The 576716-nt window shown below is 34.2% G+C and overlaps 1 protein-coding gene and 1 long non-coding RNA gene across 2 annotated transcripts; one reads left to right on the forward strand and one right to left on the reverse strand.

Moving 5' to 3' along the window:
* Nucleotides 1-52194: 52194 nt before the first annotated feature.
* On the forward strand, nt 52195-334353 carry LHFPL6 (LHFPL tetraspan subfamily member 6). The gene is made up of 4 exons (XM_003764539.4): nt 52195-53264; nt 54680-55270; nt 303704-303802; nt 333232-334353. Exons 2-4 carry the CDS (start codon nt 54886-54888, stop codon nt 333348-333350), a joined length of 603 nt encoding a protein of 200 aa, XP_003764587.1. The 5' UTR covers nt 52195-53264; nt 54680-54885; the 3' UTR covers nt 333351-334353.
* Nucleotides 334354-347183: 12830 nt separating this feature from the next.
* On the reverse strand, nt 347184-352348 carry LOC116422110. Its single transcript, XR_004232689.1, has 3 exons — nt 352304-352348; nt 347577-347712; nt 347184-347495 (listed from the first exon to the last, which is right to left on the reverse strand). It is a non-coding gene; the product is annotated as an uncharacterized LOC116422110 (long non-coding RNA).
* Between the last annotated feature and the right edge of the window lie 224368 nt (nt 352349-576716).

The following is a 576716-nucleotide window of genomic DNA, read 5'->3' on the forward strand; positions in this document are numbered from 1 at the left end:
GTGGATCAATCCCCAGATTTGTTATACATTTTATAGTTATTTGGAATGGGATTCTCCTATTATTGCGTCTTTTGTTTTATTATTTTATAGAAATGTTATTGATTTTTGAAGATTTATTTTGTAGTCTGCAACTTGTCTCATTGTCTCAATTGTCTCAATTAATAAATATCTTTATTAATTCTGTTTGCGCCAATTGCACCTACCCAAACTGACTGCTCAGGAGTCACTTCAAATGATGTACAGAAAGAATTTATTAGAATCTCGAGAAGCGGGACCATACTGGCCTGTGGGCCCGAAAGGACAGCAAAGATACCCACAGGAGGAGAGTCATTCACTTGAAGATGTTTACAACTTTTATACATTTCAGACAAAGAACCCCCAAAATCCCACCCTCTGTAGGTTGTGATTGGTTACATAAACCTTTATCTCCCTATTTGGTCAGTGGAATGCAGTGAAAAAGGTGATATACAGCTTAGGCCACTTAATTCCTTATTTGGACAATGGAATGCAGTCCAGGTCTCATCTAAAATCACGTGACTGGGGCCTATAGGCCTGATCTGCTTTAGTTAACAGTCTCTGATCAATATGTGCTTAATCTGTAAGTTCTTCACCTTTCCACACAATTCCTTAGAATTTTTCAGGTAAACCAAAATATCATAAGTATACAAGATAGTTTTATCTTCTTTTTACCTATCTTAATTAAAGTATTTAGTTTCTTTCTTTGTTGTTACTAAAATTTCCATAGCTCTATCAAATAACCGAAGAAGCAATACTTGCTTTACTTCTCTTTTTATTTGGAAGAGTTTTTATCTTATTGCTTATGATGCTTGCTTTTGGTTTTAAATAGTTTTTATAATATTTTAATAAGATCCCTCTGTGCCTAAACTTTGTAGGTTTTTTGTCATTAACGTGTTGTATATTGTCAAAGATTTTCTGTGCATCTGTTTTATCATTCCCTGCCTTAGGTATTAGAATTATCTCTATCTCTTGTCCTTCTCTTTCTGTCTCTGTCTCTCTGTGTCTCTGTCTCTGTCTCTCTCTCTCTTTTCCTCTCTCCTACCATATCCTTCCATCACTGAACTATATGATTCCCTGGTTACATCTTTTCCCCCATTTGCCTCAAAACCTCCTACCTAGGTTCATGTTCTCTCATTCCTTAGGTGCTATTTGTTCCTAGGAGTTCCAATGCCCCTCTTTCCAAGGTGAGATGAGTAGAATTTGCAAGCACCAATTTACCAAGCTACATCCAATATAAAGTTACTATCTTTTTTCATCCATAAAAGCACTGAAGAATGGGGGGGGAAAGCAAGCAAAATTTTCTTCTTTTCTTTTCCTTTTTGTTCCCTTTCCCTTAATCCTCATAAACTCCCATTTAAACTTTTCTCTTTCTCAGACCACAGGTATTACTTCCCTCTTTTTGCTAGCCCTTAGTTTGATATAGACACATCATACTTTTATCTTTATCGCCCTGATTTACTCTCTTCTTTTCATATACTCTCCCATATTGTAATTAGTTCTACAAAGAAATTGGAAAAAAAAAAAAAAAAAGCAAAACACCCTTGATTCACTTGCAGACATGGCATCAGCAGATCTGTCCACTTGCCTGCCTTTTTATTATCTCCACTAGATTGCTATCTTCATACTGGTTTCTTACAGAACATTTAAAAAGAACTGGTTTCTCTGCTGTTATTTTTCTGGCTGTTGCTGTTCTTAACTGAAGTATTCAATTCTGCATTTTTATTGTTTGAGGGTGTTTGAGAAGCAAATAATCTTATCAGGTTTAGTTCTCTTTGTTTAAAAAATGTTTCAAATGCTTATTTGTTATTAACCATGCCTAGACTATATCCTAAACTACAATATTCAGAATACTCTTGCATTATTTGAATTTCCTTTCCTTTGTATTTGAAGGTCTTTCTCTTGATTGCTTGTAGAATTTGTTTTTGAATTGAATTGTTAAATGTCCTGTCTGTCTTGGAGTTCACAGCTTTGTTTTATTTTTGGTTTTAGCCTTGGAGATGATCTATGAATTCTTTACATTGATATTTCATTTTCTATATTCAGAAGTCCTGGACAATTTTCTTCAATTATTTCCTGTATTATGATAGTAAGGGGTTTTTTATTTGTTTGTTTGTTTTTGTTTTTTTTTTTTTTTTGTCCTGTCATGTTCTTCTGAAAGACTTAAAATCCTTAGGTTGTTTCTTTACATCTTGTCTTTGAGATCAGTATGTTTTGCTTGAATAGTGAACAATTTTCTTTTAATGTTATTAATTTTTTCTTCTCTTCTAGGTTCTCCTTATTCTATATATTTGCATTTCTCGTTCTATAGTTCTCTCTTTTGCTTCCTTGATAAGATTCGAATCTGCTGATCCCAGTTTTTCTATACTGACTTTTTTTTCTCCACATGCCATAAATTCTGCTCTCACAATTCTCATTTCTCTTTTGAACCACTTAGGAACAATGTGTTGTGACACCATGTTCTCCTCACACTTCAAAGGATTCTATGCCTTATCAATTGTTGAATCATTTTCTTTTGTTTTGTAGTATTTATTCAAAAATATTTGAATTGATTCACTGGATCTGGAGATCATATTTCCTTCTGTTGGTACTGTTTTCCTTCTTAATTCATCTGCTTATGTTTAAAATCTTTGGGTTTTCTTGCTGAGATCTTTGAAAATATCAGGGTTTTTTTTTTTTTTTCTTCCTGAGTCCTGACCCCTTTTCACTTTCTGACTTTGTCTCCATGGATGCTGGTTTCCACAAGGGCTAGATCTTAAAGCATCTCAGCCTCCTCCCTATCTGGGCAGATCATGGTTCACTAAACTAACTCTTTGCCTCAGTTAACTTTTAGGAGGTCCTTCTGGAGGCTGTGCTCTTTTTCGCAGGCTTAGAGGAGTGCTTGTGTATCCCTATCCACTTTAGTGTTCTCGTCCAGCCCAGTTCTAGCCAAGAGCTTTTCAGAGCTGGGTTACTGGTTTTTATCAAATGCAATCTCAGAAATGTATTATCTGTGTGATCCTGGACAAATCACTTACCCTCTATTTGCCTCAATTTCCTCAATTATTAAATGAGGATAATAAGAATAGCACCCATCTCCTATAGTTTTGTGAAAATCAAATGAGGCAGCATTTGCAAAGTGCTTAGCACAATATCTGGCACATCCCACCTAATGTCTCCATTCCAAATGATTTAATTGAAAAATTGTTTTGCATAGAATAACAAAGGCTTTGTCTAGAAATGAAATTTTCTTCTCTTTGAATGAATTGTGCTAGTTGTCTAATTGTTTTCTGTTTTTTCTTCTAAGAACTTACTTGCATCATGCCATCCTTTTTCCAGGCACTTACTAATGTCAACAAGTGCAAACTTGTTGGACTTATTTTCAAGAACCTCCATAATTTCACTTTTCTTTATCTGCCTAATTTTATTTTCCATTTTTCTATGAACAAGATCAGGTGATTTCTTTGTTTCCTACAACAAAGATCATAATCATTCTCTTTTTCAAAATTTTTCTTTCTGTTTCCCTGCCCATCTCAAACATGGCTGCTTTTCATTTACCTAAAACCTATTCCTCCTTCATTGGATTACCTTTCTATCCCAATTTTTACAGGAACTTTTCTCCTCATTCCTGTTCATGTTTTCCTTCTTTTCCACATTTTCTACATATCTTGGATCCGAAAATTACTTTTTAAGCTATTCTAGCTTTCTCTTTGGCTATCCAAATAGAGTAAGGAAAAAAACTTGGTCTTTAGGTCAACTGACAAGCCCAATTTCATGCTTGCAGATTTATAGTCATTATCACATAATTTGGTGTTTTCTACTTATTTCATATTTGTTAGTTTAGTACTTCTTGCTACACTATAAACTTCTAATAAGGTATACAGTTGTATGCTCAAGTCTACTTAAACTGGCTTAAAAGAACTAGTTGTTAAAGTTTCAATATGATTATTTTCATTCCAAAAACTGGCAAATTGTTTCAATCAGGGCTAGATTTATCATTCTGATAATTGTTGAGACTTTGGAGAACTGCAAATAAAACTTTAAAATGGGCCATGCATATGTACAGCTGAATGGTTCAATGGATAAAATACTAGGTTTCACTAGAAAACTCCTCTTTCTGAGTTCAAATCTGATCTCAGATACTTTATTGTATCATTCTGGTTAAATCACTTAATTCTGTTTGCTTCAGTTTTCTCATCTGTAAAATGAACTGGAGAAAGTAATGGCAACCCACTCCAGTATTTTTGCCAAGAAAACTCTTAAGTGGGCTCATGAAGAGTCATACTTTATTGAAACAACTGAACTATTTTTGGAGAGTCAGTTGTTAAACATTTACCAACACAACCTTGCTGCTAAAATCTTGAATATCCACATAGTACAGAGATTTACTGGAAGACTTCTGGAACTAATAAAAGGTTCAGTGGAATGAAAATTTTCTACTTAACCCAATACACATTTAGCCATTTAGTAGGTAAGTACTCAGTAAATCCCTATTGATTCACTGTCAGTTTTGCTACATGTTAAGAGCTCCAAGGAAGGATATTGAACCTATTGGTTCAAATGAAAATTCTTAATCATCTGTGGATTTCACTTCTGTATACCCTCTTTATTCTTTAGCATTAATGATAACTGATAATTTTCTATCGAGTATTTGACAATGTATTCTTTCCTTTCTTAATCTTACTTTATGGATAACATTTGTTTTTTAATCATCCTGATTTCTGAATATATTCTCTCTCCTTGTCTACCTAGCAAGCTTCTTATTGTAACAAAGATTTAAAAAGAGAAGTTTTTTTTAGGTTATATAACAAGAGGGAAGACTAGACATTTCCTCTGATTCTTATAACCTTTCCTAAAAAGAATGATGTGCAAGAGTTAAACTAATTATAGCTATCTTCTCAGGCTAAGGTACCCAGAAACAGAAGGAAAAAAAAAACCTGATGAATTAACATGTTAGAAAGCTAATCTAATCCTTAACAACTTCACTTAGGACACCCTCCTCCAACTGCCCATATATTCTGTCAGGATTATACAAGGGGACATAAGAGTTTATGTTCTGAGATCCTCAGCAATTTCCTTACTGCTGCTGCAGTTTCTGCCTGCATGTACCCTTTCTTCTGCCCCTATGCTCGCTCACCCACTAGTCTCTGGAAATAAGCAAGATAACTCAAATCTGATCCCAACCCCACCCTGTAAGGAAGAGGTAGAAGATTAGAAAAAACATGGTTGTTGTGCCTGGTCCACTACTGCACCACAGTAGTATTCAGCCAGAGAATTTAGGAGCAGGGGTAATTAAGGGAGGAAAACAGCATGTGAGTGGGGCTCCATCAGGCCTGAAAGAAAGAGGATCTATATCCAGCTGAGTTCCCCCCCCCCCACACACACACACACACACGTCATTTTGATAGACTTAAGTCAGTGAAAAGTGAACTAATTCCCCGGTGTGGAAAATGGTTAAGAAAGCATTGAAATCCAACCCTCAAGGGATATGGCATTAAAAGGGAAAGACTCAGAAAAGTAATGGGGGGAATAAGGAAAAACATGTTTCAAATTAAATATCTCAGGAGAAAGAAAATTCAGCCAAAAACTGTAAGCACCAAACTGAAAAATAACAAAGATATTATTAACAGGAGGCAACATAACCTCCAAGACATGTAAATAAGTCCAAACATCTTTGAATAAATGTAACAAGATGAAGAAAAATGAATCAATCACATCATGAGATAGAGGAGCGTATGTATTCCCAAGAGAGCATGAAAATATGGCAAGATGTTCCTGAATGGTTCAAGAGGAAAATGAGAATAATGAAAGCAGAATTTATGCTCTACACAGCAGAAATCATTGGAAAAAAGAACAATTTTAGTTCATAGTAGCAAGTCTCATGAAAGAATCATCTCTGGAAACTGTTGGTATTTGTCCCAGCAATCTGAATTCTGGCTTTTGATTCTTACAGCCTGGCCTTTTATCTGATGAATTCTGTATATAGATTAAATGCATAAAATGACTTGCAAATGCCTTTTCCAATCTTAAATTAATCAGTTGTTCCATGTTTGTTCCTAACTGTTGGTTCTTGGACCACATACAGATTCCTCAGGAGACAAGACGATCTGGTATTCCCATCTCTTTGAGGACTTGGCATATTTTGTTGTGATCCATTCAAATGCTTTAGTGAAATAGAAAGAATGTTTTTCTGGAACTCCTTTGCTTTCTTTATAATCCAGCAAATGTTGGTAATTCAGTCTATAACTCCTCTTCCTCTTTGAAAATCAATTTGCTTGCCTAGCTTGCAAAATCTCATGCATAATCTTACTGGTGGGTATGAGTAATTTGAATAATCTTTGGCATTGCCCTTCTTTAAGACTGGGATCTAAACTGATCTTTTTCAATTCACTGGCCACTTTTGACTTTTCCAAATTCACTGACATAAGAAAAGTAACAATTTAACAGCATCATCATTCAGGATTTTTTAAAGTAGTATTTTATTTTTCCAAATGCATGGAAAGATAGTTTTCAGCATTCATCTTTGCAAAGCCTTGTGTTCCAAAATTTTTTCTCCTTCTCCCTTCCCCTTCCCCAAGAAAGCAAGTAATTTGATATAGGTTAAATATAGGCACGTCTTCTAAACATATTGCCATATCCATCATGCTGCACACTCGCAAAAAAAAAAAAAAAAAAAAAAACAGATCAAAAGAGAAAAAAAAAACACAAGAAAGGGGAAAAAACAAACAAACACAACAAAAAAAGTGAAAATATTATTCTTTGATCCACATGTAGTCTCCATAGTTCTCTCTGTAGATTTCTATCACAAATCAATTGGAATTGCCTTGAATCACCTCCTTGTTGAAAAGAGCCAAGCTCTTCACAGTTGATCCTTATATAATCTTGTTACTATGTACAGTTTTCTCTTGGTTCTACTCACTTCACTCAGCATCAGTTCACATAAGTCTCTCCATGTAATATCTTTCGGATATTAGCCCTGCTGATCATTTCTTAGAGAATGCTCTATCCCTAAAAAAGGGATATTTAATGCCATATTCCTTGAAGGTTGGATTTCAATGCTTTCTTAACCATTTCCCACACTGGAGAATTAGTTCACTTTTCACTGACTTAAGTCTATCAAAATGACGTGGGGGGATGTAATGCATCCATTACATGCATATACTATAACTTATTCAACCATTCCCCAACTGATGGCATCAACTCAACTTCCAGCTCCTTATTGCTACAAAAAGGCTCCTACGTTTTTTTGTTTTTGTTTTGTTTTTTACACAAGTGGGTCCTTCCTCTCTTTTATGATATTTTTGGGATACAGACCCAGTAAGACACTGCTGAATTAGTTTTATTGCTCTTTGGGAATAGTTCCACATGGTTCTCCAGAATGTTTGGATCATTTTACAACTCCACCAACAATGCATTAGTGTCCCAGTTTTTCCACATCTACGTCAATATTCATCACTATCTTTTCCTGTCATCTTTGTTAATCTGAGAAATATGAAGTAGTACCTTAGAGTTATCTTAATTTTCATTTTTCTAATCTATAGTGATTTAGAGCATTTTTCATATGATTAGAATTGGCTTTAATTTCTTCATCTGAAAGTTGTTTATATCCTTTGACCATTTCTCAAATGGAGAATGGCCTATATTTGTATAAATGTGAGTCACTTCTCTATATATTTTTAAAATAAGAACTTTTAGCAGAAACACTGCCTGTAAAAAATTATTTTGCCAACTTTCTGTCACCCTTCTAATCTTGGCTGTGTTGATTTTGTTTGTGCAAAAACTTTAATTTAATAAAAAAATTCCTACTTTGCATTTCACAATGTTCTTTAATTCTTCTTTGGCCATAAATTTCTCCCTGCCCCACATATCTGAGAGGTAGATTATCCCTTGTTCTTCTAATTTGCTTATCATATCACCCTTTATAAGCTTTGAACCCATTTTGATCTTATCTTGGTATAGGATGTTAGATATTGATTAATGCCTAGTTTCTGCCTTATTATTTTTTAGTTTTCCCAGCAGTTTTTGTCAAATGATAAGTTCTTCTCCCAGAAACTGGAGTCTTTGAGTTTCTCAAACACTAGATAATTATAGTCATTGACTATTATGTCTAGCAAACCTCACTTGTTCCACTGATCCACTACTCTTATTTCTTAGCAAGTACCAAATGGTTTTGATGACTGCTGTTTTATAATATAGTTTTAGGTCAGGTAAAAGTAGACCACCTTGTTTTTTGCATTTTTTTCACTAATTCCCTTGAAATTCTTGACCTTTTGTTTTGCAGAAGAATTTTATTTTTTCATAGGTCTATAATTTCTTGGCAGTTTTATTGGTATGGCACTGAATAAGTAGATTAATTTAGGTAGAATTATCATTTTTACCCATAAGCACTTGATAGTCTTCCAATTGTTTAGATCAAACTTTATTTGTGCGAAAAGCATTTTGAAGTTATTTTCATGTAGTTCCTGGCTTTGTCTTGGCAGATAGATTCCCAGATAATTTATATGCTCTACAGTTATTTTAAATGGGATTTATTTTTCTATCTCTTGATGCTGGGCTTTGTTGGTTACATATAGAACTGCCAATGATTTATGCAGGTTTATTTTATATCCTGCCACTTTGCTAAAAGTTAATTATTTCTAGTAGTTTTTTAGTTGATTCTCTAGGATTCTCTAACTATACCATCATATCATCTGCAAAGAATGATAGCTTTGTTTCCTCATTACTTATTCTAATTAATTCAATTTCTTTTTCTTTTCTCATTGCTAAAGCTAGCATTTCTAGTACAAAATTGAATAATAATGGTGATAATGGGGTAACCTTGTTTTACCACTGATCTTATGGGAAAGGGTGTTGGAGTTTGTCAGTTGATTTACTCCATCTATTGAGATACTCCATCTACTTTTTTTTAGTTTGGTTATTGATGTGGCTAATCTTGCTGATTGTTTTTCTGACATTAAACAAGCCTTGAATTCCTGGCATAAATTCCACTTGATCGTAGTATATTATCCTGGTGATAAGTTGCTGTAACCTCTTTGTTATTTTTATATAAGATTTTTGCATCAATATTCATTAGGAAAGTGGTTTATAATTATCTTTATCTTTTATAATTGGTTCATAATTATCTTTATCTTTATTATTTCTTTTGGTCCTTCCTGGCTCATGTATCAGCATTATATCCATGTCATGAAAGAAATTTAGTTGGACTTCTTCCCCTATTCTTCAAATAATTTATATAGTATTGGGATAAAGTGTTATTTCAGTGTTTGATAGAATTCACTTGTGAATTCATCTGGCCCTGGAGATTTTTTTCTTAGAGAATTTGTTAATGACTTGTTTGGTTTCTTTTTCTAAATTTGAATTATTTAAATAATTTATTTTCCTCATCTGTTTATCTGAGCAATCTATATTTTTGTATGTATTCATCCATTGCACTTAAACTATCAGATTTATTGGCAAATAATAAAGAAAATAGCTCCTAATTTTTGCTTTAATTTCCTCTTCATTGGTGGTAATTTCATCCTTTTCATTTTTGATACTGTTAATTTGGTTTTCTTTCTTCCTTTTTCTAATCAAATTAACCCAGAGTTTTCTCATAAAGCCGACTCAGTTTTTTTATTAGTTCAATAGTTTTCTTACTTTTAATTTTATTAATCTTTCCTTTGATTTTCGGATTTTTAAAATTAATTTGTTCTTTTTCTAGCTTTTTAAAAATTGTTTATCCAGTTCATTGATTTTCTCTTTTTCTATTTTATTCATGTACCTAGAGATAAAAAATTTTCATCAAGAACTGCTTTGGCTGCATCCCGTAAGTTTGGTATGTTGTCTCATTATTATCATTTTCTTAGATGAAATGATCAGTTTTTTCCTATGTTTTGAGAGTTGACACACTCATTCTTTAGGATTAAATTATTTTGTTTCAAATTAATTTTTGGCCTATTTTTCCATGGCCCTTTATTAAATATAATTTTTATTGCATCGTGATCTGAAAAGGATGCATTTACTATTTCTGCCTTTCTGCATTTGACGGTAAAGTTTTTATACCCTAATTATATGGTCGATTTTTGTGTATGTTCCATCTACCAATAAGGAAAAGTTATATTTCTTTCTATTCCCATTTAAATTTCTCCAAAGCTCTATCATACCTCACTTTTCTAAAATTCTATTCACCTCCTTCACTTCTCTTGTTTATTTTGTGGTTATATTTATCTAGTTCTGATAGAGGGAGATTGAGATTGCTCACTAGTGGAGTTTGGCTGTCTTTTTCTTCTTACAATACACTTAACTTCTTCTCTAGGAACTTGAACGTTCTATCATTTGATGCTTATGTGTTTAGTATTGCTATTACTTCATTATTTATGGTACCCTTTAGCAAGATATAGTTTCCCTACTATCTCTTTTAATTAGAGCTACTTTTGCTTTTGCTTGATCTGAGATCATGATTGCTACCCCTGTTTTATTTTTTTTTTAATACTTCAATTGAAGCATAAGAAATTCTGCTCCAGCCTTTTATCTTTACTCTGTATGTGTCTCTGCTTCAAATTCATAAACCTGAAGTTTCAGGTTTTATTTTACCTGACTGTATAGATCTTTGCCACTTTTGGCTGCAAAGTATATATAATCAATATGATTTCAGAATTAACCATCTGGTGATAGTCATGTGGAGAATTGCCTTTTGTGTTGTTGAAAAAGAGTGCTATTTGCAGCAAGTTATCTTGGCAAAAACTCTGTTGTATCAGTCCTGCTCAATTGTGCATTCCAAGGACAAACTTGCATAGTAGCCTGTAATGTTCTTTTCTAAAATATAATGTTCTCTGCGAGCAGATTTCTTGGGGGGCTTCTGGAGACAGCCTTAGTTTCAGTTAAGAATAATAATCACCTCAAATGAAGCCAGGAGTTAAAATCCAGTCCTTTATTGTCTCTTCCAAAATAGCCCAGTTAGCTTTCCTTGGTTCCAAGAGTTCTTGTTGCTAGTCCTTTGCCTCTTCCAGCTTCAGCCTCTCTTCTTCCAAATTCCTCCTTCTGCCTGACTGTAGTCTCTGGCTTCTCGATTTCTCAAAAGTCTCCTGGCTAAGGCTCCAAGAGCTTCTTATATATGATCTCTTAAAGGTGTAAACTCAAAGGTTGACTCCTCCGAGAGTGGGATTGTGGTAGCTGTGATTTGTGAATCTCCTCCACTGAACTTGTGAATCTCCTGGACTTGTGAATCTCGAATACTAATCTTGAATACACACTCTTCAAGGTGTGAACTTAAGTATATAAACATTGTTTCTATCAATTCCAGTGAATTAGCACCTTGTTTCAAGTTCTGGCCCATAACAGTATCCCAATTATCTTTTGATTCCTACTTTATCATTCCAATTCCTTGTGATAAATGTGTTGTAGCTCTTTGAACTGATCAACTTTGGCCTCTTTCAGTACTAGTAATTGGAGAATTGATTTGTATTACTGTAGTTTGCCTTAGATCCAAATAGATACCATTCTGTCATTTTTACGATAATTTCACCATACTGCTTTTCTCAGCCTTTTATTGATTATGAGGACTCTTTCATTTCTTTTAAACAATTCTTGTCCAAAGTAGAATATGTATTGATCACCTGAATTCAATTCAAATGATAATGGAATAAAGAACTTAGATTAAGTATCATTTGTAGGGATTTGGTGTTTAAAGAAACCATTATCTCTGAGAAAATATTTTTTCAATTGAGGAGCAGATTTGAATTCTCTTGCATATTATCATAGACTGGTGGGTAAACCTAGGGGCAAATGATAAAATGTATGTTGCTAAAAATTATTGCAATAGCAGGGGAATAGTTGAATGGATAGGATTCTGCCTCAGGGGGTGAAGAATAAAAGCATCTAGAGACCACTGATATCCAGGAGGAGATGAAAAGATATGGACCCAGAGAAGAAATTTCATAGCAAATGCAAGTGGGGGTGGGAGAGGAAAAATTACAGAGTGAGCAAAAAAGTAGTAATGTACAGTAACACAGGATAGTTTCAACAAAAGACAATACTTTTATCCTCTCTATCTAGTGAAGGAATTAATTATTTTAGGAGTACGAGTCAATGGTATTGGTTAAGGTATCTTATATACTTTAATTCCATTAGAAATAGATTTATTAAAGAAAAAGTAAGTCTTTAAATTAAAGAATAAAAGTCTAGAACTGATAGAAAAGGGGAAAAATTGGTGAATAGAATGAGAGAAAGCAAAGATTTGGAAAATTAAAAAAAAAAAAAACCTTAACACACAAAAGAAGTTAAAGGGGAAAAGAGGAAGGAGGATTTTCTTGATTACTTAATTGAGAAGAAAAGAAGCAGGAAATTGAATAAGTAGGTAGGAGGAAAGAGAAGGTAATTAAATGAAACAAAATTCCAAAATTGTTTTATGAAAACAATTCATAAACAGGAGAGAAAGGACTTTAGAGTTAAAAAAAGAGGTCAATGAGAACAGAGTTACTTTAGAAGAAAGTAAGTAAAAATTATGAAAGGAGCAAAATACTTCACTAAAGTAAAGGGACAAGAAAAGTTCAGGAAAAATTAAAGACAAATGAAGAAAAATGTAAACACAACTCTCATAACTTGAATGGGATAAACTGAGTGAAGACCACTTATGGGAATGTGGCTTCCAGTTATGCCTGTGTAGTTCAGACAGCATTTAATAAAAAAGCTGGAGAGATATCTAGAAGCAAAGCGAAGTTTATTATACGTTCTGGAGAATCGGGCATCCCACCCATCGAGCAGACAATCGAAGGGAGGAAGCACCGTAGGGGGCAGGGTCAACACTTTTTATCCCTAAAGCAAATACCCCCTCCCACCACTGACCCTCATCCTTATTGGCTGAGGATCTTACATTCTAAACTCGGGAACTAACCAAGAAATTGAACTTGACCCATAAGTACATAGTTGTCCATATTTGACCTAACAGAAAGACACTGATGTCATAGGAGGATAACAAGGGGATTTAAGGATGCCCTTAGGGGATAGCAGGGAGGGAACTTAAGTATGCCCTTGACTTGATGCTTAAAGTCCTTCAGGCCTACTCAAACTTTGAAATAGATGAAGCCTTACTCGATTTTCACAACTGTCTTGAAAGATCTCACCTCATCTCGTTCATGCCCTACTTGTGATTTGAGATTTTGTAATAAGAAGTTGAGCTATAGCTAAAAAGCTGCAGGTGATTTTCTTGGATGAACATTTCTTCTCCTATTCCCTCCCTTCCCCCCCATATACACACCTGTTAATTAGCATTTAAGAACTTGATGAGTAAAAAGTTTGTTACTTACTAATATTCTTTTGTTTCTGGCATAAATTTCTGCTTTTAGAATGCAAGCTTGGAGTCCCCCAGACAATAGGAGAAAAGCTCAGGGTGGAGTGGGGGCTTCTGTCTTAGGGCCTATATAATCTTGTGTTTTGCACTTTGTGCTTTTCCTCTACTGAGACCTTGTGTATTGGGATTTGTGCATTCTCCCAAGATCATAATAAATATATATATATATTTTTTTGCTTTTTACCTTGAGATCTAATTTTAATTTGGGTAAGGATCACTGTTCCACACAGTTTGAGGTACTTGTTCTGGGATATTTCCTGTTCGTGAGGGGTCTCTCTTGTACTGAATCTTTGGGTAGGTGCTCCCTGGAGAATTTTCTAGTGGTCTTTGGACTCAACTCGGAAACTCTTGCTGCAATCAGGTAAATTCCCGAAGAAAGACAATCAGAGAAAGCAAAAATGGAAGTGGGCTAGCAAAGATAGAGGATTAATTTGGCCCAGGAGATAAACCAGCTAAGAAAAGTTTGAAATCAGTCAGGTAAGTGCATAACCCAGGTAGGGCAAGAAATTGGGGAGGGGGAGGTATAGACTCTAAGTGGTTCAAGTCCATAAAAGGACTTTCAAGAACTGGTGAGCCATCTGGATGTGTGGAATTGGGATTGGGAGAAATTAAGCTGTAGAATCCATAAAAGGTTCCAATTTCCCTTTGATATTGGATCATTCTAAGTGGTTTGAGTCCTTAAGGGTTCTCTCATTTTTCTGTGATAAGATCTAATGAGTCAAAGAGGACAAAATACTGTGAACCAAGGAACACTCTAAGGTAGCTGGCTCTAAAAACCTATCTAGTGTCCTAGGAATAATTGGGATGAAGTACCAAAATGTATAGGGATTAAATACTGTTGTTTTGTCAGGTGCAACACTTGGAGGAATTGTACATCTCCTGAGGGCTTGGTGTAAATTCAAAGGAGTCTTCAATACCCAGGTGGCTGACTCATGGCTTTGTCTTCACAACTTCCCTCCTTGTTTCCACCCCAAAGTGGGGTGGAGAGCAGGAGCTTGATTGATTGATTGATTGATTGGAAAAGCAATTTGTGTCTGTATGTGTATGAGCCAAAATACTGGCTTCAGATGAATTTGCTTCATCTGAAGCATAAAACATTCTATTCCAGTCCCTTACCTTTACCTTTACCTCTCTGCTTCAAATGTGTTTCTTGTAAACATTATATAGGATTCTAATTTTTAATCTATTCTGCTCTCTACTTCCATTTTTATGGGCGAGTTAATCCTATTCACATTTATAGCTATGGTAAATTATTGTATATTTCTCTCCATGCTATTTTTTACCCCTTACTCTTTCTCTCCTCACAAATATTTTCCTTCTGATCACCACCTTTTTAATTACACCCTCCCTTTTATCAGTCTTCCCTTTCCCTTCTATTATTCCCTTCACCTTTTCCTTTCTTATGGAGTAAGATAGATTTCTATATCCAAATGTGGATGATATGCTCTCTTTGATCGAATTTTGATGAAAGTAAAATTTAAACTTTGTCTCTCGCTTTTTCTCCTTTCTCTTTCACCTATTCAATCTCCCCATTCCTTTTTCAGTGTATTTTTTTTACCCATTTATTTTGGGTTTGGGTTTTTTTGTTTGTTTATTTATTGTTTTTTTATTTCATTTCATCAGAGTATAGCCTCTTTGTTTACAACTATTCTTTCTAATTGCTCTTTTAGTAATAAAGTTCTAAAGTTACAAATATGATCTTGCCATTTAGAAATATAAACAATTTAACTTTATTGAATTTTTTATGTTTTCTCTTTTTTGTTTCTTTTTAATCATTTTATATTTCCCTTGTGTCTTGTATTTCAGGTTAATTTTTTTATTCAGTTCTTGTCTTTTAATTAAACATGCTTGAGAGTTCTCTATTTTGTTAAAATGTTCATTTCCCCCCTGAAATATTAGATTCCATTTTGCTGAGTAAATTAGTCTTGGTTGCAATCTTAACTCCTTTACCTTCTGGTACATTTTATTCTAAGTTTTCAATTCTATCATGTGGAAGTTGCCAAATCCTGTGTAATCCTGAATATAGGTCCATGACATATGGATTCTTTCTTTTTGACTGCTTGCAATGCTTTTTCCTTTTCTGTAAGCTCTGGAATTTGGTTATGATATTCCTTGAAATTTCCTTTTGAGATCTCTTTTAGGTGATGCTCAGTGTATTCTTTCAATTTCCTTTTTGCCCTTTGGTTTTAATATATCAGGGCAGGGTTTTGTTTTGTTTTGTTTGTTTGGGTTTTTTAAGTCTTTTTTCTTTTTTTACACAGCAAAACATACGAGAAGATTCAATAAAAACAATGTTTCCATTTCAATGTGTATGTGTATAGTGTGTATAATGAATACTACAATTGTTCTCAAAGTTGTTCAACTTGTCTTTGCTTCCCTTGTAGATTTTCTTTTTTTCTTTGCTGTGCACTTTTACTTTAATTTCTCCCATCCCTCTCCCCACCTCCAGAAGATTACAATTAAATATGACTATATATACACACATATATATGTGTGTGCGTGTGTGTGTATGTGTGTGTGTGTGTGTGTGTGTATGATTGTACTATGCTTATTTCTACTTGTCATCTGTTTCTCTCAAGTTGGATAGCATCTTACTTCATAAGTCCAAGTATTTCCATGTTTCTCTAAATCAAACAATTAATTTTCTACATCATAGCAATATTCTAATGCAATCACAGTTCTGAGAGATTGTCTATGAAAGTTTTCCCCCAATTTTCTGCATTTCTTCTATTCTTTAGTTGCATAGATTTTACTTATACAAGAAAATTTTAATTTAAAATATCAAAATTGTTCATTTTACATTTCAACAATGCATTTATCTTATAATATGGCTTATGGTCTGATACCATTGGATCTGCTTCCTTTGCATATTCTCCCTCATCCCTGATTTCTTTGAGCTTTCTGATTTTTTTTTTTGTTCTTCCAAATGAACTTTGTTATTATTTTTTCTAACTCAGTAAGATAAGTTTTTAATAATTTAATTGTAATGACATCACATACATATATTAGTTAGGTAAAATTGTCATTTTTATTATATTAGCTTTACCTACCTATGAATAATAAATATAATTTCAATTACTTAGATCTGACTTCATTTTTTAAATTTGTTTCGTGTTTATATTCTTATAGTTTTTGTATATGTTTTGGCAGAGATATTGTCAGGTATTTTATACTATCTACTTATTTTTATATATATATAATAAATGCTACTCCTGACCTTTATTTTATGTTTGTATGTATCTCTTACTTTTATAGCATTTCCTGAAAGCAATTTTTAATTTTTAATTCGTTATACGTTTCCATTTTATGGGAAAATTCATTCATTTCACATTCTTAGTTTAAGTTACTTGCATATGTTCCTCTTTCCTATTTTTCCTCACTACCTTTCTCACCCTATTCCTATCCTTTCTCACTTCTCTGCTTTACTTTTGGTTGCTATTCTTCCAAGAATCCTTCCCTTATCTTCTTTCCCCTACTCTATTCCCTTGCTGTCTTGCTTCTCTCTGAAATTAAAAGACATTTATATCTACCTTCTCTCCTACTAGCTTCTGTATCAATCCCCCCCTTTTGCTTCATTTTTATGAAATAATTGCTCCTTTTTATATCTTTCTACACAGTTTTATGTTTTTTAATCATCCCATCATAAGACAAGTCTGTCTTAAAAATTACCTAAATAAAAATGTCATAAAAGTACAGATATTTTCATTTATAAGAAGTAAATGATTTGACTTTATTGAATCCCTTATAATTGGTCCTTGATGTTTAGTTTATATTTCTCCTGGATGTTATATGTCAATTTTTTCCCTTTAGTCCTCTTGTTTTTGTCACTAATACCTGAAAGTCTTTATTAAATATCTTATTTTTTTCTTTCAAAGTTAACTTTGCTAGTTAAGTTACCTTTGGTTGTAACCCCAGCTCTTTTGAATGTTGACTTTACCTGGCTGCTAGGTTTAGCTTACCTGCTCCAGCATAGCTGGGTTGTTATGTAACAGAGTTTTTCTGGTGGCTGACCCTGGAGAAGAGATCTTGTTGCTGATCTGTCTAAGGGGTGGACTAGCCTCTGGGTTGCTATGGAAACAGTGTCTCTCTCCTGTCCATCCCTAGTGCAGGATTTCCCTGCTGATCAGCAATAGGATCAAGGACTTCCTTGATAGCTTATGCTGGGGGATGAGATCCCTGGATTGGGCCCTTGCTGTATGTGCTGCACAGACTACTTACTCACTTGCTTATAGGTCTGCTGGTTCACAGTAGGGTGGGGTTTAGCTGGGTACTGACTCAGGCTTGAAGGCAGCTACGAGCTGCTGCTGCTCTTGGGCCTCACTAATCTCCCACCTCATTGAGACAGACCTTTTCTGTCATGATGGTAAATAGCTTTCCTGCTCCTGCACCAATTCTGAGGTGATTATCTAGTTGTTTGGAGGAAAATTCAGGAGGGCTTCAGAGGGTTTCTTCCTCACTTTATCATCTTGGCACTGGAAGTCTGTTTTGATATTTTTTAAACAATACCAAGTTATTTCCATGATTACTCTTTTTGAAGTATTTTTAAATATCTGAACTATTTTTCCTCTTTTTCCTTGAAATTCTAGAACTTTTGTTCTACAAAATGAATTTTTTATGTCTACTTCTAAAAAATAATATATTAGTGACTTGATGGATATAATATTAAACTTGACAATGAATTTGAATAGCATCATTTTGTTATACAAACACATGAATCATAAGCCTTACTATTTTGGGACAGTGGCTTTGCTTTATTTGCTTATTTTTATTCTTGTCATCTACTGTATTAGATGTACTCTTTCATTCGATATATGAAGTAAATACTTAATACTAATATGTTAGATACTTTGGAGGTATCTAATGAAGTCATGTTAAAATTGTAATAAACAACTTGCTTCTGAAAGTAATTGAAACTGTTGCAAAAAAAATTATAATTTGAACATATATATATATATATATATGTGCATATATATGGATTTGTCCAATGTTAAGTTGTTTATTAAGTTAAAAAAGGAAAGGAAAAAAGAGGAGGAAGAGGAAGCAAAGAAAGAAGAGGAGGAGGAAGAGGAGCAAGAAAAAGAAGAAAGAAGGAAAAGAAGGAATAAGGGGAAAAGGAGGAGGAGACAAAAGAGACCTTTTGGACTAACCATTTTCTGTGAGACACCTCTTTCTGGGGGCCACCTGACTGCCTCATTCTTGCAGCCTCCACAGCCCTCCCTCCAGGATTCAGCCTGAGTCTTACATCTCTGCTTTTAATCTTTCCCACCCTGCCTTGATTGCTCCTGTTAACATTGCTTCTTCTGTGGACCACTAACCCAATCAGAACCAAGGGAAATGAGGAAAAGATCATTGGTGGTCAAACATGCATTCCCTATACCCAGCCTTGAAAGGCTTTGCCTCTCAATGTTTCCATTGTGTGAGTGTCCTGCTGTCTGATAGATGGGTGCTCACAGCAGCTCACTGCCACTGGCACCTCCCTCCCTTCTTCCTCCTCTTTCTCTTCCTCCTCCTCCCTCTCTCTCCTCCTCCTCTTTCTCTTTCTCTCCTTCTTTTTTGCTTTCTTCTCTTAATAAACAACTTAACTTTGGACAAATCCACATAGACACCCAAATTTCAATTTCTTTTAGTATTATTATTATTATTATAGCTTTTTATTGACAAAACATATGCATGGGTAATTTTTCAACATTGACCCTTGAAAAAACTTCTGTTCCAACTTTTCCCCTCCTTCCCCCCACCCCTTCCCCTAGATGGCAGGCAGTTCCATACATGTTAAACATGTTAAAGTATATGTTAAATACAATATATGTATACATATTTATACAGTTATCTTGTTGGATAAGAAAAATCAGATTTAGAAAGAAGGTAAGAAGGTAAAAATAACCTGCAAAGAAAAACAAAAATACAAGCAAACAACAACAGAAAGAGTGCAAATGCTAAGTTGTGGTCCACACTCATTTCCCAATGTTCTTTTGCTGGGTATAGCTGGTTCTGTTCATCACTGATCAGTGGAACTGATTTGGATCCTCTCATTGCTGAAGATAGCCACTTCCATCAGAATTGATCCTCATATAGTATTGTTGTTGAAGTGTATAATGATCTCCTGGTTCTGCTCATTTCATTTAGCATCAGTTCATGTAAGTCTCTCCAAGCCTCTCTGTATTCATCCTGCTATTCCACAACATTCACATATCATAATTTACTCAGCCATTCTCCATTTGGTGGGCATCTATTCAATTTTCGGTTTCTAGCCACTATGAAAAGGGCTACCAAACATTTTTGCATATTCAGGTCTTTTCCCTTCTTTATTATTTCTTTGGGATATACCCAGTAGTAACATTTCAGGATCAAAGAGTATGCATAGTTTGATAACTTTTTGAATATAGTTCCAAATTGCTCTCCAAAATGGTTGAATCTGCTCATAACTCTACCAGCAATGCATCAGTGTCCCAGTTTTCCCACATCCCTTCCAACATTCATCATTATCTTTTCCTGTCTTCTTAGCCAATCTGACAAGTGTGTAATGGTATCTCAGAATTGTCTTAATTTGCATTTTTCTGATCAGTAATAATTTGGAACACCTTTTCATATGAATAGAAATAGTTATTTATATAATAATTTATTTTGTATCCTGCAACTTTGCTAAAGTTGTGGATTGTTTTTAATAGCTTTTTAGTAGAATCTCTGGGATTCTCTAAGTATACTGTAATGTTCTCTTTAAAATGTAATGTTCTCTGTTGAGATTTTCTTGGGTCTCTGGGGGGTCTTGGGAGCAGCCTTCATTTAAGTTCAGTTATTACAAGTACAGCCAGGTGTTAAAGTTCAAATCCTTTATTGTCTCTTTCAAAGACCTATCTCCTTCATTTGGGGCTCAGCTAGTTTTCTGGAGGCCTTCCAGAGTCTTGGTTTCATCAGAGAAGTGAAGGAGGAGAGCTTGCCACTAAGGTGGAGTGAGATGGGATGAATCTGTCTGGGTCCAAGGGCTTGAGCTTGTGCTCCAGTCTTCAGCCTCCAGCCTTCTGTCTGCTTGTCTCTGAATCTCTCTGGCTGAGGCTTCTAGCTTATAAGCTCCACACTGAGTACAAACCAATCATTATAACACTAGGAAACCATTATTTGTTGTAGGATTAAATCAATGCTAAAGTAGATTTAACCATTGTTTCCTCAATTCCACTAGTACCTTGTTTCAAGTTCTGGTCCATAACATCTCCTTATAGGATAAATCAGATAATTATTGTCTCTATCAATTCTATTGAATAATAATGGTGATAGTGGGCACCCTTGTTTCACTCCTGATTTTATTGGGAATGGTTCCAGTTTATCACCATTACATATGATGTTTACTAATGGTTTTAAAATTTATTCCTATACTCTCTAGTGTTTTTAATAGGAATGGGTGTTGGATTTTATCAAATGATTTTTCTGCATCTATTGAAATGATCATATGGTTTTTTGTTAATTTGATTATTAGTATAGTCAATTATGTTAATAGTTTTTCTAATATTGAACCAGCTCTGCATTCCTGGTATAAATCCTACTTGGCCATGGTGTATTATCTTGGGGATGATTTTCTGTAATCTTTTTGCTAATATGTTATTTAAGATTTTTGCATCAATGTTCATTAGGGAGATTGATCTATAATTTTCTTTCTCTGTTTTCATCCTACCTGGTTTAGGTAACAGTACTATGTTTGTGCCATAAAAGAAATTTGGTAGGACTCCTGTAATCCCTACTTTTTCAAATAGTTTCTATAGCATTGGAGTTAATTGTCCTTTGAATGTTTGATAGAATCCACATGTAAATTTATCTGGTCCTGGGGATCAATTTCTTTTTTTCCAAATTAGTTTCAATCCCATTCAGCAGCGGTCTGTTTATTAGAATTTCAGTATAACTTCATTTGTGTCCTCCAAACTGTCTAAAATGTTATTATTGGATATTGGCTCACATACTGAATGAATTAGTACATCCATGTTTTAATGAATGAACAAATAGAAACAATATTGATTGATCTGAGTTTAATCTTCTTTGGTTATCATCAGGTCAGGTTCAGATGAATATTGTATGACCAAAAGGCAGGAAGCAGGTCAGAAGAGGGGAAACAAAGGACATAAAAACTCACAAAATGGAGAATGAATCCTGTTAGTAATGGACTTATTACTCAGAGATGGCAACCAAATATTGTTTTATAACTTAAGCTACATCACTTCTAATCATCAGTAGATGTCACCACTGAGCAAAAGGAAGCATAACTCTCTTTCATAGACTCTTATATTCCCAAAGTATACCTAAATACGTGTTTCACCCTTCATGGTTCTCCCCCCCACCCCTTTTTGGGAGAGAGGAGTTTATTGATGATTATAACATCTGCTTTTCATTCAGTAGGCAGCCAGTGAAATCAGCATAAAGTCAGATTCATTAAATACTAGTTCAGAAATGGTTTATGTAAGTACATATGTGTTTGTGTCCATTTAGCATCCACTTGAGACCATTGGCCTGGGAGTCAGGAAGACTCATCTTTATGAGTTCAAATCTAGCCTTAGACATTTATTAGCTAGACAAGTTACTTGACCTTGTTTGCCGCAGTTGCTCATCTATAAAAAAACTAGAGAAGGAAATGGCAAATTATTTCAGTCTCTTTGCCAAGAAAACTCCAAATGGGATCACAAAGAGTTAGACACAACTGAAATGACTGAACATCAACAAGAGCATCTGCTACTCTACTTGTTCAACTTTTTGGAATCACATGAATCTCCCTGATGTCCTCATTTTCTTACCCATATTTGTGTTATCTCCCCTTCAGACTGTTAGGTTCTTAAAGCCAGGAACTTTCTTTCCTTTTATTAATTGCTTTCCCAGGGTTTAAGATAATGTCTAGCACGTAGAAAGCAAATAATAAATGTTTATTGGATTGTATTATATGTGCATAAAAACTGAAGATTTTCATAGGATTTCAAAAAGTAGCCTGAACAAAATTTGACTTTTGTAAATATAATTCTGGTTTGAAAATTTTCAAACTATAGATTCTATAGCTAGTAATTTATCACCAGCTCTTTCTGCTATTACTATGTAGATATTTGTAATGAAAAGTAGAAATTAGTAATGAAAATTTAGAAGGCTATTAAAATTTTTACAAACTAGTTTCTTTAATCTTATGGTATTGATCAATTTATGCCATGTCTAGCAAGAATTAGGTTGAAATATACCTCCAGGAAAAATACATGGAATTGGCCCATAAGAACTATCTTATAGAAGTTGCCCTGAGTTGTCTGGCTTCTACCAGCAAAACACATGCTTTGTTCTGAAAGAATTGTTAATTTATGACAAGATGAGAATTTTGGACCCTGGACACTCAAACACTGAGCACCGATGACTCAATGGGCTTTTTTAAAGTTAATTTTTAAAATTTGTCATATAAAACAAACATTTCTAAAATACAGTATGATAAAAAAAAGTACATGAAATGCAAATGTGTTGTGCACAATTTGTTATTCTTTTTAAAATTATCCTATAAATTTCTTCCCCTCCTCTTTTTTTCCTTCTATTTCCCACCATCCTGGAGAGGACTACTATTAGATATAAATATACACACGCATGCATTAGACACAAATATGCATATATATACATACATATACACACAGATATATGTAAAATTATTCTGTGCATACTTCTATTAATTCTTTTTCTGGATGCAGATAACATCTTCCTTTATATGCCCTTTGTAGTTAATCTTAGCATTTATAATAATTAAAATGACTTGTTCCCTTAAGTTGTTATTAAAACAATACTGTTGTTATTGTATTCAGTGTTCTCTTGGTTCTGCTCATTTGCTCTTCATGCAAGTCTATCCATACTTTTCAGAAATCACTTAGCTCCTCATTTCTTATAGCACAGTAGTATTCCATTACAATCATATGCTATATCCTCTTCAGCCATTCACCAAATAGACATTCCTGCAACTCTAGTTCTTTGCCATCACAAAGAGAGCTGCTATAATCATTTTGGAATATATAGGTTCTTTTGTTTTCCCCCCAATCATCTTTGGAAATAGACATATTAGTGGTATTAGTGAGTCAAAAGGTATAGAGAGTTTAATAACTTTTTGGGCATAAATCCATATTGTTCTCCAAAATGGTTGCATGAGTTCACAGTTCCACCAGCAATGAATGGTGCCCCAATTTTTCCACATCCCTTCCAACATTTATCATACTCCTTTTCTGTTCTGTTAACTAGTCTAATAGATGTGAGATAGTACTTCAATTGTTTTAATTTGCATTTCTCCAATTATTAGTGATATAGGATATATTAGTGATATAAGATAATTTTAAAAAGAATAACAAATTGTGCACAACACATTTGCATTTCATGTACTTTTTTTTATCATACTGTATTTTAGAAATGTTTGTTTTATATGACAAATTTTAAAAATTAATTTAAAAAAAAGCCCATTGAGTCGTCGGTGCTCAGTGTTTGAGTGTCCAGGATCCAAAATTCTCATCTTGTCATAAATTAACAATTCTTTCAGAACAAAGCACGTGTTTTGCTGGTAGAGGCCAGACAACTCAGGGCAACTTCTATAAGATAGTTCTTATGGGCCAATTCCATGCATTTTTCTGAGGGGTGGGATGAGGCAGGGTTGAATGAGCTAGAATATGAAAAAAAGGAGCTTACTTTTATTTATTTATTTATTTATTTATTTATTTATTTTAAGAAACTAAGCTCCTAAAGACCTCACACAGGTTAGAAATGTGTGTGTGAGTCCAGAGCAGAGAGAAAGAGTCCAGAGATCAGGCTCTAGACTCTTGGGCCTAGAAGTAGTTCTTAATGTTTTCTCTCTCTTCTCTGATGAATGTTAACTGAGGAGGAACACATGCTTTGGGCCTCTGTGTGTACCATACCAAGTAATATTGTGACCCTATTATCTCTCCACCCAGGACACCTTGTGCTCATGAATGTGTGCTATTGCTTGAACTAATATCAGGAAGGAACAAGGATTGTGACCTTGTGAGCTTCAAAAGGTCAAAAGAAGCACCAATTTTCAGAACTGCAGCACATAAGAGTCTCTTAGTGACTGGAGCAGCCAAGTCTGATGAGGAACAGCTTTAAAGAGTGACCTGCTTAACTCAGCTGAGCAGACCCAGATAGCAGCTGACCTGGAAATGGAGCATAGATAATATATGTAAGTTTTTTAATATATAGGAATATATTATATATGTATGTTTTTGTTTTATACTTGAATTGTATGTAATATTTTATATTGTATAATTCATTTATGTATATTTATATTCCACGTAATGCAATAGATATTGTATATAATTTATGTTGGCTGGGTCAAGCAGATAACTAAAATTAAAATATATTAAATGTGTATAAAATTAATATATTAAAATTATTTTAAATTCCTTATTAAAATCTAAAATATATTTTAAATTATTGTTAACTATATTAAGATTAATTTTTTCTATTGCCTTTCTCTCATTTCTTCTTCTTGTCTCTTGCATTTTTTTGATACGTCTCTCCATTCAGGAATTTTCATTGAATCTACTAAAACTTATAGAAGAAATGTCCATTGAAAAATCGTATTGGCTCTTACCTTGTTTCCACAACTAAACTATTAATAAAATTGAAAGCTAATCTTCTTATTGCCTAGCAGTGGTCCTATATACATATGTGTGTATAAATTCTCTCTCTTTCTCTTTATATATACACAAACATACAAATTACATATATACACACACATATACATACATATAGAAAATTATATGTATATACTTAAGAATACTTATCAGTATATATATATATATATATATATCATATTTCATGTGCACATAGAGTTATTTTTATTATTTTGTCTTTTGGGTCTCTTCTTTTAGAGAACATATATTCATTTGAAAACAATTTTTAATACTTTCAACAACCAAAATGCAAAGAAAACAAAATGTGCTTCTTGATCCCTTTGGTAGTTAACCATAGTCATCACAATCAATGAACCTGTTTGAAAATTCTATAGATTTTTAGCAGTTAGTGGGACCTCAGAGATCATCTGGTCCAACTCTCCTCATTTTACAGATGAAAAAAACTTTGGCTGAATAAAGTGCTGTTTTGACTCATGTGGCTAATTAGTGTCAATCAGAAAATCACATGCAGGAATTCTGAATTACAGCTCTAGAATTCCACACCTTTTATTGTGGAATAAACATGAAATGCCAATTATACCTCAATCAATTATAAAGTTTTTTCATAGGGTTTTTTGGAGATTGTGTTGTATGATCTGCTATGTGGAATTAATCAGGGAGGAAATTCCTGGTTTCTGAAGTATGGATCTCATAATGACTGAAGAGGGACATCACTACAGAAGTAGCACTTGTCTCATGGGTCAATCTAAATCCCTATGGAAGATTAAATTTAAAAGCAAGCTAATCTTAATGAAAAAATTTCATTTCAATACCTCTTGTTCAAAGTCTGCTTAATTTTCCTTATTCCCATTATTACTTTAATTACCATTATTAAACAACACTAAATTTTACAAACAAGAAAGGCAGTGTTCACACAATGAAGACCATTCTTTATGATAGGAAATGAGAAAAACATTAAGATTTAGATACATCAAAAATATTTTTAAAATTATTAAACTGAACACAATGAAATCATTTCAGTGTGTTTCCCATGGTCATGCTAAATTTTTTAAATCACCAAAATAAAAAAGTTCAAATTAATTTACTATGCTGAAAAATTTTAGCTAAAAGTTTGGTTATTGGTTCTAATGCATGGATGAATACAATAGTCTTTGGTTAAAATGTCAGAAATGCTATTTATATCTGAGAATCATAGAAATAAGACATTGGAATAAACAAAAATAAGGTATTCTTAAAACCAATTTTCTATCCAGAATAGAATTTGTCCTTTGAGAATTTCATCCAATTCAGATTTAAGTAATTTCAAGTTTTCTAATGAGTAGATACTGTCACTTGCCATTGGATGATTATATAGTCACTTACATAATATTCTCTGAGAAGTGTTAATACATTTCTCCATTTTAAACAATGATAATAGTATTTCTATAACGCTTTAAGTATTTGCAAGATGTTTACAGATAAAATCTCATTCTCTTACAACAGTCCTTAGAGATAGGTATTTATTATCTCCACTTTTCAGATGAAGAAACTGAAGCAGACAGAAGTTAAGATTGCCCAGAGTTGAGTAGAGTGTGGCATTAAATTATATGTACAAAGTTATACTTCAATCTAGCAAATAGTTCTAATAAAGAATGGTATTCTTGAGTCTCAATTCAGTGCTCAGACTCTTTTAAAGTTGCTTGTGTGTCTTTGCTTTAATAGAATCCATTTCTGAGAAGGCAATATTGACCCCATGGTGTCTTGCTGAGTTAATACATACTAGATAATCTGAACAAGGATTTTGTGAGATTTATTTTTCTTTTTATCAACTCCCTTCTTTTCATCAGTCACTTCCAAATCATTTTGCCTACACTTGGGTCATCTTCTTCATCCCCTATCCCACAAGATCTTGGACTCTGCTTTTGAAACTCTGGGCTCCAATAGGTAAACTTTCACTTTATCATTCATGTAACCAGGCATTCACCTTGCTTCTCTGACATTTCTAAATCATGTCACCACTTCTGAGTCTTCTTCCAAGCTTTTCTAATTCTCCTATGTGTGTTTTCTCTTCACAATTCAAGATGCAAAAGACACTATTTTGATTTGCTCAAATCTTTACTCTCTTCTTATTTCTAGCTATTTTGCATGTATGATTTCTACCCATGTTAGAAGGTATGCTCCTTGAAGGCAGAATCTGTTTTGCTCACTTGTATTTATAATCATAGTACTTAAGACAGTGTCTGACACATACATACATAATACACACACACAGAGACACACACAAATAAAAACTGCTTTTTTCATTCATTTATTTATGCAAGCTCTTTGCATTAATGTGACCAATGTGGCTTTATGACTAAATACAAATAGTTAAATAAGGTTCCCATTATTTGTCATTAGAGCAAGTGCCTCAGAAACAATATCTACTAATATTCATGACACTCCAGTAAAATAAACTCTAGCCTTAGAATGAAAAAAAGTTAGAAATAATTCAGTGATTTAATTGAATAGTCCAAAGGGAATTTGTCAATTACATAACCAGTATGGGGCCCTATAATATATATGGAAACATAATTTTCTTGCTTTTCTTTTACAAGACTTTCATTTTCTTTTATTAAAATATATTTTAATTTATTAACTATTTCCCAATTACATATACATTTTTAACATTATTTTTTTTAAATGTTGAGTTTGGGATTCTTTCTCTCCTACCTCTTCCCCATCCTTTAAGGCAAATACATCTGTTCTACATATGAAATCATGTAAAATATATTTCTATATTAGCCATGTTACAAAAAAAAACCACACACAAAAACCCTCAAGAAAAATAAAGTTAAAAAAAAAAGCATGTTTCAATCTGTATTCATAATTTATGGATTCTCTTTATGAAAGTGAATGGTCTTTTTCATCATGGGTCCTTTAGAATTGTCTTGCTCATTGTCTTGTGTCAGAGTAGCTAAGTTTTTCATAGTTGATCATCGTTATAACATTGCTGTTACTGTGTAAAATGTTCTGTTTCTGCTCACTTTACATATGTCTTCCCAGGTATTTCCAGAGCTATACTGCTCATTATTTCTTGTTATATAATAGTATTCCAACACAATCATATTTTACAATTTGTTCAGCTTTTCCACTATTGGTAGTAATCCCTTTAATTTCCACTTTTTCCCCAACACAAAAGAGTTACTATAAATATTTTTATACAAATAAGCCCTTTCCCCTTTTCTTTGATCTCTTTGGGATATAGAAATATATTGGATCAAAAGATATATACAGTTTTATAACCCTTTGGGCAAAGTTCCAAATTGTTCTCCAGAATGGTTGAACCAGTTTATAACTTTACTAGTGGTGTATGAATGTCCTAATTTTCCCACATCCCTTCTCATAATTGTGTTCTTCCTTTTCCGTTGAGTTAGCCAATCTGATAGGTATGAGGTCTCAGAATTGTTTTAATTTGCATTTCTCTAATGAATAGTGATTTAGAGAATTTTTTTCTCATGTGACTATTGATAACTTTGATTTCTTCTGAAAACTGTTGTTCATATGCTTTTGCCGTTTAGTAACTGGGGAATGGTTCTTTTTTTTTTTTTTTTTTTGGCTGAGGCAATTGGGGTTAAGTGACTTGCCCAGGGTCACATAGCTAGAAGTATTAAGTGTCTGAGACCGTATTTGAACTCAGGTCCTCCTGATTTCAGGGCTAATGCTCTAGCCACTGTGCCACCTAGCTGCCCCGATGGTTCTTATTTTTATAAATTTGGCTCACTTCCTTATATTCTGAGAAATAAAGTCTTTATCAGAGAAATAATTTTTCCCCTTAGTTTTAACTTCATTTTCAAATATATCTCTCTGACTCATGTCTATCTATCAAACTATACTTTGTAATCAAAAATAAAAAATAAAGAAGATGAAAAAAATTAATAAAATTAACACATCACCTGAAAATGGCAGTACTTATCCCTTCTTTGTCAACAAATTTGATCATTATAATTATGAAATGTTCCATTTTGCTCTTTTTTTTTTTTTGAGAAACACCATTTTCAAGATAACTTTACCATATTCTTCTCACAAAGCTAGCTATAACTTTTATAACACTGGATTACCTTAATTTCCAAATTCCAATCAGCCAGCAACAAAAAATATCACACAGAATTAGTTCAAGATTCAATATGTGTTCAAATTACTAAAAGAAAGATAGTACTTCATCTGCCATTTAAAGGATCCCTAGATTAGCCCATTGTCTTCAAACTCCATGTAGGACTCTAGTTTAGTGTAAAGAAAAGTGAACTATTTATGAGTCATGAAACTTGGCTCTGACACCACTTGGTTGTTAGACTATAGTCATATGTATCTCAGTGTCACAGACTCACAGAATTGGAGACTTGGAAGGGACCGCAATGGCCCTGCAGTCTAGTTCACACATTAATAGATTTCCATTACAACATAATCCCTCAATAATTGGTTGTTTAACTTCTGCTTGAAGACTTCCGATGAGGAGAAAAATCACTCCCCGGCAAGCTCTAATTGCTAGGAATCTTTCCTTGACATCAAGTCTGAACTGATCTTTTTGCAAATTCTACCTTTTATTTGTGGTTCTTTCTTCTTGGTTTAATCAAGTTTAAAAAAAATTATTAATTGCCTAGTATGTGCAGTTAAGTAATACAGTGGATAGAATAGTTGATTTGGAGTCAGGAAGACTCATCTTTCTGAGTTCAAATCTGGCTTGATAATTTCTAGCTGTTCCACCCTGGGTAAGTCACTTAACTCTACTTACCTCATCTATAAAATGAATTGGAGAAGGAAATGGCACTTCAGTATCTTTGCCAAGAAAATCACAAATGAAGGCACAAAGATTCAGACATAATTGAAACAACTGGAAAACATCAACACTAGGTGCCAGGCACTGTGCTAAGTATAATCTCTCTTAAATATAACACTTCTTCTTAACTTAAATATAGTTACTATGTCCTTCCCTTGGGCTTCTTTTCTCTAGGCTAAAAATGTTCCTTTTGTGGTCATATGTCATGAACTTACCTTCCTCTGGATACTGTCCAGCTTATCAGTACCTCTTTCTAAAATATAATGTCTAGAATTAAGGGGCCCAAATACTCCAGAGGAAGTCTAGCAAGGATAATATCAGCATTATTTCCTCTTTGTTTTTAGAAACTCTGCCCCTCCTAATGAAATCCAAAATTGCATTAACTTTTCATTGCCACATGATAATCCTGTCTCATCTTGAGCTTGTGGACCACTAAAACACCTGGATTCTTTTCAGAAGAGCTACTGCCTTTCTATGAATCCCCCTATTTCATTGGTAGTAGAATTTTAGATTTATTTGTATTTAACTCCCAGTCCAATGATATAGCTTATTAAGATCTTTTTGGAACTTGAGTCTATCATCCAATGTGTTAGTTATTATTCCCAATTTTATGTCCTTTGAAAATTTAATAATATACAAGCTGTGCCTTTATCCAAGAAATTGATAAAAATGTTAAACAGAATTGGCAAAGTACAGATTCCTAGAGAGATTCCACTGGAAAGCTCTGCTCCATTTCACTGTGACATTACCAGCTAGTCATCCAAACACTTTTGAAGCTATTGGATTGTATGTATCATCTAATCCACATCCCTTCATCTTTTCCATAAGAATAGTATGAAATACTTTCTCAAAACCTTTGTTAAAATTTAGGTGAATTATAATCACAGCATTCTCCTCATCTACAAATTCATTAATTTTGTAAAAAAAAAAAAAAAAAAAAAAAAAAAAGGTTAATGTGGCCTGCTTTTTTTTTTGATGAAACCATACCAATTCTTTGTAAACACTATCTTCCTTCTGAAGCCATCTCTTTAGTGATTCTTTCTAGGATTCTCCCAGGAAATGAAATCAAGATTTTTGCTGTTCAGTCATGTCCAAATCTTCATGACTCATTTTGGGAACTTTTGTTTTTTTTTTTTTTTTTTTTTCCAAAGATATTAGGGTGGTTTGCCATTTACTTTCCCACCTCCTTTTACAGAGAAAGAAACTGAGACAAATAAGAGTTAACTGAAGTGATCCAGATCATACTGCTAAAGCATCTGAGATGGAAAGTGAGTCTTCATGATTCTAAGCTCAGTGCTCTATCAACTAGATCACTTTGCTACTGAGAAATCAAGATTATTGGCCCACAGTTCTCAGACTTTGTTCTCTTATACTTTTTCAAAACTGGGAAAATACAGAGTACTTAAAAAGTATTTAAACTATTAAGCTATCAAGGCTTAAAACTACACTAAGACAACAGGGACATTCTAATATTTGTTCTTCACCGGTCTTAGGTTATCTCTCTTATTTTCATTATCTTTCAGATACAGTGGCTTTGCAATTGTACCACCCATTTCTTGAAAGACTCAAGGATGTAGTTCATTTGAGGCAGGTGATTTGAAATCAAGGACACTTAAGTGGCCTCCTAGCAACTAGCTCCTTATTTACCTTGGTTAAGGTCTTCCTGTTAGCCGTTTTCTAATCTATCATTTCTAGTATAAAGGTTATTCTTCTGTGCCAAGAAACAAAATAAAGATCTAAAACTCTGCCTTCACTCTGTTGTCAGGTTTTTATTGTTCCATCCACCCCAAGTGAAAGGTCCTATCAGTTTTTTGCTCCTTTGTTTTTTTCTCAAAAAAACAAAAACAAAGCAAAAACAACCACACAATGATAACAGGAGCAACAGTTTTCTTCTCTATAATTAAGTCTAGATGGAGTGATGGTGAACCCCCAAGGTTCCTATCATTTCCCCATAGCAGTTAATCAATAAAATTAGTTAATAAACATCGTGTCTCCTATGTGCCAGCGCTGTGTGTACATTGAGGATACAAGGAAAGACAAAAGAAATTTCTTGATCTCGATGATCTTAGAGTCTAATAGGAGAGAAAACATGCGAACAGAGATATACAACAAGAAATAAATATTCATGAAAAAAATGGAGCTAATCAACAGAAAGGAAAGTACTAGAATTATGGGCAGAAGGGGTTCAGGAAAGGTTTTTCTATAGGAGGTAGGATTTTAGCTACAACTTGAAGGAAGTCAGGGAACCAGGAAGCAGAGATGACATGGGAGAGAATTCCAGGCATGAGAGGAAATCAGTGAAAATGCCCAGGGTCAGAAGATGGAGGGTCTTGTGTGAGGGACAATCAGGAGATCATAGAATGATTTAGGGATAGAAAGTCCAAGAAAACTGGAAAGTTTGTGGTAGGTAGGCAATCATGAAGGGCTTTGAAGTCCATACAGATAATTTTACAGTTGATCACTGAGGTGATAGGGAGCCACTAGAGCTTATTGAATATGGGAACTCATCTGGTCAGACTGAAGATCACTTTGGTTGCTGAGGGAAGGAAGGACTAAAATAGGGAGATAATTGAGACAGAAAGACTGAGCAGCAGTTCTTTGTTAGTGAGAATCAGATTCAGAACAAAATTTCTATGAAATGTGAAAATTCAATTAAATGATCACTAAAATATTCTTCCTCCTCCTCCTCCTCCTCCTCCTTCTTCTTCTACCTCTTCTTTTTTCTTTCTTCTTGCAATTGGGGTTATGTGACTTGTCCAGGGTCACACAACTAGTAAGTATTAAGTGTCAGAGAAGATTTGAATGTAAATCTTCCTGACTTCAGGGCCAGCATTCTGTCTACTGTCACCATCCAGATGTCCCCTCTAAAGTTTTTTTGTCAAGACTGTTAAATGGCACAATGATTAGATTGCTGAGTCTGTAGTCAGAAAGTCCAGAGTTCAAATCCAGCCTCAGATACTTAGTAGCTGTGTGATCGTGGGCAACTCACTTAATTCTGTCTCAGTTTCCTCATTTGTAAATGAGCTGAAGAAGGAAATAGCAAATCACTAAGAGTCAACAAAAATTGAACAAAAATCTTTTCTAGTTCCAGAGATAACATGATCTCTGGAACTAGAAAAGATTTTTGCTAGACTTAGAAGCAGGGAAACTGAATCTCACCTTTAGCCTTTATTAGATATGTGACCATGGACATATTACAATGTTGTTAAGCTTGTTTCCTCATCACTAACAGTAAAAATAGTCATACTAGCTACCCTACTTTCCTTACTAGATTTTTGTCGGGCCTCTCTGAGATAATATATGTAAATCATCTGGCAAACCTTCTAAGACGGCTTTAGTGGTCCATTAGTTAGAGTTCTGGACCTGGAGTCAAGAAATCCTGAATTGAATCATAGCATTGGACATTTACTAGCTGTGTGACTGGACAAATCAGTAAAATTCTGTATGTCTCCATTTCTTGATCTGTCAAATGGAAAGAAAAATGACACCTACTTTCCAAAGATAACATGAAGAAATATAAAGTGATTTTCAAACTTTAAAACATTATGTAAAAGTAGTTTTTCTCCTACAGGTAGCCATGCATTTTATATGTTCAGTCTAGAATAAGGAACTTTTTTTCAAAATCAAGGAATTGGAAAAGACTCATTAGGCTCTTTCTAGAGGTCAATAGGGAGAGTTTTCCTTTCAGGCAGGAAAACAACTAACTTAAAAAATAATGTAATTGAGTGCTACTTAAAAAACAAAACTTTTTTTCATAATTAAGTTGATTGCTATATTTAAACAAATTAGTATAATTTTCTAATTTTCTAAAATTAGACAAGAAAATTAGGGATAGGTTTCAGACCTCAAGGCCCAGAAGAAATAAAGGAAAAACTTCACACACACTTTCTCACATCTACTACAAGATGACATATAAATGGAACTGTATAATACACATACTAATTTCTATTATTTTATTTTAAGATTGTCTGAAGGAAAACAAATATTTAAGAATTAAAATAGATCTGCTTATATAAACACCTCAGAGCATTTGCTATGTGTTTATTGATATTTATTTCTGAAGAAGCTGACAGTTGGAGAGGTATTTAATCCTAAGGTTATCAAACCTACCTTGCTATCCATTATTTAAGGAATCTTTTCAATGATCTAGTTTCAGTTTAAACATTTCAAGCGATAGGGAGCTCATTACTGTTCAAAGAATTCTCTTTTCCATTGTTGGATCCCATTAATGTTTGGAAATTTCGTTATATCAAGTCAGAATCTATCTCCTTTTAACTCCCTCCCCACCATTAATCCTACTTCTAAACCAAATTTCTCACTTATTCTTTTTATCAGAAATTTTATTCAAATGAGAATTGCTTTTTAATTTGAGACTTTATATTAACATTTATATTGTAAGCATCACTAGATTTCCTATGAATCATAGTATTTCAGATCTGGGAAAGTCTTTAGATTTAATCTAATGTAACCTGTTTATTTTATGCATGAAAATACAGGCATTCATAGAAGGTAAGTAAATTACGCTTCCTTGCATGAATTAGTTTGGGCAGGGACTCATATCATCATAATGAGCATTAATCATTTGTGCTAGATATAGATAGAAACATAAATATGTGGGACAATGATGGTTTCCTTATTCAATAAGAATTTGATAATTCACATAGAACTATTAGAAACCAACTGGGAGACCCCTCCCCCCCCCCCCATCAGTCTTCATCCTGATCTTGGGTTACAACTGAGGCTGACTCCTGCATTCCCTCCCTGCATTTGAGCGTCAAGCATTCCCATGTTCACTTGAGGGCAATGCTGATAGATTAAGAGAGATTTGCAGACTTGATGGACAAGTCTGCAAGAGGGCATCATATGGTCTTCAGCTGGACAGAGAGGGAATCTTGTGATTGATTACCAGTATGAAACAGATGTTTAAAGGAAAACCTTAGGAAATCAAGTTGATGGTTTGTATTGTCTAGGAGAAATATAAACTAATATTTATATGCATTTGATTAATAAAATCTGGCTATTAGTACTGACAAGTATAGGTCTAATTATACTAACAGCATAAATAATGATAAATTGATTTTTTTATGTTAACTGTGCATTTTATATAAGTATCTCAGCTTTATCATGTCCAAATATAACTCCTCATCTTTCCCCCAAAACCCTTCTTCTTCCTAACTTTCCTATTTCTTTTGAGGATACCACCTTCCTTCTAGTTGCTGAGGTTAATAAGACTAGACTTTTTCTTCTTTTTAAGCCTTAACATCCAATCAGGAATTAAATTTTGTTTATTCTACTGCTGTTTCATCCACCCCCTTTTTTTCCCAACTCACTCAGTCACCACTCTAGTTCAGGCTGGCACCACCTCTATTAGGAACTACTGCAAAAAATCCAAATTGTATTCCCTACATCAGTTCTCTCCCTCGCCAATCTACCTTGCAGACATCTGTCAAACTCACATCCCTAAAATATAAATATTATTTCCTCTTCCTCTCAGGAAACTCCAGTGGCTCCCTTTTGCCTTGAAGATTAAACACAAAGTCTTCTTGGCATGTAAATCCCTTCACAATTTGGATTCAACCTTCCTTTTTAGGCTTATTGTACATTATCCTTCTTCACCCATTAAACATTCCAGTTAAGCTGGCTTGCTTTCTATTTCTCATACAAGATATTCCATGTACTCTCTCATAAATTTGCATAAGTTGTCTCACATGGCTGGAATGTGCTTTGTCCTCATTTCTACTTCACAGAGTCCAGAGTTTTCTTCAAAGCTCAGTTCAGCACCAGATGCTTTAAGAAATTAATCCTATTGCTCCAGGTTCCAATATGCTCTCTTCTAATATTACTCTCTATATTTTATATTTTATTTTTTATTTATATGTTGTTTCCTATCATTACAAAGTAAGTATCTTGAAGTCAGGAATAGTTTTATCTATGTCTTTGTATCCCTAGTGCCAAGCACATGATAGGAACTTAATAAGTATTTGTTGCATGAATAAATGAATGGATGATGTGGAGAAGCAAACCCAAACCTTGCCTTTTACTGCTACTATGAGTTATGTGAATTTTGAAGACAAGTTCTGACTCCCTAACCTTACTTTAGGATCTGAGAGTCATCTGTGAGAGTGTGATTTGGAATAAAGATTTTCTAAGCACATATGAACTACTTGAATCTTAATTTTATCACAGTAAAATGATAACACTAGACTGCATGACAATTATAATCTTTTTTGGTTCTAAATACATGATCCTAACTCTGAGGAACTATGCAGGTTCTTGGGAGGCATAGCTAACCAGAGGTACATGTTACTTGACTCTAGCAATCCTGAGCACTTTCATTTTGAAGTGATGAAGAGGTGGTGAATAATTTGGTCTAGTGCACACTATAAATCTATAAGTCCCAGAAGTAGTGGGGTCACCAAAGAGGAGCTATCCTGTCTGTTTATGGACTTTTGCATTTTTTTATTGGATCAAATAAAAACTATACCATATTTGATACCTTGATAAAATGAGTGACAATCAAGACTTATGACCATAGCTCTGGAGTTGGAAGAGGTCTTAGAGTTAGTATAGCCTAAATCCTTCATTTTATAAATGAAGAAACAAAGACCAAGTGAAGTTAAATAAAAAGTCACAAAAGAAATGCTAAACCTGAGATTGGGAACCAGACCCTCTAATAAACCACTCTTACCTGGTTTTACCTGGGAAGTTTATTTGCCCTTTTCCTTTGTGGTGTCAGAAAAATAGAAATGAAGTATGTAATGACACATATTGACTAAAAAGCCTAATCCTAATATTATCTACATTTTATTTATTTTTGTTTCTTTTGCTAAATATATCTGAATTACATTTTAATCTGCTTTGGACAGTGCTCAGATATATAGGTTGCATACAACTTGTGAGGCTCATGTTTGATATCTTTGATACTCTTTGATAACTCTGATGCTGATATCTCTGATACTATCAGATTCCAATATTCCCACATCAGATCTAAAGGGGGAGAACAAACTAAAATAAAAAAATTAGTTACTGAGTAGCCCTCAAAGTTGAACCTGGTTTATATAATCTCAGAGCTTCAGTTATGGATCTCTAGAGAACATTTGTATTTCTTCTATCATCTTTCTTATGTTTTTCATCATTTTATTAGTAACTAATCAAGCCATTATTTTCCTTCTGGCTATTAAATAAATCAATCAAAATATATTAGATATCATTTTCAGCTGATGTTAACTTGCTGTTTAAAGTTTATTTATTCTCTGCCAGACATGCTTCTTTTTTCTTTACTTTTGAGTTCAGAGTCCTTCTATTCTGGAGTATGTAGTATGGCTAGCAGTGTGTAATGGGAAAAAAATTGGCTATATATGGAGCTCAAACATGTTTATTTTTGAAATTATACATATTAACAGAATAAATCAAAAAGCATTAATAAATAATAAAAGCATCTTTGTGTCAGGTACTGTACTAAGCATAGATCTAATAAGCACTATATTAAGTGATTATGCAATAAGTATTGTGGCTAAAATTCACAAAATATAATAATCACTGTATACTTCATAGTGTCATATAATTCAATTTAGATCTATACTATACTTACCTTCAGATTTTCCCTAACAAATAACTTTTTTTATTGTCAACATAATTAATACTTGTTAAAATTCCACACTCCTTTTTTTTACTTCTAAGAGTTTAAAATTATTTTAGAAACAGCATCTCATGAATTCCTTCAGAATCAGACTCATTAGGTTGTTAGTAGTGACTCAGTTTCTTCATCTGTCAAAGGGAAACATAAGTTCCCCAAACCTAAAACTAGAAGGAACCTTTGTGGCCATCTAATTCAACCTCTCATATTTAAGTAGGGGTAAACTGAGGATCAGAGAAAGTTAGTTACCCATCATCTCACAGATAATATTATGTACCTCACTTACAGTACTCTTGTGAGAAAAGCACTTTGTAAACTGTAAAAAGTATTTACATTTTACAGCACACATGCATGTTTTCATTATGCTTGCCCATGCTTTCTAAATTCAGCAGTTTATTACACAATTTAGAAGAAAAAAAATGTAATAGCATCTTCAAAAAGCCAAAATAGCCTTTGGTCTTCATAGAAAAAAAATTAAAAAACATGAATGTGACAGAAATTTATTAACATAATTATATATTGCTTTCAAAGTTAGGTAAATATATACTGGGCCTTATACCAGCAATTTATAAGTAGGAGTGGTAGGGATATTTTGCATTCTGTTGCTATGCTATTGAGGTCTACTTTTGTTTCAGAAATTATTTAGTTCTGTTAATACTTTCTTCTTTTTATGAACAAGATTATTGATTTAAAATTCTGTGTGCTAGGTTAATTCATGAAATAATAATTGGTAGAAATTACATGGTAATTTCTGTAGTAATTTGAGAATTTTAAATGAATAAGTCACATGAAATTCCTAGAAGTTGATAACTTACAATATGCATGAGCACCCCTGATTTTTATAATCTTAAAATGATTATATTTAGAAATTGTAAATAGCTAAACAAGCATATACATGGAAAGGGAGACTTTGAATTTATCAAACACATGAAAGATCAAATGTAAATCTTGATTAGTAAGCTTATTTTAATATGAGATAAAAACTGGTATAAAATCATTGAATTTTGTTCCTAAAAATGTGTGCAAATACATAAAATCATACAAAAAGAGTATAAGATTAAGCATCAGATCTTAGAAATTACTTGTTATGACTATTTTTCTCTATGTAAAATTAATAATATAATAAAATATAGTATGTTAAACTTTTTTTCTGCTTATATTAGAGAGAATCTTTGAAAGGAAAAGCTCTAGGATTTAAAAAACAGGACTACCTTTCTCCTCAGGGAATTTACATTCTAATAAGGAAAGATAAGATATATTAGGAAATAATGATAAGGAAGTTTTTTTATTGTTTTGTAATGTGGATTTCTGTTAGAGGTAGAAGTAGAAGGTGGGGATATGAGACAATGCATGACATAAGAATGGCTATGAAGTTGCAGTAAAATGGATCTTCATCAGGTTCATTGTGATGAATGTTCACCAATCAGAAGCCCAGGCATTAATGGCAGAGCTGGAGTGGTTAGAGATGAAGGCTGGAGCACAAGAATATAGCATACCAATTGCCAAGCAGTATCCATATGGTACCTCTGGCTCATGCTAGCTATTATTATTTGATCGAGGGCCAAGGGATTCCAGAGTAGGACTAGTGGATCATAGTGACTTACTTTGGATCAAGACTAGGAATAGAAGCAAGTAAAGCAAAAAGAGGGGTAGGGTTTGAGATGGAATGAAAGAATATGGAGGGCCCAAAGATCAAGAAGTTTCAGAGAAAACAAAGAATAGGTTTAGGATGAATGAGAGGATTGGAGAGGTGAAAGGACATGAGGTTCTCTGATGTGTAGGTAGATGGGTAGCTTTGGAAATAGTGCTATTCCATGAAATAAAAAAGTATAATTTTCAATGATACCAGTACTTGGCTGAGGTGGAGTGAAGAAAATTATTTTTCCTTCAGAAGTCTGAGGTCTTTAATGTTTAGGATGCTAGAAGACTTGTCAACTTGAATATTATTCAAAATCATGAAAATGACAATAGGATATTGTGTGAAGGTGAATACAATGAACCAGATTTTACACTCATGGGGAGGAAATAGGAGAATGACTGGTGGCACAGTGGATAAAGTACTGGGCCAGGAGTTCAAATCTGACACTTATAAGATGTGTGATCCTGGGCAAGTGACTTGTTTGCCTCAGTTCTTCATCTGTAAAATGAGCTGAAAAAGGAAATGTCAGATCACTCCAATATCTTTGCCAAGAAAACCCCAAAGGGATCAAGAAGAATCAGATGTGACTGAAAAACAAATAACAGTAGAATTGTTATTGTACTACTAAAAATCTTCATCCTTTTCTGCATATCTTATAGTCTTTAATTTATACTTCTCTCCCACACTTCCCTTAGAAGTCTCCCAAATCCTGAGCTGGCTCTTATGTATAGATCCATTATGGGGACCTGCTTGTTGTATGCTTGTGAAACTTGGGCAATATACTAATGTCATGCCAGAAAACTGAATTGCTGCCATTTGAATTGTTTTAGGAAGATTCTGAAGATTACCTGGCAGGGTCAGATACCAGACACTTACATCCTTTTTTGAACTAAACTGCCAAGCATTCCAGTTATACTACAAAGAGCACAACTCTGTTGGGCTGGCCACATTGCTCAAATGCCAAATGTATGCTTGCCAAAAAGACCATTTTATGGAGAATTCACACAGGATAAAAGCTTACAAGGTGGTCAGAAAAAAAAATGATACAAGGACACTCTCAAGATCTCTCTTAAGAACTTAGAATTGATTGTGTGACATGGGAGACACTGGCACTGGATTTCCCCCCCCCCCCCATGGCATAATCTTATCAAAGAAGGTTCTATGTGCTCTATGTGCAAAACAGAATTGAATTAGCTCAGAATAAATATGAGATGCATTAAGAAAAGCAACCCCAAATGTTCACATGGACTATTTGTTTCTGACTTGTGGAAGAGAATTCTGAATTCATATTGGTCTGATCAGCCACAGTCAGACACACTAATTTGACTCTAACTTAGTGATGTCACTTTGGTCCTCTTCAATAACAGCAATCAAACCAATAGCTTTTGATACTTTCAATTAACTTTTCCTTGATATTCTCTTCTCTCTAGATTTTTGTGACATGATCTCTCTTATTTAGACTGCTTCTTCTCAGTGTCCTTTGATGGATCTTTATATTTAAGCTCTCTATACTGTCTATAGCTTGGAGAGTCTATCCATACTCTTGGATTCAATTATCATCTCCATGCAGATGATTCTCAGACCTCTTAATCTAGCTCCAACTTCTTTCCTGACTTCCACTTTTGCATCTCCAATTGTCTATTAAACATCTTGAAATGGTCTTTCTCTTGCAATCTCCCTCTTCCCCTAACTTCCTTAGTACTATGCTTCTCATTATTGAAGCTTACAACTTAGGTGTGCTCCTCAACTCTTCATTCTCAATACCCCATATATAATCTCTTGTCATATCCTGTAGATTTTACATTTTTAACATCTCCCATATATTCTCCTCTCTTTTGACATTGCTATGACTCTCATGCAGGCCTTCAACACTTCAAATCTATGTTATTGGAAAAGCCATCTGGCTAGACTTCCTGCCCCATTTCTCCCTTCTTCAATCCATCCTCTCCTTTCAGTCATCAAAGTGATCTTTAGTGCCAGTCTGGCAATGTTATTTCCATTCCCACTTGGTAAGTGCCAGTGTCTTCCTATTTTTTCCAGAATCAAATACAAAATATTCTGATTTTTAAAATCCTTCATAAATTGACTCTATCCTATCTTCCCAGTCTTCTTACTCCCCTCCTCCCCCCACTTCCAAGCTATGTCTATTGTGATCCAGTAATACTGATCCTTTGGCTGTTCCCTTGCATACAAATACTCCATCTCCTAACTATGAGTATTTTTATTAACAGAACCCATGCCAGGGTAATTTTTTTACAACATTATCCCTTGCACTCCCTTCTGTTCCGATTTTTCCCCTCTCTCCCTCAACCCCTTCCCCTACATGGCAAGCAGTCCTATATATGTTAAATATGTCACAGTATATCCTAGATACAATATATGTGTGCAGAACCGAACAGTTCTCTTGTTGCACAGGGAGAATTGGATTCAGAAGGTAAAAATAACCCGGGAAGAAAAACAAAAATGCAAACAGTTTATATTCTTTTCCCAGTGTTCTTTCTTTGGGTGTAGCTGCTTCTGTCCATCATTGATCAATTGAAACTGAGTTAGGTCTCTTTATCAAACATATCCACTTCCATCAGAATACATCTTCATATAGTATTGTTGTTGAGGTATATAATGATCTCCTGGTTCTGCTCATTTCACTTAGCATCACTTCATGTAAGTCTGTCCAGGCCTCTCTGTATTCATCCTGCTGGTCATTTCTTACAGAACAATAATATTCCATAACATTCATATACCACAATTTACACAACCATTCTCTAATTGATGGACATCCATTCATTTTCCAGTTTCTAGCCACTACAAGCAGGGCTGCCACAAACATTTTGGCACATACAGATCCGTTTCCCTTCTTTAGTATCTCTTTGGGGTGTAAGTCCAGTAGTAGCACTACTGGATTAAAGGGTATGCACAATTTGATAACTTTTTGGGCATAATTCCAGATTGCTCTCCAGAATGGTTGAATTTGTTCACAACTCCACCAACAATGCATCAGTGTCCCAGTTTTCCCGCATCCCCTCCAATATTCATCATTATTTTTTCCTGTCATCTTAGCCAATATGACAGGTGTATAGTGGTATCTCAGAGTTGTCTTAATTTGCATTTCTCTGATTAGTAGTGATTTGGAACACTCTTTCATATGAGTGGTAATAGTTTCAATTATTAGTATTTTTAATGAATGGTTGCTCCCATGCTTGAAATGCTCTCCCTCCTTATCTTTAACTCTTGGTTTCCCTGTCTTTCTTTATATCTCAGCTAAAGTCTCACCTTCTACAAGAGGCCTTTCTCTTTATTCTTAGTACCATTTCTCTGAGTCTAAATCCAATTTGTCTTTGATATGTCAGTTCTGTACCTAATTATTTGCATGTTGTCTCTCCCATCAGCCTGCTAGGTGGTTCAATAGATAGAATACTGGACCTGGAATCAGGAGGACCTGAATTCAAATATAGCCTCAGATCACTTAACCACTATGTCTCAGTTTCCTCATCTATAAAATGGAGATAAAAATAGCAACTATCTCCTAGGGTTGCTATGAAGATCAAACACTTGGAAAGTACTTAGCATTGCAGCACGTAGCAAATTCTTAATAAATGCTTATTCCCTTTCTCTTTGATTCCATTAAACTCTGAGTTTCTTGAGAACTGGAAACATTCTTTGCCTATGTTAGTATCCTCAGTGCTTAGCACAGTCTCTGGCACATAGAAGGCACCTAAACATTTCTTGATTGATTATCAAATATGTCCCATGCCTTGGCTTACCCTATTTCACCAGATGACCCTTTCCAAAAGAGAACTAGAAGTTCAAAAGATGTATTATTCAGATCTCTTATAGAAAACAAAATATGCTTTGCTGCCTTTCATGATATACCTTTCTGTTAGTATTTACAATGAGTAGGAGAGAATACTGTAATCTAGGTCACCAAGTTATCTGCCTTTCCCTCCAAGATCCCAATGTATACCTAAAGTTTTAGCTCTATACTTGCTAATAAATTCAGTGACTCACTTAAGATCCTTTCTCTCATACCATCAACCTTTTAACACAGTCTAATTTACTTCATGACCCTTCAATCACTTTTTCTGTGCTACTATTCAGTTTTCCAAGCAATCAATATGCTTTTTCACTCTTTTCAAGTTGTCTTCATTTAATTCAACTCACCAAACATTTATTGAATGGCTCTAGACAAATGATGTGATGTAGTGAATAGAGAATGGTCTTAGAGGAAGACCTGGGCTGAAGTCCTACATCTGCTTCATGTTGGGCAAGGCAACTAAGTTCTGAGTGCTCTATGCAATTCCCTAAGATTGAATATTATGAAACAGTTGCTGACTTTGAGTATGAAATGATCAAAGAAAATTACTTAGACTTCTAGAACCAAAATTAAAAAAAACCCAATTTTAAAAAGGCATGTAGAAAGCATTTCCTATATAATAAGGCCTACAATAAGTGTTTAATACCCTAATGATCCAACCACAGCAGTCTCTCAGCACATATGCTGGCTCTTTGTCTTTACTCCATCCTTTACTTATAAGGATTTAACTTTGGGCCTAAAGTAATGTTCTCTCTCTCTGTCTCTGTCTCTGATTTTTTCTCTCTCTCTTTCTCTGTGTCTTTTCATCTCTCTGTCTCTCTCTCTTAATATATATATATATATATATATATATATATATATATATATATATATATATATTCCAGCTTTTGATTTGTCTGCCTGGCATTTTACATAAACTATATATAAGTTAAATAAATAAATAAGGTGACATAACTTTGTCATATTCCTTTTTCAACCTTAAAACAATCAGGTAATTGTCTCATGTTTGGTTCTAATTCTTGATTTTTAACTCACATGCAGGTTCTTCTGGACTCCAGTAAGATGATCTGATATACTTATCTCTTTGAAAATTTGACACATTTTGTTGTGATCCACCACTCAAAGGCTTTACTGTAGTCAATAAAACAAGATTTTCTTTACATCTGGAACTCCTTTACTTTTTCAATAACCATCAAGTATTGGCAATTTAGTATCTAGTTCCTCTGCTAGTGATGATGGTGATGATGATGATGATGATGATGATGATATGATGTGGCTTACACTGAAGAAAAACAAGAGGGCTAAAGGATCTAAAGGGAATTCCAGGTTTAAGTTAAAATGAGGAGATAGAAGCAATAACGATTGAAAATTTCAGCATTATATTTGTTGCAAACAAAAAGAAGGTTCCAAAGGACTCAGGGGTATGTGCTTACAGTTGCCTAAATCTGATTGGAATAAGGCTGGGGAGGAGTAGTTCTAAATCATATAGGAATGAAGATTCAGCAGTAAGTAGTATGGACTTGCCACTTGGATCTAAAGCAATGAGATGGAATAACTAAGAATAATCAGAAGGAGACTGAGCTGGAATTTTGGCAGAAATTGAACCATAGAGGAATGTGAGTTAATCTATCCCATAATTTTCAACAGAACACAGAATGCTGGTATTTGGAATATGTCTCCAAGAAATATTATTCTCATATATTCTCTTGTGTCCATTGATGATAGCTGTGGGACTTTCTTGGCTCTAGTGGCTAATGGTGACTGAGTCAAGGGCTACAAAGCATGAAACAGATCAGAATGGACTAGAAGGACATTATTTTCTTCTACACTGAAAAAGAGTAAAAATATTTTGAGGGGGATTTTTGAAGTAGGATTTCCCATATCAACATTTTTTCTCTTTTAAACTATTATTCAACCTCCCAAGAGGAAAATGCCAAACTATGACAATTGAAGTCATTCTTCTCTATGCTACAATGAAAACACACTTTTGGTAAATTGGGAAAGGCATTGCTTTTTTGAGAGAGAAACAGAGTAGGAATGTGCAGTAACAATGAATTATTTGACTATTGAATTGCATTTTTGTACATTTGAATGTACATTTTTTTAGATACCCTAAAGGAATTTAGGGTATTTTTGTTCATACTATCAATTAAAGTGTAGATGAAGGAACTCTAGGAGTAAACTAAGATGAATATATAACTTTACAAAGTATGACAGTACCTGGCAGCATGATATAATTAAAAAAGAACTAGATTAAAAAATCAGGAAACCTGTTTTCAATTTTATACTTTGTCACCAACTAGCTATTTGACCTTGAAAAATTCATTTAATCTTTATAGAGTCCAGTTTCTCCTATGTAAAAGTGGGGAATTAAACTAAGTCATCCAAGGATTTTTGTTTTATCTTTCCATGAAGATTTGTCATTCTATGAGATTGAACTGATTTTTCCCATTGCTAATTTATTCCATTTTGATTACTTATAGATGATGAGATATCTGGATTTGCACATGAGATTTTGCTGATTCCAGAAAGCTCCAAAATGTTTCAGAGTCTTCTAAATAAGACCTGTAACTAATAAAAATAATTTGATCTAGCTATCCATATGGGAAAAATCAAGTGAATAAAGAATGCCTCTTGTCCAGACAATGATATAAAATTAGATGGGCAATCAATAAAGTTCATGCATCATTGTGTATATCTTAGACAGACACTACAAATGGACAATGAGTTGACCCTGGAATTAAACAGGAGAAAAGAGCTAAATTACCTTTGGGAAAATGAAAAGTCATTTGAAAAACCTCATGCTTCTCTCTGAAAGAAAGAACCATCTTTTTATAACAATATTCTTCTTGTGATGTTTATATGGCTGTGTGTCATGAAGCACTACAGTATCCTAAGAATTGAGGTTGATGATGGGTGATAGAGAGGACTATGGTAGATGTGAGCAGCTACTACACATTAGACAAAAGAAATTATGAAAGATCAATGTGAAGAATGTTATCAAGAAAAAATATAAATGAAAAAGAAAAAGGGCTAATATGGTGGTAAGGGCAAAGGATAACGTGGATAGTCTGAATGCATCAATGGGGTACTCAAAATTCCAATAAAACTAGATAGAGAGGCTCCTCAAATTTTGTATGGATTCTTTGTGATGAATTTATGGGAATACATAGACAAACATTATGTTAGTTGAACAAAATCCCAGAATTCCTTTTCTCACTGAACGTACAAGTTAAGATAATTTTTCTTTAAAAGGTATTGAAATTGTCACTGAGATTTAATTGGCTAGGGGGCTAAGGGTCAGGTCACTGATGCAACTCTCTGGCCACCTGGGTACAAAATATTTGGGGCATAAGGGACTGGAGTGACCAGAGACCAGCAGCATGAGCAACAATGAAAATTGTAATCAACTGAATCAATGTTTTATCCTGGATGAACACCCGTTTTCTGCTCTGAGTGTGCTTCTCCTGTGATGGCTAAATAATCCTCTTTCTGTTAACTGATAAATAATGAATGTCTCATTCCATTTCAATTATAGATCTAAATTACCTGTTAGACCCAGTCTGTGATAGCAGGAATGGATGGGTTGTAACTTGTTTAGAGTTTTTATGGATTTGATTTAGGAGACCTTGTAGTATACTGGGATTAAAGGCAATATGGAATTGTTGACAATGTCATTCTCAAACAAATGCTATTTGAAGGATCTTATGGTTGTTGACATTTTTTTTGTCATATGTTTTTAAAGGAGGAAGTTATAACTCTACTATGTTTTTCTCACTTATTTGATATCTTGCTCTCTTTGAATCTCTTGAAAATCAATTCCTGAAATGTTTTCAAGATTGTGTTGCCTCTGGCAGATTTGTTCTGTGTTTACTCAGTCTGGGCCAGCATTTCCATTTCCTCATATCCATCAAGTGTTGAGCTATTAAAGTCCAAATGAGTAGTTCCTCTGTCATGATGGGGAAAATGCTGACAGATCAGTCCATTTCTATCTTTTTAGTGTTTCTTCTATATATGTTCTTAGGATGATTTTGCTTGGTTGATACCATTACACAGCTTTTTGTGGATTCATTTTCCCTTTTACTCCTTTTTTATGTTCTATGAGCAATAAGGCTTATAATCTCATATTGTGTTTTTCTAGAATGTTTTACAAATGAATATTTTGTCTAAACCATTTTTGCCTTTAGTTCTTCTATCTTTCTCCCTAAGAAAAAGTTAAAGTGTTTGCTGGGTGAAAGAGTTTCTGAGCTCTTTTGGTCACCTTATTATGGTGATTGCTTTATATTACTGAAACTTCTGTAAGAAAATATTAAAATCAGGCAACTTTTATCCATTTCCTATCATTCAGCATCAGGTTGAAGTTTTTGTAACTGAATGCAATATATTCCTCTTTATATTATTTATATTATTCTTTTATTTATATTATTCTTTTTTATTCTTTATATTATTCAATTAATTTGGTGCTTATTTTGAATTTTGCTCTCTCTAACAGGCCATCTATCTACATATAAGAAACAACTGACTTGGAAATTATTCCCATTATCAATAACCAGTTACTTTTTTGGCTATGGAAATAGTCAATTTCACATTCAGTCATTTAGATTTGCATTTGCCTCGTTTAGTATTTTTAAGAAAATATTCACAACATGCAACATGAATGATTTGACCTCCTTCATTTTCAATCCTGAATTCTAGTTTGAAACAGTTTTCTTTATCCCCACCTGTGCTTACCTGTTTCACACTGAAGTCACTGAATTTCAAAGTATCTGCTGAATTGGTTTGTGATCTTTCCACATTCTTTATAAATGTTTCATCTTCATTCTCTGCTGTAGATTTTAACACAAAAACTGCAATTATCTTCATATAGAAACTTTACTTTTATTCCCCATGAGAATTACAAGGTGAGATGACCAAGTTGTTGTATATTTTGTTTTGTTTTATGAAATTATATTCTTGTTGCCTTTGGATATCCCAATGCTGACTATTCCTAGATTTGATTCTTAGAGGAAAACTTGTGATTTCTTTTTCCATTCAGTTGCAATTTCCTTATTATAACTTGGGATTCTATTTGAACTGAAAGTATCAGTACTTATATAATTCATTTCATCATTGACCTTTGGACAAGGATTTCACATTTGGAGTTTAAACAATGGAAAGAATGTTTATTCATAGTCTATAAAGTGTGTGATTTCCAGCATTCTCTGCTCCCTCTTTCAGACACTGTCAATGTTACACCTTCACAAAAGCCATACTTTGATGCCTACTAGTAAGGAATTTACCCTAGGCTCTTTAAGAAAATGTCAAAAACCAATCCCTGCTAGATTCTACCAATCTGGAAAGTTTTTGAATATGGTTCCAATGACAGGCTGAATTTGAACTTAAATTTTCTTATCTCCTTATCCAGAACTGTATCCATTGTGCCACCAAACTGCCTCTTCCATAATCTGGCTTGTATTATATTTACTTGCATACATGCCCTGTCTCCCTAGTAGATCATGAATCTCTTGAGTATAGGAACAATGTTGTTTTTCTTCTTTAAAATCCAGCATTAAACAATATTATGTTGCAGATAAGTTACTCAATGGTTACAGTAATGACTCTGGAGTCAGAAAGAGCTGTATTCAAAATAAACCTTAGTTACTTATTAGCTCTCTGATTCTGAGAAAATAATTTAAATCTCATTTTGCCTCAATTTCTTCAACTGCAAAAAGGGAGTAATAATGGCATCTACCTCCCAGGATTGTTACGAGTATCAAAGGAAATATTAGTGCTTAGCACAATGTTTGGCACATAATAGGTGCTTAATAACCACTTGTTTCCTTCTTTCACATGTTGAGTCCAATACGTATTTGTTGAGTCGAATTCAATAATAAAAAGTAAAAATAATAAAATAAGATAACAAAACTAAAATTTATATGGTCCTTTATGAATTATGTAAAATTTATATAGTTAAGCAATGGATAGTAAACACATGACTAGTGCACCCATGGATTTCTGTGCTTGGATGAGGGCTAGCTCTAGAGAAAGAAATATGGGGTGTTCAGTGAGGTCTAGCACCTCTAGTGTGAGAGCTTGCTAAGCCCTTTTCAGGGCTACTTATCCACCTTTGGTATCTACCTGTCACCCAGCTTTCATCTGTGACTCCAAGAAGCTGTAGCATGATCAGTGGCCATATTCTGGAATATAAAATAAACTAGGGTGAAAGTCATCAAACCTGTTGATGACTTAGGAATATATCTACCCTAAACATATGAAAACATCCCCCTGTGGAATAGAGTAGATGAGGACAAATGTGTTCTAAGTGCCATGAAGACAGCTATGTGGGATGCTTAGAGCTTGGTCAGACTTCTAAAATATCAAAATCATCCACAGAATCCTGCGTTATAGGCAACTGTCTTGACTTTTTGTCTTACCACTAGACTTCAGTGATTCTAGAAGAGAGAATAAGGCTAATGATTTCCTACAATTCAAGCATAAGTAGAGACATTATCCAGTGATGTCTGTTGGACTCCAGCTCCACTGAATACCGAGAATGTGAATGAATACCCGAGGCCAGGCAGAAGATATGTTTTGCAGTCTTCATTTATTAATCTGAGTGCCAGACTTAATATACGTTTTAGGCTAATGTTATGACATTTCTAGTTAGCTTCAGTTGACATTATATTCCTGCAGGGTTAATGCACATTCCATACTTTGACATTTCAGTATCCACCTTAACTAACAAGATCAAGTTTCTTATCAACATAGAATTGTAAATAGCATAGTTGTGATGCTCATCAGCATCAACAGAATTGTAAATAGTTGTGATATTTTATCAATATCAAAGTACTTGTCAAAACAGAGTAGTAAATAGCAGAAATTATCATACTAATATATTTACCTCAAGTATGTCCTTAATTTATTATTAAGAGATAAACAGTATAGTTAAAATGTCTTGTTTCTATTGCAGGCATTCTCCAACAAGATTAGCCTGATTTTTACTAAATATATCTTTACAATTATTAAGGAGAGGATGAGCCAATATGGGCATGGACTACTCTCTTTTCATATGCTCTGTGGCTCTTTATGCCCTCCGCCTAGAAACTCAAAAAGAATCACTTGAAGTTTAGGATTAACTCATATCTAGGATTTCCCCAAAATGGAAGAAAAAAAGGTATTCAATGTAAACTAGATATAAGACACCATGACTCAAAAACATACACTGACAAAGAAATAATATAAGCAGCAACATAATTACCATTGTACTTTTCTCCAAGGTTGAACTTAAAATTTCAAAACACAAAGTATTCTTCAAAGCTCTTAAACTGACATTTCACTTTCACTGTTGAAATACTTCCCTCTAGGGTCATGTTTTCTCACAAGCCAAACTGGTGAGTTGGGCTCATCCCACAGTGATCATTTTCTCAAAGAAGTTCCATAATAGTAGCAGAGAGAGACCAATCTCTAGAAAGTACAATTAGCTCCAGCTTTAGAAGACAGAGGAGCCAACAACTCACAAAGTGGCCTCTGAAGATAGAAGTGTTCATCTCTTCTCATTCACTTATGCTCAGGAAAGAAACACAAATGAGAAGAGGCAGCCAGTGCTGAGACATATTCTTCCCCCCTTCCCACTCTTTAGTATTTTTTTCAATTACATAGTTTTCAACATTCATTTTAGTAAGATTTCGAGTTCCAATTTTTTTTCTTCCTTTCTCCTTTACACTTCCTCCCTCCCCAAAATAGCAAACAATCCAATATAGATTACGAATTAGATTATATATGTACAGTCATTTTAAACATATTTTCAATAGTCATATTGTGAAAGAAAAATCAGAATAAAAGGGAAAACCAGGAGAAAGAAATAACAAAAAAAGTGAAAACTATGTTTTCATCTACATTTAGCCTCCATAGTTCTTTCTCTGGATGTGAGTGACTTTTTCCATCTCAAGTTGATTGGAATTGTCTTGGATCACTGTATTGCTAAGAAGAGATAAATCAATCATTATTCATCATCACACAATCTTACTGTTTTTTTGTACAATGTTCTCCTGGTTCTGCTCACTTCACTGGGCATCAGTTCCTGTAAATCTTTCTAGGCTTTTCTGAAATCAGCCTGTTTAATATACATTCTTAAGCTTATTTAGGACAGCAAATTATTAGCTTCCAATTGTAGGCAAATTAGTTTTCCCTTTTGCTAGAGGGGAAGAGGGTACAACCATTCCAAGGAAAGGCTCAGAAGAGTTCTGACACGTTGCTCTGAGAGGAGGAAAGAGGGAGTCATATAGCAGATTACTTATCTTTAAGATCTACTGTATTGGCCACTCCAGGTTCAGTAGTTAGTCCTCTCCGATAAAGCCTACCCCTCCTCCTGCAGCCTTGGGAGGCAGGAGGAACTAAGGGATTACCGGGGTTTCCTGTGTCATTCTAAAGATTTAGGTTCTTCAACTCTGAGTCACATTTCCCCAACTCAGAGGCCCTGGCAGGGGGTCCTCAAACTTTTTAAATAGGGGGCCAGTTCACTGTCCCTCAGACTGTTGGAGGGCCAGACTATAGTAAAAACAAAAACTTGGTTTTGTGGGTCTTTAAATAAAGAAACTTCATAGCCCTGGGTGAGGGGGATAAATGTCTTTAGTTGTTGCAGCTGGCCGGCAGGCCGTAGTTTGAAGACCCCTGAATCGCATTTCCTTATATTTAAAATATAATGTTTACACTTCTGGTCTTACTATTTATTATTAATAACTTAAGGGGGGGAAAGAATGAACATCAGGGGAAAACTCCATCTAATAACTAGATGGAGCTTGGTAATTTTTTTTTTTTTTTATTTTCTTGCAAACTGTTGAACTATTTCAAAGCCTTTTGGCAAAAAAAAAAAAAAAAAAAAAAAAAAAAAAAGAAACAAAACAAAAAACAAGGTAAAAGGACTCATATTTCCAACTTCTGTTGATGTGAAAGTCAATGGCCACGATTTCAGGGTAACTAGCAATTAAAATTATTCCACTTTTAAAAAACATATACAATTATGTTTGCACTATATCCATATTTGTATTTTTAAAATAAACTTGCTTCTTCATGACTTTTGACAATTTAATAGTCTTGTAGAGTTTATTCCAGGTTAGAGGTTTTTCTGTTCACAGATGATTTTTAATGCCTTTAATGCCTTCAGTTGAGAATCCACAAACTACAGTTAATTACTCTTTTAAAACTGAACTCAATTTCCAAAAGGGTTAGAGCTAATGTCTGAAAGAGTTCAAGCGCTACGGGCATGAAAAGTGTAGATTTGCTATAATTTCATTGCATCACACGTAAGCCACGCCCATGGAAATGTTCCCAAGTGTCCAGATTCTGCCGGGGAAAACTATGTGCCAGTAGCTCCTTCCCTTGACCTTTTCCATAGCTGTCTGCCAGAGGCGGCTGTTGGTATCCCTGACCACCCGCAAACAAAGATCCTACTCTCTCTCCTCTTCCATTCTGAAATACACACCCACCTCTTAGAGACCTTTCAAAGTGGTAGGGTTCGACAGCAGGCGATTCGTATTGTAAAGACTAGAGCCTGGAACTTTGAGGCTCGGCTGCCTCCTGAGAGCATCCCTTAAGGAAGACAAGGAAACCAGGCATAGAGGTTAAAGGAGAAGAGGCAATAAGGGCGTGTCTTCATTTAACACCATAGGATGGCCGCAAGAAAGCAGCCAACTTCCCCATTTTTCTGTCTCCGTCTTCTGGTCCGTTTTCGTCTTCTGGTTTACCTCCCTCCCTTCCCCCGCCCCTTCTCCCCACGTCCCACTAACACTACTTAGTAAAGACGTTGGGGGGGGGGGGGAGGCGGGGGCAGGGAGGTACGGAAAGATTACTATACTCGTTATTCCCTAACTGAGAAACATTCCCATTTGGGAGAAGGTTTGAAAACCCGTTCCCTGCCTCCTACACCCCCACTCCCCCTCCAATAGCCCTCCTAGCTCTCCAGGAATGTCCTCATCCGCCCGCCTCAGTTCGCGCTCTGTCTGCGGCGGGGTCCCACCGGGTGCAAGGGGGAGGGGAGAAGAGCGAGGGGAGGGCTGGGGAGGAGAGGGGAGGAGGCTGGCTGTGCGTGCCTTGCCTGCCAAAGGGAGATCTGTTCATCTGCGTGTGATCCTGGCCGCCCCGGCGCGTCCACATCCCTCCTTCTCTGGAGCACAGCGTAGCAGCAGCGGCGGCGGCGGCGGCGGCAGCGGCAGCACCAGCAGCAGGAGTTTGAAATATCTCTGCTCCTTCCTCCTGGAAAACCTGTCCACCCGGCGCGCCCTTGCCTCCCACAGGATTATAGCTTTCTAAAGTCAGCTTTCCAGTCTTTGGCCGGGAGGCAGAAGACAAGGCTGGGGCGTCTTTTTCGTGGATGTTACTGCTCGGGAAAGGCAGCAAGTTGCATGTGCGTCCGGGACCGGGAAGGAAAGGAGCCAGCCGCCTTGCGAACCATGTAAGTGCCGCTCGCCGAGCTCCGACTGGCGGACTGGGACCGGGATGAGGATGCGGGTTAGAAAGGGACCTCTCTCTCCCGTGATCCCTGGCAAGAGGTCCGGGATTCAGATCCGGGATTCAGGGACTCAGCCAAGCTTTGCTCTCCCGTCATCCTCCCTCCTTGGCAGGGTCTAATTTCTGTGTCTGTTCCCGAGAGGTGCTGCTTCCCATCCTTCCTTTCCCACTCTCTGTCTCCCTCCCCAAGCAGGGCAGGGCACGGGGTTAGAGAGAGCGAGCAGACTCTCCAACTCTTTGGAAAGAAGGATTCTTTGTGCGTCGTTAAGCTGGGGTATCCCCGATCGTGGGGGCGTGAAGATGTTTTCTAATCTCCAGCTGTAGATGAGGGACCCTTTTCTTTGATTCTGCTGCTTGTTTCTTCTCTTAGCTTGGCTGTGACCAGCATAGCTCCCACGGGCTAACTCCAGAGTGACCTGCCGCCGAAAGAATTTAGGAAAGGGGCCAAAGATTCCCTTTCCCAAAGACATCCAGGGTTGCTCTGGAGAGAGAGCCCAGCCTAAGGCACCCTCCAGGGGCAGCCCAAAGCTTGACTGGATACTTAAGTAATGGAGTTTGAGCGGTTGAGCTAGAAGGGATTTCTTTCACATTTTCACTCGTTTGTGGAAAGTTTTGGGGAGTCAAACCTAGAGAGACGGAAGGTGAGGGACGAAGAAGGACATTCAGATTCCATCTGTGGTCCTCGGTGAAGGAAATAGAGAGCTTGTTTTATTTCTCTGGTTGAAAGTCGACCGGCTGAATCGGGTTGGGCAAGTAGGTTTCATTGTGAGACCACACATACACATGCTTTCATTTTCACTGGAGGACAGTCATTGCTAAGGCTAAAGGAATGACCAGATTCTCCACTTTGTGTGTCTCTGTGGGTGTGTGAAAGGGAGGGAGTCCAGTTTTAGTTGTTACTGTACACAGACAGTGAGCCAGTACATCTCTAAGGGTACTCAGTCTGGTCCTGTTCTCAGAATGAACTTGGAGAGTAAAAACTTGGGAAAGCCGGATTGGAAACAAATGTTTGGAGGCTAAAAGTTAAGAAACTAAACAATCTATGCTGTGGCTTATTTTATTTTAAAATCTTATGATAAATTTACTGCTAGTGAACTTTCCGAACTAATTTTATTGCCTGTAACATGAAGTGAATTTACTAACTTGGCAAATAGATGACATGCATTTCTTTAATAGTTGTCAATAATTACTTGACCAAGATTGTGGGAGGGCAGAGCCAGGCATCCTCAACTTGGGTTATAATGAAAATCACTTATAAATGCTTTGGATTTTATAGAATTTCAAACTGAGTCGACTTAGTTGGTGTGATCACTTTTCTCAAGACGCTTAACCTTATTTCTTCTACTGTTTTTTCACTAGGGACTATTCTCCTTACTACAGAAGAAAAGAAGTTGATGGCCAGTAAAATTTAAGATTGCCTCAATCAGAAGATTTTCCAAAGCTAAAGGATTAAGACTTCCTGTGAGTCTTCCTTTGACATATCAATACTCTTTATTCTCAGGAACAACTTAGTTCTGGTCCTTTGTGGGTCCTCATTGCAGCTTCTAGTGTTTTTGGATGAAATCATGGCATCTAGCCTAACCTGCACAGGTGTGATATGGGCGCTGCTCTCCTTTCTCTGTGCTGCAGCCTCCTGTGTAGGCTTCTTCATGCCTTACTGGCTTTTGGGATCCCAAATGGGAAAACCAGTGTCCTTTGGCACTTTTCGGAGGTGCTCATATCCAGTGCATGATGAGAATCGCCAGACGATGGTGATGGTGGAGGAATGTGGGCGCTATGCCTCCTTTCAAGGTATCCCCAGTGCAGAATGGAGGATCTGTACTGTAGTGACTGGGCTGGGTTGTGGCCTTCTTCTCCTGGTGGCACTGACTGCCCTCATGGGTTGCTGTGTGTCTGAGCTCATCTCAAGAACAGTCGGCAGGGTGGCAGGAGGAATTCAGTTCCTAGGGGGTAAGTGATCACTTGATTTTTATGTAATTTTCAGGTTGGTTCCTATAATCTCTATTTTAATTTGTGTTACTGCTTTTCAGCTAGGGTCCCCTTCATTCTTGTTCAGATACCACTTAACAGCTGGATGGGCTATATAATGCTGTGCCTCTAATGGTAGGACAGAATTAAAAGAACTCATTGAAATTATTCTACAATACTCTATAGCAGCATGCATGTTTCACATAGGCATTGAAGCGTGATGCATCATTGACCTGTCAAATTCACCTGTATGGGGGAACAGTACTGGATTAAATTGGAAACAGAGCAGGGAAGATAGAATTTACATCCCCAGTCATCATCTTGCCATGATTTTACAATAAGATTACATAATGAAAATTTTGGTGATTAAGATTTCATATGGAAATGAAAAGTGGTTTTTCAGTCTTTGCTATTTGTATTACTCTTTGCTATTTTTTTTTTGTTCGTGATGAAATTTGGGAATAATTTTAAAAATCATAACAACTTGGTTTTACATTGTATCTTTAATTAAATGGTATATTGTAGGAAGGGACCTTGTGTCTTCCTTACTTATAGCAAGTTCTTGGTGAAGTACTTCTACAATATAGGCAACTTTTTTTAAAATTTATACTCAAGGAGTTAGTGGGAAGCCCTGACAGGTTAAATTTGTTTCCCGGGGGGGGGGGGGGGGGGGTGTCCAGTCAGTATTAGGTGTTAGAATGAGAATGAAATTCAGGTTTGCCAGACTCCAAGGTTAGCTCTTTACTTACTATGCTAATGGAAGCAATTTAATCACACAGTCTAGTGACATTGTCATCACTACAAGGCTGACCACTGGAAAGAGAATTAATGTTAGAAGCTTGATTAAGCATTAAACATTAAGATTTTACCTGTTCTTGAAGACCTTGCCATAGGCAAAGGAAAATATTCATGGAAATTATGTTTGATATCTACCAGATTGGGCATTTTTATTGATAAACACCAGAAAAAACTTTGTCCAGCAAGTTTTGCTTTGCTCCTTCTGATCATATGGTCTTAATTGTACATTATATGTTTTTCCACTGTGTTTTTCACCTCCATTCTTCAAGCTGACTGACTGAGCCTGTCAGATTTGGAGTCTACTCTGGAAATATGGCATTCATATAGCAGAAAACCAGGGAGAATGGAAAATTCTTCAAAGCATGTAACTTTGTCATGAAGGAAAAGTGAATTCTTAAGTTCTGGTGTGTTACTGAGAAGATCCAGAAAAAGCAAGCCAAGAATGTTTATCCCTTGAGTCTTCTTTTCATTCTCAGAATAGCCAATCAGCTTATCTGGTGTGGAACCACTCAATAACATTGTTCGAAAAGGTGGAGTTCTTCAGAGATTAGAAGGAACAGTACTGCAGAAAAACAAATGAAAGTTTTAAATGCTATATTTTCCACTTTCTTGGCTTTTATGCTGGTTTCTGATTTTCTTCTGTTGGGTGATAAAGAGAACTTGGGCAAATGGTAAAACCATTGTGGGTTTTTTTTCCCCATCTTTTTGAGATTCAATTTAACATTTTGACAAAGAGTAGGCTCTTTTGTAACTGGAACATGGATAGCAAAGTTGTTTCAGAAGTAGATATAAAAGTGCTGATTCTTATAAATGCCTCATTTTTGTAGGCATTGTTGAAATAGTTGGGAACACATTATTTTTCTCCACTCATAAATGGGTTGATTTTGTCACTTTACCTGGGTAAAGAATTATGACTTTTCTTTTTTACAGTAAGTATTGCATTCTGTTCTCCTTAATTAGTGCAGACTGTTACTCTTCCTGGCAGTAAAGGAAATTGCTTACAAAGAGAAATCCGTTTTCATTGATTACCTTTAAACATATACAACTCTGAAAGACAGTAAGCAGTAGGTGAATCTAACCCATGAAATGCTCACATACTTATTCCTTTTTTAATTCACGTATTTCCAAAACATGACAAGATAAGCATTACTATTTTTGGAAAATAAAGATAGAAATTTATTACAAACTTTAAAAAATTAAAAAAAAATTTTTTTGTGATTACTTTTTGTTTGACTCAGATTCTGGTTAGAGTGAAAGACAGATGAAGTAGTACTTTGCCCTAAACAGTTGGTTTTTCTGTAATAGATCTACTTTTGAAGATGCAAGCTATATTAAAATTCTGATGATGATTTTGAAATCAATCCTGAGAATGTATGAGAGTTATTCTGATTCTATCCTCTTGAGGGCACAAGTAAGTAGACCAAGGGTTATCGTTGATAACAGTAACTTCAGTCCTTCTCTTTTTAAAAAAATCTGAAGTATTATAAAAATGACAAAGCTGTTCTTTATAGAGTGATCATCACAATATTCTTCTAAAATGGTAGACCATGCAAAAAGACTATTTAAAAAGTCTTCAGCCTATAGTTTTTCAATTATTGAGTCTTTCCATTCAGGACTAATCTGAGTGACTTCATTTCATGAAAATGGAAAACAAGTAAGAGAAAGTAAGAGGATGGGAAAGACAAGGACCCAAGTGAGAGGTTTTTGAAGAGTATGCCCCATGCTAAACTAACATTATTAAAACCTGTGGCTGTGAAGCTTTGGAGATGCAGTCTATTCAGGGAGTACAAAGCTAAAAGCAGATTTTCTTATTAAACTGGCTTGCCCAGAAGGGTCGTGTTTACCTAGAGTTAGGTAAACCCAAGATTTACTTAGACAGCAGGAAGCAAGTGAATTTCACATCACAGAACCATTTCTGCTTAACAACTCTGCCAGCTATGTAGAGACTTGGCCCAGATGGTGTAATGTCAGGGAGTCAAACTTCTACTGAAGTGAGAATAAGATAAAGGTTGAAGCTTCAGCCTAAAATCAGAATTGTCCAGTTTTAGAAGGTTAAAGGTTAAAGTAGAATCATTGGAACCAGAGTAAATGCATTGAAATTTGCCACATGTTATAATAGAAACTTTTCCTGTGGTCATTGGCATGTGAATCTTAAGTACATTTTTCCTGCCACAGAAAATTAAAAAAAAAAAAAAATATCACCAAGAAGCTGAGTATCATAGCAACTAAAGTGCTGACTGTGTGCCAGGCACTGGGCTAAATGTTTTACGATTATTTCACTTGATTCTTCAATAACCCTGGGAGGTGGGTGCTATTATTTTCTCCATTTTACAGATGAGGGAATTGAGGCAAATGAGGTTATTGACTAGCCCAAGGTAACACAACTAGTTAATATCTGTGGCTAGATTTGCACTCAGATCTTCCTGACTCAAGGCTCAGTGCTCTATCGGCTGCATCAAGTATTATAAGCCCTAGAATGAGAGATTTTAAAAGATAAAATAATCACTGCTTTAGAAGTCTTATTTTTAGTGGAAAAGCTGATGTGTACAATTCAGTGATGATACTGTGAGAAAATTGGATATAATTCTCTTGTCCCCCTTTTGGTTTGATATGTGGCATACAATATTGCTGCATGCAGAAAGTGCTTCACTTGAGTTTTCATTAAGAAGAAATTTCTTCATGATACACATTGGATTGCTTCATTTATGTTGAATAAAGTCTTCATTCCTCTACTTAGTTTCCTTTTAATTCTATGCAGAAAAGATGCCAAATGAAAATACTGTTATGAGGAACTAAGGACAATAAAACTGATTAAAGTATTTTGCAAAAGGGTTATGATGCCTGGTCTGTTTTGTTGAAATTTGGCATCTGGTGAGTGAAGAGGTCTGGATCTGAATTTGAGGTCCTCACCTGAGGGGAATTGTGGTACAGTGGTGGGAAGCATAGTGAGTGTATCATGTGTATCACCTAGTTTTTTGTTAATACAGTATTATGATATTTCCACTTATATATTTACATTATATCTGGATTGGTAAAGGAACAACCGGTTAAGAAGAAGATGATTTCTGGGCTAGATGATGCATTGTTTGGTTTTTGAAGTTATCCAGAGCCCAGTAAAAACATCTATAGAAACCTTAGTCAAGGGAGGTCCAAGGGGAATCAATATCATATATATACACATTCACACACATACATATACATATGTATGTATACATATAAAATGTATATGTATATGTAGATATATGCAATTATTATTATTAATATGAGTGGGTAACAATCCCTCTATACTCCAAGCCTGTTACTTAATTTTCCCCTACCCTAGACACCTTTCAAAAACTAAATTGAAAGAGAGTTATGATTCTCCGTAGGTAAAAGGAGCCCTTACAATGGGAATTCATCACACCAATGAAATCCCAAGTCCAAACCAAAAATAAGCATTAAAAAAAGCACCCTGTCACATGGGTGAATTGTATCAGTAGGCATTTGGAAATTATTCCCGAATTTAAAAATGATAAGAGTGTTCTATAGCACATCATTTGGAAGACCTGGGTTAAGATTTTTACTCTATCATCTGTGTGACTTTAAGAGTCAAATCACTCAAATTTTTTGGCTCTCAGTTTTCTCTTCTATAAAATGACTGGGTTTGGGCTAGATTACCTTTATAGGATCTTCCAGCTAGAAAATCTGTGATTTGAGGTGACAGACACTTCATAAATATGTGTTCAGTTGAATTAATGTAAATGCTTGGAAGTAGAGGCAGTAAACATGTTAATAACTTAGCAGTAGGCAAAGATTTTCCAGTGCCTCTCAAACCACACTGTGTAGGAAATTGTCTACTCTACCAATACATGATTTTAGTGTAGGCATTCAATGGATAATCTTCAGACTAAATTAGCAGTAGTATGGCTATTTATTGATGTAATTTGCATTCAGTACAGTTGACTGCTGATTGCTTGATTCCAGAGCTTAGTTAAAGAAAGGACCAAGATGTAGTGAGAGTGAAGATGTTCATTGTGCATTGAGCACACCAAACTCTCTCCCTATTTGGGTATCTTACTTATTTTAGAACTAGCATCCCAACCACATTATAGAATACTGGCTAAACCAAACCTAAGCCCACTTCTGCAACTGTTGTTTGCATTGTTTCTCTTTACATCAGATTGTGAGCTCTCTGAAGGCAGGGACTATTATGCTGTGCTTAGCATAGCACCTGACACATGGCCAATACAGTAAAGTCTAATTGATTTCTCTTAACCTGGCTTTTATTTTAGTTCTTGCATTCTTATTTATTGTCTACCTTTTGGCATATGGTCTGAAGTATTAGTTTTAAAATAAAAAAAAAAAAATCTCTGTACCAGTCATAAGAAACTGTAAATGAAGAGTCCAGAAATAAGATTTTAATCCAGTTTGCATTTGGAGAGAATGAGCCACATTGCAAGAATGCCGACACTTCCATCCTTGAATCCTGCTGGTTATAGTAATGCCAACCCACATCAGTCACTTCTGTCTTGGAATAACAGAATAATTAAGGCAAGAAGGGACCCTGAGCCCATACTCTTTCCTCTAGGAAGAATTAGTCTTAAACCACTTCAGACTGATGAGAATCTCTCCTAGTCTTAAAGATTTCTAGGGAAAAAGACTACACATTTTCCCTCAGTACTTTGCTCTCGGGTTTCACAACCCTTAGTTCCTTGGCCAGTTTACTTCACAAAGAGAAAGCCTTTGTTCCACAATCACAGATTACACCTGTGATACTAGGCAGCTGTGTCACAAATGTGTGGGGACTGAGTTTGAAATTGTGGATGGATTGATAATACCCAATACTGGGGGTAGAAAAACAGACTCAAGCCCAAGTCTCACTAATAGTGGATTGGAAGCATTGTGTTTTTTAGAGGAAGAATAATGTACTTGGTTTAAAGTTAATAAATTTAGACTATATTAAAAACTAAGGACATATTGCGCTTTAAACTGTGGAGTCAGGAAATGAATTCATATCTGGTCTGTGACACTTCTGTCTATGTGTTAAGTGGACAAGACAATTAACTTCTCTTTTCCTATACTGTAAAATGGGGATGATAATAGCAGCCTCCTGGAATTATTGTGAGCATCGAATGAGATAATATTTATAAAGTACTTACTATATAGTAGGCACCTGATACATATTTCTCCCCTTCCTTTATATATGTTTATTATCTCTTTAAGACTTAGAAATTATTTGAGGATAGATAATGTGTTTGGTGAACTTTTAATTCAGCAGAGCATAAGATTTTTCATGTGTGTTAATACATGATATTATATTTTGATAATGTGTGAAAACAATTGGTACCACCTCCACAATATTCTTCTTTAGAGAGGCATTTCTTATTTCTTGGTCTCCTACAGCTTCACTGGCTTCCCCTTGCCCAATTCTAATTTTCAAAGAGTTATTTTTGTCTTTGAGACTCTGTACTTCTTTTCTAGTTGGTTAACCTTCTCCCCCCCCCCCCCCCCCCGCCCCATAATCTTGTTTTTCTTAGATGGTGTCTATTTATTTTAGTTTTTCCTTAATGTCTCTCATTTAATTTTTAAATTATTTTTTAAGTTCTCTGAATTCTCTCTGAGTAGGGAGCCATGTCACATTACTCTTTGGAGATAGCTTTTTTTACTTCAGTGTCCTCCTCTGAAGGTGAACCCCATTCTTCCTTGTTCTCATAGTATGCTTCAATGGTGGGATGGGGTTCTTTCTCCTTTGCCAGTTTATTTATTTATTTTTTTAAATAAGAGGTATTAATATAAACATTTTCAATCATGGGGTGGGGGGGGGGGGATAGTGCCTTTAGTTTTTCTTCGAGTTCTCTCTTCTGACTTGCAAAACCAGAGTAGAACCCAAACCAGAGTAGAGGGTGGAACCTCCTGCAAGTGCCTGCAGCCAGTAGCATCCTTACTCCACTGCCTCTACACTTAATCAGGTGCTGGTTCCTTCTCACTCAAGGCTGAATCTTGCAGTACATTTGGGCCTAGTGTTCCTAATTACCTGAGGATCTCTCGTTCTTCTAGGACCCAGACTCAGACTCTCCGTGCTGTCTAGGAGGTGGAAGTTTCTGTGGTTCCTGCTGAAGCTCCAACTACATCCAGACAGCTCCAGAGGTTCCAGAGGTGTTTGTACTTCACACGAGTTAATCCCTGGTCCTGGGTCTGTGGATCTTGTTGGGTTGTATCAGGAGGACTCCTATTCTGCCCCACATTTTTTTTTTTTTTTTGATTTTTCGCCATTCTATGTTCTCCCTAAGGCACAAATTTGTTCTATTTGTAGGGGAAATCTAGAGAGCATGAAATTTATCTTCCTACTCCACCATCTTCCCAGAATCCTCCCTCTAGAATAGCATTTCTAATTGTTTTCTTGGAGCTTTACAACCAATGACATTATTTTGAAGTATTGATAACTAGAATTTAATGTATTATATTTGAATTATATATGGTAGAACTCTTCCCTGTCTACTCCCAACCACCATATAGAACATTAAATGAATTATTATTTATCAGGTTCTTCCATTATTTATTACTTGACTAATCAGAATAATAGGGAGAGCATTTGAGGATGAAAATGAGAGGGTAGCAAATGGAAGAAAAATTTAAACGATCTTTAAATAATATTATAAGAAGATAGAGCAATTATGCTTGGACTTTAACATCTCAGACCTGAATATGTTTAATCAAGGCAGAGAGATGGAATAGAATAGAATAATAATAGTACTTAGTCTTCAGGTTTGTGAGGAAAAAGTAAGATGTTTGTAAAGTATTTTATAAAACTTTAAAGTGCTACATAAATGCTACCTATTGCCAACACATACCTGCTCTGCCATCTAAAATTGTTATGAGAAAAATCTGTACATATATTCTTGTTGAGAATATTAACCAAAATTGTTTTCTTAAGATGTAGGTCTGATCATGCTACTCTCCTACTCAATAAACTCTATAGTGATTCCTCAAAAATTACTATTACTTATAGAATCAAAAGTATTCTCCTCTGTTTGGCATTTTAAAACTCTTTTTAACATGACCCCATTCTTCCTTTCTGGGCTTGCCTCCATATTCTGTGATGCTGACCTTCTTTTTATTTTTTAGACACAACAATCCATTTCCTGTTTCCATGCCTTTGCCCTGTCTGTTCCCCTACGCTTGGAATGCACTGTCTCTTTTTTCTCCGCTTCTCCAGTTTCCTTCAAAGCTCCCCCTTCTACATGAAGTTTTTTTTTTTTTTTTGTTTTGTTTTTTTTTTTGATTCCCACAGCTGCTACAGCAATTGTCAGATGGGATTTTCCAAACAGTGGTTTCTACAGTAATAACTTTCAATACATTGAAGGTCTACTTGTCCCTTACATATAAATGATAACACAACCTTTGCTTTATAATTTCTTTAGACTGTAGTTAGAGCGATACATCAGTGTAATGGATGAAGAACTGACCTTAATGCTAGAAAGACAAAAGTTCAAGGCCGGTCTCTGACACAAAGTGGATGCCAGACTTTGAGTAGTCACTTATCTTGTGTCTATTAACTGTCAATAAGGTGATCACCTGCATTGGAAGAGGGAATTTTTTCCCTTGGGAGTTCTTAATTCCTGTGAAAAATCAGTTATCCATACTTGGGCAGTCATTTTCTTTTTCACATCATTTGTTTTTACTTTTGGAGAAACAAAAATAAATCAAAGCAAAAGACAGTAGGCAGGACTTAGAATCAGAAAGATCTAGGTTGGACTTGAATGTAACATTTGTTAGCTATGTAATCATGAACAAGACATTCAACCATTACGTACCTCAGTTTTTTCATCTGTAAAATGGGGATAAAGGCCCTGTTAAATATCCTTTCCTGAGTAGTTTTGAGGTTCAAATGAGGTAATTTATGTTAGGTGCTTTGTAAACCTTAAAAACCATATTATGTAATAAATATTATCACTGTTATTATCTGTTGAAGATATAAATATGAGGAATTATCTATTGAATTTCAGACTATTCTAGCAGCAAATTTAAATGTCACATTTGTGATGATTTTCCCCTTTGAATTCTCCAGAATGATTTTGGTATGACCTCAATTTCCCATGATTATTTCACTTTGCTTTTTTCTGAACAAAAACATGTAGAGAAATTCTTTTGATTTTTAATGTTTTTCTTTGTGTCGCCTCTAGTTAGCAACAAATGAAAGTAGGAATTATTTCATCTTTGTACCCTGTACATAGTGAGAATTTGATGAATGTTTGTCAATTTCTTGATGAAATCAAAGTGATTTTTAGAACCAGTAATTCTTTCCTTTGCATGATACTACCTCTCTTCCTAGGCCATTTAAAAACAAAACAAAATGTGTTGCTCTATGATACAATGTTGATCAGCTATCTTGAAGATTTGTGCTGTGCATTACAAGGGAGTCCTAAAAATGTACATAAGTGAAAATTCATAACTGATTTTGGAAAAAAAAATTCAACCAACTCAGCACGTGCCCTATTGATAATGGGTTTAAAGGGTCACTCTATAACATCTCAAGATACATTTTAAAAATTGCAGACAGAACAAAGCTGTCATTGTTGAATTGTGAACACTTTTTCCCTCTAGCTCTTTCCACATCTGCCTGAATATCTTACTGTACAAGTTGTTTGTAATTTGGCTGAGTGGCAGAGCATACCCTATAGTACAGTATTTTTATTAACTAGATGTAACCAGTCTCTAAGGAAAACTTTAGTCATTAACTTGCTAGTCCTACTTCACTTCACTTGGGCAAATGGCAGATGTTCTTATTTTTACAAATGTTTGCTACTCAGATATTTGTAAAATATCCACCCCTTCATTGCTGTTCCTTGTGTATGTAATACATTCCACATCTAGACTCTAGGCATTTTTATTGTCTGTTCTCTATTATGGAATTGTCTCTCCTCATTTCCATGTCTAGCTTTCTTGTCTTCCTTCAAGTTCCTTCAAAAATCCCATTTTCTACACCTTACTTTTCTTAATATCCCCTTAATACTAATGATTTTCCTTTGTTGATCATTCCTAATTTATCCTGCTTTTTTTTCTTGTTTGTATGTAATTGGTCACATGTTATCTTCCCTATTAGAGCTACATGAGAGCAGGTACTATTTTTTTTCCTTTCTTTGAATCCCCAACATTTAGTATAGAGCCTAGAAAATGATAGCTGCTTCTTTCATCCAGTGACAATAGCCTCCTGGCTGTTGCATGTTCCTGAGAAAAAGCTGTTTATCATAGTTGATCATCACAAAATCTGTTACTGTGCTCAATATTCTCCTGATTCTGCTCACTTCACTTAGCATCAGTTCATGTAAGTCTTTCAAGGCTTTTTCTGAAGTCAGCCTGCTCATCATTTCTTGTAGAACAGAAGTATTCTATTACATTCATGTACCACAGTTTGTTCACTCAGTTGCCAGTTGATGGATATCAATTCTTTCTCTGGCTTCCTTTGAGTCCAAACTAAATTCCACTTTCAATAGGAAATCTTCCCCAACCCCTCTTAATTGCAGTGCCTTCTCTCTGTTAATTATCTCCTATTTATCCAATATAATGTATATATCCTACATAATATTTACTTGGTGTTGTCTCCCTCATTAAACTATAAGCTTCCTGAAGGCAGAGCTTGTTTTTTACCTCTTTTTGTATCCCAAGAGCTTAACACAGTGCCTAGAACACAGTAGAAGCTTAATAAACATTTTATTATTTATTTTGTTTATTGCTTAACAAATGTTTGATTTGTTTATGTTAATAATTTATTAGTTAATAATGATCAATTGTACTTATTTATTCAATCATTTATTCGTTTATAAAGTATCTTAAGATGTGCAAAGTGTCTTTCATGTTTACCTCATGTTATCTCCACAACAACTCTTTGAGGTAGGAGTCATGGTTATCCCTATTTTACAGATGAGGATTTTGAAGCTAAGAGAAGTGAAATGACGTGGTCAGGTTTCTAGGCTTAATAAGCATCTGAGGTAGGATTTGAATGTAAGGCTTCTTCACTACATGTTTAATATGCTACCTGGCTCCACTATCTAGCTCTCAAAAACAATACTGTGTCTAAGAGAAAAGTGCTGATTGAACCATAGTAAGCCTATTGATTAATAGAAGGGTTGGAAACAGTCTCACTCAAAAAACAAAAAGGATCTGATCCATTAGATTTTCACTAGATTCTCCCTGGAATACAGTTCCAGTCTCCTAAGTTTAACTTTTTTTTTCAGCTTTATAAGGTGCAATGCTAATCTTTCAGGCAAATATTTATTCCTTATTAATAAAATGATAAAGTGATTACACTGGCATTTAGGTACTGTTATTTCTTTCCTCCTCATATATAATAACAGGATTTTGTCTACTGGTCGAAATACACATGACAGGAACATGAATAGATATTTGTAGCATGTTGCAGAACACCTGGGGAAATTGCCAAAGCATCTGGGGAATAACAAACATATTGTCATTTTTGTTTCAATGGAACAATTTGACCTTTTCTTTATTGTGTGAAGGTTGAGTGTCCCAATGCAAAAATTCTTTTATTATGATACTTTATAATAATCCTTTGTTAAGTCAAAAGATAATTCTAAGGGACTATTTCTGAAATCACTAAGTTAAGAATTTGGTTTTCCTTTTAGAAGTGATATATATATATATATATATATATATATATATATATATATATATATATCCACCTTGGGTTAACAAAATAATATAATGAAAATTTTGATAAATACATAAATCACAAAAAGATAATAGATTTAGAGGTGGAAGAGACTATCAATGTTAACTAGTCCAAACTCCTAATTTTTTTTTTTTTTTTTTGCTGAGGCAATTGGGGTTAAGTGATTTGCTCAGGGTCACACAGCTAGGAAGTATTAAGTGTCAGAGGCTAAATTTGAACTCAGATCCTCCTGACCTCAGGGCTGGTGCTCTATCCATTGCACCACCTAGCTGCCCCTAAACTCCTAATAATGTAAGGAAGAAAATGAGGCCGGGAGAGAAGAGATGATCTGTCTAATGTTACACAAGGTAGTGAGAAGGAAAACTGTAATTTGAACCTCTTTCTCCAAATCCTTTGCCCTTTGAATTTCACTACTTTATTTCTATTATGAAATTGTAGATATTGTAGATCAAACCAAGCAATCTAAAGAAGGTTTATTTTTGTAATATCATGAAGATTAATCGTATTTCGTCAGGTATTCAGGCAAATTATAATTTAGAATCAATGTAGAACGTTCTTGGCTGGAGAAACACATTTTACCTTTAAATCATTTTATAGAGAGTCAGCTTGGTGTAATGGCCAGAGATTTGCAATCAGAACTGAGAAGACCTGGGTTTGAGTTCTGTCACTGACATATAATGGCTGCATATAGCTCACCTTGTCAATATGCAAATAGCTCACCTTGTCAGCATGCTAGCAATTGTGTTAGGTTAGAAATTTCAGAGAGGGTGCTAATCTGCATCAGTGTAGGGATATTTTCCACCTTTCAAGAGTTCCCTCTTTAGATGAAATCATAATTGGCTACCTTATTTTATGGGTTATGTGAGTAAGTAGTTTAAACTTAGCTTGCCTGAACTTATATTTGATATCTTGATCTATGTAAATACAAATCAACTATATAAGCTTTATTCTTTAATTTTCCACTTTGTCAAAGTAACAAACATTTTCTGCACATTATATTCAGATTGTTATTTTTAATTAGAAGGCTCTGATCATAGCATTTCCTTGCTCATAAAGCATCTTTCACTTCCAATTATTACTGAGCTGACCATTCCAAATATTCCGTGGGTTGATTTTGGAACTTGATTGGTGGCAGATTGGTATCACTGTGGATACAGGGATCAAGAAACTGCACAGAGCTTCTGTAATAGTGAAGACAATTAAGAAAGATTCCAGCCATGGCTATTAGAGGGGAATCTAAACAGGAGGATGGGTCAGCAGAGCAGATGGATTGGACAGTAGAGGAACCCAGCAGGTTGATGGAGAAGAGTGACAGTAGGTCAGAGGCGTAGGAAGCAGATATATGGTATTAGGAAGATCTGACAGGAAGCAGAGACCTCATCAAAGAGTCTGTGGTTTATGGTAAGAACTCAATAACTGGGGTAACTGATGAAAGTGCCTCAAGATGCTAGTCTTAGATAGAGGAAATGAACAGAGAAAGAAGATATGGACTTAGAACTGGGACTGGCCCCCACAATGCAGGACAAACCAAGAGTCAATTCACTAGAACTAGGGAACAAGGACAGCAAAGATGACTTGATGGGAGACACTGGCACAGGACCACTCAGCATGGTATGCTCTTATTGGAGAAGGTGCTGTACTTTATGAGTAAAGCAGAATTGAATTAGCTTAGAAGAAATGCAAAGAAGATATGCAAAATTTGAGACACTACCCCAAATGTTTATAGGAACTATTTGTATCCAACCTGTGGCAGAACATTCCAAGCTTTTATTAATCTGAATAGCCAGTCAGGCACTGTAACTTGACTCTAACTTGACATCTAAGTGATATTGTTTTAGTTCTCTTTGAGAATGAAGGACAACAATCAATGGATTGGACCACACGATCTCCTTTTATCTCATTTGTCTAGCTAGGAACCAGATTGGCCTGGGTTGGGGCTAATGATATTTAGTATTTACATGGAACTCTGAAGTTTACAAAATACTTTAAAAAATATTATCTCCTAGGAGGTAAATGCTTTTATTATCCTAATTTTTACAGCTTAGGAAACTGAAGCAGAAAGCAACCAAGTGACTTGAGTGACAATGAGTCACACAGCTAGTAAGTCTCTGAGGTGGATTTGAACTTGGAACTTATTCTAGAATCAGAGTTGTATTCTTAGGCCACAATGTAGTGAAAGCAACAGATATGAAGCTAAGTGGTCTTTTCTGTAAGGATCTGAGGTAAGTTGCATAACCAACATGAATGGCCTTTACAAAATCTCAGACGGCTTTTTTGACTTATTTATTCCCTACTGTTCTAGATCCTTGTCCTCAGCTGGGACAATACTACCAATAGATTTATTGGTTGATTGTTGTCCTTCATTCTTGAAGAGGACCAAAATGATATCACTATATATCATTTATAGTGTTATAGAGTTATGACGGTGGCTGATCAGATCAACATGAGCTTGGAATGCTCTGCCACAGGTCAGACACAAATAATCCCTATGGATAGTGAGGTAGCTTCTCTAATTTTGTGCATCTCGAATTTCTTCTGAGCTAATTTAATTATACTTTGCTCATAGTGCACAGTGCCTTCTCTGATGAGGGGAGGATATGTTGGGTGATCCTGGGCCAGTGTCTCCCCTGTCATACAATCAATTCTAAAGTTCTTAAGACAGAACTTGAGTGTCCTTGTATCACTTTTTCTGACTATTTTGTGTAAGCACTTGCCATGTATGAGTTCTCCATCAAATAAGCTTTTTGACAAATGTATATTTGGCATTCGAACAATACCAATAGATTATTTACAATTTTATCTGCACCCTTTTGCTCCTTTTGTTTTCCCTCATAACAGGATATTCTATGTTTATTTTTCTGTCCTTCTTTAGCTAAAACACAAGTCCAGCTTCAGTACAGGGACTACTCTCCACTCCACCCTCACCCCCCAATCCCATCACTCATTTTAGTATCATTATAGTATTTTATTCTTAATAAAATTTTATGTCAGTGAGTAAATAATTATTTATATAAATATTCTTAGAGAAAAAGAAAACCAAATTCTGTTTATTTCTTTGATTCTTTCATGTCTGTGCCTTACTTCTTCTAGATTATAAGCTCCTTAAAGACAAGAATGGGATCTGACTTATTCTTGCTGTATTCATTGCTTTATTCCATACCTTGACTTTATTTATTTATTTATTTTTTTAATTATAACTTTTTATTGACAGAACCCATGCCTGGGTAATTTTTTTATAACATTATCCCTTGCACTCATTTCTTTCCGACTTTTCCCCTCCCTCCCTTCACCCCCTCCCTCAGATGGCAAGCAGTCCTATACATGTTGAATAGCTGACTTTATTGTTTTATTCTATACCATAGAGCTATGGCCATCTCCAGATGACTTTGCATATCCTACCCTCACTTAAATCCAACTCACTTGCATGTGATGGCATCAAATCTCTGATGTCATTGTCCTTGCTGAGAATGAGGGATAAACAGCAGCAAAGAGCCTTACATTTATCAAGTACTTGGTGGTTCCTGATGGATGAATACACATAATGGGAAGTTGCTGGGATTTCTGCAACAGCCACTCACTAAGCAGCATTAAATAAGTCATCTACATTCTCTGGATCTCCTTTTCCTTGTTCCTAAAATGGGAATGATCATAATAACAAGAATACATTTCACTCCCAACTTGAAAGAAATGTTTGTAAGATAAAATGTAGTAGTCCTGTCTAGGAGAAAGCACTAGGGATGTAGCATAAATCCAGGGTGATAATATAATATATATGCATATACACTATATGCATGGATACATATAATAACAATATTTCAATAGATTTAACATAAAGCCATCTAGTATGTGGGTCTGAATTGTCGTAAAAATGTGGTTATTTACAAATGATATAAGAATTCTGGAATGATGCTGGAAGATCATATATCTGTCCCAGACAAATTTGTAGTTGTGGTTATATGAAGAACCACGTATTTTTTTTAAATTTTAATTTTTCAGGAAACTTTCAAACAATTCTTAGAAATACATTTAAATCAAACTATCTACATTTTTGCTTACACGGTACTACTTTGAGCAGCTTGAAAAAGCATATGAATATTACTGACTAGGCTGTTTTCTTATGTGAATAATTCAGCTTTCAGAATTTTTAATAATTTTGTCTAGGGCTTTGTGTCTTCCAGTGCTTTGCACATGGGGGAATTTCATATAAATAGTTGAAATAGACATTTTGGATCAATGAAATTCTTTTATCACATAAAACCAAATGATATCTTCTCTGTTTTGAAAGAAGGAAATTCAGAATTAAATGTTAAAACAAAAACAACAACAAAGCTCCAGACATGTAAGATTGATTTTGTGAATCTTCATTTCATAAAGTATGACATTTTCAATCATATCTTCATTTCACTCATACAGAAACAAATGAGTTTCATATTTCACTTGTTTATCATTTAAAATCAGTGTCAGAAACCTGAAGTAAATTAGTTCCTGAGCTTGGGGAACTGATAGATTGTTATCACATTTTATGAAAGCTGTGGTACATCTGTACATAGAAAGTAAAGCAAATATGGAAACAGGTTCTCTCTTGATTGTTATCTATGAGTTAATGTTATGTTCAATGAGCCAGCTGTATAAAGGGCTATAAAAATTATATTTGTTGTTGCATTTTATGCAATTGATAGCTTCTATCTATTTGACTTGTCAAATTATTTAAAAAGGTAGACCTTTCAAGCTATAAGATTCTCTGAATTTGTGATTAAATTAGAATTTGGATATTTAATTAGTGAATTTTACCATAAGCATTCCTTGGTGACTCCGCCAAGTGTAAGTAATAGCTTTCTTATGTGTAATTAGGTATTCCTTTCCCAAAGCTTCACAAAAATCCTTAACAAAAGGTTCCTCTCATATAATTTTTATGTTCATTCTCATCCTCCCCTCTTTACAGAGAGTATGGCACAGTGAGCCCACTGTAAGTGTGATGACAGTTCATTCATACAATTGTCTTTTTCTGATTGTATCTGAAAAGATAGAAAGGTATATTCTGGCAGGAGTGGACATAGCTTTTTTCTCACCCTTCACCACCTAGTAGCTAGAACATATCATTAGTCTGCCCATATCATTTCTTCCTCTAGGCATACCACTTTACATAGTGTAGCATAGTGGATTTGAAGTCAGAGGACTTAGGGATCACATCCTAGGTCTCCCACTTGCTACCAGTTTGACTTTGGGAATTAACCTAAACTAACCTTTATAGGTTTCAATTTCTTCAGGTATAAAAAGAAAAGGTTTGTTTAAGTTAGCTATAACAACATTGCTTAAATTATGGATCATGACCACATATGGGGTCACTGAATGTGAATGACCATAGTAAAAGGTATCAAATATTCTACTGAGATGTAATTCTTTATGTAAAGGTAAATAAGCACATCCATTTTATTAGTATGCACATTTTTTTCCATTTTTAATAAATGATAAAATTATGGGCATACCAAAGAATTGTTTTAAAATAAATTTCTTCATGATTTATTATCAGTAAATATTTTACTTGTATTCCTATTTTATATGTATATATACCCAGGGTTGTGTAAACATTTCTCCAATGAAAATGGAGTTATGAGTGGAAAAAATTTAAGAATTTTTGAACTATAAGATCCTTCTTAGCCCCAAAGTGCTAATTTTAGTCTTGGGTGAATGGTGGAGAGCACCAATATCAAGAAAACAAGATGTAGAGTCACCTCTTTTTTCACATTCAAAAAGAACAAAAAGTTCTTTTTGTGCTTTCTTGGTGCTTCAGATTGAGAGGAGAGGAACACTTTGAACTATCATTTATTGCAATTTAACAAACTGTGGAAGTTATTTTCTCCCTTCCCTTAGAGTCTCATCTATTTATGAAGTTGTGTGAACTGAATATAGCTATTTACAAATATATTTTCTATACTTATAAGAACATTCTATTCAGTCAGATAGAATTTCCTGGTATCTGTAGAAGAAAATTAATGTTGGTAACTCACATTTACAATAAAAATAAAATATTTTAAATGCCTATTATATGCCAGAAATTATTCTAAGAAGTTACAAATATCTCTCAGAGGGCTTCCACCACCACAGTTCTGTAAAGTAGTATACTCATTTTGTAGATGTCAAAAGTGAGGGATCAGAGTGCAAGTGACATCTCACTAGAAAGAATATTGGAGCTAAGTTGGAATCCAAATATTTCCTGTCTGACTTTAGCCTAGTCTAACCTCCTATGGCCTCAGTTCCTTCTTCATCTCTGGTGCAAAGGGAGTTAGACTAGAAGACCTCTAAGGTGCTGCAACCTATAAATGATTGGATGATCATTGTGAGACTCATATACAGAACTTAAACTGAGATCATCTGATTCTGAGAAAGGTAATCCTTCCACTGAACCAAACAACTTCCTTTAGAGAGTTTGAAATGATAATGGACTGAACACAAGCTTTAGGCAAGAAGAAAAGAAACAGTTAAATGATATTGATTCTGGTACTTACACTGCCTTTTCTTATGAAGTTTCTTCACTTGTAATAAATACCAATGGCTTTAGGATATATTGAGAAGATATATATTGAGGAGATTTGGGATATTGAGGAGATAGAAAGAAATGAAGAAGAGGTGGTTTAGTACCAAATTATTTTTGTTGTTATTTTAAAATCCCATTGTCTATGGAGAAAATATCAAAATTATCATTAACTTTGAAATTAGACAATGTCTTTGTTCACTAGATTCAATGTAAGATTGCATATGGTTCATGAAATTTTACTAGAGAACATTGCTGAAGGATGTGGTTCTTCTCAACAGTGAGGTGATTCAGGCCTGTTCCAATGGACTTGTAATGGGGAGAGCCATCTGCATCCAGAGAGAGGGCTGTGGGGACTGAGTGTGGATCACAGCATAGCATTTTCATTTTTGTTGTTGTTTGCTTGCTTTTTGTTTTCTTCCTCATTTTTGATCTGGTTTTTCTTGTGCAGCATAATTGTGGAAATATGTATAGAAGAATTGCACACGTTTAACATATTTTGGATTAATTGCTGTCTAAGGGAGGGAGAAAAAAATTAGGAACACAAAGTTTTGCAAGGGTAGATGTTGAAAACTACATATATTTTGAAAATAAAAAGCTTTAATTAAAAAAAAAAAAGACATTGCATAAGGCTGAGAAAGTAGAGAGCACTGGAGATCTGCTTAAATGGAGGCAATCCTAACATTAATGAAAAATCACAGATTATTAAAGGATTTTTGAAGATTTGAATTTTTTTTTTTTTTTTTAACGCAAGGCATTTGGGATCAACTGACTTGCCCAGAGTCACGTGGTCCAGTCAGTCAATAGGCCAGAGCTACTAAGTGTTGAATGGCTGAGGTTGAATTTGAACTCAGGTTTTCCTGACTCCAGGATTGAGCCCTATCCACTGCACTGCACTGCCCCCTACACATTACTTTTTAATCATAAATGGTTCTAAAAACTTTCCTGCAAGAAATTCTCAGAGAGGTATTTTTTAAAATTCTAAAATAAAATTTACTACTTAGATTAATGGAACTAGAGGAGATCTAGAGGGTATCTAGTTCAACCCTATCACTTTACAGATTAGCACACTGAGGGAAGAGTTAAGTGATTTGCCCAGAGACTGTAAGGAATAGAATCACATATAAACTCTAGTTGCTCCGTTTCTCATTGAGAACTGTTTCCACTTTCCCACATTGAAATACTTTTTCAATAACCAAATTTTCATCAGATGTTTCTGCCTTCCACTTACAATGCTGTTAGCTTGTCTCATCCATCTGACAACTGTATATGATGCCAGTTTCTGAAAAGCCAATGTATTGGTATACCAGGATACAATAAATTGCACTTGATGGGAGCTGCTCCCTTTTCTGAAATTGAAATAAAAATCTAGGCAGGGAAGAATGTTCCTTTATGACATTCCTTGACATGAAAGAATGTTGACAAATCATGAGTAAGGGAAGGCAAATTCCAGAACCCAAGAGGCAATGGGAAAGTAGAGATGCACATAAATATTTTAGCTTTTTCCTCTCATGCATAAAACTGGTATTCTATTTTGATCTTCAGGTTGAGGAAAGTCAGTTTGCTCCTCTACACACAGTGGCTATTCTGATTACAGCCCCCCTGGTTGGCAACTTTTACTATTCAATTTGGCTTGCTGATGCCCTTGGCACTCAGTAGGTTTCATTAAATTTCACAGCAGTTAGCATTCATTCTCTGTGTGGCACCTTTTTATCTACATTTGACTCCAACGTAATTTTAAACAATTGGGCTTTGTCTGGAGTGCTTATTCAATAATAATCATTTGGTCCACTTGGAATAGATTTGGAAATCTGAATCAAGAGAGATTGTAGAATGGTGTAAAACATCATTAGAGGGAATATTTGTATTTATCTGAACTTTAGCCCATTAGTTCATTTAAATGGTGGGTAATGTACTTATTTTGTTTATGTGTTGTAAGCTATTTTGTAGCTCTCCCCTATCTTTTTTGAGATAGTTTAGAATTTCGACTATATGATAAAATACAGTGTTTCAGGTTACCATAGGTCAAACATATTTGAAATAGAAACTTTTATAGTTTGTTTTGTATTCTGTATAGGTACAAAGCTATGGTCTGTTTTCCCTTGGAAAACATGAACATGATTCCATAGTTACTGTCATGATTTAGCTTAAAAAAAACCCAACAACTTTAACTTGGTTTCACAAAGGAAAGAAACATTTTTTCTCATTTTCCCTCTTTTTTTTTTTTTTGCTTCCTTCTGAAATCTTATGCTTAATTTTAAGAGCTAATAATAACATTCTTATAAGATTGTAGCATCTTTCATCCATAACCACAGAGTCCTTAACAAATACAGTGGTTCTGACCAAACAGATCAAAGTTTCAGATTTGTGCAATTAATTGGCTAGACAGATCATGTAATCTGGAATTGTGACCACTTTTAGGACTGCTGACCTTAAATTCTGAATTTTCTATAGCAATGTCAGCCAGGAAAGGCATTTGTTAAGTTTCCATGGGTCTGACACAATGAGAAGTGTGCCCTGCTCTCAAGGAACCTGCAGTCCAAGGGAGTGGAGGAGGAGGTAGAAGAATGAGAGAATTCCTGACATTGAAAATAATAAGGAAACATGCACAGAGTAGAGTGTTTTATGTGAAGTACCCCCAATGTCACTGGATTGCAGAGTAAGGATGAAAAGGTAGGAAATGTTATAAGGAACATGCCTAAATTCACAAAGATAACAATCAATAAAGTCATTATTTGAATTTAGGTCTTCTGACTCTAAATTAATTGCTCTTTCTTTGTATCACATTCTTACCTGGTTCCCAAATTGGCTACTTGTGAGTACTCCAGCTAAATGGGTAGCTAGCCTAAGAATATTATAGGCTGTGGCTGAAGAACATTTTCCTGAGAAAAGATAACTGTCTCTTCTAAGGAAGTAGACCTATAATTTTAATTTCATTAGCACCAATGGATAACCAACTAAGTTAAATGACCCAGATGTTGTATTTAATTAAACTCCCATTTTCAGAGACTGAATGTTCTGGAGAGATTTGCAGGTCTATCTTGAAGCAATTATTGTGAAGATTAAGGCTTCTTTTGAAGGAGTTTTGCAACTTACATGTCTGATCCTCATAGGATGTTAGCAGAATAAAAACAGAAGAATCTTTCAAGGCTATTTATGATTCTTTAAAATTGTAACGAGCATATGTATAAGATAAAGATTTTTAAAAATTGACAATGGAATTAAAGAGGGCCCCAAACACCAACTAATTATACAGTAGGTTCATTCAATAGCAAAGCATGATTCTAGAATAATTAGGTATTTCACTTTATTTTATCACTAAGTAATTACTGAAATGACCTCAAGGAAGAGGAAGTGGTATTTAAATAACATGTCCTCTCAAGTGTATGGTTCCAGATTATAATCATTGACACATTGGGATTCTTCAGAAAGTTGCAATATTATATAAGGTCATAATTATCTCCACTTCCAAATTGCAATACAGATTATTAAAAGGGATGGATCTTTTTTTGAGAGTGGGGTGCTTGAATTGTCATATATGTTTGTACCCAAGGTTCTACATTTGATTTCATAAAATTAACCGGAGAAAGATAGGTTAGGAGAGATAATAGCTAAATGACAGTTCATTTAAGAAAGTCCTGGGATTTTTTAATAGATTGCAAGCCTCATTAATTATAACTTTATAGCCTAAATAATATAAAACTTTTCCTGGTTATAAGGTCTTAAGAAAAGGTAGTGGAGCTCCTCTTCAATAAAGTTCAAAACATTCCTTTTATAACAAGAATTATAACAGATTATAATGAGAGTGGTCTAAAGCACCAAAGGATTAAGTGATTTGCTCTGATTCTCATAGTCAATTTGTGTCAGAAGCAGAATGTGAACTCAACACATTTGTGTATGTGTTGCAAGCTATTTTGATCAACACACCTCCAGTACTTATTTGACTAGCATTTTCTTTGAAATTGTCTCTAAATGTTAATGTGATTCTTTAAACTGAAAATTTTATATGGTAGTAAAGAGAAGTAAAGTCAATAAGCATTTATTAAGTACCTACAATATACCATGTACTATGCTAAGTCTTGGAGGGGTACAAAGAAAGGCAAAAACAGCCTTTATTCTAAAAGAGATAACAGTCTTATGAAAAGACATGTAAAGAAATATGTATAAATGAGGTAAACTGTAGATAATCTCCTAAGAGAAAACACTGAGTTTAAGGAGGATATAGAAAGGTATCTTGCAAGAAACAGTTCTTTAGCTGAGACCTAAAGGAACTCAGGAAATCTGGGAGGCAGAGGTGAGAAGAGAAAGTGTTTCAGGCATGGGGAACAGCCAATGAAAATGCTTGGAATCAGGAGATAGCATTATCATGTATGAGGAAAAGTAAGGAGGGTAGTACCACTGGATCAGGGAATGTAGATGGGAATAAGATGTAAGAAGACTGGAATGTAGGAAAGAGTTAAGTTATGAAGGAGTTTAAATGTCAAACTAGGGATTTTATATTTGATATTGGAGGTAATAGAGAAACAGTGGAGTTTATTGAATAGGAGGGGACATGAGCTGAGTGGAGGATGTATTTAGAGTTATTATTCTCTCTAACATCACTGTGCAGCAGACCTATAATTCCTAAAAAGCCCCAAGATAAAAATCAGAGGGAAAATAAGACATTTTCTATTAATTACAGTAGAATGGCAAGTAGGTACTTTTCTGGGCTTGTCTGAAATTGGGCCATACCACTTTAAGGAGCACAATGTTTATAGAGGTATAAACCCTAAGATATAGAAGGGACTCCAGAATTCATCTTGCCCAACTTATAAATGAACTGAAATCTTCTCAGAATTCTTGAGAAGTAAGTATTCAATATTTATTTGAATATCTCTTAAGATTATTCTACTTATTGAACAGCTCTTATTTTCAGGATGTTTCTCCTTATATCAAGCCTAAATTGGTTCCTCTGCAACATCTAAGCATTGCTTCTAGTTGTACCCTTTAATGTCAGAAAATACTTGAAGGTAGCTTTCATGTCCCTTACATGTCTTCAAGTTCTTATTTCTTTCAATAAGTTATTTCCATGAGCTCCATTCCCATTCATGATTCTACTTGTTATCTGAGTGCTTACTCTAACTTGTCAATTTCTTTCCTTAAATAGGGTATCCAGGATTGAACACAGTACTCTGGATATAGTTGTACAGGGTAAGATACAGGGGCTTGTTGCTTTTTTCATACAGGATGCTGTGATTTGCCTCAAGCAGCCAGCATTGGGTTTTGTTTGCTTTTCATGTCAGATTCTTGTCTTCTTGAATTTGTAATTAACCAAAACTCTCAAGTTTTGTTTTTTGTTTTTGTAATATGCAGTTTTCTGATTTCTTCCCCCATTTTCTACTTATGTGTTGCTTTTCTAAACCCACATGTAGAATTTTGTATTCATACTTCGAGGGTGATCTTTCTTTGCTCTGCTTGGGAAGTTTTAGAATATCACAATAAAGTCTAAAGTCAAATATTATAATACCTTGGTATTGTCCATTATATAGTCAGGTCACAAATAATAGATGTTGCTGCCGTCTCTCTAAGGCTCAGTGTCATTTTAAACAAAATGCTAACTAGTATTTTTTTTAAACTGGGACACAACTGAATGACTGAAAAACAACTACAAAATGATAATATCCCTGCAGATAACTTGTTATAATGGATTGAGTGCTGGCTATAGAATTAGAAAGAAAGACCTAAGTTCAAATCCTCTTTTTTTTTTTTTTTTTTTTTTTTTTTTTTTTTTCGCTGAGGCAATTGGGGTTAAGTGTTTTGCCCAGAGTTATACAGGTAGGAAGTGTTATGTGTCTGAGAGCAGATTTGAACTCAGGTCTTCCTGACTTCAGGTCTGGTGGTCTATCCACTATACCAACTAGCTGCCCCAGATCCCTGATTCTTATCTATTTAGTTATAGATATTTCTGTCTGTGGTGATAATGGAGGCAGTTCTTACAAAAGAGCTCCTTAAATTGATGAAATCACAGATCTTTAAGCATATCTGCAAACGGTAGTATTCCTGTGTTTAAAATTTAAAAAAAAATCTCTAGCTCATTCTTCAGAAAACTCCTCCTAAATAATGAAAAAAAAAAAAAAAAAAAAAAAAAAACAACAATCCTGTTCAACAGAAACTGTGATAAATGCAGGACAATGAAATATAAGTAAAAATGAAAAATATTGAAAAAAAAGAAGTTTATCTGCTCATTTCTAAAATATTAATCTTTTTTGAGCATGTGAAATGACTCCTTCAATTCACAAATCTCTTGAAGTGAACATACTTATCAGTTAAAATTATCAACAAAGAATCACTCTATATTATACCTTTCCACATCTTACTTGCATTCAAAGCAACTGACATCCTGAGAGAATCAAGAAGCCAAGGAGATACAATGACATATTGAATAATTAATATTGCAATGGATTTAATCATTTTTGTGTAAGTTTAGCAGAGTATTTTTATCCCATTATTCCAACATGATTGATTTAAGTCATTTACTTCAGATAAAACTAACTTGGTTGCCCTTCAACTAAAGAAGAAAAAGTATTGTCAGTGATACAACTGCTTATATATTTATTAATGATACTTGCCATATGAATGATTAAAGAAGAGCCCTCATATGCTAAGGCATCCTTTTTTTTCCCTATTCTATTTTCAGCAATTATTAGAAAGGTAGGAAGTTCTATTTGGCAAGTTGCCACAAAATCCTGCATTTCTGTGATATCAATTAAATGAATTTTAAAGTGTCACACAACTCAGGTGACAATGTGAGGATTTTCCAAACAGATTAGTATATCTGAAGTCTGCTTTTAAGCCACTACTTAAGAAAAGAGGTCCAAAATGCTCCACTGATGAGAGGTTAAAATTTGCCTGTTTTGGAAATAGCCTAAGAACATAAAGAGTAGAATTTGGTACTTTTAAAGGAAATGGGCATCCTGAATTTCAGTAAGTCAGTCAAGCATTTACTAAGCAATTACTATGTGCCAAGTGCTGTGCTGAACACTGGGGGAGGCAAAAAACAATCTTTGCTCTCAAAGAGCTCAAATTCTAGTAGGAGAGATAATATACAAATAACTATATACTATAAATTGTAGATAATCCATAAGATAGGGCAGTAAAAAGGGTTTTCAAGAAAGATTTATTGTAAAGGATAAGATTTTAGGAGGGACTTAAAGGATTCATGTAAGTCAGAAGACAGAGATGAAGAAGAAAGGTTTTATTATAGTTATAGGGAATAGCCATTGGAAATGCCTGGAGTCAGGAGATGGAGTGGCTTAATAGGAGAAAGATCTAGGAAGCCAGAGTTATTGGATGGACAAGTATGATATATGGGAAGAAAGGTGGAAAGGTAGGAGGGGCCAAGTTGTGAAGGGCTTTGAATCTCAAACAATTCTTATATCAGATTCTGGAGGTGATATAGCATCAGTAGAGTTTATTGACTGGGAAATGACATATTTTGAGAAGATTAATTTAATAGTTAAGTGGAGAACAGACTAGAGTGTGTATGTGTGGGGAGATGAGGTAGAGAGAACAACCAACAGACTATTGCAGTAGTTCAGATGTCAGATAATGAGGGCTTGCATCAGGCTGGTGAGAATGTTAGAAGATAGAAGAGGGCCTATATTAGGAGATGCTATGGAGGAAAAATCAATAGGACATGGCAACAAATTGAATATGGTGGAGTGATAAGGGGTTGATGCTGAATGACTAGAAGGTTAATGGTATTCTTGAGTATTATATGGAATTATATGGTATTATATGGAAGTTTGGGAAAGATAGAATTTGTGTTTTTTATTCTCACGAATTTATTTCTAAAATATTAATTTTTGATATGAACTATGGGCTATATAAAATCACGTATATCATTTGACCTAACAATACCACTTATAGGCATGAATCCTCAAAAAGGTTTTAAAAAAAGAAAAGTTCCAATAGCTACAAAAATATTGATAATATCTCTTTTTTTCAGGGCAAGAAATTGAAAATTGAGGGGATTCTCATCTTTTGAGCAAAGACTGAATAAATTGTGGTATATGGTTATGATGGAATATTGCTGTTCTATGGGAAATGATAAGTAGAATGCTCTCAGAAAACCTGGAAAGTCCTTCATGGACTCAAGCAAAGTGAAATGAACTACAAAGTAATAGCAATGTGGTGGGATCAACTGTGAATGATTTTATTTTTCTCAGTGATTCAATGATCTACAACTAATCTGAAAGACTTCTGAAAAATGCTATCTATACCCAGAGAGGGAAAAAAAAAAAAAAACTGATTGTCTCTGATATAGATTGAAGTATGCTTTTTTAAAAAAATATTTTTCTTGAGGGTATATTTTTGGGGGATAACTATATGTTTTCTTTCACAACATGACTTTTATAGAAATATTTTTCATAACTTTACAAGTGCCTTCTTAATGGGGGGCATGGGTGAGGAGGAAAGGAGAGAATCTGGAATTCAACATTTTAAAAACAAATGTAAAAACTGTTTTTACATGTAACTAGGAAAACAAAATACTAAATATAAAAATATTAACTTTTTAGAACATATTGAATGATTCTTTGAATTCACAAATCAGAACTAGCTTCCACATATTTACTTCCCAGTGCTTCATAGTGGAATTCACTTTGTAAGCAGTCTTATAGCAAGAAAGGGGATTGGAGGATAACAGCTGGTAATCTATGCTGGTAAGGGAGTATGTTTTATGTCCAACTTTTTAATTTAACGACCAGTACTGTGATTTCATTATTGAGGGGGTACTTCAAATGTGGAAACTCTCAGTACCGATGCCATCTGTTTGCCTGGAAGGCATTGAGAGGTTGTGATTTACTTCCCAGGTTCACACCTTTGTTATATGTCATGATTTAACAAGAGTACCTGTTACATAGTAGGTGCTTAATAAATACTTAAAGAGTGACAAATTATTAAAGACTGGACTTGAACCTGAATTTTGTTTGATTCTATTACTATTTATCTATATATTACTCTGTACTTCCTCTATATGGTTCTGGTGATTTTGTACAGCCCTTTCTCTCACTCATATCCAACTCATTTACAATCATGGAATCACTTTCCTGATGTTATGGTTATCTTCAAGAACCAAGGACAAACATCAACAACAATCTTCCCTTTATATGTTCAACTTATTTAAAAAAATTGTGATGTATTGAATTTTTGTAAAAATCACTGAGTATTCACTTAAGATCTTTCTTTAAAGTTGTCTTTTTCTAACTTTCGAACAGAAAACCTTCTCCATTGTCGGGGAGTCAAATATAGCAGATTAATCAATTTTGTTGAAATGTCCACTTTTTTTATTTCCCTCAAAGGTTCATGTCTTTCATGTGTACGTGTCCAGAGTTTGAGGTCCCCCTCATCCTTACTTCTTTGATTCTTGAATGTAAAGAACAGCTGAGGCCCTAGAGCCTATCAAACCTCCTGCACCTCTCATTCGGATTAATGTCTGATTTACTGCCTTTCCAAATAGGTCTCTGCCCGTTTTCTTAGCAGAAAATTTAGAGTAGTAAACTTCACCACCTCAGGCAATCCATCCTCAACTCTGGTGCTAGTATTTTATCGACTTTAACTATGCTGTCCTAGTAAATCGTTTTGACCTAAATCCACACAGGATGAACTTCATTTAAAAAAAGATTATAAATTAATGCAATGGCAAATGAGCACTTTCTCCCACAATTTTGTGATGTAGTGAAAGACCCTAAACTAAATGGAGTTTCTAAAAATGCATTGTGACCAAGAACAAGTGGGAAAAACTTTGCTTTTAAATCCTATTGTATGAGATTAGTTTACAAATGAAAATTGGATTGCAATAACCTAAGGGGAGAGAATTAAATGGTGAGGTGAGTGCCAGCTTAAATGGCATATAAATGGAAAGGAGAGTGAATTTGACACTCTGTCAGTATCTACAGGCTTGAAAGTAAATTCATGATTTCTCATCAGATTTGTCAGGATAGACTGTCCCTCAGTAGCTGAAAGTAAATTTAAGAAGAACAAGATTAGCTTGTAGTCTGAATCCTGATTGTCAAATGATCCACACTCTAATTTTGGATTTCAAAGCTTTAAAGGCATAAAAGGAAATTTCTGGTATAAGAAAGACAAGGACTAGTGAGGTTTTTGTCTTTAACCAGTATGATTATTGTCCTTCATCTCAAGGAGGACCAGAATGACATCATTGTATTATAGTCAAACTACAGTGTGTCCAGCTGATCTAATACAACTTTAGAAGGCTCTATCAGCTATCAGGCAACCAGTATAGAGAACTTTGAAAAAATCAAGAGTTTATTTCTCCATTTGCGAATTACATATATTTTTAGTGTTCCACCTCATCCTCTATGACGCTTCTTCTGCTCATTCCAATCTTCCCTTCTTAGAGATCCTATTTTAGTTTGCCAGGCAACAAGCATTGATTAAGCATTTATTGTGTGCTAGGCACAGTGCAACACAGGGCATAAAGAGGACAAAAGGAGAATCCTTGCAATCGAGGAGTTTGATTCTATTGCGGGTGATTACATGCAAAACAAAACAAAGCAAACAAACAAACAAAAAAAAAAACTATGTGCATACAAAGTGCTGAGTGGCTTTTAGTCTTCATAACATACACGTACACACAGATGCACACATCCTTTTCTTTGGCTCCCAGGAGGGAAAGGCAATATAATGAATGATTTTTAGTATTTGTTGACCTATTGTCCAAGAAGAAGTTACAAGACTATTTTTCCACACTGTCAATTTCCAATTATCTTAGAAATAAGAAACTCCAAGAATAGGGATTAAAAAACAAAAAACTCCATGATGATGATGATGATGATATCTCAAACTTTTTGTCATTAAAATTGTCATTCTTCTCCTTTGTGTTTTCCCCTTAACAAGTAAATTGTCTTCCCAAGTGATCACCCTCCTTTGGCAAAAAGGCTAAGAGAAATATCTAAAACAATATTTGATAGAGGGAACACGAATACCTGGAATTGGGAATAATGTAAAGAAAAACAAATTTTCCCTACTTTCTAGGAGATCAGATTCAATAGTGGGAAGGGGGGGTGGAGATAATATTCAAAGAACTGTGGACAAAGAAGATACAGATGGGATGAATTGGAGATAATTTAAGAGAAGTCATTAAGATTAGGGAGGACAGAGAAGAGCTTTTTGCAGAAGGTCGAATTTTAGCTGAGACATTAAAGAAGATAGCAAGAGGTAGAGGTAAGGAGGGGGATAATTCCAGGACTGGGTAGGAGAGTACTCCAAAGATATGGAATCAGGAGATGGAATGTCTTGTGTGAGAAACAGCAAATAATTATAATTGCTATTATTATAAATAAGATTTATATAATACTATCTGCCAGGTATTGTGTTAAACACTTTATAATTTTGACCCTATTTAATCTTTACAATAGCCTTGGATTGAGATGTTATTATCATTCTCATTTTATAGATGAAGAAACTGAAACAAATAGAAGTTTTGTGACTTGTCCAGCATGTCACAGTTATGAAATGTCTGAGGCTAGATTTGAACTCAGGTCTTCTGACCCTGGCTCACAGAGTATATGAAAGGGAGTAAAACTCGAAAGGTAGGAAAGGATCAGTTTATGAAGAACTTAAAAAACTAAATAGCATTTCTTATATACATTGGGCTTGTTTGTTTTTGTTTATCTTCTTGCCCTCTAGATTGTGAATGCAAGGACTCTGTTTTTGCCTTCTTTATGTCCCTCTCATATTCCACACTGTAAGCACTTAATATATGCTCATTGACTTACTGACTATAACAGAACCTCTAAGAAAGGAACATTAGTATGATCAGTAGTTCTTAAAGAATGCTTTTGGAGTTGATGGACTGTTTTTTAAGAGCAAACTTGCTTTAAATGTTTTTGATCATAATTTCCTATAAAAGTTCCAAAGGAAACTTGTTCATAAATATTAAGATTAGAGAAGACTTGTTAGGATTTGTAGGTTCTTTCCTTCTTAGTGAAAATCTGTTTCTCATGCTTTTCTGAGGAGAAGTATTTAATAACAGAATATATGTAATTATTAGAGTAGTCTGGAAACAAGTTCTAGGAACATAAATTACAAAATAATTGTAGTTTATATTTTATGCTGCTTAAAATTTATAAAATGTCCTAATTTTTAAAATAAAGGGAGGTGGAATAGATTGTTTCTAAGATTTCTTCCATCTTGGCACCCAAAGATTCTAGGAAAAAATAAAATACTTAGGTTGATTATTGTGTTTTTTTGTAGCAACTTTCAAGGCCAGGGATTGTTAAATAATGGCCTGAATTGTTAGTTGAGCAGATACATATATAGAAACCTGAATTGAAACTACTTTTTGTTGACTCGCTAAAAATGATGTTGTACTTTTTTTTTCTGTTGAAATTTTAGCAAGTCTTTCCTAATTCCAAACTAGGCTGACATTGGTGTCAGGCAAGCTCTTCCTGAAAATCAAGCAAACAAAACATTCCCTCATGATTGAAGATAATTTTTTTTTTAAGGCAGTCTAGAAGTTGTGTATAATAATATGCCTCTTCCTTTAAGGAATTTGGCGAAAATTAGTTTGGTGATGAATGCCTAAAACCAAATTAACATTATATCCTTTCCTTCCCTCACTCCCACTTCATTGTACAGTTTATTTTCTGTGTCCTATAAAATTTGTATCCATTCTGTGAAATAACAATCAATCAATAAACATTTATTGAGAACCTATGTACTAGATGTTTTGGTAAGCCCTGGAGAAATTTAAAAAATAATGGGGGGAAAAAACAACTTTCCTTGTTAGGTTAAATTCAATTTGATATACATTTGCTAACTCGTTGTTGTTAGTGTTGGTGTTTTTATGTAAGACAAGATCCTGTCCTCACAGAAATGACTTTCAACTTAGGGAGATGTGATTCATTGCACAGATGATCATTATTGAATTGGGTGGGTGCTATTTTTCTACTTTATTTACAACTCAAACAACATTAATTAATGTGTAGACTAATGGTTATAAAACATTTTGGTCTTGGGATCTTTTTACCCTCTTGAAAATTATTAAGGATCCCAAAGAACTTTTGTATATATGGGCTTTATTTGTTGATATCTACATATCCAAATTAAAAGTATATTACATATATGTGTGTTTGTGTAATATACACAACATATTAAAGTATATTGGAAAGTAATTATTTCCAAAAGTATTATTTTGGAAATATTTTTGACTCCCAGATGTATTGAAAGGGTCTTGGGGATTCTCTAGAATCATACTTTTAGAACTGCTGGTTTAGACAAAAGTTGAAAAGCTTGCCTTCATCAGATATCAGATTATAAGGAAGAAACAGTCTTTGAAGGGAAGTGTTTCCAAAAACAATAGGATTGCTTTGCACTTAAGTTATCAATACTAAGAAGATTAGGAATTAAGATTTTCATTTCCCACTAGATAGTAGACTCATTTTAGTGGTATGGCCCTTCGGAAAGGAAAGCATCATGTCCCCCCACTAGAGCATAACAGAATATGTCTCAGCAATGTCATAAAACTTGAACCTTCAAAATCTATAATGTGGGTGGGTGGTTCCTGTCAGATGAGCCATATATTTTATGAAATATCCTATTTCATACTTGATTGTATTTAATTTCAAGATGTCTTTTTTTTCAGGTATTTATATGAAAACTTACTTCTTTGGCTTCTGACTCAATTTTATTTATATAATAGGACAGTTAAATTATACCTTTGATGTTACTTGTCCAGCATTTTTATTATCTTTACTCAGCTTCTGCTCGGTGGCTCAGGTCTTCTTTTTCCTCTTATAATTATTACTTTATAACTTTTGCATATGTGTGCCATTCTCAAAAATAGCTTTGTTCGGCCTTATCTGTAGCATGAAAGCACTTTCTTCCTACCTATTTTCTCTTCCTATTCCTCATTTGGGAATTACATGAAATAGATTTATGATAGTTAACAGTGATTAAAGTTAATTCTACGTTTTAGCATGAGTAAGTTCTCCAAACTCAAGTCTAAGAAATTTTGACTGTGCTAAGTATTTTTAGAATTACTCTTCCAGGAATGATATCTGTTGTGGTCATCTATCCTCAGTAATTTTAGGTTATTTGGGCAGTGTGTATGCATATGTGTGTTTTACATAATAATGTAGATAGATAGTATAAGTGCAATATATGTGTCATTAAAAACTTAGTATTCTCTTTACATTGGTGCTAAATGACATATATATATATATATATATGTATGTATGCATATAAGCATATAGTTCAATATCTATATCCATATCCATATAATGTATATAAGTTTCATTCACTTAAATGTACAAAATATTCTATTTATAGCAATACTATAAAGGAAGTAAAGCTTGTATTGTCTTCATTTTGCAGATGAGAAAACTGAAGCACAGGGAAGCTAATTCGACTTAATTTAGCTGGGGGCCACAGCTCAGAACTGTGTCAAAGAAGGCGGATTTCTCAATGTCTTGGTTGTAATCATATTTAAGACCTTATTGTCATAAATATTAATGGAGAAACTAGCACTTATCTTATCTCTTATAAATATGCCATCCAATTGTCAAAGGATTTGCATTTTCTTTCATTTATGCTTGTCTAAATTCAAGTGTTATCTTGACATTGATTAATATTTTTAATGAGTCTCATGAAAGTTTTTTTTTAAAGAATGCACACTTAGAATGAAGTTAGATTTTATTTATTCTGCTTTTGTTGGTTTGCTTATTGAGATCAACAGTAGTTAGGATTTTTAAAAAAAGACTATTATTTATATTTCTTAAAAGATGCTTTCCAAGGGCATGTTTGAAAAAGGAAGGTAACAATAGAGATGTTTACTTTAGATTCAGTGTTGATAGTTCCTGTGGTAGCTACTTTTCCGGGCCCAATTTCTTGAAAACAGTTTACATCATAATTGTGGTATTTTGGAAAAAGAAGATAAAGTCTATAATCCTTTTACAGGTTTGGAGCTGATCAAAATTTGTATAATTTTTAGTTAGCATCTTTAAGTTTTGAGGGAAACTTTTTATGATATTCTTGTACGTCAAAGTTTGACATTTCCTAAATTTTGTTCTGAGCTTTGCATTTATGTTGTTCTGAAAATCAACATAGGTGAACAGGAAATAGAGAACAATATTGTTCATATCTCCAAGTACATAATGAAGACAGTGATAGTAGTGATGATTCACATTTATATATTGCTGTAAAATTTAAAAAGCATTTTTTCTTATAACTGTAAGAATCCCCCATTTTATAGGTGAAGAAACAGAATAAGAAAGAAAGGGAGGGAAAGCAGGGGAAGAGAGACAGAAAAAGAGGGAGAGATGGAGAGAAACAGAGATAAAAAGAAACTGTGTGGGTGTGTGTGTGGGTGTGTGTGTGAGAGAGAGAGACAGAGACAGAGACAGAGACAGAGAGACACAGAGAGAGAAAAATAGAGAGACAAAGAGAGAGAGAAGGAGGGAGAGAAGAAGAATAATAGAGGGAGGTAGGGAGCGAAAAAGGGAAAGAGGGAGGAAGAAAGTCTTTGTCCTCAAGGTGGTTTCTTCCAAGACAGAAAAAAATGTGCCCAAATGAGTAAAGAAAAAATAAAAACCAAGTAAATCCAGTAGCTACTGGAATAGAAATATCACTTAAATGGAAGCTTCTATTTTTATCATGGATTGAGAAAAAGAGCAGTTCTGTGGGATTGAAAACTTTCCAATTTGGTAAGACTTGCCAGAACTTAGGTTTTGTTTCAGTGAGCTTGGAGGACTCAAGTTCATTACCATACCAGGATAGAGCATTAAACTGGGACTGGAATGGATCTGCTTACATATGTTAACATGTCTATAAATTCATTCTAGAATTCCACATGTTTGACTTACATTGAATTATTTGGTGCCTAAGGGAGGGGGTGGGATGAAGGGGAGGAGAAGAATTTGGAACACAAAGTTTTGCAAGGGTGAATGTCAAAAACTATCTTTGCATGTATTTTGAAAATAAAAAGCTATTATTAAAAATTTTAAAAATGAAGAAATATAGAATTTTGTTAGTTGTCAAAAACGAGCAGGGTATGAGTTTTCAGGGTATTCAGATTCTTCCTTCCCTCCCTCCTGCTCCATATATATGGAATAAATTATGAGTAAGGAATGTTTATTCAGAATGCAATTCAATTAATATTTATTAAGCACCTACTATGTGACAACAATGTGCTAAAGGTTGCAGCTATAAGTGAGAAAAAGAAAGAATAAAATCCATTTTGTCAAATTGATGAAATTATCCTTGTTAATAGATTCTGTGCATCATTTATGCATATTGATACATTCTGAAGTTGCCATATTCATTAAAGTATTTTAATATATGTATGTTTCTGGATTAGGCACTACACAAATTGGTAACTAGTGACAGTCCCCTGCCTGTTAAGTATGTGTGTCATTTAAATGAGTAATTATCAATGCTTTTCTGTAACCTAGTCAAAACTGAAGATGGTTCAGGGAAATGTTAGTCCCAGAATAATTTTATTGTGGAAGATATGCAGTAGACATTGTCTCCACAGTGTGCTTGCAATCAAGAAGGAGGTGACTGAATTGTGAGGTGAGACTGGAAAGTCTAAAGTGATGGTGACGTGACCTGGGGAGAGTAGTTGCAGTTGCACAATGACCTACTCAGAAACATGATTTCAAGATGACAGAGTGGGGTATCTCATTCCTAGTTCATTGCCTACTCATATAGATATTTATACTCAAAGAAAATACCTTTTTTGTTTTATTTAATTCTAGGATAGGGAGACTTTCTACAAGGTTTCTATGAGAGAAAGTATCAGAATGGAGTTACCTAAAATGATGAGATAGAGGTGAGATTTTATATACCCAGAATTTTTTGCACTGTGTTGTATTTTCTTATTGAAATGACTTTCTTTCCTGAGCTGATTTCAAATTAGCTATCACAAATTATAACATCAATATTGAACATAAGATATTATCCTATGTGAAATAATAAATATATTTGGTTCTCCCATATGTAAAATGAGCAACTTTGGCCAAGACTATAGGTTCTCAGCTTTTTTGTATGTCATAGACTTGGCAGTCTGATAAAATTCCTGGACCCCTTTTCATTATGTTTTTACATAATTGAAGGAATTGCTAAATTTCCTAGAAACTAGAAAAAATAATGATGTATTTTCTTTAAGCTCAGAGAACCCCTGAAATCTACCCATGGAGCCATTGGCCCATGGACACTAGATTAAGAATATCTGGACTAAACACTCTCTCTGTTCTCTTTTAGTTCTAAATCTTATGCTCCATCTTAGGTGGATTTACCCACATAAATAGTCTCATGTCACACCGGGTATGCTGTTTCTCTCTCCCCCTTGACCCCCACCCTGTGTTTATATTCCATGTCCTGTTCTGGGACTTTGGCCAGACCATTTTAGCTTTACATCTTTTTCAGCTTAAATAACAGGCAATCTTTTTCTTATTCTCTTGTTATAAAGAACTGGGTGAAATATATCACTTCTTTAAAGGAACATGTGTACATTCTTGGTGGGGTTCTCCATGTATTTTTTCTATATTAATTCATGGGTTGTTTTATTTTGAGGGGAAAAAAATCTCCAAGGTTTGATGACCCTTCTTTATTCCTGTTTCCCTGAGCTCAAAAGGGGTGATAATAGAAGGCACTCCACCAGGTATTGAATTTATTAAACAGTTTATTCCCCATTTCTATAGAGACTTACTCCTTTACTTTTTTCTCTAGTGTAGTGACAAATGAGTCTTGATAAATATCAGAGTATCAAGTTTATTTCCCATCCTGGCAGGGACTGATTGCATTAGCTGGAGATTTCAAAAGAAGTTCTGAGCCCTGAATAGGTACATTCACACCTAGAAAACAAGGACTAACACACCTGTGTGGATGATATTCTTTGGTGTCAAGAGACAGAGACATCTGAGTTGTAAGAAGACACATTGCTAGAAAGAGTGTGAAATGGGTTAGCATTTGTGCTATTCTGATCCCAGGGGTTTGAGTTCCTCTTGTTTTTCAGCTATGCAAGCTTAGTAACTCATAATCGTGAGAGGACCTGTTTGGGATTGTTGGCACATGGATCAATCTGGGAGATGTCTGTATTCAGTTTACATGACTGACACAAATCACCTGTGTGAAGTTGTAGTTGAGTCTCCTGATCTCTAAAACAGCAATACTAAACCCTGACCCCTAGCTGCTCTGCTTTGTAAGGATGTCTGCTCCCACAGAACAATGTAAGCGCTGGCAACCCTCGTGTATATCATAACTTATCCAGACTTCATTCTGGGTTATTCTTTCCTAGGACTTTTCATAAATTTTCCAGAGAGAACCTGTATTATGCTGAAGGTTTTCCTCTGACTCTTTTCATAGTTTTTTTTTTTTTGGATATCAAGGCAACACTTGGACCATAAGAGTGTAGTGAGGATTTAAAAAGAGGATATTAATGGGGGTCATTATTAAATATACTTTACATCCAGAGAGGAATTCAAAGATCATTTAGGCCAAACTACTTCATTTACAAATGAACAAAGACTCATAAAGTGAAGCAATTTGATCAACGTCACAAAAATATTAGGTGACATCTTATATTCCTTTATCAAAAAGGTGACAGAGCCAGGGTCTGAATAGTGTTTCTCTTACTCCATATCCAGTGTTCTTTCTAGCATGGCACAGTATCCCTATTCTTGAGGATTTGTAACAGCCAACAAGTTCAGAAGGTTTTTTTTGGTTCATATCCACCCATATAGTCCTTTAATATACTTGTCCTTTCTTTTAACAGTTCTTTTAACTCATTTTGGATATGTATTGTATTCTATCTTCTAGAACTGCAGTGTTAGGCAGATAATTTTTTTTTTTGAGTGACTTTATGAATAATGGCATGGTGAACCTAAACAAAGCTTGATGACTCATTGAAGAGTACTGGGCCTGGAGTCAGGAAGACCTGAGTTCAAATCTAGCCTCAGAGACTTATTAGCACTGTGATCCTGGGCAAGTCACTTAATCTCTATATGCCTTAATCCCATGAAAAAGTAAATGACAAACCATTCCAGTATCTTTGCCAAAAAAAAAATACTATGGACAATATGGTTGATAGGGTCATGGAGAGAAATGAATGACTAAATGACTGAACAATAATATTGATACTGTACAAAAATATTCACCTACCCTGAACTTTGTGCTGAAATATACAAAAGGAGGCAAATACTACTGTTGTTCTTTAAAATCTAAAAGGGAGATTTCTTTGTGATGGTCAAGGAATTTTATTTCTTTATTCCAAGTTCATTGGCTCTACTTCTACAGTGTAAATCAGTTTTGTTCTGTTCTTCACATAATAGATAGCAATGGAGCAAGGCTCTGATATGGTAAACTATTTCATGTTGTAGTTCATTTTGTTCTTTGTTGATTATTTCATTGGCTAGATTTGACTGGCTGCCTATTATTCTTTTTTCTATGCTTGTCCCCGCCTGTAGGGAAGGAGGATTCACTTGCCTGATAAGGTGTTAGAGCTAATAGAGAAACATAGCATATTTCATATCTCAGGAGATAACATTGTTACAATTTCCATCTATTTTTTTCAAGGTCCTCTTTTTTTTTGTTGTTTTTTACAGGAAATTAAAAAAATAGCACATCAGTTTTTTCTTTAAAATTTTTTTAATACTAAGAATGGGAAATCTATTAGAGTAATAATATATTCCTGCTTATATTTGAAATTTGGCTTCATCTAGTCCAGAACATTCTGTAACAATCCTAGACTGTTTTTTTTTTTTATCATTCTAACCATGTTAAGTCATAAGGTTATGCGATTTAGAGCTAGAATGGACCTCATTTTATGGATAAGGAAATTGTACCCCAGAGAAGTGTAGAAGTGGTTTTTCTTAGCATGGCACAGCTAGCAAGTAGCATAGCTGGACCTTGCCTCTTCTTATTCCCAGTCCAGTGTTCTTCCCACTGTAAAGATAGAAATCATTTTCAGATTTCCTTTAACATCTCACCTTGGACAATAATTAGTTTTGTGACTTTGGACAAGTCACTTCACTTTTTTGTGCTTCAAGTTTCCTTATCAGTCAAATAAGGGGATGGACTTAATGCCAGCTAAAATCCCTCCTGCCTCTCCATTTACATTTCTATGTGCATCAATGACATGTCATACCTCCTGCATTAAATCATCAAAAGTCAGTTCTCCTTTCTCCCTTATTCTCTCCATCACCTCACAAAGATAGGGGAAATAAAGGTGGAAAGGAAGAGAAAAAAAACAACAAACTAGGCTCTTAGTATAAAAGTGTAACTCAAACTTTTTAAAAAATGTTGGTTCTTATTTTATTTCTAAGCAGAGGAATTAATTCTTCTCATTTTCCACATGATAGAGAAATGATCCATTTAGAAGTTTCCATTTTACTTCTTTTTTCTAACTTCCTGTTCCAAATGAAAATATACATATGATTATTTGAACTTAGCAACAGGGTTCTTGAGTTTGGAGAATTGTAGATTGCATTTGTTTGTGCATGTGTGTTTGTGTATTATATATATGAATAATAGACAAAAATTTATAGACAACCTGCCACAAACTTCTTACTGCAATGTTAAGTTATTAATTATTCAAAGCTATTTATTTTAAGACACACACACACACACACACACACACACAGACTACATCTTAAATAAAGCCATCTCTTAAAGGCTATGTATTTTAAGCTATTAAGCTTAAAATTTATTTTGTAAATAGAAAATTGCACTAAATCTTTTCAGGACAATGTGAGTATATAAAGTCATGTATGTTTAATAGTTGAAGATTAAGCTCACGTACAAGTAAATTATTTTATTACCTTTTTATTGATTTTAATTTTATGAAAGAAATTCCTATTATATTTCTTATTTTCCAGAAATCATTTATAGTAGAAAGTATTTCTTCCCCTCCCCCCCCTTTTTTTGCACTTGTATATATATAGTACCTAGATCTGTTCCTGGCACATAGTAGGTACTTAGTAAATGCTTTTTGATTAATTGATGAGTATCTTAAAATAAGTAGAAATTTCACAGGATAGAAGGTTGGACAACCTTGTCCTAGATGTCTTATGTGGATGATGTAAACATGAATGGACTTCGTGTACACACTGTGCCTTTCCTGCTCATTATAGTGGCATAGAAGGGCCAATTACCTTCATGTATTCAGACCCAAATGCCTGATCTAAGTGACAGGAGCTGTGGAAAGCCTGTTGGGTCAAACAAAAGGCTGAAGGCTATTTTGCAGTAATCAGTTATTCCCTCAGAAGTCACATTTAGGCTCACTACAGACTTGGCCAGGAACACACAAGCAAAACAAACAAACAAACAAACAAAGAAACCAAAAAACTCTATAAAAAAAGCACTTGGTAAACTTTGAGGGGATCACCACCCGCATTTAGAAACCAAGTTTCTCTAATTACCAGGTATTTGTACTTTATTTCCCTTCAGGTTACTTTCTTCAGTCTGCAACAGTTTCTGACTTTGGATTTGTGATGGTTACGCCAACATCCTATGTTGTTTTAACTAGTATATAAATATCCAAACCAGAGCAGCAAAATTACAGATGCCTTTTATTTTGCACAGTTTTAGACAATAATTTTCAGTGTCTTTGGAACCAAAGAGTCTTCATGTCTTTTGCTCTGTCTCTATTTCTCCCTTTGTTTCTATGTCACTGTCTGTCTTTCTATTTGTCTCTTCCTTTCTTTCTCCTAGTCTCTCTTACCTTTTTCTCTTTCTTCTTCCCCCTGTTCTCTCCTTCTCTTCCTTTTCCTTTCTTCATTGTCTCTCCTCCCCCCCCCCTCTCCCCCCCCCCCCCCCCCCCCCCCCCCCACACACACACACTTCATCTCTCTGGTTCTCTCCCCATCATTTCCACTTTTTTCTTCTTTTCTCAGATTCCTTATAAATTGGTCTTCCTTAGCTGTGATCAACTGGAATTTTAAGATGAATAATTGACATCCTATTATTAAATTTTACTTTCACTCCTTTCTTTTCTGGTTCCACTTGCTACCAGATACACAAGGAAATGTTAAACTTTGTAACAATATATTATGGATTTTCAGTTTAAGCAAACTATTTTCTATAGTTTCTTTTTAGGAGAACACCCTCTTGGGATTAAGATTAGCTAATTAGGGTTAACTGGACAGCCACATTTTTCCTGTTTGGGGACTGTATCCAGGGCATTTGAAGCTTTGCCAAGATGAATTCAGCTGTGTATTTATCCAGACTTGGATCTGAACAGAATGAAAAAGCTTTTCTGAGTTATATTCAATGCCACTCCTCCTTTACCAAAAGGGAAGAGGGATTCCACCCACCCACTCAATTCTTCTTTGTGATGTAAATTGGGCAGGGAGGAGAGAGTAGAAAAATTGAATAGACTATAAGATTTCTACTTGATCCAATGTAGGTACTCTGTTCTGTATCCCATAAATCAATATTACTGTTAGAGATCATGTTTTCTAAAACAAAATTGGGATGCATGGTTTCTTAATGGTATACTTTCTTTTTTTTTGCAATTGGAATTGTTCCAATAAATTTCCAATGCTATACTATTAAATGATGTTACACCGTTTATCATTTTGGAACTAACATCTTAGTTTCATTTTATCATGACACCTTCTGAACTTCTGTCCATGAAGTAATTTTATTTTGCTTAAAATTCTATGATTTTATCAGCCCCACTTTCATTATTCTCACTCTCTAATTTTAAGATGGCATATAGAAGCAAAGTCCATTCTGCTTTTTGTAAGACCATCTATGTTCCTTTTAAGAATATTCAAACAGAGTTCACTTGGCTGCAATTGGATCTGTCCACATTTGGCAATATATCTTTTCCTCATGGAAACACCATGAGGTTTTATGAGAATATCACTTGGTGTCACAGTCATTCCTGTTGTTTTCTTATTTCATTACTATCCTATTGCTAGGATAGATTTATCTAATATACTCTATGTATTTGGGACTCTTCTGCCCCAGCTTGCATAATCAACCCGTTGGAAGCCAGGAGCTTTAAAGTCAGAATAATTATGGAACTTTTGTGTCTTTTTTCTTTTCTTTTTCAAAAGCCACTTGTCATCATGCCATGGCTATTAAGATAACTGGCTAGGACTAGAAGGGATGCACAAGAACTTTTAGTTTAACCTTCTGACTCTTGGCAATTCTTGATCACCAACACAAAATGTCATTAGGGGTAGGATGAAGTGAGATTGAATAGTAGTTGGTCTTTCTGGGAATTTTATTGCAATTTCAGTATGTCAACAGTGTGAGTTGGGATTAGACTAAAAAGATTTTGGGTTTGAATATCAGCTCTATCATTTATGTACGATTTTGCATAAGTCCCAATTTTGGGGGGGCACAAGTTTTTTCATTTGTAAAATGAGTCTGCTAAATAACTTCTAATAAAACTTTCATTACTTATTCTGTGATCCTATGTTTTTTGTAAAGTAGTATTAAGCACTTTGGATTTAATGAGATTAAAAAAAAAAAAACCATGAGATAAAATGGAGTTGCATAGTACAATAGAAAAAGCACTGGTTCTAGACTGCTAGCTCCCATTCTCACCTCTGATGATCACTATCTGTGTTACCCTAAATAGGTCATTTAACATTCATGAGTCTCAATTTCCTCATCTGCAAAATGATTGGACTAATTGGTTTCGGAGTCTCTTTCAACTTTATATGTGCGATTCTATGATATAGGCAGCTAGGCAATATAGTAATGAAAGTGCTGGATATAGAACCAAGAAGACCTGAGCTTAAATCTAGCCTTAGACTTACTAGCTGTGTGACCTTGGGCAAGTCACCACTTCTAGCTGCCTCAGTTTTTTCAACTGCAAAAGAAGATAATAATAGTACCAATCTCCCACGATTGTTGTATAACTCAAATGAGATGTTTGTAAAGTGCTTAGCATCGGGCTTGAAATATTTCTGTGAAGATAAGTGGCATCCTTGGAATAATGATTGTTCTCTTTACCTGAAAATTTGACCTTTAGGGATAGATTTTGCAATAGAAAATCCTTCTGGAGATGTCATAACTAAACTTTCCCTTTCTGGCATGGAAGACTATAAAAACACAGTCACCTAAAAATCAAAGAGAAGAGGTTTTTGTTTTTGTTTTTGTTTTTTGCTTTCTATTTTTCCTTAGGTAGTATTTAAACTTGCCTGCCCTTGGGCTATTTAGAAGATAGAAGGGTAAAAAATTGTTAATCAGGAAGACCTCAGTTTAAATCCTGCCTTGAACAGTGACTATGTCATCTTGGACAATTCACTTAACCCCTCTCCCTCAATTTACTCATCCATAAAATGGGGATCAAATAAGCTAACATCTATGAAACCTTTTGCAAACCTTAAAGTGCTATATAATTACAGTCTACCATCACCATCACCATCATCATCATCATCATCATCATCATCATCATCATCATCATCATCCCAGGTATACAACACATAGTCATTTTTCTACTTGCCAAAAATAGTACAGAAAAGACTTGGTGTCAAGGTAGTTTATTGTGGGAGCTGGTTAAAGTAATGGCAAAATAACATTTCTCTGTGTTTTCTACCTCTTTTTTGGCTGCTCAGTGTCAAGGGTGCACATTTATCAATCTCTAAATTGAGCGTTGTGATCTTTTATATTAGATTTAAGCAGAGAATTGGATAACTAATTTTTTAATATCAAAAGTAATCTGTTACCTCATCTTTAGTTGTGTCTAGACTCCCGAGTTAAATTTGACTCTTTATGTGATAAAATCACTAATAGTATTTGTTAATCTAAGAAGTTCAACAAGATGCAGAGATTTGGCAGTGGAATAATAAAAGACTTGATGAAGAAAAAATATCCTTCCAAATGACATGAGGATGTGCTGCCCCTAGGAAAATAGATATTGCAGGTCCCATCCCTCCAACTGTGCCTGTCTATTCTCTTCCTATTAGCAAATAAGGTATTAAAATATATACACCTGCTCCTGAGAGTCTCCCCAGAATGCTGACTTGTAAGCATTTACCCTCCAAGATTATTCTTGGTCTCTTGTCTCATTACCTAACATATATATTGAACTGTCTGAGTCGCTTAGCAGCCCATAGGACTAATTTATTTGAATCACTTAGGAATATGTTAGCTTTGTTCCCCTACAAAAGGATATCTTGCTGTCTTTTGATTCTGCCATCATCAAATTTACTGGTTCAGCAGAATGGGCTATCCCAGAAGAGGTCTCCTTGTAACTTCTCACTTACATTCTTTTTGTTTGCAATGAGCTTTGATACAAACACATACATACACAGTCTCTTGTCCAGTTTTAGAAAAACTTGTATTCCTTACTGTTTTTTATTCTGTGCTCTAAAAATTGTTTTCACTGTAACCTGTTTGCTGTATATTGAATTGTTCAGTGATGTCTTTTCTAGCTGTCCCTTTTGACCTGTATGACTCATGGAATGAAGAATTTTAAAAGTATACAAACATGTATATGCACACACACATGTTTGTATATATGCTTCATATATGTTAAATATGCATGTATACATGTGTATATGTGTATATGTATGTACACATCTATTTAATATAATTTCTCTTGCATTGGTTCCACCTGGCATCTATCAGTTTTCTGCATCAAAAATTTTTTTTCCTTTGAATACCCTCTATTTCTCCTCTGTACGGAGTTTATCCTCCCCTTGGTGCATGGGGACAAATTATGTATAAAAGCCATTAATGATCATGGGAAGAATGTGTAAATCTTTGATGCATTGAAAAGAGAATAGAGCCCTGGTGTGTCTTTTTCTCTATCTTACCTCACTGGATTTTATTTGACAGTACCCTCCATATGTTGTCTGAGTTGTTTCAAAATCTTTTCCCCTTCCCCTCTCAAATCTTGAAGTGATGTGAAATCATAAATTTTAAATATAAGTTCTACATAGCTTTTAGAAAGTAAAAAAATGTTATCTTTGATATGGATTATTGGGTAAATTCTTAATCCTTCCTTTTTGTATACAAGTTGCATATGAGGATTTTCATACAATAGACTAAGTCAGGATTGTGAAAGTTAAATTTCAAAAGTAGTACTTTTTTCTTCCTAAAAATTTGGTGTTTTTTTCTTTACATTTGTTCTTTAATATTCTTCATTCACTACATTGAAGTCTGTCAACATATTCATTACATAGTGTGTATAACATTCTGTGTCTGTGGTACTCCACCTCCCTGAAGGGGCAAAGCATATTTTTGTCATTGGCCCTCTGGAATAAAATTGGTCACTATGATGGACCTGAAGTTAATAAGACCAGAATTCAAACTCCATCTCAGACAGTGGTATGATTTTGAGCAGGTAACTTAATTTCTGTCTGCTTCAATTTCCTCATCTATAAAATGGGTACAATAGTTAATAAATGCACATTTATTTAAACGTGCTTTGTCTTTCTGTCTCTGTCTGTCTGTTTCTCTTTCTCTGTCTCCCTCTTCCTCCTTCCTTCTCTGTCTCTTTGTTTTTGTTTCTATCCGTGTCTGTCTCTCTCTTTCTGTTTCTGTCGGTCTGTCTCTCTTTTTCTCTCTGAAATAATGACTCCAAGGATAATGAAGATTTCTAATCAGTAAAAAGTACTTAACTGAATAAAGAAAGAAAGAAATCCTGAATTCCAGGATTGTTATGAGGATAAAACAAAGAAATGTTTGTAAAGCTCTTTGAAAATTTTAAGGTTCTTAATAAATGCTAGGATCTCTCATTGTTACTTTCATCTATGCTATTGTAATTACTGTATATATTATTCTTTTGGTTCTGCTTTCCTTGGCCATTCATTACTTCATAGAATTTTTCTCTGTTGTTTTTTGTCTCTGAATTTTTCATAGTTGTTTCTTGAGGCACCAGAATGTTCCATTACATGTACACACTGTGATTTGTTCTGCCATCCTCTGGTGGGCATCTGTTCTATTTTTGTTTATTTTGTTTTGTTTTGCTACCATAAAGTGAGGTGCTCTGAATATTTGGATAAGTATGCAACTTTTGGTCAGTAAGCTCCTTGGGGTATATATTCAATCACAGGAATAACTTACCAGACCTCTAACTGATATTCTTTGCAAATAGTCATAAACTAAGTGTTATCTGAAGTGATGAGATTATATGAATTTCTGCTTGATATAAACCATAGAATACTACAGTCAAATAATGGCATGCCAAAGGAATTGATATATTTCCAAGGGAAGAGAAAATGGTAAGCTGACCTAGTACTGTCTAAATGTTCTATTTGGAGTGAGAAGATTTGGATTTCAGTCCTTGTTCTGCCATTTAATAGCTTTATGACTTTAGGGGAAATTTTATAAGTCTCCTGTGTTTCATCTGCAAAGTGGAAATTATAATAAGGAGACTGCCAAGAAGAACAAAAAGATGATGATTTTAAACCATAAGTTGATATAAACATGCCAGCTATTGTTAGTAAATAGTAACTCATCAAGAACCTGCTCTATCTTTGGTCATTCAAAAGACTTTAAGATTGTCAAAGGACAACATGATACCCCCCAAAAAATGCTTAAAAGTGCTGCAATTGAGAGATTCCTAGAGAAATAGGTCCTCATAAAATTGTGCCATGGAAAACAGTATTACAAGCCTTGGTAGTGTTAGGTCCATTAGGACAAATCAGATCAGGTCTATGCTATGATGAGCCAGTGTTACCAATTGACATGATTGTATAAAGTGATTTCCTATTTTTTTATGTGCTTCTTCTGACATGATAAAATAAGTCATCACAAGTGTCAGCCTTTTTTATGACTATTTTCCTTATTGTTTATGATATTATCATACTGTCTTGTAAGCAACATGGTGAGTGACTCTGGAAGTGAAGCATCTTCTGTGTTTCAGTATTATGAAGGAATGGTCTATTGAGAAAAATAAATATAGTAAACCTGGAAGCCAAAATATGGTCTTTTAAAAAAAATATGTTTTTAATAAACTTACATAAAATGTATTAAAAAAGTCTCATATAGAATAAAAAGCTTGTTACAAATGCTTGAAGTATACAATTGATTTATTTTTTGAGGAGAAATAACTGAGTTGTGTGTGATCCTTTTTATTAGAAATTCTTCAAAAAATATCAATTGCTTTGCTGCCTTAGTAAGTTCTACATCTAATGTGAAGATTTATTTATTTATCCTTTCAATTAGATATTCTGTACTGATTAGAAATCTTCAGTTTCCTTAGAGTCATTATTTTCAGGAGAGAGAGACAGAGACAGAGACAGAGAGACAGAGACACACAGAAAGAAACATGAGTGTACATTTATTAAATGTATAACTACCTGTGTACTAGGCACTGTGGTAAAGTGTTGGTGATACAAGCAGAAGTAAGCAAGAAAGTTCCTTGTCTAGGATGGTTGCAAGGCTGGCACTGAGGAATTCATTGAGGGAGGAAATGCAGGTGTTCCATCCAGTGAGAGATTAAGTGACAGCATTTCTTCTTTTATTCTCATTGTCCCTATGGTAGGACCCTATGTCCCAAAGGTAGGAAGCCTTTGGTTAATTGCAAGGCCCTCCGAGTTAATCTATTATTATAATATTTTTCTTAAAACACAGTTTTGATTATTCTGCTATTAAAAAAAACTTTCCCAATTAATTACAGTATTAAGTCCCAACATCTTAATTTGGCATTGAAGACCCTCCATGGCATGTCCTCATTCTATTTTTCTGGTCATCTCTATTATTGTTTTTCTAGTAGTTTACTTTTTTGGGTTCCTGATCATACCTCAATGAATTTCTTCTTTATGCTCACATCATTTGAACTGTTTAATGTGCCCTTTGCCTCATTTACATTTTCTGTAATGATGCTCATGCTTTAATACCCATTTTAGATGCCATATCTTTCAATAATCTTTCACCTAATAGAGTGACTAATGATGAAGATGATGATAAATATGTTTATAGTGCTTTAGAGTCTGCAAGTGCTTTACTCAAAATATTTCATTTGAATAAGATAGAAAATGATATACTATGAATCCACAATTTTATTTCATTTTATCTTGCATTTGAAAGCTGAGAGGGATATAAAATTTTGGCTGTTGGAATAGGGTCTATTTGGTGTTCGTCCATGGAAGATTTTATTTTCTTTGTTACAAGTGGAATAATCTGGGGGAAAAGGAGATATCATGTTAATTAGCAAGTATTTATTAAATATTTCTTGCAGGGCCATGTGAAAAAATAGGGTATTATTCTGTGAATTAAAAAAATATATAGCCCCCATTTGAACTGTTGTATTTATGTGCTTTCCAACAAGTTTTTAAGCTAATGGAATTCATGAATGAATGAATAAATGCATTAAGAATATTCATTGATTACTGTGTCTGAGGAACTGAGACATTCCCTATCTCAAGGAGGTATACTAAAGCGGGAAAGAGCACATATAGTGAAATTTGTGTTTAATGAAGGAGTCTTTGATCTTAGAAGTCATAATAATGGTGAATGGAATATAATAAAACATTCAATTGACATCCCTTTTCTTAACACAATAGTAATATTTATTTGATTATTTTTTCTAGAGCTAGTATGAGTGAGTTTTTTCCTAATCTTGATATGAACAATGCAAGCCATCTTTTCAATCTTTCTATACTTTTTTGACATGATATGGGCAATTTCTGATTTCCCTTTTCTTGGCCTAAAGTTGTTTTGGCATTTCTGCATGAAATAAAATTAAAGAGAGAAGATGCATGATTAGATTTGGTGTTTCAAAAACATTTCCCTCTAGGGAAACAATTTCTTTGAAACAATGGCATAAGCTACTAAGCAAAATTTGTAGAAAATCTTTTTTAGTTATGGAAAAACTGTCATTGTTGTTTTTTTTTTTCAGTCATTTCAGTAGTGTCTGAATCTTTGTGACCTCATTTGCAATTTTCTTGGCAAAAATTCTGGAGTGCTTTGCTATTTCCTTCTCCAGTTCCTTTTATAGATGAGGAAATTGAGGTTAACAGCATTAAATGACTTGCTTAGGGTCACAAGCAAATAGTTGTCTGAGTTCAGATTTGAACTCAGTTCTTTCTGACTCCAGAACAAGTGCTACACCTACTGTGCCACCAGAAATAGACTCCAGAAATGCCCTAATCATGAGTCTTGGACATTCGTTTTAATTTCCCAAAATCTCAAGCCTTAGGTTAAAATCATGATCCCTGACAGTCTTCTGTACAATGTTACTCTAGGCAAAGATGTATTATATCTAATTAAAGCTTGCTTACATTTTAAAGAGTAATTGTGGTGACTTATAAATTCTATCTGCATAAGTCTTGAATCATCCTCCCTTTAAAAAATGTACAGTGAAAATATTAAGGCCAATTGGTAGACCTCAGCACATCTCTTGTTATGAGAAATCTTTATGTAAAATGGTCACTTGGGAAGCAATTATTAATAATTACAGACCTCTTCATCAAAGCTTTTGATCTTTCATATGCACAAATCTTCATTCCTGATGCTCATGTTGGTGACAGTATATTACAGTTCAACAATGGCTTTGATGCCATTAGGAACAAAGAGGTTCTTTGAAAAATATTCAGTTCAGCAATTACTGTCAGTGCTAGAGTCTTTGAATGCAGTTGTGTGTGTGTGTGTTCCCCTCAGTTAATGAATTCACATCATCCTTATACATTTAATGCCACTTTCTTCATCTCATGCATGCTTCAAGGGGTACATGTTTCAGCTGGCCTCATGCTATCAAAATCAAGTTGATGTGATTTGAACTACAAGCCCTTTAGATGAAGTAATTACAAGGTCAGATTCTGTTCCAGGTAGGGAGTGATTACCTGACACTTATTAACTTGATGATTCAATTTTTCACATTGTTTTTCAGTTTTTCTAAGGGTTTGAGTAATTGTGCTTATATACTGAAAAGCATGAACAATAATTTTGTGGTTAGTTATAGAAGATGTTAAAAACTTAGAAAAGGTAAATATAATGACAACAAAGTTGAATACACAGCCATTTCTACATAGGTAATTTTAGAATTCAGTGTAGTCAAATGCTTTTTGTTCATTAATTAAATCTGTATATAAACATATGCATGCATATATAAATAATACATACATATATGTACATATATATACATATAAACGTGTGTATTTGTATATTAGTGAGAATTATCTATTTAGAGCCTAAGACTTTTCTTCCTTTTAATAATGCCCTTGTTCATCTCACCCTCAACCCCCCCCATCTTTTTTTTTTAAAGCTGCTAAGGGCAAAATGTCTGATATTCAAAAGTCATTAAGGCCTACAGAGATTTATGGTCTTTTTTGTTTGGAACATTTGAGGGGGAAAGTATGACCCTGATGGCTTCCAAAAGGAAATGACATTTGCTTTTGCATATAATATAGAGAGTTACTTATGTTTGCCTACCTTTGGGCATTTCTAACATTATTTGGCCTAATGCTTTCAGAATTTGAAATAAGTTTTATACTAGGGAAACATGTAATTCATCATTATGAGAAAAGCTGCAGGAAAAAAAAATATACCTTCAGTGAACATATTTCATATACCAAAATCTAGTAAAGGTAAACATCCTATTCATAAATATATATAAGGGTGAAATTATTGTTTTGTCATGACTGTGACTAGCTGGCACAAATCAGTCATTTAATCAACAAGCATTCATTAATGCATTGGGTCAGGCATTGGGCTAATCACTTGGGATATAAATAAATAGGGCTTGATCAGCCTGAGACTTGGTTGCCAAATAGTACTTAAAATTTCTGGACTACAACATTCAAATGCTCAGTTAGTTTCTTCCGAAAGTATGAAGTTTGTCACTCATAAAATGTACTTCTTCCTTTAAGTGTCTGTCTAGAAAGTGCTTGCTATTGACACTCCAGAAACTCGATCAGATGCCTCTTTATTTTGTCAGTTGTTTTCATGTTTTTTTTTTTATTCATTTCTTAATTTCTCATGTGACTGTCTCATTTCCTCAGTTTTCTTAAGAATATAGCAAAAGTTTTGAACTAGATGATTTTTAGGATCTTTCTGTCGCTAAATCCTATGGTCTTATGACATTTCATGTAACTGTATGAACAATGGAAACATTGAAAAGTTCTAAAATTCTTTTGTTTTGTAACAACTTTTTACTGTGTCAGTTATTAATTAATTCCAGGATTGCCTTCTTTTGATTTTTTGCTTATTGAAGGTATCAGTATTTTTATGATTAGTTTCTTTTTAGACCTACTTACTTTTTAGACCCTTTTTGTGACCTCATTTGATATTTTCTTGGTATAGATACTGGAGTGATTTGCCATTTATTTTTCTACTTCATTTTAGAGAAAGAAACTCGTGCAAATAGGTTTTAGTGGTTTGACCAAGGTCATACAGTTATTAAGTGTCTGAAGTCATGTTTGAACTTAGACAGATAAGGCTTCCCACTACGGGCTCAGTGGTCTATCCACGGTCCCACCTTTAAGACCCTTTTGTTGTTTAATTGTTTACTCATAATTCTTCATGACTTTATAGACCATAGCACATCAAGCTTTTTTATTCTCTACTTTCTCTCAAAGTCTGTTCAAGTTCATGTTTACTGGTTCTATGTTTTCTATCTAACCATGTCTTCATCTGCTGTCCCATTTTCCTTTTGCATTCAGTCTTTCCCAGCATCAGAGTGTGTTCCATTGAGTACTGTCTTCTCATTTTGTGGCCAGAGTATTTAAGTTTCAATTTCAATATTTCACATTCATTGAATAGCCTGAATTAATTTCTTTAAATATTGCTGTCCAAGACACTTCCAAAAATCTTCTCCTACACCACAATTCCAAGGCATAGATTCTATAGCACTCAGCTTTCCTTATAATTTCCTAAATCTCACAATCATATATTGTTACTGGGAAAAAAAAAAAAAACATACCTTTGATCATATGTACATAAGGACCTTTGTCCACAGGCTGATAGCTCTGCTTTTTAATGTGCTGTCCAGAGTTTCCATAAATTTCCCTCCAAGGATTAAGCATTTTTAGATGAATTAGAAATAAGTTATTTGTTAATTTAAAAGAAAGGCTTTGTTTCTGTTTTTTACACTTTGTTTCTGTGTACTTTTACTGTATTATTGCTTTGGATATATTTAGTATAAAAGTAAGGACCTATTTGAAAATTTTGTTCTATTTCTTTTGAATTTTCCATTAAATGAAGAGGGCAAGAACTTCCCCCAAATAGGACTCTTACAAATACTTATTGAAAACTGGAGGAGAAGAAAAGCAGTTTTCCCCCCACTATAGTTATGTTTTCTCTTCCCTGGTAGCCACATACATAAACTTTTGCTTTTGATTTTGGTTCTATATCAATTTCTGTTACTAATGACACTAGCAAATAAACTATCACATGGGTGCATCATGCCATGTTTAATCTATTAATTATCTCACTAATTCAGAGACATTTCCAATTCCAAGAAAAATATTTTAAAGGCAAATACCATCCTTTGCTTAGTAAATCATAAACTGAATTGTTCTTCATTGAGAAATACACACATGATGCTTTATGGATTTTAATTATTAGTAGTTTTCTTATTAGTTAGTTCTTCTTTTGTATTCTTTTAGGTTTTAGTTAAATTCAACGGATAGTTATTGAATGTCTAACATGTAAGACAAAATAGGCATACCTTTCCTACTTTTCTTTATCTACTTTCTTTCTTTGTTTCTTTGTTTGTTTCTTTCTTCCCTTCTTTCTTTCTTCTTTCCCTTCCTCCCTCCTCCCTTCCTTCCTTCTTTCCTTTCTTTCTTCCTCCCTTCCTTTTTTTGCTGAGGCAGTTGGGGTTAAGTGACTTGCTCAGGGTCACATAGTTAGGAAATATTAAGTGTCTGAGGCCACATTTAAACTCAGTTCCTCCTGACTTCAGGGTTGGTGCTCTATCCACTGTGCCATCTAGCGGCCTCCTCATCCTTTATTTTTCATGGAAATAATTTCACTTCTTTCTGAAAATTAAAATTTTTGGAGCATTTCCCATTTGTTAAGCATATAAGAAAACAGCAGTTATACCTTAAACTAACAGAGTTATTATAAAATTTGGAAATACATTCAACTAATAAACACTACTGTTTAAATTTTTTAATGTGTTATTTTGGAAACTGTCATTCTTGCTGGTTAGAGATGTCTTTAGTTGAGTTAGGTTTTTATGTTATATTAGAGTGAAGTGTATTATAAAACCCAAAGGAGCACCTCTAGTATGTTAAGGAGATCCTCAATAGATATTTATAAGAAAACAAGAACAAGAATCAATTAGGAAAAGAAAGCTTGAATGAATTATGATCTTTATTTGTGAAAGGAGTACACAGATAAGTAGATTTTGAACCCATTTGAAGTATTAAAATAAGAAGTAAAGAGTATCTGAATTCAACTCCTGACAGCCTTACTCCTTTAGTCATCTTGATTAAGTCATACACTTTTCTAAGCTTTGATTTATCCATTCATAAAATCAAAGGGATGACCTTAATGGTCTCTTTCAGTTCTAAATGTGGAATCATATGGATTATAATCCTATTAACTCAAGTCTTCCAATTTATCATTCAGAATATTTTCTATTGTTAGTAGAATCTTATTCCATATTCCATCTAGTTGACAATATCTTGTAAATGCAATATGCTGATAAAATTGTAGTAAAAAAGGTAATAACAATTCCTGCTATTCATTTATTTTAAACTTTGGAAATAATACTAAAGACCCTACATATTAGAAATTGAATGAGTAAATCAAAGAGAGAGTCTTTATAGATTAAAGAAGGAATTAGCAAGGACTGTATATTAGAAGATGAAGATAGAAGAAGGGGTTAAGAAGAAAGTCATGAAATGCACTGGATCATGGCTTTAAAGAACTGAGAGTGTCCATTGCAAGGTGGGTTAGACATTCCCAGGGAGAAAGAAGTTCTGTTTCATAGCCTGAATTCTAACTGTGGAGGATTAATATTAATATGAGACAGATGAAACTTGAATAGAAGCCTAAATCTAGACACAGCAACCATTTTAATATTAGTTAAATACACATACACATATATGCACACACATATGTGTGTGTATATATATATATATATATACTAAAAATTCTCTTTTCCATAGCCATGATGGAAAGTAATACACAGTGGTATCTTTCATTTGTGGAGGTGGTAAACTAGAGATCAAAATTTTCTGATGTAGATTGCCCCAGCTTTCATGGAAACCCTGGCCTCGTGTAAATCAAGTCAGATAAGATGAGATAAGGGATTCAAGTTAGAAAAATAGTGTCATGATTTTTATTTTGTTTTTCCTACTGTTTTAGTAAATTAAATGCTATACATTTGTTCATTAGTATAACTGGTTATACTAATTATAGTGATATTATATTATGTTATAACTGGTTGTGATATTAAATAAGTAGTTATGATATTGCTACAAACATTTATTTTTTTAATTAAAGCTTTATATTTACAAAACATATGCATGGGTAATTTTTTAGCATTGACCCTTGCAAAACTTTTTGTTGCAAAATTTTCCCTCTTTCCCCCCACTTCCTCCCCTAGTTGGCAGTCTAATACATGTTAAATATGTTAAAATATATGTCTATATATACATATTTATACAGTTCTCTTGCTGCACCAGAAAAATTGGATAAAGAAGGAGAAAAAAAAACTGAGAAAGAGAACAAAATGCAAGTAAACATCAACAAAAAAGTGAAGATGCTATGTTGTGCTCCACACTCAGTTCCTACACCCTCTCTCTGTGTGTAGATGGCTCTCTTCATCACTGAACAATTGGAACTGGTCTGAATCAAATCATTTTTGAAAAGAGTCCCATGCATCAGAATTGATCATCGTATAATCTTGTTCAAACATTTATCTTTCTGAAAGTGAAATTCTGAAAAAAGAAAATACTTGAAAGTAACCATTATTACTCCAAAAATATTTTTCTATGGGGAAGTTCTATGCTTCTGGGATGAAAAAAAAAGTAAGAAAAATTGTTAATTGACAAGCCATATAGATGTTTTTTGCTTTTAAAAATGTTTTATTAATACAATTTTATTACATTATCATTACTTCCCAATGATTTCTCTCTGATAGAATCTTCTTCTATAACAAATGAATACAATTAAACAAAACAAATCATTACACCGGCCCTGACTGAAATGCATGCTTCATTCTACATCCCTTCTTACCTGAGAGATAGAAGGTAAAGACATCTTCAGTTCTCTGAAATTATGATTGGTCACTGCATTGATCAGAGTTGTGAAGTCTTTCATTGCTATTTTCTTTCATATCATCATGATCATCGGGTAAATTGTTCTTCTAATTGTCAATACTTGAAGAGGACCAAAATGATATCAGACTACTGGGATCAAAGTACAGTGTATCCCACTGTGACTGATCAAACAAGTACAAGCTCCTAAGGCTCTGGTACTAATTGAGCACAAATAATCTATTTGACAAAAGTCAATTTGATTGAGGTTGGCTCAGTTTGCACTGGCTGACCTTAGCATCTGCAATATCTGACCAAGCTTTAAGTCCTCCACAATACCTGCTTCTACTACTTTCATGGCCTGTTGGAACAAATTGTTCACATCTGCTTGTTGCACAGGGGACGTCTTCACATGTTTGGGATAGACATACCCCTAATTTTCTTATGAGTTTGAGGCCCATAAGTTACCTTCAATCTGTTTAAACATATCTGCCAAAACAGTTTTACTTAATTGTGACTGCTATCCTATCCCATGCTACCTAGGACTTATATAGTAGAAACTTAAGACTTATTTCTCATAAGTCAAGAAGCTACCAGAACACCAGAACAAGTTCCTAAAACTAAGATTCAAACCTACCTTTGTGCTAATATACTACAAAAGTGTACTATTCTCAAATACCTGCATGAACTAAGGAGATAAAAGACTGAAAAAAAGTCCCAAATATACAAACATATTTATGACCACACATTTGTAAGAGTAAAGAAGTGAAAGAAGAGTGGGTATCCATTGAATGGGGAATGGCTGAACAAGTTACTATCTAAATGTAATATAAGGTTATTACCACTGTTTATAGGGTGTTCAGGGACAATTGGTACCTCTAGTGTGAGGTCTACCAAATCTTTTTCAGGGTTTCTCATGAACCTTTCATGTCCACCTGCCACTCAATTCTCAGCTATGGCTCCAAGAAACTATAATATATATATATATATATATATATATATATATATATATATATATTCCAAAGGCTCAATGTACCTCTATAAAGTAGATGGTATAAGTACTATTCTCATGTAAAATAAGACTCAGAGAGGTTCAATGACTAGCCCTCTCTCAGTCATACAGATTAGGAAGCAGCAAAACAGGGTTTCAAATGCAGATCTTCTGATTCTACATCCAGGCTCTTTCCTCTTGGTTGCTGTTCAGTCACTCATCATCTGTGGATCATACTGTCCATTGGTTTTCTTGGCAAGAATACTGGAGTGGTTTGCCATTTCCTTCTCCAATGGACTAAGGCATACAAGGGTTAAATGACTTGCTCTGAGTCACACAGTGTCTGAGCTTGGATTTGAACTCAGATTTTCCTGACTGAGCCATCTCAGTCTCCTTTCTCTTTATATCCTTCTAATTTTCCACCCTATTAAGTGCTGAAAAGAATTTATTTTACATGAGGCATATGTTCTCCTGGCAATTTTTTTTTTTTTTTTTGCATTTCGTTAAGTTTTTTTTTTTTTTTTTTTTTTAGTAATGTCATTTGCTTAAGACCTTAAGACAACTCTGCCCAAATTACCACAAAGTATAGCATCCAGGTTACTATAGTCACAATCTACTCCATAGATGATAGTTTCATCTTTGACAGTTGACAGAACACCTAATAAATAGCTATCAAGGTAGTTTAAAAGAAATCACAATTTGGTCTTCTAAAAACCAGCTTTAAACTTTAAAGCTTAAAGCTAAAAACTTTAAAATAGAAATGGATAGTTTCCTATAATGGCAAAGTTAATCTAGTTGAATTGAATTGTTCTATAATAATTCATAGAATTAAGGACATGTTGCTTCTGGACTTTTTTTTTTTTTTTTTTTTTTGGCACAGCTCCTACTTTAAAGCTGAGTTTGCATAGTAAAGCTTATTAAGGTGAAGAAATTTGATTCTACGTATAAAATTGTAACCAATTTCAGCTATTATATTATGACCTTGAAACTCAACAAGTTCTTTTTTTCCTCTACAAATTTCCTTACCTCTGTGTTCTTTTATAATGTGAAAAAATGTATTCATTTTATATTATCCAAGAGATCATATAACATGAATTTTCTCCCTTTGTTCACTCATCATCTCCAGGAGACTTGTCAAGAGCCAAACAGATTTAAATTTTGTGAAATGACACATGCTATAAAAGTTTATTACAGAAGCACTTAATAGTTGGGAGCAAGAGTATATAGGTCTTCTATTACAAGTAACCTTTTAATAGAAATCTCTGAACCAATAGGAAATTTTAATCAATCCCTTAAATATTTAATTTGGCATCACATATTTCTCATACTTCCTGGAGAGAAGATAGTCATTCTCTTAGAAAATAGATATTTTATTTAATATTTGGAAAATAGATTCTAAGCTTCTTGAAAGTACTGACAAGGTTATTATGTGGGTATTTTTGCATTCCTAGAAACTAGTACATTGCTTAAACATAGTAGGCACTTAACAAAACTATGTTAATTGATTTTTAATCTACAGTCAAACACATTTTATTTAGTTTGAACTTAATCTAGGATGACATAGATCTCAAGTCTTCCATGTCCTTATATAATGAATAAAAATAGCTAAAATTTTTATAGTTCTTTATATTCACAAAATACTTTATATACATAATCTCATTTTATCCCCACCTCTACAACAATCCAGAGAGGGTAGGTGTAATTATTATTTCATTTGATGAAATGAGGAAACTGAGGCACAGTGTTAAATGGTTAATTCTGGGGCTACACAATAGTAAGTATATGGCAGGATTTGAACAGAGGTTTTCCTAACTCCAGGCCCAATGCTCTATCTACTAATTTCTATTTATAGAAGCTCATTCAGGAACTGTTTATTGCATAAATGGTACCAGTATCTTACAGAATAGCAGAATCCCAAGGATCTGAAAGAGTTAATTCATTTTCAGAAGTATGACAGATATGATGAAGTCCCATGGTAAAAAGAAGACCCTTGTGGAATGTACATGATGGATCCAGTCAAAAGATAACTAGATTCTAAACTTTTCTGGGAAGTTTAGGTTTTAAAGGAGATGTCCCTATCTTATCCATTCATTCCACTTAATTCAGAGTTCATTGACTAGGGGATTGAAAAATAAATCTGAGATTATTTAAGGATTAAGGGAGGGACTACTCATGCAGAAAAGAATCAAGGTGTTATAATGTGTAGTGTCCTTCTGGAGGTGCCTGTTTGGGTGCCAAAATGTAGTGTCCAGACTAGCTCTCTGGAGGATATTGGGACCAGGATCTCGGGATCTTAGTGGAGGAGTACAGGAGGCAGGAGAGCCACCAGGAGGATGGTCAAAGATGCAATGTCTAATTTCCAATCCTCTCAGCCTTTAAATACCTCAGTATGATTACATTGTTACAGCACACTAAGTATATGTGAACTAGAGAACCATTATCTCATCAATCACACTGAGTAAACACCCTGCTATAAGTATTCTTGTTTCAAGTATACTTTTCCAGAGTTCCAGCCCTCTACAATAGTGGACCTCAAACTATGTGAACTGTTCTGCTGTTTCAAAAATAAAATGGGACTAAGAAGTATGTGTGTGTGTGTGTGTGTGTGTGTGTGTATACTATCCTGGCTGACCCCAGGAAATATATAAAGGAGTATATATATATATACACACACACACACACTATATCACTATATATATGTATATATGACTACATACACATACATACATAAGTTTATCCTACCAGTGTTTTAGAGTGGCATAGGAAGTTAGTGATGTTCTCCACTGTTTTTGAATTTAATTGGTAGTCTTATTCTAGGGTTCCTTGTTTTTCATAGTATTTGCTCAATTGCATCAACACTATTTTTGTTAGTCGTTCAGCCAATTTACTATTCAACCAAACTTATCTGGGTACTATGCATCAGGGATTAAAAAAAAAAATAGATAACAAAAGTCCCTGAACTCAAGGAGCTCACATCTAGTGAGACAATGTATCAAAAGTCCCTGAATTGAAGGAGCTCACATCTAGTGAGTGAGAAAATGTACCCAAAGTCCCTGAACTCAAGAAGCTCACATCTAGTGAGTGAAACAGTGTACCCAAAGTCCCTGAATTGAAGGAGCTCACATCTAGTGAGACAATGTATCAAAAGTCCCTGAATTGAAGGAACTCACATCTAGTGAGTGAGACAATGTACCCAAAGTCCCTGAACTGAAGGAACTCACATCTAGTTAGTGAGACAATGTACCAAAGTCCCTGAACTCTAGGAGCTCACATCTAGTGAGTGAAACAATGTACCTAAAGTCCCTGATCTGAAGGAGCTGACATCTAGTGAATGAGACAACTTGGAAACCATTCTACATTCACATGATCTAGATAGATTATATAGAATGTAATCTAGTAGCTAAGAAGACCCAGAAAGACCTCCTGCAGAAGATAAAATTTGAGCTGAGTCTTGAAATAAGTTCTAAAAGTAAGAGGAAGATGTGACGTATGAGAATATTCCAGGTATTGGAACACAGACAAGTTTAAAGTCACAGACTTGGAAGATAGAGCACCATGTATGTGGAATAGCAAACAGATCAACATAGATATATGGGAAAGTGCACAAAGAAAAGTCAAGTGTAAAATGACTAGAAAGGTAGAGAGCTTGTAAAGTACTTTAAATGCCAAGCAGAAGAATTTGTGATTTTTTTTTTGGGGGGGGGTAATAGCAAGCCACTGGAGTTTATTGAATAGGGTTGTGACATGGTCTTATTTTTGCTTTATGAACAACCAAAATGACTTCGTCAGCAAAGCAGGGGAAGCATTGAATTGGTAAGAGAATTGAGATGGGGAGACCAATTAAAAGGACTATGTTAGAGGAGAGGTGAGTAGAACCTAAATTAGGTTCTGATCTGTGGTCTGGAATCCAGTCTATAATCCTGGTTCTTCATTACTTTCTCTGAAAGTTTGCCCAGGTGTTTTTGACCCTAGTTTCGACATCCTTACAGATTAATCTTTTCTTAATTGTTCAATAAGAAAGATCCAATCCCTTCCCTCTGATAACTTTTCTGTCTTTTAAAAAAAGAAAGATGGAAGGAAGTTGAGAGACACATAACAAATAATTCAAAAAATAGAAAATAGGGCCTATATGGGAAGGCTAAAGAAGTTGTTATTGAACACTAATAAAAAAAGAAATCCCAAGTGTGATTTTACAATTACATTCAACTAAATGAAGAATTATTATAAGTAATTAAGTTCATCTCTATAGAGACCAAATGAAATGAATTTAAATTTCAAGATGAATTGAGTTAGAAATGAGGAAAAACTTGATAGAAAAACAATGACTAAAATTGTCTGTCCTTGTACCTTAAAAAAATACAGCTTCAGGATTGTAACATACTAGATAGTTTACTACTGCTTTGCCTGAAGCCCAAGACAAAGACTAGTGATCAGCTCTCATTCTGAAAATCTAAGCTCCTTGTTTTCCTTCATAAATAAATTTCTTTGATTTACAAAATTGTGCTTTGTCTAAAATCATATAGTTATCTTCTGATAGTGTGTGTTTAGGCCTGTGGGTATAAGGACAGTCAATAATATAACCTGTCCCATTATTTTCATGTGTCAGCAATGCCTGTAAGAATTCTTCAAAAGGAGACAAAGAGGCACAGCAAATGAGGAAGAAGGAGTGAGCATTTTAAATCCCTACAAGGCTTAGAGGTCTCATGTCAGTATGAAGACAGTAAATCAAAGTGACAGGTACAGAGGTGTGAGTCCCATAGAGTTCCTCTGAAGGATCAGTTGGATTGCCTGTGGAGGCCACAGGGAAATGACTGTAGTTTCCTTTGATTTGGGCTGTACTAGAGCAGGGAGAGTAAGGATTGACAAAGTTTAGGACTTAAAAGAAAATTTTGTAAAAAGAGTGCCATTCTGGTGTGTTTTTCAGGAAGAACATACACAAAAGATATTTGTCACAGTCCTGGCCTTGGGTGGGAGAGTGTGTATATTAAATTGTTAATGGGGAAATCAGAGCAAGGGGAATTTTTAACTAGCATGACACTACCTTTTTGACTAACCACCTCATCTCTATCTTCTGGGCTCCATCAAGTCCTAGCTAATATGCCACCTTCTAAAGGAAGCTCTCCTGATCCCTCTTAATTTTAGTACATTTGCTCTGTTGATTGTATCCAATTTATTTTGTATTTAGTTTGTTTTATGCATCATTGTTTGTGTATTATATACTATATTAAACTGTGAGTTTTTTGAGAATAGTTCCTGTCATTTAGGGTTTAGCATGGTACTTGGCACATAGTAGATGTTTAATAAATACTTATTGACTGACTCATTGATGGCTTTAAAAAAATCCTGCATTATGTAACTCTATTTTCTGATTCTTAAATTTTATAGACATCTATATGGCATAGTGCCAGACTTGAAGTCAGGAAGATCTGAATTCAAATTTTGCCTTAGAGACTTAATAGTTATGTGACCCTAAACAAGCTCTTTAACTTTTCTTATCCTCAGTTTTCTGATATATAAAACTGCCTCACAAGTTTATTGGGAGAATCAAATGGAATAAAAGATATAAACCACTTTGAAAACCTAAAATTGCTGTTTGTTATCATCATTATTATTATTACTGTTATTGTTTGAAATTTTGAAGTAAAAAAAATGAGACCAATTAAAGCTCAATACTTTGGAGAAGGCTATGGTGAGTATTTAGGTTGTGAGGAAATGAACGAAGATGAATCAATCAACTTTTAGTAAGAATATACTTGTGTGTGTGTGTGTGTGTGTGTGTGTGTGTGTGTGTGTGATAGTTGGAGTTAAGTGGCTTGCCCAGAATCACAGGGCTTGGAAGTATTAAGTATCTGAGACAGGATTTGAACTCAGGTCCTCCCAACTGGAGAACAGGTACTCTGTCCATTGTGCCCTTCAGTTGCCCTAAGAACATACTTCTGAATAGCACTGTGAAGCAATTTCACTTGTACTCTATTCTGTCTCCAGACCCTCCCAGAGCTTTTGCACTGATTTGCTTCACTTAAGTGGATTCCTTAAGAATGTTTACTTATAGAAAAAAATTGAAAAGTTAAATATACTTTTTCATTTATTTCAGAATTTCATAGACTTGTTCCCAAAGAAAACGTTTATGCTCCAAGAAAAATACATTGCTTGCTACCCAAAATATCCAAGGTCTCTGAGAGCCAAATAAATTTAGTTCCCATTAGATTTTCTCCCCAGCTCAACCTCACCCTCTTTTGTATACCACAAATTGGACAAGGTCCTGAATAAATGTTTGTGAAATGAATAAACTATAGATCTAGTTACCCTTCATATAATGTTCATTCCTCTCTCAGACATCTGCTTTATAACATGACATATATTCTTTATATGCTTGTTGATTTGAGGTGAATTGATATACAGCTGAGGTGTTTGTTTAAAGAGGTGATGGCTTTCATCACACCATATATCCTTTGTCACTTATGACCCAAGGTATGAATTGGGCCTGTTGAGACTTCTTAGTTACACACCTAGCTTCATAATCAGGACCATGTGTTTCTTACTATCAAAAGCAGAGATAAAATGTCCAGCTGGGGAGAAAACTGTTTCTAGATCTTTAATATAATCTTCTAGATAATTTCTCCTGATTGTTTGAATTTTCAAAGCAAATGCCTAGTAGAACAGATGACTAAGTCAGTCAAACAGAGATAAATCAAAGTTAATAGACATTAACTTAGAAATATTACTTTATTCCTAGAAATCTGAAAATAAACAACTTCAACAATGCCCAGTAAGCCATTTATTGATCTCAACTCCACTAAGTAAGATTCCCTATGTATAAACATAGTACAAGTTCAACACATCATCCAACTTGCATTGTTCAATATCTTAGTACATTTTAATTTTTTCTTTGTGCATTTCTAATCATTTTTTGAACTGAAATTTTTTTTCCTTCATGAAGAAGATGGACATCGTTTTTTTGTTTGTTTGTTTGTTTGTTTTATCCACTACCCCCCTAAAAAGATGTGCTTTCCTTGGTGAAAAGGGCTTATTAATAATAATGATAGTAAGCACTTAGTACCTTACAATTTGTATAGCAATTTACAAATATTATCTCTCTTGTCCTCATAATAACCCTAGTATTTAGCTACTATTAATTTCCCTACTTTACAGTTGAGAACAGTGAGGAAAAAAAAAGTCAAATTACTTTTCCAAAATAACATAGTTGCTATGTGTATGAGGCAAATTTTGAATTAGATCGGTTTTGTGATTCCAGGTCCAACAATTTATCCATGATGCCATCCAGTTGTCATAGGTAAATGGAAGTAGCTGAATATAAGGAACAAAGATGAATCAACTTTTCGTAAGAATATGCTTCTTTTTTCTTTTGTGAGGCAATTGGAATTAAGTGACTGAACAGAATTCAGCCCAAAAAACATTAACAGAATAATCATGTGGTGTGGGGGTGTAGTGGGTGATGGCAGAGATGGTGATGACGACATGGGTGATAATTAAAGAACATCTTGATGTCAAAAGAATGATAAGAACATTTTAAAAACCTTTGACTAATAAGCAGATATTAATACAGTATTAAATACAATGGTTAATGAACTGTGTTCATATTTCTTCATCACCAATATATTACACAATTAAGATTTGGGGTCACTGTACCAAGTTTCAAATCACATCTCTATTATTCGCTATGCATATGACCTTGAGGAAGTCACCTATGTCCCTGGCATTCATTTTTCTCATGTGCTAAATGAAAGAGTTGGACTAAATGAACTCTTAACCAGTTTTTAAACTCTAAATGTATCTCCTGATGAATGTATTAAAAGTTTTAATATATTTGTAAGGCAAAGATGTTAAAAAAACTTAAGACTATCTTCTTTTGTTGTTTGTTTCTCTTTAATATGTTATTTTTTGCTCCAGTGACATATAAAAATAATTTTAACATTTGTTTTTAAAACTTAGAGTTCCAAATTCTTTCCCTCCCTTCCTCCTCACTCACTGTGAGAGGGCAAAGAATTAGATATAGCTTATACATGTGTAGTCATGCAGCACATGTTCATTTTAGTCATGTTATAAAAAGAAAACAGATAAAAAAGCATCAAGAAAAATAAAGTTTAAAAAAGTGTAATTAAATCTATATTCAGACACCATCAGTTCTTTGGAGATGGTTAGCATTTTGCATCATATGTCTTTCAGAATTATGTTGGATCATTGTATTGCTGAGAATAGTTATGCAATTCAGAAATGATAATCTTACAAGATTACTACTTTGCATTAGCTCATGTAAATCTAGGTTTTTCTGAGAATCTCCTACTCATCACTTCTTATAGCACAATAGTGTTCCATCACAATCAACAGCACAATTTGTTAAACCATTCCTCAAGTGATAGACATCCTTTCAATTTCCAATTCTTTGCCCCACAAAAATAGCTGCTTTAAATATTTTTTATATATAGATCCTTTTCCTTTTTAAAAAATTAATTTTGGGATAGAGATCTAGAAGTAATATGACTAGGTCAAAGAATATTGGTTTTATAGGACTTCACACATAGTTTCAAATTGCTCTACAGAAGGGTTAACTCAGTTCACAATTTCACCAGCAGTAGCATTAATGTCTCATTTCCTGCACATCTCCTCCAGCATTTGTTATTTTCCTTTTTTGTCCTCTTCACCATTCTAATAGGTATATATAGATATTATCTCAAAATTGTTTTAATTTGCATTTCTCCAATCAATAGTGAATTAGAGCATTTTTTATATGACTATGGGTAGTTTTAATTCCTTCATCTGAAATTTGTTTATAATTGATCAGCTGGGGAAGGACTCTTTTTTTTTTTTTTTTTTTTTAATAATTTGATTCAGTTCCCTAAATGTTTGAGAAACCAGTCTCCTTTGTTAGAAAACTTGCTTCAAAATTTTCCACAGTTACTATTGCTAACTATATTCCCCTCTGTCTTATTAACCACCCCATTTATTCTATTCTCTCTCTCCTTTCACCCCATCCCCTATCAAAAGTGTTTTGTTTTTGACTGTTCCCTCCCCCAGTGTGCCCATTCTTCCATCATCCCTCCCCTTCTTCTCCTATTTCCCCAAAGAATAAAATATATTCCATATCAATTTGAGTGTGTATCTTATTTCCTCTTTGAGCCAATTCTGATGAGGGCAAGTTCACTCACTCCCTATTTCCTCATGCCTTTTCCTTTTCCCCTTCTACCGTTCAAGCTTTTTCTTGACTCTTTCAAATTGGATAATTTACCCAGTTCCACATCTCCATTTTCCTTTCTCTCAGTACATTCTTCTTTTACTTATTAATTTTATTTTTTAAAAATATCATCCTTTCATATTCAACACATACTTCTGCCTTCTATCTATATATGCTCCTTCTAATTGCCCTAATAATGAGAAAATTCTTAGGAGTTTACAAGTATCATTTTCCCATTTAGAAGTGTAAACAGCTTACCCCTATTAAACTCTTTATGATTTCCCTTTCCTGTTTATTACCTTTCTATGTTCTCTTGCATCTTATATTTGCAAGTCAAATTTTCTGTTCAGCTCTGGCTTTTAAATAAAAAATGCTTGAAAGTCCTCTATTTCATTGAATATCCTTTTTTTTTCCTCCTAAAGGATTATACTAAGTTTTTCTGAATAGGTGATTCTTAGTAATCTTCGCTCTTTTGCCCTCTGGAATATTATATTCCTGGAAATTTAAACTTTTAATGTTGAAGTTGATAAATTTTGTGTTATTATGACTGTGGTTTCATGATATATGGATTGTTTTTTCTGATTGCTTGCTATATTTTCTCTTTGACCTGGGAGTTCTGGAATTTGGCTAAAATGTTCCTGAGAGTTTTCATTTTGGGATCTCTTTCAGGAGGTGAATGCTGTATTCTTTCAATATCTATTTATTCTCTGGTTCTAGAATATCAGAGCATTTTCCATGATAATTTGTTGGCGGGGGGGAAATGTCTAGACTCTTTTTTTGATCATGACCTTCAGGCAGTTCAATAATCTTTACATGATTTCTCCTGGATCTATTTTACAGATTAGGAATTTTCCCAATGAGATGTTTAACATTGTCTTCTGTTTTTTCATCTTTTGGTTTTACTTTATTGTTTCTTGGTTTCTCATAAAGTTATTGGCTTCCATTGTTCAATTCCAATTTTTAAGGAATTATTTCCTTTAGTGAGCTTTTATAATTCCCTTTCCATTTAGCCAATTCAACTTTTTAAGGAATTTCTTTCTTCAGTAAATTTTTCTGCCTCTTTTTCTGTTTGGTCAACTCTACTTTTTAAGGCATTCTTTTACTCATTAGCTTTTTGTACCTCAACTGTGCTTCATTTGGCCTGCTCTGTTTTTTTAAGGTGTTAATTTCTTCAGGATTTTTTGTGTCTCTAAGACCAAACCATTAGTTTGTTTTTTGTGATTTTCTCATATCACTTTCATTTTTTCTTTCCAAGTTTTCTTCTGTCTTTCCTGATTTTCAAAATTCTTTTCTGAGCTTTTCCATGCCTTGAGACCAATTCATATTTTTCTTGGAGACTTTTGATGTAGCAGATTTGACTTTGTTTTCTTCTTCTGAGTATGTGTTTTGATCTTTCTAGACACCATAGTAACTTTCTATGGTCAGAATGTTTTTTTTTGTTGTTGTTGTTTGTTCACTTTCCTAGTCTTTTTGTTGACTTTTAATTCTTTGTTAAAATAGGAGAACATTTTATCTCAAACTTCAGGAGTTTTGTGCAATTGTTTTTAAAGATACTTCTAGGGATCTATAAGTTTTCAGTTCTTTCAAGGTGGTTTGGTTTAAGGAGAGGTATATTTACTACTGTCTTGGTTTTGTTCTGGCTTGTGAGTGACCACAAATACTTTTCTTCCTTGGAACAGTGAAGAAGGTCTCCACTCCACTATGGCTGCAAGCTCTGGTATGCTAGTACTTCTCCTTGTCCTGGGACAGCCATACAAGCCTGCAACTTGGATCTGTGTATGGGCAAAGCAACAGAATCCTGCCTCAGTGCTAGCATAGAGACTCCCATAATATCCTTCTGACAAGTTGTTTGAACCCCTTTACTGTCTGTGAGTTGAGAGCTCTGGAATCAGCTGCTGCTGCTACTGCTGATTCAATGGTTCCAAATGCCTGCTCCTGGTTTTTCTGGGTCTGCATCTAACTCTATACTCTGCTGAATTATACTCCATTTTCACTCAGGTATGACAGATCTTTCCTGCTAATCTTTTAAATTATCTTTACCTTTTAAATGATTTATTAGTTATATTTTATTAATTAAATTATTTTGATTATTTCACCCCATCCTTTTGTGAGTTCTGCTGCTCTAGGAATTGTTTTGATGCATTATTTAAAGGAATTTGGAGGAATTTTTGGGAGAACTCCAGTAAATTACTGCCTTTTTCCTACCATCTTGGCTCTGCTCCCAGATAATATCTTCTTAACAATGTAGTCTGGCCGTTTTGCTATTGTTCATTAGTGGTCATTAGGAGAAAATTGAGATAAGATGGGAAGGAAGGTTCAAATTCCCAAATAACGAATATGAGAGTAGGAAAATAATAATAAATGCTTTCTTCATGGCTCTCTAACTCAGCAGGTTAAAAATTTCTTCATAAACAAGTATCCAGGAAGTTTTTCATTGACTAAAGGTTCGAAAGAAAGTGTATACCATAGGTACACAAATCAAGTTGCATTTGTGCTGCAGGCTGTCTTAAAGAATGAAAAATGGAAACTGTTTATAGCTAAGCATGAGCTCTGTCAAACTATCCTTAGGTTATCTTTATGTAAAATCTCTATCACTTGTCTTTAACTTGTCAGCACTGAAAATATCTTTTTTTTTTTTTTTTTTTTTTTTTTTTTTTTTGGTGCATAAATCTTATTTTCATTGGTACTTATTAACTAGTCAGATAGAGGTTAGGCTTATAGATTCTCTGAACACCCCATAACTTGAGTTATGATAAGGAAATGTATATAACTGTAAGGAGATGCTAAGGGGTGGGAAATGAAATGGGTGGTATGATAGTTATCACCAGTACTACATAGAACTCTAAACTGGGCTTCTCCACCAAGATATCAGCAGGAAGAAAAGGGAAAATGGGTAATGTCCAGACTGGCCATGTGAAAGGTCAGTATAGCAGCTAATTAATCTTGCAAGGTCACAAGAATAGTTTTAGAGCTGCTACTCCATGACCTTAGATGTGAAGACTATCAGATTTATCATTTTTCACTTTATTCTCCCAATAGTCTTCTGAATGGATTAGAAGCTTAAATAAGGTGACCTGCTTAAGGTCAACTGAATTATAGCTATCGAGTTTTTATGTCCTGTACATCAATATCTATTGATGAAATAAAATCTTATTAGTTCTCTGAGATAAAATTCATTTCTTTTCCTGGTCTTTACTTCACATCACAGAATTTCCAAAGGCTTAGACTTATAGAATCCTACAAATTAAGTCCACAGATAATATTTTTCTTTTCCCTTGGTTTAATGCTGTACTTTTAGAAGAGAGTGGGGAAAAGTCATTGGCACAAATGTTTCCAAGCCTAAAAGCTGACTTGAATGTAAGTAGCCACTTTAACATGAGAGGGAAAGACACCTACATTTTCTATTAGAGATAAAAAGGATTAATGAAAAATCAGGAAGTGGGGATTAAAATAAACCCTAAAAGAATAGATGACTTGCCTAGTCTCCAAGTATTCTAAGTCAGAACAAAAAAGAAAAATTCATCTGAATTTTGAAAGGCCTGAATTTGTTGCATTCATTTTATTAACTTGTGTGTAGTACTGTGGATTCCCCTGAGAAGAAAACAGAAATTAGCAACAAGTAATGAGGCATCACCATGTTTCCTCTGGGAATACCTTTCTTTATTTTTATAGCAAATATCCTGGCTCATGGCTTTAATATATATTATTCCACAGAATTTTTATCATTCCACATACTTACGGTTATAGCAGTTGAAATTTTTTAAAAAATTGAATGTCTATATAGATTATATACACACATACATATATGTGATATAAAATTGTTTTGCTTAAACATGTATTCTTTGTTATAATATTTTGTTTTAGATTAATCAATTTCTTTTGAAAACTTTGTGAATATTACAGTGGTAAAAGTATAAAATAATAATAACTAATGACATTTATATATATGCTTAAAGGTTTGCAAAGCATGTTATCTGCATTATCTCATTTGATCCTCAAAACTCTTAGAAGTAGGTACTTTTATTATCTACATTTTACAGATGAGAAAACTAAAATTTAAGAAAATTAAGCAATTTGCTCAGGGTGACACAGTTAAGTATCTGAGGCAAAATTTGAATTCAGATCTTCCTTATTTTTAGGTCCAATGTTATTATATTTATTGTTCCATCTAACAGCCTTCTTATTCTTTGAGGAAGATACGGTTGATATTGTTTCAAATAAGGAAACTAAGATTAGTAAAATTAAATGATCTATCTATTAAGCTACTAAATATTCTAGGCAGAATTTGATTCTAGACTTCTTAAACTTAATTCCAACATACTATCCAATTTATTGTACAACTTCTGTAGAGAAAGTGGTTAATGTGTCAAATCCAGGTGCACATTGTATGTTTAGCACAATTTTTCAATTAGAAATTTTCTTTGAATAAGAAATAAGACCTAGGCCTGGAGGTGGTAATCATTCAACAATATTTTATTATCTACTTTTAGCTTTAATATTCTGTTTCCTGGTTCTATCTATAGACTTGTCAGAGATAAGAAAAAGTAAGATTTCTCTCTCTTTCCATTTTACTAACTGTTGCTTCTGCTTTATTGTTCATTTTGTTGATGTGTAAAATTTTGCTTATACATAACTGCATGCAGGCATTTTAATAACATAGAACCTCATTGAAACTTGTACAGTTGCTCCACAGAATGTTTGAGAATTCAAGAGTTAGTGTTTTCAACAGTCTGAGAAAAGACCCTTAAATGATCAAATGGAATGGGCATCTGAGATGAGATGATGAATGAGAAGTTGGACATTTGTCTTGATCTTCCTGAAACTAAGTCTTCATAGAACAACTTCATTTTTTGCCACATTTCCATATCCACCTATTAAAATACAGGTAGAAAGGCATTAAAAACCAAATGTAAATTACATTTGAATTTTCTTTCTTTTGGGATTATTCATAATTCAGATCATAAGAATATAACTTTTACATTTTCATTATGGGACATTGGGAATATCTTTAACATAATATTTTAATACCAAATATTACATTATATTCAACAAGGATTTATTCATTGAGTGGACCAACACTGTATGAGACATTGGAAATACAAAGGAAAATTTTAAAAGGATCCCTATTCTCCATTCCTTACATTCTAATGGGGGAGACAGTGTACGGTGTATAAGAAAAGCAGAAGATACACAAAATGAATTCACTATTGTTTGGGACAAGAGGGCCCTAGTAGTTACTGGAATTATGATTAAGTAGAAGGTGGTTCTTGAAATGAATCTAGAAAGAAACTAGTCATTCTAATAGGTGAGGAAAGATGGAATGACTTCAAGAAACTGGGACAAAAGGAATAGGTAATAAGCTTTTCTCAGAACAACTCATTTGAAGTATCCAAAAACTGGCGACATATAAAAGAAGCTGGGACAGTAAATGGTTGAATATATAGATATAAAAGTCATCTGTGTAGCAATTGTAATTGAAACTCATGAGAACTGAGTGGGTTATCAAAAAAAAAAAGTGGAGCAAGAGAAGACTCAGGGCAGAATCTTGGGGTATTATAGCTTAATGACTAGAACAGATTAAAAAAAAGGTATTGGAAAGGGAAAATAAAGATATTGTTAGAAAAAAAGGTCAAATGGTAACCTATTGGAGAAAAAATAATTTCCTGTTTTATCCTCACTTTATCAAATTGTTTGTCTCTTATTCATTCCCTTCTGGAAGATTGATGTACTTTGGCATTCAGGCATTCTGGAGGGCAAACTCAGATACCTGTGCATATAATTGAATGGTGTGATCCACCCAATATATTTCTTTTTTAATACTAATCATCAAAAATTAACAAAGACAGAATTATTTTTCATAATTCTAGAGTATTTTTTAATTCTAAAATATTCTCTTTGGCATTTTTTCATTACAAAGTTTCATGGTATAGTTGTGGTTTTGAGAAATGCTAAAAAACATATTTTAAAAACTTAGAACAGTAACATTCTTCTGAATAAAAGACAGACCATCTCTATCTATCTATAAACATATAGTTATAGATGCATATATACACACATATACAACAGACACACAATACATGCATGTATATGTGTGTGTATAAATACTTTTGGGGGAGTTATTTTTGAAAACTATCAAACAATTCTCAAAAGTTTGTCTCTGGGTCATGTAACCAATTTACCCATGATTTCCCTGACTAGAGTACACTCATGACAGTAATGCTGAATTATACAATTATGTACTACGTTATTTATACAGCAGGCATTATTTACCCTTTGGTTAGATTTCCTGTGTTGCTCTTAGTGAAGTCTTTGATCTTTTGTAACAAGTTTTAAAAGGCTTCCATGCCACCCAGTTGGTCTATGGCAGGTTGATAGCATTGATTCTTTTAAAATAATCCATTGAAATCTAAGCAGCTTTTGCTTCCCTATGGCTAAGGGTTTAAAAGTTCTTAATTTCAATTGGACAGTTCTATCTGAATCACTATTTCTTAATCTAGAATTCAGCATCTCTTTCAGCCAATTCCCTGACTATCTAACCTCATTTAGTTTCTATTCTTTGAATAGAAATTATCCCATTGTGTCTTATTTTATGTGTTTAATAAAGAACAAAAGAAAAGCTCTTTTAATTTAAACATGGTTTACATTTAGTAAGTATTCTATGCTAACCCCATGAAGCAACCCAGTATATACAGCATGTTCCACAGTGTAGCTACTTTTATAATTCAATTTAATAAAAATTAAATAGCTACTATGTAGATGCATATGTAGATGCATCTTACACCTTACTAGAAGTTAATGATACAAAATAGGAAACTGACTCAGGTCTTACTTCCAAGGAGTTTACAATCTAAGATCAAGAGAGAAAAGTATACAGATAGTTTTTCCCTATCTCTATGATTTGTAACTATCCACTCCCTCCCTCACCCTCAACTTACACCAAAGATCGAGGACCCAAGTCTGATCCTGGGACTGTTCCTTTCCTCTTAGTCCATGGAGTTATTTTCTTTCTGAGGCCCATCCTTCCACTCTAAAAAATTCCAGGGAAATCTCTAGGATAGTCTTAAAGTATGCTTAGATCTACATTTTCTCCCAAATGGATAACTGTCCCTAATTCTTCTATAGCTACTCAATATAAAATATGTACATCATATATAGCCTTCAGGGGAATTCTGGCAAATGTTTAACATTTAATTTTCTGGGGGAAAAGAATGTACAAATCAAGTCCTGATTTGTATCCTTTGCTAATTTCTAAGATGTAAATGCTCATACTGAAAATGTTGGTATTAGCAACTGCTGATTTTTGAGGCATAAATCTTCACACTGAAAGTTTAATAATCTCTGCCTGGGGAGCTCTAACATATCCCTGGATGTAATCTTTATTTCCACAACAGAAATATATCTAATACTCCAAAGATTCAAAGGACCCATATCCAAATATAGGAACATAAAGAACTTAAATTGCATATTAGACTTTTCCCAGAAAGTAAACACACTTTGGGAGACTGCTGAATAAATCCTTCTCATTGGCAAGGTAGAATCTCTTGCCCTTTACATGACATTGCTCTTGTCCTGCAGATAAAAGGCAACCATCTTTTGGCAGCTCTCTTTGTCTTCTAAAGATTGTTTGCTGAAAAAATGTTCTCTTTCTGGGTAAGGTCCAATGCCCAAGCATAAAACTCAAGAATGATTCAATTTGAGAACTCTTTAACTTGCATGGAAATTCCATTCTAAGAAATACTCTAATGAAACCTGTGCTCAGTAGCAGAAAGGCAGAGGGTAATCATGAAGCATAGGCGGTTTACCATGTGCTTTTCTTGCCAGTCTCTATTCCCTGATCCAGGGAAAGAGGTGTGGATGAGTAGAATGTGAAAGACCTGTTTTTCAAGGCCCCTTTTTTAATCTCTTGCCCTTCAGAAAAAGACAGAAGACACAAGATGAATAGGGACTATTGGAAATAGAAAGCAAGAAAAGAAAAGGAAAGGAGTGATTTCATATTCCATTTTTGTTTCATGGGCAAAGGATATTTCTTCCGATAAAAGTCTGTCCCTACTAAATCTCAATTGTTAATCATCTCATACTTAACTGGGAACCAATCAGAGGAGTTCCCTGTGTCCTCTTAGCCAGGAGTCATGTACATCTCCATGGAAGGAGACCTTCAATTATACCTTGTAATTTAAAAAAAATTAAACTTTATATTTTTCTTTGAACATAAATATATTTTCCCTCCTGCCCATGCCGGGCACCACTAGGGAAAAAAGAAAAAAAAAAAGAAAAACTCTGTAACAAATATGCATAGTCAAGGAAAACTTTAAAAATATTGTAATATACAATAGTAATTTAATATAACATGCTACATACACATTAATATTTCCTTTTAATAATCTAGTCACTAGTTCCAATAGGTATCATTTGAGGTAATTTACTTAAATATTCTGATTTTTCAAAATAATGCATGAGTTTGGTATGAGTTAATTGTCAAGAAATGAGCCCAGCAAATGTATTGTTATTATGGTACAATGGATACCCTATGAATATTGCCCTTTTGTCACTTTTAATTAAATGAATGTCCATCTTCTACCTATAAAGTCACCAGGAGGCAATGGTTTCAGATGTAATTATTATTTTATTTTCTATAAACTTCAATTCTGTTTTAGACATAAACAGTCCCAAAGAAGCTTCTTTGTATGCAACAATATCATACAATTGCATGTTCAGAATATTGCTTTAAGTGACTTGTTGTCCCTACCTGCTTTTTATCAAGATTTCTTGCAGCATCATAAACATATCATGATATTGAATGTTAGTTGATTCCCAGTAACAAATTCACTAGAATTTATTATTTGCATACTTTTGATTGAAAATGTTTGTTATGTTAATGATTCTCATTGGTTAAGGCACCTGTGCTTATCAGGTAGATGAAAGATGGGGTAACAGTTAGTTTGCTGGATGTCTTCAGCCATCCTTTTCTTCTTGTTCTCAGACAAATTAATTCCTTGAAAAAAATATATGCATATAGATACACATTATATATGTACACACAAAATATTTACATATTTTTATATATTAATTCTTTGAATATATATATGTACATTATATATATATATTTATTAAGCCTTTTATACATATATTCTTATTCGGTCCAATAGCACTATAAGTAATAAGTATTATGGTGCAGTGAGGGAAAAAAATGTAGAAAATCTAGGCCCAAGTTCTAGGTTCATCACTTACAGGCTTGGTTATTTTTGTAATCTTTTATCATCTAATTTTGTACTCTATAAAATAGGCATAATAGTACATGGCATTTCTGCCACCAGCGTTGTTGTGAGGATCAAATGGGATAAGGGACATATAAAAGTTCTTTGCAAGCTGTAAAATGTAACAGAAATGTAAAGTTGTGACATTTTGTAATTTCTTATTAGGAGAAATTTCTTATAAAATCTATATTATTTGACTTCTATTTTTCCAAAGGAAAAAAGCATGTTCATCTAAGTAAAAAGGATAGGAAAATATATTTTACCTCTTATCTTTAAAGTAGCATTTTTCAGGCTAATTAAATTCTGAACCCCAAAGGAGTGCTAGGATGTTTCAACAAATGTCTATATTGATGAACCCCTGAGTCGTGATAATATTGTATAATTTTACAATCCTGACTAGTTAGGATTCTTCTGGGTCTTTCATTTTCTCTGGGCATTTTCTTTCTCAGTTCTTGAGTTAGTGACAAAGGTACCCTAGGGATATAGGACCTGGGCTGCAGGACCTAATTAGAGCTGAGAATAGAGACAAGGAATCTCCCAATCTAGAGATATCATTAATTGTTTAGATCAGTTCAGTTCCTTGGCCAGGAAATTTGGAGGAACTGTTAGAGAGTGATTTTGATGGGGGTAGAGACATTGGGATGAGGAGTGATTAAAGTCTGGCTATCTGATTCTGTATTTCGGAAAATTCAGACAGATCATTAATGTGAATGCATTTGTTTATGTATATGAACAGTTTATGTCTATTCTCTATACAAAATCATTCTGATTGCCTAAAGTCTTTAAAGATTAATGCCACCTGACAAAGAGGACTAATATGAGTTTTAATCTTGGAGATAATTTGGTTTCTTATCATTTGAACCAAGAGAAATGCTAAAAGCACTTGGCAAGTGCTAAAAGCACTTAGGTGGGATTGATTTTCGAAGCAAAGTTTTTGCTGTTGTTGTTGTTGTTGTTATTGTGTTTTGTTTTTGTTATTAGTTTCACCAAAATAGTAGTGCATCACTTTGCACAGTGATCTCTAACAAAAAAAAAAATTACATTCTCTCTGATTAGAACTAGATTATAGTGAAAATTATCAGATATGCTTAGAAAAGAAGACATTAATTTCCTCATCTTTTCTAGTTCTAATTTTATAATTCAGAGGTTTACTTATGACAAAGATCGATTATAGTTCCTAAATCTTTGTTTCTGCTGCTTGGAACAAAATCAAATCAACAATTATTTGTTTAGTATTTGAAAGGTAGAAAATGCTGTGGTAGACACAGAAGAATAGAAAACATGGTAACTCCAAGAACTCAAATCTAATTGGGGAGAGGTGACACACTCTGCCAAAAATTAAATAATTAAAGAGATAAAGCCTGGATCTACAGTTTCACTGATATTGAAAATTCCCCAATTAAACAAACAAACAAACTAAACTCTCTACTAAAGCAGACTGGCACTTCTCCAGAATATATAGCAATGGAGAATTGCCTATGACACTGAGAGAATATTATGGGTTCAGGATTGCAGAGCTAGTATGTCGGTGGGAGGCTTGAACCCAGATTTTACTGGACCTGGATTTTCATCAAACATTCTATCCACTTCAATATGTTGCCTCTTAAATAAAGCCAAAAGATTTAAATAACAAATAAAAGCCATTATAAAACAATAACATCTTTGTGGCAACGAAGGGAAGTTTGATTATTTATTCAGATGATATAGAAAGAACTAGAAACATGTCTGTTCTTGCTACTTAGTACTGCATCTGACTTTGGTAATATGGTGATTCTCTAAAAAGAGAAAATAGTCCTAAACAAAGCAACACCTACTGTACTAGGATTAATCTGTAGGAGGAAAGAAAAAAGAAAACATCCCAGACATGTCAATGGTAGCTAAATGAAGTGGATTTTTAGTTTTGATTAGCTGTGTGGAACATCCACATTTTCCCCCTTGACAATAGAAACCTCGGCATGGAGCCACATTGTCAACAGTTCAGACAAAGACAGACACCAGACAGAACCATCTTATCAACATTTGTTTATCCCCAAAGCAAGCCATTTATATTCCTTCTCACTTAGTACTATATCAGTACTCTGCATCACTCCCTTTGCTTAATGCCTGATATTATCTTGTGACTGGTTCAAAACCAGCCACCTGCAACACAGCTCTGAAAGTCAGAGGTTACAGTAGAGTGTCTGGGAGTGTATAAGCAAGAGGTAAAGGAGAGGGATTAGTAGGAATGAAAATATTGTGCCCCATAATTAGTCATAAATCTTTATGTGTGACCAATAAATACACTTTTGGGGGAGGGGAGGAGTCAAGGATTTGAGTTGTCTAATATTTTACAACTAATCCTTGCTTAGCAAAAAGAAAAGTTCAATAACCAGATAATTCTAAAGTGGCAGTCTCAATAAAGATGGTTATAGAATATTAAGGAAAAACATGAATGACAATTATGTAAAATCAAAAACAAAGGACAAAACTTTTAAAAAATAAGACCATTTCAATGGAGATATTTACTTCTTAGGGATTATATCAGGTATGACACTGCTGATTTAGGCTACTGAATTTCCTTTTACTGGATTCTGGCTTTAATTTCTCAATCCCATGTCTTTGGAAGCAATATATCAGGTGATAAACCAGAACATGAAATGACATGTATACTTCATGCACATTTGCTTAGCAGCTGAGACACAAGTGGATAATATTGCTCAGTCAATGAATTTCCTTCAAAATGTTATCCTCAATTAGGTCCCTGTCCTACTTTGTTCAGATAGCATTATTTAGGCTGTTGTCAGCCAAAATATCTTTTTTATTAAACAAATGATTATAAAGTAACAACCCAATCCATTTTGTAAACATTGTTTTCTTTTTTTTTTAGGGAAATAAAAACTCAGCAGAAAAAAATTTCCCCATTAAAAAAAAAAAAAAAAGATCTATTACAGATGAGGTTTAATAGTCCTTGACATATGCTACTTGTGAATATAGTGGGGAAAAATATATTCAACTATATCTTGACATAAAGGTAGAAAAAGGATCACATTATAAAACTTGAAATTAAAGGATCAACTGAGTCTTATTGAAAAAACAACAACAAAAAAAACAACGCAACTTTTACTGAATTGTTTTGAATTGAATTGTGCTTTGAGCACTTAAGACTGATTCTGTGACCCACCAGGAACAACTTGATTATATCATTTATTCATCAATGTAATGAACATAAGAATATATCAATGATTACTATCATTCTGAGGGTAATGCCTTTTTAATAAAATGATCATAATCATAACACTCAGACACTTATAGATGACTGGGCAAATCACATAATTTCTGTTTGCTTTAGTTTCTTCATCTGTAAAATGGGATTAATAATAGTCATTGCCTTTCAAGGTTGTTATGAGGATCACATAAGAAAATATTTGTGAAGTGTTTATCATAGTACATGATATATAGTAGATTCTTAATAAACAATTGCTTGTTTGCTTCCTTTCATCCTTTCTTCCTTCTCTCCTTCCTTTCCTTCCTTCCTCCCTTCCTTCCTCCCTCTCTCGTTTCCTCCCTCCTTCCTTCTCTTCCCTCCCTCCCTTCATTCTCTTTCTTTCTCCCTCCCTCTTTCTTTTTTTCCCTCCCTTATTTCCCTTTCTCTTCCCTTCTTTTCCTTCTCCTTTCCTTTCTTCCCTTCATCCCTCCCTCCCTTTCTTCCTTTCACCCCTTCTTTTCTCCCTCCCTTCCATCAATCCCTCCCTCCCTCTCTACCATCCCTCCTTCTCTTCCTCCCTTTCCTTCCATGCTAATGCTCTATTATAAAACAATTTTGAGCCAGTTTTAATAGGTTTACAGGGGGAAAAAAAGCAGTCATAAATACTAAAGAGGAATGGTACTTTATTTAAACTCTAGTAGTTTTTTCTTTTATTATGGATGTTATGATTGTTTTTCAATATCATTACCACATTGGGGAAGAGATAAAGTAATATCTACAAATGGCTTTTTTGTTTAAAAGCTAATGGCTAATCTGCATTACTACTGGAACTGTTTTTTTTTTTTCTTTTTTTTTCACCTAGTAACTAATGTCAGACTGGCATTTCACTAAGAATATCAAAGAAAACCAAAGTCAAGCAGAAAGAACTTGAATCCAGGAAAACTCCACCAGGAAGGCTACTCATGAGCAAAAAAAAAAATGGTGTTCAGAATAAAATGGTGGTTTGTTTCATTTTTTTAAACGTTATTTTAAAAGTTACAAGGAAAAATGGTAGGGTACTTTTTCTAATAGTAGAAAACTTACAAAACTGAAGAACTTTACTTCATCATCAGTGACACAGAAAATAAATTCAAGAAGTCATCTGTCCTAGTCTTTTTCCCTCTAGGATTTGTAATGCAAAGGGCATTTAAAATCAAGCTAGGAGTCAGAATCATTATGTCACAGTTTAAAAAAAATGCATGCAGATCTCAATAACAAGGTCTTGGCCCAATTTGCAAAGAAAGCAAAGAATTGTCTTTGATATTTGATTTGGCACCTCTTTTTCTATCTCCCATGGGCTAACTTTGATCCTGTTCTTTTATTAGGAACTTTCATTTGCTCTGAGAACTTTAAACACAGTTGAAACTCATTTCTATGTTTATTTTTCTGTCATTTTCTCTTCAGTTCAATCCTGACTCCCTTTTCCATCAGTCACACTCTATCCTTGGTGGTCAACACTCAACATTGTACTCATAATAAATGATCCTTCCTTCTTCTATAATTGTATATATTCACAGGAGGTACTAATTTCTATGGCTAAAAAATTGATTCTCTTGAACTTCACTATGCTGATCTCAGCACTGTACCAGAAGTCTTTTTGGCCTCATGGGATGTGCCAGAAATTTCTCTCTTCTGGAATAGTCCAGGAGGACTTTAGAGAAGGGATATAATTTCTTCATTGTTCCTAATGATTTGGACTCTCTGAGGGAAAAGGAGTCTTTTCCCCTTCTTGTATTACTCTTCAATGCATCAACAATTGGTGCCTCATAGAATATTAAATCCCTTAAAGCTGTTTCTCAATCCTAGCCTTCCTCTCTGTGTCTGATTTCCTTCCACCTAAGTCTGTTCACTTGCTGACTTGGTATAGCTATTAGAACCAGCCTTTTATTTTGCTCTTTATCTCATTCTATGTGTATGGTTTGTTACATTACCTTTCTCCAGCCTCCGTTCCTAGTACTTTTGGAGACTTGGGAAAGTTTTTGTTTTCCTTTGTTATCCATTAAGCTTCCAGCAATTATGGGGCCATAACTAGCATCCCAGTTCCATTTAACACTAGATTAGTTTTTATAAAGGAATATTTATTTTAAATATATAGCAAGAATATACATATCCCCCAACACCTCAGGGCATAACTTCCTCTATACCACTTTGTTTTCTAAGGTGAGAAATATTATGATCATACTTTAGCTCATAGTTTTCATAGGATAAAACACACCAAGTTCAAGTCCCAAAATCCAGTAGACCTGTCCTTGACCAATTAGTCTGCCGGGGCCTTTTTGCAATGCTGGCATCTATGTAGGCTAGGTTTCTGGATTATGGGATCACAATTACTCTAGCTCCCAAGTCAGACTCCATCCCTGTACTTAAAACTTAAAAGAACAAATGAAACAGACCAAAACTCCAATCCAACTTATTACCAGCCACCGTGGTCCATGGGGAGGGAGAAAGTGGTCCTTAGGCATCCCTTTCCCTCACTTTCTGCACGGTATCATTTGCTATGAGTAAACGAGTCCTTTATCTACCTTATAGGCTTGTTGTAAAAATTAAATGAGGTAATATTTGTAAACAATTCAGTACAGTTCTAAGTATTAGGTGTTATATAAATATTTATTCTCCTTTACTCTCACCCCACTCTCATCCCACCCTTGCCTACATCCCCCATATACAAAAGATGCTTCCAGTTTCCTTTGTGAGGGGCACCTCTACATCTCAACTCTAAATTTAAGTCCTTAGTCTAATGCCTTTTTTCAGGTCAATCAGCAATTCAGGCCAATTTTCCAGGTGTTCTTTGATGACTCAGCATCAAGTTGCCCTCCCATGGGAGTGGTTTTACACAGCATTCTCATAATAATTTTATACTGTCAAAATACTTTCATTAGAACAGAAAATAGTAACAAGTCTCTACCAACATCAAGACAAGAGGTGCTCTGCCAAAGTTTCCATCTTTTCCCTCTCACAAATAGGAATTACTTTTACTATTCTGAACTGGAGAATCCCAGTTTAAGATAATATCAATAGTTAGAACTTCATATACTTTATTTAACCTACCAAACTTTCATTAGCTTCTATTCTTTAGCACAAGTATCTAGTTTTTTTCCTAATTAACTCTACTACCTTCCTGTTTTTCATCTCAGTAGGATTGCTAAAGAGTCATTTAAAATTCTACAAACACAGATTATCATTCATTTCCTTTTAATTCTAGAGTTTTGCTTTTTCTTAATAGCCATGCTTTAAAAGCCTCAACCTAGATTCATGATTGTTTTATCTTTCTCTTCATTTTGGAAAGAATGAAAATGATAGTGATTCCCTGTTTAGAATCCTAAGAATTCCCAGGTTAGAATCCCAAGATTTAAGATCAGTATGGATGCCAGAAATACAAATTCAAAATAATGGCTTTGTTGACAAGGAAACTAAGATAAAAAGAATTTAAATGATTAGTTAGATTAAGATGACTAAGTAAATGAGATCCAATGAACTTCTTTTCATATTGTTCAAACATAAAAGCAATCTTGATGTTACTAAATGATAGTCATCCCATAGACCTAACACATTCCCACTTGAATTGAGCTACATCTGTCAGTCTTGATGATTTGAAATTTCTTACACTAAATAAAGGAGGTTTTAGCAGAAAAGAAAAATCCTTATCTGTCACAATATGAACACAGACTCACTAAATATCAGAACAAATGTTTTTATTCTTGCCATATCCACTTTATTTCAAATAAATCATTGCCTACATTGTTCTTGTACTAATTGGTTGTTACTGCATATTTGGCTAGTTCATCTTTCATCTATGATTTCTCTTTTTTTTCCTATGCAGAGTGAATCACAGCATTGCATAATTTCAGGGGTGCAAGGAACCCCAGAGGACGCTATCCATATCTGAATAAGAATTCTCTTACAATCAAGCATTCACCCAACCTTTACTTAAGGACCTCTGAGCACTTTAGTCTAGTCTACTTTTAAAAAACTCATTGGTATTAACAATGGTTAGCATTTATATAACACTATAAGATTTGAACTGTATGGTTTCCAGGAATCATTAGAAAGATTTTTTTCTTCTAACTAGCCTAAATCTACAAGCAACTTCTACCCATATTTCAAAGTTATGCCCCATGGGGCCAAGTGAAACAAGCTTACTCTGTTTTTCACATGCCAGTTCTTCAAATACTTGAAAACAGTTCTGTGTCTCTAACATCTTTTGTCCTTTTGTAGCAGTCCTCGTATGGCATTATTTCAAGATACTTCACCAGTCTTGTTAACTTCCTTAGAATTCCCAGTGATTTCCTAAAATGTGCTACCAAGAACTGATCACAATCCTTCAGATGCAGTTGGACTAAGGCAACACAGAGCAAAACAATCATCTTTCTAGTCTTAGGCTTTCTATTGCATGCTGGGCAACCACAACTTCTTTATGCGTGACCAAATGTACTATTATGACAGATTTTCTTTTCATTTAAAAAAAATCTGAAATCTTACTCCTGTCAAAAGAAATATTTATGAAATACCAAAAGCAAATGACAGGTTAATAGTGGACCCTTTGGGATTTGGGGGATTTGCAGGAAAGCTCTGAAGTCCCTTCTAGGATTCAATTCAAGGTGAATGGGTCATTTAGTTATTTTAACTCTCAGTATTTGATTTTAAAAAATAGAGAAAGTATTGTTTGAAGTTCTGGGAGAGTTACTGCTTCCTTCCCTGCTTTAAATCTGTCTAAATGACCTGAACAAAGAAATTGGCCACAAATGTCTAGCAAAACCTCCTACCTAGAAGGAGAAGCTAGGCAGCGCAAGAAATATAAAGGCATTTCAAATATCTCAGAACTAGGTCAACACCCAGGGATGGAATTTAATATAAAAATAAAAAAAGGTATTATTTGTGATGTGGTGTGGGTTTGCCCAAAATGTGAAGATTTGAAAACCATTAAAAAGGGGGATGAATGAGGATGACTGGTTCAAAGTAGTAGCAGTCATATTTTAACAATTGCAAAACCATATTCAAAACAGTAAACTACACTTGCAAGATACACAAAAAGTCAGATTTTACTTGGAACCAAATAGAATTACACTTATTCTAACTATAATATTAAGAGTGCCAGTAATATGGTTGTAAACTGTTGAGACAACTATTCATCTTCCTTAGACACTCTGAATCATCAAATTCGCTGAAGCAAAGTTGATACTTTAATTTTATTCCTTTTTTTAAAAAATTCTGTTTTGGATTTGGTCCTTTTTCTTCAATTTTTTCCATTTTCTCCTTGGATTTTTCTCTTCTAGTTACATTTCTTTTCCTTTTTTTTTTTTTTTTTTTAAATCTTTATCTTTCTCCCATTTTCCTTCTCCCTCTTTCCCCTCCATTTCTCTCCTTTATTCTCAATTTTTATTGGAATTCAGAACATTGACCCCAGTGGATTAAGTGAAGGATACCTTGGGAGCCCCATCTCCTTTCATGTAATTTCTTAGCTGCTTTTTAAAGTGGTGCTGGCTTTCTTCTCCCCCCAAAACACCTGCTTATGTTTCTTCTTTGCAGAGTTTTAAATTGATATCCACAATAATTGGAGAACTTAATAATTATACTAGCTCTTCTGAAAGTGAGTTTCCATTTTGTCATTTTGCCAAATTAAAATGTAGGGTAAAATGTGAATTTCTTTTATCTTTTCTCACTGTTAAGATTTCTTTCAAGCATCATTCATTCAATGATCCAACAAAATCTGCTTGATGCTTTAGACTGTGTGTCTAAATTTAATATTTTGGTATAGATTGCATCTTTGTTTCTTTGGGTGTATGAAGAATGAAAACCCTTGAGAGACAGTTTTTGAATAATAAATAGTCAATTTATTAATTAGGCTAATCTGTAATCAGTGGCCTAAAGATGCAAAAGGAGATTCTAACAAAACAAAACTTCCCCTACCCTGAAGTAACTTTTAATCTATTTGGCTAAAGTTTGTGTACAAAAGATAATTACTAGAGGAACCAACAACTGGTGGACCTGGCTAGGCTTCCCATTTTAGATAGTACTTGAGATGAATTTTGAAGGGAATTAGGGATTTTCTGAGATAGAAGAGAGATGGGAGTCAGCTTATTCTCAGCATGAGGATCAGCCTGTGCAAAAGCTTATATATGGGACATAGAATATTCAAGGCCAGCTTTGCTGAAATGTAGAAGGCACGAAGGGCAGTAATGTATAAAAATCTAGGGGAAAAAAAACTTTAAAAGAGAGCCTTAGGATTTTATATATGATCTGAACTTAATAAGGAGCTCCTAAAATTAGGAGTGAATAGGACAAACTTTATGTAGTAGGCAAATGATATTGGTAGCTATGTGGAAGATAGAATGGGAAGTGTCTGAGCTGGGGAAATTGGTTAATAGGTGTTTCAGTAATCCAGATGAAGGATGTTAAGGCCCTGAACTACGATAAGGCAGTGAACCTGTGAAAGGAAAGGAGGTGAATTGAAAAAATCTGTGGAGGTTAGCTGAGGGTGGGCTTCAGGTAACCTAGAATATGATTAGGAAAGGTTTTGAGGGCCAAATAAAGAAGCATTTGTGTTGTCATTTAGAAATTACTCTTCTTTGAAAACCATTTATTTAATTTTACACTTTTTCTAGTAGGAAATAGCCCTTGGTTTCATATATTTGTGAAACTTCCTTATATATTGGTGGCACCAAACTTTTTTGATGCAAATATTTTCACTGTATCATCTTTCTTCTAAGCCTATCTTTATTGATATTCTTTGTGCAAAAGTATTTTAGTTTCACGTAGTCAAATTGGTCTGTTTTATTTTTGTTTCCATTTTCACATGTTTATTTTAAGGATAAGCCACTTAACCACAGGGAATAAGAAACAACCAGTTATAAAATAGCAGCTATGTGCTAGGTACTTTGCTAAGTGTATTTTTTTTAAATTAACATTATATCATTTCATTCTCTCAAAAACCCTTTCAAATAGATTCTCTTATTATCCCTATTTTGCAGTTGAGGAAACTGACAAATCAAGATTAAGTGACTTGCTTAGGGTCACACATCTAGTGTTTGGGAATGGATTTGAACTCAGCTAGTAAATGTTTGAGGCTGGATTTGATTCCAGCCCCTGTTCTCTATTCACTGTACGATTTACCCTGCCTCATAATTGTGAAGGGTACCTGAAATCATGTCTATTTTTTTTTTTTTTTTTGAATTGTGACTTTTATAATCAGGTCTTTTTATTTTGAATTTATTGTATTTGACATAAAGTGTAGACTTATACTACATTTTTATCAAACCATTATCCAGTTTTTGTGATGATTTTTGTCAAATAGATTTTCTTTTTAAGGAATTTAAGTTCTTTGGTTTATCAAACACAGAGAAACTAGTTTCCCCCTGTTCCCCCGAGCCAATTGGAGTTAAGTGACTAGCCCAGGGTCACACAGCTAAGTGTCTGAGATCACATTGAAAACAGGTCCTCCTGACTTCAGGGCTGGTGCTCTATTCACTATACCACCTAGCTGCCCCAGGGAAACTAGTTTTGATCTCCTTTGTTTTGTTGTTTATCTTCTCTGTTCCACTAATCAACTTTCCCTTTTCCCAAACTGCACCAATATTTTAAGAACTCTTGGTTTTCAATATAGTTTATAACTCTAGAAATGCTTCATTCATACTTCCCCTACCCCCAGTATTCCCCTGTTAAATATTTTACTAGAATGCTTCAATTACATGAGTGTAATTTTTTTTTATTAAAACCTTTTATTTTCAAAACATATACACGGATAATTTTTTAACATTGATTCTTGCAAAATCTTGTGTTCCAAATTCCCTCCCTTCCACCTCACCTAGAATGGCAAGTAATCCAATATATGTTAAACATGTTAAAAATATATATTAAATCAAATATATGTATACATATTTATACAAGTATCGTGTTACACAAGAAAAATCAGACCAAAAAGGGAAAAAAAGAGAAAGAAAACAAAGTGTAAGCAAACAACAACTAAAAGAGTGAAAATGTTATGTTGTGCTCCACACTCAGTTCTCATAGTCCTCTCTCTGGGTGTAAATGGCTCTCTTTATCACAGGATCATTGGAATTGATCTGAATCATCTCAATGTTGAAAAGAGCCACATCCAGCAGAATTGATCTTCATATAATCTTGTTGTTGCCGTATACAATGATCTGGTTCTGCTCTTTCACTTAGCATCAGTTCATGTAATTAAGAGTAATTTTAAAAATACATTTTAAATTATTTAAAAAAATATTTTTAGTAAATGGAGTCCTTTTGTTGTTGTTGTTAGTTAGGGGCTATAGGAAAAACTAGTTATATTATTTACCTTAGGCACTATGATGAGTATAATCTGTCCTTTGACTCTTCCATTAGGAAGCTTCTGGTCACAGTGGTATACACTTATTTGACAATATTTGATTGGAAACTGAACTCTGATCTTTAAAAAAGAAACTGACAATCATCTTTTTCAAGTTATCAGTTAATATGTTAGAATTTCAGATTTAATAGCTTGTTTGTGCAAGGATGATTTTTCCACAGGGAAAATTCTGATTATTTCTCCTACCCAATATCTAGGAGTACTTTATCTTGAAACATCTTCCATTATATTTCAAGGAAAATGATTTCAAGGTATAATCTCTTCATTGTCCAAGTATGGCTTAATATCCAATAATGAAATTGTTATGCTCTGGTTACAGGAAGAGTTTTGGTTCAGCTTCTCAAACTGAGGGAGTAAGCATACACTACTAGTAGAATGGAGCAATTATTCTCCTTTCTAACTATTACAGCTTCTCTACTCATATGTATTTCATAAATTTCTCAATAAAGATTGTTAAATATATGTATATATATACACACATACATATATTTAAACTTGTGAAGTGTTTTATACAGAAGATGGATAGATAGCTACCTGAACTTTATCACATATAACATAAAACAAAGAGGAAAATCCAAACTTGCTTTCTAGTTGTAGGATATTTATTTGTAAAAAGCAACAGTTGCCTTTCTTTTGTTTTTCACTTTATTTTGCATATTCAGACAAAAATCTTATAATTATAGGATGGAATATGGATTAATGCTTTGAACATTATAAAATGAGAATATTTAGTACCTGGAAGGGTCAGCAGTCAGCACAATGCTGAATAAATAGTTGCAGAATTGAATTCAATTATTACAAACAAACCCCAGATTATTCAATATCTCTTTCTGGACAGTTGGGCTCTAACTTCCTGAACAATAACTTTATTTTATCTTCTGTTTAAATTCTCAATTTGGTCTTGCATTTGCAATCATTTTGCATTCTTTAGAAGTTGATAGTCTCTGACAGGTTATATCACGTGTCTTCACCAAAAAAAAGAAACTAATATACAAAGATTATAGAAATCAGATTTATAGCTAAAAGGGAGTATTGCGTTCAAAGAGCACATTTTGTTTTTCTTTGGTCACTGTCATTTAGCACTGACACTCTCATTATCTCTCTGTCTTTGTCTCACTGTCTCTGTTTTTTATTTCTCTGCCGATATCTCTGGCTCCGTTTCTCTCCCTCCACCCCTCACACACACACACACACACACACACACACACACACACACGTATTCAGTAGAAACCTTTGTCAAACATAAATAACTGCAGTTGAGTAGAATAAGTCAACATATTACCTAACATATTACATTGTACTGATCAGAATTGTGAAGTTTTTCAACATTGTTTTTATAATACTAGCATGTTGTCTGGTTTTGCTTAATTTGTTCTGTATCAATTCATAAAAGGCTTTCCCAGTTTTGAATATTTAATATTTGTCATTTCATAGAGCAAAATAATTATAGTATTTGGGGATACTGGGATGCTATATCTATAGCTGGACTTTACCTCAGATACTATTGTAGTCCAACAAACTTATTTTGTAAATGAGGAAACTAACACTCAAAGAATTGAGTAACTTGCTCAAGATCACACAGTGGCAAGTGTTAAGAGGTAAGCTATGAAACCAGTTCTTATTACTTTCAACTGTTTCATTCATTTCCTATCGTTTGTTCATTTATATCCCCAAAAGATAAGTATCTACTCTATTTCCATTATTTTGCTAATACAAAAAAGAACTGCTATAAATATTTCTGTCTTATGTGGTACCTTGCCCTTTAAAAAAATGTTCATATTTATTCCTAGTACTAGTATTATAAGTCTATTCAATGTAGAGACTTTGGGTATGAATCAAAATTATTTTCCAAAATGGTTGGACAAATTTACAATTCCACCAGCAAATCATTATGGTGACTTTTTCCTTATATCTTACCAAAATTACTTTTTTTTATCTCTTCTTTAATTAATCAATTAATTTTAATCTACATTATGTTTGTTGTAGATTTAAAACATTCTTTCATGTAAGTATTAATAGCTTACATTGCCTTAATTTTAAAGCTTTTTGTATCTTTTATCACTTTTTAATTTGTTGGAGAAAAGTGTGTATTCTTAAATATTTATACTAATTTCCTAAAAATTGTGGACATCAGAGGTTTATCAGAAATATTTGATACAATTACTTTCTTCCAATTAACTACTTCTTTTTAAATACTAGCTTAATTTTTGTCTAAAAGTATTTAAATATCCTTATTTGTAGTACTTTTGTTTGATCTGAAAAGGATCTTCTCACATTTCACATATTAGATTTAGTGTTTCGTTTACTTGGTGATCTAGGAATTCCTTATAGTTTCAATTTTCTAGTAGTTCTGGCCAGTTTTTGTTAAATTTTTTTGAAATGTATTACATTTAGTTTGGGCATAGTTTTGTGGAAGGCCAGTGTCTATTAAATTATTCCTCTTTATTTGGTTTTCCGGATCAGTTTTTTTAAAAAATATAGTCTAACCCCAAATGTTAAATTTATTTTAGTCTTTTTACTTTGTTCCAATATTTATTGTTGTATCATTGAATTTACCAGTTCTTTTTGCTCTATTTCATTTTCAAGGTATTCACAACCTATGTAAGCTCTTCAACCTTCTGTTCTAAACTATTTATTCTCCTTCCAGGTTTTTGTAATTTCATTCTTTATCTCTTATTTTATTTTTTTCTTCATTGTTGGAGTTCTATGGTCAATCCATTTCCAATAATAATTTTTAATTATTCTGGAATTATATTTTGATACTCTCCTAACTTACAGTTTTTCTTCATTTTATTGGGATTTTTTGTTTGCTTTTGTCTTCAGCCTATCTACTAGAAATGGCTAGCAAATGTCTCTTTTTTGGTTTCTTTCAAATTTTCCTTATCTTGGTAGTTTCAGGGGTTATCTTGAGCTCAGTCTCATGAAGAATTTGAAAGAGTAGTAGAGGAATGCAAAAAGCTACACTGAGATCTCAGTTTATAATCTGGAAAAGGACAACCAACAAACCTAATAATAATATTTTAGCCTTGTCCTCTGACATACCCTTGTTCTTGGACAAGAAGACAGAGACTTGGTCCTGGAAAAAGTAAGTGATTCTGGGATACTATTTTTTTCCCTCTTTGCCTCTCCTAGGTATTTTTTTCTCTTCCTGGTTCTGGACTTTGTGCTGGGGCTAGGCTTTGCCCTTACCTTTAGTTTTGAATAGGATGACTGGGCTTCCACCTTACACTTTGTCACTACTCTCATAATATGACATTGTATCCATCATTTTCTAGATGAAATGCTAATACAAATTATAACAAGTGGCTTGTCTCAGGTCATTAATAGGTAGTAAATCTGAGATTTGAATGCAGGTCTTCTCATTTCAAATTTATTCCTTTGCCTACCAATCTGAAATCTTTCCATTTGATCTGAATTGATTCCTGACTAATGACATCGAACATGTAAAAACTGGCCTAGAAAACTACATAATAGATTATCTGATGACTATATGTTTTAATTTTCAGATATATGATATCTCAAGCTTTATAAATTGTATGGAGACTTTTTGAAGTAGAGCAGAAAATACAACAGATAGAAGCTTGTTTTTACATACCCAGGGTACAGAATGTTAGAGTGCAAAAAGCATCATTAAAGATTGAAGCATGTTTCAATCTAAAGCCAGCAACTATCTACACTTTTCTCATCAGAATTCCTAAAACAGGAATAATTAGTGAGTGGCTCTTCACATTATGGATAGATTTGTAATTTTCTTCCCTCCCAAATGTAATTTAAGACTGATTATTGATGGGGAAATCGAGGTAAAATTCATAAGCTTTCCAGTTGACTGATAGTGGCTGAATCTAGCAGTAATCTAGTCTGGCTCATAATTAAACCTATATCAGGAACTCAAGGGAGCTCTACAAGGGAGAAAGCATTTAGATTTTGCCTAACCATCATATTTCAAGGAATCTTAAAAGAAAACTACCCATATTTCTTAGGCCTAGAGGGCAGAATAGGAATAAAAAAGGATTCATAAATCACCTCCTGAAAGAAACCAAAAATGAAAACTCCCAGGAAGATGATAGTAAAATCTAGAGCAACCAGATTAAAGGAAAAAAAAACAGCAAACAGCTAGGAAGAAAGAATTCAAGGACCATGGAACCACAATGAGAATTATACTTGATTATACATTATTTTATATAATTATATAAAGGAACAGTGAGTTTGGAATATGAAAATCCAGAAGTCAATATAGATTTACAATAAAGAATACATTTCCCAATGAAATAGAGAACTTCCAAGTATTTCTGTTGAAAAAACCAAAGCTGCATAAAAATTTTGATGTTCAAACAGAAGTTACAAGAAATATAAAAAGGTAAAAATGAATAAACATTCACAGAGGACTAAACAAAGATAAGCTTCTCACAATCAAATATGAGGAGATGACACATGCATCTCCTGAATTCTGTCATCATCATGGGTCACAGAATCAAATTATATAGAATACCTGGCAGTCTTTGTGTTATGTCTTGATGGTCTTAAAAGAAAAATGGAAAGAGAGAAAGAGGAATATACTGAAGGGAGAAAAGGGGAAGGGAAATAAAGCTTAGGGAAAATGGTCACACAAAATTTGATTGTACTGTTAGTATTCTATATGAACAAGTAGGAAGGTGGGAATAAGTGACAATGGAACGTGCTTGTAATATATTTCAGCTGGTCATAGGAAGGAAGAACACATACTCCCCCCCCCCACATACACACACACACACACACACACACAAACACACAAGTTCAGATACAGAAACACATTTCATTCCACAAGGAAATAGAAGGGAAAAAGGAGTAGGGAGGATGGAAAAGAGGGAATTAGTGGGAGCATAAGTCAAAGGAGGGATAGTCCTAAGCAAAACAAACTTTAAGGAAATACAAACATATTTATAGACGTTCTTTTTGGAAGCAGAAAAAAATTGGAAACTGTGGGGATATCCATCAATTAAAGAATGGTTGAACAGGTTATGATATACAATTATGATACAATATTATTGTGCTATAAGAAATGATAGAGATGGCTTTATAGAAATTTGAGAAGACTCGTTTGAACTGATGAAGAATGAGCTCTTCATAATCAAGAGAACAATTTACATAATGATAACAATATGGTAAAGGTAAAGAATGTTGACTAATTTAGAAACTGTTGTCAATATGATGAATAAACACAATAATAAGGAATTAGTGATGAAACAAACTACTTAGCTCCTAATAGAGAGGTGAAGACTTGAGTAGAAAATTTTATATATACACATGACTGTCAATCTAATGTATACAATCACATTAACTGTATCAATAGATATAACAATCTAATATGATATATATGTATATATATGTATTATATATGACATTAGATAGACTTTATACACATATTATTTTGGATATGGCTGATTTGGGGATTTGTTTTTCTTGACTGTCCATGATTTTAATAGGAGTTTTGCTTTTCTTGGTTTCAGTTGAGGTGGTGTGGGAAGGAAAGAAGGTGGAGTTTTACTGATTGAAAAATATAAAATTTAATTAAAAAAATCAAAAGACTGTTTACAAATAGTTTATGTGCAATCACCTGTAATAATTTATTACATAAAGCAAAATTTTCCCCAAACTAAGACTGTTTTCCAAACACCTCTAGGGCAAGATATCAAATATACAATAAAATATAAATATTACATTTTAAAACTAAGTCAATAAGTGGTCTGTAACAATCTCCACATACAAATTCTATTTGAGTTTGACATCATTGCTTTTGGGAATTCTTGTATTTCACATGATCAGAGTAGTTAGCCTTTGAAAAAAATTAATGTTATTGAGACTTTTCCTTCTAAAATATTCTGATATGTGACGTTTTTACTATGGACATATGCTTAATTTCTTTTAAAATTGTTCTAATTCCATTTTATCCTTAGGATATTATGAATTTTCACAATTAGCAATTATGGGGTCTAATAATATTTCAGCCCTGATACTACTTGGACAAACAAATTTGAGAAACACTGGTTTAAAAAATCACTTATAACATTAATGAACTTCCTTTGAAAAAGCTACATTTCATAACTTACCTCTCAGATCTTTGGGGAAGGGAGGAGTTTATCATCAAAGAAGAACTAGAGGACATCATGAAAGGCAAAATGGACCACTTTAATTATATTAAATTAAAAAGATTTTGCACAAGCAAAACCAACAGAAATAAGATTAAAAGGGAAGTATAAAGCTGGGGAAAAAATCTTTACAGCCAGTGTTTCTGATAAAGATCTCATTTCTAAAATATATAAAGAACTGTCAGGTTTATAAGAATACAAGTCATTTCATAATTGATAAATGGTTAAAGGATGTGAACAAAGAATTTTCAGATGACGAAATTAAAGCCATTTATACTTGTATAAAAATGTTCTAAATTGATTAGAGAAATGCAAATTAAAACAATTTACAGGTACCACCTCACATCTCTCAAATTGGCTAAGATGACAGAAAAAGGTAATGATAAAATGTTGGAGAGGTTGTGGGAAAACTGGGACAGTAATGCATTGTTGATGGTGGTGTGAAATGATCTAGCCATTCCGCAGAGCAATTTGGAACTATGCCCAAAGAGCTATAAGACTATGCATACCCTTTGACCAGCGTCTATATCAATGTCACTACTGGGTTTGTGTCCCAAGGAAATCATAAAGGAGGGAAAAGGACCCATATGTGCAAAAATGTCTGTAGCAGCCCTGTTGATAAATCACTCCCCAAAATAAAATTGGTAACAAAGAATTGGAAAAGGAGTAGATGCCCATCAACTGAGGAATAGCTGAATAAGTTATGATATATGAAGATAATGGAATCTTATTTTTTTTATAAAAAATGATGAACAAGTTGATTTTAGAAATGCCTAGAAAGATTTACATGAACTGATGCTGAGTGAAAAAAGCAGAACCAAGAATACATTGTACACAGTAACAGCAAGATTGTGCCATGATCAACTATGAAAGACTTGGTTCTTCTCAGTGATTCATTGATCCAAGGCAATCCCAATAAACTTTGTGTAGAAAACACCATCTGCATCCAGAAAGAAACTATGGAGATTGCATGTAAATTAATACATGCTATGTTTATATCTTTTTTTTTTTTCTGTTTTTCCCTCTTTCTCTTGCTTTTTCTCTTTTGTTCTGAGTTTTCTCTTCCAACATGATTCATAAAGAAATGTGTATATACATTTGTATAACTATGACATTGTTGTATAACAATAACAATTGTATAACATACATATAAGCTGTATAACAGTGTATGATGTTAATATAAATGTATAACCAGAAAAAAAATTAAGCAATTAAACAATAAAAAAACTTTTAAAGAGTTGCCCAACAGTTAAAACTCTATCTTAGTAGAGGGAGTTTCTTCTTATCTGGAATGTGTTAGTAGAATAAAACTAGGTCTGCATGAAAAAAAAGAAAAAGATATATTTCCTCTCTTGTATTTGATGAAATGACTAATTTTAATTGATTGATAGAAGTGGTCAGAGTTCTTTTGATTGTTAGATAGTATAATATGTTATTTTGTTATTGTAGGTGAATGTAATATGAAAGCAAAAAACCTCTTTTATTTAATTTTCACACATATTCATATTCCTAGCATCTTAGGAGATATTTTTTATTTGCACATTAACAATGTTCTGTAGTTCATGAACTGATATTTCCATTCATCCCTCTTATACTCTAATTATTTTTTCCCCAATCAGCAAATTGCATTTTAAATACTCTCAGGTACCCAAGAACTAATTGTATAATTTAGAAATATAAAAATTCTCATTATCCCCCTACAATCAGAGTGTTTTTTTTTTTCCTTTTGGAACCCTAGGAGTATTTGGTAAGAATTTCCTGCTAACACCACCATACAAAAACTCTTGTACTAACATTGAAGGGAAGAATTTATTTCTTGTAGAAAGAACTGAATTACCTTATACTTCATCCTCATCTAAGAAAAAAAATGAAAAGTTTATATTTAATGAAGAGTCTATAATAATAGCTTATAATATTTTATGATGTGTTACCTAGAAATCAGAGTACCAGCCAGATTGACATAAAATGACATTTGTGTAATGAGTTGGCCACTTGAACCAATATCACTCTTTATTTATGGAGACACTTTTGGTGTTTGCTTTGTTGTCTTTTGTCTTAGGATGATTAAATTATCCAGGAAGGCTCATCTGTGTAAATTGGATCTAGCATCTAATTTTCATGAAGCCTTTATTTTATCCAGTTTTACTGTTTAGTTAATTGAGACTTAAACAGGTCAGCTGACTTGTCCAAGGTCATTCACTGAGTCAATGGCTTAGCTCAAATGAGTTTTCTCCCTGGTCTCTGTTGCTGCTATGTGCCATTGCTGCATTTTATATTCATCAATCTGTAATTAACATCTGAATTAAATTTTTCCTGCTCTCCCTGTGAACTGGTCACATTTAAGCATCTTGAGTGCAAGTGGGATTATGAAAAGTCTGTGTTCATATGTCTCATCTTTTATCTGAAAATGAGAAACATATAGAGATCAATTATGTTAATCTTCAGCTTGACAGATGCAGTTTCTAGGGATTTGTAACCTCATGCCAGCAAAATCAAGCCACCGGGTGTTCTGACTTACAACTGTGAAGCTTGCATGGAGCTGTATGATAAGTCATGTGCTGTCTGGTATTTGAAGCACTAGAAGCAGCAGAATGTAGGGCGGCCTGTAAATAAATTACCTCATTTCAGTGGCATGAAGGCTTTGCCAGCCTGGAAATGTTTTGCATTCATTTCCTAGGGGCCTTTGGATGTACAGCATAGTTGTTCGGTGGTGTTTTTTATTTTTTTGAGATGCTGCAAGGCTTTAGATATATCCTGATGCCATATGTTAAATTTACAAGGACTGAATGCGGAAGGTAAAAGGAAAGGGTTATACACAATGGGGAAACTATAATTAGTCTCTAAAGATTTTGGACTTTTTGGAAAATGGAAATTAACATGCAAAGATTTTTTAAAAAAATTTCCTTGATTCAAATTGAATGTGAATTATCTTAAACAAATGCAGTAAGCAAAGAAAAGGTTGCACTACTACTAGATTATTATCACTGAAGCTGATGCTGCTACTGCCCGCTACCATTTACATAGAGCTTTAAGGTCTGTAATAAAAAAGGCTTTACATATAATATCTCGTTTAATTCTCATGGGGATAGGTAGTAAATGCTATTATCCCTTTTTTTGCAGAGGGAGAAAGTGAAACTGAGAGGTTAAATGATTTGCCCAGAGTCATGTATGACTGAGGCAGGTTAATTATATGGATTTTCATTTATTGTCTTTTTGGGGAGGAGAAGGGGAGAAATGAGTTTATCTCAAAATATGATACCATTTCCAAAATGAATAAAAGTACTATATTGAATATGAAATTTCTCTTTCCTTTGAAAGCTGTGCACACATAACAGCATTTTCCTTGGATGAAAGGAAATATTTTGTGGAATTGACTGAAATAATAATATGTGTGTATAACTCTAGGCCTAATGGAATACTATGTTCTGGAAGAAGATATGTGAATTTTGTTGTTACTACAAAAACAAATACATAAACAAATCAGTGGGTTAAGTTAGTCACCATTATACAGATAATTGGAGCTGCCCTTGAGTCCGACAGAGATAAATTAGAAAGTGAGAGTTATAGTTTAAAACAATGCTTGTAAATTATTGTAAAATAAAGGCGAATCATTAGGGAACTATTAAAATAGAAGTAGAGTGAGGAAAGAGGAAGAGGAAAGTCTTTATCTTCCAGTGTCTTCAGAAAGTAAAAACAAAGTGTCAGTTTAGGTACATTTTATATCAATTCAAGAGACTAGAGGCCAATTTGACACAACATGTGTTTGGATCATGTGCTGTTAAATACCTGCGCCCTGATGCTGATTTATAGCTTTGCCCAGCTCAGGCTTTTATTTTGCTTCTTGAAGAAGCCTCAATTCATGATGGAAGGATAGATAACACTTGAAGTTATTGCAGAAATTTTGAAGCATATTACACCTTGATGGCAATGAAACCAGCATCTCTAGGGAGTATTACTTTGTGAATGGCACTAAACAGAGCTGATACCATTTTGTCAGGAAAACTAAAATATAAGATAGAATAAGGGGTTTTGCCGGGTAAACTGCTTTGAGAAGTTGTTAAAGGTGCAGCTGTTTCATTTAAAGGGGATTTAGGCCTACAACAAGATGTGATAAACAACTTGGAAGGCATTTATGAGACTGATTTTGGTTTTTAGTAGAAATCCACCCGAATCCATCAGAATGTGGTTTGATTTATTCTTGGAAGTATCCAGGAAATTTAGATGTGCCAACTTCATTGTTTTAACCTCAACAATTATTTGAAATGGATTGAATTCCCCTCCAAAAAGGTTATTTTGAAGAGGAAGGGAAAACATACTTTAACAGTGTACTGTATTATTTTTAGTTTTGGTTTGTGGTTACTTGGATTTTAGAATGACATGTCATATAAGCATCCTTCATGGAATTTCAGTTTTGGAAATTGGGTATCTTCTTTTTTTTCTTTTTTTAAAATTTATTATAATAACTTTTTATTGACAGAACCCATGCCAGGGTAATTTTTTTTTACAACATTATCCCTTGCACTCACTTCTGTTCCGATTTTTCCCCTCTTTCCCTCCACCCCCTCCTCTAGATGGCAAGCAGTCCTATATATGTTAAATATGTCACAGTATATCCTAGATATAATATATGTGTGCAGAACCAAACAGTTCTCTTGTTGCATAAAGAGAATTGGATTCAGAAGGTAAAAATAACCCGGGAAGAAAAACAAAAATGCAAACAGTTTACATTCATTTCTGAGTGTTCTTTCTTTGGGTGTAGCTGCTTCTGTCCATCCTTGATCAATTGAAACTGAGTTAGATCTTCTCTTTGTCAAAGAAATCCACTCCATCAAAACACATCCTCATACAATATCGTTGTTGAAGTATATAATGATCTCCTGGTTCTGCTCATTTCACTTAGCATCAGTTCATGTAATTCTCTCCAAGTCTCTCTGTATTCATCCTGCTGGCCATTTTTTACAGAACAATAATATTCCATAATATTCATATACCACAATTTACCCAACCATTCTCCAATTGATGGGCATCCATTCATTTTCCAGTTTCCAGCCACTACAAACAGGGCTGCCACAAACATTTTGGCACATACAGGTCCCTTTCTCTTCTTTAGTATCTCTTTGAGGTATAAGCCCAGTAGTAGCACTGCTGGGTCAAAGGGTATGCACAATTTGATAACTTTTTGGGCATAATTCCAGATTGCTCTCCAGAATGGTTGGATTCATTCACAACTCCACCAACAATGCATCAGTGTCCCAGTTTTCCCGCATCCCCTCCCCTCCAACATTCATCATTATTTTTTCCTGTCATCTTAGCGAATCTGACAGGTGTGTAGTGGTATCTCAGAGTTGTCTTAATTTGCATTTCTCTGATCAATAGTTATTTGGAACACTTTCATATGAGTGGTAATAGTTTCAATTTCATCATCTGAAAATTGTCTGTTCATATCCTTTGACCATTTATCAACTGGAGAATGGCTCAGGGCATCTTCTTTTCTGTGTTTCAGAAAATATGTCAATCAAATGTATGTGCTTTCTTATCTCTTTTTTATCTCTTTGTCTCTCCTTCTCTCCTCTTAATTTTATTTTTTAGATATCATCCTATCAAAGTCATTGTCTTGATATATATTTCTTCTAACTGGCATAATAATAATAATAAAGTTCTTAGGAGTTGCAAGTATCATCTTCCCATACAGGAATATAAAGTTTCACCATATTGAATCCCTTATGGTTTCTCTTTTCTTTTATCTTTTTATGCTTGTCTTGAATCTTTTTCTATTCAGCTTTAGTCTTTTTAACACAAATACTTTAAAGTTCTCTTCTTTCATTATTTTTTTCCCCATGAAGGATTATACTCAGTTTTTTTGGGTGAAGGATTCTTGGTTGTAATCCTAGCTCCTTTGATTCTCAGAACATATATTTTAAGCCCTCTACTCCTTTAGTGTAAGAGCAGTTAAATCTTGTATTATCCTGACTAAGGCTCCATGACATTTGAATTGTTTTTTTCTGGCTGCTTTTGCAATATTTTCTCCTTGACCTGGCCTCTGAAATCGATTGGTAGGTTCTTTCAGTTTCTATTTTACTCTCTGGTTCTACAATATCAAGGCAGTTTTTCTTGATAATTTTTTTGAAATACAGTGTGTAGTCTCTTATTTTGATCATAGCTTTCTTATAGTCTAGTAGTTCTTAAGTAAGTCTCTCCTGGAGACTTACATGAACTGATGCTAAGTGAAATGAGCAGAACCAGGAGATCATTATACCCTTCAACAACAATACTACATGATAATCAGTTCTAATGGAAGTGGCTCTCTTCAACAATAAGAGGATCCAAATCAGTTCCAATTGATCTGTAACAAACAGAACCAGCAACACCCAGAGAAAGAACACCAAATGAGTATGGACCACAACATAACATTTCTACTCTTTCTGTTAATGTTTTTTTGCATTTTTGTTTTTTCTTCTCAGGTGATTTTTACCTTCTTTCTAAATCTGATCTTTCCTGTGCAACAGGATAACTGTATAAATATGCATACATATAATGTATTTAACATATACTTTAACATATTTAACATGTATGGGACTACTTGCCATGTAGGAGAGGGGATGACGGGAGAGAGGGGAAAAGTTGAAATAGAAGGTTTTTCAAAGGTCAGTTGAAAAATTACCCAATGCCATGTTTTGTATATAAAAAAACTATAACAAAAAATAAAATTAAAAAAGTTATCTCTCCTGGTTGATTTTTCAGGTCAGTTGTTCTTCCTATGAAATATTTCACATTGTCTTCTATTTTCATTCTTTTGATTTTATTTTGTTGTTTGTTGATTCTCGTAAAGTTATTAGCTTCTGTCTGACCAATTCTAATTTTTTTTTTCAGTAAGCTTTAACACTACTTTTTTCATTTGACCAATTCTACTTTCTTCAGAGATTTTTTTGTGCCTTTCTTGCCATTTTGCCTATTCTGTTTTTAAAGGTATTCTTTTCTTCACTATTTTTGGTACCAATTTTCCCAAGCTGTTGATTTTTTTGTCATATTTTTTCTTGCATTATTCTCATTTATTTTTTTCAACTTTTCCTCTACTTTTTTTATTTTTAAAATCTTTTTTGACCTTTTCTAAGTGTTTTTTTTTTTTTTTTTTGGTCTGAGATCAATTCATATTTTTCTTTGAGGCTTAGGATACCATTGTTTTTACTTTGTTGTTTTCTTCTGAGTTTGTGTTTTGACTTTGTCACCACAGTAACTTGTTATATCAGGTTATTTTTATTGTTTTTGTTTGATTTTTCCAACCTATTTCTTGACTTTTAATCTTATGTTAAAGCTTGGTTCTGCTCCTTGGGTTTAAGGGACACTCTTCCAAGTTTTAAGTTTTTTATGCTGCTGTTTTTAGAACCAGTTCTGGGTTCTGTAAGTTTTCACTTCTTCCAAGGTATTATAATCTAAGGAGAGACTTGTTTACTACTCGTTAGTCTGTGAGCAACTACAACTATTGTTTTCCACCTTGAAACTCTGACTAGGATTCTGGCTTCCCTATACCCAAAGATCTAGCATGCTAGTGCTCCTCTTTACCCTTAAACTGCAACCCAGATCTGGGACTTGGATCTGCTGGTGGGCAATGTAACAGAGTCATGTAACCAGCACAAGTAACAAGATCTTTGTTGTCTTCTTAAGACCATTGCTTGTGCCTTTACTGTCTGAGTTTAGAGCTCCAGAGCTCCAGAAGCCACTAGTGCTAATTCAGTTACCCTCAAGGCCTACTCATGGTTTGCTAGGATAGGCCAGCACTGGACTGCTCTTCAGTCTCCCCAGTAAGACAGACCATTTTTTGCCAGATTTTTGAATTGTTATAGGCTGGAAAGGTGTTTCATCCTGTCTTTTTGTTGGTTTTGTCACTCCAAAATTCATTTTAAGGTATTATTTTAAAGTTGTTTGAAGGGGAATTTGAGAGAACTCAAGCAAGTCCTTGCCTTTATTTTGCCATTTGGGGTCTGCTCCCTGAACTTGTTCTTAATACTGTCGATGCTCTTTTCTATTTTAATTTTCTGTTTGGGCTGTAGCTACTTGTTAGATCATGCTAGAATTTATTTTAATTGAGTGCCATATCATATTCTCATTTTTGTTCTGCCCATTTGCTGAAAATGTTTCCTGTATTCTTTGGTTGCCTAATAAAGACAATTTTGCCACTTTTTTATTTTCTTCTTCCAAAAACACCTGTGAGCCATTTTTTCATTTAGCTACAATTGCTTTCTGCCTTCTAATTTCCTTTGAAGCAAGAATGTAAAAACTGATATGACTCACTGCCCATACTCTAAGACAGAATCTCAAACTGGGATCATTACAATACCTTTCCAGTAGGCTTTCCTGCTTTTCTTGCCCATTCTAGTCCATTCAAGTATCAAATTGATCTTCCTAAAATACAAGTCTGACTATATTATTCTGTACTTCACTGACTCTTTATTACCTCCAAAATAAAATCATTTGTTTGACTTTTAAAGTTCTTCATGACTTGGTTCCTTCCTACCTATCCAGTTTTCCCACTTCTTACTCCTCTCCATGTACTCTGTGATCATTGGCCTTCTTACTATTCTTCTTACATAACACTTCATCTCTCAACTCTGTGCATCTTCACTGGCTATCCTCCATGCCTAAAATTTCTTTACTCCTTATCTCTACATCTTAGCAGCCCTGGCTTCCTTCAATTCTTAGCTAAAATTCCACCTTATGCAAGAAGCCTTTCCTGATTCTGATTAATGCTAGTATCTTCCCTCCAAAAGTATCTCCATGTTATTCTATGTCTTGCTCATATCTAATTATTTTTATGTTCTCTCCATTATTAAATTGTGGGCTTCTTTAGGGCAGGGATTATTTTTACCTTTCCTTGTACCCTGGATGCTTACCACACTGCCTGGCACATAGTAGGCACTAAATAAATGCTTATTTAGTTGAATTGGATAGCTAGGGTGATGCAGTGTAGAAAGGCAGCTGGAGTCAGAAGAACCTAAGTTCAAATATGACCTCAGACATTTACTATTAGCGTTACCCTGAACTAATCACTTAATACTGTTTACCTCTATTTCCTCATCTGTAAAATAAGTTGGGGAAGAATATGGCAAACTACTCCAATATATTTGCCAAGAAAACCCCCAAATGGGGTCATGAAGAATTGACTAAGGTCATGAAAATAACTGAACAATAAAACTATTTGAATTGGCTTAATTAATTTCCTGCAGTATCATGTCTATTTACTAATGATTTATTTTGATAAGAAATCTGTGCTATTGTGATCCAGGGCTGTGGTCCCTTATCTTCTATGACTGTTATTACTTGAAAGTCTTCTTCTTGGTACAGCAGTGGACATGGTCATTTGGCTTGCTCTCCTAACAGATATACTGAGAAATGATCCCAATGCTGTGGCAAATGAATAACATGAATCCTCTTGCCTTTTGATTACTCTGTCCAAACCAATTTGAAACGACCTGCTATTCAACAGATTAAATTTGAGAGCATCAGTGGGTCAGAACTGGAGTGGATCTGAAAAGGAAGCTTTGTACAGGGAGAGATAACCAGGGACGGGAAATCTGAAAAGGCTATAAAGTCATAAGATCATATATTTAGAGTTACCAGGAATCTTAAAGGACATCTAGTATGATCATTTCATTTTTATGCATGAATTTATTTAATTTGTCCAAAAGTGAGATGGTAGATAGAAATATTGAGATTTGAATCTAGGACCTATATATAATATGTATAAAACCATTTTTCTTATAAGCTGCATTGTCATTATTCTTCACAACCATTTTTATGATCTCCCTGACTTTGGTAGAGATGAATACCAATATTCTACAATATATAAAACATAAGAGGTGTAGAATACCTTTACAGAATAATACTGGAAAAAAAAGTTGACTGGAATTTCAGATGGGACAACAAAAAACAACTTTACTAAAGCTTTCAATTCTCTGCCTCTTCTCTTTATCACCCACCTCTTTTCCCTTTGTCTACACGTCTTTCAAAAAGAAAAAGAAATGAATTGCCCTGACACTTGTAGATTCTTTATAGAAAAGAATGATTGTGATCTTATAATTCTTAATAATTGTTGGATGATTTATTCATATATACATATACTTAGCACATACATACATATCAGAATATATATATATATATGATACATATATATGTAGAATATGGATATCTTTGTACTATATATACAGATATTTTGTCAACCTATGATTTCATTCATTTAAGGAATCTGATAATGGAACTCCATTAGTGCACATAACTAATGAATGCTTAGTGGCGTGGGCCACTGAGAGGTTAAATAAATTTCTCTAAGTTGCACAGCCAATATCAGGTATATGTCAGAGGAAGAAATCCCATTGAATTTTCCCCAGGGCCAGCTTTTTGTCTGCTACTAAATCCTACTTCTCATAAAAAAGTAAAAAAGTGAAGTTGACTATAGTTAGTAAGATTCTCTTATGCATAATCAAAGATTTAGGACTAGAAGATATCTCTGAAAGACCACTAATCTAATCACAGAGGAGGTAATTGAGATTTGATCAGAGTTTCACTGGTAATGTGTGGCAAAGTATCTCTGTAATTTACCAACAACCTCGCCTTCATACCACGCTGCTTTCTTTTAAAGACAAAGAACACTATTCTGAGCATTTAGGACAACTTCTGTCCACTATGAATTTTCTAGCACCTAATGACTTCAGCATTACCTACGAATCCCATAAGTAACTTTCACTGACACCAGTTGTTCATTTAATGCAAATACGATTAATGTGTCTTCAACCATTTTCTTTCCGATTCTAATTTTGTTTCCTTTTCAGGGAGCATCTTTGGTTGTTCCAGTGACAATAGCTCTTTGAGAGCCTAGCAGAAAATTGTTGAAGGGTTGAGATAAATTGCAGAGATGCAGTGGAAAGTCTCTTCCAGTCCTGCTCTGCTGCTGCTAAGAAGAAAGTCTGGTGCCATTGGCTCTTTGAGATCCTCTTAGGAACACTAAATTCCCTCTTACCTTGGAATGTTGAAAGTAACTGGCCTCCAGCTGCCTAAAAACCAATTGGTTCTGGATTCTTTGCTTCACATGACTGACTGTCAGAAGGGTAAACTTTATTCACAGATTCTCTGCATTTGCTACTGAGATCCCAAGTCACACTGCCCTGGGGCAAAAGATGCTCCTCCATAAAGCAATAATGAAAGAACTGGGCTTGAGGAATGGCACTTTCCAAACTCAACAAAAGCAATTCAAAATGTATAATTTGGCAGTCTTAACTGTGCCTTTCATGGGTAATGCTATCTTTAATTAGTTTTTAATCTCCAGTAAAAGGCCATGCTTGCAAAGGTCTCCATAGAAATGCTTATTATAGTGTATCTGTGAACTTTGTGTGAGTATTGAGTAACAACAATGCATTCTCCCTGAATGTGCTGTGCAATCAGCTGCATTTCTTTGAAAAATGTTAGCAATCTCCCAGCACAGTGAGTTTGTGCCATAAGGTCCCTCCTGCTTCTCATGCCCTATGAGCCTTTCCTTTCATTTTGTTCTGCTCAATTCTTTCATTGGCTCCATTTCTTTAGCTCTTCTCTGGGGGCTCTTTTAGTATGATAAAGTATTGGTAAATGTCTGAGTGTAATGAGGTAGGCACGTTCTCATTTAGCCCAATAGGAAAGAGCACCTAGCAGCTTGACAGGTCTGATTTACAAGGTAAACTGACTGCAGCTGCCCTTCTTCATTGCAGAGATGCAGTCCTGGGTCTCCCAGCCCCAGGATGTAATACTACAATTTGATGTGAACCAGGTTTGCTTAGAGTATTGCTTGCTGAGTAGTAGTCTAAGGGTCACCCATAACAAAGAGCAATTGGGGCAAAAGATTCTCAGTGCATCCCATGGATCTGTGGTCTTTAAAATAGTAGCAAACCATAGGTTTTTCTTGTAAACTAGAGGGTGCCTCTGTTTACTGAATGGGTGGTCACTTCAGAATGCCATTTGTAAAATTTGTATGAAGGAGCAGTTTACTTAGAAAAGTTGCACACATTATTTAGGAAATTGCTGTTTTTCTTTCCATGAAACAGACATTCTTTGACAATCCATAGCAAGGGAGTATGGGAATAGAAACAAAGCAATAAGTCTGTTAAAGTCTAACTCAGACTTTAATAAGGAAATGTCATGTTTCATTTAAAAGCTTCTCCTCAACTCCTTTTTTCGTGCTGTCAAGTGAATGAAAAGCTAGGGTTATAATTACATGGCTGCCTTTGCTTCATATTATCTGTAAGATCTCACATTATTTTCCACATCTTTCTCTCCCCCTCCCATCTTCCTTTTGCTTCCTTCCTCTCTTTCCCACTTGCTTTTCCTTAAGTAGCTGTCAGAATGGTAGAGCTTTGTTGATTAAGCAACTGACTGGCTTGGGTCCTTGTTAATTAGGGGGTGACAAGCAAAAAAATAAAATAAAATCGATAACTGCACTATGGAATGTTTCACACCATGACCTATCATCACAGCCCTGTTGGGTGGAAAATGAGGTGACTTTTAGTTTCCACCTTTTACCAGAGCGTGAAATAAAAATGAAACTAACTTTGACAGATGTTCACTCTCTTGAATTCAGGGGTCTTAAAGCTTTTCTCAAGTCCATGCTGCCTTTTTCTAGGTTTATAATATTACTTTCTACTGGCCACCATTAGGCTCCTCACCAGCCATTCCTCATTATAAGACTTGGCAAAGGTATGTTTATCAGTTGTGACTGGTCCCCATTGTATAGTAGACTTTCTCTTTTCCTAATCGTATCCATTAAATGCAGTGGTAACCATGGGATATAATGCATTGCATAAAAACTAGTGTAAAATATTGGAAAACAGCACAACTGTTCATTTGAAAGTCCTCATGCATAAAGGGAAAAAAATAGACTCTGGAGAACTAATGACTAGAAATTCTTAAAGTGAATGACTGCTAGTTCTACAAGGAACAGTACTTCTTGCTTGGTTTTCATGTAGATTTGATTTGGATTTAGTAATGGAAAAAAGCCAGAAGAATAAAAACCTACTATGTGAATTTTTATAAATCTTTTAAAATAAGTATCTAGGACTGGGAAAATAATTTATGATGTTCTTATAAAATTATAGGAAAATCCACTTCATACATATCACTGAGATGCTGCTGTTTGGGAATCAAGTTATGTTCCCCACGTACAAGAAAGCATATAGGGCACCTCACAGCATATAATATAGGAAGCTGATTATAAGTATGATACTTATGCACTAGCATTTATAGTCTGGTGAGATTCTACTGTAAAATGGAAATAACTTCTGTAAATTGATATATCTAAACCATAATTTCCTAAATTAAGTTGACTTCAAAATTATCTAGATGTTCAAAGTTATCAACAGACTCCGTAAATGTTAGGAGTGGAGTTACAGAATACCTCCAAGCATAAAGGGGGATAGAAGGGTGGTAGGATATAATAAAGTATTGGATTTGGAGTCAAATGACCTGGGTTGTATTGTGAACTTGTTATTACTTGTGTGATCTTGAACAAATCTCTCTTAATTTTCCCAAGCCTCAGTTTTTTGTCACTTAAGGAGTTGAAATAATTGGCTTTTAAGATTCCAACTAGCCCTAATCTATGCTTCCGTAACATTTTGGAACATTATGAAGACTAAGATGATTTTCATTCCAAATAGAAAAAACTTTACACACAATAGTTACTTTTGACCATCACCTTAAATAGTGAAGAGCTATAGCATTTCAGAGAGGAATAGTTCACTATTACCTCAAGCTTGGAATTCTCTCTCCAGTGACTGTTGAAATGGTCCAACACCTCATGTTATTCCATTTCTAGGGACTTACATTTCCTATCTCTGTGTTCAGGATATCTGCTCCAACCTGAGGCCTTTGTTCTCTGTAGTCAATATAACATCCTCCTGAATTGAACATAGTGCATCCTTGACTAATCTTCTTACTGAATCTTGGTGTTGGTTTCCATCTTGAGATGAAAGATCACAGTCTGACTCTTACTTTTTATTCTTGGGGGGGGGGTCACTTCATACTTTATCATCATCTTCCCTCTTTCTTTTGAAACCCATTTTAATTCTTTTCCTTCTCCCTCAGATGTAGAGAGCAACTAATTTCCTAGCAGCCAGGTGGCATAGTGAATAGTGTTGAGCCTGGAGTTAGGAAGAATTCAAATTCAGCCTCAGACACTTACTGGCTATGTGACCCTGGGCAAGCCACTTAACCCTGTTTGCCTCAGTTCCTCATCTATAAAATGAACTGGAGAAGAAAATAGCAAAACATTCCATTAACAAGAAAATTCCAAATGAGGTCACAGAGTTGGACCTGACTGAAACAACTAAATAGCAAACTTTGCTATCTCTTTCTGTTCACCTATAATCATTTCTAACATGGATTCTTCCTATAAACCTTCTAGTCACATCATTGTGGAGAGCCTAGGTTTGGGAGAACATAGTTTTGGAAACCTTTCTAAACTATGTCTAAGTACTATTTTACATTTGAATGAAATATAAAGATCTTGAGGGCAGAGACTCTTATTTTGATTTTTAATGCCAAATGCCTAGCACAATGTCTTATTAAGATACTTAATAAATTTTTAAAATAATTTCTAGATTTTTCTTAGTAATTATTGATAATTACCTTTTTTTTGCAGTCAGCAGAATATTCATTTAATTCAGCTTCTTTCTTGCCATCATAAAAATTTAAAGTTAGAAGTTTTTATATGTGTCTTATCCAATTTATATAATTCATGACCTCTACCTTTGTTTATTTCATTTAGATCACATATGTGAATATTGTTTCATATCCTTCTGTTATGTTTGTGTGTAGTAGCAAATGAAACTACAAATTAGTATCTCAATGGCCAAACACATTACATATCCCATGGTTAGTACTAGAGGGAGAAACTCTAATTTTAAACTTTGGAACTTACTGTGAAATTAACATTAAGGAAACACTATAATGTAATGGGCAAATATTTGAGTAGGTTACCTGAGATAGTTGGTTTAATGTTTGTTCATTTAAAATAAGGTCAGCTTACTTTTGTAATTATCTATTTGGAAATTTGATAAAAAATTTTTTTGGTTAAATTAAATGCATTGGAAATATATTCTTTTTCCTGCTGTGAATTTGTTTTCTGAGTTTGAAAAATGGAAAAGGCTTTCTATTCATCATGCCTTTGATGACTCAATCTTCATCCAATCAGTATGAAACACTTTACTTATATGTATTACATCTTTACTGCATGTGATCCTATCAATTAAAATGTTACTATATGAGCAGGTTTTCTATAGCACTTCATGGCTGCATAGAATTTACCAACATTTGGTTGTTTGCTCTTAAGGGTCTGATAACTTAAAGCAGTTCCATTCAGTTCCTTGTCAAAATAGATCAGAAATCAGTTCTTCAGTTTTTAACCATGTTGCATAGGTATTAATACCATAAAAACCTCCCAAAGATAAAGGAATTAGATCTGTCATTTCTATGTTGTAGGGGGTGCATACTAAGAAAGATCCTTTGTTAATGAAATTTATCACTTCTGCTACTTAAAGAGATGCCTAGAGCTTGCCCAGAGTCACATAGTCCATGCCTCAAAAACTAGACTTGAATCTAGGTTTCTTTAGCACTTAGTTCTCTGATCTACAACATCCTGGACTGCCTTTAAACTCTCATAAAGTTTATTTTGATACACACTCTTCAGAAGTGAACAGTTGTATAGGGCAACCTCTAGATTTTTATATTTTAGAATGGCTACAGTTTTTTTAGGACAGATATGGATAAACTCAATGGATAAAGTATCTGGCCTGGAGTCAGGAAGACTCATCTTCTTAAATAAAGATCTGGCCTCAAACACTTAAAAGTTGTGAGATCTTAGGCAAGTCACTTAATCCTGTTTGCCTCAGTTTCCTCATCTGTAAAATGAATTGGAGAAGGAAATGGCAAACCATTCTAGTATCTTTGCCAAGAAGACCCCAAATGGGGTTATGACTGGGATCAGGCATGATTAAAATGATGGACAACAATACTACAGAGTTCCACTTAGGATTGACTGATAACATCATCATGAGTTGTTACAATAAAAGTCCCTTCTTCTATAAACAAAATTGTTTATTTTGGAAACACACAGCATTCTTTTATATGTGTTCTGGGAAAAATCTGTTCCAGATAAAAGCTCCAACTTTAGGCTTCTTTGATTTGGCTAATTACAGCTGGGACATGAAAGAAATATTAATTATTTGACTTCTGCCTCCTGCCTTTCCTTGTAATGTATCACCATATTCTACATTACTCTGAGGTTGTATCCTAACATTCATTTGAATTAGCATGTGGTGGTTTTTATGGACTCTCTGGGTATACTGAGAGGAAGGTCTTATCCTGCATATGTAATAGAGTAGGTAATGAGTTCTCTCTGTGAAATTCTTCAAATAAACCTTCTCTCTGGAGTAGATATAGCAAAAAATCCCCAGAAATGAAGTATTTGAGAAGCATCAATATGTTTTATAAGAAAAATGCTAAAAATTGTCAGAGGGCAGAAAATCATACAGTTTTATACTTAGCACTAATTTTTTTTAATATATAGACTTCTTTATTTTTATTATTGTATTAGGAGGTTAAAGTATAGTCTGTTAAGAAAGTAAAAAAAGATCCTGACTTCTTCAACAAGAAAAGTTTTACCTTTCTCTATAACAAATATAAAATAAGGTAGCATGATAATATGGAAATTTAGCTAATGTTACTTAAATATACAGAAGTTGGGGATGTAGGTAATTTAACAAGAAAATATTTGAATAAAACTCTTATAATACTGAGAGACATCATTTTTTTCTTAGACTTAGGTATGCCCTCCATTGATAAAATAATGAAAAAAAAATTCATAGCTTCTCTATGCCTTAGAAAATAGCCTTCACAAGTTTCTGTGACTGAAAAAAGAAAAGTCATCACTGTGGTGAAATTTCTATTAATGATGATTTTCGGGGCAGCTAGGTGGTACAGTGGGTGGATAGAACACCAGCCCTGAAGTCGGGAGGACCCGAGTTCAAATGTGGCCTCAGGCACTTAACACTTCCTAGCTATATGACGCTAGGCAAGTCTCTTAACCCCAATTGCCTCAGAAAGAAAGAATGATGATTTTCAGAGTTGACTAAGAAGATCCTTAACTTTGTCGGATCTGTATTTTAAGCCTTTCCAAAAAAATTTTTAGGACATTTTGAAGTCCTTCAAGAACTGAAAATTATCTCTACATCACAATGCGACATGAGAAGAATATTTTGCTAGTGTAAGATACTTTATATAAACAGAATATAGGTTAGTCTGGAGACCAGAACAATGTTGAGAACAATATTTACCATTTTCTTTATGGTGAAATGTAAAATCTCAGTCATTGATAATCTCATGATTTAATATCATAATATGGATATTTGGTGAAATGGAAAAGCTCATTGCTCTTCTCAGAGAGGGCAATTCTACTAAGTGGGGGAATAGGTAGGAGGCGGCAGATGTGCTTTAGAAGCCTGTACCATCACTACAATCAGACTCTGTCTTAATTAGAGTATTAATCGGTATAGAAGTGGGAATTAAACTTGGCAACATGATAGAAAAGCTGACATTAGAGTTATTAACCTGAAATCATTGCCACTCAAATCAAATCAGAAAATACCATTGCTGTCACTGCTGGCACTCGACACTTTGTACTGAGGAGGAAAAAGAAATTCCAAGTAAAAGAGATGGGAGGATTGTGTGTGTGTATGTGTGTGTGTGTGTGTGTGTGTGCGTATGTGTGTGTGTGTGTGTGTATGTGTGTGTGATGAGCTTGATATTATAATACTAATATATTAAATGTGAAATTAAAACAGGCTGAGTTGTTGTGTATTGACTTCTATCCAAATATTACAAATACATCAGCACTGAATCTGGCTGTCTTAAAGAGGTAAAAGTAAAGGCTCATTTCTCTAGGGAAAGAAATTACATTGGTGAATTTCAGAAAAGTGATTTTAAAATAGTTGATGTAATTTTTCTTTTTAGGAAGTTGTTCTCTTTGTCTTTGTGTGCTATGTTAGACTTTAGTCGCTTGACTTAGAAGTGAGTCATAGGAGCAAAAAAAGAGCTCTCCTAATAATCTCTATGTAGTTAAACTGAGCCACGCTTGTCCATTAAGGATGAAACGAGTTCTGTCTTCACCATTGGCCAGTTAGTCCTTCAGACTTTTGTTACCGTGTCATCTATTTCACATCTCCTTTTGATCAACAGCCATGACCAAAGCTGGCATAGTTTCCACACTGACCCCTGAATTCCCCTAATCTCTTCTGATCAGCCTCACTCTAATAATTTAAATCATACTCTAGCTCTCAGCAACCTGAACAAGGAATGAACATTGACACATTAGTAGTCTGGGGAGGTAGTTTACTTCTCCAAAATGATGATAGAATTGACCTATTACTCAATCCTCACTCCCTACAAAAGGTGATTGTTCAATTTTATTTTTATGGATTTTCAATTTACAGTCAGTAGTTAGGTCTGGGATAGGTTTTGCATTTTGGACATTGGAATGTTATGATTTTAGGGCTGACGGTTCATCTGGCCACCTGCAAGCTGCACATCAGAGAAGCTGCCAATACTCTGTGCATTGCTCTCAGGGAATGGAGCTAGGTTCATGGTTTAATTCACAGTTGATTATGCCAAGTGGTCAGCTCCTCTTTTTTTTTTTTTTTCTTTTAAAATAAACCCTTGATCTGCTACATAAATACCAGTAGAATAATCACCTTGGAAATATCACAGGGAAAACATTTTTTTAAAATGGGATATAACTAGCTATTTAACTAATAAAAGATTTCCTTTACTCCCAATGTGATAATTTTCAGCCTGGGCATCTGAGAAACTGGATATGTTGCTCCATGGTTCTCTTACAATAGGCAATTGAAGTTGCTGCTTTTTTCCTGGAACATGTTTCCTTAACATTCAGGTGACTTACTTCTTATGTGCAATAAAATTTATTGGAGCATATTAGAGTCTTTAAATGTCACTGAATATTATCTTGGGTGCACTGTCTTTTAAATTGCTATACCTACTGAATCCTTCACATCTCATGTATCCTGCCTTATTTATTTATTTATTTTCTGAAGTACTACTGTTCCTAGGCACTAAGCTGGCTATTCATTGTTTTTTTTTCTCCCCTGGTCTTTCTTCAGGCCTTTTTGGAGTCTATCCTCTGCCCTTACCTCTTTTATATTATAAATCGTTTGCATATATTTCTATGTGTACACATTGTTTCCACCAAAAAAAAAAAAGTATGCTTCTTGAGGACAAAGAGTATTTCATTTTTTGTATCGTCAGCATCTAACACAGTCTCTGAGATATTAATAAATGTTTATTGGGTGATTAGTTGATTGATTCTTATTTATGAAATCCTGTACCCTAATAGCAAAAAGCAAAACTGGAAAAGCAAAAGTCTCACTTTGCTTTATCCATGTCTAGACAGCTAGACTAGACTGCTTTTATCCAACCATCTGAATTCTCATAACCATGTTGATTTAGTCAGTTTTTGATACCCAGTTCTTTCTCAACCCTTGAATTGGAGGGTTGACTAGGTAACATATTAAACTCCTTCCTTCCTTTGTACAGGGCTCAGAGCCTTCCAAGTAACTTAAATTTCTAGCAGCAATCCTGCTTAACTTCAACTCTACAGAAGATTATGCCTGGGGCACCTCTTGATCTACAGACCTCACTTTCAGCTTCTTTTTATCTGTTATCTTCCCCCATTAGAATGTAAGCTTTACAACTGTAATGATTGTCTCTTTTTCTTATTTGTATCCCCAGCAATCTGCCTAGCACTTGGTATATAGCACTTAATAAATCTTTATTGAAATTAAATCTCTTCTTTTCCATCTGGGTTTCATCTTTTCCCCATTTTTAATTGTTTATTTTTAACATTTTCCCCTAAATTTTGAGTTGCAAATTCTCTCCTTTCCTCCCAATCCTTCCTTTCTAACTGAGAAGGGAATACATGTCAAACCATGCAAAATATATTTCTGTTAGCAATATCACAAAAAATGGAGCAAAAAATAAAGCAAGAAAACTGTACTTTAACTTGTACTCAAAGTTCAACAGTTCTGTCTCTAGAGGTGGATAGCAATTTTTTAAAATCATAAATATTTGGAATTATCTTGGATCTGCTCAGAGTAACTAACTCTTTCATAGCTGATCATCATTATAATATTCCTGTTTATTGTGTATAATGATCTAGTTCTCACTTTACTTTACCTCAGTTTATGTATGTCTTGCCATCATTTTTCTGGAATCACCTCTCATCATTTCTTATAACACAGTAGTATTCCATCACAATTATAAGTCACAACTCATTCAGTCCTCCAAATGATGAGTATTCCCTCAGTTTCCAATTTTTTGCCACCATAAAAAAGCTGCTGTATATTTTTGGTACATATAGGTCTTTTTTTCTTTCTGTTTAACTTTGTGAGATACAGATTTAAATAGTGATATTTTTGAGCAAAATTTGAGATTATTCTCTAGAATAGTTAGATCAATTCACCACTCCTGATAGTGGTGACCACTATCCATACAACCATAGATTTTATGTTGTTGTCAACTGCATTTGATTCTTTATGGAATCTTTTGGGGTTTTCTTGATAAAGATATTGGAATGGTTTACCATTTCCTTCAATAGCTCACTGAGGTAAATAGGGCTAAGTGACACCCAAGGTCACACAAAATGTCTGAAGCCAGATATGAATTCAGGTATTCCTGATTCTCCTCCTCCTCCTCTTCCTCTTCCTCCTCCTTCTTATTCTCCTTCTTTGTCTCGACCTCCTCCTCCTCCTTTTTCCTGATCTCAGGGCCAGTATCCACTGTGTCATCCAGCTGCCCCTGGCACTAGCTTCTTAGAAAATATTTAGAAATCACATAGCATGAAACTTGGTACATAGTAGGTGCTTTTCTGTTGTTCAATCATTTTTTTCAGTTGTGTCTGATACTTTGTGACACCATTTGGGGTTTTCTTGGCAGATACCAAAGTAGCTTTCCATTACCTTCTCCAGTTTATTTTTTTTTTATTATAATAACTTTTTATTGATAGAACCCATGCCAGGATAATTTTTTTTTACATTATCCCTTGTACTCACTTTTGTTCCGATTTTTCCCCTCTTTCCCTCCACCCCCTCCCCTAGATGGCAAGCAGTCCTATATATGTTGAATATGTTGCAGTATATCCTAGATATAATATATGTGTGCAGAACCAAACAGTTCTCTTGTTGCACAGGGAGAATTGGATTCAGAAGGTAAAAATAACCCGGGAAGAAAAACAAAAATGCAAACAGTTTACATTCATTTCCGAGTGTTCTTTCTTTGGGTGTAGCTGCTTCTGTCCATCCTTGATCAATTGAAACTGAATTAGATTTTCTCTTTGTCAAAGAAATCCACTTCCATCAGACTACATCTTCATGTAGTATCGTTATTGAAGTATATAATGATTTCCTGGTTCTGCTCATTTCACTTAGCATCAATTCACGTAAGTCTCTCCAAGCCTCTCTGTATTCATCCTGCTGGTCGTTTCTTATAAAATAATAATATTCCATAACATCCATATACCACAATTTACCCAACTATTCTCCAATTGATGGGCATCCATTCATTTTCCAGTTTCTAGCCACTACAAACAGGGCTGCCACAAACATTTTGGCACATACTGGTCCCTTTCCCTTCTTTAGTATCTCCTTGGGGTATAAACCCAGTAGTAGCACTGCTGGGTCAAAGGGTATGCACAGTTTGACAACTTTTTGGGCATAATTCCAGATTGCTCTCCAGAATGGTTGGATTTGTTCACAACTCCACCAACAATGCATCAGTGTCTCAGTTTTCCCACATCCCCTCCAACATTCGTTGTTATTTTTTCCTGTCATCTTAGCCAATCTGACAGGTGTGTAGTGGTATCTCAGAGCTGTCTTAATTTGCATTTCTCTGATTAATAGTGATTTGGAACACTCTTTCATATGAGTGGTAATAGTTTCAATTTCATCATCTGAAAATTGTCTGTTCATATCCTTTGACCATTTATCAACTGGAGAATGGCTCCTTCTCCAGCTTATTTTACACGAGGAAACAGAGGCAAAAAGAATTAAGCCCAGAGTCAGACTACTAGTTTATGAGGCTAGATTTAAACTCACAAGGATAAATCTTCTTGATTACCCAACCCAGTGCTTTATCTACTGCACCACTTCACTGCCCAAAAGCTTATTAATGTGCCTATTTCTCCTCATCTCCTCCAGCATCTATCATTTATAATAAGTTTCATCTCAGAGTTGTTTTAATTTTAATTTTAATTTGCATTTTTTAACCAAAGTGACTTAGAATTTTTTTTAATATGACTGTAAATAGCTTTGATTTTTTTCTTCTGAAAACTTCCCATTTATATCCCCTGACCATTTATTAATTATTTCCTATTAGTTTCTAAATATCACTTCATGCTACACCAGAAGTCTTTCCTATACTCTATCCTAAGATCTTAGCCCTGGGCTTTGAAGAACAGAGATAATTTTTGAAAGGGATAGTTAAAGAGCCAAAACTAAAAAAGGCAAATGGAGCATTGTGAAGCAAGATCCTAAAGCCTCAAATTGCAGTATATTCTCAAAAATATCAAGTAATCCAATTTGCTTCATGTGAAGGGTACTTGGAGGATAATAGTAGAAGGTAAGACTGAAAAGGTTAACAATTTTGAAGAACCTCAAATATAAGATTCAAGATTTGGGAATAAGGGCACTCCATGATCCATCCTGTGCTTTAGGAAGAACTCTTCTTATAAAGTGGCATAAGTTTGATTAAAACTAGAGGAGACCAAATGCAAAAACAAGTTAGAAAGCTAATGAAATGGTTCAGAAGAAGAAGATTAAAGTCCTAATTTTGGGTAGTGGCAATGGAAATTAAGAGGTTGTATGAGATATTCTCTAAGAAGAATCAGTATAATTTGATGACTAGTGAGTGTAAATCAAGAGAAAAGAGGAAATAATGATGAGTCTGAGATTTCAACCATGAAGAATTGATAGAGGGGAGTAGTCAGTAGCCATATATCAAATTACTTCTATATGCCAGGCCCTGTGCTAAATATTGCTGATACAAAGAAACATAAAAGATATCCTACTTTCAAGAAGCTAACAGCTAATGGGGGAGGGCAGGTTTGTGAAGAAAAGATAATGAATTTGGAATTGTATAGGTCACAATTTGAAGTTGTTATGAGACGTCCAGGTAGATGTTATACTCATGATATAACCAGGGTAGAAAGCATATATAGAGAAGACTCCAGAAAGAAAGACCTTAGGAAAACCTGTACATAAGGACTAGGAAGAACATAAGTTAACAAAATAGACAGAGAAGTTATCAGAAAGTTAAGATACGGACTTATTTTATGAGCCAAAGAAGAAGAGGAATAGGTAGCCAAAATAGAAGCACAATACTTCAGAGAAATTCGTGAGGAAGGAAACTTAAAAAGGATTATGGAATTTGAATATTTGGAGTTCATGAACAACTTGGGAGATAATAATTTCAGTTGAAAGAAAGCTCATTTATAAGGGGGTAATGAGAGAATAGGAAATGATAAAGTATTCATTATTCTATCTAGATGTTTGGTGGTAAAAGGTTCAGTTAAAGTTTAACAGCATAAGATTGTTGTGGACCCTATCTATATTATTAGGGACTCTCCTACAGTAATATATAACAGTCCAGGGGGAGAAGTAGGGAAAGCAGGTGGTAGAAGAACATGCAGTGAAGGTAAAAGGTGTTTTCAAGAATGAGGACAGTAAGGGGTTCTAGGGTGCTAAATGTGAATTTTGTTGCAATGGTAATCCAAGATTTCCAGTTTATATATGTATGGAGGCAAATGAAGTCAGAAAGAGGTTTTTTAATTGAAGAAGAGGAGGCAAAAGTGTAAATTTTTGATGATGAGGGCAATAAGTAGGTATTATGGGCATAAGAAGGGCAGAAAGATGGGAAGAATGATCAGAAGGGGATTTCAGAGAATGATACCTTGAAAGTGAAAAGAAATTCTGAATGACAATAAGGTCCAAGCTCTGGCTAGGCTTGTGAAAGATTAATGGGGAGTGAAGATGATGAGTTTTTGAATTAAAGAAGTTAAACAACTGAGTTCAGCCAATTGGAATGGCCATCAGTATGAGAAGTTATTGTCATATTTAAACAAAGTATATTTAGTTTTTGAAAGAAATATTTTTAAGAAGTCTTAGAGTTAATTAACTAAATCTTCTTTTCTATTTCTTCCTTCCATATGCAAGGCTTACATTGAATTTAAAGGGCATTGAGAATAAAATTGAAAGAACATGAGAAGTCAGAATCCAGCCTACTTAATTTTCTGACTCAAATCTCTTGGTAAGGGCTTTGTGTGCAAACAGCTCATGTCTCACATTGGTAATATGGTTTTGTGCTTCTCTCTCACTTGATCTATAGGTGCTCCCTCCTAGAAGTATTCTGGTAATGAGTGGAAAATCCTTATGTAATTGTGAAAATTAATGGCAGTAGTCTCAAGAAGTGAAATATCTGCTGGTGGCATTGGGGAAGGCTAACCCTCCTTTAAATGCTGTCATACAGTAAGTAAGGCAATTATTGCTTGAATTAGGTTGAAATTAAGTGTAAGAATAATGGAACTGAAATTAATTTCTCCAGTGGAACAACAGTCTTATAAGATGTGGATAGAGGTACAGTAGGGGAAGGGGGAAGGAAGCAGAAAGGGAATGGGAGGACCCATGTCATTTTCCTTATCTTTTTAGTAATAGTAGAGTGACATTCCCATTTTCATGAAAAGATTTTTTTTTTAAAAGTGAATGAATACATAAGCAGTATTCTAATTCTAGTAAGGCTTAAGGATAGCATGTTTTGATTTTTCACAAAGGAAGCTATGTTTCATAAACTAAACCTTAAAGTACATTGCAAATATGAGATATTGCTGTAGAAAATGCATTTTTTATGTTGTTTAATGCAGATAATGCACAAATTATCCATATACAATGTCTTATCTATTCTAATATTTGAAGTTCTGTATTCTACTCTACAGGTGAACAAAATAACTTTTTTCTGTAGTTAAATACAAGCATTTAGTACATCTTCTATAATTGGTCTCTCTGCCTTCAGCTTCTTTCTATCTAATCCATGATATACATTAACACCACGTTAATTCCCCTAAAACACTACTTTTGTCTCCCTGCTTTTGGTATTTCCAATTCTAATCTCTCCCAATACAACTGCCAAAGTGATCACACTCTTGGTTATCACTGTTTTACTCAGAGTATCATTATCTCTAATATCAAATAAAAATACCCATTTGACATTTAAAACCTTTTACAAACTGGTCCTGACTTTCTGTTCCAACCTTCTTCCAAATTCTCATCTTTATATACACTATAGTCTATCCAAATTATTGGTATTCTATGTATCCCATTCCTCTGAGTTTAGATTGGCTATCTTCAAATGTCTAACTAAAATGCAATCCTTGCTAATGTCTTCCTCTTAGAATCCTTAGTTTCCCTCCAGACTCAACTAACACATTTTATTCTACACAAAGCCTATTCTGATATTATGCTTACTAGGTACTGCCTATTTACCCCTCAAACTATCTTATACCTACTTTGTATATACTTATTTGCATATATGTACATGTTGTCTCCCCTGGATAGATTATAAACTCTTCAAGAACAGAAACTACTTAAATTTTGTACTTTTATTACCTGGTTCATAATGCCTGCTACAAAGTGTTTTTATTATTATAATGAATGCTTATTGATAGATTCATATAATCCTACCCAAAACAATCTGCATTTGCTCCCTATTGCCTTTAAACTATGATCCTCATGCTTCTTTTCAGCTTTAGTTTCTTTTTCTTGCTGTATGTGAATCCTAAGCTTCAGTAAATCTAGACAACTCACCATTTCCTGAATATATATTGAACTATATATCACACCTTGTTTTTCCTCATGATGTTTTTTTTGTGTGTGTGTCTAAAATGTCCAAAGTGCTAGAACTACTCATTATTCAATTATTATCTATCCTGAAGTCTGGATGTCAAGAACCTCAGTTCAAATACCACTTTTGTGGTTTACTATCTAAATGTCCTTGAGCAAATAGCTTAATTACACTAGGTCTCAGTTTCCTTATTTGTAAGAAGAGGGGGTTGAATTAGATGCTCTCTAACATTCTTCTAGTCTGTAATGTCTAACTTTTATTATTCTATAATTGTTCATAATACCCTTACTTATGTACTCTGCCTGGAAATGATCCTTCTCTTCTGTCCTCATAATACTTATTTTGTGACTTTAATATAAGCACTTTTTTACATTGTACTAGGTGTTTTCTCCTGTACCAGAGTATAAGATTTTGAAGAGGCACATGATAATTAGCACAGTATCTCATACATAGGATCATCAGATTTAAGGATCTTAGAGATTGTCTAATCATTTTCTCTCTCAATTTCTTCTACCCACGTCCTTGTTATGGAGAAGGAAATAAAATAACTTACTCTTTTTTTTTTTTTTTTTGATTATTAATGGTCACCAAGGGAGTGGATGACAAAAATACATCTTTGAACTCCTCAAATAATGTGCTTTACAATATATAGAAAAATATTAGACAAAATTTGTTGAGTGAACAAATGAGTGAATAATTGAAGGACTTGGGAAAACTCTCTTCATTGTAGACTTGTGTATGAGTTCATTTGGTGGCATAGTATCCCATCTTCCATTGGCTTTAGAATGGATTTAGCATAACTGGCAGCTAATCTATTGCTACATTCCTTGCTAACTGGCAGTATTGCTTTGCAAAATTGATTCTATAAGACTTTCAGGGAAAGTTAGTGTAAATTAGATCTGCAAGCGAATCTTGATCACTTTCTGAAGCAGAAAAAAAAAAGAATAGTAAAGAAAAGCTATATCCTTAGCAGTTGCTTGATGTTTCCTGTGGAATAAATGACTAAAACTTCTCTGACAATACTGCATTGTTATTGTTTTAATTATTGATTTTATCACTTGACACATTTGTAGTTGGGACTTCATGTGTCAAGATACTGAGGCATTATATCTAATTACTTAGTTACAGATATAGGAGTTATCTCAGAGTAAGAGACACTCAGCAAAACAACTTTAGGTGTGTCCAGTGCGTTTGGCAGATTCCAGACTGAGACTGTCACAATGCTATACATACTTTGATAATGTTTTTCTTCCAGTTGTACTAGGAAGAAATCTTTAAAGAGGTCCTTTAAAATACTCTTAAAGAGAGGTCTGGAAGTCAGAAGAGAAGGATTCAGGGAAATGAATACTGGTTTGATATTGATTCATAGAATCTAAGAGTGAAAAGGACATGAGGTAGCATCTATTTCAAACCTTTCTTGAAGTCTGAATCACAGTTAGCTCTTTCTTGAATTCCTACAGAAATGGGGAGCTCATTAAAATAAAAGGCAGTACATTCTGCTTTGTATATTCTATTTGTAGGTCATTATCATTTACAAGGTCAGTTTATGTTTTTGAGTGATAATATTTGCTGATTTCCCCCCTTTTTAACTTATGAAGGACAAAAGATAAAATAGCCCTGAATTCTGTGTATCTCCATTTATCTTAGGCAGTGGTAGTTAAAATAATACAAAACTACTCAAAAGCCTAAGACCAATACTTTATGAATACTTTCTTTTAAGACATGGAAAACACCAAATGAACTCACAAAATGAAAGTATAATGGAAATTATATGACTACTTCCTGATGCAAGAGTCATTTTTGAATCAGCTGTCTGACTCATTAGAGAAAAGAACAAAATCAACTTCAAATTAGAAGAAAAGATAAACACAAAACAAAGATAGTACAATTAGACTTCCAGAGTATATTTCCAGGTTTTCATTACTGAAAAGCAGGAACTAGGGAAAGAAAAGGTACTAACTAATGCAGACTATTACCATTTCTGATAGGAGGTCAACCAGCATTAAGTAATTGGTATGATGAAGAAGTCCAAAAGAGCCAGAAAACCAGCTCCACCACTAAATACTTGATTTTTACACCTAGAAAATTTACACCAAGCAAAGAGAAGTAGAGAGAGAGAAGAAACTGTAGGAAGTTGGTTTGTTCCTCCAACACGGAATCATCTATGAATATGTTAAGATACCTTGACAGATGTAACCACAGAAATATTTTAAGGATTATCATTATCAAACAAGGAAATGGAATGGAATGGAAACAAGGAAAGATATGTGCTTATTTTCTGACCCACTATCATGGAAAATGTTCTGCATAAAATTCAAATGAAAGAGGAATTTCCTTTAGATGGTAAACCTTCCTTTGATCCCATTTTTGGCTGACATGATGCTGAGTGCATTGAATCTATATATAATCCTAGGTGGCTTCCTCAAGAAATCCATAAATACTCAAATGAAAGTGTCCTAATAACTTACATATCACATGCCAAATGACTGAAAATCCTTGTTGCCCATACTAGCATGTGATTAAATAGATTCCATTGAGTTGTGTGTATACATGCACATGTATATTCAAGGATTCATGTATATGTATATATGCACGATGTATAGCTATATAATGTACTCACATGATAAATATACAGATATACATTAAGCTGAGCCTAGGAAATGTAAGCAAAATGTAAGCTAAAATGCATTTAGGGAATTTTGCCATGCTTTCTATGATCTCAAACTGATTCCTAGAGTATGTACATAAATGTGAACACATACACACACCCTCCCATTACCACTGTTATCCTACAGTCTTTTTTTAATACTTAGATTCTTTTGGTGATGATATATGGCTATGAATTGTGGAAAGAAAATCTCTAGAGAATCAAAATTGCAGAAAGCCCAAAGGGCTTTCTGAAGGTATAGTAAATACTACAAAGTTACAGAAATTTTCAGAAACAATTTTTGTATAAGAAGTGATATAAAAAGTATCATTTAAGAAATGTATGGTTGTAAAGAGAAGTGGGTTGGTCAGGAAGGAAGGGGTAATGGAGGGAAAGTATTAGTGCTTTAACAGTAAATATAGAATGTTAAAAAGTCCCAAAGGAGACTTTCAGTATTTGGAATAGTTCTTCTATGTAGAATTTCTGGGAGAACATGGACAAGAATACCATAGGAAGAGGGATAGATGGGTTCCAATCTGTACACTGGAGATCATACCCATACTGAAGAGATCAATGCTTTCTTTGAATGATTATAATGCATTAAAAGTGAAGGCAAAGAGTTTGGGACTTGATCTAAAACTGGTCTTTTTCTTTTCTATAAGGGCTTCTGTTGAAAGTTTCCAAAATTTGGGAAATCTCTAACTTAGATTTATTGTACATTGCTATTTTGTATTTGTTTCAGTTATGTTTAACTTTTTGTAACCTCATTTGATATTTTCTTGGCAGAGGTCCTTGGAGGGATGTGCCATTTCCCCTTCTTGTTCATTTTATATATAAGAAAACTGAGACAAATAGGATTAAATGACTTGTCTGGGTTACACAACTAGTAAATGTCTCAGGTCAGATTTGAATTCAGATTTTTCTCATTCTATGCCTGGTGTTCTATCCGTTGTACAACCTAACTGCCCAGATTTACTGTGTACTATATTCCAGTTTTTAAATATTATTCTGTACCCAGGCTACTATCCTCTATCCAAAGTCTTTGATGCATTTCTCCACTATTTTACATATGCCTATTAAATTAAAATGCATAAAATTCAAATTTATTCTTCAGCTACTGCAGCTAAGGAAAGTGTGTGCTTTGCCATATAATTCTTCAAAGGCAAGTTGGTCGTTTTCTAAATCTCACACCTAAGAAATTCTGGGATTTAGTGACAGGTTATTTTATTACTTAATCTTTATTACTCAGTGAATTCTACAAGCCCTTGCAAAGATCTCTTCTTGATTGGTGAGAGGCCAGAGAACCCTAAGCAGCAAAAACATAACCAAGCATTATAGTTTTGTAGTGTTTTTAGCAGAAATTAACCCACTTGTAGGAAGACTGCAACAAGTTCCTTCAAAGGGCTCTGCAAAGAAAAAGGTCTCTGGTTACCGTTTACTAAAGTACAGGCTTTTTGGAAATAAGGAGCTAGGAAACATAAGAGTTCCATTGAGGGACTTTGCACTTACTCATTTTTAAACTTATAAGGCTAAACATTAACTTTTCACTTAGAGTCATCTACTGATTCTAGTAATTGCTTATGACAAGGCCAAACATGTCACAATTCATTTTGTATGTTGGTTATTTGTGACAGTTTATTAATAAACACATGCTCTTAGGATAGTGCTATAAAAATGTGGTTCTAATAATAAAATCAGTCAGCCAATGGCATTATTAAATTCCACCTTGGTTAGTGAGACCTGTACTATGCTTGAGAAACTTACATGGAGGAGCCAGGACAAATATTAATCAAAATACAATAATGCATGTCCTTTATCATTGAGTAAAGTATATGGTTCTGTAAATACAACTGCTGAAATTATGAAGAGGAAGGCTGGGTAGAAATGTATGGGAAGGCTGATGGGGGAGCTGAATTATGCACAATTCTTGGAAGGAAGTCACATGATTTTGCCGGAGAGAGATAGGAGAAGCCAAATTATATAGGGGAAATTTTCATAAACTTTCAGAAATCTCACTAACATACCACTAAATAGCTATTGGAAAGTATATTGGGCTTGGGGTTGTAGGAATCTCATAGGGAAGCAGTGAGATAGATGGAAAATGGTGCTGGATATTGACTCAAAATAGAGCTTAAAATTCAGATTTAGTTACTTATTCCCTGTTTGAACTTGGTCAAGTCTTTTTAACTGCTCCAGATCTCGGTTTCTTCATTTGTAAAAATATTAGGATTGGTCTTCAGACAAAATACTTAAGTTTTCTGAGTCATCTAAAAAATGAGACTAACAATATCTGTTTTTCTTACCTCATGGGGCTATTATGGGAATCAGATAGGAAACTGTATAATAAGGATAATAGCTTCCATTTAAAAAATATGTTGCATCTATTAATTTAGATGTGAAACTATTCTGAAAAATATCAAGGATTCTATAGAAGACATTAAATATTTTAGTGGAATAATGCTATGTAAAAAAAATACATGGTTTCTTAATGACCCACCAAACACATGAAAATATTTTGAGAATTTTAAGAGGTAAATAATTTCAAAGTCCTGAATTTTTAATTTATAAGAAATCTCACAAAAACCCCAACTCCATTACCATAGAGTATATAGATAGTCAATCTTTGTCATTATCATTATTACCCAGTTGGAGAAATCAAAATATAGAGGGGTATATGCCTTGCTGAAGGTTCCTTAGTATTGCCTCATGTGACCACAAAATTGGAGAGAACATTAGAAGCCATCCAGACCAATTTTCCCCTTTTGATGTAAAGAAGCCTATGATTTCCATCATAAATTCTGAATTTTTTCTTACTAAAAACTTCAAAAAAGTGAACTGTCTGGTTATCAAAATGGGAGGTTCTGCTCCTTTCTTTCCTGACTATATAACTAACTTGGGAGAAATATATTGAATAGCTCAGTTTGATTGGTACCTAGTTAAGTTGATCAAAATTAGCCATTTACAGTTGAATTGGATTTTAAAATGATCTTTTCCAAGCGTTTCCAAAATTATAATTCAGTTAGTATGAAACTGTTCTAGTCCCAGCTATCTGAAAGCTAAATGCATTTCCTTTGGAAAGAAAAAGAATATTTGCATTTCAATGGAGGTAAATTTTGACACTTGTTTAAACTGTAGCTGGTTTAGAAGATTGCACCATTTGTGATAAAGCCTTTGTTGTGAGGTGATTAAGGATCATTAAACCAATTAATAAGAATATTCACACCTTTTGGGGGAGGGGAGTAGAAATCTTTTTTATGGTCTTAATAGGTTTACAAGAAAAGAAGTATTCCACTTTTCCATTTTCTTCCATTAAGGAACCAATTCATACAAAATGATTGAAGTAGGATAACCTAGTCTGAACCTCAATTAACATTTCCTCCGACAGTAGACACTGATGTAATCAAAGTTTACTTTTCCTGTGAGAAAGGGTCTGGAAGGGATCCTTACTGTCTACACTATTGAAACCACAAAGTCTAATTAATTAATGAACCCATCCTCTGAGTGGTAGTAATTTACACGCATATATTACACATGCATGTATAGATATACATATATGCATATACATACATGTGTGTGCATGTATGTATGTAATTTAAAGTCTTTACTAACAATAACCTTATCAAATGAGTTTAAGTATTATTATCTCCATTTTGTAGCTGAGGGAACTAATTACAAGTTATGCTGGCATGTCATAGTCATGAGTTGAAATCAGCTCTCTTCATCCTTAGTGAATTGTGTGTATTCTTTCCACTATGGACTAGCAAGTAGAACCAGACATCTTAGTTTAACATTACATTCCCAGAAATGTTCAGGAACCATTTTGGAGAAATATAATTTATTTACTCTAGCCGTGATCTAAGCAATGCAAATATACATATTTGTATATGTGTGTATATACATATATATGTGAACATACAGACATAATTTTGTATTTATGTATAAACACACATTTTTTTCTTAATACCACATAGTACTTTTATTATAAGAAATTATGTCTTAAGGAACAGATAAATTATAGATAAATGTAAAAAAAATTCAAATACTTCCTTTACAAAGGAAGAAAAAAAACAAAAGATGAAGACTCAAATGAAAATTAAACAAATATCATAAATAATGAGTGGATCAAAGAAAAATCATAGAAACAATAACTATTTCAAAAATAATCATGATGATTAATTAAATCAAAATCTCTGGAATACAACTAAAACAATCCTCAGAAACAATTGTATCATTGATATTCTATACTAATTAAATAGAAGAGACTATTAAAATAAGGAATATGTAATTAAAAATTAGAAGATCAAGAAAAGAGTGATACTTAAAATTAGTGAAAAAATAATTCAGAAAATAAAATAATTTATAATTAAATTTGTTTCAAAAAATAAACTTTTGTTAAATAAAACTAACAACTTTTAGGTAATTTGATTTAAAAGAAAAGAGAAAAAAAATCAAATTAATAAAATCAAAATGGACAAAGTAAAATTACAAGAGACAAAAAGTAAAAATAACTGTCAAAACTTACTGAAACTATATATAAACTGAAAATTTAAAAGAAATAGATTACCTACAACATTATAAAATACCTAAATTTACACAACAGCAAATAGAGATTTTAAATAATATAATTTCAGAAAAGGTAATTCATCTAGTTGTAAAGGGACCACCACAGAAAAATACTAGTTCGGATGGATTTACATGAGAATTCTGACAAATTTTTAATTTCCTCAAAAATTGAGGAAAATACTTTTTCAAATTAATGAGACAAATATGGTCCTAATACCTAAAACAATCAAGGATACAGCCAAGAGAAAGAAGTATAGGCCAATATGAAATATATTTTCTGAATATTGATTTTAAATTTAAAAAATATATGTGTGTATATATGTACCATTTATATGTGTATATATGTATATATGTAATGTTAAAAAATTCTTTGCTATTATAAAATTTTATTCACAAGAGAAATTTTAAGATGGTTTGACTCCAGGAAAATAGTAAAATTAACCTCATTAAAAATTAAAAAACCCCAAAACAACCAAAAAAACCCACTAAAATTTCAAGAGCATCTGTAATAGTTACAGATGAAGCATCTTTCAAGAAATATACTACTTATTTGTGCTGAAAACCTCTTTCTCTATTGAACCATTCAGAAATATTCTGCTGTAGTTCAGTTCCACATTCTTTTAGAGGTCCACAAGGCCCTTTGCAAATCAAATATTGATTCATTTTTCCTTTGTTTTGCAATATTTATTTCAGATATTTTGATTGCCATTCTCTTTTGTTTTAATATCCTGCTGTTGATTTTCTGCTGTGGGACCTCTGAAACTTTTGGTAATTTCAGTCACCCCTGCTCCCATCTTTAAGCCTATCAATTTCTTTCTTACACTTTCCCTTTTGATGGCAGATTGCCTATGGTTGGATAATTCACTTTTCACTAGCTTCCCTTCCTCCCTAATCAAATGATTTCTGGGAAGGACAGAACTGGCTACAAATGGATTCTACTCCATCTTTCTTCAGGCCTTATCCAGCCCTCCCCACCCCTACAAACACTCATGCTCTCCTCCTGTTTCTTCGGTTCTTTAGTTTTCTAGCTGAGAGCTGATTATAGACAGAGGTAGAAGAAACTTCTGTTTTCCTATGGCTATACCTCCATCTAATCCAGTGGTTCTCCAACTTTTGTTTTCAGTACCTTTATTCTATTAAAATTATTGAGGATCTCTCCAAAGTGTTTTTGTTTATCTGGATTATATTTATAGACATTTACCATCTTGTAAACCCTCTAAAAGGATTTCAAAGATCCCCAGGATTCTCTAGACCATACTTTGAGAACCACTGATAATCAGTATGTATGTTGGTTTGTGTATGGGGGAAGAAAATTGAGTTTTTCTGCTTGTTATAGAATTTTAGGGTGAGTCTAGGGGTCCTGGTGTTCTGGCGAGACCACAACATCAGAAAGGAAATTGCTCAGTGGATCATAGAACACAAGTCCATGGGTCTTGCTGAGGCTCTTTGTTAGATTATGGAGACTAGTGGAAAGGGGGAAGTGCTGAGTAAATGTGTTAAGAACTAGCAGTTAGCTTTCTATGTTATAAATTCATAACCAGGCTTCTTGGCGTCATGAGGTAGTTGAAATTATTTATATCTTCTGCATAATTCTTATTTTGAGGAGGAAAGAAAGAAGGCAAGAAGATTTTATTAAGTATCTATTATGTGCCACTTGTGTGTTACTTTGTGTCGATTGTAATTGTCTGAGGCTACGTTTTAATTCAGATCTTTCAGATGTCCACTACTAGCATCTTATCCTGTGTGTCACCTGAGAGTACATGAAGAGCAAAAAAAAAAAAAATCCCATTCTCTGTCTTTATTAATCTCATGGCCTAGAAATTTCTGAACTGATCAAATCAACTGTGTTATATGTGTGTAAGGGAAGTTAATGTGTTTTAAGAAATGCTGATTATGATGAATTCAGAAAAGCTGGAAAATATTTACTGAGATTTGAATATTTAAAATATTATGAATTGATACAAAGTAAAGAAAATAGAATTAGGAAAATTTTATACAATTACAATAATATGAACTTAAATAGCAATGTGAATACAAAAAATCAAATTTTATTGATATTATAATAACTGTTTGGCTTCAGAGAAGGAAGATGAGAATACATTGTCCTCCCCTTTTCACAGAGGTGTATTGTATAACGCTGTATATAATTATTGACTAAGTTAATATGATGATTAATTTTGCTAATAGTTTTATTTTCTCTTTTAATGCTTTGTTATAAAGGATGACTCTCCAGGAGAAGGAGAAGTGAAGAATAAATTAAGAAATGAAAATTATGTAAAAACAACATATATTCATGAATATTTAATTTTTAAAAATAACAGGGCTTGGTGTCTATGCTGTTACATATATAAGTGCAATAGGTCAGAGTTCACTACATTATTAGATCTCATTTTCTTTAGTTCTATCTTAATTTCTTTTCCCCCTCTTGAGAATTAAGAACAAGTTTATTTTCTTAGCTTTGTGCACACATACCAATCAGTCTTGGTAGTAGTGACCAGAGAAAGCATGAATAATTGAAATTCTAAGATAGATCACTGGAAAATCACATTCTAGACCATCTTTTCACTCCTTTTTTGCCTTAAACATTTTCCCTAGAATAGTAAGAAGCAAGATGAATTGGTTGAAGTTTCCATTTCCTTTGCCTCTCACCTATCTTCTAAGAAGGGTAGTGGGTAATAAGAAACTGTAAAATGGGGAAAAGATAGCTATCAGATGGAAAAGCAAAAAAGTCTACTAAAATATTTCACAGATCAGTAATTAGTCTGGAACAATTGAGAGTTGATTATATATTTTTTAACACTAGAGATAAAAAGACCGTTTTTGTTGGAAAATTAAATGGGATAATGGAAGCATAGTGCTTTATATATGCTATTGCTTCTGATATGTTGGAATGCTTCTAAGTATGTAATTATAGAGGGAAACTGTGACATTGAATAATCTAAAACATCAGATAACTCAAAAATCATTTCTACTTTCTTTTATAATATACTGTTTGATCTTTCAACTATTTTGTCTTCCTAAGTATCTTTCAATTGATTTAAATTTCTTTTGCATTATTTGAGAAAAAAAAATGAGAATACTGGTATTATTCTCTGGTACAGAGGACCAAAAAATTTTGTTACCCTAAATCCCTAAGGTATAGAAGGGATAACTACTATATTAAATCAACAGTCCCTTGCCTTTTAGAGTGCTGGGACTAGGATCAGGAAATCACATTTTACTGAGTTAAAAACTAGCTTCAGACACAAGCTGTGTAATCTTGGGCAGGTCATTAGCCCTGTTTGCCTAAGTTTCCTCATCTGTAAAATGAGTTGAAGAAGAAAATCACAAACTAACTCCCAAAAAAGAGTCAAAAAGAGCCAGATTACTGAAAAATGATTAACAATAAAAATGTTTAAACTATTAGTTTTTTTTCCTAGTTGGAGTTAAGTTGTTTATATCAGTGTAATACTTGTGCTGAAGAAATAATTTTTCTGGCTAGTTTGTCTTTTCCTAAGTAAATTTTCTTAGAAGTGTAGCGTGCTAAGGACTAATGTAAAACTGTTCTCAGGAAAGGGAGTGTAAATGTAAAGTGTGTGTATAATTGACCTCCTCTAAATGACTCTTATTAAACTGAGAAAAATAACTTACTGTTCAACAAGGAAGATAAGTAATCATAGTTATTGCTTTGATCTGTAATTACTCTTCCTTATGAAATACAGGAAGGCTTAACTGCCTTAAACTTCAACAGTTCATTATAAATGTTAAGAAGAGAATTAAGCTTAGCAAGATGAGAACCAGGCATGCTTTACAGTAAATAGCAGAGTGACTGATGCTCAGAAATAAAGTATGACTTCAACATTTTAGCCACTTCCTGTTTTCTAATCAATAGGCAATTTACCCTTGCAGCTCCATATCCTTCCTCCCTGGCCCTGCATTGATTTTTGTTGCTTTCTATAACATTCAAGAGGTGAGTCCACATGGGTTTAGAAGCAATGAACAAAATTGCCTCAGTATTTCATCTAAATAAATTAAAAGAAAATTGAAAAAAATCTGTATCAATAAGCTGTCTGGTTTATAACATCATTAAATATCATTGACGACATGGGAAAATTAGATGAAAATAAAGATTGCTTTTGTTACAAATGGTAACCAAAAAAAGTGGCTGTATGGGACTGCGTATTATTCTTTTTGTTGTTCAGGATATTTCCATGTTAAAAATGTAAGAAAGTAATTTTCTTTCTTTACAAAAACAATCACACAGGGCCGTTCTAAAAATGTTCTTCTGTAGCTTCACTATCAATGCTGCTTTCCTAGAGCTTGTCCCCCTATACCCATGCTTTGAGTAAAATTGATGAGGATTGGTATATGTTTGATAGCTTGGGAGATGGAGTGTAAGGATGGGTTCTGCAGTGTTTGTAGCAGGGACATTTTAATCTTTCATTTGTATATATGTATGTGTGTGAAATTTAAAACATTTACAATTAAATAAATCTGTTGGATATTTATTATTTATGAGATTAAAAACTCATTTAAAATGACTAAACAGTTCAAGTTTGTCCCATTTTTTCAGTATTAAAAATAGGCAGTAAGGCTAGTCTGGAAAATAGTTTGTAATATTATTAAGAAATAATCAGATTGTCAATGCCTGTGACCAAGAGGTTTCCATTGCTAAGCATATACTTCAAAAAGGTCAAAAATCAAAATGTCTCACATACACCAAAATACTTATAGTAACAATTCTTAACAAGAGAGAAGAAAAAAATTATAAATGAAATATTTGCCCATCAGTTAGGGAGTGGTCAAACAAATTACAGAATGTGAATATAATGGAATATGACTTTGCTAAAAGAAATGAATATTAAGAATACAGAAAACCATAGAGAAGCTGATATGAACTGGTACAAAATGAAGAAAGGAAGCAGAACACGCAAAATAACACATAATAAGTATGGCAATATAAACTGAAAGAACAACAAAAATCAAACAACAAAAACATAAACAAAAAATTATTATGTCTGAAAAGATAAAGTTCCTCTTCCTCTTCTACACAGAGGTGGGGGACATTGGGTATGGAACATTGAACAGATTATCAGACTTTTTTGATATGTTGGTTCATTTTATTGATTTTTCACTTTTTTTCTTTGTTATATCTTCTATAGGAGTGGGGCAGTGATATATTTGGTGGGGTGAATGAAAAGGAAGGTAAAAGCATTTTAATAGAGACTATCATTTGCCAGTCACTGCGCTAAACACTTTACAAATATCTCTTTTGAGCCTTATAAGAACCCTGTAATGTAGATGATGTTATTAGTTCCCATTTCTCAGTTGAGGAAACTGAAGGAAAAACAGCTTAATTGACTAGGCCAATGTTATATGGCTAGTAAGTTTCTGAGACTACATTTGAAGTCTTTCTTTCAGGTCTTTCTGCCTAGGCCCAGTTCTTTTTCCATTGAGGCATTGTGCCATTTAATGTTGACATTGGAAAGAGACTTTAAAAAGGAGGGATAAAAAATTGTTTCAAACAAGATTTTAAAAATTTTAAATCTTGTCATTTTAAACTTTACAACTTTAGTAATATTTAGTAATCAGAAATGGAAGGCAGAATAGATTAGTAGATGGAAGAATAAATTGAATGTTAGCTTTTTAATATCAGCAAGACTACAGGTCAAGTTCTTTGAACACTGCCAGTAGGATCATAGACAAGTCACTAATGAGCTGATGAGCTGTATTTGTGGATAAATTTCTGTAATGGAAGATCCCCATACCAATAAAAATTTTGTTTAGCCAACTTCTTTAAAAATGGTAATCAATGTATATATTTAACTATATCAGAATACTTGCTGTCTTGGGGAGGGAGGAGGTAAGGAAGAGAGGGAGAAAAATTTATAACACAGAGTCTTACAAAAATGAATGTTGAAAACTATCTTTACATGTATTGGGGAAAAATACTATTAAAAATAAAATAAAATAAATTTCACAAAAAATAATAATCAGTGTAATTTGCATATTATCTTAATGCTAACTGGAGGTCCAGCTCTAATATCCCTACTGACTTTCCGTTTTGAATTTGCAACTGCCTATTAGACATCTGAAACTGGATATCCTGTAGATGTCTTAAATTCATCATGTCCAAAAGAAACTAATTATGCTCAGTTCTGCTATAATCCAATATATACATTCCAAAAAATTCTTTGATAGCAAATCTTTCCCAATCCCTCACAACTCCAGTGTCTTCCTTCTGTTGAATATTTCCAATTTGTCCTCCATATTGCATATTTATATATAGTTACCTACATGTTGTCTTCCTTGTTAGAATGTAACCCCTTTAAGAGTCAAGACTGTATTTTGTCTTTATTTACATTACCTTGTGTCCCCTGTGATTAACACAGTACCTGGCACATAGTTATCACTTAATAAATGTTTATTGATCGATAAAACATTACTGTGATTACCTCTTGTCTGAGTAGTCATAGATGTTAAAGGTATTTTGCTAAGTGAAGAAACAATGTAGACTCTGTCCTCAAAAATTTCACATCTCTATGGAGACAAGTTAAACAAAATAATTATAGTATATCAAAATATTCCTATGCCAATTCTGGTGTGCAGATAATGAGAAATTAATGGTGAGTCTATAACTTGCTCTAGAATAATTTAATCTCCAAATCAGAAGGAATTTGATAAATCATACTATTCAGCCCCAAACTGAATAATAATTTCTTTCCTTTAGAATATTCCTGACAACCAGGACTGGTATGCTTGTTTGTCAAAGCATACATAATAGGCACCCTGGCAGCAAGTATCTACTTCATGACCTTAGGATCATTTATAAATGAAGAGAAAGCTTATTTTAATCTGATACACAGCCTAGTGTTTCACAGAGTAGATTATATGTCAAAGATCATTTAGCTATATTATAAATTTAGAGCTGGAAGTGATGCTTGCAGCATCTAATTCCAACTCCATCATTTTATAGATGAGAAAACTGAGGCCCAGGAAGAGTTGTAGAGCATCCAAAGAATGAATAGGTAAGCTGCTGTGAAAATAGGTAATATTTTGTAGGGAGCTTTATTTCTGAAAGACGGGATACAATCAAGAAAGAAACTCTGATGACACAGACTGAAGTAATTCTGTTGAAGAAGAAAATATGGAGTATCCTAAGGAGACTAATGTGAATTTATAGACTAATTTAGATTTTAAAAAGGGATACATATGAAATGGAATAATGGATCTCTCTCTCTCTCTCTCTCTCTCTCTCTCTCTCTCTCTCTCTCTCTCTCTCTGCATATAAATGAGTGTAGAATATACATTCCTTTTTTTTTCTTTTATTTAATAGTCTTTTATTTACAGGTTATATGCATGAGTAACTTTACAGCGTTAACAATTGCCAAACCTCTTGTTCTAATTTTTCACCTTTTACCCCCCACCCCCTCCCCTAGATGGCAGGATGACCAGTAGATGTTAAATACATTAAAATATAAATTAGATACACAATAAGTATACATGACCAAAACATTATTTTGCTGTATAAAAAGAATCAGACTCTGAAATATTGTACAATTAGCTTGTGAAGGAAATCAAAAAGGCAGATGGGCATAAATATAGGGATAGGGAATTCAATGTAATGGTTTTTAGTCATCTCCCAGAGTTCTTTCTCTGGGCGTAGCTGGTTCAGTTCATTACTGCTCCATTGGAAATGATTTGGTTGATCTCGCTGCTGAGGATGGCCAGGTCCATCAGAGTCATCATATAGTCATCATATAGTATTGTTGTTGAAGTATATAATGATCTCCTGGTCCTGCTCATTTCACTCAGCATCAGTTCTTGCAAGTCTCTCCAGGCCTTTCTGAAATCATCCTGTTGGTCATTTCTTACAGAACAGCAATATTCCAATTTAATATACATTCCTGAACAAACTGAGAGTGGAAATGAAGGCTAAAGGCAAAATTAAGACTTTGGGAAACTTTATCAAAAGAAAGTAGATCAAACTTGTTTTAGAACTTCTACAGTTCAGGGTGGATCATGATAACAGATGATGGCACAAAGGCATGCTACTCAAGAGAATACTTAAGGCTGAGAAGACTAGTCTAACGAATGAATAACAGGAAATTGAAATTCAAGGGAGTCGTTACTTAAAGGGCAATTAGGTACCTTCAAGTCAACAGACTTGGAAAAATACTGAAAGAATTGACAGATGGAATTAGAGAAACATAATGAATGCTCTTTGTCATGTTATGAACTAGAGAAAAGCAATTGTCTTGATTTTCAAAAAAATAATTAAGAAGGAAATTTTGTAGGTACATCTCTGAATGCTTAGAAAGGGTAATATTGGTCACTAAGTAGCATCTTGATCAAGAAAAATAATCTCAGGTATCTGTCCTTGTCCCTGTTCTCTTAAATATCTCTAACATTAACTTGGTTGTTTATCACCTGTGTAAGAGCTACAAAGAAGGCAAAGAGAAATGACTAAAATATTTCATGAGTAATTTAGAATCAAAAATGATCTCAACAAGTTAGAATGGCAGTCCAAATCTAATAAGATGAAATTTAATTAATAAAATGTAAAGCTACTTAAATAAAAAAAAATAGTTCCACAGGTAGAAAGTGGCATATCTAGTTCTGCTTTGTTTCTCCCTCCCTCCCTCCTCTCTTCCCTCTCTCCCTCCCTCCCCTCCTTCCTTCCTTCCTTCCTTCCTTCCTTCCTTCCTTCCTTCCTTCCTTCCTTCCTTCCTTCCTTCCTTCCTTCCTTCCTTCCTTCCTTCCCTCCTTCCTTCCTTCCTTCCTTCCTTCCTTCCTTCCTTCCTTCTTTCTTTCCTTCCTTCCTTCCTTCTTTCTCTTTCTTACCCTCTTTCTCTTTCTTCTTCAAAAGAGCTAATGTAAATTTAGACTGCCCCCTTAATATCAATAACCTACTAGAGGTTTAAGTATGTAACTATTTTAATGTTTCCAAGTCTTAAATTAGTGGCAAGCCTTTTACTTTTTGAACTATTTTATTTTAGAAATCATTCAAAAGGTCTTTTAGTATATTAATGAACTTGTCTTTTATAGAGGCACCATATGTTAATGTTTTCTCTGACTTTGCAATCTGTAGTTGTTTCAAAACTTAACTGACCTGATATATTAAATTTTCCCCCTAATTAGCAAGAATAAATGTGATGTCATTAATTTATTAATTTTTTTTTTGCTTTTTTGCTTTTTCTTGCATGTATCTGCAGTTAATTTCCGGTAAATAGATGATGCTTTTTCACAAAATGTTCTAATTTGATATTTTAAAATTTAGTGGACAGTTTTTCATCTCAAATGAGTTGTTTTTAGACTACAGGGGAATTTGACACAAATACATGGCTATTCAAATTAACATTTTCAGTGTTCATCTTTTCTCTTTTTTTATTTGAATCTCTAAAAAAATTTTTATAATCCTACTTTATTATAGTATATCCCATGACAATGACAATAATTAAAAACTAAAATTGATTCAAATTCAAAGTTAGTCTTTTGGTTAATGAGTCTCTATCCATAGTATACATTTGCTAATAGACTATCCACATGTGTAAGGGGAAATGGACAGATGCTTACTTTTTGTTCTAATTTACTCTCTTCTCTCCAACTTCTGCAACAATAGGGAGCAAACGTTTTCAGAATGGGTCTCTGAGTTCTACCAAACAATTTTTCTTTGTTTTTTGGGGACCACTGTAGCCTGCGGGAAAGCAATTGTATACTTGAATCACAGCATGTTTATGGTTGCACATGCTCAATGTGGTGTGGAGATAATCGTACTGAAGGATTTAAGGGCTGAGGGAGGGACACAGAGATCTCTCAGCTGCAGTGGTCTCAGCCACAGCTCTCAGCCAGAGAAGACTTCAGGCTCCAGACTCCAGAATCCAGACTCCCATCTTTGATTAGCTACATGGCAGCTCTCCTGCCTTCTTCACTTCTCCACCTAAAGACCAAGGATTCTGGTTGATCCCCAGGTCCTCCAAAGAGTTTGCCTGGATATTACAATTCACAAATGAAAGATACAGTTTCCCAGATGTTAGGACAATGCTGTTCAGATTTATCACTTGTATTATCTCTTTTTTTAGCTAGCTGCCCAGTATTTAGTTCCTGCTTACATTTACAAAATTGCTTTTTTCTTGAATGATATGGAATATTCAAGTCCAAGGCTTTGGTTTCATTATTCACAGTAGGCCATATATGTGCATAACACTGAAATAAATCAGTAGACAGGATGAGATGCCTACACTTATTTTGACTAAAAGTTGTGATGTCAGGCTACTCGTGTCAACTCCCAATTCTAGTCCTATGCTTTTACATAGGAGATAAGAAAGACTATGCTTAGGGAGGTTAAATGAAGATGCCTTCCACTTGGAAAGGTATTTCAAAACTATATGTGATTTAAAATTTCCCCATTTTAACTGTTAACAAGTTTTAAGATTATGTTTGTGCTTTTTCTTTTTGGAGGGGGTCAGGTCAGGGGAAAAGGAGGCAAAGGGTGGAAGGCATGATAAAAGAAGAGACAAAATATTTCAAATTGAAGGGTTCCTGTTGGTGATAGTTCTTGAGAAAGCATCACAAATACCAGTAAGTAAATACTATAGAAGAGAATTTGAGAAAAAATACTATAGAGAAGAATAGAAGAAAGCATTTAACAACTAGAGGGAATAAGGAAGGTCTTCTTTTAGAAAGAGACAGAGCTAAGGTGAGAGTACATTCCAGTTTTAGGTAACAGATTGTTCATAGACAAGGAGATGAAAAATGGAATCTGAGTTTGGACAACAGAAAAACTGGTCAATTTAACAAAACATAGAATTCATGAAGGGGAAATAGTGTGGAACAAGTCTGGATAAGGAAACCGGAGCCAACGTGAAAGACCTTTAAATAAAAGGTCAAGAAGTTTATCATTTACCCTCATAGCAACAAGGATCCAATGAAGTTCTTGAGAAGGGAAGTAACCTAGCTGTTGAATCAGCCATGTGGAAGATGGATCTGAGAAGGGAGATATCAGAATCCTGGAGCCAGTATAGGTAGGTCTTGACTAATAGTGCAGATGAAAGATGATAAGGACCTGAAGTAATATGGTAACCATGCAAGTGAAGTGAAGTTGATGGGTATGAGACACATTATGGAAGTAGAGTTGACAACTCTTGGCAGCTGATTTAGTGGGAGAAGATGAGGGTGAAATTAAGAGTCAAGGATGGTGCAGGGTTATGGACATGGTGAGCACAGTTTGAAAAATGATGGTTCCCCAACAAAGATAGGGGAATTTGCATTTCACAGTAAGTTAAATTTTTACAATCTAGAACTCCCCTGGGCAACTTCTAAAAAACTCACTACTTGGCTCTACTTGGTACAAATCAAGCATAATTTTATAGTTGTTTTTCTATTACAAGTCTCATTTTCAGAGATCATTGAAATACGTTTTGAATGAAATGATTTTATGACTTATGAGTTTCTGTATGTAGACTATGACATACATCTACTCATTAAAATTCAGGAACTAGTTGTAAAGCTAGGCAATTTTTAACCTGGGCAAACTAAATTGTTGTTGGTGAAATTCAGAGAAAAAGAAGTAATCGAAATGAGAAGTAGGGTTAAGGAAATGATTTGGTAATGGCAGGGAGCATGATTCTATCTCAGAATTAAAATCTAAAATTCCTACCAATCCCTAAAGACAGGAATAAGGAAATATTGAAAAGATTTTTAAATTATGTAATAGCATTAATATTTTTGCAAGCACAGAATATACCTATTGCTATACTAAATTGCATACATAATCTTCTCACTTCAGTTTGCAACTGCAGTGTTCTTACTGAGGGTCAGTCAATCAATCAGAAAGTGTTTATTAAAGGACAGCAAAATGTCAGATTCCTGAATTTTTAGTAAATTTGGCTCATTTTCTTTGGTTTTTAAGAAACACAGAGAGGTGAAAAATTTATGCCTGTTTTGGTATAGCCAACAGATAAGGAAAGACAATATTGTCACAAATTAAAAACAAAATAAAAACAATAAAAAGATATAGCCAAATTGTTCACACTACCTTTTTGTGCGGGCATAAATTAAGGTACTTGGATCCTGGACAATGAAAGAATAAAAAAAAAAACAAATGAAGCCTCTTGAAGAAACTAAAAAATTCTCTCCACTGTTATTTTAAGCATACCCATAAAACAGAAAAGCTATAATATTAAAAACAAGAGGGCAATTTGATCTGTTCCTTTTTGAAATGATATTACTTAAAGCTTTTTTTTTTTTATTATACTTTCACAGACCACAGGATAAAGAATGTGTAATAGTAGAGTCATAAAAAAGGCATATACATAAAACATCTGTAAGCAGAGGGTTTGTGGCAGGAATTCTTTTTTACTATTGCACTTTAATCCAGGAAGATAAACCATCCAACATTTAGTCTGCCCAAGAATCAATGACTTTGTATTGAACATCCTTCTTCCTCTGGATCTTGATTCTAAAACTGCCAGAAGATTTTGTCTAATGGAATATCTACTGGAAGGTCATTTAATTCTAGGAGGCATTTTCTTTTTGTTTTTCTGGGAAGAGGAATGGAAGCAGGGAACTGGACTTAGTATGTCACATGGAAAGACTGTGTATTGACTTATTAGTAGTGATTCTGATGGGAAGCCAATTGAACCATTAATGTTTTATAAAATAGGATAACCTTCTAGTAGTGGGAGTTTTGATGGGAGGTTGTCAGAATGTGAAAGATATGTGCTAGTAAATTAAAATGATCACATAGTTACTTTGAAGTATTCACTTTAGTACATCAATGGAAACATGATATCAATAATGTGTTTGTTCCTTCTTTCTAGTTTCATTTTTGCCTTCTAATCCTGTGACTTATACCTTTAGGGTTTCCAAAAATTCTCCTCTCAGATATGCTAGAAATGTGGGGAATAAAATTGTCCAACCTATAGTTTAGACTGAGGGAGAGCTGTGAGTCAGTGGCACTTTACTAAAGGGTCTATGGTCTTTTCCAATAAAGAAGACCTCAGATTTTCCTTTTGTGAAATTGCCCCTTCTTCCATACCCTTATAATTATACTTTGATACCTAAATGTGCAAAAGAGGCATGGTGAAATACAGTATCTCACTGGTTGATAGATCTTGCTGTTGAGGGCCAAAAATGACATATCAACAGAGGGGGCGAGGACTGGGTGAAAGATGGGGCAAAGCTATTGTCATAAAATTGCTATCAGATGATCACTTGCTCTTGTTGGACAAGCAAGAATAAACCAGAGGTACAAAAATAAATTGGAGGACTTTGCATGTAATTGAATTTCCTGTGCCAAACTGGGCTTGGTCACCATGACAAAGAAAAATAAAGTTAGCTTCTTATGATTAAGCAGGTGATTTTACAATCTGCAGTTCACAGCTTTGGGGCCTAATACACAAAACTTGTAATCATTACCCTTATAGTCTCATATCATAGCATTGATGAATACTGATTGAAATAGAGCAGGGCCCAAATAAATTATTTTCTCACAGAGACCTGCTTTGAGGAAAGGCCCTTTTTAATCTGAGGTCAATGAAATGAATTCTAAAATATTGTGATAATGACAAACCAATGTTGGTTTCCTTTGTAACCAACCCTATTTGTTTTATATATTTTATATATTTAAAAACATTATTCTGAGAAGTCTATTGCCTTCACCAAATTGTTCAAGGAAGTTGTGATCCACAAAACAGTTAAGAATTTCTGCTTTAGACCTTTTTTGGATCTCATGGGTACATTATTCAAGGTTTGTCTCTCTTTTACCTTGTTTTCCCATGACAGTCCTAATCCTTTTCCAATTACACAGTTCCCTCAAGATAACCCAGATATTCTTTAAAGATATAGGTCATGGTTGAAAATACTCTGCAGTCAATTTATACTCACTGTGCATTTCTCATTTTTTAGTTGTCTGTAACTGCTTCCTTGGAGACTGTGTTGACAAGAGGTCTTTGCATTAGGGAATAGCTTAGCATCATTGAAAGTATTGTACACTTTCCCAAATGCAACTCAGCCTGCTCTTTTCCTGCTGTTCTTTTCTGGAGATGACTCATTTTCTATCTATAGTACCTTGTCTGATATGTATGTCCTTATGTACTAACTCAATAGATGTCTTCCAAATCTATGACATATTTGGAATGATAGTACCATTTTTCATCCATTAATTTTTTTCTTCTATGGATTGATAGGAAGTTGTCTTTCAAAAATCATAGATTTTATTGAACAGACCAAGTACTATTCTAGGTTTTAAAGCCATTAGCATAATATCCACAAACATTTTGCAATGAATCCTTTTTTCATTTGAGCTTGCACAAAATATCCTCCTTGACAGTTGGCAATACTTTGGGGTAACATATATTTCTGTGTCTTGTGCCTCAGTTGGCCTTGAAAATCAGAACTGTTTCTAGTGCTTGATTCTATGAATAACCTTTCATTGAATCTGAATGAACTCCATTTGAATCATTCAATGTATACTACAAGTGTTTACAAATCTCCATATCTTGACCCTGTAGCTTGGCTAGTGTTTTTCTATCTTGTAAACTCAACCTAACATAGGATCCCATATTATATCATCTATCTCTTCCTCATTTCTCTAATTTACTTGATCAAAGTAAGAATTTAGATAGAGTAGGGGATCAGCAAACTATAGCCCATAGCCAAATCCATCTTGCAGCATTGATATGGCCCACGAAATATGAACTGTTTTTACATTTTTAAAAATTAAATTGAATTTAGTCAATTTGAGTAAATAAAGTTGAATTTTAAATTTGCTTCTCTTTGGAGGTCTCCATACAGAGAATGTGCAGATATTCATTGGATATATTATAGTGAAGATTCCTTTGTTGTCTGAGTGGATGGGTACCATGAAGATTTCTAGAAATTCTCAAATCCTGTGAATTTGTCAAAAGAACAAATCTTTTAACACACACACACACACACACACACACACACACATATATATATATATGTGTGTATATATATATATATATATATATACACATACACATACATATATATTAAATATAAAAATAAATAATGTATTATATATTATATATGTATATATAATATAATACATTATAGTAAATTATATATATAAAAGACCCTGAATCTCTGACTTCAACTACTAATTTTAGTCCTTTAGTTTAAAACCTTTTGAATAAATAACAAAGCTTTAAAATGTTTTGTTTCATTGCTGGCACACAGGATAGAAAATCTGTTTTCATTCCATTTCTATTTATGTAAAGCCTCAACTCCATCTGTTTTTCTTAAGGAACTATTATCTTTACTATGAAATGAGTTAAGATATTTGCTCATTAGCCTATTAAACTTGATAGACAAGAAAATTTACTTAAAATATATAGACAACTCATAATGACCCTATGTATCTGGCATGGTGATCTTCTATGACATTCCTGTCAGTTTTAGATATTCATATATACATATATACTTGTATGCATACACATATATGTATATATGTGTATGCATGTGTATATACATATATATATATATATATATATATATATTTGAAAATGAAGTTATATCTTTGTTGGATCAATACTAATGTTTATCTCTGTACCTAACATATTGGAGAAGGTCACAGATATTACTTTTTAATTTTTGAGGTAGCATGAAATTTAGAGCTAAGGGGATCTTAAAGATAATGTAATTTTACCCCACTCTTCATTTTAGAAATGAGGCAACTGAGGCCTAGAAAAGTTAAATGGCTTGTAAAAAGTGGCAGAGGCACAAATTGAAGCCAAGTTCTTGAAATCCCTGGTGTTCATCAGAATACACATCTGTTCCTTCTTGATAATAGTGAAAAGGATCTATGGCTTCTCCATCTCCTTGTACTCCATCCCCTATTAATACTCTTTTTTTTTTTCTCCCAGTCCACTGATCAGGCTGCTGGGCCTTGGCCCTGCCTATGTTCTGTCATGGGGTGTCTGCTTTGAAAAGGTTACTGAACCTTCCATACTTGTGACTACCCTAATTCACAAAAGGAAGTTTGTGTGTGTGTGTGTGTGTGTGTGTGTGTGTGTGTGTGAGAGAGAGAGAGAGAGAGAGAGAGAGAGAGAGAGAGAGAGAGAGAGAGAGAGAGAGAGAAGAAGGGTAGGAGGGAAGAAGGGAGGGAGAGAGGAGGAAAGGAGGGAAGGAAGGAGACAGAATGTCTGTATTCCAAATTCATTAAGAAAAGAAATTTTCTTACTTTCACTGCTGTGCTTTGGCAATTTCTCAAGATTAAGGTTAAGTAACAAGTAGGAACTGCATACTATTTATAAGGTTTCAAAGCACAAATCTAGCAAAAACAAACACATCAAAAGAAAGAAGAAAACAGGGCAGGCTTTCTTTTTTTCTATATACTTTACTCGTTAGAATAGAATAGATATAATAGGGAATGGGAATTTTATAAAAATAATTGTAAGCAGTAATGACCAAGGAGAGAGTTTTTAAGTTCACTTAAAAAGAGAGAGACAATCCTTTGGATGGCATTTATTAACATTTTTAAAAAAAAAATCTACTTTGAGTGGAAAAGTGATGCTATCTAAAACTTCTACCACTTTCTATGTGCATATAATAGAGAATGAAAATAATTTTAGTCTGTCCTTGTATGGAAGAAATGCTAGAGAAAATCCCATTTTTATTGAAAATAACTTCGGATTTTTCCAAGGTATCATCCAGTAGTATGAATTAAAATGTTCATATATATGAGATAAATTAATGCTTTGAGGGGTATATGACATTGAATGCTTTTCCAAGTCAAATTCTGATTTCTAAGTTAGCTTGTTTATATAGTTGATCAATTTAAATCTCACATAATGTTTTGCACCAGCACATTTTGCATAAAATCTAGCCTACCAGCAAGTATGTATATGTGTGTGTACATATATATATATACATATATAAATTTTTTTTCTCAAGGGCAGTCTATTAAACCAGTTAACAAGCATCTGCTAAGCACTTACTGTGTGCCAGGTACTATACTATGGGATAAGGATAAAAACAGGAAAAAGAAACAGAAAGAAATACAATCCTTGTGCTCTAATATATAGTCTAATAAAGCAAAATAACAAAAAAGGGAGTTGAAAAGGGATGTGAGGAGGTACTTGCTTGGAACTACAGAGAACTGAGAAATCTTGTAAGTCATCATTGAGAGTAGGGAAGAGAGAGGAATAAAGAAGAAAATATGTTTAGCCTGGTGTTCCTTAAGTCCTTAAAACTGAAGTTTCTGGAATAAATGACAAATTAAAGGAAGGAGCAAAGGAATAAAGTGAGAATGTTTTAGATTGGGGTATATTTTAGAGTGAGAAGATGAATGATAATATGGTCTTAAAAGCAGCTTCCATGGTAAAGAAAGCTGCTGAAGCATAGTGGAGAAAGAAATCTGGAGAATACTAAATTTGAGTTGTAAATACTACATTGTAAATTAATCTATGTCAGGGAAAATCCAAAGTATAAACTTTTGAAATTACAGATTCTTGACATAATTCTCAAAATAAGGACTATGAAAAAAAAGAGGCACATATGCAAATGGGAAGGCTTATGTATGAACAGAGAAGTAGCATCAATCTAAATAATAAATAAAAATAAATATTAATTGTTTAAATATTTTTATTAATTTTAATTTAGAATTAATTTTGAAACCAAACTCTTGGGAATTTTGACCTGTAATTTGTGAATGTGGTTGGTTTTTTGTTTGTTTTGTTTTGTTGTTTTGCTAATCATATTCAATATAATTGATTTCTTTTGTAATCCCATGTGTATATGGCCCAAACATTTCACTTGTTTGCCAGGAGTTTCCATGATCTCAAAACAAAAAATTAAGAACTCCTGGGGAGTCTAAATCAAGAGAAGTATGCGATAGTAGAGAGTTGGCCTTTACTCATGCTAATCTGGCTATAAATCTTAACTCTTACACTTTGATTAATCATTCAATAAGCATTAAAAATGTCCCTAACACAGAATATACCTGCTACTGCCAGCTACTATATTAAGTGCTAGAGATACAAATACAAAAAATGAAGTGGTCCCTACTCTCAAATCATATTTAATGAGTATAATTGTATAGCTATCAGCGGCTTTCTTAAGATTTTGAATTGTAGTTGTTGCTTTGTACAAGTGGATTAAGTCTCCAAACTAGGTATGTTCTTTGACCATTGAAATCAGAGATCTGATCCCAGACAACTAAAATGAAATACAATGTTACTGTGCCATTGTATTTTATGTATTTACCTCAGATTCCCTACTTATAAATGGCTTAGCTGCCATATATGAGCCCTCAGTATCTACCTGTTTTATTGAGTTATCTGGGAAACATCTCCAGAATTTCCACAAAATACCCTACACTATCAATTCATAGAATTACTTATTCAATATCCTAATAAGTTAAACATATTTTTGTAGCTGAATGATAATCTTTGGTGTGCTTAGAGAAATGAAAACATCCTTTGATTTAGTGAGATAAGGGCATTTTCTGGTTGTAATTAAAGGAAACTTAAAAAAAAAGTTGTCAGTTGAGTTTAAAAGCCTACCTAGAAAATCCCATTTGGTCTTGAAATGTGATAGTTACAACGGTGGTAATATGCCTTATAAGAACATGTTTCTCTCTGTTTCTCTTTCTTTATCACATTCTCTCTCTCTCTCTCTCTCTTTCTCTCTCTCTCTCTCTCTCTCACACACACACACACACACACACACACACACACACATGATGTGAAGATAACAAACTAATTATATTATTCAAATGAAATGGAAGCTCATTATCCTGTACAGTTGATGGGAGCTTTCTTTGCAAATTAAGCACATTAGATACTTATGCTTGTACAGCTTTCAGGTTTCTCAGCATGATGTTCTTAGAGAAAAAAGGAAACAATTGTTTTAAGCACTTGGTTTAGTTAAGTTTTTTTTTTTAACTATAAAATATATTTTAATCGTAGTTTTAAATTTTAATTTTGGTACTGTTTTCTGAAAAAAATTAAATGTCGAGAATTGAGGAAATTATATGATTAATTCGTCCCAAACCCATATTTATTTCAATTTCATGTTTTCAGTTTTTTTGGGTTTCTTGAAAGGGGCTGGGTGATCCAGGGAATTGATGCAGTTCTTCATGTTGCTTTTTTCTATATGGATACAATTTGTGGAATCAATAAGAGAATACATTTTTTTTATAATTTCTATTTTTATTATTATAGCTTTTTATTTACAAGATATATGCAGGGGTAATTTTTCAGCATTGACAATTGCAAAACCTTTTGCTCCAACTTTTCCCTTCCTTCTCCCCACCCCCTCCCCCAGATGTCAGATTGACCAATACATGTTAAATATGTTAAAGTTAAATACAATATATGTATACATGTCCAAACAGTTATTTTGCTGTACAAAAAGAATCAGACTTTGAAATAGTGTACAATTAGCCAGTGAAGGAAATCAAAAATGCAGGAGGACAAAAATAGAGGTATTGGGAATTCTATGTAGTGGTTCAAAGTCATCTCCCAGAGTTCTTTGGCTGGGTGTAGCTGGTTCAATTCATCACTGCTCTATTGGAACTGATTTGGTTCATCTCATTGCTGAAGATGGCCAGGTCCATCAGGATTGATCATCGTATAGTATTATTGTTGAAGTATATAATGATCTCCTGGTCCTGCTCATTTCACTCAGCATCAGTTCATGTAAGTCTTTCCAGGCCTTTCTGAAATCATCCTGCTGGTCATTTCTTATCAAACAATAAAATTCCATAATATTCATATACCACAATTTGTTCAGCCATTCTCCAATTGATGGGCATCCATTCAGTTTCCAGTTTCTGGCCACTACAAAGAGGGCTGCTACAAACATTCTAGCACATACAGGTCCCTTTACCTTCTTTAGTATCTCTTTGGGATATAAGACCAGTAGTAACACTGCTGGATCAAAGGGTATGCACAGTTTGATAACATTTTGAGCATAGTTCCAAATTGCTCTCCAGAATGACTGGATGTATTTACAACTCCACCAACAATGTATCAGTGTTCCAGTTTTCCCACATCCCCTCCAACAATCATCATTATTTTTTCCTGTCATCTTAGCCAATCTGACAGGTGTGTAGTGGTATCTCAGAGTTGTCTTAATGTGCATTTCTCTGATTAATAATGACTTGGAGCATCTTTCATATGGCTAGAACTAGTTTCAATTTCTTTGTCTGAGAATTGTCTGTTCATATCCTTTGACCATTTATCAATTTGAGAATGGCTTGATTTCTTATAAATTGGAGTCAATTCTCTCTATATTTTGAAAATGAGGCCTTTATCAAAACCTTTGACTGTAAAAATGTTTTCCCAGTTTTTTCCTTCCCTTCTAATCTTGTCTGCATTAGTTTTGTTTGTACAAAAACTTTTTAATTTCATATAATCAAAATTTTCTATTTTGTGATCAATAATGATCTCTAGTTCTTCTTTGGTCATAAATTCCTTCCTCTTCCACAGGTCTGAGAGGTAAACTATCCTATTTTCTTCTAATTTGTTTATAATCTTGAGAATACATTTTTAAAGGGAAAATGCAATGAAGTAGCCCCAATTTTTCAAGCAATAAGTAAATCTATTGAGCAATCATTCCAAATTCATCTACTGGATGACAAATGTAGAAGTGGAAGTAACCTCAGAGGACATCCAGTCTGATTATTCTCTCAAATAAGGAAACTGAGGCCTGAGAAGGTGATAATTCAAGGTCATATAGGTAACAAGCAGCATAGGGGATAAAAATAAAAAGATGAGGCAGTTTACATTGTACTGAGCTGTGTGGCATATGTTTTAGAATTAAATATATGGGGCATCTATGTAGATAAAGGCCAAGTCCTGGAGTCAGGAGGATCTGAGTTTAAATCTAGCCTCAGATACTTGACACAAGCTGTGTGATCCTGGGCTAGTCACTTAACCCTGATTGCCTTGCCAAAAAAAAATAAATAAATAAAAGAAAGAAATATATGGTGTATGAGATTTTGTTGTTCATTTTTTTGGGGGGGAGGAAAAGTATATACATATATAAATGTCTCCACATGCAAACTTCCACAAAGAGACACACAAAATAAACATACAGTCATTTAGGTTCTCAGGACCAAAAATCAGAATTTTGATTTAGAAAGTGATAATGCAAGCTGAGCTCTAGGGGTTCTGTGAGGGAGCCGTGAGTGGGGAGCATGCTCCAGAAGCTGAAGAGAGAGCAACTCTTTGAAAAGAGGAAGGATATGGAATAATGTCTATAGAAAGCAACAAGTATCCCATTCTGGCCAGAGCTTAGAGAGTGTGAGGAAGAATGATTTGTAATCTGTCTGGAAAGAGAGTCTGGAGCCAAGTCCTGAAGGGTTTTAAATACCTAACAGTGTAATTTCTATTTTAGCCTGAAGGTGAATTAATCTTCAGAACACCAGTCTTCTCTTGGTATATTATCTTTAGCTTCTTTGCTTAATTTAAGTCCCAAAGATACAGTCAATTATTGCTTCAGTTGCTGGATCTTATTTTCTTGTAACTAGAATCATTTCTAGGAAGGAACAAAATTTCAGGACCTTCCTTAAGGATGTATGACCAAATACTAGACATAGAACACACTCTTCCTGAATACTCCCACATTTTTTTTTTTTTTTGTATACAATGTGGATGAAAAAAAAAACTTTTTTAAGGGCTACAAAATGTGAAAGTTGTATTAGAGTCAGATCCTTTTCAGCTCTCAATTTATGATCTTATGAATAAGGTATAAAATTATTGATGACTTGGTAAGACATTTACAATTTATTTGGTTGTTTTCTTGTTTGTTTTTACTTGCTGCTGTTCCATTGCTTGTGCAACCCTATTAGTTGAGGACATACAATTAAATCATAGTTAAGAACATGGAGTCAAAATCAGATTTTAAAAACAAGCAAATACTACCCACCTCTTTGGAAAACAATACAGGTATTTTCTTGAAAAAAAGAGTAGTATCTGATCTACTTAGTAATTTTTGCATTTGCCAAGTGGCCCTTAAATTACATGAAAGCTGAAAGGCAGGCAATTTTATTTCAAATGATATTCTCTTGTCAAAACTTAAAGGTGCTTATGATGACAAAAAAACACATTCCAATATTTTCTTTCTAAAAGAAATACAAAAAAATTATAAAAGGTGGAAAACATGCATCTAAGTCATAAGTACTTGATAATGAAAAGGTTGAAGGATGGAGATGGATATTTTAATATTAGGAAATGATGTCTAGAGTATGTCCTGAGGGCTGTGAATGAACCTGATTCACTTCTGGCTGTGAATCAATATATTGTAGTCAGGTGACATCTGAAGATGAAGGGATACAAAATAAGTGCACTTCTAAATGTCAAAAATTTCATGGTATAACATTGCTGGTGGTTCAGATCCTCTAGTATGATGCCATATATTTTGAGACACTAGTGTTTTTTGAAGTGAGATTATGAATTTCTATTCATAATGACAAGAGCTTAGAAATGTGTCATTAAATACCCATTTTTCTATCACGGAAAAAGCATGGGAAATTAAGGAATAATGAATTTTCTAGGAAAGGCTGTAGGAAAAAGGCATACATAAGGAATATAAGAATTCAACCATGCATGAATATACTTGCATTAAGAAAGTAGACCAGCTTTCTGAATTAATATTAGAATGACCATATTAAAAAATGCTCTAAAACATAGAGCATGCAAAACAAGTGCATTGCAGGAAGACAAAACTGTGGAGAATATTTTGAAAAATAAGGAAAAGAGGGAAATCTTTCACAAAGTTTGTTAAAGGGAATCACATTTAAAAGACTAATGAAATGTGGAACAAGTGTTTTGTAAAAAGATAGATGCAATATGGTGCCATTTACAACAACAAAATAGAAATAAAGTTCATGCCTTGGGGAAAAAATTATAGAACTGTCACTTATCTTCCATATCTATTTGTAAAAAGAGCTGGAGAGAGGAGGATGGAGAAAGAGTGAAAGATGAATCCATTGATTTTAAATTGATAAATGGACCATGGGTAAGGGAGTTATATGGACAGCTGAGTGGTACAGTGGATGGGCTGCAGAATGTGTAGTCAGGAAGACTCATTTTCCTGAGTTCAAATCTGGCCTCAAACACTTCTTCATGTTATGTGATCCTGGGCAATTCATTTAATCCTATTTGCCTCAGTTTTCTCATCTATAAAATGAGCTGAGAAGGAAATGCCAAACCACATCTGTATTTTTGCCAAAAAAACCCCCCAAAACCAAAACCCAAATCGGGCCACGAAGAGTCAGACATAACTCAAAAATGACTGAACAACAAAATAGGGAACTATGGTTCTTGTAATCTTAGTATTAATGTAATGCAACCCCTTCCTTGAACATCTGGGGAAACTCAAATGCAGAAAAATTATATGCACGCTGTGCCCAGGGTCACAAAGCTAGTATATGTCTGAGGCAGAATTGAGATCTCAAGTCTTATTGAAATTCTCTGTACACTCTAACATGATTATTTTCCTCAGAATTCATTTTTTTGGGGAAGGGGAGGAGTCAGGTTTCCATCTAAACTCTGCCATTTATTACATGATGTGGGCAAGTTACAAGTCACAGAATTCATCTTTAAACCAGTTAGCAAGGCAGAACCTGAAATAGCTTTCCCCTGACTTACCCTGTCTCTAATAATGTACTTGATTAACCATGCTAGGTGAAAAAATAACATGTTGCAGTATGCATGGGGATAAGATAGAGAGATAAATATAGTAGTTGTTATGGTTATGGCCCATAGTGTTTGGTGTGACATCTCATGAAAGTTTGCCCAGTGGATTAACTTTAAATTGCCTTGGCCTAAAAACATTGACTGGAATTTACCCTGAAGTGCTATAATGTGATGAATGTTTATGTGTCCAGTTAGGTAAAATGCTTGGTGATGAGCCATGTGGTCCTATATCAAATCATTATTAATTATTTAGGAGGGAGAGCAGCAGTGAAAAGTGAATGTTTTAATTACTCTCACAAATGCTATAAAAATAGAAAAGGGTTTTAAGCTATTAGCACAGCAGAAATATCACTTATGGCAGATGTTGGCAGAGATTAAAAATACCCAACATATTTGCCTCTCTTCTCACCTGTGGGGAGTGATACAAAACCCACTTGGAGATCACAGAGGGAAAGCTAACATATATTATAAAGTTGCCTTGGTGCTATGGAAAAAGAACCAGATTTGGATTCAGGCCACCTGGGTATTTTTCCCAGTTCTGACACCAACCACTATTTTCAAACCACTTAAACTCTTTGACCCTCATTTTTCTTGTCTATTTTAAGGAGATGATTGCCGTAGTACTACTAGATTGTTTTGACAAATTCTTAGGAAATCTTTAAAAATTATAGAAATGTGAGTTTTTCTTTTTGTGATCAGTGAGTAATTTGTGAATGTGAAATTCAGTTTTTTAAACACACAGGTATATACACACACAACACACATATGTACAGGTGTGGGGCTAATCTATCATGAATGAAATCACTATTAATTGAAGCATCCTCCCTTGTTCCAAAGGAAGTTTGGAGATGCCTTTATATTTTGACAACCCCAGATTTTTCTGAGGGCTCATTAATACAAATTTTCTGTATATGGGTGGTCTAAGTAATCTTTTTTTTAAAGGCAGGTTAATAACACTGTTTCTGATGGTAGACTTCTCCATTCAACCTTTATCCTAAACAATCTCTTATTATATATATTATATATTATATATATATATAATATACATATATATACGTATATTATATATATATATATATATATATTATATCTGCAAACGAAGATTCAGCCTAACTAGACTTCTTGCTATTTCTAATCACAACATTCCTTCTCTTATCTTTGTACTTCTGCTCCTGCTATTCTCTATGCTTGAATGTACTCCCTTCTCCCCTCTATCTCTTGGAATCTCAAATTCCTCTCAAGACACTTCTTAAGCATAACCTTATGAGGTCTTCTCTGAACCTCTTTCCCTATCTACTAGCACCATATTCAAACTAAAGTGTATTCAATTGCATGCCGTAAATACATTTATATGTTCTCTTTATAGAATGTAAATTTAGATCAGAGCCTTTTTAATTTTTGTCTTTGTATAAGCACAGGGACTAGCTAAAAGTAGGTGCTTAACAAATGCTTGATTCATGGTAGCAAATCAAGAAGAAGAGACAGAACCATGACCTGCTTCAGCATGTCATGCTCCCCAATTTTAACATTCAGCACCCAGGCTGGAAAAACACATTCTTTCCCTTTGTAATTTTAGACTATGGGCAGGTTACGGGGGTTTTGTGAAAAGGAAGGATTGGAAGAAAGGAAAGAAAGAAGGAAGGAGGAAAGAAGAAAAAAGGAAAAAAGAAAGGAGGAGAGAAGTATATGATAAAATAAATGGATTGTCTTTATTACAAATTTGAAGTGTCTTTTTTCATTTTTTCATTAATACAGAAAGAGAAGACCCTACATTTTTGATTGGTGTTGAATTGAAATATATAAGATAGCAAAACTAGACCAAAAAGATTTAGAAGAAGACACAGCTAGTGTCCCAAGAAGAGTCATAGGTATTCAATTATAGTATGCTTAAAGTTAGAAGAAACCTTAGAATTTACCTAATCCAACCTCCAAACCAGTATAAGGAATTGCTTTTAAAACTCCCTTAAATTCAGTCTCTGCTTGAAAGCTCCCAGCATTCAAGAGCTCACTTTCACCAAGGCAGGCCATTATATTTTGGGGAAGCTTTCATTGTAAACTAGTTTTTTTCTTATATTGATTTTCCTGTAAATTCCTCCCATTAGTCCTAAATTCTTTCCCATGAAGTATCAAAGAATAAGTTTTAATCCTCTTCTGCATAATCACTTTTGAGCTATTTGAAACCAACTCTTAGAACACTTCATTTTAGGCTAAACATTCCTAGTTCCTTTAATATGTCTTCATATGATTTATTGTCCAGGCTTTCCCTTTGCTCATTACTTTTCCAGGGATCCCCCAAAGTTCTTCAATTGTATCAAAGGCCTGTAATATCTTACATGTGAAGACTTTTCAAATTTATGGAGATCATAACCTGTCTGCAATTTTAAGTCTTGGAGATTTTTCTCTAAGGCTCAGACAGGTTAAGTACTTGCTGGTTTATAATAACACAGCTGGTAGATGTCAGGGAAGGGTGTAGGGTTTGAATTTAGATCTCTGTGACCCTAAGTATTGTATTCTTTCTATAAGCCATGCCATTTTTCTCCAAAGAACATATCATCTCAAAATATGTCACTTGGATCTAAAAAACAGTTTGTCCAGATGTGGTTTGACCAGTGAAGAAATAGAGACATCTATTATTACCTTCCTTCAGATGGGTTCTGTCTTGATAGAAATTCAGGGGAATAGTTAGGCAGTTACCTCATGTTGTTGACTCATCTTGAGCTTAAATTTGATTAATGTTGTTGTGTGCATTCATTTTTTAATGAGGGCTGTGGGTTATTTTGAGATTAAAGAAAAAGATCAAAGACCTAGGAATTCTAAATTCTAAATTAGCATCTTCCCCCAAATCACCTCATTGTAAGTCTTCTCATTGATAAAGTAAGAATGTCAATAATCATTTTTTAAGAATTAAGAATCAATTTAGTAAAGATATTTAAGGCCTTTAGAAGAAGTGACTGTAGAGCATTATTTTTTTATTGCTAGAATAATGGACTAGATGACCTGGTAGAGATTTTCTTTCTCCAATCTCCCCTAAGAGTTAAGTGTCTTGCAGGTGATCAAAATTTCGACCTTCCTTATATTACCATAGCAACCAAATCTGCCCTTAGTTCTTAAATTAGTTAATCAATTGTGTTCCCTGATTTATGTTATTTGATAGCAGTCATCCCTGAAAATTACTGACTCTTTGTTCTTCATTGGTTAATAAGTGCCCTTATTATACGACAATATTCATAGATACAGCACATACAAAATAATCTGATGTAAGAATTCTCAGTTTGTGAGTCTGAGATTTTATTCAGGGATAATTAACTTGAATAATCATCAAGAGCACATTCTCTTCTTCCCTCCTCACCCTTCCTTGTATGTTAACAATCAAAGGCAGAAGCAGGTGCTAAGTAATCTTTGGAAGCATCCTCTGACTAGTCCCATACATCTCAAGTCTTATATTTTTCTATGGTACTTTAGTTTTTCAAAGCACTTTCACACATTGTTTTATATGAAGTCAATAGTCTGGTTTCATTCTAAGTTCAATGAATCGATGATTGTTGCAAGTAAAATTGCATTAAAAAAATCATGACTAGTTGTTCCAATATTGTATAACTATTAAAGAACCATGTATGTAAATTTGCTAATTGGGGTAAAATGTTAAATGATCTTTTCTGAACTTTAATGCAATATCAGTTTGTCATCAAATCACTGTCTTTATCCTGATGATTTATGGAAAGAATCTAGATGAAAATATGATTGAGCAAAATCTAATTTGACTATTCTTATCCTTATTTGACAACACCTCCTTTGTCTTTTTTTTCTTAATATATTATTTATTTCAGAAAATATTGCCCACTTACATATAAAAAAATTAACATTGATTTTTAAAATTTTGAGTTCCAAATTTTATCCTTTCCCATCCTTCTCCCACTCCTTGAGAAGGTTAATATATCAATTATACAATATGAAAGCATTCAAAATGCATTAGCCATGTTACAAGAAAAAACACATGCATACACACATACAGAGAAAGAGAGGGAAGAGCAGGAGGGGGAAAGGGAGGGAGGGGGGAAAGACAGACAGATAGACCGAGACCGAGACAGAGACAAAAAGAGAGAATACCAAGAAAAGTAAAGTTTTTAAAAAGTATGCTTTAATTTGTACTCCAAGCTCTCTCTGGAGGCGAATTACATTTTTTAACAAGGGTCCTTTGAAAGTGTTTTACCATCCTGATCATTATTGCTTATAGCATTATGGTTTTCCATCACAATCATATACAACTTATTCAGGGATTGATGGGCTTCCACTTCATTTCTAATTCTTTTCCATCACAAAGAATAAATGTTTTTGTATAAATAGGATCTTTATCCTTTTCTTTTCTCTCTTTGTGATACAGACTTAGTAAGATTATTTCTGTATCAAGGGATATGCACAGTTTTATAGCCTTTTGGGCATAGTTCCAAAATGTTCCCCAGAATGGTTAGAGCAGTTAACACAACTCTATCAAGTATGTATTAGTGTCCTAATTTTTTCACATTCACTCCAGCATTTGTCATTTTCTTTTTCTATCATGTTAGACAATTTGATAGGTATGAAATGGTACCTCAACATTGTTTTAATTAGCATTTTTCTAATTAATAGATATTTAGAACATTTTAATGTGAGCATTGATAGCTTTGACTTTTAGCCTTTCATAGTCTTTGAACATTTATCAGTTGGTGAATGACTATTATTTTTATAAATTTGACTTAATTCCCTATATATTTGAAAAAGACTCCATTTTAGAAAAATTTTCTATAAATATTCCCACCCCAGTTTTCATCTTCGTTCTCATTTTGGCTATATTAGTTTTATGTGTATAAAAGTTTTTTTAATTTTATGTAATCAAAATTATCTATTATACCTCCTATGATTCTATCTTCTGTTTAGTCATAAACTCCTTTATTCATAGAGCTAACTGGTACATTTTTTCTTGCTCCCCTAATTTTCTTACCTCACCCTTTGTGTCTAAATTATTTATTCATTTTGACTGTATCTTAGTGAGAGATTTTGGTCTATATCTAGTTTCTTCAAAACTGCTTTTTGGTTTTTATGGAGATATCTATCAAATGGGGATTTTTACCCCAAAATATTGGATCTTGGGGTTTTTCAAACATTCAATAACTATGAAATTTACTTATGTGTATTATGTACCTAATATATTCCACTGATCACTACTCAATTTCATAGTACCAGATTGTTTTCATGATTCCTGATTTGTAATATAGTTTGGAAACTGGTACTCTTAGGTCACTTTTCTTCACTTTTTTCCCCTATTAATTCTATTATTTTTTCTTTTTTTTTTGTTGTTCTTCTAGATCAATTTTGTTATTGTTTTTTCTTATTCTATAAAATAATTCTTTGGTTTGATTTCTATGGCAAGTAAATAAACACGTAAAACTGCCACGCTTATTATATTGATTTGGCCTGCCCATGACCAATTAATATTTCTCCAGTTGTTTAGATCTGACTTTATTTGTGTGAAGATTGTTTTATAATTGTATGCACATAATGCCTGCGTTTGTCTTGGCAGATAAACTTACAAGTATTTTATATTGTATGCAGTTATTTTAAATGGAATTTCTGTTTCTGTTTTTTGCTGCTGGACTTTGTTGGTAGTATATACAATGGCTGATAATTTATGTGGGTTTAGTTTATATACTATAGCATTATCAAACTGTTAATTATTTTGAGTTTTTATGTTTTTTAATTAATTTTTATATTTCCCTAATTGTAAAAAGTGATAGTTTTTTTTTTTTTAATTTCACTGCTTCTTTTTATTTCTCCAATTCCTTTTTCTTGTCTTAATGCTTTAGCTTGCATTTCTAATGCAGTATTGAATAATCCTGATGACAGTGGACATTCCTGCTTTACTTCTCCTTTGAGTGTTAAGATACTAACTGATTTCCCTTAGTTCAAATGCAAGGTGTGTATTTTTTTTTTCTTTTGAAAACTTGGTTTCAGGAATATACTTCTGTTAACATAACAGTGAATAAAATTCCCTCACCAATATAAAGAATCACTCTCTTGCTTTAAAATTTTCAGTGGCTTCCTATTTCCAAGTACAAATCTAGAATTTAAATTGTTCCACAATCTGATTCCAATTTATCTTTCCAGGTAAGATTTATACTGCTCTCCTTTAATGAACTCTAAAGCCAGTTTGGACTACTAGTTCTTTATACTCTCCCTCCTCTTGCTTTCTTGAATTCATATTAGCAGTCTCTCCTTTCTCACCCTACAACTATGCTATGCTTGGAAACCACTCCCTTCACATCTCTGCCTATTAAAAATTATTCACTTCCTTGGAGATTTAGCTGTCCAATTTGCGTCATATGATCCATGGAACTTTTCCTAATGCCCACAGCTAAATGTGATCTGTGCCTTGAAAATGTTCTTATAATACACAGGGATCTCAATAATGCATTTATCACATTAAGACCTCTTATCATTATTTGTGAACTTGTCTGCAACTGCTCCTCTATCCCATCTTTTTTATCTTAAGCTTTTTCATGACAAACATTGTGTCATTTCCTGCTTTTTCTCCTTACTCTTTGACCCCTTGAATGTTAATGATCAGTTGTCTAGTATTACCCATTGCCCAGTAAAGCATTTTGCAGGTAGCAGATATTTGATAATATTTGTTAAATCAATACCTACAAATGGTTGGTGAGTAGGTACCTTTTGTCAAGAGAAAATAGAATACTTCTCACTCTGCCCAAATTACATCCTGAGGAAACAAGAAGTGTTAATAAGCACTATCTCCACTGCCCAGCAATTTCAAGAAAAAAGACAATACAATTTTGAAGTATTTATGGATGGAAATGATGTCTATCATTTAAGTGGAAAACAAGAAATAGTTGTTTTTTACTGTAATATGTTTCTCCAGAAACCAAAGTAGTTGCAATAAGACAGTCATCAAAGTCAACCAGAGGAAAAACATTTTAGCTTGAATATCAGAATTTTTATTAAATGTTTTGTTAAATATTTAGAAGAGAGTTGCTGAATGCTTTCAATCTCTCTTTTTTTTCTCACTGGAAGGAAATGTTATCTCTGTTACTTCTTGGTGTCTTTGAAGAGGAAACAAAGAAAGAAAAGAAATTATCTACTCATGTGCTGCCTAAGTCAAAAAGAGATTTGTGGGTGGAATGTAGGTATCTCTTCCAGAAAGCTATCCTAGTAGTCTAAAGATATACTGAGCATTACAAAGGTCAAAGGAAGAATTGATATCATGATCATTCTTCCTGCTTAATGGTACCTAGAGAAGTGAGATTTACCTAGCACAGTGGCAAAATATTAGCTCCAGCTAATTCAGCATTCTCCTGATTTCTTATCAATTGTGCAATCCATCAGAAAGAGATAGTTTAAAAATGAATTCCTGCAAAGTAAAAATTCAATACTTCCCTCCCCATTTCCTTACAAATGCTAAGGATACAACTAAAGTGAGATTATAATACATTTTCTACATAAATATATATTAGATAACATTTATATAGGTTTGCAAAGCACTTTACAAATTTTTAATTTTTAAAACAAGTCTGTGAAATAGATTTATTATTACCCTCTTTTTAAAACATGAAACTAAGACCCAGAAAGTTTAAATGAGTTGTCCAGGATAATACAGATATGAAGTATCTAAGGTAGGTTTTGAGCTCAAGTCTTGTTTCCAAATTTTATATTCTTTCTACTTTTTCATCTTGCTGCCTATATTATATGGCATTTGAAAGCTCATTTGAGCTTCATATTTATTTGAGCATCTCATTTGAGCATCATAACAATCCAGTGAAATAGATACTACAGATATTATTTTCTCCATTTTATAAACAAGACAGCTAAGGTGCAGAGAATTAAAGTGATTTGCAAGCTAGTCAATGTATAAGGCAGATTATCAAGATGAATTCTATTGACTCCAAGTTTGGCACACTGATCTATTTTTGGCACTACTATTCCAGCATTTTCACCATTTGAAATATTGAATTTATGATTGAATTCAGGGCAATAATTTCTTATACTATCCCCACAAATACTATATGAGTTGTTTTGCTATTATTGTTTAGAGGTTAATCTTCAAATCCCTAACATCTATTGCCCAACTAAGTCTCACTAAGAAACAATTAATCCTAAGAGTCCTGGGAATAGTAGATCTTCCATATATTCCTTCCCCTGGTTGTGTTTCTAGTCTAATCCTGGCAGTCATTAGCCAGGGAATAAATCTTTGACATAATAGATCTTGGATATTTATTTGGCAGGTGCCATAGTCTTCCCTCAACTCCACCCAGCCATAGCTATTAACACCCCAGAAAAGAAAGCTCTTACCAACAAGTACCTTGACACAGTTAAATGGTTCAACATCAGACACCAAAATTGTTTTATTAATGGAAAAAAAACCTTAATGGAGCTGCATTGCTATCTGCTTTATCACAGCACTTCAAGGACTATGGGACTTTTGGTTTTGACATGGAGCTGAAATCTCCTTTATGTGTGATCTCCTCCTATTACAATGTGAGCTTTTCTGTTAGTGTCCCCATTACTTAGTATAATACTTCCCACACAGTATTTGTTTATATACTTTTTCATCCAAACCTTTAGACAGTTTTTTTTTTTTTTTTTTTTTTTTATAAAATATCCAATGAATTTGGTAGCGTGGCTATGGTAGACTGATTTTAAAGCTAGGAATATCAGGTTTAATTCCTGTCTTATGTATATGACCATGAAAAATCATTTAACCTCTTTAGTAATGAAGGTGATTTTCTACGACACGTTTACAGAAAAAGTGCAGATCTTCATTGATAGGAGTTTCTTTATCTGTATATTCCCTGTAATACTGAAATCACAAATTCAGTCTTTATCCAATATTGAATTAAACTTGACAACTTTGCTCTCTGGTTCCTTCTGAACTACTTTCTGCTCTCTTCCATACTAAAAAAGAAAAGAATAACAATGAAAAAAAATTTATCACTATGATTACTATCTATCCACCCTCACTCCACCCCACAACAAAAACCTTCTCTTTTGACAAGTACAGGCAGGCCAAACAAACTAACACATTGACTATTATGCTTGAAATTGTATGTCTCATTCTGTGCCTCTAGTCTATCACTTCTCTGCCAAGAAGTGGGAAGCACTTATAAAATCTTTAAAATCTTGATTGGTCACTAACTTGATTGGAATTCTTAAAGGTTTTTTAAAATTTGTTCCCCTTACATTAATGTGGTCATCATGCCATTTGTTCTTCTGGCTCATTTTTCCTCTTCTTTTCATCAGTTTTTACAAGTCTTACTAGGTTTCTCTGAATACCATAATTATTATTTTTTCACTCAATAAAATAATAACTCACGAAGAAAGGAAAGCCTTTCCAAGTTAGCCATAAAGATTTTGGTTGCTGCTCAGTTTCACTAGGTTGACCTTAGTTGATCACATCATATCTCCATAGTACTTAACCTTTGCATATTCAGTCATCATACACAGGTGGGAAGGCTGATATCACCAAAGACACCATTTCTTCCCATTACTATTTTCAAAGAACAATTATAGTATCTACTTGAAGGAGGCTAATTTTTACATGGAATATCTATAGGGAGTTTATATCATTTAGGAACACAACTCTCCAAATAACTAATGCCACTTACATTTATTTCTCTATGCATCGAGTGCTTGCATGTCTTGTTCTGAATGCTTTACAAAGCAATTTAAAATAATTAGACCTTGTCCTCAAAAAACTTTCAACTGAATGCTTTAGAAAAGTTCATTCTACAGAAGGTTTGGGTTACAGTACTTGAAGTTTCTTTGTTTTGGTTTTCCTTTCTTCAATACAATCTAGAATATGTGATAGTGAGCATTCCTTTCTGTAATGCTATGGATCTTCATTTCAGCAATTTCCTTTTGGTATCATTGAATGCTTCAGGGGAGATGAAAGAATAATTCTATAACTAGAAGAATGATACTCTTTGGTGACAAAACAACTCCCAAAGAAAATGAATTGAGCTTCAACTTTTAGAAAATCAATTAGGTCAGAAGACTTTCCATCATTTATTTTAAATTCTTGAACCTTTCTATACTGTTCAGCTCTTGAACCTTGGCATAGGTAAATGTTAATTGAGCTTTGATCTCTACTAAGTCCTTGCCATATTCTACAGATCCTATCAAGTGAGCCAGCAAGCTCTAGACTTAAAGTTTAAGTAGAAAATATCTGCTAGGTTGGAAAGGGATTAATTAACTATGACTCAAAAAGAGAAAAAAAATTAACATATTTAAGAAATTTATTGCCTGGTGTAAAGTTAGTTACCTTGTATTGGCTAAGGAGAAGTAGTTAGGATTTGCAAGGGCATCTATCTAATTCTTTAAAAAGAAGAAAAAGAAAAAAAAAAGCATTCTACATTCCTTATGGTAATTGTAGAAGTCTGAAGTAGTTGAAAGATACTGTATGTTGCCACCAGCCAGGATACTTCTTGCCTTATTACCCGAAGTACACATCAAAACACTTGCTAAAGTGAGGTGAATCTTTTTGACAGCCTTGATATTTTTTGGATGTTAGATCCTTTGTAGTTGCCATAAGTGATTGTTCTTATATTTCTATGACTTTAGGAAGGCTCCATTCTAAAATTCCTTTGGGCAGTCACATTGGGTTTAAAATTCCAAAGTCAATTATGAATTCATTGCCAGTAGCAAAATGGGGGAATAAATGAAGTAGCCTTCACCTAACAAAATGGGAAATCAAATGAGTCTCAGGTTCCCATATGAAAGTCTTGACTGTTGCCTTTGTACTCAAAAGGGTTAGTATTGGAATAAAAGAAAACACAATATCTTTAAATGAGAAGGAGCTTTGCATCAATCAGTACTGGCTCTTCCTTGAAACTGCCATTGTAAAAGATAAGCACTCAACCCAAGATTTTAGATAGGAACTAAAAAGAAATGAAGTTGGCAAACATAATGGGGAATCATTTCAGAAATGGAAGGGTGTGTGTGTGTGTGTGTGTGTGTGAGAGAGAGAGAGAGAGAGAGAGAGAGAGAGAGAGAGAGAGAGAGAGAAGAGAGAGAGAAGAGAGAGAGAGAGAGAGAGAGAGAGAGAGAGAGAGAGAAGAGAGAGAGAGAGAGAGAGAGAGAGAGAGAGAGAGAGAGAGAGAGAGAGAGAGAGAGAGAGAGAGAGAGAGAATAAGAGACAGAGACAGAAACACAGACAGAAAGAAAGACTGTTAGAGATCAGAAAGTGGGAATCTTCTTATTCAGATTAAGAAACTGAAACTTGGAGAGGTGGAAGATTTTTCCTAGATCACATAATTTGTGACTGATCTGGTACTGGATCCAAGAATTGCTTCTTAAGATTCTCTCACTCTATCCTCAAATAATCTCTGTATTTAACTAAATGAGAATTCTGTTTTGAAGTTTGAGGAAGAAAAAAGGGGGGAGGAGTATATAATCCCTGATGGTTTGCACAGGAAAACTATGTCTTAGATTGAATGCAGGCACTATAGATTTAGGGGAATCAGGGTAAGACCTTGAAATGTTTCAGGAATGTTGCTTCATAACAGAAAAAAGCACTTTTGTAATAAGGAACCTGAAAAAGGAAACTCTTTAGCTTGTTATTTTAATATTTTCTTGCAAAAATTTTATTTAGTAAAAAAAACCTACTGCTAGGATGAAATTCTCTTTTTTTTCTACTTATTTTTAAATCTACTACATTGCAATCCAACTCCAGATTTGTTAAATCACCTTTCCTTTCACCAGTGTATTAGAAAGAGCAGTAAATTTTTCATAATGAAACTTGTAATCAAATCCAGTATCTTTTGCTTATCACTAGTATGAATCTGATCAAGTTATTTATTTCTTTGACCCTTTTATGAGAATTTTGAACTATAGGTCTCTAAGGTCCCTTATGTCTCTGAGACATTCCTTTTCTCTGCCTCTGTTTTCTTTTGTTTTTTCTTCATGATGCCTAATTATGATTGTTTTTCATTTCTGATATTTGATTAGCAACGGTTTTCTGTTTTTTATCTCTTCCCTCTCTTTTTCTTTATCTCCCTTCCACTCTTTCTTTTATTTCTTTCCTCCCTCCCTTTCTTCCTTCTTTTCTTTCTTCCTCCCACATCCTTTTCTTTTCATCATTAATAATTTCATTATAAAATTGAATCTTCTTTCTGTTACTACTTTTTCCCATTTTTTCCCTGTTTCCTTCTCTCTGTCCTATATGGCACTTTGGGAATTGTTTATTTGCCAGATGTTCTTCCCCTAGGCCTTTTTCCTTTCCCCACTGCTTTGCCTCTCCCATCTGCTCTGTCCTCTTGTGTTCTCCCAATAGTAAACTATCATTATAAATCTGTCTAAAGTTTAAGCTCCTACACTAAGTCATTGAAAATATCCCCAGAAACAGATGTTCGTGCTGTATTTTTCCTCAGTTTTCTGAAATGGTTCTTATTTTATTTTTTTGAAAAATATTATTTGATCTTATAGGAAACAATAGAAAATGGTTTGGGAATAGTCTTAATTGTTTGGGCATTTTAAGATCCAGATTCTGATCTTCATTGTCCATCCTTAACTTTGGTACAAGTTCTCATTTCTTCTTCATGAATTATGCTGAAGAAAGTTCTCATACTTTTATGTGGATGATTTACTAGTTATAATAATGGAGAAAGGCAGTGTGTCATAGTATATAGAAGGACTGACTTTGGAGTCAGGAAAATCTATAATCAAAACTTGCCTCTGACATTTACTGGGTGGGTAATAATGGACAAATTATTTAAACTTCATTAACATAATCTACTCTTTATATTACAAACGATTCACTATTTCTTATCTGCATTATTGGATGGAGCTTTTCATGTTGGGAATTCCCAACTCTGATTATATTACAAATATGGACTTGCCTCAAAAGTTTACAAATGAAATATGTATATATTTGTATGTAATTTATATAGCACTTTCAGACTGACAAATTTTACAGATATTATTTCTTCTTATTCTCAAAACAATCCCGGGAGGCTGTGCTATCATTATTCCTGTTTCACAAGTAAGAAAATTGAGATAGAAGTTAAGTGACTTGTCCAGTCACATAACTACAAAATTTGAATGCAGGTTTTCTTGATTCTATGTCTATCATTATAGAGCTCCCTACACCATCCAGAAGTCTCAGGCTGAGTTTTTAATGGTTCTCTTGTTAGATTAAAGACTCTGTTTCTCTCTTTCTTTTTTCTTTTTGATATTTAAAAAATTTAGCTATGGAAGATCTTTGAAGGTTAGTTGAATGACAGCTATATTTATTCCTCTGTTGTAGTAACAGAAACTAAGGTGGAAAGAAGATAATTGACTTAATAGGTCTTTCTACAATGGGAGAATTTTAATTCAAGATATAACTTTGTTCCTTTTTTCACTTAACATTAGCACTTAAAATTAACCTCCTTCAAACATTTGGCAGCTTCAGAGGGCTGGCTACTGATTAGTAATGGGAAATTCTCGATGGAATTTCATCTTAAAAGCTTTCTGGTCCCAAAGTTTATATTGCACATCAAAGTTGATGCATTAAAGATTTAGTTAATTGTTCCTTAAGGGCTTGCATGTATCTAATGGCATATTTTATATAATACTTCCTCCTGAGGCACTGACAATTTCAACTTTCCTTTCTATGTAGTGAACTCTCAAATCTGTATCTTGAGCCCTTTTCCTCTGAATATTGTTTTTTTGGGAGAGATCGAGTCTTTGGTATATTCATCACTCAGAAGGACAACAAGGGGACTTCTCTATTATATAAATGCCTCTTTTTCTACCAGTGTACTCTTAACAGTAAGGAGTGAGTCAGGTAGGATGTGTTTAATGTGCTGAATACATCAAAGGACGTAAAATAATGTATCATACAAAATTTATTTTAGATGAGGATGATAAGGTGTGAAATATCTTTAAAACTAAGACTCTACTCCCACCTCAAAGTAAGAGCATTATTTCAAAAATAATTACATCAAATTATTGTTAGTTTGTCCAGAGAAAGAAATAGCATAGGGATAATGAATGGATGGAGGACTGCCCTTAGAGTCAAGAAAACCAGGTTCAGGAATTACTTAGGCTTTGTAATACATACTAGTCACATGGTCATGGGTCATTCACTTAATCATGAAAAAACAAGTTAGAAGAAGCAAAAATAATAATAGATCCCAATATACTCCTTAGAAGTATGCTAATATTCAGATATGTAGATAAACACATTTCCACAATCAACCTCTCTAGAATCTTAGATAATTTCAACAATACTTAAAAATATGCTATGATATTCCTTTTTCATCAGAAGTCCAAATTTGCACCATTACTGATTAACTTCTATGATTCTGGGTTCATTCCACAGAGGAAACTGCTTTCTGAGTTTGCCTAAATATTCAATCAGGGATTTGGATGCTAAGCAATAAATATTCCTACAGAGTCCAAGTGTGCTAGTAGATTAGAAAGTTGACATTGGAATCAAGAAGACCTGCCTCTCTTATATTCTAGCTATATGACCATGAGCTGTATGACTTTTTAGTTCCTCAGGCAACCCTCTAAAATGGACTTAAATATTGCAACTCTTTAAGGTCAAGTGGAGGAAATTTCCACTTCTAGGAATTCCTTCAATGATGGAATCGTGGGTCTAGATGTTCTCTTCATACATTATCCTTAAAGCACAAAAAAGTACAGGTATACTCTATAAAAATCACCATTATTTTGTAATAGTATAACTGATACATTATGATTGAGATTTTGTAATTCTTCTGTGTAGATACTCATAGATAGAACTCATTGTTGTCCCTTGTTGTGTCTCTACCCACCCCCCCCAGCCCCAGCTGCTGGTCCTTCCTTCCATAATGATACTTCATTTAATGTTTTACTGGAAACAATTAAAACATTAGGTATGGGTATGCCTGTAAATGTATCTCCTAAATACCTAATTTATTCCTAAAATATAGTTAATACTATGCAAATTCTGACTCAGAATTTATTAACCCTTCAGGAGCTGGTCATTTTGTTAAATGCTAGTTCCAAATAAATCAGATACTGCTGCAGTTATATCGGAAACTTGTATTTTTTCTTTTAGAAATTTTCTTGAAAGGACCATTCCTCTCTCTTTCCTCAGCAATATTGAATTGATGTGTTATGGCCTAAATCACTTGGTCTACCATGATAGTCAGTTCCCTAAGGACACAAAGTTCACTGTCGGTATATTTGTATAACATTTCCAGAAGCTGGTGATTAGTTTTACGTAGTTAATATAACTTAAAATTGGAACACATTGTTAGGTTGATAAACTATATAGCTTAGCATCCATAATTTATTTTCCGTCGTTCCTCTAGTTTTGATATGCTTTTGAACATTTAAGTGGCAGGGATTTTTTTTTCTTTTAAAACTATAATGTTTCTCTCAATAAAAAAAAATGACCTTCTTCTACTTTCATATTTGGAATTGTTGTTCATCACTTATTATTGGAAAAGTGAGACCTGTCTTCCATGCTATCAGTTGACTGTGTTGCATCTGTAGAGAGAAAGAGGCCAAATTGGTCTCTGGTGAAATGAAATTGTTTCATTGTTTTCATAAAATACCTATGTGTCTCAGGCTTCGGAGCTGCTGTCTGTGTTGGGATGACAGCATGTCTACTCTTTTCTCTACTTATTTATACATAAAGCTTTCTTTGGGATGAGGGAAACCTCATGACAAATCAGAACAAAGCAGAAAGGATGTTATTTTTGACTCACTTGAGGCAGAAGCTGACATCCAAAGCATTTCATTCTTTTTGCAATTAAAAACATTGGCAGTGTGTGTCAACAAAGCTGGGCTTTTTTTTCACCAGCTGGAGCAGGTGATTGACTCCATATCCAGCTATTTCATTGCATTTTGCTGAAAACTCTGGCTTCAACACCTCCTCTCTTCTGTAATGACCAAACCAGATTTCAGTGGAGTTCAGAGTAAATAGCCTGCTGCTAATGGTTGCAGGTGGTAGCAGTTACTTGTACAGAGTTCTGCCCAGCCTGAGCATTCAATTAACATTGTTGACTAATAGGAAAAAAAGAAAAAAGAAAAAAACCCTCATTCTTGGGGCACTGATGTAGCACCAAACTGTTAACAGTACAAAGGGAAAGAATTAGAGGCTCTTTTTTGGGAGTATAATGAAAATATTTTTCTTTTCTTCTATTTTTCAAAGATTCTTTTAAAAGATTGGTTCAAATGGTGACAGAAGTTTGAGCTTTGTTAACATTTGAACCACAATATTGCATGAGGGCACTCTTAAAATAATATCCCTAAGGAAATGAGAGATAGTATGTGGGTATATTCTTTAGTTCACTGTATCCACAGAGGTTCTTTTTAAATATGTAATGCCTATTTGATTATGATGAAATTAAATATAGAAAGGTAAACTGCTAGCAGATTTCAAAACTCTGAGTCATCAAATGACCTCAGCTTTCTTCATTTAGGAGTTATATAAATAAAGAGATACCTAAAAGACCTCAGCTATCTTTTAGGTATCCCTTTATTTATACAACTCCTAAATGAAGGAATCATGTGGAATGGAGAAGAAGAAAAAGGAAATTATCTGTCTAGAAACACAGAATATAGGCAATTATTTTATAAAATTAAAAAAATTAAAAAGCAGAATCACAATTTCCAATAACTTCAAATTCATTCTACTGTGCCAGCCAGTCACCTTGGGTATTCAATTTAATCATTTGTAACTTGGGAACATGTTTATGGAGAACATTGCTAAGTTTAGCTCTAAAATTCTTGAAAGATTGTATTCATATAGTTAACTCTAAAATATACTTTAGAATCTAGTTTAAATAGCCCTGTAGTGTTTATGTTTGATATAGGAATGTAGGAACAAAACAGTAAAATAATCCATATTTTCTCTTTTTGTCTCTGTCTCTTTGTCTCTCTTTCTCTCACTTCCATGAAATAGTCACACTTCCTTTGCTGAACCGTAACATTTTCCCAAATCAACCTTATTGTTGATCACCTGGGAAAGAAAGGAATAATAGATATTAGAAATGAAAATCTCATTTTACAAAAGAAACTGAGGTCCAAAGAGGTTAAATGTTTTGCCAAAGGTCATGCTGATTGATGAGGGAGTGCAAAATTAAGAGCTTATTAGAGTGTTATACATATATATGTACCACTTTTAAAAATATGGATGTAGGAAACTCCAACTTTATAAAATAAACAAATTCTTGACTGATTTTGTTAAATGATTCATTATAGAAATCCCTCTTCTAGTTCATTTAAAATAGGACTTGATTGAAAGCCTTTCTGGACTATGACTGCATAAAGATACACTTGCCCGAAATGCATAAACAACAGTGTCATCCTTTTATATTCATTCACTTGTTATATATAGCTATCTATATAAAGATGTGGGTTTGTTTTTTAAACCAATAGAGGTGAGATTTTAATGGCAAAGGGACCCCCAACGTTCAGTTCATGAAATTTTTACTTCTTTGACATATTAGTAAATGGCCTTACTGAATTCCAAGAACATATAAATTACTGGTGACCAAACTTTATATGGCGACCTTTTTTCAACTCAGTTCCTTGGATGATAAATACCCAGTTTGTCTGATGGTATGCTTGAAAGCTTTTTCTCTTGGTGGGACCTTTTGGATTTTTTCCACTATGACATGATACTATGATTCAGTACTAATGTAAGATTGAATGGATATGACATACCATATAATATAATCACACCTAGATATCTGTTCCTTTGTGAATAGGCACATAAACAGATGCTGCCAGTATTTAGAGACTTATTTAAAAAAAAAAACAATGCAGTTAATATACTTGGGGAAAGGGCTTATGATAAAGCACATGTCACCTTACTTCTGAATTAAACCAAGCAAAACAAACTCAAAAGAACATACATTAGAAGCAATACAACTTTCTTTTCTCAGTAGCACAAGTCAGAACAGTCTTTCTAGACATAGATAAATAGTTCTTAAGTGATTTTCTGAACTTGGACATGGCTATGACAAGGTAGGTCCTGACTCTCCTACAGACCTTTTTCTGTTATGCTCCCAAAAGTGTTCTGCCTGAAGCTTCATACAGCTTTGGGCTTTATATTTAAGTACTTTCTGCCCCAGCATCCCCTCCCTGTGATTGGCAGGTCATCAAAGTCTTCATTCCTTTCCAGTTTCTACTCCTGACCCTTTTCTCCTAGACTTTATCTAGAATGCTTCCAAGCTTGGTACCTTGAAATCTCACTCTGTCTCCTTTCCAAATTACTTTTCTGTTTTTGTCTTCTTTCGTTAGAATGAAGGCTCCATGAGGGCAGAAAGTTTCATTCCACTTGTATTTTCATTTCTAGTACATAAAGCAGTAAAAGATCAATGAATTCTTGTTGGCTTAACTTGATATGTAGGCATTGAAAATATGTAAATATTTAAATCTGTATACATGTACACATGCATGCAAATCCCATGAATGTTCAAATGCCACTTTCACTTTGTCTTTCTCTGATGTGTCCCACTAAAACTCTTTGTCCTTCAGTTTATTTATTTGAGTCTATCTTTTTTTTTTCTCCAGAGATGCAAGTTTCCTGAAGATCAGGAGCTCTTTCAGTTGCATTCCTAGAATCTAGAACAGTGCATCACATACAGTAAACAGTTAAGAAATTGTTTTTGTGGGGCAGCTAGGTGGTGTAATGGTTAGAGCATTAGGGAGGACCTGAATTCACATCTGGCCTCAGACACTTAACAGTTCCTAGTTGTATGACCCTGGGCAAGTCACTTAACTCCAATTGCCTCAGCAAAAAAGAAAAGAAAAGAAAAGAAAAAAATGTTTTTGAAACAAATTGAACATTTAATGTGTTTGTACATACATCTTTATATATGTGTACATATATAACATATATCTGTGTATATATATTGTTTTTAGATGAAAATCTATTTTTGTTTGTTTCATATTAAATACATTAATGCAGCTTTCTCTCCATTTATGAGTAAACCCAAAATAAGATCATACTGATTCATGAGAGCTGATAGTTACATTTTCACTGTGAGCATTTACACCTTGTTGTAAGTATCCATATTTCAAGTATACTTCTCCAGAATTATGATCCTCTATATAGACCTAAAGGTGAAAAGGGTTCAGAGGCCAGCAAGTTCCAAACCTTATTCAACAATGAGGAAACTGAGTTCCAATAAGGATGTGGTTTATTTAAACTCATACAAATAGTAAGTTGCAGAGACAGAACTTGAATCAAGGTTTTTGAATTCCAACTGAGTTATCTCTATGAAATAACATTTTTACCATTAGTAAATAAAATATGAAATTTTTGAGTTTTTAAAGTGGTGACTTTTGGGTATAAGAGAGAGGATGCAGGTATCGCTTTTGAGCAGTTTAGCATAACAAGCAACTGGAATTAATTTAAAAGTAAATTTTTTTAAAAAGTAAATTATCCTCTACACTTTCAGTATTATTGATCTGCCACAGGAACCTGCTTAGTAATTGCCCAAGAAAACAATTACTTTACAGAAAAGATTTCACACAGACTGGAATTAGACTAAAGCACTTCTTAACCCCCTGGTGTTCTGAATGTTAGGAGTGTGAGACAGTCTCTAATTAGTGTTCTATAAAGAAAGTGCCACAGAAATTAAGATTTGGATGGATGTTTGCTTTTAAAATGTGAATTTGCCAATGTTTACATTAGTGCAGATCTGGTAGCGTTAGTTCAGATTGTAACCTATATGTTAAGCATTTGAATATATTAGTGAATTTCTTTTTTAAATGTCTGTGCCCTCTTCCTCCCCTCCCCCCCCCCACTCACTCCAGCTTTTAAAACTCGCTCCCTTAGAGGATATAAATGAGCCTTATTATTTTGAGTACTATTGTTCCTAATTCAAAACCATCATAAAGCCTTTTAGTCTGACTTATATCTTGAGCATTGGGGATGATTTTGTGTCCATTCATCTATTTAGTCTGACTAGGTTTATGACTTGCAGAAGAACAAGAAACAGAATGAAGTTCATTCACCTATGGAGAGACTGAGTTTGTGAATTTGTCCTCCTTAGTATCCGTCTCTTTGCAGCTGAGCTAGTTGGTAACATCATGCTGATTAGCCATTTACTTTGCTCTTATACCTGTAAAACAATCTAAATCTCTATGAAAGGGAAGGTAGAATTTCCTTGTATTTTGATTTACAGTGAATAACAAAATTGGCTAATGTTAAAGACTAACTTTAGCCGTAAGATTATTGTTTTTTTTTTTTTTGTTGTTGTTGTTGTTGTTGTTGTTGTTCAGTTGCATCCAACTCTTTCTGACCCCATTTAGGATTTTCTTGGCAACAATATTAGATTTTTAGTATTAGTTTGCCATTTCCTTCTCCAGATCATTTTACATATGAGGAAACTGAGACAAGCAGTATTAAGTAACTTGCTCAGGGTCATACAGCTAGTCAGTGATTGCAATTGGATTTGAACTTATGGATATGAGTCTTCCTGATTCCAACCTCAGTGCTTTATCTTCTGTATCACCTAACTGACCTATTGTTGTTATACATTGCTCCTAATATATATTTCTGTGAACTATGGCTTATGTTATTAATCAAACTAATTAAGCTTTATAACAAATGACCACCATAGGATTTTATGACTCTTAGGGATATGTGTGTATATATACACACACATATACACTTATACACATATAACATACATACATTTATTGTTGTTATTCACTTGTTGTAATTACATCTGACTCTTAATGAACCTATTTGGGGTTCTCTTGGCATTAGAATTGGAGTTAGGTTATTGCTCCATAATCTTATCCCCAAGTTATATATATATATATGTGTGTGTATATATATATATATGTATATATATATATATACATATATATATATATATATATATATGTCTACATACACACAAAAACCTATCACCGAGAAATATATTTTATACTTAATCTAAATTTATTATGTCTGTCTTTTCCTTTTTCATCCCAATAGGAATTCCCAAAAAAATTTCTTTCATTTCAAAGCCAGATATATCTGTTTCACCTCTGGTGGTCCCCTAAACTTCAGCCATATTTTCTTTGGTTAAAGAAATGAAAAACAATAAGCAATACATGGAAATTTGACTTAACTATAGTGTAAATTGTAAGGCCAATATTGTGCTTAGGTGGATAAAGTGAAGAATTCCAACAACTGTTAGCTAAACTTTCAAGGCATGAGGCTTTCCAAACCAAGCTACATTGAGCCAGATACAATAGAGGTGTAGTTCACTGATAAGTGAATAGTTCACCAGGATGTTTCTGAAAACTTCCAGTTTGATGGAAGTTTCCAAGATGTGGGGGTCCCTTAGAAGAGCCTTGAAAATCCCAGGGTGTTTTATATATTCAGTAGGATTTTAGTGGAAAATACTCTGGCATGCATTTATTTATTTTCTGAATTTTTGGATGAAAAGCATATTAATGTATGTAAATGCTTTATGTCATTATTAAAGATTGTTTATATCTCAAAGCAATTATATCAGCAAAAAATGGTGCTAACTTTAACCTATTTGATTTGTGTGTGTATATATCTTTGTGAGTTATACACATAGAATAATTTAGTATTCAATCAAGCTACCAGGTAGTCCACCATGTTTCAGACTTGAGAGATTTTTGAGTTTAGGGCTAATGCAGCTAATATTATTTCTAGTCAGATCCATGAAGTCAATATTTGAAATTGCTATTTGCATTTGATTTGTAGTGAAGTAGGTTGAAAATATATTGCTCCAAGTGGACTAATGAACAGCTACCAAGAGGAAACCATAAAAGGAATTGTACAGTGTGCTCTCCTTTGCACAGTGTGTGCAGGTGAAGAGGACAGCAGGCATCTCTTTTTTCTAAGTGTTCACAAAGAGCTTCTGAAAGGTCAGGATTCCATAGAGATCTCTTTGGTGCTAACATCTTGATTGTTCCCAGGCTGCTTTTGGAACATGCATTTATTGCCTTTCTGCAGGATACCAGTAAGGTCACCGCCTTCTGAGAGGAGGAAACTGGGACAGATGGACAAAGCTGGAAGATGAATGTCAAGGATGGAGAATAGAGAATGAGTCAAGGGGTGGTAATTTCTAAAGAAAAGGGGACTGAAATGTCATGTCTCTTAATTGGGATAGCTGCCATCTAACCAAGATAAGTTGGTCATCCCTATTGATAGACCTTTTAGAAATTTCAGTTCTATTTTTTTCCTTTGGATAATTATAGGTTTTAGCAGTTGGTGAATGAAAAATTATTTTTTTAAGTTCCTACTGTGTGTCAGGCATTGTTAGGTTCGAGAGATAAAAGTTAGGTACTAGTGAGTCAAAGAATTATGTGATTACTGTATCCAGATCAAGAAGGAAAATGTGGTAGGGGAAAAGGAGAGTGTCAAAACATATGGCAAGATTTCTGGAATGAATAGTTGTTGGATGTGATGAGTTGGTTTTTATTATTATCACTCTAGATTTTAGTGCAGAATTCTTTACAATCCATCTCCACCATTGGAAAAGGAAAAATTGCAGAGGCAGCAAAACAAAAACAAATGTGTTATTTGTCCTGTGCAAATCAAAGAGAAATCTTATGCATTGTAACAGACCTGTTGGAGACAATGTGGATGCTTTGCCAAAGATGTTCATAGTTGAAAGGATTCTCAAAGATCTTTGAGTTCAAACCATAATGGTTTGAACTCCTATACATAAGCCTTGATAAGTGGTCATACCATCTCCATTTAAAAATAGTGTAAATTAACTGTCTCCTGATGTATTCCATTCTCCTTTTTGAATGACTATAATTATTGGAAAGTTGTTCTTTATTTTGAGGTATTCTGCTTGTCAATAACCTTTATCTTTTGTTCTTAAGTTCTTCTTTCTAAGTCCCAACAGAAAAATTAATGTGCCATGTGAGAGCCTTTTTTAGATATTTGAAAGAAGCCGTCACTGTCATTTCTATTCCATCTTTCCTTAACAGTTTGAATTCTCTCATCTGCATAGGCTCTAGCTTATCAATTTCCTACTTTAAAATGTGATACTAAAATGAAATGTAGTACTACAGATGTTGTTTAAACAGATAAAAGTACAAGATTTTCATTCATTTTGGACACTGTATATCTATTTATACAGTATTAAGATTTTATTAACATATTTAATTGCCATGTCACACTGTTTACTTATATTGAACTCATAGGCCATTAGCATCCCAGGTGTTCTTTCTTGTGACCTATTCTTATCTGGCTATCTAGATACATGCAACTGATTTTTTAGGGCAAGCATATAAATATATATCCATATTAATCTTCACTTTATGTCTCAGATTGCAGTTTGTTAAGAATTTCTTGGATTCTAATTCTATACTGTAATATGTGAGCTACCCCCAATAACTTTTTTTTTGGCAAAACAAATGGCAATCTAATAAGTATGCCATCTTTGTCTTTATCAGAGCCATTTTCATAGCTTGGTCTAGAAATTAAACTCTACTTCTCTGATACTATCTCCTTAATGAGCTTTTCACACTTCAAATTCTCTTGATCAGCAATAGGGATGACAATTTTATCTGTACCCCTCCAGTCTTCAGCTTTCTTCCAAAGATTTCATAATACCAGAAAAGATACAGAATTGACCTCTTGTTTTTTGGTCTACTTTGACTTTTCAAGATTGCAATGACTTCCAGTATTCCAAATGTGATTTCTATTTGAGTTGAACATAGAAACTATTGATATTTTTCTTTAAAACTTATTAGTCTGAAGAGTATATCGCTGTATTTTCTGATTTATGTTTAAGATTATATCTCTGAAGACTGCCAGGATGCTTCTATTTATTCACTTTGATGAAATTCCAAAGAATATGTTAAATGAGTGTCTCGGAGTTTACTTAGAATACCAGGTCATTGGTCAATATCACTCATTACAGCTCTACATGGATTAGACTCCAATTCTTTGTTTCTTTCCTGAGCTCTATTTAGGTATCACCATCTGCTTGCTGGACATTTATACGTGGAAGTCATTTTAAGTTTAACATGTCTGATGCAGAATTAATTATTTTTTGTCCTAACGCTAATATCTTCCTACTTAACTTCCTTATTTCTATAGAGGCCACCAACTTTCTTTCATTCACTCATATGTAATCTTGGAATCATCTCCATCTTTCAGTCTCCCTCACTAACTCCCCAGGCCCCATATTGACCTACTTGTTGATTCAGCTTCCATATTATCTCTCACATTTGTACTCTTTCCTTTTAGAAATACAACTACAGTCATAATTCAAGCCCTTATCATTTCTTCTCAGTACTATTACAGTAGTTTCCTGTTTTCCCTAACTTCATTTTCTTCCATATGCGATTTTTCTCCATACAGTTGCCAAGTTGATATTTCTAAATCAAAGATTCAAGTGTATTAGTCACTTGATTAAGAAACTTCAGGGTCGTCCTATTGTTACTAAAACCCTTCACAATCTAACTTCATCAAGTCTTTCTACAATCTGAAGGGATTTCATATTACTTTCCATACATTTTGTGTCTCAGCCAAACCATCATATTTGCTTGTCTCTTTATAAGACAGTCCACCTTGTCCCTTCATTCCTTTCTTCTCTTGGATGCTTTCTCTCTTTACTGGGCTCTTAGAATTTCCGAATCCCTTTAAGTTCAGTTCAGATGTCACCTCCTGCACAAGGCCTTTCTCATATGTAGGACATGGCATGACTTAGGATTTCTTCTTGTACCTTTCTTCTTTTAGTTGCTTTTTTTCCCATAATTTTCAATTGGTGTTATTTCATTATACCTGAATCCCAACACTACTTCAGTGCTTTCACTGAAATGCTTTTCACAACTTTAAAAAGAAAAGAAGTGATCAAGAAAGTAGATGTTGTATAGCTTAACTCAACTTTTAAAGGCTAATGATAGAGATAGAATTATTAGCAATAGACACGTGTTATTGGAACACATTAAAAAGGAAAGATTTCAATGATATTTATTTGACTATAAACAAAATTATTTCTATATAGTTTCCAGAATAGTCAACTCTAGTCTTTTGTTTACCATAAAGTGAAGTAAGAAACACTTAATAATCCATATGAAATGGTGTATATTGTGCATAGTGGGCCAGTTGCAACAAAGTATAGATCAATTCTCTGATGCTTGTGTTAATTTTGGCTTAACAATTAACACCAAGAAAACACAGGTCCTCCATCAGCCAGCATCACCCCATCCAAAGGTGGAACCATCACCATATGGTGAAGTTTTGCATGCTGTGGATAAGTTCACTTATTTGAGCAGTTTTCTTTCCAAGGATGTCCATGTTGTAATAAGATTGACACATACATTACTAGAGCTAGCTTGCTGTTTGGTAGGCTCTAAAGGAAAGTGTGGGAAAGAAGAGGAATTAGACTGACTACCAAACTGAAGGTCTACAGAGTTATTGTGCTGACCTCATTGTTGTATGACTGTGAAATTTGGACTGCATACCAGCGTCATGCTGGGAAATTGAGTCACTTCCATTTGAACTGTCTTAGAAAGATTCTAAACCTTATAGAATAAGATGCAGACCCTGAAGTCCTTTCTTGAACCAAGCTGCCAAGAATTCAAACTCTACTGCAGAGAGCACAACTCCATTGGGCTAACCACATTGTTTAAATGCCAAATACATGCTTGCCCCCAAAAAATATTTTATGGAGAACTCACACAGGCAAGTGCTCACAAGAGAGTTGAGTTGTATGATTTTTAAATCCTTTCCAACTGTATCCCAGCATCCTATGAATCAACTTGTTTGAATTTTGGTTATTTTATGTACTAGTGAGCACTTTTAAGTAGTGAATGAAACTACAAAGTAATTAGATTTCTAAAGGTTACATAGGTAATTGATAACAAATAGATACTCTATTAAAGAAAATTCCCATATTTCAATGCTGGATTATTAATAGTGCATTTTTTTCATCCCTGAATACTGCTATTTGTACATCTAGAGCTCCCTTACCTATTAATTGCTGTATATTTAGGAAATTAACAAACTAATTTTAGTATTAAATTAAAGTATCAAGTTTAAGTTCATTATAACAGTTAAAAAGAGTAGATAATTTGTTTTTCTTTCAAATGAATTATACATTATTTTTCAAGATAAACACATATTTAAATACCAAATACTAAATTTCAAAAATAAAATATAAATGATTTTTATGTGATCTGCTCTTTTCCACCATTAACTGCATGAAATTCAGTCATAAATCTGTAACTTCATTCATGATCTCTTTCTAGTCCCCAGATAATCATTCCCAGTACTTATTAGAAATTTTCTTCTACCCACCAGAACCTCAAGCTCAGGGTATCAAAATCTGAACTCATCTTTTCTCTGAAACTTACTTCTCTTCCAGATTTCCATTGCTGTTCAAAGGCACCTCATTTCTCCCATTACCCAGTCATAATATGGAAGTCTTTTTAAAAATTTCTTCCTCCCCTATCTGGTCAAATGCCAAGCTTATAGATTCTAGTTCTATTCTCTCTCCATTTCACTCTTTCTTTTTCTTCTTTCCTGGTTCAGAACCTCATTACTTCTTGACTGAATTATTTAAAGAGCTTTTCATCAGTTCTCTCCTTCTGCAATTTCTTTTGATTCATGCTATGTATTATACTAGAATAACCTCCCTAAAATGCACATTTCTAAACATATCAATGATTCCCCATTGATTATTTAATACAGGAAACTTTTCTTGTCCTGGCATTCAGGTCTGGTTCCAAGATCCTTTTTCATTCTCTTCTCACTCACAGAAATCCTTTCCACATACTCTATGTTCCTCTATCCTATACTAATTGCCATTACTCAAACTCTCAGAAAGTTACTATAAGGAAAGAACGTTGTAAAATTTAAAACACTAAATAAATACACTGGAATATTATAACTATTATGAATTATTTTGAAAACTTAGAAAGACAAAGTTTTCCATTTACTAGTAATTCTAGTGACTAGAAATTTATTTGAATACTTGGTTTGTAATGGAAAATGTTAACAGATTCCACAAATGCAAGACATATTGAGCCAAATTTTTCTAGTACCTTATCTGTCTGGTTGATTCTAGGGAGGACTTTTTATAAGTTTTAACTCTTCCTAATTCTTTCTAAAATATGTTGATAATGATAAGTTCAGGGAGAGAAAGATTAGATTTTATCTGCTTGGTCCCAGAATACAAGACTAGAGCATACAGAAAGAAATTATATGAGGATAGATTTCAGTTAAATATTTAATAGCTTTAAAAAATAAAAAAATAGCTGTCCAAAAATGGCATGGGTTATTTCAGACGTGAGTGTCTTAAATGTCTTGGGAAGTCTTCTAGCGGAAGTTAGCTAAATATTAATTTTTTTTTGATGGTGAAATGCTGTTTGTAGGTATTGTGCAACTGAAGTCCATTTTACCTTTCTAGTTCTTGGCTCAAATCCATTATCTTAGAATCACACTTGGAAGGAGGCTTTTCAGGTTGTTGAAAGCACAAATTGCATGTGACTCAGTGCTTTAACTGTGTGACATCAATTTTGATTCCTCATATGCACCTTATTTGGATATTTTAGGTTCTAGAGAGATGATAGTTGATGGATTAATGAACTGTTATTATGAATATCATTATGCTGTCACAGAATTTTTTTTCAGTTGGAAGTATAGTTAGAAGCTCTCGTGAGATTCTCAAAGTATAATCTAAGGATTCCTGAAGTTTATGAGACCCATTCAGGAGGACTCCAAAGTCAAAAGGATTTTTTAAATGATTATTATTGTTTAGTTATTTCAGTCTTGTCTTACTTTTTGTGATCCATTTTAAGTTTCCTTGTCAAAGATTGGTTTGCTATTGTCTTCCCTAACTCAGATGGAAAAACTGAGGCATACAGAATGCCCAAAGGCACACAGCTGGTAAGTGTCTGAGGTTCAACTCAGGTCTTCCTGACTCAAGGCTTAATGCTTTATCTACTGTGCCACATATATGCCCCTTTTTAGAATAATACTAAGATGTTATTAGTAAATTACAATACTTCATTTTTCAGCTACATGTTTATGTTGGAGTCATATTTTCTTCATTAGCTTCAACCAAATGAACATTTCCCAACAGAATGAATTGTGGAGCAGATGCAAGTATCCAGATGTGTTCTATTAAGCTAGACATTGAAGAGAATTGCAAAAATGTGTAAGACTATGCTGATGTTGTCAATTTGATTTCTTTTTGGGAAATATACTTAGCTTCATAAAATTTTATTTATGGTATATAATGAATGACTATAATTTAATAAATAATTTTATACATGCATACATAGATACACACATTTTTTTCCTCACATAAAGAAAAACTCTTTGGGGGACCTCAATAATTTTGAGGACCAAAGGATCTTGAAACCAAAAATTTTGAAAATCACTATTTTAGAATAACTCAAATCTGAAAAAGAATGCCCCTTCTAAAGTACCTCAGGATTGGCCATCTGGCTTTACTTTAAGACCTCCATTGAAGAAGAACCCATCTATCTCCAAGGTGGTCCCTTCCATTATGACTTTATTTGTTAGGTCTTTTTTTTTTTTTAATATTAAGCTTCAATTTGCTTCTTTACAGTTTCTACCAATTGCTCTTGGTTTTTCCCATTGAACTTAAAGAGAATGCATTGTTTCCTTCTCCATGGTATAAAAGTCTAGTCCTTTTATGATTTTCAGCTCTCTTGGGAGACAGACATGCTCTATCATCTACTACCCTGGCATCCAATAAATTCAGTGCTGTTTTACATCAATACTAAGGATGCCTCTTTATAAATTTCCCTGTGTCTGGGACCACAAGATGGTCCTAGATGCTTAGCTAGAAATAGAGAAGAAAATCTACATCCAAGACATTAATTTTGGCACAAATTCAACCAATAAAAGCTAGGTCTAGCATGCTATGGAGGAAATCTGTAGGAAATTGGGGAAGATTTAAAGCTGGTCTGATATTTAATTCAAGTCACAAAAGTAGTTCCAGAACACTGGGCTTGGAGTCAGAAAAACTCATTTTTCTGAGTTCAAATCTGGCCTCACTAGCTCTATGACCATGGTCAAGTCACTTAATCCTGTTTGCCTCAGTTTCCTTATCTGTAAAATGAGCTGGAGTAGGAAATGGAAAACCATTCCATTATCTATGCCCTTCCAAAATTATGTCACCAAAAGTCAGACATGACTAAACAACATTCCACTTTTAACTCTGTCTTCTCATGCTTTCTAAGGGAATAGGAGTTCAACAAGTAAATATAATGTAGAAAAAATACTGAAATATGATCAAGTATTTTATTTCCTATTCAGTAATCTTTTTCTTAGGAAGAAACAGCTGAATTGTGAAATGGCCAATAAAAAAGATAACATTTATATAGCACTTTAAGGTTTGTGGCACGCTCTACAAATATTATGTCCTAAGATTATTTTCTGGATAAAATGAAATAAGTGTTATTATTATCCCTCTCACTCCCCTCCCCGCCTTTTTTATAAATGAGAAAACTGAGACATAGAGTGATACTAACACTCTATCCCACTTGGCTCCATAAGTGCCACTTGTTCTTTTTATTTCATAAAACCAATGAAACATAGTCAAGATGTATGGTTGGTCCTCAGACATTCTAATTTCTTATAGCAGCCTTCCCAGGTGTCCTAGATAGTTTAATGCATCTTCCTAAATTGTCTAATCTTGAATTAGTCAAATCCTTCTGTGATATTTGGCATTCAAGTATATTTCAAGGATACTCTAGTCAAGGATACTTTAGCATTAGGATTAAGATTTGATCATCATTTATCACCTTACTCAGTTGGTTAGTCACCAAAGGATCTCATTTACATATAGTAATATGTATTATATGCATTTGCTTCTGTACTCTCAACTTTCTCCCTGATGTGAGTTAACTAGCATTCCCTTGAGTTCTGCCAAAGATTCAAATTAGGAGAATAGTTCGTTCTCCATATATTCATAGTTGAGACTGTTTCTGTATAAGTGTCAGCATCAAGAATATTCATTCCCAGATAGATAATTCCAGTCCATTTATTCATTTTTTTCTATTTAACCAGCTCCTAATTAGTCATTCCCCACCCTGTCCCAGATTCTCCTGATTGCGAAATTATTCTATTAGCTTTTTTTCCCTTTGGAAATACAAACTTTCTCATTTTTGCATTGAAATAAAATAACTGGTGAATTTGGTATAAACTTTTATAAAACAAGTCATTTTTAAAAAATTGCTAGAACATTAATAAAGACAGCCTTTTTATGATAATTTAGGGTAGCGTTCTCAAAGTTTTTGGGTTTAAGATACCTTCATACTCTTAAAATTACTGAGAAACCCTTAGAAACTAAAATGTCTTAGTATTCATATGAAAATCATTATGATCTTGCTGATCTCTTAATTTGTGTTGAGGATCACCAGAGATTTCCAGACCATAGGTTGAAAACAACAACCTTAGGGGATTACTTCACCTCAGGTTTATTTCCTTTATTTGTGATAGTCTAAACAGTAACAATAAACCATAATAAATAAATCTATTTATGTAGTTTCCCTAACTTAAAAAAAGTCTTTTCCATATTTAAAAAAAGCTGAGAGCTCTTACCATAGCCATTTAACAATGCCTATTAAGACGTAATTGGCTAACAGAAAATAAAATTAGGGTTTGCATAGTAAATAGTAACATTGGGATATGTGTAATGCCTATTCTTATTTTCAGTAAAATGTTACATTTACCTAATGCCCCAAATTTCTTGGCATAATGTACAGTTATTGTACTACATTTTGCAAGTTATCTGTTCTTGTCCCCCCATCATTTTAATTTCTCTGTCTGATCTATTTATATAAAGTTTCTAACACACAGTCACTGCCCAGTTTATAAAAGTTAATTTGTGGGTTCATTGATTTGGACTCAAAACACTTTCACACAGAAATAATGTTATATGAGGTTATTAATTTCTAGTGCAGCCTACAAAAGTCTTTTGAACTCTTAAATGTCCCTAAGGAAGAGTGCTATATAATCTTGCCCCCATTTCCAACATCACTTTTGGGAAAATGAATCCAATTTCCATCTTCCTGGCAGGAATATCAAATTATTTATTTCTTCTTGTTAAAAATAGATCAAATCTATTTAGCCCCCCTTCCAGGTTATAAAAGAAAGATTTCCTGTAGCTTGAACTAATGATGGTGTATCTAGTAGCTTGGCACAGGGAATCCATATAGGAGTGGTGAAGGGTCAGGGGCAGACCATCCAATGATAGGGATTTTGTACTGGGGATGAGATAGATGGCTATCAAGAATTGGCAGCAATTAAATTTTCCCTTCTTCAATCTGCCCCCTACCCCTGCTCTTTTTTTTTTTTTTTTTGGTTGCTATTCAAGCCTGTCTTGCCATCAGGAATCTCAATTCTTATTTTGGAACAATTAGAAGTTACATCCCAGGTGCTGAACAAGTCTTCAACAACCGAAGGGAAAGTGGGAGAGTTGGCAAAATCAGGCACATATATCACCAGTTAGTGTATGTGTATGTATATTCGTTGCATGTGTGTTATTACCTTATTTTAAAGTTATATCTTATATAATTATAAAAAGTGTAGCTTATTTCATACTGAAGGATTAAATTTTAAAAGTTAGCTAAATCACCAAGCTATTTTCCCTTTCATTTATACAGTTGTTCTTCGATAATATCTTTTATGTTGTTTTTAGTGTGCAATTATTTTGGAGGAGTATGTTATTTTCATTCATATCCATGATATCTCTTCATTGTCCTTTGAGTGACCTATAACTTAAATTCTTTGGAGGATGTGGTTTCATGATTTATAGTCTTTACTGGAAGAATATTTATTTTAAAAAAGATGGCCCTTTGTTTCAAGGGAAAATTTAAAGTCATTAAAAACATTATGCAATTTCCCAAATGTAATCTAACCTGCTTTCTTCTTCTTATGCATTTGTGATCCCAAATTACTGGCCCTTCATGATATCTTTTTATGTAACAATAATAACAATAATAATTATAGCATTTATAGCATGCTTAAGGTTTGTGAGAACACGTTACATATATCATCTCATTTAATTCTCACAATCATGCTGTGAAATCAATGCTCTTATTAAATCAATTTAATACATAAAGAATTGAAAGAGATTAAATGATCTGACTGGTGTTATATCTTTAGTAAGGGTTTGAGGCAGAATTTGATTTCAGGTCTTCTGGACTCTTAACACTTAATCATGATCTACTGGATCAAACTGCAGCACTGTGTGTGTGTGTGTGTGTGTGTGTGTGTGTGTGTGTGCGTGTGTGTGTATAAGAAGAGAGAGAGAGAAGAGAAGGAAAAATTAGGTCAAGGATCTGTAATAGAGAAGAAATGGAGCAAAGGAGGAAGGAGGGAGAGGAGAATGCAGTAATACAGGACTACAGGAAAGGGATTTATTCCAATTTATTTAATAAAATGAGGTGAGATATCAGAGCTTGTTAATTGATGAAATAGATTATTCAATTTTAGCAAATTGTGGTAAAATATCAGAATATATCATTTTGTTGCATTGGAACTTGTGATGAATACAAAAGTCATAATTCAGCAGCCAGTAGAGAGGCATGCTGATCTACCAAACCTAGTTAAGTGGTTATCATCTTTAAACTTTATTATACTCAGTTTCACCAACATTTCTAAGGAAAACAAGCCATTTCTTTATTATATCACCTGGGATAGAGACAAGACTCTTGGGTAAACAAGGATTTTTGGCTTAGAAGTTAAGAAATGGAATGGGCTTAGCTACACTAAGAAGACCAGGGTTGGTGCAATGCATCAGCTACTCCAACAGATGGACTAGCAAGTTTTACAATTACTTTCCTTATCTCTTTGTCTTCTCTCTACATGACCAGGTCTGCTATCAATGATTTTGATCCCTAGCCTCCTTGGGTGAGGTCCCAAGTGGAGAGGGAATAACATAGGAAAGCAGTGGGAGACAAAAACCAACAGGGAATTGGGAAAGTCCAAAAAAAGCAATAATCTTGGTGACTCTTGGAATATAATGACTGTACATAAATTGATATATGTGGATTTCTCAGTACACAGAGAGAGACTGTTGTGAAAATAAAATAAAATAATATTTGTAAAGCACTTTGCAAACCTTAAAGCACTATACAAATATTGGCTATTGTTATTATTACAAAATTATTTTGTACATGTTATGTAGGAAATCATTGGTTCACTTGAACCTATACCTGGAAAAGGCACTCAAGTTCTAGTTGTAGCTTTTACTCCATGTCATCATCTAACTGCTCTATTTCTTCATTTGTAAAGTATAAAGCTCTCTGAAGGGATTTGGGAATAATAGCTATGATAAAGAAAATAATACATGCAAATTCTAAGAGCAATAATAATACTGCTCATGAAAGCTTTGCAACTTTTCTTGTGAGATTATTAGCTGCCTGTTTTTCTTATGTACTGAAGAAAATGCAAATGGGATGCTAATGTTGTAGATCCATCTGTTTTTCTTAAAGTATCATAGAAGAAGGCCTAAATTAAAAGCTATTCTATGGCACTTTCTCAACTTTAAAGACCCACTCTGGAGAAAGTTGTTTCCATTTCAAACAAGCTTTGATGTCTTTTGAGGTACCAGGATGGCTTCAAGAATATGGAGCTTCCACTTTGAAAATGCTAGTTCATTCTGCATAGACTACAATTTCTTCTGGCATCTGCAGCAAATATGTTTATAGCAATGTACCAAATATATACTGAGGCTGAAGTTTAATATAGTATTTGGAAAGGATGTTAAGTAAATTATGGGTGAATAAGTGCTAGTTAACCACGGATCCTTGAAGACTTTTGCAGATATGTCAATGATTCTCTCAAATATTTTTCTCACTTAATGTTCAACCTAGTAAGCATTCTAAAAAGCATTTGCTTCTGAGTTCCTGGAGCTGAACTAACTTAATGTGGGCCGGTAGACTATAAAGTTATTTATCTGATTGTAATTTTGTTTCCTATTCTATCACATTGTTACACCCAAATTTATAGAGTCTATTAAATTTGTCAGAGATGTAAGAGGTCATTTAATCTAACCCCCTTATTTTATAGCTGAGGAAACTAAGGCTCACAAGAAATAAAAAAGGATTGCCAATCATCTCCTCACCATGCTCCTATACTCTACTCCTCATCCTTATCTCTTTTGTTTTCCTAATCTCCACAATATTGAGCTCAAACTCTGAGCTGCCTTGCTCTGATGTGATTTGTTTTATGTTGCTAGAAAACAGGTTTCTATGACATTTCTTATAACCAAACTTTTCCTTTTCCGTTTTATAGAGAGTGTACAAAGACTGCTCCCTCATCTTTCCCCATCAGAATGTCAGCTTTTTGAAAGCAAGTATTATATTCAGTACTTAGGACAGTGCCTGGAACATTTCAAGTGTTTAATAAATGCTCTGTCCATCTATCTATCCTTCCATCCATCTATCCATCCATCCATCCATCCATTCATTTATCTAAAATTCCATCTGTTCACCTCTCTCTCTCCTCTCTCCATCCACTTGTCTATCCATCCATCTATCTATTCATCTATCCATCTAACTAATGGCTAGTATGTGGCAGAGATGAGATTTGAACACATCTTCTGTTTCCAAATTCAGTGCTCTTTCCATTATAACAAATTTACTTTAGCATAAATAAGCTCTGGAACATGTTAACTTCCCACTTCTTTGATTTTTCCTTTTACATATATTTAACCCCAAGCAGTATATCCAGAAGCAAAAAATGCTCCTCTGGTAACTCCAATATTAGCTTTTAGTCCAAAGTTAATTCTTACTTATTTTGTCAAGTACTTTTTTCCAGATTATTTATTTCTGAATCATTTGCTATAATCAAATGTATCTATAATTTAATTTAAAATAGCATATAATATTATGTCAAAAATAGTTATGGTCATTAGGAAGCAATTATGCACACCAGCATGCCCAAGGACATATGGCAAAGCCAGAATATATGTCACATAGAATGTATATATCAAACACATGAGAAATCATATAAATATGCACTTTACAGATTGTGGTGTTCTTTTTCTTTAAAATTAATATAAGATGGTTCTCTGGGAGCAGGTTTCTTGGGGAGGTTTTCTGGAGGCAGTCTTAGTTTCAGTTAAAAGTAATAATCACCCCAAATGCAGCCAGGGATTAAAGTACAGTCTTTTATTGTCTCTTCCAAAATCTTATCTCCTTCACTTGGGGCTCGGCTAGTTTTCTGGAGGCCTTTTCTCTCCTTGGTTCCAAGAGCTCTTGCCGCTAGTCCTTTGCCTCTGCTCCTTTCAGCCTCCAGCCAGCACAAAAGTGGAAGATGGAATGAATCTGTCTTGCCTCTGAGAAAGGGCTTCTGTTGAACTGACCGATGCTCCCCTCTCAATCTTTTCAACTGAACTCTGATGACTGAGTTCAGCTGTTTTTATGCTATCTCAAAGGTTGACTCCTCTGAGAGTGGGATTATGAGATCCGATTATGGGATTCTTCAGGTGGGACAGACTGGAAATTGAGAAGCCACGAATCGGAGCTGGCTGGAGGCTGAAGAAAGCAGAGGCAGAAGCCAAGGATAAAGCCGCAAGATCTCTTGGAGCCAGGCAGGGAGATAGGCCTCAACTAACCGGGCTAAATTTGGAAGGAGAAATAAACATTTGCATTTTTAGCAGCTGGCTGCGAATTCAGAGTAATTATTTATTGCAACTGAGACTAAGGCTGCCTTCCAAGGAAAACCCCCAATATTTTGCTTTTTGCTTTGATTGTGGATTTCTGACTTTGAATACTGACTTGTGAATCTCCCAAAAGTGTGAATTCCAATGAGTACTTAAATACATTAGTGAGCCAGAGGATTTGTTAAGTACTATGCTAAATTAGGCAACTGACATCACTTTGTAAGGATTTACTCTGAGGTGTGAACCAATAAGCATTGTATCAATTCCATTGAGTTAACACTAGGACTCTAGCAACAGATATTTTCTAATTTAGGGAAGAAATGTTTATTAGTTCCTGTTTTGCAGATGACAAAAAAGATTTAGAAAGGTTAAGTTGCTAGCAGATTTCTCAGTCTAGTAAATGAACTTGAACCCAAGTCTTCCAAGTTAAAATCTATTTCTTCTAATAATATATACTGTTTTCTTAAGAATAAGTGCTAAGGTTTCTCATCTTCACTTTATAAATGGTATAATTTAGAAGAAATAAGTGTCTCTAAACCAGAGATATAGTCCCTGAAGTGGGTTTTATATCCCTGATTATATGAATCTTAGATGACTAGCCATCTAGAAATTATTTTCAATCTGCATTGATATTTTATGAAAAAAAAATCAAACCTGCATTCTTAACCTCACCACTAATACAGACTTATGATGTAAAGTACAGTACCTTGTTCTTTTTCATCTTTTGTTTTTGAAACTAATGAATTGTAGTTTCTTGAGTATAATGAGTTTCTTAGATATAATGAAGAATTAATTGTCTAGGATATATGTGAGTATACAGGTTCTCTATTTCTGAGAGGAGCTAACAAGAATGGATAGTAATTCTTTAAATTTGTTTTTAGATTGTTACCGATTGCTTTTTTGTTGATATATATTATTTTTGTGAATTTTTATATATTTTATTAATATAGTATTTTGTTTTGACATAATAGATGCTTCCCAACAAAATTCCCAACTATTTGCCCAGCAAGTAATTTTTTTTCTAATTATTGTAATCACTGAGAAATGTATCCTTTAACCCAGGACTTCTTTAAACTTTTTTAATCACAACCCTTTTTTGCCTGAGAAATTTTTACAAGACCCCCAGTATAAAAACATAAAAATATGTATACAAATCAAACATTTACTGATAATAAACCATAATTTTGCAACTGCCCCATACAGTTATGAGACTCCATATGGGGTCACAAATCATAGTTTAAGGAGCTGGGCTTTAACGTTCACAGTATAACACTAGCATTGAATATTACTTTTGATTATATTGTTTGTGTCTTTTAGGATGAACTATTTACATATTAATCATCTTTTACTATATAATAATTTTCCATTGCATTCATGCATTTTCATGCATACTTGATTAATCCATTTCCATGTGGTAGGACATATTTTTCCCCAGCTTTTTGTACCACAATAAACAATTTTTGCCTATGGGGCTGTTGTCTTAATGTTTGTTATTATCTTAAAGTACTTAAAGCATACCTTAAAAGTTCTCTATAAATGCTAGTTGTTGTTATTATTTGGAGTCAATTTAGCACAATTGGAAAATAGAGTTTGGAGTCAGAGGCCCTGGGTTCAAATCCAGGCTCTTCTACCTGCTACCTTAATGACTTCAATTGGAGAACTTCCTTAAACTATTTGGGCCTTACTTGAAAATTTTTATTTGAAAAATCTAAATCTGTACTGTTATATTGCAATATTGTAAACTGATATAAAATGTCAAATATTGTACTATAATACAATTTGGTAACTGGAGAGGTTTTGTTCAAACGTGCAAGAGCTGACTGGAATCATCAGAGAAAACTTTATTGAGGAAGCAGGATTCACATAATAGGTCAGAGATGTCAACTAAAATGAGTACCACCACCTCCTCTTGATGAGACTGCTGAAACTATCTAAAAAGGATCTCTCTTGAAATATAGGAGATTTTACAGGATTATTAATGATCCTTAGGAAATGCCCATTGATAGATGGTTAGAACAAGAAAAGAAGTTAGGGATGAGACAAGAAATTCATGGCCAATATTGTAAAAGACAATGAAGAGTGCTCAAAGAAAAGAACCCAGAGTCCACAGTGTGACATGGAAATTCAAAGGCTGATGAGATATTTGACCATGTTGAGAAAGGTTTAGTATCCAGAAGGTGAAAGTGAGAGTCTCAGTACATTCTGTTCTGTTCAGACCTCAAATGGAGTATTTTGTCCTCCGGTCGTGGTAACATATGTTAGGAAGGAAATTGGTAAGTGGAAAATATACATAGGAGGATAACCAGGAAGGAAATAATGATTTAAGCACACAGTAGACAATGACATGTTCCAATTTTATGTCTACTTCATCTTTATTCCTCCATATTTAGAAATATTAAAGGAAAGGTTTAGTAATTTTTAGTTACTGAAAAAATGAATCCCTTCTGCTAAGAAGGGGGAAGATTATAATAATTGTTATTATGTATTCATTATTATTAATTCATGGAAATATTAAGCAGAAAATCTCAGTTCAGTAAAATATATAAAAGAAATGACCATGAATAAAAAGTATTGTTTCACTTAGGTTTGAAATTCTGTTTTCCACATTCTGTATTGCCATATATATCCCTTAATCATTTCATTAATTCCCTCATAAATAAGAGCATTATTCAATCATCAATCATCTTTGAATTTCCATTCTAGTCCTCAACCCTCATTTCACTGGTTAGTGATCAGTGATACTATAGAATGCTAAGTCTAAAGTCAGAAAGACTTGAATTCAAATTTAGCTTCAGACATATACAACTTGTGTGATCCTGGGCATTAACTCCCGTTTGCCTCAGTTTCTTCATTTGTAATGTGGCTAAAAATAGCACCTCCCAGGTTTAGGAGGATTAAATGAAGGAATATTTGTGAAACACTCGCTACCCCCTCTATTTTGAGCCCCCAGCTAACTGCCTGATTCCCTTTCAGTTCTAGAAGCCTAATCCAATCAGGACTGCTATTACTCCTGGAAATAATGCCTCAATCTGTTCTTCTAAATTAGTTTTCCATAACTAAATATCCCTTCCTTGGTCACTGCTCTCTAATATAGTCTTTTGTTTTGCATTTGAATTTTCATAGCTTAGCATAATGCTTAGGCTGTAGTAAACACATAACTAATTCCCCCCCCCCCCCCCCCATTCCTTGCTTCATTTATACATTGTCTCCAGGGGCCCAGTGGAATTGAGCAGATCTTGATAGGAGTGTAAACATTAAAGTTTTATGTAAATGCATTCTATTATTATTTGTCTAAATGCAGCATATATATGTACAGGTTAGCCAGTTGGCTCAGTGGATAGATTGGGAAGTTCAAGTCCAACCTTAGAGACTAACTAGTTGTGATACTCTCAGCAAGCCACGTGATCTCTATTGATCTGTTTCCTCATTTGTCAAATGGGGAAAATAATAACATCCATTTCTCAGATCTGTTGTGAAGATCAGATGAGATGATAATTGTAAAACATTTAGCACATAGCTTGCACTACATAATAAACTGTTAGCTATGATCATTATTTTGATTGTTCTTATTATTTATATATACATAAATATGCATGTGTTTATGTACACACATATTGTATTATATATATATTACATGCCATCTTAGAAAATCACACATTTATGGCTATGGATATTGTGATTAGTTAGTGAATTAGTCAGAATTTTGAACCAACCAGTTAAATGTTCTTAATAATGAGCCAACAAAACATCTAATGATGACTTAATTAAGAAATATTTATCGACCACCAGGAGGTATTGTAAGAGAGGCTACAAATGAAATTTTTAAAAAGTTTCTAAAGTTTTGCTTGAGGGAAAATGAAAAATCCATTAGAAGGTAAGAAGTAGAAAATGATCACTTAGCATGAGTTCAATACTAAATGCTGAGAGGAAATTATAATAAAAGAGGAATCTCAATGTTGTAGGTTAGTGGGAAAATGTCTCTTAGAAAAGGGATGTTTTTTTCTTTTGAAGTGGGAATTCTCTGTGAACATAAAAGATAAAATAAAAAACTTAATAGGAATGAAGTTGTCCATGATTTTTGTAGGTTAGTCAGCTAGCCTAATGCATCCATGTTTATAGTAATATTTCATGGCTAATATCAATTGTCAGGTAGGACTTTTAAAAAATATTCATACCTAGGAAACAGAAAAATCTTTTTACTATGATTCTGTTGATATGCTCTCGTCATGAGATGCACTTTCCCCTTTTTAATATGTATTTATTTCATTAAATGTTTACCAATTACATATAAATTTTAATATTACATTTATTATTTTTTGTTTAGAGTTCTAATTTTCTCCTCTTCTATTTCCCTTCCCCTCTCTTTGAGAAGGCAAGCAATTTAATATCAATAATTTATATAGTCATGCAAAACATTCTGCAAAAGAAAATACAGACCAAAAAATAATAAAAATAAAGGCAAAAACATATGCTTCAATTTGCCCCTCTAATTCTCTCTGGGGATAGAAAATTTTTTTCATCATAGGTTCTTTGGAATTTTAGGGATCATTGTCTTGATCAAAGTAGTTAAGTCTTTCATAGTTCTTCTCAGTTCATATAAGTTTTTCCAGGTTTTTCTGAAATGATTCTGCTTGTCATTTCTTATAGCACAATAGTAATCCAGCACAATCATATATCACAACTTGTTCATTTGTTTCCCAATTGATGAGCATCTGCTCAATTTCTAATTCTTTGTCATAACAAAAAAGCTTTTATAAATATGTATATATATATGTATGTATGTATGTATATATGTATCAATAAGTCCTTTCTCTTTTTCTTTGATCTCTTTGGGATACAGATCTAGTAGTGCTATTGCTGGACTGAAGGGTATGCACAGTTTTATAGTTCTTTGGTCATAGTTCCAAATTTTTCTTCAGAATGGTTAGGTCAGTTCACAATTCTACCAGCAGTGCTTCAGTGTCCCAGTTTTCCCATATCATTTCCAGCAGTTGTCATTTTTTCTTTCTGTAATGTTAGCCAATCTGATAGATGTGAAATGGTACCTCAAAGTGCTTTAAATTTCCATTTTTCTAATCAGCAGTGATTTAGAGCATGTTTTTCCCATGGAACCATTGATTTCTTCTTCTGAAAATTGCCTGTTCATATCCTTTGGTCATTTGTCAATTAAAAGATGGTTCTTATTTTTATGAATTTGGCTCAGTCATCTGTAAATTTGAGAAATGAGCCCTTTGTCAGAGAAACTTGCCATAATTTTCTGTTTTCTTTCCTCAGATGCACTATTAATAGTTTCAGAAATCATTGACTTTACTATTAATTCATTGATAACTTTCAGCAAACAAGTTCTTCATTTGGTTGAGGGTTCAAGGTTTACTTCTAAGATCAATTTTAAACCAAGTGTGTAGAGAATCCAGATCCGTAATACTAAGTAGGAATTATAAAAAGGGAATCTCTTTTGCCATCATGGACATGGGAAATATTAAGAATTTGCTATAATTAGGATAAGGAGAAATTTTCTTCATAAATTAGCAACAAAATGTTGTGGTTCAATCCTTTAGTCATATCTGATTCTTCAAAATCCCACGGACCACAGCCAGGCATCTTTCATAGTCTATACAAGTTCATGTTCATTGTTTCCATGACATTCCCTATCCATCCCATCCTCTTGTCTCCTCATTTTGTCTCCAGTCTTTCCCAACATCAGGATCTTTTAAAATGAGGGCCATCTTCTTATTATGTGGTCATAGTGTTTAAGCAACAAAATGAAATTTTAAATAAATGGATACTTTTACTAGAATACTGAAATGATTAAAATGTTTGTGTAATTTATTGGTCAGATTCATTGGAGAAAATGTATAAAAACAGAATTTAGGGAAGAAATTTTCACTGATGAAAATTGATAGCACAAGGATGACTGAATCATTTAACTAAACTGTATATGATTATATCACATATAATCATAAATAATGAACATTTATCTACTAATTCAAAATTTGTACAGCAGCTTAGGTACATTACCCCATTTGATAATATTCTTCATATTAAATAATTTTTCCCAATTGCTTATTTTTTATTTTTTATAAAGCTTTTAAAAAAACATATGCATGGATAATTTGACAACATTGACCCTTGCATACCCTTGTGTTTCAGATCTTTTCCTCCTTCCCCACCCTCTCCTCTAGATGGCAAGCAATTTAATATGTTAACATATTAAGTAATTTTGAAAGACCTAAATGAAAATTTTATCTATAGACAATTTTCAAAAAGAAATCAAAACTTTGAATTTCAATGAAATATGAGATCATTTTAGTTGCCACATAACTTGTTGGTTTTGTTATTATGCCTCAGATTTTTTGATATCTAGGTAATAATCATCTATCATTAAATACCATATTGACACTAATTCATCCTCTAGGGATTCCTCTTCAGATCACTGACTTTTGAGCAGATGTGTTGTCCTAGATGTTAGGAGGAGTTTCCCTTAGACCTAATTATATTGTTTTATGATGTTTATTGAGCATCCATCCTATGCTAGAACATACAAGGTATATACATGTTTGCCCTTTAGAAAAATGAATATTAAGATTAAATAATATTTATATACATCACAAATAAAGGAAGATAAACATACTGACATTATAACTAGGCAAATATTAGTGAACTCACACTGTTTATTATAATTATGAAAAATATGGTGATTGGTTCCTGATTAAAGGAATTATACAGTGCATATTCAAATAATGTAAAACTTCAGGTTTGTTTTTTAACAAAACTAAAACTTTAGTTTTTAACTAAAAAGATATAGCTGTATTATTTTGCTTGACAATGTTAAAAAGGAAGGAATTCCAGGTGAGGGCTCACATAGGAAGACATAGGGATCTCAACTAACTCCAGTGTTAGCTCTATAGCACCTCCTATGTTATCTGAAGTAAAGAATTTGTAAGATGGTCACTTAGAGTTTCTATAAAGGTATGTGAATACACAGTTTGTCTATTTGTTTCTATGTTTCTTTGACTTCCCATTTCTTTTTCTAGTTAGGCTGGTTTAAATATATCTGAGAGTAATAGCTCAATAGTATAAAGTTTTACAGAAAGAATCTTCACCTTACTTACCCATTTGGTTAGGCTGTGTTTATAAGAGAGAGACTAAATGGAATCATTGAACCATCGACTTGTTGGGATAGAGCTGGGAGAGATTTTTGTGATGTAATCCAAATCCCTCATTTAAGTTATGAAGAAACAGACACAAAGTGATTAAGGCCTGAGAGCCTACTGCCTAGAGCTCTCTCCCCATCTCTGTCCTCTCTGAGAAAGTCATCTTTGAAGGTCAGTCCCTGAATATTTCTTTAATAATGGATTGAACATAAAGATTTCTACCCTTATGCCTTGTGCACTTTTCAGAAGAGAGAGTAGCAATACATTACTGGAAACCCTAATGAGATTGTAGGCCCAATGCAGGGAGAATTTGAGTCAACCCTAGAGATGCAAAATTGATTATAAGAAATTTAAGGCCTTCTCTTTTAGTCACAAGATAAAACATCTGAGATTTTAGTTATAGAAGTCAGAGAAACACAGGTTTGATACCTAGTACATGGAAGAATATTTAAAGAATAAAGGAATTAATGTATATAAATATACATTAGTAAAGAAATGCTGATGAGCACTAGGTGCAACTAACCCTAAATTTTGATTGAGGAAGTAATTTTATAGTTGTGTGTCTCTGGCAAGTCATTTCAATGACCTTCAACTACCTCATCTGTAAAATGGCAGTAATAATGTTCATCAAACAACAGTAATTTATTCCCCTCCTTATAGTATTAGTATTAAAAAGTCCTTGATAACCTTAGAAAACAATGTAGGCAAATATTATTATTTTCTGTGTTAGAAGATAATAAAAGTTAGAACCAGGACAGTGTTTGTGTTAAGGTTAACAATTAACTGTGTTTTTGTCTTGCTTATTACAAAATAAATACCACTGTCATGGAGAATGTCCTTTTCAAATATTTAAAAATATGTATTTATGCAAAATAATATTTTTAAATGATCTTCATTGTTCCCCTAGTTCTGCCTTATTTTTTCCTTCTCTCCTGTTCTTGATAAAATTATCTTTGCTAACATTCTCATTAGTATAGGATGGAGAAAAGTGAAGTGAAAATAAGCACAATGGGTTCTCTGATTTTAAATTGGGGAAGTTGGGCAAAGGTACTTTTGTCTTCATGCAAATAGCAGTTGCTGGTTTCTTAACTTTGCAATGGTAAAGACTTTATAAAAGCCCTATGATATTATACAGGACAGTATCTTACCAGCTAATTATGTGAATATAAAATGAGAGTTCATGGCACATAAACAACAGAGATTCTTCTGTACATCTCATTCAATTTCCTCTATCCTTGCATTCTTGTGCTTTCATATCTTACAATAGTGCTTGTTGTGCTCTTTACAAAGCATTTCTGATTCTCATCATAGATGTTATGAGTTCAGCCTATGGTGCAATTCTGATACCTTTCATCAACATTCAGGAAATTCTGATCTCTAAAATGACAACAGAGTCAAATAGAAACAGATAAATCTAGTTCTTTATGGTTTTGATCCAGTCGCAAAACCCTCTTTCCAGCTTTGCAACCAAAGCCTATCATTTTGTCATTTAAAATCACTTAATTTTGGCTAGAGTCAGATTTTTAAAATGTTTTGGGTTTTTGTTAGGAAAAAACTTGTTTTAAAAGAGAACCATTTGGTGCAGTTACTTTTAGGACAACCTGTATTTGCTTATAGTGCCTAAGAAATAAAACTTAACAAAAATTCCTTGTAGCCTATGTGAAATTATTATTGATATTCCAATCAAGTTTGTCTTCATCTAATGACTTGAGAATCTAAGCATATAGAATATGTTTATGTATTCTATACATATAGTATATTATGCATATATACATATTTATATAACTCATGAAATATATAATACAAACACACTACCATTTAACTCACATCTACCCACATATATATAGCCTTAGACACTCACTAGCCATATAATCCTGAACATGTCACTGCTGCCTGCCTCAGTTTCTTCATCTGTAAAATGGGGATTATAAAAGCATGTGTCTACATCCCAGGATCACTGGGAACATAAAAGGGGATGTTTGTAACATGCTTAAGAACATATATAAGTGCTATTATATATAAATATATATATAATATGTAAATATACACATTTTTAATGCATACATATAAACATATACATGCATTCAAGATACTTTCAGAAAAGCTTGATTTTATTTGAGCCACGTAAATCAAGTAGGTATCTAAACCAAAATAAATGGCTTGGGAGAATAGCAACCAGGAAAAGGTTTCTATCTAGATAATAGACCCCATTTTTAAAAGAGAGCTGTGTCTGTTTCATGGCATGTTTCCTCATAAGTAACAATTCAACTGAATCATTTTCTTAAAACACAAAACATGGAAAAGTCTTCTTCAAGTCCATTCTAAAAGCAAGTGATATCATACAGTGCAATAAAACTTCTATCCTATATAGTTTTTATAATCTAGTGGTTGCCGTAAAGATACTGATAGTCATCTCTGAGATTGGATAAGATGATAGGAAAAGATAATGGTAAATATTGGAGGACATGTGGGGAAACTGGGACACTAATACAATGTTGATAGAATTGATCCAAACATTGTGAAGAGTAATTTTGAACTATGCTCAAAGAAGTATAAAACTGTGCATACCCTTTGAGCCAGCAATTTCACTACTGGGCCTGTATCACAAAGAGATCATAAAAGAGGGAAAAGGATATACATGTGCAAAAATGTGTGTAACAGCTCTTTTTGTGATTGGAAGAAATTGGAAATTGAGAGTGTGCCCATCTGTTGGGGAATATCTGAATAAGTCATGGTATATGACTGTAATAAAACATTATTGTTTTATAAAAAATGATGAGTAGACTGATTTCAGAAAACCCTGGAAAGACTTATATGAACAGGTACTGACTAAAGTGAGCAGAACCAGCAGAGCATTGTACACTGTAATATCAGCATTATGTGATGATCCACTGTAATGTACTTGACCTTTTTCAGTAATGTAATGATTCAAAACAATCCCAATAGACTTGGGATGGAAAATGCAATTTGCATCCAGAGAGAGAAATAGGAATAATGAATGTGCATCGAATCATAGTATTTCTACCTTTTTTGTTTGTTTTTTTTCTTTCTTGTGTTTTTTCCCTTTTGTTCTGATTTTTCTTAAATAATACAAACATGAGAATATACTTAAAGAATTGTACATATTTAACCTATATCAGATTTCTTGCTATCTTGGGGAAGGGAAAGATAAGAGAGGGAAAGAGAAAAATACAAAGTCTTACAAAAATTAATGTTGAAAACTATCTTTTTCTTGTATTTGGAAAATAAAATACTATTAAAAAATAAAGATAGTGACAGAAAAAAATGTATTTAACAAAATCTGCCAAAAATGTTAGAGGAGGTTCTATTCTGAGCATTAAAAATTTGATTTCTTTGGTTTGCCCCTGCTTTACTGTATTAATAGGAATAGTTAAGGTTTGAAATTTAAAATGGTAGACATCAGTCAGACACAGTTACTTATTTATGATATATTCTCTCCATTGGAAAGAGGAAATATTTTAGTTCCTTCAGTTAAAAGTTATCTGATTTCCTGTGCATCTAGATTTCATATAATCAATCATAAAAATCTGAAACTACGTCATCCATTTTCTCTACTTACCCTGTAAAGAGGTGTTTTTATTGTTCTGATTTTGTTAAGTAGAAGCAGATGACATGTTTGGGTTTTCCCAAACCTTCAGATTAAATTTGGTTTTGTTCACCAGTGGAAATTAATTTTGAGCCTATCAGTTTGTTCATCTGGGATTTTGCCAGGTGAATGTTCATTTAGAGATGGTAATGATTATGGGCCTAGTATGTTTCATTTCATACCTTATAAAACAAAATGCAGAACAATGAGCTATAATTCCCTGAACAGAATCCCCTAAATGACATGTTGGGGGTATTTCCTAAATTATTTCAAGACATGTCATAAAACTGAAATTTTTTTATTGCAGTACATGATTGATATTTTATGAACCTATTGCCCATAGGCATGAATGAAGAATTCTGTAAGAGTGCTTTTGTTTTGTTATTTGTTGTATTTTTGGAGTAGTTTTTTTCCTTTCTTTCTGTCCCCTAAACAAATGTTTTCAATGATAAAGGACGTGTTTTCAAGTAATGTTATTATAGGAATGGTGCACCTTGAAGTTCATTTTCAAGCCCATTGAAAATGCATAGGAATGGAAGTACCTTTAGTTTCTCTGTGTGATAAACAATTTTTGTCTTCAAGAGGAAACAGGAAATGAAATGGGCAGCCTTGTGCATACAACGGTTTTTCTGTCATTTAATAGTAAAACATCACTTTCTGAAAATACCAAAAATGGGAATGTTTTTATCTGATGAAAGACAATATTGCAAAACACTATGTCTTCCAGTTCTAATGTAAAATTTTCTTAATAGAGAAAGGCATTTTCAGCATCAGGAAAATCTGGGTTCAAATACTGTCTGAGTAATTCCAGGTCGGTCACATGATCTAGCAGTGGCCTAGGTAAATTAAATAAGTTTCCAAGTTTCAGAAGAATTGCTGATTGCTATAACTACTAATAATATTAATTACTTTTAAAGGAAGGAACAGTGACAACTAAAAAGATTTTAGTGAAGATTCAGATTTAACTTAGGCAAAAAAAAAAAAAAAGCTTATCTTTCTACAGTAAAGATTAAATAATAATTTTCTTTATGGGCATTCCAAACTTCCTTGAAAGTGAATCAAATCTCTGCATCTGTTAGGAAGAGAGCTACATGTGAGCAATGGGTACATGGAATAAGTATAGGAGAAACTAAGCTAATAATGGATACATTATGCTGTAAAGTGTAATGTTTACTGTACTGGGAATCAGGAGACCTGGGTCCCTAGGTCCTTATTCTAGCAATGGCACTAGAAATGAAAATAATAAATTTGATTCATATAGGATTTCAAGGTATACCTTAATTGTATATATTAGCAAAAGAGTCATCTCTGTAGACTTTAGCTCCAAAATGAAAAATAGGGTTGCCCATTAATCTGAGAATAACTGAACAAATTATGGCCCGTGAATGTAACATTATTTCATCTTATATTGTTGATAAAAAGATTGATTTCAGAGATACAAAGGAAGACACATATGAGCTTATATAAAGTAAAGTGAGCAGAGCTGAGAGAACGACGCTTTCAAGTTGAACTTTGAAATACTTAAGAATGCTGATCAATGCAGTGACTAACCATGATGACAGAAAGCTAATGATGAAGTAATCTATCAGTTTTCTCACAGGGTTGTGATGGACTCAGGATGTAGAATGAGATATACACTTCTTTCTGAGATGTACAATTTTGGACATAGCTGATGTACAAATAACTGTATATTGCTTACAAGAGTTTTTATTTTTATTTTTCCTCTTCTAATTGGGGTAGGAAGGAGAAAAAAAAATTAAAAACCTGTTAATTGAAAAATAAATGTGAAAGCAAGGGCTTGGTAGATGATTCCTAAGACACCTTTCACTTCTAAAATATTTTCTTTTAAAGTCACTGCTAGTTTAGCAAGAATAACTGAAGCTATGAATCTAACCTTTTAAGTACCTATTAGATTTTAACTGTACTTTTTGATAAGTTTTTAGTGATGGATTTTTCCCCCTTTGTATTTGTGGTGAATTTATGACCATACTTATAACATTTTATCTAATATTTTTAGCTTTTTAACATTGGAAGTAAGTAGAGCATAATAATTAACAGGGTTTATGGAGGGAAATGGATTAGTTCTAATCGCATTTATTCTGGTAGCCAAATGATGACCTGGGAACTCAAACTTGGGTGACTATAGGGAAGGCATTTTACTACTTTGGGCCTCAGTTTCCTATTTGATAAAATAAAGGGATTGTATGAGAACTGGAGTTTCTCTCAGCTTTAAACCTATAATCCTATAGTTATGTGATACTGTGAATGGATTAGCAGGTGGCATTTAAAATATAGCCATGTCACAGATGATAGACCTAGAACTGTAAGAGACTTTTGTTGTTCATAATGTCTGTCTTCATTCTCAGGTCTTTCTGACCTCAGAACTGGTATTCTAGCCATTGTACCATCTAGTTGCCCCACATGATCCTACAGGACAAATAGTTCAAACCCTTCATCCTACATGAGTAAATTGAGGCACAGAGTGCTTAAGTGACTGTCCAAGTTTCCTAAGCAGAATTTAAACTCAAGTTTTGTACTATTTCTAGAGGCAGTGTGTGAATCCAAGTCTAGTATAAAATTATGAAGGACATTCTCCTCCCTTCCCATGACCTACTTTCATTTCTCCACCCTCTCACTATCAAGAAAAATAAATCCCATCTTTGATTTAAAACAAATAAACAATATTGGAGTAATTAAATGGTTCCATGCCTTGATCATTATAGAACATGTTTTAGTTAAAAATACTATTTCTTACCTTTTTTCTCTGCTCTGCCTGCTTTTTTCAGATCAATGTGAATGTTTACATATCATATACTCTAGAGTGGTCATTGGCCTCTGTGAAAATTGTTATGTTAACATCAGAGAAACTAAGAGATAGAATAGCCAACGCTGTTTAATTCCCAGCTGATAAGACAATATTCTGAGGTTTATATGACTAAATCAGATATTTTATTTGGTGAATTGAAGAAAGTCCACAGCTGTTATTTCAAGCTTTAAGGAATTCTGTCTTAATGAGGGCCTTGCAGATGTCTATCATTGAAAGCCTATGTGATAATAATCAGTGTCTGCACCAATTCAAGCTATTAGGTTTTGCAGTTTTTTTAATATGCCATCTACACTTAACCCAGCTGCTACTTGGGTTCTAGGCAACTCTTTGATAAAAAAAGAAGCTATTTAAATAAATATTGGGGTCCTGTATGCAGAAGCATGAATAAGTATAAAAAGAGTACATTTCTTGTAGTGTGATATTATGTTTATTGAATTCTAACCATAAGTTTTAATCCTTTTTGTTTTGGAGGTTTCAATTAGGAAGTAGAATCTTTTTCTAAACAATCAATAATTTAAGTTTTGACTCTAATGGACTTGTGTGGAAACTTTTATGTGGAAATGAGATTACCTAAATTCATAATTTAAATTCACTGGAAATTTAAATATCTCTTAGCATTTTTAACCCCCTAAAGTGAAATTACCAGACATTTTCACAAACCCTTCTTTCAAAATATACAAGGAATGCAATTAATTTATTTATAAATATAGCCCATAGAAGGCCTTATGAACTGATGCAGAGGGAAGTAAGCATAACTAGATGACTGTGTACAGAAATTTCAATATTGTAATGATTATCAACTGTGAAAAACTTGACTGCTCTGATCAATATGATGCTCCAAGACAATTCCAAAAGTCATGATGAAAAATGCTATCTACTTTCAGAGAGAAAACTAATGACTTCTGAGTATAGATTAAGCACAGTCCCTTTAACTTTATTTTTCTTGTCTCCTCACCCTCCATAACATGGTTAAATATGGAAATCGTTTTCATGACTTCATATGTATAATGTTTTTTGTTTGTTTGTTTGTTTGTTTTTTGCTTTCTAAATGGGTGTGGGAAGCAGTGAAGGGAGGTGATTTGGAACTAAAATAATAGATCTTTGGAAGGACTTGGAGTGGGGAGGGTATTGGTTGAAATGGGACAGCTAGGTCCATAGTGAGAGAGTGTTGGCCCTGTAGTAAGGAGAACCTGAGTTCAAATATAGCTCAGCCACTTACTAGCTATGTGACTCGGGGCAAGTCGCTTAATTCTTCTTGCCTCAGTTTCCTTATTTTAAAATGAATTGGAGGAGATGGCAAACCACTTCAATATCTGTTAAGAAAATCCCAAAAGGAGTCACAAAGAGTTGGACATAAATTGAAAATAACTGAAGAACAATGGGATAAAATCCAGGTGTTGTAAAAAAAAAAATATATATATATATGTACTGATATATATATATATATATATATATATTTACTTTTATATATATATATATATTTACTGAGATATATATCTCAGTAAAATATATATTTTAAATTACAGCCTATATTTAACATGCAAGGTTCTTCCTTTGCTGAGGGGCTCAGTCCAAGACACTAGACCAGGAGGGGGGGGTACCATATTATTTTTTTATTGCACATCTTCTGATATTGTAAATTTTTCGAGTGTTGATTCTTTGCTTTTCTCTTATCTTTCTTTTTCTCTACCTCTCCCTTCTTTGCCCTCCTTTTTGTTCTCTCTTTTTTACATGTTAATGTTATGAATCATATTCAGATAACAGATTCATCTGACTTCTGTGCTTGGTCTTTCCTTCTTGTCACCACCTCACTGAACTGGAATGTGGCCCACAAGGTCTGTCCCGTGCCCCAGCCCACTAACTCTCTTGGGGGAGTGAGGGTCCATTGATGTGCTAAATATCACAAAGACTTAATTCTGTACTGAAAAGTTAAAAAGAAAAGGTGGGGGAGGGGAATGAGGAATAAAGATGAGGTCTGTTGAGAATAGCTCATTCAACTAATGAACTTTTGTGGATGGACTAACAAGGATGGGATTTTATTGGCGGAAAAAAAAACCACATTCATTGATGTGGGGTTTTCCTTCCTCTTTATTCTTTTTGTTTGTTTGTTGTTGTTGTTGTTCTTGTTCTTGTTTTTAAGAGGGAGGGAGTCAAAGAGACTATAGTTAAATGAAGGGGTGAAAACAAGAAAAAGAAAAAAAAATAGAAATTCCCACTCTGTCATCTAGTCTAAGCACTGAGAAATTTATTTCATCTCATGGATTTCAGCGACCCAGCCTCTGCCTCAGTTAATTTTATGCAGCTGCTATGACCTAATTTAGCCTTGTCAGTCTAAGGATCTCAGAGAAGTTAGCCAAGAGGAGGAGTGAATGAATGGTTTCTCAGGCTCTGCTTTGTGCCTTGAAGACTTAGTACCTTGGGGGATGGGGTAAATGGTGGACAATTCTCACTGAACAGGTTAGTCTTTCTGATATAAAAATGAGTGCCCTAATAATAGAGACATGGGCAACTCAGGCTGTTTTCAGAACTGAACAAAGATTATAATTAAGAAGTCTAATGAAACAATTTGGCTTTTTCTATGTACTTTCTTTTTGTACTTTCATACTAACAAATCTTTATAATATTGTTCTTATACTGAATATTTAGATATCTTACTCAGTACCAATAGCATGAAATAATGAAAAAGACCTTAAACAAAAGTCAGAAGACCAGGCTTGAATCCTGACTCTGCCTTTACTGTGTGACAGTGAGCAAGTACCATCTCTGGGATTAATTGATATTACCTGTAAAATTAAGGGTTTTGAAGGCCCCCTCAGCTTTAAGTCCTATAATCTTATGAACATTCTGCTATTTTTATTTACTAATCTTTCTCCAAAGTACTGAGAGAGACTGCCAATTCCTATATAAGAAATACCACTGAATTCACAAACATTGTCTCCTCTGAACTTTACAGCACATGCGAGGTAACTCCTTTATTATGTGCATTCTATCAGTGGAAAAGGCCCAAACAAACTATATGGACAACACACAGTTGAGAGCCAGCCAAGTCAGGAGAGAGACATGTGTCTCTTCTTCCCAACCTGACTCTCTACCCACTCTACTCATCTCTTTGATCAGTGCTTATTTTTATTCTACTATGCTCCTTCTTGATTTTATTAATATAGAAACCTTAACTACTTATTAAAATGATTTATTTCCATCCTTTCCCATTTCATGATAGAGATTCTTCATTGGAGTTGGGGGCTCATGTAGAAAATCATGTATTTATTTTATTTTTTAGAATTGATATCTGAGAATTATGCTGCTTCTATATTCTATAGTTCTATGTTCTCCCTTTAAAGCCAAGAAAAACTGATTTTTTCGTATTCATACATTTACAGAAACTTCTTTGTTAGAGAGGCAACTGGGTGGCACAGTGGTTAGGCTGTATCTGGAGTCAAGAAGACCTGAGTTCAAATGCAACTTCAGGCATTTACTAACTGTCATCCTGAACAACTCACTTACTATTTATTTCCATTAAGCCATTGGAAACAGAAGTGGCAAGTAAGTCCAATATACTACTTTGCCAAAAACAAAAACAAAAAAAAAAAACAAAACAGAATGGTCAGCAAGGTCAGGAAGAGTAGAACACCATTGAATGTTTGAACAATCACAAATCCTTGTTAGGAGAGGCAACAAAGTATAGAACATTGTAGATAGAACCTGATCTCAAAGCCAAGAAGGCCAGTGTTCAAGTCCAGAATGCAAAACATACTGGTCATTGACTCTGGATCAATGTTCTCTTCCAGGAACAGCAAAACTATCTACAATCTTCATTTTAGAAGAGAGTTTCACTGACAATAGTAAAGGGAGTTTTTTTTTTTTAAATTAAAGCTTTTTATTTAAAAAGCACATGCATGGGTAATTTTTCCAACATTGACCCTTGCATAACTTTTTGTTCCAAATTTTCCCCTTGTTCCCTCTACTCCCTCCCCTAGCTGTCAGGTAGTCCAATACATGTTAAATATGTTGAAATACACATTAGATCCAATATATGTATACATATTTATACAGTTATCTTGTTGCACAAGAAAAATCAGATCAAGAAGGAAGAAAAAAAAACTGAGAAAGAAAACACAATGCAAGCAAATAACAACATAGAGAGTGAGAATGCTATGATGTATTCTACACTCTTTTCCCATGGTTCTCTCTCTGGGTGTAGATGCCTCTCTTTGTCACTGCACAAGAGGAACTGGTTTGAATCCTCTCATTGTTGAAGAGAGCCACGTCTATCAGAAATGATCATCATATAGTCTTGTGGCCATGCATAGTGATCTCCTGGTTCTGCTCATTTCACTTAGCATTAGTTCATGTAAGTCTCTCCAAACCTCTCTGAAATCATCCTGTTGGTCGTTTCTTATAGAACAATAATATTCCATAACATTCATATACCATAATTTATTCAGCCATTCTCCAATTAATGGGCATCCACTCAGTTTCCAGTTTCTTGCCACTACAAAAAGGGCTACCACAAACATTTTTTTTGCACATGGGGTCCTTTTCCTCCTTTACGATCTTTTTGGGATATAAACCCAGTAGAAACATTGCTGGGTCAAAGGGTATGCAGAGTTTGATAACTTTTTGAACATACTTCCAAATTGCTCTACAGAATAGTTGGATAGATCTACAGTTCCACCAACAATGTTCCAGTTTTCCCACATCCCCTCCAACATTTGTCATTATCTTTTCCTTTCATCTTAGTCAATCTGAGAAGTATAGAGACAATCAGAGCTGTCTTAATTTGCATTTCTCTGATCAACAGTGATTTGGAGCACCTTTTCATGTGGCTACAAAATAGTTTCAATTTCTTCATCTGAAAATTGTCAGTTCATTATCCTTTGACCATTTATCAACTGAAGAATGGCTTGAACAATTATAAATTTGAGTCAGTTTTCTATATATTTTAGAAATGAGGCCTTTATCAGATCATTTGGATGTAAAAATGTTTTCCCACTTTATTGCTTCCCTTCTCATTTTGTCTGCATTAGTTTTGTTCGTACAAAATCTTTTTAACTTAATATAGTCAAAATTATTTATCTTATGATCAATAATGATCTCTGATTTTTTTTTGGTCACAAATTCCTTCCTCCTCCACAACTTTAAGAAGCAAACTAATGTTCTTTTAATTTGTTTATAGTATCATTCTTTATGTCTAGATCATGAACCCATTTTGACCTTATTTTGGTATATAGTGTTAGGTGTGGGTCTATGACTTCTTTCTGTCATACTAGTTTCAAATTTTCCCAGAAGTTTTTGTCAAATAGTGAATTCTTATTTCAAAATGTGGGGCCTTTGGGTTTGTCTAATATGACATTGTTATAGTCATTGGCTATTTTTTTTTGTGAACCTAACCTATTCCCCTGATCAACTTCTCTATTTCTTAGCCAGTGCCAAATGGTTTTGATGACCACAGCTTTATAATATAGTTTTAGATCTGATACAGCTAGGCCACCTTCATTTGATTTTTTGGGGGGCCTATTTTCCCCTGGCCCTTTATTGAATGTAATTTTTATTGCATCATTATTTGGGAAAAATGCATTTACTACTTCTGCCTTTCTGCATTTGATTTTGAGGTCTTTATGATCAATTTTTGTGTAGGTTTCAGGAGCTGCCAAGAAGAAAGTATACTACTTTCTGTCTCCATTCAATTTTCTCCAAAGATCTATCATATCTAGTTTTTTCTATTCTTCTATTTACCTCTTTAACTTATTTCTTATTTATTTTGTAGTTTGATTTATCTAGTTCTGGGAGAGCAAGGTTGAGATCTCACATTATTATAGTTTTGCTATCTATTTCTTCTTGTAACTCTTATCTTCTACTTTAGTAATTTAGATGCTACACCACTTGGTGCATTATATGTTTAATATTGATATTGCTTCATTATCTATGGTACCCTTTAGCAAGATATAGTTTCCTTCCTCATCTCTTTTAATTAGATCAGTTTTGCTTTTGCTTGATCTGAGATCAGGATGCCTACCTCTGAACTTTTTACTTCACCTGAAGCATAATAAATTCTACTCTAGTTTTTTTTACCTTTACTCTGTATGTATTGCCCTGCTTTAAATATGTTTCTTGTAAACAACATATCATAGGATTCTGCCTTTTAATTCAACCTGCTATCTGCTTACATTTTATGGGAGATTTGAGCCCATTCACATTTACAGTTAAAAGTTCTACTTTGCATTTCCTGCCATCTTATTAACTCCAAATTATACTTTTCTCTTTCCTTTTTCCCTTTCCCTCCTCCCCAGTATTTTACTTATGAGCACTACTTCCCTGAAACAGTCTTCCCCTTTAGAGACCCTCCCCCTTTCTTATACCTTTCCTTTACTATTTCTCTTTTCCCCTTTTTCCCTTTCCCCTCCCACTTTTCTATAAGATGAGAAATGTTTCTCAGTGAAGCAAATGTATCTAATATTCTTTCTTTAGGCCAAATCTGATGAGAGTAAGATTCACACAATTTTGTCACCATCTCTTCTTTCCCTCACTTATATTTTCTTTGCCTCTTCATGATATGTAATTTCCCTCATTTTACCTCCACTTTCCCCTTTTTTTTCCTGTTACAATCCCCTTTCCATCTCTAGTTTATTTTTTTATATTATAACAGTAAAATCAGATCATACATGTACTTTAAATGTTTATCCATAACAGAAATACAGTTCTCAAGAGTTATTTTTTCTTTATACCTTTTTATATTTCTCTTGAGTCCTATATTGGAGGTCAAATTTTTTTTTTTGTTTCTTTTCATCTGAAATAAATGGAATTCACCTGTTTCATTGAATACCCATCTCCTTCCCTGGACAAAAATGCTCAATTTAGCTGGGTAGTTTATTCTTGGATGCATTCTAAATTCCTTTGCCTTTCAGAATATCAGATTCCAGGCCCTTCGATCCTTTAGAGTAGAAGCTGCTAGGTCCTGAGTAAACCTTATTGTGGCTCTCTGTATTTGAATTGTTTCTTTCTGGCTGCTTTTAATGTTTTTCCCTTGATCTGATAGTTCTCAAATTTAGCCACAATATTCTTTGGGGTTTTAATTTTGGGGTGTCTTTCAGGAGGTATTTGGCAAATTCTTTCAATGATCATTTTACCTTCTGTTTCAATGATATCCAGGCAGTTCTCTTTGAGGATTTCCTCAAAGATAGTGTCTAGGCTCTTTTTTTTTTCATCATGTGTTTCAGGGAGTCCAATAATCCTTAGATTGTCTCTCCTAGATCTCTTTTCCAGATTGGTTGCTTTTCCAATTAGATATTTTACACTTTTTTCCATTTTTTTTCATTTTTTTGGTTTTGCTTGACTGATTCTTGTTGTCTCATTGAGTCATTCATTTCCATTTGTTCCATTCTGATTTTTAGTGAATTATTTTCTTTTCTTTTTTTACATCTTTTTGTATTTGTCCAATTGAATTTTTAAATGAGTTGTTTTGTTCTATGGAATGTTTTTTCATTTCACAAATTCTGTTTTTTAAGGAGTTATTTTCTTTTTCTGTTTCACAAATTCTGTTTTTCTGGGAGTCGCTTTCTTTTTCCATTTTATCAATCTGTCTTTTAATGAGTTATATGCTTTTTCCATTTCATTAAGTCTATTTTGTATTAAATTTTCTTTAGATAGTTTCTGTGTTGCCTTTTTCAAACTCTCTTGCAAATTTTTCATTTCCTTTCCCCATTTTTCTTCTAGCTGTCTTTTAAGATCCTTTTTAATTTCTTCTAGGAGAGCCTGGTGTAATGGGGACCAGGTTATGTCACCTTTTGGGGCTTCATCTGTAGACAATATGCCTTTAGTCTCCTCAGGGTTTGAAATCTGTTGTTATCTTTGCCATAAAAGCGGTCTCTCATCAAAATCCTCTTTACTTTTTTACTCATTTTTTTAAAAAATTTAAGGTCTGCCTTTAGGATGGGGGAGGTTTTCCAAGTGGCTGTGGGTTAATGCTGATTCACTCTGGGTGCTGGGTGGGTGTGGCCAGGTACTGTGAGATTCTGGCAGTTTGAGGTTCACTATCGATCTTTTATGTTTGTGTTGGATGTTTTATAATTTCTCTGATCTACTGGTTTGCAACTTAGGCAGAGTGGCCAATACTGCTATAGATTCCTGTAGATTCCTCCTGTAGACTGCACCACCCCACATAGTCTGTACCACCCAGGGCTCTTTGCTATCTGGGCTGATGTTTGGGTTCAGCTGCTTGTGCTTGGCTGCCTCCCTTCTGTTTCCAATTGAAACAGACCTTTTCTGGCAATCTTCAAAATTATCTTTTGCTGATAATTTGTTGCACTCCCAATATTTGTGGGTTCTGCTGGTCCAGAACTAATTCAGAATCTGGATTTCATAATTAGTATGAGGGTTGTAGAGAAGATCAGAGAGAACCATGTTTCATCTACACCATCTTGGCTTCTCCCTCAGAAGTCTAGAGGGAGTTTTTTAACTCAGGAGTTCCTGCACCAAAGAAATTATATGTTCAATAATTCCTATTGCCTACTTTGATGTCTGGAAAATTAGGCTACCAAATAATGAGCATTGCACTTCTGCTCCTCTTCCTGCACAGTTTTGTTTCACTTTTTCTGAGACTTCATCTACTTTTTAAGGCAGGTTAATTTTCTTCCATTTTAGTACTCAGGTTTAGTTGAGTTATTTTATTTTGTAGCATATCAATTCCTGGGATTTAACAAACACTCACATTGCCTCTTAAATTTAACTAGACCAATTCAATTCATGCCTCTTGAACCAGGGATCCCATTATTGGTGCTAGATTCAAAGCACATTACTGCTAGGGGTCTGGAATACCTATTTGCATAAAAGCTGGAAACAGTCCATTTAGTATTTTTCAAGGTATTTCTCTATTGCTCATCATCAATAAAAGTATATTAAGTGTTTATGTTAGGATGAGTTGTAAATACAATATACAATAAAAATGAAGCACTAAACATTAAAAGCCTACTATGTACTAGGCACCAAGTGCTAAACCTTAGGCATACAAATAAGAAAAAGAAAGACAACACCTATCCTTAAGAAACTTATGATCTAATAGGAAATTGAAAGGGGATCTGGGTATGTGGTTCCAGCATACCTGGCACAACAAGGGGACACGATGATTACAGTGGAGTGGAAACCAAGAAGCCACTGGAGGCAAAGAGCTAGCTGGGAATTTGAGACTTTTATAATGGAAGGTTTGGGAAGGAGTTTTTACTCTGCTTTCTACTCTACAAACAGACACAGAAGCATCAGAAAGTACTAATGAGGTGTAAATATGAAAGTTGAAAGGATCTCAGATGATGATGAGTTTCCTGAAGATGAGCTTATCTTGAGGTAGAGAATGGGGAGAGAAGGCATGATGATTCTGGCAAATCAAAAAATAAACAGAACAGGTGGTGAAAAATAAAGATTTGGCTGGGATTTTGAGTCCTCTAGAAAGGGTGTCTTTGGGAAGAGTTTTTTTTTTTTAATTATACCCTTTAGACTCCCTATTAGAGTTGTAAAAGCACCTGAAAGTACTATGAGATATGTTATCCATTGACAAAGAAATGGTTGATTGGAGGAGGTAATTTAGCTGCTATTTTTTGGTTCTTTAAATATTTAGAGCTTGTAAAATGTAACAGAGCCTTACCCAATAATTCTGTTTTCACAATAGGATGTTTAATTATCAATTGAGCCTGGTTCTATCTAACACTTGAGTCATGAACTAAGGTTGCTTCAAAAAAGTCTATTTACATTTGAGAAATTTTCCTTGACCTATTTAAGATCCTTTGGTAACATATAGTATTGAAAAGATATCTATATCTTTTTAGTCTATAAAAGATAGACTATATCTATATATAGATACATATACAGGTCTATAAATGGTCTATTGGCAGGTGCTAATCTACTCCCTATGGAAGAAGAATGAAAATTGTCAAGATTTCATCTATTTGAACATATATTGGAAAATGAGCAATATTTCCATTGTGCTTTACTGAAAATGATAAAAATAAACCACATTTAATAAGAAATTTGAGAACTTAGATTAGATAATCCACAAAGTCCACAATTTCAAATGATTGTCTTTGAAGTAAATTTATAGCATGTGACTTAAAGTTACACTATTTAGAATGTGACTTTACTAATTTAGTTTATGAGATTAAATAGGAAGTAAATTTGAACAAGGCATCCTCTACCCCCCTTTCCTATATTTTCATAATAATAAATTAGCAAAATAATTTTATAACTCATTTGCTTTGCTTGCATGTTCTCTTTCCCTTTTTTCTGTATTTAAAAAATCTTTTACTATTCTTGTATTGATAGCATTTTTTAAAGCTCTAATGCTTTTTTATGGTGGTTATTTTCTATTACTGAAGTGTCAGATTGTTTAACTGTTATTGTTATTATTTTCATTACTATGTATGAATTGCATCATGATTCTTATGATATAATTCTCTAATTAATTTCTAAAAAATATTTTACAAGATTTTTTCTAGTAATATAAGTTAGGCATTTTTATGCAGTCCAGCTAGTGCTGAATTTAATTTAATTTTGTCATTTTATGTATTATTCTTCCATTAAATCAACACATTATCTTTAACTTATTGTTGAATCACTTAGGTTGTCTAAATAAATTATTTATAAGTTAATATATTTAACCTCCTTTGTTCCAATGTTTATTCCTTTGATTTATTTTTCTTATTGTTTCCCTAAAATTATGTCAAATATTAATGGTGAGAATGGATATCTTTGATTTATAAAGCCTTCTTGTTAATGGAAAAATCTGTAAAATTTCTTCTTTACATAATATATGGACTCTTGATTTCAAATAACTTTTTCATATAAGGAGACTTTCATTCTGATATTTTAAGACTTTTGTTTTGTTTGAATATTCTATTTTTCAGTAGCTTTTTTCTGCATTAGTATGAATAGTGTTTTATGAATATTAGTGTCAATATATTATTACTTGTTATATTTATTTATATCACCTTTGAATTAATGATATAAATCATATGAAATAACTTATAATTTAAAAGTATATTTGCTGAGCTCTCTGTCAACATGCTATTTAATGTTTTTGCATTGATATTTATTAGTTTCATTGACAGAGAGTCCCTTTCTTCTCTATTTTGATCAGCTTCAGGGGATACAAGTAATTTAATTTTACAAATATTGAATAAATCTCAAATAAGGTATTCAGAGAGCACACATAAAAGCAAAACAATTTCTACTGCAACTTGAAGCATAGTTTGATAAAACAATATCTCTTTCAGTCACTGGTCTAGCTGTCCACCTGTGTCTAAAGACAAGTCATGGCCAACATCCAAAGCAGGGAAGAATAATGAGTAAATTATTGCATGGTAATTTTTAGCACCTCTATGCATTTGAATATTATAATAGAAAAGCCATGGATTTGTAGTAAAAAACAAGAAAACAAAAACCTAGACTAACACCAGCATGGCCACTGGCTAGATATATAATGGTAAGGCAAGTTGCTTAATCTCTCTGGATCTCAATTTTCCCATCTATAATATATAACATTGAATTAGGTAGTCTTTAAAGCCTTTTCTGACTGAAAATTCAATGCTATAGAAATAATAAATGTCTAATTAAGACTTTTTGATTGAACTATTATTATTCAATAAAAGTGTCTGCCATGCAAGAAACACCAGAACTTTGAAATTTCTGCAAATTTCCAAAGATGCAAATATGAGTTCACTTAATGAAGAACATGAAAAAGGGAGGATTTTTTTTAAAACAATCCACTAAGATAATTTTGGTAATAGAAAAAGAATAAACAGAAGTTTAATGTGTGAAATTTCCAAATATTTGCCCATGTTTCAGATAGCCTATTTTCATAAATATTTGTGCATATATTTATAAGGCTGTATGTAAATTATTTTTCAATTAATGATGTGACTAAACTCCATTACACTTGTTAGAATTTTCCATAGAGAATTATTTTAAGCTATTTAAAACAGAAAAAAAGTAAAGTAAAACAACCTTATTCCATGTAGGAGGCAGTCTGATGCAATGGAGAGAGAAGTGGACTGACAAAAATTCACTTTCCTGATTTGTAAAAATAAATATGTGGGATTTAAAAACCTTAAGATTTCCTTCAGCTCTAACCCTTTGTTTCTCTGAAATGGTCAGTGTAGAAAATGAAGTAGACAAAGGAACCTAATCTAGACTTTTTTTTTTCATAGAAGAAAAAAATCTCCTTTACATAGACCATTTTAAGCCCTTTTAGGGGAATTGGAGGTAGAGAATACATTACTTCTGTTCTCCAGCCAAGTACATGGTAAAATGTGATTTATTTTATTCTCCTCATCGCATTTACCAGGAAGGTAAGAATTACACTCTTAACAGGAAGGATATTTCTCATATTGTTTACAGATAAATTATTGTTGCTATTTTTTATGGTTTCAACCAATGTAAGGAACTACTAGAAAAGAGATTCCTTCAATTAGCCTATATCACAACCCATTAATGACTCAGTAGATTAAGTCCTAAGGAGCTGGAGACACATCCAGGATAAAATATCTTGCCTTGGATCACATAACTAGTCAATTTCTGAATCAAGGTTTGAACCCAAGCTTTCCTTGACTACAAGCTCAGTATTTTATCCATTACTCCCTGTACTGCCCCTGACATAGTTCATAAATCAGAAATTTGATCAGAAGAGGAAAAAAAAAGCAGATTGTGAGGAATTTGGGCAGAATCAAAAATTTATTTACAGTATAATGAATATCTGTTTGCTTATGGAATCCACCCTCAGAAATGCTGTTGTATTTTTAACAGTCACTTTTAAAGTACAACTGCTTGATAATTTATGTCTTCTTTTTTTGTTGTTTGTTTTTTAATCCATATTTGAGAGTGTTAGACTTTTAAGCAGGTGCTTTTCCAATAGAAATGGTCTCTCTGACAAGTTTCACTTTAATTAATCCATTTATATATATTTCTGTTATTTTAAGCAAACCAGAATAAAGAGGACTGGCTTCAAACATGGCATGTTCTTTGCAAACTGAGCATCTGTGCTGTCAGAGAGCTATTATAGATTACTGACATTGCTATTCTTCTTGCAAAGATTGGATTAAGTGAAAAAGGAGATTGACTTCCTGATCTATCATGCTTCAGAAAAAAAATAATGAGTGTGGTTAACATTCTTCCATGACTCTGCCCTTGGAAAACATCCAGGAGCTTGTGTAGAGGGTTTTGGAGGAATGGTCATCCATCTTGGGAGTATGTTTTAGGTAGGTTTATAAGAAGCTTTCCGAGGGTTATCTCATCCCCAAGGCTTGGGAAACAGGTGCCAAGAAAATTAGTATCTTTTCAGATGTTTGAAGCTTTTCTCCTTTGTTTAAATAAACTTTTTTTTTTTTAAAGGAAAAGACCTTAGTTTATACTGAGGTTTGTAGTGATATTTTAGTACTTAGGGTTATGGAATGCAATTGTGTTGTTCTCTCTGAAAACAGTGGTGCTGTTCAAAAGGGATATCACATTCAGACCCCCCTTTGCCCTGGGAGTTAGCCATTCTTTAATAGTCTTTCCTTGGTTCACCATGGCAATGGGAATAGAATTTTCAACTTGCAGAGCTCTTTAAGATACTTAAAACAGCTTCTGGTAATACTATTGTAGACAATGAAGTTTCACTGCTGAAAGCCAAATGAATGAATAAATTAGGCTGCAGGCATTTTGAAGTATTGGAAAGAAGTTTGTGTGTGTGAGTGAGCTTCATCACATTTAAAAACTTTCCTTCTTCTTTGGATGGGAGCCCAATTATCCAAGAGATGATTTAAAATGCAATTTAGCAGACATTTCCATAAGAAATGAAAACCAGTGATACAGAACCAGTGTGGAATACTTTTACCCAGACATTAAGGTCATTGGGAAAGTTTCATTGTGACCAAAGGGCCATTTTATAATATGCCAGCTTGACCTATTAAACTGAGTTGCCTCCGTGTATGCTGTATCTAAAGCAAAAGACCAAAGTCCAAATGCTATGGTTTTGTTACTAAATTGAGTAGGGAACCATAGGATTTTTTTTCCCAAGCAGATGACTGGGGCTAAAATAATGTTTGCTGGACAATAACTGTTTTGAAATGTGTCCCCAATGTTTCTTTAGTCATATCTGCCTTTGAAAAAAAAATCTAGCACCAACTTTTAATCCCATTAACTAAAATTACATATGAAGAGATCGAACAGAGAAAATTTAATGGTTTTAAGGACTGCAGTGTTTCAAAATACTAACACACTTATGCATTTAGTTAGGGTGAGTAATTTAAGCCCATTTTGACCTCTTACCTTGGTATCATCTAGGAACCCTCCCAAAAGTTATTGATCCCCCTATAGTGATTATTTAATCCAATCTCATTTAGTAAACATTTATTAAGGATCTTCCTATAATGTAAAGAATGAAAAGCAGCTTTGGTATTGGATAGAGGGTCAACCTTGGCTTCAGTTCCTTCAACCTTACCACCTGTGTAAATTTGTAGAAGTCATTTAACCTCTTAGCACCCTCAAACAACCATGTAATACTCTAAATTTCCAAATAATTTCCTATTTGCTTTGGTGAAGGTCATAAAGAGTTCCTTACATCAATGAATTTATATGCCCTAATACTCCTTGCTTCCCAAATGTAGCAAATTTTGTTTTTAGGACTGGAAATACAGAGATGAAAAATAATATAATCTATTTCAACACAGAGTTTATAGTTTATTGGAGGTGGAGGGAATGGGGAAGGAAAATTAAAATGAGTACACAAGTTATAATATAATATAATAACATATAATATAATGATAAAATATTATACAATAAATCTAATAATATAAAACAGATGAGTCATACATATAGAACTTCAGAAATGTTATGAGAAATTTGAAGACTCACATTCATCTAGAGATCAGGAAAACTTCACAAAAGAAGTTAGTCCTTGAAGGAAGTTGATTGAAATAGACATAAATGTAACAGTAATCTTTTCCATGGAGATCAAGATAGTAACACACCTTGGCTGGATTTGTAGCTGATATAAAGGCAAGTAAGGTGAAATATTGCCGGATAGTTAGGTTGGATCCAAATTGTGGCCCTCAGGAGAATATAACAATTCATCCAATAATGCATCCATTGTAATTGAATTAAAAGATGCAAAAAAACCCAGTTGAATTTTAATAATGAAAACTTGCAGTAATCTCAACCTTATTTAATCAATTCCTCCATTAGGGTTTGATAATTCTAGAGTAAGGAAAGAAAAGGAAGAATGGGAGAAGTTATCCAAACTTGGGTATTATCAGGGTAAAATCACTATATGCAAGATGGGAAGTGAGTGCACTGTTAAAATGACTAATTATTAAATTAACAATGTGAGGAAAGGAAGTTGAGTCAGAAGAAGAATAAAAGACTGAGAGAACCAAGAAAAAATGCAGAAAAATGCAGTCCCACTCAAACCAGGAAGCAATATGCAAAGTACTGAGGTTACAAAAATGGAGTCTCCGACCTAAGGGATCTGACATTCTACTTGGGGAATACAACATATTCAGAAGTAAGTAAATACTAGGTAATTTGAGGAGTAACAGAGAAGTAAGCACTGAGGAGATAAGGAAAAGATTTTCATAGCAGGTGGCACTTGAGCTAAACCTCTAAGGAAGCTAGAGATTCTAAGAGGCAAAGGAATACTTTCTAGGGAGAACAAACTATTGTGTGAAGGCATATAATGAGGTGCAACATTAATCCAATAACTAGTAAGCCAGTTATTTGGGCACATGGAATGTGTGAAGTGGAATAATATAAAATAAATCTTTAAAAATATGTTGGAGCCAGGTTATAGAAAACTTTAAATGAGTTTGATATGCCAGTGGGACTTCAAGTGGAAATACCTAGTAGGTGGAAAAATGGGATAAGAAATAAGGAAGAAGAGAAGGAAGGAGGAAGGAACAGGGGTGGGGGAGAAGGGAGGAAGGGACAAGGAGATAGACAGATAGAGAAACACAGACAGAAACACAAAGAAGAGAAAGATGTAATATGGGAGAAACTGAGGCAAGATAGAGATTAGAGTGTTTTTAATACTTTATTTGAAAGGGAGAGCAGCACAATCAGCCTCCAAGGCTGATGTCCAAAGCATCCAGCCATTAATGTGTGCTTCCCAGGAAGTATATACACACACATGGCTCAGCTACAGTAGACTGAGGCAGGGGTGGAGTCAGAGTACTGAGAGCAAGAACACACTATCAATCCGGTTCTGACGGGGTGAGGGGAGGCACCAGACATTCTGATAAGTTGGGATAAAGAAGAACAGTGACAGAATGGGGGGAAGCACTGGATATTCTAGTAAGTAGGGAAGGGCTGGGGTCATAATGTCTAAGACAGAAGGTCTTTCTCCTTATCTGGATCGTGATGATTAGGAGGCAGGAGTGGTGTCATGGGACTGAACAGAACAATTAGGAACTGAGGCAGAACAGTTCAGGGAAACTGAGGCAGGACAATTTAGGGAAACTGAGTCAGGACAATTCAGGAAATCGAGTCCGGACAATAAAAGGGAACTGTGACAGAACAAAGAGACAGATATATAGAGAGACACAGAAAGACAAAGAGAGACAAAGAGACACACAGAAAGATTTAGGTCAGATATAGTCTTTTTTTTCCTTTCTCAGGTTTTTTTTTTCCCTTTTGATCATTTTTCTTTTACAACCTGGCAAATATGGAAATATGATTCAAAGAATTGCACATGTTTAACTTATATCAGATTGCCTACTGTCTTGGGAAAGGCAGAGCTAAAGGAGAGAAGAAGAAAATTTTAGAACACTTTAAAAAATGAATGTTGAAAACTGTCTTTACATGTATTAAGAAAAATAAAATACTATTGAAAAACAAATGACAATGACAGTGATTAAGAGGTGATGTCACCAGAGGGAATGAATATCATTGGAAGAAACAGTTCAGTTATGATGACAAACCAAGGGATCGGAAATGATTGAAGCATAGTAAAGTGGAAAGAGCACTTTCCATTCAAATCCCACAGACAGCATTGCCTGTGTGATTCTGGACAGGTTACTTTTCCTTCCTGGGCCTCGTTTCCTCATTTATAAAATCATTTATAAAAATCAGGGGATAGACTAGATTGGTTTCTGGGTTACCTTCTATCTCTTAGATATATAATTCTGTGAACACAAGGAATATACTGATTCTTCTTCCTGGACCTGTATATAGAAGGGAAGAGGTGAATTAAAAAAATAAACAAATGAGAGTAGCTTTTTTTTTAAGTTGATAAGCAGGGGTGTATTGGATCCACCTCTTACTCTCCAATATTTTCCATTTAATTAGTGAAATTAGGAAATGAAAGATCAGGAGAAGACAGAAGGAATGGAACATTTAGAAGTCACCCTCTCTTCTCTTTTACTACCGATAATATACCACTGAGGGTTTTTTTCCTATTCAGATTGAGCATCCCCCTCTAATACACCTCTTTTCTTTTTTCCTGAATGTATTATGCAGTCAGAGCCAAGTGGCAGGACATCAACAATTTATATGACATTGTCTACTTATATTTGAATTTGTTTTTCCCTTTAAATGAATTGAACTTCAGGAAACTAGGGAAGTAGGTTGGAAAGAGAGAAGTTGTGTGAAATGAGTTGATTGTTTTCAGAATATAGAATATCATCAATACCAGTATGGAATAGGTCCAAAGAGAGAAGAGGATCTGTTATTTACTAAGAATTTTAGTTCCATATAATGAGAACAAAAAACTCACTAGGTCTATAATCCCAGTAGGTCTTTTTAAAGGAGCAAATAAGTTATAATTGATTAAAGTGATTATGCCAGGAATATTGGATGACTAATTTTAATTTTGAAGATGATGAGGGCTTTTCATTATTACATAATAGTCCTCTGACCTTCCATTGGTTCTGTTTTGAGATTCCATGATTTGCCCTATACTATTTCATATTCCAAACAATTCCAAATGTTACATAAATCAAACCAAAATACTCAAAATAGAATTAGAAAACTCAAGTTTTTAAAATTAGTGAGTTTAGAGAATCTAATTAGGTCTTCTGAGCATTTCATCATTTACTCAACAATATTTATTGGGAAAATGACTTAGTGAGAAATTATAGAGACAAAAAAAAAAGAAAATGTGTTGATTAAAAAATTACAAATACACAGAAAAAAATATTTAGGAGATGATACAAACAGGATAGTTTTATTACTAGTGTGTTAAGCTTAATATACACTTAAAAAACCCAAACTATATGCAAGAAGTTCCTGGTTTAAAATATTACCTTTTTGTATCTTCTGTATAACTGTGCATTAATGATTTTTTAAAGTTCATTATAAAAACTTTAAAAAAACAATCAAGTATTTGCTCTATGCAGAGCATTATGGAAAGGAGAGATTACTCTAGGTATTGGGAATATGATGTTGAGAAATAACACAGTCCCTTCCTGTTATGATCCACTAATGAGCTAATGTATATACATAAATAATTACAATAAAAATAAGAATTTAGTAAGTACATAACTGAGATATTCAACTGCAAAGGTCAGTTTTCAGGAAAGTAAGGATAATTTCTAGCTGGTAGTGTCAGTAGTGGGGGCAGTATGAGAGACAGGGCTATTAATAAGACATTCCCTGGCATGTCATACTTAGTATCTACTAGCATTGCAATAATTCTCAGAAAGTAAATATTCATGTTTCATTCCAATAAATCCAATACTGTTTCCCTGAACCTAATTATTGGTCTGGTAAGAATTCAGTGATGGTTAATAAAATGTGTCAGCTTCTGTAAAATGGTCCTTTGAGTAAAGGAAGTCTCTGAACATAAATTCAGTTGTCATTAATAATAATATGTGTATGATTATATCCACTGTGAGTATGTATATGAAGTGATCAGTGAATGCAAAGCTGAGGCATCATGTTAAACAAATGTTTACAATGTAGAAAAATGTCACTTTCATATATGAATGCATTCTATTACTGCTTGCCTCACAGAACCTTTTTGCCAGTTATATTCAAGCTTTGGAAATCTTTGTGAGTTATTTTTAATGTCATCTTTTTTTTTATTCTCATCTTCTGAGCAATTTGGTCTATGCCCCATTTGGCATTGCTTTAAGGGTTAGGAGTAGTTAAAGAGACTGTTGGTAGCTACAGCCTGGGGAATGACAGGTTTGGAAAAAGAATGTTTGTGTCCTTTAATTTTAAAAAGATGAATTTAGTTTTTAGTTAAATACAAATAACTTAGGTGTCTAAGACCTCAGAACTAGAATCCACTCCATGTCAGAGCCTGAATAATAAGGAATCTTTGGCAATATTGGTGGTATTTAATAAACCATGTATTCCCCGACTCGTGCAAATTCCAAAAGAATAGAGACAAGAAGGAGAATTAATGTTTTTATCCTGAGTAGAGATTCAGTTGACTTTGGATCTATGCCTCAGTTTCCTTATCTCTAAAATGGTGATTATATAAGTGGGGCAAGAAGAAAACTTGACATATAAAAACTTTATAGTCCATTCTAGTTCTACAATTCTATAACCCCAACATCATAATGTTACTAAAAGACAATTTTCATTTAAGTTCCACTTTTTTTATGACTTGGAAGTAACCTTGGGACTTTAAAGGCTCTGTCAATAAAGCTTATACAAATTATAACAGGTTCTACCCAGTTGGAGAGGATTTAAGGACAATTTTAGCAATGAAGTATATGTCTGCTGTCCAATGTCCAACCTAGCCAAATTCAGATATGCATGTGACCAGGCAGTTGGTCATAAGGTAATGATTGAAAGGTGAGGAGAAGGGATAGATAGACATGCATAATCAGTCTGCTTCTTAGGCATAGAGAAGGGTTTAGAAGCTTGTATTCTATATCAGTGTCATATTAAAACAATTAATACACTTTGTAGTTAGCTAAAAGAGAAATAAATGAATCCAGTTATTTTGCTTTTTGATAATGTTGTAAGCTTCTGATTATTTTCTCTAAGATTCTTTCTAGCTCTAAAATTCTGTATTTCCATACAAAATGGTGTATTTCAATCTCTGAAAGCTACTTTATATAGCATTCAGAAAACATGATGTTACATTTAGGCAGCCTTATCCTGTGTACATTCATGAGAAATTTTCTCTAGCTTTCAAGGGACTGGCAAATAAGAAGTGTGTGTGTGAGTGTGTGTGTGTGTGTGTGTGTGTGTGTGTCTGTGTTTTATATATATATATATATATATATATATATATATATATTTGTATATAACCATACTGGGTATATATGAAGGCATTTTAGTGAAGAAAATTACGATCTGTAAAAAGCCTATCATCACTCTACTAACAGGCCATGGATACCTCAAATGAAATGTACTTTTTCCCATCTGTTCTTCTTGGACACAATTTCCCCTCAAATTGTGCATAGTTCATGTAAATGGAAAAGATATCCAGTTGGGAAAAAATGTAATAAACAAGACACAAAAAGTCTCTTCTCCTTCCCAGAGCTCAGTCACAGAGCTAGATTAATGAATAAAATTGTCCTGACTTCCTTTACTGCCAATTCTTATTCATTCATAGCTTTGGAAGTTAACTATACCACAAAATAAATTGATGTCAATCACACTTAGGAGAGTTTGGTAATATTAGCCATTGCTAATAGTTTGGACAAATTCCATCCTTAGCTTTAATAGGTTAAGCAATGCTATTAACTTTGATTTAGTTTAGGAAAAGGATTATTATTGCCCTCCAGTCCTTCTAACAAATCTTAAACATCTTTCATTAGTACTTCATCACTTTCTTCCTTTCACCCCCAAAAGCTCCTCAGAACTTTACCTGTTTTTCTCCAGGATGTGATCTGAGAGTGTATTTGAGTTCCATTGTTATATAAAAAATGAGCATTAGAGCTTCTTTTTCTTTTTTTTTTTTTTTTTTTTTGTTTTTGAAGGTACCAAAAGTAATTTTCCACTTTGGCCCTGTGAAATTAGTGAATTTTTTCAAGCATCATGTAATTCCTATACTTGTGCCATGCTCTGAAAAGCTCCTTGCTCATACAGAAGGTATAGATTCTGCTTTATAGATATGCACCAGATAATGCTTACATTGGCATGCATTTGGATTGAAGATGGATGTGTGGGAAGAACAAGAGGATATTTTAGAACAGAAAAAAATATCTACTCTCCTTTCTTGTAACTATATGTTTCATTAGACTAATCATTTAAAATAGTCCCTATTGCCTGAACCAAAAGTAAAATCCTAGTTAATCAAAGTTCATAATAGAGTATTTTCTTCACATTTTTTTCTGAGTGCAGTATTTTTGTTTTCTAACTAATGAAATCAAATCTCTATTAGGCTCAGATCATGCTGGATAGAATATAGGGAAATCATACACAGTCTCCTAATTTACTCAATTCTGTAAGCATTTTAATTCTCATTGGTTGTTGCCTGCTGTTCTGGTCCTGGTCCCTTTAAAGGAAAAGCCTGCCAATCTAAACCCATTCCAGTCTCTCTCTTTTTTTTTTTTTTTCAGTAATCTAAGAAACATCTGCTGTGAATTAGCTGGTACTCAACTGAACTCATAATGTGCTTATATTAACACAATCCTTTTTGTGTGAGTCGTGACATGGAAGAAGTACAAAGAAAGGACAAAGTCCATCTTGGTAGTTGTCCAATGTTGGGATGGAACTACACAGGACCGGTACTTAGACTTGTTAGATTATCCATGTGGTAGTAAGTAGATTTTATCTTTTGAAAGCATTGATATTTTTTCACCAAAATTTTTCAGAAAATTAAAAAACTCATAAATTTAGAGTTAAAAAATCTGTTAAAAATCAATGAAAAATAAATGCACTGAAAGAAGAAAATGTCTCCAGAAAGCAATTCATGTGGCTAAAAGAATCCTGGGGTTTTCCAAACATATTTGGGTCATGATTTGGGGAACTTCAGAAAGAAAGATGAGATTATGTGTTTTGATCAATTCTCATACCTTTAAGACTGTATTTACTTTCTTGAACTGATATCATTTTAGGATTAATAGCTCTTCCCTCTATGGGAGGGAAATTTTATTCTTGCTAACTTTTCATAATTCTAAATTTAAACAATGTTAAACTAATCAAAAATAAACCGAAGTGTGGGGAATGTCTGGCTCATGAGCCATATAAGGCTCAAGAAATCATTTGCTAAGACAGTGGCAAGCAATGATGAGCTGAAAGTTATTATTATTATATATGTTACATATAAGTATGTAACACTGATATAATATATATTTTTATTATAGGCTGTAATTTGTACTAATAAAGAATTTCTCCAGATCACTCAAATCAAGATTCATTATCTTATTAAATGACCACACAATTTAGTATTTGGTTTTTCTATTGCCTTGTTCTTTTATTATTTAATGTATCTTAGATATTTACTAGCTGTGTGATCCTGGGCAAGTTACTTTACCCTGTTTACCTCAGTTTCCTCAGGTGTAAAATGAGGTGGAAAAGGAAATGGCCAACCATGTCAGTATCTTTGCCAATGGATCCCCAAATGGGATCATGAAGAGTTGGATATGACTAAATAACAAAGAGTGATATTTTTATAAATGAGTGTGTTCCAACAGTTACTATCTGTGTGACTCTGAGCTTCATCTGTAAAAGAGGCAATATAAAATTATTATTAAAATCTCACAATGCCTTAATGGAGAAGCATTTTGTAAACCAGTATTATATAAATGCAACTTTAAAATATAATAGCTACTCATATTCTTTACTAATTTTAGTTTGAGGTTGGGAAAGATGGCATTAAAAAAAATCACAACATGAAATGCTACTTTTTTTGGGAAAGTCAGCAGGGAAAAGATGAGTTTTGAGACATATTTTTGAAAAATGCCATTGATTAGTTTCTCTTATGTCTTTTTCACACAACCAAAATGCCTGGCAAATGATTTAAGCTGAATAAGGAAAGGGGAAATCTAACATCTCTTTTATGGCTTCTTTTTTCCTTTTCTGTAATTGCTAAATGCTTTCTAGTAATTTCGTGAATGAATGAATTGCCACTTGATAAAAGCATAGCTAATTCCCATGTCATCTAATCATATAACTGTGTATTGATTCTCATTCCTTCTCCCACATTTTTTTTTGCAATATCTGGGAACTTGAATAGTATTCACAAAATCACCAGGCCCAATGACCAAATTGTACTGTTATATCTCCTTTTCCTTCTCCTTCCTCCCTTTACACCTGTTATAACAGTGTTTTTAGGGAATTCCCTCTAGGAGAGTAGACTTCTTCTTTGGTAATGAGGCTGCCATTTCTAATCAAAGGAATATCAAAGTGAAGAGCAGATTTGAGTCACATCCCTAACCTCCAACAGATTGTGTGAGCTCATTTCCCACAGTCATTTCAAAAAACCAGACAAAAATTTAGAAAACTGTTTGATTTCCTTTTGTCACTGTACAGTTATGCAATTTTAGAGCCATCTCTAATGCCTGCCTTTGCTTTATAGCAGAGATATGCAGGGTATCTCCATAAGCCTCTGTAAATGTTTCTGCTTGAGTGTCAAAAAAGATTACTTTTTTTCCCTTACAGTACTTTTCTCCCTACTTGCTTACATGAGAAGCCATTGTCCAGGATCTTCTGATTGGTGAACTTTCATCATACCTTCTCTGGATGGAAACCTTTTTATTTCCTCATATGAGGCATAAACCCTATTTCCAGGGTTTTTATCTTCTCCTATTTAAAGGAGAAAAAAAATCTATTTATCTATCCATTTCTCTGTCTCTCTATTTGACTATTTATCTTCTACTTATTTGCCTATCTTCTATTCATCTATCAATCATCTATCTGTCAGTCTATCATCTACTTGTCTGTCATTTTACCTGTCTCTCATCTATATACTTATCTACCAACTTGTGTTCATCTTTTTTTTCCATTTAAAATCTTTCATTATACCTTGCTGCACAATCTGAGGTTAGTTAAATACAATCTATTTTCAAAATCTCTAAAACAGTTTCTAGATTATTATATGCAAGTGACCATGAAAATATTTAGCATTTAATTTTTTTGTGATTGGAAGAGAATTCTGAATAGGCACTTACATAAAGAATACAATCACTTTGTTTCCATCTTCAGACATATACATTTTAAATATATGTTCCAACCCACAGTACATAAAATCTTTTGCCAAGATGAATTGGTTACTGTCTGTTTTGTCAAAGTGCCATAGTAAGAAAATAGTTTGCTCAGGTGATTTAACTCATCATAAAGTAAGATTAACTGGTAAGAAGAGAATTGAGATTTATAAAAAGTCTTGGTATACAAAACTGAAATGCAGGAAACTTCTGTGAAACAACTAAACTTGATACTGCATGTAACTAGAGATTCTGAAAATGAATCCTATGCTTGTGAACTCAGAGTTACAATTGAAACCTTTTCTTTAGAGTTTGAATGAAGGACAAACTTAACATTAAGAAAAATTAAGACAAAAGCAATGGATGTTTTTTCCTGGAGCAACTATGCTTTTAGAATCTGAAGTTTTAACTGTCGATGCTGCTGATTAACCTGTGTTCATATTTGTAAGAGTAACTCACTGCCCTTCTAAGCCAAAAGAGATTATCTTGGTCCATTATCGTTGAAGAGGAAGCATGAGGTAATGGAAATAGGGTTGGGCTTCTAGTCAGAAGATCTAGCTTTGCCATCTGCTATCCAGGACAGATACCTTGAGCAAATTATAAGTGGGCTTCAGTTTTTCAGATCTTTCCAGATCTAATTCTATTATGTTTTTTGCAATTATGATGGCACACTTGCCTTACCCAGGCTACCCATCACCTTGGTAGAAATCATTTCACTTCCCTGAGCCACAATTTAGTCATATGAAATGAAGGTATTGGATTGGAATGCCTCTGAGAGCCCTTCCAGTTGTAGTTATCTGACCAAGCCCTTTTCTAGTTGTGGTTTATGTTTTCAAGGGTAAATGTTTTCTGGAACTGAGTAATCACATGAAGCTAACTGGTGTTTATAGGCAGTTATGACCTTGCCCTCATTATCACTGGTTTCCTACCATCTGAGTTAATTGTCCATCACGATGTGCAGACAGGGAGGGAAATGGGGCACATGCCTTACGTGGCATTGATGCATGGAGAAGTCTGAGAAGTTGCAAAACTGATTAAGCACCAAGTCCTTTATATCCTCTCTTCTTTTACTTTTCTAGGAGCCTTCTTGCTTTGTAACAGATATTTAACTAATATCAAATTCATGCTGCAATCAGTCCTAGAGTTTACCTTTTTATAATCCACAAGAACTCCCTTCTTAAAAGAAACTAAACTTTTGTTTTCTCTGAGCTTTTTAAACATTTATGAAAGAATATAAGAAATCAGTTGTTGGGAATCCCCCACTTCCCTCCTTTATTTTTCCTCCCCTCCTTTCCAGGTGCAACATAGTCTGGTTAATTCCAGACATACAAAGGGAAGTTGGGTTAACCAGATTTGGTTCTTAGTTTTTTGGCTTGGGAACCTTTGTTAAAACCTGACTAAAAGTGTTTTTATTGCATCTGGATAACCATGGCTTTGTTTAAAATGAGTTCTTGAGCTAGGCATTAAAAAAATAAAAATAAGACAAACTTGGAGTCATGTAGAAAAATTTATAGATTTTCCAGATTCTTAACTGGCTGCATCTTTCCCATGTGATTCCAAATGGGATTGGTGGTGGGTGGGTAAGACAACTCCTGGGCAAGAGCCAGCTGAATTTGGCAGAGTGCCATCATTCCACAACATTCAAGAACACAGACCAATAAAAGCAATACTTCCAAGGTTTGTCAAATTTAGGGCTTGAGCTGACTCACCTTAAGGCAAGTAGAGACTAGACTAGATTGTGTGTACTTTTGTGCTGCTACACTCTTGGCAAAATTTGATAATTAGTTAATTGTTTATAAAGTGCTTTGGGCAATCTTAGAATTACATGTAGTTTATTAATTAAAAAAACTTTTTGATAAAGCCAGGTGAAGGTCATACATAACCCATGTTTATAGAAATTTTAGTGGTATTCAAGTAAATTTTTGAATCTAATTATTTCTTAAATAGAGCATTTTAAAAATACTCCTCTTTACCTTTTAGCATCTATATAATGAAATAAAGTGAGAGTGAACTGCTATGAATAAATCTATGTGCCCACTCCCTAACCCTTAAACATAGGTACATTCCCTTCTCCTCCCCCTTTACTGGAAAGCCTTAGGAAAAAGCCAAGATTAAGCTTTGGATGCATATCTACAATGGGATTGACTTTTGTTTGCCTCTCAATGTGTGAGGGAGAGAATACAGAATTGAAAATAAAATATGTTATATATATGTAAAATATATATGATATTATATATATATAAATGTAATTAAAATTGCATTCAGTTAAAAAAAAAGACTGAGGGAAAATGACAGTCCCTTTCTAAATAAACAAAACAAAGTGTCTGCTCTAGACTTGTGATTTTATTGGTATGGGGAGCTTCCTATAAGGAAACTCATTTTCTCAGCACTTATCACAGTGCCTAGCTCATAGTAGGCATTTAATAAATGCTCACTGACCCATTAATCTCTTTATCAATGCAGATCTACAATTTAGAATCTTAGAAAATGGCCTGGGGGGACTGAGACATTAATGATTTACCCAGAGTCACAGAGCTAGAGTGTGTCTAAAGCAAAGTCTGAACTCCATCTCTTCCTGACACTTCCTCTAAAATGATAAAAACAGATGCAAGGAATAGAGCAGGACAGATGGATAGGAGCTTAGTGCACATACACACCTTAGCCTCCCCATCCCTCCTCTGAAGGTTTTTACCTTTTGGATCAACTAAAGGCTGTCCTTAGATGCCAGGTGTAGCAGGTAGAGGCAAGAATTATGTAAAACACAATCAGAAAGAGATCTATTGGTTTGGCTTCTCTAAATAACTTTCTTTTCTTTTGTCAGGAAAATGACATTACTATATACATGTCATTTATTTCCTTCATGTCTAGGATTAATTAGCTAAAAGTCTGCAAATTTATTTGCGCTTTTAAGAGAAAGGTGTCATTTAAATATAAATTACTATGGAGATTGCATCTCACATGTCAAACATGCATGGTTGACTCTATGTCTTACATGTAAGTTATGCCTTCCTTCAGGTTATAAAGATGAAAATCCCTCAATCGACCTTCTTTCTTTGACCCAATACTACAGTGGAGATTTATGAAGCAATGTGCAGCACCAGAGGGAAGAAAATATACTGGGCACAGATAATGTCTTATATCTGTAGGTTCAGTTGTGTGCTTAGGAAAACTAGAGTTTACCTTCTACTTTACCTATTTCTATTCTGTTTTCTGGGATTTTTTCTGGGGTCATAATAGGGATTTGTATAGTAGTAGAGGCCTTTCACTTGTTTTATTGCTACCCTATACTCCAGAAGTGTCAAATACCAGCCTATAGAAGCACCAGATCCATGACACTTTCTTTTAAGGGCATCCTGAATCAGATTAATGTGCAATTGAGAAATATTTGGTTAAATAAATTAAAAAACAATAAAAATAGATCCCGTTTTATAAGTCATTATCTGGTCCACAGGGATCCTTATATATGGCTTAATCATTGCCCAATTATTTTCAGGTGTGACCCCATTTGAAGTTTTCTTGGGGAAGATACCTGATTGTTTTACAGTTTATTATAGATGAGGAATCTGAAGGAAAGAGTTAAGTGACTTGCCCAAGGTCACACAGATAGTAAGTGTCTGTGGCCAGATTTGAACTGAGGAAGATGAGGCTTCTTGACTTCAGGCCCAGTACTCCATGCACTATGGTATCTAGTTGCCCCATGAATAGTTTAGTAGCCCCCGTTTATTTTTGAATGTGACACTATTGCTCTACAGGTGTGTATCCGGGAGGTGGGGAGTGGTTCATTTAACTCCTGACCACCAGGAAGAACTCTGATGCTAGTCTAGAGGGGAAAGCTGTAAAATAATAAAGCTTTTAAGAAATGCAAATTTTGGGAGCACTCTGTTTATGAGTCTTGTTAGAAAATATTTTCACTTCCTTTTTTGATCAGTTGAGAGACAAAAGATTTTAATAGGCCAACAAGTTGTATATATTACATTACCCTTACAAAGGTCCTCAAACAGAGCCATTCAGCTCTGTTCTCTCCACCTCAAATCCATTGATAGAGACTGAATTATAATTTCTCCCTTTTCACAATTTGACTGTTCATGGAAAGTTTGTTCGCCATCTTTTCTGAAACTTTGAAATGGTGAGAATGGGTTTCAAAGTATATCACATTGGGTAGGTTGTGGCCATTTGCATATCCCACCTAGTCTGATACCTATGCCCCAAATTAATTACAGTATAATAGAAATTTTATAGTATAATAGAAATTCACATCTCTGTCCTATGCTCCTCATTGGAGAATATAACTATTAAGTGTGGTTACCATTACTTCTAGCCAGACTGCAAATTTGCTTATCAACCTTTGGGAGGCTGGGATCCCCATATAATGGGAAAGAGGTGATTATTTTTTTTTTCTTTTTAGATGAGTAGGAACTGAAGTAAAGATTATGATTCTGGCAGAAGAGGAACTCCTCTGGAAAGGCATATACAAAGCAGCCCTAAGGGAAAAGTCCGAACGATAACTCCATAAAAGGAGACTTTTTAAGGGTCTCAGCTGATCCATATTTTTAGAAAACTGTTTTGACTCAGCCTGCCTGACTGCAATAGTAATGTCAGAAACAGCAGTGAAAGGGAAATAAACATGGTTTTGTGATCTTTATTTTTATGCCTCTCATGAAGCTTAGGGTGGTGCAAATCATGTGTGACAGCCTTTGATTAGCAGCTGTTCCTCTCCCCTCTGATCAGAGACATTTATCTGAAATACTGTTCATGCATCCCAAATGGACTGATCCAATCTCATGTTAGAAAGAATTCATCTGTAGAGAACACTTTGTCTTTCTTCCTCCCAGAAGGCCATTCTGGTCTAAAAGCAGGTTGGGCTGCCACAATAGAGAAGCAGAAAATTGGAGCTCCTAAAGTAGAGTCTGGATGAGCATAGGAGAAATGGTACAAATTGGATTAAATAATCTTTGATATCCCTTTCAACTATGCGACTCTATAATTCTATACATGTGAATCTAAATCAGACCTGTAAGAAAGTCCAAAATGATCTTTGTCCAGAAGGCCAAACCATCCATCACCCACCATCTGGAGGTTACCCAGTGAGAGCATCTTACGTCTGGTTTAGAAAGGGAATGTGATTCCTTGGAAGGTCCTTGAAGTGCCAGATTTGTAGATATATGCTGTTGTTCAGTCATTTCAGTTGTGTCCGGTTCTTCATGATCCAATTTGGGTTTCTTTTGGCAGATATACTGGAATAGTTTGTCATTTCTTTCTCTAGCTCATCTTATAGATGAGGAAACTGAGGTAAACAGAATTACATGATGTGTCCCAGGTAAGTCACAGCTAGTAAGTGTCTAAGGCCAGATTTAAACTCAGGAAGATGAGTCTTCTTGACTTCTTCCTGATTTCAGGTAGGCAATTTATTCACTATACTAACTAGCATATACCCAGATATTAATATCAAGTACTTTCTTTTTCTTTCCTTACTCAAAAACCTCTAATGGTTCTTCACTGGTTATGGAATACATTCAAATTCCTTAGCCTGGTTGTCAAGATGTTCTGTACTCTGGCCTATTATACATTTATCCAGCTGCTCACTTGCCCAGCCCATACTTATACTTAAGTCAAACTGACCTACAGCTGACTGTTTAAGGAATATGCCTTTTAAATGTATGAATGAAGTAAATATAGTTGTTGCTGTTTCTCAATTAAGTTTTCATACTTTTCTAATGGTTCACATGTTGTTTCATTACCTGTTTAAATTTAGTCATGGCAACTCAGTAGCTCAGTAAATAAAGTTTGGGACTTGGAATCAGGAGGACTTGAGTTCAAATCCTACCTCAGTCACTTATTAGCTAGGGTAAATCATTTCACCACTCAGCTTCAGTTTTCTCATCTATAAAATAGGGATTATATATATATATATATATATATATATATATAACTTTAAATAGGTAATAGCACATGTTTCACAGGGTTGTTTTGAGAATTAAATGAAATAATATTTATAAAGAATTTTTCATAGCTCAAAGGGATATATAAAATCATCTTTAATATCACCATTATTATTTTCAGTAATAATTTAGTAAAAATCATAGCTCTCTTCAATCCATTTTTCAGTCTTTAGGGTTTATTGTTTGTGGAAAGTTGGTATTCTGCACACCAAGTGAAGAATGGGGCTAATCTCTTTATGACCTCAAAACCTTCATTTTTTTTTGTGGTTTCATTATGGAACTCATTTTCTCTTCCTTTCACTTCTCCTATCTTTCCTGTAAGTTTATTAAAAAACTATATTATACTTTGAGAGGGGAGGGAAGGCTTTATTTACCTGTGCTTATGGTAATATTTTATGTTTTTTGAGCATAAAAATTTTTGAACTATAAAATGTTCAGTAATTGTTTGCTTCATGTTTTTAGACATTTTAATGTAGAGATGTTAAGCTTAAGGTCTATGAGTTTCAAGCAGTCTCTAAAACTCCCCAGTATATGCCAATACCAGATTAAATGTGATTGGGAAATGTTTAATAAAATAAAATACAAAAAAAGTCAGGAATTATATGAGCAAAATTACAAAAAACTTTCCACACAAATAAAGTCAGACTTAAACAATTGGAAAAATATTAAGTGCTCCTGGATAGGTCGAGCGAATGTAATAAAGATGATAATACTCCCTAAACTAATCTATTTATTTAGTGCTATACCAATCAGACTTCCAAGAAAATATTTCAATGATCTAGAAAAAATAACAACAAAATTCATATGGAATAATAAAAGGTCAAGAATCTCAAAAGAATTAATGAAAAAAAAAATCAAATGAAGGTGGCCTAGCTATACCTGATCTAAAACTATATTATAAAGCAGCAGTCACCAAAACCATTTGGTATTGGCTAAGAAATAGATTAGTTGATCAGTGGAACAGGTTAGCTTCACAAGACAGAATAGTCAACTATAGCAATTTAGTGTTTGACAAACCCAAAGATCCTAATTTTTGGGATAAGAATTCATTATTTGACAAAAACTGCTGGGATAACTGGAAATTAGTATGGCAGAAATTAGGCATGGACCCACACTTAACACCATATACCAAGATAAGATCAAAATAGGTCCAGGATTTAGACATAAAGAGCGAGATTATACACAAATTGGAGGAACATAGGATAGTTTATCTCTCAGACTTGTGGAAGAGGAAGAAATTTGTGACTAAAGACGAACTAGAGACCATTATTGATCACAAAATAGAAAATTTTGACTACATCAAATTAAAAAGCTTCTGTACAAACAAAACTAATGTAAACAAGATTAGAAGGGAAGCAACAAACTGGGAAAACATCTTCACAGTTAGTTAAAGCTTCTGATAAAGGCCTCATTTCCAAATATATAGAGAATTGACTCTGATTTATAAGAAACAAAGCCATTCTCCAATTGATAAATGGTCAAAGGATATGAACAGACAATTTTCAGACGATGAAATTGAAATTATTACCACTCATATGAAAGAGTGTTCCAAATCATTATTAATCAGAGAAATGCAAATTAAGACAACTCTGAGATAACACACCTGTCAGATTGGCTAAGATGACAGGAAAAAATTATGATGATTGTTGGAGGGGATGCGGGAAAACTGGGACACTGATACTTTGTTGGTGGAGCTGTGAACGAATCCAACCATTCTGGAGAGCAATCTGGAGTTATGCCCAAAAAGTTATCAAACTGTGCATGCCCTTTGATCCAGCAGTGTTTCTACTGGGCTTATACCCCAAGGAGATACTAAAGAAGGGAAAGGGACCAATATGTGCCAAAATGTTTGTGGCAGCCCTGTTTGTAGTGGCTAGAAACTGGAAACTGAGTGCATGCCCATCAATTGGAGAATGGTTGGGTAAATTGTGTTATATGAATGTTATGGAATATTATTGTTCTGTAAGAAATGACCAGCAGGATGAATACAGAGAGACTTGGAGATAATTACATGAACTGATGCTAAGTGAAATGAGCAGAACCAAGAGATCATTATATACATCAACAACGATACTGTATGAAGATGTAATCTGATGGAAGTGGATTTCTTTGAAAAAGAGACCTAATTCAGTTTCAATTGATCAATGATGGACAGAAGCAGCTACACCCAAAGAAAAAACACTGGGAAATGAATGTAAACTGTTTGCATTTTTGTTTCTCTTCCCAGGTTATTTTTACCTTCTGAATCCAATTCTCCCTGTGCAACAAGAAAATTGTTTGGATCTGCACACATACATTGTAGCTAGGATATACCAGGACATATTCAACATATATAGGACTGCTTGCCATCTAGGGGAGGGGGTGGAGAGTGGGAGGGAAAAATCGAAAAACAGAAGTGAATGCAAGGGATAAAGTTGTAAAAAAAAATTACCCTGGCATGAATTCTGTCAATAAAAAGTTACTACAATAAAAAAAAATACAAATGCATTACACATGGATAAGGTTTTGAATTTGAAACCATTGCTCTAAAAAAAAACTTTTAAAAAATCTGGTCATCTTAAAATTCAATAGAACAATCAAACTAGATAGAAGCAGAGACCTCATAATCCTTTTGGAAATTAATCAGGAAATGTACAGTGAATGACAGATGGAAATGTGAAAAGTTTCTGTCATCTTTGATATTTCTGAAGGAAAATAATTTTAACTATCTTGAAAGAAATACTTCCAAATAATTTTCTGTCAGCTATTCCAGATGGTCTGACACTTCTCTGTTGGAGTTGATGTCATCTCTTAAATACCTGAGAGGAAGGGGGAATCTCTTCTTTGTTGATGTTTCAGGATATAGATCAGGGAGAGATTCTCTAGAGTCATGTGTTTTGGATAGTGCCACCTGTGCTATCTGACTCATTGTCTATATCAAAATACTTATACAGTGTGCAAACTCTAAAATACTAACTTAAAAATACATGAAAGAATAGAAATTTTTATACATATATATTTGTACATAAACAATACATACTTTAAAATACTTTGCTTCTTAGATTTGATGTTACTTTGTAGAAAAACATTTTATAAAAAGTATTGCTTGTTACATAAAATAGCAAAATTATTGTAGAATTTTACTGTAAAGCATATGATTTTCAGTTTTTCAAGGGGAGTGAACTGGAGGGCAAAGAGGCAATTTTTCTTGCTGCCCAAAGCTCTTTTCTTATTATGATCTATGCAGCAGAGTCTCTGGGCTCTTTGTGTATGAGACATAATCTCTTGCCAGTCTGGTGCAATCTATGGACCCCTCTTCAGAATAATATTTTATGTACATTTTAAAAAATATAAAAAGATGACAAAAGGAAACTGAATACGCTGAAATGAAAATTTCAAAATATTTTTAGAAAGAACTTCACAGATTTATTAAAAGAATATTGGCTAACAAATTAAAAACCTTCAATTTATGGGAAAATTATTTTGCCAACTTATCACCATCCTTGGATAAATACACGATTTGGGTGGTGGGCAATCCTAGGTACAAATTGTAGCCCAGCTATATTGTCTCATTCTGTGTGATCTTTGTTCAGTGTTTTCCTGTAAAATCTCCACCACAGCATCTATAGTTCTGCCGTATTCCCCTGTGCCCATTTTTTAATTGAAGTTACAAGTAGCAATGTATATGTTGATTTAGATGGATATTGCTAATTTCCTTATTAGAATTTCTGTTTTCATCTTTTGTTAGAGGTCTTGGTGATAAACTACTGTTGACTTCATGCTGATCTGTTGCTTGAGCACCTTATATATACTACCGTATATGATATATAGACTAATCAGTTGCCCTATGAAATTATGTTTCTTGTTCCTTTGGATGTCTAATTAAATAATCTTTTTTATTTGCCTCTTTGAGGAAAACTTGTATGCCTTACTTTTATTTATCTACAACTTCTTTGTGTCTTCTGATTTAATTTATACTGAGAAGCTAACATGGACATGGTTCAGTACTTCTAATAATAACCCATTAGTCATTTGACAAAGATTACACATTATAAGTAAGAGCAGTTAAAATCTGTAGGTGTAAGAACTGTGTGATTTTAAAGACCTTCTGTTCCCCTTTCCACCACTCTAATACTACAGAAGAAGATGCAATGGACTAAAAGCCATCTTGTATACCTCAGACCATTCCCATAATCCAGCTATTTCATGAATTGCCTGACCAAAATTTTATTTTCTAGTGTTCAATCTTCTGGTGATTAATTTCTCCTGATATTTATAGACTGACCTGCTGATCAGTTGTAAACAATAGTTGGTTGCTTGGCCAATGCTGCAAACCTTCCCAGCTTGGTAGAGCTTGCCAAAATTTGTCTTACAGTGGCATATTTTTTGATAACCTAGGGTCAGCTCCATATCACATTGACACAATGAAGTATATCTTTTGTGGAGACTGAGACACTTTAAATCTCTGTTTGACCCAACCTGACCATACTGATCCAAACTTAAAATCAAATCTTTTTCTCTTTTGCTTTTCTGGGAAAAATTAGTATTGGTTGAAATAAACTACCCTAAATAGGTAACATTTCCATTGTCAGCTTCATGGTGTTTCCTTTAAAAATCCCAGAAAATCCTAATTCCAGTGTAAATACATCACCTCAAAATAGGATGCCTTGTTAGTTCTCAGAATAGGCCCCAGCTGATTTGGGGTTTAGTCCAGCCAGGAATTAATTTACTTATGTTGCAATCCCAAGCTAATTCTTAGTCAGTCAATAATCCCTACAAATAATGGTGGGCTATTGGTGATCTGAACCACATATTTTCTTTAAGCAGTATTTGATTGAGCCCTATGTCCATTCCTCAGGAGAGAGCATCACATGTTCCTTGATAAAGAATGACAGAAACAGGTAGTATATAATTCCTAAGGAACAGGAATGGCACTTCAGAAACTCATTTTTTACATCATAGGTCAGTCTCAGGACAGTTTCCAAAAAAACAACAACCACATTCTCCCAGTTGAATTAACATCATTATTTCCTTTTACATAATTTGTCTGTGCTTGACACAAAAAAATAAAAAAAAATGAAGACTAAGGATTCAGAAGGAGTCTTTCCCAAATATTATATTTTACATTATTTTCTCAGTTAGTCTTTGGCAGTTGTATCATCCCCACCATATTCTTGCAGTAACAACACACTTTAAAGCTATGTGCCTCTCTGTCACCACCAGGATCAAATATAAAATCCTCTATTTGATTTTTAAGACCCTTTATAATTTGTGCTCTCCCCACATTTTACTTACAGGTTCTCATTTACTCTGGGATCCAGTAACACTGGATTCTGTGCTCTTCTGCATACAAGACATGCCAGTTCCTAAATCTGGGCATTTTCACTGGATGTACCTCACACATTGGAATTTTTTGCTTCCTCATCTCTGCCTCATGGCTGTGCTAGCTTCCTTCAAGGTTTAGATAAAGATGCTTTTCACATCCCCTTTGATGCTACTGAATTATCTCTGTTGGTGACCCCAACTTATCCTGTGTGTATCTTGATTGAATATCATTATTCTTATATCTTCACCCCCATTAAGCTGTGAGTTCCTTGAGGACAGGGTCTATCTTTTGCCATTCTTTGAATCCTCAGCACTTAGCATAGTACTTGGCACAGCTTGTGCTTGATAAATGTTTGCTGTTCTTTCTTTGTTCTTCAAGATGCCCAATGACATCAGGAGGATGAAGCTTTGGCTTGCAAGTGAATTGGATTTAAGTGAGACAGGGCTAGACAAAGTCATCAGCTTGACTTTCTCCTTCAGAGTCATCTGAGTCCAGTGGTAAGACATAGCATGACTCAAAATGGCCCCCTAATAAATGTTTATTGATACATTGAATAACTTCTATTTTTAGTACAATGTAAGAGTATAGTGTCTAGGTGGTGTGACAAGTTCACATTTTCATGTTGCTCAGCTTGGCATGGACTTACAGCATTAAACTGTCTATTGCTGGTCCACTATATAGTTCACCCCCCTTCCATCTACAGGAATAAGCTATCTCTATGCTCTCCCCTAAACACTTGGAGAATCAGCCATTTTTTCTATGACACTTATTGAATCCTCTTCTTTAGACCTCAAGTTAAAACTACTTTCTTCATAGGCATATGAAGTTCTAACTCTAAAGATTAATTAATTGGTTAATCTATCCACAAGCATGTACAAAACACCTCCTAAATGCCAAGCATTGCAATAGGCACTGAGTAGTTTCTGCTCATAGAAATTCTGACTTTCTTTTCTCTTTGATTTTAGATTCATTCTGTTAGCTTACTCAGTTTAACCTGGACTGATCCTATTTACACTGGCACTTCCTAGCTCTATTGTTATCTTTCTCTTTTCTTTATATTTCATCTATATCTTTTATATTATATTTATATTTTCATCTATATACTTATATATTCATCTCTTTTCATTATATTCAGATGACTGGTATTATCTTCATATCCCTTTACACAAACACACACACACACACACACACACACACACAAGCAAGCATGTATATATCTGTGTGTATATATCCTTTGGCTCTCCTGGATCAGCATAAAGATTTATTACTCTAGGTATATTATCATGCTAAAGAGTCTTCATTCAATTCACCTGTACTGCCATTTTGTTTCAATTTGCATAGAAAAATCACTTATTGGCAGTTTAATTATGTTTCCATCTCTCTATCTCCAGCCAGATTGGACATTCCCTGAAATCCACTGTAATTGGTACAGAGACATTTCTCTTTGGAGAGCTCCTCTAGCATATTGTATATGTGAGCCACTTGTGCCTTTAATGGAATCATCAATGTCACTGTGTGGTATCAGCATGCTTGAGACCTCTCCAAGGATAACTGGGGAGTAAATTAGGCTGCACATTATGGTATTTCCCATACTGTAGGTAGATCAATTTTTAAAACTAAAATGAAGATAACTGAGTGCTTGTTATGGTTTTAGCAAGAGTAAGAGCAAAGGTTATTGTCTGTTTTCCATCAACCAGTGTGTCTCCTGAGTTGATAGTAATGATTTACTTTTCTATTTTATCACTCTTACTGACTCCATTTACCATTACACAAATCCTTTGGGTCCTTGACTGTGACATTGGCAATGCCTGATGGCCTAATTCACTTTAACTTTTCACTTGAGCCTTGCTTATAGAAATAGATATTTCCTTTTTATATGCAGCATTTAAAATTTACCTACAAACCTCATAAATTTTCATAGAATCTTTGACTTGTAGGCAATATTAGATATCATCCAGACCCATCTCTCAATCCATGAGATTCTCCAGGAATCCCTTGGAGATCATCCTTAATCTATAATCATCCAGATTCTGTTTGAATGTGTCTACTAAAAAAAGAATTTTAAGGCAGCTCATCCCAGTTATGATTACTTTAAAAAATATCACTGATGAAGATGTGGAAAGGCTCTCTGAGGTTATCAAAGTCAAATGCCCCTAATTTTTTTTTAAATGAGGAAACTGAAGCCCACAGAAGTAAGATGATTTCCTGACTCTAACCTTGTTGTTCAGACATCCAAGACAGTTCCAGGACAGCTCTTTCTGATCCCATTTGGGGTTTTATTAGCAAAGATACTGGAGCATTTTGTCATTTCCTTCTCTAGTTCATTTAACAGGTGAGGAAATTAAGGCAAATAATTTGACCAGAGTCACACACCTGGTAAGTGTCTGAGGTTGGACTTGAACTCTGGAAGATGAGTCTTCCTGAGTCAGGTTTGCCACTCCATGCACTCTGTTGGCCCCTAGTGTCCACTGTTTTGGTTACAATTGGCTATAGATGATATTTTTTTTCTCATGCCAGGAGCTAAGTTGAGTTTTGAACCCACATCTCCTCACTATTCAACATGCTTTCCATTGTACTGAAGAACTTTTCAACTAATATTATGCAGAAATGTTCTTTCTTATAACTATTCTTTCCTTCTTTATAAAAAGCTCAAATCCCTTGATAACTAATCCCATGGCCTGTGGAGCTTTTTCTTAGTCATCATTTGTTTTGCTGGGACACTCACCGGTTTCTTTCCAATGTCAATATACTGTATGAGAGCTTCATTTTAGAAAACTATTCTTTGTTGTTCCATGAAGAAAATTATTCTTTGCTTCAGGCAGCAGAAGGGACTGTTTTTAGATTTATGCTTTAGATAACCTTAGAAGTATGTAATGTCCATATATGTGTGAACAAGTATGTATGCATGTATGTAGATATGTGTTTATATGTATGTATATAACAGTGTTGATTCTGATTTTTAAGGTAGAATATGGTTTGGGTTAGTTTTCCTTTCTGAATTAAAGAATTTAAAACTTTAATAAAAATAGATCTTTGTCCCTCATTTTATCATTTTTCCATTTTGAAAGGAGATTTTTATTTATCTAGTGAGTCATCTAGCCAGGCTTTTGGGCTTCTTTTTAAATGAAATAATATTTCTAAAAAAGTTTTATTACATTGCCTAGCCCATTGTAGGTACCATGTAAATAAATGCTTATTCCTTTTCCTCTTCTCTGAAAGCAGTCTAATGTGGACAGTCAGCTCTTAACAAATTCTTTTAACTACTTCATGCTGAAAACTATGAATGGTCTAACTGGACAGCATAGTTGGATGGTTAATAGTTATTTTTCCATATTTTATATAATTAGTTTTAAAATTCGAACTGGTAACAGCAAAAACATAGCAAAGGATCTTCTTTATGTGGGAAACTCCTTAAGTTAATGATCGCATACACCGCTGTTTCTATCAATCAACAAACATTTAATAAGTACTTACTATATGCCAGGCACTTTAACAGGTGAAAGATACAAAGACAAAATTGAAATACTTTGTCCTCAAGAGCTCAGTCGATACAGCAGCAGGTCTGGAGTCAGCACATCTGAATTCAAATCCAGCCTCAGACACTTACCTCTGTCAACTTCAGTTTCCTCATTTGTATAATGGGAATAATATTAGCACCTACCCTAGAGGGTTGTTATGATGATCAAATGAGAGAGTATTATAAAGTACTTAACGTAGTGCCTGGAATATAGTAGGCACTGTATGAATATTAGTATCATCATTATTATTCTACCAGTAGACACAATGTGTATACATACAAAGAGATACAAAATACAATTTTGAAGTGAGATGTTAGCTGAATGTGGCAATCTGAAAAATCTCATATAGGAAGTAGTATTTGAGCTAAACTTTGAGGGAAATTGGGGATTCTAAAAATTGGGGATAATCTATGCAAAGTCCTGGAGCTGGAACAGGAATGCCATGGACTTCTTGGAAAAACCCTCACTCTGTACATGGCATCTCAACTATACAAATCAAACAAAACAAAAAACAAAACTCAATGAACTGCTTTAGAGGGATTGAAGTATAAGTTTTCCACTATTAAAAATTATAATCATAATAAGCAAACCCACAGGCTGACTGAAGTTTGGATCTATCCTTTAACTAAGGAACGTTTGTACATTGAAATTTCAAAAGAAAGGTTTTTGGGGGAAAAAGTATAATACAATTAGGCCTATGACGGAAGTATTTGTACCTTGGCCAAAACTTTTCAGGCTAGCAGGATTTTATTTGAGCTTAGACTGTCTGTCGAAAAGCTTTCGTGTTTAAGTGTCAGGATTAAAACAACATTGTGTAATAAAATGTGTCTGTGAAATATAAATGCCCTTGTCTCAATATTGTTTTATGTGACTACAACTTTGAGTTGAACGGTGAATAATCAAAAGGTTATGACATTTTTAAACTGTCCCCCATGTGCTGGCAAGATCCTTCCCGAGGATAAGTTACTGGTTGTTCAAGTTTGGGGTCTGACCTTGAACATAAGGGTCAAAGCAAAACAGATTCTATTTCTGGTTTTTGATTTTTTTTTTTTTAAAGGAGGTCTGGTCTTTTGGGAAACATGAAAAATCTCTGAGATAATTATTCTTGATTAGTTTGAAAATTCACTTTTGAATGGGCAGGAAGATCCACTAAACTCCAACAGTTCTTCAATAGGGCTGCAGTGATGTTCACATAAATCTTCATTCATGCACTGCTTCATTCATATATGACTTCATATTTGGTCTTCAGTTATTGTCAGAAGTCCAAGCAGATGACTGGATGAAGTAAAATAATCATATAGGTGGATTCCAAGTCATTAAAACAACTTAATAACATTTGATTGCAGACATGTTTTCAAAGCTAGGGAGGTGATTTGTGGGTGGAGGTAGAAGAATAATAAAACATGGAATCTAATGTGAATTACAGTGACTTTTGTTCTACAGAGGATGATGAAATATAAAGAAGGAAAGAAGATCTTCAAATTAGCAGGGTGTTTCAATAAAGGATAGAAGGAAATTCGTTCCACTGTTTCAATAGAGTGATTCTGGGTCTTTTTTTGACTTCAATAACAGAAAGAAAAATTATTTACCAGAGAAACTCAGTGTCAGATTTTGTTTTGTTTTTCTAGCAGGGGCTAGGGAGTTTTAAGCCCATGACCTCCTACATTATCCCAAGTGTATATTACATAAGATTTAAGTCAGAGGAATTAGGGAATATTTTTTATCTGTATCTGTAAAATATCTGTATAAGCAAATATCTTATAGGTTTAGAACATCTTAAGACTGTGTCATTGTCTGCTGCTTAAGCCTAAACAAAAGAAGTGAAAAGAGCACAGGAATGGCAGTTAAGAGTGCTGAAATCTAGCTCTGGCTGTGCCCCCAAGTAGCTTAAATGGGCTTAAATCCATGATCTTGAGCCTTATTTTCTTTATCTATCAAATGGAGATAATAATACTTGTTCTCCTTATCACACAGAGATATTGGGGAGGATAAACAAGTTAATAGATGTGAAAGTGCTTTGAAAAGTTAAAATTACTGTACAAGTATAAGGTATTATTATTATCATCCCAGAGATTTAATAATAGCTTGCCCCATACTTGTTCCACCCCCTTCTTTACATACAGAGACAGTGTACATATCTTATTCAAATATTGAGCTGCCAAGCTCCTGGGGTAGGAAGATATTACTATTAAGTGGGTTAAACTAAGATTTTCATTCACCAGAAAATTTTTGCTTTTGATTCACCTACATTTGTTTTTGACTGTCATCAATTATTAAAAGACACATAATATATATATATTATATGTCCTTCTCTCTCTCTCTCTCTCTCTCTCTCTCTCTCTCTCTCTCTCTATATATATATATATATATATATATGTAGAATGTCATGAAGATCTTAAATCTAAAATTCAGAAAAACTTCAGATGCCTCTTGGACCAAAGCTTTCACTTTATAAATGGGAAAACTGAGGCCAGAGGACATTGTTATTTGACCAAAGTCATATAAATAGTAAATATTAGACATGAGATTTGAACCCAGTAATCTTTCCACTGGGCCAGATTATATGACCCACTCTGCAAAATTATCTTGAACACTGTCTTCATTGTTTTCAGGAGATATTTACCTGATTTCCATTATCCCTTGTATGTTTCTTTTGACACATCAACTTGAAAAAAGTATTTAATTTGGAATCTATTAGAAATTAAATAATATCTGGTTGCTGTCCTCTTCATGTTGAACATATGTAACTATATTGTGAGTTGGGTGAACAGAAACATGTTTCTGAATTTTATTTCTGGAAAAGGCTGGTATCCATTGCTATATCAAAGTGCCTATTGGAAAGCCAGTATTTAAGAAATTATAACTTCTAATGAAGAACAGGGATCCATGGAAGGATCTGTTTGATAAATTCAATACATTAACCTTGAACAAACATCTTCAAGACCTGATGAATGGATTAACAACTGAAGTATCCAGACTTAGAATGTATCCATCTCACTACAGGAACAATTGAAAGCACTAACCAATGCTGAAGATGATATATAAGCTAAAATTCTGTCTACAAGCAAGCAAACATTCTACACATTCATCAACCCACAATTCCCCAGGACTTTGAGAAGTCCATGCAAAATCTCTAGACAGATACTGTTGCTAAAAATAAGAGAAGCTACCCATGGCAAAGCAGGAGCTAAACAGAGTAAAGGCTAATGCCAAAGTGAGAAAGGATGCTAAATCCAAGAGTCATGTGGATAAGAAAAAAAAAAAAATTGCTGGCCAAACTAGGAAAAAAACTTATAAAGTTGTGCACCCCAAGTCACAGACCAAGAAGAAAATAAGCAGGTTGCCCTAGGCACATCCAAACTCAGCATCTAGGATCCAATGATTAGGATGGCCTGGTGTAAAAAAGTTTGGAGTGCCAGTAGAAAGGATTTATAATAAAACTCAGAGGGAGAGATTGGTCTGGTCAATTGATAGGGCAGATTAAAAGTGTGAATTCTAAGTTAACATTTCCATATCTGGTTTTGAGTCTTTGGAATGAGATTTTCAAATATTAAACATATTGGTCAGTATTTTATACAATGAAGTGTTTTACTAAATATGTGTTCAGTTTTGAAAAAAAAAGAAAATTAAAAATTAAAAAAAATACTAAAGTTTGCCACTTGAAAAATGACAAGTTGAGAGGGAATGAAGGAAGAGAGTATTCTATTTTATTTGATTTACATAAATATATTTTCAATTTATAATATGTTTACATTGAAGTATTTAATGACTTAGCTATACATATGGAACAGAATTCTCCACTTGGCGTTGGTGAAACATCTAGGAATTCAGGAGACAGATCTTCTCTCTTTCATTGTCTCTTTCAGCCCAGGTTTATAATGAGGGAATAAAGCATTCAGTCACTAGTCAGTCCATAACCATTTACTCAGTGTCTATTCTGTTCTAAGCACTCTGTTAAGTTCTGAAAAGACAAAGAAAAACTACCCTGCCATGGGAATCAGTTACATTACCTTAAGGATCTTTAGATCATATAGCTGCAACCAACAATAGGGCATACCCTGTGTATTCATGCATCTTCTGTGCATGTGGGAGAGGGAGGAGTTAATAGGGTAAAAGGGAGGATGAAAGGGTGTGGTAGAGAGGCAGCACAGAAAATTCTGGAGAATTTCCATCTTGAAACAAATTGCTCTAATCTAGTTTGTGGCTCTTTTACCTTCTGTAGTTCCAAGCAGGAAAGGAAGGAATTCAGATTAGGATCAGGGAGAGCTGAGTTTGAATCTTGCTTCAGTAACTACTACCACTACTCCTAACATTTATATAGCCCCTACTGTGTGCCAGGCACTATAATAAGAGGGTTCTTTTGTTTTGTTTTGTTTTGTTTTTTTACAAATATTATGCCATTTTGTCCTTACAAAAACCCTAGAATGTAGGTGCTATGTTCTATTTTATTCCCATTTTACAGATGAGAGAATTGAAGTGAATGGAGGTTAAGTAGCATGCCCAGGGTATCCAGTTATAATAGTGTCTGAGGCTGGATATGAACTCAACACTTTATAATTCCTATGTTAACTGCATATACAGTCTACATTCCTTTCTCTTCTTTTAGCTGGGTTAATTGGGAAAGTCATTTAATCTCTCTCAATCTCAGCTTATCCATCTGTAAAATGGGTGTCATCATAGCAGTTAATTCATAGAGGTATTGTTAGGATCAAATGAGATAATATGTGTAAGGTGTTTTTCAGATCTTAAAATGCTATATAAAAGTTAGATATAATTGTTCTACATCTGAGGGAGGACTTAAAAGATGAACTATTGAATGGCAAGTTTTGAAAACAGCTAGGAGGACACTTTGACTTGAATATTATATAAAGATACTGATAAGAAATATTTGGAAAAGTAGGTTAGAGTTGGATTATATGGGAATTTAAATATAAACGTTAGGTATTTATCCTAGAGGTAGTAGGGAGCCACTGAAGATTTTTAGGCAGAAGGGAAGGGATTTAACCTTTACTAGGTGCTAGATACTGTGCTAAAATGTTTAGCTATCCCATTTAATCTTTCTAATAACCCTGGGAAGTAGGTATTACTATTGTCCCCAGTTTAGAGTCTTGACTAGCTAACTGCTGAAGAGCTTGCTGACTAGCTAATAGGATGAGCATTAGGTCTAGGGCTGTAGCTAGAAATCTGACATAACAAGAGAAAAGGAATGGCATATTCTCAATTAATCTTACTTTATGAGGAGCAAAAAATAGCCCACCCAAAAGTGGGACACTAATGCATTATTGGTGGAGTTGTGAAAGCTCTAACAATTCTGGAGAGCAATTTCCAATAGGAAATTTCAATTCCTATTTCCACAGGGCTATAAAACTATGTATACCCTTTCATCCAGCAGTGTCTCTACTGGGTCTGAATCCCAAAGAGAGAATAAAAAAAAAAAAAAAAAAAAGGAGCGGGACTTACATGTGCAAAAATGTTGTAGCAGCCTTTTTATTGTGGCAAGGAACTGGAAATTGAGTTGATGCCCATCAACCAGAGAATGGCTGAATATGTCATAGTCTAGGAGTGCAATGGAATATTATTTATCTGTAAGAAATGATGAACAGACTGATTTCAGAAATTCCTGGCAAGACGTGAACAGATTCTGGGTAAAACAGGCGGAACCAAGAGAATATTGTACATGGTAACAACAAGATTATGTGATGATCAACTGTAATGGACTCCCTTACCCCGCCCCATAAATGTGGTGATTCAAGGCAATTCCAATAGACTTGGGATAGAAAATCCCATCCATGTCCAGTGAGAGAACTATGGAGACTGAATGTGGATTGAAGTATAGTATTTTCACTTTTTGTTTTTTCCTTTCCCATTTTTCCCGTTTTGGTCTGATTTTTCTTGCACACCATGAGAAATATGGAAATATATTTAAAATAATTGCACATATTTAGCAGTCCACCCTAAATTGAGCATGTCAGACCTTCATGGTTCCCTTACAGGATAAAACCCCACATCCTGCTCTCTCCCTACTTCAGCACATGTGTTCTTAGTTTTATTATTTTTTTAAGAAAGAAAAAGCAAAGGCAGTTTTCTGGGCCAGTGGGGATGGCAAATGATCTGTATATAAATTAGCTTACAGAGCCTTTGAGATGATCTTTCAGCACCTTCCAGAGAAAATGTCCAGATGACACACCCCAAGATTGAGGGGTATCCATGTGAATTAAAGAAATTCAGTCTCCTGGGTGCTTCTTGAGGCCATAGTCTGTCAGATAAAGGACCTGGGGGATGGGTAGATATATCCAGAAAACATAAAAGATTAATGGCTGCTGGGCACTAGTGTAACCACTGAGCACATGGTGTTTGGAAAAAGTCATTCAATTTTTTTTAATGTGGAAAAAGAATAGAGTAATGGTCATGGAAAAAAAATGAGGTCATAGGAAATCTTCAAAAAATGCACTGGAAAGAACTAGGCCTTTATGAGTTTAGCATGAAGACTCTGTTCTTACCACCTGAGGAGAGGGATTGGCAAAGGCTGAAGAGAGACTTGTGTTAGATTCTTGGCAGAAATCCCATTGTTATGGTAATATTCTTTTGCCTGAGTGTTAAGGCTTACTTTGAATAGACATTTTACAGAAGGAAAACTTCCCAGCATCTAGTCCTACTTTGTCAGGTGAACAGATGACTGAGACTGAGAGTCCATAGATGCTATTAATTAGGAATAAAAGTACTTTGCATGAAGGATTATACTTTACCTATATTATGTCATAGAGAAAGGCAGCAAGAAATCGTGGAGAGAGAGCCAGCCTTAAAACCATCTCCTCTAATACATCTGGACTCTGTGACCCTCGGTAAATTCCTAAACTTATCAGTGTTCTACAAGTCTTCTTAAACTTTTTTCACTCTTGACCCCTTTTTTGCCCACAAAATTTTTACATGACCCCAAGGATATAGTTGTACAAAATAGGCACACAAATCAAACATTCATATAATAATTCATAATTTCCTGACTCCTACATTCAGTTATGAGAACCAATATGGGGTTGCAAATAAGGTTAAGAAGTTGGGTTCTAGGCAACTTTCTAAGACTTTAGATTGTAGAAAGGCACTGACATTGGTTGGTAGAGGGAGTTTCCTCCTTTAGTAATTCCTTATGTCAATGAAAGCACAAGTATAAGTCGAACCCTCTATCTTACTACTTACCATCTCTATCTTATGAGAGTATTATGGAAATAGTGCTTTGTAAGCCATAGCATATTTTATAAATATTAGTTATTAAACTCATTTGATCTCTATGACAAACCCTTCAGGTAAAAAATATTACTATCCCCATTATGCAGATAAGGAAACTGAGGCTCTGAAAAGAGAAATAAATATCCAAGGTTATACAATTAATACTTGAGAGAATCAATGAATGCAAGCTTAAAGTCCAGCATAATTCTCACTATACCATGGGATCTTTGAGTGACCTTTATAAGATATACAAAATTCTATCTTATTTCATAGTTACTTAAAGTAACCTAGGAGTATTATCAGGGTTAATGTGAATGAAACATAGGGTAAGGTACTTTCCATACACATACATGGGGACTTCTGGCATCTTCAGAATTGCCAACAATAACCTATAGAATCTGTTGATTGATGAAGTGAATTTGTTCAGGGAACTCTTAAGAGTCTATTCTAGTGGAGTAAATTGTATTATCAAGTAAAGTTTTAAAATAGGTTTAATTAGAGATTGATCTAGAATAGATTTCCTTTCTAACAACATTATTAGAATAACAGAATGTTAGATTTAGAAGGGTCTCTAGAAGTCACCTGATCTTATCCAAACAAGAATCCTCTCTGCAATATCCCTGACATTTTCTGCTAAAATACTTCTAGTGGAGAGAAACTCATTCCCTCACAAAATAGTTCATTCCATTATTTGACAGTTTTTATTCTTAGCAAGTTTTTCCTCATATGAAAACAAGTTGGCCCCCTCTAACTTTCAGTTCTTTTTCTGTCCTTTAAAGTCACACAAAATATATTAGAACTGAAAGCTATATTTTAGATGTGGTTTGACCAAGTCAGTGAATAGGATTCAGTAGAATGATGGCCACCGTTTCCCTAGAGACTGCTTTCATTAATGCAACATACAGTTGTATGAGTTTTTTGCCACTTACAATATAATGTTAATTTCCAATAAGTTTACAGTCAATGAAAAATTATAAGCCTTTTTAATAATTATTGTTAAGATCTTCCCAGTCTTTATTTGTTGGTTGTTGATTCAGATTACTTTATTTATTTATTTCTAAATTAAATTTCATCTGACTGCTTTAAATTTTTTTTAGAATTCTGGCCCTGTTATCCCTAAATTACCTCTTTTGCTGAACTTTGTGTTAATTGCATTTTTGATATACTTTCTATGTCCTTCTTCCTATCACTTATAATAGTTAATTTTGAAAGGTTGAAAAATGTCCATAATTTTAAATTATCTGTACTGTAATATAGCATACTTCCATCTATCTCATGGATTAGCAGATTTTATAGATTATTATTAATTATTTTGGAGATGTCAAAAGTTCCTATGTACGTGTATGGAATGTGATGTTTTAGTCATCCTGACTCTGATAATACTCCTAGGTTGCCAAAAAAGTTCATCCGTTCATCCGACAAGCCTTTTCTCAGTATACAATTGGGGTAAGACACAGTCCTAGACACTTAAGAGATATGAAGCCCAATCCCAGCCCTTATGTATTTTATAGTTTATTAGGAAACATTGCTGCATCCTTACTACTCCTCAGAACGTAGGGCTGATCAGAATTTTCTCAATTCTTGATGGATTGATTCTGAGGCATCTTTTACATACACTTCTCTAGTTATCCTATTTCTCTGATCATTCCTTTGATGACTTTTCCCTGTTTTTTCTTTTTCTTTCCACTTAATCATAGGTATTTCTCAGTTTTTGTCCTTGGAGCTCTGTTCTTTTCTCTCTGTGATCATTTTCTCCATTACATCATCTTCTTTCAGGGCTTCATCTGTCAACTCTACTTGGATGTGTCCCAAATCTTCATCTTCAACCCTGACTTCTCCCTCCTTTTTACTTGCGTCTGAGGGCACATATAATCTTGAATGTCCTTCTATTACTTGAAACATAGCATGCCCCAAATTGAACTCATTGTCTTATATTGCGCTTCCTCCCTGTACCCATCCCCCAGCACTGGTTACTCTCCTCAACAGCTACATTTTTGTCAGTGGTGCCATCATCCCAGTCTCATAGGCTTAGAGCCATTGACATCTCTTTCTCCTTCATTTCTGATTTACAATGTCACTAAATTCTATTGCTTCATCCTTTAAAGTGCCTGTAAGATTTAACTCTTTTTAAATTTCTACTACTACTGTTTCATTCCAGGTCCTTTTATATTTTTTATATCTTCAGCATTTAGCAGAATGCTGGGCTCCTTAGACAGATAATTTATCTGCCTTTGACTAAAAGCAGCATTCTCAAATCTATCCCATACAGCTCTACCAGATGATTTTCAAAAAAACCCAAAACAAAACAAAAACAAACCCTAATTTAATATGTTGACCCCTTGCTCAATGACTAAAATAACAATATTGTCACTGAACTTTTGTGTAATGTTTGCATTTTTTAAAAGACTTTTCATGTATTGCAATCTCTGAGTTAGACAGAAAAAATATTGTCATCTCACTATTATAGATGAGGGAAATAATATTGAGAAGTTAGACATTTACCTGGTCATTTCTCCTCACTAAATCTTTTAGTTTCCCCTTCTATTTAATTAGATGAATACCAAAATTCTTCTGGCTCTAAATTTGTAATCTTTTAACATCCAGATCCATGCATTTTGTTCACTATACCACACTCTATATGGGTTCCAAGGCTTTCTATACTAAGGCAACTCAATATAGGATCTTGGGTGGCACAAATGTACAGAGTGCTAGACTTGGAGTCAGGAATACTTGGTTTCCTGAATTCAAATCTAGCCTCAGATATGTACTAACTGTGTTACCCTCTGCGGGTCACTTAACCTTGTTTGCCTAAGTTTCCTCATTTATAAAAAGAGCTGGAGAAGAAAATGGCAAAATACTCCAGTATCTTTGCCAAGAAGACCCCAACTGGGTCATGAAAAATTATGGCTGGAATGACTGAACAATAAAATAATAAGGCATTAGTTTGAGTGAAATTACTAAAAGCGCTAAACAATAGAATCATTAAGTTCCTGCTCTCTGGTCTACTTTCTTTAACCCAGTATTATCTACCTTCTTTAAATTGTAGTTCAGAAACCTTCATGGGGTGTTCCCTTCTTGACAACCTGAAGAATACATTTCCCTTTGATGAGTCCTCCCAGTTTCCAGTCTCTGTTCTCAGTCCTCCTCCTACTGAACTATCTAGGGGAATTTCTAGCACAGTATAGAAAGAGGGTACTTGGGGTAAAAGGGTAGTCCGTAACAGACCCCAAATACAGAATTGACTGTTCCATCACATCCCCACAGACATTCAGAGGAGAAGTGAGAAATACAAAAAAAAGTGGGATATTAAACCACTTAAACAACTGCTCACTGATAATACCTTTATATGCTTTTTAGAGGCCCAGGCTCAAATCCCTTCAGTTATTCTGAAATAAGTAAGACTTGAGCCAATACAGTATTTGAATATCAGTTAGCCATAAATTCCTGAGATGTCCCCTCTACCTACATCATCATTTGTCTCACCACTTAGCACCATTCCCTCAACCTTCCTCTCAACAAGAGGTTTCCTGTTCCCTTTCCCTAATGTCTTCCTTGATCCAATAACAATTCTATGAAAACCCACTGGATATTAGTTGTTTGGGTGCTACTTTCCATCTGAGTTTCAAAACCCTAGGACCTGTTCCCATCATCCCCAAACTGCCCTTTCTATCATATTTCCCCTCCACCAAGATGGTTTGCTTTACTTTTCTCTCTGCAAGCTGTGTTCTGTCTTTAAAATGCCCAGCTTCCTTTTATTGTGCCATAGTATCCCAAAGCTCAAACTGCATTAAAACACAAGTCATCTTTGCTTGACATTGAGAAAGAATATAATGGTATGATATCATATTCTACCACCAATACAACATAGTAAGAAAAGCCCCTAATCTGAGAGTCAATAGACTACTACTTCAAAAGAGATGTTCTTCATTATAAATCAGAACAAATTTTTATAATTCTCTGGCCCTTGGTTTCTTCACTTGTAAAATAAGGTGAGTGGGATCTGGTGACTTCTAAGGTTCTTTGTGCTTCTTCCCTTCTTGTAATTGTATCCCTCTTACATGGATAAGCTGTCTTGTATCAGTTAATAGTTAACTCGTTCTCTTATGTACATTTCTGAATCATAATGACTTACCTCATTGTTGGCATTTAGTGAAAATAGTAAGTGCAACTGGGCTGAAAATGAATTGTTACTTTTAGACTTGGCTAAAAGATTGCAAATTAAAGCATGTAAGTATTAGATATCCCTTGCAAAATCATATTAGGTCTTGGTGAAAAATGAGAGTGGAACCAATTGAATATCATCAATTCGGTGCCTGTTGTCAAGATAATTTAGTATAACCTCAGATAAAAATGTCACTTGTCTTCAGTGTAATCTTCAGAACTCTCAATTTTAGCCCCAGCAAGAAAGCGAACTAAGATTAAAATAAGCCTTTGCTTTCTGTGGTCAGACAGCAAGTGGTTTTGAGGTATTTGGATGCTCCACGAATATAAAAAATTTCCAACAGAGCATAATAATGGGTCATGTGTGGTTCACGAGTTCATTCATTCTGCTGAAATTGCTCATGAGAATCTGTATGTTCTTTTTGCCTTGCTGAAATTGGATGTTGCTGGAGTATTCCATTTTGAATCTTGTGTAAAAAAAAATGATGAATGATGAAGTATAGCCTAATAGTCACTACTAAGAGCCTTTGGATTATTTGTTTCCCACAGCAAACTTGCTGTGGAAGATAGATGACAGAATTGCAACTAGCTTTTTCCAAACTGGCTTGTTTAAACAATCACAGCAAAAGCCAACAACATCAGCCTTCCTGACTAGATTCCCTCTACAAGATTTGTTAAAAATTTTAAAGGTAGAGTTGGAAGCAGACTAATCTGTACTTCCAACTTTGCTTTTTTCTTTCCTTTCCTTTTTTTCTTAAAGTGGGCTTGAAATTTTCATTGTTATCAAACTGACCCTTGATTGGTAAGAGAACCCACCTTGGTGCTTTATGAAATGTGATCATTTGTGTTACTGAATGTTTATTTTAACCAAAGCCTTTATTTAGGAGTTATATGAGATCCTTCTTCTCTTACCTTTTTTGCAGGCTTGTTGATTGGGTCTGGCTGTGCTCTTTATCCTCTGGGCTGGGACAGTGAAGAAGTCCGGCAGACCTGTGGTTACATTTCTGACCAGTTTGACCTAGGTAAGAGCTCTCATTTGATTTCACTTTTATTTTTAAAATGTTTTGATACCTCTTACTTTTACATCAATCATTTACCAATATGTACCCATCCAAGTATTATTTATTACAACAACAACAACAAAAATTAAGCAAAACCAATTAACACAGAGAACATCTTCAACAGCAAATCCAACATTCCATAACTCCCCTCTCTGTATAAGAGCAAGGAATGCATTTTTATATTAATTTATTTTATTGGCATTTATTATTTTTCTTTCCTATTCTTCTTCCAAACAACTTTTTAAATTGAAAAGAAAATAGTTATAAGAAATGTGTAAATTCAGCAAATGAGTTCCTAACATTGGCCATGTCCAAAAATATATCTCATTCTTCATCTCAGGAAGGAGGTAGAGGGTATGATTCATTTTTAGTCTTTTAGACTCAGATTTTATCATTGAATTTATCAGACTTCTAAAATCTTCAAAAGTTGTTTTTCTTTATAGCATTGTTATCTTTATATAATTGTTCTAGTTCTGCTGACTTCATTCTGCAATCTTCCCAATCTCCTCTGAAACTATTTTATCATTTCTTTCAGAACAATAATATTTTATTCCAATGATACCCCATAGTCATTTAGCCATTCCCCAATAGATGGATTACTGTTCAAGTTTTTTGTTTGTTTGTTTTGTTTTGTTTTTTACCAAAAAAAAATGGTCCTTTTCTTTCATTCTCATTGGGATATATAAAAATGGTATGATTGGGTGGGTGGGGGGGGTATTCATAGTTTCGTAACATATTGGAGATGGTTCCAAGTTCATTTCCAGGATGTGAATTTCATTGATTAATTTCTTATTTTGATAATTACAATTAATCACAGTTTGACTATCTTTTAGTATTGCTTTCACTTATATGGTCATTTTATATATTGTCCTTCCCTCGATATCAGTTATAAAGTATTTTTAATACTATCCCCCCAAATTCTTGATGTTTTCAGTTTGTTTGGCTACTCCCTATTCAGTAGACATGCTTATTATTTCCAATATTGTGTCATCACAAAAGTGGTGTTAATGGAGGTTTCAGGGCATTTAGGCATTTCATTTTATCTTTGACCTTCTTGAGGATACATATGCCCAGTTTTAGGGGTTATTTAGTCAAAAGGCATAAATAGTTTTGTGATTTTTCTTACATGATTCCAAATAGTTTAATAGAACCAATAAAGCAATCTACAATTCTACCAAAAATGTATTTTCTTTCTTCCTGTAGTTCCCCTAAAAGTAACACTATTTGTTTTTTTGTCATGTTTGCCAATTCAGTGGGTGTGAGGTGAAAACTCAGTTATTTTAAGTTTATATTTCTTCTTTATATAGCCCTTAGGAAAAAGGATCTCATCCAGTGCTTTTGAAAATGAAAAAAAAAGGACCCAGTGAAAACAACATATACCAACTGAGTATCCCCAAATGAATATATTCATTGTTGAACAATCATTATTATGCACTCAATGCAAGAATCATGTTCTATCTACTTCCTAAATATCTTATGGTTTACATTGAGAGAGGGGATATAGATATGAGGAACAATGACAGAATAAAATTATATGATATAAATTCCATAAAAGACCTTAGAAATACAATACATCTTCATTGTGGATCGATATTAGGGAAGGCTTCTTAGGGTAGAAAAGTCTTAAACTTGGTCTTGAAGAAAATATCAGAATTAATTTAGCTACAAGAAGAAGATGGACATTCTAGGCATAGAAAACATAGATATAGCATGAACAAAGGCAAAAAGACTGGCATTAATAATACTTAGGCAGTAGGGCAATCTAGAAACTATCTTCACTAGAAAAGGCCTTTCTAGGCCTCCTGAGAGATAGGGCTAGATAATTAAGAGTGTCACTTAAAACCTTGATATCTCAGATATTGTTCTTTGTAAAGTGAAATGAGATCTTAAAGTGTATTTCATTAATGACATTGAGATATGTGGCAAATATTATTATCCCCTCATTCTGTGACTAGGCTTCTTGATGGTTGCTCATATTCCATGTGTGTCTTGAGCTATTATTCCATGCATGAGTTTTTAATATTTTTGTCTATATCTAAAGGCAAATATGTCCTTAAGAAAAAATATTTTTGTTCTCTTATGTTTCCTCTATGTAGCTTTTCCTGTAATGGATACATAATTATATTCGTTGATGTAGATATATATCCTGTAAAAAATACATGCATATACATTGTATATGCATTTGTATCTCTAATGAACTGGTACTGAAAGAAGAACAATATATAAAATGATTACATTGATGTAAGTGAAAGCAACATTAAAAGCCAACAAAATTCTAACTAATTATCGTTACCAAATTAGGAGAATAGTCAATAAAATTCACATCACTCCACTGGAACTATGAATTGAACTAGCCATTCTGGAAAGACAATTGGAACTATCAAAAAAATACAAATGTCATGTGTGTTCATGCACATATATACAAATATAAATAAACATGAATGTATTTCTATGTGTATGTATATATGTGGATATATCCACACAAATGCTTGCATGTATACACACACACACACACACACACACACACATACATATAATGCATTAAATGTATGTGTGTGTGTGTGTGTGTGTATGTGTGTGTGTGTGTGTGTGTGTGTATGTGTGTGTGAGTGGATGATAGGTAGGTAGATATAACTTTTATGCTGAATCTGTTATTTCTACTATATAGGAAGCTCCTATTAAAGACATTCCTTTCACTAATACAAATCTACATATATTCTGCAGCTTAAAAATAGTTTTGAAAACTTAACTGTAGCTTTTTTATTTATAAGACATCAAGATATATGCATGGGTAATTTTTCAGCATTGACCCTTGCAAAACCTTCTTTTCCAACTTTTCTCCTCCTTCCCTTCCCCCCAGATGGCAGATAGTCCCGTACATGTTAAATATGTTAAAGTATATGTTATATACAATATATTTATACAGTTATCTTGCTGCATCAGAAAAAATCGGATTTAGAAATAAGGTAAAAAAAAATCTGAGGAAGAAAACAAAAATGCAAGCAGACAAAAACAGAAGGTGTAGAAATGCTATGTTGTGGTCCACACTCATTTCCCATAGTTCTTTCACTGGGTGAGGTACCTGTAGATTTAAGAGGTTAGGCAACTTGACCAGGATCACACAACCATAAGTGTTTGAGATGCTGTTTGAAATCAGGTCATTCTGCTTCCAAGGCTGGTTATTCACTATGTTATACTGCCTCTTGCCACATTATCCCTATTAGAATAAACCTGAGGAAACTGAAATAGAGAAATAAAGTGATTGTTCAGAATTGTTCACATTCAGACTTTGTGTGTTTGTAGTTACAACTCATTGTTCTTTGATTTAGAGCCCCTCCTTAGTTTCCTTGATAATGGCTCTACTGCCAGCCACAGAGCAGGGGATCCGCCAACCTAAAAGGGGAGTGGGTAGGAAGTACAAATTCCCTGCAATCCTTTCTTGCCTCCTTGACCTCAAGACTTTTGTGAATCTGGGTCACCTTGTGTATGGAGGCACAGACCTACTTCAAAACCAGTTGACTCTTTCCCTTTCAGGTCAGCAAATTATGTGCAAGGACTATATTTTTAGGCATAGTTGTGTCCTTTCTTTTCTGAAGTTTGCAGTTTTCTTGGCTTTCTTCTGCCTGCCTTAACATGCCCAGAATTCTTTTCTTGATGGTCTGTTGTTATCGAGTATAGCCATATTAATTAGCAGATTATAATGAAACCCAAATCTTGCTGTTGCAATTTTCACTTTGACTTTATTTAGTGTGTTGACACTGAATTTTAATTTATGGTTTGATATTTTAAGATGTAGAATTAAAACTCTGAAAGAGCTATTCTTATTGCTTAAGTAAAAGAAAAAAATCAAGAATTATAGAATCTTACCAATGGCAGGGACCCCAGTGTTCATCTGGTCCTACCTTTAGAAATGTCATTCTGTAGCACCTTTAATTCAGCCTCTATTGAAAGACCTCCACAGTCAGGAATTCACTACCCACCGAGGCAATGAAGTTCATTTTGCACAATTCCTAGCTTGTCATTTTTAAAGATCTTATTTTTTGTTGCTGCTAATGTTCATTGTTAGATATTTCCCATACTTTGGACAGTAAAATGAACAACCTAGCTTCATGTTTTATTGTATTAATGAACTCCCTAAATAGCTCCCTTTGAACTTCTAGAGTCCCATTTCTATTGATTTTTTACAATGTTTGTGTACTTCTTTGAACCATGTATATCTCCTGAGTATAACCTGTCTCCTAATTATTGTATATTTGAGGCCAAAACGGAAATTCTAAAGGGATTTGGGACACAACAATATACTCATGTTAATCCATTTAGTTACATATTCCCTTTGGGTTTCTTTTTTTTTTCTCTCTAAACACTAGTTAATATTCTTGTCCTATTTATGGTAGAAAGAGAATCTAACCAAGAGTCAGAAGGCCTGGATTTTTGTAACCAAGGGTCAGTTGCTTCACTTGCCTCAACTTCCATTTCTCTCCCGGCAAAATGTAGTAAAATGAAATTATCCCCGAGATCCTTTCTAGCTCCACAATTTTTGTTAGTGTTGTTGTTTCTATAAAATGACAGATTCATTCTAGGAAAATCAAAAGCAGTAGTATCAGACTAGAGAGTCATCTGGATTGGGAAACGTCAAATTGCTAAAGATGGTACATACTGCCATCTTTTCAGTAACCTATTGCTGAGGCTTTGCTGCTAAATGACTCCTCTTTGTTTCTTGTCATCCCCCATTTCTAAACAGTCACTCCCTACTCTTTTCCCCTTTCAAAGAGTCACTGCATAGTCACCAGATTTCTGTCCTGATAATAAACAAATGTGACAAGCTCTTCCTTCCCTTCTCTCCAATTCCCCTTCACCCCCATAGCAGGGTTGTTAAATTGGCACACTACTTTTAAAAGGTTGCCAACTTTGAACAAAAAATCGTCATAGAAAGGAAGTCTTAGCTAATTTCTTCATATATATTATTAGATTTGATCTTCACAACCTTGTGCAGTAAGTGCAATTATAATTCTCATTTTACATTAATGATAATGAGGTAAACTGAAGTCCTATAACTTGCCCTAGGTCATACAGCTAAGAAGTATCCAAAGCAGGTCCAGTGTTCTGTGCACTGGACCTCAAAGGGACTATTATTATAGAGGGAAAACATTATGCTAATTTTATTAATTCTATTGACTATTTAATAAACATTTTCTTCCCCAAATGTCAATAAAAACAGAGAACAGATAGGAAGCTGGTCTTAAATTTATGAAGACTTGGATTCAAGTTCCATTTTTTATATATGCTTTTTTATGACTCAAGGTAAATCACTTAACCCCTTCGTAGTATCCCTTGCAGATCCTTAACACTATAAATTGTCAAGTAGTTGACAATCTCTACTATCAGGAAATTCCACATCAAAATTTTCTAGGTTAAAGTGTTTGCAGGTCTGAATTTGAATTTTAAAAAATCACTTTGTAAGTGAGACTTCTGTAAAATAATACATATGGCATTCAGTAACCTAGGCCTAAAAACAGGAATAAAACAAACAAAAAAATAACATGGAGTAGAAAAAGAGGAAAGATGTTACAGGGAAGCAGAGAAAGAAAGTAATGGCGAGTGGAAGAGTGTTAGCCAGAGTTGCTTTAGGGACCACTAAGTTGTGCTCGTGACAAAAATTGTGTGACCTTTTTCTAAATGGTTTTGCCTACTGGTTACATTAGAAGTTATGTGTTTGTCTCTAAAGAAAAAAAAAAAAAAAACAGTTAATATTCTCTCCCTACTCCATCTAGTCTATCCACTCCAATGTAATGGGCTGAAGCTCTTGAGTTGGGACTGAGGTCCCAAGTCCTTGAGGCTAATTAGCAATTGGACAATACTCTATTAATATATGCTTGGAGAAAGAATGGCCCCACCCACTCTCTGTGTAAGTTTGTTGTGTTGTATGGGAGATTGAGTAGAGGATTTGGTGGATGGAGTGTGAGAGCCAGAGCCACTGCTGGCTGGATTCATGTCCCAATTGCTCTCAGTTCCTATCTCCATTCCCCTTCACCTCTGCAAAGAATAAAGATCAAGAATTTTCCCTTATTCTGACTTCCTGACTCCGGCGGATTTTAAAATATGTGATCATCACACTCCAGTCTCTCCCCAACTCATCTGTTAAGTTGATCTTCTTAAAGCATGAGTCCATGTCATTTCCCTATTCAATCAATTGTATGGCTCCCTGTTGCCTCTGGCATTAAATATAAAACCCTGTTTGGCTCCCATAACACTTCATAACCTTGCCCCTGCTTTTTCAGTCTTATACCTTTCTCCCACCTTACCCATATATTTTGTAATAGAGAGACAACTGTCCAACTTGTTATTCTTTGCTATTAACACTCCATTATCAAGAATTTTCAATTACTATCCTTTATACCTGGAAGTATCTCTCTTCTCCTGACTTTCTTCAAACTTTAGCCAAAATCTCTATCTTTTGCAAGAAGTCTTTCCCAATCCTGTTTAATGCTAGTACTTTACCTCTCCTGATTATCCTGTCTACAATTAGTTTTTACAGTTTTTTGCATGTTGTCTTCCTCATTACGCTATAAGCTTTTTAGAGCAGGGATAGGCTTTTGTTTTTCTTTGCATTTTCAATGCTTAGTTCAGTGCTTGGCACATAGCATGAGTTTCATAAATGCTAGTTGACTGTCAGCATTGTTTCTTACTGTCCTCAGTATTAGATTATACACACACACACACACACACACACACACAAACACACATACATATATGTTCATTTCACTAAATTTTCTAAATGTCTAAATTTCACTAAATTTTATATATATATATATATATATATATATATATATATATATATATATTCATTTCACTAAATTTCCCAACTACATGTAAAAATTCTAACAATCATTTAAAAATTTTTTGAGTTCTAAATTCCCTCCCTTCCTCCCATCTCTCCCTATTTTTTTTTTTTTTTTGAGAAAGCAAGCAAATTGATTTTTAGTATAGATGTAAGGTCATGAGAACATATTTCCATATTAGTCATGTTATAAAAGAAAACACAAAATAATACTATAAAATATTTTTAAAGTATATATCAATCTGTATTCATAGTTCATCAGTTGCTTCTCTAGAGATGGCTAGTATTTTTTTTTTAATTATGATTCCTTTGGAATTCTCTTGCTTCATTGCCTTCATCAAAGAAGCCATCTTGCACAGTTGGTCAACATTAATATTGCTATTACTATGTACAGAGTTATGCTGGTTCTGCTCAATCCACTTTGCATGAGTTCATATAAGACTTTTCAGGTTTTTCAAAAACCATTCTGCTTATCATTTTTAAATTGTTGTTGTTGTTGTTTTGTCCTTTCTTAAAGAATACCATTTTATCAGGGAGATGATGTCATGATGTGAATAATATACAATTACAATCATATATTACAACTTGTTCAGCTATTACCTAACTGATGAATATTGCCTTGAATTTCAATTCCTTGCCACCCTAAAAAGAGCTGCTATAAACACTGCTGTAGAATTAAACCATTCTTTGATCTCTTTGTGGTGATATTGCTGGGTCAAAGTTTTATAACCTTTTGGGCATAGATCCAAATTGTTCTCCAGAATGATTGAATTAGTTCACAACTCTACCAACAGTGCCTTGGGATCCCATTTTTTCCTACTCAGTGCCAGATGAATTGGTTTGAATAAAGATAATTTTCCTAAGTGTCATCATAAATACCTAGGACTTGGTATGACAGTCCCATAATTCATGCACAAGTAAAAGTGGAGCTTTTTCTACATTGGTTACTTATGTAGGAAACTGCTATTTGATAGTGCAAAGTAGCCCAATTTTCTGTTATCCTCCCAAATTTGTTATAACACTCAGCCTTTAAAAGTTTCCTTACTTAAGGTAGAGATATATTGATGTAAGACTATTTGTTGGCTGACCATATCATCCTAATTTCATGGATAGCTAACAGATTTGCTTAGTGCCATAGATTTGAGATGCCTTTTGCAAAAATAATAATAATAATAGAATTTAAATTAAAAAATTAAAACCAGATTGTGAATATTATACTATTTATTCTCATTGTTCTTCTGAAGAACTTACTTGACAGGAAAATGACCCACACTTTACAGGTGGGAAAACTGTAACTTGGAGAGGTTAGGCAGTAAATAGCTAAATTCACACATTCTTGACAACAAAGATCTCAGCTGTTGTGGCAGCCCCAATTACATAGCTTTCCCTACTCAGTAGAGCTGAGGAGCACATTGGGTTATTTATAAGAATTAACATTAACTCAATTTTATAGACAGACAACTTATGAGAGGGAGATTTAAGTGATTTAACATCACAGTCTAAGGTTAAAACTCAGACTGCTTAGTGCCAACCAATATTTATAGTTTAAATATCAGTATATTTTCTGTATCCCTTTAGTCAGCTTTGCTAGTGGGCATCTGCCTAGAGCTAATCATGATTCATTTTGCTATATCAACACTAAAAATATATTGGCTTTATTGGTTTTGTTAGGCTTTTTTGCTAAGATCAGAGGGAGGGGAGCAAAAACATCTGGTGTACCCGTCATTTCTTTTTCTTTTTCTTTTAAGCATACAACGCAGTTGTAAAAAAAAAACTCTTTCATTTTGAACTTCACAAATAGCAAATAAAATGGTCAGGTTACATGAAAACATTGTACATGAAACTAGATCTCAGTTACATATGGCTTAATTTTCTTTTTAAATGTACTCAACATGATAATTGCTTTTTCGATCTTTAAAAAAAAATATTTATTTATTTATTTTTAAAATTTTTGTTTTTAATAGCTTTTTATTTACAAGTTATATGCATGGGTAATTTTACAGCAGTGACAATTACCAAACCGTTTGTTCCAATTTTTCCCCTCCTTCCCCCTACCCCCTCCCCTAGATGGCAGGATGACCAATACATGTTAAATACATTAAAGTATAAATTAAATACAAAATAAGTATACATGACCAAACCATTATTTTGCTGTACAAAAAGAATCAGACTCTGAAATATTGTACAATTATCCTGTGAAGGAAATCCAAAATGCAGGCAGGCAAAAATATAGGGATTGGGAATTCAATGTAGTGGTTCTTAGTCATCTCCCAGAGTTCTTTCACTGGGTATAGCTGTTTCAGTTTATTACTGCTCCATTGGAACCGATTTGGTTCATCTCATTGCTGAAGTTGGCCAGATCCATCAAAACTGATCATCATATAGTGTTGTTATTGAAGTATATAATGATCTTCTGGCCCTGCTCATTTCACTCAGTATCAATTCCTATAAGTCTCTCCAGGCCTTTCTGAAATCATCCTTCAACATGATAATTTCTAAGCTGTCCTACTTGTTAGTGGTTTTTTCTGACCTCCCTTCTTTTCAATAAAAAAGTACTTCAATTCCTATGAGTTTTCTAAAGTTCCTCAGAAATTATTCCTTATATCATTTCATGTAATGATACTCCAATAAATTTATTGCCATAATTCATTGAGTTATCTCCCAAATGGTGGATGCCCTCCTTATTTTCAATATATACATACAGACTCTTTTTTTCCTCTCTCATATCTCTCTTTGAAATGAAAGCCCAATATTATCATTGGATCATATGATATGCATTGCTAAATTATTTTGGGAGCATAGTTCCCAAATTGCTTTTCTGAATGGCTTGACCATTTAATAATCTAACAGCAGTACATTAGTGTATATATTTTCTTGTAGTGCCTCCAACAATTATCATTTTTATCATTCTTAAGTCCGATGGGTGTGAAGACCGTGTATTTTTAAATCAGCAGGAGTCAGGAATTCGGGTTAGGGGAAAATCATCAGTCTTTATTCTCAATGAAGAAGTATGGGAGGTGGAAGAGAATCGGCGATAGCAATGTGTGCAGCTGAATCAAGAAGCTAGCTGGATCAGCAGCCACACGACCAGCAGCTAGGAGAAAAAAATCCAGGCCCAATCTCTCCCAGCTTCTCTTCCTGTTCCTCTCTCTGCCTCCACCCACCAAAATTGTCATTTCCTCTACAACACATCTGGACTTCTACAGAGAGTGGGCAGGGACCATTCTTTATCCAATCATGTATATTAATAGAGTATAGCCCAATTACTATTTAGCCTCATGTACTTGAGACCTCAGTGCATCAACTCAAACTTCAGCCCATTACAGATGGGTAAGAGGAAGTACCTCAGAATTGTTTTCTTTTGACTTTCTTTTAGTAATTTCAAACTTTTAAAAATAGGATTGTAGGTAGATTGGATTCCTTCTCTTGAAAATTCTTTTCACAGTAGTTGATCTTTTATCCTTGGTAATGGCTCATATGATTAGAAATTTGAATGAATTTTTTTCATATATCTTGGACATGAGACCTTTATCTCATTTGTACAAGACTATTTAAAATAAAGTATTGTCAATTGTCAGTGATCTATGATTTCCTTGGTGTGGAGAATCACTTTATCAGTAAAGTTCACTTTGGGGATTTTTCTAAGAATCAGAAAGGCCAAATGATTTACCTCTAGCTATATAGATATTAAGTGTTAGAAGTGAGATAAATTCTGTTTTTCTTTCTTTAAAAAAAAAATAGGTAGCATTTATTTAGCAATTTAAGGTACATAAAGATCTTTGCTTGCATAATCTCTTTTGATCCTCATAACAATTCTGTATAGTTATTTTTATCCCCATTTAAAAGATGAAGATGCTGAGATTGAGAGAGATTTCATGACTTGCTCAAGATCATAAAGTGAGTAAATCTAGGAGGCAGATTTCAACTCAGGTCTTCCTGAGTTCTTCCTCATTCCAGGGCAAGCACTCTATCTATGACACTTTTCTATTTTAAATAAATAGTGATAATTTGCCCATTTTTTCTTACTGCTCACAGATGATAAATTCTATTTGCCCCAAAGAATGGGGTCTTATCTCTAACAGATAAACTGCTTCTTTTAATGTGTGCTTCATAGTTATTTATAACCCTCTTCACTTCCCTCTACTGAACACCGTTTTTCTCATTATATACTTATGATCAAAAATAGTGTTTCAATTAATTTGTCTCACCAATTCTACAGACAAATTTGTGTAATTATTGCTTTCATTTTTGCTATTTAATTTGATTAAGATGCAGTCATACTTTCTGTACTTAGATTTCTCAAGGAGCATTCCATAAGCTTCTTTACAAAAAAAAAAAGTTTTAGATTTGGAAGAAACCTGAGTAGTCCAGGGCATTGTCCCATATGAAATTCCTTCTGCCATGTTATCTAGGCTTTATTGTAATACTTCTAAAACTAGGAGCTTAGTGCTTTAAGCAACTACCTGTTCTCTTGTTAGATTATACTTGCTTGATAGTGAGTTATTTTACATTGCAGTTGGACAAACTGCTCAGGCTTCATTTGTCCTGCTGTCAAAAATAAATGACCTTTTGACTTTCTACTTTCCTTCCTTCATGCAGGGGTCCTCAAGCTATGGCCAGCAGGCCATATGCAGCAGCTGAGGATGTTTATCCTCTTCACCCAGGGCTATGAAGTTTCTTTATTTAAAAGCCCAAAAAACAAAGTTTTTGTTTTTCCTATAGTCTGGCCCTCCAACAGTCTGAGGGACAGTGAACTGGCCCCCATTTTAAAAGTTTGAGGACCCCTGACTGCTAGCCAGTAGTTAGAATAAGAGGATCAGGTGATGGAATAAGGGTTTCAGTATCTTTGCTCAGGGATGGAGCTGTGTTTGCTCATTGATGGAGTTCTACTGGAGAAAGCAACACAGACAGTTCTCCTTATGCAGAATTAACAATTGCACCACTTAGCACAGTGTCTGCTGCACAGTAGGTACTTAATGTTTATTGATTGCTTGTTAATGAGAAAGAAATGGTGGGTAGGAACTGGATATATGAAGAAAGCCATCCTGCTTTCTTCATGAGTCATTTTGCTTCCTTGAATACCCATTTGTCTTGGGAAGGTGGTCAGTAAACCATGGGGATCACAGATGAGTCTCTGCCTTAATTGACAGGAAGGAAACAAATATTTATTAAGTGCCTTCTATGAGCCACATCCTGTGCAAAGAACTTTACCAATATTAAATCTCATTTGATACAAGAACCCAGTGCTGTTAATATGCTTATTTTATAATTGAAGTTAAGTGACTTGCCCACAATCATAATAGTTCCTTGTTTCAGAAATGAAACTTGAAATCAAGTTTTTCGTATTCCAAGGCAAAGTCTTGGGGAAAAACAAAACAAAACTAAACACTAAGCTAAAAACTATTATCAAGAAAATTATAACCAGTCTTATGGAATGATGCTTAATATTGTGGCAAAATTTTTTAAATTGTAGGTCCAAATAGAGTCATGCAACTGAATGTGAGGGTTGCAAAAAATTTGGCAACAGCAAAAGATTTCTGAACTCAACCTCAAAAAGGAATTCAAAATCAAATGCCCAGTGATTCTGAGGTGTTTCTGGCAATGCTTACTCATGTTGCATAGTGACTTTATTGCAGCTTAGATTCTGAACACACAACATATGCATTTTGCATTGTGCATGCCTGAACTTTTCCAGAAACACATTGGCTCAGATTCAAGATGGGGATAAAAGTGTCTCAAGAGAAAAGGGGTGATGAAGGGAAAAAGTTTAAGCCCTGCTCTAAACCAATACAAAATATATACAAAATAAACAGTTATTTCAGGATTCAGGAGCACTATTATCCCCACAGAAGGTGCAAAAATCTTGTTATAAAAGTGAACATTTAAACTGTACCTTGAAAGGACTTGGGAATTCCAAGCAATGGAGATGAAAGAGAGCATGGGGAGTAAGAAATGTATGTGTAAGGAATGACAACTAGGTCATTTGTTTAAAACTTCTATGGTTTCCTATTTCCTGCAGAATCAAATATAAAATGCTCTGTTTGGTATTCAAAAAAATTCTCAACCTTTTTCCTAATAACTTTTCCAGTTTCCTTATGTCTTCCTCCCCTCCATGTATTCTTCAATCCAGTGACATGGGTCTACTGGCCCTTATGAACAAGATACTCAATTATCTCTAGGTCTATTCTCTACTGTCCCCCTACCTGAAATACTTGCCTTTCTCTGTTCTGCCTATTAATCTCCCTGACTGCCTTTAAATCCCAATTAAAATCCCATTATTTACCAGAAGTTTTCTCTAACCTTTATTAAATCCAAGTTTCTTCCACCTCTTAATTAATTCTTATTTATCCTGTACATAGCTTGTTTTGTATATATTTGTTTTCATATTGTTTCCCTCATTAGATTGTAAGATCTTTGAGGGCAAGTACTGTTTTTTTGCCTCTTTTTGTGTCACCATCATCTTAACGCAGTTATTGATTGAAAGCAGAGTTTGAGAGGGAGTCCACCAGCATTGGGCTATGCTCTCCAAAACCTAGCCTTAATGTGGGAAAGGATACCAAAACAAAAATCCGAATTGCAAAATGGACAGAGCAAAGAAAAATCTGGTTTAATGAATATCTTTTAGACTAAAAGTCAGAAAACTGGGTTTGAATATGTGCCATCCCACTTCCAAGCTATGTGACCAGAGAGAAGTCCTTTTTTCCTCCTGAAGTGGGGATAATTACATTTAATTAACCTGCCTTATAGAGCTGTCTTGAGAATCAAATGAAATAATGCATATAAAGAACTTTAAATTGGAAAGGCTATATAAAGCAAATGACATTTGTGTATTTAATAACTCCTAAATGCTAGTTGAAGTACTAGGAATTGAGCATACAAAAAAGAAACAAAACAATTCCTGCCTTCAGGGAACTTATATATTTTGGGGAAATTATTTATGACATTATTTGCCACACAGGCACACAAAAATCAGCAAATAATCCTGGTAAATAATAGAAATAGAAATGAAGCTTTCCAGAGAAAAGTAGATTTTAACATGAGGGATGATTGAATAACAACTCCTGATACAGACAGTTTGGGGCTAGCATCTAATTGGGTCCATGGGGTAAAATAACCAAAGGACTTACTTCTACATCTTTGTATTTAACAATTAGAGATGTGGTAAATGAATGAAAATATTGAATAGTTTATAAGGCAATCAGACTAAACTAAAAGCAAGAGCTCTGGTCACTGCATGAGTACCAGTGCAAAGGACAGCTGTTCACCTTTTCTTTTCAGGTACAACTAAAAGAGCAGAATTTTAACCAAAAAAAAAAAAACTACATTTTTTTTTGCATTGAAAAGTAATGATATGTTTAATAATGAGAAAAATTAGGATAAGAATGATGATGATGATGATGATGCATTTGTACATAGTGCTTTCTGGTTTAAATATAAACATTGTAAGCTTGAAGTCATGATTCCAAGTCCATCAGTCTTTCCATTACATACCACACTGATTCTCACTAGAATTAATTGAATAGGTCTGCACAATTGGGTTCTAATCATGGTACAATTTATGGTCTAAAACTTTAAACTCAAAAAATCTTTCCTGTGTAAACCTCAAATTCTTTTAGATAAAAAGTATTTCATTCTTAGTAATCATAGAGGAAATGATATCTATCAGCCTGAATGCATCACTGCAGATGTACCAGAGAGAGATGAGCTTCCAACTATTAATTTCTGACCCCTGGAAAAAAATGCCCAATTTTCCCTGAATATACTTGGTCATAGATTGATCTGCTATATAGAATTTTTTCTCACCTCAACTGTAGGAAATGCTAGCAAACCATAATGGTGGAGAGGAAATGAGTGCCGAATTCACTTTAAAGATTCAACTATATGAGCAATTTTTAAAAATTTGTTCAGAATTCTTCCTTCCTAGTGGTTTTTATGGAACCATGACAATAGTTCAAACTCTGTGTGCAGAGCTGCCCCACTGGGAATCCAACTAGAACCAGGCATTTGGACAACACAACTCTTTCTTTGTTTTTTCTTTTCCTTCCTTCCTTTCCTTCCTTCCTTCCTCTCCTCAGTTCACTCTGGCTTTCATTGATTGGCCAACTAAACAGGAGTCTAATCAGGTCCTAATTGGTTATTGTTGGGCCCTGTTTGACTCAGAGTAGATGTAAATAGCAATTGTTTCTATTTTGGCCAGAATCCTCAATTCTTACCTAGTCTTAAATACTTAGTGGGTATTGCCTCAGTCAAACTGAGACCTGTTAAATTATCTTAGCTGAAAAATGTCAAGGTCTCCCACTGCTTCCAGTTGTCTTGATGGACATCTTGCCTCTGGACCCAGACTCTGGAGGACAAAGCACAGTGGTGACTTTGCATAACTGTCCCTCACTTAAATCCAACTCCCTTGCATGTCATGGCATCATCTCCCTGAGGTTATGATCCTTTTTAAGAATAGAAGACATTGGAACTTAAGTAGATACCCATCAGTTGGAGAATGGTTGAATAAGTTATGGAATATTATTGTTCTGTAAAAAATGACCAACAGGATGATTTCAGAGAGGCCTGGAGAGCCTTACATGAACTGGTGCTGAGTGAAATGAGCAGAACCAGGAGATCATTATATATGGCAACAAGACTATCTGATGATCAATTCTAAGGGACATAGCTCTCTTCAACAATGAGATGAGTCAAAGCAGTTCCGATGATCTTGTGATTGAGAGAGCCATATACATTATGAGAGAGACCAGAGAGAGGACTGTGGGAAATAAGTGTGGATCACAACATAGCATTTTCACTTTTTTTTTTTTTACTGTTTGCTTGAATTTTATTTTCTTTCTCATTTTTTTCCCTTTTTGATCTAATTTTTCTTGTGCAGCAAGATAATTGGATAAATATATATGCCTATATTGGATTTAACATATATTTCGACCATGATTTTTTTTATACCATATATTGAATTACTTGCTATCTAGGGGAGGGGGTGGAGGGAAGGGAGAAAAATTAAAATACAAGGTTTTTCAAGGGTCAATATTGAAAAATTATCCCTGTATATGTTTAAAAAAAAAACTTCAATAAAAAAAGAATAGAGGACAAATAGCAGAACAATCTTTTATATGTGGCTTATTAACAAATAGACTAATCATCTCCCATGAATTATAAAACCTTTTAAACTCATCAGATGAAGGTAGCAGCAAAGGAGGATGGGGAGAAAGTTATTGATATTGTTCTCTGTAGAAAGAGATATTACCAAATTTGTTGAAAATAGGACTTTTGGTATTATAACCACCAGACTCTCTGGACTTAAGGAGTGGTAATCCTAGAGATAATTCTCAAAGGTTACTTGCTTGATTGGGCTATTCTGCTTTTCATTCAAACAGCCTCTACTTGATTACTTTGCCCTCTAGACATATTTAGACTACACTGTGAAGTGTTTAAGGATATTCAGCAAATCAAATTGATTGGTTAAAACTGATTACTATTTTGGCATGTAATTCCTTGCTATTTATTGAGCTTTTCTACACAGATGTTAGAAGTAAAGAAAGGAAAAATATCAATTTTTAATTTAACTTTGCTGAAATATATATAGGATGCTTACAGATTCTGTCAGTTGAGAATTTTGATAACATGGAAGAAACTAAAGATTGTTAAATAAAAACATCAGGTTTGCCCAGAGATTGAATATTTTTATTAAGAATTCGAGGACCCCAGAGAGGTTTCTGAGTAATATGTGCTATCTAGAACTGAGGAGATGTAGTCAGATCATGACAGCATTCTGTGAAACTAAAATATCCTGTTATAGATATTGTACTTTATGTAACAACCAAAGATTTTTTGTTGTTCAATAGTTTGATTTATCCAATTCTTTGTGACCCCATTTGGGATTTTATTGGCAAAAATATCAGAGTGGTTTGTCATTTCCTTCTCCAGCTTATTTCACAAATAAAGAAACTGAGACAAATAAGATTAAGTGACTTGCTCAGGGTTATAAAGATAATTGTCTGAGGTCACATTTGAACTCAGGTCTTCCTGACTCCAGGCCTAGCCCAAAGAGTATCATAACATACTCTTGACTCATTAAGCTTGTAACAAAACTTGTGAATTTTTTTTCAAACTATTAATTAGTCATCACTTTTCCTTCCTGTCCTTATTGTTTGAACCCAAGTTTAAAAATTTACATTTATCTCCATTTTATTTCATCTTATTTTATTTGGCACAATACTCTAACCTTTCAAGATGTTTTTTGGATACTGACCTTACTGTTCAGTATGTGAACTATCCTTTATGGTTTTGTGTCATTTTCAATAAATTTTTGTTATCTACAGATCTTATAAATTGATTGTTGCTTCAGAACAATACAGAATCCACATTTGAGCTTCATTTAACTAACTAGAAGTCTTATTTGCACAATATGTAATTATTTAAATGAGAAGCTTATCTGAAACTGAGGACTTGGCTATTCAATATTTCTTCATTTGGTAAATATTCAATATATAATTCAGCATTCTAGGTTTGTGTGGAGATACAAAGAAAATAAGACCTAGTTTCTGTTCTCTAAAGGCTTATAAAAATGTTAAAAATTGTTTATATATATATATATATGTGTGAAAAAATTAATAATATTTTTTAAAAGATAAAAAGAACCCTTGATATAGAGAGTACCCATATTAAGGAAATCAAAGATCCCTGGAGAATTGGACTATGTAAAGATCATTATGTTAAAATTTTGTTCAGATAAAAACAATACTATATGCATTAACTACATTTGTAGGAAACTATGAGTATCAAGGCAGCTATGTCAAGGCAATATTTAAACTGTTTTGCAAACCTTATATGATTAGGCCCTTCTAATCTCACAAAACGTGACATTTTATTGGGTAGCTTTGGAGGGGGAAAAGGCTCAAAAATTAAAATGATTGCACTTAAGTTTTATTCCAATACTTCCTATGTGATCACAAGCAATTCACTTGAGATTCAACTTTCTCTCTGTTAAAATGGGCATAACAATTGCAATCCACACTTGCAATCCACATATAGTAAAGTACTATATAAATATCAATTATTTCTCTTCTCTTCCATCTTCTCTACTTACTTAATTTGTTTCTTCTCTTCTTTCTTCTCATCTTTTTTTTTGCTCTAATTGGATCATATTTTGACCTTGAAATATCCTTTAAAGCTTATGATAGTTAAACCTGAGGAAAAAAATGTTCACTAATATTGGAGGGAGATTTACTTGTGTGAACTTAAACAGATCATGTTTGCATATCTTTTTACTGTACTTCTCCAACAACAGAGGAATACAGTTTTGCACAAATATCCTCCAACATGTTGTTTCAGAATTCCTAAGTCCCTTCAGTGATTCAGCATGCTGGTCAGTGACCCAATTGTACTTTTCTTCACATAGGAACCCATTAGAAGGTAGGTCTTTAAGATAACTACATAATGAACAACCATTTCCTCATGCCAATTCTGTTGATACTGGGTAATGATCCCGAAAATTTATTTGGAATGAAACCAAACAGGGAGTCACAATATCAAGGGGCCAATCTGATGTTTAGTACCTGTCTGATGGAGTCCTGACACCAGAGCTGCTGAATGTACAGTAACACCTCATTTAGTTTGCTCTACTGGGAAATGAGCTATTTCACATGAGTGGATTATACATATAAGTGAAAAAAGAAAAAAAACTTTAACCAGGTGGAAATCTCTCTAAAATATCTGATATACTTTCCTTTTAAAAATATTTATTTTATTTTCACTTTGTGGAATAAAGCAAACATTTCCATGAAATAATTTATCAAAAAAGAGCTGAAAATCTGTTATATACAACTTGCTATTCCTTTTAAATATATAATAAAGTTGTCATGTAAACATTTTCTTTTTTTTTTCCCTTTGTTTTCCTTCTCTCCTCCCACCTAATCTAGAGATGGCTATTATTAGGGACCAATAGGGATATATTATATCTCTTTAGACACATATAAACATAAAACAGAGGCAAACTGGGTTAAGTGACTTATTCAGGGTCAAATATCTAGTAAATATCTGAAACCATATTTAAACTCACTAAGATTAGTTTTCCTAACTCCAGATCTAGCACTTGATCTAGTGTTCCACCTCATTGCCCTAGCTTTGGACTAGATGATCATCATAATCTCTTCTGGTTCAAAACCTGTGATTTATGTTTCTATATAGTCTGTAGAAATGGTATGGGGAGTTGCTAAGATTTCAGTTACAAAAATTTCCAAGTATTCCCTCTTCCAAGGAAATGTAAAACTTGGATCTCATCACTATAATCTACAAACTAAACAGCACTGAATGGCAGAGCAAGATGACCAGGGACAGGATCCTGAGCTTAAACTCGTTAGGTACTATCAAAGTATACCTTACAATAACTAAATAATTAAGTAACTACTTACAGTAACTAAGGTACAAGTTACTGGATCTCACAGAATTTTTTTTTAAATCAGAGAATTTTTTAAAGTCCAATTCTAAAGCACGCAGTCAACTATGTAATACCCGTACTCAGTAAACTATAGTGGCTCCCTATTACCTACAGTATCAAATACTGGGCAAAATCCTTTGGTTAGCATCAAAGCCCTTCATAACACATCTTCCTCTCTCCTCATACTTTTCTAGCCTTCTTTCACCTTACTCCATGTCACATATTCCTCATTCCTGTAACTCCGACCTTCTGATTGTTCCATGAACAAGACAATCCATGTCTTGATTTGGGACATTTTTTTCCTAGTTTTCCCCCTGTGAGAGATACTCCCTCTCCTTAGCTTCACCTATTTTCCCTGATTTCTTTCAAGATCCAACTAAAATTCTATCTTCTACAGGAATCCTTAACTATCAACTCTTAATTCTAGGGACTTTCCTCCCTTATTTCATGCTTATTTTGTATATAGCTTAGTTAACTTGTTATTTTCCCCAGTAGATTGTGAGACCTTTGAGGACAAATTAATAATATTCTATAACATTCATATACCAAAACTTTCTCAGCCATTCTCCAACTGATGGGCATTTGTATTTTGTCTCTTATTTGTGTCTCCAATCCTTACCATGATACCTGGAACCTGCTTCTGCTGCCTTTAGGGGACAAATTATTCATACCCATTCTACTAGGGTAAACATCTCCTAACTGACCAATGAGTTTGTGGCTCATCAGTTATCCAATCTTTATAGTTATAGTTATTCTCTTTCCAGTTTACAATTTTTATTTTGTGCTACCAATAGACTGTTTCTCAAATCCAGCTATTTATATACTGCTTGTCCATAAGTTTTCATAAGATTTAACATGAGGGCATATGGTCCCTGTCAAATATTTCCTTGGACTTGGGCAAAAATAGGAATATCTGGAAGGTTGAAAGGAGCTAAGAAATTAATAAATTTTGAGGAAGTGAAGGTAGCATATAGCATACTCTTTCTATAGGAGTTTGGCAGTAAAGGAAAATGATATGGTTATAATTTGGGGGAATGGCAGGTTGAAGAGCAAGATTATGATTTTAATTTTAGTGTTGGTTTTATTTATTTTAAAGTTGAAAATACCTTGGCACATTTATAGGATGGAAGAAAGGACCCAGTAGAGAGGGAAAGCATAAAGGTAAATCATGAAGGAAACTTTAAGAGATAGGTTTGAGGATAAACAGATTCTAATTTTTAATTTGATCTTTTTCTAGTTTGTTGGTTGTTGCTGTTGCATATTCAATTCATTGCCATTCTCTTTCTCCATTTTATTCAAGTGAGCATCTAGCCATATAAAATTTCCCTTAAGAATTGTTTTGGCTGCATTCCATAAATTTTGGTGTATTGTCTAATTATTTTCATTCTCTCAGATGAAATTATTGATTTTGTCTATAATTTGTTATTTCACCCACTCATTCTTTAGGATTAGATTATTTACTTTCCAACTAATTTTTGGTCTATTTTCCCTGGCCCTTTATTACATATAATTTTTATTGCATCATAGTCTGGAAAAGATGCATTTACTATTTTTGCCTTTCTCCATTTGATTTTAAGGTTTCTATGTCCTAATACATCATCAATTTTTGTGTAAGTTCTGTGTACCACCATGAAAAAAGTGTATTTTTTTCTGTACCCATTCAATTTTCTCCAAACGTTTATAATACCTAACTTTTCTAAAATTCTATTTACTTCTTTCTTATTTATGTTGAAGTTCAATTTATCTATTTCTGATAGAGCAAGGTTGAAATATCCAACTAGTATAATTTTGTTGTCTATTTCTTCTTGTAGGTCTCTTAACTTCTCTAGGAACTTGGATGTTCTACAACTTGGTGCATATGTGTTTAGTATTGCAATTACTTCAACATCTATGGTACCTTTAGTAAAAATGTAGTTTCCTTCCTTTTCTCTTTTAATTAGATATATTTTTGCTTTTGTTTAATCTGAAATCAAGATCATGACCCTTGCTTTTTTTTACTTTAGCTGAAGCATAATGGATTTTGCTCCAGTCTTTTGCCTTTACTCTGTATGTATCACTCTACTTTAAATGTGTAAAGAATATATTATAGGATTCTGGCTTTTAATCCAGTGTGCAATCCATGTCTGTTTTATGGAAGAGTTCATCGCATTCACATTCACAGTTAAAATTACTAAATCTGTATTTCTTGCTATCTTATTTTCCCCAAGTTATCCTTTTCTGTTTCCCTTGTCCCTTTCCCTCATCTTCAGTGTTTTCCTTCTGAGCACCACTTCCCTCAATCTGCCTTCCCTTTTACAGGCCCTCCCACTTTCTTTTCTCTTTCTTCTTCTACTTCTGTTTTCCCTACAATTAGCCTCTCCTTTTCCTTTCCCCTTTCCTCTCCTACTAGGGTGAGACAAGTTGATCTATCAAACTACATATGTCTGATATTCTCCAGAGATTCATTAATCATCACAAGTTCAGCCAGGGATTAAACTTCAAATCCTTTATTGTCTCTTTCAAAGTCTTATCTCCTTTCCTGAGGCCCATTAGCTTTCTTATAGTCCAGACCCTTTATTATCTCCTTCCTGGGGCTGGGCAGCTTTCTGGAGAGCCTTTCAGTCTGGCCTTGGTTCCGAGAGCTTGAGCTCCCACCTGCCTTCTCTGACTTCTGAATCTCCCCGACTTCCAAGGGTTTGTGTTTCAGCCTCCAACCACAACAAAGGTGGACAATGGATTGAATCTGTCTCAACCTCTGAGAGCTTCTAGTATGCTTGTCCCCCTGGCCCTGAGAACTTGCTTATATGCTGTACACTGAGTACAAACCAATCATTATATCACTAGGAAACCATTATTTGTTGTAGGATTAAATCAATGCTAAACTAGATTTAACCATTGTGTCCTCAAATCCACTCAGTACCTTGTTTCAAGTTCTGCCCCATAACATCTTCTTGTAGGATTAAATTAATCATACTGAACCATGCTAAATTAGATAACTATTGTCTCTATCAATTCCACTGACTTAGTACCTTGTAAGAATCCTTTGTTTCAAGTTCAGAGTTCTGGCCCATAACAAATATTTACTATTATTATTTATTGCTTTTAACTATTTATATTATTTAAATATTATATTAATATAAATTTTATTAATAAAATGTATAATATAAACAATATATTATACATATTATTTATAAATTGCTTATTACTATTACTATTAATTAACTACTACTATTACTATAACTATTATTTTAAATGCGAAGAGGATAATACATTTTTACCCTAGAGATTAAATAGGGAGCCACTGGAATTTACTGAACAGGGAGTAACAAGATCAGACCTGTGCTGTGGAAAATCACTTTGGAAGTTGGATTAGTTGGGAGAAACTTGAGGCAAGTAGGCCAGTTAGAAGGCTAGTTTTGATAATTCAGGCAAGAGTGGTGGCCATGTGAGTGGTGAAAAGGGGAAAGATACAAGAGATGTCCTAGAAATAGAAGTGATGATATTAACAATTGATTGGTTGTTGGGATAAGGGAAAATAAGGTATCAAGATTGATGCCTCAATCTTTACAGTAAAGTAGAGAATGAAAGTTATTTGCTGAAAATAAGGAGAGAGTGAAGTTGAAGGTTTGAGACAAGGAATGATAAGAGAATCAGAATTTATGCATAAATAGGAAATATCACTTGTTAAGAGAATAATCAGTAGACATTTAAAAATAAAATATATATGGCTACATATGCATTGTGCATAAATACACTTATTTCATATCAAACCTTTGCCACACAATCATTAGGAAGTTTTCTTTAACTTCTTTTGCCTTCTTATTTTCCATCTCCTGTTTGTCTTTCATTTCCAAATTAAAGAGATATTTATCAGATATCAGGGACTGTCCAGGGAAGAAGGGTCAGCACCTTTTCAGCAATTTAGACTTAAAAAGTTGCTTAGAGCACTGAGAAATCAAGGATTTATCTATTGTCATAAAATCATCATGTATCAATGCCAGAACTTGAACTCAAGTCTTTAAGATCTGTCTCTATAGCCTCTTTTTATATTAAAAAAGATCATAAAAAATGAGGATATGATATGCATAATTTCAGTAATTTTAACTAAGCTTGTTTAAATGAACTGTCAATTCTGGAAAATTGGAAACCAACACAAGTAAATACATTGCTTTTCTGACTGTTCCTTAAGAAGTTTTAACCATGAATAAGTTGCCACAATGAGGAGGCTGAAAGAGCCCATAAACTGCCACAGTTATCAATAGCTTAATTATCCTGCCAAGCAAAAGGATGTGACAGCTCAAGCCAATGCCAGTTTGAAGTACAAGCTCATTTGCAAAACATTTACAGAGGAGAATAACAGTTACAAGCACCCAACAGTGAATAGCTGTTAAGAAGAAAACAAACCCGCAGACAGTTTGGCATGAGAGCTAACTAAATCAGTGTTTTCTTTCCCTTTGTTTTACTTTTTCTTTTTTCCCCCTTTACTATCCCATGAGACCAATTCCTTGACTTCTTCTAAGCAGAGAATTGAATGGAAACTTACATTTGTTAAATTGAAGATTTCATCCCTGTTTCTTTTCTGTTAGTGGCTTTTCTGTCTCTGCCTGGTAGCTTTACATAAGAACAAAGGTGATTGGTGTTATTGACAGAATCTTTTTGTTTCTTTTATTAATGTATATGCTAATCAGATATCTAGATGTAAATAGTGATATAAAGATTTATTCAAGAAGAAAATCTACCAATTATTTTTCTAAGTTTTTCTTTTTTTCTGAATCAGAAGTTTTTCTTTTCCTTCTGGGTCTACTTAATCTACCTCTAACCATCATTATTTGTAAATTGGTGTGTCCAGTTTTTGTGAGAAACCAATTTATATGTGAATAACAGGTTATGCTTTAATTTCACATCTAAATGAAACCTATCCATATCAAGGCAAGGAGCCTCTTGTAAATGACTGACAAAATCAAAAGACAGAGCCAGAAAAAGAATTTAACATTTTCTTTCTGGCAATTCAAATTCTGATTCCATTTCTTTCATTTTGTGAGCATATCTAAAAGTAATATGTCCTAGAAAGAGGAAAGGATGCAATAAAATTTCACTGATGCTATTTGCATAAAGATCTGTTTTTTTGACATGACTACAGGCTAACTCCAAAAGCACTTTTCCTATCTACTCATCCCTTTGATAACATCCCACAATCTCCACTCCATTTCAGTCTCTTGATGCAAAAGGACGTGGTTTGGAGCAATTCTGGAATGCAGCCATGCGATGTCTTTTTTCCATGGACTTGGCAGGCCGGCACTGTTTGCTCCACCATCTAATGTCTTTCAGTGCCAGTAACCTTTATTTTATCTGTCAAATGTAGTTTTCCCCAATGTTGAAAGCAGCAATTTGCCAACCTGTTTCATGGAACATTACAAAGAGCAAAAGGGAAGGGTTTAAAGAGATTTACTACTCTAATTTTCTAAAAAGATGGCAGACAAAACTATCTTTCTGATCAAAAGAAAGCTCTTTGCATTGATATAATATGTAAAGGCTGGCACATATTATCCAAAGAAGAAAGAATGATATGACCAAAAAAATGACCTGTATTTCCTAGTTTAATTGCTGCTCAAAACTCGCTTGTCTTATTTTATAAGAATATATTCAGCCAAAACTACTGTTTCCCACCAGCCCAAGTATTCAGAAAAAGTTTTCTTCCTATTCTGTGAAAAGATAGTGAGGAACTCTTATTTTCCATTTCACCAGTTACTAACCTTCTATAAATCAATTCTTGGTGTACAAAAAACACTTAAAAACTCTTATTTCCATTTTGGTCAAGTTAGTAATACAGTACTGACTTGCATACTTTAAAAAATTACCCCAGGCTTTTTCAAATTAGTTAGTTTGATTTATCATATGTTTTTGTTATGTAAACCTTCCTTCCCAAAATAAAAAGAAATCAGAAACAAACTAAGTTACATGAAATGAATTTCTTTCCTGCTTAACTTCATTGTGCCTTCTTGAATATGTGACTTCTTTGAAAAGAGTCATGTACTGATTTTAAGATAATGAAACTAATTCTATAAGTGAACATCCATCTTATTATGACATACCTTTCCCAGATATGGGAGGCAGCGAGGTGGTGTAGGGGATAGAGCACTAGCCCTAAAGTCTGGAAGACTGAGTTCAAATCTTATCTCAGACACTTAATATTTCCCAGCTATGTGATCCTGGGCAAGTCACTTACCTCCAATTACCTCAGGAAAAAAAAAATATATATGTATCTATGTTAAGAGTCAGTGACACTGTCTTATAGAACAATAATTACCTTTTCTTCTATACCATTGGTGTTAAAACAAAACAAAACAAAAACATTGTCCACTTTATATCTTTGGATTGACAAACAATTGGTTCCATAAGTTAAGTGTAGATTTCATAAATCATAAACAAGGTACATAAAATATTATAACTGTCATGATAATTTTCAAGAAATAGCAATTTTAGAAAATTTCCAGCAGAAATAGTGAGTGAAGTATATTTCTCCACTGGCCAATTTGAGTGCTTTGTTTTAGCTTCAGGATTTTTTCCTTGAGTGTTGTGTGTTTTTAAATTCCTGGGGTTAAATATCTGATCTGGGAACTGTTCCTAAACTTTGTGAATTTGACTCTGGAAAGGTCTCTAGTCCAACTACTCTCTGCTGGCTAAGGGGACAGAAAACGGAGCCTTTTTTCAGATTTCCTTTCCTGTGCTGAACAAAGCACTCTGGTTCACAAGTCTCTTCAATAGGATTATATATTCATCCTCCTTTTTAATTCACATGTCACTTTGACTGACAAATACTAACCCAAAGTGATATTCTAATTCAGATACTATTTCATGTTAAAATATATAATACTTACTAAGGAATATTAGAAATTATGCTTTTCTAATTTAGTTCATAAAACTATGAATTAGTCTACATATTGTTATTAATAAACTCTAATTTTTGTTTCCTTATTATGGACCTCAAGCTAAATACATCTTCTATATATTTTGCTGACTTTTTGAAAGATGCTAAACCAATCACAATCTATTCATTGTCCATTTATCCTCCCCTCCTGAATTTATTTAAAGCATTGAAACAACTGAGAGAGATTCAATGGAGAATAATTCAAAATGGAGGTCATTCCCATGACATAAAGCAGCAGTATCCCAGGGTTGTCAGCAAATTCTATACTATGAACTTTAGTGCCCTTGAGAAATGTGTATGATGTCCATTAGCAATAATAGGAGGCCCTGCACCTGGGAAACTTACACTAAAGAGCTGAGATCCTTCATGATCTATTATTATTTTAATGTTAAACACAATGTATAGGGGCTACAGAGGCTTTAAGAATGTACTTGGGACTAAAAATTGCCCCCCCCCGAGCTTAATGAAGAAATAGAGATATTTACCTACAAAAATACTGAGTTTTTTGAAAGATGATTCTCTAATTATAAATACATATGAACATCCATTTATCCATGCATATGCATAGACATATATACATACACACACACACATATATTTATCATGTCTACGTGACACAAGGGATTATTGATTATAAATTCTAGTCCTTCTGCTTTGGACCTAAAGTGACTATGCAACACACTGATCTGTTTTCTTTTGTTTGTGAAATCGGGCATCTTAATATTTGAACCAAATTACCTCCCATTCATGACATGGTATTTACAGGTTTCTGAATTCCACAGTGGAAAGGTATTTATTAAAAAAAAAAAAAAAAAAAAAAACCAGGGAAAGTACTCTTATAGAATAAAAAGACAAGGTATCTAATCCTACTCCTGTTGCTTACTACCTCTCTGAACTGTAGTCAATTATTTTTCCTTCCTAAAACTCAATGCCCTCATCTATAAAATGAAAATATTCAACTAGGTAGCTTTATATGGCCCCTTAGATTCCTTCTGATTATAAAGTTGCCCTATGAAAATGACTATGCTTTGAGAAAAAATGGAAAAAGGAAAGGGAAGAAGCATTTATCAAATACTACACTGTACTAAAGGCTTTATAAATATTACTTAATTTGAGGAAGGAAGAAAGACTTTTGAGCGTAGAATTTACTTTTCATTTTTGATGCTCAAGGGGTGATTAAATTATAGTGTGCATGGATCAGAAGTTTATATGGGTAGACCAAAAAAAACCAAAAAACAAATAAGGAGAAATTATTGCAATTGGGTGTTTTGCCCAAATTTTGTTAACAAAAGCCAACATACAATGACTAGTTATAGTGTTTACCGGGAGGAAGACTAGAACAGAGGAGGAATAGTTAGGAGGAGGATGACAAGAAACAGACTGGCAAGAAAGAGGGAAAAAGCAAGTAAGCTCATTGTTTCTTCCGAATTTCTTCTCTTTCCCTTCTTTTTGGTACCTTTTTCCAAGTACTCAACTATATTTTCTTTATCTTACAGAAAAAAAGTCCTTGAATTCAGAAAATCCATCCCTTTGACCCAAATGGGTCACTCTGATCCAAAGGCTGCTTTCCTATAAGAATCATGATTCTGAGTGAAGAGATACAATTACAGGTTTTTGAGAGAGGATACTTGTCATTACACTATATATATATATATATATATATATATATATATATACACACACACATATATATGTTACATACATATAGAGAGATAAGATATATCTAAATAGAATATTTAACATATATGACATTTTGACTTGTGAAGAGATTGTCTTTTGATAAACAAAGAAAAGGTGTTTGCCCAAGGGAAATTTTTCTCACACTGGGAAACATGCAATTCTGTTTTTTTTGTTTGTTTGTTTGTTTGTTTGTTTGTTTTTAGGAAGTCAGTGTTCTCTTCAACATTCTAATGGATTTCCCTTCTTAGATTCTGCAGTTTTAAAAGAAAAAAAGTTTTTTTTCTTTCCCCTCTTTCTTATTCTTCTCCCTACCCACTCAATATCATAAGTCAATCCCTACCAACTCAATATCAAATATATTATATTTGAACCAGCATTGGATTTAATATCCAGATCCCTTTTTCCTCAAAGTATCAGAGTATCAGAACTGACACTCTGTTGCTGTTCTATATTTTCTTCAGGGGTTAGAATAGATGATTATTGATGAAAGAAGATTATGTTTCGTGTCCCTTTATATAAAAGGTACTGATGCTTTTAGTCTAGAGAACCTCCCAGTACAAATGTATAAAGCCACTCTTCTGTATGATCCCAGAAAGTCTTAGATGACCATCATTTTCACTTCCTGACCCTGACATCCTTAGCAAAATCCAGATGTCAGAACAAAGGCCTCAAAATGAGTTGTTTGGTGATCCTTTTCTCACCAGACCTTTTCCTGGAAGTTGGCCCATGCATTGTTTCTGGTTAATTGGTTATTGTAGCAGATGAGTAGTTGCCCAGAAACTTAACAGGTGTTAACAGGTATCAGAAGAGTAAAACTAGAAAGCAGGGTTCTATTATGTGTGCTCCTTTTTCTTTTTTCCTTAAAGCTTCAGGGTCATTATATTCAAGTCTCCTATTTCCATTTTCTATCTCTAAGAAAATCCCCATACCATCCATCCCACTAGAGGACAGATGCCCTCCAAAAGTTAAAGAAGAATGCTAAATATTAATAGCAGCATTCTTTGTGGTGGCAAAGAACTGGAAGCAAAGTGGTTGCCCACTGATTAGAGTTATGGTTGAATATGGCCATGACATATGAATACAATATAATGGGCAGCAAGAAATAATGGATATAAGGAATTCAGAGAAATACAGAGAAGATTTGAATGAACTAATATAGAGTAAAATAAAAAGATTAAAAATAATACCTATAATGACATAGATGAACATAACGTTGAAAGAAGTCTAAGTCCTGGTTATTAAAAAATGGGTTGTCCTAGAGAACACATAACAAAACATCCCTTTCTCTTATGATACAGTCTGTGGACTACTAAGGTGGATTGTCATATATATTATTTAAAGTGTTCAATGTGTAAAGTGTTTTTGTTATGAGATAACTTAGTTTTGAGGAAGACCAAGACTATTTCTAGAAATAACTCTGATCTAAAAATGAAAGGCATCAATAAAAAAAAAAAAGAACCTCTGGGGAATTTGAGTTCGGGGTAAAAGGACTGATGTGCGTATTTTTATTCTTTGTTTATTCCTAGGTAAGTGTGAAATTGGCTGGGCTTACTACTGCACTGGTGGGGGAGCAGCCACAGCCATGCTGCTCTGTACTTGGCTCGCCTGCTTTTCTGGAAAAAAACAAAAACAGTACCCATACTGATGGTTCCAAGGATGGTACAAGGAGATACAGGTGAAAAGGAATGAGGGCCGAGAGACTGAAGAATTAAGCACCATGCAAGCTTGGAAAGAGGGATCTGTACTCTTATCTAACACAATGCTTATAACTTGAGATTGAATGTTCTTGAGGCCATAATCTAACACAGGGTGGGATGGAAGATAGGAGGGAGGAGGGAGATTTTAAAAAGCAATGGGTATATAAAGAAGGGGAACACAAATGGACCAAAGTCTAAAGACATTGTAGAAAATAAGATGCTTCCCCCACCCCTAAGTATTACTGGCCTGCTCTATAAGGATGCAGGAAGTTGTCTTTGGTTGTAATGTTTAAACTAAGCAAGACTGTATAGTAAATGACCAGGGGAAACAGTATTGTGTTGGAAGACAGGGTAATCTCCCAAAATTTCCTTTAGGCTTGGTACTCCTGAAAGCACACATACACACATTCACTCTCACATACATGCACACAGAGATAAACATATATGCATACACACACACACATGCACACACATGGAAAACATGGCACAGATTAAAATAGAAATTTAGACAGTACATTACTTTTTGTCTTTCTTTTTTATCATTTAAAGTTGAGTCTTATCCCATTATAAATCATACATTAATCCTAATAAATGGACCAATAAGCCACTTTATCAGTATTTTGTATATCCTGCATAAACTCCCTCAACATATAATCACTGTTTATTCAGACTTTTAAAATTAAGCTTCTGTAATTTCAGCATTCTACTAAGAATGCCTTATTTTACACTATATGCAGCTCCTGCTGCTGAAGCTATTGACTTAAAGGGACAGCTTTTTGTCCAAGGGAAGGATGAATTTACTTTGTGATAGATGATAAGTATAAGGAGAAAACATTTGCTTTTGTTTCATGATTGTCATACTGTGTTGTATCCTCATTTGTTTCAATATTCATTTTTGTAAAAAAAAAAAAAGTGCTATTTTATGTTTGTATTTTAAAAGCTCTGTGAATAAATTTCTCTTTGATCAATATTTAAATGGATTTTTGAGTGGTAATTGGATGAGCTGATTTGCTTCTTTTATCCCCTAAATATGGCCTTTCAAATGAATAATCCCTATGAAATCTGCCTTCCTTTGAATGGCCTCTGGGTCTCACACTAACATTTACACCTTTTTATACTAACAATCCAGAGTTCTAGCTGCCTACCCAGTACAATTATCTGCTACCCAGGTCTTAGCAAAAAAATTTTAAATCAAGATGAGAGAACAATTCTTCGTTTGTGTTGAATTCCTGGGGCCCAAAATACACCTTTAAGATGCAAAGAGGGACATGAGCTAAATACTGTAGTTCTGCATCAAAGGGAAGCTGTGCAGAGAAGGAATACATTGTCCTTGGGCAACATGTGTGTGGTATGGGGGAGTGTGCATGACCACCCAAGCCTTAAGCACTCCTATGATTTCCTGACTGTTCTTTTCAGATTTCTTGTTTCTTCTTTCATTTCAGATGTTCTATCATTTCAACCTGGCTCTTATTTTCATTTCCATTCCTGTTTGCTCCCTTAGCTTAGAATTTCCCATTTTACCCAGGCTTACACCTTACCATTTACCAAAGACCAGGACTTGTCTGACTTGATTTTCCTTGCTATATTGATTCATTTCTAGACTGACAGAATTATTATTTGTCTTTCTGAATAGGTCTTTGAACACTTGAAAACATTATTTGGGGGTAAATAATAAATTTATTAATTCAATAAATATTCATTGAATGCTTACTATGAACTAGGTGATTGGTAGAACACAAATATGAATGTATTTTACCCTATAAGTCTCATGAAGGTTCACAAAGGCATTGGTAGTGTATTGGTAGTTGGCAGTGTCAAAAGACATAAAAAAATGTAGTGGATGATGAAGAAGAACTGATCACTGAGAGTAAGGTTGATACTCTGTCAATACCAAGGCAGTGAAAGAATAAAGGCAGCAACTATGAGAGTTTCTATATCTAATGGAGGTTTGGGGCAAGTGGACCAATTGCCTTATGACTGGGTTTAAAATGCACAACCTTCCAAAGAAATCTTTGAATGCAATAAACTGAACCCACATCTTATATTAGTAAGCTTGACTTTGTCATCTGTCTCCTGATTATGAACTTCTAATAGCCAAGAATCCATACTTGTGAAATGTTGTGAATGAATTTGACCTCCCTCTTCTTTTTTGCTCTTTCTTTGTTTTTGATGTTTCCACTTGGTTTGACTAATGTAAAATATCTATTTTAATCAAATTGTACACTACACATTTGAGAGTAGAGAGAAAGAGATCTGGATAAATAGGTTAGACCCAAATCATGGAGAGCTCTAAAGGCTAGTAAACGACTTTGGGCTTTATGATATAGGCAATAGAAAGTTACTGAAGTCTTTCGAGTCCCTACTCAATCTGGAGGGAGTGATAAGGTCAGAGCTATGCTTAAGGAAGATTCATCATTGTGCAAAATGGATTAAAAGTGGGAAAGCCAGTGAGACAGGAGGGACTAATCATACGACTATTGCAAAGTTAAAATATTGAGGACTTGAACAGACTGGTATCAGTGGGAATGAAAAGGAGAAGAAAGATAATAGAGATGTTGTGGAGATGGAATTGACAGGACTTGGTGACTGAGTGATTGGTTATGGTGACCTTCAAGAGATATGTATAGGACCCCTGGGCTCAAATTAAGCTTTCTGGGAGAGTGTTAGCCCTAGCTAACCTGAGGCATCCCCTAGCTCCCTGAGGCATCAGTTGCAGACTCAGGTTGACAGCTATATAATCACATTTTGGCCAGGTGACAAGCCTCTCTCAGTGCTCTGCATCTCTACTTTTGAGAAGACACCAAGCTGAGAGGGGTGACTAATATGCTGAACTGACAGAGGACAGATTGAGAAGGATTGTGATAAGGTTAGGTTATTGGAATGAACCAAAGAAGATGAAATTGTACTAATAACCCATCTCATTTAGTATTCTTCCTCTATGCATCTGTGCCTTTTTCAAATAAGAAATATTTTTTATGTTGTAAATCTATGATTCATAGCCTAAATGATAAACAGGACATTCAAAATTTAATTGCAGTTTACATTGTAAATAAAGTCCTTAAACTTGGCTTCAGAAAATCAACTTTGCTAATATAACACGAGGGTGGTACAACTAGACAATAGTTTCTTTAAAAAATCTGAGGGTTTGAGTAGCTTACAAGTTTAAGATGAGCTTCTGAACCTTTGGATAAAGAGGCAATGAAACCTTTCACTGCAATTTTCATCCCCTGCTCTTTTTGTTACCAATCATATATAGTTTCATGAAGAAACTGTCTTCATCATCTTCCTCTGACAAGGATAGCCAGAACTTATCAAGAGTATGAATAAAGATAAATATTTTTGATATTGGCTAATAATGGAGCTTAATTCTTTTAACTGCCATTATTGTGTAATGAAAGCAAAGTATTTTTTAAACATGGATACTCTGTTTATCCTACTATCAAATTTGAAGTCCACTAATTGGGAAAATGGAAACACCAAAAGTTTAATTCCAAAGGAATTTTTTAAAAAATTTATCTTTCTCATGTGGGCACTTCTAATTTTGTCCATACCTGTGCAAAAGTGTTTTCTATATGTCACATATATAACTCTAAATGGAGATTGAAAAGATCTGAGTGATTCACTCTTGTTTTAAACACTTTTAATAATCCCAGACTAAGGACCCATGCTGACCTCTGAAAACAATACAAGAATCTGGCCAAAAACATTCTGGACTTTCTAAGGCTCTGTTGCTATGGAAAGAGTCAGGCAACTTCTTAATGCTTAATTCATATCATGCTGAATTACCTTTGATTGCACCTCATTGTCTGCTGAGCAGAGCTTCTTCACTCTGCCATACCCTGTGGTGAAGAGAAGATTGTACTTTGCTATCCAGATTAGTTATCATCTTCCTATCTCATAGGTTTTTTTTTCTCCTTCTTCTTTCTTATTTTTTTACGTGAACCCTTCTCTTAGCAAGGTAGTATGAATACTTACACCCTATTAAAATAGATGGCTCTTTTCACAGAATTCACAAAGATCTAATTCCTTGGGCTGTTTGAAGATAAATATGTGGTGATGGATATGTTATCCTTGTGGTTTCAGAGAAGTAGTAGATCTTCCAGGGATAAAAGAAAAGCTGTGTAATGACTGATACATTGCTATCAATGAAGTTGTTTACAATTCATTGGTCCCTGCAAATTCTGATCATGTACATTAAATAATCCTACCTTAGAGGAGTGGTGTCAAACTCAAGTAGAAACAGGGGCCACTATACCATAATTATCCCTGTCATTCCATATTGACTTAGAAAAAATCACATATTTACATCTTTTTTTTTCTATTAAATTCTATTAAATTTTCATCTGGCTCAATAGGCTTGTAAATAGTGCTGCCAACTGCATTTGGTCATTAACCCCATATTTGATGCATATATTTTCATCCAAGCTCTCTCAGTAATTTGGAAGGATATCTAAGTTGTAGCTGTGTAAAATCCACACAACAACATGATAAAATTTGAGAAAGGGTGAAACAAAACCATGTCTTAATGTATATCTCTAGACAGGTCCAGAAGTATACTCCGTAGGAAAAAAAAAAACAAAAAAACAAGCTGATTTCCCAGAAAGGCATTATTTCTTCAAGATAGCACTAAGATGAGTGGAAGCATTTATGTGCAATAACAGAAAATGAAACATGAAAGATTCAAGTGGCATAATTATATGATACAAGACTCAGTTTCTCAGACAGAGAAAGAATTTCTTTTAAAAGACAGGAATTTCAGTTTATACTCAGATACTCAATTTTTAGAGATGCCAAGGTCTGACACTTGTCATGGGGACCAATGATCACTTACCAAATGATAAGATTTTTTTTTTATTAATACAAACCTTTACCTCTTCCTCCACTGCCCCTCAATTGAAGAACAAAATAAAATGTAGAAAAAGGAAACTCTCATAACACAAACACACAGTACAGAAAAGAAATTCCTTTAGCCAATTCCAAATAGGTGAATATTCCTTAGTTTCTTGTTTAGAGTTCCTATGAAAAAAGCTGCTATAAATAATTTTGTACATATATGACCAGATTCTTTGTGACAAGTGGTAAGCATTATAAAAATTCTCTCTCTCTCTCTCTCTCTCTCTCTCTCTCTTTCTCTCTCTCTGCCTCTGTCTGTCTTTGTCTCTCTCTCTGTTTCTGTCTCTCTCTCTGTTTCTGTCTCTCTCTCTCTGTTTCTGTCTCTCTGTCTCTGTCTCTCTCTCTCTCTCTCTCTCTCTCTCACACACACACACACACACACACACACACACACACACACACAGAGGTCCTAGTTGTCTTATCTCCTGTTGCCTGGAGTAGAAAGACTTTGTGTCATTTTCATCAGCACATTCCAAGATGTGGTATGTTGCATTCTGGAGTATTAGATGGCAAGAGCAGAAAGTTCAGAACAACTGGTGAGGGAACATGGGAGCTTAGATGCCTCTCTCCTGTCATATGGTGACTTGGACAATGTCAAAAAGCAAAAGAATTGCCTTTGGAATTTCTGTCATTTGAAGCAGGTAGCTGTCTACTCAGACTTTGATACTCTATAATACTGATTCAATTATATATATATAATGTATACATGTGCATGTATACATGTAAATATTTATACACACATGTAAAGACATAGGTATATATAATATTACATGCATACATATCTAACCCTAGAATCCAAGATTCTTTGAAAAGGAAGAAAGACCATCTAATTCATTAAGGAATCATAAGAACAAGAATCTTTTCTATTAAAAAAATGTCTAACAAAATACCATTCAGCCTCACATGGAAGATCTCAAGTGAGGGAGGAGCCATTATCACCCAGGAAAGTCTAAATCACTTAGGGATAAGTGTAGTGGTTTGGAAGCTTCTCCTGACATCAAGCCTAAATTTTTTTCTTGCAGCATCTACCCACTGTTTCTAGTTCTAACCCTGAGAGTCAATCAAAACAAGTTTATTGCCTCTTTCACAACAGAATCCTTTAATCATTTGAAGATAACTACAATGATGTTGTTTTATTTGCATTTCATAAAATGAACAAATGATTCTTGTTCACCCTCTCTGGATTCTGATCAACTTATTTCTAAAATATAGTGCCTTGAAATAAAGACAATAATACATATGTGGTTTTATTAAGTCACAGTATAGTTTAGAATTTGCCTCCCTTATCTTGAACACCATTGCTTTCTTAATGAAACTTGAAAGCTATTGCATACTATTGAATAATCTCTTGTAACTGACAAAACACCTAAATCTTTCTTAGACAAACTATTATCTAGCTATTCCCTCATCATCTTGTTTTTAGAGAGCTGAAACAACAAAAAAAAAGATTATTCAAAATAAAGTTCATTTTAATAGATTCAACCCAATATTTTAGTTTGTCAAAATCTTTTTTGATTTTTATTCTTTTGAATACTGTCTTCAAAGGTATTATCTATCCATTTTAACATTGTGGCACATTCAAATTCTATCTAGATAAATGTTTTCCAAGTCATTGACAGAAATGTTCTACAATACTTAGTCAAACACACACCCCAGGGACATTTATTGAAGTGCTCTCCAGAGTTAATATTAAACTGTTAACAACTGCTCTTTGCATCCAGCCATTCAAACAATTCTGAATATACTTAATTGTATTTACCCCACATCTCTCCATATTTTCCACACAAAATCATAGATACCTTTTAAAAAATGATATGCTGACATTCAAATAAACTCTCTATATAATTCCCTTAGGACAGCTAGGTGATACAGTAGATAAACTGCTACACCTGGAGGCAGGAAGACCTGAATTTGGATTTGACCTCAGACATTTACTAACTGTGTGACCCTTTGCAAATCACTTGACCATATTTGCCTCAGTTTCCACATCTGCAAAATGAGCTGGAGAAGGAAACAGCATTCCAGTATTTTTGCCAAGAAAACCTGATGGGGAGGAGGTGGAGCCAAGATGGCAGAATTAAGGAAGGGACTAGCCTTGTCTCCCACTAATCCCTCCAAATCCTTTAAAATAATAATTCTACAGGATACAAAATAAACCCATATAAGTCATCAGCATTCTTATATATCACTAACAAAATCCAACAATTAAAATTACAAAGAGAAATTCCATTTAAAGTAACTACTGACAGTCTAAACTATTTAGGAATTTATCTGCCAAGGGAAAATCAGAAATTTTATGAGCAAAATTACAAAACTCTTTCCAGATAAATAAATAAAGTCAGATCCAACCAATTGGAAAAATATTAAATGCTCTTGGATTGGGTGAGCAAATACAATAAAGATTACAGTACTACCTAAACTAATCTATTTATTTAGCGCTATACCAATCAGATTCCCAAAAAACTATTTTAATGATCTAGAAAAAAATAACAACAAAGTTCATATGGAAAAACAAAAGGTCAAGAATTTCAAGGGAATTAATGAAAAAAAAAATCAAATGAAGGTGGCCTAGCTGTACCAGATCTAAAATTATATTATAAAGCAGTGGTTACCAAAACCATTTGGTATTGGCTAAGAAATAGACTAGTTGATCAGTGGAATAGGTTCGGTTCAAAGGACAAAACAGCCAATAACTTTAATAATCTAGTGTTTGACAAACCCAAGACCCCAGCTTTTGGGATAAGAACTCACTGTTTGACAAAAATTGCTAGGAAAATTGGAAATTAGTATGGCAGAAACTAGGCATTGACCCACACTTAACACCGTACACCAAAATAAGGTCAAAATGGGTTCATGACCTAGGCATAAAGAATGAGATTATAAATAACTTGGAAGAGCATAGGATAGTTTACCGCTCAACCCTGTGGAAGAAGAAGGAATTTATGACCATAGAAGAACTAGAGATCATTATTGATCACAAAATAGAAAAATTTGATTATATTAAATGGAAAAGTTTTTGTACAAATAAAACTAATGCAAACAAGATTAGAAGGGAAGCAATAAACTGGGAAACATTTTTACAGTTAAAGGTTGTGATAAAGGCCTCATCTCCAAAATATATAGAGAATTGACTCTAATTTATAAGAAATCAAGCCATTCTCCAACTGATAAATGGTCATAGGATATAAACAGACAATTCTCAGACAAAGAAATTGAAACTATTTCTAGCCATATGAAAAAATGCTCCAAATCATTATTAATGAGAGAAATGCAAATTAAGACAACTCTGAGATATCACTACATACCTGTCAGATTGGGTAGAATGACAGGGAAAGATAATGCTGAATACTGGAGAGGATGTGGGAAAACTGGGACACTGATACATTGTTGGTGGAATTGTGAATACATCCAGCCGTTCTGGAGAGCAATTTGGAACTATGCTCAAAAAGCTATCAAACTGTGCATACCCTTTGACCCAGAAGTGTTATTACTGGGCTTATATCCCAAAGAGATTTTAAAGAAGGGAAAGGGGCCTGTATGTGGAAGAATGTTTGTAGCAGTCCTCTTTGTAGTGGCCAAAAACTGGAAACTGAGTGGATGCCCATCAATTGAAGAATGGCTGAATAAATTGTGGTACGTGAATATTCTGGAATATTATTTTTCTGTAAGAAATAACCAGCAGGATGATTTCAGAAAAGCCTGGAGAGACTTACATGAATTGATGCTGAGTGAAATGATCAGGACCAGAACATGATTATATATTTCAACAACAATACTATATGATGATCAATTCTGACGGACATGGCCCTCTTCAACAATGAAGATGAACCAAATCAGTTCCAACAGAGCAGTAATGAACTGAACCAGCTACACCCAGGGAAAGAATTCTGGGAGATGACTATGAACTACTACATAGAATTCCCAATCCCTCTATTTTTTTTGTCTGACTGCATTTTTGATTTCCTTCACAACTAATTGTACACTATTTTAAAGTCTGACTCTTTTTATACAGCAAATTAACTGTTTGGACATGTATACATATATTGTATTTAACTTATACTTTAACATATTTAACATGTTTTAGTCCACCTGCCATCTGGGGGAAGGGGTGGGGGGAAGGAGGGAAAAAGTTGGAACAAAAGGATTTGCAATTGTCAATGCTGAAAAATTACCTATGCATATATCTTAAAAATAAAAAGCTATTAAAAAGGGTGAAAAAAAAGAATAAAGGACATTTAACAAAATAAAATAAAATAATTATTCTAATAAAATTTTAGAGGGTCATGACCCATGAAGACAGAGCCAAACAATTGGACAATTGAAGACAACTTAGAACATTAGCAGGAAAGGTCTGTTGTAGCAGTGCAGTCCCAACATAGGACAGACCAGAAAAGCCCCAGGCCCAGTAAATCAGGAGCAGACCTTGGGCCCTCTGAAACAGTGCTAGCAGCTGCAATTTTCCGATATCTTAGCCCAACAACATCAGAGATGACTTGAAAGATTGTCAGGAAAGAAGAGGTCTAGCACACTAGAAATTATAATCAGATTGGACTAGGGGCAGGAAAAAAAGTGTTTATTGTCCCTCAAAGATCAGAACATAGTCCAGAAGAGTAGTAAATACACTTTTCCTTAGATCATACCACCTTGGAAGAAATGAAAACATAAAGATTTCTAGAAGTATCTCTGAAAACAAATGCATAAAACCCTTGAAGCTTGTGACATTGCACCCTTTACCCTGCAAACAGAGCCATACTTTGGCAAAGTTAAAAGCCAAATAATAGGTTTAAAAAATGGAGAAAACAACAGAAAAAAGATTCTGAGATTAAAGCTACCATGATGATAAGGAAGATCTAAACACACACCCAGAAGATAACAAAGTCAAAGCTCCTATATTCAAATCTTTCAGTAAAATAAGAATCAGTCTCAAGCCATAGAAGAGATCAAAAGGGATTTTGAAAATCCAGTAAGGCAGGTAGAGGAAAAATTAAGAAAAGAAATGAGAGCAATTCAAAATGAAGTACAAAAAGATAATGGAGAAAAGCAAAATTGGTCAAATGGAAAAGGAAGTAGAAAAGCTCACTGAGGAAAATAATTCCTTCAAAATTAGAACTGACCAAATAGAAGCTAATGTTATGAGAAATCAAGAAACAATAAAACAAAGCCAAAAGAATGAAAAAAATAGAAAAGAATGTGAAATATCTCATTGGAAAACCAACTGAGCTGGAAAATAAATCCAGGAGAGGTGATTTAAAAATTATTGGTCCACCAGAAACCCATGACCAAAAAAATAAAAAGATCCAGATGTCATCTTTCAAGAAATTAGCAAAGAAAACTGCCTGATATCTTAAAACAAGAGGCCAAAATATAAATGGAAAGAATTCATTGATCACCTCCTGAAAGAGATTCCAAGATTAAAACTCCTAGGAATATTATAACCAAATTCTAAAACTCCCATATCAAAAAGAAAATATTGCAAACATGCAGAAAGGAACAATTCAAGTATAGTGGAGCTACAATCAGGATAATACAAGATTCACTCTCTTGTGCATTAAAGGACTGGAGAATTTAGAATATGATATTCTGGAGAATAAAGGCACTAACATTACAACCAAGAATTACCTGCCCAGCAAAACTGAATATAATCCTTCAGGATTAAAGGTGGATAATCAATGAAATAGAGGATTCTCAAGCATTCATCATGAAAAGACGAAAGTTAAATAGAAAATTTGACTTTCAAATATAGGATTCAGGAGAAGTATAAGGGAGTAATCAGAAAAGGGAAATCATAAGGGACTAAATATATTTCTGTATGGGAGGATGATATTTGTAACTCATAAGAACTTTCTTATTAATATGGCAGTTAAAAGGAATATATAAAGACAGAGGGCACAGTTAAACATTAAGGGATAATATCTAAGAAATTAAATTAAGATGTAAGAAGGAATGAATTTGGAGAAATGGAAAGGAGGAGATGGAATGGCATAAATTATCTGCCATAAAAGAGAAAAGAAACAGCTTTTACAGTGGAGAGAAGGGGATGAGAAGTGAGTCAACATTACTCTCATCAGAATTGGCTCAAAAAAGGAATAACATCTGCATTCAGTATGGATATAGAAAGCTATCTTACCCTGCAGGAAAGTAGGAGGGGAAGGGAATATGACAAGGGTGAAGTGTGATCAGAATGAAAGGAGAGAGAGAAAAGAATAAACAGGGTAGAAATACAGTTAGCAATAGTAATTGAGAAAAGAATTTTGGAGCAAGTTTCTTTGATGAAAGCCTCATTTCTCAAATGAATAGGGACTGAATCAAGTTTATAAAAATAAAATCCATTCCCCAATTCATAAATGATCAAAAGATATGAAGTTTTCAGATGAACTAATCAAGCTATTTATAGACATAGGGAAAAATGCTCTAATTCACTATTGGTTAGAGAAATGCAAATTAAAATAATTCCAAAGTACTATCTCATACCTATTAAACTGGCTAATGGGCCAGGAAAAAAAAAGACAATGTTGGGGGGAATGTAGGGAAAATAAGATTTTTTAAAATAACTTTTTATTGACAGAGAAAATAAGATATTAATGCATTGTTGGTAAAATTGTGAACTCATTCAACCATTCTATAGAGAAATTTTAAATTATGACCAAAGGACTATAAAATCATGCTTACACTACTAGGCATATATCACAAAAGAAATGAAAAAAAAGCAAAAGGACCTATATAAACAAAATTTTTTAGAGAAGTTTTTTTCTCAGGACAAAAGAATTGGGACTTGAGGGGATGCCCATCAATTGGGTAATGGATGAACAAACTGCAATATGATATTATGATAGAATATTATTGTTCTATAAGAAATGCTAAGTAAAATGCTTTCAGAAAAACTTGGAAAGTCCTCAATAAATTTGTGCAAAATGAAATATACTGTATACATTGTTGTGGGATGATCAGCTCTGGATGATTCTTCTCAGCAATAAATGATCCCAGACAACTCAGAAAAGACTTAAGATGAAAAATTCTATCCATACCCAGGAAATGAACTGATTGTGTTTGAATACAGATTGAAGTATTCTTTCTACCTCTTTTTTTTTTCTTGTAACTTTTTATTGACAGAATCCATGCCAGGGTAATTTTTTTTTACAACATTATCCCTTGCATTCACTTCTGTTTTTCGATTTTTCCCTCCCACTCTCCACCCCCTCCCCTAGATGGCAAGCAGTCCTATATATGTTGAATATGTCTAGTATATCCTAGATACAATGTATGTGTGCAGATCCAAACAGTTTTCTTGTTGCACAGGGAGAATTGGATTCAGAAGGTAAAAATAACCCGGGAAGAAAAACAAAAATGCAAACAGTTTACAGTCATTTCCCAGTCTTTTTTCTTTGGGTGTAGCTGCTTCTATCCATCATTGATCAATTGAAACTGAATTAGGTCTCTTTGTCAAAGAAATCTACTTCCATCAGATTACATCTTCATACAGTATTATTGTTGACGTATATAATGATCTCTTGGTTCTGCTCATTTCACTTAGCATCAGTTCATGTAATTCTCTCCAAGCCTCTCTGTATTCATCCTGCTGGTCATTTCTTACAGAACAATAATATTCCATAACATTCATATACCACAATTTACCCAACCATTCTCCAATTGATGGGCATCCACTCAGTTTCCAGCTTCTAGCCACTACAAACAGGGCTACCACAAACATTTTGGCACATACTGGTCCCTTTCCCTTCTTTAGTATCTCCTTGGGGTATAAGCCAAGTAGAAACACTGCTGGATCAAAGGATATGCACAGTTTGATAACTTTTGGGGCATAATTCCAGATTGCTCTCCAGAATGGTTGGATTCATTCACAACTCCACCAACAATGTATCAGTGTCCCAGTTTTCCCGCATCCCCTCCAACAATCATCATTATTTTTTCCTGTCATCTTAGCCAATCTGACAGGTATGTTCTACCTCTTTTTTGACTTAATTTTTCAAGTATACCTTTCCAGAGTTCAGGCCCTCTACAATCTTGGACAAATGTTTACATTTCCATGTATAAAACATTACCTATTTGTCTTTATTAAATCCCTTAAAATTAGTTTTTGATGTTTACTTTATATTTCCCTTGGATCTTGTATGTCAAATTTTCTATTAAGTTCAGGGATTGTTTGTTTGGTTATTTTTTTTTTTTGCAACAAAATCCTTAAAGTCTGGCAATTCTTTAAATATCCATTTTTTAAAATTCAGGATTATGCTTAATTTTGCTAGGTACGATATTTTTGGCCACAACCCCAGTTCTTTTACTTTTCAATATGGAATATACCAAGACCTATGATCTTATAATGTTGTTGCTGTTAGATCTCATGTGATTCCAGTTATGGCTCCACTATTTTTGAATCTTTTTGTTGTTGTTGTTGTTGCTCATAATATTTTCTACTTGACCTGGGGTGGGGTTTGGGGTTGGGATTTGCTTATTATTAATTCCTGTAAATTTTCCTTGTAGGATCTCTTTCAGGTGGTGTTCAGTGAATTTTTTCCTATTTCTAATTTTCCCTCATGTTCTAACACCTCAGGACAATTTTTAACAATTATTTCCTATATTATTGCATCAAGATTATTTTCTGATCATAACTTTGAGATAGTCCAATTATTCTTATGTTTTCTCTTCTTGACTTGTTCTCCAGATCAATTGTGTTTCTTATGAGATGTCTCAAATTCTTTGCTATTTTTTCATTTTTTCCATTTTGTTTTATTATTTACTGTTCTCTTATAACTTTACTGACTTCCCTTTTTGAATTCTAGTTTTCAAGAAGTCTTCTGGATCTTTTTTTCTAGTTGGTTGACTTTATTTTCTTAATCTTTTTTTCTTGAATGATTTTTTTGTTTGTTTGTTTTGTTTTTCCTCAATCTCTCTCATTGAGAGATTTTTTTATAATCTTTTTTTGAGTTCCATTAATTGTTTTTGGGCAGGTGAACATTTGACATTATTCTTTGGGGTAGAAAAGATTTTTTTTTACTTCAGTATCATCTTCTGAAGATTAGGCCAAGTCTTCCCTATTTCCATAATAACTTTCTGTAGTTAGGTTATTTCTCTTTTTCCTGCTCTTTTTTGTAAACTTACAGTATCTTGTTAGTGTAATCACCTCTGGTCCTGAGGTGTGGAGAATAATGCCTCTGCCTTCAGGTGCCCCTTCCATTCTTCTCTCTGGCCTGAAACCAAAACCAAGAATTCCTCACTCCTGTAAGTACCTGCAGCCAGCAGCATCCCTGCCCCACTGCTTCTGCACTCACCTGGATTGTGCTGGTTCCTTCTTTGCCAGGGCCACATCTCTGTTGAGCCTAGCATCCTTTATCAGCAGAGGTTCCCTCAATATTCCCCAGCTTAGATGCTGAACTCCTCACACTGTATGCTGGACTTCCACACCATCTAGGAAATGAAAATTCCCATGGCTGAGACCAAGGCTACTTCCCAACTCACCTAACCCCACAGCTCACCACTTTCTGTTTCAGTGGAACTCACCCGAAAGAGTTTACAATTCATAGAGCCAAACTTCCATCCTGATTTCTTTCTTCTGATCTCTAGTTGTCCCAAAAGGAGTACTGTTCTGTCCCAGATCATGTTTGTTTTTACTCTATATTCACCCTGAGGTGCTATTTTGTCTTTTTTATTGGGGAGATCTGGAGAGCTTGAAATTTTCTGATCTAGTCCATCATCTTCCCCAGTTATTTTTTAATTAAGTTCAGGTTTTTGGATAGCAGCAAAAGTTGAATTTGATACCTCTGTTCTACACTAGAACTTGCAAGGCAATTACTAATCTATAATGCTCTAGGAATTTTATCATTGGTATTTTTCTAAACCAGTAATTCTCATTTAGTGATTTGCAAGCTCTTTAGAAGTTCACTACCATGCCCTAAGGAGTACATTGAAATAATATTTAGTAGAGACTTTAGCTCTAGTATATGCTAATTTTTGTAAAGGTCTCAGTATCATTTAGAAGTATTCAAATTTCTTTCTATTCTCATCCATTAAACACCAGAGATCTTATGATTTTTCTACTTCTGAAAAAGATACATCAAAGTTCCCTACAATTATAGTTTTTCTATTTCTCCATCCAATTTGATTGATTAATCAAAGGTATAAACTAGATATGAATAATTCCTAGTCAAATCTGTTGAATAAATAATCAAAGAGATGAACTAAGTATGAATTAAATAAAACACATTATACTATATAGGACTGTTCAAAAAGAATCAGTCGTGCTCTCTTAGATTTGAATAAAAAACTGAATTAGCCAATTTAAAATACTTCATTCTAATACCAGACCATCCTCATGGTCTATAAACTCCCACCAATTCTCTGAAAGTTTATTTTGTGGAAGATGAAAGAATTTCTATGTACTTCTATTGCCCTTGTCCAAAGGAAACCTTTATGACCTTTAAAAAAAGTTTAGATATTTAGACTTTTCATTGGTTTAGGTAGCTAAATCCTTGGAACAGAAGTGGCTGAAGGCAGAGCCTAGAACAAACTAGACACATTGAGTCCAGGCATATATAGGACACTACAAAATTTTTTATTCTCAGAGCCAAACAGAGAGATATACATATGGAAACATTTAATAATGATTTCACAAAGGGAGAAAAGAAGCAGCAAATTAGCCTTTTGCCACATATGCTCTGTAAGGTTGAGCCTACTCTTCCTGGGGATCTTACTTGCATTAGATAAAAATGTGTTCTACACTTTAGAGGTGAACGTTTCTGTAACAACTTTCCTTACTCTGCTTAGTAAATACCACTTTCTAAAAGCTAATGAATTCTGGTTGACTAATAGATAACCAATGGAGAAAACACCAGTGGGGGCCCATGAGCAATAATATTACAAAACCCTCAATATCTCAGGCTCTTCCTAGAGCCCTAAAATGGGGAGGGGATTAATCAGCTGTACTCTGGTGTCTCTACCTGGTACTGTGAGTGGGATTTAAAAGACTGAGTCCAGAGTGAGTGCTTCACACAAACAGTTCCCTCTGTCTGGGATTTTTTTTCCACTTTATCTGCAACTGTCAGAATCTTGACATCTGAGTTCAGGTGCCCTTACCTTTGTGAAGTTTTATATTAAAACTATTTTTGTCACCTCAAAATCAAACCTCAAGTAAGAGAACATTGGCATTAAAGCCATACTTTTAACATTTGATGAAGTAAACAGGATATGGTGAAGGACTTAATGATTCAAGATGTCTCCAGAAATCCATGAAGTCCAAGGGGCTTTTTTATACCTTTAGATGAACAGAAAGCTGTATCAGGGAAACTGGCTATATTAGATCCTGGAGTTAAAATTGTAGGTACAAAGAAAGAATCTGCATCAGAGAAACTCTAGTCTTAACACATTGAAGAAATAAAAACCATTAAAAAAAGCTCCCTAGTCTCCCCTTTGGTGACTTCATCAGCCCCTATTCATTTAAATATCATTCCTATACAAATGACTCCCAAATCTATACATTCAGTTTAATCTATGTTCTGAACTCTAAGCATTCATTCACAACTTTTCATTGTACATTTTAAATGAGATGTCTTATAAATATCTAAACTCAACCTGTCCAAAACTGAATTCTTTATCTCTCCTTCCTAAGCTAACCAATTCTAATAGGGATACCGTAATCCAGATAGTTACCTAGGCTTACAACATCTTTACTCTCTCTCATCCCATATATCCAATCAGTTGTCAGATATTATTGATTCTATACCTACATCTCTTACATCTGACCATTTGACTTTACTCATATCAGTGTTCCTCTACTTCTAGCCCTAATCACGTTTCTCCTGCACTAATACATAATCTTCTAATTGATTGCTCTGCCATAAGTAACTCTTCTCTCCAACCTATCCTTTACACAAATGACAAAATGATATTTCTGAAGTATAAATTTGACCAAGTCACTCTTCAATTTGAATAAACTCCAACAGCACTATGATCAAATATACACTTTTCTGTTTGCTTTTCAAAATCCTTCAAAGCCAGCCAGCCAGACATACATACCTTTGTTATCTTTTCTTTTTTTTTTTTTTTTTTTTAAAGAATTTATCAAGCTTATCAGGCATTATTCTAAGTGTTAAAAATATAAAACCCAAAGTGGAAAAATACCTATTTACAAAAGAGGGGAAATTTTATGTACACCTATAAATAAAGAGAAAAAAATACATTCAAATTAATTGAGTAAGGTACTAGATTGGAAAGTCAGAAAAGATGTCCTACAAGGAAATGGTATTTGGTTTGGGGTTTTAAATTTAAGATTCCAGGAGACTGATATAAGCTTCTTCCTTGTTGGAATCTTTCCAAATTGTTAAGCCATTAGAGTTGATAGAGACAATAATTATCTAATTTGGCATGGTTCAATATGATTGATTTGATCTTAGAAGGAGATATTTTGGGCCAGAACTTGAAACAAGGTACTAAGTACAACTGATAGAAAGATGCTTGTGTTCACACCTTTAGAGAGCTCATAAGTATCTGAGTACTCAATGGAGTTCACATGTTTGGGAGATTTCAGGGCTTAGTATGTCTTAGTATGAAATATCCGAATTCACACCTCCCTTAGGGCCAGAGAGCACTCTGGGAGATAACCCAGAATCCCTCTCTCTCCAGAAGGAGGAGTTTCTCTTTGGGAGATCAGATATATACAGGAAGCTCTTAGAGCTTAGGAGAGTTTTTACTTGGGAACATTCCCAGGAGTCAGAGAGTCGGAGAGGAGCACTCTGGAAGAAAGCCTACAAGAAAGCCTATCTTCGAGGCAAGAAAGATTCATCATATCTTCTACCTTGGTGCTGGCTGGAGTCAGAAGGACAAACCTTTGGATTTGGAGACATTCGGAGTGAGCTCTTGGAACCAAGCAGAGAGATAGGCCTGAGCTAATCGGGCTATATTGAAGTACACAATAAAAGATCTGAACTCTTTTATCACCTGGCTGTGTCTTGGAAAAAGAACACCCACACTTCCTCATCATATATTATTCCTTACAACATTTTATAGTGTAGCCAAATTGACATTATTGTTTTCACACACAATGCTTCTGTATCTCACATCCCTGTGTCCTTATACCAACCAGGGACATCATATCTCAAATACATTACAATCTACTCCTCACATCTGAAAATTGTTTGTTTTCTTCAAAATCATGCTCAAGTATCTCTTTCTACTTATGCTTAGCCTCTCTTATCTTCATTTGTAAAGTTAATATTAAATGATTATTTAAAAAAAACAGTAACAGACAATATGAACTATGTCAGTGCAACAAGCTATTTAATCTCATGCAAATCACTGAAACAAAATAATGAAACATGACTAGATTATATTTATCGAAAGAGATACCTTATTCTTAAGCAGTAGTAAGAAGATACATTTATATAAGAAAAGCTTATATTGGAGCCCAATTGGGGAGCATGATGGAAGGCATTTGTGAGAGATAATGGAGAGAGAAAGATTAATATCAAAGCAATAGCATTATACTGCAGACCATTTGGGCAGAAGAAGACAATAAGGGAGGGTTTTAGAAGAATCTTCTAAACCAAGCCCAAAGGCATGATATTGTAGGAATAGAGGGATTTAGCTCTCTTATATTTCCTGAGCATATATATGCTCCTTGCCTTTCTTGATATGTCCTGGCAGTAATTTGATTCTTCAAACAGAAGGAGATAAAATGATGAGGGGTTCTGATATTCTTGGTTTGGGTGTGATGATAAAGAGAAACTGTTTGATAAATAAATCTTCGACCTACAGAAGTGAAGAATATAAAGGGATCCCAGAAGTCAGTTAATTCAATCCATTCCAGTAATTTTCTTTAAAAAAAAAAAACTCCATGTGTGTTCTTCCATCCTCTGAAAACCATCATGGAGGAGGGACCCACTACTTCTTGAAGCAATGCTTCCCACTTATAAGGCAGGCAAGTAACACAATGGATAGAACTATTGGCCTAGAATATGATGACCTAAAGTCAAATCTGATCTGAGACAATTGCTAGCTATTTTACCTTGGAAAAAGCACTTGATCACTGTCTTCCTCAGTTTCTTCAACTGCAAAATAGGGAGAAAATAGCATTTACTTCCAAGGGTTGTTGTGAAAATCAAATGAGAAAATATTTGCAAAGCATTTAGCAGCATGCCATAATATGATAAGAGTAGGGGCAGTAGTAGATCTTTAATAAATACTTGTTTCATTCCTTGCTTCCATTTGGGCATCTCTGCAGTTTTAATCCATTATTTTTCTCTTTCTGATTTATCATCAAGGGGAATAAGTCCAACCTCTTTCCATATGACAGCCCTGAGAGAATACTGGCAAATTCCTTTGAGTCTTCTTCAAACTAAATACTTAATAGTGCCTTTAACTGACCCTCCTATGGCATGTCCTCTAATTCATTCTCATCTTGGCTGCCTTCTTCTGAGAATGTCCCAGTTTCTTGAAGTTAGTACTAAAATAAAATACTAAAAATTCATTTCTAGATAAAATGTGATTGATGCAGAAAACAGTGGGACTACTACCTCTCTGAATGCCATGTAGGATGGAAATAGCTTTTCCATATTGTGTCTCTGTTGTGATGTCTATGATGTTGGTCAAGTCATTTAATCTCTTTAACCTCAGTTTATTCATCTGTGGGCAGTTGGGTAGCACAGTGACTAGAACACTAGGCTTGGAATCAGGAAGTTTTATTTTTCTGAGTTCAAATTTGACCTCAGACACTTACTAATTGTGTGACCCTGGGCAAGCCACTTAATCCTATTTGCCTCAGTTCCCTAATGTGTAAAATGAACTGGAGGGAAAAATGGAAAACTAATCCAATATCTCTTTCAAAGAAAAACCCTAAATGTATTCACAAAGAATCAGAAAGGGCTGAAGTGAAACAATTATTCATCTGTGAATGAGGGTGTTGGACTAGGATGTCATCTAAGATCCCTCACAGCTCTTTATCTAAATTCCTATTTCCTTACAAACTCATATCTTCTCCAAACTTTTCTATTTCTGTTAAGATACTAGCAATTTTCTAGGCTGTGAGATTTGTAAACTTGGAGTGATCTTTGATTCATCTTTACTTTTTTACTCCATGCCTAAGAAACTGTTTATTCTACCCCTACTTCTTTCAGATCATTCCTTTCTTTGTCATTCACAAAATCTGTTCTTTTTTCAGATTCTCATCACTTTTTGCCCAGACCATTGCAAAAGCTTCCAAATTGCTCTTCCTGCTTCTAGTCTCATACCTCAATAATATATTCCTATATAGCCACTAAATTGCTATTGCTGAAACAAAAATCTGACCATGTTATTCTCCTATTTAAAAATAGTCATCAACTCCTTTTTGCCTCTAGAACAAGGATGTCAAACTGAAATAGAAATGGAGGCCTCTAACCCAAGGCTGAAAACCATTTTTTTTTGCCCAGGGTCATATAGATATTTATAAAATCACTTATAGGCCATACAAAATTAGAAATTTATAGAACTCAAGCAGAGGGAGGTAGTTGTACTTACCTTTCAGCCCATCATCACCTGAGGTTGCCTTAGCAAATGATGAACCTTATATGGCTGGTGTCCTAGACTTTTCCCACCCCTGCTCTAATCCATACATAAGTATTCCTGAGGGCCATATATTAATTTTAAGATCCACAAATATTTAGGTTTTCTGATTTTTAAATTTTATTTTGTTAAATATTTTCCAATTACATTTTATTATTGTTTCAATCTCATTCAGGAGTGTTGTGGAAAGTCATGCAGCCAACAGTCCCATATTTGGTACTTCTGCTCTAGATAATAATATAAAGTTATCAACCTAGCATATAACATCTTTCAAAAATAAGACTTTTATTAATCCTTTAAAAATATTAATGGTATTTTATTTTTTCCCCTATTACATGTCAAGGTAATTTTTAGCATTCATTTTTATAAGATTTTTCTCCTTCCCTTCCTCTTCTCTCCTTTTATGAAAATGGCAGGCAATTTGATATAGGTTACTGTCATGTAAAACATATTTCCATATTGGTCAAAATTACAAAAATAGATCAAAAAGGAAAAAACATGAAAAAAATAAGATGAAAGAAGTATGATTTCATATGCATTCAAAATGCATCAATTATTTATCTGAATGTGGACAGTATTTTCCTTCATAAGTTCTGTATGATATCATGATCCAAGACAAGCTTGCATGATGCTGATGTTAATGTTGCTGAGAAGAGCTGAATTATTCATAGTTGCTCACTACACCATGTTGCTGATCCTATATATGTTTTCCTGTGTCTGCTCATTTCACTTTGCATCAGTTGGAACAAGACTGTCCAAGTTTTTCGGCACAAAAAAGGGCTGATTTTTTCTTTTGCACAGATAGGTTTTCTCCTTTTTTAAGGATCTGTTTGGGATACAGATCTAGTAGTATTATTGCTGGATCATGGGTTATGCTGTGGGCATAATTCCAAATTGCTCTTAAGAATGGGAGCAATAGTTTACAACTCCACCCACAGTGCATTGATGTCCCAATTTTTCCACATCCTTTCCAAAATTTATCATTTTTCTTTTTTGTTATATTAGTCAATCTCGATATCTCAGAGGTGCTTTAATTTGCATTTAATTAATAAAAAGTGACTTAGAGAAGTTCTTCATATGTCTGTAGGTAGTTTTGATTTCTTTATCTGAAAACTCCCTGTTCTTATCCTTTGACTAGTTAACAATAGAGGGATTGTATTGTATTCTTTAGTTCAAAAGAAAAATTGTAGTAAAGCTAAGTATATGATTCTAAAAAGTAAAACTGTGTAGAAAACAAAAAGGATCTAGATGGAGGAGGAGGGCAGGTATTCTCATCAGAAATAGATTAAAGAGAGAATAATAATATATATTTAGAAGACTATAAAATTCTTCTAAATTCAGAAAGAAAGATAATTAATATCTTTGGGGAGATAATATAGATCTATATAGAAATCTATATAAATATATGTAGATAGATATAAGTAGACATAGATTATATGTAGCTATATAGATACAGATATATAGATATAGATCTTGAGAAAGAGAGAGAGAGAGAGAGAGACAGAGACAGTGACAGAGATAGAGACACACACAGAGAGACAGAGAGAGATCCATACTTAATTGTAACTTTCTTGAGATTGGAGCGGAAAGGAGGAAAGAAGAATAAAGTAAAAAATACACAGCAGAGAGCAAAAGAAAACCTCCAAGGAAGCAAAGAAAAGAGGGACAGTTCTGAACACAATGTGTAATTTTTATTATATAAACTTTCTTGAAATGGAAATTTATTGTTTTATATTTTGAATCTTCTCATATTCTGTTATGCACATGGCAATGTTCTTTTCTTCTTTTTATTTGGTTTTAAAGTTTAAATAAATTAATTTTAAAAATTTAATTGGGAAATGCTTAACAACATAAATAAAAATATGATAAAGACAATGTTAATTTATGACTTTCAAAGTCAAGATGTGGCTGACTGAATTTGACATACAAGTCTAGAGAGGTGTAGAGGCCCTGGAAAATTAAATAACTTTTATCTGTGGTCACCTAACAAGTGAAGTCAAAGGCAGAACTTGAAAATGAGTCTTCTGAAACTGAGACTCCTTTATCCATTGTGCACACTTTCTCTCTTGAAGCACATGGAGAATAGACATTTACAAAACAGAGGCATAAAGACAACTAGGTGGCACAGTAGATAGAGCACCAGCCCTCCAGTCCAGGAGAACCTGAGTTCAAATCTGGTCTCAGACATTAATATTTTCTAGCTGTGTGACCCTAGGCAAGTCACTTAAGCCTGATTATCTCACCAATAAATAAATAAAGGAATAAAAGAATATAAATTCAAATTCTGACTTTGTTACTCAGTATATGTGTGACTTCAGGCAAGTTAACAAGTTCATTTGTTTTTCTGAGTTCCCAGTTTCCTCAACTGGAAAATGGAGAGAGTGAGAAAGGCTTGGTCACTGCTAAGATCCTTTCCAGTTCTGATCTAAGATGCCGTTAGTCTTAAAACTCCTAACTCAATGACTAATTCTTCAAAATATAGAGATAAAAGAAGCAACTTTAGTGTAAAATTGAGATTTTGCTCAGACAGTGTCAGGTTACTGATAAAGCTAAAATGACTAGTTCAGAATTCTGTGTATCAGACATGGTAGATTTATTCTTTTTTTTTTTTACAAGCAAATGTCAGCTGTTGGAGATGCAATTGTCCTTTTAGGAGTCTGGAGAAAAGTTTTTTTTTTTCCCCACATTTTTCATCTTTGGGAGTTTCTTTCTTGGCCCCAGGAAAGAAATTCATTGCTGGTCTCCTAAGCAACTTTGACCTATTCTTGCATTGTGGTGTTTTTTTAATGTCATTTTTCTGTCCAGATGAAATTGTTTTGTCTTTATGGATAGTGTGTGTGTGTTTTCCTGGAAACTTTTGAAGGACAGGCGCATTTGAAAAGGGAAAATTACCATTTTCTAATACCTATTTTGTGCAAAAATATCCAGTTTGCATTCAATTTGGAGCTCTATTGGTTATGTGTTAGTTTTTATTTGTTTATATGAGTGAAATCTTCTAAAAGGAGGATATACTCAAAGAGAAGGTCTGGATCTGCAGAGGTTGTTTCCTGAGGACACATCTCAGGCTTCCTCCGGAGTGGCGCTCTGCAGGAGAGCATGCACAACATCCTGAAGCATAGTTTCAAACTGAGATGTCATTAAGGGATGAAGACCTTTTCCCTCAGGTGATCATAGCCTTTGGCTTGATGAGGAAAGATATCACTATAGCAGTAAGTAGTTAGAGCTCTCAAGGTCTTACTTGTCTGCTAGTGGAAGATGGGAGATTAGCATTAGCAAAATGGGAGATAAGGACCTGGGAGGAGGAAGAGTAACTGGACAGAGAATACACAGAAAGGAGCAGAATGGAGGCAAGAGAACCAAAAGGAGGAGGAGGAGGAGAAAATGAATTTTAGCTAAGCTTGCAAGGACCACTGCTGTAGAAGGAATGAGTGGAGGTTGAAAGCACCAAAAGGCTTCAGAAATGTGCCAACTAAACATTATGCACATGTCAAGGTCATGGGGAACAGCTGTCGAGAGCTAATACTTCATTATGTCCATGTACAGAAACACTATAGAAATTCATCCAGGCTCTGAGGAATAAAGTTTCCCAAAAAGGCATACTTCTGCCTTTTTGCCTTTGGACTTCTAGCCACCTGTTTCCTTGCAATGAGGTTTAGATTTAGGGAACCAAAATGAAATTAGGGTTTCTGGTGATCAGGGAGTTAAATGATAGGATCTAGTGGCAGGTTCGGGGTTCAGGGAACCAAATGGAGAGGTTTGGCTTCCCTACACCCTCTTGGGATTCGGCGCAAGGGTAGGGAGTTTGGGGGACTTCCTTCTGGCAGCGCAGAGGTTCTCTGTAAAAGAATTTACAGATCTGAAAACCTAGATTGATAAAAGGGTTTATTATGGGTATTAGAAGTAAGGTTAGAAGTCCTGACAGAGAGGCATTAAGTCTGGTTAGGAAATAGGTGAGAATAAAGAGAGGATGGCACTGGAAAGAGTATTCCAATGGACAGAGGCCCTTGACATGCCAAGCATGGAGCTTGGCATGTTTGGAACCTCTGCAAAGAGAGGATTTTAGTTTGGCTCTTTTTATAATGAGAGATTTAGCTAAAGGGGGCCTGTGGGTGGAGTCCCAAGTTGGCTCCTCCCTGAGTTTCAGCTTGAGTTAGAATTTGAATTGAATTCAATGAGTTTCAGGACTGAGCCCACCCCACCCAGATAACAAAAATGAAACTGTTTGTCCTTAGGGGCAGGGTCCCTCACTGAGGCAGAGTTGAAGGAGATTTTCTCCTTTAAGGATTTTCAGAGTTTCTGAGTCCCCTCTTCACTTGCACTATTTTGAGCTTTTACCTGAAATGATGAGGCTTTCTGGGAATGATATTGATGGGGCTTTGACTGATGGAAGTGCATTGCTGAGGCAGAAGTTTTCAACCATTTGATTTTTTATTTTTGCCTCCAATAAATTCATTAAGGATGTTTATTTGGCAAATGAAAATAGGAACCTAGAATTCCTGGGGAAGAAGAAAAAAGAACTCTGAGTTCAAGATTGATTTATCAACGTGCTTTTGATTTTCATAGCCTGCTTATTTAATTGTCTTTTATTTGGAACAAAGACATTTCCCAGGGCTTCTGTTAAACAGAAAAATTTAAGAGGATATGTTTATTACAAGGTTTTTATGATCTGGGCAGAGCTAAATCTGGATTTTGGAAATATAGGTCTAAAAACCAGTTTCTGATACTACTTTTTAGCCTTGGACAAGCCTAGTAGCCTCTGTAGAGGACTGGACTCAGTTACTACTAAAGTATCTTCTGTTTTGTGCTAGTCATAATGAAACTCTAAAACTCCTTGAAGGACACAAAAAGAGCCAATTTTAAAGCCTCTCTTTGCAGAAGAGCTAATATGTTATCCTTGGCATAGCAGCAAAACTCTGCCTGCTGGAATGCTATTCTCTTCCAGTGTGACCCTCTCTTTATCCTCACCTATTTCCCTAATGAGACTTTATATCTTTTGTTGGGACTTTGCCACTAAGGAATTCAATCTTTCTATTCATGTATAGCAAAGGCTGACTTCCCAATGCCTATAATAAACTTCTTTTTATCAGTCTAGCTTTTCAGGTGCGTAAATTCCTTTATGAAGGACCTCTGTGCCGCCAGAAGTGGGGTTCCCAAAACTCCCTACTCATGCACTGAATCCCAAGGGAATTTAGGGGAGCCAAACCTCCTCATTTGGTTCCCTGAACCCTGATCCTGCCACTAACCATATCATTTAATTCCCTGACCATTAGGAACTCTAATCTCATCATTTGATTCCTGAATCTAATCTCATCATTTTGGTTCCCTAACCGGGAACCCCAAAAATCTAGACCTCATCAATAACAGCTTTCATTAATGTGTTTATTTTTATAATAATATAATAAACTCTCTATTATTTGAAGACTGTGATACAGAGGAAAAAGTATTGGATTTAGAGGCAGATTTCATTTGCAATCATGACTCAATTGTGTACTAACTGCATGTTCTCATTTAAATCATTTAACTTTTCTAGGTAACAGTTTCCCCATATGTAAAATGATAGTGGATCTCTAAAGGTCTTCCAACTTTAGATTTCTGATCTCTGGCAGTGTCTTAAACATATCAAACATTTATCATATTTTTGCCCTTTGTAAACATTGGGTGAATGGGTAGGTGCTATAGTCTTAGGAGAGTAGAGTTCACACACAGATTGTTGAAATCACATAATAGAGACATTTTTCCTATACTGTGTTTCTATGGCTGAGCCAGATTTTGGCATTTTCCAAATTTCTCAGTTTTCACTTCCCTAGAAATCTCTTCACTTCCCTTTTCAGCCTTCCTACTTTCTCTTTCTTCTTCTCCTTCCCCTTTATACTCACTGGAAGGGCAATTAGTTTGTTTTGGTTGTTAATCTTTCATTCTTGAAGAGGACCATTGACATCAGCAGAGTGATATCTTGACCAGCAAGTGAATTGGATTTAAGTAAAGCAGGGCTGGAAACTGAAGGAATGGATCTCTCAACCAGGGAATGGAGGAAAATTCAAAGATAAAGGGGGAAATATGTTGGCCCCTCTGTCCAGGGGAAGGAAAACTCTGACTTCAGAAATAACCACCAATTTATCACCAAGTCCTGTGTCTGCCTACCTTCTGAAAAATGTGAGTTTATGTACCATAAGCTCCAATAAAATATAAATCTTAATTTTCATTACCAGTTCTGTTTTCTCTGTTGAGATTCAGGACCCATATTCTCTCTATTTGGCTTTGAAGAGTTACTATAGTGAGGTTTAACAACTGAGTTTTAATTGGACAAATAACAAGGAATAAAACAGTGAAAAACCATGTCAAAAATTTAAAAGAAAAGCCAACATTCAATAAAGACAATTTATTGTTCTAGATAGTAAACTTCTCAGGAAATAAAAATCAATGCATTTAATTCCTATTTGTTTAAAAAAAATCCATCTGAATTCCAAGCAGCTGTACCATCCCTAAAGTTTAACCAATTTAAATAGTGAAAATAAAATCCTTCAAAGCTTTAATCCCCTTCTGAGGAGCCTTATGCTACTAAATTGGGAAGAGCACCTCTACAATGTTCATAAGGGCTCTCCTTCCATTCTTGTGGCCTCATCTAGCAGCCAAAAGAAAAAATTTTCAAGTTGGATTGGCCCAATGGGGACCTCTTGGTACATGATTAAATATTGTGGGTACAGTTTTGTCTCTTAGGCCTTTCTATAAAAGGACCACAATTTCTGCCTATATGCATTATTCCTACCCGATTCATAAACAGCCTTAAACCTTTGATAATTTAGCTTAGTTTTAAAAAAATAAATATATGGAAGAGAATTCCATAAGGGATATCTGTTTAGGGAAAAGGAAAGGGGTGAAACACAAATTCTAAGCTTTATAAATGCATCCATAGTTCTGGATCTCTTATCATTTCCTTATTCTATCATCAGGGTTGGGAATAGCGGAAGAAAAGCTATGGCATCTTGGTCATGGGATTGAGACCTCCCAAATAAAATAAAAAATAATGCACTATATCTAAGGTATTTGATACTGGTGAACATTTATACACACACACACACACACACACACACACATACGCCTCTACTAGTAAAGTTTATGTAGATACCTTAATTCTTTTCTTTTTTTATTATAGCTTTTTATTTACAAGATATATGCTAATATATTATTATTAACATATAATATATGTTAATTTTTCAGCATTGACAATCGCAAAACCTTTTGTTCCAATTTTTCCCCTCCTTCCCTTCACCCCCTGGTGATGGCAAGTTGACCAATACATGCTAAATATGTTAAAGTATAAGTTAAATACAATATGTGTATACAGGTCCATACAGTTATTTTGCTGTACAAAAAAAAATCAGACTTTGAAATAGTGTACAATTAACCCATGAAGGAAATGGAAAATGCAGGTGGACAAAAATAGAGGGATTGGGAATTCTATGTAGTGGTTCATAGTCATCTCCCAGAGTTCTTTCACTGGGTATAGCTGGTTCAATTCATTACTGCTCTATTGGAACCAATTTGGTTCATGTCATTGTTGAAGAGGGGCATGTCCATCAGAACTGATCATTATATAGTATTGTTGTTGAAGTATATAATGACAATGATATAATGATGTTGTTGAAGTATATAATGAAGTATATAATGATATAATGAAGTATATAAAGATATATAATGAAGTATATAATGTTGAAGTATATAATGATGATATAATGTTGAAGTATATAATGAAGTATATAATGGTTCTGCTCATTTCATTCTGCATCAGTTCATGTAAGTCTCTCCAGGCTTTTCTGAAATCATCCTGCTGGATACCTTAATTCTTTAAGGATGATTATAACTGTCACATAATTAATGGTACTTTAAGCCCCTCCCAATCACTTACATTTGATTCTCATGTACAATCCAGCAAATAAAATCACTATTCTACAAAAGAGCAAATTGAGACTGAGCAAGATTATCAGAGATGCCCAGGGTCTCAGCTGGGGTGTCTCTGATGAGGTTTTCAAACTCAGGCCTTCCTGATTAAGTCTAGCACACTATCCAATAATACCTTAAGACACATGCCTCCAAATAAGTTTAAACCCTGAATTTTCTCTGTGTACTGTTTTCCATTCACTATGAACCATTCCCTAAGCCTACTTTTACCAATTGGTCAATGAAATGTAGAGTGGAATTTGGAGATTCATTTTAATTCCATTGGAATGGGAATGAAATTCTCTCTATATTCTATTTAATAGTAAATTAAATACCAGAGGTACATTTACTTTTTCTTTCCAGTCTTTCCTTCTCAGTTTACCACTTTTCTTTTAGCTCTTCCCTTTTCCCCTTTATTCTCATTCTATTATATGGGTCTGCCAGAGACACCACCTTCTCTCTCACTCTACCTATCCCTCCCCACCACCAATCCATTGCTTAACCCTCTTTCTGTCACTCAGGGTTAAATAGGCCTATGACCCTAGTTTAATAGAGTAGACTTCTTATCAAGAAACTGTTGTAATTTAGCCCCTGGGGAGAGAAGAACTCAATAATTAGCTCATCTATCCGAATTCAGCTGTTTGTAATCTCCAAGTAAAAAATGCACGTACTTTTCTTAGGCTAAACATTTACAAAATGTCTCCCTTTTGGTCTTGGAAGCTGTTGGCCTGGTAAAATATAAAATACCAATAATTACTTATGTTGATTGAAGTCTGTCTATCTTGATGAACATTTTGTTTTGCTTAAAAAAAAAAGAAAGAAAAACTGGAGTTACCTCTGGAAATTCAAATGTCATTCAAAATTTAGATTTCTTCTGTTAAAAGTTTAACTTTAAAATTAAAAGGTGGATTATGTCTATTTAGAACCTTTTCTTTCAGTGTGAATCTGTAAGTGTGATCTCCTGATCTCTTCTCACCTGCAGATGTTGCATTTTAGTATATTAGATGTTAGTTTCTCTGCTCACAGGCAGGGTGTGAATGTGACTCCACTGTCTATCACTCACTGCTGGCCCAGTAATTCCTGTATCAGGCAGAATGTTAGAATCAAGGCAACAGCCCAGATCAGAAGCTCTGAACCATCTTGGATTGTGAACTGTACCTAGCATTTGATAAAATATTAAACTCATATTCCTTTTGCCTCTCCCTGGAGCCTGTCTGAGTGAATGTACATGAGATTTGCTGAGAATCTCCCCAGAAGCAAAAGGACAGAGTATGTAATTAAACATGCTCACTCAAAAAGCTTTGGGGACCTAGGTTATTGGGCATTGAAAATGTTAGAGTTCAGTGAACTGAGGAAGGAGAGAGCAACCAAGTATGTTGCAAAAACTTTGTTAACTCCTATCCCAAATTTGTTCCTAGGCTCAGTTTAGGCAGAAGAAAAGCTGTTCCAGATGCATTTTAAAAAATCAAAATCAAAGATGACAGTTTTGCTGTTTGATGAACCAAAAGCCACTTAATTTGGGCCCCAGAGCCAAAGGCATACCAGCCTTGCAACTCATTTCCATGGTCCTCCTTCCCTTTTACCCAAACCCTCATAACCCCACTAACAACTGAAAAGGAAATTACACTTAAGAAAATGTAAATCATAGATCTTTTTGAGATTTCAACTCTGTCACCATCCATCCATGAACTTAGCACAATGCCAATCAAATAGTGGTGACTTAAATTTATATTGATTGGTTATCTGTGATCATCCCAGAATATATGCTACAATATTGCAGCAGCATTGAAGGTTACATCAACAGAAGTAAAGATTCTGTTAGAAAGTAACAGAGTGAATCCTGTTTAATCCTCTAGCCCAATTCCTATTAAAAAAAAAAAAAGTACATCCTATATGATGAAAGTTTGGAAGATGATCTGGAGAGATTTGCAGTATTTCTGCTCTGTATGGGAAACTATAAATACTTTTTCAGAACACTAAATTTACTTAGATGTAATTAAAATAGGCTCCACTGTTCAGGATGAGTAATGATCATCATATTTGCATTCATATAATGGTCTGTGTTCATCTTATTACTTTTGACTATAGAGAGAATGAAAAATGCTAGAGAAAGTCACATTGTTTATATGTTACATATTAAATAGAATGTTTAAGGAAGACATATTCCATCCCAGAAAATTTAGGAGTCTTTATTTCAGATGTTTCCTTAGCAAAAAAAAAAAAAAAAAAAAAAAAAAAAGATTCATAAGACAGCTTCCTTTGCTTGCCATAAATTTCTTTCTAATAGGGTTGTGCCAAGTCTTTTGTGAATATGCTATAGGAAAAAAAATCACATAAATGGGCAAATATGTCAGCTTCCCCTGAATCAGGATTTAGGTGATTAGGACTGTCTTTGCCCAATCAACTCATGAACCTTCGGCTATGAAAGCACATTATCAGAAGACATTTTCCTGTTTTTAGAGACAGATCCAATTCTAAGTCTCTCATTTGTAAGGTGAAACCATGGGTAGCTAGGTGACACAGTGGAAAGAGTATCAGGCCTGGAATCATGAAGACTTGAGTTCAAATCCAGCCTCAGACTTCACAGATTAGCTGTGTGACTCTGGGCAAGTCACATGACCCTGCTTGCCTCAGTTTTCTTATCTGTCAACTGAGCTGTAGAAATCAATGGCAAACCAGTCTAGTATCTTTGCAAAGAAAATCTCTAAAAAAGGATCACATGACTGAAAAATGACTTTACAACAAAAATAAAAATCAGGAATCTACATCAAAGAAAGAAAGAAAGAAAGAAGCACATAAAATCCAGGCCCTTTTGTCATCCAATTAAGAAAGTAAAAGTCTTCATCAATTATGCAGCCTGTTCATGTAGTTAATTCAATAGGCTTTTACTAAACTACTGTGTACTCAACATTGCACTAGGAAGTGGAAGAGATACAAGAGAAGGATGCTAATTAATTCATTGACAAGCATTTTTATTGGTATAAGAAACTCCTGGATGAGGAAACTTCTATAAATTCAGGTCAACACTCTGTGCAGCTTAGAATTTTAGAGGGTTGCCTAGAACACTGAAAAGCATCACTTCTTTCCAAGGATCCTTCTGTCAGTATGTATCAGTGGCAAGCCTTGAACCCAGGTCTTACTGTTTTTTAAGCTGACTCTAAACACTGGCTCTAAATCTTTCATTCAGTTATATACTTTAAACAAAATAGATAATGCAGCTGGCCCTAACTCCATAATCATACTTGGATGTGAGAGATTAGCATTTAGTAAAACTAATCTTTATCCATCTATCTAATCTGTAAATGCTTCAAGGTTGGATACTGATTGGGCAATATTCTCCTCTTCCCCATTACAATAATGTATGTCTATATGTACATATATGGATATTTACCCATATAGATATATACATACATTCACACACATACACACACACACACACACACACACACATATACTTCTCCCCTAACACACACTCGTACCCTCACACACTACTATAATGGGACTGGCCAATCAACACTTCAACCTTGATGCATGTGCAGATATTTCACTACCAAGAAGCTGCATGGAAAGTAAGGGAGAGTGATTCCAGGTATTTGTGACCAAGGAGCTGGTACTTTATAAAGTCTTCTAATTAATTGAAGAGCCAGAAAAACTAAGGACTCTGGTTTCAAATAGGAAATTCTATCGTAACTACCACTGTTGCTGTATCTTAGAGAATCCCTTTTCTAGAAGCTAAAGGAGTTCCATTTATTTTTATTGATAATGGGAAACATAATGGGTTCTGGCACTACAATGTTAGAAGACATGTCAGACTATTCCAATCCAGAACCCTGAAGGGAGTAGGCAGCCATTCTTTGGGACCTGGTCTGGCAGTACAAGTTTGGTGTGGGAGAGTACATAGACATAGTACAACACTGCGAAAACAGCTGCCTATGAAGTCTCTCCAAAGCCATATGTTCTCTTGAATCCTCATGAGCCCTTGATTACATTCTGAATCTTAAGCCAGCCCTTCTTTCAGACCCCAGGAGATTTGTAGCTTTCATTGTGAAAAGATGAGTAACTATCCACATAGCTATTTCCATAGTCCACTGAGACTGAACCTGAGCTAAGCTATGGGGCAAGCCTCAGGCTCCACCCTCCCTTGTGTCTATTGCAGTTGTCACATCTGTTCAGCACATGAGGACTGATTACACACTATTGCTGTTGTACAGTTTCAATTTAGTTTCATGTAATTCTCTACAGCACTGCCACTTGGAACTCTGCCAATGACATATTGCTTAATTCCCCACCATCATGTTTATTCCCAACCCCCCTGGAATAAAAATGGATTTGAAAATGTAGCTACAAATTACATTTCCAAGTTAGACATTGGTTGAGGGGAGAGCAGTTAAAGGGCAATAGTGGTCAGTATCATTCGTTCCAAATTACAGAAAATGATTTACAAGCATTATTTCAGAAATCTCTGCTCCATCTCCCACAATCCCATCTATCCCCAGTGGGAGGAAGTTTTATTTTGCTAATATTTAAGCTGAGGACTAAAGAAAATTTTACAGAGTGAACTGTAGAATTATATCAGTGAGAGAATTAGATAAAAAATTGAGGATTCCATACACTGCTATAGCACATATGTGTGATATTTATATAGTGCTTTAGGATGAAAAGTGAAAAATTAGGTAGAACTAATATTGCACAAGGACCAGTATAGTACAGTGGACAGAGTCTTGGCTATGCCATCTAAAAATTTGAATCTAAACTTCACCTCTTAATAATAATAAATAGTAGTAATAGTAATAATAATGATGACAATAGCTGACGTATTTAAGGAATAAGGAATTTAAGGAATGCTTTAAGGTATGCTTGATTGACTTCGTTCCACAGCCAATTTTTTGAAAAGATTATCTGCAATTCACCTACCTATTTTTCAGTACCTGGAATTCTGGTTTGGTTCTGTTCTAAGGTCATTGACAATTATTTTAAAAAGTCAAAAGGTCATTTTCTCAGTCTTTATTCTCCTTGATTCTTGCTATCATTTGACATTATTGATCACTCACTCCTGAATATTCTTTCTTTTTTTTTTTTTTAGCATCAGAGATACCATATTCCCAGGTTTTCCTCCTTCCTCCTCCTCTATCTCTTTTCTGGATACTTTCCCTCTCCTAGTTCCCTTAAAGTAGAGCTCACTTAAGCATCTATCATTCAGCTCTTTTTTCTCTATGGTTTTTTTTTTTTTTTGGTAATTTCTTTCACTCAAGTAGAATTAACTATCTTCTATTCAGAACAAAGTTCTTAGTGCTAGGATGAGATAGGGCTTTTCCCTTTATGAAATTTATTTTCTGATAGAGACAAAAAACAGAGATACAGATAAACATTATACGTAATATTAAATAAATTCACAAAATGATGTTTGCAGTCAATGAGGAAAAGCATCAATAGAAATGGGGTATTGGGGCTTTTGGAAGAGGTGAGTTTTGAATTACATTTTAATGAATAGATAAAAATTCACCAGATAAACAAATGTATAATTCTTTAAATATAGTTGACAAAAGTACAGACATATTTGGAGGAAACATTTTGAAGCATAAAACATCACTTCTTCATATTCCAAATGCTTTATCCTGTGCTAATTTCCTTTCTCTAGCAACCTACTTTTCCCTCAGACTTCACTATTTCTATTCACAAGTCATCTAATTTCACATGTTCAAAATGTTGATGACATCTTTGACTCCTTCTGTCTTATCTAGGTAGTTAGTTACACAATAGATAAAGAGTACTGGGCCTGGAGTCAGGAAGACTTCTGTCCATGAGTTCAAATCTAGCCTCAGACTCAAATCTAGCCTGAGCAAAGCCCAGTTTACTTCAGTTACTCATCTGTAAAAGGAGCTGGAGAAGGAAATGGAAAAGCATTCTGATTGTTTGTCCTTCATTCTCAAAGAGGACCCTTGAAACAAAGGAAAAGACCCAAGAAACATTAGATTGTTCCATCTCTGACTACATGTGCCACTGAAAAAGCATGACTGTTAACCCTATGAATATGGCAATTGACTCATGAACATCAAAAATTGTTAATGAGACTGATACAGGACTTCAAAACCCGCAGGAATCATTGGATTCCCTAATGCATAATAAGGCTGTTCCAGGACTTCAAAAGTTGCAGGAATCATTGGATTCCCTGACACGTGAAGTGGGGTTTTGTACATCTTCTGAAGGAGGTGTTATTGTTATTTATATACTTTCCTTCTAGGACTTGTGGATATGTATAATTCCTTATGTTGATTCATGTTGTTTGTTATGTCACTACTAATCTGTATTATATTACTATGTAATACCTCCCATGCTGATAGGTTTATGTATATCTGTTTCAAGTAAGATTCTTCAGCCCAGAAGAAACCTGCTAACACTATCTGGTTAGACTCCCCATTTCCCCTTGGTGTTTTCACATCCCTTCCTAAGAAGTTGGGAGGTGGGGGCATGATCATCTCATTTTTTGGGGTGTCACCTCCCTTCCTGAGAATTCAGGGAGGGCATGACCACCTAAGTTCTAAAAGAAAAGAAAGCAGGAGTTGTAGAGGGCCAGGACTCTGAAAAAATGTACTTGAATCAAGGACAGCAGGGTGCTTATAGTTAAGCACCTACTCAGTGTGAGATAATGATTCTCTAAACATATACTTAATGTGATATGGTGATGTCATGGTTGCACATGCACATGTTGTACTGATGTAATCATACTGAGGTATTAAGGGAGTCTCAGACACAGAAGACTCAGCCACAGATACAGAGAAGACTTGAGACTCCAGATTTCAGGCTCTGGACTCCATCTTTGACCAGCCTTATGAGAGCCTTATGGCTCTCCTGCCTTCATCACTCCTCCACTAAGACCAAGGACTCAGGCTGATCCCGTGGTCCTCCAGAGAGCTAGTCCAGACATTATACTGTAACATCAGGGAGATGATGCCATGAAATGCAAGTGAATTGGATTTAAGTGAGGGAGGGTTGCTGCAAGGTCACCTGCCTCACTTATCTTTTTAGAGCAATCTGGATCCAGTGGCCAGATATAGATCAGGATGACTGGAGATAGCACTGGATACAAGGAGAGACCTTGACCTTTTTAAACTAAGATCTTCAAAAGGTCTCCGTTTGGCTGTCCTCATTAGTATAATAGTATCTTTGCCTGTCACACAGGAGACCAGGTTTCCATTCTCCAACAGGGAAGTGGCAATAGAAAAAAAAAATTCTAGTATCTTTGCCAAGAAAGCCCTAAATGCCATCATGAAGAATCAAACACAACTGAAAAATGATTCAATGACAATCTCTCTTATCTACCAGAAACAATCAGTTATCAAGTCCTTTTAAATCTACTTCTATAATATCATTACCAGATAGATCACAGTGTGATAGATTATAGGTTTCACAACATCTCTTGTATTTTATTTAGAGGGCTTATGCATCAATGAAAAGAGTGGTCCTTTTCTGCAAAAAGCACAGAACCTTGAAGACAACAAATATAATCCCAGGGATACTATCTGGTTGCAAAGGTCAAAATTGACAATTATCCAAAAGGCAATGGAACTATTTAAGGAAGGGTTAGGTAAGCCATGGGAATATGTCATAAAAAACATAATTTAGAGCATGTATGATTTTAAAAGGAGGTACACCTGTCATATCATGATATCATAAATTGGCAAAATATTGAAAGATACAAAGAGAGGAATGATCCCTATGACTTACATAAACCTCTGTGAACTTATTGAAAGCCATGGACAAGAATTACAAAGTAAAAGAAGTCAGTGAATTGCTATATGTTCCATGGAAAGATATCCTACCAATAAGGTCCTAGTTCCATCAAGGTATCCATGCATATATAGATCTTATCATGCTCAAAACTCTTCAAAGACTCCTTTTTGCTTATTTCATGAAGCTCAGATTCTTTAGTTTGGTATTTCAGATGCCTCAAAAATAGTACTATGTAGTCTTTTGGGATTTTATTTTTATTTCCCCTTTCCACATATTGTGCTAAGTTCTAGTCAAATTGACAATATGCTATTCTCCCTCTACTATGCTTTTCTGATGGTATCTTTTTGTTCATAGTTCTCTCTCTCATTTCTACCTCACACTTGTCCCCATAATTTCATTTCACAGCCCCTTAAACTTCAATTCAAACATCATCCCTTCCATGAAGATTTTCCTAAAAACTCCAAATGGCAGCAGTCTTTCCTTCTTAGGACTTCACACAGAACTTTTCACCTCTTTTATGTACTTAATATATTTTTGTGTATTCTGGTTATCTGCATTTATGTCATAACCTCTACTAAGCTATAAACTCCATTATCTCTCCTGAGACCTCACACAGAGCTGTCTAGATAGTAAGCACTTAATAAATACTTAATGAAGTAAATTAAATGTGTTCAGGTTTCAGATTGCAATCAACCATTTGATCACATTTCCATATAAAGGCTAATTCTAAACTGAGGCTCAAATTTTGTGCTTTCTGAATCTCTGACACAATATGAGTTTGATGTGTAGGGCTTAAGTAATGATCACATGCATTAGTCAACAGTGTTGCTAGCAAGTAATTGACTTTTTTTCAAGTAGACACTTCACATCTTGATCTCAGTTTCTTCATTTGTAAAATGAAGGGATTAAATAAGATAGTTCTAAGGTTTCTTCAGGTTGACATTCTGTGAATCTATGCATAACATTTTAACACTTTTTCAACTATATACATACTAAGGAGATGTTGTATTAAAAAAAAAAAAGATGGAAGAAAAGTGTTCTTCAATTGAAGTCAGAGGCCCTGGATTTGAATTCCACATCTCTCATTCACTGTCTGCCCAAACTTTGGTAAATTTCTGAACCTTTCTGGGCCTCAATAAGATGAGATGATTAGACTAATCGTAATAACTCCTAAGCTAGAAAGGAACTGGGAGAATCTAGTTCAACCTCTTAATTTACAAATAAGGAAACCAAGGAAGAGATAGGTAGTGAACATCAGAGATGGAATCTTGCTTACTCTAGAGTCAGTACTCTTTTTGCTGTAATATACTGCTCTTTAAGAACCATTCCAACTCCCAATCCTGTGATGCCTGATGTATCAAGCACAGAATTCAAACACAGGTATTCTGACTATAGTGCAGTCTATTTTCTTCATACACAAATATTTAAATTTTCAATGACAGTGCACCAACTTTGGACACATACAAGGGACAGTTTTGTTTTTGTCTTTGTATTGACACATACAAGGGACAGTTTTGTTTTTGTCTTTGTATTCTTAGCACAACCACAATTCCTGGCATGTAACAGAGGCTTAATTTAAAAAAAAAATCTTCATTTAAATTATAAGGTTCTGTTTCAAGATTCTGACAATAGAAATTTTATTATGTGAGTTAAAGAAGAAGAAATGTATAATCTAATTGAAATAGTGGAGAGAACATGTATATAAATAACAATGAAATTAGGAGAGTGGGATAAATGAAAATATACATATAAAAGGGTTGTAAGATATTAATAGAAGAAGAAATCATGCTAACCCATGAGAGGTGGTTGGAGGACATGAGAGTGGGTCATCTTCATAGGAACATGTCACTTGACCTGGATCTTGAAAGAAAAGAGGGACTTCAAATAATGGAAATGAGGGATGGTTTAAGGAAAGAAATAAAGATTAGAGAAGAAAGAATAAGAAACAGGATTCCAAGTAATTAGAATAAATTAAGTGGAATTATAGGTATTCAGAAGCCACACACTTCAACATGTACCTGAACAGAGACCCAAATCATCCTAAAAAGTGGTCATCTAAGTCTTAGATCTCAATATTAGATAAAGCTTCAGCACATAGTGGGTAATGACTTAGTATTTATTCTCTATTATTTAATGTTAATTATTTAGTCAATACTTAATAATATCTAAAATTAGGAATCTTCCAAGGTAATATATTCTACTTTTTGAACAATTCTAATTGTTAGGAAGTTTTTTCCTTATTTAAACTGAATTAGTTAAACATTTAGTTTCCCTTTCAATATAATCCCCACATATTCTTATCCTATTAACCTGTCCTCAGTTATACTTTCTAGTCCTGTTCTTTTAAATTCTGTTATTATTTGTAGTCTGCTAATGCTCACCATATTCCTCTATATATGATTTTCATTTTTAATTCTTCAGGAACTGTTATAATCTATGTTTCACTGCTGTGCAGTAATACCACTAAAAGTGGTATTTCAATTTCACCCATTCTTTTGCCTTCTATGGCCAAACAAAAAAAATCCAATCCTTCTTCAACTAACTCTCCAAATAGTTGATGACACATAATATATCCCCCATTAGTTTTCTCTAGACTAAACAGCAGAAGTCCCTTCAGTCAATCATGTAACATGGTCTCTGATATCTTTCTTATCATGGTTGTCTCCTTCAGATACACCCTATTTTGTCAATATTCCTCCCAGAATACAGTGTCTAGAATGAAACACAAGATTTCTAAGATTATCACCTCCTTTGTGCTTGATAACATATCTTTTAATACAACCCAGTATCATAATAATTTTTACTATATTGTCATAATATTGATTGAGTTAACATAAACCATTATCTAGCCATGCTTCTCTGTTGTATATTAATCCAATTGATTATTTGAATTCAAATGTGAGACTTTACATTTATCCCTACTGAAGTTTATCATATTACATTTGACTTATTGTTCTAAGATGTTAAGATCTTCTTTTGTCTCCTGACTAATCATCTCTACTTTCATCCAGATCATTAATAAGAAGATTGAACTTTACAGGGCTAATGACATATCTCTGAGACTCTGAACTGGAGGTCTCTTTCCAAACTGACATCAATCTATTAAGAATTGCTTGTTGGGTCTGTTCATTCAATCAATTCTGCACCCATTTTATGTACTATCATTTCTCTCCAAAGGATAACATGAAAATTGGTGTCAGAGAATATAGTGTAATTTTGAAATAAGATAGGTGTACTGGGAATTGAAAGAAGAGACAAGATAAGATGTGCTGTAGAAGGAGAAAATAGAAGTCTTGGTGATTGCTTAGCTATTTGAATGTTCAGACTGAGAAAAATGAAGGAATTAAACATGGCTCCCAGGTTACAAACTTGGTAAGACTGCAAGGATGATGGTGCCATAAAGAAGCAAGGGCAAAGAACAGTTTTAGTTTGATGTATTTGAAGTACTGCCAAGATATCCAGATGGAGATATCCAGAGGTAGTTGGGAATGAAAAACTAAAACTTGGAGACAGGGATGAAGAGGGTAATTTGGTATATAAATATGGGAATTACTTGTTTAAAACCCATAGTGAGAGCCATAGAAGAGGACAACATCAGAGAAAAAAGTATACACTGGGAAGAACACCTGGAGACAGAAACTTGGGACATTTTTTTAAGAGGAGAGAGAAGGATAATGATTTTTTTTTCACACCTCTTCTTTCCACCTCTCATTATTATCAGTTCCAGATGTTATGATAACAATTTATCCTCACTTGCTTGCTTGAATTCATCATTCATCAGGTTTCCAGGTGACTATATAAATATTTACAACTTCTTAACTTAGTCTTAACTTACCAATGCTTTGGAGACCTTAAAGAGCATATGTAGCCTGTGCCTTTGGCTTCCCAAAGATCACCATCTATTCTTTCTGTGTGTTGATTTACTGATAAGCTGGAGAAGAAAATGGTAAACCTCTCCAGGATTTTGCCAAGAAAACCCTAAATGGAATCACAGAGAATTGGACACAACTGAAATGACTGAACAGATACAGATTATACTAGTGCTTTTGTGAATTATGCCCTACAGTGATGAAAAGTTACAATATTTATTTTTTCTAAGGTATTTCAATTTCTTTAATTTGATATTATGTGTTCCATCTACTTTCATAAAAATACACATTAATGGAAAGCATAAAATAAAATAGAAGACTGTGGCTGGTACTATATACATAAATTGCCTATAGACCCATTTTACTATAGAGTCTGCTGATTCTGAAAAGGAAATGACTTACTAGAATTTTTTAAGAAAAAAAAATTCCTCTTAAACAAATTCTGAAATGTTTGATTCCTTTTGGGGACTTATGCAGGAGAAACAAGGGGAAGAGCAGGAAAAGGATGTGGGAGTGTTAGCTCATTTTTCAAATTTTTCTGAACATTCTAGTTCCAACTGGGAATGATAACAGAAATACCAGAATAACCACGTGATGGACTATGGAATTTCTTGTTGGTCTAAAATTCAGGCAGTGCCAAGTTTCATAAAAAATGTTATCTTTGGTACTTCCCCACTGAGTCCTGCAGTTAAGATGGTCATCCATTTGAGGGAAGATGCAAAGGTGCTTATCTCCACTAAATTCTGATTAAAAACTGCTTTTGTTTTTCTTACTGCTCATAATAATCTTCCAACCTCTTTTCTTATCACCTATACTACTACGATAACTCCCTAACAAATCTTGCCTCCATCCCTGAGTAGCCTTTGTAAGGCTCTGTTCTGACCACATTAGCTTTTATTGAAGAACCTTTAGTGAATTCTAGATGCTTACTGAAAAAACAGTATAAGTTCTTGACAATCTAGTTTTAAAGTATCTTTCCAGGCTTGAACTGTTCACTGAATCTGATTTTGTCTTCCTGCTTGCTATTGTATACTTTGGTTCAAGCTTCTCCATCCAGAAATGAACTCTTTCACATATTTCCATAGGTTGAAAATGTTTTTTTCTTTTTTTTCTAAGTCTAGTTCAGGTGCCAACTCTTCCATTGAAGACTTTCCTAAAGCCCTAACGTGATCTTTACCTACTCAAATTTCTTACAGCATTTTGCCTGGTTCTTGCTTTTGCCCACAATACATCACAGTCATTGGTATGTAGACACATCCCCCATTAGATCTGAAAATACTTGAGAATAAAATCTGTGTTTTATCCTTGTTATCTCTAATGTTCAGCACTTTGTCTTGATTTAGCAAAGGAAGATGATGATTACTATTCTTGGAGAAAGCCAAAATACTCAGATAGTCCATGTTATCTCTGCTTGCCAGAGCCTAAGCTATTTTCTATGCTTTAGCTGTACTTCTCCCATTGTTTAAGGAGTATATAGATTTGAAGATCTGCTCAATCATGATTAGGTCTTACCTCTCCATTCATTGCTTAACCTCATTTACTTTGAAATCCATACTATTTCTAATGAGCTTTTATTAAAATGAATTAAAATGGCCTAATGGGAATTGGTTACCCACACATGCTGATATATAAGATGAAATTCTATATGCTATGTTGATAGTCTTAGGATAAAACAAGTAAATAAAAATATTATTTAATAAAGAGAACACAGATATAATTAAACATATAGACATACATAAGTGAATTGTGAACTCACACAGTTTTCTCAGATACTGAAGTCCTCTTTTCCCTTCCCTCCATCACTACATAGACACATACAATCAATCAGGACCCAGAAGGTCTAGGATATTCATAGAAACAGTCCTCCCTTCATCAGGTAATGAAGTATAGTCAAATTCCCATTGGCTATTTTATTCATATTTCTTGTCATTAATTTCAGATGCAGACACTTTAAAGTTGGGGTCTCAACAGAGATACAGGATGTGATTCAAACTTGACTTAGGGATTTTGATGGTTTATTTGGTGTAAACTGTAACTAGAGAATATTGGTAGCTTATTTGGGGGGAATTGAAACTCAATAGTCTGTCTGATCAATGAAAGGACCTTTGTTTTCACTTAGTGTGAAGGTCAGGTAAGTATTAGTAACACTATTGTCATTTCATATGTCTTTGTCTGTCTATCACTCTGATCTTGACTACCACTCCTTGTTGCTACTGATTCTGCTCACTTAGGTCACATCATCTCCTGTCAATCTCAAATCTTTCTATCATCCCTTTAGGAGAGTGGAGGTAAGCAGAAGTAGGTACAAATGAGAAATTGCACTTGAAAATGTTAATGACTAAATAAATGTTAGTTGAATTGAAATAAATTAATAGAATAGAATTACTGATAGATAAAATCCCAGCCAGGGTAGGTCTCATGATTTTCTTCTGCCTTGCTAAAAGCAAAGGTTTTCTAATTTAATCAGCCAATAAGAATTAATTCATTGAATTGGCTATTCATCTCAAAGTAAAAGAAGTCAAGGATTCCCACCACAGTGTGCAACAATTATGTTAGGTTTTTTTAAACTTGGTGTTGGTGCCCATTTCCTCAGTTGTGTTTCATCTTGTAGGAGAAGTTATGTTTAAAGACCTCTTTCAGAGTAGAACAAACACACTTGAGCTACTTGACTGGTATCAAACAAATCTATGTGTGTTTTGCAACTCTATTCTTTGTTTAGATTTGCTTCCTCTCTTCATTATTGTAATCTTTGCTGTTATCACCTTATCTGTAGCAATAACATGTAGAAAGTGCTGTGCAGTATTAATGACTCATTGCCTCTTCCAATAATTGCTGAGGTGTACCACAGACTTCACATTCCAGCTGTTATGCTCTTGATTAGAAATCTCTACATTTGCAAATTTCAGAAAGGAAAGACAGAGGAGGCAGAAGTTTTTTATATGCTGTTTTTTTTTTTTTTCTCATTTCACCTGATTTCTATGATTTACCAAGGAAGATATTATGGTGAAAGGGAAAATTGACTATATGAATCATTTGAAAAGACAATTATGATTCACTAATAACTGGTATTGTGGTTTCCATTATCAAGTGCAAATATTTGGCAGTAATAATAACAATAATAATAATAACTCTGAAATATAGGTTTTGTTATCATCTTCATCTTACAAATGAGGAAATTGCAGGATACAGAATTTAAATGATTGATTTGCCCAGAGTCACACAGCTCATAAGTATATAATGCCAAATATGATATCAGGTCTTCCTGACTCCAGATCAAATGCTGACTATCTTTGTAGATGGTATTAAATATACCAAAAGAAATCTTCTGGTACCATATTAAATTCAACAAGTAGCCCCCCAAACTCTACACAAAGTATGTGACAGCATCCTTTCTAAACAATGGCCTCTTGAGATTTCTTAAAGTGACTTTTGTTTCCTCTCCAAAAACTCTATCCATGCTTTACAGAACTAGAAAAAAAATAAAACAAAATTAATTTGGAAGAACAAAAGGTCAAGAATTTCAAGATAATTAATGGAAAAAAATTGCAAATGAAGGTGGCCTATTTGCATTTGACCTAAAAGTATATAATAAAGCAGCAGTTATCAAAATCATCTTGTACCGGCTAAGAAATAGAATAGTTGATCAATGGACTAGGTTAGGTCCATAAGACACAATAGTTAGTGCCTATAGTAATCTAGTGTTTGATAAACCCAAAGACCCCAAACTCACTATCTGACAAAAATTTCTGGGAAAATTGGAAAATAGTGTGGCAGAAACTAGGCACTGACCAACACTTAAAACCCTATACTAAGATAAGGTTGAAATTAATTCATTTAGACATAAAGGATAACAGTACAGATGATTTAGGATAACAAGAGATAGTCTCTCTCTCAGCTTTGTGGAGAAGAAAGGAATTTGTGGCCAAAGAAGAGCTAGAGAACACTATGAAATGCAAAATGAATAATTTTGATTATATTGGATTAAAAAGATTTGTACAAGCAAAATCAATGCAGTCAAGATTAGAAGGGGAGCAGAAAACTGGGAAACATTTTTTACATGCAAGGCCTTTGATAAAGGCTTCATTTATAAAATATATAGAGAACTGACTCAAATTTATAAGAATAAAATCACTCTCCAATTGATAAATAGTCAAAATATATGAACAGAAAATTTTCAGATGAAGAAATTAAAGCCATTTCTATTCATATGAAAAAATGCTCTGAAGCACTATTGATTAGAGAAATGCAAATTAAGATAATTCTAAGATACCACTACATACCTCTCATGACAGGAAAAGTTGATGATAAACTGGGAGAGATGTGGGAAAACTGGGATACTAATACACTGTTGGTGGAGTTATGAACTGATACAACCATTCTGGAGAGCAATATGGAACTATACCCAAAAGGCTATCAAACTGCATGCCCTTTAACTTAGCAGTGTCTCTAATGGGTCTGTATCCTATAGAGATCATAAAAAAGGGAAAAGGACCAATATATGGGAAAATGTTTGTAGCAGTTCTTTTTGTAGTAGGAAGGAATTAGAAATGAAGTGGATGCCCATCAGTTGGGGAATGGCTGAATAAGTTGTTATATGAATGAAATGGGATATTTTTATTCTATAGAGAAATAATCAGCAGGATGATTTCAGCAAGATCTGGAGAGACTTGCATGAACTGATGCTAAGTAAAATGAGTAGAACTGAGAGAACATTGCACATAGCAACAACAAGATTATGTGATGATCATTGTTGATAGATTTGACTCTTTTCAACAATGAAGTGATCCAGGCCAATGCCAATAGACTTGTGAGGAAAGAGAGACATCTGCATCCAGAAAAAGGACTATGGGGACTGAATACGGATCACTATAGTATTTTTACCTTTGTGTTTCTGTTTGCTTGCTTTTTTTCCTTTTTTGATCTGATTTTTCTTGTGCAGCATGATAAATGTGGAAATATGTTTAGAAGAATTATACATGCTTAACTTATATTGGATTACTTGCCATCTTGGGGGGAAAGGAAGGAAGAAAAACTTGGAACACAAGATTTTGTAAGGGTGAAAGTTGAAAACTATCTTTGCATATATTTTGAAAATAAAAGACTTATTAAAATTTTAAAATAAAAAAGATGATGCTGAAAGCTGTTATCAAGACCAAATGAAATGACACTGAGTGATATAAAAATGTTAAGTATTATTCAGTAACCTCTATGTGGAAAGGAAAGTATATGATGTTTTAGAAATATTTTAATAAAATATTTTCAAAATTGTGGACACACACACAAAATTGAACTCTACCCATGTTTCCATACTATACTCATTTATTACCACCAGAGCACTAACCAAATTATCAAGTTCTCCTTGTGTTGATTAAGCTCTCCAGTAAAAAATGCTGAATCAGAGATTTGTTCCCTCCAATGGAAAAAGTCATGATTCATCCATCTATATCTTATAATTCTGGATAATTCTTGACTAAGAATTTTTCTAAAAACTATGCCCAAAGGGCTATCAAACTGTGTGTACCCTTTGAGTCAGCAATGTCTCTATTAGGTCTGTATCCAAAAGAAATCATAAAAAGGGGAAAGGACCAACATATATAAAAATGTTTGTAGCAGCCCTTTTTGTAGTGGCAAGGAATTAGAAACTGAGTGGATGCCCATCAATTGAGAAATGGCTGAATAAGTTATGGTATGTGAGTGTTATGGAATATTATTGTTCTATAAGAAACTATCATCAGTATGATTTCAGGAAGGCCTGGAGAGATTTGCATGAACTGATGGTAAGTGAAGTGAGTAGAAACAAAAGACCATTGTGATAGCAACAAGATTATGTAATGATCAATGTTGATGAACTTGACTCTTTTCAACAATGAGGTGATTCAGGCCAATTGTAATAGACTTGTGATGGAGAGATCCATTTGCATCCAGAAAGAGGACTATGGGGACTGAATGTAAATCAAAATATAGTATTTTCACCATTTTGTAGTTGTTTGCTTGCTTTTTATTTTCTTTCTCATCTTTTTTAATCTGATTTTTCTTGTGCAACACGATGAATGTGGAAATATATAGAGAAGAATTGTATATATTTAACATATATTGGATTACTTCCTGTCTAGGGGAAGGGGTTGGGGATGGGGAAGGAGAAAAATTTGGAAAACAAAGTTTTGCCAGGATGAATGTTGAAAACTATCTCTGCATATATTTTGAAAATAAAAAAAACTATTATTTAAAAATATTTTTTAAAGAATTTTCCTAAATCTGACATAGAAAAACTAAATCATTTGATAGACACTAATGTACTACTCAAGCTATCTTTCTGTTATTCTTCACTATTGTTACAATCTTGGCTTAAATTCTTTTTTGATCATTTGTGTGTATAATTTTTTCCTATGTAATTTTCAGGACACCATTGGCAATTATTTTGCTTTATATACTTTTGTTACTGTTTGGATCATTTCAAATTTTGATTCTTTTAAGATTTCTTGATGTTCAACTATAGAATATAAAAGAGAAAATGTATTAATTCAATAAGATCATTTTTTTTTTAGCAGGGAGCAATTAAAAATCATTAAAAGTGTGCTATCCAATTTGCTAACAGTGATACAACCTACTCTAAGCCTCCTATTCAGCTCTAAGTTGAGATCATTGATCATCATCAATATTTAACTAAGATGTATTTAGTTATGGAGTATTCAATGTCTACCCATTCAACTTATCATAATTTGGCCAATATGTTGTTATAATTTATTTGACTTTTGCTTTGTGAATTAATAGACCATTTCTTTTTTTGGAGCCAAGATCACATATTGGTTAAGATTGAATTTTTAGTGAACTAAATCCCTAGTAGTCTTTCAAATGAACTGCTGACAAGCTACATTTCCTCTTTCCTATATTTGTATATTTCTAAATTTAAAGATACAGGTTCACAATGACAACATTATAAATAGTACATTTTATCTTGCTAGATTTAGGCCACTATTACTTTCAATTGACAACTTTTTGAAATTTGAGCCTATTATTCAATATCTTCCCACCCCAGATTCATGTCACAGTTATTTGTGAACTATCATTTCCTTATCTTTATTCATGCCATTGTTGTTTTCTGTCCTTTGCTCTTGAAAAGGACCACAACATCAGAGAAGTGATGCCTTGACATGCAAGTGAGTTGGAGTTAAATGAAGGTGAGTTATACAAAGTCACCAGCTTCATTCCTCCAGAAACATCTAGCTCCAGTGGCAAGATAGCAATTAGAATAACTTGAGCTGTCTCTCTCATGTCAAAATGTTGAATATTATAGCATGAAAGGGAGAACCCTAAACTATGCTACTAAAGATGTTTTTCCAGATTGACAGGGATCAAAAATTTAACTCATCAAGTTTCAAAACTACATTACTGTTTTCCCATCCTGTTAATTCTTCATTGTATTCACAAGAATATTATCAGAATCTTTGTAATATGTGCTTTTGAAATAAAGATCTACTATATCTACTAGTACGACTAGTAGTATGTCATTTTCTATGTTTAAAAATCTAGTAGTAGTATTAAAATGGTAGTCTTTAGTATATTGTCAATTAAATCAGATCATAGTAGTATGACCCTAGTCAGATCACTTAATCTTTTTCTGCTTTGGTTGTCTCATTTGTAAAATGAGAAAATCTAAATCCATAATTACTGATATAGTCTATGATCTGTGATGTTATTTTTTTGGTGAATTGGGCAGGAAAGCTGTCATTTGTGATATTTTCTCTATGGTGAAATTATTTGTCATTTAAATACAAAACAAAACAACTCTTCATGAGCAAAAAAAAAAAAAAAAAAGAAAAAAAGAAAGACATAGCAACTAAGAACTTGCAGGATTTATTGATAACAAATCATTCCAAACTAACCGAATTACCTTTTTTGGTTGGTGGGAGGATACTACTGTTATTGTTCAATCTTGTCTAACTCTTCATGAGTCCATTTTGGAGTTTTTTGCAAAGATTCCTTCTGATGTGGTTATTCAGAAATTAGGGAATGGTAATTGCTATCTACACAAAGACTAATGTAAGGATCAGTGAGATCTTGAGAAATGAGCTATGGGTTCTTCCGAGGAAAGGCATGCTACAACTACTAGCTTCTTATATTCCCACTTATATCCTTCCAGCAATTCTACTTTGATGTGAACACAGGCCATTTTCTTCACTTGATAAAAATTCTGCTTTGAAGGATGAGCCAAAGCAGCATATGATAGGTGGGTGGATTCTCCAAATAGCCACCAGGGAACATTCTAATGAGTTCCTTCTATGACATCCCTCAGGGCTCAGAAAAACTGCTCTATTGCCTGCCTTCCAGTGAAAATTTTAGGATCACAGAGGACTTTGCAGGACATCTAAGCAATTTTGGAAGACAATGAGGATTTCCTTTCCTTATATCTTCTGCCACTTATTTTAACAAGTTTACTATGTCAAGGCATCTCTTTTCACAGGAGGGTTCATTGTGAAGTATGTTGAAGTACATTTCATTTTTGCTTCAAATGGAAGATTATGGTAGATTAAAAAAAATTTCCATTTGTCTATGTGAGCTTTTTCCTCCTATTGAATTATCTTTGAAGTGAACTAAATAATAAAGGAAGGTCTTTAGGTCTTTTTTTAAGTCTTTCATAAAGACATGCTTTTAGAGATTTCTCAAAGTTTTCAACATTGAAAATTTTATGATCAACAGAATAGCAATGCACAGGTAATACTACAATTTCTTAATATTTGATTGTGTTTCAACATGTTTATTATAATTATACTCAACCATGTTTGAGGGGGTAGACCTGTAATTTTACTATGGCAGAAACTGAGATTGGTCAGATTGCTTCAGATCAGGGGTCCTGAGCTGCAGCAAGCTAAGACAATTATCTTGAAAGCAGCATCAGACCCAAGAAATAAGGGATCAGTAGGATGCCCAAGAAGAGGTGAATCAGCTGTAGTCATCAATAAAGCAGCTTAAAGTCACCTATAAGGTCGGATTCATTAGTGGTCAATGCAATTCCAACATGGGTGTGAAAGGGAAACACAGTCTCAGAAAAAGAAATAGAAAAGAAAAGAAAAAAGGTACTTCTGGGCCTTCTCTACCTTGACAATGGAGAGCATATTTTCCCCTGATAAATGATAAGGATTGAAGAGGAGGTTGAAACAAATAAAAAACTTTGTTATCTTCTCTCCTGACGAGAACACTTGGGAGATTTCAGGGAAAGGGAAGCTGCTTCTCTCCCTTCTCCCCCCTTTTTTTGGCTCCTTTCAATTCCCCCTCTACCTTTGTTAAGGTATTTTTCCTACTAGCCATTAAAGAAATGTTGATCAAGTTTATGATGTAAGTTAACTCTGCCCTTTCCTTTTATAAATCTTTGAATATTATAGGCAGTCAATAAATATTGATGGTAATAAATACTAAAAAAGAGAGACTTAAAGGAGACACCCAGATGGTACAGTGGATAAAGTACTGGGCCTGGATTCAAGACTTGAGTTCAAATCCAACCTCAACCACTTCCTAACTGTGTGACCCTGGGCAAATTACTTAAACTTTGCCTAATCAAATTGAGAAAGAAATGACAAATCACTCTAGTAGCTTTGTAAAGAAAACTCTAAAATGGACTCGTAAAAAGTCCACCAAGAATCTACAAAACTAATCATTAAACAATAATACTAATAATCTTACATTAATTATTGCTAACACTTACCATAATAATAATAAACAGCATAACAGTAGGGAAAAAATTATTTGACTGGCAACAACATGGTTCCCTTCCTAGTGCCACAATTGAAAAATTTTCACTAGGACTTCAGGGAAGAAGGTTTTTCAAAAAGGAATTTCAAATGAGAACATGGAGATTATATGTTGAATTTTGTTCACTCCGTAAGCTATGCTATTAAAGTAAATTATCATAAAGACCCTAGAGAGCTGGACTGTCTAGCCCCATTCACTAGTGAATTCATTTGGGTCACTGAGGCACACAGTTTTGGTTTTCCTTGTTCAGACTCTATTATCTGTTTGAGACATTATTACTTCCTTGGCAAATATATTCATAACTCATGAAACTGCAGGTTTGCCACTACGTGATGTAGGGAGTCAGCTATAGATTTATATACATCTCACATCTGCAATTTGTAGGGAAATGAAAGCCACATGACCCTTCATGAATGGATATATATATATGTGAGTATATTTGTGCATATTATATATGCACATTTCAAATAAGACCCTTGACCCTTTCAAATCTTTAGATTCACATATTTTCCATTGCTGTATGTAAGCAATTATTATCTGTCTGTGAAACTAAAATGCATACCATCTGTCACAGGACCCCATTAGTCAACACTAACTTTAACACAAGTCCTTCAGTGGAGGCTAACTAGTGCCAAAGTAAATAGAGTACAATCTAGCAGCCCAGAGCCCCAGATTTGTTCATTATTTTGCTTTTTCAGGAAAAGTAACCTATTGCAGATCAGTGAAGGACAATGAAGGGCAAAAATGGTTAGTCCTTGATGCTTTTCTACTTTATTGGTTTCAAAATAGCCAAGCTTCCATAGATTCAAAAAGACTCAATTCAATCCAACAAACATTTATTAGATGTTTAGAATATACATAGTATGAAAATGGAAAAAAAGTTCTCTGGATTATAACACCCAACTTTTAGTGCTTTTCAGGAAAACTAAAAGGAAGAAAAGTCCCTGACATGTCTATATAATACAGTAATAATACCAACATCATATAATTCTCCAGCACTTGAAAGTTAAAAATATTTCCTTTTTTTTTTTTTTTTTTTTTTAGAGGCTGCTAAGGGACTTATTGGATAGGGCATTGGGTCCAGAGTCAGAGACCTAATTTCAAATATGGCTACAGATGCTTACTACCTATGCGACTTTGGGTAAGCCAAATTAATATCTAGTTTTCTCAACTGAAAAATGAGAATGATAATAGTACTTATCTATCTTCCATAGCTGTTATGAAGGTCAGAAGAGATAATATTTTAAAAATGCTTTTCACATAGTAGGCATGATAAAATGTATTCCCTTCTCTCTCTTGCCTTTTCTCACAGCTCTGAAATAAACCTAAGATTAAATAGTGTCCTTTCTTTCCATAATATTAAAGATGCTTCTTTTAACAACAACCCCACCTCAAAAAATAAAGTTCTTATATTTATATCATATTTTAAGGTTTGCAAAATACTTTTTATATATTTTAATGTAACCATTTGAAAGGTGTAAATGGTTCAAAAATGCAGTGTTCAGTGACATCAAAGTATGAAATTTACACAGCACTGAATTAATCAAAAAGCATTTAAAATTTTTAAAAATTTATTTTATTTTTAATTTGTGGTATAAAACAGAATTTATATAACACATTATAAAAATAAAATGATTGAATATGGAACTGCAAATCTACTAAGTATAGCTTATTATTCCTTTTAAACATGCAACAAAATTATCATGTAAATTAATTTTCCTTTTTCTTCTTTTTTCCTCCCTAGTCCCTGAGATAACCATGATTAGACACAGGTAGGTGTATGTGCATACCCATATAACTGCTGTATACATTCTTCTATTTATCATTTAATAACTAGATGTTATGTGTCTGGCACTGGGTATGCAAATAAAAAACCAGACAGTCTCTGTCCTTGAGGGACTTCCTTCTATTCCTTATGTGCAGATGGATGACTTTCCCAAATATTTTTTCCCTAGAACAAAACTGTCTTATTCATTAGATGATGCTATAAACTGTTTAATGGACAACTAGATGAAGCAATGAACAGAAAAACCTACAATCGGGAATACTCACCTTCCTAAGTTCAAATCTAGATTTAGACACTTATTAGTAAGTGTCACTAATACACTAATACACACATACACAGTATGTGACCCTGGACAAGTCACTTAACCCTATTTGCTTTAGTGTTACATCTATAAAATGAACTGGAGAAGGAAATGGCAAACTATTCCAGTACTTTTCCAAGAATATCTCAAATGGGGTCACAAAAAGCTGGACACAATTGAAAAATGACTGAACAACAAAAAGAGTCATTTAATGTTTCAGGCACCAAACTTAAAGGACAGGGTAGTGACTGACACGAAAGAGAACAATTTGGAACTATGTCCAAAGGGTTGTATAGGTGTGTGTGTGTGTGTGTGTGTGTGTGTGTGTGTGTGTGTGTATGTGTATTCTGATCTAGCAACTGCAATGGGCTGAGGCTTGAGTTGATCCACTGAGGTCCCAAGCACGTGAGGCTTGGACTATACTCTATTAATATACATGCTTGGATAGAGAATGACCCAGTCCACTCTCTATGCAAGTCCTGATGTGTTTTATAGGAAATGACGATTTTGGTGGGTGGAGGCAGAGAGACAGGAAGAGAGGCTGGGGGAGATTGGGCCTGGGTTCTAGTCTGATAGCAGCTGGTCATGTGGCTGCTGGTCTAGCTAGCTTCTTGACTCAGCTGCATACATTGCTATTGCCGATTCTCTTCCACCTCCGGTCTTTCTTCACTGAGAATAAAGATTCACGATTTCCCCCTAACCTGAATGCCTGACTCCGGCTGATTTTAAAATACGCAGTCTTCACAAGCAACATTCCTTATAAATTAAGCAAATTAAGAATTGAGAAGTTCTGCCTTCTCTCTTCTATTCTTTATAATCATCTCATTCATCAGACCAGCAATCCCAACTCTTGCATTGAGGTTCTTTCAATCTCTCTTCCTCCTCCCTCTGCGTATGTGTGTTTGTGTGTGTATTTCTGTGTCTCTGTCTCTCTTATCTTTATATCTCTGTCTGTCTATTTCTCTCTATGTCATCCTATTCTTATTTCCACCTGTACTTCATAAGTTTTGAAATATTTTACTTAATTGGTGAGTTCTCTATGTTCCAAATTGGTCACTTCAAATAGTCTCTATCCTTTTTTTCCTCTTAAAACTGCTCTTCTGTTTGTCTTCAGAATTTTAATTTTGAGAATTTTCCATCTGTCTTTTGCTGACCTTTTCTGTAGTATTTAAGTACATGACATCCTGCCTATCCTTCCCCTGCATTTTGAAATCTTCTCTATACCAATCTAGAGTATAAATCAGATTATGCTCAGTTTTCCTTTTTATTTATTACAAATTCTAAAAGGATGTGATCACTCTCTCCAATACTTTTAACCTTTCTAGGGCCATAAACAGTTCCTCCTGTTGGTAAGAAGCTTGTCTAATTTTGGAGAAAAGAGGACTCCTAAAGATCTCTGAAGTTCCCTGTCACTATTATATCATACTTTAACCAAGTTTGTGATGTATTTTCTGAATTCTTTATCTATTTGATTTTTTTTGTTAGATGGTCTCTTTCCTATATTTTTAATTTTAAAATCCTTTTGATTAAATTTACAATAGGTAGAATTCAATTATTGTGACTGTCAATTCTAAATATCTGATTCTTCTATATGTTATAAGTAACAGTTCTGAATTATCAACTGCTTGCTAGACATCTTCATCTAGATGCCTCATAGATACAATATATCCAATATGAAACTCATTATTCCTACCAAAAACTTATCTACACCTCAAAATTTCCTATTTGTTTTGAGGTTAGAACTCGCCTTCTGGGAGGCATAGAGGTTAACCACTCAAAGTCATCCCTCTTATTTACTCCTCTGTAGAGGACCACAGATAGTGGGGAATACTTTAGTCCAGTAAAAGGAACCCCCTGCTGACAGTGTCTGGTTCTGTTCCCCATTTTGCCCTAAGGGCTCTTGGTCTTCCTAAAAAGTCAGGGGGTGATGACAACCTATGTTGTAATTAAAGCAGAGTGATATTAGATGGCAAAGAGACATTTACACACAATAGCAAGTTGTTTATGGGGTCCCCCAAGACAGTATATAGTTAGCACATGCACATATGCTATAGTTATGTAAGGGTGTTAGGCTATATAAGGCTGAGAGAATTTGGAATAAATGGAGTCCATGTTTGACCATCCATGTGAGTGGTATCTCTTCACTCCTCTTCTAAGATCAAGGACTCAGGCTGGTACTGAGATCCTCCAGAAAGCTAGTCCAGACATTATACCCTCTTATATCAAAACATTTGCCAACTCTAATTAATTCTACCTCTATAATATCTCTCATATTTTTCCTTTGTTTTTATTCACAGAACCATTATGGTCCTATTTCAGGTTCTTAACCTCCAGTCTGGATAATTTTTTAAAAATATATTTTGTTTGTTTCAAGCAGCAAAAATTTGCATCCTCACCCTCATAATCAGATCCTATAAAGAAAAAGCAAAACCCATGTCAAATATGTATCATCAATACTTCTCACACAAAGTCAGATCTAAACAACTGGAAAAATATCAATTGCTAATGGATAGACTAAACTAATATAATAAAAATGACAATTATGCTTAAATTTATCTACTTTTCAGTGCCATACCAAAATGCCAAAAATATTTTATATAGAAAAATAACAACAAATTCATCTGTAAGAACAAAATCTCAAAAATATTAAGGGAATTAATGAAAAAAATAGAAAGGATTGTGACTTAGCAGAACCAAACTTAAAACTATATTATGAAGCAGCAGTCATCAAAACCATTTGATAATGGCTAAGAAATAGAGTGGTGCATGAATAGAATAGAGTAGATACACATGACAATAATAAAGGTCTATAGTAATCTAGTATTTGATAAACTCCCAAACTCCAACTTCTGGAATAAGGATTCACTATTTGACAAAAATTTCTGGGAAAACTGGAAATTAATGTGTCAGAAACTTGGCATAGACCTACATCTCACACAGCACACCAAAATAAGGTCAAAATGGTTACATGATCCTGGGCATAAAGGATGATGCCATCAACAAATCAGGAAAGCCAGGGATGATTTACCTATCAAATCTTTGGAGAAGGGAGAAATTTATAACCAAAAAAGACCTAGAGAACACTATCAAAGGGCAAATGGACAACTTTGATTACATTAAATTAAAAAGTTTTGGCACAAACAAAACCAACAGAAACAAGATTAAAAAGTAAGAATAAAGCTGAAGAAAAATTTTTACAGTCAGTATTTCTGATAAAGGTCTCATTTCTTTATATATACAATATATAAAGATCTCTGCCAAACTTATAAGAAAACAAGACATTTCCCAGTTGATAAATGGTCAAAGGATATGAACAGACAATTTTCAGATTTTTAGGCTTCTTTAAGTTACTCTCAAACTTTTCTTACACTACAATAGTATTCCATCATATCAATACACCATAATTCATTCATCCATTCTCCAATTTCTGGTCATTCCCTCAGACTGATACTTTGCCACATTAAAAAGGTATAAATATTTTTGCACATCCTTAGAGTTTGTTTTGCACAGGACTACTTCTCTTAATACTCTCCTTCTAACTCCCTTTCTCCTTTTTTTCCTGTTGAGTGAAATGTATTTTTATACTCAACTGTAGGTGTATTTATTCTTTCTTTTGTCTAGTAAGGTCATACGCCAGATATACGTCCTTCCTTTTTTGTATATGTGACTTGTCCATTCTGATTATCTGAATTTATTTCCCTGAATCTTCCTACTCTCTTCTCTGTTGCTCCATGTATACTTCTCTTTCTATTCTTAAGAACATCAAGACATAATGTAACCACTCTCACTCGTCATGAAAAAATTCAAAGGTAACAAATGTTATCTGCCCATATCTGAATGTAAGCATTTTATCCTTATTTAGTGATTTATCATTGTTCATTCACACTTGCCTTTTCATATTTCTCTTCACTTCTAAATTTGAATTTCATCATTTCTGTGCAGTTTAGTCCTTTTCAAATGGAATATTTGGGAGTCCTCTATTTCACTGAAGTCCATTCCCCACACCCCTTCCTCCAAAGAATTATAATCAGTTTTGCAGAACAAATTTTTTTTTTCATAAAGTGTTTTTTTCTAGTTACATGTAAAGGCAATTTTATACATTCACTTTTACAAGATTTTAAGTTCAAATTTTCCCTTCCCTCCCTCTTCTCTTGTGAAAATGGCCTAGGGAATTTGATATGTAATGCATGTGCTATCATATAAAACATATTTCCATATTAACCACAGTTGTAAAAAGAAGATACAGATCAAGAGGGGGAAAACACAAAGAAATCAAGTGAAAAAATTTGCTTTCATCTTAACTTAGAGTCTATCAATTTTTATTTGAATGTGAAAAAGATTTTCCTTTGTGAGTCCTCTGGACTTGTCTTAAGTCATTGTGTTGCTGAGAAGACTAGAGTCATTCATAGTTGATTATAACACAATGTTGCTGATATTGTGTACAATGTTTTCTGGCTTCTGCTTATTTTATTAAGTACCAGTTCATGCAAGTCTTTCCAGGTTTTTCTGAAATCAACTTGTTTATCATTTCCTATTGCACAAGAGTATTTCATTATGTTCATTAAGCACAGCTTGTTCAGTCATTCTCCAATTGATGGCCATTACTTCAATTTCCAATACTTTGCCACTCAAAAAAGGACAATTATAACTATTTTTGCACAGATAAGTATTTTGCTCTGTTTTATGATCTTTTTGGAATGCCAACCATTTCCATAAGAGGAGAAGGAAGTAAGGGAAAAATTGGAACTCAAAATCTTGTAAAAGTGAATGTTATTACAGGATCAAAAGAGATACACAGTTTGACTGTCTATGGTATTGTCAACTGAGCCAAATCAGATTCAAACCTGTGGATGTGTGGAGTCAAATAGAGCAGGCTAGAGACAGGACAGTTAGGAATCAAACAGTTAGGAGTTTAATTTCAAAGTGAGGTAAACCACTTATAAGCAAAGAGGAAGATTAGATCTATGTGCCTGTTCCTAGTTGGGGAGACCCACTTTAATGTGGCTGAAACTTATGGCTAAACAAATTGTCAAATAATTCGGTATAGCAACAGTAACAAGGCACAACAGTAACAGTAAGGCACAATAGCAATAGTGAGATAAGGTTGTCCAGTGACAAAAGGTCCATTCATAACAGGCTTCATGATTGGTCCTGTTGGTATTTGGTGGATATGGACTATCAGTTCTAGAAGAAGAGCAAAAGGGATTGTTGTTATGCTAAGAACAAGGTAAATCTTGCTTGATGGGCCTTATCTCTGAAAAACAGGATGTCTCCTAATATCTTGACATTTACCTCTTTTTGTCAAAGGGAGGGAGTCTAAAAGACCCCCTATTTTTTTGGCCAATAGAGGCAGGGATGTTGTGACATTCTTGACAGGAGAGACAAGATGTCATGAAAAGTCAATTGGGCCACCGTGAGATGTTTCCCAGGGGTAAGATCTTTGAAGAAACTTATCAGAGATATGTGTCCCAGGTATCATTGCTATCTAGTTTTCTTAGTTTGCAATCAGAAAAGGGAGGGAAGTCAAGACTGTAGAGGCAGGAAATGCCCACACACATTTGAAACAGGGCCTTGGTGGTTGGGCACACAATAGGGAAAAGGAAAAAAAAAAACTAGGGTAGTATAGCCAGCCCTTGCCAGAATCTTGAGACAACTGTATCATCTGAATATTGGCTATTTCTGGATCCATACTATAAGAACTTTGAATTTCTAGAGGGTTCTGCCATCACTCAGGAATAGGAGCTTTCTTCATATGATCCAGGAGTATGGACCCACTACATTTGGCAACAGTTGGATTAGACAGAAGAAGTTGGTAGGAGCCCTTAGGAGACAAACAAGTTGACAATAGTGAGAAAACCTTTTGTAGCTATCTTTCAGTCTAAGTTTTTGGTCAGCATAATGTTGGTCCTTGGGTAAAAATCTCTAAACTGGATTATAGAGATATTTCAGTTTCCCAACCATGCAGAGCAAGGTTTAAACAGTGCAATAAAGTTTTCTCAAAATTCCCATAATTGCATAGTTACATTAAGTCAAGTACTAATCCAACTACTTAAAGGACTCACAATGAACTTAGGTTTAAAAATAGATTTACTCACTATTGATTAGATAAATGCAAATTAAAACTACTTTGAGGTACCACATCTCATCTATCAGATTGGCTAAGATAGCAGGAAAACATAATGATTAAATGTTGGAGAGGATATGGGAAAAGTGGGATGCATGTTTGTGGAATGGTTGGAACTAATCCAATCATTCTGGAGAGCAACTTGGAACTTTGTCCAAGGGGCTATAAAACTGTGTATGTCCTTTGATCCAACACAGCCTTTACTGGTTCTATATCTCAAATAGATTGTAAATGAGGGGAAGGGACCCATATGTGCAAAAATGTTTGTAGCAACTGTTTTTTGGTGGCAAAGAACTGAACAATGAGTAGATGCCCATCAGTTGAGAAATGGCTGAATAAACTATAGTATATGAAAGTAATGTAATGTTATTATTTTATTAAAAAATGATGAACAGACTGATTTTAGAAAAGCCTGGAAAGTTTTACATAAACTGGTGCTGAATGAAGGAAGCAGGACCAGGAAAACATTATACACAATGACAATATTGTGTGATGATCAACTATGATAGATTTTGTTGTCTTCACCAATTCAGTTATCTAAAATAATCTCGATAATCTTTGGATGGAAAATGCCATCCACATCCAGAAGCAGACCTATGGAGACTGAATGGAGACTATGAATCGAGGCATAGTATTTTTTACCTTTTGTTGTTGTTGTTGATTGTTTGCTTGTTTTTTTTTTTTTCTTCTTCTTGTGGACTTATCCTTTTGTTGTTTTTCTCTTCCTACAAGAATATGGAAATATGTTAACAAAATAAAAAAGAATGTAATTTTCTTTAAAAAGAAAATGAAATAAAAATTTAAAAAACAAAAGTAAGATTTACATCTCACCAAGGTAAAAAAGAAATTTTAAACATAAACTGCAAAAAGCAATATAGTTATCATTGCCAATGTAAATAAACACATAAACGATTGTAACATAGCATGCAATTATAATTTTAATTTTACAGAGGCACATAATTATTGATATGTGAAGCTTAAACTTTACAGAGACAAGCGATTTAAGAAAGAATATTCTTACCAGAGTGGTCTGAAATGAACTGGGTCACCAGAGGGTCCCTGGAGTTTTCTTTACAAAGTGAGCTTGACCAAGATGGAAGCTCAGAGGCTTGGATCATAAACAAGTATAGAGGATACACGAAATAAAGGGGAATCAGATTTGGGATCAGACTCTAGAGAATGAAATCTTAGGTAGTACTTAATCTGTTCCCACTGGTACTGGAGAGTCCAATGACCCAGTTACATGACCAATCTCACTGCTGCCAATTAATTTTCATGAACTGGACCAAACTAGCCTCAAATATCTGGATATGTGGAGCCAAACAAAAGGGTCAGGAATTAAAAAGAAATGTGATTTCAAAGTGAAGAAAATGGCTCACAAGCAAAGAGGCAGATTAGACACATGTACTGGGGCTTTGCCTTTTAGTAAAGGATACACTTTAATGGGGCAAAATCTTTTTTTTTTCAACTCAATTCATTAAACATTTATTAAGACCCTAATGTGTGCAAGGCACTGGACTCTATTGTGGTTCACTTGACCTTGCAATGAGGTCAATTACATACATCTTTATTTATTTTTTTTTTTATTTAATAGCCTTTTATTTACAGGTTATATGCATGGGTACCTTTACAGCATTAAAAATTGCCAAACCTCTTGTTCCAATTTTTCACCTCTTACCCCCCACCCCCTCCCCTAGATGGCAGGATGACCAGTAGATGTTAAATATATTAAAATATAAATTAGATACACAATAAGTATACATGACCAAACTGTTATTTTGCTGTACAAAAAGAATCAGACTCTGAAATATTGTATAATTAGCTTGTGAAGGAAATAAAAAATGCAGGTGGGCATAAATATAGGGATTGGGAATTCAATGTAATGGTTTTTAGTCATCTCCCAGAGTTCTTTCTCTGGGCGTAGCTGGTTCAGTTCATTACTGCTCCATTGGAAATGATTTGGTTGATCTCGTTGCTGAGGATGGCCAGGTCCATCAGAACTGGTCATCATCTAGTATTGTTGTTGAAGTATATAATGATCTCCTGGTCCTGCTCATTTCACTCAGCATCAGTTCGTGTAAGTCTCTCCAGGCCTTTCTGAAATCATCCTGTTGGTCATTTTTTACAGAACAGTAATATTGCATAATATTCATATACCACAATTTATTCAGCCATTCTCCAACTGATGGACATCCATTCAGTTTCCAGTTTCTAGCCACTACAAAAAGGGCAATGGGGCAAAATCTTGATTTATATACTTCTTGTTAAACAAAGAGTTAAACAGTACAATGTAGCAATGATACTAACATATGTCAACAAAAGTGAGGCAAGGTTATCTAGTGACAAAGAGTTCATTCATAGCAGGGTTTCATGTCTGGGTTTGTTAGCACTTGTTTGACTTAGAGACCATAAATTCCAAAATATGAGTGCAAAGAATTGTTCTTATACAAAGCTCAAGGAACAGCTTGCTGGGTCATAGCTCTCGAAAATAGTGTCTTCTAATATTGTGATGTTATGTTGTCTTATTATTGTCAGTCTCCTTAATGAAATTATTGTTTCTATGATTTGTTTTTTTGATCCACTTATTCTTTAGGAATAGCTTATTTAGTTTCCAATAAATTTTAATCTATCTTTGCATTTCCCTTTGTTAAATGTAACTTTATTGCATTGTACTCTAAAAAGAATACCTTTAATAAATTTATACGTTTGATTTTGAGGTTTATTTGCTCTAATAACATGGTCAAATTTTATGTAAATGTCATGTGCTTCTGAGAAAAAAGATATATTTATTTCTGTCCCCATTAAATTTCCTCCATGGGTCTGTCATATCTAATATTTTTAATATTCCTTTTACCTCCTTAGTTTCTTTCTTCCTTATTTTTTGTTGGATTTAACGAGTTCTAAGAGGGGACAATTGAAGTCCTCCACCAGTACAGTTTTATCTATGCCTTCCTGCAACTCACTTATTTCTCCTTTAAGAATTTGAAAGTTACACCACTTGGTGGATATATATTTAGTATTGATATTTTTTAATTATCAAGGATGCCTTTTTAGATAGATGTAACTTCCTCATCTCTTTTAATTATGTTTTCGTTTTTATTTCATCTGAGATCAGAATTGTTACCCCTGCTTTTAAATTTTTTTTTTACTTCAGCTGAAATATAATAGATTCTGCTCCAGTCTTTTGCCTTAATTCTGTGTGACTCTGCCTAAAAAGTCTTTCTTGGAAACAATATATTGCAGAATTCTGGTTTTTTGATCCACTCTGCTATCTGCATCCATTTAATGAGAAATTTCATTCCATTGCCATTAACACTTATGATTACTGTGTATTTCGCTTCATCCTTTTTCCTTCCCTTTGTCCTCTTTCTCCTTTCACCCTCCTTGACAGTATTTTGCTTCTGTCTACAGCCTCTCCCAGTCTGCTTTCTCTTCTGTTAGTTCTCTCCCCCTCTACTTAATCTCCTCCCCCCTCACATCCCTGTCCAGTAAAATAGGTTTCTATATTCAACTGATGGTGTACCTTATTTCATCTTTGAATCAATACTGATGAGAGTAAGCTTCAATTGGTGCCCATCACCCACTTTCCCATCTTTCTTGCAATGTAATAGGTCTTTTGTGTGAAATAATTTACCCCACCCTACCTGTCTCTTTTTTTCTGAATCTGGTGAATTCCTCTTTCTTATCTTTGGAGTTTGGAGGGAGCTTTGTCTCAAACTTCTTGTGACAGGGGCTCCATGCCCTAGATGTTTACCTGTTGCTTCACTGAGACCTACAGTGGACCCTCATGTTTAACATTGTACTGAAGAGTTGGGTTGGGGGTGGCTGGTGCTGTTGAAAACTGTGAGGGTCTAGTACTGGTCTTAACTGGTGATGAGCTAGAATTCTAGTGCTTGTGCCTAATATTTGCTCAGGTCCACAGAGTGTTTCAGTGTTTTCCTCAGCCTAAATTTTCATTTGGGGATTTCTTTAATGAGGTGATTGTTGAATTTTTTTTTTTTTTTGTATTTCCACTTTGACCTCTGGGATCTAAATGATCTGTACAGTTTTCTCTCTTTTTTCTTTTTGAAATAAGATATATTAAATCTCCTTCCCCTCATTTTTTTCCCTCTTAGAATTTAGATAATGATTTTTAATTTTTTTCTTTTTAATCTATTTTCCAGGTCATATTTTTCCCCTTGAGATACTTTAAATTTTAAAAAATATATTTCCAGTCTTTTGACTTTGTTTTAACATTTCTTCTTGTCTTATGGAGTCACTGGCTTCTATTTGTTCTATTCTGATTTGTGGGGATTTTGTTGCTTGGCAAGATTTTGTACCTCTTGTGCTAAGTTGTTAATTTCCTTTCTAATTCTTTCTTCACAGCTCTTATAACCTTTCCATTTTTTTCTTTAATTACTCTCAATTTATAACTACTTTTCAAACTCTTAAAAAAAGACATTTTGTTTTCTCTCCTTCAAAAATTATAGTTGACTGGCAAGACAATACAAATGCATTTTGCATGATTTTGCATATATGATTAAATTATATTGTTTTTCATTTTAATAGATAGGCAATACATGGGAGGAAGGGAGAAAATTTGGAACTCATTTTTTTTAAATGAATGTTAAAATAAAAAGTATATATTTTTTTAAATTTTGTTTGAATTTTTGCCCAAGTTATTTTCTCTGAATCCATGCTTATGGAATTTGAGGGTCATTTTCCTTTTTCTTTATGATGGATTCTTTTATTATTATAATTATTTCATTAATCTACTTTATGTCTTGATTTCAGATGGTATTTGGTCTGGGTTCAGTTTTAGTTTTGTAGGGAAGATATGGACTGGTCCTATTGTTGCTTTTTGTTAATTTTAAGTATTATTTTATTGCAGACTCTTCAACTATATAGTACAGTGGATAGAATGCCAGGTCTGGAGTCAGGAAGACCAATCTTCCTGAGTTCAAATCTGGCCTCAGACACTTGTGTGTGATCCCAAGTAAGTCACTGAATACTGTTTGCCTCAGTTTATTATCAAATCAACTGGAGGTGGAAATGGCAAACCACTCCATTATCTTTTCCAAGAAAACCCCCTCTTGGCGTCACAAAGAGTTGGACATTATATTTATCTATCTAGATCTAGATCAAAATACACACATACACATACACACACACACACACACACAGAGAGAGAGAGAGAGAGACAGAGAGAGAGAGAGAGAGAGAGAGAGAGAGAGAGAGAGAGAGCAGATCAACTCCAAGACAGAAATTCTGCTAATTTTTTTGGTCAGAGGCTATTTCCATAGAAATTACACATCTTAACAGTCTATGTCTCACAATATGCCTATTGATGCTCATTATCTAAAGTCCTAAAGTTTGAGGGAGCCATAAAAATCTGTACCCATAATTTTATATTCTCATTCTACAATAGTTCCTGAATCAGGAAAAGATTAATAAAAAATTGAAGAGTCAAAAATGAGGAAGGAGAATGCTCTAGGCATGGGGGACAGCTGGAGAAGATGTCCAGAGTCAAAAGACAGAGTGTCTTGTTTGTGGAATATCCAGGAGACCAGTGTACAAGGATTGAAGAGTAGGTAGTGGGGAGTCAGATAAAAGAAGACTAGAAAGGTAGGTTGGGAATGGGTTATGAAGGGATTTAAATGACAAACCAAAGATTTTGTATTTGATCCTGGAAGTGATAAGAAGATACTGGAGATTACTAGGGAGAGGGTAAGAGTAACAGTCAATACTGTGCTTAAAGGTAATTGTTTTATTGATTTAATTGAAGATGAATTGGAGCAGGGGAAGATCTGAGGCATACAGATTTACTTTGTGCAAGATCTTCAAGTACACTAACTAATAAGTTAGGAAGTTCAAATAGAAACCCATATTTCTTGAATCCAGTTCTAGTTCTTTTTCCACCATAAAATGCTGCCTTTGACCAGACCAAACTGCCTTTCTGTGCATTTGTAATTTTAATTCTTCTAAGTCTCCTTAGAGTGTTTTTTTTTTTTCAGAAAAAAATTCTGTGCTCTTAATTATATCATCACACAATTTGAATTGGTAATTCAATCTCAGCATTTGCCAGACTTGACTAATATTTATCTCCAAATCTTCCTCTCTTCGCAACTTCCCTATTATTATAGAGAATATCATCCTTTGCCTAGTTACCCAGGCTAGTACCCTCAATGCCATTCTCAATTCTTCACATTACTCAACTTGCATATGCAATCTGTTTATCAAATTTTATTTATACATTTACAATACCTCTTGAATAAATTACCTTCTTTCCACTCACATGGTTACTATCCTAGTAGAGAACTTCATCACCTAAAGCCTGGATTATTACAATAGAATTTTAAAATTTCATTGATATCTTTTCTTTTTATCTCACCCTTGTACTGTTCCTTTCCTACACTTCCAGGGAGCCATTCATTACAAAATGATTAGCACATTATGGCCTAAAGGTAAAGTCTGTCCTGTGACCTGTTTTTGTAAGACATGTGAGCTAAAAATACTTTAAAATTTTTTAAGCTCTATTTCAAAATGTAAAAGCAATTCTAGGTTATGGGTCAGTGGGCCAAATTTGGCTCAACCTTAGTTTATCCATTTCTGCTATTGAACAACATTTTTTTACAACAGAAAAAAAAAGGAAGAGATAAAAGTTTAAAATTAAATAAAAATTTTAAATATGATAATATGTGCATATTTCATATCTTTGGCTTTCTCTCCAACCATGCAAAGGGATGGGGCACAATGGAGTGTCTTCTAATCTCTTCTCTCAGAACTAGCTTTTTTTTTTTTTAATATTGCAACATTTACTTTCATTAGTTTTGTTGTTGTTTTTTTCTATTTATATTGTTATAGTTATTTTATACAATATTTTCTTCATTCTGTTTCATTAATTTTCCAATATTCATTAAAGCTTTTGTTTCTATCTGTGTATTCCATTATATTCAGGAACTACAATTTATTTAGCTATTCTCCCAATCTCTGGGTATCCTTTTTCAGGTTTTGCTACTACAAAGAATTGTACTAAAGGTTTTGGTGTATATGGAGTCTTTTCTTTTGTCAGTAATCTTCTTGGAGCATATGACTAGCTACAATGATAGAGATCTGAGGATATCAATTCCTAAGAATATAAAATATGAAAGGAACATTCCAGTAATTTGAAGATGGGTTTTGTCTGTTTCTACTGGTGCCATGTATGTATAAGATAATATGAAATTGTGCCAATCAACCCCCACCTCTATGAATGGATAAATTTGATTGGTCTCCCTACTGGGTGAACAGGCTAAAAGTACACCTCTCTACATTCCATGTCCTTTAAACAGAAGTATAGCATATTTCAGTGAGAAATAGAAGGCAAAATTATCACTATTTTTCTGAAAACCTCAAAGAATTAGTGAAGAAACATTACCAGAGAGTGTGCTCAGTGACAGAAGATAATAAGTTGAAATGAAAGGAGATCATTGATATGATGAATAAAACCAAAAGAAATTTTTAAAAAAACTAAAAAAATCAATAAACTATTAGCTAATGATAAAAGAGAGGAAAACCAAATTACCCTAATAAAAAATGAACCTGGTGAATTTTCAACAGAGAGGAAAAGAAATAAGTAATCAGAAATAATGATACCTAATAATATACCAGCAAATTCAAGAACCTAATGGAAACAGAAAAGTCCAAGTTATATATATATAAAAAAAACAAAAAACAAAACATGAAATGGAGATTTAAAAAAATCCAATCCAAGAATGAGTAATTAAGCAACTCTAACTGAATTCCCTAAGTAAAATAAAACAACCACTAGCCCAGAAAAATTTACATCTAAATTTTATCAAGGGTTTAAGGATCACAGCAGACAGTGACTGCAGCCACGAAATTGAAAGATGCTTGCTCAGTAGAAGAAAAACTATGGCAAATCTGGACAGTCTACTAAAAAGCAGAGACATCACTTACCTACAAAGGTCTTTATAAACAAAGCAATGGTTTTTTCAGTAGCAATATATGGTTATGAGACTTGAGCTATAAGGAAAGCTGAGCACCACAAATTTGACACTTTTGAATTGTGATACCAAAGAAGACTTTTAAGAGTCCTTTGGATAATAAGGAGATCAAATCAGTCAATACTTAAAAAAACAAAATCTGACTGTTGATTGGAAGATTAAATACTAAATGAAGCTTTAAAAAGTTTGGTTAAATAATAAGAAGATATGACTCATTGGAAAAGTGCCTGATGTCTGGAAAGATTGAAAGCAACAATAATCATCACCAAAGAGCTACTAATATTTTTACTATAAAATGTATTCCTGATATTTATGAAGAAAGTACTCAATAACATTCATTTTATGATACCCAAGTCAGAGAGAGATCACGAAGAGAAAGATCTATAGACCAATCTCATTAAAGAATTTTGATGTATCTTTTTAAAGTTTAGTAAAAAAAAACTATCGAAATAATTCAAAAATTTATTCACTGTGGCTAAAATGAATTTATATTAATTGTGCAACAATTGCTTGTCATTAGAAAATTGATGAATATGATTAGTCTTATGAATAAAAAAAACAAAAAGCCCAGATGGGTATATCAATGAACACAAAAAAGATTTTGAAAAAATATAATAATCTTTTATGATTCAAATATATATCTACAACCCAAGTTGGTATTATAAGCATAGTAAAACAATAAAAACTTTTTTCAGTAAATACAGGAATAAAGCTAATGAGGTTTCTCTTCTCACTTATAAACATTTCCTTCAAGTATCCTAATAAAATGAAAGGGATTGATTATCATAAAATCCTGGAGTTAGAACTATGGGGGGAAAATAAACCAAACCTTATAGATCATGTAGTACAAAGTCATTTTATAGAGGAGGAAATGGGCTTCACTTGGCCCATTTCTAAATTTTCTTAGAGAAAAAAACCTAACATCACAAAACAGATAAGTGTTAGATGTCGAATTTGAACTTGGTCATATGACTAAAAATGTACACTTTTATTTGAAAAAATTTTTCTCTCTCTGTTTTTTTAGAAAACCCCAAAAAGCAAGTGAACAAAATTGTCAATAGCTGTAATAATTCTCCACAAAAGATTAACATTTCTACATATTAATGACCTCAAAAAATACCACACACAGGAGAAAATTATAGAAGGATAAATTTCATTTATAATAAGCATTTAATATATAACATCTCGTAGGTAGCTGATCAACTTACATTCAAAATTTATAAAACTATAGCTACAAATTCTCTTTATAGAAATAAAGGAAGATTTATATAATTAGGGAGACTTTTTGTTCATAGTTAGGCCAAGATGATGTAATAATCTATTGTATTCCCTAAATAAATTTTCAGATGTGGTAAAATTGCCAGTGGGTTGCTGGTCCAGTTTGAACTGGTAAAAAATGAAGTTTATTTGAAGGAACAAAAAGTCTAAAATCTCAAATAATACAATAAAAAAGCATTCTTAAATCTCAAACTAGGATATAAAACAATAATCCTGAAAACTATTGTTACTGGTAAAAATAAATAAATAGATACATACATACATACATGTATATATATATAAAGATAGATAAATAAGTAATAATATTAATAGAACAGACTAGATAGTCCAGTGCTTACTAAATAAAAGACAGAAACCAATGTGGTTTGGGAACAGGGGAAATAGCCTCATTAATGGATAAATTGGGAAAGAATTGGGAAAATTGGAAGAAAATTTAGTAGAAATGAAATTTAGGTAATGTTTAGAATTCATTCTCATCAAACTATCAAAGATAATAAAAGTTGAAAGTCATTTATATACAAGCTTAGAAAGATAGGAATTCAAAAAAATCTGGGAACTGATTATCTTAAAATCCAAAACACAGCAAACTCCAAATGGATTTATGAGTTCTGTATACTTAAATATAAAAGGTCACTTATTTTAAGAAAAGGAAAACTAAAAGAGCTGATCTTAATAATGAAATTGTTAAGTGGAATAATGTTTGTTAAAATATTTCTGATAAGGATCTGATGTCTAAGATATGTAATTAATTGATAGAAACACATAAGACCAAAAGCTATTACTCAACAAATAAATGATCAAAAGGTATGAAAAAGTTGTTTTCAGAAGAAAAGTAGATGAATGATTTCTCCAAAATATTAATAGGAGAAATGCACATTTTAAGCTGAGGTTTCATTTTATATTTGTGAAATTGGCAAATATAATTTAAAAAGCTAAAACAGTCACCGTTGGAGGGACCATCAGAAGATAAAAAAATAATTTATCAGTTAATTCAATAATTCTGGATATTAATTTGTAATTATTCAAGGACAGTCTTAAAATTTCATATTATCATTACTGATCATCTTTTCAAAACCAAAATCCTCATAGCAATATTTTAAGCAAAGAAAAAAAAAAGGAGGAAGGGGGATGTGAAACCCAGAAGATGTCCACCAATTTGTAAATGACTAGATATATTATGATATGGGAATGTAGGAGAATACATTATCTAAAGTAAGAAATAACAAATAAGGACTTTTTTGTAGTGGCAATGAACTGGAAATTGAGTGGATGTCCATCAGTTAGGGAATATCTGGATGAGGTATGGTATATGAAGGTAATAGAATATTATTATGCTGTAAAAATGATGAGCAGACCGATTTCATAAAAAGCAGGAAAGACTTACATGAACTGATGCTGAGTGAAGTGAGCAGAATCAAAAGAGCACTGTACACAGTAACAAGAAGATTATGTGATGATCAATTGCTATGAACTTGGCTATTTTAAACAATGTGGTGAGTCAAGGCAATTCTAATAGACTTAGGATGGAAAATGCCATCTACATCCAGAAAAAGAACTATGGAGACTGTATGTAGATCAAATCATACTATTTTCACTTTTGTTGTTGTTATTTGTTTGCTTGTTTTTTTTTCTTTCTTGTGTTTTTTTTTCCCTTTTGATCTGATTTTTCTTACACAACATAACATAAAAAAATATAAAAAATATTGAAATACGTTTGAAAGAATTGCACATATTTAACCTATATCATATTGCTTGTTGTTGGAGAAGGGAGCAATAAGGGATGAAGGGAGAAAAATTTGGATACTCATATGTTGAATGTGGAAAACTATCTTTACATAAATTTGAAAAAATAAAATACTATTTAAAAAAAGAAATAGCAAATATAAAAAATTTAGAGAAATGTGAAGACAGAATGAGAGTTAAAAGAAAGATATACACAATGATTGCAATGATATAAAGTATACAAACACTAAAAAGCAGTAGAATTAATTGTGAGTAATGTTCATTCTGAAGAACCAATAAAGAAGCACATTTTCCTCTTCTGAATAGAGAGAATATAAAGGGGTTTATCAATATAGAATGCTTTAATATTTTCAGATATAGTTGGATGTTAGGTAATTGCTTAGATTTTTTGTTGTTTTAAGGAAAAGTTCAAAATAAAGGAACAAATTGAAAATTATTGTAATGTACAAACAAAAATCAAAATAAAAGTTTTCAAAGTACAAAAAAGAATCAAAAGAAAAGTAAAAAGAAAAAGAATATGAAGAATCTAAGGGGAAACACAAATTTGTGTCATAAAGTTAGAAAACGAAGAAAATGACACAGAAAAGGAGGGGAAGAAGGCGTATTGGTCATTTGGAACTATTTGCCAAGTTTGAGATTTTCCCCTGTAAAAGGTATACTTGGATGCTATGAAGAGCAGTTGTTTCTTGTGAAAATATAAGCATCCGTAAAAAACAATAATAAAGAAATAGCATATTGCTGGTCAAAGGGAAAAGAGATTTTGTCAAATCTGATGACATATAAGTACTTCTGCTGATCTATATGGAAGGAACTTAGGAAGTCTTGTTAGGAATTTTGAGATCCTGGGCAAGAAATTGAAGCACTTAAATAATATAAATCAAGGGTAAGGCATTAAGAGTGGAGAGTAGATTTCAAAAATAAATAATTGCTAAAAAATAAAGATGACATCTGAGAATTGAATTTGGATTTCTGGATGATAGTCTTAAGATAGATAAACAATGAGTTCTTTGTTCTTTAAAAATATTTGCCTACTGAGATTTGACAAGAATCTTTTATTCTTTGACCCTAGATTTTCACAGTTATCTTTCCCTTTTGGAATAGAAGCTTCTTGGCAGCAGGCGGCAGGGACTGGATTAAATGGAAACACCCTACTCTATTAAAAAATTGATAATCTCAGACTTTCTTACCTCATTTTTGGAAATTACATTTTAGAAACCCCAGCCAACAAGTGAATATAATAAAAATGACAATATTACCTAAATTAATCTACTTATTCGGTGCTATACCAATCAAACTCCCAAGAAATTATTTTACAGACCTAGAAAAAATAATAACAAAGTTCATCTAGAAGAACAAAAGGTAAAGAATTTCAAGGAAAGTAATGAAATAATGCAAATTAAGGTGGCCTGGCTGTGCCAAACCTAAAATTATATTATAAAGCAGCATTCATCAAAACTATTTGATACTGGCTTAGAAATACAATCAGTGTAATAGGTTAGGTTAACAAGACAAAATACTCAATGACTATAGAAATCTAGTGTTTGATGAACCCAAAGACGCCAGTTTTGGGGATAATTCACTATTTGACAAAAACTACTATGAAAATTGGAAACTAATATGGCAGAAACCAGGTATTAACCCACCATATACCAAGATAAGGTCAAAATGGGTCATGATTTAGACATAAAGGGTGATATTATAAGCAAATTAGAAGAACATAGGATAGTTTACCTCTCAGATCTGTGAAAAAGGAACAAATTTGTAGCCAAAGAAGAATTGTAGTTCATTACTGAACATAAAATAGATGATTTTGATTATATTAAATTAAAAAGGTTTTGTACAAACAAAACTAATCCAGACAAGATTAGAAGGGAAGCAATAAACTGAGAAAACATTTTTATATTCAAGGGTTCTGATAAAGGCTTCATTTCTAATATATAGAGAGAATTGACTCAAATTTATTAGAATTCAAGGGACAGCTAGGTGGCACAGTGGATAGAACACCAGTGCTGAAGTCAGGAGGACCTGAGTTCAAATCTGGTCTCAGACACTTAACACATCCTGATTATGTGACTCTCAAGTCACTTAACCCCAATTGTCTCATAAAAAAAAAAAAAGAAAAAAGTGTTAGGATTCTTACAAAGTGATAAGTCAGTTGTCTAATTTTAGCATCATGCTTAGCAGTTCTCTAGCTCAGAGTTCACACCTTTCACACCTTTAAGAGGTCACACATTAGTTCACACATTAGCAGTTGACATTCACAAGTCAGGATTCAGTATGGGATTCACAAGTTCAGTGGAGGAGATTCACAAATCACAGCTCCCACAACCCCACTCTCGGAGGAGGAGTCAACCTTTGAGTTCACACCTTTAAGAGATCATATATAAGAAGCTCTTGGAACCTCAGTCAGGGTCACTTGAGAAGATTGAGAAGCCAGAGACTGCAGTTGGGCAGAACTGGAGATTCAGAGAGAGCTGGAGGCTGAAGCTGGCCCAGGAAAAGGACAAGCAACAAGAGCTCTAGGAATGAAAGAAAGCTTACCGGGCTATTTTGGAAGAGACAATAAAGGATTTGAGCTTTTAACAGCTGGCTGGATTTGAGGTGATTATTACTTTGAATTGAAACTAAGGCTGCCTCCAGAAGCCCCCCAAGAAACCTGCTCTCAGAGAATGATGATAATTTAGAAAAGAACACTACAAAAAAGAATTCAAGCCATTCTCCAATTGATAAGTGGTCAAATGATATGAAGAAACAATTTCTGGATGAACAAATTAAAACCATTTCTAGTCATATGAAAAAGTGCTTTAAATCACTGTTGATCAGAGAAATGCAAATTAAGACAACTCTGAAGTACTATTACACACCTCTCAAATTGACTAAGATGACAAGAAAAGAAATCATGAATGTTGGTGGGGATGTGGGGAAATTGGGACACTAATACATGCTGGCAGACTTGTGAACTGATTCTACCATTCAGAAGAGCAATTTGGAACTAAGCCCAAAGAGCTATCAAAGTGCGCAATACTCTTTGATCCAGCAATGTTTCTACTGGGCTTATATGCCAAAGAGCTCATAAAAGAGGGAAAGGGACCCACATGTGCAAAAATGTTTGTTGCAATCCTTTTTGTACTGGCAAGAAACTGTAACCTAAGTGGATGCCCATCAGTTGAAGAATGGCTAAGTAAGTTATAGCATACGAATATTATGGAATATTATTGTTCTATAAGCAATTTTCATCAGGGTGATTTCAGATAGTCCTGGAGAGATTTGCATGAACCAATGCTAAATGAAATAAGCAGAACCAGATCATTGTACACAGCAACAATGAGATTATACAATGATCAATTCTGATGGACATGGCTCTCTTTAACAATGAGATAATCCAGGCCAGTTCCAATGATCTTATGATGAAGAGAGCTAGCTACACCCACAGAGAGGACTGTGGGAACTGAATGTAGATCACAACATAGCATATTCTCTCTTCTCATTGTTGTTTGGTTGCATTTTATTTTCTTTCTCATTTTTTCTTTTTGATCTGATTGTTCTTGTGCAGCAAGATAATTGTGTAAATATGTTTGCCTATATTGATTTAACATATATTTTTTACCATGTTTAATAAATATTGGATTACTTGTCATCTAAGGAAGGAGGTAGGGGAAAAGGGAAGGAATTGGAACACAAGGTTTTGAAAAGGGTCAGTGTTGAAAAATTATCCATATATATGTTTTGAAAATAAAAAGAATTAATAAAAAAGATTTCATTTAATAAACACTTGTTAGCCAAAAAGAAAAAAAAAAAGAAAAGAAAAGAAAAGAAAGAAACCCCAGTCAATGGGGAAAGAAGCCAGGAAACTGGGGAAGGGAGCTTGCATTAGGGAATAAAAAAGGAATGCCTTTTGCCTGAGTGTGTGTTTCTTTCTAAAACCAGGTTTTGCAGTCAACAAATATAGCAACCTAGTCTTTGACAAACCCAAAGATCCCAGCTTTTGGGATAAGAATTTACTGTTTGATAAAAATTGCTGGGAAAATTGGAAACTAATATGGCAGAAACTAGGCATTGATCCATACTTAACACTGTACTCCAAGATAAGGTCAAAATGGGTTCATGACTTAGGCATAAAGAATGAAATTATTAATAAATTAGAGGAACGTAGGATAGTTTACCTCTCAGACCTGTGGAAGGGGAAGGTCTTTATGACCAAAGCAGAACTAGAGATCATTACTGATCACAAAATAGAAAATTTCGATTATACCAAACTGAAAAGTTTTTGTACAAACAAAACTAATGCAGACAAGATTAGAAGGGAAGCAATAAACTGGGAAAATATTTTTACAGTCAAAGGTTCTGATAAAGGCGTCATTTCCAAAATATATAGAGAATTAACTCTAATTTATAAAAAATCAAGCCATTCTCCAATTGAAAAATGGTCAAAGGATATGAACAGACAATTCTCAGATGAAGAAATTGAAACTATTTCTAGTCATATGAAAAGATGCTCCAAGTCATTATTAATCAGAGAAATGCAAATTAAGACAACTCTAAGATACCACTACACACCTGTCAGATTGGCTAAGATGACAGGAAAAAATAATGATGATTGTTGGAGGGGATGCGGGAAAACTGGGACATTGATGCATTGTTGGTGGAGTTGTGAACGAATCCAACCATTTTGGAGAGTAGTTTGGAACTATGCTCAAAAAGTTATCAAACTGTGCATACCCTTTGATCCAGCAGTGTTACTACTGGGATTATATCCCAAAGAGATTATAAAGAAGGGAAAGGGACCTGTATGTGCACGAATGTTTGTGGCAGCCCTTTTTGTAGTGGCTAGAAACTGGAAACTGAATGGATGTCCATCAGTTGGAGAATGGCTGAATAAATTGTGGTATATGAAAATTATGGAATATTACTGTTCTGTAAGAAATGACCAACAGGATGATTTCAGAAAGGCCTGGAGAGACTTACACGAACTGATGCTGAGTGAAATGAGCAGGACCAGGAGATCATTATATACTTCAACAACAATACTAGATGATGACCAGTTCTGATGGATCAGGCCATCCTCAGCAACGAGATCAACCAAATCATTTCTAATGGAGCAGTAATGAACTGAACTAGCTATGCCCAGAAAAAGAACTCTGGGAGATGACTAAAAACCATTACATTGAATTCCCAATCCCTATATTTATGCACACCTGCATTTTTGATTTCCTTCACAAGCTAATTGTACAATAATTCAGAGTCTGATTCTTTTTGTACAGCAAAATAATGTTTTGGTCATGTATACTTATTGTGTATCTAAGTTATATTTTAATATATTTAACATCTACTGGTCATCCTGCCATCTAGGGGAGGGGGAGGGGGGGTAAGAGGTGAAAAATTGGAACAAGAGGTTTGGCAATTGTTAATGCTGTAAAGTTACCCATGTATATATCCTGTAAATAAAAGGCTATTAAATAAAAATAAAAAAAAATATATATATATATATATATATTTAAAAAAAAATAAAATAAAACCAGGTTTTGTGTGTCAGAAACTGTACATTCTTTCTCATGATGAAGAAATAAACATTTTTTCTGCACTCAAAAAAGCCCCCAAAACATTTTCCTAAAGATTTGTGAATCCTATCAAGGAGGTTTTTAAATGGAAAAGGAATGGGGAGAGAGAGATCTCACATTATCTGTTGTCAATCAGGTACTAGAAAGAGTCCTCTGAAGGTCAGAATGTGAATAATATGGTATAGCTTCTCTCTCCTTATCCACTTTGGGTGTTGGAAATGTCAAGAGGAAAAACCAACAGAACTACAACAGCCAGATTGTTTTATCATTGTGGATCATAAAGTAAGGGTGATGAGTGTTGTCAGTGTACACAATCAGCTCTCAACACCGTTTCCTTTGGAAATATCCAATTTACAGTTAGAAAGAGACATTGAGACTTTCTGGAGTGAAGATGTTGAAGTAAGCAGTAAATTGTTATAATTCTTCTATACTCACCTACAGATAACTATAAAATAATACACCAAAACAACCAGCAAACCAGAGAACTGAAAAACCAGAAAAAAAGACAGGGTGAACTTCTCTGAGCCCAAGAAAGGTGGAGTACTTTGATAAAAGGGGAATGAAGATAGGACAGGAACTATCACAGCAAGTAAACAATAAGCCCCATGTCAGAAAACCAAGGAGTGATCTTGAGCCCCATTGTGGTGGAATAGGAATATGCCAGCAATGTCAGGACCACTCATATGCCTCAGCAACTCCAGCAGCTAGATGGGCACATATGTCAGCAGAGCCCTAAGCAAATAGACAGCTGCCAACAACTAGATAAACAGCTGTTTCAGTGTAGGTTGGGGGAAATGGAAAACACTTCAGTGATCTCAGCACATGTCCTTCATCACTAGGATGCTGACCGAGAACTGGGTAAGCTGCCAGACCCACACAGCTTTCAATCACACCCCCTCTGCAACCCTTCTGTACAACACCAAATACAAGGGTCCTCTGTAATCTCAAGGCAATATCATTGAAGCAACATGTAAATAGAGGTCTGTAGTTCTGGCAAAATAAGCCTGAGATAGTATTCTTTTCACTGAATAAAAAATAAAATTGGCCAAATAGAAAAAAGAAGTGCAAAAACTGAGGAAAACAGCACCTTAAAAGGTAGTATTGGGCAAATGGAAAGTAATAATTCTATGAGATATCAAGAATCAATCAAATTAAATTAAAAGAATGAAAAAAATAAGACAAAATATAAAACACCTCCATGGGAAAAATAATTGACCTGAAAAATAGACTTAAGAGAGAGACAATGTCAGAATCATTGGACTATCTGAAAGCCATAATCAAAAGGAAGACCTAGACAGCATCTTTCAAGAAATTATTCAGGAAAACTTCCTGGATATCCTGGAACCAGAGAGCAAAATAGACATTAAAAGAATCTAGTGATCACCCCAGAAAAAAGGTCTCTAAATAAAAATTTCAAAGGACATTACAACCAAATTTCTAAACTATCAAGTCAGGAAAAAATAATACAAGTGGCTAGAAAGAAAAAAAAAATCAAATATCAGGGAGCCACACTAAGGGTTACACAGGACTTAACAACTTCAAAGAATGTCGAACAGAATATTTTGGAAGGCAAAAGGGCTAGGACTATAGGAAAGAATGACCTATTCAGTGATATTAAGGGTAATATTTCAAGGAGAAAATCAGTTACTCAGTGAAATAGAAGGATTTCAATCTTTCATGAGGAGAAAATCAGAATTAAGCCAAGAATTTGATCTCCAATATCAAGACCCAAGAGAAATATAAACAGGTAAAAAGGAAAAAAGAAAAAAAATAAAGTATTCAAATAGAGCTAAAGTGTTTATATCCCTAAATGGGAATATATTGTAATCTTTAAAAAGTGTCAATAGTACTTTAGATAGAAGGAATACAAATAAATAGAGGGTACAGATTTGAGGTGCATTTGAGGAGATACCATAAAATAACTAAAAAATAAGAAAGTGGACTATGCTAAGTTCAGAAGAAAAGAAAAGGTATAGGTAAATTATTTCACATAAAGAGTTAAAAAAGACCTATTAACAGTGAAAGGAAGATGGGAGGGTGGTGATAGGTATCACTTGAAGCTTACTCTCCTAAGTTTTGATTCAAAGATGAAATAGGGTACACAATCAGTTGAATATAGAAATCTATCTTACTGGACAGGGAAATAAGAGCAAAGGAGATTAAGTAAATGGGGGAGGGCACCAACAGAAGAAGGGTAGACTGGGAAAGATAGTAGACAAAAGCAAAACATGTCAAGGAAGGAAAGGATGAAAGGAGAGAGAGGACAAAGAGGAGAAAAAATGGAATGGAGAGAAATACACAGTACTTATAAGTATTAATGGGAATGAAATGAACTCTCCCATTAAATGGACACAAATAGCAAAATGGATTAAAACCAAGAATTTTGCAATATGTTGTTTCCAAGAAAAATACTTGAAGCAGAGAGACATACAGAGTGAAGGAAGGAGCTGTGCCAGAATCTATTATGCTTCAGTTGAAGACAAAACAAAAACAAAAATAAAACAAACAAACAAAAAAAGCAAGAGTAGCAATCCTGATTAAGACAAAATATAAGCAAAAATTTACCTAATTAAAAGAGACACATAAAGATATTACATCTTGCTCAAGGGTACCCTAGAGAATAAAGCAATATCAATCCTAAATATATAGGCATCAAGTGATATAGCATCCAAATCTTAAAGGAGAAATAAATGAGTAACAGGAAAACTATAGTGGCAAAATTATAGTAGTGAGGCACCTCAACCTCCTTCTTTTAGAACTAGATAAATTTAACACAAAATGAATATGACAGAAACTAAGGAGGAACAGTGAATATTAGAAAAATTAGTTATATCAGACTTTTCCAGAAAACTGAATGAAAACAGAAAGGAATATACCTTTTTTTCTCAATAGTATATAGCACATACACAAAAATTGGTTAAATATTAAGACATTAAAACCTCAAAATAAATGTAGTAAAGCAGAAATATTAAATGTATTCTTTTCAGAGGATGAAGCAATTAAAATTACAATAAAAGGGCAGTATAAAGATATATTAAAAATTAATGGGGAACTTAATTTAGTCCTACAGAATAAATGAGTTAAAGAACAAATCATTGAAACCACAAATAATTTCAGTAAAGAGAATGACAGAAATTAGACAATATACCAAAATTTACAGAATGCAAACAAAGCAGTACTTAGGGAAAATTTATACCTCTAAAGTCTAACATTAACAAAATAAAAAAGAACAGATCAATGAATTGGGAATGCAACTAAAAAGAAAAAAAAAAACCTAGAAAAAGAACAGACTAAAAATCCCTGAGAACCAAAAGGAAATCCTGAAAATCAAAGGTGAGATCATTTCAGATGATGAAATTAAAGCTATTTTAGTAACATAAAAAATGCTCTAAATAATTATTGATTAGAGAAATGCAAATTAAAACAGCTCTGAGGTTCCACCTCACACTTCTCAGGTTGGTTAAGATAACAAGAAAAGATATTGATAAATGTTGGAGGGGTTGTGGGAAAACTGGAACACTAATACATTGTTGGTAGAGTTGTGAACTGATCCAACCATTCTGGAGAGCCCAAAGGGCTATAAATCTGTGCATACTCGCTGATGCAACAGTACTACCACTGGGTCTGTATTCCAAGGAAATCATAAAGAGAAAAGGACCAACATGTGTAAAAATGTTTGTAGTAACTCTTTTTCTGGTGGCAAAGAATTGGAAAATTAGTATACACCTATCAATTGGGGAATGACTGGATAAATGATGGTATATGACAATAATAGAATATTATTGTTTATAAAAATTGTCAAAGATTAGATCAATAAGATGAAAGTTTGAAAAATATTCAGATAATAAATTAATGTAGGATTGGTTTTGTGGGAAAAAAACTCCGCAGTAAGATAGAGAAATAATTGCTTAATTTATTTTTTAAAAAGAAAATCAAATTTCCAGTATCAAAAATAAAAAAGTTGAAATCACCACCAATGAAAAAATGTTTTGCCCAATTATATGTCAATATATATCAATCTGAGAGAAATCACATAAAACTATAGGAACCCATAAAGGACAAAAACATTAAAGCAGTTCAAAAGACAGAAACTTTTCCATTGTGCAGTATCATTCCTTGTGATTGGTACATTTCTAAGAGTGGGAGCAGGGCTGAATTGAAGGGAAGTAAGGACTCTATTTCATTAATAAAACTATGATGTGATACAGTCATTCAGGTTTAGACAAAGCTGTATCATATAAAAGTGACTGGGCTAAGGCTCTATCTTTTCATGAGCATGTTTGAGACACCCAAGCAGTAAACCAGGTGCTTTAAGAATAAAATCACAATGAGCAATAACTCTCCTGAACTGCTATCAGGCACTGATTTTCCACTTCCTGAAGATTCACCAGAGCCAAAAAATGAAGAAAGCTGACCTCATCCAGTTCTCAGTACAATTCTCAAGTGAAGTCATCTCATGTTTTTCTGCTCACTGCAACATTCAAAGTTAAGCTTTGCAAAGGTAAATCTTGCTGGTTTAAAAGTTCTCTTAGCTAAACCAGGGTACATATACAATGAGTGATGTAGTTTAGTGAGAATATTTTCATATCTTTTGGATTTCTGTTTAGGTTTTGTTCTGGATGGGTTTCTATTATGATTCTACAATGAAATTTGGATAGAAGAATTTTGCTTCAATTAAAAAACTGAACATATGGACAAGCTGTTCATCTTTTGATAATTTTTGCAATACCTGATAATTATAAATCATTTTAAGGCCAGTGCTTATATATGTGTGTGTGTGTGTGTGTGTGTGTGTGTGTGTGTGTATAGTTGTGGTTTGGGCTGTGTCTATCAAAACAATGGATTTAAAAGTGTAAAAATTCCTTGAATCTGGCATATGGAACAAAAATTCTTCAGCTTGTTTATCAAAATAATTTTTTATTAATTTTTATTTTTTTATTAAAGCTTTTGATTTTCAAAACATATGCATAATTTTCAACACTCTTACTTGCAAAACCTTGTGTTTGAAATGTTTTTTCCTTCCTTCCCCCCACCTCCTCCCCTAAATGACAAGTAATTAAATATGTATTAAACATATGAAATTCTTTTATACATATTTCTATAATAATCATGAGGCACAAAATATCAGATCAAAAAGGGGAAAGAATGAGAAAAAAAATCCAAGCAAACAACAAAAAAGTGAAAATACTATGTTGTAATCCACACTCAGTCCCCATAGTTCTCTCTCTGAGTGCAAATACCTCTCTTCATCATTGGTTTAAATCATTTCACAGTTGAGAGGAGCCGTGCCTATCAGAATTGATCATTGTATAATCTGGCTGTTGCCATGTATATTGATCTCTTGGCTCTGCTCATCTTGTATATCTCTTCAGGCCTCTCTGAAATCATCTCACTGATCATTTCTTATAGAACAATAATATTCTTGGGATGCAGCCAAGAATAAACTACCCAGCTAAGCTGAGCATTTTCTTCCAGGGAAGAAGATGGACATTTAATGAAACAAATGAATTCCATTTGTTTCTGAAGAAAAAACCAGAACTAAACAAAAAATTTGATCTCCAAGAATAGAACTCAAGAGATGCAGAAAAAGGTAAAAATAACTCTTGAGAATTGTATTTCTGTTGTGGATATACAAAAAGAATACATGTAAAATTTGATTGTACTGTTATAAAAAAGGGAAGTAGATATGGAAAAGGGATGATGGCAGAATAAGGTGGGAAGGAGGGATAAAAAGAGGGAAACCACATCCCACAAAGAGGCTAAGGAAACTTATCATATCTGAGGGAATTTAGAGAGGGGGAGGAACATTGTGTGAATCTTACTCTCATCAGAGTTGGCTCAAAGAAAAAATAACTGACATTTGTTTTAGAGAAAATTCTCTCTCGCCTCATTAAAAACGGGGGAGAGGAAAAGGGAAAAGAAAAAGTAATAAAGGAAGGAAGGGGGAAAGACTCAAAGGGGGGGAGGGAGGGATTATAAAGAGGATAAGTATCGTGATACAAGAGGGGTACATAAGTTTAAAAGGGGGAAAGAGGGTTGGGGGAGGCAAGAATAAGTAAAGCATAATCTGGGGTTATTAGGATGGCAGGAAATACAGATTTAGTAATTCTAACCGTAAATGTGAATGGGATGAACTCCCCCATAAAGAGGAGGCAGATAGCAGACTGGATCAAAAGTCAGAACCCTACAATATGTTGTTTACAAGAAACACATTTAAAGCAGGGAGATACATATAGAGTAAAGGTAAAAGGCTGGAGCAAAATCTATTATGCTTCAGGTGAAGTCAAAAAAGCAGGGGTAGCCATCCTTATCTCAGATCAAGCAAAAGCAAAAATTGATCTAATTAAAAGAGATAAGGAAGGAAACTACATCCTGCTAAAGGGTAGCATAAACAACGAAGCAATATCAATATTAAACATATATGCACCAAGTGGTATGGCATCCAACTTCCTAAAGGAGAAGTTAAGAGAGTTGCAAGAAGAAATAGACAACAAAACTGTAATAGTGGGAGATCTCAACCTTGCACTCTCAGAATTAGACAAATCAAACCACAAAACAAATAAGAAAGAAATTAAAGAAGTAAATAGAATATTAGAAAAATTAGGTATGTTGGATCTTTGGAGAAAATTGAATGGAGATAGAAAGGAATATACTTTCTTCTCAGCAGTTCATGGAACCTATTCAAAAATTGACCATATATTAGGACATAAAGACCTCAAAATTAAATGCAAGAAAGCAGAAATAGTAAATGCTTTCTTTTCAGATCATGATGCAATAAAAACTACATTCAACAAAAAGTTAGGGGGAAATAGACCAAAAAGTAATTGGAAACTAAACAATCTCATCTTAAAGAATGATTGGGTGAAGCAGCAAATTATAGATACAATTAATAATTTCACTCAAGATAATGACAATGATGAGACATCATACCAAAATTTGTGGGATGCAGCCAAAGCGGTAATAAGAGGGAATTTTATATCCTTAGAGGCTTACTTGAATAAAACAGAGAAAGAAAAGATTAATGAATTGGGCTTGCAACTAAAAAAACTAAAAAAAGACCAAATTAAAAACCCCCAATCAAATACTAAATTGGAAATTCTAAAATTAAAAGGAGAAATTAAAAATATTGAAAGTAAAAAAACTATTGAACTAATTAATAAAACTAAGAGTTGGTTCTATGAAAAAGCCAATAAAATAGATAAGCCTTTGGTAAATCTGATTAGAAAAAGGAGGGAGGAAAATGAAATTAGTAGTCTTAAAAATGAAAAGGGAGAACTTTCCACCAATGAAGAGGAAATTAGAGAAATAATAAGGAGTTATTTTGCTCAACTTTATGCCAATAAATTTGATAACCTAAGTGAAATGGATGACTACCTCCAAAAATATAGACTTCCCAGACTAACAGAGGAGGAAGTAAATTGCTTGAATAGTCCCATTTCAGAAAAAGAAATAGAACAGGCAATTAAACAACTCCCTAAGAAAAAATCCCCAGGACCAGATGGATTTACATGTGAATTTTACCAAACATTTAAAGAACAATTGGCCCCAATGCTATATAAATTATTTGATAAAATAGGGAATGAAGGAGTCCTACCAAATTCCTTCTATGACACAGACATGGTACTGATACCTAAACCAGGTAGGCTGAAAACAGAGAAAGAAAATTATAGACCAATCTCCCTAATGAATATTGATGCTAAAATCTTAAATAAGATATTAGCAAAAAGACTACAGAAAATCATCTCCAAGATAATACACTATGATCAAGTAGGATTTATACCAGGAATGCAGGGCTGGTTCAATATTAGGAAAACTATCAATATAATTGGCCATGTTAATAACCAAATTAACAAAAACCATATGATCATCTCAATAGATGCAGAAAAAGCATTTGATAAAATCCAACATCCATTCCTATTAAAAACACTTGAGAGTATAGGAATAAATGGACTTTTCCTTAAAATAATCAGCAGCATCTATTTAAAACCATCAGTAAGCATCATATGTAATGGAGACAAACTGCAACCATTCCCAATAAGATCTGGAGTGAAACAAGGTTGCCCACTATCACCGTTACTATTTAATATTGTATTAGAAACGCTAGCTTTAGCAATAAGAGCTGAGAAAGAGATTAAAGGAATAAGAATAGGCAATGAGGAAACCAAATTATCACTCTTTGCCGATGACATGATGGTATACTTAGAGAACCCCAGAGATTCTTACTAAAAGTTATTAGAAATAATCCACAACTTTAGCAAAGTTGCTGGTTATAAAATAAACCCACATAAGTCATCAGCATTCTTATATATCACTAACAAAATCCAACAGTCAGAGTTACAAAGAGAAATTCCATTTAAAGTAACTACTGATAATATAAAATATTTAGGAATCTATCTGCCAAGGGAAAATCAGAAACTTTATGAGCAAAATTACAGACCACTTTTCACACAAATTAAGTCTGATCTAACCAATTGGAAAAATATTAAATGCTCTTGGATAGGGCGAGCAAATATAATAAAGATGACAATATTACCTAAACTAATCTATTTATTTAGCGCTATACCAATCAGACTCCCAAAAAACTATTTTAATGACCTAGAAAAAATAACAACAAAGTTCATATGGAAAAACAAAAGGTCAAGAATTTCAAGGGAATTAATGAAAAAAAAATCAAATGAAGGTGGCTTAGCTGTACCAGATCTAAAATTATATTATAGAGCAGCAGTTACCAAAACTATTTGGTATTGGCTAAGGAATAGATTAGTTGATCAGTGGAATAGATTAGGTTCAAGGGATAAAACAGTCAACAAATATAGCAACCTAGTCTTTGACAAACCCAAAGATCCCAGCTTTTGGGATAAGAACTTACTGTTTGATAAAATTGCTGGGAAAATTGGAAACTAATATGGCAGAAACTAGGCATTGATCCATACTTAACACCGTACACCAAGATAAGGTCAAAATGGGTTCATGACCTAGGCATAAAGAATGAAATTATTAATAAATTAGAGGAACACAGGATAGTTTACCTCTCAGACCTGTGGAAGGGGAAGGCCTTTATGACCAAAGCAGAACTAGAGATCATTACTGATCACAAAATAGAAAATTTTGATTATACCAAACTGAAAAGTTTTTGTACAAACAAAACTAATGCAGACAAGATTAGAAGGGAAGCAATAAACTGGGAAAATATTTTTACAGTCAAAGGTTCTGATAAAGGCCTCATTTCCAAAATATATAGAGAATTAACTCTAATTTATAAAAAATCAAGCCATTCTCCAATTGAAAAATGGTCAAAGGATATGAACAGACAATTCTCAGATGAAGAAATTGAAACTATTTCTAGTCATATGAAAAGATGCTCCAAGTCATTATTAATCAGAGAAATGCAAATTAAGACAACTCTAAGATACCACTACACACCTGTCAGATTGGCTAAGATGACAGGAAAAAATAATGATGATTGTTGGAGGGGATGCGGGAAAACTGGGACATTGATGCATTGTTGGTGGAGTTGTGAACGAATCCAACCATTTTGGAGAGTAGTTTGGAACTATGCTCAAAAAGTTATCAAACTGTGCATACCCTTTGATCCAGCAGTGTTACTACTGGGATTATATCCCAAAGAGATTATAAAGAAGGGAAAGGGACCTGTATGTGCACGAATGTTTGTGGCAGCCCTTTTTGTAGTGGCTAGAAACTGGAAACTGAATGGATGTCCATCAGTTGGAGAATGGCTGAATAAATTGTGGTATATGAATATTATGGAATATTACTGTTCTGTAAGAAATGACCAACAGGATGATTTCAGAAAGGCCTGGAGAGACTTACACGAACTGATGCTGAGTGAAATGAGCAGGACCAGGAGATCATTATATACTTCAACAACAATACTATATGATGACCAGTTCTGATGGACCAGGCCATCCTCAGCAACGAGATCAACCAAATCATTTCCAATGGAGCAGTAATGAACTGAACCAGCTATGCCCAGAAAAAGAACTCTGGGAGATGACTAAAAACCATTACATTGAATTCCCAATCCCTATATTTATGCACACCTGCATTTTTGATTTCCTTCACAAGCTAATTGTACAATATTTCAGAGTCTGATTCTTTTTGTACAGCAAAATAACGTTTTGGTCATGTATACTTATTGTGTATCTAATTTATATTTTAATATATTTAACATCTACTGGTCATCCTGCCATCTAGGGGAGGGGGGGGGGGTAAGAGGTGAAAAATTGGAACAAGAGGTTTGGCAATTGTTAATGCTGTAAAGTTACCCATGCATATATCCTGTAAATAAAAGGCTATTAAATTTTTAAAAAAATCAAAAAAAAAAAAAAAAAGAGAAAAAGAAAAAAAATAGAACAATAATATTCCATAACATTCATATACCATAAATTATTCAGCCATTCTCCAAATGACATGCATTCACTCAGTTTCCAGTTTCTTGCCACTCCAAAAAGGGCTGCAAGAAACATTTTTGAACATGTAGGTAGGTCCCTTTCCCTCCCTTATGAGCTTTTTGGCATATAAGCCCAGAAAAAACACTGCTGAATCAAAACTTTGATAGCCCTTTTGGCTTAGTTCCAAATTGCTGTCCAGAATGTCTGAATCAATTCACAGCTCCATCAATAATGTATTAGTATTACAGTTTTTCTCACATCCCCTCCAACATTCATCGTTATCTTTTCCTATCATCTTTGCCAATCTAAGAGATGTGTAGTGGTGTCTCAGAGTTGTCTTGATTTGTATTTCTCTGATAAATAGTAATTTAGATCACCTTTTCATATCTAGAAATAGTTTCAATTTCTTCATCTGAAAATTGTCTGTTCAAATCCTTTGACCATTTATCAATTGGAGAGTGGCCTGAATTCTTATAAATGTGAGTCAAAGGGCTGAAACTCTGAATAGGTGCACTTGAATTGGATAACTAAGCACTTAAAGTTAATTACCTATTCTAAATAAGACAATGACTCTATTAGCATATATTTGGAATTGCTCTTCTCACAGTTAATGATAGCTCAATGTTTGGGGTTAAGAGAATTGTAGGTAAGGATTAGGGGGTGAGGTGAGAGAGGTGAGAGAACTTCACTTTTTGGCAGGACTAGGAGGAGAAAGGTTCATGGCAAGCCTGTGGCAGTATGTCTGTCTCCTTCACTTCTCCCCCTAAAGACTAAGGATTTTTACTTATCCTAACTCCCGCTGTACCTGAGGCCTTCAGGGAGCTAGTCTGGACTTTACAAATTCTCTCTATATTTTAGAAATAAGGCTTTTATCAGAACTCCTGAAAGGAAAAATGTTTTTCCAATTTATTGCTTCCCTTCTAATCTTGTCTTAGTTTTGTTTGTACAAAAACTTTTTAACTTAATATATTCAAAATTATCTATTTTGTATTTAATAATGTACTCCAGTTCTTCTTTAGCCACAAATTCCTTCCTTCTCCACACATCTGAGAGGTAAACTATCCTTTGTTCTTCCAATTTGCTTATAATATCACTATACTCTAAATCATGAACCCATTTCCATTTTATCTTGGTATATGGTGTTAAGTGTGGGTCAGTGCCTAGTTTCTGCAATGCTAATTTCCATTTTTCAAGCAGTTTTTGTCAAATAAAGACTTTTTTTTTTTAATAGCCCTTTATTTACAGGTTATATGTATGAGTAACTTTACAGCATTAACAATCGCCAAACCTCTTGTTCCAATTTTTCACCTCTTACCCCCCCACCCTCTCCCCCAGATGGCAGGATGACCAGTAGATGTTAAATATATTAAAATATAAATTAGATACACAATAAGTATACATGACCAAACCGTTATTTTGCTGTACAAAAAGAATCAGATTCTGAAATATTGTACAATTAGCTTGTGAAGGAAATCAAAAATGCATGTGGGCATAAATATAGGGATTGGGGATTCAATGTAATGGTTTTTAGTCATCTCCCAGAGTTCTTTCTCTGGGCGTAGCTGGTTCAGTTCATTACTGCTCCATTGGAAATGATTTGGTTGATCTCATTGCTGAGGATGGCCAGGTCCATCAGAACTGGTCATCATATAGTATTGTTGCTGAAGTATATAATGATCTCCTGGTCCTGCTCATTTCACTCAGCATTCGTTCGTGTAAGTCTCTCCAGGCCTTTCTGAAATCATCCTGTTGGTCATTTCTTACAGAACAATAATATTCCATAATATTCATATACCACAATTTATTCATCCATTCTCCAACTGATGGGCATCCACTAAGTTTCCAGTTTCTAGCCACTACAAAAAGGGCTGCCACAAACATTCGTGCACATACAGGTCCCTTTCCCTTCTTTATGATCTCTTTGGGATATAAGCCCAGTAGTAACACTGCTGGATCAAAGGGTATGCACAGTTTGATAACTTTTTGAGCATAGTTCCAAATTGCTCTCCAGAATGGTTGGATTCATTCACAACTCCACCAACAATGCAACAATGTCCCAGTTTTCCCGCATCCCCTCCAACAATCATCATTATTTTTTCCTATCATCTTAGCCAATCTGACAGGTGTGTAGTGGTATCTTAGAGTTGTCTTAATTTGCATTTCTCTGATTAATAATGACTTGGAGCATCTTTTCATATGACTAGAAATAGTTTCAATTTCTTCATCTGAGAATTGTCTGTTCATATCCTTTGACCATTTTTCAATTGGAGAATGGCTTGATTTTTTATAAATTAGAGTTAATTCTCTATATATTTTGGAAATGAGGCCTTTATCAGACCTTTGACTGTAAAAATATTTTCCCAGTTTATTGCTTCCCTTCTAATCAAATAAGGATTTTTTAATCCCAAAGCTGAGGTCTTTGGGTTTGTCAAACACTATATTACTATAGTTATTGACTATTTTGTCCTATGCTAACCTATTCTGTAATGTCTGGACTAACTCTCTAGAGGACCTTGGGATTAGCCTGAGTCCTTGGTCTTAGTGGAGGAGTGAAGGAGGCAGGAGAGCTCCCACATGGCTGATCAAAGATGGAGTCTGGAATCTGGCATTTTCTCTTGTGTCTGTAGCTGAAAGAAAGTCTTCTGTATCTGAGACTTCCTTTAAATACTCCAGTATGATTATGTCACTACATCACACTGAGCACACGCAACCTCACTGAGCATGTGCAACTGCAGCCATTACATCTGATGTTTGCTGATGGCTTTAAATAGATGCTAGTGATCATTTTAAGGAAAACTCCATTTATTCCTATACTCTCTAGTGTGTTTACTAGGAATGAGTGTTGGATTTTGTCAAATGCTTTTCCTGCATTTATTGAGATAATCATATGATTTTTGTAAGTTTGGTTATTGATGTAATTAATTATGCTAACAGTTTTTCTAATATTGAACCAGTCCTGCATGCCCTACCTGGTTTAGGTATCAGCACCATGTCTGTCATAAAAAGAATTTGGTAGGATTCCTTCTTTTCCTATATTTTCTTGTTGCTGAGGCAATTGGGGTTAAGTGACTTGCCCAGGGTCACACAGATAGTTGCCCCTTCTTTCCCCATTTTCCCAAATAGTTTGCATAGCACTGGAATTAATTGTTCTTTAAATGTTTGGTAGAATACACATGTAAATCCATCTGTCCCTGGAGATTGTTTTTTAGGGAGTTGATTAATAGCTTTTTCAATTTCTTTTTCTATAATGGGACTATTTAAATAATTTATTTCCTCCTCTATTAATCTGGGCAATCTATATTTTTGTAGATATTCTTCCATTTCACTTAGATTATCATATTTATTGGCATACAGTTGGGCAAAATAGCTCCTAAGTATTGCTCTAATTTCTTCTTCATTGGGGGAAAGTTCACTCTTTTCATTTTTGATGCTAACAATTTGATTTTATTCTTTCCTTTTTCTAATCAAATGAATTAAAGGCTTATCATTTTGTTGGTTTTTTCATAAAACCAGTTCTTGTTTAATAGTTCAATAATTTTTTTTACTTTCAATTTCACTAATCTCCCCTTTTATTTTAAGAATTTTAAACTTGGTTTTTACTTGGGGGTTTTTAATTTGTTCTTTTTCTGGCTTTTTTATTTGCATGCCCAATTCATTTTTTAAAAAAGAATATCATCTACATTTTGTCAAACTAATTGGTATTGGACTCAATCATAAGATATGCTAGCATTCAAGAAGAGAATGTGACAGTCTGGAAGCTGAGAGATCTGCATTACAGCCCAAGTTGTTTACTTGTCATGTGACTTTGGACAACTTGCTTACCTTCTCTGAATCTCATTGTCCTCATTTCTATAATGAAGAAATTGGCTGATGTGATCTCTAGGGTACTTACTAGCCCTATTACTACATGTTTCTCTGTTCTTTGAAAGATAAAATATGGCATAGTGGATTTACGATTTAGTGAGCCTTCCCCAGAGCTTAGATGATCAAGATTCAAGTATTGTCTATGGTGCTCTGGACTTAATGTTCAAGAACACTCCTTGAGACTGTATGTCACAGCAAAATTCTAAGTCTTCATTAGAGAGGTTTTCTCTTCTGAAGTTTTGTTCACCAATAAAATCATAGGTCTAAACCAAATTCAGTGTTTGCATAATGATAAAAGAGAACATTTTTCAACATTCAGTCAGTAAGCATTTATTAAGCAGCTACTGTGTCAAGTACTGTGCTAAACACAATATACAAAAAAAAAAAAAAAAGCAAAAAGATACTTTCTGCCCTTCAGGATCTCAAAATGTAGTAGGTTCAATGGAAACATTATTATGGTATTCATTTTAGTGATAATGGAACAATTTAGGCCAGAAAAGAACAAAGAGATCATTTTAGTATTTACTTTTAATACCCCAATTTACCTCAAAGTCTTCCCTCCTTGCTTCTCTGAATTCATTTGTTTAGGAAAATTTAATTTGAAAATTATCCAAAAATGATAGCTTCCTGACCTAATCATGTACAGTGGGATTACTTTTGCCTCCCTGCCTAGAAAGCTATTTGGGTTACTCAAAAGAAAAGAAAAGTGAAAAGACTTCTTATAAATAAATAAGAAGATTTATTGCTAAGATCAGCATCATGGCAAGTCGAGGCTTTTGAGCTTTGTGACTGCCAACTCTGCAAACACTGATGATGCGTAAAGTATGTGAAAGCATAGAAACCTCATTCTGTACTCTCTGAACTCTGCCTTGACATGACTTAGAATTTGGCTTAAGCAGAAGGGCACAGGCCCAAGCTTTGCTCAGCTCAGTCCCTTGTGGACAATAGCTTTCACTGCAAGGCAAGAATATAATTTAAAAATGTCAATAGCTGTCCTAGAAAGATAAAATTTGTTTAAAAGTAAGCATTCTTGAGAAGATTTTCTTTTTAAATTTTAAAATAATGGACATTTCCAAATATTTTAAACCTTGGTTGCAAAGTGAAACCATTGTTGGTAAGAACATTTTGACAAAAACTCCTTAGAATGGAAGCATCAAAATTAAGATTAAAAACCCAGCAATGTTGGCCTGAAGAAAAGGCCAAGCTGTAGAGTAGAAAGATATTCCAAAATAGAGATATTTCCTCAAATCAAAAGTTTGCTTCTTCCTTCTTTTTCTTCTGCTTCTTTCTCTTGTTCTTGTTCTTATTTTGGTTTTTCTTCTTGTTGTTAGCCTTGTTCTTGTCCTTCTTATTCTTGTTCTTCTATTATCATAGATTTAGAATGTAAAGCTCATCTAGTCCAATCTAGTAAGGTGGAAGAATTTTACTGTTGAGAATATTAAGACCCATAGAATTTAAGTGCTCGAGGTCACAGATAATAAATGACAATTAGGAATCGAACCCATGACTTTTGGCTTCAAATCCAGAAGTCCTTCTTCAATCTTGGGTTTTTCTTAGCTATTCTCCATCGGGAGAGATTTCTATCAGCAATAGAATTTCAAAATTGTAATCAACAATTTTATATTTAAAAGGCTCTGAGAGATTTAACTACTCCCCTCCCCAAGAACAGATAAACAATCTCATAACTTCACTAATGAGACATTTCATGCTTTTCTGAAGGAGACAACACGTTTTCCCAGTTTATATATAAATTTTTATTTATAAATGCTTGTCTAACACATAATCATGATAGCATTTTACTGGAATTAAGTGCATTGAATATTAACACTATTTAACAAAAAACCTCATAAAAGATTTTCCACATAGCTTATTCAACAAAAACATTTTACATATTTCCAGTACATAATTAACCAAAGTGCTCAAAATGTCTTTGTAGATAGAAAATATTTTCTGATTTTAAGGTAATACCTTCATCTGTCCTATTCGCAACTTCCCTTGAGTTTTTTCTTTCTTTCTGAATTTTGCCAGAGAATACTTTTGGAGAAATGGAAAGGTGTTAATGGAGACTTGGGACTAATGGCTATTATGATGGATTGTGAATTTTTATAAAGAGCTATAAAGTTCTAGTAAAGAAATTCACATCATATAGACATTGGTGGCATTTTAATCACTGCTCCTGGTTTAAGGTAACTCCTTCAAAAGAGAGGTTGTTCGATACTGTATGGATGTATTCTGATGGAAGTGGATTTCTTCAACAAAGAGAAGATCTAACTTAGTTTCAATTGATCAAGGATGGACAGAAGCAGCTACACCCAATGAATGTAAACTGCTTGCATTTTTGTTCTTCTTCCTGGGTTATTTATACCTTCTAAATCCAATTCTCCCTGAGCAACAAGAGAACTGTTCGGTTCTGCACACATATATTGTATCCAAGATCTACTGTAACCTATTTAACATATATAGGACTGCTTGCCATCTGGGGGAGAGGGTGGAGGGAGGGAGGGGAAAAATCGGAACAGAAGTGAGTGCAAGGGATAATGTTGTAAAAAATTACCCTGGCATGGGTTCTGTCAATAAAAAGTTATTAAAAAAAACAAACAAACAAAAAAAACAAAACAAAACAAAAGAGAGGTTGTTGGAGAAATGAACATATGTTTAAAAAGAAGATATCTGAGAAGAAGTTTTGAATTTCAAGATCTTGATTAAAACATAGGCATGGGGAAAACTGGGACATTGATGCATTGTTGGTGGAGTTGTGAACGAATCCAACCATTCTGGAGAGTAGTTTAGAACTATGCTCAAAAAGTTATCAAACTGTGCATACCCTTTGATCCAGCAGTGTTACTACTGGGATTATATCCCAAAGAGATTATAGAGAAGGGAAATGGACCTGCATGTGCACGAATGTTTGTGACAGCCCTTTTTGTAGTGGCTAGAAACTGGAAACTGAATGGATGTCCATCAGTTGGAGAATGGCTGAATAAATTGTGGTATATGAATATTATGGAATATTACTGTTCTGTAAGGAATGACCAACAGGATGATTTCAGAAAGGCCTGGAGAGACTTACACGAACTGATGCTGAGTGAAATGAGCAGGACCAGGAAATCATTATATACTTCAACAACAATACTATATGATGACCAGTTCTGATGGACCAGGCCATCCTCAGCAACGAGATCAACCAAATCATTTCCAATGAAGCAGTAATGAACTGAACCAGCGACGCCCAGAGAAAGAACTCTGGGAGATGACTAAAAACCATTACATTGAATGCCAATCCCTATATTTATGCCCATCTGCATTTTTGATTTCCTTCACAAGCTAATTGTACAATATTTTAGAGTCTGATTCTTTTTGTACAGCAAAATAACCATTTTGGTCATGTATACTTATTGTGTATCTAATTTATATTTTAATGTACTTAACATCTACTGGTCATCCTGCCATCTGGGGGAGGGGGTGGGAGGTAAGAGGTGAAAAATTGGAACAAGAGGTTTGGCAATTGTTAATGATGTAAAGTTACCCATGCATATATCCTGTAAATAAAAGGCTATTAAATTAAAAAAAAAAAACAAAAAACAAAAAAACAAAACAAAACAAAACAAAAAAAACATAGGCATGACAAACTCTTGGCTAGAAATAGAGTACATCTAACAAGGGCCAGTTAAAAACAAACCAGTAAAAAACATGTTTGTCTAGTGTCTTGTGAATCATTCAAAAAAATTTTAAACTTACAACTAAGAAGTTGAGAGACAGAAACCTGCATTAGAAAGTAGAAAATAGATAGATAGTAAGATATCATGAGGCTCTCTAGTTCATCTTGCTTGTTGCCCACAACAGCAGTAGAGAAATTTATAAGAAACAAAAATCAAAGAAAGGAACAGTAACAAAGCCCATAACTTCAGATTACTTTACACAATGAAGTACAGAAGCAAGATGACCTAGAGATCTTAGTACACTAAGGTAAATTTAGCTTTATTAACTGTCAATGAGATTTGATGGGATGGGACTCATGAATAAAATATGGTTCATTCAAATCTGGATTTTATTCCTTCTTAATTGCTGCTTTGCTACCCTGGAGAAGCCTCTTTACTGGAGTGTACTTTTCTGATTGGTGACTAGCTGCTCAAGGCTACAATTTTAGAAGGGACCTCAACCATACTTAACCTTATTCATCATACCTTAATCACTTCCTGAATTCCTCTCTTCTCTTTACCTTTTACTTTGCCTCCTATGCATGTAATCTCATCAAGCCCCTGCCCATCTATCCAACACACACACACATACACACACACACTTCTAACTTTTTTTTTCCTGTTGACTTTCCCTATTAAAATGCAATCTACTTGAGGATAGGGTCTGTCTAGCTTGTTTGTATTTAACCCCTTGTGTTCAGCAAAATCTGTTGTTTAATTGTTTTGGTCAGGTCTAATTCTTTGTGACTCTATTTAAGATTTTCTTAGCAGAATTAGCAGAGTAATTTGATATTTTCTCCTCCATCTCATTTTATAGATGAGGAAACTGAGACAGACAGAAGTTAAGTGACTTGCTTATGGTCAGAAAGCTTGTATTTGAGGAAGGATTTGAACTCAGGATTCTCTAACTCCAGGTCCAGCTTCCTATTCACTGTTTCAACTAAATACACATATCTCTTCAAACATATGCTTACAACACCCTCAACAATAATCTCTGAGGGTAAAGGCAAAGAAAATGAAAGAGAAATAACTATTGAGTTTTGTATAATATCAGTGGAATAATAATATAGCTAACATCTAGATAGTGCTTACTATGTACTAGGCACTGTGCTAAGTGCCTTGCAATTATAATTTCATTTGATCCTTACAACTACACTGAAATATAGGTGCTGGTATTATTATCTCCATTTTACAGATGAGGAAACAGGCTCAAGTATTAACTGTCTGGACCAAGGTCATACAGCTAATAATATCTAAAGTCAGATTTCTTTCTAACTCTAAACCCAGCTCCCTATTCACTACTTTGCCTAAGTACTTTTAGGTGTTGCTCAGTCATTAATTACATATGATTGGTTGTTTTCCCATAAACCACATGGCATTCAAGAATCTTCTTTCCCTTATTATCTCTCAAAGTCTGTTCAAGGTCATTGTTTCCACAACACTAGCTATTCATCCTATTCTGTCATCCCCATTTCCCTTTTTCTTCAATCTTTCCTAACATCAAGGTATTTTTCAATGAATCCTAGCTTCTCAATATGTGGCCAAAGTATTTATGCTTCATCTTTAGCAGTTGACCTTCTAGTGAGCAGTCTGAATTAATTTCTTTAAGTATTGACTGATTGGTTTGTTTATTGTCCAAGGGACCCTCAAAAATCTTCTTTAGCACCATAATTCAAAAGTGTTGTTGCTACTTTGCTCAGCTTCCCTATAGATCAATTCCATTAGCCATACATTGCTGCTGGAAAAAAATAGCTTTGAGTATACAGACCTTTGTTGGGAAGAGGATATCTCTATTTTTTAGTGTGTGGTATTTATTTACCATAAATTTCCTTCTAAGGAACAAGCATCTTTTAGCTTCATAACTGCAATAGAATATAAAATCTGATGCTACTTAATTTCTTCTCTATTTACCAGAAATTAATGGAACCAGTTGCCAAGATCTTAAGTCTGTTGTTGTTTTTAATATTAAGCTTCAAACCAGCTTTTTCTTTCTTTCTTTTTTTTTTTTTTTAATTATAGTAACTTTTTTTATTGACAGAATCCATGCCATGGTAATTTTTTTTTTTTTTACAACATTATCCCTTGCACTCACTTCTGTTCCGATTTTTCCCTCCCACCCTCCACCCCCTCCCCTAGATGGCAAGCAGTCCTATATATGTTGAATATGTCCTAGTATATCCTAGATACAATGTATGTGTGCAGATCCAAACAGTTTTCTTGTTGCACAGGGAGAATTGGATTCAGAAGGTAGAAATAACCCAGGAAGAAAAATAAAAATGCAAACAGTTTACATTCATTTCCCAGTGTTTTTTTTCTTTGGGTGTAGCTGCTTCTGTCCATCATTGATCAATTGAAACTGAATTAGGTCTCTTTGTCAAAGAAATCCACTTCCATCAGATTACATCTTCATATAGTATCGTTGTTGACGTATATAATGATCTCTTGGTTCTGCTCATTTCACTTAGCATCAGTTGATGTAATTCTCTCCAAGCTTCTCTGTATTCATCTTGCTGGTCATTTCTTACAGAACAATAATATTCCATAACATTCATATACCACAATTTACCCAACTATTCTCCAATGGATGGGCATCCACTCAGTTTCCAGCTTCTGGCCACTACAAACAGGGCTGCCACAAACATTTTGGCACATACTGGTCCCTTTCCCTTCTTTAGTATCTCCTTGGCGTATAAGCCCAGTAGAAACACTGCTGGATCAAAGGGTATGCACAGTTTGATAACTTTTGGGCATAATTCCAGATTGCTCTCCAGAATGGTTGGATTCGTTCACAGCTCCACCAACAATGTATCAGTGTCCCAGTTTTCCCGCATCCCCTCCAACACAAACCAGCTTTTTCAATCTTCTCTTTTATTCTCCTCAAAAGCCTTCTTAATTATTCTTTACTTTCTGCCATCACAGTGGTGTCATTTGCCTATGTGAGATTGTTGACATTTTTTCATCTTCAATTCCAGTTTTTGGTTTGTCCAGCCTTGAATTTTGCATGATGTACTTTGTATATAAGTTAAATAAAAAGGTGACAACATACAGTCTTATAATACTTCTTTTTCAGTCTTATCAGTTTTCCAATGTTTGGTTCTAACTGTTGCTTTTTAGTACACATATAGGTTTATCAGAAGATGAGTAAAGTGATAAGGTACTCTCATTTTTTTAAGGATTTGACAGATTTTTTTTGTGATCCTTATAATCAAAGGCTTTAGTGTAGCTAATGAAGCAGAAGCAGATTTTGTTTTCTAGAATTCCATTGCTTTCTTCATCTAGCAAACTGGAAATTTGGTCTCTTTTTTCTCCACAAAAAAAAAAAAAAAAAAAAAAGCCTGTTTTTGTAATAGTTCTTACCTACATTTTGCTGAAGTCTAACATTAATGGCACTGAAATGAGTGCAACAGTTTAGCAATCTGAACATTGTTTGCAATTTCCATCCTTTAAGATTAGGACATAAACTGATCTTTTCCAGTTCAGTGGCTCTCTTGAGTTTCCCAAGTTTGTTGGCATATTGAAACCAGGACTTTAACAGCATCATTTTTTAGCATTTTAAATAACTCAACTGGAATTCCATCTTTTTCACTAGCATTATTGTTAGTAGTGCTGTCTAAGGTCCACAGATTCATTCTCTAGGATGTACGGCTCTGGATCAGTAACTATTTCATCATGGATATCCTTTTGCATGATCTTAAAATCTTTTCAGCATATTTCTTTCATGTATACTTGTCATTTCTTATTAATCTCTTTTATCATTTTTTATCATGCCCATTTTTGCATGAAATTATCTCTCAATAGCTCTAATTTTCTCTTGTCTTTCCCATTCTATTCTTCTCTATTTCTTAGTGTTGCTCATTTAAGAACATTTTCTTATCTCTTTTTGCTTTCTCTTGAATTATGCATTCAGTTGGATTTTTCTTTCCCTTTCCCTTCGCCTTCTTTCCTCACCTATTTGTAAAATCTCACCAGACAGAAATTTTGCTTTCTTTTTCATTTTTTCCCCCGCTCGAATTCTTTTTGTTGCTTCCTTTTGCACAATATTTGCAAACCTCTGTCCATAATTCTTTAGGTACTCTATCTAACAGATCTAATCCCTTAAATTTATTCTTCTTTTTCCCTTCATATTCATAAGGAAGGTTATTGAGGTCATAGTTAAATGATCTAGTGGTTTCCCTACTTTCTTCAATTTAACCTGAATTTTGCAATAAGAAACATGATTTGAACAACAGTCAGTTTCATGTCTTATTTTAACTGATAGTATAGAGCTTTTCCATCTTTGACTACAAAAATCTGATTTCTATATTGACCATTTGTTAATGTCCAAATGTATAATTACCTTTTGGATATTATTTCTAGAAGATGTTGAAGGTCTTCATACACTAATCAACTTTGTCCTCTTTATCAACATGGTTGGAGCACAGATTTGTATTATTGTGATATTGAATGGTTTGCCTTGGTTTCAAAATGATATCATTCTGTCATCTTTGAGGTTATACTCTAGTGTAAAGGGCTGAAACTCTTGAGCTCATACGCTGAGGTCAGACAACAGAGCACTTAAAGGCTGACTACTGATTGGACAATGCTCTATTAGCATATGCTTGGAAAATGGCCCTTCCCATGTTCCTGTGCTGGCTCGATAACTGGACAGAGAATTGTAGGAGGGACTAGGGGGTGGAGTAAGATTAGCCAGAGTCACTTCTGGGCAGGAGACAAAGAAGGAAGGTCACAAAGATTCTGCTTCCATCCAATTCAATCCTACCTCTAAAGACGAAGAATAAAGACCAAGGACTTTTGCTTATCCTGATTCCGGCTGATTCTAAGGTATCCAGGGTGCTAACGCAGTCTTCACATTCTAGCACTTCTTTTCTCACCCTTTATTGAATTAGAGGGCTATTCCATTTCTTTTAAGTAATTTTTGCCCACAGTAGTATATATAATGATCATCTGAACTAAATTCATCCACTCCCATCCATTTAAGTTCACCCAAGATATTATTGATGTTTAATCTATCTATCTCCTGTTTGACCACATCCAGCTTACCTTGTATCATAGCTCTTTCCAGGTTTCAATGAAATATTGCTCTTAATTGCATCAGATTTTCCTTTGATATCAGACATATCCATAAGTTAGCTTCTTTTTGGCCTTTGTCCAACTGCTTCATTAGTATTGGAAATATTTGTAGTTGTCCTCCAGTTTCACCAGTAACATACTGGACACTTTCCAATCTGAAGGGCTCATCTTCTGATGTCATCTCTTTGGCAAAAATACTGGAGTAGTTTGCCTTTGCCTTCTTCAGGGCTTCACCTTTTATCAGAATTTTCTACTATGACCTGTCCATCTTGAGTACCACTGTACAACATAGCTCATAGTTTCTTTGAGCAATGTAAGCCCCAGTGCCATGACAAGGCACTGATCCAAAAGGGTGATTCAGTGACTCTTTGTCACTTCAATTGGGGGTTTTCTTGGCAAAGATACTGGAGTGGTTTTCCACTTCCTGCTCTAGTTTATTTTATTAATAAGAAACTGAGGCAAACAGGGTTAAGTGACTTGGCCAGTCACACAGTTAGCAAAAGTCTGAAGCTAAATTTGAATTTATAATTATGAGTCTTCCTGACTCTAAGCTTGATGCTCTATCCATTGTGTCACCTAGCTGCCAATCAAAGTATATTACCTTTCCTTAGATACATGCTTCCAACATTTCTGACAATGATTTCTTCTTGAATATCAAGACACATAAAATACCAACTACATCAAGTTTTCAGTAATAGGTTCATTGGAATAGAAGTGTCATTAAAGAATAACATCAGAAATTCTAATAGTTATGGTTTTGAAGCAATATGAATTTAATTCTATGATCATCTATATTAACTTGCAGGATTTGGGATAGAAGTGGATTAAAGACACTTAGAATACCTTTTTTTTGCTCATTTAGTCTTTTCTGTACAATTGTCACTATTTTCCATTTGTGTCCTGGAACTGTGACAGCTTTTCCATCTGTCATTTGGCTACTTCCTTTCTGCCTCTGATTTTTCTGTACCCTCATCCCCAGGATATGAATATTTTTCTTTCATTTTCACATCCGAGAAGAAAAATTTCCATATGGAAAAGGACAAAGCATATCTAATAGGGAATTGAAATCCAAGACAAATAGGAAAATAGTAACAGTACTTAATTATCCTTGAAGAATCCAGCCAAACTATATCCCAGGGTAATGAAAGAAATGTTAGCTATGCTTGTTAAGCTATTTTCAGTTACTTTTCCAAATACTTTAGAGAGCAGAAGAGCTACTGATATACTAGAGTAAAGCAAATATTCTCCCTATTTTCAAAAAAAGAGAGAAACATGGAGTCTATAAATTATAGACCAAGCTACTTGACTTCAATTCTTGTAAACTTCAATGATGTATTATTAACACTTAGAAAAGAAAGCAATGATCACAAAAAGTTAGTATAAGTTTACAAAATAGGATATGCTATACTAAGGGGACTTTTAAAAATAGTTACTACTCTATGATACATCAGGAGAATAGTGAAGAGGTTTACTTAGATTTTTGAGAAAAAAAAGTAAAGTCATATTCTTGTGGCCAAGACTGAGAGATACATGCTATTTGGTAGTACACTTTTGTGAATTTAAAAACAAAAAATGTTCAGATGCAAAGAGTTGTCTGTAACAGCTTGATTTCAATTTGGAAAAAAATTGTGTCTCTAGGATTTCTCCTTCATGGATATGTGTTTGTTAAACATTGTTACTAATGACTTATATGCTACTGTAAGTGGTAAGCTTACTTTATATTTGAAGATACACAAAGCTAAGAAAGAGAGCTAACACACTGGATAATGGCATAAGGATTAAAAATTGTCTTGATTGTCTAGTACTGGGCTAAGTATCATGCAATGAAATTTAATAAGGATGAATATCTTGGCAGAGAGGGTTCAGAGTAAATTTGAAGAATAACACATACATACATACATATATGTGTATACACACACACACACACACACACATATATATATATATATATATATATATATATATATATATATTTCAGATACAGGAAGTGTTGGTTGGTTTTGTTTGAGAACTTGTTTGTTAAGAGGACTTGGAGATAAGGAGAAGTGGTGGAGGGGGTATCAATAGTGAAGAAAAAGGACAAGAATATCAATAAAATATTAAATGCATTGTTGTATCAATCCTGTCTGACCTCATTTAGGGTTTTCTTGGAGAGGTTTTCCATTTCCTTCTGCAACTCATTTATTCTATTTTATTTTATTTTTTATTAAAGCTTTTTATTTTCAAAACATATGCGTGGATAATTTTTCAACATTGACTTCTGCAAAACCTTGTGTTTCAAGTTCCCCCCCTTCCTCTCATCCCTCCCCTAGATAGCAAGTAATCCAATATATGTTAAACATGTTAAAATATATGCTAAATCTAATATATGTATGCATATTTATACAATTATCTTGTGCAGATTATTTTTAAAAGGAGGAACTGAGGCAGGTAGGATTGAGTGGCTCTAGGGTTACCTTGCATCTTCTTTGTATCTTGTATATATCTATTTTTTTACATGTCTCTTTGATGCAGTATAAACTCCTTGAGGGCAGGCATTGTTTTTGTTTTTTCTTTGGATTCCAAAACTTAACAGAGGACCTGGCACATAATAAGCCCTCAGTAAATGCTTATTAATTGGTTAATTGACATAAACAGGGCAGTTTTTTAAACTATCCTTTTAAATTTACTATATGCTTTAAAAACTGAAATAATAATGATAGCATTTACATAGTGCTTTAAGCTATGCAAAATACTTAAAATAAATTATTTCCTTTCATTCTGTGAAATAGATAGTATTATTATCCTCATTTGCCAAATGAGGGAATTCAAATAGAGTCGTGTATCTAGTCCAAAACTTCTCATAAGAGAAGCTCATCATTTCAAATAGAATTGTTTTTTCTGTTCATTATTAAAATGTTCATGTTTTTTTAAGTTAATAATTTCTAAAAGAAAAAATAACTAAAGACATGTGTGGAAGTTAGTCCCTTGACAGCTACAAAATGGGAGAGGTGACCCTGGGGAACATCAAGAAAAAAATTTGGGGTCTGTAGAAAGAGTGACAGCTGGATCATGGCAGCCAAAAAAGCCAGCAGAATATTAGGTTGTTAAAAAACTTAATGTCAACGATTAGGAAAGTGATAGTTCTGGCTTTCTCTGTCCATCAGGTCCAGCCATATTTTGTGTATTATAGCACCATCTTTTAGGAAGGACATCAACAGTATAGAAAGTGATTAAGAAGGATGGCCAGGATGCAGAGTACACTAGAGCCATGTCACAGAAAGAACTGGGAAATTTTATCCAAAAGGGAGAAGACCCAGAGGACATAGGATATTTGTCTTCAAATATCTGAAGAGCTGTGCTATGAAAGAGAGACTGTTTTATTCTTTCTGGCCCCCAAAAGCTGAACTGGGAGCAATATGAAGAAATTTTAGAAAGACTGATTTCAGTACAATAAGAAAAAAATTTTTTTCCCTGAGAATTAGGGCTCTCCTGAAAAGGAAGGGATCACTTCAGAAAGCACTGGATTTCTCCTTACCAGATGTCTTAAGACACAGGCAGAATAACTACTAGTTAGGTAGGTCCTATAGAATTCAGGTACAGGCTAAATTAGACTACTCAAGAATCCTTCCAAGCCTCACATCCTGTGATGATATGGTTTTGATTCAGGAGTTGGGTTTTTTGTTTAAAAGGGTAAATTCCCATCTTGGGGGTTCAGATTTGTGAAAACTCAAGACCTTATGAATTTTTGAAGCAATATGGTTTTAGGCCCCAGTCTTCAATAAGTTTCCAAGAGGTGACTCATTTTTTCATTCTGTTTGGGACTTTTCCCAATTTTCAGAGGTGATTTCCTTTTTTTAACATTTACATAGCTTTATGTATTTGCAAAAGAAAAGAGTAGTACTGCACTTTGTAGATGTTGTACCCTGTGGGCATTTCTAAAGGTTACATATAACCCTGAAAACCATGAAAGTAGAAGGAAAATTTTTCTCTAGTAAAAAGTCCTCTTTTTCTCTAAATGTATGAATTTTCATCGAAAAATGCCTAAATGTTAAAAGCACATTTTAATGTTTTAATTAAGTAAAAATATGTAGACTGCCTTGAATTAGAAACTTTCAGTGAACATTGTCAATCTATCTTTCCACATCAACTAAAGCAAAAAGCTGGAATTTAAGATTCAATGTCCCAAATTTTACTGACCAAGCAAAAAAATAGTTTTAAATGCATCATCTAAAAAAGAAGTAATGCTTAAATGTTGTCTAGTTTTATGTGAGGAGGAGTAATATTATAGTATGAAGAATGTTGTCAAGAGATCTCAATTCAAATTCTAGCTCTATTAATAAACAGTATTTTGTCCAGGATAAATTAGCTGCAATAAATTTATCAATAAAAGAGGAGAGTTGGATTGAACTGGGTATATCAAATCAGGATGTTTGTATTATCTTCAAATATCTTATACAATCCACTGTCCCTTTGTTCAGCAAATATAGGTTTTTATGCATGGATGCATGGATCTATGTATATGTGTGATATATCATGGCATATCATATTATGTCATATTGTGTTATGATAAATATAATACAGAGTAGTATATGCCTCAGAAGCCAAGATAAGTATTTAAATATGAAAACCAATAGGTGAACAAGGAAGACACAATGACCAGAGGGGGAAAAAAAGGAACTTTTTGAAAAATGAAAAATGAAACTTAGATGCTACTTGAGAAAAGCCTCTAAAGTCTTATTAATTCTCTACACTAATAAGTTCTACATTTGCTGGAATGGTCTAGAACAAACTACATCGAATAAACATGGATGGATAACTCCTCATTTAATTTTTTTTTTAACTCTCTACACTTATTAATTCTCTACACTAATAAGTTCTACATTTGCTGGAATGGTCTAGAACAAACTACATCGAATAAACATGGATGGATAACTCCTCATTTAATTTTTTTTTTAACTCTCTACAGAACTTCTATATCAAATGATGGTGGAAATCCAAATTCCCAAATGGTAAATATTATTGCAAAATGATGCCTTTGAGATTCTCCAAGGCCTGAAACCATAAATTAATATTGTTGTGAACAATAAATTCTCTGCCCCGTGGTATGTAGAGCTTATTCAACAAGGAAGTCAGAAACCTTCACCGATAGGGGTTTTTGAAAGAACATGTTTACAGAGTTCCGTTTATGAATCATAATAAAGGCTACCATTTGTTGAAATGAAAGCAAACAGGGTTTTCTTTTGTCCATTCATATTTATTTCTAATTCATGATGTAACTTCTGAAATAATTATTTTTCTTTGAACAATGTGGATATAAAAGGCAATCATTTTAAGTTAAGCCCTGTTAAAAGTCATACTGTGAGACAAACTAATAACTATAGGCTCTCCAGTACAAAACTTTTTCTATCTCCCAGATACTGATGCCTTTCTTTTAAAAAGACTGAATCTGTTCTTAGAAGCACTTCTACTATGAAAGCCTCACAAAATGATTCTTTTCATTCCTATATATTAGGAAATCCTTATTCTTCTGTCAAAAGAGAGAAATCTTTTTTCTCATCCCAAGGTTTTTGCTCACATCAGCTCCATGATCTGATCCAAGAGGGTAGGACTTCAAATCAGAGGACCATATTCAAATCCTGTTTCTACTACTTACTATTTTCATGTGTCACAATCCTTCTGTCCCTCAATTTGCTTATCTATAAAATGATAGCCTTTGAAAATAAGTTTTCTAAGGTCTTCCAGTTCTGAATATGATTTACAGAGAAATACTTAAACAAATTGGTTGGGGAACGTTGATCTGTCCCTTGAAGAATTCCTGAATTGTATATTTTCCTCCCATGAATCTCATCACCATCAACCAACTAACAATACTTTTGTGAAGTGGACAAACGAAATCGGAATGTGTGGCTGAATGTAGAGCCATTGAATATAGAAAGGAAAGATAACTCCCTGTCATTTAGAGCATAACACACTGTGGGGGTTCCCAAACTTGGGAAGCAATAGGAAACAGTAGGAGGTCAGAAAAGTCAAAAACAGACCAAGGCAGCTAGAAAGGAGGTAATGAGGGGATACCCAAAGCCATGTGAGCTAGAAGTAAATCTCAAAACAGTTATAAAAATCATGGGAATCAGTCAGGTACCTCAAGACCAAGCAAGTAAAGTCTAGTATTCAGGAATTAGGGAATTGAGAACTAGGCCAATGAAAATGGGTAACAAAGGATCAGAAATTCAATCAAATATCAAGGCAATCAGCGATTTGAGGAATAGGTATGGAATGTCTGCAGCAAGAATGAAGCTTGATAAAAGGGGTAGGAGCTTCTAAGACAGACTCCTTGCCCATAGCCTGATCCAGGTCACAACTAATCTCAGAGGCTAGGTTGTAGATTCACCTGAACCCACAGATTTGCATACTTGTTTGGAATGAGGTAAAAATGAAGAAAGCTGCAGGATAGTTCCTGACAGTAGAAAGTAGCAACAGTTCCAGGACTCAGGGTTTGTTTTGTTTTGTTTTTAAATATATCAACTCTTTCCTGATCATTTACATTGGACTATAGTGATACACATTAATTAATTTTTAGAGGATCTAACCAACTCCAATCTGCCTAAATAGCTCATGAATTACACAAGATGCTGCTTCCTGATACAACAGTGTGAAAATTAAGATGTATTTGTAATCACAACCAGCCTTAGGTTGTGTCCATCCATGGGCACCGGAGATTTGTAATTCAGGGGTCTTGACCACAAGAGATTAATATGGCTCTGACATGTTACTTATCTAAGGCCTCCATCTGAGGTCTGACTCTGAGGTCTGAGCATTTCAATAGAAGCTGCTTCATTAAGAGACAGGTAGGAAATGAGCCTACATGGAACAGAATGGAAATGCATTAAGACACTCCCTTGTAGTGTCTCTTTTCAACAATGAGATGATTCAGGTCAATTCCAATAGATTTGTGATGGAGATAGCAATCTACATCCAGAAAGTGGACTATGGGGACTGAATGTGGATCACAAGATAGTATTTTTACTGTTTTTGCTGTTTGTTGGCTTTTTTCTTTCCAATTTTTTTCCTTTTTAATCTGATTTTTCTTGTTCAGAATGATAAATGCAGAAATATGTATAGAAGAATTGCACATGTTTAACATATATAGGATTACTTGCTGTCTAAGAGAGGAGATAGAGGAAAGGGAGGGAGAAAAATTTGGAACACTAGGTTTTCAAGATTCTTTGCATGAATTTTGAAAATAAAAAGTTATTTTTTTAAAGTAAGAAACTCCCTTGGTGAGCTACCCAAGCATTAGATGCTAATACTATAAACTTGGTTTCTTACTTGACTGTTGTCCTGGAACTCCTATCATCACATAGAGGGCCTTTCAGTAATGTTATAGTCCGTGACAAAATTCCTCAAGACCATGTCCCTGTACAGTCTTCTAGCAATCAATCAACATTTCTTAAACACTATGTTCCTGGCACTGTACTAAGCACTAGTTATACAAAGAAAAAGTGAAGGGGCAGTTAGGTAGTGCAGTGGATAGAGCATTAGCCGTGAAATGAGCCTTATATTTAACTCTGGCTTCAGACCTTTAACACTTCCTAGCTGTATGATCCTGGGCAAGTCACTTAAATCCCAATTGCCTCAGCAAAAAAAAAAAAAAAAAAAAAAAAAGTAGAAATAGGAAAGAAAAAAATCATTTATATTGTACCCATTATTTGCCAGGCACTGTGCTAATCACCTTATAAATATTATCTTGTTTAATCCTCAGAAGTCTTCTGCAAAATGAAGAAACTGAGGAAAAAAGGGATCTAGCATCTAATGTGGGATTTAAACTAATATTTTTCTGATTCTAGACCCAATGCTCTTTCATCATGCCATCTAGCTGACTAGTGACCAAGTAGAAATGGAAATGAAATGAATGTCTGTTCACAGTTACACATGAAATTTGATCCTTTAAAGTTCATATAAGGAATCACCAAAAAAGTCCTTGATAATGTGGTTTGCATTATCTCTCTCTCTTCTAAGTGGTTATCAGAATCTTCTGGATGAATTTGCTTGATATCAACATTTCTTGAGGATTAAAGCAAATTTTGTCCTATTTTTTCTCCATCTTTCCCTCCATTACTTCCTTTACCTTCCCCCACTTTGTTCAGGAATATCTCTTGTAAGTTCACATAATTGTAAGCCACATCAATTCAATGGACACAGATGCTATATCACCCCAACAAATGCTGGCAATACTATTACAAAGTTAACTCTATCAGAACAGATACCCTGCCTATTCACTATATCCACAATTATACAATCAATCTACCTCTAGGGTTATTCACCATGCAGGCTATATTTATTCTGCCCCAGGACCCGAAATACAAATGCTGGAGAAACTTGTGCTTTATAAAATAAAAAGCAATTGACCCAACTGTCTTCCTTTTCTGCTGTATTTTTTTTAAAAGCAGAAACTATAGATGTGCTCCAAGTAACTAGCCTTTAATGCCATAAAGCATTGGGACCTGCTCCCACTTATTATTTATCTTCTGAGTTATATGAAACAAGCCATTATTTTTTACCAGATTCTCAGGATAAGATAATCAACAGTTTGGAAAATAAGGCATGTTTGCACAGCTGCTTCCAATAGTTTGTTGCCCTTCTGAGTCATAAAAGTAGATGTGAATACATGTTCTTGATGCTTATGAGCATACCTCCATACCTTGGAGCTGGGCCCTACCTCTCATTTCTCTGGGACAGTGAAGCCTGACCCTGGAGATACACACACACACACACACACACACACACACACACACACACACACACATCTATACATACACACATATGTTGGCAAGACAAATGGGTTAAGTGACTTTAAGGCTGGATCTGAAGTCAGGTCCTCCTGACTCTAGGGCCAGTGCTCTATCCATGATGCATCTAGCTGCTCCCCACCCTATCCTTGGATATATTTTTGACAAAGCTTGGGATGGTTTTGATTGAATGAAGTAGAACAGGAGGAAGACAGGCAAACATACATACAGTTAAGCAGGAAGATAGATCAGTTATGAAAATATGGGCCATTCTATAAAACAGAGTTTGGGGAGCTCCTAAATGGTCCAACTTGTTAATATTAGCCAAGGAATAAAAAGGAAGATGCAAGTCATTAAAGAACACCCAATCTTACGGTCATCTTGGCAATCCAAACTAGACTTCCCAGCTAGAGCATCATTTTCTTCTTTCTGTTGAAAATCAACTATTTTTGTCTCTTCCTAGTTCTGAAGCACTTTCTGTAATTCTCCAAGACATTTTTTTTTTTTTGGAAAGAAATCACAGCCAATGTCTCAGTAAATCCATCAAATAATTCTGTCACTTTGCAAAATAGCATTCCATAATCAATGAGGGAGTCTTGTACAATGATAAAGACATAGACTTATAGAACTGGGAGGGACTTTGGAGATTATCTGATGCAGTCCTTTTTAAAATTAAAGCTTTTTAAAAATTATTTTATTTATTTATTTTTTATTTTTAAATAACTTTTTATTGACAGAACCCATGCCAGGGTAATTTTTTACAACATTATCCCTTGCACTCACTTCTGTTCCGATTTTTCCCCTCCCTCCCTCCACCCTCTCCCCCAGATGGCAAGTAGTCTTATACATGTTAAATAGGTTACAGCAGATCTTGGATACAATATATGTGTGCAGAACTGAACAGTTCTCTTGTTGCTCAGGGAGGATAGGATTTAGAAGGTATAAATAACCCGGGAAGAAGAACAAAAATGCAAGCAGTTTACATTCATTTCCTAGTATTCTTTCTTTGGGTGTAGCTGCTTCTGTACATCCTTGATCAATTGAAACTAAGTTAGATCTTCTCTTTGTTGGAGAAATCCACTTCCATCAGAATACATCCCCATACAGTATCGTTGTTGAGGTATATAATGATCTCCTGGTTCTGCTCATTTCACTCAGGATCAGTTCATGTAAGTCTCGCCAATCCTCTCTGTATTCCTCCTCCTGGTCATTTCTTACAGAACAATAATATTCCATAACATTCATATACCACAATTTATTCAACCATTCTCCAATTGATGGGCATCCATTCATTTTCCAGCTTCTGGCCACTATAAACAGGGCTGACACAAACATTTTGGCACATACAGGTCCCTTTCCCTTCTTTATATACTCTTTGGAGTATAAGCCCCGTAGAAACACTGCTTGATCAAAGGGTATGCACAGTTTGATAACTTTTTGGGCATAGTTCCAAACTGCTCTGCAGAATGGCTGAATGTGTTCACAATTCCATCAACAATGTATCAGTGTCCCTGTTTTCCCACATCCCCTCCAACATTCCGCATTATCTTTCCCTGTCATTCTGGCCAATCTGACAGGTGTGTAGTGTTATTTCAGAGTTGTCTTAATTTGCATTTCTCTGATCAATTGTGATTTGGAATACTCTTTCATATGAGTAGTAATAGTTTCAATTTCATCATCTGAAAATTGTCTATTCATATCCTTTGACCATTTATTAATTGGAGAATGGCTTGATTTCTTATAAATTAGAGTCAATTCTCAATATATTTTGGAAATGAGTCCTTTATCAGAACCTTTGACTGTAAAAATGTTTTCCCAGTTTATTGCTTCCCTTCTAATCTTGCCTGCATTAGTTTTGTTTGTACAAAAACTTTTCAATTTGATATAATCAAAATTTTCTATTTTGTAGTCAATAGTGATCTCTAGTTCTTCTTTGGTCATAAATTCCTTCCTCTTCTACAGATCTGAGAGGTAAACTATTCTATGCTCTTCCAATTTATTTATGATCTCATTCTTTATGCCTAGATCATGAACCCATTTTGACCTTATCTTGGTGTATGGTGTTAAGTGTGGGTCAATGCCTAGTTTCTGCCATACTAATTTCCAATTTTCCCAGCAATTTTTGTCAAATAATGCATTCTTATCCTAAAAACTGGGGTCTTTGGGTTTGTCAAACACTAGATAATTAAAGTTATTGGCTGTTTTGTCCTTTGAACCTAACCTATTCCATTGATCAACTAGTCTATTTGTTAGCCAATACCAGATGGTTTTAGTAACCGCTGCCTTATAATATAATTTTAGATCTGGTACAGCTAGGCCACCTTCTTTTGATTTTTTTTCATTAATTTAAAGCTTTTTATTTTCAAAATATGTACATAGATAATTTTTGACATTCACCCCTACAAAATTCTGTGTTCTATTTTTTCCCTCCTTTCCCCTTCCTCCCTTCATCAATTGGCAAATGATCCAATAAACATTAAACATGTAAAATTCCTTTACACACACACACATACACACACATACACATATAGATAGATAAATATACACACACAAATATCATGCTGCACAAAAAAAAAAAAAGATCAAAAAGAAAAAAAAAAACAAGAAAGAAAACAAAATGCAACCAAACAACAGAAGTGGGACACTAATACATTGTAATGTGGACCACAACATAGCATTTTTATTGTGGTCCACATTACAATGTATTAGTGTCCCACTTCTGCTACATCCCCTCCAATTGTCATCATGATATTTTCCTGTCATCTTGGTCAATCGAGAGGTGTTGGTACCTCAGAATTGTCTTAATTTACACTTCTTTGATCAATAATGATTTAAAAACACCTTTTCATATGACTATAAATGGTTTTAATTTCTTCATCTGAAAATTGCCTGCTCATATCCTTTAACCATATATCAATTGGAGAATGGCTTAAATTCTTATAACTGAGTCAATTCTCTATATATTTTAAAAATGAGGCCTTTATCAGAACCCTTGAATGTAAACTTTTTTTTTTCAATTTAGTGCTTCTCTTCAAATCTTGCCTGCATTGGTTTTGTTTGTACACAATCTTTTTAATTTAATATAATCAAAATTATCAATTTTGCATTCCATTTTGGCCACAAATTCATTCCTCCTCCATAGATCTGAGAGATAAACTATCCCTTGTTCTTCTAATCTGCTCGTAATATCACTCTTTATGTCTAAGTCATGATCTCATATCCACTTCAACTTGGTATATGGTGTTAAATGTGGGTCAATACTAATTTCTGCCATACTAGTTTCCAATTTTCCCAGCAGTTTTTGTCAAATAGTGAATTTTTATCCCAAAAGTTTGGGTCTTTGAGTTTGTCAAACACTAGATTACTATAGTCATTGACTATTTGGTCCTGTGAACCTAACCTATTCCACTGATCAACTACTCTTAGCCAGTACAAACTGGTTTTGATGAGTGCTGCTTCATAATATAGTTTTAAGTCTGGTACAACTAGGCCAACTTCATTTGCATTTTTTCAGTTATTCACTTGAAATTCTTGACCTTTTATTCTTCCAGATGAATTTTGATATTTTTTTTTCTAGCTCTGTGAAGTTATTTCTTGGGAGTTTGATTGATATGGCACAAAATAAGTAGATTAATTTAGGTAATAGTGTCATTTTTATTATATTAGTTCGGCCTACCCATAAGTACTTGATATTTTCCCAAAAGATTAGATCAGACTTTATTTGTGTGTGTTTTGTAATTGTGTTCATATGGTTCTTGACTTTGCCATAGAAGGTAAAGGCCTAAATATTTTATGTTATATATAGTTATTTTAAAGGGAATTTTTCTTTGTACCTCTTGCTGCTGGACTTTGTTGGTAATATATAAAATGACGATGATTTATGTGGATTTATTTTGTATCCTGCATTTTTACTAAAGTTGTGAATTATTTCTAAAGTTGTGAATTGTTTTCAGTTGTTTCTCTAGGATTCTCTACATATATATCATATCATCTGAAAAAGAGTGATAATTCTTCATTACCTATTCTAATTCCTTTAATCTTTCTTTCTTCTCAATACCAAAGCTAATGTTTTTAATACAATATTGAATAGTAACAGTGATAGTGGGCAACCTTGTTTCACCCCTGATCTTACTGGGAATGATTCTAGTGTATCCCCATTACATCTCATGCTTGCTGATGGTTTTAAAGGGATGCTATTGATCATTTTAAGGAAAAGTATTTATTGCTATACTCTCTAGTATTTTTTAATAAGAATGGGTATTGGACTTTAACATGTTTAACATGTATGAGACTGCCTGCCATCTAGGGAAGGGGGGGTGGGAGGGAAGGGAAAAGTTGGAACAGAAGTGAGTACAAGGGACAATGTAAAAATTACTCATGCATATGTTCTGTCGAAAAAAGGCTATAATAATAATAATAATAATAAAAAGAATGGGTATTGGATTTTGTCAAAAATCCTTTTCTGCATCTGTTGAGATAATCATATGATTGTTGTTAGTTTGGTTACTGATATAGTCAATTACGCTAATAGTTTTCCTAATACTGAACCAGCCTTGTATTCCTGGTATAAATTCTACTTGGTCATTGTGTATTATCTTGGGAATGACTAGCTGTAATCTCTTTGCTATTATTTTGCTATTCATTTAAGATTTTTGCAGCAACATTCATTAAGGAAATTGGTCTATAATTTTCTTTCTCTGTTTTGACCCTACCTGATTTAGGTATCAGCACCATGTCTATGTGGGATTTGGTCCTTTTTCTATTTTTCTAAAGATTTTGCATAATATTGGAATTAATTTTTTTTAATGTTTGGTAGAATTTCACATGTAAATCCATCTAGCCCTAGAGATTTTTTCTTAGGGAGTTGATGAATAGCTTGTTTGATTTTTTTTTTTCTAAAATGGGACTATTTAAGTAATTTTTCTTTCCTCTCAATCTGGGAAATCTATATTTTTCCAAATATTCATCCATTTCACTTAGATTATCATATTTATTGGCTTACTATAGAGGACTGCAGATAGTGGGACAACTCCAGAATACATACATGTATGTATGTATATATATATATATATATATATATATATATATATACAGGTATACTTGAAACAAGGATAGCAGGGTGCTTATAGTTAAGCACATACTCAGTGTGATAGATGATATAATGGTTCTCTAGTTCACATATTAGTGTGATATAATGATGTAATCACTCTAGTGTGATATAATGATGTGATCACTTTAGTATGATATAATGATGTAATCACTCTAGTTGGCATATATTTAGTGTGATACAGAGATGTAATGGTTCTACAGCTGGCACATGCTCAGTGTGCTGTAGTGATGTAATCATACTGTAGAGGGTCACAGTCAGTGGGGGAACTTTGGGTGAACACTTCAGGCAAACTACATACAATAGTAAGTTGTTTATGCGGTCCCACATGCTCAGTGTTGTTTTTGTTACATTATTAAAAAAAGGAAAGTCCTTGAAATGAACGGACTCCATTTTTCTACCATCTTCAGGAGTCCTGCCTCATCACTTCTCCACTAGGAAGGTATATCTTAATCATCCTTGTGTGGAAGCTCTAGAAGGCATGTATGTTTTGTGACCCCAACTTGGGGGCTCTAGAAAGCAGACATTTAGATTTGATTAGATTAGACATTTGGTGCCCAAATGTGGGGCTCTAGGTGAGGTTCTACACACAACAGCTCCACTGACCCAATTGCCAAGTTCAGTGGAAAAGTCCCTGTGACCTGGAATAGGGTAAGTATAAATGTAGGCAAGTGGGAAGAATCTTTAAGTGATAGTCTAGTCATTTTCATTTTTCAGCCAAAATGGGACAGATACTAAGAAAAGAGTCTCTCCCACCCCACAGGTATATGAAGCACACATAATTAGGTTAATAAAGCAAAGTATGTTGGTAACCTGGAAGCAGATCACTGGGCTCTTAAATATATTAGAGTGCATGTTTCCTTGGCTAAGAAAGAGAGATTAGAGCCAGAGATGTGGAAAATAGTGGGAGAACAACTAATTGAATATTATGAAGCTATGGGTCCTGCCTCTATTCCCAAAGAAACATTCCTTATGTACAATATAATATAATTGGCTTTAAAGTATCCCACAAATTCTAAAACAAGAAAAGATTTTAATGTGAATGGCCAGGCAAGGAAGTGGGAGGAGAAAAAGCCTGAGGGGAATGGTACTGACTAGCAACTGGAAAGCATGCCCAACTTAAGTACCTCAAGTACCCACCTGATAAGCCTAAAAAATATGGTGCTTCTCACCTTCACAGTTTCATTTCACTTTCTCCTACACCTCAGCAGGCATCCTTAGGGCATTCCCCATCTCCTGACTTTCCTTCCTCAATTTTGCCTTCCTGAGTGGAGGGAGGAGGAGGAGTGGGAGGGGCAGTGACACCATTAGCACCACCTACACAGTAGTTTTGCCCACCCTCCATGTCACCATTACAAGAGGTGTTGGTTAAAGCAAAGAAGGAAGAACATGACATATCTGGTTTGAGAATAGAAGCATAACCTGTGATTGAAGAGCTTGACTCTTCAGGTCAAGTCAGGAGAAGATACATTCCATTTAATCTAGAAATAATCAAAGAACTGAAAAAGCCTTGCATTCTTTATGGGTCTACATTATCTTATGTAAAGATGTTATTAGAGAATTTGACTTTTGAAATTATAACACCTAATGACTGAAGATCTATTGCAAAGACATGTTTAGAACCTGGATAAAACTTCTTGTGGCTTTCTGAGATACAAGCCCAATGAAATAGGCAACCTGAAGTTAATATACCAGTCATCTTTGACCAACTAGCAGATGTAGGTTCTTATGTGGACACTTTAACACAGATCAGTTACCCTTTGGCAGTGTATGAGCAAATTGCTTCTGTTGCTATCAAAGCATGGGGCACCTTCCCAGGAAGGCTAGATATAGGGGAAGCCTTCACAAAAATAGCACAAGGTCCAAATGAACCCTTTTCTGATTTTGTGGGATGTCTGCAAATAGCTGTCACATAAAATATTGGTGAAAATAAAGCAACAGAAATTATGACAAAACAACTGGATAAGGAAAATGCTAATGAGGATTGTAGAAGAATTATACTAGGACTATACAAGAATGCTCCTTTAGATGAGATCATAAGATGCTGTGCCATAGTGGGCACAAATACCTTTTATTCCCAGACTATGATGCGTGCTTTTCAAGATTTGAACATGGGAAGACAGGGTCCCTTTTGGCAAGGGACTTCCAGAGAGACTCATCAATGCTTTCAATGTGGTGAATCAGGGCATCTGAAAGCTCAATGTTGGCAAAAAGATAAAGTGAAAGAACAGGGTGAGAGCAAGACCCAAAATCTTGTGTCCAAAATGCAATAAGGGCTTCCACAGGGCATCATAGGGTAGAATGAGTCAGGGAAATGGGAAGCAGGGCTTGGCTCCAGTGCCCCAGGCAAAAAAAACTTGGGGAATGATGACAGCTGCTGTTATACCCAGAGAGTGTTTAAAAGTTCAGTACTCCAATATGATCAGTCAGCAGAAAAGCAACCTAATGGGGAAAAGGGGTTGCAATTAGGGAGAATAGAGCTGTATGCCCTGGAACTACTGAGATATCCCTTAGAGAGCTGAAACCTATTCCTGCCTGGCCTATAGATCCCTTGCCTCCACATACAGTCACCTTGACCATTTCACCTCCTGAGAGTACTTACAAAACAGTACCTATATATACACTGATTTGGGAAACTGGGGAATATGTAGCTAATATCCCAGCCACTAATAAAGGTAGATAATATGTGATCTATCATCTAGGAGAAGTAGTAGCATCAGGCCTACTGAAACACATTCCTGAAATTCAATTTGATGATATTTATCTAGATTTTTCACTCCTAATAACAGAATCCAGGATCAAGATGCTCCTCCAAAAATAAAAGAGAACCACAGGTAACCCAAGAGAACTTCTAAATTTAATTTTATATATTAATTTTTTTTTTGAGGGAGATACACTGGCTCCAGCAGACAGATTTTATAACCCACCAGAAGGGCAGTGCCCAGTGGTAGAAGCTCCACTATCTTTAGATAATCACCAGGTGATATGGAGAGATCCAGAAAGTGGTGAATGGAAGGGACCAAATAGGTTAACTGCTTGGGGTGGAGGATTTGTTTGTATATCTTTACTTGATGAAGAAGGATTCAGATGGGTGCCAATGAGCTGTATCTGCTTGTCTATCAGAGAGAGACAGAAAAAGAGAAGATCCTAGAAGAAAAGAAGACTCAAGAAACATTAGGTGGTTCCATTGCTGACTTTGCCCACCACCAAAAGAGGCTGGTAGTTAACCCTTTGTGTACTCATGAACATCAAAAGTAATTCTCAATAATATTGATGCAGGACTTTAAAACCTGCAGGAATCATTGGATTCTCTGAGACATAACACTGATGCAGGAATTCAAAACTTGCAGGAAACATTGGATTCCCCGGCACATGAAATGATGCACAATAGATTGCTTTTGGACTATATCTTGGCTGCTGAAGACGGTGTATATGCTCTTCCTGCCTGCACCTGGCCACCTCCCTCCATGCCCGACAAACAGACTTTTCTGGTGATCCTCAAAATAGTTTTTTGCTGGTAATTTCCTGCACTTCCAATATTTGTAGATTCTGCCAGTCTAGAACTAATTCAGAGGCTGAATTTGCTAATTAGTTGAGGGTCCTGGGAGAAGATCTTAAAGGAGAATGTGTCCTCTCCATCTTTCAGATCAGTTGTTTTTCAAAAATTTTCCAAAATTTTACATTTTCTCCTATTTCCCCCTCCCCCCTCATTTTTTGGGTTTTCTTTGACTGATTCTTAATGTCACATTGAGTCACTCATTTCCATTTATCCAATTTTAATTTTTGTGAATTATTTTCTTCAGTTATCTTTTTTAACTCCTTTTGTATTTGGCCAATTGAATTTTTAAATGAGTTGTTTTATTCAATGGATTTTTTTTTTCATTTCACAAATTCTGTTTTTCAAGGAGTTTTTTTATTTTCCCATTTTATCAAATATATTTTGTAAGGACTTAGAAGCTTTTCCCATTTCACTAAATCTATTTTTAAAGTTTTTTTGGATAATTTCTGTTTTCTTTTCCAAATCCTCTTGCAAAGTTCTCATTTTCTTTTCCCATTTTTCTTCTAACTCTCTTTTAAAATCCTTTTTTAATTCTTCCAAGAGAATCTTATGAGATGGGGACCAATTCATATCACCCTTTTAGGGCTTCATCTGGAAATGATCTGCTTTTAGTGTATTCAGGGTTTGAAATCTATTCTTCTCTTTCTCCATAAAAACTGTTTATGGCCAGAATTCTTTGTGCCTTTTTTGCTCATTAAAAAAAAAAAAAAAAAAAAAAAAAAACATTGAGATCCTTTTTAGGGCAAAGGGAAGATTGTCCAAGCTTCCTCTACAGACGACAGTGACTGTGCCAGGTTCGTGCTGACTAACTTCTGGTGCTAGGTAGGTGTGGCTGGATCACTCATTATTCTGGGGTTCAGAAGCTCACGATTTGCCTTTTGTATTTGCATTGGATGCCTTACAGCCAATCTGCTGATCTACTGGCTTGCAACCAGAACAGAGTAGCCAACACTACTGTAGATTCCTTCCATTATATTCTGCAGCATGGGCCCCACACCATCTGGGTCTCTGCATTGCACCTGTGCTTAGCCATCTCCCTCCATGCCTGATTGAAACAGACATTTTCTGAAGTTCTTCTAAAATATCTTCTGCTGGAAATTTGTTACACTCCAAATATTTGTGGATTCTGTCATTCCAAAACAAGTTCAGAGGCTTAATTTGGTGTTGATCTGAGGGACAACAGGGAAAGCTCAGATAAAGACATGTCTCTTCTCTACTTCCTTGGCTCCACCCCCCCAAAACAAGTTGCAGTCACCTTTTATAGATCAGAAAACTTGAGAAGTGATTTGTTGAAGGTCACATAGTTAGTTGATATCAGAGCCAGGATTAGAATCCATGTCTCCTAAATTGCAGTCTTATGCTTTCTCTATTGGACTATGCTGCCTTTTTAGGATATGATACAGTCTTGAAAGCAACTACACAAGGACATCCTCAGGCATTTTCAGAAAGAACTCTGAAGGACTTTCATATTTCTGCTTACTCAGCTAAAATGAATTCATGGATGGATTGGTCTTCAATGACCTTGTAACAGATGCCTGTTACATGTTCCAAAACTAGCTTCCTTGCAGCACAAATGTCCTGACTGGGATTCTTATTTTCACATGGCACATGCTCAAGGGGTGGTATACAGAAATCGGGACAGCACAGTGCTATTGCTATTTGCACTAATAAGCAACCTACTGATGATATTGCCCTGAAAGCATCAATTAAGAGAGGTGAACATTAATATTATAGTGCAATTCATGTCGTAATGCACAATTCAGCTTTAATTAGCACAGTAATTCTTTGTGTAACCAGAGACATTGGTGCCTCCCCCGACCTTTTTTTTTTTTTAACTGAATAAAGGCAAGTGAGGAAAGCCATAGGGCTCCAGAAAATCAGAGGTGTAATATCTTATCTTTATGTTTATCTAAGATTCATTTATTTTAATATTTCCTAGATATTTCCTCTGGGAATAATAAGGAGTTGATTAATGAATGGAATTATTTGTAGAAAAGTGCAAATTCTGGGTTTTTGAATTTTATCAAAATATTCCATAATAATTAGGATGATCTGTCATTAGATGTTATAAAGTTATGTCTGGGGGAGGAGGAATTCATGATTTCTGGATTGGTTAGAGGAGCAGTACATATTACACACTGGAGACTAATCATTATTCAGTTGTCATTTGTCTAATGTATAATTTCCTTCAACACATTGCTTCTATCAGTAATTTAAAACTATGTGTATGTACTTATGTGCAGAGGTATATCCTTGCCAAGTTAGAGAAGATTTCTAAATTCATCATTCCATACCAGTTTAAAATATTATCTCATCTGAATTTCTCTCCAATTTTATCCATGATTCCCATTCAATATTTCCCATGCTGCACAAAATATTCAATCATTTCTGAATTCACAAAACACTTGATCTGGGATCAGAGAAAACTTATACAATGTTCAATCCAAAAACAAGTAGATAAGTTATCCAGAAATATTTTTCTTTATTATTATTATTATTATAACTTTTTATTGACAGAATATATGTATGGGTAATTTTTTGTTATAGAAGTTGGACATTAGTTCTACCTGACAGAGAAAGAAAGCATCTATTAAAAATATTTCTGGAACTGTATGGATCTGTACAATATATTGTATCTAGGATATACTATAACATATTTAACATGTATAAAACTTCCTGCTATCTAAGAGAGGGGGTGGAGGGAGGGAAGGGAAAAGTCATAACAGAAGTGTTGGTCTCACTTCTTGGGCTAGAATCCCTAATCTCATAATTTTGAAACTAAAGTTAATTTGACTGGGGAATGTAATTAGATACTGAAATTATAAGAGAAACATCTCATAGTGGAAAATAGTTTCCAACAAGCTAGTTCCTGATTTATTTTAAAATTTGTTCTTTAATAATCCTTAATTCCATCTTTTTTGTCTAAGTCATTCCTTACATGGCACACATTTTTAATCTCTACCATTAAGTAGGACATAGACATTATTATTCAATTTGACAGATGATGATATTGAGGCTTATAAACATTAGTTTTAGTTTATAGTACACTGTCAGAGAATGTAAATTTTTCCCATTATCCCCCAGTGAAAAACTCCTAGGGAGGGAATAAGACTGATCTAAGTCAGTGTGCTTGGAAGTGAATTAGTAGAAATGTCTGAAGGAGAAAAGGTTAGGTCCCAAGTAATTATCTGAGAAAAGAAATGGAGGCCTTGCTGAAAGTCAGAAGTCACAAGGAATTAAACTCAACAGACTAGGAAAGAGGTAGGAAATGAAGTTTGCCATAGCAGTCCAAAGTCAGGAAAGAAACAATTGAATGAATACATTGTGCAAATGAGTGGTAGCTTTTGATTAAGTGGCAGTTTGATCTCTTGTGAATCTACTCTTTAAAGTACTTTTTAAATAATGGTATTGTGCTGATCAGACCCTGTTCTTCTGTGTCAAGATCCCAGATAGTTAATTCCAAACTGTTGCATTATGGATGATCAGTAAATGTTGATTGACTAATTGGAACCCAGATAAATACCAAGGCTTCCTAATTTCTGTGTCAGGGCTCTGGTAATTAGCTCCAACTTCTGCTGCTTCTTCTGCTGGATATTGAATAAAACCCTGAAGGTAAATTACACCTCACATTTGTTCTACATAGCCTGAATTGGGTCCAAGGGGAAAGGTCCAAAGTCAAGAAGAACCAGAAAATCTGATTTTATTCAAAGTAGTCTTGAACTGTTGAAGTACTTCTTGGTAGTTTCATCTGTTTGGATATGTGGTGATACACACGGCATCATTTGGGTATGGGTAATTAATATAAAATATGTGCTGATGAAAAGCAAATATGGAGAAAGAAGTAAAATTTCAGATTAAATATGCATATACACATATGCACACATAGAGAGATACAAACCTGCAAATGCTATTAACCTGTTATGCTCAGTATTGTATTAATACAACATACAATGTTTTGTCCTAGAAAATGTGGTTTAAAATTGGTTTTCTACTATGACACAAGTTACAATGTGGTTAACACACAGTTGCTATAGGAATTGCCTTTCTGGAAATGCATCACTTTATATTCCAAAAGCACAGGGTGGGAGGAGGAGATAAGAATAAGATGAAAAGACTCAGAAGATGAAAGCAGGAAATGAAGAGAGACTTAAGTGGATTAATCCATCTTTCATTCTGCAAAATATTGAGTGAACACAAAACTCAGTTCCAAAGCCACATTACATGCTGTGCATGTGGGTTGCAAAATACTTGATAATCCACTTGAATATTTCTAAAATTAACTTCTCCAAGTAAGGAATTTATATTTAAATAATGGAAACAGAATCATAGAATTTCTGAGCAGGAAAGTACCTCTGAGTCTGACCAATACTTGGATAAGAATTCTCTTTACACCATACTTCTCAGGGTCTTCTAACTTTTGCTTTCAGTGAGGAAAAATCTGCTTCTTCCTAAGATGGCCCATTTCACTTTGGGAGAGTTCTAATTATTTGGAAGCTTTTCCTTACATTAAATCTAAATTGGCTTCTTTGTAATTTCTGTGCTTTGCTCCTAATTCTATTTTCTAGCTTCAAGCTGAACAGGTTTAATTCTTCCAATAGATAAGCCTTCAAATATTTGAAGACAGTTAAAGCATATCTTCTAAGTATTGCCTTCTCCAGGATATGTCTCTCCAATTTCTTCAATTATCCTTATATGGCATGAACTCCAATATCCTGTTTTGTTATGGGCCAGAATTTGAAACAAGGTGCTAAGTCAGTGGAATTGATAGAAACAATAGTTATCTAATTTAGCATGGTGCTTAACAGTTCTCTAGTTCAGTACATGTACTCAGTATTTACGATAGTGAATCTACTCTAGATTCACACCTTTGATTAGAGAGAATATAAACTTGAACAAACTCAGCCAGAATCAGAACTAGGGAAAACGGAGACCATGATGGCAGTCCTCCTGCCTCCCCCACAGAAACCAAGACACATTCAGGAGGACCTCAAGAAGCTGGCAGAAGCAGGGAAGATAAAGGACTGGCGGCAGGAGCTTAAACTCTCGGAACCAAGGAGAGATATAGGCCTCTAAGAAAGCTAACCAGGCTTCAGGAAAGGAGACAAGGCTTGGAAAGAGACAATAAAGGATTTGGACTTTAATCCCTGGCTGCACTTGTGGTGATTACTGAACTGAAAGGAAGGCTACTCCCAGAAGTCCTCCAAGAAACCTGCTCCCAGAGAAGATTACATTTTAGAGAAGAATATTACACTGGAATTACCATCCTCTGACTATTTTCTATCCTAAAGTGTGGCACTGAAAACTAAACAAATTTCATATGTAGTTTCTGAGCGAGGCATAGTACAGAGGCCAATCACCTCCATAGTTCCATAACTTATCCTTCTCTTAAGACATTAATTTATTGACTACAAGAGTATTGTAGTGACTCATATTTAGAACTTACAATCTACTATTACTACAAAATATTTTTAAATTATTTCCTATCTAGACACATCTCTCCTATCTTATATCTGTGAAGTTGCGTTTTCAAATCCAAATGTGATTTTATGTTTATCCTTAATAAAATGTATCTTCTTAGACTCATTCTTTTGTTCTTGTAAGGATCTTTATTGATCTGAGCTCTATCATCCAGTGTATTAACTTATTTCCAGAAGCCTTGCACCATCTTCAAATCAGGAAATCATTGTATCCACCCATATTTTTTATCTAAGTCATTGATTAAAAAAGCATAAAGTTAAGCATTATGGCTTCTCTTTGAGTCTAAACATTCAATCAGTTCTAAATTCACTCACCTCTGTCTTCAATTAATTCTCATTTCCACATCTTTCTCCTCCTCAACATCATAATCATGATCATGGTGGTCATAGCTATCATTTACATAACACTTTAAAGTTTATAGCATTTTACAAATATTTTCTCATTTTTATCCTCATAACAACCCTGAAAAGTATGTGCTATTATTATCTCTATTTTATGATAAAAAAAAAAAAAAACTGAGGCGAAAGAGATTAAATGACTTGCTCATAATGATTTAGCTATGAGGGTGGATTTCAACTCAGATTGTTTTTTTCCCTGAGGAAATTGGGGTTAAGTGACTTGTCAGGTCACACAGCTGGGAAGTGGTGACTTGCCAGGTCACACAGCTGGGAAGTGTCTAAGACCAGATTTGAACTCGTCCTCCTGACTTCAGGGCTAGTGCTCTATCCTCTGTACCACCTAGCTGCCCCTCAACTCAGCTCTGTACTGCACTTTATTTCATTACTTATTTGCTTCTATGTGTCATCTTGTCACTTTAATGAGAGGTATAAACAAATGTTTAGCTAAAGTCTAGATATACTGTATTTGTAACATTTCCTTAATCTACCAATATATGTGTTATTTTTAATAAGGAAATAAAAATTGACCTGGAATGATATGCTCTTAATGAATTCAGGATGTCAGTTTGTGATCAAAACTTTTTTTTTATTAAATATTCCTTTAATGATAAATTCTTCAATGTTGCCAGGAATTGAAGCCCAGTTTATTGGCTTATAATTTGGATGTTTATTGTCTTTTTTTTAATATCTTGAATAATCTTTACCCTTTGCCAAATAAGTGTTGCCTCTCCATTATTTCCAAGATTTTTCAAAGATCATTTATAATTACTTAACATTACCATCCATTAGCTCTTTGTATAAATTTATTATTTATTTATGTCATTTAAAAAAATTTTTGAGTTCCAAATTTTCTTCAATTTAGCCCTATATACTACCCCTTAATAAAGCAAGAAATGTGATATAAATTATATATGTGAAGTCATATAAAACATTTTATTTAAGCATGTTGCAACAAGAAAGAAAAAAATAAAAAGAACGTGAAAAAACATGTTCTGAGTTCATCAGTTTTCTCTCTGGAGATGGCATTTTTCATCATGAGTCCTTTGCAACTGTCTTGGATCATTGTACTGATTAAAATAACTAAGTCATTCACAGCTAATCAGCATTATAATGTTGCTCTTACAGTGTACAATATTCTTTTGGTTTTGTTCACCTGAATCAGTGTCTATAAGACTTCCAAGGTTTTTCCAGAAACCATCCCTTACATCATTATTAATAGCACAACAGTATGTCATCAAAATCATATACTAAAACTACTTCATCAACTTCTCGTTTTATGGCATTCTCTGTAACTTCCAGTTCTTTGGTACTGAAAGAAATACTAATTTTCTACATATAGATAATTATCTTTTTTCTTTTGTGTCTTTGGAATATGAAAATACAGGTTGCATTTTTGGAATAAAGGGTATGCAGTTTTATGCCCTTTTGGTCATAGTTCCAAATTACTCTCCAGAATGATTGGACCAGTTCATAACTCCACCAATAGAGCATTATTGTGCCTATTTCTACATCCCCTATAGCACTTATCACTTTTCTTTTTATGTCACAATAGCAATCTGATAGGTGTGAGATAGTACTTCAGAATTGTTTTAATTTCCATTTCTCTAATCAAAAGTTATTTACTCTTCTTCATGGAACAATTAATAACTTTGATTTCTTTTTCTTAAAACTGCCTATTCATAATGTTTAATAATCTATTAGTTGAGAAATGGTTCTTATTTTTAAGAATTTGGCTCAGCTCCCTATATTTTTGAGAAATTAAGATTCTATCAGAGAAACTTCCTATAAATTTTCCTCCTTTCTTTGTACTTTTATCCACATTTTCATGTAATTAAAATTAACCATTTTTCTTTTTGTGATCCTCTCTATCTCTTCCTTGGTAATAAACCCTTCCCTTTGTCATAGATCTGAAAAGTAAATTATTTTGTTCTCCTTTAATTTTACTATTTTCTTCTACACCTCATTTTCCATTTCCTTTAAGAATTTGGAAGCTGTGCTATTTGGTGTGTATATATATATATATATATATATATATATATATATATATATATACACACACACACACACACATACACATACTTCTTCATTGTCTTTGACCCTTGTTAGTAAAATGTAGTTTCCCTAGTTATGTCTTAATTGGGTCTGTTTTTGTTTTTGCTTTCTCTGAGTTCATGATTGCTACTTAGTTTTTTTAAAAAAATCTACTGAAGCATAAGAGATTCTACTCAACTCACTTATTTGTGGATTTTTCAATTTTAAATATTTCTTATAAACAATGTATTACTGCATTTTGGCTTCTAATTAATTCTGCTAAACACTTCAGTTTTATTGGTGAATTCTTTCCCTTCACATTCATAGTGATGACTGACTGCTAGATGTATTTTCCTCCATCCTATTTTCTTCTTGTTTATCCTCTCACTTTTTTACCCTGTCTCTCCTCAAAAGTTTATTTTACTTCTTGATCACTCCCTTCCTTAATGAAATCTCTCTCTTATCATTCTCCCCTTTCTCTTATCCCCACCTTTTTTTTCAGATTGGGTAAGATAGATTTCTATACCCAGTTGTGTGTGTGTGTGTGTGTGTGTGTGTGTGTGTATGTATGTGTGTTCATCAACTCTGAATGAGTTCGGATTAAAATAAATTCAAGCAACTATCCCTCCATTTTTGCCATCATTGTAAAAAGCTTTTCCTTGCATGTCTCTTTTGTGCGAGATATTTTCCCCCAATCTTACCCTCTTTTCACTGTTTTTCCAGTCTTTCTACTTCTCACCCCTCCATTTTTTTTTAGATCATTCCAACATCATAGCCAGATTCTCTGTCTAGATTCCTCCTAACTGCCCTGATAATTATAAAGTTCTTAGGAATTACATGTATTATCTTCCCATATAAGAATGTAAAAAGTTTAAACTTACTAAATCTTTTGTGGTTTCTCTTTTATGTCTATATTTTTATGCTTTTCTTACATCTTGTGTTTGAATACCAGATTTCCTATTTAGTTCTGTTTTTTTATTATCAGGATTTTTTGCAAGTCCTCTATTTCATTAAATATTCATGTTATTTTTTCCCCTTAAGGATGATACTCAGTTTCACTGGGTATGCTATTCTTAATTGTAATCCTATCTCCTTTGCCTTTTGGAATATCATATTCCAAGCTCTCTCTCCCTTTAGGGTGGTAACTATTAAATCTTGTATGATCCTTTCTGTGTCTCCATGATATTTGGATGATTTCTTTTTTGCTTCTTTCAGTATTTTCTTTTGAGCAGACAGGCCTGGAATTTGCCTATAATATTCCTGGAAAATTTCATTTTGAGACCTTTTTCAAGAGATGACAAATAGATTCTTTCAATTTCTATTTTCCCTCTGGTTCTAAGATATTGAAGCAGTTTTCCTTTATAATTTCTTGTAATATATTATGTGGGCCCCTTTTTTGATTGTAGCATTATCTTAAACTATTTCTTTTTGATCTATTTTCTGGGGGCATTTGGTTTCCTGATGAGATATTTCACATTTTCTTCACTTTTTTCATTCTTTTGACTTTTTTAAATTGCTTTTTGGTTTCTCATAAACTCATTAGCTTCCATTTGCCCAATTTTAATTTTTAAGAAATTATTTTCTTCTGTAAGCATCTGTACTTCTTTTTCATTAAGCCAATTCTGATTTTTAAGGAGTTATTTTTCATCATTGAAGGTTCATACATCTTTTTCCATTTGGAAAATTCTGTTTTTTAGGGTGTTATTTTCTTCATTATTTTGTATCCCTTTTACCAAGGTACAAATTCTATTTTTGTCTTTATTTTTTTTTGCATTACTCTCATTTATTTTCCCACTTTTTCCTCCATTATTTGATTTTTTAAAACTTTTTTTTGGCTCTTGTTTTTGATCCTTCCAGGAACTCTTGTTGGGATTGTGTTCAATTTATCATTTTCGTTTCATTGTCTTCTTTTGAATTTGTGTTTTGGTTTCTCCTGTCAACATAGTTGTTTTTTATGTTCAGATTTGGTTTTGTTGTTCGTTCATTTGTTGATTTTTCTTGGCTTTGAATTTTATTTTAAAGTTAGACTCTGCTCACCTAAGTTGGAATGGCACTGTCTCAAACTTCAGGCTTTTTTCTGCAACTATTTTCTTTTTTATTTCTTTCTTTTATTAAAGCTTTTTATTTTCAAAACATATGTATAGATAAATTTTCAACATTGACCCTTGAAAAACTTGGTGTTCCAATTTTTTTCACTACTTTCCCCCATGGTCTTTCCTAGACAAGTAATCCAACATATGTTAAACACATGCAATTCTTCTATACATATTTCCACAATTATGCTGCACAAGAAAAGTCAGATCAAAAAAGAAAAAACAAGAAAGAAAACAAAATGCAAGCAAACAATAACAAAAAGAGTGAAAATATTATATTGTAATCCACACTCAGTTCCCATAGTTCTCTCCTGGGTGTAGATGTCTCTCTTCATCACAAAATCATTGGAACTGGCCTGAATCATCTCATTGTTGAAAAGAGCCAAGTCCATCAGAATTGATCAACCTACTTTCTTGTTGTTGCCATGTACAATAACCTCCTGGTTCTGCTCACTTTACTTAGCATCAGTTCATGTTAGTCTCTCCAGGCCTCTATGAAATCATCCTACTGATCATTTCTTATAGAACAATAATATTCCACAACATTCATATACCACAGTTTATTCAGCCATTCTCCAACTGATGGTATTCATTCAGTTTCCAGTCTCTTGCCTCTACAAAAAGGGCTGCAACATGTGGGTCCCTTTCCCTCCTTTAAGATCTCTTTGGGATATAAACCCAGTAGAAACACTGCTGGATCAAAGGGTATGCACAGTTTGATAACTTGTTGAGCATAGTTCCAAATTGCTCTCCAGATGGTTGAATCAATTCACAATTCCACCAATAATATATTAATGTCTCAGTTTTCCCACATCCCCTCCAACATTCATCATTATCTTTTCCTATCATCTCAGCCAATCTAGAGGTGTGTAGTGGCACCTCAGAGTAATTTTAAATTTGTGCTACTATTTTCAAAGTTGGTTCTGGAGTGTGTCAATCAGACTGGAACCAGCCTCTAACCTATGGGTGACCAGAGCCAAACCGAGCAAGATGGAGACAAAAGAGTTGGAGACCAAACAGAACTTTAATTAATTTCAAAGTGAGGAAAATGTTTACAAGCAGAATCTTCCCCCCTCCGACACACACACACACACACACACACACACACACACGCATGCACGCCTAACATACTGAGGTAAATAGCAGAGCTTATATACATAATAAACCACAAGTGGGCTGGATTATGACACAACTATTATTAGGTCTTGATTAGCAATTCCCATGTGAGCCTCTTGCATGGACAATGTAAGAATTTTTCGGTTCTGTGAAAACAATCTCCAATTTGATTTTCTCAAGTCTTAAGGGTTGTTGAACCTTGTAATTATTCAGGGGAGTATGGAACCAAAGTAAGAGTGGTGGGAACAGGAGTGCAGCACCTGTTTTAGTTCAATTGTCAGTTACATAAGCCCAGGTATCAGGAGGTACGATGATGATTTTAGACTTTAGCACCATAACTTTCAGGTACCTGGGAAATTGGGAGAGTTCCAACAAATCTAAGCAATTATTGATTAATATGAAAATTATAAATCCCCCAGTGAACACTTGGTGCTAGTCAAGCAATGCACTTTGCCATAAGGTGAAACTTTCCAGAGTACAAAGAATGTTATTATATCAAGTTCAGGACATAGCCTGTTTACTGGCCTTAGTTATGGGAAACAGGTGTCTCCAAATAGCCTGATATTGTTCTTTAAATCTTTAGTGTTGCCAAAATAATCTGAGGACAGGCTTGGTCACTGGTCTTCTGTTCTGCACTCTGGTCCTTACCTAGAAAGCTCCTCTGCAACCACAGATTCCTTGCAACCACAAGTACTAGTGCATTTAAGGCCCCTTATGCTTTGTCACTGAAAGTGTTCCTCTTTGTTCTGGAACTGGATCCCAGAACTGGATAATGGCAGGGAAGCTGCCAGATGTCACTAGTCATAAACCTAATATTATCACAGAATACCTCTTTCTAGTCAGTTGCCCAGTGCCCTTTCTGTGTCTGGCCTGGGCATTCTTGAAGCTGTTTCTGCTGTTGTTATTCAGTTGCTTCCAAAGTTCACTTCTAGAGTTGTCCCTGTGCTGCACTATGAGTTAATCCCCAAGTGCCACAGACCTCTGTTGTTTGTAAATGGAAAAACATTTACCCTTTTATCCTTTTGTTGATTATATCGCTCCAGAATTATTTTAAAGTTGCTTGAAGGAAATATTGGGAGAGTTAGGTTGTAATGCTTTCTCTATTCTACCTTTTTGGCTTCGTCCTTAACAACTCTAGTCCTTGTATGTGAGAATGCGCTTCATCTGAGCCACATAACTTAATCATATCAAGGATAACTAAGCACTCTCATCTTCTCATTTATGTTTAATATTAACTCCCTATTAGCTCTGGGTTTTTTTTTTGTTTTGTTTTTGGTATTTTCTATTGCCCAAATCATTCTCTTTGGTAGAGAAAATATATAAAAAAAATCATCTTCATCCCATTCATCCTGAGTTGTCTGAGACCTTATCTCATCCTTCTCTTTCTTCCAATATAGTTTTTAAATTATTTTTGTTGTTGTTATTCTTATGTTTCCTAATTAGCCTAGCAAATTATAAACTTCAGCATTCCTCGCACAATGTTTTAGGACCATTTCCTGATTTTGCATTTAGACTTTGATACCTACCCTTCCTTCTGTCTTTTGAAAGTCTCTCTTTAAATTAATTTTGTTGACAAATTTCTTGTGTATCCATGCACAAAAAAGGGGACAATTCCCTTTTTTTTTTTGTTCCCTGGAATTATTTCTTAGCATATTTAGAATTTTATCTTTGATGTCTTTTCTATCTCCTGGGCTAACTTCTATAGAATTTTATACAATGGATCTGATTTATACTTTCCCTGAACTCTTTGAAATCTGCTTTAGAAAAATTTATGCTGTATTTCTCATTGGGACTCTGTTTTCCAGTCTACATTTTAAAAATAATCACTTTCTTTCAATCACCCATTATTCTACCACAGCAACCAATTCCTCAATCTGACCAAAAAACAGTTTCAAAATCGAATTCACTCTTCCTGACATTTCCCCTTTTTGAAGAATGAAATTATCTTTAATATAAGATAAGAAATTTTTAATTGTTCTGCTTTTGGCAGGGAACATTCCAAAGGATGATTAAAGTCTCATGTCATTGATCTATTTTGTCTCTGTGCTAGGTTTGCAATGTTCCCTTCCAAACTCCTAACACTCTTTTATCTTAGGTAAACCATATTATATTCTGATGAAAATATCACCTTTGTTTTTTTTTTTTTTTTTAACACAAATGCTTTCAAGTATGCTTCATCCTTTTGGCTCCTTCATACAAATAAGTATTAATATGCAAAGTTATTCCATCACTTATAGTTTTCTTCCATAGCACTCTTCCAGAATCATATTCTAACCATAGCCAAAAATGTTACCAAGTCTCAGTAATACCCATGAGGTCAAATTTGCCTCCTTGATACTATTATTATGCTTCTTATTTATCCATTTTTGTCTTTTTATGTCTGGGTTTTGTTAAGGTATCCTTTCTTGGATTTTGTATCCTGTGAACTACTGAGCTTTTTGATTCTTTTTCTTCTTATACTGTAGATGTTCTCATGTGGAGGATATAAGGAGTTTTCCCTCTGCCTTTTCTTTTCCATTTAAAGTTCCTTTGATTATATTTAAAAGCCTGTAAATAATTAATTCCCATCCCTTCCTAAGTGTATTCTCTCCTCAGAAACTTATCTTTTCTAGATTTTAATGTGGTTCAAAAATCCAAATCTCATGCTCAGACATCAACTCCTTCATCAGTTGTTCACTTCTCATGTTTGCCTTCATCTATATCTCTTACCTTTGTCAGGCAACGTTAATGAAAATATCACATATTCTGAAGGCAATTTTTGGCTTCTTGGGCCAAATTTTATAATCTTAAGCAATAATATATGTTATTCTAGTTTCCTTCTAATATCTTCATTTATACCTATATGTATCACTAGAAGAGGTTATTAAGTACTTGGTTTGATAAGTCTTGGGTAATTCCCTATTATCTTGGATCAATCTATCTTGGAAGAGAACAGATTTTTCTATTTATATTATTGGATCAACAAATTCGTGTCTCACTGTTCCAGAGGACAGTATTGATGTGATACTTCCTTGGAGGATAAATGGCCTCCTCATCAGATATTGTAGCTCCCTCTTCTTTGGGGATCCATATCACACATATATACACACATGTAAATATATATATGTGTGTGTGTATATATATATATATATATATATATATATATAGTTCAAGTTTTTAGTAATTCTCTGTGTGGTATTCTTTTCACCCCTCTAATTTTCTGAAACCAGGTCAGGAGTCCCATCTAGCTAAAAAGCACCTTTTCTTTTTGTTTTTCACATTGATATTTTTCATGGTTGTTTTTTTGTTTGTTTATTTTTCTTGATTTTAAGGAATTCTTCTTAATTTCTCTTATAACCTAAAGAGTGACAAAATGTTCCTTAAGCTACTTTCACTTCTTCTTCAGGAGCCCAACACATTATGAATAGTAGGATGTCTGGGGTCAGGCCCCAAACTACAAAGTGGATTCCCCAGATTTAAGGTGCAAATTGTGTTTATTGTGTACTCTGATAAAATGAATGAAGAACAATAGATTCATGCTGTTCTTCTTGCATTTAAAACTTGCATACAGGCTCTTATCTATATGTTTATCTTTCTAGGAATCAAAGTCTGAAATTGATTTAAATCAAAGATATTTAACAGAATAGCATAACAAGAAAAATAGGAATAAAACTTACCCCCAAAAAGATTAGATGAATTCTTATAGACATACCCTTGTGAGAAGAATGTACATACATTAGACAGACATGTAAAGGGATACACACTTAGGAAATGCCTGGTTATTGTACATGTATGGATTGTTACGTGTGTGGCCTTTTTCCCTACTGATATGCAGTTTCTGATGGATATGCAATCTCTCTTGGACATACTATTTCTAAGAGGAATTAGTTTCCTGGTTGTTGGGAGGGCATGAGACTGAAAAGTTCTCTCAATTAATAAGTACAATCAATGAATTAACTTTTAAGGACCTGCTATGTGCTAGGCATTATGCTAAATGCCAAGGATACAAAAATAGTCAAAAGACAATCCTTGCCCTCAAGAAGCTTAGAATCTCAGTGTCCAGTTTCTGACTTCAATTGGAGCTTTCAGGTGCAGTGCTGTCTCTTCTTTGTAGAAGGGGTAAGCTCTGCCATCTAAACTTTCTTTAAAAAAAAATACTGTGAAAAAAGAACAAAAGAACATGATTTTCCTTCTATTTTTCTAACATAGGTCCCCTTCATGCTGTGTTTCCTCTACTGCTATCTCTCTAATTGATTTTCCTTGTGGCACAGGGAAATGAATTAGCTTTTAGAATCAGAAGACTTGAGTTCAAATCCTGATACTTCTGCTTATTACTTCTATGATTTTAGGCAACTGACTTAATCTTTTGGAACTCAGTTTTCTTATGTGTAAAACTGGACCAAATTAGATACCTTCTAAATCCACAATACTTTGTTTTTCCAAGATTTTGTTATCCTGAAAGTGATCACTTTAATAGTTAACAATACAAACAATATCAGATAGCTTTAAATTTTCAAAATATATTTTCTTTATAATTTATGGAATAAATAAAGTTTTCCAAAACAGAGTATAATTTTTTAAAAAGATGATTCTACATGAAATTGAAAATCTATTATGTGTACCTTGCTATTTATTTTTAATATATAATAAAGTTATTAGATACATCCTTTCCCCCCTTTTCCCCTCCCCTATCCTGGAGATAGCTACCATTAGACACAAATGTGTGTATATACCTATATATATGTATATACATACACACACACATATATATATAAATAATATGTGTATGTGTGTACATGTAAAATCATTCTATATATACGTCTTTTTGTCAGTTCTTTTTCTGAATGCCGATTGCATTTTATTTCATGTGTCCTATGTAGATAATTTGGGTATTTGAAATAGTCAAAATGACTTAGTCTGCTCAAGTTATTCTTAAAACAATATTGCTGTTACTGTATACAATGTTCTCTGGATTCTGCTCATATAACTTTTTTAAGGTTTGCAAAGTGCTTTAACTATATTAACTCATTTGATACTGACAACAGCCCTGGGAGGAAGGTACTGTTATTAACTTCATTTTAAAGATGAAGAAACTGAGTCACAGAGAGGTTTCAGTGACTTGCTTACAATTATACATCCATAAGTATCTGAGATTTGAACTCAGGTCCTGCTGTTTCAAGACCAGAAGATTTGTTTCTCTATTCATTTAATCTATTTATAGTATACTATGAATTCACACTTTTATAGTATGTTAGAATTTATAATGCAGGATTTTTTTTATGCAAAAGCTGAGGCTCATCAATGATGAAGTTTGTTTTGTTTAATTATATATATTTGTTACAAGGGTTAGCTGTTGTTGTTGGAAGAGGAACATGGAAGAGAAAAAAATGCTCATTAACTGGAAAAAATCAATTTTTAAAAACTATGTCTTGTAAAACAAAAATAAATCTAAAAATGGATAAAAGAAAAGTCTCAAAATCCTATTTTTAAAAAGAGAAGGGGATTACCAGGTGTGGCAGTGGATAGAGCACCAACCCTGAAGTCAGGAAGACTTGAGTTTAAATCTGGCCTCAGACACTTAACACTTCCTAGCTGTGTGACCATGGGCAAGTCATTTAACCCCAATTGCCTCAGGGAAAAAAAAGTTAAGGGAGGAAGGATTCTAGGAAGATGATCAGTAGGTCAGAAAATTTCAAGCTTTCCAGATTTCTCCCAAAACAGAAGAAATATGTACCTTAGGGCAAAGATAGACTGACAAAAAAAATAATTTTTTTCTCAAAAGTTCATGGAACCTATTGACCATATATCAGGACATAAAAACTTCAAACTCAAATGCAGAAAGGCAGAAATAGTAAATGCTTTTTTTCAGGTAATGATATAATAAAAATTATATACATTAAAAGTCCAGGGGAAAATAGACCAAAAATTATTTGGAAATTAAATAATCTAAATCCAAAGAATGAATGGGTGGAACAAAAGAACTTAGACACAATCAATAATTTGATACAAGAGGATGACAATGATGAGACAATATATCAAAATTTGTGGGATGCAGCCAAAGCAATTATTAGGGGAAATTTTATATCTTTAGATGCTTATATGCATAAAATAGAGAACAAAAAGATCAACAAATTGGGCTTACAATGAAAAAAGCTAGAAAAAGAACAAATTAAAAATCTACAAGTAAATACCAAATTTTCAATTCTGAAAATAAAAGGGTAGATGAATAAAATTGAAAGTAAGAAAACTATTGAATTACTACATAAAACTAAGAGTTGGTTTTATGGAAAAAAACCAAAATAGATAAACCTTTAGCTAATTTGATTAGAAAAAGGAAAGAAGAAATCAAATTGTTAGTATCAAAAATGAAAAGGGAGAAATTTCCACCAAGGAAAAGGAAATTATAGCAATAATTAGGAGTTATTTTGCCCAACTATATGTCAATAAATTTTGTAATCTAAGTGAAATGGAGGAATACCTACAAAAATATAGATTGCCCAGATTAACAGAAGAGAAAATAAATTACTTAAATAGTCCCATTTTAGAAAAAGAAGTAGAACAAACTATTAATCAACTCTCTAAGAAAAAAATCTCCAGGGCCAAAAGGATTTACAAATGAATTCTACTAAACATTTAAAGAACAATGAATTCCAATATTATGCAAACTATTTGAACAAAATAGTGCAAGAAGAAGTCCTATCAAATTCCTTTTATGACACAGACATGGTGCTGATACCTCAACTAGGTAGGGTGAAAACAGAGAAAGAAAATTATAGACCAATTTCCCTGATGAATATTGATGCAAAAATCTTAAATAAAATAATAGCAAAGAGATTACAGCAAGTAATTTCTAGGATAATACACCATGACCAAGTAAGATTTATACCAGGAATGCAAGGCTGGTTCAATATTAGGAAAACTATTAGTATAATTGATTATATCAATAATCAAACTAACAAAAATCATATGATTACCTCAATAGATGCACAAAAAGCATTTGATAAAATCCAACACCCATTCCTATTAAAAACACTAGAGAGTATAGGAATAAATGAAGTTTTCCTTAAAATGATCAGTAGCTTCTATTTAAAACTATCAGCAAGCATCATATGTAATGGGGAAAAACTGCAACCATTCCCAATAAGATCAGGGGTGAAACAAGGTTGCCCACTATCACCATTATTATTCAATATAGTATTAGAAATGTTAGCTTTGGCAATAAGAGAAGAAAAAGAGATTAAAGAAATTATAGCAGGTGATGAGTGTGGTGTTCTTCTTTTATATAATATATGATGGTTCTCTGTAAGCAGGTTTCTTGGGGAGGTTTTCTGAAGGCAGCCTTAGTTTTGGTTCAAGGTAATATTCACTTCAAATGCAGCCAGGTGTTAAAGTAGTTATTTATTATTTCTTCAAAAATAGCCCAGTTAGCTTTCTTTGGTTCTGAGAGCTCTTGTTGCTAGCTTCAGCCTCTCTCTGAATCTTGGTTCTGCTGGACTGCAGATTAGCTTTTCAATGTACTGAACTGAACTCTCACTCTGTCAGCCTTCTGAAGTGACCTCTGGCTCTAACTCATCTTTGACTTGTGGCTTCTTCTGAACTGACTCACTGACTGACTGAAACTCTTTTTATGCTTGGTGTAAAAGGTTGACTCCTCTTTCAAAAGTGGGATTATGGGAGGTGTGAATTCACAAAGTTACAAAGTTAACTTTGTGTATCTCCCATACTTGTGAACTCCAATGGTATGAGCTCTAATGTGTGACTTCTAATATGTAAACTCTTAAAGGTGCAAACCCAAGCAGACAAGCATTGCTTTTATCAATTCCACTTAATACCTTGTTTCAAGTTCTGGCCCATAACATCTCTTTGTAGGATCCGATCAATCACACTGAACCATGCTAAATTAGATAATTATTGTCTCTATCAATTCTAATGACTTAACACTTTGTAAAGATTTCAACAGATGAGGAAACCAACTATCACTCTTTGCAGATGATATGATGGTATACTTAGAGAACCCTAGAGAATCAACTAAAAAATTACTAGAAACAATTCATAACTTTAGCAAAGTTGCAGGATACAAAATAAATCCATATAAATCATCAGTATTTTTATATATTGCCAAAAAAAGTCCAGCAGCAAGAGATAGAAAGAGAAATTCCATTTAAAATAAATTTTGATAATATAAAATATTTTGGAGTCTATCTATATATGTCAAGACAAATCTACAGTATATTTTTCCATGTTTAACATATATTGGATTACTTGTCATCTAGGGAAAGAAGTGGAAGTAAGGGGGAAGGGATTGGAACAAGATTTTTCAAAGGTCAATGTTGAAAAATTATCCTTTTTGTTTTGAAAATAAAAACTTCAATATGAAAAAGAGAAAATTTAACACATTAAATATAAGAGCCAATATCAAAGATTCATTTCAAGAAATATAGCATGGACAATTTGTCTTTTTTTTTTTTTACATGGAAATGTATACCATATGCTTAAGATGAATATTAGTAATTCAGTAGCTCTGAAGAAAAACTGGGGCAGAATTAAGTACAAACCGACTCTTAAAAAAGCAAAACTGTCTGGGAAAATATATAAATAATAAGTATGTTATACAAATGAGTTGCAGAGGAAAAAATAGACATTAGAGCAGGGAGGAGGGATTGTGGTTCTGAAAACCTACTCATATTGGAAATGGGTTAAATAGGCAACACTACATATATACCTTGAAAGATCCAGTTCCTTCCAAAATTTATAAAGAAGGGGGAAGGGAATAGCATAATGTGGGGTGTAGAAGGATGTGTTGATTTATGGCAGTAGGATAAAGTGTGTAGTAAAATGGGCAAGGGATAAAGGATAAAGTGCAGGTATAAAAAGGGATGAAAAGTTATAATAGTGGGATAAGATGTGGGGATGGGATTAATGGGAAAAGAAAAGAATAAGGAAGGACGAGAGGATGGCATAGGATAAAGTGGGGTAGAGAAAGGTGTTTAGATTAGCAAGAGTGGGATAAATTTTATAGATTAATTGGAATGGGATGAAGAGGGAAGGAAAGGGTCAAGGAGAAGATAAGGAAGGGATTCATGGGTAGGAGGAAGTTAAGTATTAGCAAGGCAAGTTAAAGAGCAGAATTATAGTAGAGGTTATCAGGGATAATAAAAGAAAAGAGAAAGAGAGATTAACAAACACTACAATAAAGATTAGGAGTAGCATTTATTGAAAAAAAGAAGTTGGGCTAGTAATCATTGGTCTTCCACGTAGTCAAACTTAAAGATTCAATCAAGAGAGAAATCTATATTATGTGTCAGTCATATTAATATTATTTTAGATGCATCTTTACATATTGATAAATATACATGTATATGTTTCTAAATATATATGGGTTTGTTTTTATGTAGCTATGTATGTATGGGACCCACACACATACACATATAGATAAATGTATATGAGTGGAGGCATGGGTGACCCCCACATGTATATATGTTCACCTACATAGACCTACATGCATATATAACCACATATATTCAGATACACATATATATATATTAACACATACATATACATATATATGTAATATATGTATATATAATATACTTAATTCTAGTCTGCTTGGGGGAGGTAGAGGAGATAAAGGGGGAAAATAAAAAGTACACAACAGAGAACAAAAGAAAAACTTACAAGGAAGCAAAGGAAAGATGGATACTCATGAATATAATGTCTATTATTAAATATGCTTTCTTGAAGTGGAAATTGATTATTATACATTTTGAATTCTCCCTGATGTTCTGCTGGGCACATGGCAATGTTTTACTTTGTTTTGTTTTAATTTTCCTTTTCTAGTCTTTTTTAAAAATTTTATATTCAGTTCAATAAAAATAAAAGAAAAAAAGTCAAGAATTTGGCTGTTAGATCAGCTAACAAATAAATGTCATACAGGAATTGTAATCCAGGTTGTACAGGTCTAAGTCTGGCATAGTTTCATTCAACCTTAATTACAACAGCAGTTCTTAGGGTTTTTAAATGTTCAAATAGAAATCAAGGAGTCTTTAATAAGTTCATGCCATCTATTCTCCTCTGACAAGGTTGATAACATGGTATTTGAACAGCTCCCCATAGGGATAGGAAAACACTTTTAGGATGAGATGTGTCATCACTGTAGTTGACAAAGTCCTTGGTGACCTCTTCATGAAAGTTCTTCTTATCATAGAACACAGCTGCAGTTTTGAAATCTGCAGCCAGAGATGGGTCAGGTCAAATTCCCTCTGTTTAAAAATGTGTGTAACAGATGTATAAAATGTATGTGCAGTTCTAGACCATTATCTTTGGAGTGCATGTGAAGACTCTGGTGTTTCTTGTTAAGCAACTCTGTTATCTTTTTAGTTTTATAAGGAAAATTCCTGTCTGACAATGCCTTATTGTTAAGCCTCCAAAGGAAAAGTTTCAGAACACACTTGTGGAGAAGAGGCAATGGCTTATAAGATACATTGGTGAATTTTTAAAAAGTAATACATATAACATCATGTTAAATATATTTCCATATTAGTCACTTTGTAAAAGACTCAGAACTAAAGGAAAAAAAAAACACCAGATAGAAGAAAAAAATGAAAATATGCTTCAATCTGCATTCAGACTCCATATTTGTTTCTCTGGATGTGATCAGAATTTTATATCATAATTGCCTTGGAATTGTCTTGCATCATTGCATTGCTGAGAAGAGCTAAGACTGTTATAGTTGATTATTGCACAATGTTGCTATTACTATGTGCAATGTCCTGATTCTGCTCATTTCATTAAGGATAAGTTCATGTAAGTAATTTGCCCTCTCAACTTTTCTTATAGAACAATATTATTTCATTACATTCATATACCACAACTTGTACAGCCATTCCCCAAGTGAAGGGCATTCGCTCAATTTCCAATTCTTTGCCACCACCAAAAGAATTGCTATAAATATTTTTGTATATGTGATTTACTGGTGGATCTTAAGAAGCCTTTTCAATTTGCAAACTTTTTTTGACTGAACAGATACTGCCTGAAATCTACTGGTATTCTTTTCTTAGGAACCCTGCTGCTGTACTATCAAATTCTAATCACCAATCAGCAACACCAAGAGCATTTAGATATGATGAGCCCAGTTGCAGTGACCTCAGACAGGTTTTTGAGTTGTACCTGTAACATGATACTTGATTTCAAAAATAATGAAAGGAGCAAAGGCTTCATTTTTAAAATTACCAATATGAAGCTTCTGCAATTTCCTAAAGAATTACTGTTTTGATTTTCAAGATGCTACCACTAAGTCTTTTCTTGGTATTAAATACAATTTTCATAGGGCAGGTAGATGGTTCAGCAGATAGAGCACTGGATTTGGAACCAGAAAGACTCATTTTCATGAGTCCTGCCTCATTTTCTAACTATGTAACTCTGGGCAAGTCACCTGACCCTGTTTGTTTTAGTTTCTTGTCTTTAAAATGAGCTAGAGAAAGGAATGGCAAATCATTTCAGTATCTTTTCATCAAGAAAACCACAATTGAGGTCTTGGAAAGGCAGACATAACTGGAAAACTTTTAGCAACAACAAAAACTTTACATGGCTTCCAGGAATGAAGCTTGCTGCTTTGCATATAGCCAGCACTTATCAAATGTTTGTGGTGTTGTTTTGAATTGAACATAATGAAGTTCTTCAAAGTTCTTGTCTGATGGTTGGTTGGTCAAGAGTTTGGGCCCTGGAAATGTCTAACTCAATATAACATAAAATGAATCTGATGAGTAACTCCAAAGTCTACTTTGTGTCTTAGGAGCAAAAGCAATAAAATGTTACCCTGGGGATGATTGTGAATATGTAATTAACATAGGAAAAAAAAAACAGACTAGCGGAGATGGAAAAGGATTGTACAATTCATGTAACTCAACCCAAGTAGCTGGTATTTATATAATATTTTGGTTTGCAAAGTGAAACAAGTTATCATTTGACTCTCACAATAACCCTGAGAGGGAGGTGCTCTTATATCCCCATTTTACAGATGAGGAAATTGACAATGGGAGAAGTTGTTAAGGTGACTTAGTAGACAACTGGGAACTGTGTGAGGCAAGAATTAAGTTCATCTCTTCCTGCTTCCAAGTTTAGCCATCTATTCATTATATAATTAGTTCCCTCCAAGATTAAAAGGCAGTTGGAGCCAAGGTATAAGTCCAGCTATTTTGATTCCTGAACAACTTAAAAGTGCCATAGAGTCAGAACATATGACTCAGAACATGAGCTAACCACAGCCAGGTTGGTGGCGTAATAGAGTAGTGAACGCAGAGCTAGAATGTAGAGTAAGCACCAAAATTCCATCTTTGGTGCTTACTAGCTGTATGCCACAAGGGATTCACTTAACCACTTACAATTTCAGTTTCCTTATCTATAAAATGAAGATAATAACAGTACTACTGATGTGATTTAGGAGAGCAATTTCTCATTCCAAATGATGGTTTTAGGGTCGCCAAATGAAATATTTAGGCACCAAGGATTGGGATTCAGCCATGTGAAGAATTCATAATAGCCATTCTCTTTGGCAAAAAGTAGATTTACTTAGGAGAAGAGATTACAGACAAAATGGAAAGATATAATAGACATCATGAATAGTAAATATAAAATAGTGTTGGAGAGCATATAATAATTAACAGTGGAAAAGACAAATTCCCTGTTGGAACTCACAATTAAATAAGAGAAAGGAAATATTCCATAAGGTGGGATGATACCATTGACTGACAGGCTAAATTTAGTACCCTAAAATAATTAGTTATAAGAAGGAGGAAAGATACCATAAGGCATGATGGGATGATAAGAGGAGAGATTGCATGTGGCATGGGGGAGGGATGAGAAGAAAGACACCAAGAGTTAAACTCTAAAGGGATTTGGCAAAGATGGTGTGACCTATAGATTTGTAGAGGAAATTTAACCTCAGGGATCTTACATAACTTGAATTTTTGACTGGGCATAGCAAGGTAGGGCTATTCATGACTGTAAGATTGAACTGATCCCTATCAGTGCCCTTTCCTGTTTGCCTCTGGGAGTAATTTTATCAGTACTTTAGGCTTTCTTTGTCAACTGCACCTAGTAAGTCAGGACCTCTTCACTACCTCATAAGGTTATTGTGGGAATTAAAGAGAAAAAAAGCATATGTAAAACACTTTTTTAATATTAAATCTCCATGTAATTGCTAGCTATTCTTATTTTTACTTATTACTAGTGCAATAACCTATATAGGTATCAGGAATTTAGTCAATAAGAGTTAGGAAGACCCGAGTGCAAATTCAGACTCAGATAATTATTAGCTGTGTGACCTTGAGCAAGTCTCTTCAACTATTTGCTTTTGCTACAGTTTCCTTAATTCCAAAATAGGGGTACTAATAACTCCCAAGACTATTGTGGGGATCAAATGAGATATTTTGAAAGTGTTTAGAGAAGTACCTGGCACATATTAAGCATGTATAAATGCTTATTCTCTTCCCTTCCTCATTTTCTTCATCTTTAAGATTAGAAACTGGACTTTTCAGTCTGGGTATCTCTTTGCAGGGATTAAATAAATGTTTTCTCTTTGTACCTGAAGATGTCTCTGATTAGTTAATTTGGGAAAGGGGGGGTCTTACATCTGTCCCAGACAAAATGTTGTCATGAAATATTTGTGCCTGAATTTTGCATTCTGAGCTCATATTGATCTGATCAGCAAATCAGACTCACTGTACTTGAACCCAGATGAACCTGGGAGCCATCCCAACCCCCATCATGTGCTCTGAGAACCTGGTCAGCTCCTGGCTTGTCCAAGACTTAAAAGCAAAAGACCTGAGCCTTCTCATCGAATAGACTAAAAGGAAGTAACCATCCTTGATCAATGGTCACCAATGTTGGCTGCCTCCCACAAGTCTTGTCACTTTCCACAACTTCCTGTATCCCAGGGTTCAAAGTTCATCCCTCTAGAGATCATATGACCCCTTCAAGGTCCCACCTCAGGGAACAGGGATCATGTGACTCAATCCGGAGAAATATTTCATCCAATCAGTTCCATTCAATTTGAAATGGACATGGCTCTAAATTTGCACATCTCACTTTTCTAAATTGGCCATTTAACTTGTATTTTAAGACTTCCACTGAGAGCGAACCTACTATTTCCTACTTTTATATATGTGTATATATATGTGTGTGTGTGTATATATATATATATATATATATATATATATATATATATATATATGCTTGCTTCCCCCTAATATTAGTAGCTCCCTTAGGTCAAAGATTGTCAATCTTTTTTATACCTCAGTAGATAGTGCCTGATACATAATAGGCCTTTAAATGTGTATTGTATTATACTTTATTGTGTTATATTGTATAATCCTGAGTCCTTTTACCATCTTAAATGGACTCCTTTAGATACTTTCTAAATTACCAATATTTTTATTAAAATATAACACCCAGAATTGTTTGAATCCTATGTCATTAATTGTATGTCAACTCTCCTGGCTTTGTTATCATCTGCAAATTAATAACCATGCCAACCATGTCTTCTGGTAATCACTGATAAAAATATTAAATGACACAAAGTCAAGTACAGTTCTCTGGATACTCCACTAAAAAACACCTCCTGTGTTGACAGTGACCCATCAACAATTGTTCTTTGAATTCAGTCTTCCAATTAGCTCTAAATCCAGTGAAGTAGAAGTACATTATTGTCTAATTTGCACTTCTCCATTTCCTCAAGAATGGTATGAGATATATTTTATCAAAAGCTTCATTCAAATATAGGAAAATTATATCCCCAGGATTCCTTTCATCTACTAATTTAGTAGCTTTGTCAAAAAAGGAAATAAGGTAAATTGAATATAATGCCTCTGTTATTTCTGCTTCCCTTTCTAACATTTTTCAAACATTTTTATGATCCATCCTGAAATTTTCCTAGGAATTTATGTTAAGCTCATTGATACATAGTTTTAAGACTTTGTTCTCTTACTTTTCTGGTTTTCTTTGATGATTTCCACCAGTTCTTTCATTCTCTTCTAGAAACCTCATTCAAGGATGATATTGAACCATTAATACGTACTTAATGGATGCAGCCACTTAACCAACTGAATCACTTCCCTATATTTTGATCTTTCCCCCAAGAATTCCATGGCAGGATTTTGTCCAGTGATTTGTTGGAAGCTTAGAAAGTCACATCTTCAGATTTCCATGAAACCCAAGAAAAGAAATCTATTTCATTGGCCATAACAGATTTTTTTTTAAGTATCTTCTTTTTTCTTCAATCACATGTCAAGACAATTTTTAGCATTCATTTTTACAGGATTTTGAGTTCCAAATTTTCTCTCTCTTTCCTCCCCTCCCATCTTCTGAAAATGATAGCTTATTTGATATTGGTTATATATAAGCTATTGATGGGTTGAGCAAGTCCCCTGCAAAAGACCTCAGGTTCTGGGCAGCTAGGTGGGTCATAAGGTGAAGCATTAACAAGAGAGGATCTGAATTCCCATTCAGTCTACTGTCTGAGGAAAGCTGGGAAGAGCCTGACAAAATTATTTCCTTAGGTGGACTTTTTGTTCTTAAGGGGGCCTTTTGTTATCCTAAGTAGGTTTTTATTTCAGTAGATTCTAGTTGAATTCCTTGTCAAATTCCTTTCATTGACAAAATTATCATGACTTCCACAGTTATTGTATCCATTCAGAAGGTCAAGTTATGATGTTAACCCCTGAGGTTATTTTTCTCCTATAAAAGAACCTACTGAGACCCCACTTCTTCTTTTACTCCTTTTAATGTTAGTCTGTTTACTAAGCATCACAATGTGCAAACTCCTTGTAGGGTTAGCCTGATTATTAAGCATTACAAAGGTGGGTTCATTAGGAATTGCCCCTTTTATAGCTGCAAGTTCTCCAGATTTGTCTGCTTTAATAGCATACTTCCTCTTGTTAAACCTAATTCATTAAGAACTTGCCATAAATTATGGCTTCTCTCTGTTGATGGCAAGTTTTCTAGAAAATTTAGCCTGGGTCTTTCCCCTTTTTAATCACTAAAAATACCTTTTGGGAATTAGTCTGCTATCAGCAGCATAATAAAATTCTTGATTTGGAGATGATTTAATTCTTTTGAGATACTTTGCGACACTAGCCCCAAACTCCAATATCATGTAAGATATATTTCAACATTTATCATGAAAGAAGAAACAGATCAAAAGGAAAAAGAGTGAAAAAATATGCTTTGATCTCATTTGAGCCATCAGTAGCTATGGCTAGCATTTTCCTTCATGAGGCCTTTATACTTGTCTTAGCTCATTTTGTTGCTGAGAAGAACTGAGTCATCCATATTTGATGATCACACAGTAATGCTGATACTGTATACCTGTTTTCCTGTTAGGTTCATTTCACTTTTCATCAGTTCGTACAAAGACTTGTACCCCAAAGACTAGTTTTTTTGAACTCTGCTTACTCATTACTTCTTATTGAATAAATAGTATTATGTTCTCATGCCACAGCTTGTTCAGTTATTCCCTAATTAATGGACATTCCCTCAATTTGCCATATTTTGCTACCCCCTGTCTAATAGCTCCTGTTTGCCTATTTTGTTGGGCTTGAATCCTACATAATTCATGAAACTCTGAAAGTCACAACAAATTTTGTCCAGGTCCTAAACATGACCTTGCTATGGATTTCCAATCATTCGGGGTTAACATTTCATAAGACAAATTATCTAGTAACATCTTAACATAAGATGATGTAGCTCCATAAAGAGTGCAACCCTTTTTCAAATCCTTAATTTTTTCCAAATTAAAAGGAGTGTATTTTCTCTCCTTCTGACCTGAAGAGTCAAGCTTTTCAATCACAGGATATGCATTTATAAAATCAGATATATCTTCTCCTTCATTTTTTGTCTTAATTAATGCCTCTTCTAATCTTGTCATATTCTGCTTCTCAGAAGATGATTGTGTTTTTGCCTCTTTCCCTCCCCCTTCTTTCTCCACCCATGAACGGTTAATTGAGGGGGGAGGGTCATGAGATGTTGAATGATCTAATTTCTCCTGTTGTGAATTCTTATCTGATTGTTCATCCTTTTCACCTAGTTTAGTTGGCACCTCTCCCTCCTGCTGTTTCTTCTTTTTTTCTTATTCTCACTTAAATAATTTCTTAAAGTCAGTTGTATTAAATTATATGTATTAAGTATGTCTTTGGAAATTGAGTGAGGTCCATTTTTATTGTAGAATTGACAAAGATCCTCTCCTACTAATTTCCACTCCTCTAGATCTAATTCTTTCTCCATAGAGAAACAAGGACATATGTGCTTTACAGTTTCTAAAAGTTCAGTGATCTGCTGCAAAATTATAATCAAACCTTGGCTTTTCATAACCTTGACAATGCTCTCTAAACATTTTACTTGAACAGAAACAGAAAGCTGGTTTCTAAACATCTGTCCCATATATTAACTGAAATTCTACTTTAACTCTTAACAAAATTTCTTTGTTGTACTCACCCTAATTTCTGAGCTGAGGAGACTTTTCCACTGGAATAAGGATCAGAACTTTTCCACTGAAATCCACTGAGGGGCCTGCCAGTCCCACATTCAGGGTGCCAAAATGTGGTGTTTTTCTTCTTTAAAATATAATGGTTCTCTGGGAGCAGGTTTCTTGGGGAGATAGCCCTAGTATCAGTTCAGATCAATAATCACCCCAAATGCAGCCAGGGATTAAAGTACAATCTTTTATTGTCTCTTCCAAAATTTTATCTCCTTCACTTGGGGCTCCACTAGTTTTCTGGAGGCCTTCTCTCTCCTTGGTTCCAAGAGCTCTTGCCACTAGTCCTTTGCCTCTGCTCCCTTGAGCCTCCAGCTAGCACAAAGTTGGAAGATGGAATGAATCTGTCTTGCCTCTGAGAGAGGGCTTCTGCTGAACTGACTGACGCTCCCTTCTCCACTGAACTCTGCTGACTAAGCCCAGTTGTTTTTATGCTATCTCAAAGGTTGGCTCCTCTGAGAGGGGGATTATAGCATCCAAGAGTAGGATTGTGGGTTTCTGACTTTGAATACTGACTTTTGAATCTCCCAAAAGTGTGAACTCCAAAGAGTACTTAAATACATTAGTGAGCTAGAGGATTTGCTAAGTACCATGCTAAATTAGGCAACTGACATCACTTTGTAAGGATTCACTCTAAGGTGTGAACCAGTAAGCATTGTATCAATTCCATTGAGTTAACACTAGGATTCTAACAACCACCCAAAGGGCTGTTATAAATTATTTTTTTGCATATGTAGGGCCTTTTCTCTTTTTGATTATCTCTTTAGGATATAAATCTTGTAGTGGTATTGCTGGATCAAAGAATGCGCACAATTTGGTTACCCTTTGGACATAGATAGTAATTACTCCCCACAATAGGAGGATCAATTAAGGACTCCATCAAGAGTGTATCAGTGCATTGCTGGTGGAATTGTGAATACACCCAGCCATTCTGGAGAGCAATTTTTGAACTATGCTCAAAAAGTTACCAAACTGTACCTACCCTTTGATCCAGCAGTGTTACTACTGGATTTATATCCCAAAGAGATTTTAAAGAAGGAAAAGGGACCTGTATGTGCAAGAATGTTTGTGGCAGCCCTCTTTATAGTGTCCAGAAACTGAAAATTGAGTGGATGTCCATCAATTGGAGAATGGATGAATAAATTGTGATATATGAATGTTATGGAATATTATTGTTCTGTAAGAAATGACCAGCAGGATGATTTCAGAAAGGCCTGGAAAGACTTACATGAACTGATGCTGAGTGAAATGAGCAAGACCAGGAGATCATTATATACTTCAACAACAATACTATATGATGATCAATTCTGATGGACGTGGCCCTCTTCAACAATGACATGAACCAAATCAGTTCCAACAGAGCAGTAATGAACTGAACCAGCTATACCCAGCGAAAGAATTCTGGGAGATGACTATGAACCACTACATATAATTCTCAATCCCTCTATTTTTGTCTGCTTGCACTTTTGATTTCCTTCACAGGCTAATTGTACACTATTTCAAAGTCTGATTCTTTTTGTACAGCAAAATAACTGTTTGGACATGTATACATACATTGTATTTAACTTATACTTCAACATATTTAACATGTATTGGTCAACCTGCCATCTGGGAGAAGGGGTGAGGGGAAGGAGGGAAAAAGTTGGAACAAAAGGTCTTGCAATTGTCAATACTGAAAAATTACCCATCTTGTAAAGAAAAAAGCTATAATAAAAAAGGACAATTCAGAACTTAAAAAAAAAAGTCTATCAGTGCCCATATTTTCCCTCAACCAATCCAACATTTATCATTTTCCTTTTTTTGTCATATTAGTCAATTTAATAGGTGATGAGGTGGTACCTCAGAATTTTTAAATTTTCATTTATCTAATGAAAAATGATTTAGAGTATTTCTTCACATACCTAAAGATAGCATTGATTTCTTCATCTGAAAACTGCCTGTTCACACCCTTTGATCATTTATCAATTGAGGAATGACTTGTATTGTTATAAACTTGATTCACTCTCTTATTTGAGAAATGAGGTCTTTATCAGAAATATTCACTGTAAAAATTGTTTTCCAGCTTTCTGCTTTCCTCTTAACTGTGGATGCATTGGTTTTATTTGTATAAAAGCCTTTTAATTTAATATAATCAAAATTATCAACTTTAAGGGGCAGCTAGATGGAACAGTGGATAGAGCACCAGCCCTAAGTCAGGAGGACCTGAGTTCAAATCCAGTCTCAGACACTTAATACTTCTTATCTGTATGACCCTGGGCAAATCACTTAACCCCAATTGCCTCAGCAAAAAAAGACTAGTCTCTGAAAAACTATGTTCCTCATTATAAAGAATTGCTTTGGTTCATTCACTATTCTCATGTGAATTTGATTACCATGAATTCATTTCCCCGAAATCGATCACACTTGTGTGAACTGAATAAATAGAGACATTGAACATGGAAGAGTAGACTGAACCATCTGTGATGCTAATGAGTTTTAGACCCCATAAAAGCAATCTGAAACAACTGTTTTCTCTTCTTTATCCTCCATCTCCAATTTTTTTTTTTTTTAACATCAGAAGTATCAAACACTATAGGCCAAAACAAAACAGTCCTGAATGGGGTCTGATCCAGATTAAAATATAATTGGTAAATATCTAATAAAATAAATAAAAATCCAGTGGAACATAGATAATATTATGTGGGTTTCTATATGTGACCCTCAGAGATTTTTATATATAGGTTTAATGGCTCCCCTTTCTATCTGAACTTAACACCACTGTTTTACATAGGAATTTTTCCAGAATGACTCACATATTTCCATCCAGAAAGTCAGCCAACCTATACAACAATTGAAACTTAAAGGAAAAAAAAATGAACATAAAAGAAAAATAAATTAGCAAAACTGAGAAGTATATTAAAATATATATAATTAACCACAGTCAAGGATCTCCTATATCTTCAAAAAAGTTGAATGGCATCACCAACTCTTAACTACAATAATTTTAATTCTAAGCCCAGCCATATCAAGTCATATAAATGTTTTTAAAAAAAAACAATTTTTACCATGTTTACTGGTAACACCATGAGGATGACAAATCTGATAGCCATAAATGCCACATTTTTTCAGGGCAATAAGCCATACTTTCACATTTTTACTAAAATGTTTGGATATTCACAGCTTGACATATATTACAGTGGGCTATAATGATGTTCATACCCTGGGGTAATTTGCATGCCTGTTACAAATTGCTAAAAATAATTGCTAAACCACTTAGGAGTGTAGTTTACTGGGATTTTGTGAATTCTGCATAGAATAAGTTAGAACAACCCAGTTGATTTCACATAAATTTGTTATTTTCAAGGCTTGAATATTTGGAATGGATGGGCAACAAGTAATAGTTTATTGAGAGTTGGAAATTCTAAAATGCCAGATTAATGAATTTAGCAGAAATTGAGGGAGGAGGAATTTAGATTTTGGACAATTATTTCAGATTAAACAGCTACTTTTGCTCTGTATTTGTAGTGTACTCTTGGCAAACAATATCAAAGTAATTCTGAGTTGCTCTTTGTAATTAAAATTAAATTTTACAATATTCCTGTATGGTGAAAAGGCTAATGAATAGTAGAGAGACATTGATAGTTGGGGAAAATGAGGCAAGAAGAGAAAAAAAAAATGACCTAACACACACCAAGTGGTCAGCCAGGTCTTCTGTTATTCAGTCAGAATTTTATTTGGCAAGATAATGGTTTGCCAGGTACATTGCTTCTTTATATTTTGAATAAGGAAACACATTTTATCTCCTTTTATCAACATGCCTTTTTAATAGGTGGTTCAGTGGATAAAGTGCTGGGCCTGGATTCAAGAAGACTGATCTTCATGAATTTAAATCTGGCTTCAGACACTTAGTAGCTATGTGACTGTGAGCAAGTCACTTAACATTGTTTGCTTCAGTTTCCTTATTTGTAAAATTATCTGGAGAATGAAATTGCAAAGTACTTGAGTGTCTTTGCCAAGAAAAACCCAGATGGGATCACAAAGAGTAAGAAATGACTGAACAACAAAATATAGAAGTTAAAAAATTTTGAGTGATTAGAGAAGTCACTTCAACACTCTGGGTTTCACTTAATTCATTTGTAAAAGGAAAATGTTCATCAAAATGCTATAATACCAAGAATTATATAGTCCTTTTTAGTTTATAAAATGTTTCTCAATGAAAATCATATGAGGCAGGTAAGTAGTTTTGGGCTTTGATTCCATTAGTACAGGGATACTTGATGAAGATAAATATAATACTGCTTTATCACATTGCCCAAAAAGAAAGAGAAAAGTAGTCATTATTGCCACTGATAATTGTTACTTATTTTCCTGCTACTGTCACTGATTTTTCCCATTGTCAGCTAGAGCTTGATCATATGGATGTGAGTATTCCCTCCATACTACATATCAAAACCTACCCAAGCCTGATGAACTCATCTTGTCTTATTTTTGTTCAAGTCCATCTTTAAGTTCACCAAAGCAGGTATCCCCAATGGCAAGGGGAAGAGTGACTTTCTTTGTTTTTATTGGTATTATGAGGATACCAGTGAAATGCATTAGCCACCTGTTGCTGATGTCATGTGACTAGCAGATCTTATTTTAAAGCCCATATCTATTTAATGACATTCTTTTCCCCTGTTTGCACCTCTTCAGTCCCATATCACCCATTGCTTATTAAATACATCAAGTTGGAAGTCCTAGAGATATCTTAAGCTCAGCATGATGATAAGTAAAGTTATTAACTTTCTTTCTAACCTTTATCCCTCCCAAATGTCTCTATTTCTACCAAAGCATGATCATCCTTCCAGTGGCTCAAGTTCATAATCTCAGCATTACTTTAATTCTTTACTCTCCTTTATCTCATATATTCAATCAGGTGCCAGTTCTTGTAGTCTCTACCTTCACATTATCTCATGTATTCAACCTATTCTCTTCACTTACATCCAGAAGTGTAGCTTAGGGTTTCATCACTTTTCATCTATATTATCACAGCAAGCTCTTACTTAGTCTCCCTTCCTGAAATCACCATTCCAATCCATCTGACAAATTGTTGGCAAAGTCTTTTTCTGTAAGCACACATAGGACCATATGAACCTCCTCAACCAAATACAGTTTTTTCTTATTGACTTTACTATGAAAGAAAAAATACTCTTTTTAGCTTTTAAACCTCTTTACAACTTGGACCCAACCCACATTGCTAGCAATGTCCAATGATCATTGGACATGATCACCTTTGCACTCTACTATCCAATCAAACAGAACCTAATTCTAACTCACTCATTATACTCCATCCCCTATCTCCATGTTTCCATGCTGTCTCTGAATACATGGAATATACTCCAACTTTGCTCTGTCTCATAATATTCTTCTCTTATATGCCATCTTCTACATTAATCTTTTCCTGATCCCTTTAGCTTTCAGTGTCCTACCTCTCAAGCTAACACATATACATGCATTCATGGATATAAAAATATATTGTACTAATTTTATCATTATGTTATATATAATGTATATAAATATATACATACTATATATGTGTATATATGTATATATATATAGTATGTATATATTTACTTGTTGTGCCTTTCCCTCTGCCTTCAATTAGACAATAGGTTCACTTAGAGCAGCTATTTCTTTCTTTGTTTTTGAATCCTCAGTATCTGACTCATAGTAGGTATTTAACAAATACTTGTTAAATTGTTTATTCCTAATAGTTTCTATTTTGTTATGTGTTACAACCTGTTCACATCCTTTATACACCTCTCCATTGCCTTCTGAATGATTCTCAATTTTAAATCTCTGTATGGAGACCATATTGTTTCATGATTTACAATTATATAAGAACTTGAGTAAATCATTAGCATTGAAAAAAGATCCTTCATTTCAAGAAAAAGTTTGGAATTATTAAAGGTGCCACAGTAATTACTCAAAGGCAATCTAATTCCTTCTTTTTCCTTTTTTAAAAATATTGGGCCCAATTTAGTGTTCATTTAGCGTGTCTGTCAAAAGTATATATACCAATGAATGGACTCTCTGATTGCATGTCATAATCTGAATAATGGACATTCTTCACCTTCCTAGTTTTTCTTGCAGGAGTGGCTAAGCCAAATTTGACTGAACACTTATAGACTTTATCTGGGAGGCTCTGGAATCCTGCAAAGCCTGCTGCAACCAACCCTCCTTGCCCTCATCCATGGGAAATTTCTCTTCAATCAGAACTCTTTCCCAGACTTTTTCAATGATGGTGGTGAACTCCCTTTCAGTAATGAAAACTTCATCCAAAAAGATTATTTGACCTCTGTACCAGCTCTGAATTCAGATTCCTGTCAACACAGTTCTTACAGGTTTGATGTAGATAAAGAACATAAGCTCCTTAAGAATATTCTAAAGGGAGAAGTGAAATTGTTGTATGGGGTAATTTAATGATCTTCACCACCTGAAGACTAGGCATCTGCTGACCTATGGTCTCCTTCTGCCAACATCTTGAGAAGTCAGACCAATTCCTAATTCCCTTGTGTGACCTAGTTGATCTAAGTAGATTAAAATTGTATAGTCATAAGAATATATAACAAAATGAATAACTTTAGTAGCAAAATATTGTGGGCAAGTGTGTAAAGAGGCCAAAACTATGCCGTAGTCATAATGAGAAAAAATATTTCCAAGAACATACTTTACTAATGATCATTCATAATCATATTATATAATAAGTGATATTATATAATAATATTGTAGCAATATTATTAGGGTTTATCAAATACTTTAGGTTTGTCAAAACTTTTATTAATCTAGATCTACATATTTAGATTTAGATATGTTGCTATTGTTATTCAGTTTTTAAAGTAACATTGGACTCTTTATGACATCCATTTGGGATTTTTCTTGACAAAGATACTGGATTGGTTTGTTGTTTCCTTCTCAAGCTCATTTTACATTTAGGGAAGCTGAGGCAAACAGGGTTAAGTGACTTGCCAAGAGTCACATAGCTAGTAAGTAAGCTAGTCACCTAATTTACATTTGAACCTAATTTTTCCTAAATTGAAGTCCATTTAATCCAATGCACCACCTAACTGCCTACAATACCAATCCTCTATTACATAACAGAATTTAATGGAAGGAGTATTGGACTGATTGTCGGATTAGGTTTTTATTTCCAGCTCTGTGACTGAGCTTTGGACCTTAGCTGTAAACTAACTGGGTATGGTAGAGTTTGGGTATGGGGGTTGGGAGATAAGAATAGTCCAATCCCAGATTTCATCATTAAGGGAACCCCCTTCACCAAGTTGCTGACAAATACCTTGATGTCTTAAAGAGTTCTCTGGGTAGCTGAGGGGTTAAATGACTTCTTATCTTCAAAGTATTCAATAGGGACAGGACTTTGAAGTTAGGTCTCCTGCAGTCTCCTATTCACTATCTACCTATGGCTCTCTAAAATAAACAGAGATAAAAATGTCTGCACCTTTTTAAACCATGAAAACAAGTGGAAATATTAGAGCAGATACAAATGTTTTTATGGATCAAAAAGAATTTTAATTTAGAAACAAAGATGTCATGTATTAACATAGTTTGACTCACATAGTTATGTTTCTTATGGGAATATGGAATCTTTCAGTGAGGGGTGTCATAATAGAAAACCAGTGGGAAGCGGAGACAGATGGATAGACAGATAGATGTGTAGATAGATACATAATTATATAGATAAACATATTTATTCTCTACACACACCCCTTTATATGCACATGTATGCATATACATACATATATAGGTAGTGTTTGTATGTACACATATAAGTATGTATATACATGTATACATGCATATACATATGTGTAATATACATATATACCTATATGTATCCACATCAAAGATATATAGGATGCTATGTGGTACATTGTATAAAGTTTGGATTTGGAGTCAGGAAGACCTGAGTTCAAATCTGACCTCAGATACTTACTAGATCTGTGACCCTTAGAAAGTCACTTAACTCTGCCTCAGTTTGCATATCTGTAAAAATGAGCTAGAGAAGGAAATGGCAATCCACTCCCATATCTTTGCCAAGGAAACCCCAAATGGGTCATAAAGAATGAGACATAACTGAAACAACTAAACAACAATGTGCTTGCATGTGTATATACAATATATATTATATATAACACAATACATACAATAATTCATACATACATAATATTATATATATATTGCTCACAAATATACTACTACTGTGTATTTCAGTTTTCTTTTTTGAAAACCTAAAAAAAATTCCTTGGGAAAATGATTAATTGGAATATCTTAGGATTTTCATATCTGTAATTTGATGTTGATCTTTAACCCCCCTCTAGCTCTAAAAATCTGTGATTCTCAAATTTTTTGCTCTTCAAAGCACTTTCATAGACATCCCCAAGCTGCCAGAGAAGAGGAGTCGCACTGCTCCCAATCTCACATACATTGACTGCCCGGTCTCTTTAGTGATGGAGTCTTTGAAAAGAATCTAACAATTTGTTGTCCCATTATTCCAGGAGTTCAGATGCAATGACTTTAAATCAAGCAGGGCAGGTTAAAAGGGTTCTAAGGATGAGCTTCCTAACAGCAAGATTCATTAGTTAGGGGAAAAGGAGAGGTCACTGGGATGCTATCAATAGAAACATTGATCTTGCTCTCTGAGGAGAAGAGGAGCTAAAGCCCCGAGAGCAAAGGTTTGGCCTTCAACAAGGGCTTTTCTGAAACTCACTTTTATGTCCTATATGTTATAGCCACCATCACATGAAAAATGCCATTAAATCAGGAAGAAGTAACTTTGTTTATTAACCTGGATAATAAACATTAAAAAAACAGCAACACAAGACAGAATTTAACAAATGACCCTAATATCTTCCGAAGGCACTTTAGGAAAATAAGCCATCTGGCTGCTCTGAAGCATAGCTGCCTAGATCTCCAGTCCATTATATGTTCCCTGCTGTGTAGCACATGCTGAATCTATCATAATGCTAATAAACAATTATAAATAAATAATATCTTGCTCCAAAAGGAAAATGTTTACCCTAATTAAAAAAACCCTAAGAATGAGCAACATAAAATAAGTTTTCCACCTTTAGTGCATTGGGAGTGTTTTGACACAGAAGGGGGAAAATGTGTGACTAAAAACTGAATATACACATCGCAATCTGTGACCTACCCAGGGAAGGCAGACACAGAGTTAGATAGAAGAACTCTTTTTATATGTGAAATTACACTTAGAAAGGAAGTACTGAGCCTGTTGCTTGTCTTCTCATCATAATTTTCTTCATACAAGATTTTAGCCTTTTTCTCTCCCTGGCTGGTAAAGTATGAGCTATCACGCTGAGAAACTTTGTGAGTCTTGGCAGGGCTGTAGATCACAGTGGAAGTTTGATCAAGGGGGAAAAAATTGCTCTCCTGTGGTAAGGCTCAGTAGTTTGGGATGCTGGCTGCTTTGAGATATGAGATGAACTGACTTGCTGATTAGGACATAGCAGCTATCAGTTCCAATAACATCCTTCTGGTAATGAGGACAGGAAGCTACATGTCTTGGGATCATTTTTCTGACTGTTTTCCTGTTTCATCTCTGTCCCATGCTTGTCAAAATGGCTTAACAGGGATCTTTTATAAGTGGTAACTCCTTGGATAAGTTGGTCAAGGACTACCTGTCTATAGACTGTAGAAGACTCTTGAATTTTATTTCATTTCTTTAACTGAGATTCAAGAGCTTTTGGATTTGGAATGAAGAGGGGAGAATGCTAGACTGGTACTGATAGCCATTTCTGTTTTCAAATGTTTGAGAGACTGGCATTTGATTTAATTTGATAAGCATTTATTAGGTACTTGTTATATACAGGGCACTGTGGTTCAAGGAGCTTCAAATTTTAAATAAAAAATAGTGTTCTCAAGAAGCTTGGAGTCCAACAGAGGATAAAAAATTCAATGCATATAGTAGCTTTAATGTCCGAAAAAGGTCAAATGGAAGAAGTGGGAGAAGATGCCAGGAACAGAGTAAAAGCAGATAAGGGGGAGGGAGAACTGATCTAGATGGTTAAGATATAATTAGGTCAGTGCCACAGTGATTTTTGCTTGTGGAAAGGGAGCATTTTGGTTCAGTGCTTAGAGTGTTAGATTTGGAATCAGGAAATCATTATTTGAATCTTATCTTAGAAAGTCACTAGATTTGTGACTCTGAACAAGACATTTAACTTTTCTCATCCTCAATTTATTCATCTGTAAAATGGGGATGATAATAATAGCTATCTCACACATGATAATTGTGAGGATTAAATGATATAACTTGTAATGTACAGGTTAGCTGTCTGGAGATTCTCTGAATGGGCTTTGGTTTCAGCAGAATAATCACTACAAGCATAGTCAGGAATAAAGTTCAAAGTCTTTTTTATCTCCTTCACAGTCTATCTCCTTTGCCTTGGGCTGGGCTAGCTTTCTGAGGGACCTTCAGACAGGCCTTGGTCTCAGTGGAGAAGTGAAGGAGGACAAGCCAACCACCACAAGGGTCTCTGTCTTCAAGTCTCTTCAAGTCATCCTCTAGGTCTGACTCTGACCTCTTAAATACTCTATTACAGTTAAATCCATTCATCATACTGAGTATGATGCCAATCATTATATCACTATGGAACCATGTATGTCCACTCTCATAATGGACTTCCAGGTCCTATTTTTTATGGAAATTCAAAGGCAGATAGCCTAACCATGTTAGCAAATACTCCTTTATTTCAGGAAGTCCAAGAATCTCATTCTAAATATCATCAGGCTACTCTAGCTTTACGTTTGCAATTTGGGATAACAAAAGAGGAAGCTAGGAGCATAGTAAAAGCCTGTATGGCTTGCCTTCCTTTCCACACTCCTATGATCTGTCCAGGGAGAAAACCTCATGGTTTAAGACTGAATGAAATTTGGCAAATGAATATAACCCATTATAAATTTTTTGGTCATCTATCTTTTATCCATGTTGTAGTAGACACCTTTTCAGGATTTACTTTTGCAATATCAGCAGCAAAAGAGACAACCCAAGTGGTCACTGAATTCCTTATACAAGCATTTGCAATTATGGGTGTGCCACAAACAATAAAAATAGATAATGGACCTACATATACTTCTAAATATTTTGCACACTTTTGTGTACAGTATCAGATTTTATACACCACTGCCAATCCTCAAGGATAGGCAATAGTAAAGAGGAGAAAGAGAGACATCAAAACACTCCTCCAAAAACAAAAGAAAGGGGCAGTCACAAGTAACTCTAGAGAACTTTTAAATTTAGCTCTTTATACTATTAATTTTTTTAAATTTTTGACAAAGATGCACTGGCTCCGGCAGACAGGTTTTATAACCCTGGTAGGGCAGTGTCTAGTGTGAACAGCTCCACTATCTTTAGATAATTGCAAGGTGATGTGGAGAGATCCAGAAAGTGGTGAATGGAAGGGACCAGATAGGTTAACTCAGGGGTCCTCAAATTACGGCCCGTGGTCCAGATGTGGCCTGCTGAGGATGTTTATGCAGCCCGCTGGGATATGGCAAAATCAGACCAGAAGTGCCGTTCGACCTAAACTTGTGTTAGCGATGCACACTTCTGGCACTGGGCTGAGGTGATGGAGACAAGAGTGTGAGGCGATACAGAGGTGAGGTGAGTTCCCAGGCCGGGGTGTGTGGTGTGGGAAGGGAGAGAGATGCAGAAGACAGAAAACTGACAGCCTGCAGCCTTGTACAGTAATGGCAGCCACTACAACAGACAGGTTGGGGGGATGTAAAGTGCATGCTGCACATGTCACGGCCACTGCAGGGGGAATTCACTGCAGCAGTGAAGGTTGGAAGTGGGAACACAAAGAGTTGGAGAGAGAGTGTGGGAAACGGAGGAATCACAGCACAGAGGCAGCTTGGAGGAAGTTGCGCATTGCAGTCTGTATGTCTCTGTGTGGGCAAAGTTATTGCTGGTATATTGTTTTTGTAGCACTGTATACACACACACACACACACACACACATATATATGTGTGTGTGTGTATGTATGTATTTTACTAATAGCAATTTGGAATCCCTAGGGAATGATGTCAAGAAAAAGAAAAATTGACTCTGGAGTCAATCCTAAATTGACTAGGATATTCAAAGAACAGTGGACTTATGATTACTTTTTCATGCAGTACAAGGAAAGAGCTGTATGTCTGATATGCCAGAATATAGTGTCTGTGTTCAAAGAATATAATTTATTTGGACACTATGAAACTCAACATAAAGATAAATATGATTATTTGGTTGGAGAAGTGAGAAAAGATAAAATATTAAAACTGAAAAATACATTGACAACTCAGCAAAATACTTTTGTGAAGCAGAAGCAGCTAAATATTTCATCACTGTGAGCAAGTTTTCAAGTTGCCAAGCTAATAGCATGCACTGGCAGACCATTCATAGAGGGAGAATTTGTTAAAGAATGCCTTCTTTCTATTGCCAAAGAGATGTGTCCAGAGAAGGCCGATTTATTTAGTACAGTGAGTCTTTCAGGACCTACAATTACACGGAGGATTGAAGAAATGGAAGACAATCTGCATCAGCATTTGCAAAACTTCATAAAAAATTTCATATTTTTCCTTGGCACTCAACGAAAGCAATGATGTTTGTGATTCTGCACAACTTCTAATTTTTATTTGTGGGATGAATGATTATTTTGAAGTCATAGAAGAGCTTGCTGCACTGCAAAGCATAAAAGGAACAACTACAGGAGAGGATATCTATGAAAAGGTTTGCCAAACTATGAATGGTTTGGAGCAGGACTGGGCTAAACTAGACAGTGTGACAACTGATGGTGCTCCCAGCATGGTGGGGGTCTAAGAAAGGAGTAATTGCTCGCATTAACCAAGAGATAGACAAACATAACTATTCTTATCCAATAGCCATACGCTGCCTCATTCACCAACAAGTGCTGTGTAGTAAATCGCTGAAGTGGGACTCTGTTATGAAAATTGTGGTATCTTGTGTTAACTTCATTAGAACTAATGCACTAAATCACAGACAATTTCAGGAATTTCTGTCTGAGCTAAATATTGAGTATGAAGGTGTTCTATGTCACACAGAAGTCCATTGGCTGAGTCGAGGGAGAGTTTTGAAACGTTTCTATGACTTCCACAGATTATAACTTTTCTGCTTTCAAAAAACAAAGAAGTACCAGAACTCAATGATGCAGAATGGAAATGGCACCTTGCCTTTCTGACAGATGTAACAGAGCTACTCAACAATTTCAATATGCAACTTCAAGGAAAGGGGAAGCTCATCTGTGATATGCAATCACATGTCAAAGCATTTGAAGTAAAATTAGGCTTCCTCATCAAAATTAAAGGAGACCTTTTGAAAAATTGAAGGAGGAAAACTTCTGCCATCTCCCCACAACTCAAAATCTGTTAGCGGAAAAATCACTGATTGCATTCCCAAACAAAACATGTGTGGACTCACTGGAAAAATTGCAAAATGAGTTCCAATTTAGATTTAAAGAGCTTCATCTCCATGAACAGGATATACAGCTTTTCTGTAACCCATTTTCTATTGACATTGAAAATGTGGATACAATTTACCAAATGGAACTGGCTGAACTGCAGAATTGTGACTCTCTGAAAGACGCATTCAAGTCAAGCAGCCTTCATAATTTCTATGCATCTCTTCCCTCTGAGACATATCCTCATCTCAGGAACCATGCACTCAAAATGGCAACCATCTTTGGCAGCACTTATGTCTGTGAACAGACTTTTTCTAGAATGAAACATTTGAAATCTCCAACCAGATCAGGACTAATGCATGCACACTTCCGTCACTTGTTATGACTAGCAGTGACAAATATGGAACCAGACACTGACCATCTCATTAGCCAAAAGCAGGCCCATAGTTCCCATTGAAATACTGGTAAGTTTGTTGATTTAACTTTACTTCATTTTAAATATTGTATTTGTTCCTGTTTTGTTTCTTCATTTCAAAATAAGATATATGCAATGTGCATAGGAATTTGTTCATAGTTTTTGTTTTTACTATAGTCCAGCCCTCCAACAGTCTGAGGGACAATGAACTGGCCCCCTATTTAAAAAGTTTGAGGACCCCTGAGTTAACTGCTTGGGGGAGAGGGTTTGCTTGTGTCTCTATAGATGGAAAAGGAATCAGATGGGTGCCAACGAGCTGTATTCACTTTGTCCATTAGAGAGAGACAGAAAAAAAGAGAAAAAACATCAAAATAAAGGAGAAAACTCAAGAAACATAGGGTGGTTCCATCTCTGACTACATGTGCCACTGAAAAAGCATAGTTGTTAGCCAAATGTGTATGGCAATTGATTCATGAACATCAAAAATTGTTGATAAGATTGTTACAGAATTTCAAAACCCTCAGCAATCATTGGATTCCCTGAGATGAAAAATTGTTGATAAAACTGTTGCAGAATTTCAAAACCGTCAAGAATCATTGGATTCCTAAGACATGATAATATTGTTGCAGGATTTAAAAACCCTTAGGAATCATTGGATTTCCTGAGACATGATGAGACTGTGGCAGGTGTTCAAAACTTGCAAGAATCATTGGATTCTCTGACACATAAAGTAATGGACAATAGATTGGTTTTGGACTATCTCTTGGTTGCGGAAGAAAGCATATATGTGACTGTTGTTTACATACCCTCCTTCTAGGGGTAGCTCCTTCTAGGACTTCTGGAAATCTTTTACAACACCATGTTGATTCATATTGTTTGTTATATCACTACTTGCATGTAGCATTCATGTTTGTTACATCACATTGAGACTGCACCAACTGTGGGGAGAGTCATCACTGCTCTAGCCTGTGCTTTATTGCTATGTGCTTGTGTAATACCTTCCATATTGATAGAGTTATGTATACCTGTTTCAAGTGAGACCCTTCAGAAACCCACTAATAAAAACTGGTTTGACTCCCCATTTCCCTTTGGTGTTTTCACCTCCTTTCCTGAGAATATCACCTCCTTTTTGGGGTTCTCACCTCTCTGAGAAGTCAGGGAGGATGTGACCACCTATGTTCTAAAACAAAAGAAAGTGGGAGATGTAATGGGCCAGAACTCTGGAGAAATGTACTTGAGGCAAGGATTCTTACAACAAGGTGTTAACTCAGTGGAATTGATAAGACAATTGTTATCTAGTTTAGCATGATGATTGATAGTTCTCTAGTTCAGTATGATTGATTTAATCTTACAACAAATAATGTTTCCCTAGTGATATAATGATTGGCTTATACTAAGGATGATGAATGGATGTAATTGTAATAGAGTATTTAGGCAGTTAGAGTCAGACTCTAAGAGGGACTCAAAGAGACTTGAAGACAGAGACCCTTGTGGCAGCTGGCCTTTCCTCCTTCACTTCTCCACTGAGACCAAGGCCTGTCTGAAGGTTCCTCAGAAAGCTAGCCCTGTCCCAGGCAAAAGAGACAGACTGTAAAGGAGATAAAAAAGACTTTGGACTTTATTCCTGACTATTCTTTTGGTGATTATTCTGCTGAAACCAAAGCCCATTCGGAAAACCCCCAGAGAGCTATCCCAGACATTACAATAACTCATGAGGAACAATTTGCAACTCTTTAAGTCTACATCTATATAGATGTAACATCTAGTGTTGTTGTCATTATGATCATTCTTTCCTTTCTGGTAGGAAGTGCTCTAATTTGAAAATATTTTATCTAGAAAAAGAAATTTAAATAATCCCACTGGTAGCACCTGTATTCCTTAAAGAAAAAAGGCAGTATAAGATACCACTACACACCTGTCAGATTGGCTAAGATGACAGGAAAAAATAATGATGATTGTTGGAGGGGATGTGGGAAAACTGGGACATTGATGCATTGTTGGTGGAGTTGTGAACGAATCCAACCATTTTGGAGAGTAGTTTGGAACTATGCTCAAAAAGTTATCAAACTGTGCATACCCTTTGATCCAGCAGTGTTACTACTGGGATTATATCCCAAAGAGATTATAAAGAAGGGAAAGGGACCTGTATGTGCACGAATGTTTGTGGCAGCCCTTTTGTAGTGGCTAAAACTGAAACTGAATGGATGTCCATCAGTTGGAGAATGGCTGAATAAATTGTGGTATATGAATATTATGGAATATTACTGTTCTGTAAGAAATGACCAACAGGATGATTTCAGAAAGGCCTGGAGAGACTTACACGAACTGATGCTGAGTGAAACAAGCAGGGCCAAGAGATCATTATATACTTCAACAACAATACTATATGATAACCAGTTCTGATGGACTTGGCCATCCTCAGCAATGAGATCAACCAAATCATTTCCAATGGAGCAGTAATGAAGTGAACCTGCTACGCCCAGTGAAAGAACTCTGGGAGATGACTAAAAACCATTACATTGAATTCCCAATCCCTATATTTATGCACACCTGCATTTTTGATTTCCTTCACAAGCTAATTGTACAATATTTCAGAGTCTGATTCTTTTTGTACAGCAAAATAACGTTTTGGTCATGTATACTTATTGTGTATCTAATTTATATTTTAATATATTTAACATCTACTGGTCATCCTGCCATCTAGGGGAGGGGGGGGGGATAAGAGGTGAAAAATTGGAACAAGAGGTTTGGCAATTGTTAATGCTGTAAAGTTACCCATGCATATATCCTGTAAATAAAAGGCTATTAAATAAAAAATAAAAAAAAAAGAAAGAAAAAAGGCAGTGGTGGATTTTGCTTTTGGGGTGAGAGTGGGTCTGGGATGAAGCTGTGATCAGGGAACTGTACTGGGATCAGGATCAGACTATCCTTTGGGATGAGAGATTGTAGCTAACTTGTCTTTTGGGCTTTAGAAGGGAGAGAGGGAGGCCCATGCAATTGAGTTCTATCTAGGCTTTAAGATGAGGAGAGAATGACCTGAATAGACAGGGACAATCCTCTATAGACTACGAAGCATTTCTTGACAGGTAAACTGACCCAAAGTTGTCCTTCCAGATCTCTTGGAGAACAAGATCAGCTTGGGAAGTGGCCTTGCCCAGAAACTGACCCTCAGAAAAGAGAGGACTGAAGTGAGGCAAGGTGGAAGGAGGGAGTCCACCTGTTGAAGAGTCATGTGTTCCAGGAGATAAATACATTTCTAACTCTAGGGAACATTTTCTTTCTTTGGAAGTTTTGTTTCCATAGTTTCTTAAAATTTTCCTTGGGGGGAGGGGGAAGGGCTAGGCAGAAGAATCATGTGAAAGTATGGTATTTTTATGAGCAGTGCCATGAAGCACTTTAGGGGCCTTTTTTGAGTTCTAAATGTGGAGAAATAACTAATCTTAGCCCCTAGTTATAAAGATAACAATTCAAAATAAGAAGCTGCCAAGTGATCTCCAGGTGGAAGATAGAGGTATGCCTAGGGAGGTAAGCATTCCCAGCAGTGTCCTCTTCATGCCCCAGGATGAAGCCCCTATAACTAATATAATAATAATATATAATAATGATAATAATAATAACTAAGAGTTATTTTTTCCTTATTTCCCAATTGCCCTGGGCATGATTTAGAGTAAAACATCTAATCATATTTCTGCTAAAACATTATATGGAAAGTTATATGGGTTACTTCAAAAGTTCTTTGAGATGTATTGACTAGTCTCCTTTTGAATTATTCTCAGGAATTTACTAAAGGGGAAAGAAAGACATGTGGAGGACACAGTACTAAGTAAGTGCTTTACAATTATCTTGTTTAATCCTCAAAACAATCATGAGAGATAAGAGCTTTATCATCCATATTTTATAGTTGAAACTTTTAACAGAAGTTAAATGAATTGTCTAGGTTTATAAAATTCACAGTATCTCTGGCAAGATTTGAACTCAAATTTTCCAGACTCCAGGTCCAGTGGTCTATTCATTATATCACCTAGCTGTCTCATAGGAAGACAGCTCTCTCTCTCTCTCTCATAGCAAGAGTGAGAACAAGAGATTTAGTTCAGCAGTGCAAGAATGATTGGTGATTGGTGCAAAATGGAATATGGATTAGGAGTATTCTCACAAGACAACTGGTCTCAAACTAAGGAAAGGCCAGTCTTATTAACTGGATTAACTCAGCCAGACTGCCTAGAATTTACTAATTGGAAAGTGACTGCAGGAGGCTGGGATGAAAGATGGAAAATGAAGATGAGGATGATAATAGCAATGACAACTGACATTTATATGCTACTTTATGGTATGAAAAGTAATCTACATACTTTATCTCATTTGATTCTCACATGAGATGGATGCTATGGATGTAAAGGCTCATAAAGTAGTGGCTCAAATACACAGCATCACATGAGGAAATCCACATTAAACAACTCAGTAATATCTGTTAACCTGTCTGCTTTAAACTAGGAAGCTATCCAAGGACAGGGTTCAGGGATATTGTGCAAGTAGCTCAGGTCTTTATGGAACTGGGGATCTAGCAGAGATAACCAAGTGGACTTGGTCAGGTTGTTTAATGATAAAGTCCCTACCAAAGATCATAAGATTTTTGGAATGCACCTCATAGGGATGGGAATTTTTTCAAGAAACAGAACCAGGGTAATCCCTAAAGCTGTTCTTATAAATGATTCTTAGGTCCCATTTAACCCTGATCTCTGCCATATACTTGGTTTAAATAACTTGGTCAATACTCCTCTAGAAAGATCCTTGATTAAAAAAAAAAAGGCAGAATGATACATGGCAGAAGGGAAGGAGAAGTTGTGGTTCACAACTAATCAGTCATTATAGATTATTTTTTGTGCTTTCTGTTACCCTTCAGAGTGCTAACATCTTCAGGTTTGTGCAACCAGTTTATAGATGTACAGATAACTGTCCCCTGAAGTGAGTAGTGTCTTTTATGACAGTCCCAGTATGGGAATCCAATGATAAGCAGTCAATTTGCCCTTCAGTTCCCAGGTGGTTTCCTGGCAAGCTCCTTCCTAAATGAATTGTCATGGGACTAGGTTGTAAACTGATATCTTCTATATCTGATATCAGCTAGTAGTTGTAAACAAGGACACAGAAGGAAAGCTTCTAACTTGACCCTGGGACCATCTTAGATAAAGTGTTTTGGCCTGATTGATTGAGTCTCACTCTTCTGTGGACAGATATTCTATTAGCTGGCATCTCCAAATGCTTTACTGGGGGAATGATCTTGATTGGATGTTTTGTTACTTCTCCAAAATTTATGTTAGTTTGGCCACTGGAAGAACCATAATAGGTCCTAAGAAGGAAAATGAATATGGGAATTATGATATAGATTGATATTGAAGAACTAACTCTGGGCTGGTCCTTTTCCATTCATTGCATATACTAAAGCAGGGGTCCTCAAGCTTTTTACATAGGGGACCAGTTCACTGTCCCTCAGACTGCTGGAGGGCCGGACTATAGTAAAAACAAAAACTTTGTTTTGTGGGCCTTTAAATAAAGAAACTTCATAACCCTGGGTGAGGGGGATAATTGTCCTCAGCTGCCGCATCTGGCCCGGGGCCCTAGTTTGAGGACCCCTGCTAAAAAGTGAGGGAACATCTTAAATTATTTTATCACATTTATCAAAACATGAAGAACGTTGTAGTAATCAAGGAGTTAATTTACAGGGGAAATAGCAGAAGTCAGAAAAAGTGAAGAAAGTTGTTGAGGAGAGGGGAAATTGGCCCAAATCCAAAATCTTTTATAGCTTAGATTTAACATTGGTAGCTATGGCATCTCTTTAAAACTGTCTAGGGTTATTATTATTTTTGCAAGTATTTTATATCAAGAAATATAGGTGCTGACAAGAAAAAGTCACGGGAGTCAACACATAAATAAAACTCAGTGGACATCAGGAGGGTACTAACCTCAAGAACAATTCCAGAAGAATGTCCAATTAATGAGGACAAGTCAATAAAACCTAGGTACACCCAAAACAACTGAGACAAGAATTAGCTAAGAGTTTGACTTGGGCACATGAAGAACTACGACATCAGTTTTATGAAGGTGTTAAGCAATGGCAGAAACAGGGCATTTTGAACCCTTATTTGAGTAGCATTTGAGGAGAAGTGAGTAAGAAGAGCGAGTGTGCCAAAAAAGAAGTAATATGTTTTTGGTGGATATAATTAATTACCTGGGAGAAGTTGGAATTCTACTCTGCGAAGTCCTATAAGTTTGTTGACCATCTTTGCTAGTTGGATCTATAGACAATAAATAAATCTGATTTCTTCACCATATTCCCAACCTTGGATTAAATGATGAGAGGGATAGAGAACAATGTATATTACAAGATAAAGGCATTAGTGAGATTCATGTCAGTGTAAGGGAGATTAGATTTATTTTGCATGGTCTCAGAGGGTAGAACTGGGGACAATGGGCAGAAGCTGGAAGGAGACAGATCTCAACTGAACATAAAAATGATTTCTTAACAATCAGGACTTCCCCAAATTGAATGGATTACCATGGAATATAATGACTGTTTTAACAAAGGAGGTCATTATACAGAAGTGAGGTCACTATCTATTTGGTATTAGATACTACAGTTTCACACCCACCTGAACTGGATTGGGCATGACAGATAACCACCTGGGATATGTCAACACAGGGTCGAGGATGCATTCTGCTTCCAGAAAAGGGAGAAGAATTTAGGAAGTGTTTTGGAAGGCTGAGCGAGGAAAACTGATGTTTCAACATTCTAGGTGTCTTACCTCCTATTATTCTTATCTAGCAAAGTGTGCCAATCATAGTCTTCCTTGAATCTCCATTCCTTTGCTTAACTTATAGTTCAGTCTCAGTTCTTTGGATTTTTGATGTTCAGAAGAAACTTCCCAATTCAGCTCACCATTTAGTATCATTCATGTAAGGGTGCTTATTTGTGCTTACTTGGATCCTAATTTCAGATTCTGCTCTTCTCCTATCTGAAAATGATTGGAGTTTCTCCTCTTACCCCATCCCTACGCCTTTAAACATGATCACCTGAATGATCCTCCTGGGTTAGCTTCTTGTAGGAAATGTGGCAATATTCTCAGATTATTGAACAGATCTCTTGTAACCCAACGTTGTTAAAATGCTGGATGTAATACAAGCTCCATAGTAGGAAATACTTAGACACCTTGGAGATGATGAAGTTAGCTGAGCTACAGAGTATATTTTCTACTCAAAAGGAAATAAACTCCCAATTTAAGTAGTGGTTATAATCAATAGTCTTGGCTCATGATAATATATGGAATTTCTCCTGGCTTTCATCAAGTGAAAAGAACAGATGATGTCCCAGAGTTTCTAGGCCAGTGTAAGATCTCCACAACTAGGCTTGGCTTGGCTTGGCTTTTTGTGGTGTCTTATTAGGGAAAGCTATTTATCATTCCTCACCTCACCTTACTTAAAATAGTTCTCTTTGTATAATGTTATAGGGCTTTTTTAGGAGCTCATGAGGATTTTTAAAATTCTCCTCCCCCTTTAAAACTGATATTGCTCAATAGCAGATTCACTACTCCAGATGGGAAGTAAAAATGTAAGGTAAAATATGTAAGTCCATTTAGACCTTAAGTAATTATTTGGCCTCGAATAATACTAAATTGTGGACCACTTTATAACAAGGCTTGGCCAAATTTATTTGTGATGAATTAATTTGGATGGATATGCTAACTCACTTGCTCCTATTAATCTAGCAAAGGATACACAACATGGTCTGTCTTGAATTATAGCCTAAATTATGGAGGATATTTAAGAACCTAGAACAGATATATCCATAAGCCTCAGGTAAATTCCCAAAACAAAGTTTTGTGTTCAGTATCAGAATCATTGAAATGTTTGGTGTGGCTTAAGCATAGACTGCATCTCCAAATAGACCATATAAGTCATTGTATGATCAATCATGCTCAGGAAACCTTAATATCCATCAGCTCTATCTATTCACTAACCAGATCAGAGCTCAGAAGGAAATCCAATCCAGGAAAGTGAGAAATATCTATTGAGTGTCTCTAAAATGCCAGGCAATGTGCTGGATCCTGGGGATACAAAAAAAAATAAAAAAGATAGCTCCTGCCTTTATAAATTTACCTCTCTTAGAGATATAGCATTTTCATCAGTAAATTAATACAAAACAATAATTAATACAAATAAATACAATACATTTAATATAGTATAGATATTTCTATGAAGAATGGTTTGCTGAATGGTACATGTTCATTTCTAACCTTTTCTTCCCTTTAGAAAGAGATGCATCTAAATCCTTGAAAATCATCCCTATCTCTACCCAGGGCTTAGATTTCTGGCATAATTTAACTTCTGTCCTCTCCTCTTTCTTATTTCTGTAGCTTGATCTATTTCCTCAGGCCCTTCTGACTTTCTTCCCCACCCCAACTCTCTTGTTGGAATATCGACTGGAGTTTCAATGAGAATAACTTTGTTATAACAATGGGCTTGTTAGGTGGGAAGGAAGTAAAAACCAGATCCACTTTAGATTCTGACTGTTGGGAATATGTCAAATTTTTAATGAAACAATAACATAACTCCTGAGACCCCAGTTCAGGATTATGTGACTATCTGCAATATCTGCCATTTTGTAAATCTGTTTGAATTTCAGCTAATCAGTTGAGTCTTCCATCAACCTTCTCCATGATCCAGCAATGTAAAAACAAATAATATACAGTTTTCATGGTTGATTATAGATTTTGTATAAAGAGAAAATCAATATCAGCATAAAAGCCATAAGTTAAAGAAAAGTGGAGAAACAAATCATATAAGAATTCATGATAACAAATAGGCATTGAGAAAAGGTGGAATCAGAAAGAGGAGATGTTCTTAAAAGAAAAGTACAGAATTACAACTTTTACCTTGCCATCTCTGAAACCTCAAGCAAGTCATTCAACTCCTCTGAGACTCAGTTTCCTTATATGCAAAATGAGGGGATTAGATGACTATCTGAGATCCCTTTTAGTTCTCATCTATGTTCCTCTAGTACTACAATTCTGCCACAATTGTAAAAGCTCCTAAATGCCATCACCATATCAGACTAATAACTTTGATAATTAGCTGATTGAACTAGTCGGCAGACATCATAGTCACCAGATTGAACTATCAGAGGTAAAATAATCTAGTTCAGATATGGGTGAAAGAGAATATTTAAAAGTCTTTCAGACTTGTTATTATTAATAACATTAATATACATATTTAAAATATGTTAATATTTATTAATAATATAATGATGTTAATAAATATTATGTTAATATTATTAAATAGCATAGATAGGTCTATACCATTTGATTTGTGCAATGTTCCTAGATTTGCATGACTTTAGTGTTTGTAGATCTGCTAGACAGAGTTGTGTTTTACATCAATGATATACAAGAGTAGATCTATTCCGGGCTCCTACTCAATCTGCTGACTTGTCCTGAACCAGCCTCTGACACGTATGTCAGCACCAACTATTTACTAAATCAGCTAAATCACTTTACTAAGGAAGGGATGGGGTTTGGGGAGTATTATACGTGGTGAAGAATATTACAGTGGCATTCTCTCTCTCTGTGAAAGACTTGTAATGATATCTTGTCTTCACTGTTTTATCTCCATGTTCTGTACCCTGTTCACAAAAGCCTCCAACACTATTCCTTTGGGTTTTACCCATAGATAATTTGACATTATTTTCTTCTTCTGAGTTTGTGTCTTGGTCTTTCCTGTCATCTTTATGGTCAGATTTGTTTTTTGTTATTGTTTTTGCTCATATTTTTGGTTTTTTCCTTTCTTTAAATTTGTACTCAACTCCCAGAGTATAAAAGGCATTGTCTCAAGCTTCTTGTGCCAGGGGCTGTAGGACCTAGCTGTTTATCTGGTCATATACTACTGTTGCCCTAAAGCCCATAGGGAAAATCTTCTAAGTTTCTTGGATTACATATTGTTTCACTCTCTCTTTTTGCTGGTTCTGCTTATATCTGGATTTGTTTTGAGGTGCAATTTTATGGTTGGTTGGAGATGAATATGGCAGAATTACAACAAGTTATTATTTACTCCACCATCTTGGCTCCTAGAAGTCAAAAAGAAACTCCTCCAACATTTTCCAGTGGATATCAAAGAGAAGGAGGTTCATTTAATGAAGTGAAATACCAGGTCAACTTCTCTCCTATGTTGGTATACTTGGATCCACAGAAATAATATGCTGGGGAAACTGATGCAGCTAAGATTATCATGGGAACAATCCTCTCAAAGTCCATAGTATAAGAATCCTGAAAATGCTTCTACTGCAAGGTGGACAATAAAGGAAAAAAACTTTACAAAATGGGTGTTCTGCCTGGAGTCACAGGAATGGTTATATTTGAAATGTGAAGGCACCACCTAATGGAGCACAACAGCACTCTGATGAAACTAGGGCACCTTCAGACCCCACTGCAGCTCAATCAATGTCAGATATGCTGGACATTATTTTTCAGTAGGTTCAATTTCAACATCACCTTTATTTCTGGACATCATAATTTATTGGTATATGTACTGTCACAAGAGGCAGAAGTTGGGCACCTAACAGATTAATCACAATGACAGATTCTTCTGCAAACTGTAAACTTTCCAACTACTAAATCTCAATCAGATCTAATATTGATCTTTCAGCCACATATGCAGGATACCTATACTCAAGCCCAGTTGTTTGTCTTCCAAGAAGTCATGATGTCTTCTCAAAGAAGTAATTTCAGACTGGCCCCTACATCTGTGTGTGTGTGTGTGTGTGTGTGTGTGTGTATACACACATATATATGTTATATATATATATATACACACACATATATATATATGTATGTATATATACATATATATAATATATATATATATATATATTATATATATATAGCATTATGGTAAGGTTCATTGGGAAAGATTTCATGTTTACTACAACAACCTTGCAAGTAGTCACCTGAAATTTGATGGCTGTAATTATAATACTTGTTTTGACATGTGGCATGTTGCTAATAACACTATTGCAAACTCCTCTGTATCCTTAGGTAGTAATAAACCTAGACTTTGAAATAGGTATTCTCCTATTTTGGGGTGGAAGTAGATATTCTAAGTTGACTCCCTTCTTCTGTTTAATTTTTCACCTCACCTAAGGCTGTTCACAAGGAAAATGTCTAATTCTATGAACTTTTCTCTCATATCATATATAACTATGATCCCTAGTTTTTCACACATTTTCATTTGGACATTTGTGGCCCTCCTGGGGCATTAGCTTCTTTTGTTGTAAACATTACAGACAATCTGTAATGTTCTTAAACTAGTCTATTATTTTCTGAGATCGCACATCTACTTTACTCCTCCACTCATAAGGACAATGAGGACCAACCAAATTCTGCAATAATATCTCTGTTTCCAGGCTATCTATCATAAGGATCACTAGCTCTCCCTATAGCCCACCAAGGAATTTTATGATGACTTAGTCCACTTAACTATTTAGAACATGCCCCCTTTTAACCACCCTCGTTTTTCTTACACAATGTGTAATTCTGACAGCAAATGACTATCTCAAAAATGTAATGGTCATCCAGGTTAATTTGCAGCATCCCTTACAGGCAACTAAATTTATGTACAAATGACAGGTCAACCAACCCTTGTGTGTCTTTGAGGACAGAGGACCAGGTCTGGTTATTCTCCCTAAAATTTAACAAGTGGAATTTTCTCGAAACTATCAGGAAGAATGGTAGGCAACTTTTTCATTACTCAGAATTAAAGTCCTGAGGTCAACTAGTTAGGCTTACTCTCATCCCTTTCTATGTTCATTATGGGCAACCTGTCTTTATTACATTGTGTTCACATTGATTCTAAATGACATAAATTTTTATCCACCATTGATAATGGCCAGAAGAATATATTATTCAAAATATCTATCACTTATAGAAGCAACATTACCATTTTCTGTACTTGGTAAATTAGGCCCCAAAATAATATTAATGATTCAGAGTTCACATTACTTAATTATCTAGAAAGTGAGAAAACAATAACTAAATATACAGATAAAGTCAGACATTTTCTCCTTATTGATTTGGTTACCACAATCAACATATTTTATTGTTTTGTATACTGGGAAAAAATGTTGGATATAAAACCAGAGAACCTAGATCTGAGTCTCAGCAATACTGCTGTTGAAGCAAGCTGGTGGCACAATGGATAGAGTGTTGTACCTAGAGTCAAGAAAATCTGAGTTCAAATCCAGTCTTACTAGCTGTATGATCCAGGTGAGTCATTTAACCTCTGCCTCAGTTTCTCAATTGTAAAATGAATGGCAGACTTGATTTCATATACTGGCTGGTACTAATTATAGGAGTAGATGAGGAAATTAATAAAACAAAATAAGAGTCTTTTTAAATGTCTACCATCTGCAGAATATTGAACTAAGATGAAAGTTTTAATAAGGGTATTTGTCCTAAAGAAACCTTTAGTTTAGTAGGGGAATAGGACATTAACACATATCATAGTATACCCTATTAAGTGATAGGTGCATTAGAACTACAAAACTAGTGTTATGAATTACAAACTACAAAACAAGTCTAGTGTTATGTAAATTCTACAGAATGAAAGTCATTAATGAATGGGGACATCAGGAATTATTTTATGAAGTAGCATTTGAGTTGGGCTTTTTCACCCTACATTTATTTGTTTTATCTTTAATTTATGAAATAAAGCAAGAATTTTTATAACAATATAATAAAAAGATGATTGCATATGGAACTGCAAATCTGTTATATACAGCTTGATATTCCTTTTAAATATACAATAAAACTATCATGTAAATTCCTTTTTTTAAAATTTCTTCCTTTCTCTACCTCACTCTAGAGAGGGCTAGTATTAGACACAAAGAGGTATGTATATATTTACATATATGTAAAATTATTCTATACATACTTCTATTTATCAGTTCTTCCTCTGGATGCAGATGGAATCTTTGTCCTTTATCGGTACTTTGGATATTTGTAATAGTCAAAATGATTTATTCATTTTAATGGATGGGCAGAATTCATAAGGTAAAGATAAAAAGGTAGAGAATGCAAGCATAAGAAACATCTTTAGTAAAAATAAGGAAATGCAAAGTATATTTGGGGAAAGGGAAATTGTTCAGTTTATCTAAAGTGTAGAATATAAAGAGAGAGAAAATATGAATTCAATATAGTCATGTCATGATGCCAATGATAATGTCAAGTTATGGAGGTCCCTGAATACTAAGTACAGAAATTAAAATTTTACTTGGGAAACAATAGAGAACCACTGAAGTTTTTTGAGTAAGAGAATGATATGATCAGAAATATGTATGGAAACAATTATTCTAACTTCAAGATGATAAGACTTAGAGGCAGAAAAGAATAATAAGGTAAGACCTGAAAGGAGGATGTCACAATCACTGCCCTCAACCAAACTCCTTTTCTATTGAGTGGAGTAATCTTCTGTTCTTTCCTTCATCTCCTTTGTCCCCAGAGGAAATGGAAGTTTTACATGCAGAGACAGCAAGAGTAATTGTTTTTTCTTCTTTCTTCATGTAACTACAGATCAGAGAGATAATTTTTGCATAGTTATTTTTTAAAGAAATCATTTCCCTATAGCTTAATCCATCAATATTGCAGAAGATGGGTCATAGATTCAGAGGACTTCAAAGGCCATCTTCACATTCCCTCATTTTGTACATCAGGAAACTGAGGCCCCCACAGAACTTGATTTGCCTATGATCACATAAATAGTATCTTGAGTAGAATTTGAAACCAAAAGAATTGGATTAACTATGTAATGTCTCTTTCAATTTTAATGTCCTATGATCCTAGGACAAGAAAACTTCTAGGGGACAACATATCAGAAATAATCTGTGATTCCCTGTGGTACAGACAGACAACTTGTTGAACTGTCCTCAAGAAGTCTAATTTTTTTAGTGGCAGTTTAATACAATTCTATATTTTTCTGCAATTTTCTGTTGTCTCCACTGAAAACAATTATTAATTAAACTTGATGTTTTTCAGATTAATCTGTAAATACTATCATGATACATGACCATATAGCTCAAGTAAAAATATTACTAAAATAAGTGTTTCTGTAGGAGGAGAGAAGGGGGTGAAAGGAACTCTATGGCCTTCAACATATAGAAAATAAGCCCACTTCACTGTGTTGGTCATAAAAAATCCATAAGAAGAATTTAAAAATATCTCATAAATATACTTCAAATGTTTAATTCCTTTTATTTGTGTGTATGTCTTAGCTTGACTTATTATAATCTCCTTCAAGGCAAAGTATATAATTTTTTAAATCCTACCATGTAGCTTTTCATATTACAGGTATTCAATAAATATTAAATCAAAAATATTTCATAAATAGATTGTGTCAGGCATAAAATTTAGGGTTATGCTGACAATAGGTTTTATCATTTTCAAAAAAGAAATCATCAAGTTGTCTCTCACTAAAGCCACAATTCTGAAATCTGCCATGATGCCAAAAGTATCTCATCATTGTGACAAGTAGTACAAATTTATAATGATCCTGAGCCATACTTTTCTTTTTGTGCTTACTTCCAAATAAGGCTTTCATAAGTGTAGCAGCTAAATGTTATGTAAATACTGGTTTTTTCACACCTTGGGGTCAACTAATATGTTAAAATAAATGGTTTTCTACTTGACTAATCTTAAAGAATTATGTCTGTGATCTATTTCCCCATCATGCACTCATTCCCCTCCCTAAAATCTTGTTATGACCCTACTACTTTGCTGAAAATACTCTATCCAAATGTCACTTCTTATCTGTCAGTTCCAATAGCACCTTTTCAATTTTCACAGATCTTGATGTTTCTGCAGGATTTGACCATCCTTCTTTGTTGGTAGTTGATCTTTTCCTTTGATTTCCATAATACTGCTTTCCTGGCTTGTTTCTTCTTACTTTCTTACTTCTCTGAGTCACCTATTTGGTACCTCTCAATGATTTACCTTCTCCCTCTTATCCTGTATGTAACTGGGTAAATCTCCTTTGGCTAGGAAAGTTTATAAGGCTATTTGGGAAAGAACAACTCTTTACCCAAAGGCACAGGATTCCATGATCATAGGCTCTCCTCATCTCCTGGTCTTATTTAAAAGCATCAGGAAGAAGATTCCAAGTTGTGTGTTGGTTTTTGGAAAATAGAGCCAAGCCTCAGTGTGGTAAAACATGAAGTGATTATGGCTGGAGAATCAAGTGGGAGTGGAAAGAATATTAATAGAAAAAGCTTCAAAAGAATTAAAGATTCATTAAGTATGTAAAGCAGTGGGTAAATGTGGGAGTGTAAGTCCAAGAACAAGCTGCCTTGTTTTTTCTGTATACTGAGCCTTGATAGGAGAAAAACTGAAGAGTCTATGTAGTAGCATCCTTTCTTTCTTTATTTCCCCTTCTTCAAACAGCTTAAACAGTAGCACAAAAAAGATGGTGGTAAATGACTGTATATGAATAAAATTTCCCTATTTTGATTTCTCTTACTGCTGGATAATGAAATTTTCACCGTTACATCAAGAAATTAGCTATTCTGCTTTTGGCATTGAAAGAGTGCCCTAGTAGCTAATTTATAACACAGGCCTTCCATCATTGCTACATTATGCCTCTCGGATATTCTCACTTCTATTCTTCCTACATGACAGTTGTTCTCTATAATACCAAAGGCTTTCAGGTGGAAGAATGATGAGATGTGTTCTGTTTGGTTCCAACAAGCAAAACAAGAAAAAAGGAATGGAAGTTGTAAAAAAGAAATTTTCTATCTATCAAAACTATCAAAAATGCAATAAGATGTCTCAGAAAGTAGGAGATTCCTCCCTTTCTGGAGATCTTTAGTCAAAGGTTGGATAACTACTTGTCAGCTATGTTGTCACGGAGGTTTTTGTTCAGAAGTGGATTGTACTAAATGGTTTTTGAAGTGCCTTCCAATTCTGAGTCAGTGATTTTTATTCATGTCAGGTAGCCTCAATCTTTTCTGGAAAGGAAACTATCTACTATATAAGTGGTTGAGAGTGTAATGGATGATAGGAGGAGAAAGGAAAAGATTTGGAAAAGTTATTTTGAGGAATAAGAGAAGAAACTTATTAGGGGAGAATAGAAAGCTTTCCAATCAGCAAAAAGACTAAGGTTACATAATATTAATCAATTGTGTGTGATCATTATTACTTAAATCTCTTGCCTTTTTCTTGAGTAGTTGATCATATTACAATTTGCATGATAGTTGTACCAAGGCAGAAGCCACAATTTTTTTCATGATAGTTTTTTCATAAATACTTATACTACAACATGAGATTGCCAGATGTCCTATTACATGCTTCTTGTTGAGTTTGGACTTCTGATAAAAATCCAACTGCCAACCCCCCTCACTCTCCACTTTTTTTTGCTTCTCCATGGAGTATCTGTGAGCCATTCTCACATTTAGCTATAATCTGATCTTTAGTAATTCCAATCTCTCTCTCCCCCTCCTTATTTTTCCTACCATATACTTCTGACTCCTTTCCTCTTGTGGTTTCCTTGGAATCTGGATTTCAGAGCACCTTAGCCTTCTCCCCACACTGAACAATTTATGATTCAGCAACTTTTGGGTGTCAAAACTAGCCCCACCTGGATGATGTGCTCTTTACCTTGAGTTTAGTGGAGTACTACACAGTTGTCCTACCATTACCTCACATCTTCTGGTCCTAGTGATCTCTTCCTTTATTCTCTCATCTAAAATTAGAAGTTCCTAGCTTTATAGCATTGGTCCTACTGGGTTGAGGCCCATGGAAGGCTTTTGTTCCTAAAGAGTTGTAGCCAACTGGCTTGCTATTACAGCAAAGGCAAATTTATGCAGCTGGAGATAAGATCTCCATGGCACTGGAATGATGGAGAGAAGACTGGAATGTGAGGGTGGGTTTTGTTGTAAACCTTGCTGTTTTCTTAGGTTCATAGTATAGCCTCTCTTGTCTGTAGTGTGGGAAATGAGGAAGAGGTGCTGAGTGAGTTTAAGATCAGTGTCAGTTAATGGTTTTGAAGGTTTTAAAAATCTTTTAGATGCTGAATATTCTAGACCATGGAGATCCTGAAGTCACTTTATATTTGACACATAATTTCTGTTTTGGAGGGGTTTAGAAGGTCATTGGGATAAGAAAAAATGTCTAGTTCTCCATCCTGCTGCTCATGTGACCTGGTCCTAAAAGAGAACTATAACTTCCTTCTTAGTACAGGATTTAGTAAAGTGACTGGCACCCAGCAGGCACTTAACAAATGCTCTTTGATTTGACTTTCTTCTGGTTTTGTTTATACAAAGACTGTCAAGATTTATATAACTATTTTTTTTTCTGACAGTATGTCCACTTGTCTGCCCTTGGACAAAGCTTTCACCTTTATAGTCCTATCAGTCAATTTAAAGGTTATGCTCCATTTCCTCAGTACTCACTCTTCTCTTTCAATCTGGTTCTTGAGTCATCACTTAACTGAAACTACTCTATCCAATGATACCTCTTACCTGTCTGGTCAAAAGGTTTCATGTTAATAGTTTTTGCAGAATTTGAAGTTTCTCATTGGTACTTAATACTTCGTGTAAAAACTAATTCTCAACATGTTCTGTCTCTTCTTCTGACCATTTCTTATCTTCACTTCTGAAGCTATGTTGGATTGAAGTTCATTTTATATTTTTTCTGAAAGTTGTAAAGAATATTTTAAAATCTATTTTTTTGTTGATTATAAATGAACATTTGATTTGATAGACTAAAATGCCTTTGCAAAGGAACTTTTAAACAAGATATCTTCTACATATAAACCAAAATCACTTAAGAATACTTCAAATATATAACAAAAATAATTATATTCAATGATTTCTTTGATTATAAGCATCAAGTAAGGCATACATGAGGGAAATATATGCTGACAAAAGTATTTGCCATTGTGACAAGGTACAGATAATTAAGAGTATAAGTTCAAAAATTCTTTGTGCTTTGTTAGTAGTGAGGGCCATAATATTGATGGTGAAGAGGAGAAAAGAAGTGCCTTGGAGTGTCTTTAGAAAACTACAAAGTTCTTGTAATGATTCTATATTTCCCATTGAAACAAATATCCATCTTTTAATGTCAATTTCCCATCAGCATTGCTACATAAGTAGAAAACATGAAATGCAACAATAATTGAAAAAGAACACTTCAGAGAAGGAAAGAGAAATGTGAGCAGGAAGTAACATATACAAATAAGTAACTAGAGATGAATAGTAATAAAAATTTCATGAAGGAAATACATGATAGAAAGAGAAAATGGACTGGTCAGGGCAACAAATGACAGGGGGATACCCTTGCAGTGTTGAGAGAAAGTGAGGAAGGTCTCCATCTTGCTGGATAGACTCCATAAAATTATGAGAGAATATGGACAAGAATTTAATAGAATGGACAGCCAAGGATGGGTTATAATTTGTACCTTAATTATGAGATTACACATACATTGTAATATTTGAGTATTCTATTTGTGTCTGTCCCATCCCTTTGGATTGCAAGTTTCTCAGGGATGAAGCTAAAGAATCATTTTCTCCATCTTCACATTGCCAATATCTACCACTTTGTTTTGCCTATTGTAGGTGCTTGATCATTGCTTATTAGATTTAACTGAATCAATTTGAGAGTGACATTAATGATCACTTTAAGTAAATTACCAGGACCCTGTCTTAAGACTTAGACTGGGGTGGAGCCAGGATGGCGGAGAAGGCACACACGACTTTCTAAGCTCTTCTCTTACCCTCTTTATCAATATTATATCGAGCGTCAAAAATAGTCTTGACTGCTAAAATTCATAAAGACAAGAAGTAGAACAATTCACCAGCAAAAGAAAATCTGCAGTCTCACCAAAAAGGTTTGTTCTGGGGCCGGGCAGGGGCGGGGGAGGAGGGAGATCAGCGCAAGCTGGGAGAGTGGGACTGCTCCGAGAAGAACCTCAAACCGGAAGTGAGAGCAGAGTTCGCAGCACAAGCTCGCAGCCCCTACCAGCAGTACGGGGCTTTTCCTTGGGACAGTTGCGAACCTGCACAGCAGGAGGGCACAGCCCAGGTTAGCCTCTAATCTGTACAGTGGGGGGCTCGGCTTGGGGCCATAGAGCTTTTGCAGGGCCAATTTCTGGGGCAGAGACTTCCGGGCAGACTTCTGGTAGAGACGGGCTATCTTCGGTCAGCTGCTAATACCCACAGCCCCACAAGAGGCTCTGGCCTGGGGCAGTGACACTTTCACCCCTTAGTCTCTAGCCTAGGGCAATCGCTAACCCACACAGCCCAACTGGGCACTTCGATAGCTTGGCCAGTGCTGAATCCACCTCCGGTTGGGGGAAGGGAAAACTCTGACTCAGAGCACTCCCATACCTTGGAGCCGGAAACCAGTTTACATCTCTCCTGCTCTGCAGAGGAAGCTGGTAACCCCCTTGCCTAGGAGACATACCCTAAAGGCTTTAAAACATGAATAAAAAGATGAAAAGAACAATCGACAGCTTCTATGCAGAAAAAGAGCAGGTCAGCAAACCTGAAGAGACTAATAGCAAACAGGCACCAGACAATAACCCAAAGGGGAATGTCACCTGTCCCCTTTTACATGATGCTCTCAAAAAAGAGACCATTAAAAGTCTCAAAAGAGAGTTAGAAGATAAATGGGGAAAGGAAAGAGAAGCCTTACAAGAGAGCAACAACTTCCTGAAAATGAATTGAAAAGATAAAAATTCCAGGAAGTGCAGGGAAACAAAATTTGTGAATTGGAAAAAGCAAAAAAATCTCAGAAAAGTAAGAATTGTGAATTGGAAAAAATAAAGAATTCACTAGAAAGTAGGATTTGTGAATTGGAAAAGACAAAGAACTCACAAGAAAGTAGGATCTGTGAATTGAAAAGAAAATAATTACAAAAATAGTGGAAATGGAAAAATTCCAGACCAAACAATACATTTAAAACTCAATTGGACATATACAGAAAGAAGTAAAAAGCTAATGAAGAAAATAATTTTTAAAGAATTAGAACTGAACAAATAGAAACTAATGATTCATTGAGACAGCAAGAATCAGTCAAGCAAAACAAAAAAATGACAAACTGGAAAAAAACCAAATTATCTACTTGCAAAATGACAGACTTGGAAAATAGATCTAGGAGAGATAATCTGAGGATTATTAAACTTTCCGAAAATTATGATGAAAAAAAAAGAGCCTAGATACAATTTTACAAGAAATCATCAAAGAGAACTGCCCAGATGTAATAGAATCAGAAGGTAAAATAGGCATTGAAAGAATTCATCGAACACCTTCTGAAAGAGATCCTAAAATAAAACCCCAAGGAATATTGTGGCCAAATTTCAGAACTATCAGATTAAGGAAAAAATTTTACAAGCAGCCAAAAAAAAACAATTTAAATACCGAGGTGCCACAATAAGGATCACCCAAGATCTGGCTGCCTCCAATTAGGATCAAAGGGCCTGGAATTTGATATTCCGAAAGGCAAAAGAACTTGGGATGCAGCCAAGAATAAACTACCCAGCTGTTGACATTTTCCAGGGAAGAAGATGGAATTTAATAAACAAATGAATTCCATTTTGTTTCTAAGGAAAAAACCAGAACTAAACAAAAAATTTGATCTCCAACCATAGGACTCAAGAGATGCAGAAAAGGTAAAAAGAACTCTTGAGAATTATATTTCTGTTGTGGATATACAAAAAGAATACATGTATAATTTGATTGTACTGATATAACATAAAAAAGGGAAGTAGATATGGAAAAGGGATGATGGCAGAATAAGGTGGGAAGGAGGGATAAAGAGGGAAACCACATCCCATGAAGAGGCAAAGGAAACTTATCATATCTGAGGGAATTTAGAGAGGGGAGGGAACATTGTGTGAATCTTACTCTTATCAGAGTTGGCTCAAAGAGAAAATAATTGACATTTGTTTTAGAGAAAATTCTCTCTCGCCTCATTAAAAAAAGGGGGAGAGGAAAAGGGAAAATAAAAGAGTAATAAGGGAAGGAAGGGGAAAAGATTCAAAGTGGAGGAGTGAGGGATTTTAAAGAGGGTAAGCATCATGATGCAACTGGGGTACATAAGTTCAAAAAGGGGAAAGAGAGTTGGGGGAGGCAAGAAAAAGTAAAGCATAATCTGGGGTTATTAGGATGGCAGGAAATACAGAATTAGTAATTCTAACCGTAAATGTGAATGTGATGAACTCCCCCATAAAGAGGAGGCAGATAGTAGACTGGATCAAAAGTCAGAACCGTACAATATATTGTTTACAAGAAACACATTTTTTTTAATTTAATAGCCTTTTATTTACAGGATATATACATAGGTAACTTTACAGCATTAACAATTGCCAAACCTCTTGTTCCAATTTTTCACCTCTTACCCCCCACCCTCCCTAAATGGCAGGGATGACCAGTAGATGTTAAATATATTAAAATATAACTTAGATACACATAAGTATACATGACCAAAATTATTTTGCTGTACAAAAAGAATCAGACTCTGAATTATTGTACAATTAGCTTGTGAAGGAAATCAAAGATGCAGGTTTGCATAAATATAGGGATTGGGAATTCAATATAATGGTTTTAGTCATCTCCAGGAGTTCTTTTCTGCATAGTTAGTTGTTATTACTGCCCATTAGAAATGATTTTTGATCTCGTTGCTGAGGATGGCCTGATCCATCAGAACTGGTCATCATCTAGTATTGTTGTTGAAGATATAATGATCTCCTGGTCCTGCTATTTCACTCAGCATCAGTTCGTAAGTCTCTCCAGGCCTTTCTGAAATCATCCGTTGGTCATTTCTACAGAACAGTAATATTCCATAATTTTCATATACCACAATTTATTAGCCATTTCCAACTGATGGACATCCATTCAGTTTCCAGTTTCGCACTACAAAAAGGGCTGCCAAAACATTCGTGCACATACAGGTCCCTTTCCTTCTTTATAATCTCTTGGGATATAATCCAGTAGTAACACCTGTTGGATCAAGGGTATGCACAGTTTGATAACTTTTTGAGCATAGTTCCAACCATCCAAAATGGTTGGATTCATTCACAACTCCACCAACAATGAATCAATGTCCCAGTTTTCCACATCCCCTCCAACAATCATATATTTTTTCCTGTCATCTTAGCCAATCTGACAGGTGTGTAGTGAATATCTTAGAGTTGTCTTAATTTGCATTTCTCTGATTAATAATGACTTGGAGCATCTTTTCATATGACTAGAAATAGTTTCAATTTCTTCACTGAGAATTGTCTGTTCATATCCTTTGACATTTTTCAATTAGAGAAATGCTTGATTTTTATAAATTAGAGTTAATTTCTTATATATTTTGGAAATGAGGCCTTTATCAGAACCTTTGACTGTAAAAATATTTTCCCAGTTTATTGCTTCCTTCTAATCTTGTCTGCATTACTTTTGTTTGTACAAAAACTTTTCAGTTTGGTATAATCGAAATTTTCTATTTTGTGATCAGTAATGATCTCTAGTTCTGCTTTGGTCATAAAACCTTCCCTTCTACAGGTCTGAGAGTAAACTATCCTATGTTCCTCTAATTTATTAATACTTATTTTATGCCTAGGTCATGAACCCATTTTGACCTTTATCTTGGGTACGCGTTAAGTATGGATCAATGCCTAGTTTCTGCCATATTAGTTTCCAATTTTCCCAGCAATTTTTATCAAACAGTAAGTTCTTATCCCAAAAGCTGGACTTTGGGTTTTCAAAGACTAGGTTCTATATTTGTTGACTGTTTTATCCCTTGAACCTAATCTATTCCACTGATCAACTAATCTATTCCTTAGCCAATACCAAATAGTTTTGGTAACTGCTGCTCTATAATATAGTTTTAGATCTGGTCAGCTAAGCCACCATCATTTGATTTTTTCATTAATTCCCTTGAAATTTTGACCTTTGTTTTCCATATGAACTTTGTTGTTATTTTTCTAGGTCATTAAAATAGTTTTTGGGATTCTGATTGGTATAGGCTAAATAAATAGATTAGTTTAGGTAACATTGTCATCTTTATTATATTTGCTCGCCCTATCCAAGAGCAATTAATATTTTTCCAATTGGTTAGATCAGACTTAATTTGTGTGAAAAGTGGTCTGTAATTTTGCTCATAAAGTTTCTGATTTTCCCTTGGCAGATAGATTCCTAAATATTTTATATTATCAGTAGTTACTTAAATGGAATTTCTCTTTGTAACTCTGACTGTTGGATTTTGTTAGTCATATATAAGAAGCTGATGACTTATGTGGGTTTATTTTATAACCAGCACTTTGCTAAAGTTGTGGATTATTTCAATAACTTTTAGTAGAATCTTGGGTTCTAAGTATACCATCATGTCATTGCAAAGAGTGATAATTTGGTTTCCTCATTGCCTATTCTTATTCCTTTAACTTTTCTCAGCTCTTATTGCTATAGCTAGCGTTTCTAATACAATATTAAATAGTAACGGTGATAGTGGGCAACCTTGTTTCACCCAGATCTTATTGGGAATGGTTGCAGTTTGTCTCCATTACATATGATGCTTACTGATGGTTTTAAATAGATGTGCTGATTATTTTAAGGAAAAGTCCATTTATTCCTATATTCTCAAGTGTTTTTAATAGGAATGGATGTTGGATTTTATCAAATGCTTTTTCTGCATTACAAGAAACACATTTAAAGCAGGGAGATACATACAGAGTAAAGGTAAAAGGCTGGAGCAAAATCTATTATGCTTCAGGTGAAGTAAAAAAAGCAGGGGTAGCCATCCTTATCTCAGATCAAGCAAAAAGCAAAAATTGATCTAATTAAAAGAGATAAGGAAGGAAACTACATCCTGCTAAAGGAGTACATAAACAATGAAGCAATATCAATATTAAACATATATGCACCAAGTGGTATGGCATCCAACTTCCTAAAGGAGAGTTAAGAGAGTTGCAAGAAGAAATACACAACAAAAACTGTAATAGTGGAGCTTCAACCTGACTCAGAATTAGACAAATTAATCCACAAAACAAATAAGAAAGAAATTAAAGAAGTAAATAGGATATTAAAAAAAATTAGGTATGTTAGATCTTTGGAGAAAACTGAATGGAGACAGAAAGGAATATACTTTCTTCTCAGCAGTGGATGGAACCTATTCAAAAATTGACCATATATTAGGACATAAAGACCTCAAAATTAAATGCAAGAAAGCAGAAATAGTAAATGCTTTCTTTTCAGATCATGATGCAATAAAAACTACATTCAACAAACATTTAGGGGTAAATAGACCAAAAAGTAATTGGAAACTAAACAATCTCATCTTAAAGAATGATTGGGTGAAGCAGCAAATTATAGATACAATTAATAATTTCACTCAAGATAATGACAATGATGAAACGTCATACCAAAATTTGTGGGATGCAGCCAAAGCGGTAATAAGAGGAAATTTTATATCCTTAGAGGCTTACTTGAATAAAACAGAAAAAAAAGATTAATGAATTGGGTAAAAAAAAAACTAAAAAGACCAAATTAAAAATCCCAATCAAATACTAAATTTGAAATTTAAAATTAAAAGGAGAAATTAAAAATATTGAAAGTAAAAAAAAAACTATTGAACTAATTAATAAAACTAAGAGTTGGTTCTATGAAAAAGCCAATAAAATAGATCTTTGTAAATCTGATTAGAAAAGGAGGGAGGAAAATGAAATTAGTAGTCTTAAAATGAAAAGGGAGAACTTTCCACCAATGAAGAGGAAATTAGAGAAATAATGAGGAGTTATTTTGCTCAACTTTATGCCAATAAATTTGATAACCTAAGTGAAATGGATGACTACCTCCAAAAATATAGACTTCCCAGACTAACAAAGGAGGAAGGAAAATTGCTTGAATAGTCCCATTTCAGAAAAAGAAATAGAACAGGCAATTAAACAACTCCCTAAGAAAAATTCCCCAGGACCAGATAGATTTACATGTGAATTCTACCAAACATTTAAAGAACAATTGGCCCCAGTGCTATATAAAGTATTTGATAAAATAGGGAATGAAGGAACTACCAAATTCTTCATGACACAGACATTACTGGTACCTAAACCAGGTAGGTTGAAAACAGAGAAAGAAAAAGACCAATCTCCAAGAATATTGATGCTAAAATCTTAAATAAGATATTAGCAAAAGACTACAGAAAATCATCCCCAGGATACATATGATCAAGTAGGATTTATACCAGGAATGCAGGGTTGGTTCAATATTAGGAAAACTATCAATATAATTGGCCATATTAATAACCAAATTAACAAAAACCACATGATCATTTCAATAGATGCAGAAAAAGCATTTGACAAAATCCAACATCCATTCCTATTAAAAACACTTGAAAGTATAGGAACAAATGGACTTTTCCTTAAAATAATCAGCAGCATCTATTTAAAACCATCAGTAAGCATCATGTAATGGGGACAAACTGCAACCATTCCCAATAAGATCTGGAGTGAAACAAGGTTGCCCACTATCACCTTTACTATTTAATATTGTATTAGAAACGCTAGCTTTGGCAATAAGAGCTGAGAAAGAGATTAAAGGAATAAGAATAGGCAATGAGGAAACCAAATCATCACTCTTTGCTGATGATATGATGGTATACTTAAAGAACCCCAGAGATTCTACTAAAAAGTTATTAGAAATAATCCATAACTTTAGCAAAGTTGTTGGTTATAAAATAAATCCACATAAGTCATCAGCATTCTTATATATCACTAAGAAAATCCAACAGTCAGAGTTACAAAGAGAAATTCCATTTAAAGTAACTACTGATAATATAAAATATTTAGGAATCTATCTGCCAAGGGAAAATCAGAAACTTTATGAGCAAAATTACAGACCACTTTTCACACAAATTAAGTCTGATTTAACCAATTGGAAAAATATTAAATGCCTTTGGATAGGCGAGCAAAAAATAATAAAGATGACAATATTACCTAAACTAATCTATTTATTTAGCAGTATACCAATAGGCTCCCAAAAACTATTTTAATGACCTAGAAAAATAAAACAAAATTCATATGGAAAAACAAAAGGTCAAGAATTTCAAGTGAATTAATGAAAAAAAAAATCAAATGAAGGTGGCTTAGCTGTACCAGATCTAAAATTATATTATAGAGCAGCAGTTACCAAAACTATTTGGTATTGGCTAAGGAATAGATTAGTTGATTAGTGGAATATGTTAGGTTCAAGGGACAAAACAGTCAACAAATATAGCAACCTAGTCTTTGAGAAACCCAAAGACCCCAGCTTTTGGGATGAGAACTCACTGTTTGACAAAAATTGCTGGGAAAATTGGAAACTAATATGGCAGAAACTAGGCATTGATCCACACTTAACACCGTACACCAAGATAAGGTCAAAATGGGTTCTGACCTAGGTAAAAAGAATGAATTATTAATAAATTAGAGGAACACAGGATAGTTTATCTCTCAGACCTGTAGAAGGGGAAGGAATTTATGACCGAAGAAGAACTAGAGATCATTACTGATCACAAAATAGAAAATTTCGACTATTCCAAACTGAATATTTTTTGTACAAACAAAACTAATACAGACAAGATTAGAAGGGAAGCAATAAACTGGGAAAATATTTTTACAGTCAAAGGTTCTGATGAAGGCCTCATTTCCAAAATATATAGAGAATTAACTCTAATTTATAAAAATCAAGCCATTCTCCAATTGAAAATGGTCAAATGATATGAACAGACAATTCTCAGATGAAGAAATTGAAACTATTTCAGTCATATGAAAAGATGCTCCAAATCATTATTAATCAGAGAAATGCAAATTAAGACAACCTAAGATACTACTACATACCTGTCAGATTGGCTAAGATGACAGGAAAAAATAATGATGATTGTTGGAGGGGATGTGGGAAAACTGGGACAGTGATACATTGTTGGTGGAGTTGTGAACGAATCCAACCATTCTGGAGAGCAGTTTGGAACTATGATCAAAAAATTATCAAACTGTGCATACCCTTTGATCCAGCAGTGTTACTACTGGGCTTATATCCCAAAGAGATCATAAGGAAGGGAAAGGGACCTGTATGTGCACAAATGTTTGTGGCAGCCCTCTTTGTAGTGGCTAGAAACTGGAAACTGAGTGGATGCCCATCAGTTGGAGAATGGCTGAATAAATTGTGGTATATGAATATTATGGAATATTATTATTCTGTAAGAAATGACCAACAGGATGATTTCAGAAAGGCCTGGAGAGACTTACACGAACTGATGCTGAGTGAAACGAGCAGGACCAGGAGATCATTATATACTTCAACAACAATACTATATGATAACCAGTTCTGATGGTCCTGGGCCATTCTCAGCAATGAGATCAATCAAATCATTTCCAATGGAGCATTAATGAACTGAACCAGCTATGCCCAAAGAAAGAACTCTGGCAGATGACTAAGAACCATTACATTGAATTCCCAATCCCTATATTTTTGCCCACCTGCATTTTTTATTTCCTTCACAAGCTAATTGTACAACATTTCAGAGTTTGATTCTTTTTGTACAGCAAAATAACAGTTTGGTCATGTATACTTATTGTGTATCTAATTTATATTTTAATATATTTAACATCTACTGGTCATCCTGCCATCTGGGGGAGCGAGTGAGGGGTAAGAGGTGAAAAACTGGAACAAGAGGTTTGGCAATTGTTAATGCTGTAAAGTTACCCATACATATAACCTGTAAATAAAAGTCTATTAAATAAAAAAAAATTAAGAAAAAGCTGGAAAAAAAAGACTTAGGACTTAGACAAACATGGGAAATCTAGCTTTGAAGAATGAGTCAGGTATCATTTATCAGGTATGCTAGCAAAAGCTTGACAACTGACTCTGAAAGAAAAATAATGTACATATAACATTTGTTGTTTAAGTTTAATTTTCATTAATAATATTTCCTATTTCACTCTTTAAGTCTAGACAATCAACAAAACAATAAACCAAGCTCTTATTTGTAATATTTGCTGCCTTCCAAGATACAAATGCTCACATTAAAAATTTAAGTTGGGCTCCCTTGAGCCAGTTCAAGCTGGTCCCACAACACCTTTGCTTATAATTCAGTTTTAGAATTCCAGATAATTAAATCTATATTATGAAATATTTCTGAAAAACTTTAGAGGAAGAAGTCACTAGCAGAGTTTAGGAGAAATTTTAGAATGTTCTTTTTGCAAATAATCTACTAGCATTTTTTTTATTTCCCACTATGAGATTATACATAACTCTGTACAATTCTAATCTGCTGTATTATTATACTTACTGAAAAACAAAGCAAACTCCTAAGAGTTGCCAGCAAATGCGTTTAGGAACTGACATTTCTAATAGCCCACTACACACATGCACACAAGCACACACACATAGAAGTGTATATATGTGTGTACATATATGTGTGGATATGTGTATTATATATTTATATACTTCACATATATGCATACATATATCACACACACATGGTATGCCTAGATGATAAATGCTTTAGTAAGCTTTCACTCCTAGACAACTATAATTTACTATATGATAGTGTTCCCATTGTATCTTCACTCATTGGAATTGGGGGTTGGGGGAAAGGTGGAGTTTGGTGTATATTAACCGAAGAAATGTATCACTAAAGGGAGAGATCATAAATCCATTTAAGTTGAAAAAATAACTCAAGAGTGCAAAACATGGCAATTTATCAATAGCCATTCATTAGCAATGTATTTAGTAGATAACAAAGGTGCAGTCCCATTACTATTAAAAAAACATTTTCCCAAATCAATCCAAGGCAGTAGATCTTGTATATAAAAGCATTAATGTCTGTCATGAAAATTTTTCTAGGTGGATGTGTTCTGAGGCTTTTGTGATTGATGCCAGAGCTGCCTACTTTCATAGGGACATTTGAATTTGAATAGGATCATTTAATTCAAATCCTTTATTTTAGAAATATGGACATTAGGGCTTGGGAAAATGACTTATTGAAGGAGACATAAAATATGTGTATATTTTATTTTTATATGTAAGGGACATTTTGAGATTGAACACTTGGATTTGTTTAGAGTGATGTTTTCAAGGAAACTATGAACTCATCTTTGATAATTTGCTTTACATTAGGAATTGTTTAGCTAGTAGTACATCTAACTCCAGCACTTACTATCTGTCTGAAATTGGTAGTCAATTGACCTCTTTAGGCCTCCTATTCTGCTCTAAATTCCAAAATCATTGCAGAAATATTTTCTTGTTGAGCATCAACAAATTGTAGTGGAGAGATCTCTGTTTTTATATTAGGAAAATTAAGATTAGAATTTTACTTTCCTTATTTTCTAAACTTTATGATGAGGAAAGTTGCTGAGGCTCAGTTTCCTTATCAGTAGAATTCAATTGTGCTAGTTTGTATTCTATAACTCACAAGAGGTGCATAAAACTGAAAACTATCCACATCCCTAAGTAATTTTTCCATACTTTGAACTTCAATGAGACTTTGTACTATATTGTAAAGAACATTCAAACAGCATCAGAAAACCTGACTAAGAGTCCCTGTTCCTACCATGCACTATCTGTGCAACATTGGGTAAGTTATTTAAGCTCTAAATACTTATTTTTCCTCATCTCTAAAAAAAAATAGAGAATGGGGAGAGGGAGGTAACACTCATTCTACCTAACTCACAGGTTGCTGGGTGAATCAATCTAAATGATGGATATAATGTGCTTTTAGTTACAGGAGATTGTATAAATGTAAGCTATTATTATCAGTCTCCCCCATTAGATTGTAAGTTCTTTGAGGGAAAAGAGTATCTTCTGCATCTTTTTATATCCCCAGCACATCACCTGACACACAGAAGGCATTTAATACATGTTTATTGATTGACTGATACATGTTTTTCAATGAATCTCTATTCTCTCACCATGGTCTGGAGATGTCTCTGGTCTCTCAAAACTGTCAGGGCAAATCAAGGTGAAAAATTTTAAATAGGGATCTCCAATATCTATCTTGCACAGTACCAGGTACTATGCGTAAACACTCACTTCAGTACAGTTTTTCCCCACATAGTGAGCACTTTGAGATCTAACTTTATTAGCATGAATATTCCCTCTCTTTTTGCAGATTGCAATCCCTCTAAAACTCCATGGATATTTAAAGAGTTGTTTGGATCAAATATCCAATAATCTGTGGACAAACTGATGATGAACTTTTTTACTGAAGTTTAACCGGAATGCTCTTCAAATAGTAGTCATATTAGCCATGAACAAACTTATAGTTGAAGCATTTCCAGCTTGGTAGGACCTGCCAGAGCTTACAATGCTCTAACTTAGTCTTTGAATGTTTTTGTTCACCTCTATCACTCAACAAGATAAGGGAGAAGATTTTAGTAAAAGAAAAAAAACATTCAATAAATAACTATTAAATGGGGATTATATCTGTGATTTCATGGTTGCAAGGATCACTCCCAATACCAATTCAAGTTGCCACTTTCTCTGTAACTTGTAGCCTTAGAGAACTGACTGTCATGTAAAGGTTAAACTACTTGCTTTGGTAATATAGCCAGCATATACTGTTTTTATTGAATGAATGTAACATTTATTGGATGAATTAATTAACATGGAGTCTTGGACTCTATTCATTTTTCTTCAACAAACATGTTTCAAATGATTAGACTAACTAAATCCATTCTGGCTGATCGCCAGAATGTTGGCTACCAAATGATTTTATTGTTTGGCTACATAAATTTACTAAAATATATGGGGATTTGGTCTCCCTGATAAAATTGTGGATCTTTGAGATATTAATTAATTAATGTTGTATTATAATGATGTATGTGTGTAGATGTGTGTGTGTGCGAGTGTGTGTGTGTATGTCTGCATGTATAACTTTTTCTAGGCTATAAACTCCATGAAAATGAAGTCCATGTTTTAGTTGCCTGTCACAGTAAATATTTAATGAAGTGTTTAATGAATTGTATGTGGTGAGAAGGAATTCAAGTACCAGGGAGCCACAGTCAGAATCACATCAGATTTAGCAGCCACCAGTAGAAAGCAGTAGAAAATCTGAAAATAGTAAAATATAAAATTTACAATCAAGAATAATTTATGCAGCAAAACTGAGTATAATCTTATGGAAATAGAAGCTTGTCATAAGAGTATTTCTAAGCTTTCCTGATAAAAAGAACAAAGTTGCACAGAAACTTCAAAGTATAAACACAAGAATTAAGAAAAACATAAAAAGATAAAGCACCTAATAAGTTGATTCACTTGTTAAATAAGCAAATCAATTTGGGACATAACTATGCTAATGATTCTTTGATATTTAGAATTGTAAAACTCTCATGTTGGACTATTTCCGTTCTATTCATTTCTGCATATCCCAATTCTTATACTGTTTCTCTTTCAAAATGATACATAATTTTTTTCAAACAGGAAAAATTCATGTTCTTTCCCCAAAATGACATTGTTTCTATTTCCATTGAATAAGAAGGAAAAACAAATCCCCTGCTACAAAGATTTATAGTCAAGGAGAACAAATTTTCACAATGGGCATGTCTGTATTTTAGGTCCTCATCTTTCTATTATAATACAGCTAAAATGTTTTCTGCAATCATTTTTGGTTATTGTGTTGATTAGTGTTTTTAAATCTTTCAAAATTATTTGTCTTTATAATACTATTGCAGTTGATAAATTGCTCTTTTGGTTCTTTTTACTTTACTCTGTCTGCATCAGTTCATGGAAGTCTTCCCAAGTCTCTTTGAAACCAAGCCTTCCATCATTTGTTATGGCACAAGAATATTCCATTACACTCATTTCCATGAAATGTATACTCCAGTTGAATATCACCCCCTCAGTTTTCATGTTTTTTGCCACAATGAAAGAATTGCTTTTGTACATTCTTAGAATTTGTTTTGCCTAAGACTGTTTCCTCCCTTTGTCTACATTTCTTCTTATTCCGACTTTCACTTCTGTTATTTCCCTCTGCTATTTCTTTGAGTGAAGTCTATTTCTGTATCCAACTTTTTGTGTTTTCTTTCATCAATTCAGATGGGAATGAGGTTCAAGTTTCTAAATATTACCTTACCTTTTCTTTTCCTTAGTTTTGTTTTCTACTTGTTTACTTTATGTGAGATAATTTTCCCAAACCTTCTATTTCCCCTGTTCCCCCATCCTACTTTATCTTCCTCTTTTTCCTTTTTATATTTCTTTTAAATCTTGTATTTGAACTTTGAAGTTTCTGTACCCCTTTGGTCTTTTCATCAAGAAAGTTTAGAAATCCTCCATTTCATGAATTTTCCCCCCTTTGAAATTATACACAGTTTTGCTGAGTTAATTATTCTTGGTTGTAAATCTATATAATTTGCACTATAATTTTATATTCCAACTTTCCTATTTCTTATAATGACAGCTGCTATTGTGTGTGTGAGAGAGAGAGAGAGAGAGAGAGAGAGAGAGAGAGAGAAGGAAGGAGAGAGACTGTGTGATCCTGATTATGGCTCCATAGTACTTGGATTCTTTATTTCTGACTACTTGAAGTAATTTTAAAATTTGACCTGGAAGTTTTGGATTTGGAACTATAATGTGCCTGAAAGTTTTCAGTTTTTAATTTTTTTCAGAAGATGAGAGGTGAATTCTATTTCCTCTGATTTTAAGAATTTTAGGCAATTTTCTTTTACAATTTCTTTAGACTCTTTTTTGTTGGTCATGGTTTTCGGGTAGTCCAGCAATTCTTAAATTTTTCTCTCCTTGATTTACTTTTCCAAGTCAATTGTTTTTGCTGTGAGATACTTTATTTTTTGAATATTCTTCAGTCTTTTCATTTTGTTTTTAATATTTATTCTTTCATGGAGTCATTTGTTTTGATTTGGCCCATTTAACTTGTTAAGGAGTTTGTTATTTGGACAAAGTTTTGTATCTTTTGTGGTAAGCTCTTAATGCTCTTTCTCATTCTTTTTTCTGCATTCCCTTTCTTTCCCAATTCTATATGTGTGTATATATATATATATATAAATATATATATATATATATATATATATGTGTGTGTGTGTGTGTGTGTGTGAATATTTGTATATATAAATATATATAATATTGTTGCTCCACTATAGGTTTAGGTCTTGTTCCTTCAATTTTGGTTTTTTCCCCATTTAGATAGAGATACTAATTCTTATAAAACCTCCTTTCAACTGGGACATTGTTGGTGGAATCGTGAACACATCCAGCCATTCTGGAGAGTGATTTGGAACTATGCTCAAAAAGTTATCAAGCTGTGAATACCCTTTGATCCAGCAGTGTTATTACTGGGCTTATATCCCAAAGAGATCTTAAAGAAGGGAAAGGACTTATATGTGCAAAAATATTTGTGGCAGCTCTCTTTGTAATGGCCAGAAACTGGAAACTGAGTGGATGCTCTCAATTGGAGAATGGCTGAATAAATTGTGATATATGAATATTATGGAATATTACTGTTCTGAAAGAAATGACCATCAGGATGAATTCAGAAAGGCCTGGAGAGACTTACATAAACTGATATTGAGTGAAATGAGCAGGACCAGGAGATCATTATATACTTCAACAACAACACTATATGATGGATCAATTCTGATGGACATGGCCCTCTTCAAGAATGAGATGAACCAAATCAGCTCCAATAGAACAGTAATGAATTGAACCAGCTATACTCAGCGAAAGAATTCAGTGAAATGAGTGTGAACCACTCCATAAAATTCCCAATCCCTCTATTTTTGTCTGCCTGCATTTTTGATTTCCTTCACAGGTTAATTGTACACAATTTCAAAGTCTGATTCTTTTTGTGCAACAAAATAACTGTATGGACATGTATACATATATTGTATTTAACATATACTTTAACATATTTAACATGTATTGGTCTACCTGCCATCTGGGGGAGGAGGTGGGGGGAAAGAGGGGAAAAATTGGAACAACAGGTTTTGTAACTGTCAATACTGAAAAATTACCTATGCATATATCTTGTAAATTAAAAGCTATAATAAAAATACATAAATTAAACCTCTTTTCCATCATCACTATGAAGAAAGCATTTTGTAAAGATTAAAGTGCTTTAGAAATATTAGTTATTAGCTAACCAAACCCTGGTGAGAACTCTGAATTTGAGCACAATAGCTTACTTGAATTTTTTTTAAATTATTATCTGGGTACTTTGCACCATCAGGAAACCCAAATCTGAAGCTACCAAGCATAAAGAATTTTTTTATAATTTTTTATAAATTTATTAAAAAATATAGTTTTTAACCAAATGTTTTGATTACTGCAGTCTCTCATTTTGATGATTTTGATCTCAGGAGAGTCACTATCCCACTATATGATCCCTTTCTGTCTCTTTGAATGAGGAAGAAACTGGTTTATTGCTCCATATGACTTAATGTGAGCACAGAATAGTCCTCAATGGAGAGGACCTTCCCCCCCCACATTGATTAGCTAGGTGCTTATTAGATCTTATTTGTTTAGTTATTTACATTTAGACACATTTGATATCCTAATTTTTTTTAGCCAACATCTAGTTCATTATCAAATCTATTTCTGATTTTTAAAAAATAATACGTTTCTATTAAAACATACATTTCAAAGTACATTTTAAAAGAATGCCTTTCAGTTTTACATAGAGATATAATGTGATTTTCTCACATCTATATTTGCAAATATAAGTATGCACATCTGTTGAGAAGATGTTTGTAATGCTTTCAAACAGGACTATATTCTATTTAATTGGAAAAAGCTGTACTACATTAAATGACCATATTTTAAATGTTCTTAAATTGTCCATAAATATAGTAACACAAAATATGTGCATAAATGTCTATTTACATGTCATACTCTGACAACAAAGCAATTGATAACAATTGCCTTTGTAATAACTTTAGTTTAGGGAAACAATTTAACATATATGATTTTGTACTCCCAATGCCTAACATATTGCTTGGGATATATCATTTACTTAGGAAGTGCTTGTTGATAAATTAATTACCTTAGAAGAACAAAGGCATATTGAGTTTTTAGTTTATATAGTTGTTTTGAAGTGGGTGAGAAAATGACTTAATTTAATTTATATTCAACTCTGTCTATTACTACCACTATTCATAATAATTCCCTATTTTATAAAGATGGCTCATTAGATAGAATACTGAATCTGGAGTCAAGAAGACAGAGTTCAAATATGACCTCAGATACTTATTAGCTGTGGGACTCTGTGCAAGACACTTAATCTCTGTTTACTTTTATCCATCGGGGAAGGAAATGGCAAACTACTCCAGTACTTTTGCCAAGAAAACCCCACAGATAGTATGGTTCATAGAATTATGAAAAGTTAGACATTATGGAACTGCAACAAAAATGTTAGAAAGGCATTCTTCCTTTACTAAAATGGCAAATTCTTATGATAATCAATATGGAAAACTGAAATATGTCTTGATTTCTAAGGAGCATTGAGTTGATATTTGAAAAAAATGAAAGAAGTCTGAAAAACATCTTTCTCTCCTACCCTAGATGAAACATTAGTTTAAACTCTACATCTGAAATGTGTGTGAACTCCAAGAGAATAATATCAGGGAGTTTCCCAAATCTTGGACCAGAAAACATCCAGAAAAATCCAGACCAGTCTTAGGTTTGAATAAGACATGAATATTCCAAGGTTGACCTGGTAACTTGACTGTGAATATTTCCTAGAATTCAATTTAAGCCCACCTTGCAGTAAACCTAAACAAACCTTAAGATTCACCTAGAAATCTGCACAGATTCCTAGAAATTTTATGGCCTAGAAATAACCTGGACAGGGTCCTCTGAACTAGAGCCAAAAGAAATTACAAAGCACAAAACAAATCCCTTGGCAAGGTTAGAATCAGTCCGCTTTAGAAATTGGGGAGGAAAGCAACAGTGACTTAACTGTGTCCATCTTTTTGTGTTTGACTTGTTACTCAATTCCCCTAATGTAGCAAAATGGATGTGGGGAGTGAATTTTTTCTTAACTCAGATATTAGCTTGGTGTGCGACTTGGGGAAAAAAACAACAAAAATAACAACAAAAATATAATATTTTGTGCCTCAATTTTCCCATCTTTGGATAGAATAATAATGTTCTTGGATAAAGATTTATGAGATAATATTTGCAAAGCCCTTTGAGAGCCTCAGGTGAAAGTCTAATATAAATTACTTTATTAAGTATTGATGAATACTTCCCATTAGCAAGTTGGTCCCCAAAGAAAAGCTTCCTTACAAAGAGTTCTCCTTTGTAGTATTCTTTTTGTCCATCTGATGAACAGAGCTATAGAAAGTGCATCAAAGAAAAGAATATCAGAGGGGATGGACTATTTTGAAAAGTCTTCCAAAATGAGTATTTCTTTTATGGTAGCCTTAAAACAATTAGAGAAACTGCACATCACCTGAACCTCTTCTTGGAAAGACTCTCTACAAACAAAATTCTTTATAGATTCAGTCTGGCCTCTTGGACAACCTCAGAAGGTTGCCCCTGGGATGGTGAATGGGTGTCATATACACACTATCAGCTTTTTACATTGGCTAAACACTTTTTGACAGTTGTTCAATGATCTCTGACATGGACTAAGTACCTCTGTATTAATTGGGCCCCACAGCCTCTGTTTTCAGAGACAGAAATAGGTTGCTCCATTTTCAATAGAAAATGGCTGTGTGTGGCTTCATGCTGATAACACAAGATAATAAGGGGCTGTAGATCAATGAACCATTAAAAAATAGTATTCATAGACAACTAAAATGGCTTCCTCTGAACAGATTACCCATGGCCTGCACTGAAAAGAAAATATATGTAATTGCATATTGTCTGGGACTTATATTCTCTGATATTAAAATCCTAAAAAATAATGAACTTCAGGTTTAAGATCGATGGGAAACTAAGCATTGAATTCTTCATTATCCTTGACCTGCTTTCACAGTTCTTAGTCAATTTTTATTTTGTTTCTTTAACAATATGCCTTTTTAGTTTTGGTTATATAAAATCTTGTTTTCTGTCATAAAGTTTTAGGACTGGGAGGGTCCTTAGAATATGTTCATGCATATACACACATCTCTCTATATATTAATGAATTATACATATGTGCCATATATTTATAGATAGCAAGCATGGGTCATCGTTGGGAGTAGAGTTGAACTCCCCTCAATATTTCTAGTAACCCACATATTCAACTTCATGCACTCTCTGTGGTTCCTTAGTTTTGGCCTAGTGTTAATTTATTTCTCTAATTCTACCAAGTTTCTTGTTAAAGAACTATTAAAATGGCTGCCTAACAGTAATATTTTATGCTAATAATCCTATGAGTTGAGAAAATTTCATAATAAGACATTTCTGGAAGAATGAGACACCAAGAAAGTTGAGAATACCAAATAGTACCTCATCTCTTTTTTGTCCTTTGCCTGCAATTTAGGCTCAGCTTTTGCAAAGACTCTGAGATTTATGCAAGAAGGAAATTTTGTCTAAACATATTGGGGGTTGGCTGTTTTTATTTAATTATTATTATCGTTGCTTTCTATAATTTAACCTCTAAGTCTAAGCTTTATGGAATATGATAATTAACTAATATTAGAATTACTACATTTCCTGTCTTTTTATTAAGCAATTGTCAGAACTCAATATTTCTGAGACCTGTATTTTCTCCAGTGTAATCTGGGGACCATCATTAAGAAGAATGATATAGCCAATTAAAGGTTTTCATTTCAATTCCATTATTCATGATGAAGTATGGGAATGAACAAAACAGTTGAGTTTATTAGCTCAAATTGCCTCTGATGATAGGAAATGATTACATATGTGGCCAGACAGAACTCTGGTGGGGCAGCCAAAATAGTGTTTTAATGGTCGTTGTGTCAGGGATGGGCTGCTCCATTTTAATAGATTATCTATCCTTTGGCACAAAAATGGGTACTCTATAAAAGAGCATTTACAAAATCATAGATCTAGAGCTAGAAGGGACCTCAGAGGCCATCTAAGTTCACTTCCCATATTTTAGACATGAGGAAATTGATATTTATAATTGATATTAAATGATGTGACCAAGATCACACAGATAATACATATTAGAAGTAAGATTTGAACCATGGTCTTCTGATCTCAGAGTTTTCCATTAAACCCTGAAGTCAAATTAGGTCACTTACTCTCCTTGTCTCAGAGTCTAATTTCAGAAACAGTTGCCAAGAAACTGGGAGCTTATTAACTCTTTCCCAGATATTAGTAATTAAGTACCATCTACTGTCAAAAACTAAAAATTTTCATAAATTATATTTAGATTTAGTGGAGAGTCAAGGAGTATGTCATTTACATCTAGGGGAGATTCTTCTCATTAGATAGCACACAAAATCAGCTCTGTGTTTTCTTCTGAAAGATTTTAAGTTGAACTAAGGACATTTGAGTTCAATCTAGCTACTTTGGGAGAGGGAAGACACTTTAGCAGCAGAGCCCTTAATTTTAAAGAGTAGAACACAGTGAAGATCAAGGCTGCAGTATTCACAGTAAAAATGGGGCAGGGGCCATGCAAGAATTTTGAACTAATGAGGTCCTTATAAAATAGTTATGGTGCATATAAAAGTGCTTATAACTGGAATGCGGACTTACAGCTATGCCTGAATTTCCCAATTAAAGATTTTCTGTTAGAATAACAAAAACACATGAAGGAATAAATGGCACTGACTAGTTCTTAGACCTTTTCATTTAAATTTTAATTACTAATACATTCTGAGGAAGTCCAAAAGCATTTGTGAAAGATATTAAGTAAAATAAATGAAAGAATAGGGATATATGTGTATGTGGATAAATACACACACATACAAATGCATTGTATTATATAAATTACCTTTGTAACTATGTCCAAAGGGATACAAAACTCTGCATACCTTTTGACCCTATAATACCACTACTAAGACTGTGTCCCAAAGATAATAAAGAAGAAGGAAAATTAGATATATATATATATTCAAAAATAATAATAGCTGCTCTTTTGTGGTGGCAAAGAATTCCGAAATGAGGGGATATTCATCAATTAGGGAATTTCTGGATAAGTTATATTATATAATTGTGATAAAATATAATTGTACTATAAGAAATGACAAAGGGAATTTTTCAGAATAACCTAGGAAAACATATGTTAAAGGCTTTGCTACTCTGATCAATACAATTATCCAAGACAATTTGAAAGGGCTCTTAGTAAAAATGCTGTCCATCTCTAGAGAGAGAACTAAGGAATTCTGGGTACAGATTGAAGCATATTATTTTTTACTTTATTTTTCTCATATTTTTGCAGCAGGAATTATATAAAAATATGTTTTTCATGACTTCACATGTATAATTGATATCACATTGCTTGCCTTCTCAGTGGATGAAGAAAGGAAAGGAAGGAAAGAGGAAGGAAAAGAATTTGAAAATCAAAATTTAAAACATGAATGTTAAAAAATATATTCTGAATTTAAACACCAAATAAAATGGGTATTTCCATCTATATACTAACAGAAAAAAAATTTTAAATGAAACTGTGAATCTCTTATTCTCAGCTTGTTTTTCTTTTTGAAATATATAATAAGCTCAAAATGCAAAATTCAAACTGTCCTGCTCATCTGTGATTTTTTCTCACTGTCCTTCTGTTCTCTTCTCTGCATTAAAAATAATTCAATAACACTATTTTCTTTTTTTTCCCATTTTTGTCTATCTTGGCTATCCTAATCTTAGTTTCTCTTTATCTTTCTGACTCATACCTATTGGAAGAAAAAAAAAAAAGAAAACAAAAACAAAAATATATGAAGTCAAGTAAAACAGATTCACATACTGACCTTATCAAAAAAGTTTTATTCTTCTCCTTTGTATAAGAAGGTTGGTAACATGTTTCAGCACTAGTTCTCTGGAGTGAGTAATTTTTGACCATTTCATTGATCAAAATTCTTAAATATTTTAAAGTTTGCTTATTTATATTGTTGCTGTTACTATATAGTCTTCCTGTTTCTGACTACCTTATTCTACATCAGTCCACACAAGTCTTCCTAGATTTCTATGAAATCACCTTTTGTAATTTCTTATAGTGCAATAGTATTCTACTACATTCAAATAATCATAATTTTTTCAATTATTCCACATTCGATGGGCCACTCTCCATTGTTTTCCATGTCTGCCACAAGAATAAAATGTTGCTAAAAATGTTTTTCTACATATGGGCCGTTTTCCTCTTTCTTTGATCTCTTTGGAGTTTAGTCCTCATCATGGTATTGTTAGGTTAAAGGGGATGTACTTGAGTGACTTTGAAGGCTTAATTCCAAATTTAGGCGATACTCTCACTACCATAATTATGGGGAAAGAAAAGGAAGCTGAAAGTAGTATGATATATGCATGCCCTCTCTAATATATAAAGATTCAAACCAAAATCTGTATGGGAAATGTGGTCAATAAGTGGAAAAGACTGCACAAATCATTCACTGTCTCCATAATGCCTTAAGATAGTGTAACTGATGGTCATATGAACCATGTTACCCAAAATACTTACATGAAATAAAACTACAATTCAAATGCTTTAGACAATGGAAATAAGCCTGAGGCTCCCACAGTCACTTCATCCCTATATCTACTGCCTGCTGGAGCTGAGAGCTTAATTTTTTTAATGCTCTTGATCTAAAACCAAACAGTATTTGGGCCACTTGGAATGGTTACAACGACAGTGGGAAAACAGATGTGTTCTGTGAAAGATTCTTTCCCAGGAAAAGGATGATTTTTTGGGGGTGGGGGGAAGTCATTTTCCCAAGGAAACATTGGGAAATTTAAGTATTATGAATACGTTTTTAATACCTTAATCATTTTGAGCAACAGCCATAGACATCACAAACACATAATAGTGCTTTATAGTAGCACAAAAAATATAGTTGCATTTAATTAATGGAACAATGCACTATTTTGATTCTAGATATAGCAGTCCAAAGAATGCCAAGATCAGTACAAAGTTGACTAGAGGCTCAGTAGAAAATGTGTTTTCTGTTACATAGAGTATATGAAAGGAAACCAAAATATAAAACTACTAAACATTTCAAAGAGAAACAGTGGAGTGGGTCCAAATTCCCTGAGACTACATTGGAATAGGTTCAATGAGACCTACAGTGAGTTTAACTCTCTTGCTTCCTAAAATTGGTTATGAAAAACATGATGCATGCATACATACAGTATTATGTTTTCTTTTACTAAATAAAAAAGAACTGATAACTGGAATGGGATGACAATTATAAAATAATTCTTTACTCAAAGTTGGGAAACCTGGGTTTGAGTTTCAGTTTTGACATTGTCTCAAAAACATATCTAGTCTTTTAATTTTTCAGAGCCTCTGTTTCTTATTCTGTAAAAAATACCTGCACTACTTGCTTCACAAGATTGCCTTATAGCTCACTATGATAATTATTGTTCCAAAAGTCACATTATTCCAAGATCATTTGTTAGATTTTTGAGTGATCATTGATGAAATAAAAAAATAGGGGAGTGGGCCCATGAGCAAATTCACTACAAACATAAAGCATTATGGAATTTGTTTATGTCAGAACCAAGTAGTTTCTACCACAAAGCCTAATAACCAGCAATGAATGCACATCTTAAAACCTCTTGAATGAAAGAATGAGCAGTCATCACCAACCTCCTAGCATTGTCATTCTTTCTTTCAACCCACAACATTCTCACTGTAATGCTATCTAAACTTTGTCTTCTCTTGTATCTCCTCAATCTCCTCAGGTATGAGTGAGGGTTATTCAAGATGACTACTTGCAGGATCTTCAAAAGGGGAGTTGTCTGATTGTTGTTAAGCTGAATAAGGAAAACTAACCTTCTTGTTGCTACTCCTTTCCATGTTTTTTTTCCCCCCAAAGGACTGCCTTCTCCATCCATTTTCTAAAGCACTTCCTAATGCTGCTGAGGAGGCTATTCCTTGTTTCTGTATGTCTTGGTTTCCCTAAAAGCTCTTTTCAGTTGCTATTATCTCTATTAATCATTCCCAAGTTGAAAGTATTTTTCCCTCTCCAGAATTTTTCTTGTGGAATTTTATCTCTTACACTATTACACAACCAATAAGCACCTATTAAATAAATAGCTACTATAGCTAGGCACTATGCTAGACATAGGAAATTCAAAGCAAAAAAAAATAGTCCCTAGCCTCAAGAAATTTATGTTCTTTCAAGAGATACAACATGTATGTATGTGTATAGAAAATGTACACAAAGCATGTGGAAAATAATTTGGGGGATGGTAGGAAGGGAGACATGAGGTATGAGGTAACTCCTGTATGAGGTAGCACTTAGGATGAGCTTTGAAGGAAACCAATTGTATCTTTCTTGTAATAATATTAATTTGCATTACATGGCAATAACAAGATGTTTTTCATAACAACACTATGAATTAATGCAAGCATTATAACTCTCATTTTGCTTATGAAGAAACTCTGACTCTGATATAATAAGTGAATTAATGGAGTTAGTATTTGGATCCAAATTCCCTAACTCCTAGTCAGATGTTCTTTCCACTTTTCTGTACCACTTCTTATAGGGTTTATGTATGACTTCGCCTATTCTTATCTTTTATTACCTTCTTCATAAACTAAAAATGAAGCGTGTCATGATTCTCAAAATCTATTCACCAATCAATGCTAATATGTTAGATGAGAGGAGAGGAGAGGAGAGGAGAGGAGAGGAGAGGAGAGGAGAGGAGAGGAGAGGAGAAGTTAGATAAGTTAAATTCTGTGTAAAGTTGGTGAAACAATTACCAAGAAGCTGAACTGTTACATCATTACTTACTTTGGCATGGCAGATGAAAGGTGCTCCTTGTCAAGGATGCTAATTGGAATCTCAATAAAAAGTGACCAACAGATGAATGGTATGGAAGTGGAGGAAAAAGACAGGAACTCTTAGAATACAATTAGGAAGGCAGCTAAAAATGTCACTATAAATCAGAAGACTGATTTTTTTTACCTATGTATTTAAATTCATCCACCCAAATTAGATGAACTTCTTTGAGAGCAAGAACCAAGGTATTTAGCTTTCTATCCCCTATATACCAGCATCCCTATATACAGTGGACACTTAGTAAGCATTTGCTGAATTGTTTAAATAATCCTATGACAATATAATGTACTTGATTTTTAACCAATTCGCAAATCCAAGAATCCCTGAATGTAATCATAGATGATAAGGTGTTAATGTGTTAACAAGATTAACATCCTGTTATCCCTTTGGAACACTTTTATTTAATCTTAAGTGGAAACACCATTAGCTTAGCTGAAAATTGGCTATACCCTTGAAAAAATTTATAAAGCTAAGCCTGGAGTCAGTCAACTTGCGGCAGTTTGGGAATTGAAGAGAGTCCAAGCCGGAAAATTTTTGTGGAGTGGGTAGGAAAAGAAAAAGAGATTTCTCTCTCCCCTATATTTCTACCCTCAATCAACTATATTGTCTAGCAGTGGAATTGCTACTCAACAAGGAAATAATATAGTTGGAAGTTAGTTCAAGAGAGAATTGGAAGATCACACAATATAAGTTGGAAATTCAGTTGGAGATAGTTCAAGGAATAGTTGATTGAGTGAAGACTTATACTCTCCAGATAAGATTAGAAACAAAATAGCAGTTGCTTGAATCTGGAAAAGGCTTCAAAGAATGGGATCCTTGGCAGAAAAGAATAACAGTGGCTATGTACTCAAGGGAGAGCTAGCCCTAACAATAGCTAGCTGAGTTACACAAAGGAACAGCCCCTGGAAGTCCAGATGAATATCCCACTCAGCAGATAGAGACCATGGGTCCAACATATATAAATACCATAGTCCCAACCACCCAATCGTCATTGTTTTTGCTCTTTCCTTCTAAAGAAACCCAAATGCATTTTTGGCTAGTTTTAATTTTAGGAAGTTTTTCCCAACACACACACATACCTCTTTACCCCATCACATATCCAGATTAAATCTCATCTACATTTTCTATCTATTGCTCCCATTTCTATCCTTTGGAACCAAGCAGAAGTCTAATAATTTTTCCCACATTGTTTTTCAAATATTTTAAGACTTGTATGTTATACCGAAGTCTTAGCTTTTTAGGCTAAATATTCTCTTTCCCATTTGACTCATATATATTTTGATCTTTACTAACTGTCCTGGCTATTTAGATATTTAGTATATAGAGTCAAAAAACCTGAATTCAGATTCAACAACAAATTCAGATATTTATCAACTATATGTCCATGAATGAGCAAGTCACAACTTCTCTCTGCCTCAGTTTTCTCAACTCTAAAATAGTGATAATAATAGCACCTATCTCCTAAAGTTGTTATAAGAATCAAATAATACTTGTAAAGAATTTTGCACAGTACCCAGTACATCAGAGACACTTAATACATGCTTGTTCCCTTCCTTCCCTCCTTCTCCCCATCATCATTATGGATGTATTCAATCTAGTCAATGTCCTGCTGCAGATGTGGCATCCAGAACTGAACAAAGAAACTAAACAAACAATAATAGAATAAGTAGCATAATCTCTCTGAGAACCACGTCTCTTAGTATATTCCAGGATTGCATTAATGCTTTTCCTTGCCATGTTACAGCATTGAGTTGTTTTTACTTTGAATTGTACCTAAAACTCACATATTGTTAAAAATAAATTATTGACTAGCAATTCTTCCCTTTATTTTATCTAGGTTTATAAAAAAATTCAGTTTCACAAATGTAGAATTTAATATATATTCCTAGTAAATTCCATCTTAATAAATTCAGGCCATCATTCTACCATATTTCTTTATATCCTATCATTTGTTCAATTGGGTCTGACTCTTGAAGACTCCATTTGGCATTTTCTCAGCAAAGTTTTTAGAGTGGTTTGCCATTTTCTTCTCTAGCTTACAAATGAGGAACAGAGATACACATGGTTTAGTGACCTGTCCAGAGTCACACATCTAGTTAGAATATGAGGCTGAATTTAAATTCATGAAGATGTCTTCTTGATGCTAAGCCCAGTGCTCTATTCACTGCACTATTTAGATGCCCCTTATGTCTTATCTCTGTCATCAAAATTTCTAGCTTTCCCTCCCAATCTTATGCCGTCTTCAGATTTGATAATCATGCCACCTATACTTTCATACATTATTAATAAAAATTTCAAATATCATAAAGCCAGACACAACTTGTCTTTGGAGCAGCCCAATGCAGGAGAATCACATCTCTTCCAATGATATTGATATTGAACCTCCTTTAATAATATAATCACTGCAGTATGTCTTGTCATTCATCCATTTGTGAATTAACATAATTTGTCTAATAGCTAGACTTTCTGTTTTGTCTAGAAGGACAATAGGAGTGAAATTTGGCTAAATTTCTCTATATATTACATTATTTATTCTTCAAATCTAATATCAGAATTATCAGAAATAACTAAGTGAGGTTTATCTGGCATGATGAATTTATGGTGCCTGTTAGTGAGCATCAATTCCAGTCCCAGATTGTCAGAAATTACTCCCTTTAATTTATTTTAGGCATTTCTGGGAACTGAAGTCATGCCCATAGGCTTACAATTTGGAGATTTGTCTCTCTCTTTTTAAAATAGGTAAATTTGTACCCATCACATAAGTGAGGACCTCTCCTATTATCCATACATTTTCAAAGATCATTGATACTGGCTCTGAAATTATGTTTTTAGTACTTCTGAAACCCTAGGATCAAAAGTCTTGAAGATCTAGATCTGATGCCTTGAACTTATTGAGGATAACATAGTATTTTCTTATAATAGCTTATTTATTTTGGATGTTTTTATTACTTATAATAATAAACATATTAATCATGTTTGTGTTCTTGCTCCCCAATCAAATATAATTTGAATTGGTATAACAGGCAGGATCAAAATAAGAATCAATTATGCCTGCTGTATTTATTCTGTCCTTAAACTTCTTCCCATATTCCTCATGCAATGGTCCTGTTCCTTTTTTGAGGCTATTCTTTTCCCTTCACATCCTCTTTGAATCCATCATCAACTGAGGCTCATTATGAACTTTATCAATCCTGAACTATTCTAGGACCAATAAGTTTTTGTGATCATCTATGAAATAAGATGTGTTTCTTGGTCATCCTCATAAGTCATTTTATATAACTGCCACAATTCTTCTTTAAAATAATTGCTGTTTTTTTTGTATTTGGAGTTTTGTTCTTGAGAACTTCCCTTCCCTCTTAAACCACTTTCCCTTCAGGATTTTAGGCTATGGAGATTAGAAAAAAAGGAGAAAACTGGGGGGAAATTTTTTCTTATATCCAAGGATTCTGACAAAGTTCTCATTTCTAATACATACAGAGAACTGAATCAAATTTATAAGATAACAAGCCATTCTCCAGTAGATAAATGGTCAAAGGATATGTGAACAGACAATTTTCAGATGATGAAATTAAAGCCATTTGTAGTCATATGAAAAAATGTTCTAAATAGCTATTAATTAAAGAAATTCAAATTAAGAAAACTTTGAGGAACCACTACACACTTCTTTGGCTAAGATGAAAGGCAAAGATAATGATAAATGTTGGAGGGGATGTGGAAAAACTGGGACAATAATACATTGTTGGTGGAGTTATGAACTGATTAACCATTCTGGAGAGCAATCTGAAACTATGTCCAAAGGACTATCAAACTGTGCATACCTTTGAATTCAACAGTGTCTCTACTGGGTCTACATCTCAAAGAGATCATAAAAAAAGGAAAATGACCTACATGTGCAAAAATCTTTTTAACAGTCCTTTTTATAGTGACAAGGAACTGGAAACTGAATGGATGCCCATCAGTTAGGGAATGGCTAAATAAGTTATTATATATAAATGTTATGGATTATTACTCTTTACCCCTGAATCCCATCTTTGTGAATATTACTGAAAAAAGATTATTAAATCTCAATTGTTTACAGGTCAAAAATGTTTTTTGGCATAAGAATCATCAATCACTACTACTTATTTCTTTTTCTTTTGACACATTCGAGATGATTCTTCTTTAAGCATCTGCTTCTTCAGGACATAAAGCTATCTCCGTCCCCCACTCCCAATGAAGGCAAGAGCCTCATCTCTATTAGTTGCATCCAAATTTTCACCTGTCTTTTCCCCACCTTCTTCTTTGTGTCATGTTTTTCTATTGATTAATCTCCTGATTTTAATCTGGATTTTTGTTGGCTAGTAAATGCTTGGTGACTTTTTTTGAGGAATGTGTCATGCTCCCACATAAGATACCACATACTCATTTTTTTTTCTAATCAGCAGGATTTGTTCACAAATATATAGTTGAATTCATTTAAAAAATCTTCTATCTCGAATCATATTCTTTCTTTTTTGTCTTCCGTATCATAGAATATTAGAATTGGAAGAGTTCTTTGAAATTACTGAATTCAATCTATCATTGTATAAGTGAGCCTGAAGGCAATCAAGAGAAGATAATGCTCAAAATCACATCGAAGTTGGTGGGAGAGCCAAGACTCAACCTAGATTTCCTAGTCTCTAATTCCAGCATCTTTTTCATTAGATTACATTACCTCTCATTACCTCTCAACTTGGAATCTCTGGTCATAGAATCATATCTATCATTTCTCTAAATTTTTTCTAATAAGATTTCCCAAAGTCTAAACTATGTGTCTAATGATATTTAAAATTCATTTTGAGACATTGCCATTGGATCCTCCAAAATAGCCCTATGAGATTAATAGTCTCTTAGTTGAATTAACCAATCAGCAGAATCTTCTATACATAATAAGACTAAAGATATCTTGAAGAATGCAATCACTAGTCCTGAGATTCAAATAATTAGTAATTTTAATTCTACCAACAAAGATGAATGAGATGTTTACTCCTCCTAAATGGATATAGTAGACTAAGATCCAAGGAAAGTATAGGGCCTGATTATGCTTCCCCTGAATTCATCACTACATGTCTGCCAGAAGAAATTAGCAAGTGACAAAGACCAGCTATGGAGCAAATTAGCTTAATTACAAGACTAAAGGAGATGGGAATACCAGATTATCTTACTTGTCTCCTGAAGAACCCCATACAGGCCAAGAAGCAACAGTTAGAACCAAACTGATTGGTTTAAAATAGGAAAATATATACAACAAAGCTATATATTATCAGTTTATTTATTTAACGTACATGCAGAATACATCATGCTAAATATCTGGCTGGCTGAATCAAAATCTGGAATTAAGGTTGCCAGGAGAAATATCAATAGTCTCAAATATGGATATGCTACCATTCTGACGACAGAAAGCGTAAAAGAATTAAAAAGCCTCTTGATATGAATGAAATAGGAGAGTCCAAAAATTGACTTTAAGCTTAATGCAAAAAAATCCTAAGATCTTAGCAACTGATTCCATCACTTCCTGGCAATTAGACTGAGAAGAAATGAAAGTTGTGTCAGATTTTATGTTCTTGGATTCAAAGATCACTATAGATGGTGACTGCAGCAATGAAATTAAAAAGTACTTGCTCCTTAGAAGGAAAGCTATGGCAAATCTGGCCAGCATAATAAAAAGCAAAGACATCACCTTGCCAATAAAGGTCTTTAGAGTCAAAGCTATGTTTTTTTCAGTAGTAATGTATGACTGTGAGATTTGTATAAGGAAAGAGGAGCACCTCAGAATCAATGCTTTTGAACTGTGGTGCTAGACGAGACTTTTGAGAGTCCCTTGGAAAACAAGGATATCAAATCAGTCACTACTTAAAGAAATTAACTCATACTATTCACTGGAAGGTCAAATACTGAAGCTGAAGCTTAAATAATTTGGCCACATAATGAAAAGATGAGACTCAATGGAAAAAACCTGATGCTGGGAAAGATTGAAGACAAAAGAAAAAGAAAAAGACAATGACAAAGGACAAGATGTATAGGTAGTGTCATAGAAGCAAAGAACATAAGCTGGGAAAGATTTTAGGAGATAGTAAAAGATAGAAGGATCAAGTATACTGTGGTCCATGGGGTCACAAAGAGTTGGACACAGCTGAAGGACTGAACAGCAACAATACTAAAATAAAGATTGATTTCTGTTCTCCATTTTAAAAAATTCTCTTTTCTGAGACAGCACCACAGTAACAAAGATAACTAAAAATGTAGTGTGACTTGCAAATTGTTCCCGATACAGAGTTAGAGAACTGCATCTTCTGCTAGACTATTTAGCAGTTAAAATAAAAAAGACAATTCCAAGTAATGTTTCCAAGAAGTAGAATATCATGATAATAGGGCTGTTTAATATCCTATTGAATAATAGACTGTGTAGATGTATGCATAAAGAAACATGCCATGCATCTCAAGAATATAAATTCTATACTCTTTTCTATTGCATGTTAGGTCAAACTATGCTGAAGAGTTCCTACCAAACTTACTAGATGAAAAAAAATGAACCAAAAAAGTTCACCACTGAACTGATTATTTTTTAAGTCGAGTAATTGAGATTTCTTGTATATTACATATGACACCCCCTTCTCCCTACATTCACATTGGCCAGATTCAGTTTGGGGATCCATTTTAACCTAAATTTGCAAACTTTTAATATTCAATATCATTTTCCAGTTGAAGCAATTAGCATAAAGGACAGGAAGGGATCTTACTCTCTAGCTGCTTATGATACAAGTTAAATTTCTTTCAAAACTCAACTTCAGTTAGTCAGTTAATAACTATTTAATTCCTATTGGATACCTTATATACAGAAAGAATATTTATTCAACCTTTTAAGTAATGAAGGGATCATTTGGAAAAAGGGTAGGGATAGGATTTGATTTTTCTCCAATTCTTGCCCTTCTTTTCTTTGTTCTGTCTCAATAGACATACTATACAAACTATTATTTTTTATAGAAACATTTTTAACAAATGGGTAGATTAATAGGGTCTAGCCTTATGTAAAATTACTTATGCCTCCCATTTGTAATGTGACTTTGCATCACCTCTTCCTCACAGAATGCCTCACTTCATTTAAGAATCAGTTTAAACAGCACCTTTGACATTGTTTTCAATTGTTTGTATCCTCCCTCTATAACTATATGACAGAGCAGAGATCTGATTAAAGGAGAATCAGTCTGGTTAACCCCCAGATGATTCATATATCATTGTTTAGATAGTCCCAAAGAAAGGTCGCACGTTGAACATAAATGAATGAAAAGGCACTTATTGAGTACTAGCTCTTGTGCATGGTATAATGCTATGTTTATGGGATATACATGTTTTGACAAAGAGAGTTCTTAAACTCAAGAAACATTTTAATAGAGAAAAACAACACATATAGGGGAGATGTGATTTTATTCTGAGCAGGTGAAAGGAGATTGAAGTCTAGAAGGTACCTACATGGTCACAGGAAGTTGGTGAGATGATCTGATAGATGACTAGATAACATGTGAAAATGAAATATGGTCTAGTGCTTTGGGCTAGTCAGTAGATATAATAGACCAAATGGGCAAGTTTGCATACAATCAATCATGTCTATAGTAATAATCTGTGAGAATTTAAATATCCTGTGAGGATTAAAAGTAGGAATTAATAATATTTAAAAGTTAAGATTCACATGTATAGTTCTATTTTTAAATACTGGAACCCTATATTTTCATTAGCTCATTTGGCAAATGTAGTACTAATGGATCCAAGGTCATATACGTCATTTCTGTGACAGAAAGAAAAAAATGGATTTTATTCCTTACATTACCTACCTCACAGTATTGTTATGTTAATCAAAAGAGCTAATATATATATAAAATCTTTGTGATGCGTAATGTAATTAATTATTATTTCCTTATGAGAAAATTGTTTCTGTGGCCACAGACTGTGTTCTGTCATTAAAAGGAACTATGGACAACTGACACAATGATAGAGGTCCTGAAATAAAAAAGACTCAAGTTCAAATATGACCACAGACATTCACCACATTCGTGCAATCATGTTTAAGTAACTTAATCTCTGTTTGTCTCAGTTTCCTTATATGTAAAATGAAGATAATAATAATATCTCCCTCTCAGGAATGTTGTGAAGATCAAATGATACAATAATTGGAAAAACATTTAGCAGAGTATCTGATCCATGGTAGTCACTATATAAAAGTTAGGTATTATCATTATTATTAATTATCATCAGTACAAATTCATCAGCTAGAAAAACAACTCAAGCATATATCCAAATATGATTCATAGTCAGTAACATCTTCATAGATAAAAAATAACTGCCTACTTGATACTTTCCAAAGCCTTTACAAAGAATTACAAGTAGATAATTATTTTTTAATTATTTTCATATGGAGAGCAGATAGATAGCACAGTGGATAGAGCACCGGACCTGGAGTCAGGAGGACCCGAGTTCAAATCTGGTCTCAGACACTTAACACTTCCTAGCTGTGCGACCCAGGGAAAGTCACTTAACCCCAATTGCCACACACATACACACACAAGACTTTTTAAAAATGATTTTATATGAAATATTGCTTGAAATAAATGGGACACAATTTTATGTTGATTTTTGTTCACAGTCATTCATCAAGAATATACACAGCCTACTCACAGACCTTATTGTATTCTATTGCCCCTTTGGCCAACCTATGACTTTAACTCTTTGGAGATGATAATGTCCCACGATTGATACAGATAAAGTACCCATAGAAGATTACTCTTGTTGGAAAGAGAAGCTTCATTGCATGGAGAAATGTGGCATCATTAAAAACTTTGTGAAGTTTTTCTGGGACAATCCACTCCACTCTTCCATTCAGGCCATTGTTTTTTGACAGCATCAATCCAGACTGACTCCATGTGCTGAGCATTCAACAGAAAACTATGTTTTGGAAAATAGGCATTCTTAGTCCTAGACAGACTTGGTTTTTGCTCTGTGTGTAGCTGAGTCAAGTTCTTTATGGCCCTAATTTAGTAAATTCAAGGAATACTATTAGGGAGAGGGAAGACTGAAAAAGAAGACAAGTTAATCATATAATCTGATTGTGGGAGTGAAAAATGAAAGATGGATAAATTAGGTGCTACTTTAGTGTTCATGTAATGTCAAGAGATCTATAGAAAGGTTGCCAGCCCTCTCAAGGGAGATTTATGAGAGAACATGGAAAATAGTTCCCTAGAATTGATGGTCATGGATAGGTTGCAATTTGTTTTGTTTGAGGGAATACCCACATTAAGGAAAATTACAGATTGACAAAAGCATAAAAGTAGTTAAGTATGTAGGTCATAGACTAAAACGCTGAAATATTTTTCTTATGTGAAGAGTTTCATTATGATTGTATTTTCCAGTATTTCAAAATGGAAAGGATTTTAATGTTGAGTTAATGTAATTCAATTGTTTCCATTTAGTGGTTTAATTAGCCCTAAGGGTTCCCAATGAAGGTCCAAGGAGGTTGTGCTAAAAACATTCTTTAATGTCACTTTAAGCACTATATACTACCTAACTGTTACAAATATATATTTCTCCAATATATTTGGAGCTTTAGAAGCAAAAATTGTCATGGCAATTATGAGGATATTATGAATAACTCTAAAAGAATATTGTGAGTAGTATATTCAATTGGGGATTCATACAACATATTTTATTTGTGTTACTGTTGCTGCTGATGATGATAAAGATGATGAAAGGATTTACAGAACAAATAATTCTAGGAAGCACTGATCTAGTTCAGCCTATTTTTTTTTTTGAAGATGAGGAAGCTGGAGACAGTATGAATCGTGCTGAATTCAAAATTAGAGGATCTGGGTTTCATTCTTCATCCTGCCATCTACTAGCTCTGGGATCTTGGCCAACTGACTTAATCTCACATGGACCTCACTATCCTCATTTGTAAAATAAGGAAGTTAGACTAGATTACTTCTAATATATTTTCCAGTCCTAAATCTATTATCCTTTGTTGCTATTGAAAAAAGTTCAAATGACTTGCTCAAGCTCATGTAGCTAGTAAGTACTATTACTAGTACTAGTACTAGCTCTATAGCTAGAGATTTAAACCCACATCTTCTAACTCCAAACCTGCTGTTTTCATTTAAAGAGGGAAACAAACATTTATATGTCTTCTACTATGTGCCAGAGGCTTTGTTATAAATGGATGATGTTAGAATATCCATTTTATTGTTGGGAAAACTGAGACAAACAGAAGTTAAATGGCTTCCCCCAAGTCACACAGCCCGGAAATGTATGAGATCCAATTTGAACTCAGAAATTCTTGAACTGATGCTCCAAATACTATTGAGCTGCCTCAATTATTTGTACAGTATTTTTGCCACTAAAATCACATCCCTACTTTCTGCCAATGTGACAGATTTTACTATCATGAGAGTGTGTGATTTAATCTTGAGCAAAAAAACAAAACAAAACAAAACAAAAAACCCAGAAATTATTGCATAATCAAAATAGTGGACATTTATACAACATCCTTAAGCTTGCAAAACATTTTCTATATTTCTTGTTTATCTAAGAGTGGTAAGTGCTACAGGAATCTCTATTCCAAATTTGTGAATAAGGAAAGAGAGAAAAGTGTCTTTCCTGGGTCTTACAATAAGGATAGGAATAAGGCTTGTGATTTCATTGAGAAAATCTACCAATGCAGGTTAGCACTATCTCTTAATCTTAAAGACTTAAAGTCCCAGAACTATGAGACTAAGTGACTGGCCCAAGGTTGCCCTAACTTACTACCAATCCAAGCCTCGCTGGCTCCAAGTTCAGCTTGCTATCTAATGAGCTCCATTGCCCATCATCATGTACTTTGTAAATATCAGAAACAAGAATCAGATTTTTCCTAAATTTAGCCCCTTGGCTATTATTATTAGGATGATTAATCCTTCCTGGGGAGGACATGAACCAGAGTTGCGTAGGATGGGCAGGCATGGATGAGTTTCAATCTGCAGCATGTGAATCAATGAGACCATGAATGTATTTGTATATCTGAGTAATCACCACTATAGCGCATCCCTTATAGTTTGACATTATTGTTCAATGAACATTGTGACTTTCTTTGATATATGGTTCAAGATTCTGGAATTGGAGAAAGAGCAAAAGAATCTCTTTAAGATAAAAAGAAAACTTGGTGATATAGGTCTTTTTCTTGCTGCTGTATCACCAGTGACATTAGAATAGGTTCATTTGGTGTGACGCCTCCTTCTCATTACTACCTTTGTCACAAGAATATGGTAGAGTAGCAGAATTTTAATGCCTCCTATCTCTGGTGAAACATGATAGTAGTAAACTATAATGCTTTGACCTTCTCAGTATTTTAATGTCTGATGCAGTACCAAAGGCCAGCCTCCTCTGGCTCCTTTTCTTTATAAGTATTGCTGGGATGAGGTGGAAGGGACAGACACTCCAGAAAACAGGAAATATTTACCAAGTTGCATGTATCTTATTTATAAGCCTATTAAAAGTTTATAGCCTTTCATGGGATATTCTAAAAAGAACAAGCTGGTTTCCTTCTTCTTGACATAAAAGACAGAGAAAATGGAAAATGGAACTACATGAATTCAGTTCATGATAAGGCACCTAAGTGGAACACAAAACAGCCCAGTCATCACCTGTTCTTATGGCAGTGACTAGAATGAGAGCTGGGAGAGCTACAAAGAGAACGCTCTCTTTTTCTTGATATCATATCACAATGACTTGAGGGACTTGGTGAAAAGGCAACCAAAGGTGATTCGGGGGCAAAGTTCACTAGGAAGAACTTTAACATGTATTTAGCAGTAAAATGACAGATCAGGGGATTCAGAGAATGAATATAGGCCTTCTATAATCAAATTAGCTCAAATGAGATATGTACTAAAGAGCATATCATAGTATTCGCACATAGTAAGCTTGCTTGTTTCTCTTTGGTCCCTGGCCCCTTCAATAACCCTCCCAAGAAGTAGCACAGATGAGACAAAAAGCTGGCTTTCTTGGATTCTATAGCTTGGTGTTTGGATTTGCCTGCTCCTGTCTAACCTACCACTATGTGGGTCTAACAAGGTGCTATATGGAAACATTTCCTCTTTGTTCTACATATAACAGTGATGTGTTTTTCTGCCCCTTCCCTCTTGTTAGGTAAAATGGAGAAATAGGAATGATTTTATTGATGTAAAGAAGCATGATATAGTAGATAGAGCCAACTTCTGAGCTAGGGCAGAAATGAGCTCCAACTGGTTTCTACCATAAGTTTTTTATTTTGTTATTTGTTATTATTAATAATAGTATTTCTTATGTTATTCATATTTTATTGTAGAGAGAAATGGTAAATATTTTTATAAAATATACAACTCATCTCAGTACATTTTTTTCTTTTTTTTCTTCAACATTACTGTGATTTAGACTAATATTCCCTCCCTCATTCCAGATTGACCTCTTTCATGTGACCAAACAAAAGAAAATTAAGCAGAAACTTCTGATACATTGAATGTTTGCTTTTATATATATGTATATATATATATATATATATATATACACTATTATATAACTTTCTGTCTAAGTTGTTCCTTTCTTCTCTCCTATTAAAAGAAAAGATATGGATTTTGTTACCTTTTTCTCCAAAACTTTCACTATTTTTTTCAATTTTTCAGAGTTTGACTTCCTTTTAGTCATTTTTTTTCATTTACATTGCTATATCCATGTTGTATTTTGTTCTTTTATGTCTATTTATTTCATGTTGCACCTATTTAGACAAATGTCTTCATCTTTCTCTGAATCACTCATATTCACCATATTTTGTGTGCATTAACATTCTACTACATATATGTATATATATAAATACAGTTGCTGGGTTCATTCTCTCAACCCCTATACATAGTGGCAGATTTGGTCCCTATGGGATACTTGGATACTGCTATCCTCAGGGTGCTAAGAGTAAGCCTGAAGAATGCTTTTATCTCATAGGTTACCCAATATTTTACTACTCAACTTCTTTCCAATATCAATAGACTACTAAACATTGATTTACTTTTACAAAAGGATATTTACTGAGAAGATATAGTAAGGATCGAAATGCAAAAGTCATCTACCTCTGAACCAGGAATACATTCTCCCTTTTCTATATTCTGTCCCTGGGTACAAAATTGAAGAGATTACCACAAAATATCCATTCTTCTTGGTTCTTCTTGGCACTAGGAATCCTCACCAAGTTTACTTAAGATATAAAAAAGCCAGTGGATAAGTTGTTCCCTTACTTGGACAGGGTATTCTAGCTGCCTGGTCAATTTGCTGTTGGTCTAGGTTAAGTAGGTTGGTTCTCAGGAATAGTTGAATGATGAATTTCTCAGATGAATTTCTGCTTCTATCAACTCCAGTTTCAAAAAGAAATTCTGATAAATTCTTTCAACTTTTCAAAGCTCATAAGGGAATAATGTGATTTGTTCCATATCTGGTACTCATTCACCTAAAATCAGGAAATAATAAAGCTAAAGAAACAAAAGAAATGAGGTGTCATGTGTTCAGGACCATATGAAGGCTGGGTAGGAAGATAAAATAGCTATCACATTTCTTTCTCATTCAAAAGTTACTATGGTAATGGGGGTAAGTGGGGAGAGAGAGAGAGAGAGAGAGAGAGAGAGAGAGAGAGAGAGAGAGAGAGAGAGAGAGAGAGAGAGAAAGTGAGAGATAGAGAGACAAAGACAGAGAGATGGAAAGAGACAGACATAGAGAAAGAGACTGACACATAAAAACAGACATAGAGACAGAGACAGAGAGAAAAAGACACTAAAGAGAGAGAGAGAGAGAGAGAGAGAAATTACTTAAGTCTATATTTAGTTCTAGTTCTGAAGTCAATCAAAAGTCTTTTTCTTCATCATGCAATAAGAAAATAGGAAATAATCAAGGAAATGTTTATTTGCTATGAAGTGTGAGTCAGGGCTTCTCCATTATAAATGCCCCAAAACTGATATATCTTGGTGTGGGTTCATACCAGTGAAAACATAATTAAGTGCTTTAAGTAGTGCTCTCAATAGTCAGGTCAAATCTCCTATTGTTGCACATATAGGACAGATTTCTAGCCATTCCCTAATTATTGCACTTCTTTTCATTATTTTCAGTTCTTTGATATCATGGAGAATATTATTATGAATATTTGGGGCATATCTTTCAGTGTATTTCAGTAACAAAAAGACAGAAAAACAAAAAAATAACTGAGAAATGGAACTATGTAAATTCACAAAGGAAAAAGGTTTTAAGAAAATTTACTTGGGGTTAAGTTGGAAAGAATGGAAGGTGTCACTAATTGGCTAGAAGACAGAAAAAAATCAAATTAATTTTCTTTCTTGTCCTCTTGGATGCCCCCATGGAGTTTTTCATGAGATTGGTTTACTATTGACTTCAAAGAAAATTCTCTGCTTGAAGCAAGATGAGATGACTCCAGTAAGATGGGAAACTGGTCAAGATAAATATTTTAAGGCGATATGAAAACATTTGGGTCATTTGGGGTGAGATAAAAAGGAATTGATGTGCTATTGATGAACTGAAGGAAACTCAGCTAGATATTAGGGAAAACCCCCCTCATAGAAGACAGTTCTAAAATTAATGTGACAAATGATTTCTGAGCACATTCAGAGAGCAGCTCTACATTAGCAAGAACTGAAATTGAATAATTCAAAACAGCTTTCCCATATATACATACATCAGTATTTACTGGCTGAGAGTGTACAAAGCCTTTTTGTTTGATCTCTGTGGGATTTAGCTGAGTGAATTCTAAGCACTGAGATGAACAGAGCATGTGAAGAGTGTATAATTGCAGCCTGTCTCTTCTCTCATTCTAAGAAATTCTTTAGTTTCTAATTGTTATAGTCTCTTTCCTATCAACCTTATTTTCCAGGCACAACCCGTTTTATTTCTCAATGAAAATGGAATTGTAAGAGCAAAACATAGTGAATTAAATTGATCATTTGAAATTTCAAAAATTTGGCTAAATCTTTTCTTTACTACTAGGCCTTGGATTTTTTATACTGATCCCTATTCCACCTAAATCCATTTAAACCCTCATCTATACCTTACTTTCTTTTCATCTTGATTTAGTCCCATTTCCTGTGTCCTGCTATCATTTTCTTCTGCATGAGAAAAAGCATGAGTTTGTCTTTTTGAAAGCTTTTGAATTTTTATTTTGAACTTAATGATCAAAAAAGCAGGTATTAGGAAGAGCCCTAGTAAGAAAGTATCACAATTGGGATAATAATGATTCTTCCAAGTTCTTCAAATTTATAAATGTTCAGGGGTAGCAATCATGATTGCTATTTCTTCCACGTACCAGAATAACACTTAATACAGTTCTCAGAAGACATCAGAAACCTATTTAAGAATTTGTCAATTAATAATCCATTTACACCCTCAACTCTTCCCCTGGCTATGATCTTCATCACAAAGCTTTGACCCTCTTCTGAATTTTATCTCATATACCAGAGCTCCTTCTGCATGAATCCTTATCACTGAGGCATTGTTTAAGCAGGGAAATATAGGTATTGCCCTATATCTGTATAGTTATTTGTGAATTATATGCATGTACTACTGAACTCATATATGCACATATCTATCTATATACATAGAAATAGACATAAATATATATGGAGGCCTCATAAAACATCTGGAAAACCAAGAAAAACTGCCTCTAGCAGTTACTGATGGTATTATTGTTATTCAGTTATATCTGACTTCCTGTAACCTCATGGGCCAATATTGTCCATGAGCTTTTCTTGGCAAAGATACTTGAGAAGTTTGTTATTTCCTTTCTAGGGAATTAAGTGAACAGAACTTAGGTGAGGCTGGATTTGAACTCAGATCCTCTTCCCTTATCCTGCTCTCCATATACAGAGCCACCCAGCTGACCAGTACACTGACAGTATAACCCTTGGCAAATCACCTAACCTCTCAGTCCTCCGGTCAGCTTCCTGAGACTATATCACAGAGAATGTACTGATGTTGGCTGCAAGAGTTTCCTCATTCAGAGAGCTCTCTATGCTAATGAAATCACAGATATGGTCCTTATTTCTATCCCATAAAATATTCACAAAAATAGAAATGAAAAAATGTATGAGATTAAAATGAAATGAATAATAATTTACCATTTTAATTTTATTTATTATAGGTTCAAAAACCTTTTTTCACACTATTTTAAAAACCAATGTAATTAAATGCACTTCATTATTTTTAAAAAATGGTTTTATATTTGGTGAGATGGCAATTCCAAGGTTTGTTGTCAAATTCTTTATTGAGAGTGCTAAATTACTGTGAGAAGGAACTCTTGTCCAGCTAACTCTGCCCTGAGAGAAATGGATCCTTCTCTAGTCTGGTACTGGTGGCATATTCAGTTTCTATGGTCCTATGTCTTAGACTTGTCTTTACCAAATATAGTTTTCCCTTACTGATAATTACAAAGGTAATTGACCATTTCTCTTCCATAAGAATCTACATTGGCCATTTCTCTTCAATAAGAATCTATATTATATCTAATCTCTTCCCTCTGAATCTGAGTGGGGAAGAGTGCTAGAATGGGTTTTACTCCATCCCAGGCTCTTTCTAAAAATATAGCAGCAGTAGCCTTGCCAATCTAGTTTTAGCCAAACTGGAACCAAAGGCCAAGGGTGAGCAGATGGAGGAGAACTGGCAAAAAAGGGTAGTAATGAGGACAACTTCTCCCCTGTTAACCTCCCCATCAGATGACTGGCAGCAGTACTTTGGTATGGTGAACCCTCACATTCTACAGGGGGCTAGTTGCTGCTTTTCCTCTTGGAGGTTTTAAAGGTTTTTTTTGTACTTAATGATCAAAAAATAGCATTTCCATATATACCATAGAACATAAAAAGAAGGTTGCAGAGAAAACAGTGAATCTCCATTTCATACCACTTTCTCATTTTTAAAGTATATAATTAATCCCACACATTCCTTTCAAAACTGTCCTGTCTCTCTGTGATTCCTTCTGAACTTTTTTTCATTCTCTTCTGAGTGTTTTAAAAATATTTCAATGATTCTCCTTTTTTGCTTCTTTATTGCTAACTGATTCTGCCATCTACCCAATTAAGGGCCTAAAGAGATTTTTAAAAACTGAAAAAATTAAGAAGAGGGGAGCAAAAGGAATATTCTGCAACTTGAATCCATCATCTAAGTGTCGGGTGTTTTACAATTTATCACTGGTCGTCTGGAGATATGATTAGTGAGAGCTTTGATCAAATTTCATAAGTCTCTCAAAATTGCTTTATTTTTCAGTGTTTTGTTCTTGTTTAAATTGTTCTTATAGTACTGCATATTCCACTGTATCAGTTCATAATACCCGGAATTATCTTAAGTCATTTCTTCATTTCTTAAAATGCAATGTTAGTCCATTGCATTTATATACCACAATTTGTTCAGTCATTCCCCAATTGATGGATATCTCTTTAGCATCTAGCTATTTTCTCTTTTCTTTTGATTCCCCCTTCAAGATAAGAAAGCTAGGGGTTTTTGAAATCTCTTACCCCTTATTAGCCTTTCCAATTCTATTTCCACTTTTTTTTCCCAAATCTGATATGCTTCTATGCCAAATTGCATATGTATGTATTTTTAACTCCCTAATCATTTAATAATGACAATAATAGCTAGCATTTATATAGTCTTTACTATATGTCAATCCTTGTACTAAGTGCTTTACAATTATCATCTCGTTTGAACCTCAAAACAATCCTTCAACCAGGTGCTGGTACTATCCCCTTTTTACAGACAGGGAAACTTAGGGTCATATAGTTAGTGTAACACTGCATTTGAATTCAGGTTTTTCTGATTTTATATCTGCTCATCCAACCCTCTTCTCTATGTTTATATAGATTCCTTATGAGAAACCCCAATTATAAAAGTAGCAAGCTTTATCCCCTTCTTCCTCCTTACTACATCTCCACTTTAATCCCTCAGAATAGAACCAATCCACTTCCAGATATCCTTTTTTCTCTTTATTTAACTACCTCAATCCTCATTGAAGACAATGTTGATCTACCTTGGTCTCATTCTAGCTCACTTGGGCTCCCACGCTGACCTCTCTGGATCACTGTGGTTCAGAGCATTGAAACTTGAAGATCCATTGTGGTATCTCAGGATAGAATGAAAGGGACCTCAGAATTCCTGGGCTCACATAAAGTGCCACAGAGTCACAGAGATTGCTTCTTCTTCCACTGGTTTTTTAGGCTCTCTGCTATAGATTCTCCCAGACCTTAAGATAATCTGATAATATTAGGGCTTTCTTGGGGAGGCCCTACATTCTTCCTACCCTTTGACAAAGAGCCTTATAAGCTACATATTTGTCTGATTCATCTGGTCATGTTGGAAATCTACTGATTTTTTTTTAGTCTGTGATGGAAAATTCCTATTGCAAGGGATCTTCTGGCTGACTGTATATTTCTGGGGTGGAAGAAGTCATTTACTATACTTTAGAATTGGGTTTCTTAACCATTACTTGATTTGGTATAAATTTTAGATTTTTGCTAGAATAGACATGTGAGAGCTAGGTCATCTGTCTCCTTTTAGGCAATCATCTTGGCTAGAAGGCCGTTTCTCCCTGTAAAAAGTGAGATGCAGAGCAATACAATTACCTCAACCTCAAACTGAGATCTAGGGGTTAGGAATGACAGACTATGTCTGCCTGCAATTGTAGTTGATCAGATTTCTTAAGTATTTCAAAATTGTTTGTCTTTATAAAATTATTGTTATATAAATCATTTTCTTGGATCTGGTTACCTCATTTTGCATCACTTAATACAAGTCTTTTCTCAGCTTTCTCTAAAACCATCCCCTTCTTCTCCTATAGAATTCTACATACAAAGACATTCCAGGTGCAAGTTACTGAGAAGTAATGACTATGGACCTAATGAACCAAAAAAACAGGACAAGTAAATTGCTTCATTTTATAATATTGAAATGTCACACACACACACACACACACACACACACACACATTCTAGTGTAATGTGATTCTGGACTTACTCTCCCAGATCTCTCTCTCCATCTTTCTGTCTCTGTCTCTCCTTCGGTCCTCCTTTACCTCTCCCTCTTTCCTCCCTCCATTGTTCCCTCCCCTTCCTCCTCTCTTTTCTCTTGTTCACACATACGTGCACACATATGGAGGTAGGGTCCTCAAAACTTAGCTAGCTAAATTTCCTCTTCGGTAATCTAAGCGCATACTTGAAAGGCAATGGGGTTCTAATACTGTCAACTTATCAGCTATGCTCCCATTAATATCTCTAATGACTAGAGTTTGATATTATTTAACCCACTGATAGCTCCCTGATTTCCTTAATAATGAATTAAAATCAATTAGTGCTTACAAAGGAGTATTTACTAGAAAGTTGTAGTTAGGACCAAAGTATGGCCATACTTCATTTTACTGCTCTTTGTTTCACTTCACTGACATTGAAGCTTTTACAAATTTTCAAAATTTACAAATTTTACAAATTACAAATTGAAGGTTTGTGGCAATCCTCCATTGGGAAAGTCTATCTGCACCATTTTTTAAACAATATTTACTCATATCATTTGTCTGTGTTACATTTTGGTAATTCTCATAATGTTTCAAACATTATTATTATTATTATTTTATCTGTTATAGTGATCGGTGATCATTGGTTTTTGATGCCACAAAAAGCACCCATGTAAGACAGCCAACTTAACTGATAGATCTGTATGTTCTTACTGCTCTACCAACTAGTTGATCCCCACCTCCTTCTCCAGACTATACGTTCCCTAAGACATAACAATATTGAATTTAGGCTAATTAATAACCTTACGATGGATGGCCTCTAAGTAATACAATTGAAAGCAAGAATTAATGGATGTAGCAAACTTCATGTTGCATTATTTTAAGAAATTCCCACAGCCATACCAATCTTCAGCAACCCTAATGAGTAATCAGCTATCAAATACCATAACTTGTTTAGCCACACCTCAACTGATAGACATTCCCTCGGGTTTCAAATTCTTTACAAAAAGAACTGGTATAAATATTTTTGTACATATGGGCTCTTTTGTTTTTCTTTGGTGTCTTTTAGAAATGCCACCATGTCACAGGGTATGTAGGGTTTAATAGTTTTGGGGTGATAGTTTTAAACTGATTTCCTGTAAAAGTGGATCAATTCACAATCCCAGTTTACTAAAATTCCTGTTTTCCCACAGTTCCTCCAGCATCTGTCATCATCTTTTTTGGTCTACTCTGGCCATTTGATGAGTGTGTGGTGGAAGCTCAGGGCTGTTTTAAAGTGATTTCTTTAATTATTAGTAATTCAGAACATTTTTCCTGGGGCCATTATTGGTATAAGCAATTTTTAAGTTATTTTTCTGGGGTAAACACTTTGCAATGTCCTATCAAAACAAAAATAAGACCAAATAGTTTCTAGTCTTGAAGAGTTTATACGATCTACTGGGAGTTAAATTATATGAGCTCAAAACTGAATTTGTGTCAGTATGTATGATTGCTTCAGCCCTAGAATAGCTGCTGGTGGGGAAGAGGACAGCTCTCAATCTGGAGCAGACTTCTAAGGAAATGATAGCCATGTACAAGTGAAACAAAAAGGAACATTGTATACATGGGCTAAAAAGAAAACTTGTAGAACAGAGAGAGGACATACTTGTAGCCTTTAAGGCTTTTGATTCCTAGATTGTGCTAGTAACCTAGATTATCTTCGTGTTCTGCTATGCCTGATATTTTAGGAACTATAACTTCCTTTCTTCGTTATTTCTTTTAGCACACATTACCCTGATTGACAGACTTCAGATATGTACCTTGTTGTTTAGCTAATAAGACCACTAAATGAAACAGCCCTAAGATTTCTACAATAACCCAGGACTTTCTTTCTATATGTTAAGTCTATGGCTCCAATTTTCAAAAGAAATACCAAAAAGTCAGGGAAAGACTGTGCAGGTACTTCCACAGAAGCAGCCTTTTTTTTCCCCAGAAACCAACAGCTCTAAAACTTATTCTGGATAATGCATTAAGATGTCTTTTGAGATTCTAAACAGACCTGAGATACTTGCTTCCTTGCTAGAATAAGAGGAAACCCACTCCCCCCTTGCCTAGTTTGAGTCCCTGTCAGCTTCTATTTATTTCTTTCTATTTAAACAGAACAGTCAACTCCAACTCCCCAAATATGGGCAGAGCCATTGGAAATCAAATCTGTAGCCCTTGGCAGGCATAGCTCACATTGGCTTGTCTCCCTAATTTCTTTTTGTTATGATCTTTCCAACTTTCCCTTGTGAACTTTTGAGAGATGTCAACTCTGAGGTATGTTCCTTCCAAGAACTTCATTCCAAATCCATTCTGAGTAGGTGTTAGTCCTATTGGAATGACATAAGAATGCTTAAATATTTATATAATTTTAACCAAATGCCCTGCTCTACACATAGGAAGATGGTTTTCATGGACAGAATTCATGAGAAATAGGTTCTAAGTTGTTTTCTAAATCTCCTTTCCTTACGGGTGAATGTTTATTTTGAACTAGCAATAGTTTCTCATTTAAGTCCACTGTGACAAATGAAATGTGCCTGTGAAACCATGATTATCATAAAATCAGAGATCAAAAGATAGAAAAAGATTTGGGGATCCTCTAGTGTACCTCCTTCATTTTTACAAATGAAGTATTTGAGACTTAGGAAGGTTAAATGATATCCTCATTGACATGAAACATTAAAGAAAAGTTTTGAACCCAGGGTTTAGCCTGTGACAATAAAAAGAATTTATCATTTTGGAGATCTAAATGACCTTTATGAAGATCAAAACTATTCACCAACAATTAATGAACAAGTATTTAAGTGCCTACTATGTGCCATGCACTGTGCTAGGCACTGGGAATATAAATACAATGAATGAAATAATCTCTATTTAACTTTTGTTTAAAAACCTTAAAATTATAATTATAATAATGGCTGAGTGACATCAAGATGTGGTAGATAAAGGGCCAGTCTAGACTCAGAAAGACTTGAATACTATATATTGCTTGTATGACCATGGACAAGTCACAAGTTTCTATGCTGAGTTCTTCATACTAATGATAATGACAATAATAATTAAAAATAAACAAAAATAATAAAATAGCAGTAATAAATAGTGATATTTCAGGCAAAATATATTAATTATATGACATACATAAAAGAAATGAAGATATATTATAGCTAAACAAAAAAATAACCCACATTAAACGTTTTCTTCATCTTACAAAAACTTTCTCCAATAATTAAAATGTCATTTGAACTTGATAAGGCAAAATTTTAAATTTATATCAAGGAAAAATCATATATTTTTATATATTGTATTTTACATATAAATTACATATATATATATATATATATCAGATCTCTGAACTTGAACTTTTAAATAGAAAATACAATCGTTACAGATAATATTTTAAAATACCATGGTCTTTGGAAAGCAATTTAAATCCAGTATATATAAATTTACCAAAAGGAAAGCTATAACTTTGTATGTCAAGAGACTTACTGGCATCCTGAAGTCAAAGTTCAGTGAAAGGACACCTATAGAGCAAATAATAATCTCACCAGGTCACATGATAAAAATAGATGCAGAACTAGACAATTTATCTGATCCCTACTACCTTTCAAATTTATACCAAAAAAAAATTATATGGAAACTGTTTTAGTAAACTGTCTCCATTGTCTAAGTTACAAAAAAAAAATGTAATGACATAACGACACAATAAACTAACATTAGAGGTGGCTTTTATCAAATTCTTAATGAACTCTTTCAATTCCCCTTTCTCCCACTGTCCACTTCACTTTGGCAAGGCTGCATAAACAAATATACAGATTTGCAACAGAAATCAATTTAAAAATAAATTAATTAATAAAGTGCAAAGCAGAGGAAAATAAATTAAGGGCAAATGAACACATGAATTCTGGGAACAGCAAAAAATGCATTAGAAACATTCTTCCTCTTTTCTTAATGAATTCAGTTCCAAACTCATAATAGCATCCCTCTCTATCCCAAATCCTGTAAACTTGGCAGATGTTTACTTCAGATATTTACTAGCTGTGTGACCCTGAGAAAGTAACAACTTCTGTTTACTTCATTTCCTTATCAGTAAATGGGGATAATAATAGCACCTACCTCACCTGTAGTGAAGATCAAATGAGATAATTAGAAAGTGCTTACGATGGTGTCTGGAACATAGTAGACTAGATAACTATTTAACTATATAACACTATATAAATGTTAGCCATAATTATTATTGCTATTATTATTATTATATGGAGGGATTTATGTACACATAAACACATATATAATATATATATATATATATATATATATATACACACACACATACACTATCTATCTAGTTTTTCTTAAACACCTTAACCTCCTAATTCCTCAATCTATTTAGTTGCACACAACTCTAGGTATACACCTTGATCATGTCAACTGTCTGGGTTCTATTTCTTTGATCAAAAACTCTGAAATTCCTTTCTCTAACCGCAATTAATCATCAACTATTCTATTTCTCCCTATGCTTTAGTCCTCCTCAATCTATTCTTCATCCCCATCACGATCTTCTTTGTTTCGACTATTCATTATTTTCCCAATATTATCACTTCTGTTCATCTTATTCATTCTCTTCTCTTCCTAGTCTTGATTTTTTATTATTATTATAGTTTTTTATTTAAAAACATGCAAATGGACAATAACAGAAAGAATGGAAATGCTATGTAATGGGTCCACACTCATTTCCCAGTGTCCTCTCTCTGGGTGTAGCTGGTTCTGTTTATTAGTGAACAATTGGAGCAGATTTGTATCATCTCACTGTTGAAGAGAACCACGTCCATCAGAATTGATCATCATATAGTATTGTTGTTGAAGTGTATAATGATCTCCTGGTTCTGCTCATTTCACTCAGCATCAGTTCATGTGAGTCTCTGCAGGCTTTTCTGAAATCATCCTGCTGATCATTTCTTACAGAACAATAATTTTCCATAACATTCATATACCACAATTTACCCAACCATTCTTCAATTGATGGGCATCCATTCAATTTCTAGTTTCTAGCCACTACGAAAAGGGCTGCCACAAACATTTTTGCACACACAAGTCCTTTTCCCTTCTTTAAGATCTCTTTGGGATATAAGCCCAGTAGTAAAATTGCTCAGTCTTGATTCTTTAATTAACAGTGAACTTTAGTTTAGTTTAGATAATATTTATCCTTACATAATTGACTATAAAGAATATAACATCAAAGAGTGAGGGAGAAAAAACATAGTCTTGCAAAAATGAATGTTGAAAACTATCTTTACATGCATTTGGAAAATAAATTGCTATTGAAAACTTTTTAAAAAAATAACATCTCACTATGGTTATTTTTATTGAAAGTAAGAAAAAGAATATTAATAGAGAAAATGCTAACTTAGAGGCTCTTTTCCAACATAATACATCAATAATCTTTTCAGAATTCCAAAAGAAATAACTAGAACCATAAATATCAAAGAAGACATAAAACAAGAACATGTATATTTACCAATAATTCATACCTTTATGTTGTAGGAGACGCCATGCAGTATAAGTTAAAGAAGTATTTGTGAATAGTGAGGTCCTCCCAGATGCTCTTTTTTGTGAATGACATCAAGCCCTAGAAAACTATAAAGCCTCCTGGGGGAAATCTATAACCATTCAAAAGAGTTTGCCGTGTAGAAAAACCAAGAAGATAAAGAAAATTTAATGCCGGCGCTGAAATTATGATATGAATTTAAATAGAATATAGATCTATGTGAGTGTGTGTGTGTGTGTGTGTGTGTGTGTAGAGAGAGAGAGAAATCTACTACAAACATATATGTGCATGTATACATTTTTACATATGTATGTATATATGTTCAGTCATTTTAATCAAGGGGTCTTCATCTCCTTTATAGTTTTCTTGGTAGAAGTATTGAAGTAATTTGTATTTCCTTTTACAATAAAAATTTCCATTTTACAGATGAGGAAACTGAGACAAACAGAATCAAAGTGATTTGCCCAAGACACACAGCTACCTGAAACCAAATTTGAATTCAAGTTTTTTTGACTCCAGGACAAGCATTCTATCCACTGTACCACTTAGCTGCCCACACACACACACACACACACACACACATTTATAGAGAGTTCTAGTTGAACAGAAAAAAGAAAGTAGGCTGGTTTGTTTTCAGGAAATTTCAGGAAGTTACAAAGCCCCTAACTTCTTATAGAAACTTATAATAATAGTAATAGCATTTATTAAATCCTCATATTTTGCCAGGTACTATGCTAGGGGCATTTCAAATAATTAATTATTCTTCATATAATTCAAATAATTAATCTTCACTGCAATTCTGGGAGGTAGACACAATTATTACATCCATTTTATAGTTGAAGAAACTGAGGAAGATAAAATTTAATGACTTACTTACGTACAACTAGTAAGCATCTGAGGCCCCTATTTGATTTCAGGTCTTCCTGATACCAGGCCCAGCTTTCTATGTTCTGTTGCATGCAGCTAACTTGTTTTTTTAATGCCAGTTTCCCACTATTATCATTGTATAGGAGTAAAGTATAGAATGTAATAGTTTCTGAAAATTTAAAATGGATATTACAGAGGGCACTCAAGAAACTTATGGTTGGTATGAACAAGCTGCAATAAAGAACTTAGAGGAAGAATAAGAGTTTTTAAGGAATTCTATGGAGAGGTAAGGCCAAGATGGAAGAGTAAAGACAGGAACTTGCCCAAACTCTTCCCCCAAAATGCTTCAAATTCATTTAAATAATGCCTCTAAACAAATTTTAGGGCATCAGAACATCAAAGGACACAAAGTAAAACATTATCCAGCCAAATCCACTTAGAAGCTCAGCAGAAAAGGTCTGTGACACTAGGGTAGGAGTTTCAGGGCAAGACATGCTGGTGTAGCCTCGATCTAGCCCCAGCCAGCCCCCTGGGCCCATCCTTTGAATCAGCAGCAATCCTAGAGTCTTCTGGATCTTTCAGCCTGGGGACACAGAGAGGACTTGAAAGGTCAGTGGAGAGGATTCCAAAGGGGTGCAAGTCAAGTGTGCAGTCCCTGTGCAGCTCTGGTCAGTCCCAGCCCCAACCAGTGAACTAGATCTTATAGCTATAGTGGGTTAGGGACACACCTGACAACTCTAGGGCAGAAAAGAGGGCTTGTGGTCATATTCCTAGAAAGATTTCTGAAACCCCCTGCACAAAAACTCTAAAGCTTGGGACAGTGCATCTTCCACCCTGGAAACAGAGTCCTACTTTAACAGACTAATAGGCTAGGAAAATGAGCAGAAAACAAACAAAAAAAAAGTTTCTGACCATCGAAAGTTATTATAATGACAAGAAGGATCAAAACACAACTCAAAAGATGACAACAAAGTCAAAGATCCTACATCCAAAGCCTCCAAGAAAAATAATTGGGATTAGGCCATGGAAGAGCTCAAAAAGGATTCTGAAAATCAATTAAGAGAGATAGAGGAAAATTAGGGAAAGAATTGAGAGAAGTGCAAAAGGAAATACAAAAACTAATGAGGAGAAGAATGCCTTAAAAAGCAAAATAGGCCAATTAGGAAAGGAGGTACAAAAGCTCACTAAGGAAAATAATTACTTAAAAAATAGAATTGAGCAAATGGAAACTAATGACTTTATGAGAAATCAAGATACAATAGAGAAAAACAAAACAAACAAACAAAAAAGGAAATATATGATAAGAAGAAAAGATGGGTTGGTTACATGGGGAGGGAGATAAAATATGATAGGTAGACTGCCAGTTTATTCTACTGGCACCCTGGCTACATTAGGGGGAAAGTGAGGAAGACCTCTATATGCTGTGTGAATGCCCTGAGGCAGTAGACTTATGACAGGTAATGGACAAGAGTAGCAAAGGATGGGTAGTCATAGATAAATTTGAAGCTGCATTATTGGAGGGAACTGCTAAATTGATGGTATCATAGATCCAGCTAAGTTTTTGAGTGCTATAAATGACACCAATAGAGTCTTGGTCCTATTAACATCACCTTTTATCCACCATAGTTTGAATTAGATATTAGTAGACCTCTCCACTTAAGCCTTTTAAAAAACTGAAATGTGGGTGATGGCATTTGGTATGTGAGAATTCTTCCTCTCTTCTCAAAGATCAACATTTTTCTTCTCAGTTTCCTTACTAACAAACAGTTGTACACAATTGGCCTCAAGAGGCTGTTTACCCTCATGGATGTCATGCATCAGAACTGAATGAAGGACTTTTTTATACCCCATCTGTAAAAGATCTCTGGAATAACAGACATGGTAAAATGTGTAGGCATGATTACTCCAAAAACAATCTTTAGTTTGATTTTAAATGTGAGAGGACAAATGATAGAGTGGGAAAATGCACTGGATTGGGAATCAGCAAAGCTGGGTTTGAATTCTAGCTTTTCTGTATCCTACCTTTGTACCTTTATTAAGTCACCTACCTACTTTCTCTGGTCCTTAGCTTCTTCATGTTTAGAATGATGATTTTGTATTGGATGACTTCTTGGGCCCCTTTCAACTGTACATCTATAGTTTCATTTTAGTTTTGGTAATAAATACCTCCCCATAAACCTATTGTTTTGAAAGTGGCAGATACACATGAGAAAGGATCTAAAAAAATTAAGAACCAAACAATCCTTGCAGAGGCCTAAGTTAAACTGTATTTCTTTGGCTACATTTCAACTTACCATTTACAGTGAAGTTTTCATTGGATGGAGAGGTCACATGCACAATAGGTATGGTGGGGGTGGAGAGATCCAAACTGTCAAAGAATAGCATTAGAGAGAGCAACACATGCTATTTTTCTTCTGACAATCTCTAAAAATTCATCTTTCCATGTTCTTCATTCTCATCCACACATTGTACTACAGAGGAAAATCTAGAATAACAACATACTCTATAGTTATTCCTCAAAGCAGCCATTTCTAAAGGAATCCAGGCTATAGTTTTTCCAAGACAAACTTTTTTAAACCTACATTTGAACTGATAGTATAATCATAAACTACCAGCTTGCCACTAAAATAACAGAATAAAAAGTATGGTATGCAATTGCTGGATGTCTGAGCCAATTTTGCAACTGCTTTGATGGGAGTCTGGGGGCTGCAAGGTGAAGCAAATTATAGTAAGAACATAGCTATCATAAAATGAAGTACTTCTGCCTTATTTTCTTTTGTGAAGAAAATTATCATCAAATGAAGCTTTCTCCTTGCTCTCTCCTCACTCTCATCTCCAAAAGCAGTATGATATTGTGATAAGAAGGGAGTCAGATTTGCAGTCAAGAAACTTCTAGTTTCAAATCTCATCCATCTTTCTTGCTGGGTCATTTTCATATATAGGTCAACTAAATGAGTCTTGAGGTCCCATCATCTCTAAAATTCTGTAATTCCACAACCCTGAGCATATCTCTTAATGTTGCTAATCCTTGATTTCCTCACTTTTAAAATGGAGCTACTAATGGTTATCACACCTATCTCTCATAAAGTTTCTTGTAAGCCTGAAAGCACAACAAACAGCAACTTGTAATTTGTTAGTCTGATAGTGTTCTGAACTGTTTCTCATTTTTTTCAATCTATTGCTTTCTAACAGACTACATTTTTCTTCCTAGTCCTTTTGGATTTGTTCTTCAAGGAGTTCTGGCTTTGTTTTTTGGGATATATTGGGATATGTTTGTTTTCCTTCTGTCATTTCAATTATGTCCAATTGTTTGTGATCCCACTTGGGATTTTCTTGCCAAATATACTAAAATGGTTTTGTCATTTCCTTGTCCAGTTCATTTTATAGGTGATGAAACTGAAGCAAATAAAGTTAAGTGGTTTTCCCAAGATCACATAGTAAATGAGGCTGAATTTGAATTCAAGGCTTCCTGAGTCCAGACCCAGATTTCTATCCACCATGCCATTTAGCTTCCCTATGGAATATATAATCAGTAACTTATTGACCCCTAGACTGGAATATTTGTGATGGCTACTGATGATCTATCAGATCTTTTTTGCATAATATATATTTCATTGATAATTTTGTTTTCTACATTACCCCTATTTCACAATGGATCTCTCTGGAATCTATCCCTTATAATAAATTATTTTTTTAGAAATAGGGAGAAACAGTTCAGAAAAATGAGATGGAGAAACAGAGAGAGTTTTTTGAGTAATCAAAAAGATTTACTGACTCCTATTTAAAGGAGAGCTAGAATTAATTTGTATAAGTTCCAATTGTTAAATTTTCAGATTTTGGCAAATGCTACAAATTGGGTCTTGATTTATTGTTTTATTTGTCTAAATTTTAGATAATGTTAATAATGCAGAATAAAATTAAAAATGTGTTATACATATGTTTTTTCCAGAGTCAGTTGTTAAACATTTACCAGTAATGCTCTGCTTTAGTTAAAAATCAATCCTTATTTAACCCTTGTAAAAATTAGCCATTTTAGTTAAAAATTAACTTTTTTCATTATTTTCCAACAGTGTAAGAAAGATGATTGCAAAAAGATTTTGTAATAAAAAGATAATGGTGACCTATTTATAGAGCAGGTTCCATGGAGTAGTAGAGACAGGAGACACAAAGCATAGGTTGAGTAGCAAGTGGGAGACAAGAAAGTAGAAGTAATATAGTCTGCAGCATTAATAAATTTGATCTACTAATAAAGTAGTAGAACAGGGTGATAGTCCAATGGATCCCTGATGTTATTTGTTAGATTCCCCCTAATCTACTTGATGATATTACAGATCATACATTTTTGTTAGACTGGAGTATCTCCCATAGAGCTAGAAAAACACATTTAACCTCTTGTTGAGAAACACAGTCATGATCTGAAGACTTGAGTTCTTCTTGTTTGATTTCTCAAGACTAATGCCTAGGAGAATGGCCTCTTGTCAGAGTAATCTCCTTTCTGGTCTATAAAATATTCCAGGTGATTTGGATTCCATCCATTTCACCTGTTCAAGCACTTTTCCCTCTTGTCCTGCTGATCCACTGCAACATGATATGGCAATTGAAAATAGTAACACATGGCTGTAAAGATCTAGTAACATGCACCTTGAAAATGCAACTTTCTAGACTTCTCAATTACCGGTGCCTTTTTCTACTTTTCTGTTTCCTTCTCTGGGAATAAGTCAATAACTAGTCTTATAAGCACATGACATGACTTTTATGAAATTATATGTTTATTTATTTTGTTAAATATTTCTCAATTACATTTTTAAAATTGTTAATATTCATTTTTAAAATGTATTTTAAATTATTTTTCCTTCCTGCCCTTCCCTTACCCATTAAGAAGGAAAGCAATACATCAATTGTGAAATCATAATTCCATATTTGCCAAATTACAAATTACAAATTTGCCAAATACACAAAAAAGCAAGAATATGCTTCAATCTGCTCCAGAATTCATCAAAATTCTCATTTTGGAGGTGAATAGCATATTTCATCATGAATCCTTTGGAATTATGCTTAATCATTTTCTTTCTAGAGTAGTGAAGTATTTTACATTGATCATCTTTACATTATTGCTGCTATTGTATATATCTGTATATATGTATTGTTCCCCTGATTCTGCTTATTTCACTTTGCATTAGTCTTGCTAGGTTTTTGTAAAACCATCTTGCTCATTATTTTTTATAACACAATAGTATTCCATCATAATCACATACCACAACTTATTTAGTTATACCCCAATTGATAGGTATCTCCTCAATTCTAATCTTCTCAGTTTCTAATTCTTTGCCACCAAAAATAATGTCCATAAATATTTTTGTGCATATATGTCCTTTTCCATTTTCTTTGATCTCTTTGGGATATAGATCTAGTAATGGCATTTCTAGGTCAAATGGTATGGACAGTTTTATAGATCTTTAAGCATAGCTCCAAATTGTTTTCCAGAATAGTTGAACTATATTGCAATTCCACCAACAGTGTATTAGTATCCCATATATTCTCCAGTATTTATCATTTTCCTTTTCTGTCAAATTAACCAATTTGATAGGTATGAGGTAGCACCATTAGAGTTGTTTTAACGTGTATTTCTTTAATCAATAGTGATGTAGAACATTTTTTCAAGTGATTTTTTTCATGCATAGCTTTTACTTCTGAAAATAGCTTGTTTATGTAAATGGCTTAAAATTTTATAAATTTGGTTCAATTCCCTACATATTAAAGAAATGAGACCTTTATCAGAGAAATTTGATGTAAGAATTATTTCCCCTTTCCCTGCTTTCCTTCTTATTTTAGTTACTTTGTTTAGTTTGTGCAACTCCTTTTTAATTTCATGTAATCAAAATTATCCATTTAATTTCCTATAATCTATTCTCTTATTTGATCATAAACTCTTCCCTTATCTACAAATCTGAGATTTTTTCTGAGCTTCCCTATATATTATTATATCATTCCTAATGTGTAGATCACTTATTTACTTTGACCTTATTTTGATATATAGTGTGAGATATTAATACATGCCAACTTTTTGCCAAACTATTTTCTAGTTTCCCAAGAGATGTTTGTGAAATGTTAGGGTTTTGCCTCTTATATTTGGATCTCCGGGTATATCAAACACGAGATTACTACAGTAATTCACTACCTGTATTATGTACCTGATCTATTCCACTGATTTACTACTCTATTTCTTAGACAATATCGGATTGCTTTTGATGATTACTATTTTGTAATTAGTTTGAAATCTACTAGGTACTTCTAGGCTAGCTTTCTTTGTATTTATTTCATTTATTTCTTTGATATTCTTGGCATTTTGTTTTTCCAAATAAATTTTGTTATTATATTTTCTACCTCAATAAAATAATTCTTTGTATTTTTACTGCTATGGCACTGTATAAGTCAATTTCAATAGAGTTGTCATTTTTTATTATATTGGCTCAATCTACCCACAAGCAATATTTGTCCAGTTGTTTAGCTTTATCTTTGTTTTTTTTCCTTATTAAAATTTTTTATTTACAAAACATATGCATGGATAATTTTTCAACATTAAGCTTACAAAACCTTCTGTTACAAATTTTTCTCTCCTTCCCCCTATGCCCACCCCTAGATAGCAGTAGTCCAATATATATTAAATATGTTAAAATATATGTTAAATCCAATATGTATATACCTATTTATACAGTTATCTTGCTGCATAAGAAAAATTGGATCTAGAAAGAAAAAAAAAACTGAAAAAGAAAACAAAATACAAGCAAACATCAACAGAAAGCATTAAAATGCTATGGTATAGTCTACACTCAGTTTCCATAGGCCTCTCCTTGGGTATATATGGCTTTCTTCATCACTTAACAATTGAAATTGGTTTGAATCATCTCATTTTTAAAGAGAGTCATGTCCATCAGAATTAATCATCATATATTCATGTGAAATATGGATCTTTGTGAAAAGTTTTTCATAATTGTGTTTTTGTTTGTCTTGAAAGGTAGAGTCCCAAGTATTTTATATCATCTTCAGGTATTTTAAATGGAATTTCTTTTTCTATATCTTTCTGTAGGCTTTGTTGATAATATATAGAAATTGATGATTTATGTAGGCTTAATTTATATCTTGCTAAATTTAATTTTTTCAACTAATTTCTTTAGTTGATTCTCTCTAAAACTGTTTAAGTATCTGTCTACAAAGGGTAACAGCTTTGTTTCTTCATTCTTATTCCTTTCATTTTTTTCTTATTACTTTGACTAATATTTATAATAAAATATGAACAATAGTAGTTATAATAGACATCTGTATTTTACTTCTGATCTCATTGGTAAGGTTTCTAGTTTGTTACCATTACACATAATGCTTGCTTTTAGATAAACACTACTTATGATTTTGAAAGCCTTTATTTATTCCTATGCTCTTAGTGTTTTTAATATGAATCCATGTTATGTTTTGTAAAAAACTTTTTCTACATCTATGGGTAATCATATGATTTTTGTTGTTTTGTTATTGATAGGGTTAATTATGGTTATTGTTTTGCTAATATTGAACCAGCCCTGCATTCCTGTTATAAATCCCAACTGTTACCTGGGGGTTAGAAGTTAAACTACTTTGACTATTTGTATGAAAAAATAATCTTATCTTCAGTGACAAACATTGATGAACTCTGAGTACAAAAACAAAACTATCCTTATTTTTCTAAAGGTTTATATGTGTGTATGTGTGTGTGTGTGTTTGCAACATGGCTCATATAGGTGTTTTGCATGATTTTACATTTATAATCAATATATTACTTCCCTTTTCAAGAGTCAAAGAGAGGGGCAGGAGAGAGGGAGAAAAATTTAGAACTAAAATTTTTAACGAATTCATATTGTTACAAGTAATTGAGAACTATTTAACAAAATAAAAATACATTTCTTAATTTAAAAATCTTTTTTAGTCTTTAAGTTTAAAGTCTTTAAGTTTAAAATGTAAAAGATTAGTTACATTTTTTCCAATTCTAGAAAAGGAAGATTTCTTAACTACCAAAACTTCCCATTTATGTGTTTAATCATAAACTGTGCATTTATCTTTTTTGTACTCAGTTATTTGTATGTTGTTTCCACCATCAGAATATGATCTCCTTGAAGGTAAGGATGATTTGGATCTTTCTTTGTCTGCTTAGAGTTTTGCATAGTGCCTGCCAGGTAGCAAATGTTTAATTAAAGTACTTGTTGACTTTGTTGTTGTCAAATGTTAATTTATTGCAATAGTTTTTAACATTTAACCTGCTCGACATTCCACAGCACCACTATTTATGCCATCAATGATATCTGTCATCAGTGTTGAAGCCCTGTTCTAAGCTGGGCTTCTAAGCATCTCTTTGATGGTTCCAGAGAAATCTCTCGCCAAGGAAGAGTGCCTCATCTGACCAGCAATGTTGATGATCGAACCAAGCCTGATGTTTCCACTGTGATTAACATTTTTCTGTTTCTTACTGCCCTGTCCTTTAGGGCTTTTGATGAGGCAGAAGGCACAACCTCAGTCTGGGCCTGTCTGGAAAGTTCTGAAAGGTAAGTTTCACTATGAACCTTAGATTTTTCCAGTTACCATTTGCCTTGGTGATTTCATCACCAACCTATTTAGGAGACACTCATGGGATAAAGTTTTGGGTTCAGAGCTGATGAGGCGCCAACTCTACCACCAGTGCACCTTAGAAACACAACTTAAATTTAATTTGGGTCACACTTAGATAGCATGGCAGTGACAAGGGTGGAAGCTTGGTCTAGATGCTGCTGGGTGGCTGGGTGTTGGATGAACCTGGACTCCAGACAACCAAAGAAATTGTATTTTCACCACCACTAGCTGGGGCCAGAAGCTGCTTGTGGAACTACACAAAAATTAGTTCATCTATTTTTATTGAAATGATAGCTTATTCTGTGTTATAGAACAGTTCCTAATCATTCATTTTACTAAAACTAACTAGTCAATTTAATCAAAAACTCTAAGTGTAGAGTGTAGGTGTGTAGATATGTCCTGAGGCAGGGAAAATTTTACTCATGCACCCTTTCAACACTTTTCTATTAGACAAATTGATTATCGAGCGTCCAAGATCCATTTAAAGAATATATCTGCAGGAGTAGATTGTGAAGTTACTAAGCATCATAATACATCTTTTGGGGGTTCACATCACTGTTGAAACATCCTTTGGGGTAGGTAGCATTATTAATGGTTTCTGTAGAGTGAAAAATAACAATCATTTGTCATAATATGCATTCCACAGGCAAAGACCATGAATGAATCCCAGTTCCCCAATGGAACTTAAATGAAGTTAGAATGGCAGAATCTAGCGATAGATGTTAAAATATACCTTAGAATTTCAGCTTTTGAAGGATGTTTCTTACAGGAGTTCAAAGTTTTGGTGTGATGAGGATTATCTTGATGCAATAAGCAAAATGATACCCACCAAGTGATTTGATCTTTTCAGAACCATAGGAAATGGTAAAGTATCTAAAAAAGCAAGGAGTCCTATACAAATAATAATCACAAAAGGGGTTGGCCTCTGTGCTAATGGATGCAACACTCTCTGCATACAAAGGAAGACAGGTCTCTGATGACAACTGATTTATAGCATCCCTGAAATTGCCTTTCTAATTAGGATCTAGAGATAGCCTGTGGCATCCTGAAAGGCCCTGGTAGCAAGCCGATTGTGTAAATCTGTCCTTTTAAATGATGGCTTTGTCCTATGTCTGTCTATTCACAGTGTCATTAACAAGTTAAAATAAAACTCCTTTGGCAGGTGTTTTTGTTTCATGACTAAGAGTCAATAGCCTTGTGAATTGAAGTATTTTTATAGGTGCACATAATTCACTCAGATCTGCACTACAGCATAGCTTCTTCATTGTGGCATGGGCTGGTGGGACTAGGCAAGCATCCTTAATATTCTTGTTTCCTCAATGTTTAGACTGTAATTAAAACAAGCTGCCATAGTTTGGGAGAAATGAGAACACAAGTTTCAATTATGCTACAATCCACATTTAGTAATCTTTAACAGCCGCAGAGAAGTAACTCGGGATCAGAAGAAGCCCACAGTTAAAAAGAATACAACAATGTTGTTATGACTTTGAAGAAAGAGAAATAGCTAACAAAATGGCCAACATTGCTTTGATATATCTTATTCCTATTGTCGAATTTGTTTAAAATTGGCCCTTATGCAAGGTTCTCTTATAGCTTCCTCAGGGAAAAAGGGACCAAAAGGAACAAGTTTGTGCTAGAGTCACAGGAATAAATAATTGCTTTGGTGCATGCATAATGGGGTTCTGAAACATGTATATTATCTGTCTGAGATAGTATCTGTCCACATGGAAAATGCTGAGAAGCTACTTCCAGAAGAATTCTGCCTTCAAGAAACAGCAACATACCTGAACCTTCTGTCTATGGTTCTGGTCAGCTAGCCAAGTGGTGAAGGCAAGATTCTCTAATCATATTTAGAGGCCTTCCAAAAGCATATTCAGTTATTTCCTCTCTGCCTCTTTTTATTTCAGTCATATCTGGGGAACTAAGGTGACTTCTTCATTCACAGTGACAAGGGAGAGACTGTGTTGTAAGAAGAAAGGCCTGAGGTCTTTCTTCCCCTCTTAAGCCAGTTGGCCTCTGATAAAAAATTAAAAAAAAATCCCAACCCTGCTCATCTTGTTTATCTATTCTTCTCTGTTCCAGGTAAAGGATCAGACTCTTTGATCTGTGTTGGAAGCCTGAGTTACAGAATTCCAAGTCAGAGTTCAGACTAAGTAATGTAGCCAGTCCAGCATGAATATTCTGAGGAGCAATGGTCAATATGGGGTAACTCCAGTCCAATGGAAGGACCCATTTAGCAGCATTTGGTTGTGAATTTGGTGGAAAGAATACTATGTAAGAAAGGAGCTAAATATAAAAACTAATCCTACCTAAATACTAAGATGGAGTTGGAAGAGGGGGTGGGGAACCACAGAAAGAATTGAGCTTCAAACTAACAGAGAAGGGGCAGCTAGTTGGCCCAGTGGATATAGCACCAGTCCTGAAGTTAGGAGGACCTGAGTTCAAATCTGACCTCAGACACTTAACACTTCCTAGCTGTGTGACCCTGGGCAAGTCACTTAACCCTGATGGCCTCAGCAAAAAAAAAAAAAAAAGAAAAAAAAGAAAGAAAGAAAAAAAAAGTAACCCAGAAAACATGTTTAATCTTATTTATATATATTCTTATGCCTATAAAAGACTGTTCTTTATAAAATCTATTTAAGTGGTTAAATAGAACTAGGCTGTTAGTGACCCTAACAGAAAGAACTTAGCTGGGAGGGGCTGTGGCTGATGCTAAAGAAAAGAGACAACTGCAATCCCTCAAGGTACTCAAGAACTTTGAGATTCAAATATAGTCCACTTGATCCTGAGAGACTTGGATCAGAGATTTTATGTTACTTATGCCAAGTTCCAAAAGCAAACAAATGATGAAAGAATATATACCAGATTGAAAAAAAATCCACTACAAACTGATTCTTTTATTCTCCCCCACCATCAAAATTTGGTGTACCAATTAGTCTAGCACTACATAATATAGAAGGAGAATTAATCTTCTTTTAAAAATATTAATAGGGAAACATCTGACACACAAAAAATACTTTAGAGGGTTTTTTTTTTTGTTGTTGTTTTTAACTATGCTTCTCTATGGGCCACACAATTATCCAACTCACTGAAAGGCTACCAGTCAATATATTTCTAATGGAAGTGAGTGATAAAGATTAAAAATTTTAGATCAATATTAAATAACTTATGAAGATATATTTAGAATATTTTGTGAAGCATCATAATCCCTTGTTTTATTAATGACATTGACAGAGAAAGAGCTTGGAGTTATGGATCAAATATAACAGCTCCAAAACATTAGTAAAGTGGTTCAGATTTCAAACCTCTTAAAATAAAATGCATTTAGGCACATAAGATAAGAAAGCACAATAGAAACTGCCCAATTTCTGACCAATGTCTTATTAGTCTTATCAAAGGTGATATAGCTTATAGATGTCTGGGAGTTAGACAAAATCAGTTGGGTCAAAGATCAGAGGCAGTGGCAGGGAGTGAGTTCAATTAGCTGAGTTTTGATCCATCTCCATCAAACAGTGTAACTTTGGATAACGTATTTAACTGTTACATACTTCAGAATCATTAGTCCATTGCTCCTTTTCTCCTAATCTCCCAAATTAGGATAAAAAGCAAAGGGCATACATACATTTTTTCCATTTCTAAGTTTTCTTAATATTATCACAAATCCCTTGAAGAAAATTATGATTCAGGTTATACTACTAGGATCTAGACCTACCAGTTTATGAAAACACTATTATCAAAGACTCACAGAACTAAAAGGGACTTCATAGGCCAACCCATAACTGATGAAGGATCCTTCCCACAACATCCCCAACACATGGCCATCTAGATGCTGATTGAAGATCACCAGGAATTTGAAAACCACTACCTCCCCAGATAGCCTGTTCTACATTTGAACCATTCTAATGGTGAGGAAGTCTTTCCTTTTTTAAAACTGCAATTATGCCAACTATTAGAACCCTTGTTGCTATTCAGTTATTTCTGTTTGTGACTTGTAGGGGGTTTTCTTTGCAAAGATAACTAATTTGCCATTTATTTCCCCAATGGATTAAAGCAAAGGTTAAATGACTTTCCAAGGTCACACAACTAATAAGTGTCTTAGGCTGGTTTTGAACTGAGGTTTTTCTTAATTCTAGGCTCAGTACTTTATTCATTTAGCTATCTAGTTTCCTCCATTTGAAATCATGGACTATTTAGTGTATAAAAATTTAAAACTAATTCTGTATTCTTAGTAGTCTCATTCTCCCACATCTAACCAACCTACTTCTCTTATAATCACAATATATCCATCAACAAACAACTACTATGTGCCGGACATTATGCTAAACTCTGGAGATTAAAAAAAAAAAAGGTAAAAATATAATTCCTGCCCTCAAGGAGCTCTTATTCTAATGAGAAATATAGCATGCAAATTACCATCTACAAATACATGTACATGTGTATATAAATATTTGTGTATGGATATAAATATATATAAATACAATGTTAATGGGAGGTTGTCCAAAAGTTTTGCCTTGCTACCTTTTCAAAATTTCAGACATCTTCGATGTTGCCCTACCTCATCTTTTTATTTTTTAAAATTTTATTTATTTTTAATACATATTGCCTTATGAATCATGCTGGGAGAAAAAAAAGTCAGAGCAAAAGGGAAAAACCATGGGAGAAAAAAAAGAACAGAAAAAAAGCGAACATAGCATTTAATCTCTGTAATTCTTTTCCTGGATGCAGATGGCATTTTTGTCCAAAATCTATTAGGACTGCTTTGGGTCATTGAACCACTGAGAAGTACCATGTCTATCATAGTTGATCATCATACATGCTTGCTGTTATTGTATACAATGTATTCCTGGTTCTGCTTGTTTCGCTCAACCTCAGTTAGCGTAGATCTTTTCAGGTCTTTCTAAAATCGAGTTTTTCATCATTTTTATACAACAATAATATTCCATAACATTCATATGCAACAACTTATTCAGTCATTCTCCAACTGATGGGCATCCTCTTAGTCTTCAATTCCTTGCCACTACAAAAAAGGGTTGCCACAAACATTTTTGTACATGTGGGTCCCTTTCCCTCCTTTAAGATCTCTCTGGGATATAAGCCTAATAGAAACGCTCCTGGATCAAAGGGTATGTCCAATTTGATAGCCCTTTGGGCATAGTTCCAAATTACTTTCCAGAATGGTTGCATCATTTCCTAATCTTTATTGTCAACTGATCTTCATCACATTTCCTACCTTCCTCCTTTAGAAATAGCATGGTATAGTGGATATTGCATTAGACATGGTGCCAGAGGTTGTTGTTATTTAGTAATTTCAGTAAAATCTGACTTTATGATCCCATTTGGGGTTTTCTTGGCAAAGATACTGGAATGATTTGCCATTTCCTTCTCCAGTTCATTTTTCAGTTGAGGAAACTGAAGCAAACAAGGTTAAGTGACTTGCCCAGGGTCACACAGCTAGCAAGTGTTTGAGACCAGGTTTGAAGTCTTCTAGATTCCAAGCCTGATGCTCTATGCATCTTAATACTACCTAAGTGTCCACCTGCCATCTGCTCACTCCTACTCAGAGGATCCAGGCTCAAATTGTATTTTACTGCATGGCATTGGACAAGTAACTTAACCTCTATATTTTCTCATGTTTAAAATAAGGAAATTGGACTTAATGATCTCTAAGGGTTCTTTTAGCTCTAATCTTAAGATCTTGTGATCACCTAGTTTGGGATCAAAATGTTTTTTTCATGCCTTTTGTTTTCCCAAGATAAATATTAAATTAATTCTTTTGTTGTGCAGCCTAATTCCCTGAGGAGGCTTTATAATATTATAAGACTTATGCAGTTTATACAATGTTATCTACAAACAGAACCATATGGAGAATATCACCATCAGTAGGGGATATTTCTTTTACTTGGCTTTCATGCAAGTCATCTTGACACTTGCAGATGCCTCCTGTTTTGCTTTGTAAATCAATGAACATAGTTCATACATATTCACAACTGTCATAGAGTCTAACATAATTTTAATGTATCTATAGGAGACACCTTGTTTACGGAGAAGTTTTAAGGTTGAATTTTGTGTCACTGAATCAAATCTTTTCTTGAAGTAATAAAGGCAGCAATATTTTACACTTTCTAAATTGGGGGTTCTTAATCTGCAATTGATAGATGCCCCAAATGGTTCATGGATAGATATAAAGGGTCTGGGAAATTAATGGGAAGAAAATATATATTTTTTCTAACTTCTAATAGAAATTTAGTATTTCCTTCAATTATGAAGGATGGCAACAAGACATTATTCTGAGAAAGGATCCACAAACTGCCAAAAGAGTGCATGACACAAAAAAGTATAAGATCCCATGCTCTAAATATTATCAATCAATTATGTAATTGATGTATCTAAATGTGGGATTTTATGCATGTTCCCTTCTCATGTTTTCAATGAGGATAAGGTCAATATATAGACAAACTACTGACATAAAGATTTTCTAGGGATGGGAATTACTCGTATTATTTCATGGGTAAAGGAAACTTCAAAATGAAGAAACTTCTAATAATGTAGAATAATACCTTCTCTACAGCCCACAGTCTTAGAGAGTTGTCCAAAGGCTAAATTTGTCCAAGCTTACACAGCTTGTGTATGTCTGAACCAAAACTTTACAGGTCTCTCCAACTCTAAGGTCATCTTTCCAACCACTATCCCATGCCACCTTGAACACAGTAGATACTTAATAAATGCTTGTGATTGATTACCTCTAAAGGCTTCAGAGTAGTAAGCAAACAAATATATGGGTTGATTGCCTGTTAATATCTCCTGGATAGGATCATTTTGTACTTTTCTTCATTTCATAGAGCTCCCGACATCTTATACTTTATTCTCATTTCTCTTATGTGTTTATAACATGTTATAGTTATTTGTGTTACAAGCAGTCCCACCCTGATGCTTCATCCTGGTATCAGGGAAGATTGCATAAAGGAAATGGCATCCAAGTGTTGGAAAAATATTTTCTTTAAGATAGTAAAAATGCAAAGTCACAATGTACATTTGAAAAAAAAACACTGAAATCTATGTTATACTTGTTATACAAAGAAAAGTGTGCTACCTTACTTCATTGGCCATTCCATCTATCTCTTGAATCTTCAACCTATCCCTCTCTCTTGTTATCTTCCATTCTACCCATAAACATGCTCAGATCTCTTCAGCTCTCACATGACTACACTTATTCACCCCCACTGTCATTATGCTTGAAATTATGCTTCCATTATGCTTCCCCTTAAAGTTTCCTGAATTTTTACCTTTTTCTCCCTTTTCAATGGCCCAGCTCAGATCTTAATACCATAACGTTTTCCCATAACCCTCTTCTAGAAGTGATTTCTCTTGGATCTCCCATAAGATTTTTTGGGGATGAAAGATACCTTTTTTCTATGTTCTTATTCTATTTTTACTATAGTTATTTGTGTATGTCATCTCCTTGACTAGATTTTAAATTCCTTGAGGAAAGGAACTGCATCTCAGTTCCTTTTTTAATTTTTCAGTGCCTAGCATATAGTAAAAACTTAATAAATATTTGTTGAATGCACATACTTTCACATACATGATTTCATTTTATATTCATAAGGCAGTTTGTTGTCTGACTTTTTATTTTTATTTTAGAGATAAGGAAAGTTCAGCTTTATGGAGAAGTAAAGCACATAACTATCTGTGTGGTGGGACTTGAAGAAACACCAAGTAAAACTTCCAATCTTGTCCCAACCATCTCCCATTGGACTCAACACAGGACCTCAAATCCATAGATCATTTGGCTTTGAGGTTAAGATAAATGTAAATTCAATTCGATACAAAATTTATCTGGGAGTTTGTAAGGCATTAGGCACAAAAAACTTGGAGCTCAAATTAGTTTAGCACATTAATAAATTGGGGTAAAAAGTTGTCACTTTTGATGAGAAGAAAAGTGGGTTCACTAAAGGATTAGAGCTTTAGATACCAAATGGGGAAGGAGTACTTATTTAGATGTGCCCATGGAAGTCTCTAGGCAGAGAATGGTACAGAAACACTAAGTTCCTAGGGAGCTCTTCAGAAGGGAATAAGGAGAGAAAGACAGAAGATATAAGGAGAAAGGGGAGAGGGGAGAGAGGAGAGAGAAGAGAGAAAAAGAGAAAAGAGAGAGAGAGAAAGAGAGAGAGAGAAAATAATCCATAAAGAGGCATGCAAGACTAGAACTTTTTTGTTGTACAATTTTTGTACAGCTTTCTCTGATACTGAGAAGTCAAAGCAGCTACTTCTTAGAACATGGTAGCAGTTTTTCCAGGTATAACTCTGAGTCACATGAAAGTAATGATTCATAAAGAGAGAAATATCTAGCCTCCCCACTGTTTGGACTAATTTGATCCTTGACCAAGAAGGCTTTTGAAACAGCACAACCAAAGCACCATATTTCCTTGAAGAGAGCATTTTTCTCAAATAGTCTGACTAATATACAGAAAGCAGTACTGCATGGTGAAGGAAATTGGATTTGGAGTTTATAAAACTGGTTCCCATTTCAGACTTGACTACTAACTTGTCCTTATCCAAGTCCTTAAGTTTTAGTAAAATGAGAAAGCTGTCTGATACCTCTAGCAGAAACACAAAATATATTTTATTGTATATGGCAATTAAGTTTTAGTATACTATAGTTCAGCTGTATCATCAGTTAAATGTATTTCTGTTCTGACAAAATTAACTTTTAGAATAAGCAATGTGATACAGTGAAGAAGAGATTTGTAGTTAGGGATAGTTGGTTTCAAATTCTCACTCTGATACTTTTTTTACCTAGGTTATTCTAGATAAATTATTTAACCTCTCTGAACCTCAATTTTCTCATTTG

This window comes from Sarcophilus harrisii, chromosome 3 (genome assembly GCF_902635505.1).
Source record: "Sarcophilus harrisii chromosome 3, mSarHar1.11, whole genome shotgun sequence".
Lineage (NCBI taxonomy): Eukaryota > Metazoa > Chordata > Mammalia > Dasyuromorphia > Dasyuridae > Sarcophilus > Sarcophilus harrisii.

Excerpts from the sequence above, each read along its gene's own strand:
- LHFPL6 (XM_003764539.4), top strand. The coding sequence starts at position 54,886 with ATGGCATCTAGCCTAACCTGCACAGGTGTGATATGGGCGCTGCTCTCC. Across the intron at positions 55,271-303,703 it reads AGGAATTCAGTTCCTAGGGG|GCTTGTTGATTGGGTCTGGC; the intron begins GTAAGTGATCAC and ends CCTTTTTTGCAG. Across the intron at positions 303,803-333,231 it reads TTCTGACCAGTTTGACCTAG|GTAAGTGTGAAATTGGCTGG; the intron begins GTAAGAGCTCTC and ends GTTTATTCCTAG.